Consider the following 576,716-nt stretch of genomic DNA (forward strand, 5'->3'; position numbering starts at 1 on the left):
TTTTCAACTATAAATCTATCTCAATTTTATTTAGAAAAAAAGTCCTCAATCACAACACTCTGATCACTTTCCTACGGTTCTCTAACCTTCTAAAAAGCCTATATCTAGTTTCCTGTTCTATGTGTGAAGAACTTGAGGGCTAACCCAGGGATTTCATTGACTCCATTTGTTCAGGGTCATACAGTGTCCCACATACAAATGATGAGAAGTCATGACATGTCGGGGATCTTGAGTTGACGTAATATTAGACTTAATGACCTAAAGTTCAAGTGTCCCACTGGAGCACTGTATTTGCTGTATGCCTTTGATCATACTGTATTTTCAGTTTAGTAAAACAGTATTCAAACCCCTGTTCTGGGGTAAGGGTGCTGGTAAGGATCACACATGCATATTAATTAACATGAAGGATGCCTGTCTTAAGCACTCAGACTTCATTTAACTGAGCTGACTCCAGGCCAATGGCCACCCTCTAACACAATTGCTCTGTAAGTGTGTTTCTGAAAAGAATGTGTCCTGCAGGATAAGATATGAACTCATTTGGAAGGCATGCAGGCCCCTAGTAAGCCAACCCATGTTATTTTTCCGACTCATTTCCTACAACTGCACCTGTTTTCTGTTCTGCAATCTGCTATTTTAAACAATGATCTCATTAAAATTACATAAGAGCAAGTAATTATCCCATCCCTTGAAGGGATCCAATATATTCAGACTTGAAATGCTGTAACTATAAGCTTTCCTCAAAGACAGATACACAAACAGGCTCATCCCATCAACAGATAAAAGAATGCTAGGACTCATTTGGCTGACGAAGGACAGTCCACGGGAATGCAAGGGGACCAGGGGCCCCACTTGATTACTCAGATCCTCTGGTCCCAGTCTTGGCTCAGAATCCAGAACTTGTTTTGAATCTATGAACTCCAGCCTCCGTCATATACAAAACTGGAGTAAGAATTTGAAAAGAGATCTCATCACAGCCAGGTATGGTGGCACAGGCCTTTAATTCCAACGCTTAGGAGGCTGAGGTAGGCAGATCTCTGAGACTGAGGCCGGTCTGGTCTACAGAGCAAGTTCCAGAGTAGCCAGGGCTATACAGAGAGACCCTGTCTTGCGGGGGTGGCGGGGGGGGGGTGTTATCATCAGCCAAGGACTGAAACCAGAACAAACAGCATTCTTCAGGAGAGAGAAACAGAAACCTAAGGGAGCAACCAAGCAGAAAAAGCATCCTGTGAAGTGTACAGTGTTTTTGTCTTCTTTTCTTTTAAACAGGGTCTCATGCATCTTAGGCTGGCCTTGACCTTGCTATATACTTGAGGTTAACCTGAACCACCTAATCCTGGTTTATGTGGGGCAGGGGATCCAGTGCAGGACCTGATGCATCCTAGGCAAGCATTCTACCCATTGAGCTGCATCTCCATGCCCAAGCTGTATAGTGTGTTGTTCACCCTGAGACCTACAATGTACCACAATAGTAGAAATGTTTCATTGCTGTGTTACCCCACAGAGTGTCCCTCCTCTATGAAGGTTCTCCTTCAATTGATTGTAAACAGACAATGGGTCACTTTATGTTGCCAGGTAATCTACCTGGCTAATCTAATGGGTCACTTATGAGAGCTGGCATCCAATCGGGTGCCCAGTTGGCAAATACATGCTTTGTCTTTCTTTCAACTTGAGTTGGGAAAAAATAAAGCTGATTCTAGTGTAACTATTCTTGACCACATGAAAACAACCGGTTTTCTCCACATTGGTTATTTATTTGTCTAAGGCTCCTACCTCCTCATGGAAGAAAGTGAGTCATAGCAACTCCTCTGTAGCTAGTGTAACCAGACATCAAAGTTCCTAGACCAAGAAGTATACATGTACTTGTGTTCACCCAGGAGGAAAACTATATGAAAGACAGACATTTTTCCTACACACCAATCCTAAAACTTCTGCTTACATGGTCTGTTGACGTATGGCAAAGATTCAGAATTCTCCCGTTTGTTTATCCAGAACATTGGCAATATTTAAGGCCCACATATAAGTGGAAGATCCAAGACACTCTGAATGTGTATGTGACTATGTGCCAGGTTCTTCTGATGGTCTTAACTGTGTATGTAAATATATATGTGCATATGCATATTTCTAGACCTCCAGCGTCGGCTGTCACTACTGACCAAGAAAAAGTTCTTCTGTGCACTTGTAGAAAACATGAACTTAGCAACTACCATAGAAATTCATTTCAGTGAATTGGCATTTGTTGTTGCTTCAAGAACATTTAAGACAATTGCTAGATGCTTCCGTGCCTTCTCTGGTGTTGGCATAGGTATTTGTGTCAAGAGTGTAAAGCTCTTTTTTTCTACAATACAGAGATATCTTGACTTTGTTCCCCCAGAGGAAACTGCAATAGTTTTAGAGCACAAATTGAGGTAAAACAGCATCTTGATTCTTATAACTTAAAGATATTTTATTTGCATTAACTAACAATGGCCAGGATCTTTTCATAACAAATATTAAAAATGGTTTAATTTGTATGCTTGTGATATGTACTTGATTATTTATATGTTTGTGTGCCCTATAGTAATAGTGCTAGATAAGCAGAATTATGCTTTTTTTTTTCTTGAGTGTATCACGGCAGGTACCATTTAGTTCACTCATCCACTTCTCGTTACACTTCAACAAACTGGACAAGTTTGTACTGGAATCCTGTTCCCATTGTCTGGAAGCTGGCTTAACTATCTAATAATACAGTATCATTAATGGGTTAAGAAAAAGAATACTATCTACTTTTTAAAAGACATATTTTAAGACTAATAAAGACGTAGTAGACCATCCCAAAGTGACACTGTGTTTTTTATATGCTTGACCTTCGACCTGCTCCATCTGCAGGCTGTCAGGGGTTATAACCGCAGGAGAGTGATGGTAGGGATTTGCACCTGGCACCATTGTGGCTTCCATGAAGCTGCAAGGAGATGCAATCCAGTAGCAGATGGTACTTTAGCATCCTGCCCCTTGCCTGTGCTCTCAGAAGGGGCCATCATCAGAGTGTTGCTTGGCCCTCAATGTCAGCTGGAGAATCTGGTAGAAGGCTTCCAGTTCAAAAACGCCTGTCACTCTGGTCTTTATAAACTGTCACTTTTTCCTCTTTGTGTTCATCTTCGACTTTTGAAGTATTCAATATCAAGTTAGCTTCAAAACTATCTATTTACCAGGCATATGTCTGCTGTGGGATGTCTTTCTGTAAGCTGTGAATATGTGTTGCTCTGATTGGTTGATAAATCAAGCTGCATTGATCTAAGGCAAGGCAGCTTAGAGGCAGGTGGGAAATCCAAGCAGATATAGAGACAAGAAAGGAGAGGAAAGAGAGACGCCAGCCGCTACAGGAGAAGCAAGATGCCAGCAGACTGGTAACACCACGGCCATGTGGCAAAACATAGATTAATAGAAATGGGTTAATTTAAGATGAAAGAGCTAGCTAGCAAGAAGCCTGCCATAGGCCATACAGTTTGTAAATAATATTAAGCCTCTGAATGATTGTTTTATAAGCAGCTGTGGGACTGTGGGGCCAGGCAGACTGAGGGACCAGGCGGGACCAGAGAAACCTTCTGGATACATATGGCAGGCTTTAAAGTTTTCTTGATAGTTAAAATTGGAAGCAAACTTTCAATTTTCCTACTTGGTTCCCCATACTCCACTCCTGGGAAATCAGGGTATTTGAGGCCTAAACTGCTCCCACTCATTTGAGGCACCAGTCCTTGAAGGGTTAATCAGTGGAAAGGAAGGTTTAGACAGCCTCACTAGCAAGGAGCCCTTTGGGACATGAGCAGACCCCCACATGCTGTCCCATGAGCAGAAGGAACCTGACCCCGGGTGGCTCCTCTTGTCACAGTAGGTCTGAACAAGGGCAGGTGTTTGGGAAGCTGAGTAGGGTCTCCTACAGAATGGCTGAGCATAAGCATGACTGTAAGTGGGACAGTGGGCCACATGGGTTCTGTGCTGCATGTGAGATAGCTGTCCCCATCCTAATGTACGGGAGGTGCTCATTGCCCAAAGTTATAATCTCCAGATACCAATGAGGTATCACCGTAAGCAATGTAGCTGCACCTCGAAGCTCCACAACAAGACGATACGATGAAAACCGGTTGGTAGGTGTCGAGTCTGATTCCACACTGCCCTGTTTTACTAAAACAGTGAATTAAAGTGACCTGCACAGCCCTACATGGGCAGAATGGTTGGAGAATGATCCTTTCCCACCCATTCCTTAAGTCCGCAGCCTCAGAGGGAAGGGATCTAGGGAGAAGTTAAGGTTCTTTCTCACTGCCATGTTAGGCCTCAGACTCTTACTGCTTCAAGGAAGGTACAGTAGACAGAACTCTGCCCCCTATTGATTGAACATGGTGATTTAAAAATCTACTTTCTCCATATTTTGTTTAACAACTTATAAACAGATTCCATGGGCAAAGGGCTTTTTAGAAACCTTTGAAGACTTAATGAGAGTAAAATTTATTTCTTGGTCTTGGTAAATTAAAACCTAGCAGGATATGGGGATAAGGAGAGATGACTTGGAGGTTAAGAGCTCTGATTGAAACTCCAGAGGACCTTTGATTTTCAGCACCCACATGGTGGCCCAAAACCATCTGTAACTCAGGTTCTAGGGGATCGAACACCCTCTTCCGGTGTTTGTGGGCACCAGGCATGCACACGGTACACAGACATAGCAACACACATAAATAAAAAATAAACCTTTAAAAATAAAAAACCTAGTGGGATAGAAAAGATGGAGTTGCTTCTCTTGTTCTGGAATTTTCTCCTATTCCCTGCTTGGTCTGACTTGATCATGCTTCCAGCTTAGCCTTCGTGTGACTTTCTCAGGTAAGTTGTGGGTGGCATCTAATACCAACCTGTTGTTCCAATCTTAGATGGTCTTTTATGAAAGCTGAAAGATCAGAGAAGCAGAGCAAGCCAACCTCTCCTTGCCAACTTTTCAGGAGATCCTGTTTCCATGAATCCTCAGACTGAAAGCCTCTGAGTCCTCACCTGAACGGGTCTCAGCTGAACTGCTTTATTTCCTGTTTCCTCATGCCTTATATACCTTTCTCTGCCCAGCCGTCACTTCCTGGGATTAAAGGTGTGTGTCCTTCACAAGCAAAGACATGAGATCTCAAGTGCTGAGATTAAAGGTGTGTGCCATCACTGCCTGGCTTTGTTTCCAGTGTGGCCTTAAACTCAGAGAAATCCAAACAGATCTCTGCCTCTCAAATGATAGGATTAAGGGTGTGTGCTACCACTGTCTGGCCTCTATGTCTAATCTAGTGGCTGGCTCTGTCCTCTGATCCTCAGGCAAGCTTTATTAGGGTATACCATATATCACCACACCAACCACATATACCTTCCTGCTCTCTGATTCTTCCCAGAGCCAGGTTGACTTCCTTTCGAAACTCATCACACACATTTTCTTCCCTTAGTCTTCTATCTCCCAAGGCATGCCTGTCACCTGGGTAGGAGCTTGTCTGCCTGGTTCCTGGTACCAGGTAGTCAAAGTACTAGGGGTCCACTTGAGGGTGGTGGGGGCAAGTTATCATAACGAAGGAAAAATGAGCCTGGGGGCTGGTGAAATGGCTTAGCAGTTAAGAACACTTGTTCTTGCAGTGGACTCAGGTTCTCTTCCAAGCACCCATATAGTGGCTGACAACCACCTCTAACCCTGGTTCCAGTGGATCTCACACCCTCTTCAGGCACCAAGCACTCATGTGGCGCATATACATACATGCAGACAAAACATTCATACCAAGTAAGTAAGGTAAAGAACTTTAAAGAAATTTTACAAAAGAAGAAGAAATGAATTAAAGGTGAGCCCTTAGGGACACAATGTCAGGAGACAGAAGGCAGAAGGTTGAGCAATTCTTAAGGTGTAGTCGGAAGATTTCCTGTGTCCCATGTGGCCCATGGTCAGGACAAATCTCCCACCTACAGTCCCACAGCCTTTTATAAAATAATCACACAGAAGCTTAATATTTATATAACTGCTCGGCCATTAGCTCAGGCTTGTTACTGACTGGCTCTTACACTTAAATTAACCCATAATTCTTATCTATGTTTAGCCACGTGGCTTGGTACCTTTTCTCAGTTCTGCCTTGTCATTTTGCCTCCTCTGTGTCTGGCTGGCGACTCCTAACTCAGCCCTTCCTCTTCCCAGCATTCCTTTGGTCTACTCGCCTCACCTATACTTCCTGCCTGGCTACTGGCCAATCAGCGTTTTATTAAACCAGTGTACAAGAGCCTTACCCCACAGCATTAAGGAGATCTGGGAGGCTTGGAATTATTTGTTGATGGTGACAATGATGACACCATTTATTACTTAGGCTCTATAGACCAGAAATGTTTATAGTACCATCTATTTCTAAAACCAACCTTGAAAGTAGGTGTCACTGATACCCTTGTATAGATGGAAGCTGAGGCTCACAAAGGCTACTACCACATCTATCTATGACAGTGAAGGCACTCAGCTGTGTCCTGAATCATTATTACAAAACCCATAAGAAGGTTGTTTTGTGAGTGACAAGGAAAGAAGCCCTGAGGAACAGGTAGCAGCTTGACTCTCGTGATCATGAACACCGGGGTCACAGATTCAGGCTTTCCCCTGCTTGCGGTACACATTTATTTTCTGCCTTGCTGGAGAGACTCTGAAGAAGTCTGGACAGGTGCTTCAAAAACACTCTGTTGGATAAGAGAGCAGCTGGCAGTCGGAAAGGGAGGAAGGGGTTGAGACTCCAGGGAGGTAAGGGCAGCCCTCCTGAGGAGACCCAGCAGGAGCTGGGACCGTAAATTTAGAAGTAGAAATAAGACTCAGGAGGATAAAAGAAAGTAGACCCTATGAAGAGAGGCAATGAGAAGAAAGAGCAGAAACAACTAAGATGATTTTAAACCAGACAAGAGCAAGATAAGCAGGAATGGCGATGGGGATGGCGGTGTGAAATGTGGAGAAAGACTGCCCTCTTCTGGAGAACTGAAAACTTGCTTTGAAGCTCTGATTGTTCAGAAGGTGAATCCATATTCACTACCAGTAACGAATAAGTAGATGCCCAGATAGGAATTCAAGTAGATTTCACTGTTAAAAGAAAAAGAGTTGGGGCTGGAGAGATGGCTCAGAGGCTAAGAGCACTGGCTGCTCTTCCAGAGGACCCAGGTTCAGTACCTAGCACCCACATGGCAGCTCACATCAGTCTGTAACTACAGTTCCAGGGGATCTGACACTCTTGCACAGGCATACACACAGGCAAAAGATCAATGCACATAAAGATAAATAAATAATAATTTTTAAAAAAGAACAAGAGTCTATGGAGGCAGGTTGATGTGTCTTCAACATGGACCACTGCAGAGTTGTGTGATAGAATGCCACTTAGTGAGTAGGTAAGAATAGTACTTGTGGTGGGAAATGAAAGCAAATGTTTTGGGAAAGTTAATATGTACAAAGGAAATAAATGGCTGATTTCTAGCTACTGATGTGATATTGAACTACTTAAAATCATCAAGCCTTGAAATGTGAAGATTTGAACAACTTAAAACTGCTGGGCAGTGGTGGCACACGCCTTTAATCCTAGCACTTGGGAGGCAGAGGCAGGCGGATCTCTGTGAGTTCGAGGCCAGCCTGGGCTACCGAGTGAGTTCCAGGACAGGCTCCAAAGCTACACAGAGAAACTCGGTCTCGAAAAAACAAAACAAAACAAAAAACCAACAACAGAACAAGTTAAAACTGTTAATGGGGAGAGAGAACAGCTGGATCAAATCCATGAGACCCATCACACTGGGAGGTGTCCAGGTATCTCCCCACTGCACCCAGTACCAGCTAAGGGTTTACTCCCCCACAATCTGCTCCTGCAGCTTACACATGCCGTGGGTCACTGAAAAGGTCTGTCTACCTAGGGAGAGTCAAAAGGGGGTTGGGTCATCTTGAGACACTGGCCATCATGGCTGCCCTCATTGCCTGTCCTAAGAAAGTCAGCCATCCCATTCAGAACCTGGTCCTACTGCTCTAACTCTCACACTGGGCTCCTCTCGGCTTCTCTGCCCTGGTATCGTTGGATCCTCATTACTGCTCAAATGTTTTAGGCCTCAGGACATTTGCACTTTCTAGTCTCCCCTAGGAATGGTTTTCTCTGGAATATAAGCAATCCCCCCACCTTCTTCCAGCTGTGGCCCAGAAGGATTTGTTCTGAACCTGGTTTCCCTGGCAACCGTTTTACAGCTCCCCATGGACATTCCTCCTCACTGTACCAACACAACCCCACATTCCCACATAGCACTGAAGGGTTTTCCTCTATGTCACCTCTGATCATGTTTATTTCTCTAGTACAGCGCTTCTCAACCTGTGAGTTGTGACCCTCTCAGGGTCTAACAACCCTCTCACAGGAATCGCCTAAGACCATCGGGGAAACACAGATATTTACATTCTTTGGGGGAATAATCATTTTATAGGCATCATTTGGGAGTAGCCGTTTTTTATAACTGATTTACAGTGTGAGACGTTACAGTGGTAATTATTTTAAGAGTTAAATTCCAGCCCTGTAAGGGTACTTACACAAACAGTTTGGTAATAGACATGCATGCAACCTGACTCACAGCTCCTTCATGGGGTGTGGCCAGCTTTGTCCTCATTACCAAAAATATCGCTGGTAGGAAAGCTTTTAGAGCAGTGGTTCTCAACCTGTAGGTCGAGACCCTTTGGATAGAACAACTTTCTCACAGGGGTAGCCTAAGACCATCAAGAAACACAGATATTTACATTACGATTCATAACAGTAGCAAAATTACAGTTACGAAGTAGTGATGAAAATAATTTTATGGTTGGGGGTCACCACAACAAGAGGGACTGTATTGAAGGATCACAGCGTTCGGAAGGTTGAGAACCACTGCTCCAGCGTATGTTAGTCTCTGTCTTCCCAAGAACCAGGGCTTCGTGGGGACAGCGACCGGGGTTCTGTTTCATTGGCTACTCTAGGGCTTCCCATGCCTATGCTGCTGATCATTCACTGAGGACAATTTGGTGCCACTGGGGATGAGTTTAGCAGTGTCCACACCCTTAACCTCTTCCTGACAGCAGGCGCTTGCCCTTGCCTAGCCCTGGGGAGTCCAATGCAGGGATGAAGAGAAATTCTGAAAAAACAGGAGGTGAGGACTTGGAAAAACCAAGCCTTGGCTGTGCTGCTTTTCTGGTTACAAGCCCTTCCCTGGGAGGACAGACTCACTTCAAGCTGAGTGTCCATCCTCCCAGCTCTCTGAGCATGGATCTTCTCAGCTCTGTCTCCAAGAGGAATGTCTGAGGCTAGACGTGAGAATCTCGAGAGTACAGTAAGCTGCGGCCAGGAGGCAGCAAAGAAAACAAATGGCTGTTTCTTGGAAGTCCAGGTTTTGTGTGGAACCCTAAAGTCCAAAAACTGACATACTCTCTACAGATTCGAAACTCAGAGCTCTGACATGATGCTACAAGCATGTAAAAAGTTCCATGAACAAAGTTATTGGATAGATGCATAAACATATGAAGTGTAAATGAATTTTGTGTTTAGTCTTAGGTCCCATCCCCAAGAGACCTCATTATGTATGTGTAAATATTCCCAAATCCACAAGAGTCTTAAGTCCCAGATGCTTCTGATTTGGCGCATCACGGATAAGGAATCTTAAAATTCTTCCATCCTTCCATTCCCCACCTGTCTCCTGCTGCTATCAACACTTCTCGTCTTAACTAGGTTGCTTCAACCCTCTGAGTCTTAATTTCCTCATGTGTGCAATTTTTTGCACCTATAAAACTGGATTAATGATCACAGTCCTGGGATAATTAAATAGGATGAATCCTGGGCTGGAGACTCAAAGCTCCAGGAAAGGAAAGAGCTGCGGAGAACCCCAGTACATGGTCAGATAGGTTACGTTCTCTCCAAACATGTGAGGGAACTCACAAAAACCCCCGGGGGGTCAACTCATGTTTGACTTTCTCTTTTCTAGTTAGGAAAAGAAACACATTAGATACCTGTATTGGCTGACTGAAGGAAAACCAAATTTCAAACCCAAAGACTGCATGAAGTACCAACGATGTTTAGAATCGGCAGATCAAATTCTGAATTTCAAATTTAAACAAGCATTTTCTGATATGACATCCGCCTACACAAAAGTGTTAGGGATAGATAAGATTAAGGTCAGGGCCACAGACAGTTTGTTAGTATCCTCAATACCACGCCTTTGTTGTTCCTAGCGGTCTGCTCAAAAAACACTTCAAGTTCAGTGTGATAACCTGGCACTGTCACCAGAGCCCCAGCTTCAAGGTCTTTCCCCGTGACCATTCCACAGGAAGGAACTCCCCAAAGCTCTGCCCTCTGTTGGCTCTGGCCTCCTGTGCAGCATTATCATTGCACTTCCGCTGGGCTGTCAGTCACTGAGGAAGCAAACCTGCCTAGAATCCTTCCCCAGGCTCTCCTTTCCTTGTGAAATGGACCTTGGCGCTAGTTACAACAACCATGTGAGGTAAAGTTGATGCAAGTAGCCAGACTGTTTAGCTATTTAAGGGGATAGAGATGTCCGGCACCCTGCTTTGATCCTTACCTAATGCGTATATAACACTGTACTCCATAGATGTGCATGATTATTGAGTCAACAAAATAAGAACTAAGAGAAAAAGAGAAACATACACAGGAACAGCAACAAAAAGACTCGAGAGTTTTTAATACATACCAGTGAACAGGATCCACCTGGAATCCATCAGAGCAGACCTTCCATATCTGAGTCCTTTTAAATATGTAGTCCTGCAAAGGAACTCCGGTTTGCAGAGCCAAGGCCTAGCTCCCGTGCCTGCGAAGCCTCCCCAGTTAGGCTATTCTCCCTTTGTACCTCATGGCACAAACTTCTCAAGAGACACCAGACACTGCATCCGCACAATCGCCTGAGTGTCTCCCGATCATTTCATGCCTGGAAGGTTTTACACAACTGTCTGTTGGTCTAGGACCCAACTACCCATGTGTAGCCCTCGAACCAATAAGCATCAGCCTCACTCAGGATCCTGGAAGCATGGTGTCTCAGGGTTTCTATTGCTGTGGTGAAACACCATGACCAAAAAGCGAGCTGGGGAGGAAAGGGTTTATTTGGCTCACACTTCCACATTGCAGTCCATCAGTGGAGGAAGTTAGGACAGGAACTCAAACGGCAGGAATCTGGAGTCAGGAGCTGATGCAGGGGACATGTGGGGGTGCTGTTTACTGGCTTGCTCTTCATGGCTTGCTCAGCTGCTTTCTTACAGAACCCAGGACCACCAGCCCAGGGATGGCACCACCCACCATGGGCGGGGCCCTCCCCGATCAATCACTAATTAAGAAAAATGCTTACAGCCGGATCTTACGGCAGCATTTTCTCAAATCCTTTCCTCTCTAATGAGGCTCTCTCCTCTCTGATGAGTGTAACTTGTGTCACGTTGACATAAAACCAGCCAGCACACATAAAATCAAAATCTGCCCGTGCACAGAACACCAAACCCCAACACTGTGGTCTGAGGAACCTTCTGAGGACCTCACATTCAGGCTTCCAACATCACTGGGCTCCAGCGTCTTCACCCCGTCAACCTAAACAATGGAGATCGTCTAAAGAGTAATGGCGCTCACTTGGGAATGGAATGTTTAGGCATATGGAAAGATGATGGACAGGAAGTTCTTAAAGACAAAATGGGGAGATTTCATACTGTATTTCAATACCATAATCTTCTTCCACAAGCACTGAAAAACAAAGGTGATGCCAGCCTGAGGTTGACTTGACCTTCACTAGGCAGCTGTTACCACAGACGCAACATTTTGTATGAGGTTTCAGTGGTCCTTATGCAAAATTGTGGTCCTGGGAAGCCATTTTGGATTATTACTATGAAGCCATCATACTTACGAGAACCCTTTCTGCATAACTTTTTGTCTTGTTGACACCAGTGACTCCATTTTGATTCTGGCAACTTCCACATGACCTTCTGCTTGAAAGAGTAAACTCTTTGGTCCTTGCAGTGTTCCCAGGTTTGTGTTGCTCATGGAGAAAGAACTGAGAATTAGGAATTCTCACACCAAGGAATTAGGAGGAAGCCTTATTACAGAGACATGGAACACACCTATAAGGTGAGTGTCTTAGGGTTTCTATTGCTGTGAAAAGACACCGTGACCATGGCAACTCTTACAAAGGCAAACATTTAATGGGGTGGCTTACAGTTCAGAGGTTCAGTTCGTTATCATCAAGGGGGAGGGGACGTGTCAACGTGCAGGAAGGCACGGTGCTGGAGGAGGGGCTGAGAGTTCTACAACTTGTGCAGGCAACAGGAAGTGAACTGAGGCACTGGGCATAGTTTGAGCATATGTGAAACCTCGAAGCCCACCTCCACAGTGGCACACTTCCTCCAACAAAGCCACACCTACTACAGCAAAGCCACACCTCCTAATAGAGCCACTCCCTATGGGGGCCATTTTCTTTCAAACCACCACAGTGAGTAAGAGCTTTTCCAAATAGCCTTTATCCATCTCTCTGGGTTTTGGATCTCTCTTCTTATGAGAAAAAAAATTAACAGAAGGGAGGGTTATTCATAAGTTAGACTGAAACAGGGGATTCCAGGAATGGATGAATATTTCCCCACTCCTGAAACCCTAAACCCCAACCCAACACACTTACCCTTTTGTTCTTATATGAGGTTTGAGGATGTGTAGTGGTTTCAGTGCATGATGGACGCAGCCAATTTTATGAGCCTAATGACATGGAGACTCCATTAAAGTGCAGCGAAGCACAATTACACAATTAGTGGCTGGCTCAGCCCGCCATGTTGACCCAGCCGTGTTTTTGAGGGCCTTAATTTTCCACTCTTTGGTTGATATGTAATGTTCTCCAGCTCTATGACTCCACTGGCCTCTCTTCACCACTGCAGTGTGGTTCCTTCTTTTCCCTATCTAGCCTACCAGAAAACATCACTCCCCATGTTTTCCTTGAACAAAACTCAAGGTGAGCAAAAATAGCCTCTCTGCCTGCTCCAGGATGGCTGAGCTCCCTAGGGCAAAAGCAACCATGAGCCAAAGAGCTTAGATATCAAGACTCAGACTTTGTCCATGGAAAACAGCTTCAGGACCCTAATTTCACTACATCTAACACACCAAAAGCTATGCTATCGTGGTGAAGTGCTGTATGGACCCAAAGCCACCTTGCAACATGGACCTTAAAACCCCTTGTCCTGGCCCTGTGGCATATAAATACTAGAAGTTCTTTTTCTTTCTCTCTGGAGGTTTTGTTTTGTTTTGAGACATTATTGGGATGCCCGCTCTTCCTACAGCAAATTTAATAAGCTCAGTTTTGTTCAGTTCCTACATTTTGTAAACAGTGAGCAGTCATTCTTATTAGGTTATTAGGGTGGGAGCTTGGGTCCTGGTAGCCCTAACACATGGGGCTGGGCCATTCATCTTCAATGGGCCAATTAAAGAGCCCAAGTCATGATGAAAAACAGGGAAAGGATGTTTACTCAATATGGTCATATTGGGAAGAGGAACATAGAGGCTGAGTGACACCCCCTAAGATGTCCTTGGGGGTGATAACACGATGTTTAAGTGTGTAAGACTAAGCAGCCTCTGCTGAGGTGTGGTCCTGGCCATCATTCACCCGTCGATATTTAGCCTTCAGTTTCTCCTTTAGGCTGTCAACACTGTGTGAAATCTCTTTCCAGCGGACAATATCCTCCCCTGGCTGGCACCAGGCTACAGCTTTTTCCTTCTCCCAGCGTGAGATTCCTGGGGAAATTCCAATTTCTTGGGGTCCATTGTTTCCATAGCCTGTTAGCCAAAGGGGGGGGGGGATACAAGTGTGTGTTTAGAATGTCTTTATTCCTTCCAGGAAGCGTAAAGCATATCCAACACACAATACCGCAATTATTTATCTGTGTGGTGGCCACTTCCCCGCTCGCCGCTCCGTCCTACGCACACAGACGCAGACAGACACATCCTGCACTCGGTTCAGGAGGCCTTGATGAAACCCAAATAAGACTAGGAAGAAGCACATTCTAGAAGGCAATTTAAATGCAGAAAGATGCCCCCTTGTAGCCTGCATCATTGGAGCTGTAAATATTGACAGGAAGAAAGAACATGTGTCTTATGGTTGCTCCACACTGAGCCGGAGCCAAGAGGAAGCTGTTGCCTGTTCCTTTTCTCCTCTGCAATGCTCAACACTGTTCCATCGTCCATAGCTCAACCCCAAGTACGCGCCACAGCCGCATACACAGAGCCTGCAAACCCCGGAGATCAATGGAGAGAAGCAAGAGCCTGAGGCATGAGGCAAGAGGAAAAGCATTGAAGAGAAGAACTAAGAAGCAGGAAGTGTTGAGAGAGAGAGAGAGAGTGACCCCCAGGGAAGGCATTTCCCGTCAGCCTGGAGAAAAGAATCCAGCGCCCCTGCCCCCTCTCCTGCCTGCCCCAGCAATGCCCTCCACTCCCTGAAGGCACTGATTCCCAGGAGAAGCCGGTTTCCTGAGCAGATGGCTCTGCAGCATTTGAGGGTGGAATGTAAGGCTTAAGCTGAAAGCCAAGGGCTATCTCATACATCCTGTGTATGCTTAGATAGCCATTGTTTGTCGTTGGTCGACCAATGTTTACAATGTATAAATATTTAAGTGTGCAATATACGTAAGACTGGCTTGGCTATCTTAGTGTGATACTGTTTCCATCCATCCACTATAAAGATTAGGTACTAGCCAAGAATGTCTCAAGTAAGAAGAATTACAGTGTTACATGCCGCTGGCTGCATAGGAAGGGCAGGATGTAGTGATGTACAGCTCCCCCATAAGATGCCTTTCAAAGTAAGAGGACAGCAGAGACAGGAAAGGACAAAGCCGTGCTAAAACATTCTTTAGCAGTACACAGTTACATTCCTAATACAGAGCAGGAACGAGTCCTCGTACCAGAAGGTACACACACACGTGCGTGTTCTTAGCACTTTTCACCATAGCCCAAACGTGGACATAATTTAAACATTCACCAAAGGTCAGACAGAAAAGTAAACTGAAGCGTATTCGGATAGTTTAACGTAACAGAGCGGTGACAACTTGCTGCCACATTTACTATTAAGAGTAAATCTCACAAGTATGGTTTAAGTGGAAGAAACCAGAGCCAAATACTGGCAGAATTAATATAAAGTGAGAGTCAGAGAAACAGTTCCTTAGGCAGTGGGCTAGATAGAGTCCTGCTTCCCAGTTTGATTATGCATATATGGGTGTGCTATTTGTGAATTCAGGGGTATATTTTGATATTTGTACTTGTGCATGTATATGTGAGTGCATGCTCTTGTATGTGTGCATGTGTGTGCATTTGTGTGCATGTGTGTGCATACAAGTACACATATATACACATATAACACATTTATGAAATGCTCTTAAAATGTAGGAGAGACTCCAGATGATAAGTTAAGTTTAAAAGGGGAGAGTAAAAATGTAGAGATAGACTATGCGGATATAAATCATTTGTACTTTAATATATAAGATATTAGTGTTTTCCAACTATTTCATACCCCTTAAATAAGTTAAACCCCATGAGGAAAAGGGTAGCACATACCCAGTTACATTTGTGTCCTCTGAATGCCCCAAAGAATCACACAATGGCTGTTCAGGAAATACATACATAATAAAACATTTGAAGCCAGGTGATGGTGGCACACACCTTTGATCCCAGCACTCGGGAGGCAGAGGCAGGCACATTTCTGAGTATGAGGCCAGCCTGGTCTACAGAGTGAGTTCCAAGACAACTAGGGTTACACAGAGAAACCCTGTCTTGAAAAACCAAAAATAAATAAATAAATAAATAAATAAATAACATAAATAACATTTGAATGTTCTGTTTATAGCAAAGTTCCCTTTGATAGATATAGTGATTGAATAAATAAATAGCTGGGCGGTGGTGGCGCATGCCTTTAATCCCAGCACTGGGAGGCAGAGGCAGGTGGATCTCTGTGAGTTCAAGGCCAGCCTGGTCTACAGAGTGAGATCCAGGACAGGCGCAAAGCTTACACGGAGAAACCCTGTCCCGAAAAACCAAAAAAAAAAAAAAAAAAAAGAATAATTAAATGTATACCATGAAAAAATTAATAATTAAAGGGAAAAGGACTCTCTAGGTGGCTGTGGGATGCTTAAGAGCAAGAGCTAAGAAAAGGCAAACAAACCCACATGTGACCATATTGAGAGTGGATTCTTAGCTTGGGAGTTCCATTTTGGGCCTTCTCTCCAGGGTGAGGTCAAGAGTAAGTTGAAGTTGAAGGGCCTGAAGGCTTGCCTGAGAGGGTATGGGAGAGCTGCTGCCTGCAGCCTCAGTTCCGTCCCATGTGAGCCTCCCCGGGGAGATGGCTCCCAGCCTGCCCAAAGCAGCCATCGAAGAGGCAGAGTATGCGGGAGACACAATCACTTTCTGACTTTGTCTCTAAAGCCACACACTCTCATGGTTGTTCCATTCTGTCCTTTACATGGGAGTCATGAAGACCCACACAGGTGGAAAGGAATTGGGTTCTGTCTTTTTAATCCACCAACAGAAAATTTGTGGACATGATTTAAACCAGTGGTTAGCCTGTGGGTCGTGACCCCTTTGGGTGTCAAATGACCCTTTCACGGGCGTCACATATCAGAGACCCTGCCAAAGTCTCTGTTAAAAGACACAAAGTGAAAGAAGCTACAGTAAACATTTTTGTACACTTTGACTTTAATTATCGGCAACAGAAAAGCAGACTACAAGGAAAGATAGTGATGGAATTGGGGTAGAGTTGGAAGGTAACAGGTTTTCTTGGTTTTCTGTTTGGTGAGTCACTGAGAGAGTTGGACCATTTTCATTAGTTTAAAATTCCCAAAGCTGGCCTGCAGTGGTGGTGCACACCTTTAATCCTAGCACTTGGGAGTCCGAAGCCAGCCTGGTCTATAGAGTGAGTTCTAGGACAGCCAGGGCTACACAGAGAAACTCTGTCTTGAAACAAACCAAACCAAGCCAAAACAAAACAAAAATTCCCGAAGCTGCAAGATGTCTAGTAACTCAGTGACTCACCATAGTATAAAACACCAGGTGATATTTCCAATAGTAACTATTTATCAATTGATTAGTAGTTGCTAGGATATGTGTGTGTATGTGTGAGCATGTGTGTGTGTGTGTGTGTGTGTGTGTGTGTAGGAGGTGTGTGTACATGTATGAATTGCAATAAAAGCTCATGAATGCATTTAGTAAGCCCATTTGAAGCTAAGGAAACCAAGGCTTAGGGGAAAGTAGTGATTTTTCCATGTTGATTGTTTGCTTTAGGTTCCTGTGATAAATGCTGTGATGATGAAAAGCAACTTTGGGAGGATGGCTTTATTTTAGCTTATAGGTTAGAATCCATAACACAGGAAAGCTGCAGCAGGGACCCAAGGCTATGGAGCTCATGCCCGACACTTTTGACAGAATTTGACTCAGGAGCTTGTTCCAGTGTGTCATCCCTGAGCGGTGACCAGAGGGTAGTAGCGGGAGGTCAATGGCACTGAGTCAGGATCTGATGCTGTGCTGAGTGGAAGGTCACTGAGGGCCACACTGGGCAGTGTTCAGAGATTCCTGAAGTTGTGGTGAGGGAAATGAAGGGTACTTAGCCAATCCCAGCTCCTCAGCTATAAATTGAAAGTGTTTGCATGCATCTATTGCATTTGTCTCCACAGGGCTTCGTAGATGGTTAATCAAGGTAACGAAGTATCCCACACACAGAAAATACATTGTTAAAATAGCAAGATTGTGTGAATCAGAATCTAGCAGCTTAGGGGTGTATGTGTGGAGGGTTGTATATGGGTGTGTGTGATGTGGTGTGTGTGTGTGTGTGTGTGTTTCTGGGTTTCCATCCCAGGGCCTTAGACTTGGTAGACAAGTACTCTCCCACTGAGCCACAACCCCTGCTTTTGTTTTTGAATGTCAGAGTCTTGCTATGTACCACAAGTTAACCTAGAACTCAGTATGTAGCCAGACTCACCTGAAACTCAGGATTGCCCCACCTTGCTTCCTGAGCACTAGGGTTACTGTGCCCAGTCAGTCTAGGAATTCTTAACAGATTTTTAAAACTTCCAAATGATGCCCTAAAATATCATGACTTATTTCTATGATAAAGCAAAATTCATGTAGATATCAAGTCATTATAGGGTTAGTCACAAATCTGAAACACTGATGACTGTCTTAGGGTTTCTATTGCTGTGAAGAGACACCATAACCACAGCAACTCTTATAAAGCAAAACATTTAATGGAGGTGGCAGCTTACAGTTGCAGAGGTTCCATCCATTATCATTATGATGAGACCCAATGGCATGCAGGCAGACACGGTGCTGGAGAGGTAGCTGAGAGTTCCACATCTTGTAGGCAACAGGAAGTGGACTAAAACACTGGGCAGTATCTTGAGCATATATGAGACCGCAAAGCCCGCCTCCACAGTGACACACTTCCTCCAGCAAGGCCACTCCTCCTATAGTGCCCTTCCCTTTGGGGGACCATGTTCTTTCAAACCCCCTCAGTGGTGAATGTCAATGCTTAAGGAACCTAGTGGGTAACTAGAATGGAAGGCTGAGAGGAATATGGCACCTCTAGAGCACAAACCCCCACAAAGCTCAAGGAAATGACACCTACTGGCCTCACTGGTGCTCTATGGGAGTATGGATAGGACTTCCATCGTTCCTGGACAGCTAGAGAGCATTTCCACTACATCAGAACCACTCTATGCCGAGCCACAGAAGCAAGGTGATGCTGCTAGGATCTTCTGGAAATTTACACACACTGCGCTCTGTTCAATGTGCTCTAGCTGAGGCTGGTTGCTTCCTCATGGTTGGAGAAGTGTTACGTTGTTTAGCTTTATCCCATGCTATGGGTTCTTTGAATTATTTCACATAGACTTGTACAGTATTTGTCCAATGAATTATATGTTAAAGAGTGTACATGGGGCTGGAGAAACATCTCAAGGTTTAAGAACACTTACTGCTTGTGCAGAGGACCTGGGTTTGCTTCTCAGCATCTACATGGCAGCACAAACTCACCTATAACTCCAGTTCCGGGGCATCAGATACCATCTCTGACCACTGTGGGCACTAGGCAGGCACATGACACACATACACACATATAGTCAATACACTCATAAACACACATTTATACATCTATGCTCACACTAACAAGAGAAAGGTTCCCAGAAGGCTTAGACCCAAGCAACAAAATCCATTTAACCTTAATCAGCCCTGTGTCTTCCACATGACACAACCTCAAAGTTTAATATTTAAAATTAGTGAACATGGGGTACAATGTGGAAAGGTTACTCAACTTCTAAAAGAAAGGACCAAATAAACTAATCAATCCAAACAATCCAATGCTATGGTAGGCTTGTGTCCAGGTGACCTTCTCTGACCCTTCCACCAACCATCTTTTCATTAGCACCCAGGATATAGAAATGATCCTGGGACCCCCACTTCTTACAACTGAGCCCACGGGATACAGTTGTAAGAAAGAATCAGTTCCATTCTGTTTCATTAAGATCACTTCTGGGTGGCTCTCCCACAGATGTAATTTTTTTTTCTCTCCATGTGCGTACTTGTTTCTCTGGGACAAGTGACATGTCCTGTACCTGTGTGCAGGTGTGTATATGTGGAGGCCAGAACATAACCTCAGGTGTCATTCCTCAGTCACTGTACACTTGTGTTTTTTGAGACAAGGTCTCTCATTGACCTGAAGCTTGCCAAGCAGTCTAGGCTGGCCAGTGACCCCTGGAGATCTTCCTGCTTCTGCTTCTCCAGCATTAAGATTTTTAATGCATGGGCCACCACAGGTGGTTTTTAATGCACAGGCCACCACACATGGTTTTTAATGTCATGGGTCCTGGAGAACTGAACTCAAGTCCTTATCTTTGGGTGGCAGGTAATTTACCAACAGAGCTATCACTCCAGACCAAAAACGTAATAATAATAATAATAATAATAATAATAATAATAATAATAATAAAACATCTCTAACACTTGTCAGCAGCCTTCTGAGCACACGACAGATGGGCAGATATGTCCTCCCCGGTACTTGAATACCTTCCACTTTGGTTGGTGAAATGTGGCAACCGTAAGGGCACTCCACACTGCTAAACCGTGCTCTGACTAATCTAATGCCATTAGCCTACGTCTCATTTATTTTCTCTATTATCTTCTTTTCCAATTTGCAACCACTGAGTAAATTGTCATGGCATTTAACTTGTGGAGTTTTGTGAGCCGGAATTTTTTTAAATATTAAATAAACTTAAATATCACCAAACCAAAAGCCCTATCAAAAACATCATAACACCCAATAAGTGGCAATGACCCAGCATGTCTATGCCTGTGAACATTGACCTCTGGAGACTGGAAAGTCATGCATTCCTAAAAGATGTATAATTGATATCATAAACTACGACTCAGGCTGGCAGAAGTTTTTGTAAAGGTTTGGAAGGTTTCTTGGAAATATTTACACCGAAAAGAAGAAGAAGAAAAATAGAGGCTGATTAGAAAGTAAACAACTGGCTTACACAGTTGCTCTTACAAAGATGCATAAATTACCAACAAATATCTTATAACACACACACACACACACACACACACACACACACACACAATCACAATGAAAACTTACAAGTCAAACATGAGTCCTACCTCAAACACATCAGTCAGAAATCATCACTTTTCGTGGTCCAGGGGCTCTGTAGCTTAGGAAAATTCTTGTGTTCAGTAACAAATTCGACCCTCCTGGAGATGGTGGGCGAGGTGCACGGCTTCCAGTGTGTTTTTGCCTGTTTCAGCCAAGCCAATTTTTAAGATCCGCCAATCTTCAGCAAAGCTTTAGCTGCCGCATCGCTAGATGGCGCTGAACCCGCTTGTGGAGGACCCGAGGAAGCCATCAGCGTGGAACAACCCCAAACCGTAAAACAAGTTCCCTCTCCTGGCTCCATTTAAAATGTCCATACTCAGAGACAGACACGGATGAATTAAATATGCTGCTGTGCATATTTAAAGCGTAATGAATTTAATAAGAACGAAACAGAGTTAGAGAAGGGACTGCTAGCTCAGCGACTCTGGGTCCACCTTTGTCGGGAAGAAACCCAATCTCCGAACTCTAGAAGCTCCAGGAAGAAAACAGGAAGCAAACACATTGTGGACCCTCTTTGCAGATAAAGCCTGCCCTGGGTAATATTTGTGTAGAGACAATGGGGCCTGGATAATAAAGGCTCAAGGAGGAGACGGTTTCCTAGCGCGGAAATGCAAGAGGATAATACAGAATTTAACCAAAGGAAATATGAGGGCTAAGAACACATGAATGCACGGTGTCAGATCATAAAGGGGATAGGGGGTGGCGACCAAGTGTTTCAGAACAGCAAACCATGGGGAGCAGAAAATGAACCTTTGAACAGAAGCCAGAGATTCGGAGCCGGAAGGAGCCTTATACAGGAATAGAACTGGCCCCGAAGATGAAATATTGATGAAATCCACTTTAGGGTAATAATGGCAGCCCTGTGAGGAACCCTCACTGTGACTAACTTTTGCCTTTTCCATCATGTGTATGTCTAGCTAAAAAACCCTTAGCAGAGTCTAAGGAAATGCATCGCAGAAGCCTCCCCTGGCCCTCCGCTCTCCTCTGCACACGCACGTGCTCATGGGCACACACATCCACCATTGTAACAATACAGGAAATTGAAGGAAGCCATCCGAAACCTTGGCGGTGCCCGGCCACTGCTGCCCCAGATAACATATCAAACGGTAAGCTGGAAAGGAGCCCCGCTGGCATTCACACAGGAAGCCTGACTCGGAGCTGTTGGCCCATGTTTAACAACCTGCCCCAGACCCACAAAGAATGTCAGGACAAAAACACAAGGCGGTAAAAAGACAGAAGTCCACGATCTTTTATTAAGGAAGAGGACTGATCCAGAGATGTTGAAGGGGGGGGGGGGGGGGCTGCTGACTGGGCAAGAAGTTTGGTAACTGTGGCGTCATTGTCTTGTCCAGCCCAGGGAAACGGCCTTTTGAGGCAGTTGTTCAGATAACTCCAGTCAAAGCCACATTTAATCTCAACTGCTCTTAATGGTTCTAATTACCATCCAATACATTTTGGTCTTGGTCTGATGAGAAGTGATAAAGAAACCTGTCCTAGTTTGTCCCTACATACAATACAAGCCTTGGGATAGGACAAGGGGCCCCACTCTATTGAGCCTCTTACATCAAAATGGGATGGATTAACTATTGCCTCACAGAATCCTTTTCTTTTCAGAAAGGAGGTGAGTGTAGATGGCCTATGGCACTAAGGGACTCCATAAGCTCTTGGCTATTTCTCCCAGTTTAATTTTCTCTTTTGTCTCAATGGTATGGGCTTGGCCTCAAGAAAAGAAGAAAAAAAGAACGAAGTGCCTCATTTGCCTTGGGGACAGTTTGGAGGTCTCTTAAGACTAAGGGAGACACACACATCCATCTCAGAACTCACCGGATTCTTAAAAATGAAAATGACAAAAATCAGACCTATAACCTGGAGGTGTAGTAGAGGCAGGAGGGTAAGGAATTCAAGGTCATCTTCTACTTCATGGAAAGTTCAAAGTCAGAAGGTTATTTGAGACCTTGTCTCATCAAGCAAAGGCAACACAAACTTCTAAAGATTTCAAATAGCTTTTTAAGGTAGATTAGTGATAAAGCGGTCCATCTCCTTTTAGTCACAGAAGATAGACTCCACTGCAAGACCCCAGAGGGTACCTGAAACCTCAGAAAGTGCAAACCCCATACTCACTGCACGCTTTTGGGGTTTTTTTTCCTTCCTTCCTTCCCTCCCTCCCTCCCTCCCTCCTTCCTTCCTTCCTTCCTTCCTTCCTTCCTTCCTTCCTTCCTTTCCTTCTTTCCATCCTTCCTTCCTCCCTCTCTCTTTTTTGAGACAGGTTTTCTCTGTGTAACAGCTCTGGCTGTCCTGGAACTCACTTTGTAGGCCAGGCTAGCCTCGAACTCTCACACTACCTGCCTCAGCCTCCAGAGTGCTGGGATTAAAGGCATGTACCACCACCGCCTGGCTGGCATTTGTTTTTTTCTAAGCATAGAGGTTTGTACAGCATCTTCACATTTTAAAATGAATGAAAGGCTACAAGTTAGTTTCTTATTTCAGAAGATATATCAGAGGAAAAAAAAAAACTCCCAAACTACAATATGCATAACAAGTGATCATAATTAATAGTATAAAGAATATGCATAAAATCAATTGTGAAAATATTTTTTGCTTTTTCTAGTCAAATTCCAAACCATAGATGTATTAAGGAATCTTCAAAGATAATTCCTCTTAATTTTGACTCTACCTAAGTTAAAAATATAAAAACTGTTACTTATATATATGAATGTAAAAAAAAAATACTATTCTGTCAAGATGATTAACAAGAAAGGCCAACTTGGCAAATTAGTCTTCAGGCCTAATTTAGTCATCCATCATCTCAGTGTTGGAAATTGACAAGATTTTTGGATTTTCCCCAAATCATAAATTACAGATACAAAGTATTTCTTTGCTGTATACTATGGACACATCTTCCTGAATTCTCCTAGGGTTTTTCCATTTCATGTTTGGGGACCATGATTGACAGCAGCTAACTGCAAACAAAGAAAACTGAAGCTTAGAAAAAGAGAGCCTGAATTTAGCACACTGGAAATCAACGCCGAGAAAACTCAAGTATTTATTCCTTTTAAAGTGGCAGTAGGAGCTGGAGGCATGGGTCTGTGGTTAAGAGCCATTGCTGCTCTTCCAGCGGACCAGTGTTCAGTTCCCAGCACTCAGAAGGAACAGCTCACAACCTCTTGTAGCTCCGGGTCCATGGGATTTTCCGCTCTCTTTTGGTCACCGTGGGCATACATACACATAGCAGGCATTCACACAGACGCATAAATTAAAAAATATTTTCCTGAAAAATAATGACACGTATTTTATATCAATAACTTTTTGAAAAATAACATTCTGAACCAGAAATGCAGCGTGAAGAGTGATATTATTTGCAACTGACACATCTTTTTAGTGTGCAGCTTAACAGGAAGTAGATGGATTCTCACAGCCGCTCTGTGTACTCCATCTGTCGTAATGTCTTGTTTCGGTAGAAGCATATGAAGAAAATTCAGCTCCTCTGTGAATAAATAGTTTCTTAAAATAAGTATGCTTTTTAAAAAATGCTATACCCAGGCTCAACAAGTAGCAGTTGTTGTTGTTTTTTTTAAATGTTAATTTCAGCACAGAATCTGCAAACTTACCAGTAGAGTTTTGAAACTCTGCTACCTACCGGAAATCCACTGATCTGTCTTGGCTTCGAAAGTATCCTAGCCATGCATGACTTCATAACCTTCAGAAAACATTGGTTCGTCAAGCTACATACACTTTCCAATTTTTAATATATTTTACTAAATGTCCCATTAACTTTTCCTAGGGAGAGGTGAATAAATGTCTATTCACCATAGATAAGGTCTCAGTGACTGAATAAATAAACAATCCCATCCAAGTCTAGCTTGGAGAACTAATGGGCTTAAGAGACGTTATTTATAGGATTAGAACTATGCCTACAGCAGTGGCTCTCAACCTGTGCGTCATGACCCACTTGGGATTGCATATCAGATATTTATATTACAATTCATAACGGTCACGAAATTACAGTTATGAAGTAGCAATGAAAATAATTTTATAGTTGTGGGATCACCACAACATGAAGAATTGTATTGAAGGGCTACAGCGTTAGGAAGGTTGAGAACTTTCTACGTCCTACAGCATAGGTGACTATACACTAAAGAAAGGTCTTTGTCTCTCAGCAACGGTTAATGGTCTCTACACCCTCCAGGAGGTGTGACTCGCCTGTGTCTCATGTCACCTCAGGCCTATTGAGCTGCTCAAATATTCCTCATGAGCTGCCTCAGGGTTCTTCCTGGTGGGCCCAATCATGTGATTATCTCAGCTCAGCAATCATTGATGCTCTGGTTCCAAGACTGCAATGTCTGTATCATGTCTAGGAAATGGCATGTCACGCTGTGTGATCTTTCAAAGATTACTCTTAAGGTCACCAGGAGTCCCCATCAAGATGGACGGGGTCACTCTTGTGGGCTAAGTTTTTTGGTGCTTTTAAAGAGCTTTTAAAAGAGATTGTATATGTGCATAATACGCGCGTGCGAATGTGTATGCAGGTGCCTGGAGAGGTCACAGGAGGGCATTGGATCCCCTGGATGTGGATGTTTGGAGTCATACTCTAACTGAACAGCTGAGTTGCTGCCTCTCAAGCCTTGAGTTTTCTGTACATCTAATAGTTTCCCAAGTTCAAATTTTACCTTTGTCCACCAGTACCATCTGACCTTATAGTGAAGGTGATGAGCTCACTTTTCTCCTGTGAGAAATTGTGAATGGAATATCTAAGTCTCAATAACTAAAGTCTCTTCCATCCTCAAAAAGTGTTCCATCTGTAAAAACCAAACAGCACTTCAGTTGACACAAAATTTAACTGTCAAGGGTTTTCCTCATGAAAACAAGCACGCTTCGGGAGTCAACGGAAGTGTTGGGCGTAGAAGTGTGGCCATGGAATTCCCAAGCGGTCACACAGAACAGTAATTGAACATATACTCAAAAGTGGAGAGTTAATAAGTTATTTTTTAATTACATTATTTTATTGTGTGTGGAGAAGCATGCACATGGAGCATACGTACACATGTGCACGTGGAGGTCAAAGGCCAACTTGTAGAGTCCATTCTCCTTCTACTGAATGTGTCCTGGAGATTGAAATCAGGTCATTGTACTTGGCAGCAAGCACCCTTATGCACTGAGCCATTTCACTGGCCCTGTGAATTCATTTTCACTAACAAAGGTTTTCCACTTTTCTTCCTTGTGTGCATGTGCACATGCAGGCAGGTGCTCGTGAGCGTGCAAGTGCGTGACTGTGGAGGCCAGAGGACAACCTCAGGCATCTTTTTTTAGGTGCAGCTCCCCTTGATTTTGAGACAAGGTCTCCTGCTGACCTGGAGCTCACCAAGCATGTGAGGCTGGCTGACCATCAAGCCTCAGGCAGCAGCTTGCCTCCTCCACCTCATCAGTCTGTCCATGTCCACCCTTAATCACATGGGGTTTAGGTATCAAACTCTCCCCAGATGTCCCTCACCACCTTTTTCGAACTCTGCTCCTAACTGCTGCGTGTTCTGCCTGAGGCTGGTGGTAGAAAGAGGGGAAGGTAGAGATGGGGTTATTTGTGTGGGAAGTACCCATTGCTCTGGTGGCAACATACAGCTCAACGATGCTGTTTGGACACTGACTATCCCTTCTTCGAAGAGGTATGACGGGGGCACTTGTAATAGGACACACTAATATTTTTCATATGGACAAGGATTCGCCTAACCCATATATCTAGACCAAACCTGACAAACATAAGAAAGGTCAATAATAACAGAACATACACACACACACACACACACATACATACATTCACACACACATATACATACACACACACATACATACACACACATACATACATACATACACACACATATACATACACACACATACATACATACATTCACACACACATACATACATACACACACATATACATACACACATATACATACATACATTCACACACACACATACACACACACATACACACATGTAAACACATAAATACATACACACACACATACACACACACACACACACACACACACACACACTGCCACTTACTCAAAAAACTTTCTCTAGCTAGACATGGTAGTCCATGCCTTTAATACCAGCACTCAAGAGGCAGAGGTAGGTGGGTCTGAGTTTGAGGCCAGCTAGATCTACACAGAGAGTTCCAGGACAACCAAAGCCACATAGAGATGCTGTTTAGAAAAAAAAAAAGAAAGATTCTTTAGAATTAATTTATGGCTTGTTTTTAATCCCCTCTTTACCTCAGCAAGATGTTCTTTGTGGTAGGAACGTATCCTTTGCAGCAAGATGCCATCTTCCAGGCTATTTTGTATGGCTTTTTTTTCCCTTTACATTCTGGTTGTTTTATTTTGTTTGATATTTGGTCTCTCTATGTAGCCCAGGCTGGCCTCCAACTCAACATCCTCCTGTTTCAGCTTCTTGAGTGTAAGGATTATTATAGTCATATGCCACTATGCCAGGCTTCCCCCCCCCACCCCTTCAGCACTAGGGATTAAACCTATGAACTTGCCCATGCTAGGGACATGCTCTACCCCAAGGCATACCCGCAGCCCTGTTGGTATTTGCTACTGAAGTTGGTCTCTTTCTTCATGATGAGTGGTCCTTACATTCAGCCTTCTCTTGCCTTTGCCGTGGTCTCTTTCCTTTGGCTCCCTCTTCTGTGCCTCACTGAAGACCCATGGTGACTTTGTGGGCTTCACATATTTCCTCAGGAGCTAATTCCTATGACCCCAGCGGCTTTCACTAGGTCTCTTGTAGCATGAATCTTAAAAGTTTTTATTAATAAAAACAAACCTGGAGCCAGGTATTGGGGTGAATGCTGGAAGATCAGAGAAGCAGAACAAGCCACAGTCACCTCACCTTGCCAATTCTTCAGCTGATCCTGTTTCCTCAGACTGGAAGCCTCTGTGTCCTCCTCTGAATGGGTCTCAGTTGAACTGCTGCTCAAAGCCTAAAAGCTTAACCTGCCTAGTTCCTGGTCCTCACGCCTTATATACCTTTTTGCTTTCTGCCATCACTTCCTGGGATTAAAGGCTCACTTTCTGGGATTAAAGGCGTGAGTAACCATGCCCAGCTGTTTCCAGTGTGGCTTTAAACTCACAGAGATCCGGATGGATCTCTGCCTCCCAAGTGATAGGATTAAAGGTGTGTGTGCCACTGCCTAACCTCTATGTTTAATATTGTGGCTGTTCTGTTCTCTGACCCCAGATAAGTTTATTAGAGTGCACAATATTTTGGGGAGCACAGTGTCACCACAGTCTCTCCCATGAATCATTGCTCCTTGAGTCACTCCAGGGAAGTCTTTGGAAGGTGCATGCTGGAGAGCTTGCGGCTCTCTGCAGAATGTGCTTCAGACAGATCAAGTGTATTCAGCTTCCAATGTAAAAAGTTCCCTGCTATACTGATGCTCACATCCAGCCATCCCTCAGCCTTTTCTCCCATATAATCAACTCTTAAAATATCCTTAGCGTTAACACAGTAAATCCCCAAGAGTGTGTCTGTCCATCAACACAGAGTCTGCACACAATATGAGCTCCTTGGCTTGGTTATTTTTAGGTACAAGTAAGTGTTGTGAGAATTTTCTCCCTAGGAGGAGTTTACCCCTTCCTCATAATTGATGCTTGTTTCCACCACAGTTCACCCTGGGGAAACTGAGTTAATTAGGCTTCCTTAAAGATCTTGCCTGATCCTTAAGTGGATGTGTGGGTGTAGTAGTTTGAATGTAGTTGGCCCTCATAATCTCATAGGAAGTGGCACTATTAGGGGATGTGACTTTGTTGAAGTGAGGATGGTCTTGTTGGAGGAAGTGTGTCACTGTGGTCTTTGAGGTTTCTTATGCTCAGAATACCACCCAGTGTCTCACTCAACTTCCTGTTGCCTGCAAGATGTACGACTCTCAGCTACTACTCCAGCACCATATCTGCCTGCATGCCACCATGCTCCCCACCATGATGATAATGGACTGAACCTCTGAAACTCTAAGCCACCACCACGTCAATGATATGTTTTCCTTATAAGAGCTGCTGTGGTCATGATGTCTTTTCACAGCGATAGAAACCCTATCAAGGACAGTGGGTGGTCCTGAGGCAGGAACACAGGAAGGGCTGTACCCCGATAGATGGTGGCTGCCCCCAATAGCTGCACGGATGAAGCCTTCTCCCTCGTCACCCCCAGCCCATGTACTCTAGCACCTTCCCCAGACCATGAAACCAAGTCCAATATGGAGAAAAAATGCATACAAAGGGCAGGGGGAAGTGATATAATATCTTGCAAGGGTTCAATGACCCTTCCCACTCTGTCATTGTCCAAGGGCATGTCAACAATCTGCCTGATCACAATGGACCCGTTCAAGTAGACACCACAGATCTCATGAAGATGGTAGTGCCTTGTCTGGGGAGGACAATACCTTCCAGCAAGTTGCTAGAAAATCTCCTTTAAAAGTCTACACTGTCTTCTATGTGTGACTGGGAGCTGCACCCATGAAATCCCAACAGCATGGCTGTCTAAACAAGACCTGCCTAACATCATCAAGTTGACATGCCAGTGTGGATGGGAGAAGTCTCACAAGGGCCCCCCACTAGATGAAGAGCTACAGTCAATTAATTGCTGCTAAGAAAGGGAGAATTAGACCTCTCGAAGGACAAGTCCCCAAGCGGTCGACAAGTCTCCAAGTAGTCATCTTCAAACACATACAAATAGACTTAGCAGGTTGTGTGTGTGTGTGTGTGTGTGTGTGTGTGTGTACACATCCATATTTATATAATAATAATAATAATAATAATGATAATAATAATAATAATAATAATGAGGTCATGAATTTGAGAGGGAGCAGGAGGAGTTGAAGAGAGGAGAGGGAGGGGTCCTCAGACGTGGTCGCAAGCACCTTTACCCGGAGAGCCAACTCACCAGCCCCAGTCACGTTTTTCTATCACAGGGATAATTTTGGGTTTGTTTGTTGTTTGTTTGTTTGTTTGTTTTTCTGTTTAGAAGTCTCCTAGGCTGTAGCAGCATTTCTCTTTGAGTCTGGGGAGCAGATCAAGGAAATAACACATTTTATTAAGGAAGAGGAGGGCCAGAAAGACAAGGGAGAAGTGTAGTTCTTCCAACCTCCCTATCCTAGCGCTACACGATCCATATGTGCTGTAGGCAAGGCAAGAACACTCGTCCTGACTGGAACATTCTGGAGGTGGGTCAGCGAGAGGCTGAGAAACCACCAGGCTCCGTGAAGAAGCTCAGAAGGCAGCAGGAGAGGTGTCCAGGTTCTCTAGGCCATTCTTCAGAAGTGCCTCGACTTCGCAATGATTCGTGTGCTCTGAAAAGCAAAGCCAGGAGCCCAGGGTATGGCCTTTCCATCCAGTTCTTCACTGGGTCCCCACTTCGGTGCCAACCTCCTGTTCACCTTGGCTCTCTGCAAAGACGTGAAACTTGCCTTCTGTCTCTCTGGTCTGCTCAGCTTCTTGGCTTGAACAATTTCCGTGTTAAACGTGGGCTCCACCATCCCTAGTGGACCTACGGGGGTAGGTGTGGGAGAAGGAAACAGGCCTGCCTCAGAAAGGCCCATTTAACACCATCTGGTTAAAATCACAGGCATGAATGAGCCCAAGGCAGACCTGGTGGCTCCAGCTCTCACTGTTCAAATATTTTCCCATTTTCCCCCAGAATTATAAAAGTCACAGAGAAGAGAAATAAAAGGGGTGAGATACTAGTCCTTGTATGACTTCGATTATGTAATATCAGCCCAATTATTTTTCGACAAAAATCCCTGTTTTCTAACTGTCCATCCAGGACCTCGGTAGAGGGTAGCAAGCACTGATAACATCAGGTTAAAAAAAAAAAAAAAAAAAAAAAAGGCTGAGGCTGTGCATTGCAGTCAGTTTCCTTTGACTTTGGACAACCAAAGAAGGAAGCACCCAGCGAGCTTGCTCAGGAACTCCCGGCATGCACTGGTACTGCTTATCTAAGCAGCAGCTCCAGCAGAAGCGGAAGCCCTCTGCAGCTACACCAGAATAGAAAGCGTGAGTGCACGGGATGCTTATGTGGATCTGACAAACTCTCAACAACACGGTGGGTCAGCGCTGTGGGTCGGTCACTTGAGGGACACATGCCTAGGTCACTCCCTATTTAAACGGGGCCGTGAGGAGGATGGGGGCAGCAAATAAGAATTCCATTGTTTTGCTTCGTGTTTTGAGGCAGCCCAGATTGCCCTTTAATTAATAATCCTTCTGCCTCTCTACTCAAGTTCTAGTATTGTGTGCCATCATGCCATAAGAATCTAATTTAATTTTTAGCTTCTGGAGCTTTAAAATTGTCACTCCTATGAGGTGGCTTTGTGGGGAAAGTTTCTTGCCACCAAGCCTGACAACCTGAGTTCATTCCCTAGAATCCATATTATGGAAAGAGAGAGCCAACTCCTACAAGTTGTCACCTGACCTCCACACAGGGGCTGTATGCATGTGCATGCTTGCACATAGATGTAGCGCAAATCCTAATTGGTCTTAATAATAAAAACCTGGAGCTAGATATCAGGGTAAATGCTAAATGATCAGAGAGACAAAGGAGCAAGACACAGCCATCACCTCTTACCTCGCCAACTCCTCAGCCTCAAAGAGAGTGAGCTCCTGTCTCCTCTCACCCTATATTCCTTTCTCTGCCAGCCATATCACTTCCTGTCTCTAACTCCCTAGTGCTGGGATTAAAGGCATGAAATCCTAAGTGCTGGGATCAAAGGTATGTACCACCACTGCCTGGCTCTGTTTTCTCTTTTAGAGTGGATCAGTCTTGTGTAGCCCAGGGTGGCCTTGAACTCACAGAGATCCATCTGCCTCTGCCTCCTGAGTGCTGGGATTAAAGGTGTTGGTCTTTATGACTAACTAGTAGCTTAACTCTACACTCTGATCTTCAGGCAAGCTTTATTTGTTAGAACACAATGTATCACCACACACAGACACATGCATGCAGACACACGTACACAGACACAGACACAGACACACACATAGACATACAGACACACACTCACACACAGATATATAGATACACAAACAGAAACACACACACACATACACACACACACACACACACACACACCATAAATAAATATAAAAAAAAGTCAGGATAGTGAAATATGCCTTTAATCCCACCATTTCAGAGCCAGAGACAGAAGGATCTCTATGAGTTCAAGACCAGTCTGGTCTATGTAGCCAGTTCCCGGATAGCCAGGACTGCATAGAAAGACCCTGTCTCAAAAATATCAAACACATAAAGTGAAAAAACAAGCAGGGATTTTTTTTTTAATTGTTCCTCCAAAAGCTGAATGTGTCAGGTAAACCATTTACCCTGGAGTATTCTGAATTTCGTGGCTGTGAGAAGAACATTGGTTTGAATTATAGTCTGGTAAGTGACCACCAACTCAGCCACAGTACCTGGCTTACATAGAAGTTTTATATTCAGGACTATCTCTAAGTTATTTTAATCACACCTGGTAGCAGGACATGGAAGAAGAAAGTTTTTGCTCTTTGCCTGCTTGCCCTCACTCTTGATAGCAAATACATTCCTTCCCTGGTATTAGAGACTGCCTCTTGGGGGACGTAGACTGAAGACCAGATGAGACATCCAACCTCATGGATTAGCCATAGCATCAGTAATGCTCCTGGAATGGATCAGTTATGTCCTTTATATCCTTCCCTCATTTCCACACCGTCTCCTGTATCCTTAAAACATCAGTGTGCAAGACATTGATTGCCTTTGTGTGGTCCCTTCCTAAGTTTTCAAGCAAATATAACCAATTTAGAGACTCTTCACCTAGTGATGGTTCCTCAGCTCAGAGTCCATCATCACCAGTGATGGGTGTTTCATTCAAATAGCCCCTTCAGGAGAAAGCAGGGAAACACTCTGTTCAGTTCTTGCAGACGAGTCTACTTCTAATTTTTTCTTTCATCCAAGGTGAAGATTTCATACAAAAGGCAGCATTTATTCTTTTGTTTAGATTTTTGTATGCTTCTTTTCTTTCCTAAACTTGCAACTGACTGCGCCAAATAATGAAGGTGTGAAATTGGCAATTTAAATATCTATATGCCACCTTCCTAGATCTGCTTCTGTATGCAGGGGTTTGAAATGAATGCACAGTCTAGGATTACAGCTTTCCTTTTTATAGACAATGGAATTGGGCTCGTGGTAAGATTCCACCATGACGCACGCAGCACGACCAGGGCCACAAGGTGCAGAATGGGATGGTGCAGCTCCTAACCTTATCTTCCGGTACTGCAGAATGGATGTCACACTCCAGTGTGGCTCAGTGAACAGTAGGAAGAAAGAGTGTTGTATTGCTCGTTTGGATGAGTACGTGAACCTTTCTGGTACTGACACTGATCTAAAGCAAAGTCAAGAAAATACTGGGTGAGGTAGGTCCCGCTAAAAGGAGATGATAATACTCTGCTAGGAAGTATCCCAATTAGAAATGATCAAGAAAGGGTGGGGGTTTAGCTCAGTGGTAGAGCGCTTGCCTGGCAAGCACAAGGCCCTGGGTTCGATCCTCAGCTCAAAAAAAAAAAAAAAAAAAAAAAAAGAAAAGGAAGAAATGATCAAGAAAATGAGAATTAAAGAAAGTGTTACAGTTTTTTGTTTGTTTTTCTTTTTTCCTCTTTTGGTGTCATCTGTTGGGAATAAAGCTCTGAAGTATTAATTTGTATCCTTTTGATAACATAGGATTACTACCCGGTGATGATAAATGCAGTGAGATTGTTTGTTAAAAACTAAACGGCCTTGTATGAAACCTGTGAGGTCAAGCAGTCCATTTCTACCAACGCAGAGGGTAGACTAAGTCTCCATGGCTTGTTTCCTGTAAGGTTTTTAAAGAGAGTACAGATGCAGATCTGAGACACTGAAGCTTAAGTCTGCTGTGTTGGATTAGCTGGTAAAAGCTGCTCTCCAAACTGGAAGACCTTGAGAAGGTACACGTGTTATCTCTAATACCTTCAGAGTCATTCTTTCCACCAAAAGAATAAAACATTTAAGTAAAAATGCACACTTCCTGAGGGAGATCAATGTTCTCCTTCCCTAAGAGGCAAACAAAACCGGGCCACCGGCTAGAATGAACCTGGAGAGATGTTTTGAGATGGTAATAGGTAATCTAAGAGCCCAAGGAAAAGAAGTGTTTATCTCTGTAGAACTCAGTTTATAGACTTAGTGTCAGATAACGTGGAGCATGAGGACAATTAAGACAGAGAAGTCATCTTGACCCTGGGCACACCTGGTCTGGTCACACGGTGTATTTGCAAAGACAGATTTGGAAAAAAAAAAAAAAAAAAAAGGCAAGAGGAGGGTGCTAGGAAGACCAGAAGTCCTGGGCTGAGCTGTAATGTTTATGATGACTGAGTGCCACAAGGGGAGAAGTCAGGTCAGGGTCCTGATGGGAAAGTTTAATAAATGGATCATTTACAATAGAGTGAGCAGAGCGTAAGAGAAGCTGGACGACACTGTAGTTCTTTGATGGCAGCAGCAGCGCAGAGCCATGTCTACAGGTAGCGTTAAAGATGGGAGGAAAGAGAAAGAAGTGGGGGGGGGGGGCAAGAAGGGAGGGGACAAGGAGATGGCAATCTCTTGGGATCTGTGGCTTTCGGAAGAGTGATACAGCCAACCTGAGGGGACCCACCAAGAGGAAGTTGTAAGTTGACCAAGCTTGGACACCTCCAGCCTTCAAAGCCGTGTTTGAAACGGTCACAGGACAAACCTTCCTGGAAATCAGAGGGACTATTGATGAAACCCACAAACAGTTGATGTGCCGAGACAGAAAGACGGATCAAAAAGGGAAAGACAGACAAGACCAAACAGGGAACAGCGTAAGATGGGCTTTCCAAACATGTGTGCGCTCTAGCTGGAAATACTTAGCATGCAGATGAGAGGTAAAACTGTGGAAACGGATGAATTCACGGGAGACAAGATTCAAGAAAAGTCACTGAACTACTAAGAACACTGACAGTAGAGTAAGGTGGCAGGGGAACAGGGTGTCAAGTCACAAAGCAGACTGAAAAGTGAAAGCCAAAGACCTGAGAGAAACATGACATTATGGTGTCATTGGGCAGAATCAGGAGGCCATTTTTAAGCAAGATAGCTATACAGTATGGTAGTCCTCCAAAACTTTAAGCTGGGTGGTGGTGGCACACATCTTTAATCTTAGCACTTGGCAGGCAGAGGTAGGTGGATCTCTGAGTTCGAAGCCAACCTGATCTACAGAGCGAGTTCCAGGAAAGCCAAGAATACACAGAGAAACCCTGTCTTGGAAAACAAAAACAAGCAAACAAACAACAACAACAACAAAAAGTTTAAAAATAGAATTACTATCCAGCTAAGCAAGGGACTGAAGGCAATGTCTTCAAGAGATGTGAGTATATTCATGTCCACATAAGCATTATTCATGATAAGAAAAATGAAGAAGCAACTACCTAATGTCCGTCAATGGATGGTGGCTAAACATAATAAATTCATAAAATTTAATATACACACAATCTCATTCACATACACACACCCATTAGAATATTATTCACCCTTAGAAAGGGAGAAGACCGTGAACTTTGTTCCACCCTCAGTGAAACTTGAGATGGTGAGTTAAGTGAAATAAGCCAGCCGCAGAAAGGTAAGAACTTCGTGATTTCACTCATGTGGGAAACCTAACCGAATAACCCTTATAAAAACCAGTGTACAAATGGTGGTCGTTAGGGGCTGGAGGAAGAGTGAAAAGGAATTTGGTGGGTCTGTAAATTCTGTGCTGCAAGACAAAAAGAACTCGGGAGACTGGCTGCATGAGAGATGGTGGCTACCCGTAGTACCACTGAACCATGCACCAAGTGTCTTATTCATCGTTCTATTTCTGTGAAGAGACACCGTGACCACTGCAACTTACAGAAGAGAGCGTCTAATCAGGGGCTTGTTCACAGTTTCAGAGGGTGAGTCCATGATCATCATGGTGGAGAGCATGGCAACAAGCAGGCAGGCATGATGCTGGAGCAGTAGCTGAGAACGTGCATTAGATCTGCTGGTTACATCAGAGAGAGCGAAGACTGGGACTGGTGTAGACTTTTGAAACCTCAAAGCCCACCCCCCATCCCTCCCCCACTCGTGACACATCTCTTCCAATAAGGCCACACATACTCCAACAAGGCTACACCTGTTGGTTTTAAATACTGCGCTTGTTACCTTCCAAGAAAGGTCATGAGGCACAACAAAACCCAGTATCAGAGCTTTATTAGGAGGAGGGGGGAACAGAAGAGAGCGCGGCCTGTGAAAGACATAAAGGGGGGGGGGGACACGGGACACGACAGCAGAAGAAAAGGGAGGAGTCTGTGACCAGCTTTTTTTTTTTTTTTTAAAGATTTATTTATTTATTCTGTATACAGTGTTCTTCCCCCATGTATGCCTGCAGGCCAGAAGAGGGCACCAGATCTCATTCTAGATGGTTGTGAGCCACCATGTGGTTGCTAGGAATTGAACTCAGGACCTCTGGAAGAGTAGCCAGTGCTCTTAACCTCTGAGCCATCTCTCCAGTCCGTGACCAGCTTTTTAAGGATTTCTCTACACATGTGCATGTGGGTTTACAGAGCTACACCATGCATGCACAGATTTTTGTGACCACACTGTGAATGGATGACATAAGACCCCTTGTTTGGCTACAGAACGGAGTATGTGTGGTCATGCAGCTGGAGGAGCAGCAGAATCCTAATAACACTTCTTTTTTTAATTTTTTTTTTATTTTATAATTAATTTAATTTTACAGCCACGGATTCCCCTGTCCTCCCTCCTCCCACCCTAACAACACCTTCTAATCCTTCCAAAACTGATCCACCAACTAGGAACCAAGCATCCAAATATATGAACCTATGGGGGTCATTCTCATTCAAATCACCACACTAAGGATGGGTTATGGGTTATGACAGTCCGTTTTATCAAGTGTGGAGATGCAGAGCCGTCACCCCAGCACTCAGAAGGCTGGCACAGGTGTTTTGTGAGTTCAAGGCCATCCCGAGCTTCACAGCAAGAATCTGCCTGTCTCAACAATGCAAAACAGAAGGCAATAATAACTAAATAGAAAGGTAAATTTTAGGGGCTGGAGAGATGGCTCAGGGGTTAAGAGCACTGGCTGCTCTTCCAGGGGACCCAGGTTCAATTCCCACCCACATGGCAGGTCAAAACTGTCTATAACAGTTCCAGGGCTTCTGACACCCTCACATAGACATACATGTAGGTAAAACACCAATACACATAAAAATCATTTTTTTAAAAAAAAAAAAAAAAAGGTAAACTTTGTGACAAGTACTTTACCACAACTAAATACAAATTGTATGTCTTTCTGTTACTTCTTCTAACAACAACAAATGACACCATTTTATATCAATGAATAGATTTCTGTAGTAATACTTTGGTGGCTATATAAAGTTGTGTTCCATTATTGCTTATTTGAACCAATTGCCTTTTTTTTTTTTTTTTGGAATTTTATGCTTCTAACAGACCTACCAACATGAACAACTGAAATAACCATTGCCATTAGCTACATCTTTGCCAACTGTGCAATTATATCCTTGGGATAAATCACTGGAATGGAATTTCTAGGTCAATGGGGAGTGTGTAGCCTGCGTCATCGGTGAGGAGGAGTGAGAAGTGAGATGGCAAAGCTCAAATCTGAACATCAAGCAGCCGACACTTGAGAAAACCTGAGCTGATACACCTCAACTGCTTTATAAACTGTTTCTGGCTGGTGAAGGGTATTTATTTGTTCACACATTTGTTGTATTAACACCATTAAGAGCCTACCATGCAGAGTCATACCATTGCCCATACTATGCTGGTGCCTTTACCCTAGACATTGGGATATGCAGTTAATAAGTGTCTCAGGTAAGATTTCTGTGGCTGTGAAGAGACACCATGACCAGAGCAACTTTTGTAAGGAAATCGTTTAATTGAGGGGGCTTGCTTACAGTTTCAGAGGTTCAGTCCATTGTCATCGTGGTGGGGAACATGGCGGCATGCAGGCAGACATGGTGCTGGAGTTGTAACTGAGAGTCCTACATCTTGCAGGCAACAGGAAGGAGACTGATACCCTGGGTGAAGCTTAAGTAAAAGGTCTCAAAGTCCACCTCCACAGTCACACACTTCCTCCAACAAAGCTGCACCTCCTAATAGTGCCACTCTCTATGAGATTATGGGGGCCAATTAAACACAAACTACCACATTCTACTCCCTGGTCACCATAAGCTTGTAACAATATCATAATGCAAAATGCATTTAGTCCAACTTCCAAAGTGTCCATAGTTTATCACAGTCTTAACCATGTTTTAACATCTAAAGTCCAAAGTCTCTTCTGAGACTCATGCAATCTCTTAACTAGAATCCCCTATAAAATAAAAATAAAAATAAAAATAAAAATAAACAGATAACATACTTCCAACATATAATGCCACAGGATATACATTACCATTCCAAACCATAGGGAAGGGAGCATAGTGAGGAAATACTGGACCAACGCAAAACAAAAACCCAGCTGAGCAAACTCCAAACTCTACATCTCCATGTCTGATGTCAAAATACTCTTCAGATCTCCAACTCCATTCAGCTTTGTTGACTGCAACACACTTCTTTCTCTTGGGCTGGTTCCACTCCCAGTTAGCAGCTCTCCTCGGCCGGTATCCCACAACTCTAGCATCTGAAACATCTTAGGTTCTCCAAGGCAATCCAGGCTTCAACTTCACAGCTTCACACAATGGCCTCTCTAGGCCTCTATTCAGGGACACCCCTGACACGTGCCTGGCCTCAGCAGTTTTCCTTAATCTTGGGGGCAAATTCCATAACCCCTTTCTTCTACCCTTAACTCTAAAGCCAGAACCACATGTCTGAAGCTGCCAAGCTCTGCTGCTTACTGGGGCTGGAACATGGCCCCCTCATTCAATTACATTTTCACCAGCTTACTGACCTTCACTGTGTAAGCTTGACTACCCTGAAACTGGATCTCTAGATCAGGCTGGCCTCAAATTCAGAGATCTACCTGCCTCTGCCTTCCAGAGTGCTGAGATTAAAGGTGTGCCCCACCACACCTGGCTATAAGTATTTCTTTAGTTTTCTTTCACAAGTTGGAAACTTAGCTCGGTAAGATCTTGCCCTGAGGTCACCACCCCCTTTATTCCATTTCTTAATCCATTTATCTCCTTGAACATAAGAATTAGCTCCATTTCACTCTCTGGTGCTTTTTTTTTTCTCCTTAAAATTTACATATTATAATTTAATCTGCTTAGCTTGCTCCTTTTCATTATAAATATTCATTAGAGTCACCACTAACAATCACATAACAGAGTCTATACTAGACCATTTTGAGATTTCCTCTGCCAATGGAATTAATTCAAAACTCTTCACTTTAGCCTCAGGCAGACTCTTTGGACAAGGGCAAAAAGCAGCCACTTTCTTCACAAAGTATCCCAAGAATGATCTCTAGGCCACATATTAACATTCTTCTCCTCAGAAACCTCTTGAGCCAGGCCCCCACAATTCATCAAGTCACATTCAGCACCACTGTCTTCCATGATCCTACTAGTATGGCCCATTAAGCAGTGCTTAAAGCATTCCACTCCTTTCCTAACCCAAAGTATCAAAGTCCAAATTCCTCCAAACAAAAGCAAAGTCAAGCCTATCATAGCAATACCCCACTCCTTCCTAGTACCAACTTCTGTCTTAGGATTTCTATTGCTATGAAGAGACACCATGACCAGGGCAACTCTTATGAAGAAAACATTTCAATAGGGGTGGCTCGCTTACAGTTTCATAGGTTCAGTTCATTATCATCATGACAGGGATCATGGCGGCATGCAGACAGGTGTGGTGCTGGAGTAGTAGCTGAGAGTCCTACATCTTGCAGGCAATGGGAAGGAGACTGTGACACTGAGGGAAGCTTAAGCAAAAGACCTCCAAGCCCTCCTCTACAGTGACACACTTCCTCCAACAAGGCCTTACCTACTCCATCAAAGCCACACCTCCTAAGAGTGCCACTACCTATGAAATCATAGGGGCTGATTACATTCACACGACCACAATAATTGATTCTCACATGCCTGAAGGCGTCTCAAGAAGAGAGAAGGATAACTCAATCACTTGAGTACAATGTTTGCAAACACAGTAGAGAGATGACCAAAGAGTATTGGGAGCAGGAGGACAGTTCACCAATGAGAGAAGGGTTCTCCAAGGGTTGTCCTAGATGTCAGTGAGTTGAGTTTGGGGTAAGTCAGAGTGATTTAGACCATGGCAGTAGATGGTATCCAAAGCCCACTGCCTCCTGAGACCTTATGGGGATGTCTTCCACTGGAAACAAGAGATGTGCTTAGTAACCAACAGAAAATGGTGTGTAAATTCTGAAGCTAAACTCTGGAGAGCAAAGCAGCCGCCATCTTGTTTCCCAGGGGTCTTAGCAAGTTAACATGTCATAAAGATACCACGTCTCCCAAGTGCAGCCCCTACTAACCTACCAGCCACATGAATAAATCACCTTAGAGTTGGATCTCGGCAGCCCTAGTAAACGACTACAGGCCAGACCTTAAACTGTGGGCTCATTAGGGAATCTCAGGTGTAATAATCACTGAGTTTTTGTTCCTGTTTGGTTTTCAGCGCTGAAATGTTGGAGGGTTACATGCTCCTCTGCAATTGTTAATTTAACACCCTACATCCTAAATATATGTGAATGTCTAGCTGAACAACCCTGAGAAGACAGAAATGTCTGGGATGATCCCAGAGAAGTTTCCGTGTGAGAAGTGGCAAGAGCTGGTTCTGAAGAGAACAGCCAGGCCAGGCAATGCTTACCACCCCCCAACACCCTCTACCCCCTACCCCCCACCCCCCCATCCTTCCACCCCCCTCACCTCCCGCCACTCCCCATGCACAAAATTGACTGTATTCATGTATGAGGTGGCTTGGGTGAGAAGGTGAGCATTTGGGAACAGTTGTAAAGAAAGCTTGGTCAGGGGAAAAAACCCGCTGAGAGATGAGACAAAGAAACACGCAGAAGCCCAGGTGACAATGGTCAAGACTAAGAAAATCAAGGAGAACACGCAAGCTCACATGCTAAAATGGGGGCTGTGGAGAGGGCTCAGTGGAGAAATGCCTGCCATACAAGTAAGTGTCAGGGCTTCGGTTCCTCGGCACCCACACAAAATGCCAGGCACCATGGTGTGCACCTGGATCCCTACTGCCGGACAGGCCAAGACTGGGGATCCCCGGAGTTTCCCGGCCAGCTGGTCTTGCCAGATCTGTGGGCTTCAGATTCTGTCACAAACCAAACCAAAATGAAATATAGCGACCACCTCAAAAATCTGCACGGCAGAGAGCAATGGAGGGAGCTAGCTGGCATAGACCTCTGATCTGTGAGTGATTGCTACATGCACACACACACACACACACACACACACTCCTCTACACACCCTCATACACCCCCACACACACTCTCACTCACACACACACACAGGACTGATCAGCTTCTTTTTCTTTTTTCTTGTCTTTTTTTTTTTTTTTTTTTTTTTTGACAAGGTCTTGCTCTGTTCTCCATTTGGCCTCAAACTCTGGATCTTCCTGCTTCCGCCTCCCAAATGCTGGGATTACAAAACCATTTTACAACCCCAGATTAAAACAAAGATATTCACAGGAGAGTATGACAACCAATCATCAGATTACAAACAAAAAAATTTCACCCTACAGGTCATGTATAAAGACGTAACTGGGTAAAGAAGAACCGTCATATGATTAGACTAAATGGTCCTGTGTTGTTCCCAAATAAAGGAATGTTTCCAGAGCTGAGGAGGGTCTTTGGTTTCCCCTCATTTCAGGAAATAGCAAGACTGACGTGCCACAGAGGACAAGCTACCCCATCCAGGAGGAGGGAGACAAAGACCGGAGGACAGCACTCTGGAAAAGGAGGAGCACTCTCCCCCAGGGTGCTGGGCATCAAACTCAAGGCTGGGATACCCTCAGCCCCTTTTTAAACTTCCATTTGGAAAAAGTCTCATTCAATTACTCAGACTGGCTTTGAACGCACTCTGTAGCCCAGGCAGGCCCTTGAACTGATCATCCTCCTGCCTCAGCATTTCAAGGAGCTGAGATGACAAGCCTATTATCACGAAGCGGCCCGGCCAGCTGAGCACGTTCACTAGAAGAATACTTTGCATACACTCAACAGAGAGGGCTTTGAAATCACTGCCCCGTCTCTAATTCACAAATCCATGTAGTTGAGGTTCTATTTTAAGCCATGTTATTTCTTTTGACTACCTAGTCAGCTGGTCCTTTTCCTGAATACCTACTGTGTGTCCTTGTATGCCTGGCCCTCACGCCACACCCTGGGTGGCTACCCAGAATGCCAGACTGACTGCTCCCATAGCCACACAGTCACCTTAACAGTTTAACAGTCCAGGGTGCTCCCCACATAGGCAACCCCTGCAGCCCTCTCCCTCAGGCCACAGACCTTGATGTGACCCTTGGCTCCCATTTCCCCCCCACACCCCACCCCACCCCTTCGCTTCCTTCCCCCTCCTCCCACTCCATCCACCAATCATTTATCAGCTTTCCCTTTCAAGAAGGTCTAGAACTTGTCCACGACTCACCACTTACCTTGGTAGGCAGGCCTCCAAACACCCACTGTTCCCTCGGTCACCACCCTCAGGCTGACAGCATGTCACTCTCTGTGTGGCCTTCCGTGACCCCCTGAGAGCTGCCTTGCCCCCCCCCCACCTCCGCCCAAACCCCCCATTGTTCCCCAGAGCCCAGATGGAAGCCTTGGGCATCTTTTACTTTCTCCTGTTTATGGTCGGTCTTCCCCTCCTTGGGTGCCAGAGGGTAGAACTTCCTTTCTCAAATCTGTTCCCAGCCTCCAGCAGTCAGGCAGAAGTTTATAAATATCAGCGAAACCTGGACAGAACGAGGCGGCTCAGTTCCTGTTTCCAAAAGCGGCCGATCCGAAAGGGAAAGCTGACCCCTACCAATAGTTATGACCCCAGTGCTGGGGTAGCCCCACAGTCAAGGACTTCGGGAAAGCGTCCTGGAGGGATGACGGGGAAGTGACGCGGAGCAGAGGTGAAGGACAAGTCGGGAACAGGGAAGAGGAATCAACCCGTGGAAACAAAGGACAGACAAGGGATGGGCCCCACAACCCTGAGGGTGGGGGTGGGGGGCTCGGGGTGGGGGGCTCGAGGTGGGGGGCTCGGGGTGGGGGGCTCTGTGGGGTATTGTGCAACCAGAGTAACCAGCCTCAGCAACCCCTCCTCCCCCAGGGACACACAGAGCCTTTTACTTCCGTTGCTAACTAGGGCCTGGAGGATGCTACCCAGGCTACATACCGCCCTGTATTTGAGACAAAGTCCGACTAATTTACTGGCCTTGAACTCCCTCGGTACCCCAGGCAAGGTTTGAACTTTCTGTCCTACTGTGGCTGGGATCACAGGCTTCCACTACTCACTTGGTAACCTTAGCTTCAGCCTGGCGGAAACCTCTTGCCATTCGTACCGTGCCTAGGGGAACAGTAGAGCCACTTGGGTGCCATGCTTGAGATGAAGGGGAGGAGCCAGGGCATTTCATAATTCTGTTTGGAGCAGCGCAGCTCCCGGTGGGTGGACAGCGCAGCATGGGTGTCTTAGCACACTCTGCTTTTGATTATCCTCTTGGAAGGCTGTATGTGTGGCCAGAATTTTGAAAAGTTGTGTGGCCTTAAAGCATGAGGGAAGTCCAAGTAAAATCATTTTCTTTCACCACACGGGGAGGGCAGTTCCCTGAGCTGTCTGGGTGGCAGGGGTAGACAGAAATGAACCCTGGGTGCTGAGGCTCACACACTCTTAAACCATAGTAAACAACGCTGCTTTCAAGGACCAGGGCAAATCACCCTTCTTCAGACTACATTCTTGTAGCTAGCTCCGGTAGGGGTGTGGGGGCTCCTAAACGATTGATCCGCCACAAAGGCACACCAGCATTCTGCACAGCTGCAGAAATGAGTTAGCTTTTCCAGGACTTTGCTTAAAAGTCTTAAGTTACCAAACAAAAACTAGGCTGAGGGTAGGATGGTTTGAGGCAATAACGTAATGCCTGCGGGTGGGGGTGGGGTGGCTTTTCCTTATCTGCCAAACACGACTGAAATCCTTGGTCCCTGCAGCCACGACGACGACACTCCCTCGTCTTTGAAATGTGCAACTTGTATAAATATGCCCGGTTCCTGTTTTCTGTCAATTTTTAGCGAGTGTGCAAATAAGATGTGGTTAGGGAAACCCAGATGATCCCTACACCCTCAAATGCTGACCTCGAGAAGTCCACAGTCCTTGGTAGCGCAGAACCACCTTGCAAGGCTCAGGGCTACGTGACTGAGAGCTCGCCACGCCCCCCCCCCCCCCCCCCCCCCCCCGGCCACCCTAGGTCGAGTCCCCAGCTGGGCTGTCTCAGCTGCCTGGAACCGGCTGCTCGGCCCCGCCCCAGGCCCCGGGCCCCCTCCGCGCCAGACCCGCCAGGACACCCTTCCACGTGCAGCCCTTCCTGCGTGCAGAACGTGCCCGCTCGGTCCTCTTCCTGAGCCTCCTCCGTGATTCGTCCTTTAGATTGCAATGATTTAGGAAAACCTCAGATAGCCCGCAGAACTAAGACCCGAGGAAATGGGTTTAGGAATGTTGTCATTCTAGTATGCAAGCGCTAATGAAATCATATCTATTAAGTGCTATGTGTTTATTGGGGTTAAAGTGCCGATTTAATTTTGTCGCCTTTTTTTTTTTTTTAATGTAACCTCAGGTCCAGTCAGTGTCAAATAACAAATAACTTTGAATCATCATCAGGCTGGAATCAGTCATTATTCCTGTCTTAAAAGTGGGAAGACTCACATTTCTTATGATATTAGTCATTATTTTCTATTAATGCGATTCATTTTTGAACGAGAACGCAGTTTGGGAAGAAATGTTCGAGAAACTCTCTTCTTAGGCAACTTTCAAGGAATCCTCGGGACCTAACCTTAAACAAACCGAAAGGGCAAAGCGATGTTATCTTTTCCGTCAGGATAATAAACGGGGCTTTCTGTTTTCTTTCGGTCTTTTGCAAGCAGTGACACCCGAGAAGTTTCTCACCAGCAGGTTTCTGTCCCCTGCCTGAAAACTGTCTGACTGACATGAAGCTAAATAAGGCTGGGGGCACAGGAGTGGGGGTGGGCACCTCCCAGCCAAGCTCTGAAACCGTGTTGTGAGCCAGCCAGCAGAACCCGGGCTACTGATTTGATTCATCTGTCCCCGATGGAGATAAAAATCTCAGGCCTTGTGCATGTTAGGCAAGCTGACCTGCAGCCCCTGAGGCTACAGGTTTTGGGAAATCTTCCTGATTCGCTTTGGTGGTGGTTGTTGTTTTTCCCCCGTCCAGTTAAACTGTTTGGTGTCTGTGACCTGGGAAAACGGTGAAAGGACTCGGACTCAGCAGGAGTGAGAATCGTCAGCATCCACTTTCTGTATGAGGTTCGTGCAACGTCAAAAGAACGAACCCAAATAGTGAAGGTCACCCTGTTGACCTGGATGAGATGGGGGTGGAGGAGGCTGAGTGGAGAAAACCTCATAACACAGAACCCCATGTTGCTGTCATTTTAACCTGCACTGTAGCCTTGGTTAGTTTGTGTGTTTCTTTCCATTTTATCATCCCATGTCTCCTAATGAGGTTTTGGCCAGCAAAGGGCCTATTAGAAAGCAGTGGTCCCAAAAGATGGTATAATGAAGTTCATAGTCTAGTGACATCCCAGCTGCCATGACATCACAGCACAATAAGTCACAGCGATGCTGGTATAAGTGAAATACTGTGCTGCCATGTGTGTGAAAGTACTCACACATTACAGAGCCCTTAACAGCTGCAAATAACTATTTTGCTGGTTTATGCATTTTCTGCACTATACTTTTTTGGTTGTTGTTTTTATTTTGGAGTGTACTCTAAATTCTACTTACAGACTACACAGGCTGGTGTCAGATGACACACCGGCCTGTATCAGTACTGGCCTCTCACATCTCTGGTTAGTCACGTCTCATGACCGCAGCAACAAGGATTCGCCTAAGGTGACCTGTCCGTGCCGTCCAGGTTTGTGTCAGCACGGTGACGGACTTGCATTTCTTGGACTGATCGTTAAGGGACACAGGGCTGTGTCACAGGCTCTGGAAAACTGCCTCAAGCAAGGCAGCCAATAGTTAGAGAGCACGGCCCCCAAGTCCAGCTGCCTGAACACAAACAAGATTGTAGATCTCTCTACATATCTGATGTCTTGAAAAGAGATGGTTCATTCAGTAGGAACTGGCGAGCAGTGGGTCACGGTCTAAATCAAGCCATGCCAAACGTTTTCATAATATATAAGCTGCTTTCTCCTCACTCTGTGGAGTGGCCTTCAAAGAGCTCTTGTTACTCAAGGTACTCTTAGGCTGTGAAGTTACCTACCACGAATGTGGAATCAGCAAATACTGAACGCTAGATTAGGAAAAATACAAATGTGAGTTTCTTGTGTCTTATTTTTGTTTGTTATCAATAAATACTTTTATTCTATGTGTGCTTCTATTTAACGAAGACATTTCCCTTACCATAAATTGTTGACTCATCAAATGAAGCTCAGACAGGTTTGGTGTTGCATACCAGCAATCCCCGGATTGAGGAAGTGGAGGCCGAAAGATCAGGAGTTCAAGGCCAGCCTGGGCTACATGAGCCTCTGTCTCAGAAACAAGAACAAATGCAAGTATACAGGGTTCCTCCCCAGTAGCACCTCAAACTCGGATTGCGGGGAGTCTCTCCAGAACAGGTGTTTGTCCATGAGGTACATTACAGTCTTGCTCATAGGAACACAAGACAGCATTTCAGAGCTGCGTATGTGTATGTGTGTGGGGCGGGGGTGGTGGTTAGGGGAGTAGGGGGGACATTAAACAGTGAAGTTCTAAAAAAAAAAAACACAGAAATGCAAACAAAAGAAAATAAAAAAGTACTAACTAGAAACAGTTGTAAAAATGGTACTCCATTATAATATGAAGTTGAAAAAGAGCATAGGAAGTTCCTGTAATTTACCAGCAACTGGGAACAGGGAAGTTCAGGGATCTTAAATGTTTCACTGCTTTTCACACACCCTCTAATACCCAACAAGGCACCTTGAGTATTTTTTTTTAGGATTTATTATTTTTATTTTATGTGTATGAGTGTTCTGCTTGCATGTATGTCAAAGTACACATGCGTGCCTAGTGCCTATGGAGGGCAGAAAAGGACATCAGAGTCCCTGAAACTGGAGTTACAGACAGTTGTGAGCCACCATGTGGGTGCTGGGAATTGAACCCAGGTCCTCTGGAAGAGCAGACAATGCTCTTAACCACTGAGCCATCTCTCTAGCCTCCATCCTGGATATCAATGAGGGGCTTACAAATACATTTTAGTGAGCGGGCAAATTCGTAAAAGCAGAATCCACAGATAACGAGAGTGGTCGTAGGTTCAGTGGCGACCAGCTAGGTGGGGTAAAGTGTAAAATATCCACGGTGTACCCCTTCGTAAATAATGCTCACCGACCCCCACTCTGCAGTGTGTCCCATTTTCCTCCAAGGGGAAGACCTTTTCCTTCGTAACAACATTCCACCTAAAAGGACTCTCCCAAGGAAAACGCAAACCTCAATCAGTTAAAGGGGTCAGGAAACTGGGAACTTGGGTAATAACTCTGAGAGACTCTCCACGCTGTGGGGCTCACCTCGGTCTCTTCTTTTCTCAGAGCTTCTGTTATTCACTCAACAAACATATTTCCCCAGGGCACCCTGGGTTGCATGAATCTGTGCCGGGTAAGGGGGTCATTGAGAGCTACCAGTTTTCAACAGAAACACTATTACTTAGGGTGTTCAGAACTGATGGCCTAAGGCAGTGGTTCCCAACCTGTGGGTCGAGACCCCCACGGGGTCGCATGTGAGATATTTACATTATGATCCATAACAGTACCAAAATTACAGTTACGAAGCAGCAACAGAGATATTTTATGGTTAGGGTTGCATCATTAGGAAGATTGAGGACCGCTGTCGTAAAAAGGGGAAGAAGAGTCTGGCTGGTATTGGCTTGGGAGATGGGACTTGGAAACTGAGCGTCTTAAACACTTTGTTCATGTCTTTTCCATTTCTAGAGAGGACCTGAGGCCATGTCTGACAAAGCAGAAGCCGAAATCAGAAGAGGGCTGGAGAGAGGGCTCAGATGTTCAGAGCACTGGTTGCTCCTTCAAAGGGTCTGAGATAAGTTCCCAGAACCCACCTGGAGGCTCGCCGCTGTCAGGAACTCTAGTCCCAGAGGACCTCGAATGCTCTTCCGGCCTCCTTAGACACTGCCCAGTGTGGTACCCAGACGTACATACACTCATACACGTCAACTTAATAAATAAATAAGTAAATAAATAAATAAATAAATAAATAAATAAATAAATAAATAAATAAGTAAATATTTTTAAAAACCAAGAGGATAGAGACGATCAGGGTAGGGCAACAAAGTCAAAGAAGCATTGTGTCACAAGCAGCTGACCATGGGGACCAAAATAAATTAAAAAATGTATGTATGTGTGGTTGTATATGTGTGTAAGTGTGAGTATGTGTGTGTGTACGTTTTCGTGTGTTTGTGTGTGTGTGTGTATGTGTGTGTTTGTAAATGTGTATATGTGTGTATATGTGTGTGTTTGTAAGTGTGTGTATGTGTGTGTATCCAAATGAGAACTAACTCAGAAACTCAGGGAGAGCAAGGCTTTCTAACCCTTTGAGAGTAAAGACTTCTGGGAGGAACCACAGGCAGTAGTGGATTCACCATGGCCCAGGGGCCTGCTGTCTCCGGCCCGGCTGAGTGTGGGAATTGGGGGATTAATCTCTGCAGATACAGACCAAAATAAATGCCTAAGCAGCCGCTTCCTGCCCCAGCTCTCCCAACTTTTCTGATGAAAATGTGACGTTGAATCTTCATTTAGAGCCTAAAGTCATTAAGCATCTTGGGATGTGTCATTTTCTGACATCTGTCTATTTCTGAAGAAAGAAGCTGCCGTAGCAAGAAGAGAGAAGGAACTGAGATTTTTGAAAGGAGGCTTCTTGGGGGATTCCTCCTTGCCCAGCCCTCTGCTCAAAACAGACCAGGTTTTGTGCTGTTCCCAGAGGGGCGACTCTAGGCCTCAGCAATATTAGGCTGTGTGGAGGAGGAGGGATGTGAAGCCATGGCCAGGAATTTTTTTCAGGAAGCAGCGAGGTCCACCCTAGCCAGGAACAAGTGAGGGCTTTATTCATAGAGGAGGCCAGAGGTGATTTCATCCTGGAAGGCTGTCAAAGCTCCTGTCCACCACCCCGCAAAAATATTCCAGCAATTCCCACATTTGTAAGAACAAAAACTTAACGGTTCTCTTAAGCCTTTCTGTAGAGCCGTGTACCTGAAGTCCACTCAGGATCACCCCAATTTCAGTCCTTGAGGAGACATCTTTTTTTTTTTCTTGTTTCTTGACAAGGAGACAGGTTCAGAGGGATGAAGGACTGTATACAGTCCCATAACCCTGATTCCATGTGACCTTTCCAAGAATTTGTATTTCTTCTTTTGCAGTGTCTATTCAGGTCATTTATCCAGTTTTTGCTCTGGATTGCTTATTTGAACTGTTGTTATTTTTTAATTATTTAAACCTTCTAGCTATGACCTGTCTATTAGATGAACAGCTGGCTGCCATTTCTCTTTTGTGGGTTGTGTCTTGGCTCTATCCTTTGATGCCTCTGCTGTGCAGAAGTTTCTTAGTTTGATGGACTTCCCATTTGTCTTTTTCTTTTGGCTTTTGTTTCCTCTGCCTTTGGGGTTCCGATCCAGAAAAATATGACCATATGTTTTCCTTTAGTAGTTTCAGGGTGATGGGTCTTCCATCAAAATCTTTGATTCGCTTTGAGCTATTTTTGTACCGTGTGAGAGATAAAGGCCAAATTTTAATCTTTCGCTTGGGGATATGAACTTCACAAATTCTTTTCTCCCTTCATTATGGCAACCAAATGACCATGGCCACTGTCCCAAATCTCCTCTCCCAGATTTTCAAGATGACGAAGATGAGAGGGTGGGGAAAGGGTCTGTATTCAGGAAGAGCAATGTCGGGAAGCAGGGTGCTGATGAAGTTGCAAGACATATACTTCCCAGACACTGATGTCTGGGTTAGTGGAAGAGTTTGAAGGTAACCCTCTCAAAATATCTTAAGGAGCCAGTGAGATGGTTCAAGGAGTAAGGGAGCCAAGCCTGACCCAACGCCAGGAAGTTGTCTTCTGAGCATCGCATACGTGCCACACTGTGTCATACCTACACAGTCGGACAGACAGAGACGCACAGGAAGACACACAACATCAATGTTTTTCTTTTTTTTTTTTTTTTTCTTCCTTTTTCCGGAGCTGAGGACCGAACCCAGGGCCTTGCACTTGCTAGGCAAGTGCTCTACCACTGAGCTAAATCCCCAACCCCAATATTTTTTAATACATTTAAAAAAAATACATTTATAAAAATCTTTGAGCTTAGTTTTCTATTTGTGAGGTGTATGTTCTGAGTGAGGTATAATCTTGGGACTTGGTTACTTTTTCTTGGCCGAGCTTGAAGCCAAAGCCTCACGCATGCTAAGCAATTGCTCTAGTGGAGAGCTACATCCATGACCCTGATGCTTACTATTTTTAAAAGAATACAGTGAGTATTTCAGGCAGTGACAGCACTTGCTTTTCATCCCAGCACTCAGAAGGCAGAGACAGGTGGATCTCTGAGTTTGAGGCCAGCCTGGTCTACAGAGTGAGTTCCAGGACAGCCAAGGCTACACAAAGGAAACCTGTAGTGAAAAAAAAAAAGAAAGAAAGAAAGAAAGAAAGAGAAAAGAAAAAAGAAAAAAATCCAGACTATAAAGAACGGAAAAAAATTAATACCTGAAAGAGGAAATAATCTAGTCAATAACTGAGCAATAGAATTTAATGGATAGATCTTAAAAGAAGAAAATGGATATGTTTCAAAAAAAGAAACATGAGGATCTGGAGAGATGGCTCAGTGGTTAATAGCACTGACTGCTCTTCCAGAGGACCCAGGTTCAATTCCCAGCACCCACACGGCGGCTCACAACTCTCTTTAGTTTCAGTTTCAGGGGACCCGATACCCATGGCAAAACACCAATGCACATAAAATAAAAATAGATAAATTTTAAAAAACATGAATAATCAATTCATGAAATTAAAGAACAAAAAGCCCAGTGTCAGGAATGGGTTGTTGGCCACTGAGATCCAATAGGTCCCCAAACATTACAGGCTTCTGTCAGTGTTCTTGGCTGCTGCCCCCAAGAATTCCATGATAAGATCCTATGGTTGAGCCGGGCGGTGGTGGTGCACACCTTTAATCCCAGCACTGGGAAAGCAGAAGCAGGAGGATCTTTGTGAGTTCGAGGCCAGCCTGGGCTATAGAGCAAGATCCAGGAAAGGCGCAAAACTACACAGCTAAACTCTGTTCGAAAAACAAAAACAAACAAACAAACAAAAAGATCCTATGGTTGAAGACACCACATCTATGAACATGGAAAAATCAAGCTAGTACTGACCTGGAAGCTACCCCTACTGGTCAGCTTTCATAGTGCTGGAAGTTGCTGTGCCTATGCTGGAGGAGGAACCCAGGGGTGAATCCTGAGAGCTACAGTCACAGCTGGCCTGGCCAGATGCCCACGGATGCAATAGTGAGGTGAACATCATGAGAGGAACCGACCTGTGCTCGACAGCTTTGTGTCTACTCCACACAAGCTAAAGTCATCTAAGAGGAGGGAGCATCAGCTAAGAAAATGCTTCGGTAAGATCCGGTTGTAGGCAGGCCCATAAAGCATTTTCTTAATTAGTGATTGGTGGGGGAGTGCCCAGCCAATTGTGGGTAGTGCCATCCCTGGGCTGGTGGTCCTGTGTTCTATTAAAAAAAAAAAAAAAAAAAAGCAGGCTGAGCAAGCCATGAGGAGCAAGCCAGTAAGCAGCACTCTCCATGGATTCTGCATCAGCTCTTGCCTCCAGGTTCCTGCCCTGTTTGAGTTCCCGTCCTGACTTCTTTCGATGATGAACAGTGATATGGAAGTATAAGCCAAATAAACCCTTTTCTCCCCAACTTGCTTTTTGGTCATGGTACTTCATTGCAGCAATAGAAACCCGAAGTAAGACACAACCACTGCCTGATTGGATTTAAGTCCTATTCTACAAGTTGAAACCCATACCTGGCACCATTCCGGTCACGAACCTAAGCTAGACAGGTCATAGGCTCTATGGGAGAACCTACTGGTAGGTGGATATGGTATCAAACTGACTCTAATAACTTCTTGTTATAGCCATATGTTAATGCATCTCTCAACCCTCATCAGAGAAGTTTCTGTTTGCAGTGACTCTGATTAACACAGAGACTCATAACTGGTCAAGGTGCAGAGGATAAGAAATTGTAGAATGTTCAGCCCTAAATGGAACGTGTCTACCATGCCTCTTCCTCCCAAGGTGGTGGATATCAACATTGTTTGAAGAAATGTTCCTATGTTAGGACTTTGGTCCCTCACTGTGGCAGTGTTGGGAGATGAGGCTAGTGTGCAGTGTACGGGTCATTTTGTGGAACCCCCATCATGAGGGATTAATGCCTTTTTCACAGGATTGGCTCAGTCATATGGGAGGGAAGGCGCTCTTCTCTTTTGCTCACATCTGTTTGCCTTCCGTCTACCTCGGTGAGCGGAAGCAGCAGGAAGCCCTAACAGCCAGGCAAATGCTGCTTGCTCACTCCGGCATGCTCTTGGACTTCCCAGCCTCAGCCAGAACCGGGAGTCCAAGCAAGCCTGTTGTGTAAGTTTGGCCATCTCATGGCCAGGACAAAGTAGTGACTGTAGGGAGAAAGACATGTTTTCATTCTGTCTGTCGCAGCAGGGAAGAACAACAGCTAAGGAGCGGAAGCCGGTGTGGCTGGGCTAGCTCATTCTCTTCTCCAGCTGTGGTTCCATTAGTTCCCAACCTAAGTCGGCTCTGCATGTTCAGGAAGTTTCATTTCATCCCCTGTAGTGAATCTTTTCTGGAGAGGCCCTTCCAGACACCCCCTGCAGTGTACCTTACCACATCCCGGGTGTGTCTGGATTCAATCCTGTTGACAAGCTTTAGCACAACACCTGTGTATTTTATCTTTTTTTGTTCGTTTTTTTTTTTTTGTTTTGTTTTTGTTTTTTGTTTTTTTTTTTTTTTTTGAGACAGGGTTTCTCTGTGTAGTTTTAGTGCCTGTCCTGGATCTCGCGCTGTAGCCCAGGCTGGCCTCAAACCCACAAAGATCTGCCTGCCTCTGCCTCCTGAGTGCTGGGATTAAAGGCGAGGGCCACCACCGCCCGGCTTTCACGTGTGTATTTTATAAATCACCCAGCTTCAAGCATGCCGTGACAGCAGCAGAAAATGGGATAAGATACTGCCTGGCAAAGGGAAAGGGTTTTATTTTTTCTTTTCTTTCTTTTTTTTTTTTTTAAGTAGCCCTAGATCATGAGTGGTCCTCCTCACCCACTATTTCTCTGAGCCTGGAGCTGGAAAATTTCATGGCAGCTAATAATGTCCTTTTCTCCCTTCATCCTTCAGACAATATTCATACCAAAACAGGTTTTCTGATCCTGGTCCTCACATTTACAAAACTCTGAAAATATGCCAGACACCATGCCGGGTACTGGGGACCGAGAAAGGGATGATGTAATGTTTGCCTTGAGAAAGGCTACTGTCTAGTAGCAGAGCCAGACCTGAACTTGAACCGAAACAAAACAAGAGTTGATCTCAGACAATGACTGAACAACATGACCAAACAGAGCTTGCCCGGAGGAGCTCCTTTGAGCAACTTTCCTCAGGGAGGATTACCTGGAGTGAGCTAGGTGGGATTTAAAATTTTTCCACTCACCTTTCTCACAGTAACGTTGGGACATGTTAGACTCTTCTGGTTCACCACAGGGGATGCCTGTGGCGTGGCGGGGTGGTGCCCAACTCCCTCACAAGGACAGTGAGTAAGGGCTGAAAGCTTACAGCCAGCTCCAACTTTTGCTTGTTGCTTAATTCCCTGGAGACTTCACCTTTTGAAAACTAATGTCTGCCTGTTAAAATGCACTGATTAAGCTCTTCCAATTATGCAGGCTCATAGTATATCAAAAACCATATAGATACATACCCACATACAGACATATATACACATAATCAAAAATAAACCTTTAAAAAGGTATAAGCCAGGTGGTGGTGGTGCATGCCTTTAATACCAGTGCTTGGGAGGCAGAGACAGGCAGATCAGTTCTCTGTGAGTTCGAGGCCAGCCTGGTCTACAAATCAAGTTCTGGGACAGCCAGAGCTACATAGAGAAACCCTGTCTCAAAAAATAACAAACAAACAAAAAAAGAAAACAAAAACAAAAAATTATGTAATTGCCAGTGGGAGCTGCTGCTTACCATAAAGCAGTCAGTGCTGGGACACTAGAAAACAAAGCTTGCCGCTCATTAGAAACTCAGAAGAGACGTTCAGTCAGCTGACCGCTGTACTGTGCTAGGATAGGATCTTACATTCGCCTCTTCTGGTCCTTCCTTGGCTTCTCCTTTGTGTCTGGAAGACACTGAGGTAAGCAGGCACTTGACTCAGAGGCACATTCACTCTGAATCACACACCACACAGTCCAGGCTCCTTCAATGCATTGTTTCACGGATGCACACACTTATTCTATTTAATTGACACCCCGCCCCTTGCCGTTTTTTATTTCCTTTCTACTTTGCCTTGTGCCCCCAGGTGCTTTAGAAGGAATCCTACATAAAGTTCATCGTCTCCAGTAGAGTAGAGAGTACATGAATCTGAAATATTAGTTAAGGAAAAACCAAGTACTTAGGTTCTTGGTGATAATTAGAAGATCGTTTTCCCCATCTCGTGATGCTGGAATCTTCTTTAAAGGTGATTTCCAGTCACATGCCAGTATCCCAGGCTGCCACAGCACAGAATGGGACTATCTTCTCCCTCAGGCCAGGATGGTTCCTTATCCTCCATGGCCGTGGATGGATACATTTATCTTTACAAATTCATGCCTCACACCAGATGTCCTCAGGAACTCTTAGCCCGTCTTTCCATGGCTCATGGGACAGTAACACTTGTGGGACAGGTATCTTATATGGACCCACAGGCCAGTCAAACCTGCTTTTTATCCTGCTCTGCCTGTCCCTTCCAGAGCCTTCACCCTCATTACCCTCCAGCCAGGTTAAAGAGCCATGGAGAGCAAGCTTTACCTCCAGTCACTTGTTCCCTAAGGGCTGTCACCAAGGGCTGCTGCTACTCCCTCTCAATTACCTCTGTTTTAGCCTCTTCTCACTTCTCCCAAGGCATTCTCATTGGACACCCATGATTGTGTGTGTGTGTGTGTGTGTGTGTGTGTGTGTGTGTGTGCATGCACGCACATGCAGAAGTATGCGATGTCACTTGGGATTGAATTCCGGTCTCCTTGTGCTGGGCAAGTGTTCTATCTACACTTAGTTCTATTTCAGCCCACCCCCGGTCTTTTGGAACATCCTAGCAAGGGATGCCGCACTAACTGGGCTTGCCTGTATCCTGCTGGCCGTGTCCAGCCTCTAGATCACTTTTCTCTTAAGGACTCATGTCTAATGGCCTACCTCCTCTCTGTCAGAGCAACTTCCCAGTGCCTTAGGTGACATGCAGATTCCTCAGGTGATAAAGCAGGCCCTTTTCAGGTTGACCAGGGCCTTCTCAGGCCCTGCTTCTTCCTCCGCCCCCAGCCTTGTACTTCCTGCCCATACCCATTCTCCCAGCTCTTTAGGGCTACCTGTCTCCCCAAGGTTGTTCTGCCAGCCATCTCTCCACCCTCCCCCATCATCCTTCAACACTCAGCTCAGGTGTCGCCTCTTTCCCTGGGCCTCAGTGGCCTCTCCATCGCCAGCACGTCTCAGTGAAACCATTTCTCTGTCTGTCCCCTTGGAGATATCGTAAGCACATCTAAGGTAAAAGGAGAAAATCACATTTCTGTGACTTTCCTCTGAGAAACACTGAACAAATAAGTGTTTGTTGAGTGATCCTCTGAGTGCTGTGGTGGTGGTCGTGGGGGTCAATATTGCTAAATTCTAGAACCTCTGTAGGAAAAAAAAGCTGCCTTGCTTATGGGGTCCTGACAGCCAAGCTTGGGTTATATTAGGTTTGATTAATAGTTATTGTACGGTGTGTACAGTTTATGTTAGACTCGTGTTTAAAGTAGGAGAAAAGGAAACATTTAGAAACGACAATACTGCATATTGTTTACTGTCTGATTCAGCACTGCCATCTCTGTTTTAGATGGAAACAGAGGTGAAGGAACGATTTCCTTGAAATCACATTGCTGATACAGATGATCTTTTGGCACCAGAGAGCCTGTGGCATTGAAATCTGTATAGTTATCTGATACAAGACGTGACTCCTAGTATAATAATCCAAAGATATAACCGCTACCAGACATGGAGTGCTTACCATATGCCTGGCTCTGCTCCTAAACTTCTGTGTGATTAACCTTCCAGCAAACACTGGGCAACCTAATCCAGCAACACTTAGTTTCTCTTGTTTGTGAAATAGGCTAATACTTCCAGTCTTTCAGGGTTTTGTGGCAGGGATTAAATAAAATAATACATGGAGAAATTTAGATCATATTGACCAACATGCTTCAGCAAACAACTGTCCAGGAACTTCAGTGAATGCATTCTTCTTAGGTATCTGTGGGGAATGGGTTTCAGAACCTCTCTCAAATATCAACAGACACAGATGCTTAAGTCCTTCAATGAAATGGCATAATGTTTGTACAGAATCTACAAGCGTCTACCCATACACTTAAATCACCCAGGGTTTTGTCTAACACCTAACACACCCTATGCATGACATGTAAACAGGTGGTGGACTCTATCATTCAGTAAAAAGCAGTAGGAAAATCGACTGTATCTGTTCAGTCCAGATTCAATGAAAAATATTTTTGATTCATGATTCGTTACATGGGCAGACTGGGCACTGCCAAATGGGAGCCAACTGTGCATGGCAAGTTAGATTCTGGCAGACTTAGCTGGTTGGAGTCATTATGCGTGTAGCTCAGTGGAAGCTCTCACTTTGGGGGAGTCATGAGAGCAAGAGGAAATGAAAGCACTGGTTCATACTGACTGGGGTCCTCTTGGCAGATCAGTGACACTGATCCAGGGTGACTTTATGGAGGGATCCTCAGAGATGGCTGAAGTCAATGTGCTTATCTTCTTTGTTTAGGGCTTCTAGCCTGGGTATTGCTCTTGTTTGAAATCTTGAGGCAGTCCCAGGCTCTGTAAGCTTGCTTTTCTTTCTAGGAATTAGAAGTTTGGAATTCAGCATATTAAAAGTCCTATGCATGCCAGTGAGCTCTGACTTGGTAGATCCAAGGCTCTACATACCAAGATCCTTTCTGAATTGTCTTTCCTGGGTGTCCTCAAGGAAGGAATGTCCCTGAGTAGACAGTCCTCTCTTCATTGGTAAATTTATCTCCCAATCTATATGCCCCCAAATCGCCTAGTCATCACCTACCACTTACGACAGTCTCTCTGATATCTCACTCTCTGAGTGGTCCTTAGCTCCCCATCCCTGGAGTTACCACTCCCTTCTGATATTCCTGCTATAATTTTACAAGGCTCTCCATTGCAGAAGGGGCATGGAATGAAGTCCATGGTCTGTGTAGAGAAGGAGGGCTGAATAATGTCAAGGTCCCGGCCTTTCTTTCCTTTGCTTCCTTCTTGCACGAAGGCACTGTTTCTGGATTTTATCTCCATTTGTTCTTTTCTTGACGTGAAATAGGTGTAAGATGTAAGAAAAGTAGAAAGGACATGAAGGCAAACAAGTGCATCAGGTCTATGAAATCAGCTTCTTATTCTCTTAGGGTTGCTCTCAGGAAAGAGAGTCGTTTAAAGATCACCCATGATGCATTTCTGACGCTTGAATGGGAAAGGGTCCTGTGAGAGACAGATGGACATCAGGGCTGAACTGTCCACTGGCACCATTTATTCAAAATGAGAGTTTGTGGGTACTACTGGTCAACCCATGCTGTAGAAGACTGTCCAGATGCCAGTGTGGCCCTGGCGGAGACTGATCTAAGTCCCACAGTATTTGTGCGTTAGGCAGGCTAAAACATAACAAAAGACAACCACAAATCACAAAAGCTCCAAGTCAATCATTCTCCCCTCACTGGGCTGTACCAGCTGGTTAGTTCCCTCTGGAAATTTAAGGGTTTTTTTTTTTTGTTTGTTTAAACTGTGTAGAAGCTCTAAGATAAGTAAGATGTTCCATTTTTAGCATTCTAGGGTCTTGGGATGAAATAGTCTCCTGATCTTTGAGATATCCCACCATTCCCAGGGTCCCCTATGGGTTCATTTTCTTCTTGTTTTAGTAATTTTTACAGTGTGTGAACTTTGAATTTCCTGTTTCCTGGGAATGTTATTAGTGACCTGCTTGTCTGTTTACATTTCGAAATGCTGCAACAACAACAACAACAACAACAAAAGGAGCTTGGTTTATCTTCATTGTTGGAACAAGTTTACCCCGTCTCAAGCCCTAGAAGTAAGGGAAACTTGCTGCTCTGGGCCAGCTCTAAATCCCTCACTTCCTTGAGTGTTCATGTCAGTGCCAAGTCCTTCAGAGAGCACTGAACTTTGACGGCTACAGACCTCTGGCAGCCAGAACTCCAATGGCCTAAGAAAGTTGCTCTCCAAGGAGAGCATGTGCAAATCATATACCAATGCGAGCTGGTTTACACTTCTGAGACGCTTCCGACTTTGATGATCGCTGAGAAATTATATAAGAAGAAGAAAATAGATATTTCATCTCAGTAGGTCAGGTTATTTAATATGATAAACTTTTGGAAATAATGACAAAAATGAAGTATGTTGAGGCATAGAATTAAGAGTCTTTTTGGAGATAAAGGCTGAGACTAGAAGTCTGGGGAAGAAGGTACATCTTTGTCTTAGTGTCTTTGCCCCTGACATTTGGGTATCCACGTCTTTGTTGCTAAACCTGGTATGTTAATCCACGTTCTAGGACTATAACAAAACACTGAGGTATCAACTTAGGAAAAGGTTTATTTTGCCTCGTAGGGTTGGAGGTTCTATTGTATGACCAACTGGCCCTGTTGCTTTAGCAGCAGAACTTAGAGGCTGGCGTGTATGGGAGAGCAAAGAAATTTATTTCATTACTAGGACATGAAAAGGATAAAGAAGAGGGATCTGGGGTCCCATGGTCTTCTGTCCCCTAAAACCTAGAACCTCCTACTAGGCTCTACCTATGAAAATATCCACTCCTTCCCGTTACTGGTGCTCTACTCCAGGAATTAAGTCTTTATGGCTTTATTAGCAGTGCAATTAAGAACTCATCTTGGGTTAGAGAGATAGGTCTGTTGTTAAGAGAATGTGACACTCTTCCAGAGAACTCCAGCTTTCAGCACCCACCCATGCTGGATGGCTTACAGCCTCCTGTAACTCCAGCTCTAGGGGACCTGACGCCCCCTTCTGGCCTCTGCTGGCACCTGCACTCACATGTGCATACCCTTCCCACAGACAGACGCACATACACATAAAGTCAAAACAAACAAACAAACACCTCATCTCATTGAAGTCCGTGAGATCCACTGCTACTGTTGGCCAATCTCAACACCAGAGCCAGCATTGGTGCTGGACACAAATAACTGAGCACCTGGGCACAGTCCACAAAGGACAACTGTGGGGTGTTGCATGGTACCTCTGAGGGCTGTTTTGCTTGCTCCAAGCCATGAAGAATGTTCTGGATTATTGGGCACTCCTTCAGATCGACTACATCTTTATCTCTTGTTTGGAGATGCACCAGTACTCTATTAGCAAAGAAGAGGTCAACCAACTCAAGCTTTTGAGCCCCCAGAGCCCCAGGCTGGGGGACATGGTGTTAATATTCTGACTCACTCTTGGCGCCGCCCTGTGTTCTGATGTAAAAGTCTCTTTTTAAGGAAAAACTCTGCCCCTTCCTCTCTCTCTCCTTCTACTTTTCCTCCCATGAAGTTTGCACCTCTCTCTCTCTCTCTCTCTCTCTCTCTCTCTCTCTCTCTCTCTCCCTTCTGTCTCTTTCCCTCTTCATCTCTATATTATAATAAACTTTCCACGTGGATGCAGCGTCTGGGTTGTGTATTACTGGCTACCACCACCCCCATCATGCCCACAGGGAGTGCATCTACCTAGCTTGCCATTGCATCTACCTCCCATGTTTCCCTGCATGTGCAGGATACCAGGGGTAGCGGGTAATAAATCATAACATTGGCCCCCAATCATGTGATAATCCATGCCCATCCCCAATCCACATTGGGGATCAGGTCCTTTCCCCTCCAGGCCAGCACCCGTCACCTTTTCCACCTAAATGTCAGGGATCCTTCAAGGTAATTCCTGTAACCCCCACAGCTGCTAAGCTCGAGGGCTTTCCCCACTGGATTCATCTGTCTCACCTGAAGCCTTTTGTCCTACCCTCACCCCAGGGGAATTCCTCCTCATACACAGTGGTGCAAACAGGGTCCTGCTCTCTCAAGTTCCAGAGGACACGGAGATCAACTGCCTTGTCACCAATTCCAGAAGGATGAGGTTTCATCCCACAACAGTACTCAGTCCCACTGGATTGGGAACTCATATGTCTTTTCTCCCTGATTCCTTCTCCAAGTTCTGCTGTCTCTACTGACCACATTCTTCATCAGCCTCCCTCGGTGTCTCTAATAACATATTCAAATTTCTAATTAACTGCTCAGCTAATTGTTATAGGACCACCATCAGCCATAGAGCTGGAGGCACAAGGATCATCAAGTATACCCAGGTGGTAAGGAACAGTAACAGTCCAGAGGTATTCATACCCCCAGACTCAAATGGGTCTGGACTCTGCAAAAAACAGACTTTAATATAACAATCTATTACTGTTAAATGCCCTCAGTAATCAATCACCTGTGTCTCCTGGATGCTAAAATAATAAAGGAAACAGGTACCTTAAGGTTTGTCTCAGGTGAAGAGACAAAAGCCTAATTGATAATAAAATAAACAAATAAAGCATGTTCCAGATCTCGATCTCTCTCTCTCTCTCTCTCTCTCTCTCTCTCTCTCTCTCTCTCTCTCTCTCTCTCTCTCTCTCTCTCAAAACACTAACCAATAACATTCTGATAGCAGAGCACTAAACATTATAATATCATGGCTACCAGCTCAAGATTTTAAATTCCTTTTTGTTGCTTCTTAATATGCTTAAAATTTGTCTCCTTTGTAAACTTAAAAAATTCTTCAGAGCTACAGAGCCGGCTTGGACCCACCTAGACAGGTCAGATCCACTTCAGATAAGTATCATTCAAACATTCCTGGTCCCAGGACCCCCCTCCCTTATCCTGGGGCCCCTCAGGGACCCCTCACCCTTCATCTCATTCTCCCCCAAGGTAAAAAGTTTTTTTTTTTTTTTTTATTTTCCTAACCCAACTCTTCACCAGCAACTTGTCAGATCCAAACAGTCAGATCCAAGTGGCAATGGACGATTCCACAGAGCCCAAAGCAGCAGAAAACATCCAGCTACCTCAGAATGTCCGGCTACCTTAAGAGAAGCCTCCCTCAGCAACCTCCTCCCAAAAAATTAATTAATGTCCACCGAATCAGCAGGAAGCAGTTCTGGGAGATACTGTGCCCCCATTCCCGTTCACCCGCCACTCCTAACCCCTTATTTTTATGATAACAAAAAGGGTGGAATGTTATGATTCTTAGCCACTCCCTAGCTACATGAACGCACATGCGCTGTCCAGCAGAGAGGCAGAATGTTTAGTCACCCCAAGGGCCTTGCGTCCTGCGTAATCCGTGCACCGTGTGATCATGTAATCTATGCACATGCATAGTGTAGCTATGTAAGCCCATATGTGCATGCGCTGGGGGAGGTATAAAAGCCGATTCCATCCATTTCCTGCCCTCTCTAGTAGGCCTATTGCACAGTCGTCATCCCCGCCCCCCCCAAAAAAAACTCTTGTAGTGGGTTTCATTGTACCTCATGTTCTCTCTCGCCCAGTACATAGTGCCACAAATAAATAACACACGGCCCTGTGGCAGTGCTGAGTGGGTGTTATCTGGCCCCAAATGTTAGAATTTTGTGGACATTTGCCACATTATCTTTTTCTTTATTCTTTTTGTTTGGCCAAGAGGATTAATTATGGGGAGAAGTAATGGGATGAAACTAAAAAAAAAAATGAAAAAAATTAGAAGATTTAGTTTGAAATTTGTGTGTGTGTGTGTGTGTGTGTGTATGTTGTGTGTGTGTGTGTGTATGTCATGTGTGTGTGTGTGTATGTCGTGTGTGTGTGTGTGTGTGTGTGTGTGTGTGTGTGTGTGTAGGTATCTACAGGGGCCAGAATATGGTGTCAGATCACCTAGACCTAGAGTTTACACGTAGTTCCAAGTGGCACTGCTAGGTGGCTGGGAACCAAACTTGGGTCTTCTATGGTTCTTCTACATGTGCAGCAAGTGCTCTTCACTCCTGAGCCGCCTTAGCAGTCCTTACTTCAAACTTTTGAATCTGTAACATGAGCTACAAATTCTCTTCCAAAGGATTGCTCTGCAGTTTAAATGAGATAGTAGCCTGGTGTAAAGCATGTCTCTTATTGCCTATGGTGTTTAACTTAGACGCACGATCTGAGCCTCCTCCCGGAAGAGGTTCATTCAGATTTGATCCAAAACTTGTGTATTTAAAAAAAAAAAAAAAAAAACTTATAAAAGAGCTGGGGGTTTGATTTAGTGGTAGTATACTTACCCGGCATGCCTGAGGCCTGAGCTATAGGCCCAGCATGGGGGTGGGGGAGGGGTCATTGTAAATCTTTCTGAACCAATCTCTTCGGGAATCGAACATTTTTATGTGAACAAGTCACTCTTTTTAAGATGATTTTTCTTTATTCTTTTTTTATATTTTATTTTATGTGCATTGGTTTTTTTTTGTCTACATGTATATCTGTGTGGGATCCCCTGGAACTGGAGTTACAGACAGTTGTGAGCTACCACGTGGGTCCTGGAAATTAAACCCAGGTCCTCTGGAAGAGCAACAATGTGTTCCTAACTGCTGAGCCATCTCTCCAGCCCCCACAAGTCACTCTTAGTGATTAATAAAGCTTTTTTTTAGAGTAGAAAAATAGTACAGACCTCCTTTCCAAGATCATTTGTATCTTAAGTGGGAAGGAGACAGAGCTCCTGTGAGTAGCCCTGCTCCCTTCCCCCTTTAAAGCCCAATGACGTGAGAAATCTCTGCAGAGAGGTCTGTTGCAGGTGTCAACACAGCTTTGGGCCCATACAGGCAGACTGGCTGCTCTCCGGGGACCTGTGTACACACACCAAAGCTAGTTACTCTGGGCTGCAGATGCTAACATGATTTTACAAATTCCCAAGCTGCAGAAGACTGATCACCCCTCACTCCTCCCACTCCAAAGACTGGGCCTGAACTTATTTGCAATTGTGCAGGGCAGGCAGACAGACCTACCTGAGTTAACTCCAGCCACCGGCCCTTTGAAGGCTTTCGTAATTTGCATTCCTTAAACAAATGGAATTTAAATTCCTTGGGCAAATTTCATCCTGATGGAACACCAAACTGACACGCGCGCACGCCATGATCTCATTCTTCAGGATTTCTGGTTGAACCGCTGGGGCTCCGTGCGGTTCCATTCTTGTGACTGGCCCTTGGCTTTGAAAGCACCTGTACAGCAATCTTCATGACAGCTCATGGAGCCCTTGCACGATGCTGAGGGCATCATAGGGTATTGCGGAAAGAATAGAACAAAAAACAAACAAAAACAAACAAACAAAAAAAAAAACAGAACTGTGGTTCTTGGCTACAGGTGAAGAAAATAGTTGTCAATCTATTTTCTTGTATCATCAAATAATGCAACTGCTGAGCTGCAACAGGAAGATGTTTAATTGTCTGTGTGCAAACTGGGAGTCATGCCCTTCTGTGCTACACAAGGAGGGTAAGTAGAATCTTAGCACATTCGAAATCATTTATTTGGTTTGCTGGGTAGTTATTTCACCTGCCATCAAAATCAGCTTGATCTCTTCTCTTCTCCTGACCTCTTCAATCCCTTTGATCTTTTTGTGGTGGAGTGACAGGGATACCAGCTTCTTCCTTGGGATGCTAACAGCTATTTTACAGTTTAATTTATCTCGGTGGGTCCTGATTCCAGTGCAAAAATGATGGTAGGTTGGCTCTGGGAGTTAAAGAAAGATCGGCTAACAGCAGGGATTCTGGGGGATGGGGGCCTGAGCTGGGATCACTTTTTGGTCACCCAGGTCTAGAGACTTTATCACTAATCCTCTTAGCCACATACAACCTGGTCAACTTGTTATGGTACCGCAAGCTCAGGAGGTCATGGCGGGTTGGGCCAAGGTGCTCCACACCACGCAGACTTGGTGGCCGGCTGCGGCATGGAGCAATGGAAAGTTACTCACGCCACGCTGACACATGTCCATGTGGAAAGTTTATTGGGGAAGGGAGAAGGGAATGGAGGGAAGGAGAAAGGAGAAGAACAGATGGAGGGAGGGAGGGAGAAAGAGAGAAGGTACATACCTCATGGGAATGGGGGGGAGGAGTAGTTTTCTCTTAAAGGGGACTTTACGTAAGATGACATCAGGACCCTGAACGGGTCCTAACACAAATGGCTATGCCCCACAAGATAAGCGTGAGGCTTAAGTTAAGTGTTGGAAAAATGGACAAAGATTGGGCAAAGACATGTGTATAGCTGTAAAATCATAAACACCTTGTTAGAAAACCTTGATTTAGGGCCATTGGTTTCTCACTTGTCCTGTAAATTATATACATGATAATGTTCACTTATCTCCACAGCCCTGAAAAAAATATCAAAAGGGAGAGCTGGAGAGAGCTCAGAGGTTAAGAGTATTTGTCGCCCTATACAGGCGACCGACCCAGGTTTAGTTTCCAGCACTCACACGGGGCAGCTGAGAACTACCTGTCACTCCAGTTCTAAGGATTCTACCTCTCTCTTCTGGCCTCCATTTGCAGCATGTCTGCATGTATGTGGTTCCCACTGATACACCTAGGCACACACTCATAAAATAAATAAATACTTTACAATCTAGTAAAGAGCACTAAAAGAACCATTCAATTCCTAAAAAGGCATTCCCGTTATTCTCATCTAAAATGAGTAGGTAGGGAGCTCTAGAGACAGCTCGGCAGGTAAGAGCATTTGTTGCTGTTAGAGAGGACCAGGGTTCCATTCCCAGACCCCACGCGTTGACTCACAACTGTCCCTAATTCCAATTTCAGGGAATCTGACATCTCTCTTCAGAACTCAATGGGCATCAGGCACACACGTAGTTCATACACATACATGCGGGCAAACTATTTACACATGCAAAATAAATCTAATAATAACAATACCCTCCCCTGCAACTGGTTGGTAGTATGCCTGGGGCTTAAGAGTTGCTTTGAGCGCCTGGCAGTGGTGGCGCACGCCTTTAATCCCAGCCCTTGGGAGGCAGAGCTAGGCGGATCTCTGTGAGTTCGAGGCCAGCTAGGTCTACAGAGTGAGTTCCAGGAAAGGCGCAAAGCTACACAGAAGAACCCTGTCTCGAAAAACCAAAAAAAAAAAAAAAAAAAAAAAAAAAAAAAAAAAAAAAAGAAAGAAAAGAAAATTTAGAAAAGGTTTCCTGCTCTCTGCAGCACAAGTAAATGTAGTTGAATGATTTCCTGTGTCCCACCCAGTCGGTAGTCGGGACAAATCTCTCTCACCCGCAGCCCCACAGCCACTTACAAAATAATCACTCATAGGCTTAATATTAATTACAAACTGTATGGCCTATGGCTAAGAATTCTAGCTAGCTAGCTCAAATTCATCTTAAATTAACCTATTTCTATTAAATCTATGTATTGCCACGGGCCATGGTGTCATCAGTCTGCTGGCATGTTGCTCCTTGGGTGTCAGGCTGGTGTCTCCTCTGCCTCTGCCTTTCTTCTTCCTGTCTCTCTCTTGGATTTCCTGTCTGGCTATAACCTGATTCACCATAGGCCAGAGCAGCTTCTTTATTAACCAATCATAATAACACATATTCACAGCATACAGAAAGACATCCCACAGCAAGTGAATACTGACAAAATAAAGCCTCTTGTGGGCTGGTGAGATGGCTTAGAGGTTAAGAGCACTGATTGCTTTTCCAGAGGTCCTGAGTTCAATTCCCAACAACCACATGATGGCTCACAACCATCTGTAATGAGATCAGGTACCCTCTTCTGTATACCTAATAAATAAATAAATCTTAAAAAAAAGTTAAAAAAAAATAAAGCCTCTTGTAGATGGATTTCACGATTCATGTAAGATAGGAAACTGGTAAAAAGTCCATCAGAGGGGCTGGGAGTGTAGTTTAATGGTAGAGCATGCCTGTCCTGTATGTGTGAGGCCTTGACTTTAATGTCCAGAACAAAGGAACGATTCCCTGACAAAGAAACTTTTCTTTTTCTTTTGTTTGGTTTGGTGACAGGGTCTATTACTTAACTTTTGCTGTCCTATAACTCACTACATAAACCGGGCTGGCCTCGAATTCAGAGATCCTCCTGCCTCTGCCTTCCTAGTGCTGCAATTAAAAGCTTGTGCCATCACCCCAGTCTTGACAAAGAACTCTTTAAAGGTCAACATGCAGAGAACTTGCCATTTTTTCTAATCACTGCAATGTCCAAGCAGGCAGCACCTGGGCTTGGTGGTACAGGCCTGTGATTTTAGAATTCAAGAGACTGAGGCAGGAGGATCATGAGTTTAAGGCCCGTCTGGGCTACACAGTGAGTTTGAGGCTAGCCTGGGCTTTAGCCTGGGCTTTGTAGAAAGATCCTGTGTCAACCAAAATATTGAAAATATAACAAAAAACAAAGAAAATGAGGGTTCAGAAGTAAGGGTTCAAAAATTGATGTTAACTTAGATTTTCTTTTCTTAAAAACAACAGAAGCAAATTCTATCAGTGTTCTTTAGCAAATGATAAATTTATTAGGTGTCTACAAGTAGAAAACACTGAAAGCTGCTGGAGAGGATTATAAAGGTGTGCAGGAGATGCGCCGGCCCTTGAAGAACTCACAATCTAGACCATGAGTCAATGGACAAGTTGTGGGATGTTACAAGACGCAAGCCTACTTCTTGGAAAGTCCCGTGCTTGCACTCTGAATTCTTCTGTGGCCAGACTTAAGGAATCCCTTCAACAGGAAGGTTACATGTGGGAAAGAGACGTTTTTTGTGGATTCATCAGTGACCTTGACTTCGTTTCTACGAACTGTCCTGTTGCACCGTTCTCGTAAATTCTCAGCATCGTTTCTGACCTTGGTGTGGAGAGAATCTCCAGGCTTCCTGAACCTTCACCAGGGTTTCCTGTTTGTGGGTGAGTGGCTCAGTTGCAGCTTGGCCTTGGAATGATTCGTCATTCGATTTTTCTTTCAGCCTAATGTATCGTTGGACTTTGGTTGGCACTGGGCTGCGATGCTTTGCAATCCCTGCTTCTAAGGGCGGAGGAAGATGCAAAACAGGAAGCAGGCCAGACTCTTTCCCTTACTTTAAACATTTAATAGTGCATTTACTGAATATACTCTGTACAGATATAGGGCAAATTATAAACCTCTTCCTTTATTTATTCTTTTTTTTTTTTCACTAAAACTGTATTCACGTAAAGTGTATTTACAATGTGGAGGGGGGAAGTCTTGAGGTACAAAACCCAAAAGAATATCTGAGGTATAAATACAAGTATATTTTAAATAATAATCTTTATCATGCTTTATCTATGTCTGAAAGCACAGTGGACAGACATGTGTACATGTTTCTCAATAGACTGGTATATACAGCATACAATCTTATAGATCCAGAAGCCAACGAAGTTGAATATACACGCACATCTTCACAAGCAACACTGATAATTCAAATACTCAAACTTTAAAACTCTACTCTGACCCCCCCTCCCCATTCTTCAAAGAACCTCTGAAATAATACTGACAAGGTAACTCAGTTATAACAAAATAAAAATCCTTCTTCAACTCTCATCCATACGTTTTTCACCTTTTGATCCATACAAAATAAATTTACTAATACTGTCTTTTGAGTCAATCTTTACCATTACAGTAAAACCTGTAGAAAGACTGCCCTTCCAAAAACCTGCACTATCTGTTTTCACTGAGATTACTAGTCCCCATTATTACTAAAATACAGTTTAAGGGCATTATGAGAGAAGAAGCAAAAAGAAATGTAGGGGAAAAATAAAAAACCACATAGTCAGAAAACCTATTTGTGCATGAGGACAGACCTAATGAAAACACACAAGTAGCTGTCAGGAACACTGATAACACCAATAATCCAAAGCCTCTTGTGCTTGGGTTAAATCTCCTGGGGACATATCTCCCTGTGTTCCCTTGTTTATCTCAGAGTTTATGTCACAAGCCTGACAAGACTATGAATTAGAACAGGTAAAACGTTTTGATGAGCACCTCTTACCCCAGCTATCAGACAGACTGGGATAGGAGCCTCCGCTATACAGTGAGTTAGTTGTTCAAGACCAGCCTGGGCAACGTGGTGAGACCCTGTCTCAAAACAAAAGGTGAAAACAGAGCCTGGGATAAAGTTCACTGTAGAGTGCTTGCCTGCATACAAAAGGCCCTGGGTTCAACTCCCAGGACCGGAAATAAAAAAGTTTTGGGACTTTGCTTATGGGTGTTTCACGTAAAGAAAACTCTTCCTCTAGAGGCGGTCGAGGGAGTGGAGAGGATGCTTGTTAAGTCTTACTGGTTACGTTACTACAGTCATGGGAAACTGCAGTTTATGGGAAAGCAAAGGTCTGAAGAAAGAAAAACAACAACAAACAACTCCTCCCAACTCCCCAAAAAACCCAGCAACACAATAACCTGGGGGGAAATGGAGAAAGGAGCTGGGTTCCCCTTCCGGGTAGATCCCTGGGTAGTCAGCTATTCCAGGCGGAGCTAAACCTGGTGGCTATATCAGCATCCTTTGTGGAGCATATCTCAGTGTGCCAGACACTGCGTCCCATCTCTGCATCTGTGCCTCTCAGCCAGCAACACACACATCCACACTCCTCTGTGCAAACCGTTCTCTGCTCATCTGGGGGGGGGGGGGACACCTGTCAACGAGTACCAACTATTCCAGTGGCTACATCAGTCCCTCAACACACCGCAAAACGAATGACGTAGGTACACACGCGCTGACGTCACCAGACAGTGACGTCTCCTGGCTATCTTCCGTTAGGCGCCGAAAAGAGCTCTTGCTTCTCAGAAGCAATGTGAACAATACACGTTATCTCCCCTCCCCACCCCGCCCCAAGTCTTATATAATCCAGTCAAGGTCTACGACATAGACCTAAGACGAACAGGAAGCAGCTTTAAAAACAACTGGTCAAAATTGCTTCAGTCAATGAGACCCAGATGAACTCTTCCAAGGGCTGGTCAGGCTCTAGAAACAATCACCCAGGTGGGAGACGCAGATGCTTGGCGCCTCCGTGATCACCTAGATTTGGTATCCTTGGGCTCAGTGTTCTGATTACTGAAGGAGTCTCGGATCTTTACCACTTCAGCTGCGCACAAATGTCCAAAAGACTTTGTGTACCACTCCGGCATGTGGCCCCTGTGACACCAAAGAAAAGCTGGTGAGTTATTTAAATTAGCAAGAGCTGAGATATGATGAAGACAGTCTTGAATACTCTCTCTCTCTTTTTTTTAAAAATTTGGACTATGAGGATTGTGCTCAGGGCCTCAAGGGTGAGAGGAAAATGCATCACGACTGAGCTGTTACCAAAGGCTGCTACTCTCATTTCTTTCTTTGACACAGCATCTCTAGATAGCCTTAAACTCCCTGTGATTGGCCTGCCTCAGCCTCCACTGTGATGCCTGCTTCTATTCTTTGGTGAACATGGGAAAATGAAGAACCAGAAGGTTTCCAGGGAACAATTTTAAAGCATGGATACTGAATGGCCTTGCTTCGAGAAAGCTTTGGCATGTCTTACAGAAATGTATCACATGGGTGACTGATGTTTACAAAGGAGAGTTTATTTAAGAAAAGAGCATTCACTAGTTGATTTGGGGCATCCTTGAAGCTGATGAATCACATCCATTTATTGCACAAAGCAGAGGCATAATCAATTATAAAACATGCACTGTTCAAACACTTTCCAATATAAAACGGGAAATATCTGCTTGTTGGTTCAATATAAAATATACTACTTTCTGTGGCTTTAAGTTTATGGTCAAACTATCAAATTCACACTGCTTTAGTAGCATATTTCCTAAGGGATCTAGATTGGAAGCAATATCCAAAAGGACAGCAAATATCAAGGTATTGTTTTATAAGCACCACTCTTCATAAAATCTCCAAAACACAGTGACAGATTCATCTCACCATTCTGGGCATCATATGGAAACTCTGCATCTTCTGCATCCCCATCCCCATGTCAGGTCAGAATCAGAACGTACCGTAAATCAGCTCTGCACATGTAGGTGAGTTTGGATTTTCCTGACCCGCAGGGTTCAATCAAATATCTGGACAGGAGCACATTAACCCTCACCCCCACCACGGGTGCCCGGTCATGGTCCACAGAGGTGAGTAAGAGGGCACAAGCTCCCCGGGGTAAATTAGTCCTCCAGGTCCTGTGGAGACAAAAGCGAAGAGGAAATGGAATTTCTCAGAAGCCAGGTTGAAAAATGGTACCTCCCTCCTGGCATCCTCCCAAAGTCACTGCACATGGACTCTGAGGGGGGACAACCCGTACAGGTTCACCTCCTCCACTTGGGGTGGACATGCTCAGTCACCCAGTGTCTTTTTAGAAAAGAGCCAATTTGAAGTGTTTTTTTTTTTTTTTTTTAAACCCCTTTTACATTTCATGAATGTCTCAGGATGTGGACACCAAACAAGCAGTGAGCAGTTCTGGAAGAATAACAGGACAGTTCCTCGAAGCCTTCAGAGGACCCGAGAATCACATAGAAGTCAGCCTTAACCACATCTCACTTGGGACTAAATGCTATTTCCTGGCCTATCCACTTGTTGGCTGTTTCTAACCAGAATATCTATAGGCAATGGGCAGAAATCTAGCCCCATGGCGCACATTTGTTTGAAAAGGCTTTTCCCTTTCTGAGCTCAGTTCCAAGAGGTAAAGCCTTACTTAGTCAAGCAGCCTGCTGGCATAAACATAAACGTGCTTTGAAACTGCTCAGCACTTTCCCTGACATCTACAACTAGTTTTAAATAACATGCCCATATTGTAAGTTTGAGTGACACCCGGGCTCAGTCCTGATGTTTGATTGTCTATGCCACGATCAAACCAATCCGGAAGCTCTCACCTCAAGACGACGTAGTCCCGAGCAGGGTGCGGCGCCATGCTGTTTTGGACGTACTGGTAGATTTCAGTCTGGCTGTCCAGGATTTCGATCACCTTCGAGTCCAGGAGGTCCACATCCCAGAGGTGCTGCTCTTTCAGAAGTCGCTTTAAGATCTCCTCGGGGGCAGCAGGGACCTCGATGGTCGACCTCCAAAGCCTTAGTGGCGGTCCTTCACTGACCTGAAAAGATGATGTGTTGCTTTCAATGCTAAGAGAAAGCATGTACACTTTGATTTTGAAACAAAGTTTGAGTGGGGGACGTGGCCCTCTGTTCAGAGGCTGATTAATAAATCTATGTAGTAGGCTACTAGCCCTGGATACATTGAAGAGCAGGCTAGGAGTGTGAACAAAACAAGTGTCAGCTCTGGTCAGAATCATGACTTCCGTTTCCTGGGGCTCGTATCAGAAGGACTGTGACACACTCATTTATTTCATCTCAAAGTCTATATGGCCATTGGACCACTCTGTTTATTTTCAAGGTGATAGAGACAGTGTTGACAGACACCTTGATGGATGTGATGCTGAGACAAAAGGATGCTCTAAGCAGTGACTCAGTCAGACCACATGGCGTGTAAAACTATTTTCTTTACAAGCATAGAAAAAAAAAAAAAGTGAGCTTGTCCCAAGATGCCCCTTGAAAGCCCAAAGAACACTAGTGAATCAGTTAAGTCTAGGACGACTCTGTGGGAGGAAAGGACTTCGTCACAAGCAGGTGGATGTTAAGCTGTCCCATGTGCTAGTGTTCGTCCCTCCTCTGTGACAGACGCCCACTCTTACCCAGGGAATCTCAATCACCCGGCTGCCCAGCACAGGGACAGGTCTGGGGTAGAGATCCCCACAGAGACAACAAGTGGGCAGAGAGTCTCAAAGTCATGACCCTGGGAATGAACGGGGAGGAGACGGACCTTCTTATAGGACAGCTCCGCCTGTTCAGAGGTAGGGTAGCTGACCCAGCCTTTGAACTTCTCTTTGACCTCCTTAAACAGGCCATCCACACAGTCCTGGAGGAAGTGTGTGTAGTCAGCAGGCTGATCGTTGTTACTCAGGTGTCCCAGGGCCTCCAGTGTGAGGGGCTTCAGCTCTTGCTCAGTGTAAGAGTTGCGACATCGGCTCATTTCCTCGGGAACCTGGGAGGAACACACAAGACAAGAAGGTGACGGGTCTGTCAGCGCCTCAGTAGAAGGAGAAGGGCAGAAGCAATGGCCTGATTCAAGCTGGCCGTCCACTCACGCGAGATAGTGGAGGGTGTACGTGATTAATTACAACAGGGCTTACACGGATCAAAGCAGGTTTCTCAGTTTTTTTTTTTTTTTTTTTTTTTTTGGTTTTTCGAGACAGGGTTTCTCTGTGTAGCTTTGCGCCTTTCCTGGAACTCACTTTGTAGACCAGGCTGGCCTTGAACTCACAGAGATCCGCCTGCCTCTGCCTCCCGGGTGCTGGGATTAAAGGCGTGCGCCACCACCGCCCAGCTCTCAGACAGAATTTTAATTCCAGATAATTTGTTGCTTTTGCTCCCCGCCTGCCCCCACACAAGACAGGGGTTCTCTGTGTGGCCCTGGCTGTCCTGGAACTAGCTCTGTAGACCAGGCTGGTCTCGAACTCTGCTTTTACTTTTTCCATAAGAGGTCGACAATTTCACGAAACATTAGCTGCCCTGAGTGTATATACACACACATGTATATATTTAAATACGTATACATAGCTCATGGAGTATGTGTGTGAGGGAGAAAAAGAGTGTGTGAGTGTCTGTGTTTGTGTCTGTCAGTCTCAGTCTAGGTACATAATCTCTAATTATGGGAAAGACCTTTTGCCCAGATGAGAACAAACACCAAGCCAATGATTTTGTGCCCATCCACAGTATCCTTAGCACAGCAGCCAAGCTTCAGGGCCGTCTACCTGGAAGAGCTTCTTGCACTCAGCAATCATGTGGGCCAGCCCTTGAGTGGCAGCTAGGTTTTCATTCAGATCTTTCTGGTCCGGTTTGCCCAAACTCTGTTTTCTTTGCATTACCCTAGGAAAAAGAAACAGAGGGTTTGGATAAGCAGGTTAAGTGGTTCCAAAAAGCTTTTTATTTTGTCCAGCACAGTTTCTCCCAGTTTTATTAAAAACACAACACAGAATACAGAGACATATTTCGGCTAAATAGCCAGGCTATTTAAAGACATTTTATTAAGTAGTTCACAAGAGCGTGCATTTGCTGGGGACTGAGGTGTGAGCTGCTTGGAGTAAGGATAGATGGTATTGCTATCCTTACAGGCTAAGTGAACAGGATCCCCTACCTTAGGCGAGGGATAACCCTATTGTTTGGTCTTATTCTTATCTGGCCCGTCTTCTGCTATCTCCTGGAGTTTTCTATCCCATTAAACCTGGAATGCCCCAACCACTTCTAACACTAGTTAAAAGGCTACTTAAGTACGCTACGGCTTCCGGGTGTGCAGTGACTTCAACACATCAACCTGAAACACGGTTCAGGTTCCCAGGGCCGGACAGAAGCAGGATGTGTGGAGTCCATCCAGCTAGTCACTCTTTCTTCCTAGGGTAGGGGTGATCTTATCATGAACTATCCATGTAAGAAGTGCAAACCAGATCTGTCCTTCCTTCCTTCCTTCCTTCCTTCCTTCCTTCCTTCCTTCCTTCCTTCCAGAACTGACCTTCCCCGAACTTCACTTTATTCTTGGAAGAGAGAGAGAGAGAGACAGACAGACAGACAGACAGACAGACAGACACTTGGCAGTTTGTCTGTCTCCTGGGATTGTTGTGACATGGGAAGACTGATAGGAAGAAAAGGACCTTGTGCCTGGTACAGAATAAGTCCCCAGCAAGTATCAGCCTTGGTGAGCACTGAGCTTCCTCTTCCTCCCAGTTCTCCATAGCTACTTCCACCTTGTGTACATGGATTCTAGGCAGAAATGTCTGCCAATCATTGGCTTAGGGCATACGTTAAGTAGAAACAACTCTGAGGTTCAATAATAACCTTTGTCCTTCGTAGCCTTGCTTTCAACTTCAGGCACAGGCCAGAAATGTGTCTTTCCTGATTCCCCAGAGGCTAAGGTACTGGGGGTATATCTGTCCCTACTCCAAAGAGATCCCACTTCAGTCCCTTTGGGCCAGTAGGTCTGTGAGGCTGTTGGCTGGGAGAACGCAAAGGACAGTGTTTGATTTGCTTTAAACACTGGACACACCAACGCACACCCCCATGGTGCTCCGTCTCAGGAGCTCTCCTCTTCAAAGACAGCTCCTTTCAGGAGCGTTAGGAAAGGGGCCAGAGGCACGGGGATGCTCTGTGATCTGAGAATGAGAAGCCTGGGCAGAAAATGCTCCCATTCTGGACAACTGATGCCCAAGGTCGGATGCAGCTGGAGAAAATAGGTCCTTGGGTATCTTGTCTCTGTCCCCCTTTCTCTCTGCGACCAGGCTGCCTTGACACAAGTGATGTCCTGCTGCCCCGTGATGGGGCCAACCAACCATGGGCTGAGCCCTCGGAAACCACGAGGAAAGTCAACCTTTACTCCCTTAAGTTGTTTGTGTCAGGTAATCTGTCACAGCGACCCACAAGGACCTAGTTCCAGGACTAACCACTTTCTCTCAGTTCACATAAGACATCGACAAGAACACAGGGACACGGCCCTAGGAGGAAGGGAGCGATGCCTCTCAGGAACAGGCCTGGGCATGCTCCTTGCATCTGATCTGTACCTTGGGGAAGAATTCTCTCTCTTCAGGGTGTTGAGGTGGAAAAGAGAAGGAGCTAAGCACACAGCCAGGTTGGTGGGAGTCATCTGGTTTTCCTTCACAGCCGCCGTGACATCGCTCAAGAAGTAGAGAAGCGTCTGGAGAACCTCCCGGTTCTCGTCAGGCAGGAGCATAATGGCTGCCTTGATAGCTTGGAGGCGCTGGTCCTTGGGCACATCTGCAGGGCACAAGCATTTCCCCACCATCAGCTCAGTAATTTTCCACGCACACGGCAAGTCCGCATCCCAAAGCAAACATCGGCATCAAACACTGAACGAGCACTTGCGGAAAGCATACTAAAGATTAATAACGAAGAAATTATGGGCTGCCGCCGCCGGCGTCACTAGCCTCAAGCATTTCCTGCCTCGTGGGGGAGTTGAAACATTTCAAACACCCACAGTGCTAACACACTCTAAAATCGACCTCAGAGTTCAGCTCCAGATGGTACGTTCTTGTCCTGTACAGAACTGTTTCTTCTAAGCACTTAAAAAAAAAAAATTTCTAATTTGCCATCTTAATTATCGAAATCACTCTGCATTTAAAATTTTTGTGTCGTTTCAATAAAAAGTTTATGGGAGACATGTGCAAGAAGTTAAGAATGGAGATGGCTCAGCTGGCTATAAAAGGTTCAGTGTCTTTGGGGACCAGTTTTGACCCATTTGCTCATCCTTAAAATGGGGAAGGTTGTTAGAATATGAAGTCAATTTAAATAGATTTTAAATAACAACTTCCTAAGTTTTAGGAAGTATACCAAGAGGCAAATGTATAAAAATGCACGTAAGCCTATAGAATAAGGGACACTGTAGGAAGGCTGCGTCCAGCCTTCCAGTCTTATTCACCAGGCAAACTTAAATTTTTTAAAAGCATGTGGTGGAAAAATCAAGTCACTTCAATGCAGGGCCATAAGACAAACTGATTAAACAGCTCCATGGTTACAATGCATAACAAATACCTTGGTGGGGGAAAATGTGACCTGTGTTTTCATAAAATATGAAAGGACGAAACAAATAATGAAACAGACCAGACCAGACCCAGCTCCGTTCCTCATAAAATGAAGCTCAACGCGTCAGTTCTAAAGACTGTTCCAGCGGAGAGAGGCTGCTTTTAAACCACGCTGCTCTGAGGCTGCGGGAGCCAAGAAAAACACAAGGCTGTGAAAGCCACAATCCTGATCTCCATCATTTATTTCCACAACTGTTTGCTTTAAGCTGTGCTTGTGAAAGTGAGGAGGACATGGGTATTGTTTTCCCAGGTATTTCTGGAAGGGACCGTGATGAATAACAGAAAAAAAAAAAAACCATTATTTATTCATTTTCCAGTGAGATAAAACACACGGACACTAGAGAAATTCTAAACTCAACAGCCCTGTGAGAGAGGTGTAAAGTAAATGATAAGTCTAGAGACAAGGCAGGAGAGAGGGGAATCAGCGGTGGGTGGAGGGGAGGAAGGGAGGAAGGAAGGGAAGGAGAAAGGGCACCAGAGGGCAGGCATACCGTTTTGGTACCTGACTTTTTCAGCACCTCCATTATACTACTCTAGACAAATGAAAGATGATACAGGACTTGACTGTAATGATGTACAAGGGCTTCAGCACTTACAGACTAATCAGCGAAATTTATTTTCTCTTTCTTTTGAAGATAAGGTCTCACAGAACCCAGGTAGCCTTCAAATTCAGCATGCAGCCAAGGATGACCTTGAACTTCTGACCCTCCGATCTCCACCTCCCAAGTGCTTAGGATTACAGGTGTGCAGCACTACCCCTGATTTATGTGTGCTGGGGAGCAAACCCAGTGCTCCATGCTATACACCCACAAAAAATTACTTTTCAAATTATTCAGTAAGTATACAGAAACCTATTCCACATGCAAGGCAAGAAAGAAACGGATAACTTGTGTATTCAGAGGGTCCCCATGCAGGTTTCCTTGGCTAAAGAATGACATGCCAAGGTCCCACTAAACCCAGCATCAGTGGTCTTAAGGAGACCCAAGGACACTTACACTGGTAGATCTGTAGGAAGGTTTCCGAGAGTTTGTTCGTCATGAGGGGCTCAGGAAGATCTCGAAAATACTGCTTTAACATGTCTGCCACATCGTAAGCGGACTGGCCTTCATAGTTGACATAATCTTCTGCACTTTCGTTCATCTGGCGTAGAGCCTGAATCCTGGATTTGACGCCCGACTTTCTGAAGAGCCCAACCTTTTGGAAGAAAAACATTAGGGATGAGGGCGGAAGCAACCAACTCCTTCCTTTCAAAACTAGAAGAAACAGGAGCACGAAGCTCAGTCCCCACGAGTGGGATCCAGAGGCAGCTGTAACTCACCTGGTCCAGACAATGGTTCCGGAGGTAGCGCATGGCCTGCTGGATGCTCTGAGGCAGGGGCTGTCCGGAGCGCTGCACGTTCACAGTCAGCGGGACCCCAAACACACTCCGGTCCTTGTAGTCTGGAACCTTGATCCTTTTCATGAACTTGGGCACAGCCCTGTTTAAAGAACATGGTGGTGGTGAGGGATGCTGGACTTCACTCACCCTTTTTTGCAAACCATTTCTCAGCCGTACTAGCCACATTCAAGGGCATACTGACCATTTGTGTCCAGTAGCTGCTGCAATGAATTATATCAGTACAGAACGCCCCCTCCCACACTATTAGAAAACGTCCTAGGAATTTTTGGTGTGTGTGTGTGTGTGTGTGTGTGTGTGTGTGTGTGTGTGTGTGTGAAGGGATAGTGCTTTAGGTACAGGAACCCAGAGCAAGTGCTCTACTACTGAGCTACACCCCACCCCTAATATCTCCCTGACTCCTTTGTAAGACATTTTCTCACTTGGCAGCCCAGTCTGATCTGAAATTACAATCCTCCTGTCTCAGCTTCTTCAGCCATGCACCATCATGCCTGGCTATGTTCTAGATGCTTGAAGAGTTGGAGTTGTAAAACCTAGTCAAATTTCCTCATCTGCGGGAATCTGTTAATTCCCGTTAATCTTGAGAACAGGAGTCTGTGGTCGATGGGAAGGCTGACGAACTTTCCTAGCCTGCTCTTGAATGTATTCAGGGCTAGTAGCCTATTACATGGTACAGGAAGGAAGAGGTAAAAATACCTAATACCTGAGTAGGCAGTTCTGATAAAAGCTTGAGAAACAAGCTCCGATTTTCCCTAAAAGGGTATGCATCCCTCCTGGGTTCTTGACGAGATCTGAACTGATTCGGGTAAAGAGACCTGGGTAACACTGCATTAAAAATCAGCCAACGCACAATGCTGACTGGCTTGCCATACTGAGAACCAAGACCAGAGCCCAGATGGGGCGCGACCCAAAGTCAAAATAAATTCCCCTGCCGATGACCCCCAGAGAACACAGCATCTTCAGGCTTCTATGGGAACGTGGAGAAGGAACAATGGGAGCGTTGTGAGGCTCCCCCAGGCTGCCAGGCGTCCTGAAAGCAGGCCCACCCCCAGCCATATAGGCAACAGCAGGAAACCCATGTCAGGCATTTAAGGCCGTCAGGCAGACATCTGAGCTCACAAATGACCCCTCCGAGTGAGGCCAGAAAAGGGCAAAGCCAAACAGGAAAGGGACTTTGGGCAGAAGTGCTCCATGCTGTCTAAATTTCACAATGCCGGGCTTTTACATTTGGTTTTGACTCACTGGAAAAACTGACCAGAATTGAAAGTAGTAGGGTGGACTTTCAGATTTTTTTTTTTTGAGGGTTTGGTGAGAAAGGGGGTGGGCGCCTCTGAATGGAGAATCTAAAATATGCAGTTTTAAATTAGCAGTGAGGAAAATATTACTCTAAGCACAGAGGGACACCACAGAAAGCCAACTGCCGTCGACTTCTGGGTGCCTGCCCACAGCCGTGACATGCCGCTCTTGATGGCTCTAGGAAAGGGTAAGCCAGAGCGCGGAGCCAAATTGGTATTTCCACACAGTTAAGCATACGGTACTATGGCAGAAGTGTGTATAATGCCCGCTTTGTTGGGGGCGAAGAGCCCGGCTGTGGAATGTGGGAAGAGCACATTACACTCCCCACTGAGAATCTGAGGCATCCTGGGATAAACCGGTCAATACGTATTTCTGTCGTTCAGAACAAACAACTTCTGTATTTAGCGAGGCTCATGTAAAACTGCCGTAGCTAGGGAGGTGCTTGGTGTCACAGCCACATCCCCTGGGCATCCCTAGGAGGGAGGATCCAGAGAAGAAAGGACAGCAAACTCTGCTTCAGGCTATCTCAAGCCGCCCTGGATGGCCGCCAAGCTCTCCAATGAAATGGACTGCATCTCCGTTTTCCTAACCATTGGACAATAAACACCCTGACAGTGAGGGAAGAGATTCAGACATGCCTGTGATGCTGCAAAACACAGAGCTGGATCCAGACACAGCTCTTGTCTTCGTACTAGAGCATAAAATCAGTAGGTACACAGATTATGTCACACCCACAACCCATCCCTGACTGTACACATCTTACAGTGCCCACTCAAGGCTGGATTTTCAAAATTATGAAGGGTTCATCTAATAATTCTCAACTTTTAAAATATATTTGTTTGTGGTGGGGCCTGGGGGCACATGGCTTTAATCCTAGCACTTGAGAGGTAGAGGCAGATGAATCTCTGTGAGTTCAAGGCCAGGCTGGTCTACAGAGTGAGTTCCAGGACAGCCAGAGCTACAAAATAAAGACAGACTCTGTCTCAAAATACCAGAGAGAGACAGAGAGAGAGAGAGAGAGACAGAGACAGAGACAGAGAAAGAGAGTGTGCCAAAGAAAAAATAGTAGGTGTCTAAGATTTATTATAGCTAATTAAATTTATTACTCCCTGAACATTTTTGCCAGAGAGCCCCCTCTCCTAAATAAACAACAAAACAAAACAAAAAACCCTAAACTCTTTAGCACAGGTAGATTCTGAGCCATGCTCCAAACATTCAAAAACGACCAGCAGAGAGATGGAGTGTGTGCTCAGCGTGAATGAAGGCCCGAGTTCAATCCCCAACACTGCTAACAGAAGCTCCTAAAAGCATGCACAGATACTGCCAGCTATGTCCCACGTCACCATTCTCCTCCCTGCCTCCCATGAACGTGACCTGATCATGTATTTGCCTAGTGTGCGTTACTCCTGGACCTGGAAAGAAGGTGCCTGTGCTCTATGATGTGAGAGGGATGCAATCTTTCACGTAAAGGGCTGAAAACCTAACCAAGCAGTCCCGCAGCAGTTAATTCCCTGAAACTCCATGAGCTCCATCAAGTACTGAAAACACAGCCTCAAGGGTATGGAGGACTGCCCCAGGATGACGGATCGGAGATATCTGATAAAGGACAGAACGGTCATGAGCTCGGTGTTGGGGCAGCCTCAGGGAGTGCAGGGCCTCATGTGCCGTTCCAGCGGATGGCATACTTTATTCTCTTACCAACTGAAACCATGCTTGTTGGAAGGCGTGTATTTTTCCAGCAGGGCCGTCAGTTTCAGAAGGGAGTATTTCTGCAGCAGGTTCATCTGGGCCACAGACTGACAGTTGATCTGCAGAGATACAGAGTTTAGGCTTGGCCGGTGAGAGCTCTGGAAGCTGTGCCATCTCAGCCTGTGCCTGCAAGAGAACAGGGCAAGGGTGAGACAAGACACTTCTCCGGAGGGAAGGAAGCAGCTGCTCCCTGGCATCTCGGGATCCAAGAGGACGGATGCTCCTCTCCAGGAAAACCAACAGCCCTTCCTACAGAGCCACAGAAGGTTCATTCCAGAGCCTCCCTCGGAGACATCAGACTCAGCACACTGAGGTCTCTTACAGAAGATGTGTAGCATCTATGCACATTGGGGGCACCCTCCCATGTAGTTTTAAATCATCTCTGGATTGCTTATAATGGCCTGTTAGGGGTTCACTGCTATACTGTACTACTTAGGGAATAATGACAAGACAGTGTCTCCCCTGAATATTTCTCATCTGTACCTGGCTGAGTCTGAAGACTTGGAACGGCAGGAGGGCTGACTGTACACGCACGTTATCACTTTAACCATGTCTACGGATACACCTTGGTGGCGTAAAGTCTGATCACACTGTGCAAACACCACCACCCTCCACATTTTCATCCTTCTTGAATAAAGATCCACACCAATATCCCCTTTCTTTTGGATTGTTGGGGGTCTGCTGGCTGGACGTTACATGGCTGTGGCTTCCTCCCACCAATCAGACGATTCCTGATCCCCACCTCGGTCTGGAGAAGTAAGGCCCTTACCTCTTGCACCTGGTCAGGGATGCCCCCACCCCAGAGTCCCTTCTCTCTGGGATATCAGTGGGCTCTTCAGGCTCATTGAGGGAGTTGCCCGTGCTATCCAGGTCGCTGGGTGTCCTTCGGTCATGGTCCACGTCCAGGTGTATCTGCTTTGGAGACGACGGGCAAGGAGACACAGAGTCCAGGGCTGAGTCGGAGTCCCCCTCATCGGAAAACTTCTCCGACCACTGGTTGACTATCCTCTGCATCCCCTTCACGTGGTAGAGAATGTCATCCAGCTCAGGGAAGATGTCCTCGTTCTCCAGGTCGGCCAGGTCCCCCGAGCTGGAATACAGGATGGAGCCCGGCACGTTGTCATAGATGCTCAGGCGGCTGCTCACCGAGCTGGAGGAATTGCGCCTCTTCAGTTCCTTAGGGCTGTCGCTGCTGTTTTCCCTCCGTAGGCTGAGGTGGCCGGGGCCGTGGAAGCTCCCGGTCCTCCAGTTCACAGAACTGTTCCCCGAGGTACAGAAACTGCCATTGGAGAGGGCCTTGGGGAAGGTGCCGGGCTTGTGATCCTCCGGAATGTAGAACACCGTGTCCTCTGGGTAGCTCTCACGGTTCTTATAGTTCCGCTCCGTCACGTTATTCAAGGTGGACTGACTGAAAGGGTCGAAGCCCTCTAGATACATGCCCACTCGCTTGTTACAGGTGCTGAGGCTCCGGGTCCTGGTGACCGGGCTCGGTGTGCTGACCGCACTGCTGGTCTCTGACTGGCTGCTGCTGCTGCTGGTCTGCGTGGAGTTGGACACGCTCCTTTTCCGTACCAGGGGCACGTTGATGTGGTTGCCGTGGAGGGCCGAGATCTCCACGCAGTTCAGCTGCTTCAGCTTCTCCTCATCCATCCCCTCCTGCAGAATGGGAGCACTGATGATCAAGCCCAGCTTGGAAGGCGTCTTGTGCTTGCCGTGGTGGGAACCCTTGAGCTTCAAGCTTTCCATCCGCTTCAGCAGGCTCCGCGTCTTAGACTTGGTGTGTTTCTCGTGGCCTTTCATGCTAAAGCTGAAGCTGGACAGTTCCTTGGGGGAAGGCAGGCTGGAGAAGGAGTCATCATGGCCTACGAAGTGGCCGTGGCCGGAGGAGGAGCAGACGCTGATGACGGAATTCGTTCGGGGTGTCACTGCATCCCCGCTGTGGGGCCCATGGGTGGGGACACTGCTGGTGCTGCTGAGGCTTCGGACAGAGGACACCTCCTGGCGCTCGCTGAGGTCCGTCAGCATGCTTTCACGGCTCGTGGCGCTCTGCAAGCGAGAGTCGTCTGGGGACCCAGGGATTGGCTCCTGCTTTGGAGAGAAGACGTCGAACTCCTCAAGGCGGGACCACCTCTTACTGTCCCTCTGGAAAGTCCACTTGCCGCTGATTGCACAAGGCTCATCTTCATCCGAATCCTCGCTCTGCAAAGACAAAAGGAAGCCGTGTATTGTATATGCCAGGCCAAGCCGATGGCAAGGAGCAGGACTCCACAGACCAAAGGATACTCCCAGTGATTGTTACTTCTTTCATACTATTTTTAAGTAAAAAAGTAACAAACTTGAAGATTTTATCAATACTGTATTTTATTTCGAGGATGTGTTTGCAGGTATGTGTGTGCGGATGTGTACAGGTGTATGTGTATGGATGTGTATAGGGATGTCTATGGGTGTGTATGGGTGTTTATACCATGTTCAGAAGACCATGGGTCAGAGTGAGTTTTCTCCTTTAACCATGTAGGTAGGTCCTGTGTACAGAACTCCGTTGTCCTGCTAGCCAGCAGGCACCTTCGGCTCTCTGTCATTTTACTGGCCCAGATATAAAGACTTTCACAGAAAGTCTGACCAAGTGTTGCCAGCTAAGTGAGTTATTTTATTGAAAAATCCGAGTCTTTGGGCTGTTCATTAATTGCTCACAAAGGGGACCTCTGAGATTGGCGAAAATTCCAAGCATGCAAAATATTCTGAACTGGAACGGAGTCAGCGGCAATGGGACTCCCTCTGGACTGTCTCCAGTGTAGCTGCCTGTTGACAGAGTGTGTTTATATTCTCTTGTGCTGTTGAAAAAAAAAAAGCCACTTTCAAACAGTTAGCAGAAATAGCAGCTGAAGGCTTTAGGTAGCCTAAAAAAAAAGTGAAGACATGTCCTACATGGTGAGCCATCCCATGGCAGCCCAATCCTGTGCCATCTCTTACTGGTACTGTTCCCCTACTGTCCTATCACAGTGAATGTCACAAGAGTCCTGGGCAGTTTCAAAGTCAGACATGCTCCAGGCAATTTAACAGGCCTTCAAGAATGCCCCAGTGAGTGCCACCAGTATGGGGTATTGTAAACACCAGGGAACGTGGCTGCTGATTATGCTTGCCTCATGTGCGGGAATCGGGAATGTCCCACCAGATTGCCTTTCAGAAGGGAAATTCAAGGACCCAACTCCGCACGCTGGCTCTCCTTGCCACTGGTGTGAAAGTAGCAAGACCCAGTTTGCTAAGACACCTAGCAGTCGGCCTCCCACACCCACGTGGAGACTCTCCGCCCGGCTCAGTGGGGGCTGAGGTTCCAGATCATTTATTTACAAGGTTTAACTCCCCAAGAAAGCAAATTTTTTGCATGTCAGGGACTGCCGGATAATTAAAATTTATACTCTCAACAGTCAGGACTAAGTTCTGTGGGCAGACCGCTGCTGTTTACCCTCCTGTGTGACACTAACTCCTAACACTGCCTCACCCTTTCCCAAGGTCCCACAGCTCTTACCCAGAAGAAGAAAAAAAAGTTCAGTACACATCACCACTGACGGAGTGTGTGGGACTTCCTGCCCTGGCCTCTTCTCCCCGCCCCCACACCAAAGCTCCTACTGTTCTACAGTGTCCCCGAAGCCAGCCTTGGCTTTCACCTTTCTTAACAGCTTTGAGATGGAGTTACTGTTCCATCCGGGAAGCGGGAAGAGGTCCTCAAGAATGTTAGCTTGATTTCCTCTAGGGAGCAATGCGACATTCCTCCGCGATTCAATAGGCTTCATGTTTTTAATCACATGGCACCCGCTGAGTTCATCATCAGGAAATGTAACAGATGATTTCCTTCTTTGGGTCCAAAGCTGACTGCAAGTCTGGGTCTTAGCTTTTAGGATGCATATACAGTCCTATTTGGGCTTGCTTGCTTGCTGCCCCCACCCTGTTGTATAATTCGGGTACTCACTCGCTTCCGGTGAGGACTGATCTCCAGCTTCATCACTGCGCACTTGTTTAAAGTGTTTAGTCGCCTACAGGGTAGAGAGAGAGGGAGGACATCAGCAAAGAAAGGAAGCCACTAATGGGCGGGCAGACGTTTCTTCTAAACCATCCACACGTGTAATGAGCTTGCCTGAACCAATTTCTAATTTAGGCAAGTGTGGTACACTTCTGTTATAGAATGAGTAATTTAGTCCTGGCACGGTATCGCACACCTTTAACCTCCGTACCCAGGAGGCAGAGGCATGTGGATCTCTCGAGTTTGAGGCCAGCCTGGTCTAGCTAGTGAGTTCTAGTCTCAAAAATTGTTGAGTAACTTAAAGGTGCCTTTCTATTTCTTGCACTTGAGTAGATGGCCTACTGCAGATGAATGATGTCCGCTCGACAGGAGATCCAGACCGTGGTTAAGGAACCGAGGAAGGCTGTCGGCAAAATGGTCAGTGTGTCCCATCTCACATCAAACAAGAATTAAAAAGGATGACAGGCCTCAGTCATCTCCAACAAACGACCATCTCAGAAGGTCATTTTACAGCTCTAGTTTATCATACAGAGGGGAAGTTCCAACCCTCTTTCATGCTCAATGCTTTTACACGTTTTCCTGTCAGTAGAGAATGTGTGCCGTACGAACAGCAATAGCACAAGGGATATTGTTAAAATCTGCACGCTACAGCCCCAGGTACCAAAACCTCACTGGGTTCAAACAGGCACTCAGATCACGTTCTTTGGAACAGGAGTCAAACTGTAGCTTTGAACATTCCCCCGCCTCGACAGGAACGTCCATTTAACGTTAGAGAGACAGGGGTGGCAGTGTAGCTCAGTGATAGAGGACTTGCCTAGTACACACAAGGCTGCAGGTTCAATCCTTAGCACAATAGAATCAATCAATCAATCAATCAATCAATCAATCAATCAATCAATCAATCAACTTTATTAAAAATAAAATACTTACACAGTCACAGAGGGAAAAAAAGCACCCTTTATATACTCCCAAACTAGCGTGCATATAGTATGTGAGTGACAGGGTTCTAGGCCTTGGTTCTTCCTAACATCTTCCAGATGACCACCACTGAGCCTTCCTTAAATGATCCTTTTTAAAGGTGTCTGCTTCCTACCTCCTAAGCCTCATGAATCTCCCCATTGGTCTTCTATTTCTTTCTCAAGCTGCATCCTTACGTTTTCACGGACTAAGAGCGCTTAATTCCCTCCACTTCAAACTGATCCTGTGCACTCCTCCGGCTTTATCTCCCCCGTCCTGCTCTGGTAACTTGTCCGACAACCTGGAGGCACCAGGATAGGCAGTATGTCTGCAGCCTGATAAGGCTGCCTTTGACTCCACAGATTATGTGGAAGCCTGTTTATAGGATAAACAGGGAGAAAGCAGAGCACCCATGTTCAGAAAATTCTCTCCATGGATGGGGAGGGGAGGAAAACAGCCAAGAAACACTGCAGACTCATGGCCGGGTGTAGGGTCCCCCTCTAAAGGGCATCAGTTAAAGGACACACCCACTATTTTCAGTCCCCCAGTCTTTTCAAGGCTTTAAGAATGAGGAATGGTTACAGTTAGTCTTAGTCTGGGTTTCATTAATCAAACCTGTAATCAAATCTCCACTTGACTCCATTTGGGCTTTAATGGTTGACTGATGTTTATACCAAAATTTACTAGGCGTGGAGGCCTATGGGAGTGGTGGGGGAGGCGGAGCAACTTTACAAACTCCAGATCTGAGCCAAACAAAAAAGACTCAGAAGGTTGGTTTGATAAAGGTCAAGTTCATCTTTTTATGTTGGTAGCACCAAACTAATGGCATTACATTCTTGAAGGCCACTGTTACGTTCAGGGTTTCTGTGGTTTTCCTTTATTTCTCCTCACCAGCCCCCATTCCCCAGGATCTCCAAAGAAGGTTTACGAGGCGGGCCTGTCTACCTCTATACAGAGGGGCGATAGGGACATAAGACAGTAGCTCTAGCCAGAGAAGAAACTCATCTCATAGAAGAGAACACAAGAGTGGTCACCAGAAGCTGGCAAGGGACAGTGAGTCCCAAACAGGCCGGTAGCTAACGCAGCACAGAGACAGGAGGATTCGACATAATAGGGCCACTATAGTCAATATTAACTTTTTTTTTAATTTTAAATTTAGCTAACTAGAATATTCTCAAGAAATGATAAAAGTACAAGATGGTAGATATGTTAATTCCCATGATTTGGTCATACCTTACATAGAAGTATTGAAACACCACATGCTACCACACAGATACTACAGTCATGCTATGTCAATTAAGAATTAAAAAAAAAAAAATGGTTCTAGCTAGGTGACCTGCCACCTGGGTGAGGCACTGTGCTGGGTACTTCTAAAGCACTGGCTCAAGCTTAGTCCTTAGACAAGCTTCCTAGAACAGATATTATGATTTATCTTTGTAAGGGATGAAAAGGGGCTTTTGGAGAGCCCAGGAATTTTGTTCAAGGACCCAGGCAGGATTAAAACACGGTGGCTTTCGTGCCCAAAACACAGCATCTGCTACACTTGGTTCTGAAACAAGTACTAATGATAGTAAAAAGAATGGAAGCCAAGTAGATCTGAAGTAGCATCGTTCAAGTAAGCGGCTGAAATACCGCTGTCAATAACCATCTGTAGCCTCGGGCATTCATATTCCCGCCACCGCCCAGGGCCCGGCTCCAAAGGAATGCGTGGGTCTTATCTCCTGGGTAACTTGTGTCTGTTCTAAAGACAGAGAGGGAGCCAAGGGCGGACTATCAAAGGTTCAAGAGTTTTGCTGCCCGGAGCTGTAGGCATGTAGATAAAAGGATAGAGGTAGAGATCTGGGCCTCCTTGCATTTAAAATAAAAAGCAGAAGAAGGGTTAAGGAAACAAGGACCCGACAAAAATTCTGCCAATTCTTACAGATTTTCTTGGAATTAAACAAAACATGTTTAAATTATGTGCTGCTGAGGGTCATCCTAGCAGTTGGGAGGCTGAGGCAGGAGGATTGTTGAGTTCTAGCCCAGCTTGGGCTCCCCAGCAAGATCCTGCTCCCAGCATCCCCTCTCATCCCCTCACCCAATTACTTGCTTCATTTTAAGCTGAATGAAAAGAGCAACATGGTCAGAATATCTCCGCAGGGCTGCTTGACACGGCTTTGACACGTCACGGGTAGTTTGGGGACAAAGTCCGTACTGAAGACGACAGTGACAGACAATGTGGTTACCTTTTTCATTGGACAGCTACTAGCTGATGTTGACGTTTCTTTCACGTGTTGGTAGAAGGAGTCAGTTTTAATTCCAAAGGGAAACGGCAGTGCAGAATGTTCCTGCAGCCACAGGAAGAGGAGGCAGCCCACACCGCTCACTGTCTAGATCAGTATGTGCTCTGAGACCAGCTGAGCACTCTTCCAGTCCTGAGTAGAACGTGCTCACAATCACAGCTTCCTCAACGGGTTTGGATGATTAGTGAAGCTAGCAAGGCTGACTGACGGAAAAGCCAGACTCTTCAAGGGGACAAGTCCACTGCTATCTCAGAATAACACTTGAAGTATGTTGGGTAAGCCTGGCGGAGGTGGCACATGCCTTTATTCCTATATTTAGCACTTGGGAGGCAGAGGCAGGTGGATCTCTGTGAGTTCGAGGCCAGCCTGCCTGGTTCTAGGACAGCTAAGGGCTACACAGAGAAACCCTGTCTCGAAGAAAAAAAAAAGCTGGGTAGCCTACTAGTCTCATAATTGTGATTTCTGGCCGTTATTTAACTTTATATTTTGATAGTACCATTGTTCAAACTCATTCAATCCCTGCTTTTATGTCAAAGAGTCTTCTGCCCTGATTAAAAAAAAAAATATTAAAAGAAATCAGCTCCCTTTAGTTTTTTATCACAACTGTTGTATGACTTGCAAATATAGGAATGTGGACATTTTCTGTCCAAGTAGAAAGCTAACGTGACCGCATATAGAATGTGGCCACTTCATGGGAGAACACTGGCTATGAGGAAGCACATGATGCCTCCAACTAAGCCTCTACAACTCATCTGCTTAAACGTTTAAGTGGGGGAAAGATGGACATCCACAAAAAGTCTGTCTACACACAACATCACAAGCCAAGAGGAGATATTTGTAAACACACCACAGCTCTGTCATCTGATGGCCCTGGAATTCCATGGGCGGAGGAAGTCTTTGCAGCAAGCACAGGTAATAAAGTGAATGTCAGAAAACCTAAAGTGTGTGTGTGGGGAGGGGGACGGGGGGACTCTTGAAATCTGCCTACACCTCCCCTCTGTTTCCTTCTCTGAGGTCAAAGTCACTACCATTATGTGACTATGCGGACAAGGGCCCTAGGGCTTCCATGACCCAACATTTTGATGACTATTACTATGGGTCCTGAATAATCTCTCCCTTTTAATTAAGAAAGTGATTTTTTTGAGGCAAGATCTTGCTGTTTAGCCCAGACTGGCTTTGAAACCAACAGCCACCCCCACCCCCCACCCCCAATTTTTTCCCTCTGCCTCCCTAGGGCTGAGATGATAGTGAACATTTATTACACGCTGAATGAGAATTTCCTTTTAAAAAAGTAAGCTCAAGCCTGGGCTTTTCTGCACATCCTCCAAACTGGGTTTGATGATTTCTTTTTTTCCACTCTCATACCTAAGCTATACGGGATGTGTTAGTCTACACATATAAGGGGAAACTGAAGCTGACCCAGAATACATGGCCAAGTTTGAACACAGATGAAGGACTAGTTTCCTTTAGGCCCTTCTTTGCTCAGATCTAGTCTCTTCTGTGGGAGGTGGCTTCTCTTAGGAGGTGGTATTTAGAGTCGGTGTAAATCAAACTTTAGACGTGCATTTTTCCTTTGAAAAAGGAAAAAGTTGATTTCGAACTGACAGTCAAGAAAAATTCTTAAAAGAAAAAAAAGAATTCTTCAAGAATTTAATCGTAACTCTTTGGGCTGAAATACTGCAATGGTATTTTTTCTGGCCCAGACATTCCTGAGCTGTTGATGTAGTTCAGAAGGCTGACTCCCTAAGTGGCTTACCATGTGTGATGTGACACAAAGCTCAAGTTATTTCCTGAGATGCCTTTTCTGAGTGACCTCATTCATATGCATGAGCATCAGTGATGATTTGAGAATAAATTAATTCTGCCACCCAGCTAAGGAGGAAAACATCTTCACAATGTTGGCTGGGGCAGTTCAGATTCCAGATGCTGACTTCTCTCCCTCTCCAAACTGCACTGGTGACATTTTTCATTCCAGATGACATAGTGATGGTATTACGTACTCCAGGACACAAATTCACTTTCCCCAGAAAAAGGCCTGCATGCCCTGGACACTTACGACTAAAGCTGCACACTGTTTCTGGGGGTAAATATGGCTCTTTTGCTTTCTTTCATAAACTATGAAATCTAGTCTTTTCCATATTCTCTAATCTACCTTTTCCCAAAACCATACTACTCAAGCTGACTGTTTCAAACAACATTATATGAGAGAGAGAGAGAGAGAGAGAGAGAGAGAGAGAGAGAGAGAGAGAGAGTGAGAGAGACAGACAGACAGACAGACAGCTGTTACTGTGTTCTTTACCTACATAGGAAAAAGAAATACCAGATATCATTTCACCTTAAGATGTTTCCCCCAGTTAAAACAGACACTGAAATTAGGGACTGGATAGAGAGCCCAGCCATAGTAAACACGAGGGCCTGGGTTTGGGTTTCCTGCATCCAGGTAAAAGCCAGGCATCACGGCATTGGAGCCCACTGGCTAGCCTGTCTAGCTGGATTGGTGAGCTCTGGGTTCAATGAAAGACCTAGCCTCAAAAAAACGAGACACAGGACAACGGAGGAGGACACTGGACACTGACCTCACCAAGCATGCACACAGGTGTACACACACACACATACACACACACACACACACACACACACATGAATATTTAAGGTCTTTTAGGAGTCATTGAAAAAGAACTGATTTTAACTTTAGAATCCAATCAACAACATGTGAATTCTGTCTATGCCTTTTCTTTTCAGAACCCGGCTATGAAGGCTTTTCAAGGGTTTCGAGGAAAATTACTAGGGATGAATAATGGGAGACGAATAAAAATGTCATCCAGGGTTTGAAAGGATTATCCGAGGCCCTGGTAGCCTCGGGTTTTATGTCTTTCACTTCCCTAAATCCCACAAGCTGCGTCTCAGCCCGGAGAGCAGGCAGCTCACTGAACAGGACCTCTGACAGCTTTATTCACAGTTCCCATCAGTGCCCCTTTACTGCCTGTCTCCCGTACATTAAAGACCGTGCTCAGCGAGTTTACAGCCTATTTAATCCTGTCATCACTCTACCTGGGGCAGCTGGGGCTTCTGAGGAGCCTCCTTGGGATTCAGATGACAACCCTGACTGGCTCTCCTAAGCCCTGCCCCTCTCAATGTCTCATGCCACTCAGTACAGTGGCAGCTTTGACCCCTATGTATGCTCATGGTCAGGGACAATGACTCTTCAGAAAGTCCCCATTTCCGAACCACCAGAAAGTCTGCTGTTTCTGCCATCATATGGTAACAAAATGTGGGATGTTGCTACGTGAAGGCCTCAGAAGACCACATGGATGCTATTTCAATGATGATATCACATAACAGCATTTCACTATAGTGCTCATCCAACACTCTACAACACAGCAACATTAACCATTGTATCATCTGATCACTGACGAACTCAAGCGGATCAAATGGAAAGCAAGCCAAGGCTGAGAGAGGAGTACCATTTCTACTTATTTATTTTTAAAGTTTTTTCCTGAGACAGGAAATTTCCTGGCCTTGAACCTGAGATTGGACTGCCTCTGCCCTGCTGAGTGCCGAGATTAAAGTACCATGTTTTTAAGAGAAAGGAAAATGTCCGCTTACCTGCATAGAGCCTCGATGGCATCTCTGTCCAAGAAGTCATGTTCTCTCTTGACCAGAGAAATATCAATAGGGAACAGGAGATCTGTAGAGAGAATAAAAACAGGCACCTTTGAGCACCTAGGATCTTGTCAAATTAGCCTCTTTTGGCAATGTGCTGAGTATCTGCGGTTCACATGGCTCCTCACTCCCTGGCAGGCTATGTGGGCGCATGCAACAATACCACGCGTGGTTTAAACCAGTTCTAAAGTAGTTCGGAAACTCCAAGTTGTTCCTCTGTCGCAGAAGTGGTTCAAAACACTTTCCACCTTCAAACTAATGAGCAGGCAGTAAATGCCTGCTCTAAGTTATATATAATTTAAGCCAGAATGAATCCAGTAAGGAGTCTCCTTGTCATGAGTTAAAAAAAAAATGTCTTTGCTCACATGACATCAGGGAAGGGGGCCACGGGAAAAACAAAAGCAAAAACACAAAACAGAACCAGGAACAGGAGAGATTCAGGGAACAATGGCAGCGGGCAGCTGGAGGGACCGGTCCATTTACATGATAGGATACACAGCAGAGAATTCAAGATAGGCTGTTTTGAAACAAAGACTACCATTTCCATGTGGCGGCCCAAGGGTTAACTCCTGGTAAAACAAAGGACTGACTATACAGTTACTGTAAAACAATAGCAACCGAGCCCCTAAATCTGTCAGAGCCCGGTGCTCTCAGAACAATGCACCCACCGCTTGCATCAGACCACTGAAAGCAGGAAGAATTTCTCTCAACTGCCTGGAGAGAGGGTGAACTAGTGGTTACAGGCCTGGGAACCCGGGGGTGACAGGGGGAAGGATGGGGAGGGATGGAGAGAGGCTGCTTACAAGGTGCAGATAGGAAGTTGGCTTGGAGGAATCATGACCAAAGCTATGGTGTTACTAAGACACCTATGAGTGGCCACGATTGAATTTTTTTCAAAATGGCTAGTAGACAGAGGATTATGAATATTCTCGCCCCCGAGACAAAGCAGCAATAAATATTTGAGACAGCAATGCCGATTACCCTGTTCCGATTACTACATATTATAGAACACGGAATATAATGGCACGCCATGCTTTACACATATATACGATTACTATGTGTCAACGGGAAATGAAAAAAAGTTGAATATGCTTCTTGGGTTCAGGAGTTTGAAATAAAAATCCCTTCAATTACCAGACGTGATGGCACATGCCTTTAATCACAGCAGAGGCAGGCAGATCTCTGTGAATGTCAGGCCAGCATGGTATACCTGTAGAGGTTTCAGACCAGCCAGAATTATAGTGAAGCCCTGTGGATAAATGCATCCAACAGAGCAGAGAGGAGAAAGATACCAGGAATGATGACAAGAGCTTAGAAATTCCACTGGGTAACGCAAGCTTGCTATGAATATTGATAAATGGCCTTCCCAGTAGAAGGCACATACAGTGTCCCAACTCTATGCTTCTTTGTGGGTCCATCATTCCATCCTCTTCTTCCTCCTCCTCCTTTACACAATTCCCTTGGTCGTCAAAGTAGAAAATGCATTGCTGGGATAGACAAGGCCAGGGTTGAGGAGCTGTGGCTAACTAGTCCCACCCTTGCTGTGTTTCTGAGTTGACTTCAATGTTCCTAACTTAGCAACCACTGGTTTTACAGAATGGTACAGAATTCCTCATTTCTAAGGCATCCGTTTTCTAAGGGTAACATCTACAGCATCTTTTCAAGCTATCTTGGTATTCGTTTACCATATGCTGTTTTTTTTCCTGGAGGCAAGGATTGGATTACTCTTTTTTTTTTTTTTTAAATTTTTATTTTGCAATACAATTAAGTTCTACATACAGGCACAGATTCCCTTGTTCTCCCCCCTCCCGGCCCCCTCACCTTCCCCCCAGCCCGCCCCCCATTCCAATCTCCTCCAGGGCAAAGCCTTCCCCACAGACTGAGATCAACCTGGTGGACTCAGTCCAGGTAGGTCCAGTCCCCTCCTCCCAGGCCGAGCCAAGCGACCCTGCATAGGCCCCAGGTTTCAAACAGCCAACTCATGCAATGAGCACAGGACCCGGTCCCACTGCCTGGATGCCTCCCAAACAGATCAGGCCAATCAACTGTCTCACCCACTCAGAGGGCCTGATCCAGTTGGTGACCCCTCAGCCATTGGTTCATATTTCATGTGTTTGATTGGATTACTCTTACCCTGATAATACATGCAGACCCAGGACATAGTTAAAGCTCAAAGGTCAGTGAAGATATGTATGAAAATATGTATGAAATTTAGTATTCCAAGCTTGCACGTCTTCATCAGTAGACAGAGGGATGGCTAGTGACACTGTCATCGTGACCAACCACTCAGAGGAGGCTAACAGGGAACATGAATGCACAGTACTAAACAGAACCAAGGCCATAGAGCCTGCCCCTTAGGGATTCAGATGCTATTAAACAATAAGCCAAGATCAGACAATACCTTTTTAGATAGTCTATAACACAAAATCTATGAACATAAATGAAAAGTATTACTTCCTTGCCTGTTGGGCATCCGTGGAAAAGCAACCATGCTGTTTTAGCTATTTCTAAGTTCCTGTGCTATATATACCTAAGGTCACTTTTCCGATCCACATGAACAACAATTCCGTTTTTTTAAAAAAAATCCAGTAATGAGTAACTAACTGTGAGGAGTGCAAGAATTTAATCAATTTTTTTTTTTCTTATTTGCCTAGACTGTTTATGGAAGGAACCGGTTTTCAAAAGATGATGGGTTTACCGGATGGGTAAAAGTGGTCTGAACCCACCTTCCAGCTTGGGTTTAGAGGGAGGGAGGACGTGAAAATAGGCAGGCACCAAATGGTGCTAATCGGGAAGAGGAGGGGTCTGTGGATTGCCATGCCACCCGCTGTGTGTGTCCTGTTCACCTGGCATGGGGCAGGAGGAGGAGGGAAATGGATGTCCAGAGCATGGCACAGGACACCCCGGAGTCAGCCTATGCTTTCTCAGGACTTGAACAGGTGCGGGGGGGTGGGGGGGGGGGGTGGGGGGGGTGTGGGGGGGGTGGGGGGTGGGGGTGGGGGGGGGGAGGATATCAACCAGGAGGAGAATGGAGCCTGCATTTTAAGACTTTAAGACAGGGGGCTAGGAATTGGATTTACCAAACCCAACAGGCACAAGAAGGTGCCACCCAGCAACGAATCAACACCCCCAAAAGGACATAATTGAAGGAAATTGAATCTTAAAGAGGAAAACAAAAGCCCAGCCACTGCCAATCCAATTAGCTTTCCCTAGCTCCAGGGGAGCTGGAAATGAGAGAGAGCAACAAGTGCTTGTCCTGCTTCCCCCTCCAAAGTCCCGCAAGAGGTCAGAGGTTCTGTCGGAAGGGAAGCAACGCCACCACGTTAAGCATCACGTCAGAAATCAAAATAAAAGAACGGTAAGAAATTGCATATACGCGGTGACGTTGAGGGTCAGGAAGCTGTCTCAGAACGTAAAAGTAAATAATCACTGAGCGCTACCAGAAAGATTATGTAATTAAGGTTAGGAATCACTCCACACCTCGCTTTATTTGAAAATTACCTACAAGATCAGAGCCTTCACCCCTACATTCTAGTGTCTTCAGTATAGGAAGGGACTCTGTACACTACCAAAAGAGAAACGGACAAGCTAACCCAGCCACAAACCCTTTGATCTACAAGAGTGTCCTGCCTGCAAGATAGGCTAGGGCAATGGTGGCACAAGGCTTGTGGGAGTCACCAACCAACCAAGATCTGATGTGACTTAAGGACCCACTCCATGAAATGGAACCCATACCGGACCACTGCTTAGGTGTGCAAGAACCTGAGACTAGAGAGCCCAGGGACCTTGGGTAAAATCACATACTACTGATGCAAAAAAAAAAAAAAAAAAAAAAAACAACCCAAAAAACCAAAACAAACAAACAAACAAACAAACAAACAAAAACCCTGTAGCAATAAAAGGACTTCTAAAGACACTCTGCTATACTCATATATCAGCACCTTGCCCAGTCATCATCAGAGAAGCTTCCTCCTGCAGCAGATGGAAGCAAATACAGAGACCTACAGTCAGACATTATGCAGAGAATGAGAGACCTTGGAACACTCAGCCCTAAATGGGTGAGAGTTTCTCCCTCCAGGGTCCTGCTGCTTGAGTTCCTGCCCTGACATCAACATCCTTCCCCTCAGGACCCAAGGAATCCTGCAGTAAAGGAGTCAGAGTTCAGTTGGAGAGGGAGAGAGGGAGGGAGAGGGAGGGAGGGAGAGAGAGAGAGAGAGAGACACACACACACACACACACACACACACGTGTGTGTGTGTGTGTGTGTGTGTGTGTGTGTGTGTGTGTGTGTAACTAATGAGGTGGGGAGGATCTGGGAGGAGTTGCTGTGCTGGAGGGGAAAACGTAATCAAAATACACTGTATAAAAAATTAAACAAATAAAACTTTAAATCTTCAAAAAATGTCTATAAAATGGAGTTCACTCTTTCAAAGCTGTGATCATTATAAAATAATTTCATATACAGATAATAGGTCTCTCATTTAAATGAACAGCTAATTCATCTCAATGGGAGCAGAGCACTTGATATTGGCTTATGGAACCAGAGACTCACAGAATGAGTTAGACAGGACTGCCCTTTCTCTGTCCCTAGCATCCCGTCAACTGGACACAAGCCAGGGTCCTGGAGGAACAGAGAACAACAATGGAGAAGATGCCTATCAGATTGGCCTGTGGGCAAGTCTGTGTTGGATTTTCTTGATTGATGATTGATTTGGGAGGGTCCAGCCCACTGTGGGCAGGGCCGCCCTCAGGCAGGTGCTCCTGGGGACTATAAGAAAGCAAGGGGTAAGCAGCATTCTTCCATGGTTTCTGCTTCAGTTCCTCCCTTCAGGTTCCTGCCCTGACTTCTCTTGGTGATGGGGTGAGCTGTCAAGATGAAATAAACCCTATACTCTGCAAGGTGCTTTTGGTTATATTGCTTATTGCAGCGGCAAAAGAAGCAATCTAGTATGGTGACCTTCTTAACTTTAATTTTCCCTTTTCTATTTTGGTGTGTCGGGGAAAGCTAGGGCATGTGCTATGGGAAAACATACACGACAAAATGGAATATGTGCACTGCCGTTCATTACACAGAAACCTTATTTCTTCTAGGTTTGTGCAAGTTAAGTTATTACGTACGTGTTACCAAAGAAAGACGCATGAATGTTCAAAAGTAACAGTTTATAAAAAAAAAAAAACAACTGAAATGCCCACCAACCAGAACAGAGATAGAACGCTCTTCAATCCATTTGATGGGGTATTATACAGTAGTCAAAGAAAATGAGCTACAGGGACACACAGGTTAGAGGAATCTTAATATACGAACAAATTAAATCTGCATAGTACCCTTTTTTTCTTTTTTGAAAAGCTAGACTTTACACACCGTATGCCTTTCAAAAACTTCAATAAAATTACAGAAAATGAGAACACAAAAACCAGTAAATGTTTTGGGGGTCACGGGTTACTCTTTGCAGTGGGACACGACAATTCCGTTACTGCCTAGATTCTGTTTCTCTTTTGTTTTGAATGGTGCGAGTCTTGGGTACTTAGACCATTTAAAAAAAAAAATGAGATATTGAACTGAGTAACAAAATGTCTCCAAATAACTCCTGGATCCATGAAGTCGGTGTTAGGATGATGCCGACTTAAACTAAGACGGTACTCTCGCCTTACCTTCATAGAGCTGTGCATACTGGGGAAATCCAGTTATCCGCAGCCAATCGCACGCTTCCTTGGCTTCAATTTCTAGAGACAAACAGAAGACGCATTTGTTAGTCACGTTAGCCCTCCACATGCTTTCCTGCATTAAGAAACTGATTCGATCAGACAGGTAATACACAACTTCTGCAACACAATATATCACAAATAAATAAAATAATTAGTAATTACAAAGACCAACATATATACCCATAGGCAAAGGAACCGACCGAAAGTCCAGTTAATACCAAATGGCTTACATTTTATATGTGTTTCCAACTCTTTTAAATGAACGTAATGATATGTTTTCTCTGTAAAGAAAACAGAAGGGGCTAGCACTGTAACTTAGTGGTCTAGCCCTGCCTAAGGCCCTGGGATTGATCCCCAGTGCTGCAGAAATCCAAACAAACAAACAAAATCCAAGATGGGTTCTCCCAGCAGTAAGTTGCTCCCTGCTGCTTCTGGACACGCTTCCAAAACACACAACACGATCAAAGTGCAGAAGGGGTTGAATAACCAATTGGAAGCCCAGTTGGTCTAACAAGACTTATTATTTTCCGTTTCAACACAAACCCACCAGATACACCCTTATACCCCGAGCAGAGCTTGACTGGGCACAGTTACAGACCTTGTGACGCTTGTGGACTGAGCATTTTAACAGCCAAAGACTATGACAATGTGCCTTCAGGAGCACTAGTATTCCTCAGCAGGAGAGAGGCCCAGGCTGCCTCTGGAAACTGAGGGCGTGACGTCACTAAATCCCAGCGTCTTGGCAGGCTGACGGCCTAATAAAGGCTCCCTTTCCCTGTGGTTAAACATCTTGTAGATAGTATTGATAAACAGAGAGGCCAAGAGCAACTGACACACTGTGTTAAAACTCACTCAAGCACGTATTTACAATCCTGTTAAAACTGACTCACAGTGGTGGTCCTGGACACATTAATTAGTTTCTGTGTTTGCACAGAGAATATTCCTTTCAACTCCTCTTCCCACCTTCTTCAGGCCATTAGAGTGCTTGGTTATTTAAGGCTATTCACTTTATAGAAGTCTGGACATTGCTTAATCAATCCCAGATTGCCATCTTCATTAAGCCAGATGTCAGTCTGGTGGCCACTATTACAAATACACACACTACACCACTTTTGTCCACTAAAACTTTAAGCTTTCCAACTTCTTTTTCTTTTTTAAATTTTAACTTGTGCTTTTTCCTTGTCATTTCAAGAACAGCAACTTTGAAAAAACTTTTAATTCATCAAGGCGGGTAGGAATATCGTTACTGCGCACACCACGGAGCAGACAAGCCGTGATTTCCCAAGCTAGTTAATTAATACCCCACTGAAATGAGGATAACACTGTTAGTAAACAGCATCTTAGGGGCTGCTTGCTTGAGTCATTTTAGTATAGAGAGGAGAGTAGTATGACTAAACACAAGACTCAAGACTTGCTGGGTAAAGAGGACAGAGGGGTATCAATGCAGAGCGGAACATTGCTCGCACATACAGATGTGAATGACCTGAGCCCAAACAGTCTTCTTCATGTATTAATTTTTTAGTTAAAATTATTGCATTTATTATTTTGTATTTGTGTGTATGCAAGTGGGCATGTGTGCTAAGGGGTGGACGTCAGAGGACAATTTGTGGACATCAGTTCTCTCCTTCCACCATGCAGATATGAGACAGATCTCATCGGGCTTGGGGACAAGCACATGCTGAGCCATCTTGGCAGGGCTCATGTATTTTTTTTTTTTTAAAATCCATGTCTTGTCTTCATGGGGTTTGAGGGAGTTTAAATAAGACTGTAAAACAGCTTCTAGAAGAGTATTGTAAGACTGAAAAACATGAATGCTTAAAATTTTACTTTAAAGACTATGAAAATCACATTTTCCCTCTGTGTAGCCCTGCTGACTCCCAAAGATGACTACAGAAAGAAAAAAAGGTTACTTGTTTTAAACAACCTATTTTATTTTTTAATTATTTCTATTATTTTTGGAAATGATATTCCACCATTTCCCCCTCTCCTTTTTCCATCCAATAACTCTCAAATACCCCTTTTTGCTCTCTTACAAATTTATGGCTTTTAAAAAATTATTTTATGTGTATGGGTGTTTGCCTGCATGTAGATCTGTGCACCCCATATGTGCTTGGTACACAGGGAGATCAGAAGAGGGTGTCAGATTCCCTGGATCTGGAGTTAGAGATGGCTGTGAGCCACTGTGTGGGTGCTGGGAATGGAACCTAGGTCCTCTAAAAGAACAACAAGCGCTCTAAACCACTCAGCCATCTCTCCAGCCCCACACATTCATGGCCTCTTAGAAACATATTCAAAATAACTCACTGTTACCGTGTCCTTACAGAATATTTCCAAAGAACAGGCTATTGGACATTGGATAATCGATCGTTAAAAAGTAGTATTTACTTTCTTATTATTTCACTCAAAAAATGTCAAGTAACTAGAAATTCTAAGCATCCGTCCATTTGGGGGCACATGTAGACAGGGCACCAGACCAGTGCACATACAAAGGCTTCATCAGGCACCAGCTTCTAAGATTCTGACACCCAATTACAGCATGTTCTTGATTTTTCTCGTTCAAGGGGCTTCGCATTGAAAGGTGTGAAAGAGGCAGTGTATTTTTCTAAACCATCTTTATAGCTGTCATTGTAAGCCTTCACACATTACGAGAACTTTTCGTATACATTAATCACTTAAGGTCCCATGCAATCTCAGAAACATCCAGATGTCTACAGCTGGCTTGTGTCTCAGTCATTCACGTCTATCCTTAAAAAAAAAAAATAAAATGGTATGTGCTCGTACAACCCCAAATTGATGTCACCCAGTCACTTTTAGGGCCACCCGGTCAGAAAACAAATGGTGTGAGCTGGGGAGCTGGCTCTGTGGGTAAGAGCATTTGCTCTGCAAGCATGAGGCCCTGAGTTCAAATCCCGGCACCCCTGTAGATAGAAACTACACAGAGAGGTGGATCTGAGGCGCTCAAGACGAGCCAGAGCCTTCCGCACACCAGTTCACTTCCTCACACTGCTCCTAATACACGCACGTTTCACACGCAAGAGCAAAGATCCTGAAACACCGGCAGAAGTAGTCAACCACCTCTCCTTAAAAAAAAAAAAAAAAAAAAAAAAAAAAAAAAAAAAAAAAAAAAAACGAGGCCGGGCAATGGTGGCGCACGCCTTTAATCCCAGCACTCGGGAGGCAGAGCCAGGTGGATCTCTGTGAGTTTGAGGCCAGCCTGGACTACCAAGTGAGTTCCAGGAAAGGCGCAAAGCTACACAGAGAAACCCTGTCTCGAAAAACAAAAAAAACAAAACAAAAAAAAACAAACAAACAAAAAAAAACGAGCTCCATGTCCCAGATGAGAGAGGAAACAGGGACTCAAAGAATGCTAGTTTGTATAGAGTAGGCTTTTCCTCCGTCGCCGGGGGTGAGGGGGGTGGGGGTGGGGGTGGGTGGGGTGTGGGGTGTGTATGTGTGTGTGTGTGTGTGTGTGTGTGTGTGTGTGTGTGACGTAGTAAGGGAAAAAGTTTAAGATATTGAAGAAGAACCAGGGAGATGGATGTTGGGTTAACAGTGTTCTTGCACAAGTCTGGTTACCTGAGATCGATCCTGGAGCCCGTGGTGGAGAGAACTGATGTATGAAAGCTGTACTCTGACCTCAACACACACACACACACACACACACACACACACACACACACACACACACACACTGCAGAGAACACCATATGTCCATACGTCCGTTAGCCAGTCACTTTAGCACCCCCCATCCCCCACACCCCCGCTCATTGTGAACTCCCCCCTGCTCCAGGGGTTCTTGAGTGCAGGTGTGTGGTGTTGTGGGAGCAATGAGGATGCTGTTTCTAAAACAGAAAGGCCACCACAGACTTGAAAGAACAAGGGCAACACAATGAAGCTTGTAGACGAGGGGTTCTGCTAAGCAAGCAACGCACAAATCTGCGAAGGAGGAAACAGGAAGTTTTTCTTGGAAGCAGCTTCGTCGTTGTTGGTCATTCACAGAGCCGTTCTGCACATGAGATGAATGAGTGCGGAGACCCTTAGCCCATATTCACACATTTCCTGGCTGGCGCGGATGGTCCCATCTTCTCCTCACCGCACCTCTACTGTAAGTCCGCTGACTTTCTCTGAGCCAGTAGCCATGCAGCTGCTGAGCTCGGCCCATCTGAGCAGGTCAAGCCACAGCCCAGAAGTCTAAGTGGGCTGCAATACTTTCACAGTGGGAACTTGCGGGATTTCTTTCCCTCTTTCCCAATAGGCCATTCATAGACTACAGCAAATCTGGTCCTTCAAAGAAATGCTAAGGAATTGGGGAATGCTCTGAAAACGCAAGCACCTTCCCCAGTACCATGGAAGTCCTGAGATAAGACAGATGTGTGTGCAAAGGTTCACGTGTACAGAGAGCTGCTCTAGCTATGGGCAGGCAAGCGGGGCTTTCAAATCCAAACCAAGAGGCATTCCTGCCCTTGGGTGAGACGGATTCCTTCAAAAGGGAAGAAAGGCCAGCTTATCAGGCTCTCTCCACCAGGTCAAGGAGCTCAGCAGTGCACACAATGGCTTTAGTAACAGTCACCTTCACTTCGTGGGTGGGGCTCATGGGGTGGGTCATCCGGAGAAGCATCCAGGTCCACAAATGAGTACAGTAAGGTAGGAAGGCATCAGGGGCCATAGAGATTCTCCATGAAAATAAGTTTTTGTTTGGGGGGGTCACCACAACACGAGGAACTGAATTAAAGGGCCGCAGCATTAAGAAGGTTGAGAACCACTGCTCTACTGTATTCTTTTGTCCAGGATACTTCCTCTGAATCCAACAACTCTTGGTTAAACCTCTCCCCCTACATCCCCCACCTCAACCAGTTCCATGAACTACCTAGACTGGTTTTCGCTAACCACATATTTCTGCTTATAACTGTTCAATGACTTCCTATCACCTTTGAGTTACAATTCAAGCCCCTCAGCAAAGTCCTTGGGCCCTTCCTAACTTGGCCTCTGCCTGTCTCTTCAGATCCTGAAAGGCTTCCAAAGGTAAGCTCTCTGAGTTCTCAGGATGCCCTGGCTATCAAGGGCCCATGTTCTCTCTTCAGACTCCAATAAATACCCCCTCTTTCACCTCTCAAACATCCCCCCCTTTTAATTCAGGTACACCCCCAAACACTCCCTTTTGTACACTAGAACCACTCAGATATATGTCTTAAAAATGCAAAGGCAAAAAAAGTTCGCTAACACTTTCATTTCTTCAAAGGCAGACTAAGAACTTGCACTTGACAACTATAAAAATAAATGTTAAGCACACACAACTGCCCAAGGCTGGTTATCAGGAGTTATCTATGTAAAGTGAATTCCTGCTAGGGCCAAGTCACATAGAATACTTACTTAATATTTATTAAACTCCAATGTTATCTAATCACAGGACAGATTCTGGGGGCATCTGAGCTGCATTCCTACCCTCAGGTGCCTAAAAGAAAATTCCAAACATCCAAGGCACATATTCTGGAAGTTTCTGGGAGACAGGGCAATCACTCAACTAAGGCTTTGGGCAGACTCAAATCCACTGTGAGGAATGGCGCGAGGCAAGCCAGGCTACATTTATTTTCTCCTTCACGCCGTCTTTACTTTCTGAACTAGGTGAGTTGCCAGCTATCTTCAGGGACAATCAAAACCCCAAATTCCTGCCAAGCAGGAAACCAGGTGGAAAGGTATGCCACAGCCCCAGGACTGGGGGTACAATGACCCTCTTCCATCTTCCTAGGAATCACATAGGCTTCTCAAGTGCTCTTCCAGGGCCCCTGTGTTTGTGAAGTCCCAAGTGATTTGGTGAGTCAGCACCAGGGAGGGAGGCTCTTTCCCCGTGGACAGCGGCATGTAAAGCCAGGTTGCTGACTACACCCTCACCCATGCCCACTCCCGTGCCAACCCCCCAACTGATCCAGCCTCCCTGGCTTCCACCTTCCCACTCTCATCCTTCCTTTTTCCACGACACGTACTGTTTACATTCTGTGGGCCCGCTTTGTAAGCTCCAAGAATATGCTGTCCTTTTCCTTCAGGGATGTTCCCCAACCCCACACTGTTTTGTGGCAGCGTGGTGGGTCCCTCAACAAATAAATAACTGTATAAACAAACCATGGATTTAATTTGCATCCTAGTAAGCTTCATTTTCTGATTACTCCAGTGAGACCTTGTTCTACACATGGATGTATACACCGGTAAGTGCCTATGTATGTACATGCATGTAAACCTGACATTTCACACAACAGTTCCAATATCCGCTCTCTAAGCTTTTGCTACTGACACTTCCTTTCTGCCTACTGTTTCTTCTCCAGGACACAGTCTCTTCCCGTTAACTTCCAGAACTTTATTCCCTCTCAAAAAACTATTTTAGGAACATTTCCCAATGTTGTGTACATTTCTTGACACTTTTAATCGCCTAAACATACATAAACCGCTTTTTAGTGAAGCAATGCTATGATTTGTTTCATGAAGGCCATGTTCACTGAAGACAGAACATAATTCCCCAAATACTTGCTTATGTGTGGGTCCAGAGACCACAAACTCAGTTAAATTTTCACAGAAAATCCTTCAGCCTATAGAAAACTCTTGGAATGATATTTTTGGTTGGGCTGTAAAGTTTTATTTCTCACCAGACATTCTGACTCCTGGGGACGTAGAGATCTGGGTGCTGACAGGCACATGGGACCTTGCTCCTTCTAAGGGAGCTGGTCCAGTGTTTGGACAATCTGCTCCAATTCAGAGAGGCACCAGATGGTGTCCCCAGGCCAGAAAGCTTCTTGCTCATTCCATGGCGCTCTCATTTAAATTACTGAGCGGGCTCTCAGTACTGGTAAAAAAGATGGAAGCTTGGGGCGTTTTGTTTTTTTTAAGTGTCTCCTCCATCTGTTGAAGATTTGAAGAGAGAGAGATGTGCTGCTTTCTAGGAAAGAATATTCCTAGAAATAACTGAAGGAGGGGATAAAGAAGCCACTTAAGTGACGACAAGTTAATGAAGGGTTATGCTTGGAAAGAAGGGAACCTCTGTGGAGACACCCTGAAAGCCTACACCTTGATTAAGCACTTATGCAGAAACGACATCAAGTGAAATTTCCTTCGGGGACCCTTCGGCACAAGCATTTGCAAAGTACTGCTCTTACCACTCCAACCAGGCAAGGGCGAGCGCCTCACATCACTGCCGCTCTGTGCTGATGTGAGCTCCCTCCCGAGTGACGGGGCTGTCAGGAACCTCTAGCCTCCACGCGGAGGCACTTCATTTCCAGGAATAGAAAATATCTCCCAGCTAATCAAAAACTGGCACCTGCGCTCCAGGACGAAGAGGTCAAACCGAGAGGGAACTGAGCCGTTAAGGAAATGGAGGCCGTAACATCACTTGTATGTCATGTCAGTCTAGGGTGAGATAAAAATAGAACTGTGCCCCCTCCTCTTCAGCCCCCACCCCACAGTACCCATTCTGCTTTTATGTTACGTGATGAAAATATCGCCAAAAGCCCATTACTTTGAATGCCAATTGAGGGAAAAAAAAAACCCATTAGGAGCCCACCATCTGTCAATCAATATATACACATATTATGTATTTCAAGGATATTGTATCAAATACTTAAAAGACGTCAAATTATATACTAAGGAAAATGGTTTGCATTAGGTTAACTTGGGGTGCTAACTACCTACATTAAGACAGCTTCAAGGAAGGAGGTGACATGGCTCTAACACACCTTACTTTACAAAGCCTCCATTCTGTAAAAGGTGGCACAATCAGGTTCTGAAGGCCAAGTACCTGACTGTAATCCTAGAGTCAGCCCCATCTCCGTGTTGAGAATCGGGCTTACACGTCAATTGCTCCTCTCCATATGTTAGCAAAGCTTATTCACCGAAGGCCAGCTCCCTCATCAGGGCTTTGACTCCAGGGTCCTCCAGGAGGAACAGAACAAGTGAAAATAAAACACTTAAAAATCACGACTTGATTGGAACCTGAAGTTAGAAATAAAGAGGATAGCCAGAAATTCCAATTGAAACGACTCAGCTCTGACCGGGGTTGGGGGGCGAGGGAGGGGTGGGAGGTGTGGGGTGGTGAAAGAAAATTAAGAAAGAAATGAAATATGATGCTACAGTTCTTCAAAGACCAATGAAAACAGAACGTGGCAAATACTGGTTAAAGGTATAAGCTGCCGCCTCCTTTGGTCTAACCTAAGGCAAAAATGCTTTTCAGTTTAACTCGCGTAATTTTTTTGTCTGGGTTGGGTTTTTGGTGGTCTGATGATCAAACTTACATGTTATTTAAGAGAGGTTAAACTTTAGCTCATGTCCATCTACTTAATTTCCTATAAACACACTAAGATCCCCATTTTGTGAGGGTCCCTGTCTGTTTACACAGGCCAGCAGGAAGGGGTCTGGAGCGCTATTGGGAGGACCGTGACCTTGGACACTGAACTTCTAGCTCAGCTGTCCCTCAGCAGGGGGACAGGCTTTTCCTAGGACGCCTTTGCAAGGTTCTGGAATTTCCCTTGCAGTGACTTTCACGCAAGCATCACACTCACACAAAATCCCCTTTCCACATCATACAGCTTGGTTTGCAACAGGGGACTTGGTGCCCAGAGGCTCTCTTAGGAGGCCTCCATTCTATTCGGATTGGAGACAACAATTCTCAATTTGTCACCTGAGTGTAACATAGGGCACCCAGGCAGGACAGAGTGGCTGCAGGGCAGACCCATACCTGCGTCACAAGACATTTCACTCCAAAGCCTTTTTCTCACTGGCTTCCTAAGTATGGTGAGCCTGGGAATGCTACAACCTCAGGGTGTGGAAAACTTTTGTCCTTCTGACATCCTTCGGAGACTTCTACAGGAGAAGGAAGGCGCCGTTGTGACAAGAATCAGGAAGTGACTTCCAGTTCTCTCCACAGGACACTGAAGGGCGGGGCAGGCGAGAGATCAAAATGTGGATGGGAGGTGCCAAAGGCATCTGAGGACCCAGCATCAGAGTTGGCCATTCCAATACCTTTTGATTTTCCCCCTACTAGGGGAGAGGCTGACCGAAAAAGGCCATCAAGTAGAAGTAGGCATGAGAGGAAAAAGTACCTGGTAATCATAAAAACCTAAATCTAGTAACAGACTAAAACCAGGGGAAACTCATGAAGGGAAGGAAAGTTTTGCATTTTGTCGGCTTGGAGTGTAATAGTTTACCTCAAGTGCCCAAGAGCCTTACTTCCTAGCAGGCAGAAATTTTATAAGGTGTCATTCAACTATTTTCACCTATATCTAGCACAGACAAGTTAATTTCAAAGTACCTTCACTGAAGAAAGCATTGCCCAACCTTTCTGAAAGTGGTACCCTAAGACTCCTCCAGAGGTTAAAGACATCCTGGGACTCAGGCAGATGTTAAAGACAGAAGCTCGTCTCTATCTGCTAGGCTACGATCCCATTACAGTTCGCCGTGAGCACAGAGCCCCCAGGAAAAAGCGGTCTTTGTAAGGCCTAACTGGAACATAGCCCAGAAAAGCCTGACTCTTGACTGTGAGGGTCTACACGAGTATGTAAGCTAAATATGCACGGCTGTCTTCCTGCACGCCGCTCCTTAGGACAGCAAGGAAGAAACAGCGAGGACAAAACAGGTCAAGGGAGAGTCAGGCAATTAACTGTCCCCAGGGAGACTCTGCTCCCTTATCATTGACCACTATAATCCTCAACAATAACACAGGGGCCCACCTAAGGGAGAGGTGCTGACAGACAGGGTAGGCTGACAGACAGACCTCCCCAGCTGGAAATCAACCCTTTTCATACTAACTGAGTGTCCCACAACAGTATGGCCCCCTTAGACTCAGTCTCATCTACCCATGGACAAGTGAAAAAAAATGAAAGTATGAAACGAAAAATTCCTGAAATTAATCTGCAAGCCCTCAATAACTTCTATTATGGCTTATTGTTACAACGGTCCTAGTTTATTGTTTCGATTGTGAATCTTTTACTGTGTCTAATGTATGAACTTTATCATAGGAATGTATCTATGGGGGAAAACATGGTACATATAAGGATGGCCATGGCTATGGTTTCAGGAACTTACTGGGGTCTTGAGACATATTCCCCAAGGATAAAAGGGGACTACTGTAACTTGAGACTGAAAGAAAACACCACCGAATGCACACATTCCCAGCAGTAACTTGTTCCTATAAAACAAATTGTAACTCTCTTTGCGTGGTCCCCCTTCAAAGACGGCTAATACTTAACCCTGCATTCCTCTATTCACAACGGCCAGAGTCAGAAATAGAGACAACTGTGAAGGTCTGTTCCAAAACCCATTTTTTTCTTCTTATTTCACAGCCCTGTAGATGAACGTGGGCTTGTGCTTTTCAGGCCAGGGTAGACATTAACTCTTCATAATCTGGGCTAGTTTTAACTTGACCTTGACCACACAGGAGGAGACTTTTTATAGATGGGTGTGACGAAAATGAACGCACTAGGATTCAGAAGGACAGCTACGTTTAGATGCGATAATCATTCTCCGCCATTGGCTCAAATGCATGTCCCTGTATCACTGGCCTGCACAAATCTTAAAAAAACGACAGCCACCTCTAACCCTGCTTTGTTTAGCTTGTCAGGAGTCTGGGTACCTGGGCCAGGTTGTTCTGACCTCTCCGTACAGAACCGAGACATCAGTCTACGCTGGTTTGGTAATATCCAGGGAGGAAGCGGAAACATCTGAAGTTATTTTTACTTTTGCAGGTCTTCTGGCTGTACAGGGTGAATAGCAGGGTGGATCGAGTATTGTCTGGAGCCCTTTAGGACTTTTTTTTTTTTTTTTTTTTTTTTGGTGCATGGTCTCATTTCCGTCTTCCTGTTGCTAGGAAGGGGAGTTAAGCATGAGAAACTTGTGTTTACAATACTGGCCCATCCTGTCCAGAACAAGGCTCTCTTCAAACGAGTCCCATTTACTTCACTCACTGTACTCTGGATGCCCCCAATTCTTCTGGATCAAACCACGCTTCCTTGAATATTTTCAAATTGAGTATTTACTCGCCTAAGTCATAAAAATACCACTCCCATTTAAATGTTGCATCATGATTTAGAACCTCCACAGGGACACCCAGGGAAACCCAAGTACTGATTTTTTGTATGTGAAACCACCTCTTAGAGCTTCACCAAGCCTCAGACTGGAAGTATCTTGCAGGAATCTCCTAGCTCCACCCACCACCCCCCATAAGTCCCACAGCACTCTGCATATAAGAGTTGGAGTACCAGACAGTTTAAAAGTCACTTTCTTTAGTAATACCTTGCTGTGGTCCTAACAACTATTAGCCTGTTCTATTGGCCTTTGTCCCTTTAACTATAATACGATACAAAGGCTAAGGGCAAATTGTCTTGTGTGTGTTCCACAATTAAAGAGAGCTCCTTGGATTGGTTCAGTATATTACAGTCTGAAACAGCTTAATCTTTCCACTCCTTAGAGAGTGGTCTGCAATAAATCTACAAAAGCAGGGGAAATTAGAATACAAGTCACTGAAACTACTTTTCTCATCCACTCTAGGGCAAAGAGCTAAGCTGGAGACCATATATCCAGATTCTAGATTCTATAGCTCGGAGGGAAAAAAAAAAGTCAGCCCCCGCCCCTGAACTTCTAGCCTGTTTAGGGCAAGGTGTCACTCAGCTTGCAGGAAAGTAAAGTCAATTTGTCAAAAGCAAACTTTAAAAAAAAAAAAAAACAGCTTGAGAGAAAGTCTGTCTGCTGGGCTTCATTTTAAACTCTCTGAACAGTAGTACTAATGAAAAAGTTATGCACCCAGGCTAGGGCCACGCTGCGAATCTGCCATGCCTCAACACAAGTGAATACAGGCAATCTCCAACATTTTCTCAGGAAATGTCTTGAAATAACTTCTGAAGGCACATCTGCTAACCATTTGACACTCGTTCCTCAGGACTTGGGTTCTTCTGTTAGGGGGGCTGCTGCCTCGAAGGGCACCCCTCTGACCATCTGCTGCAATCTGCTTGCCAAGATGGCACTGGGTGCCTCCATTAATTCCACCCTTATGGTCAGCAAATTATCCCGCCGAGGACTAGCCTGCCGTCCAGATGGAGCCGCTGATAGGTTTACATTCTGAGCGCAGCAGTACGCTGGGCTATTACTTTCCCTCATCCCTTCAGCAAACAGAATTTTGCAGGGTTAAAAAAAAAATGTAATTTGAGACTGGGCATTCTGTGTTATCCAGAGGCTGACTTTTTTTTTTTCTCCCCTACTGAAATGCGTCACATATGCCACCCCCACGAATCTTCTGGTAATGGATGGCTGTGCCAAGGCTGCATTCCTGCGAATCACCAGCCACAGCTTGAAACAACCTCCGACTCTCGGGAATGAACCCATTTGTGACCACGTTGGGTGTAAAAAGCCTCACTGAAAGAAACACCGGAAAGGGGAATATTTTTTTTCTCCTCTACTGAGCAGAGTCATTTGACTTCGGGCAGGGCTTCCCTCCTAGTTACTAGAGTCTTTGGGGAACAGGGTGAACGTCAGTATCTGTCACCCCACTAGGCACTTTACTACGTGTACCAGTTTATCTGATCCTCACAACTTCCACTTGTGTTCACAGTTATTAACCCGGGTTGGGGACAGCGCAGTGAGGTTATGGCACTTTCCAGGGTCGCGCATCCAGCGCGATGCTGATCCCTAATTCACTTCCCCAGCATCACTCCTAGCACCAAAGGCCGTGCGCCGCCGAAATGACTCGCAGAGACAGAAAATTACTCCAACAGGGTGGGCTGCTGTTCTGGGAGCAGCCCTTAAGAAGGATCAAAGGCTCTCAGCTCCTGACATTGGAGGAGGGGTCAGGGGCGCAGAGAGGGGCACTGGTCCAAGAGGCCGCCTCCTTGATACAAAAAAGCCTCAGGCCTGGAGACGTGTTTCCTTCCTTTCCCCAGCCCACGAACTCTTCCTTCCACGCCAAGGGCGTGGGCATCTGGTGGGGCTTTTCAGGAACCGCGTCCAACCACCCCACACAGCGGGAAAGCGCCGAGTTCCCATCCGAACCCCACGTGCGATGGAGGTTGCGGGGGGGGGGGGGGGCAAGGAGCAACCCTGACTTAGCCCGCCTAGGCTCAGAGATTCCCAGCGTTTAAAACAGGCGAAACGACAACAAAAGAAGCGAACACTTCGGCAAACGCACCCTGAAACAGGGCTAAGGAAACATTTTCCCCAAGTACAGCTAAAGTCTACACAGTCCCTTAAATAATGCATTCTTAGGCAGACAATACTGATTTGGCACTTGTAGGGTATAGGACAAGAAGAAGAGATGGGACCGTCCCCCTAAAGAAGTCGAAAAGGGGTTGCTCGCCCCTCAGGGTCCCGAGGCCAGCTTCTGGGGATAGAATGAGTCTAAGTCACCCGGACGCTGGTCCGCAGTTCCCCAGGCAATACGTGGCCAAGGGACACGACCCGAAGTTAAAACCTCCCTCTCCAAACTCTGACCCAAGCTGCTTCAACACACGCGTTCCATCGAGAGCCTGGGGCGACTCCTCAGCAAGCATGTCAAAACACACAAAACCACAACACGGACTTGGCAGGACGGGGGTGACAAGTCCTCTTCGGCCGGTCCCCTCAGCAGCTGACCCCAGGCAGAACTAGTCCGACCACAAGGCACAAGTCCATCTTACGTGTTAGGATCATGGTGTCCGGCTCGTCTCTACACATCAAGGTCGGCGCAGGGTGGCGGGAGCGCACCGGGAACGTCGAGGCAGCCCGGAGTGATCGGGATCCCACGCCGGGACCCACGGTGGCACCGGGGACGCGAGCCCTCGCGGTCGTCAGCACATCCTGTTCCGCAGCTTCCCCGCCCTTCGCGCTAAGCTCGTGCAAAATCGTGGGTTTTGACTGCGACCGCGCGGAGGGAGCGCTCTCAGGGAGCGGGACACGGAGCTGAGGAGCCTCGGCTCCTGCTGCCAGGACGCTCAGCCATGGCCCAGCCTGGAGCGCACCGCCCGCCACCCGCTCGCTGCAGCGCTCTGCTCGCCGCTCGCCCTCCCACTGAGTCCGCCCCTACGGGCGGGACCCATGCTGCGGCCTCGGGCTGGGCTCTGGCCCCGCCCACCGTGCATCAGGCCCCGCCCAAGGCCCGCCCAGATCCCGCCCTGCGCCTCCTCCGCCCTTTCCTGGAATGTTTTCCCAGGGTCTGCAACTTCTGCGGCGGCGGCAAGCGCCTAAAAGTCGCCAACTACTGGCCTCTGGGGTAAAGGCAAAGAGTCTGGAGGCCTTTGCCTGAGTGCAGAGGTAAGGGCGCATAAGTGTCTCTTGTCAGAAAATGGGGAAAAACAGTCACAGCTTCTAAAACTGCTCATGGACTGGCCCTCAACCTGACATTTACTGTTATTCGTTGGAGGTTCATCATATTGTAAGAAGCCCCATTTTGAAACTCGCGACAGAATATAATTAGAGTACGGTGTTTAAATGTCCACAGCAATTTTCATGAAAATTTACTTTGGAGTAAGTTGGTGTTGTGTGTGTGTTATCTTAACTGATGGAAACTCATTCATCCTGTCCCGAGAGAGCATTTTTACTATGGGCCAAATGGTTTCTCCACTGGATCATACAGTAGCCAGCAAAGGGGACCCATATCCTTCTGGAGTTGGCTTCTTCCTAGGGAAGCTATACAAGACGCAGAACAAGTGGAAAATATGTAGTATGTTAGATGAGAGTTGTTGGACAGACCAGGCGATAGAATTGGGGCAGAGTTTATTCTTAAGTAGGGCTAAACAGAACTAGAAAATATCTATTCCCTTATACTTCAGAATGGATTGATTTCATAGCCATGGTCGGTTACAAATGAGACTCTCCCCACTTCTACCAATGGCACCCCAATTTACCCTACCAGAATTCCTCACTTTGGAAGGCACATTCACCCTCCACTCAACAGATCTGTGTTGCCAGGGCATTTACCTGACGGCAAATGCTGGAGACTCAAAGGCAGTGCGGGGTGCACGTGGCCTCTGCCTACCAAGAGTTCAGAGAATGATGGGAAGAAAGGGGGGGGGGTGTAAATGGAAATGAGGGAATGTTGAGGCCCAGAACGTGAAGATCGGAATCGCCCAAGAAAATGGAGTTGTTCTCCCGAGTGTGGATGCTGGAGGAACTGTGAACACGTACACTATTAGTATACATCTTCAGATGCATCTCTGAATGCACATACCCCTCATACTAAATCACATATAGTTTGCATACAACTTATGGACATCCTCCCTACGTACTTTTTTTTAATAATTATTAGATTACTTACAATATGTAATACAATGTAAACACTATGTAGATTTGCATACGTTCACTTACAGATGCAGTTTTTTGTTTTCTCCAAATATTTTCTTTTGGCTATGGTGCTATGTGGAGGTCAGAGAACAACTTTGTGTTTATTCTCTCCTTCCGCTTTAGCATGAGTTTGGAGGATCAAATTCAAGTCATCAGGCTGGTGTGGTGTCTTGATTTGCTTCTCTGTTGCTGTGATGAAACTGATGAAAAACTAATGTAGGGGATGAAAGGGTTTGTTTCATCTTACGGTGCATCAAGACAGGAAATGAAGGGAGGAGCGGAGAAGCCGGGACGAAAGCAGAGGCCATGGATGAGTGCTGTTCACTGCCTTGTGTGTGGCTTGCTCTGCCTGCTTTATTATATAGTCCACCACCTACAGTTGGCTGGGCCCTCCTGCACCAATCACCAGTCAAGAAAATGCCCCACAGGCTAGCGTAGAGACCAATCTGGTGGAGGCATTTTCTCACCTTCTGAGAAGAGGTGATGCCTCTAGCTTGTGCTGAGTTGACAAAAGACTAATGAGCATATATGACAAATGCCTTCACCTCCTGTGCTATGACAAATGCCTTTACCTACTGTGCTATTTCATGACCCTGCTGCCTCCCGCCCCGCCCTCCTCTCCAGCACTTTATAAACTTCTAGCTAAGATTCTTACTAAGTTGCTCAGGCTGACCTGGAACTCACTCTGTAGTTCAGACTTTGAACTTCTGATTCTCTTGCCTGGACCCCTAAGGTAACTGGGATGACGGGTCTGAGCCACTGGGCCCAACCTCCCTGGATGTTTTCCATCAGTGACGATTTGAATCTGTGGGCTAGGAAGCTGTGGATTTGGTAGACCACTGGCTTACTAAATGGCACATCAGATTTGAACAGGAAATTCCTACTTAAAATGTCCAGAAGAAAACAAAAACAACGCAGAACAAAGCCTTGACTTTAACCTTTGTGAACAAGAGGAGCTCTTGCAAGCGGGTTGGGGGCGGTGGGGGTGCTGGCAAAACCATCAAGAGTGTGGACAGACAATGCTGTTGACCAGATAAAGCAGGATTCCCCAAGCCAGCTCAGAGTCTTTTCTGCTCACTTAGCCTTTCACCCATCACCATAGGCTTCATCTGCCTGTCCCAGGCAGCTGGTCTTAAACTGCATTTGTCCTCCACTGAGCTGCTGTTAACTGAGATTTGGGTCTTAAGGCACTGGGCTCTGAGAGGTAGGCTGTCCCATGCAGTACAGCTCATTTTCCCAGAGCCAACAGTCATGGTCACTGAAAGCTTTTTCATGTGTAAGAATATGTATATCCGCTGCAAGAGCTGAGGAGGTGGGTCAGTGGGCAAAGGCACTCAGTGCAAGCCTGAGGACCTGCTTAGGATCACAGCATCCAGCTAAAAAGCCAGACAGAAGGAGCCTGCTGAGCGCAGCGCTGGGAGACCTGAGAATCCCTGGAGCTTTCTGGCTATAAGGAGTCCAACCAAATTGGTGAGTACTGGTTCCAGTAAGGGAGATCACAACTGAGGGAGACACTTGCCACTGACCTCTGACCTCTGGACGGGTGTACGTGTGTGTGTGTGTGTGTGTGTGTGTGTGTGTGTGTGTATACACATGAACACATGTACACATACATCACACACACAAAGAAGAAAAGAAAAAGAAATCCATCACAAATTAAATAAGGTTTCATAGAAGTAGATGGTTGTCACTGAATTATTGATCCCCAGTGGCAGAGTTTGAAGAATATTAAGATGGTATATAATGGCCTGTTCTGTTCATCTCTGAGGCAAGTGTTAGATGCTTGGAGGCTATTCACAGCAGCAGCCCAGCAGCCTCTATTTAGATTTATTTCCTAAAGACTGTGGAACTACCAAGGAAAGAAAAAAAAAAATCTTACCACTAACTCCTAAATAGCAGAGCAGATGAAGACAGCTATTCTTTATGATTATGGGTTCATACTCTATCTTAATGGTTGAAATTAGATACTACTGATATTGTCCAAGGACACCTTCTTGTGTTTCATCCCACCACCACTTGTTAAAAACAAAACACAACTTGAAAAGGCTTAAGCCTGGGATGTTAGTGAGTAAGGCAAGCCCCCCGTGGTATAGGGCAAACTGGGTTGCCAAGAGACAAACTACTCTTGAGGAATACTCGAATTGGGTTCCCAGCACCCACATCTGGCAGCTCATGCCCCCCTATAAATCCAGCTCCTGGAGGTTCAGTGTCTCTGGCCCCAGAGGACGCTTGAACATAACCCCCTTGCCACATACACATCATTAAGTTATTGCAAAAATGAATCTTAAGAAAAGAGAGGGAGGGAGGGACAGGGGAGAGAGAGGAGAGCTGCCAGTCCAGGACTTGCCGTTGGCGTGTGCTAACAGAACAACCCTAATACACTGGGTGAAATGTCAAAAACTCTGTTCTTCCTCTCCCCTGCTTCCCTTCGCTTTCTTTGCTATGTTGATAATCAAACCAACAGCCTCTGCATGCCAGACAAGCTCTCCACCACCAAGCTACGCTACCAGCCCCGTTTATGTGTGTTTATGTCAAAGCTTCCACTGTTTAGATGCTGGCAACTAATTAAAAAAAAATCTGAATCCATCCTGAGCAATTTCAACTTTGGGCTTCATTTATCCCTGGGGCAATTAGTTTAAACCTCTGGTCTAGAGATAGGAGCCAAATAATCTCTGGAAATTTCTCTGCCTCCCTTAGGACTTGAAGACTCTTCTGTGCTTGGAAAATGTTGTAATGTAATTTGTGCTCAATGGAACATTGTGAAATGACTGGGGGAAAATAATTTTGATTTGTAATGCTCAAAGGAAATAGGACAAAGAAACAAAATCCTGAAAATAATGTTAGCGGTTTTCAATTAAGGGGCATAATTCAATTGGAAACCCAAGGGCTGTCCTGAAACACTTCTTTATTCTTAGCATCAGTGACCCCAGGTTTGGGATCTTCCTGACTCCTTCCCCTAACTGATAGTTAGCTTTCTCAGAAGTTTTCAAACCCCACATGCTGGAGCTGTAGGATAGAAAGGAGAGAGGAAGAAGGGATTTGGGCAGTAAAAAAGTTGAAGCTTTGAAAGCTTTACCAGGAGTAGCTGCCTTGTTCAGCTAGATCGGTTATTATAGTTTTTGGACCATCCACATTCGGAACAGGGGGACGGATAGCTTACTCATTTGGAAGCATCTTTAGGTACAGAGTGACTCTATTCTTGCATAAATGATGTAAATCTACGTTTTTGGATAATCACTTAAACCGAACTATGAGCCAGCCTAGGATGGTACACTTCTCTTTCAAACAAGTGTTTATTAAGCCAGAGAAAGGCAGTTGACACCAAAGTGAAGACCAATAAGAATCTGGAGGGGAAGTTTCTTGGGACAGATAAACTTGCAGAGACCATGGAATTCTCTTTCTTTTTTTTTCCTCTTACTCTTTTTTTCTCACCAAGGTGCTAGAGATGGAACCTACAACAAGCCAGACAAACAGCCCACCAATGAGCTGTCTCTTTATCCTTCTTTTCATGGGAAACAGAGAAAAACAAACAAACAAAAGCCATAGTCTCACTGCCTTGAGCAAGCTGGTCCTTGAACTTGGGCCCCTCTTGCTCCACTCTCCGGGGTGGAGTTACGGCATGCTCACTCAGTGGAAGGTCTGGACACAGTGAACTCTTGATGTGGATCTAATACTTCAGTGAGCCGGCTTTCCTGGGATACTTAGCATATTTACAGTAGAATTTATTCGAAAACCTAGTTTATCCAAAGGCTCAGCTGTGGCTTAGCCTAAGGCCTCACTACTAACAATGGCAGAGATGAGAACCCAGCAGAGACACACCATCATCTCATGCCTCCGCCACACCCCAATTTCATTTGATCTTTGCCAAGATGAATCCGGCTCTTTCATGTGGCCTCTGGCAGTACAAAAATCAAGCAAATGGCAAACAAAAATTGCAATCATTTTTTTTTTTTTTTTAAATTCCATGTGAGCAACAAAGCTGCTTTCCCACTGAATTAGCCAAGTTAACTGCCGGCTTTGTCCATTCTGTGAGCATCCTCTGACTTCAATTCTTTTTGAGCTTGTAGCACACAATTCCCTGACTACTGGGGATGGGCTATGTTATTTTAGAAGCAAATGGTATTTTTATCTTTGTCACTTAATATGGATTAAAATTTTCATTGTGAAAAGTTAAGAAAATATGGAAAAGTATAAGGAAAATAAAATGAAGCTTGATAACCAAATTACCTAAGATTACTGAGATATATTGTAGGTCTGTTCCATCTGCATGCCCAGACTCCCGGTCAGAAAAAATTGAGATCATAGTATATATTGTTTCATTGTGTGTATGTGTACTTATTTATTAAGACTGGGTTATATGCTGCTCAGGCTGTCTTTGAACTCAGGATGTTGCAAAGGATGACCTTGAAGTTATCTTCCTGCCTCTGTGTTCCAAGTATTGAGATCACAGGCACAAGCCACCATGTCAGATTTTTAGGCACTGCTGTGGATCAAATCCAAGCTGTACATATGCTAGGTACAACTGAGCTACGTCCCCAGCCCCTGCTGAATAATATTTTAATTCACTTAACGTAGCTGATGAATATGCTTTATCAGAGTTGCATTATATCCATCTTATGAGCATATTAAGCAGTTAACCAATGTTGAACTTTTATTTTTTCATAATTTTTAAAAATAGGCATTCTTAAATAATATAAATTTAATTTAGAGAGCAAAGGCAATAATTGTATAGGTAAATTCACTTACTTTGAATTAAGAGGTCAAATGATTCAGGGGCATTTGATCTATCATCTATCTATCTATCTATCTATCTATCTATCTATCTATCTATCTATCATCTATCTCATTTATCTACCTATCTTATGTATGTATGTATGTATGTATGTATGTATGTATGTATGTATGTATCTACTTACCTTCCTACTTACCTACGTACCTATTATCATCTATGTTTCTAAACTGTCTTCCTGAAAGTTTTTTTTTTTTGGGCATTTTTCAGAGTTTGAATGTACTTGCTTCTTCTGCATTCAGTTTTACCAACTTGATAATTTCAATTGCTATTGTTAACATTTAATCAAAAAATACTTCTCCATTCTTAATATGTCCTTTGAATACTAAATTTGTTGAAGTTTGTATTTGTTTGTTTTTGGCTCTTTTGGGGGACCCGCCACCCAGCTCCCAAATAAATCACACACAGAGGCTTATTCTTACTTATGAATGCCCAGCCTTAGCTTGGCTTCTTTCTTGCCAGCTCTCCTCAACTTTAAATTATCCTGTCTACCTTTTTGCCTCTGGGCTTTTCCCGTTCTCTTCCATAAATCTAACTTTCACTTTTGGCTTGCTGTGTAGCTGGGTGGCTGGTCCCTGGAGTCCTCCTCCTTCTCTGGCTCATAGATTCCTCCTCCAGTTTTCTCCTTTTTTCTTTTTTTTTCCCCTCAAAACAGGGTTTCTCTGTGTAGCTTTGCGCCTTTCCTGGAACTCTCTTTGGAGATCGGGCTGGACTCGAACTCACAGAGATACGCCTGCCTCTGCCTCCCAAGTGCTGGGATTAAAGGCGTGCGCCACCACCGCCCAGAAGTTTTCTCCTTTTTTATATTGTCTCTATCTGCCAGCCCCGCCTATCCTTTCTCCTGCCTTGCTATTGGCCAGTTCTTTATTAGACCATCAGGTGTTTTAGACAGGCACAGTAACACAGCTTCACAGAGTTAAACAAATGCAACATAAACAAAAGTAACACACCTTAAAATAATATTCTACAACATGTATTGCATTCAATTTACACAATATAAAATTTGCCATCATAACCATTTCTAAGTGGTGAGTCCAGGAGCTTAAGCAGATCTTCATTGTCATATGGCCAGCACTACTTTCTACCTTGAGAATTTTTCCTTTTCCCCAAACTGAAATTCTGTTCCTATTTGACATTAACTCCTGATTCTCTTGTCCTAGCCTCTGATAGCAACTATTCCAAAGACTTTTTATTGAATCTTACTGTTCCTCATACTTCCTATAAGTGATAAAAGGAATAATATATGTTCTTTTATGCCAAACTTATGCTGCCTGAGTGACTTCATGTTTTCAAACCAGCCATATAAATACACATGCACATATATTGCGTATGTGTGGTAGTCTGAAATAAATAGCCCCCATAGGCCATTAGGGAGGGGCACTATTAGGAGGTGAGGCTTTGTTGGAGTAGGTGTGGCCTTGTTGGAGAAAGTGTGTCACTGGGGGTGGATTTTGAGGTCTCAGATGCTCAAGCCAGGACCAGTGTCATACTTCTCTTCCTGCTGCCTGCTAATGTATATGTAGAACTTTTTTTGCAACACAAATCTTAAAAGGTCTTATTAATAAAAACAAACCTGGAGCTAGGTATTGGGGTAAACGCTGAAAGATCAGAGAGAAAGAACACAAACCACAGCTAACCTCACCTCACCAATTCCTCAGCTGATCTCTTTTCCTCAAACTGGAAGCCTCTGTGTCCTCATCCAAATGGATCTCAGCTGAACTGTTGCTCAAAAGCCTAAAAGCTTAACCAGGCTCTAGTTCTTGCCATCATTTCCTGGGATTAAAGGCGTGTGTCACCATGCCTGGCTGTTTCCAGTGTGGCCTTGAACTCACAGAGATCCAGATGGATCTCTGCCTTTGGAATGCTAGGATTAAAGGTGTGTTTGCCACCATTTTCTGGCCTCTATATCTAGTGGCTGTTCTGTTCTCTGACCCCAGATAAATTTATTAGGGTGCACAATATATTGGGGAACACAATAACACCACCTTTTTTTTTTTTGTTTTTTTGTTTGTTTGTTTGTTTTTTCAAGACAGGGTTTCTCTGTGTATCTTTGGAGCCTGTCCTGGAACTCACTCTGTAGCCCAGGCTGGCCTCAAACTCACAGAGATTCACCTGCCTCTGCCTCCCAAGTGCTGAGATTAAAGGCATGCATCACCACACCCAGCCGGATGTAGAACTCTTAGCTACCATGTCTGCCTGCCATGAAGATAATGGACTAAGCCGGGCGGTGGTGGCGCACGCCTTTAATCCCAGCACTCGGGAGGCAGAGCCAGGCGGATCTCTGTGAGTTCGAGGCCAGCCTGGACTACCAAGTGAGTCCCAGGAAAGGCGCAAAGTTACACAGAGAAACCCTGTCTCGAAAAACCAAAAAAAAAAAAAAAAAAAAAAAAAAAAGAAGATAATGGACTAAGCCTTTGAACTGTAAGCCAGTCCCAGTTAAATGTTTCTTTTATAAGAGTTGCTGTGGTCATGATGTCTCCAGAGCAATAGAAACCTTATCTAAGACAGTATGTATAAATTAAGAAGTATGTTTAAATGATCTATTTAAACATACAGTTTTTATTTGTATGTGGTGTAAATGTATGTACTTGTTAGCGTGTGTGTGTGCGTGTGTGTGTGTTTGTGTGTGTGTTTGTGTGTGTGTGTGATCTCCATCTTTTGAGTCAGTGTCTAGCACTGAATCAGCAGCTCACCATCAGCAAGACTAGCTGGCCAGCTAGCTCCAGGGATCTTTCTGATTCTGCTCCCCAAATTTAACATTACATCACATCTGGCTTTTTTTTTTCTTGTGGGTGCTGGGGATCTGAACTCAGTCTTTATGGTTGTGTAGCAAGCTCTTTACTGACTTAGTCATCCCCTAGTCTCCTTACAGCTCTGTTTAATGAAACATTTTTCTTCTAGTGACTTAGAAGTATTATGCTTATATTAGCTTTTGTCTTTATTATTTTTTATTATTTTTAAGACAGGGTCTCACTATGTAGCCTTGGCTTGCTTTGCTTGGACTCACTCTGCAGACCAGGATAGCCTGAACTCAAGAGATCCTCCTGCCTCTGTCCCTTGAGTGCTAGGATTAAACTGGCCCACTTACCATTTGTTTTTAGTAGTATGTCACTTGATTTTTTATTTTTTTAGCCTTTCTTTAAAAAAATTAATATATCACATAAAATCCAATGGTCTTATTTATTATTATTATTATTATTATTATTATTATTATTTAGGAATTTTAATTAGGTAGTTTATATGGTTTGAAACAGGAAATGCTAAGACACAAAATCAGTTTATAAAATGAAGTTTTACAATGCCTGGGACTTTATTTTAAATTATACATTTCTTGATTTCAAAAACCATTCTAAGGTTTCTTTCTGTCTTTTCTTTCTCTCTCTCTCTCTCTCTCTCTTTTTTTTTTTTTTGTACTTTTGTGATAATAGGCATCAAGCCTGGGGTTTGTACTTTGGAGGAAAGTGCTGAACTGCTAAACCACAGCCTCCACCCCCTTTTCACCTTTTGTTTTGTGACTACTTAACAAATTTGCTCGGGCTAGCTTTGTGATCCTCCTACCTCGGCTTCCAAAATACCTGGGATTATAGGCCCGTGCCACTGAGCCCAGTTTATTTTATTTTCCTTGCGTTTTGATGTTGTGGTGGTTTGAAAAAGAAATGCCCCACCCACCCACTCACCCAGCCACCCATAGGTTCAATGATCAGAACCCTTGGTCCTCAGTCATCTGGAGAGATGTGCAGCCTTGCTATGGGAAGTGAATTACTGGGCGTGGGCTTTGAAAATTGGTACCTCACTCCCCCTCACCCCGTTCCAGTCTGTGGTTGGAGATGTGATCTCTCAGCTCCCCGCTCTGGCTAGCTGCTGCCACACCTCTGCTGCTATCATGGACTTTCTCTTGGGAACCATAAGTCCAAACCAACTTTTCTTCTCTAAGTCACTTTTTTTTTTTGTTTTTGTTTTTTTTTGTTTTTTTGTCTTTTAATTTTTTTTTTTTTTTTTTTTTTTTTTTTTTTTTTTTTTTTTTTTTGGTTTTTCGAGACAGGGTTTCTCTGTGTAGCTTTGCGCCTTTCCTGGAACTCACTTGGTAGCCCAGGCTGGCCTCGAACTCACAGAGATCCGCCTGGCTCTGCCTCCCGAGTGCTGGGATTAAAGGCGTGCGCCACCACCGCCCGGCTTTTTTTTTAATTTTTATTTTGCAATACAATTAAGTTCTACATACAGGCACAGATTCCCTTGTTCTCCCCCCTCACACCCCCCTCACCTTCCCCCCAGCCCGCCTCCCATTCCAATCTCCTCCAGGGCAAAGGCAATGGTCGAGAGACAGTCCGAATTGACCTACTCTGGTGATGGGATGGCCAAACACCCTAATTGTCGTGCTAGAAACCTCATCTAAGTCACTTTTAGTGGTGGTGTTCTGTCACAGAAGTAACTAACACAGTTGGCCTGCAAAAAGTGAAGCCTCCGGACAAAACAGCTGTGGAAGACAAGGAGTAAGTCCAAGACCTAGGGTCATTATATTTTTGAGACACTTTCTGATTTTCAGATTTTCCATAAGTCCTAGGATAGTCTGTCTATTCATATATGCCTCATAATAAATAAGTCCTAGAACGCGTTTGAGTTTTTCCAGTAGCCAAGTATAACGCTAATAATTTCATGTTATTCTCTTTCACCTTATTTAAAGAACTATATATATGTTTGCCCCTAAACTTTCATTGTTAAAATCAATATTCAGATGTCTTTTGAACCACCTACAAAATAAAACTGCCCACCAAAATTCTAAAAATCGGAAGGGGGACCCTTTTGAGTTTGTTCCCGCTGTGGAGGTGTCTTGTAGTCACTTGATTTATAATATACCCGCCTTTCCCCATCATCAATTGGTCCACAATAAAGATGCTGTGAGGTAGGTGGGGTCGTCCCGTGGAAGATTATGAACTGTACTGTCTTAGCTGATCACTGTAGCATGTTGGCCCTTACCATGTTGCCGCTGGAAACTCCTCCACAGCTCTGGGTCATTAACTTACTTTAATAGTCAGCGGGAGAGTGGAGCTGTAGCAGGCCCACAGCTTGCCTCTTCATGCGTAACTAACTCCCTTAATTATCTCTTACTGATTCAGTCCAATTCAGCTGGATTAAGTTGCATTTTGGGAAACTGCAAGGCAGCAAATTATCCATTTTGAAAAGGAGATCTGGTAACAGGGCTCAGGAACTGTGAAGGATTGACAGTTAAGAATGGGTTGGTAGAGAAAGGACTAGATTGTGACTCGTTTGTGTTTGTATTCTGTTGCTGAATGAACAGCTACTTCCTTTCTCTTTGTTGCCTTCATTTTGGTGGGTTAACAGAGTGAATATAGGAAAGGCAATAATAAGTAAATACATGCAATCAATTAGAAAAGTCAATTATATTTCACAACTGAATTCTTCAGCTATCTGGATTCCCAATAGCAATAAAAATAAGAACCTAGCTATATAGTATTTACTTGAGTTACACCAAAAGGTATGCGGAGGAAGAAACGTGAAGGGTGTACACTAAGGAAAACAATTAGGATAACTCTATACATGTCAGAAATAAAGAGCTTTAAGAATTGTAAGTAGTAACGAGTCATTGCAAGCCACTCCTCAGCTTGTTATGCAGGAGAGCAACCTCTGTGCTCACAGCCTCAAATTCCACAAAGCCAAATTCAGCAGAATTAGGAGGAGTGGGTGAATATCACAGTGGTGGGAAATTTCAATGCATTTCTCACGGTTCTAGATAGCTTGATTGGACGAAATAAAGTTTTAATGACCACGTGCAGGAATTTGTACCCATCAGTCGTAACATGTATCAATTAGGCACGGAGTCTCAACCAATTATAACAGATTCTTGATGCTGTGATATTAGGAACAAATGAAAGTGAGGACAATTAAATAAAAAGTGTGGACTGTAAAGTGTGCCCATGAAGCTCATCTTCACAAAGTTCAAAGAGGCAATATCAGATCAACCATAAAGACGTCCACAAACCCTTTGGCAATTCTCTCATCAATGGACAGAATGCTACTGTCTGCTTCTCTTGGCTCTGGAAGGTTCTTTGTGACCATCAGTGGGTAGAAGTGGCTTTGTTTTTACTTCCATGGTACTTTTAGCAAATGTCTTGATTTAATTACTCTGGATGTTCCCACTACTACATAATAAGTATAGTCACCCTGTGGGTCTGCTATGGAGAGATCAAATGGAAAGCTCATAGAAATTCCAGAAAGCTCTAGCTGCTTCAGCCCACAGCTGTTGGGGTATATTGTTTTTGGCCTCGGCCCTGGTATGTGTAAGTTGAGGGGTTCACTTGACTGGGTCGGGTTGACCAGATAGATAGCTGGTAAAGCGTTATTTCTCGGTATGTTTGTGACATTACTTCTGGAAAAGATGACATTGGGAACAGTGGGCTGATTTTACCAGCCAGCCAGTTGAGCACCCTGACAAAACAAAAAGGCTGAATTAGGGCAGTTTTGCTCTCTCCTGGAGCAGGAAAACCACCTCTCCCTTTTTACAACACAACTCCAGGGGCTTGGCTTTGGGGCCCTGGGATTTGCACTAGCAGCCCTTGGGTTCTCGTCTTTAGCTTTGGAGTAAGAATTATACCATCGGCTTCTTTAGTTCTGAGGCCTTTGATTTTGGGAGCAAGCAATACTACCAGCTTCCCTGATTCCCCTTGTTGGTGATTATGGGACTTCTCAGCCTCTGTAGGGAGTCAGCCATCTCTGTGTTAAATTACTATCTATCTATCTATCTATCTATCTATCTATCTATCTATCTATCTATCTATCATTGATCTATATCCATCATCTGTCTGCCATCTATCTACTACCAGCTATCTATATCTATCTATCTATCTATCTATCTATCTATCTATCTATCTATCTATCATTGATCTATATCCATCATCTGTCTGCCATCTATCTACTACCAGCTGTATCTATCTATCTATCTATCATTGATCTATATCCATCATCTATCTACTACTATCTATCTATATCTATATCTATCTATCTATCTATCTATCTATCTATTCATCTATCACCTATCTATCTATTCATCTATCCAAACATCTGTTCAATTGGTTTTGTTTCTCTGGAGAACCATGAATTATTAGACCTTAAGAAAAAAATGGCCAGCTGTGTCCTGCCAACCCTCCAGAAGCAAACTGAATAACAACTGATATTGCTTTAAGGCACTGTGTTGAAGTATTTGGGCAATGACAGATAACTCAAAACAGCCGTAGTGTCTGAGGAAAATGGATCAAAATTAGAAATCAATAACAGTATAATAATAAAATGCTTTATCATTTCGAATCACTATTAAATATATAATGATTGGAGAAGCTATCATACTGAAAAACTTTAATATCCAAGGACAGTGAATATCAAACTTGAACCTTAGGATAAAAGGTGGTATTTGATGAAATATGTGACTGGGATTTCTCCCACTAGACAAAAATATGTGATTTTAAAAATAAGTAAGCACAGAGTTTAGAAAAAATGACAAGAGAATAAACTTTAAGAATCAGTAGGAAAAAATATAAAATAATAATTTTAGAAAACTCTCTATCCCCTACTTAACATCTTTAAAAGGTTTTTTTTTCTTTTGTAATTTTAAAAATCATTTCTAGTTCTTCTGTTGTACTGCTATTACTAAAACGTCCCAGAATTGTGGGCTGGAAAGATGACCCAGCAGTTAAGAGTCTGCTCATCCAGAGGACCCAGGTTCAATTCCCAGCATGGACATGGCAGCTCACAACTGTCTACCTCCAGTCCCAGAATCTGATACCCTCTTCTGGCCTCTGGAGGCACTGTGCGCACACCCCGTGCACAGACTTACATGCAGGTAAAACATCCATACACATAAAATAAATAAATAAATAAAAGTCTCAGAACTAGCAGAGGTACTAAAAGTTAATACGTAAATTTGTGTTACTTAAAATATTCTCCAACTTTTCATATTTCCACCTTTTTATGCTGTCAATCTAATATTATTGATGATGATAGTAGTAATAATCACAAGAACTTGTTTCATGAAGAGGTATACACTCTCCAATGCTGGTGCTGGCTGTGGACTTCTCTCCTCCCACTTGACACATGGGAATTCTATCTTTAATTCGGTTCTGTTTTTTAAATTGCTGTTACTATCACTGCTTTTACTGTAAAGATGTTGAAAGTTGGGAAAGAGAAGTCCAAAACAGGTTTCTGAAAAATTTCAAAATTATTTATTTGCATGTATGCCTGCATGACAGAAGAGGGTATCAGATCCTATTATAGATGGCTGTGAGCCACCATGTGGGTGCTGAGAATTGAACTCAGGACCCCTGGAAGAGCTCTTAAACATTGAGCCATCTCTCCAGCCCCTTTCTGGAAATTTTCCTGTGCTCCTCCGCTTAGAGAGCCAGCGGGGACTTTTTAGAGGTCTTAGGACATGCCAGGTGACTCTGGACTTGACACTGAGGCAGGGCTGCTTCTGAGCAGTGTTACAGAATCTACAAGGAATTTAAGAAGAACGGAGTCATGCTATTAACATAGGGGAAAGTATAGCTCTCTTAAGGGCGACTGGTCTATGAATGGCCAAGACGATGAAAAGAGCACCCATCAGTGTCCTCTGAAGAGTGTTCAAAACAAACCGGGCAGACCAGGTATGGTATCACGGCTTGCATCTCAGTACACAGCCACCATACCTCATTTCAAAACAAAGCAAAACAACCCTTCTTTTCCCTACTTGGCTACCACAGGAGTTGATGTAGCAGTTACATCGTCTAGATTCTTCCCCAAATGATACTGCTGGTCTCCTGGGAGGGGAGGGATCAAACTCAAAACTGACCTAAATGGATCTCCAGCAGAAAACGGAAGAATGACAGACAAATCCCTGATAGTTCCCCTAAATGAATTACGTGTGGACTTCATTTTACCCCTTCCCAAATGAATTTCATTCTCCACACTAACAGCTTTGGGACCCAAATTATGCTATACTAAGCACTGTTATTGCTTCTACAGCAATCTCAGATCTTCAGATAGTCAGAGACTGAGCATACTTGGCTGGCCCTAAAACTCGGGAGCAGAACATCTGTGCTAAGATGGGATATAAACTCCAGTGTTCCCTCAATCCCCAGGCTAGGTCTGGGACAAACCAGATCCGGAGACAACACGTTACATTTATAAACAGTCATGAAAGTGAAGTTCTTTCATCTGGATTTCCAGGCCTATGACTGAGGCCGACCATGCTAATTTGAGTGTTCTGTATGTTATGGAGCGGTAGGGGCCTTTATCTGGAAATTTCGTGCATGATGGAGCTTGTCCATTGTAGCAAGCAGGGTTACGGCTTGAATCTGGCTATACACACTTACACACTGTGAAGAGACTGCTAAGTAGGGCCTGTAAGGAAAACATCAACAACCAAAGTTTGTGTGTGTGTGTGTGTGTGTGTGTGTGTGTGTGTGTGTGTGTGTGTGCACACGTGCGTGCTCATGCGCACATTTGAAGTCTTAAGCTTTTTCTCTCAAGAGTGCAACTGAAGCACCATGCTCCTCCCTGTCAATCATCTAGGCATTTCCTTGACAACCATCCTCTAGCTGGGGAGGAATGAGGTGATGCTGGTTTTTGTGATACTAACTGGAAAGAAACCTCTCAGCAGAATCCCAACAGAGAAGTTGGGGGTGGAACTCAGTCCTCTTTCAAAGCTTCACCATTGTGCTTCCAATCCCAGCCCCAGAACTGAGCTTTTCTTCCGGGCTAGGCTGCTTGCTCACACTGCAGGTGAATCTTATGATTTCCCCTTCACAGTCCCAAGAGTCCAGTGACTGCTGCCCCACTATGTTCACAATGCCAATTTACCATCCCCAAGCCCCCCACTCCTCCTACTCCCCCCCTACCCCCCATCCCTTCTCCCAAGACTCCTTCAGAAACTGGTTTTCTTTCTTAGGAACCTGACTCACTTTGTCCTCCAGCCCTTTACTAAGACAATACCATGGACATTTGGAACAGACAATACTTTCACTCCTTTTATCTGTGCACCCCATGCCCACATCTGCCCAGGTCCTTCCTCCTGGCTCTACCCAGGCTCAGCCACCCCCTACTCACTCTTTCCCAAGAATGGGCCTGATGCATATTTTTAAAGCTCTCTGCTACCGCTGGTTACTGTTTTCCTCATCTTCAGAATGACCGTGGTCATGTCTACCTGGATGCTCTGACAACTGGTCTGATTATTTGTACTAAGAAGAATGAAAAGTAACCTCCTTGTGTCCTCCTCCTCTCAAACTATGGCTGGCATAGAGCAAATAATTTAGAGATGAAAGGTTTCATCTGCTAATAGTCCCTGAGGTCATCAGGCTTCTTGTTTGCACTTGGTTTTGGAAAGACTTGCCTAAGTGAATTATTCTCAGTGTCCAGAATGGAGCCTTTGGTTCCGCTGGTAACCACACCCCTTATTTAAATAGCATTTCCTAAGGCTATAATAGACATCTGTCAAGATCTGTCAGCTCATGGCCAGTATTAAATTAGCCAGTTGTCTCCGAAGGGTGTTGTATTGCCCATAAAATCAACACTGTATGTTATGGGCTGTGTGTGTGTGTGTGTGTGTGTGTGTGTGTGTGTGTGTGTGTGTGAATATACATTTCCTCAGCTTTCCCAGACAGCTGAGAAAGAAATGATAGAAAAAGAAAGGGCTATATGTTGGGTTAAGGAAAGCCTTATGAGTCCCCAAACTACATCCGTGTATTACAAAAAAATAATAATCACAGAGGCAGGGGCTTGCTCCTTTGTCCTGGTTGGTTCTGAACTCGTGGTCCTCAAATGCTCCTCCTGCTTCATCTTCTATGCAGCTTTGCCGACAGATGTGCACTACTACTGTATCAAGCCACCTCTGTATCTTTATTTAGAAACACATTTCGTTTACTAGAAAAAAAAGGTTAATGAGTGTTGCATTTAAAATTCATTTACTGTCATTAAAGAATCTTAACCAAAAAAAGATAACGGGGAGGACAAGAAGTTGGCAGGGACTGAGAGATGGTATCTCACGTAAGGGTTTCATTGTGTCTTTTGTCTTTCTCACCGATACTCTAATTGATCACTCTACTGCTGTTAGCAGGAGCTCAGGAGGTGCATGGGGTGTCACCCCATCATGTGACTCACTGGCACAGATGGGGATTGTGAGAGAGACACATGACCGGCTGTAAACACAGGAGCCCAGGGATGGCTTTAATATCCTCTTAGACAGAAGCATGACAGATTGGTGGGGGGACTCCTTCCTTCTCAGGAAACCAGGCCTCTGGCTATAGCTTTGTCTTGACTGTGCCTTAGATCTTATGAACTCTTTCCCCCTGAACTTTAAAGGACCTACACTTTCCAGTAACACTTTAATGTGCATGAAACAAAAACTTAGATGAAGGCTTTGAGCATAAAATCTCATTGAAGGGTCTGATTTCTTAGGCTGTTTTACTACAAACAGACTTCACCTCAGAACAATATTTCAACAGGAAACTACTTCCCTGGAGAACGAACAATGGTCTTAAAGAAGAAGCGGTCTTCATGAGTACTATTGATTTTCAACTCTTTGCAAGGAGAAAAACAAAAAAGCAACAACTTTATGCATTCTTTTAGGGGCTGGCTGTAGTCAAGAGTTTCCACTTAGTGTCTTAGGTAAAAGACATATAAAGTTGGTTTGAAGAAGCTGGGATCTAGCAGCTAGGAATTATGGGAGCTGGAATGAGGTGATAGTGAAAAATAGGAGAAAGATGAAATACAGGGAGAGACTGTGGATCCTTTTAAGACATGAACTACCATCTAGGACAGGTGCATGAAGAAAAGTCGCTTCCAAACTTTGGGATAGGAAAACCACAAAGAAACCTGGGAAACACAGAAAAGCTCATGGTATTAGTATGGGAAGCCTCATGATTAAAGATGTTGGTTCTTCCCTAGTGATGCTGTCGAGCTAACAGAAAGCCAATCAAAACACCAGCAGTCTGTTTTCAGAGATGGGTTGGGTGTTATCTATATTGTGTTTCTGAGTGCTTTCATCTACTATGTGGATTAATTCCCTAAACACTCCTGGGCTTATTGACGTCTTTATTGTGTAAGCGATTTCAGAAAACTGAACAGCTCACTCAGAGAAACTGTAGCACTAGATTCAAACGCATAACTTCCCACTATGGGGGTCTATGTGGAACTTAAGAAGTGTTGTTTCCCCTCAGTGGAACCGAGCAGTGAGTCTAGAAATGGACACCGATAAAGGAATTTAGATTACAAAGTAAAATTAAGAAGACACATGATTAATCAATATCTGAGGCTGTCATCTGAAAACAAATAGATCTTGCCTGCTCTTCATGCCAAATTATTTTTGAAATGTTTCAGGACTTAAAACATAAAACAAAAGTGACTTTCTGAAAACATGGGCAAGTGAAAATCGGGTTGAGGGGACTCACTCTTCATTCTATATGGTATCGTAAATGTCAAAGCTTACCATTCAGATTTACTGTCTGTTGAAATTGATTTACAAGAGAGTAGTAAAGTTTCTCTCTCTCCACATGCAGAGGTGTGTGAGTAATGGATGTGTGCTATGGACATTCATAACCAATCCTAAGAAACATGTCTCTTGGAGTTTTAGTTCATGTGTGACATTTCTGTGTGATATTATTCATCTTTTACAAAATAATACACTTAGTAAGTATATTTCACATAGAAACTCATATTCAAAATAATGAACTGTTTGCTATAAGTCAACATGGAGTAGTAAAACTAATTTTAAAATAAAAGCAATAAACTTAGATACTTTGCAGACCTTCTATGTTGGCCTTCTTTATGTTTAATCTATGACAGTGATTCTCAACCTTCCTAATGCTGTGACCCTTTCATACAGTCCCTCATGTTGTGGTGACCCTCCAACTATAAAATTATTTTCATTGCTACTTCATAACTGTAATTTTGCTACTGTTATGAATCATAATGTTAATATCTGTGCTTTCTGATTGTCTTAGGTGGCCCCTTTGAAAGGGTCATTTGGCCCCCAAGTGTGTCACGACCCACCCAGGTTGAGAACCACTTATCTATGATGTTGACACATAAAAATATATTCCTTGCTTTTGCTTTCTAGTATTCAATTTAAAATCTATTCTGAAATTGAAGTTATTCCCAGTTGGGGCTATTATGAAGAAGGCTGATGTGAACATTGTTGTAGAAGTCTTTTCTTTTTTGAAATTACGGCCAAGAATGTAAAACATTTTATCTTAACCTGTGTGTACGTGTGCCTACGTGCCCATTGCCTTGCACAGCCAGGCAAAGTGCTCTACCAATGGTTGCCATGAGCAACAAATAGCAGAAATGCATTACCTACTTTTTATGGTTTCCTCTTAGTTGAGCAGTATGAACTTTCGCTCCGCGTTTACTAAATATAGTCTCAGACTGCTCTGAATAAGGGATTTTTTCTAGAATTTAAAGTATGCCTTGTGAGCCAGGAGCTGATTCCGTAGAAAAGTCCTGGTCTTTAGAAAGTGACAGCCGTGTCACGTTTCCTGAAACTTGCATTCCCTGGTCCCTCAGAAGTGTTCTGAAACGGTGTAGGACAGAAGAGATGGTCAGCATCACTGAGGTTGTCAAGGCTAGGTGTTTTCTCTAATAGAGGAAAAGTTTTCAGATATAATTCAATTCTGAGCTTAAAATTTATAGCCCAAAGAGGTTTTTCTATATATTTCCTCAGTTTCAAGAGCATCGGATATAAAGTTAATAATTAGAGCATCTTTGTTTAATGAAGTTGTTATTCTCAGGAAGTTATGGGATAGTTTTCATTTCCAGAGGATACTGAGGGACTGGCTGAGAAAAGAACTTGTCCTTCAAAATCTGATTGTAAGCATTAATATGAACCACTGCTGTGCTGTCATTATGCCTACCAAGTGGACACACACACACACACACACACACACACACACACACACACACACACATATAGCCATCCAGAACATCTCCACAATTATCTGAAAATCTGTTGCCATTGTGTGTGTGTGTGTGTGTGTGTGTGTGTGTGTGTGTGTGTGGTAGAAAACCAGTTGCTAAAAGCTATTCATTCTAAACTTAAGACTCAGTAAAGCTTGGTAACTGCTTTAACCAGCACATCCCAAGACACATTCTTTCCCGAACCTTCCCTCTCCCGAAAATGCCCTATTCTTCAATTTAAAACCTTTGAAATATGTTCTTTACTGCTTACTCACACATATTTAGTATTGACAGTGACAGCTGGTAGAGATGATTGAGAAAGACAAAGAAGACAGGCACTCCAATCTTTTACATGAAAATGCTTAGATATGTAGATAAGGGAACCCTGCCATATCAATCACTTTTTTTAAAATAAAAAACCATATAAATGTAATGTATACATTTTAAAAAATCAATGTAGAATTGAAAAAAATAAAAAGTGAAACACCAGCATTTAGTGGGGTAAGTTAGGAGGATTTTCAGATGACAACATTGCAGATATTTGTACATGTATATTTTCTTTTTGTTTATGTATATATATGTATATATAAATATACGTTACTTTTTCTTCACTAATTTCTAGGGACACCTACAAATTTTTTAAAAAAATGTGATTACATGTTTTCATGTCACTACACAAAGATATACAAAATTTCTTTTGTTTGTATAGAATTCTGTTACATGGCTCCACCATACTTAATTTAACTATTCTTTTGATGGACATCAACGTGTCACAACTTTTTGTTTTTTGCTAAATACTATAATTCTACTGCAGTGAATATCATGGTGCCTACAGGCTTTAAAGAATGAGAACATGTCGAATTTTATCCACCAAGCAAAGCACAAAAGAAAAAGAGACTATTACAGTCAGGCGTCAACATTTTTAGTCTTGAATCTTAATCACTGTAGTTTTAATGATTATACTATTTTTATAATCTTTTAGGGTAAAAACAGATGTAAATCTATTTATATTTTACAGGAAAAGTATGTTCAACAAAATAAAATATTTCCAATATCTTAAGAAGTTCACTAATAAAATTTTAAGGTAAATGCTTTGAGCTGAATAAAAACTTAAGTAGTTAGGGTTTGTTTTATAAGCATATGCATACTTATAAATCATACTGTTTGCTTTATTATTTATTATGTGAGACCTCAAGACTTTGCTTAAAATCTTGCTAAGTTTGAATTCCCACCAGATCTCTGATGTCCCTCTAGGCATCACTTACTAATGAAAGTGTACTGAAGATCTCCCTTAACAGTTTACAGAGCTACAGTTGGTTGTAACTTTACCTAACTGTTCATTAAAAACTTCCAACCCACAAAGTGACATGAGGCTAGTCCTGTTTCCTTTTTCATTCTGAGTTCTGAGTTTTCAGGTGTCTTTCAAAGCAGCACGCTCCCTAGATGTATTCAGAAGGTACCATCCTCCTTTTCTGACTTACACAGCTTGGGGAAAACATGGCAGTCTATCTTCCTGTTCTTCAATCAGGAAGGAGTAGCGTATGGCAACCTAGCAATAGTGTCATGTTATTTAAGATTAATAATCTCCGAAGCACAGTGCAAGCTTCATTGGAAAGCTAGTTTTGATTAATAACACCATTAAATTTAATGCCTCCCATCCCTTACCCCGAGTTGCATTTTACAGTAACTTCCTCCCATCCGTCTGATGCTGAAGGGAGCTCCTAAATGATGTGAGTTATAGACACATGAGGACCGAGTTCTGCTCGGCCTCTTCTTGCTGGGCCAGTTGACAAGGTTACAAGGTTGGCGTGCACTAGACAAGCAGGCGCTCTTCATATTCCAGGTCTGACTTGACTCCCATTGTTCCACCATGTGAAGAGAAGCGTCTTCCTTCCCACCAAGCCCTAGACAAATCCACCCAATATTTTCCCTTGGGAATACTGACTCTTCATTCATTGGTGGCCGTTTATCGACACACTCCCCATCCCTTCCTTCCAGGGTTTATTCAGAGTTGTTGGTTAGAAGAAGGAAAGGGTGGGTTTCCACTTTTATAAACTCTAGAACGAAAGGTTATGAAAAGTCCAAGTGTCCTTGTATCTGATTTGGCCACTGAGAATGTTTGCAACTAAGAAATCTGGGACTTGGAGGCCACAGACTTGCTTACTACATCCCTAGTAAGTACTTAGCTAGTGTTTAGTAACTATAAAATCAACCTGGGAGAAATCTTATATTCCACTCCTTTGAAAGTCATTGAGGTCATTGAGGTCAATGTCTGTTTTCAGAGAATACATAAAGGACAGAAAGGGTAGCTGCTTTCTATTGTCCTTGTGAAGGTGTATGTGTGAGTGTGCACGTGTGTCTGTGTGTTGTTATAAATGTAGCACCAAGATTAACTACAGAACTTGGAATCTGATCCCTAGACAAGAAGTATAAACTATGTGGATTTTGTTCACTCAGAATCCTGAGATGCTTTAGCAGGGTCTTCTTGGAACTAATCATGCATGTCACACTGACCTTGCAAACTTAATTATCCATGTCACTGGAGGCTGGATGCTTACTTCTTTGAACCATAGCATACAAATCAAAACCACTTATCCAATGAAACAATTCCCCTTTTTGGTATAAATGATCAGTTGTGAAATACTCTAATACATTCAGAACTCAAAAGATTCTTCAATGGCATAAGGGGAGGGGGAACAACAAATATTCTTAAATGCAATTAAAAAATTATACAATGTGCAAGAATAGAAAGTGAAGTAGAGCCTTAAGGGGGAGGGGAAAGAGAAGGAAATTCATCTCAGGGAAGATCATAGAGCATGTGTTGTTGCAAGACAGAATCTGCTAATAGCTCTGGAGGGAACAACAGCAGTTGATAGAGTACATTTAATTAGGAAGAGAGGAGAGAGGAGCAATGAACAGGGGTGACTTTGCATTTGAAAAAAATAACAATGGGTAATCACCGCATAGCTACTTACTAGTTTGCTAATCATAGTAAGTGAGCCTAATCTAAGAAGACTGATCTCCAAAAGTCCAGCTGTCTAGCTATGTCCTACAAAAACAAGAAATACACCCGTAGGTTTTTGGCAAAAAGGAGATGCTTCAGTAATCTTATTCTGAGCTCCAGAATATAATTGCCAACAATATGACTGTGTTCAAATTCTGTCTCAGAGATTCTCTGGCATTTTGTTTTTTAACACTCTAAACAGGAATTTAGATTTTTAAAATTTTTATTTTGTTTGGGGTTATAATTGTATCTCTTTTCTACCAGACCAATTTATATTTCCTCTCATTTTTTAAAATCAAAAGTATGCCTTATTACAAAAATAAACAATAAAAAAGAAGGCTCCTTTTGGCTTTAGAGTTTACCCACCCATTAGAATTTTTTGAAACTAGATATCATGGGAATATTTCAGAGCTTGGAACTTGTGCATACAATCCAGCTGGGCTTTGTTTAAAATTTAAAGCCTTCAAATATTTCACTGAAAGAAACCCAAGATATCTTTTTTTTTTTAAAATAACACATGCCAAGAGGTCACATTTTTATTGGTTCATCTGTGTGTTCTATAAAAAGTCCTTCATGTTTTTAACCAAAGTAGGTCTCCACAGTCCCCCTACCCAATTTCTTCATAACATCAAGAGGGAATGTAATTTTTGTTAAGTTCAGGATTCATGGGTGACACATTTAGCCAAACTTATTCATCTTTCTATTAAAAGGAAAGTAATGAACAACAATATTAACAATAACAAAACACCATTTTCCCAATTCATTTCCTCTTTAGGAGCAGTCTAACCAGGGAATAGTTATAATAAGCAATTTGTGCATTTAGTGGGGGAATGCTAGGTATCCAACCACATCTCTACCTTCTTTATTCTCACTGAAAACCATGAATGTTATGGTCAGACAAGAATTAGGCAGATGAGGGAGAGAAAAGGGAAGGAGAAATGCATCTTATAATATTTAGCTGTTCTTCAGGTCAAACAATATTTTGGTAAAATATCTGAAATCCAGTAATGTTTCTTATAGAGAAACCTGGAGCATTTGAAATGCACACATTTTCCTTCAACTTTACCATGGCTTTTCTTCCAATATCCTCTTAATAAAATTTCTCGTTACCTTTGATACCAGTGTTAGTCCTTATAGGGAACATGTGCGCATGGGCAAGCACCCACCCCCATCCCACATTCCTCCCTCCAGTGTCTCTCTGTCACCTTCATTTCTCTGACACTTCAGATCGTGGGGCAGCTGTTTAACTTCATATTCCAAAAAAGCGTAATAAATCAGGGTACCCAGCCCGCACAACTGGTACCAACCCTGACATCCCAAATCATGAATGCCTGGACCCGTGTTGCGAAGTACCTCTCTGAAAGCCAGGGCTCTCGTCCTATAGACAGCTGCAGAATGTAGCGAGGAAATGTGTATAATTAGCTAAGCCGGCACAGATAGGATTTTTGGCTTCAGATTCAAATTCCTCTCCATGATTCCAAGATGGAGAGTGTTTTGTGATTTACCCCCGTGGGGCTGATCTCCCTCATCGGCCTCTTCATCAAATACCAGTACCGTGGCGTGAGCCCAGAAGATGGTAAGGGGTGGAAGCAGAAAAGTGCTCACTGGTGGGTCCCCTCCAGCTTTGGTTCCACAATTCTTACCAAGCCACAGAAACTGCAGAGTCAACTCTACCGTGGGAGTAGCTGGGCATTCTAAGTAGTCCACTCGTGAAACAGTGAGGCTAGCTAGTTACGGAGGAGACTCAAGACTGGGCCACATTTCCTACGCCGTGGTGTTGATCTGCCTCTAAGGTGGCCAGACTGCCGCATAGTCTTGCTTTCAGGTCTTTCATTGGGTGGGGAAGGGACGTAGTTGCCTGACTGTGCTCTGTGTCTCAACATGAAGCCTACGAACTCCCTTGCTGGAGGCACCACCTCATTCAACACCCCCTCTTTTGTTTACTTATTATGCAACCCAAGGGTGTAGTGCCTCAATTATAAACCCAGACAGGGGCTTTCCTTCCTACACCCCGACTCTCTGACTCCCTATCATATAATAACTTTCTTGGGTGAGCTGGCACCCATCCTGTGCAATGGACCCCACACACGCATCCTCTGTCTTCTCAGTGACATCCAGAGCAGCGTGTGCCTCCCATGGAACCCCGAGGGGGGATTCATTGATCCACAGAGCTTGGAAAGTTCTTCCATCTGGCGTGTGAATCTGAAGAACAAATGGCATGAAAGAAGAAAGGAAGGAGTGGGAACCACCCCCCAAAGGCAGATAGGCGATCACAACACCGTGATGCTAACTTTAAGCCTTAAACCTTTGAGTCATAAAGAATGACTCTGATGCGTGGACCGAATGCCTTTTGACTCAGAGAGTGTTCCAGTACCTGTCCCAGCTTGATTTAAAGCCTTGAAATGTTTCTCATCATCTCCACGTGGTGTTCAGGGTGCTGCCACCCTGGAATGCTGGGCGGACCTGTCTCCAGCTTGTCTCACCTTGGAGGGGTGAGGGACGCCTTGTAGGTTCCTCCCTGCATTCTCTCCCCTTACCTCTCTCATCAGTTAGACATTCAGAATGAATGACTTGAAACCAGAGAAAGCTTAACTCTGCTAGAATAGAGGGTTTGTAATCTGGGAGAGAAAAGAGGAACCGTAGGTACTTGTCATCAGCACCTTTTAATGTTTTGTGAAACCACTAACTGAAGGAAGGGTGGTGGATCTAGGGTGTTGGGGCAGGGGAAATGTGCTCTAGATAAAAGATTATTCTATATGTATCCTTATCTAGTCTAAACTCTGTCTGTATAAGTTAGATGATGTAATTATTGCAAATGCTGCATAGTGATTGTCATAACAATAAAGCCAAGAATTCCAAGAGCAGTTCTGAGTGGAGCAGGGTCGGGGAGAACTTTCAGCACCCGAGAAGCTTCTCTCAAAGAATCAACACCTTGTTCTTGTTTCCCGTCATACCCCACCATCTCCTCCCTTGCAACCATGGTTTGTAGTTGACTGGATTATATGGCCATGTTTCTTATGGAAACATTTCATCTCCCTCAGGAAGCTCCTCCAGGGCAGATATCAACTGAGGTGCACGAACACACACAGCAACATTGCGCTTCTTATCCCGTGGAGTGGGTCCCATGTTGGGAGCATCATGCTTCTTATAAAAGATCCATAAATCAATACCCATGACATTTATAGATGGAAGGAACCAAACGTCTCACTTACATGTTTGCATTGTTATTAATACACGTGTAGAAGCTCCGTAATAAAGAAGATATACATTACTTTCAAGGCATATAAAATTTACAACTTTTTAGCACCACATTTCAACAAACATGGATAATAAAAATACAGGTGTGGTCCTGTGGGAGTTTAAAATGTTTCTGACTTAAATAATTTATGTCAAAGAGGCTAGAAATGGCTGCCAGAGTGACTACAGAGTCATGAAGATTTTCAATCAAATGAATATGGCAATGTTTGTTATGTAACAACTTCATACATTACAGAAATATTCCAAGGAGTTCAGGAGAAGATAAACAAGTTAATGGCCCAGGTACAGGAGCTGAAACAATTTTGAAACTGAAGAATATCAAAGTAAAAGCAGTCATTGTCTTGATCACTGAGTAGTGAAGACTATAGTTCTAAAGAGCTGGCTTTGGGGCATCTGGTTGTTATCTATTTGGTAGATCCCAGAGCCTTTGTCCTTGCAGGGCCTCATGCATGAGGCTGATCCTTATACCTTCCCTGAGTCTGACTCTGACAAGTCTACAGAGATAGATTTGAGAAGGTTGATAGCTGAATAGCCCATGATTTTAGTCTCACCAAGAACTCAAGTTCCTATAAGATAGCCACACTTGACAACCAAAGTTAAAACTGAAATGTTACCAAGAATTTTAGTCCAGACATTTATAATGTATTTTACCTGAATTCTGCTAACACTAAATTTTTTGGTGACTCATGTAATTAGCCAATCAAATACATGAAAAAAAGAATGTAACTGACACAGTGTTGGCTACTGCTTTTAAGATTTTCCAGAAAACACTGAGGACCAATGGACACTTTCGGAGATGCACGAGAATCTCTTTATACTAGGGCTGCCAGTCTTTAGCTGGATGAGAATCCAGGAGAAAACACTAAATTAGCTGGATCAACCAAGAGTCAGTGAGAAGACTACCAAGATGGCTTTGCCCTGTTGGTATGGAATAAGGTGGGAGAGACAAGCAGTGATGCATTACGGTGTGTGATTTAGTGGAAAGCAGAGAAGGAGATGTGTACCACTTTTAGATCAAGGTGGCTGTTGTTTCTGAGGAAGCAGTCTTGGACGAGAGCCAGCAAGGTCATGATGGTGTGTATAGCTCAGTGTACACGGATCACATCTATCATTTAAGCCAGTTGGCTGGTATTGGGTAATATGACTGATCTCTTCCTGTGGCTTACTAGTGTATTTCTGATGTTCCTTTTGGAAGTTAAATTCCTGTGTTACTGATTCCCACCACATCTCAATTAGATGAAGATAGCAACATAGGCTGATGGATATCCAGCAGAGTGTGACTCAATTTTTAACCTTTATAGAGATGAAAAGGGATAGCAGGGGAAGACATTCCTACTTCTCAGCCAGGAGAAAGCTCTTAGCTATTTTCAGAATTTAACCCAAATCTTTTAACCCAAAGACATCTCCTTAGAGCTTAGGTGTATGTTATACTCCAAAGTAATCCATTGGATTGACCAGGGTCAAAATTGTTTATAAGTTTTAATAAGGCGCTGAACTATCCTGCAGCTATTGTGGTGGGGGAACTTCAGCCACTCAAGTGCTGGTATTATAGATCTGTGTTGCCTCCTCCGGTAGAGTTCTCTCATAGTAGAGCTGCCAAATACCGTGCCATTCAAGCTACAGATACACTGAAAATAAGTTTCAGGTATTAATTATGTATGATTAAGAATAGATTCAAAGAAAAAAAACACTCCGCCGTGTATCTGGAATTAAAATGGCACTGGGTATTCTGTATTTTTAACTTCTGAGTCTAGCAATCCTATTTTATACCATAGTCTAAGTGCTAAAGCTGAAAAACAAAAACAAAACAAAAATAAGTAAATGAGAGGAAGACAAGCCTTATCATTCAGAAAGGGGAAAAGGAAAGCATAAAGCATGTTAAATGGTTTGCCCAAGGCTAACTAAAAGGATGCATGGGCTGAGAAGTATATGGGCTGAGGTATACTTCTGCATTTCCAAATATATTCTGACTTTCATACCAAGCGGGTCAGTCCTGAACTTTGAGCATCCAGCGAGTGGTCTCTACCCGCATGCTCCATTGCCATCTCTAATGAAACATTGTCAGTGGGGAAGGTGGCACTATGACCAGGATTCCGCAGCACCCCCATCATTCTTTACCTTCAGGACTTTGCTGCAGGTCATCGAAATCATGGACCATAAGAAGTATCTTTATTATTATTATTATTTTATGTGCATTAGTGTGTGGCCTGCATGTATGTCTGTGTAAGGGTATTGGATGCCCTGGAACTGGAGTTACAGACAGTTGTGAGTGCTGGGAATTGAACCCAGGTCCTCTGGAAGAGCAGCCAGTGCTCTTAACCGCTGAGCCATCTCTCCAGCCTCCCATTAAGCAGTGTCTAACTTCTCTGTTCCTTAAGCTACTTTATACAAAAAGATGAACTGAGACAATTTAAAATGCTGAACATTTTTTTTCTCAAACAGATTTCTGATTATAGATTTTGTGATTTAAAATCCTTCAAAGGCATTCTTCATACCAAGTCCAGCTGTGGGGGAGGAAGAAGATGGGATCCAGGTGAGGCCTGACAGGTGTGCTCAGAGGCCCCTGGGAATTGGCTACCTGGTGGCTCATAGTGACAGTGAGTAGAGAAGCAGGTAAGTGGTCCACAAAGCCACTTCTCATCCGAAGAAGAACAAGATAGACATTGGTTGCCTTTTTTTCAATGAAACCCAACTCTGAAAAACGGAATGAGTTCTGAATGGATAAAAAAGTGGTTGGGAAGGAGCTGAAGTCCACAACTAAAGGAAACCAGCAAAAGATCTTGCCAAGTGGAAGGCCTCCTTGCATCTGAGGGCAAATAGTCAATAGGAAGATAATGCTGGAAAATGGTCACAAAAGAGGCTAAGTGGCAAAAAGCCGCCAAGGGCAGCTGAGGGGACTCTGCCAAAGCCTCCCTTTTGTCTTAACATTTCCTATGCTCTTAAGTCTAATTGGGCAGGACTTTTTTGTGAAAGGTTGCAAAGGAATGTAATCCTCATATGAGGGATTTGGGGGGCCCTTTAGTAAGAGACTCCAATTACAGGGAGTTCCATATATTCTGTGTGTGACCCGGACCCCATGGATTTAGCTGAGGCCCTTTATGCCCAGTTCTCCAAGGATTATGGATTACAGCTGAATGGCTTCTCAGTGGGGAAACCTGGGTATTTTATTTTCCGAGTCTCCCTGTGGCTGCCTGAGGATGCTTGAAATCAGAGTACAGAGCCTTAGAATGGTCAAGATTTTACCTAGCTGGCAATCGCCAGGACAGACATAAACATGAATTTCTGGCAGCAGCTGGCACTGGACTGGTGGTCTACCTCTAGGGGAAGTCCCTTGACATAGTGTTAGTGTGACCTCCACTGTCCTGTATGGATTATTGTAGGCGTGAGTAATTCTAATTGTAAAGTATGGATTTCACCAAACCGTGATTTAAAACAAAAATCAACCAGTTTAGTTGAAGTCAAACACTGTGGCCTTCTATAACCAATGATGCTTGCAGAATACCATCTACATGTGCACTTAATCTGTGCTTTTAGATTCTTATAAACACAACTCTTTAGTTTTCTAAAGAGTTTCATGAAGATGTTTTAAGGGAAATTACACTTTCAAAAGGGAAGAATCAGGCTAGAGACTAGGTCAGATCTGGCCTCTTCAAACCACAGCGCTGCCTCTGATAACCCTGCTACTTTGGTGTCCTCCCCTCCCCCCACTCTGTGTCTGTGTGTGTTTATGTGTGTGTGTGTGGGGGGGTTGTGATGTGCGTGTCTCTCTGTGTGGTTTTTGTTTCTTTATTTAATTTTATCATTGGCTATTTGAGACAGGCTGAGTATGCACTTCAGCTTAACATCAGACTCTCCAGGGCTGGGATGAAAAGTGGGAGCTACAGCCTTCAGGTAAGCTACCTCCACTTCCTTCTCTTTCTGTGAGGTTCCATGTAAGATATCCAATCCTTATTTGGATGAGCAAGTAGGCCTTGGATTAGAATGGCTTCTTGCCAAGTGAGGTCAAGATCATGATGGGGAAAACCACAGAGACAGCTGATCCAAGCTGGTGGGGGCTCATGGACTCTGGCTTGTCTGCTGGGGAACATGCATGGGACTGAACTAGGCCCTCTGAATGTGGGTGACAGTTATGTGGCTAGATCTGTTTGGGGGAGCCCCTGGCAGTGGGACCAGGACTAATCCCAGGTACATGAAATGGCTTTTTGGAACACATTCCCTAGGGTGGGATACCTTGCTCAGCCTTGACACAGTGGGGAGGGCCTTGTTCCTGCCTAAACTTAGTATGCCAGATTTTGTTGACTCCCCAAGGCAGGCCTTACCCTCTCTGAGGAGTGGATGGGGGTGGGTGGGATTGGGGGAGGTGGGGGGGGAGAGAGAAGAGAAGGGAGGGGGAACTGGGATTGGTATGTAAAATGAAAAAATATTTTTTTAAAAAAATAATAATAAAAAAGAATGGCTTCTCCCTGAGGCACTCTTGACTTCTAAATTTTAATATCAGGAGTGGTCAATGGTATTTCCCTAGATGATGTTCTCCTAGCTTTGGGTCCACATCTAGAGCTTACCGTGACACCTTCAGTTCACTGGACAATCAGGTGTCAGGAAAGAAGGCCCGAGAGGTCGTTTTAAATAGTTTTTTACCTTCAACAGTAAGTGGATGCTATTTCCATTTTTCCTGTTGTGACATAAATAAGACAAGTTCCAGAAATTGATCTTCATGCTTAAAATACACAGATTAATCGCCAGGCTATCGCTGCCAATCCGGAAAGGGAGGGGGAAGGGACAGGAATTGCAAAGCAAGGAAAAGACCCCAGTATCTTTTGTCTTTTGTTCTGAAATGGAAATAAAGGGCCTCTAGTTCAGATAAGCCTCCTTTTGATCCTCCTCAGCGGAGAGAGACGTAGATAAACAACGGCTTGCTTCACGTTGCTTTCAGGATTCTAAGGCAAGTCCTTACCAAAGCCACTCCAAAGGGGCATTACTTCTGTCACAGAGGCACATGGCTGACCTTCTCCTTGGCCATCTATCTGCTTCCGACTGCAGCCCAAAAGCCCCACAGCCCTCAGGAAATGAACTCAAGAGTCTTAGTGCCCTGTTCTTCCTGAGGGTGACCCTGTGGTTACGGTCCTTGATAGGAGAGTCTAATTTATTATCAAAATGGTAAGGACAGCACATAGTCCTCTTTGCGTCGCGGAGGTCGTGGGTGTAGGAAATGGGGTTTAGAGTTTTCTGTGAAGTTTATCATCCATCTACGAATAGTACAGAGACATCTATCATCATCATCATTGTATTGTGAGTCAGAGGGAATGGTGAGGCACGCCATTGGGAAACCCAGGGGCTTTACTGCTATGGAGCTCAAGGTTAGGACCCAGCAGCACTTCCTGGGTTTAAGATTTGACTGGTTTGTTTGCTTCTCCCAGATAAATCAAATACGTCTGGTGGGACCCACTAGTTTCCTAATGCTTCTATTTTAATATCTCAGAGCTAGAAAGAGGCAGGGAACTGTAATATGTTTTGCTTTGGAGTTTGTATATACCGAGATTTTAACCTTGGTTCTGTTGTTGTTATCCATGGGAACTTGGGGGAAATTAATCCTGTAAAAACAAGGAAAAAATTCCTATGTGGTAATTGAAAGATTTACAACACGCCCCCACGGTCAGGCGTGTTCGCATATGCCTGGCGGACACTTCCGCCTAGCCAGGCCCAGGTCAGGATAGCCATTTCCGGGTCAGGGCATCTCGCGTGACCGAGATGCGTGACGTTTCACTGGCCACGTAAGCGCGCAACGTGGCCATGTGATCTACGCGCTTGCGTGTAGTAGTGACGCTGATCTGTCCACGCCCAGCATTTAAAATCAGGCGCCATGCTCCCGGCTCCTCTCTCCACACACGTGTTTCCCGCAGGCCTGTTCACTCTCTGTCCCTTTACCTTTAATAAAACTCTTTGTTAGCGGATTCTGTCGTGTTTCGTGGCATTTCCTTGCTGGGTAAGAACACAACGCAGCTAAAAAACTAACATTTTGGTGCCGAGACCGAGCGGGCGCTTCCAGGCGCCCTGCGCCTGGAAACCCGTAAACCGGGGACTGCAACACTCTGCTCCGTACGCGACAGACCGCTCTCCATTTCGCCTGACCGCAAAAATTACATGCAACACCGCTTTCTCCGATTGGTGAGTCCCCCCATTTTTGGCCAGCGTAAACGGTTTCCTGAATTTGTGAGAACGACCGTTGATCGTCCGGCGCCTCACAATTATTCTTGAGACCGGGGGAACCCCCGGCCACGGTCTTCATTGGCTACGGTCGGCCCCTATCGCAGGCCTGAGATTTCTAGCCCTCTCCCACGTCTGCAGCCTGAGATATATCTCGCGTTGGGACCACCGCCGTTGGGTGCGTCCTAGGGGCCACGTGGGGCCGACGCGTTCATCCGACTTGACGAAGCGGCAGACGCTGTCTGGATTCCCGGGGAATCCTTTCCTCACGTGGCAGGGGTCCCCGCTTCTGTGGCTGACGAGCCAAGGAGCGGCTTGTGCCCGGTATCCGTCCTTGGCCTTGGGGACGCCTGGGGCCTTGGCTCCGGATCACGTTTGTTTTTTTTTTCTTTTTTATTTTTTTTCTGCCTCTCTGCTGCAGACATGGGAAACAAGGCTTCCAACCCTGTTACTCCTTCCTCTCCGTTAGGCTGTCTGGTTGAAGCTTTAAAACCTCTCAGTTTAATGCCTCACATAAAGATTCCTAAGCTAATTCGTCTATGTTCTAAAAAATGGCCAAAGTATGCTTTAGAAAACAACAAAAATGGCCGCCGAGCGGCTCCTTAGATCCCAATATTTTACGGGAGTTATCTAATTACTCTCAGCGCTCAGGCAGATGGAAAGAGTTTCCCTACATAATTATTTTTCTTTCTCTATGCTAAACCATCTCTTCTGGATTCCTTCTCTCCTGCTCATATGCTCTTAGCTATGCCTGAACCGGGATGGACTGGTTAAAGTTCATGTTCCATTCTCTCTAACAGAACTCTCTCAGATAGAAACTAAGCTGGGTTCTTATACTTCTAATTCTGCTGCATTTATTAAACAGTTTCAATATATAACTCAATCTTATAGTCTCACCTTTCATGATATATTCATGATACTTTCTAATAACTTACTTCCTGAGGAGCGCAGGCGGGTTTGGGAGCAGGCTAGGATTCACGCAGACGAAATCCATCAAACTAACCTTTCACACCCTCCAGGAGCTGAGGCGGTTCCTGACCGGGAGCCACACTGGGATTATAACACCCAGGGTGGCTGTCTAGCCAGAGATAGGTTTATTACCTGTCTCCTGACAGGTCTCCGTAAGGCTGCCCTAAAACCAGTAAACTATGAAAAACTAAAAATGGTTATTCAAGATAAGGACGAAAATCCATCTCATTTCCTAGAGCGGCTCACCAAGGCTCTACTTCAGTTCACTAGCTTAGACCCAGAGAGCCCTGAGGGCAGGCAGCTGCTAATGACCCACTTTGTCTCACAGAGCTTCCCTGACATTAGGGATAAACTTAAACGTTTGGAGAACGGCCCTCTAACTCCACAGGCAGATATGCTGGCGATAGCATTTAAGGTGTACCATGGTAGAGATGAAAAAGCCCATAGAAGGAGCTGCCAGATGCTGGCAAGCACTGCCCGACCGGCTCCCCGAAAGCCGTCTGGTCCCTGTTTCAAGTGTGGGAGAGAAGGCCATTGGGCCCGGGCTTGTACCGCCGGCCCACGAAGGGCACCGACAAAGCCTTGTCAAAACTGTTACCAAAAGGGTCACTGGTCAGCTGACTGTCCTAATGTCCCAAGCGACATAGGAACGCCAGATGAAGACCAACCCCCAGCTGACTTTGTAGGCTTGGCTTACAGCGAGGACTGACGCTGCCCGGTTTCCGCCCCGGCCACTCCCATCTCACACAGGGAACCTAGGGTAATTATAAAAGTCAATGGGCGCCCCATCTCGTTCCTTTTGGACACCGGAGCTACCTACTCTGTCCTGAGAGAGTTTTGGGGGCCCAGTTCTCCTGCTCGTCTCCCTATTGTCGGGGTTGGGGGACAGCCTTATCTACCTCACCAGACACCACCACTTAATTGCATTTTCAGGGGCATCCCTCTCACACACACATTCTTAGTGGTGCCAAGCTGCCCTGTACCTTTAATGGGGAGGGATCTTCTAGCTAAGGTAGGAGCATCCATTTCTTTCACTCCACATATTCGCCTCATCCCAGACGCGCCAGCAGCTCCTTTACTCAAAGCTAGGAGAATGCCTCCCATCGCAGCTGACCCAACCATCGCTACGGGCCATCACCAATTCCAGAGGAATAAGGTATCACCCCTTCATTTCCCAACCAGGGCCACACAGAGCCGGAGGCAAAAAGGACCATCAATATCCAGGCGGTAAGGAATAATGTAATACAATAATCTATCATTGTTCAATACTCAGCAACTGATCACCTACGTTTCCTAAATGCGAACCTAATAAGGGAAACAGGTGCCTTAAATAAACTACCTCTAATAAGGCTTGTCTCAGATAAAAATTAAGCAGAGTACTAAGGCCAGATCTACCTCAGGTAAATATCACATGTCTCTATCTGGACAGGCCAGATCTACCTCAGACAAATGCAAACTCCAAAATAAAATAATAATGATTCTTTCTCTCTAAGTCTTTTCTATGTCAACAGTATCTTGTCAAACAGAAGGTTCCTAGCCACAGCACGGAAGGTTCTCAGCCACAGCACGGATGGACAGCTGCAGAATGAGGGGACGGCAGAACTTCATTCCAGGACCTGCCCACCATCATTCCAGGACTTCACAAGATACTCTCTCATCCCCCTGCCCCCAAGAGCCAACCAACGCCCACTATTCAGCTGGAAAGCAGTCTTTGAGAGAAACGTCGCCCCCATACCCAGTCAACCACAATTTTTTTTCTTTTTTAAAAAACAAAGAGTCAGGAATGAAAGATTTACAACACGCCCCCACGGTCAGGCGTGTTCGCATATGCCTGGCGGACACTTCCGCCTAGCCAGGCCCAGGTCAGGATAGCCATTTCCGGGTCAGGGCATCTCGCGTGACCGAGATGCGTGACGTTTCACTGGCCACGTAAGCGCGCAACGTGGCCATGTGATCTACGCGCTTGCGTGTAGTAGTGACGCTGATCTGTCCACGCCCAGCATTTAAAATCAGGCGCCATGCTCCCGGCTCCTCTCTCCACACACGTGTTTCCCGCAGGCCTGTTCACTCTCTGTCCCTTTACCTTTAATAAAACTCTTTGTTAGCGGATTCTGTCGTGTTTCGTGGCATTTCCTTGCTGGGTAAGAACACAACGCAGCTAAAAAACTAACAGTAATTCCTATATTTCTACTTTTTTTTTTTTTTAAGTATTAAGAGCTAATACAGATAAAATATCTTGGAATATTGTCTGACTTGTAGGAGAAATTTAGTAAAGAACACGTCATGTGTCTGCAGATTTAGGGCTCAGGTAAATTCCAGGGCCTCAGACCTTAACTTTGTAGCTTTGTTTAAGTCTGAATTTTTGAAAGATCTGTTTCTCTGTCTGAAAAATAAAGATGGTCTAAATTGAGATTTTATTTTTCATTTTCATCCTGTTAATTTTCTCTTATCACATTCTTAAGAGGCTTAAACACCCAGCGGAACATTTTTATGGCTTAGTTTTGAGGAGAGGAACATAATAAAACCAGTCTCCCAGTCTCAGTCACTAAAAAGAGAATTCATTGAGAGTCATCCATCGGGATTAGGAATGCACAGAAGTTATGGGACCCGAGAATGAGCTATAAGTGGGCACACATCATTGATTCCACAAGCCCACTGCACAGTGCATTTCTGAATGTGACAGAGTGAGTGAGCTAACATGTTCTAAAGCTGAAGGAACAACATCACTAGCCTGAGATGTTTTCAGTCTCCTTCATGGGGATGGGTTAGCTTTAATGTCTTACCCTTCAAACAGTACTTGAAATCATTAAAATTCAGAGGAAACCCTTTGTAACTAAGGGCCCTGTGATCTGTGAGAACAGAAAGACAACTAACTTTATGTTTATTGCAGGTTTTTAATTTCTCTTGTTTACTCTCCATCAGAATATTCTGTGGGTAGCTGGCTCAGATGTTGAAGCAGGGGAAGAAGGTGACTTGCTAAGTTTATCAAAAATCTGAAAATCCTCTGGTACAGAGGAGAAAAAGGAAACTTTTCCCTTAAGTTATATTGAGGATTCAGGAAATAAACAGGAAAATAAAATAAAATACCCAATAACCAAGGGAATAAAATGCCTAATAAAATGTCAGGGGCCTTTTGTTTTGTTTTTCAAGACAGGGTTTCTTTGTGTAGCCCTGACTGACCTAGGATTCGTACTGTAGCCCAGGCTGGCCTTGAACTCAGAGATCTGCTTGCCTCTGCCTCCCCAGTGGTGGGATTAAAAGCATGCACTGCCACCACCACTGCCTGCCTAAACCAATTCTCTCTCTTTCCAAGACAGGGTTTCTCCATATTAACAGTCCTGGCTGTCGTTGAGCTTGCTTTGTAGATCACGCTGGCCTCGAACTCATAAAGTTCCTCTTTCCTCTGCCTCCTGAACGCTGGGATTAAAGGTGTGTGCCATCATGCCCACCTTGCTGGGGACTTTTTTATTTAGGATTAAGTAAAACTTTTAGGGATAGCATGATGTACACCATTTAGGCACAATTGATCTACATTTATGTGTTTGTTTGTTTGTCTGTTTTGTTTAGTCTTACTCTGCAGTAAGACTGTAGCTAAAAGCAAATCTCTGAATCTCCCCGTCTCTATGGCCCAATGCTAGAGGTGTCTATTAGAAGTCCAGGAATTGATACCAAATCCCGGCTTTGCTGAAGATATAGCCTAAGATGATATGGAAGCTGCCATCCTCCTCCAGGTGAGAACTCATAGGGAAGGGAGGAGATGTTTCTTTCTGAAGTGAATTCCAAAGGAAAAGGCAGCAGTACCTTTGGGAGCAAGCAGGCTTACACCAGGAGAGTTCAGGAATAGTGTTTGGTTCCAGAGCTCAGCCTAAGAAGATCACTATGTCTACACCATCACACCCATGAAAAAGTTGACCCTAATAACAGCAACCCCCATTGAATAAGGATTGTGCTTCATCTATATGGCGCCATTCTTTGGGGAATAATGCATTTTATAGGCATCATTTGGGAGTAGCCGTTTTTTATAACTAATTTATAGGGCCTGAGGAGTTACAGTGGTAATTATTTTAAGAGTTAAGTTCCAGCCCTGTAAGGGTACTTACACAAACAGTTCGGTAATAGACATGCATGCAACCTGCCTTACAGCTCCTTTACGGGGTGTGGCCAGCTTTGTCCTCTTTACCAAAAAAAGTCGCTGGTAGGTAAGTTTTAGAGCAGCGGTTCTCAACCTGTAGGTTGGGACCCCCTTGGATGTCAAAAGACCCTTTCGCAGGGGTCATCTAAGACCATCGGAAAACACAGATATTTACTTTATAGTTCGTAACAGTAGTGAAGTTACAGTTACCTTCGAAGTAGCAATGAAAATAATTTTCCGGTTGGGGAGTCACTACAGCATGAGGGACTGCATTAGGAGCAACAAGGGTCACAGCATTAGGAAGGCTGAGAGCCACTGCTGTAGTGTGACAGAAACCCAAGAAGGGAACACAACAGTTGTTGTAGAAGCTGGCGTGTTGCAGACACAAAAAGGGGCTGAGCTGCACACCACCGCCCCACTCACTCCTCACGTTCCCTTGTTTCCCGGGACGTAAAAAGTGGGTTTCCGGGGACTGTTGTTACAGTAGGACAGAGTAAATCCATGCACAGAATGAATTTAGTTCCAGCCCTGGAACACAGGAACCCTGCAATAAGCACTCACCACTGCTGTAATGCCTCTTCACAAACGACACAAGTAGACCCAATGCATCTTAGAGACCTCTGAGCTCTCACAGTCAGTGGCAGACTAGGGAGCTCAACTTGACAGATTTGGGTCTGTCAGGAATATGTGGTCTATACTGAACAAACTTCCCCGCCTCTCCCCTCTCCCCTTTTTATCCGCCTCCTCCAACAGGGTTTCATTGTACACCTTGTACACCGTCTGCATTCTCCCACCTCAGCCTCCATAAGGATTGGCATTATGGCCCGAATGAATGAACTTCTGATGTCAATTTGTATGGTTGTCCCTATTTCAAGGACAAACACAGAAGCTCCTTTTCTCCGTAGCATAGCTGTTCTAATAGAAACTTACTGAAGTACCCAGTCTGAAGGGAAACATGGGGATCAAGTTGTAGAACCTTCCAGAGCCTGTAAGATTCACTTTCACTCATGATTACCCTCATTTTGAACTTCTCACATCTCATTAATTTCTGCTGCACCTCTAACTTTCCAAAAATAAGTATTGCTTTTTTGATTTCAGAACCTCACTGGGTAACTGGCAGGTCATCAAGCTGTATACAATGTTATTTTCCCTGTACGTTTAATGCCAAGGGAGACTACATTTCTTCCAGACACAGAAAGTCTCGAATTCAGAGTGGATATGCATATTTCTTAAACCAGCATATTTTTCAAAGGTGTTCTAGGAATTGTCTTGACTGTCTTAATAGAGCATACTCTAGAGTCCTATTTTTTTTTTTTTTTTTATGAAATTTGGCTTTTTGCAAATGACTAGTACACAGTGTCTTCTGGACTCCTGCGGGTCCTTGGATGTCCATATGGGGAAGAGATTCAACCTCTTCACATTTTCCTTTGCAGAACAAGTCAGTTACTTTACTTTCCATTCTAAGCATTTATTATTAGTCGTAACATTTAACACTAATCTACTTTTTGTGTGTTGTAGGATGCTGTGGTGTGCGTGTGGAAATCAGAGGGCAACTTTCTGAGTTCAGATTTCTTCTTCTATCACGTGATTTCCTGGGACTGAACTCAAGTCTTCAGGGCTGGTGGTAGATGTCTTTATCTACTGAGCCATCATTTAACTTCTGAATTTCTACACAAACCAAATGATGTTCCTTTTCCTTTATCTTTACGATTTCCCCCTCAGATGTTGGATTAAGATATCATTAGGAAGTTTAGTGAATTTCAACTATTTACATAGGAGACTAGATTGGCAATGAATTAAGAATTATGATGAATTTTTATTAATTTAGTGAGTCTATCCTAAGCTGGCCTTAAATTCCCAAAACTCCTGTCTCAGTTTCCCATGTGCAGGGTTTGTAGGCATGCAATGCCATCCTCAGCTAGGTAATAAGTTCGAGGCCAGTCAGCCTGGGATGCACAAACCTTTTCTCAAAAACAAATGAACTTTGGAGGTGAGCTTGTGGTAACTGGGAGGTGGGGTTGGAAGCACGAGGGTCTTGCACAGAGCTGGTAACATTTGTTCCACAATGTGTGTGTGTTCTGATTGGACAGGCATGTTGAGTTTTAGTAAATGGATCAAGTCACATATGTGCTTTTCTAGACACATATTATCCTTGTTAACCAGAAGATAATTACTTGGCATTCATGCATAATTTGGTATGATTCATTTAAAACATGAACACAAACTAGGCTTTGTGATACTGTGAATTATTTATTATCAGAGCCAGCCCCAGATATAAAATTCTATAAATTAGTGTTGAATTCATGTATTTTATTAATATTAGCAATCAGTGTGCTTAACAAATGTATATTCTGCTTTATTTACTCCCTTACTTTTTAAACTCATATTTTAAGACTTCTACTAAAGAATTATATCACCTGAGTGGTGGTGGCTCACATCTTTAATCCCAGCACTGGGGAGGCAGAGGCAGGTAGATCTCTGAGTTTGAGAACAGCCTGGTCTACAGAGAGAGTTCCAGGGCTACACAGAGAAAACCTGTCTCACTCTGCCCCCAAAGGATTGTATTCCTTCTGAAGTCTACTGTGTTAGTAACTTTTCTGTTACTGTAATAAAACACCATGACCAAGGCAACTTAAAGAAGAAAATGTTAATTTGGTGCTTACAGCTTCAGAGGGCTAGGGTCCATGATCTGCATAGTGGGGAGTATGGCAGCAGGCAGGTAGGCATGGTGCTGGAGCAGTAGCTAAGAGCTTACATCTTGATATACAAGCACGAGGCACAGAGAGAGCTAACTGGGAATAACATGAGCTTTTGAAATCTCAAAGCCCACCTCAGTAACACATATCCTCCAACAAGGCCACACCTCTTAATCCTCACCAAACTGTACTACCAGCTGGGGGACCAAGTATTCAGATACATGAACTTAGAGGGGTCATTCTTATCCAAACCACCACACAACCTATTGTCTTTAACTCAACACAGTTGTTGAATACTGTTGTCCATGCTTTGTGTTTCTCTTGTAGTGTCAACTCAATTACTTACTAACTTTTATTGTGAATCATTTTTAAGATTTTTTTGTTTGTAAATTATGTATATATGTGTGTCTCTGTGTATGCTTGTGCATATGGATGCGGTGCCACACAGAGGTCGGAAGAAGGTGTTGGTTCCCTTGGGCCTAGAATCACAGGCAATTGTGTGCTCCTCATATGGGTGCTGGGAACCAAACTAGGATGCTCTGCAAGAGAAGTATAGATTGTTAACCACTGACCTATTCTAAGTATCTTTCTTATTAAGTAGATTCCTAGCCCATGATGGGAAGCCCCTGTTGTGTGTCCCAGAACACAGTGCAGATATACCAGCACCATAAGTGTGTGTTTGAAATCTCTAGTACTATAAGTTTGTAGCCTTCTTCAGTCTCAAATTGCCAAATTTCAGGTCTGTTACATCACATTTAAAAATACTCATAATAAAATTTCAATAAATTATGTATCTGATAAACAAATAGCCTCTCCAGATTCTTTTAATTTTTTTAACTAATTAATTCATTATTATTGTGGGGGAGAGGAAGAGGAGGGTATGTGTGCAATGGCATAGTGTGGGGGTCAGAGAATAACTTGGGGGAATTAATTCTCTCCTTCTACCTTTCCATGAGTTGTGGGGATCAGGTCACCAGACTTGTGTGGCAAGAGCTTTTACCTGTTGAGCCCCCTGTCTGGCCCTTTAAAATAACTTTTTTTACATAGGTTCTTAATAACTGCCAGAGGGTAGGAGATGAACAGAGCCTGTGTTACTTATTCCAGGTGTGTTTTTGATGGCCCATGTAAGAAACTTAGGAACGGATGCCAAAGGCTGGTAGATGATTCCAGTAAAGCATTCCTGATACAATCAACAGGTACATTACACATCAGTAGATCATTGTATTGATCCAATTGTCTCAACAAGTTTTGACTTACTTAAGAATGCCATTGTCTGTTGAAGCAGGGAAGGAAGCAGAGGTCAACGCATCCACAGATACAGAACACAAGACAAAAAATTCATTTTTTCTCATTGAGCATGCTTCAATCATGTATGAAAGGTCATGCTTTCATAAGGCAGGGGTACAGAGTTTAGACAGCCTCCGAACAGCTAAGAAATGAAGGCATAAAATCAAAGATAAGGAACTGATCTGAGAAAGGTTTTTGGCAGGATGCACTTCAGTTGAATCCTTTTGGAAAATTTCTGTGTATTCTCCAAATGACATAAAGAAGTATACATACAAAGATTTACCTATTAATTAACGATTGATCGATTGATCAATTGATCTATCCATCCATCCAATATTTATTCTCAAATCATGGTCTAGCTAAAAAAAAAAAATCCTTTAATTTATTTTAGGTTAAAAAAAAACCAGGAGGAAGTATTTTTATTAAGTTTGACAGCGAGTCCTTTTTCTCATATCTTTTCCATTACATAATGTCTCCTATAGAATTATTTAATTAAAATGAATGTCAAATGTAAGATTTTTTTTCTTTAATAGCTGATAGAAAATTATCTCCATGTACCCTGCTTAATTTTACAGGAGAAATGTCACTGAGCTGAATTAGAATTTTTTAAATGACGACTAAAGATTAACCAAATAAGTGTTTTGCTGCCTTTCAAAGACTTTTCAACAGCATAGGCTGCCCTTTTTAATTGTTCTCTAGCATGAATAGGCTGTAAGAGTCTTAAGTGGCCCTCAGAATTTAAAGTGGAGAAGTCACCTTTGATTTCTGAGCCTTGTGGTTTTGTAGCCATCTCATGTGTTTTGTAGGCCCAGGTCCCAGGGACATCCATGAAGCTATAAGCTGAGGTTTGCTACTTAAATCCATGGGATCTTGCATTAAAATGATTAAAAATAATATCTTTTCTAAATGGACTCTGTGGCCAAGGGATGCCAAGTTAATCCTAGATGCCTAACAATGGTTAACTATTGTACATCTGAGCCCCAAACCAAGCACTTTGAGGAGCCACTGTACAATCTGAAATGAAGAGGAGTGATTCGGTTTTGGCAACAGCTTTCACTTACAGACGTTGTCAAGCTGAAGCGAAAGGTTCCCAACATGAATGCTTTGGAACAGGCTACTTAACCAAGTTCCTCTCTGTCTTCTTTATTCATCATCAACCTCATCTCAGTCCTCAACTGGCCTGAATTATACTATAATGAGCCAGCTTCTCAATGAGGATCTCCTTAAAACCAAAATGATTACACGAGTACTTCGTTCGGCAAACATCTGCTCCACATTAAGGGTATGAACCCAAACTTATAATATAAAAGTTAAAAATGTTCAAATTTCATATTTATTGTCTAGAATTTCTATTTTTTTTTTTACTTATTTTATGATTACAATTTATCACCTGACAGCTAATACTCATTTTTGTTGTTGTTGGGAAAGAATTATTTATATTCAGATTTATTGGTAATTACAGACCTGCTTTAGTCAGTGCATAGGTCCAGTCTTAACTTTCATGGGGACTTAAGTAAAACAAGTTAACAAGGTGATGTTATCCTGTTTTCAGCTCTCTTTAGTCATGTCCCCAGGTTGTTCTTAATGTCCTTCACGTATCCGTGAGGATAAAAACAAGGACTAGGTCCCACCTCCAGCTGAGCAGTTCAAAACCCAGTAACTTTCTCCTCTATCTCTTGTGTCATCCAATTTTCTTTCTCTAGAATCCTTGTCACAGCAGAAAACCCCTTTCTGGAATTTCTGTCTCCACTCAGACATAGCAATTCACCTACATGTTTCCTTTTTTTTTTTTTTTTTTTTTTTGGTAAAAATCCTTGAAAGTCTACACTCACTACTTTCAACTTTATTTCTTCCTTCTCTCTTTGAATTCACCTCAAACTGATGCAACTTCTGTGTCTGCAACAAAAATTGCTCACCTGGAGGTAACTGTTGATTCTCATTAGCAGAGCAGTCCTGGGCTCCCAAGTCCTCTTGACTGCTCAGCATTCTTTGGTAAATGACTCACTTGCCATCCTCCTTAGAAACATCTTTTTCTTTTCTTTCTTTTTCTCTTGGATTGCACACATCAGCGCCTTTCTAGTTTTCCTCTTACCTCACTGTAGTCTCTTGTTGAGTTCTTCCATCCCCCCACCCCACTTCAAGTCAGAATGCCCTTGGGCTCAGACACCTTTGACATCTCTTCTAATTAAACTCTCTCTTTGATGAGCTCATCCCGTGTTACGGCTTTACAACCATCTATATGGTAACGAATCCCACTTTAATATCACTAGCCTAAACTTCTCCCCTGAATTCTAGACCAGATTACCCAACCACACATACACTTAGATGTCTAATAGGTATTTAAACCTTAATTAGTGAACCAATCATAAACTCCGGATCTCCCTCTCCAAACCTGCTTCTTCCTTGTCTTTATTGTCTTTCTTGGTTCCTGGTAGCACTGGCACCATTTTGCTTACTCTCCTAATCACTCTGGCCTTTCTCATGGCTCACACCCCTTCATCAGCCCGTCCTGTGGGTTTGGCCTTCAGATCAGATCTACAACTGGATCCTTGCTCACTATCTCCAGGGACATCAACTTGGTCCAGGCCAGGATCATCTCTTTCCTGGATTACTCCAGTAGCTTCCTGGTTTCGCTGATCACTCTTGTCTGTCTTGAGTCTGTTAGTGATTTGACAGTCTGAGGGATGCTGTTGAGACTTCAATAGCATCACTCCTCTGCTAACCCTTGGCGGGCTTTTTGTTTTACTACAAATCTGAAGTCCTAATAGTGCCCCACCATTCCCTTTCTTGTGTTATCTCACCAGGCTTTCCTCCTGAGACCCTTTCCTTGGTCTCTCATGTCCTCAATGGCCCCCTTGATGTTTCTAAAAAGGAAACTTGAAAGGCCAACCATAATCTCAAAGCTTGGGAGGCTGAGGTAGGTGGGCCTTGAGTTCAAGGACTCTGTGGGCCACAAAATGAGTGAGAGGCTAGTCTGGGCTATTAAACAAGGCACTGTTTCAAAACAAACAAATAAACAAGCAGAAACCAGAGACTTCTTATGTCAAGGCCATTACACTTACTGCTTCCTCTCCTGGAAAGCTCTCAGTCCAGAAAGACTCATAGATGCTGCCTGTCATGATTTAATTTCTGTCACTGTGAAAAAATGTCCTGGCAAAAAGCAATTTTTTTGGTGGGAAGGATTTATTTCACCTTTCAATTTTAGGTTATTGTCCATCATGTGGCAGGGGGATCATGATGACAGGAGTTTGAAGCAGCTAATCATTAGATCCACAGTCAAGAAAAAAGAGAAATGATGCACAAATGCTTGCTTCCTTGCTTGGGGCTTTCTTGTGCTCAATTTAGTTTGCCCACTCTTAAATAGTTTAAGAACCCCCTGCTTAGGGAATGGTGCTACCCACAGTGGGCTAGGTCTTCCCTCACCAATGAATTTGACTAAGACAATCCCCCACAGACATGGCCAACAGGTCAACACGATGTAGACAGTTCCTCTTAGAGACTCTTCCCAGGTGAGTCTAAGTTGTGTCAAATCGACCAATAAGGAAACCATCATACTATCTTATGGTTACATCTCAACTGATACTTTCTCAGCACCTCACTTCAGATACCGCCCCCATTATCTTTCTACAAACCCTGTACTGCCTCCTCCTTTATTTTTCCTCTCATCGTATTTATAAATTTCCAACTTAATAACAATATGTAATGTGTAATTGACTTAACTCATTTTCTGTTGTTGGCTTGTTCTGGGAGAATGCAAACTCCATTATTAGCAGACATTTGGTCTGTTCCAATGATTGATGCTTTCCTGGAGCATGGGAATATTTGGCACATAATAGATGCTTAATAAACACTTGCTTAATGAAAGGGTGTTTCAAACCTCTCTCCTTTTCTTGTTTTTACACTCTTCCTACTCTGCAAGTCCCTTCGGAGGACAGATCAAATACGTTTATTTTCAGAATTCGGTGTGGTATCTGGCATAGTGGAGGCAGTTACGAATGTTTGCTGACATTAACTCTTGAAGGAAAACACTCCATGGTCCTTTGAGTGCATTCCAAGATGGGCAGAAGGATGGCAGAGGGTTAAATAGATAGCATACCAAGCAGGGAGACAGAGGAAAACAGCCCCAAACTAAACAGCTACTAAATTCTACATTAAATGAAATGTAGGTAGAATTTGGAAACATGGAGGACTCTGGAGTGTTGGCTATCAAGAGAGCAGGAATCTGGAAATGAATTGGAAATGACCTGGGAGTATCTGAAGCATTCAACACTGTAACCTTTTCAAGGGAGCCTCTAACATTGGCAGAGTATTTATTATGTGGCTGGGTTTTAATGTGATTCCCAGTGGCTGCTCCTACGTGCTTGCCTGGACTCCCATCCTCTGGCTCCAGCCCGAAGAGCTGTGTTGGTTGCCCTGGGTGGCATCACTCTCTGATATAAGAGGCAGCCACACAAGTTCACGATAGTTTTTCCTCGTACTCCCCTTCCTACCTCTTCTTTTTCTGTAATGGAAAATTACCTGCCAAATGGAATAGCTGTTTTTGTGGGTTTTGACTGTTACCCAGATTCCAGTGTTGTTATTTTAAGTCGATCTAAGTATTAGAGCCAGTTTTAAATGGCTAAACTAGCTGTTTATTTATTGTGGTGGGTTTGTTTTGTTTGTTTTAAGACGGGGTTTTGCTTTGTAACCTAGGCTGATCTCAAACTCACGATGGCGTCAGTCTACCCAGTGCTTGGATTATAGACATACATCACCAAGCCTAGCCGAATCCAGCTTTAATTCTTTAAAAATGCATAACACACACACACACACACACACATACACACAGAACAGACACAAACACACACACACACAGACACACACACACACAGAGAACAGACACAAACACACACACAGACACACACATATACACAAACACATACACACATAGACACAGACACAGACACACAGACACAGACACACACACACAGACACAAACACACAGACACAGACACACACAGACATACAGACACACAGACACACACACACACACACACACACACACACACACACACACACACAGACACACACAGACACACACCCTTTATGAGCCCTGGCAGGCACTTTTACTTGCTGGGCCATCTCATCACTTGTCCTTATACCAGCTTTGACAAGATCTCTTCCAGAGCAAAATCTTAGCTAAACAAAGCATGATGATAAGTATGAAATTTAGCCTCACCAGTAGCTTGGGCACTAACAGAGCCTTTTTTAGATGTTATGGACACTTAATTAAAAAAGAAATAGGATGGTGATTATAAGAGTGTTTATTACTTTTAATATGGTCTATACTAAGCTGTATGTGTGGAGTAGGCCTCTTCTCAAACAAAGGCTTTCCTTCTTTTTTTCTTTTTTTTTTTTTAAGACAGGGTTTCTTTATGTAGTTTTGGTGCCTGTTCTGAATCTCACTCTGTACACCAGGCTGGCCTCAAACTCGCAGAGATCCGCCTGGCTCTGCCTCCTGAGTGTTGGGATTAAAGGCATGTGCCACCGTCACCTGGCTTGACTTTATTTGTCTTTATAGAGATAATGTGGCAACCCAAAATTGTCAACTAAACATTAGGACTTTTTAACATTTAGGATTAAAAGTTGATGCTGGGGGTTGGAGAGATGGCTCAGTGTAATAGGACCCTGGTTCAATTCCCAGTATCCACATTCAAGGGATCTGATACCTGTATTCAGGTATTCTCACTCAAAATCCCGAGAAGCCTGGAGTTCCCACTGTAGATGGAATTTACATTAGTTATTCCCCCCATCTAATGTATGGACAGTAAGTGAATACTCAGATCTAGAACAGGAATTTAAGACTTAAGGGACAGGGGCCTGTGAATGATGCTCACGGGGGAAGGCCTTTCATATACATTAGACTTGAACTCACCAAAGTCACTTCAAGAGTGTAAAAATAGTTTTCCATGATAAAATAATTATAAGCATCTCAGCTCTTTCTGTGGAAAGCTTTTATGTAAAGTTCACCTAACAATAAAAGCCAAAATAACCCCTTCCTGCTAAAGTTAAATACAGATTCATCTTATTTGTTTGCTTATAAACCATTTATTTTAGACTCAAAATGTTCCTTTTCTAACACTAGTGGGGCTCAACCCAAGAAAAGACGTGTCTGCTTAACTCACAGTGCTCTGTGCTGACATTCAGTCCCCGGCCAGCAGGTAGTCAGCCATAGCAAGTAAAGACACATTCATCTAAGCAAGGAATGCAATTAACATAGTGGGAGAAGACAAGACTCTTTCCCTGTGCTACCACAACCAAGCTCTAGGCTTCCGTCGGGTGGGAGATGGTGCTTGGCCTGGGTCAGACATGCTAGAAGGGGTTGTAACAACGCCCTCAAGACAAACATCGTCAAAACAACTTCATAACTGTTCAAAACACAAGAAGAAACAGATCGGGCCAATTCCAGCACTAGCTGTTAGCACTAGATGCAGGACCAATCTATCGCCAATGCTGTTTTAGACACGAGACCAGTCTATCTCAAACGCTAGTTCAGTAGGTAAGCCATCTAAAGAGTCGCAACATGGTTTACATTCTTTATCCCACAGTAAGCATTAAATGTCTGGGAGGTAGCTTATTCTTTAACCCATCCAGCTTGGCTACATTTCGGGTGCTCCATGGCCATGTGTGGCTATGGGTACCTGAGAAACTGGACTATGCAGTCTCTGGGATTACAAGGTTCTGGTAGAGCACACTGGTATAAACAGGGATTGGAGTCACTGCTCCTATTAACAGCTGCTGGCCTGGACCACTGCTGAGGGATTCTCTCCTGCTTCTTTGATGTAGAGCCTCAGAACGGACTTTGTCATAAGAAAAAATCCTGTCCTAGTGGACGGTGTGATCACCATTTAGAACCCAGAACGGGCGTGCAGTGCTAAGTAACACAGTAAGTTGTATCTATGGAACCAGTTATTAAAAAACAAAACCAAACCCAACTTCTGAAAGAGTATGTGGGGCATAAACAATATAGCTAGTGTTACCCAGAGAGCTAATCTGAGATTTGGTTCAACTTAGGGAAGATTTAGAATGAGCAACTGGGGTAGAGAAAGCTCTGGATCACTGATGAAGAAGAGGAGGAAGTGAGTGATGGTAAGTAGGTGGAAGGCAGAAAGAAAAGACAGGCAGGGCCAGGATAACTGTGAAGTCACCAAGAATTGAAGGTGCAGGGGGCAGATGAAGAAGCAGTGTCAGGCCTCTTCTCCACGAAGATTTACTCCCAGTTACTGGCTTGGTGGAATTTTAGGAGTGGGACAGCCCTGAAGACATCTCCACACAACAGCCTGTGCTGGGGGGGAAGGCTGTGAGGAGGTGATATAGAAATGGGAAGAAGAAATAAAAGTGGAGACATAGAAGCGGTTGGTTCTGCTTAAGCAAACTGTCGGTTCTCATGGAAGTTGAGGATTACTGGCAGGAAGAAAGGAAGTGGAATCCCTGGGGCCCCTTGGTAATCCCATGACTTGCAGGAAGGCAGAGATGAACTGGGGACCGCATATTGCTAAGTAGACTTTTACTGACTGGAAAGGCTAGGAGGAGAAAGGAAAGCATGAGCCAGGCCGTGTGGACCACAGAGACTATTTTAAGATGCCGCAAGAATTTGGTCACTGGAGGTTTCCAGCTGGAAGCCCAGAGGGTGAGTCAGAATGGTGGATCCACCTTGGTGTTCTTTAACTCAGCAAAGCTAGACTCTTAGAAAACCACAGAACGGAGCTGAAAGTCCAGGATCTGGTCCTTGTTCATGTCTGGGCTATGTGTGGTCTTGGCTACGTCATGCCCTCAGAGCATCCCTTTCTTTACGTGTAAACTAAAGGGTTTGGCGGTAGTAACTCCTACTGTCCTCTTTGCCTTTAAACATCTATGACTTACGCCTTTAATCCTAGCACTCAGGAGGCGGAGTCAGGCAAATCTTTGCGAGTTCAAGGCCAGCCTGGTCTACATAATGAGTTACAGGACAGCCAGGGGTATGTAGAGAGATGCTGTCTCAAAAAAATAAAAAAATAAATGTCTATGACTCTCAGTTAGATCTACCCTGACTTACTGAGATTCTTTATATTTGTCCCCCTTTATCCATGGAGGAATAGGCTTTGAGAGCTAGAATCACAGACAGACAGTACCCAATCATATATCTCATATATATTTTGTTCCCCCCTTACATGCATACTTACAATGAAATTTAACTTATAATTTAGGCACAGAAAGAGGTTAACAACAGTAACCAAATATAAACTAGAACAATAATAATACTCTAGTATTATGAAATTCTGAGAATCACAACTCCCACACTAAGGAAGCCACTATTAAAGAAGTTAAGAATCATTAAAACATAAGCACTCAATATCTTATCAGTGAATTCAATAATCCAGATGGTTCCTAAATAACTCATGAGCAGGTAGCATATACAGTGTGGATACACTAGACAAAAGTCAATTCACATCCCAGGATGGCTACCGCATGACTGAAACCTTAGAGAGAAAACCTACAGACAATGGAGGACCACAGTACTGCAGGGAAGTCAGCCATGTTATTCTTTGTATCAGGATACAACCAGGTTTGGGAAGGCAGACGCCATGCACATTTGGAAAATGCCTTCTTTAAGGCTACACAGGGATGAGGAGACGGCTCATCTGGTAAAGTGCTTGCTTTGCAAGGAGTAAGGATGTGGGTTTGACCTTCAGCACCCACTGGAAGGTGGAGATGGGCAGAATTGGCTAGCTCCAGGTACCAGTGAACAACTGTCTCAAAACACAAGAGGAGGACTCCTATGGAGTGACACCTGAGGTTGACTGCTTGCTTTTCACATATACTTGCAAACATTCATGTATGCTTATACACATGATACACACACACACACACACACACACACACGCACGCACGCACGCACGCACGCACGCACGCGCAAGTAAGACAACACACAATTATGGACACAGTATTGGATATGAAAGTTATTTAGAATAAGAAAAGACATCACAGGGTCTTCCAGACGTTAGCTTTTTCTTCTGCTATCTCTGTTGACAACTCCCAGTCATGATCATACAGAAGTGTTTCTTGATTCCACCAGACTTCCCTGTACTCCCAAGAGGCTAGTTCATTTTAGGGTCTCTGCATGTTAAGGTTCATTATGGATGAAACATCTAAATTCCTATGTTGAAGTCCTACCCACACCTGCATAGCCAGAATATAGCCTGAGTGGGAGATACAATCTGTAAAGAGCTGATTGATATGGCTGTTAGGGGAGTGACTTTCTTCTTTCATCCTTCACGTCTTTGCCCAGAACCATGTGTTCCCTTTCTCCATCAGTTCCAATCCAACCTAACCTAGCCTTCCTTGTGGAGAAATCTCCCTAGCTCAGAGTACACTAATAACCCATTGACAGTCGTTCATTTTGTAAAGGGCAGCCAAATTTCCTCATGGCCACTCACGTTATCATCCCATAGGACTACTTTGGCTTTTCAGAAGAGCCTACAATTTCTTCCTCATTGGGTAAGTCTTTAGGAGACCATTGGGGACAATATCTTAGATCAAATTCAGATGTTAGAAAAATTCCTTGAACAATACTTTTTAGAGAAAGGGGGATGAGGACTCATTTAAATTTTTAAGAAGTCTTTTCTATGTTCTTTTTGAAGTTAAAAGATAATGGGATCTACTCTACGTACTGATAGTCTATTACAGTGTCTGCACTGAACACATAAAGGCTACAGTGGAGTGAAAGCTGAAATCCCCCACTCCCTCCCTCCCACCACTTCCCACTAATTCACTTATCGCTTTTCTGTTGTGGCAACCTAACCCTGGTTGTTGCCTTCTGTTTTTCTACGGCTTCCGCCAGCAACGGAAGTTCACAGGGATATCTTCCAGAAAACCTTTGGCCAGAACTAAAGGAAGTGAGTACATTCAAGGGTAGAGGATGATTCAATCTCTTTGAGTGCTTAAGTCTTGGTACCCCTTCTGAAACCATTGAAAAGAATGCCAGCAAGCCGTAATTACCAGGGTGCTCCCTGGGAGGTGGAGATCTGCCAGTACTCACTGGATTTCAACCAACAATTCATTACAAGTGAGTCACTGAAGGAAATGAGTATCTATTTTGGCCATTTTAAGGGAATATTTAACACCCTTAAAAATCCAAATGGGTGCTTGATACAAAGGTTTATAAAACTATACACATATACATACATACACACACTCATATACATATATACCATGGTAAATACAAATTTGTGACAGGGTCTCTCTGTGTAGTCCTGGCTGTCCTAGAACTTGCTATGTAGGCCAGGCTGGCTTTGCCTCTGCCTCCCGAGAGCTGGGATTTAAGTCATGTGCCACTGTGCCCAGCCTCATCAGCATTTTTAATGGAGACTTAAATATGCACTAAGACAGTATTTCATTAGAGACTTATGACATAAAAGAATAAACTCAGTTCATAAAACTCTGCATGAGAAATGAAGACTTATTGTCCTACTGAGAAACTACCTGTACTCAAGATATTTCTCCAATGCCGTATTCTCCCACAGAGGCAGGATCTTTGGGTTGAGGGAGATCCACTACCCTTCTCAAAAAAGCAAGACTGCTTTTGCAATCAGAACAGCTTCCAAGGCCCTGATGCCAATAATGGTGTGGAATGATTTACCATCAGCTTCGGAAACTTCCTTGGGAGCTGAGCGGGCAGCTATGAATCACTGCACACCCTTCTGCACACATCGTTACCGATCTCCTTGGACTATTATATGAAAATCATACTTTACATTTTTTTTGGTAAAGAATGCTTTTCCCGGTGGCATCCGACTGTCTGGGAGTAAAAGTAGAAGCAGCCCCTGGTGAGCTGTGTACCTTGGAGTTGGATGCACTCCAGCAGTATCTGCAAATGCTGTTTTGAGTCTGAGTCAACACACCTGATCTGGAACACGGCCACAGACAGAGGCCGTGCCTCTGGCAATGGCACCAGAGCCTCGTTCTGGTGATTTCAAAGAAAACATCGAACTGATTTTTAACTCCTTCGTGGTTGACTAGAAGGAGTATTGGTGGCCTGAACTTACTTCTCTCAGGATGGAGAAGATGGGAAACCTCGGAGAATCGATCTACATCCTGATGATGGAGTATGGGTCTCCTTTTGGATACCACAGTTGCACATTTACTCTGCCAAAGTTGACACTACCACATACTATCACAGGGGGAAAGTTAGTGGTAAGCCCCAAAACTTTGTGTTTTAGTCCCAGGTATATCCTGAATTTTCTGGGTAGCTTCAGCGCTGGACAGGTTCCCTAAGCTATCTGTTGGGGCTAATGATGAACGCATTTTGTCAGCAACTGTGGGTCAGATGGCAATCGCTCTGTGGCGAGATCAAAAGCTGATGAGTTTCTCAATCGAACGTGTTCTTACAGGCAGCCACTGCTGCATGAGTCTTTATCAAGCCTGCACACAGACACATGAACGGCTCCTGTCAGTGGCGACTCTCAGGCTAAAGAGGCTGTGAGTGCAACTCTTTGCCGCCCACATCTGTAGTATGTGAAGCTCAGTGGTTGGAACTGAGAATGCTTAATTGGTAGAAAAACATTGCAACAACATTTATCTCCATTATTATTATTATTATTTATTATTTTTACTTTTAGTTTCTTTGTGTGGATGAATTCTTCTGTGAAAGAAGGGACTCAAATTTGGTTTTGCTAGTGCAACCTTAAAGAGTAACCTATGACCAGTAGGTTGAAGCCAATTGGAAACAAGCTTCAGACTGAACTGAAAGATTCTTCCCTCCTTCCCGTTTATCTTTCCTCTCTTCTTTCCCCTCCCTTCCTCTCTCCCTCCCCTCCTTCCTTCTTTCCTCTCACTTTCTCTGTGTTTTCTTGAGAGGATCTCATCATGATGTGCTTCAGGCTGGCCTCGAACTTGAGACCCTTCTGCCTGATGCTTCCAAGTGTTAGGATGACAGGTGTGCAGCACAAAGGTCAACTGGAAGATTGTGTTCTAACCCCGCTTGTTAGAGTGGGTGCCACAGTTCCAGCTGACAGACACAACTCTGAAGGCGAGTGCTTCATGATAGGTGCTGGGACAAGAGCTGGAGCAAGAGCGTCGTGTTTGAATTGCAAGAATTTGGTTGCTTTCTTTTAATATGAAGAGTTAAGGACATTTTAAATTTTCATTGACTATTATAATCACTTAATAAATAGAAGATATTATAGGCCAAGAAGAAGAGAAGGGGAGCGATATAAGAATGAAGCATAGTTTCGGAATAATAGACAAATTCAGCTTTATAGAACATATGCTATTTATATAAACATTCAAGAACAGATGCTATCACATTCTCCATTCACACATATGCACCACACAGATGTGGATTGGAAGAGGAAGTACCAACTCGTGACAAGGTTATGTGGATGAGGGAGTTAGGATGGAACAGGGGTGATATTTAAAAGTAGCTTCAACTTTACTCACAATTATTTCTTTATGTCAAAATGATGATGATGCAAAAATGGTACAATATATATTTCAATTTTAGATAGGGGAAGCATGGGTATTTATTAAATTTTTATTTTCTATATGTGATTGTCCTCATCCTGTCTGTTCTGGTTACTTTTTTTTTTTTTTTTTTTTGTCTACTTGACACAAAATAGGGTCATCTGGGAAGCAGGAACCTCAAGTGAGAAAATGCCTTCCTCAGAATGGCATCTAAGAAAGCCCATGGAGGCGTTTTCTTGGTTAATGATTGATGTAGGAGGGCCCATCCCACTGTGGGGAGTGCCACCTCTGGGCTGGTGGTCCTGGGTTTTATAAGAAAGCAGGCTGAGCAAGGTATGGGGAGCAAGCCAGTGAGCAGTTTTGCCCCTTAGCCTCTGTTTCAGTTACTGCTTCTGAGATCCTGTTTTGAGTTTCCACCCTAGCTTCCCTCCAGGATGGAGTGTGACCCACAAGCTGAAATAAACACTTTCCTCCAAGGTTGCCTTTGGTCATGATGTTTATCACAGCGTCAGGGAAAGTCAACCAGGACACAGTCAAATAAAAGAGAGCAAACCCCTTATTTGGTTTCATGGCTCAGGCTTTTCTCATTCCAGCGTGTGCCTCTCTGTTGCCCACCACTGCAGATCCATTAGCCATTTTCTGGGAGATGAGGACCACTCACTTATCAACTGCATCTTCCAAGTGTACTGTAACCAAGGCCTGATGTTTATGATTCCTCCAGTGGACACAAGCCTCTGTGGTTTGACCAAGATCCTTCATGTTTCTACAGTTCTTCACTTTTTCCCCATGCTCTCTTCAATTTCTTCCAAATCTCATATTTCCTCTGAAACCAGAAGAAAGCTCTTCTCATGGAAACTGGGCAGAGATGCCAATTACCATTTGGGGCTAAGAGAATGTCGCTCTCTTCGAAGACAATTCAGATGGCTGTAGTTTTCATCATTTTAAACCCCACATACTCTTTTTGCTATTTACCTCCATAGCACACATATTCTGAATATTTTCAGCTGCAAAAGCATATTTGCTAAGCAAGTCATGATGTAAGTGTTGCCTGCCTTGGCCTCTGCAGGATCGCTCACAGCCTGGGCTTGAAAAGAGATGAAAATGTTCCAGTGGCAAGGGAGTTTAGAGGCCAAGCAGGGTTTCAGTTTGATTCTACTACTTCTGAGAAATTAAACGCCTTCCTGGGGTTTTCTCCGGCTCATGGTATTTGGTCTTTAATGCTGTCTCAAGTGTGTGCTTATATGAAACAAAGATCCTAGTCAATGATAGGAATGAAGTTTTTTTTTGTTTTTTTTTTAGAATGGGTGAAAAAATGTTTACCTATGAAATTGTTAATTTCTCATTTTATCTGTTTCACAGTTTTAGACTAATTTTGTGAATAGTTTCTAACCTTAGGCTTTGGGGGAGTCTATAAGGGTAAAGACAGCAATGTGTCATTGTTCAATTTTTAACACTCCAGGAAGCTTCAGTAAATCTCCCTTCAAATGTCCATGTTAGTTAAACGGGCTACAGTTCTCACCGTGGCGTCCACAGTGACTTGCCTCTGTGGAAGAGATTCTCTAGGCTGTTTGTGCTTTCATTTTTACAAGAGGGAATGAGAATTACTGCCTAGTAAGTGTATTTTGTGCCCCCAAAAATTCAGAATATGAGCTCTCTGGGTGGTGAATCATAAAAGGAATAATTTGGATTTAAAAATGTGGTGGGAACTGCGATGATTTCAACACTGTAAATGGAAGAAATTAATCTGCTTGACTTCAGGACAGCCAAAAGATGACCTTCAGAAGAGCTGATGACAAGGACGGACTAATTTCAAGTATCTTTTGTGGCCTGATTGTGGCTTCAGAGTGATGATACATTTCTCTAAGAACAAAGTGTTTATTTCATTTAAGTAAAAAAAAAAAAATTAAGTCGATTTAAGATTGGAATCTTCTGGTAGCTAAGGACAACTTCAGAAGGAACAATCAGGGGTAGGATCTGGGAAAGTAATCTTTAAAATACGTGATGAGATAACATCTGCAGGCCAGGGGACGAAGCTAAAGACATTCATGTCCCCATGAACTGGGAGCTCTTCATTCACGGATCTGCCCATCACTTTGGGTGGGTACCAATGCGTAGGTGTACAGCTAGGCTCAGATGAAATGGTTTCAAATTTCTGAAAGGAGTTGAGTGCTCTGATGCTCCGAGACACTTTCACATGCTACATGGTTTAACTTTCACAGCTACTGTATAATGTCAGTAGTGTTGCCTTCGTTTATAGATGAGATGCCCACTGGCTAAATGGCTTTCTTGAGGCCACTTGGCTAAGAGTGGGAGAACTGAGCTTCATAAGCAGGTGGTTTGGCTCAGGATCCAACACTCTTAGTAAAAGTAGACGCAAACCCTGATGTTCTCTCTCTCTCCTAAATGGAACTTTGGGCATGAGCACTGTCTCAAAGATTGGCTTCAACTGGATACCGTGCATACTATGGAACCCGGGCTTGGCTCTTGGGTCTCCATTTCCAGCCTCAACTGTAATTACAGAGCACAGGAGGGAGAGGGCGTAGTCAGATAATTGAACGCATTGAGTTTCATGTGCATAGTTATTATGAAACAGCCAGCATTTTTATTTTTGGATTTCTCCCGCTCCTACTCTCCAAATAATAAGGCAAACTGGCAATTGAGAAAGAGAAAAAAGGGGGAAAAACCCAACAACCTGTTTCTGATTTGTTTGGGACTGTATCCAAGGTTTGGGGAACTACTTGGAATTGTATTTTCAGAGTGCTCAAAGCAAATACTTTCTTTTGAAATAACTTCGAGATGAAAATCTAAAATTATAAACTATGTGTGTTAAACTTCTATATTAAAGATTTCTTTCACATCATGATGAACATTGAACAACAATTTCATTAATTTATATCCTAAAGTGCATGAGTATAAACCTAAGTAGAAGCTTACAAACATACTTCATAACCATCTTGTACTTTCTGATAATAAAATAATAACTGGTTTATTAAGAAAGAAAATTGAAGAAGATAATGTTTAACAACAAGAACCATAAATTCCAGTTGAAGATAGGTCAAAGAAGTAATGTTTGTGAATTATAATATTTTAGACCCACACCCACAGTCCGTATTCTAGTTATTGAAAAACCACTGGAGTTTAATGATTAAGAAGAAAAATCAATTTCCACTGTGGAGTCATTTTGACACCCCAGCCCCCTTGTTTTCCTTTCTGATAACTCCTCTCAAACAGTTTGGATCAGTGGTTCTCAATCTGTGGGTCACAGCCCATTGAGGGGGGAACAGAATGACCCTTTCACAGGGGTCATTCATCGGAAAATACAGATGTTTACATTCTGATTCATAACAGTAGCAAAATTACAGTTATGAAGCAGCAATGAAAATAATTTTACAGTCGGGGGTCATCACAACAGGAGGAACCGTACTAAAGGGTGGCAGCCTTAGAAAGGTTGAAAGCCATTGCTTTGGATGCTATACGAAAAGCCCACGTTCTTGGCTGCTGGGGCCACGTGACCTGGTCTAATGATTTTACTACTATCCACACCGACGTTCCCTCCACTTAGTACTTTTCTCTGCCTTTTTTTTTCAAGGAGAGTGAGAGATTTTAGTGTTGGTTAGCCTTCCAAAAACATCAGCTTGGGGGAAAGTGGGAGTCAATCAATCCTACGGGGGCCTCCTTTTGAACATTCCCTTCACGCGCCATGCTTCTGCTCGCCCTTCCTTCTACTTAAAATAAGGCTGACCCTGTAGCAGTTGAGCTGCATTCATGTCCTGTTAGCCGTTTAATAGTTTTTAAAGCTTTTCATTTTAAGTTGTAAGATATTAGAGAGAACTCACCCTAACTCTCAAATAATTACAGCGCTTAATGTTTTTCTAAAAAATATATTGGGACAACTTCTTTTTCTCTCTTTTTTTTTTTTTTGAAAAAATATGTGTACCTTTCAGCAAAAAATGACAATCAGAGAATTTCAGGAAGAAATTAGAAATATGAAAAGGGGGCGAGTGGGAGAAGTGACTGGGTTCCTTGGCTTTGGGCTGTATTGAGTGCCAGCATTTCTAACCCAGGTACTCACACGAGGTAGTGTTTGCACAGGAAGTATCCCCTAAAGGCTGCTGTATCAAAGGCTTAGTCCTTGGCTGCCAGTGTTATTTTGGGATGTTTTGGAAACTTTGGGAGTTGGAGTCTTGCTGGAGGAAGTAGGTAACTGTGGGCATGTCTTTAGGCTGTGCTATGGTGCTCTCTTCTCCCTGTCCTCCGCTCTCCCCTTTCTCCCCCCTCTCCAACTTTCTGTCTCTGTCTCTCTATCTCCGTCTGTCTGCTTCTGTCTCTGTCTCTGTCACCCCTTGCTTCCTGGCCACCATAATGTATGCGTCTCTGCCATCCTCTTCCTCCTTGGTAGACTGAAATCTCTGAAACTAAGGGCCAGGATAAATCTGTCTTCCTTTCAAGTGTTTCTCTTAGGTATTCTTTCACAGCTAAGGGGAAATAAATAATACAGATGGAATAGTCTGCGAGCATGAAGACATTGAAACAAACAGGCCAGACCCTGTGTGCAGGCCTTTGTAAAGGATAAGCATGCTGAGTCTGCACACGCACACACACACACATCTTCACACAGTTGATCTCTGTCCCAGCCTCTCTTCTTGCCAATTTTATTCTAAGAATATCTTTTCCTTCCTTCTATACTTAGTAATAAACACGGGCTCCTACTTTTTAAGGCAAAGGTTCAGAGTTATGGATGAGAGGAAATTCCTTTTAAAATAGCTTTGTGATAGGACTCCTATCCTGTCCCTTAAGTGAAATGATTTTTTTTTTTTGTATAACCAAATGAAATGGGTAGGAAATAACATGATAAGGAAGCAGCTTTCGAGGTTACATTAATTTTAAATCTATTCTCTTCGACAGAGGAGATAAGAGTCATTTCCACTGCTGTTGCTGCTTATGGGAGACATCATGAGTCCTGCGTATAGTCATAGCATGGATGCTTCATGGATCCTTGCTGTACATTGGGTCAACAGAGCCATTGTCACTGAAGTATTGGGCAAACAAAGATACTCAAAGGAAAAGTCTCCTGAAAGGAAAACCTCGCTGTCAAGTGAGATGTTTCTAGAATCATTTGGCATAGTGAATCCCCCAAGGACCCATCTAGACCCATAGACGGGCAAGCTCTTCTGGCTGTACTAACGGACCATTGGAAGGCTGCGGGCAGCGCTGGACTTGACAAGAGTAGCTGTCTACCAAATCCACTCACTTTCAGTTATTTGCAGGTCAAGGTAGCGAGAACATCAAACGCGGGTTAAGGTTAAACACACTGTTTCCTGCAGACTTTCAAGTTAGCTTTAGCTTTCTGTTGATAAGTACTGATAGGCAAAGCTCAAATTCCAGAGTTTAAAAAACCCAACTTTTTAACCCAGAAATAAATAATTATAGACCGTCTCAGGGTAATTTTAACTCTTTTACACATTCCAAGCACACACAGACACACGTATGCTCACAGGTTTTAGAAGCAATAAAGTATTTTATTGAGCTCAAGTCATGGCTATTTCGTTTCATTATGAGCAGGGTATGTTACAAATAAAATAAATCATTGGCAAATAAAATGTTGTGCTTTAATGATCTGAAAACATGACCTCTTTTTAAATAGTCATTCGGTATTTTGCTGATCTCACCAATTACCTGTCACATTCTAGCTGGAAATTCTGAACTGTTCCATTCCTTTATTAAGTCGGCCAGGGAACTGTTTTAACTTTTTATGAGAATGTTTGTGGTCAAATTCCTTCGCTGCCTTTCCAGATGACTAAGGGGAGAGAAGGCTTTTTCAATCAGTTAGTGGTAGAAGCACCTGTCTTGTATTTTGCACTCTAACTATAAACTGGGATACTAATTGGCTTGTTTCTTAACACCTTCTTGATCATGCTGCCTGAATCCGGCCAGTCTGGAAATGGGGCATTCTGTAACTGCATGTTCAGCCCAAACAGTTATAGACCAGATGGGAAGACTGGGTGGGCAGGCCAGAGGGGAGAAATTCCCAAATTTCCCCAATGCCAAAGAACTGCATTGCAAGTTCTAATTTTAGACAGGAAAATACAGTTAATTTCAGTCTGCAGTTATGGGCTGGTGTCCATCATTTGCTCTTCTGAGGGCACCTAGTAATTTCTCTAAGGTAGGGGTCTTGGGAAATATGGTCTGGTAACAGTGACTATGTGGTATGGTCCACTGGAAAGAATATGATTAGCTTCCATTCATATTGGATGTTTGGACTACAGAAGAATGTGATCTAGCCTTTCCAATTTTAATTTATATGGATCAGCACTTCTTTGTGCTTTACCCACATGGCACATGGCAATTATGATATGCCAAATCTGTTAGGGAAGAATATGAGTCTTGGACAGGCTGGTGGAGCTTTTCAGCCATTCATTGGTTTGGGGGTGTGCTACAGTACACTTAAGGTCAACTTGAGACAACTGACAGATATACTACTTCACTTGAAACTTAGCTAAAATAATGATAATAAAATGATGAAGAGTAAGATATTGCCAGTATTCCTTTTTGAGTCCGAACTGCTGATGTGTTGACAATCTATCCAGATTTTGCAAAAATGTCTGTCCTCTACTCCTGACCCCTAAAATGACCAATATAAGTCTTAAAATATGGATATACAGTTACTGCATTCAAAGCAAATCTTTTTTTAGAGAAAAACTGGTCCTTGAGGTATCAGCTCAAGGTGGTGATGGGATAAAGTCATCATCATTACCAAGACAGTCTACACTGACGCATCTAAAATATGCTTTATCGGATTTCTCATGGGAAACGTGGTTAGTTTATTTATGTGATATTCAGTTTCATGGTCTTGTTAAATGCTTAGAAATCATAACTGAAATTTCCATCTAATTATCAGCAACCTGAAGAAATATCAGAGAAACAAGGTGGTACCTTGGTAAAAAAAAAATGGCTGAAAAGTCATTTGAAAAGTGATGTGGTGGTAAGCTCAAATGAGTTCCTTTGATGGTAAACAATGTGAAAATTGGTAGCAATCAGAATTGGCGGGTTTTATAAAACATTGTGTGGTACAGGGTGTTAGGAATACCCCGCTAACTGAAGGGCAGGTGTTCCGATGGGTCTCAGCACATTGCTAAATGCTTTCTCAGCAGTGCTATTAGTGAGTACATTCTTCTTGCATGATGAGCCGGCCAGGAAAGGAACAACCAGTGAGGTGCTATTCTCAATAGTGAATGGCTCCTTCAATTCATGTAATTTTTTTGTGGAAAAGCTATAAATTTAACCACCGAATGAGTTCCAGGCAGGCTTATGTCGATAACATTGCAAAATTAATACATGAGTTATTTAGGCAAAGAAGTTCAAAGTGTACAAAATGGTACATGAAATTAATGGCCTGCTATTTTAATTAAGAAACTCGAGATTAATAAAATACAGTGAATTCTTTCCAGCATTTGGAATGAGGTGGCGGGTGACCTAGAAACACTCTGTGGCTGCTCTGCACAGGTTTGCTGGTTATTTTGTCATAAGGAATGGGCAAACATCTCAGATTGCTGTCACATCTGTGATGACAAGCATCTGTCCGTATTATGGCTCAAAGCATATGTTTAACCAAAAATGATGGAGTTTCTCCAAGATAAAGATAACATTCAGACAAGGAGTATACAAATAATGGCGCCAGGAAATGAACAACAAATCATTTTCTATCTAAAGCTCTGGTAGAGTGCTCTGGAAACGTGTGTGTTTGAGCGTGAATTCTCTATTGAAAATGATGTGTTTGTATACTTATTTAAGTCCCCAAAGTGATTAAAAAAAAAACAGTCTAACGGGGGTTTGAGAGATGGGTTATTGCTAAGAGCACCGGCTACTCTTCCAGAAGATCTGAGTTCGATTCTCAGCACTCACGTGTTGGCTCACAACTGCCTGTGACTTCAGTTCCAGAGGATCTGAAGCCCTATGGGTACCTGCACACAAGTGGTATGCATAAACTCATGCGGACACACATGTGTAGATAAGCATAATAAATAAATCTTAAAAAGAAAAATCTAGTAGGGCAGCAGTGGTGCACACCTTTAATCCCAGCACTCAAGAGGCAGAGGCAGGCTGTGAGTTCAAGGCCAGCCTGGTCTAGAGAGCGAGTTTCAGGACAGCCAGGGCTACACAGAGAAACCCTGTCCCAAAAAACAAACAAACAAACAAACAAATGATAAATAAAAATAAGGAAAAATCTAACATCTTTTTTTTTTTTTGAGACAAGGTTTCTCTGTGTAGCTTTGCGCCTTTCCTGGATCTCGCTCTGTAGACCAGGCTGGCCTCGAACTCACAAAGATCCACCTGCCTCTGCCTCCCGAGTGCTGGGATTAAAGGCATGTGCCACCACCGCCCGGCTTAACATCGTTTTCTAACCTGCTAAAATAATGAAAAAAATAGTTGTGCTAACTTTGAGCATTTTTTATGTAAATGTGCAATTTTCTGTTGATTTATAAGACTTAAACGTAGAGAACCTTCAGTTAAATTTTAGTAAAATCTTCAGAAAAAGGAAGGATTGCACAAGGAACATTTTGAGTTGGCTTAATGAGAAGACTATTGCACATTTTTTTTTTTAAACTTCAGTGGGCTTTACAAGAGAATATTGAAGTAGATTGAAATTTGAATGAGGGTGCTTCCTCTTGGTAAGGCACGATTTAAAACACAGCTTGACACGACTGAGGATAGCCAGTGATGGCACGCCTGCCTCACATGTGCCAGGCCCTGGGTCCCATCTCTTATTCCTCCAAAAGCAAAGAACCAAAAGCTTGAAGCAAGGTGAATGTCATGCTTTCACTAAAATTCTTTTAAAAAAACATCTGATTATTTGTGTGTGTGCATGAGTGTGTGTGCTAATGTGTGGGCATGTGTATAATATATCTGTTTATTGGTATGTGTATATGTATGAGTGTGTGTACAGACGTGTGGGTTTGTGTGTACTATGACATCTGTTTATTTGCGTGTGTGTGTGTGTGTGTGTGTGTGTGTGTGTGTGTATGAGCATGAGTATGTGAAAATTTGTGTGCATGAATGTACCATGGTACAAATGTTGAGGACAAGTTTGTGGGAGTGTGTTCCCCTTATCTCCCATGTAGGCTCCAGCAGTTGAACTCAGCTCACTGGATTTGGACTTGCTGAGCCTTCTCATCTACCCTTAAAAGTTCTCAATAAGTTTCATAAGAAGACAGAATAAACTCAGCGTTAATAATCAGACACTCATCCTGTTTGCTTTGCATGAAATACTGCTATAGAGTTACAGGTAAATGACCTAGAATAGTGCTCTCTCTAGGGGTGTTTTTACTCTCCAGGGGACCTTTAGCAGTGCCTTGGGAGCTGTGATAACTGGGTGGGGAGGGCTGTTGACAGGCCCTCCCTGGAGGACCTGGGTGCTGCTAGACATCCAACAGCATACAGAGCAGCCTCCTGAGACAGAGCTTTATTGAGATGAAAGTGTCAATGTCAACAGTATGGATGGTGAGAAGCCACACTTAATGTACATAAAATATTTTATATTACAAATATGTACATTATGTACTTACAAATATTTGGATTGTGTGCTTTCATTAAAAAAAATCTAGAGAGCACACTCTAAGTTATGACTTCTGGGAACTTAAACTGTCAGTTAAGATGCTCGTTAGTTCCAAGTGCATAACATGTGGTATTTTTTTCCATGCACCATGATGTTTTAGTCACAGTCCCTCCCATTCCTGTTTTTACCTCATGTGGAACATAGACTGGCTTGTAAGAGAAGGGTTATCAATCAGCAATGCCCATTCAAAGGATGTCTTAGTGGTTGATGTATTACTTTATTAAGGAGAACATTAAAAAATTAAAAACCATGTTCTAGTTTATGCCTTACAGTTAACATTTTAAATAACACTACAAGAGAAGTAGTTGTGTTCTTATAATTTTAAACAGAAGAAAAAGGGAGAAAATTCAGGTTGCAACTGCCCCACCACCGAAAACATGTACAAATTTTAAAGAAACCATTTTTTCCAGGTAGATCAATGTGACAAATTGATTTGTTATCTAAAAAACCCTGAAATATTTAATAAAAAATAAAGTTTTCATAAATTTGTTTACATACATATGACTCATAAATTTAGTATTCTAATGTAGACATGAGAGTAAAGTTCATGATACCCCCATGCATCTTATTACCTATTAGTTTTAGGAAGGATTGGATTCACAGGTTCCGTATGTATCTCCTTTTGGTCAGTCTTCACAATGAAAATGAAGATTTAGTTGCCGAGTTATCAACTACTATATAAAAACCATCCCAATTTACAGAAACTTATAGGTTCATAATTTCAGGTGTAAGCACTGCTACAAGGAATTTCAGATCCTGAATGTGTTAAGCAGTTATACTTCCACTGTGCTATGTGCACAGCCCTTACATTTTTTTAAAAATTCAGAATTGAGTCATATTTCCTAGGCTAGCCTTGAACTCATTATGCAGTATTGACTGGAATCAAATTTGTTACCCCTTTGGATATCTGATATATGCAGATAGTCTTCTAATCATTTCCTTGATACTGGGAAAGGATGTTAGAAAAGGCTAAGGTGACCTGCTGATGTCCCACGCAACCTAAGTCAGAAGCTCATTTTTTAGTAAAAGGGGGACCTGTAGGGCCCTGGCCCCCGTTTTGGGTAACTGTTGCCTTGCTTGCTGACCTTGACCTTGATATCCTCCCTATGCTAATTCCCTGCCGGGTTCCACCCTCCTGAATACTTGTCTGTGTATCCTCCATAATGGGCATTAACAGCTTAGATGCAAGATTGTAAAATGTAGCGAACTTCTGCCCTACGGGGTTCTCCCATTGTGCTGTAAGCCTGTATTTAAGACCTCTTCCCTCCTTCAATAAACAGCATTCAGCATTAAAAAAAAAAAAGAAAAAAAAAGAAAAGGCTCATATAGAAAAGTTACAATAAGGTGCCCAAATTCATTATTTGTAAAGTAAATTGTGAAATTTTTATTTATATTGTCTAATTTAAAGAATATTAAGATTATGGAAATGAAAAGAAAGTTAATGGTCATGATAGCTTTGATTTTGCTAAATCTATCTAGTAGTCTGTAAATTCCAGAAGAACCAATGCTCCCTTACAAAGCTTAAGAATTGGAGCAGGGACTGGTATTCCATAAAGCTCTTCAACTGAGTAGATATTTTATATACATTATTGAGTAAATATTAGTCTATGCATCTACCTATTATTAATCCATCTGTCCATCCATCCATCCATCCATCCATCCATCCATCCATCCATCTATGCAGAGAGAGAAAGACAGATTTTTTTAGAATCCTTGCAGTCTTAATTTACATAATTTGATGTAATTTTAACTACATTCTGTAATCTCAAGTAATCTTTAGTTTTGTTGCCAAGGCTACCTATAACAACAGGACTATCGCTCATAAGTAGGAAAGAAAAAGACAAAATCTCATAAATGTTTACTATGGGATGACAAGTCTAGTCAATGAAAACAAATGGTGTGCTTTCTGATGTTAAGACAGTGGGTCCTAAACACTGGTGATTTAGATGAGGGAGGAGGGCTAATTTGCAGGGGGTTAGGAGAGGGGGATACAAAAGAAGCATTTTCTTCTTTTACTTCTTTCTATGCTTACAGGCTATAGAAGAAAGAATAAGAGGAGGTAATAACTTGTCATTACCATCAGATTGCTTTTTTTTTGCCTTTATTTTCTCATTGAAATTGCCAGCAAACACCAACCACACCTCTCTTGTCTGATTTATATATATATATTATTTATTTATATATATTATTATTTATATATATATATAATTTTTATATCATTTTATACACGAAATAAAAATATCCCATTAAGATTTGGGAGGGTCACATGTCAGTTTCTTTTTCTAGTTCCCTGAAATAGAAACCATGTGTCCCAGCATAATAATTACAAAGTAGAAATACAGGCTAGCATTAAAATAAATGCAAACGAAGCCCCCGAACTGAGAGGAAGCTGGGGTGGGGGTGGGGGCACTTTTCTATATTTATCTGGTCTCGCTGGGAAAAACTGTCGAATTCCTCTTTCTCTGTCAGTCTTCTACAATGCATTTTTAGCACCACTCACATGTTGAAGGCTGGTAACCTAAAGCTGGTCAACAATGCAGTTACATAAAATTGCAGACAGGACCATACCATGCCACAGACCTAAAGCACTTACGCAAACAGCTGGCTCTGCTCCCACAGACAAAAGATAACCATCGACTCCAGTTTAAACAAACTGTGGTGTAAATATGTAAACACTCCATGCAGCATTTCAGCTAATATTACAAAGATTTCCATCCCTGATAAACAGCCGTATAAATGGCACTCTTTATGTTAAGAAGGCTAGACAGCCAGCCATAATGGCCTCGCAAGCATCTATACTTGCCTCTAATCTTGCCCATATCCCTGGTCTTCTCCCAGACTAAACATGGTCACCCTGGATTCACAGTTCAAAGACGCTCTGATTTTCTTTGGCTCACTCAATAATTGCAGCCTCCTCAGCTGTGGGTTCCGGAGGGCAGGGATGGTGTTTGCATTTGCTTGGCTGAATCTTTGGTAAAGCTTAACATAAAGCTTGACATGAATTAATGTTTGCTCACCTCCTAGGATTAGCTGTTTTCTGTTTGGCTTGGTTTGTGAAGTTTTAGTATAGCTTTTCGGATTTTTAAAGATTATTTTATTTGTGTGCGTGCATGTGTGCATGTGTGTGTGTATGTGTGTGTGTGTGTGTGTGTGTGTGCATGCGCGCGTATAGTATATCCTTACATGTGTGTGCAGGTGAGTGCACTCACGTACACCAGAGGGGAAGGTGCCTTGCTCTGCCACGCCCTGCTTTATTCCTTTGGAACAGAAACTGTCACAGAACCTGGAGCTTGCCATTTTGGCTGCTAAGCTGGCCAGACAGCAAGCCTTAGTGATCCTCTTGTGTCTACCTCCCATAGAGCTGGGGTTATAGGCATGCTTGGCCACGCTTGGCCATCCTCGCCTTTGGTATGAGTGATGGTGATTCAAACTCGTGCCTTCATGCTTTCACAGCAAGTTTTTTTTTTTTTTTTTTTTTTTTTTTTAATACACAGAACCACCTTCTCAGCCCCCACTAGTGCTTTTGAAACTCGTTTCCACCAAAGATGATTGACTTATTAAAATGTTAACTATGTGATGTTTTAGTGCCCCAAAATGTCAGAAAAAGATGAAATGTAGATAAAACCAAACAAAACACCCACTGTCTGTTTTGGATGTTGAGCTTCACAGAACTGCAGCTCAGGACACTGCTTGTGTCTTCTGGAGTGGCTTTCTTAGAATAGTTCCAAGAACTTCAAACACGCCTTTAATCCCCACCTTATCTCAGTGATAAGTGAAACATTTTCAGCATCACTCTATGACAACTTGTGAGGCTGTCAGGTCTAAGAGGCAGGAACCCAGAAGTATTTTCCATTCGACTAAAGGCTGGCTTCTAGTTTGGGCCTTCACTCATTTTCAGTCGAGCTCATTCAGGCTGGCCTTTCTCAAGGACACGGGTTAAAACTATTATCTGTCACTTTCTTTTTGTTATCTCACAGAATTAGAACCTGCTTCTCCATTCTTTATATATCTTCAGATCTCAAGACGTTCAACGTAACTAGAAAAGGGTACGGATATTAATTTAGTGCTTTTTCTTTAGTCTCACTCAGAGAAAAGGTGGAAATTAAGCATAAAAAAATTCTGCATGGTAACAGCAACCTTCACTAGACTTTGAAAATGAATTTATAAGCCCAAATAGAGAACTTTCCTCAGAAAGTATTATTGGCTGAGTGTTGGTCATAAAGCATAATGAGCATGTCGATGGTTGCCATGGTGATGCCAATAGTGCAAAGAGACAGCTGCGTGTTACAGACCTGTCATAGCTCAGTTCTCCAAGCATGCAGAAATGGCTGTGCATCAATGTCTGTGCTTTCCACAGAGACAGGAGAGTAATGTCTTACTATACTGGGACTTTTCAAATTTGTAGAAAATACCCATATTACAGAATCTTGAAAGATGTTGGAAAACCATTGGTACTAAACCCAAGGACATGTTGCTTTTAAAAGACAGTTTTAGAAAATACCCTAGTTACAGAATCTTGTAAGATGTTAGAAACCTATTGGTACTAAATCCAGAGACACATTCCTTTTATAGGACATGATATTTAAAACCGAGAAGTTGAGTTGGTTTCTCTCATGAATCGAATACGAAATGGGAGGAACAGCCATTATTGCCAGCAAAGAGAAGCCTCAGTGTTTCTTTCTTTTCCTTCCTTGGCTCTGAAAGTGATGAACCTGCCTCTTCCAGGAGTCACAGTGTTGCCTGTCGTGAAGCCCTAACTGTGTCATGAAACTTTGGACCACTGTTTAATGATGTGCTTAATTGTGCCTAATTTAGTGTATTTCACATAAGTACTTTCAATTTACTTTTTATAGGAGTGTATACTCTGAATAAGCCAGACATTTTCCTATGTTACATGAAGGTTTCAAGTATATGGAAAACAATCTGACCACTAACATAGGAAGTGAGGTGACACTGTTAATACTAGGAAGTCCTCACCATGGCAGTAGCGAAGGAAAATACTCACACGAGCGAGGATCCTTCCAACCAGGAGAGAATCCTTTGACGAAACATTTCGAGGTCTTGCTTTGTTTTAACAATTCCAGGAAAGTTGCTCTTGTAATTTCCAGAACTCTGTTGGCAGGCTTTCAAGGTCGCTCTGCCTTTTGCCTTGTGAGGAGGACCATGTGGGCTAGGTTGGAGAAATGTAGCCTGTGGCCATAGTGACTGTTGGTGCCCCAGGCTGCTCTTATCGCTGGTGGAATTGGCTCATTGTCAAGTGTTACTGAAGAGCCCTTCTTTCTGCAGGGCCGTGAGGAGACCCAGCTGCAGTGGTCCTGCCAGCCAACACCCCTGTAAGGGCGAAGTGTTTTTCTTCAGGAACATGGAAATACTTCTCTTGGGGAAAGGTGTAAGGAGACAAACCAATTGCCACTTCCGAGGGGTGAAAATCGATCCCTTTGTGCACTTATCTACAGCCACTTCTAACTTTACTGATTTACCTCTGCTGGGTTCCCGAGGAGGGTAAAAAAAAAAGAGGAGAAAACTACCCATCTGAGAGCCTGTGGTAACAAATGAGTGACAACAGATGGTCTTAGCAAGACGAACCTGTTAACAGCCTCAATTCATGACCAGGGGTCAGATACTGTCATACCCAACACCACAGAGTGACAATCCTTGTCCAATCACTCAACTGAGTGCACACACAACATATGCCTTTGCTAACTAATTAATTGATTGCTCCATCCATCTATCCATTCAGTAAATGTTGAGTGTTGGTTAGCGTGTGTTTGGTTATTATTCTAAGCATAGTGTTATAGCATGGAAACCAATCCAAACCAAAACAGCCGCAAATCTCTTCACTCTTGAAGCTTATGTGCTAAGAAATCCATATTCCACATTCTCAAGGGAGTAAAATTACTACATCATTTTCCAAATGGTTTACATTCTTTTTTAATTAAAAAAGACAACATGGGGAGTTTTCTTTGTATTGAACTGGGGGAATTCGAATTTAAATATTTATCACATGCGGAGAAACAGAGAAAATACGTTTTACCCTATATTCATGTTTTAAAAATAGCGCTATTTGCAGCACTGTTGAAGATGACAATTCATGGAAGATTCGTTATCCACATCTCTCTGGAATTCCATTGATTATCTATAAGATATTAGATGCCCAACTTGGAAATGGTATGCATTTTCAGCTGTGTTTTCTTATCACCTAGGCATAGTGTAGAAGCCCACGGAACAACCTGCTTACTTTTCTGTCCAACTCTACAAGGGTTTCAAACTGTCCCTCAGTGTGCCCGCCAGGAGTGCCATTCCAGTAAACTCACTGTCTGCTAGGTTCCTGCTCTCCAGTCCCTGGGGGACAGTAGCTGCCTCTACCTGGGACCCCTGCATCTCTTATGTAATTCCCTAGAGAGGTTTCCTAGCTGGCTTCTCTCCCCAGCCCCATTTTTTCCTGGGCGTTGAGTCATGGTGCTCCTCCCCTTTGCCTCTCTGTGATTACTTCTCCGCTAGATGATTCCGTCACACCTGGTCCCCTCTCTTGCCCAGCTTCCAAGGCTCTCGCTCCCACTCGTGCACCCACTCAATGTGGTGGCCGGCACAATGACAACGATGATAGCCGTGCTTCAGAGTTGCAATTAGAAACGACTTGACAAGAGGGTCTCATGTGACACTAACTCTTCAGTGTCAAAGCCGTTCCAACAGTTGCCATTTGGTAGAGTTTTCGTTGACCTTGAGAAAATGCCTCTGGTTAGCTCTGAGACACTCCACTGGGTTAGAAGAAGGGGGAAGAAGTGGAGCTGGAGCCCAGTTCTGAATTCTGAGCCACTTATCTACTTCCTGCTCCTTTTCACAACACATTCCTTGCTCTACTTGGCTCAAGTCCGCTTGGAGTTCTACCACTTGCCCTCACCCTCCCTCTTGCCCCAGTGCCCTTACTTGCCCGGCATTTCCATCCAATTTAACTTGCCAGGACTCCATGGTATGCCCAAGTGCCCATTTCTTCATGTCACCTTCCCTAAGAGCTCTGCCACACAGTTGCCTTTTCTTTGAAATATTTTTCTTAGCAAAGGGTTGGATTTGGGTTTCTCAACCTCATTTCGAATCAAATAATTCTTTGTCGTGAGGGATTGCCCTGTGCGTTATATGATATTATGCAGGATAGACACACTAGCACTTCCAGTGGTGAAAACCAAAAAAATCTTTGGACACTGTAAGATGTCCCATGGGGAACAAAACTGCCCCAGGTAGAGAACCTCTGGCTTAGTTTGTAACTGTTCTTTAGCTGAGTGATGTGAGACAGCTGGGTCATCCTTCCTGGATATGGTCAATATCTAAAGTACAAACATAAGGAACTTTCAGAGACTAAAACATATTATTAAAGAAAGAAAAGAATATTTTCATCCTTCTGAAAGACTACCCTCATGCTTAAGAAGTTATCTTCAATAACTCCTTCTTCCATCCCAGGAAACTACTAATTTGTTTTCTATCCCTGGATTTACCTATTTCAGAATTTTTTTTTCTGTGACTTTAAGGCACACATTTGTTTGGATCACTCTATCATCATTTACAAAAACAACATATGATTTGCAAATACTAGGTCCTTGTGGAGCAGGGACACAGGAACCCACACAGCATATTTATTTTCTCTGTATCCAAAGCAAATCCATTCATCATTACTGTAAGAACTAAATATGTACAGTTTGCTTTTGATTGATGATAGCAGTAAAGTACAATCTTCAGGACAGAGTTTGAAGTAAGGATTATCCACATGGAGGCCAACAGCTTCTTGAATGCTGTTGAATGTGCATTCGTGTGTGTGTGTGTGTGTGTGTGTGTGTGTGTGTGTGTGTATGTGTGTGTGTGTGTGTGTGTGTGTGTGTGTGTGTGCGCGCGCGCGCGCAGAAGAGGCCCACTGACAGGTAGTCACAGTGGGATCTGTCACCGAGACAGACTGCTGATAGAGTGATGAAGTGCAGCTCCACCTAAGAGAGTGCCAGGTGATTGTGTTTTAAGGGTTTGAAACTTCACCTTGCAGATTTCTGCAACGGGAGGGTTTGAGGTTATCCCAGCATGCCATCTTCCAAGTCTTCAATTCTTAGCTACTTTACACTTCTTGGGGTTTCTCAGCTCTGAACTAAGGTCAGATCATTTTTCACCTTAGTTCATAGTTTTCCCTATGAACTAAGCAAATGTAGTGCCATCCTCCAGTCAGACACAACTGTCCCAGATGTTCACCACCGATGGCTCCCAAATAAACACATCGAGGTTTGGGAAAAAGCTTCAAAATCTGGCTGACACCCAGAATCCCCACTCAGCAATCCATGGAATTCAATGGGAAAAGATGGCTTCCAACGGTTCTGCATTGCAAGGTCAAGGCCATTGCCCAGAGACATTAAACTTACCTCTTCTATGAGAACAAAGGTGTAGTTCCGATGTGTAAGAAGGCCTTTGCATTATTTTCATCAATTAGTGCTTGCTTGGAAAACTTTGGCGTTTGGGTACAGTGCAGTATAACGTGTTAGTTATGTAAATAGACCACATCAAGAAATATATAACAATCATCTACTCTTGCTATCACACAATGAAAAAAGGATAAAGTCTGCATCTTGAATCCCTTCTAATTATGGTAGGAAAGTTTAACCTAATACGTTTAGAAGAATAGATTATTTTCTACATACTATGCGTCCTAGATTATTCTAGTATATACTATTTTATCAATAGATTTTGAGTTATGTTGAAAGTGCTTAAGATAAGAAGTGTGTATTCCAAATTAGGAGTCAGTCTAATATGTAGACAGTATTTTCTGTAGTCTAGACACACTTTCAAAGACAAGACATTAAACATTTTACTTTCCTCTAGGCTGTTGATATCCGATTGTCTCATAGATTCCAAACTGTGTTTGCTAAAATTTCAAATCTCTCTCTCAAATTTAAGCAGCACCCATGATTTCTCAGCCTCTCCATCATTTCCTACAGCTTCTGATGCTTACTCTGTTGGGATTTTGCTTTTCCTTTCCCCTTCTCCCCCAGTTTTCTGAGTACTCTTAATTTTCCATTATAATAAGGGAAACTTTGGAACTACAATCAAATAGGCCTAGATAACATTGAAGTCCAACCAATGACTAATTAGTGTGAGCTTTTATAATATTCTAAAATATTTCTGCCTCAATTTCTTCCTTTGCAAAAAAGAGAGATGACATTATAGATTTGTAAATGGATGATGTGAAACATTTAAATAGATACATACATAGATGACAGATGTGTAGATGGTGGATGAAGAGAGATGCTATACAGATAGATAATAGATGACAGATAAATGATATTTGGAATGCAGCAGTACATGCAGTAGATGGCCTGTAAAGACTGTTCTCTTGATCCATCAGACTAGATCCTCCTTTGTCCCCACCCCAAGTCTGAACGTTGGTACCTAATACTTTGCACAGTATCACTGTACATAATCCATCTGTCCTGTGTTTAACAAACATTAATGCTCACTTTAAATAACACATTGTATTTTAAAGATCTATTTTTTATTATCTCTGTGTGTCTGTGACTGTGTGGGTGTATACACATCTGAATAGAGTGTCCGTGGGAGTCAGAAGATGGTGTTGGGTCCCCTGGGGCTTGAGTTACAGGTGCTTATGAGCTACTTAGAAAGTGCTGGGAACCAAACCCAGACCCTCTGCAACAATAGTACCTCTTTTTAACCTGTAAACCATCTCTCCAGACCCTTTGACATTGCTTCTGATCATTCCTTGTGTTTTTATCTTGAAAGAGACTACAAACACAGACCAACTGACTACCAATGATATTCCGTAACTATGGTAAAAGGAGACCACATACAAATGAGTTCAACTTAGTCTTAAAAGAAGCTATGAACATTGATTAATATAGAAGCATTCCTTAATACTAATTTTTTTTCCACAGAAAATGCAATAAAAGAAAGAATTGGTTGCCCCAAACTATTGGAATGCCAGTGTCCAATAAACAATGAACACTCCATTTTATTGGTCCGTTAGCACTGCATATCTGAAAGCAGAGCTTTACAATCTGAAATTTTTACTTTACCTTTAAGGTCTTTAAAACTGGCTTCAACTACGCCTACTGTTTTTAATTTTTTCAGTGGCTAATGTGCTTCAGTAAAAGGTAAACGAGTTTTACACGACACATTAAAGCAGAAACAAATCAAAAGATTTCCAAAAAATGCAAGGAATGTCTGAAACCAACCCTAATAAAAACAAAAATACACTTAAAGTATGTACAAAAGCTATTTCTTCTCACATCCATTTACCTTAGACCACCAAAATCAAGCTAGACAGATTTTTGGAATTATTATACCTATTGAAAGCGTACAATAAAACAAAGTTTCTAAAGCACAAAGAATCTGTTTGATTTTAAAAAAATTGAGATCTTTTGATTACAAAAAATGACTTGGGCGAAGGTGAACAGAAAGATAAACACCCTATATCCTGGCATGGCTGGTGGGATTCTTCAAGGGAAGAAACATAGACTAAAATTGTTCGCAGTCGATAAGTTGAAATTATTGATTGTTTGAAACATGGACTACAACAAGTCTATTTTCTAGAAGGTTCCTGTTCAGACCCATGTCTTAGAAGTGAAATAAATTGGCAATACAACATCATTAATGTTTCAATTTTTAGCTGGAAGAAGACAGACTCTCCAGACAGACAGGAGAACAAATGGTGCCGTTTTGGGTGCATCTCACATCTACAAATGCCAAGGACATCAGATTCAGAAAAAATATTCACATCTACGGGCAGGAGCAGGCGTAAGCAGGCTTGCACACATGTCTTCCGGTCCACCGGAACTTGGACTCCAAGCAGGGAACTTAAGGAGCCGGTCAAAGGTGAACTCTATTTTGGGAAGGTTCTGGTTTGTTCTTCCTGCTCTACCCACTTCCTTTCTTAAGAAGCCACTTCCGCCTCAGCCCATTTTTCCTTCCCTGTCAGGGCAAGCACGCAAAGCCCGGCAAATGATAGGGCAAATTATCAGCAGGAGTAAGAGCTCACACGTTTTCTGTCTCCAGTGTGGCTACTCTCCCCATGGCCAATTAACCCGTCCTATAGTGGTCTCTGGCATCAAGTCAGTTTGCCACAGAAGACAAAACGGAAAATATTTCAAGAGTTGGAAGCTTCCTTGGGAATTTTCTGAACTCTTACTAATGAAGATGGGCTCTTGGAATAGGGGCTCAGCTATCTTTCTTTGCTATATCTGTTCCATGAGTTTCCCTATCTACACCAGGAAATGAAAGACCGATGAGAATTCTTAGAGAGGCAGGCTCTTCCTCTTAACCGGTTGAAGGCTGTTGTTGCATAAGGCGGAAATGTCTGCCCCTTTTGCATCCGAGTGCGATTTCACATAGACAGCTGAGATTCTATAAGGGTGGGGCCTCCGCCTTTTTGAGTGTGACTCTTGAAAGAGAACAAGTTTCCCTTAGATTGTTGAAGTGGCTCCAGGGCACCTTCAAAAGGCTCCGTCCCCCCCTCCCCCCAGCTACTTCAACAACCTATATTATCATCACACTTGTATTCAGAGGTTTCCCAGTGAAGTCAAGAGATCTGTGAGAGTTTAGGAAAGAATGTGACTAGCAGGTTGGCACCCAACCAATAACTTAGTCCCTTCTCCATACTCAAGGGTTTCTGACTTCAGCACTGGCCAAAATGGCTCCCCAGCACTTAGGGCACTGGGCAGCACTGGGTAGTGAGGTGTCCCCAGCCAAGAATCCATTTTGACAAACAACTAGAAATTTCCTTTTTCCCACACAGATGGTGTTGTTTTTTTGTTTTTGTTTTTCATCACCAATAAATTTGTTTAAATATACCATTCTGATTAATGTAGCATGGGGCTTACATTTTGAATTTTCTGCAGAAAATTCAAAGTACTTTCACATGTAGTTTCAGAATAAAGGAAATGCTATATATAGTCTTTCCAATAATGCCATAAACTAATGTTGTATGTGTACAAGTGAGTACACAGCACTTTACATGGACCTGTCCTGTTCTTCTATTTACTAGTAACAAGAAATGCTGCTAGGCTAACTAAACATTGACTTTAAAAGCACTTCCGTTTTCTTGCAGTTGAGTACTGGCCAGCTTGCACGACCAGACTGAGAACTAAAATGTGAAAGTGTAGAAGTTTCTTTTCAGGTCTTCTGGGAGAGATGCTAATAGCATCTTCTGATGGGTATAACAGTATAAGACTCAGGCCCTACATTTCCACAGTGATTTAAACTGCATTCATCTCCATTACTAGCAGATGTGATCTGAATTTTGCTTCAGAAGACAGTACTCTCCATATATAGGGATGGTTGTCTATTTAGGTTGTCTATCTGTCTGCCCCCTTCTCTCTCTCTCTCTCTCTCTCTCTCTCTCTCTCTCTCTCTCTCTGTTACTCATATTGACTCTGAGCTTTTGGGAGGCCTGTAAACACTCAGGCTTCGGCTTTGATCTGAGAGAGATTCTGGTCTACTTTGGTATATCGCTTTGGATCAAGATTTAATTGGTTCTGTGTTTTTATCAAGTGGTTCAATTTAAAGCTGTCAGAGCAACATAAACCAGAATCATAAAACCTAATATGGGGAGGCTATTTTCTACATGAGCAGCCTTGACAAAAACCTTGAGCACAAATGTGAAATGGCTCATTACTGTCCTGTATAGACTATAGGGATTAGGGAGGGTTGCAGCTGAGCACTGAATTTATTCTGAATTCTTTGCTCACAGTGATCATGTTAACAAAAATATGTTATGTGTCATCTTATCTTGTGAGACTAGCCCACACGAACTGTACCAGGGATTCATTATTGCTTAGTTAGAGGCCAGAAAAATCTTGTTTTCTATGTCTAACTGTTTATTTAATCCCAACTACAGATGATCTCAGAGATCAGCCAGGAAAATCCTACAGAGCCAAAAGACAAAAGTCAGGAAACGTGGTAGATTTCTAGATGGTGGGTCTGGGCTGAGAGGATCAGAGGTCACACAGTTATTAGCTGCAGGGAGCAGCATTGTTTTCTCAAATGCATCACTGTTAGATTAAAAACTCAAACTGTAGGTTCTAATGTGATGCTAAATTCTCCAACATCAGTGTCACTTCTTGGAGATGGACTCATGAATGTAAAATTTGACAGAATATTAATGAAGGTTCTGGGATGTTTGGTGTGGACTGATCATCATAGCTAATTTATTGTGTCATAGGCAAATATTTTACTTTTCATGAGCTTTAAAGTTAGGAATCACATACAAATGGACAAACTGTAAAGTCATTTGGTATTATGAATATTTTGATATTAGTGACTTTATTTAGTAAACTTTGGGTTGAGTATGCTGGCATTTACATAGCTGGTGTTAAGGCCAACCAAACCTAGTGTTAAGACAACAGACTGCTCTACTGAATAGTTCCATCCTTTCATTCACTCACAAATATGTGTTACATATATGTATATATATATATATATATATATATATATATATATATATATATATATGCAAACTAATAATAACATTGTTGGAGCAAGATTGAAGGAACCATAATAACTATATTCGCTAGGCTCTTATTCTTGTACTATTAGGGTTTTGTTGGCAGGTTGTATATTTGACACTGATGGGGTTTTGAAATCTGTTCTCTTTTCTCTATTGTGACTCATTACTTCTTTTAAAGGAGTTTACTGTTCTTCAAAACAGGAAATACACAATCATCAGGGAACAGTTGAATAGAATTAGAGAAAAATTGAAAATTGTATATTTGATAGAGCACTTGTATCTTGAATATGTGGAGAATTCATAACTCAATTATAAAATGACACCCAAGTCACTTTAAAATGGGCAAAGGTTAAGGGAAAGGAAAGGCCAGGGAAAACATACAAATACAAATAGTCAACACTCATACAGACATGCTCAATATTATCAGCCATGCATATAGAATGGGAACTGCAAATCAAGACCACAAATAGCTGGTGTTGCATCTACTAGGATGGCTATTAACAAAAGAGTAATCAGTATGAGTATTCATGGGGATATGGAGGAATTAGAACTCTTATGTACTGCTGGTGGGAATGGAAAAACCCATTACTGCCTTGGAAAATGCTTTGGCAGTCTCTCAAAAGGTTAAGGACAGATGTAACATATATGACCTCAGAATTCTGGCACATATCTAAGAACAACGAAGCTATATTTTCACATGTATACATACATGCAAAAGTACATGACAACATTACTCAGAATGGCACCTCTTGGAAACAATGCCATGCCCCTTAATTGATACAATGACAAAGATGGTGGGTGGCACCTACATATAGTAGAATATTTTGTGGCAATATAAAGCAATAAAATATTGACACATGCTACATTGTTACGAACTTTGTAAATATTGTATCAATGATAGGAGCCAGTGAAACAGGACTAGTAAGATATAATTCCATCCGTATGAAACGGTCATAATATCCAGACAGAGACAGCAGGTCTATGGTTGTCTAGGACCAGGTTAAATGGACAATGGAGAGTGATGATAGTGGGGTAAGATACTGTCAGATGACAGAATATATTAAAAATTAAAGGCCATTGAACTGTATGTTTGAAATGAGTGAACCATACAGTATATGAATGATAAGTCAACAAAGGTGAAGGGAGAGAGAGGTGGAGAAAAAGAAATCTTCGTTTTCCTTGATTATATATTTTATGACATCTCCTCACTGAATATGAGTGATTCTGCAATGAACTAAGGTGCTTATTTACCTCCCAGGTTGGTAAAGAAAACTTGCCCGCCGGGCGGTGGTGGCGCACGCCTTTAATCCCAGCACTCGGGAGGCAGAGCCAGGCGGATCTCTGTGAGTTCGAGGCCAACCTGGGCTACCAAGTGAGTTCCAGGAAAGGCGCAAAGCTACACAGAGAAACCCTGTCTCGAAAAACCAAAAATTAAAAAAAAAAAAAAAAAAAAAAAAAAAAAAAAAAAAAAAAGAAAACTTGCCCTTGAAAACATGCATTGGATTCCGAGAGTCCTCATGTCGCTCCAGTGGGTGACCTGCAGCTACGGCAAACATTCCCGTCTTAGACCAGATGCATTAGTAAAGTGAGTTTGGTCCCATGTGGGCCAAAGAAATAATGGCCAGCAGCTTTGATGCTCTCAAACAACTAACCAAATAACACTTTGGGTAAAAAGAAAACAGATGTCCAGCCCCCACGGAGGGTGGCTTTGATCTCTTCTGTGGCGGCTGCCCACTCATAAAGAACACCGGGAACTTTGTTGCTCTCCCTAACAAGCCTTCCTACTTTATTAGGTTCACTGATTTCATGCACACCGAACAGGCGGGAAACGCAGCAGCTTTCTAAGAACGGACTTTGATGTTTCCCCGAACGCCACCAGCAAAGCATTTCTCGCCGCTCTCAGCCAGTAAATGGCGATGATGGGATAGCGTCACAAATGTTATGTTCAGCCTCTGCTGGTGTGAATGGAGGGAGAAATGGTCCCGCCAGGCATCACAACCTCCTTGGAGTCCTCATCAGATGCAGGGGAGAGCTGCTCTGCTTGGTTGATTGCGCCTCTCCTCTCCTAAAGTCATTGCCTGCTTGTCTATTGATGCTGTTTAACTAAAGAGCACATGATGGGGCACCAGAGAGATAGCTCAGAGGTGAAAGCATTTGCTAGTCTGCCAGAGGACCAGAGGTTGATTCCCAGCACCCATACTAGGCTACTGACGACAGCCTGTAACTCCTGTTCCAATGGATCCTACTCCCACTCCTGGCCTCCAGGGGGCTGCTATACACATTGGCCCAAGTGTGCGTGCACACACACACCACACCACACATACCGCACATATGTACGTCACACATACACACACCACACACAGACGTACTAATTTAAAAATATCTTCTTTAAAACAGTAAACGATGAAACAAGATTAGGCTGCAGTGTATGTAGATGCAATGTCGCCCTTTCAGACTTCACACTTCAGAAGTCTAGGAGACAGAAACTGCCCACATGGAGTGAGCAGCATGGAGGCTTGCATTTAGATATGGGCTTTCAGTCATGGGGACTTTTAGGATGTTCATCTACCTGCGAAAGTATTTAAGGTGTAATGTGAAGGGATGGCAAGTCTCTGTGTCGCAAACATACGTGGCTGGCTGCTCAGCCAAGATCTTGGATGAGCATCATCAGCGTAGACTAAAGTGGGGCCGATATGCTAGTACAGGTCAGTGTGATCTTTTGGGAACTTGGGATTCTTAATTCTACTGCCATGCTTCAATGTCTTTCCAGTTCCAAGAGGGAGACGTGAATCAATGAGTGACTGTTAGAAACTCGTGTTAGCTGATAGAGATGGCTACTTTCCATTAGGACCTCGTACATGTAACGAAAGAGCATTTGTCATGGAGTCAGGTGAACTTGTTCAAGATCCCAGACTTGCAACATATTTGGTCAAAATCCTTTACTTTGTTACTATTCTGTGTCTGTGCTTACCACATGACCTCAAATCTCTATTCTCATGTATTTTGAATTAAAAAAAAAGATACAAATTAGTTTTGCTTCCTAAGGAATAATACGAGTATTTGTCCTGTGTAGAAATTTAGAAAGGATAGATAAGAGAGGAACATGTCTTACATTTATTGGCCTGAGATTCTTCCTAACAGTGTGTTGTTCAAGTCAGAGATTGTTGGAACAAGGAGCAGCTATCTGGCCAGATTTTCTGGTTTAATAGCTGCACAGACTGAGATTCAGCTTGCCCGAATTCACACAGCTTATTGGATTGAGCACCGTGTGTGTTCCTGTGTCGGATTAGTTTCAAACTCCCTTGTCCTCTAATTACTGATGAAAGCCATTTGTGACCTTCACCTTGAAAGTGCTCTACAAAAGTCCGGTCTTTGAACGATCATCTCTTTCTCCCTGCTTCCCTTTGCTTCTCAGTTCAGGACATAAAACCCTGGGTCTTGCGCATGATGGGCAGGCACTCTACCATGGAACTACATTCCCAGCCTGAACTGTCATTTCTTATCTGTAGATATGCCTGAGTTGTAGTTTGGATTTTTGGTGGATATTATTATTGGCTACTGGGACCCCTGGTGTCTCCAGAAAACACATGCAATAGAAGAATCCCGAATACCTGACACATCCAATTTGGTCCACAGTACTTTTTGTTTGTTGTAGGATGACATTAATAGCCACTCATGGCTTCTTACTTCTCTGGCCAATGTGGTGGCAGCTGTTCTCTGGGGGAAAAAAAGGCCACCCCATTTCTCTTGGCCATTGGAGTCTGCATTGGACACACTGTGGTGTCAATGACAAAACAGTGTCATGAATGTGAAAAACAGACTTCAAAGGTGGGGCACAGATAGTGCTTGAGCAAGGCTCTGAAGCTTGGACAGGGGACTTCCGGGGTATCTGCCCCCACATTCCTTTACACTCCCCAAAGAAATGGATAGCCATCCCTGTGGCTTGCCATTCCAGCTTCATAATTCAACTATAATCCTAGAGTGGGAAGGAATCCATGGATCTCTGCTCCCCACCCCATTTAAGGGTCCTTCGTATTGCCTTGGCAGCTTCAAGAGACTGATATTTAGATACTAGTTTCTGGAATTTAAAAACCAAATACAAGTTTCTAGATGCGTCACACATCATACTTCATCAGACAGAATTCTTGGAAACGGCTGTGTAAGTCATTATCTCATCTCTGTATGGTAGATGGAGCATTTCTATGTTCATATGTTCTATGTTCCATATGTTTATTTAGAGAAGGGAGAGAGACAGAGAGAGAGAGAGAGAGAGAGAGAGAGAGAGAGAGAGACAGAGACAGAGACAGAGACAGAGAGCCATGCCATGGCATGAACATAAAGGTCAAAGGACAACTTGCAACTTGTGGGAGTCAGCTCTTTTCTTCTACCATGTGGGTCCTGGGATACAACTCAGACTGTCAGGGTTGCCAGCATTTGCCTTTACCTGCTGAGCCGCCCTTCTATCCTCCCTCCCTCTCTTCCTCCCTCCCTTCCTTCCTTCCTTACTTCAGAAAGAAAATAAGGAGCAGAGGACGAGAGTTAGATTCCCAACACTCACACTAGGCTACATACAACAGCCTGTAACTCCTGTTCCAATGGATCTTATTCCCATTTCTGGCCTCCAGTGGGCACCTATACACATTGGCATTCACACATACACACAAAACACACACACACCATACCACACACACACTAATATTTAAAATGATTGAAAAAAGTAAATGATGGAACAAGATCAGGGTGCAGTGTATGCTGATGCAATGTCGCCCTCTCAGGCTTCATACTTCAGAAGTCTAGGAGACAGAAACTGCCCACATGGAGTGAGCAGCATGGAGGCTTTCATTTAGATATGGGCTTTCAGTCTTGGGGAGTTTCAGGATGTTCATCTATCCGCGAAAGTATTTTAGATATAGTGTAGTTGTGTGATTCTCCCAGAATACACAACAACACCTTTAGAAGAAATAAGTATGTAGTATGTTTTTTCATCGGGATCACCAGCCTTGCAAATAATGACCTGGAGACTTATTATTAATTATGAAAGTATGGCTTTAACTTAGGCTTATCTTAACTAGCTCATATAACTTAAATTAACCAGTATTTTTTTTTTTTTAACCCATGTTCTGCCACATGGCGTTCCTGTCTCCTCTCCATGTCTGGCTGATGACTTAGCTTTTCTTCTTCCCAGAGTCCTCTCTGTTTCTGGAAGTCCCACCTGTACCTCCTGCCTAGCTATTGGCTGTTCAGCTTTTTATTACACCATTCACAGCAGTATATCTTCACAGAGTGTACAAATATCCCACAACGTAAGTACATATTGGACAAATGAAAAATTGTATTATCAAACTTTCAGTTCCTGAGAACTTGTTATTTTATGACTGGTTTATGTGCACTTGGAAACCCTAGCCATCGTCAATAGCCTTAATACATTTTAGAACCTTTTCCTTTAGCAGTTAATATTTTCTTTCTCATAAAACATTTTGAATCTGGATGTTATTTAATATTTGATTCCCATCATGGATATATTCCAAAGAGGAAGATTAGGAGAGATGAAGAGGCATGCCAGGCATTCCAAATGGAGGTTGTGTAATCTCATAATTAACATGTAACTCATCTTCTACCACACTGCTTCAGCATCAATAAAATATTTAAACACATGAAGGAAAGTGGAACAATTTGGCTTGCCATCTGAATGTTTTCTCAATGCAATGCTTTGATACTGGGACAGGCCCAAATTGTTCTATGTGTCTGTCTATCTATCTATCTATCTATCTATCTATCTATCTATCTATCTATCTCTATCCATCCATCTTCCATCTATCTATCCATCCATCCATCCATCCATCCATCCATCCATCCATCCATCCATCCATCTATCCTTCATATGCAAAGGAGATCTGGTGTCTGACTGTGGTAATATGGATTCTACTGATTTATCTTTTTTCTGTGAGTCAATAAGAAACACGAAATGAGCCAGGTAGTGGTGGTGGGCGACAGCGGCGGTGGTGGCGCACGCCTTTAATCCCAGCATTCTGGAGGCAGAGCCAGGCGGATCTCTGTGAGTTCAAGGCCAGTGTGGGTTCCAGAGTGAGTTCCGGAAAGGCGCCAAAGCTACACAGAGAAACTCTGTCTCAAAAAACAAAAAACAAACAAAAAAAAAAAGAAAGAAAAAGAAATTTGAAATGCCTCAAAACTCTCAGCCTCCCAAGCTATAGCAAGCAGGCATTTTCTTTCTATATTCTCTCTAATCTCTTTCTTATTTTTAAAATAACAAGGAATGTACAAGTCAGGGTGAAAACTTTAGGTCATGTGGTAGTTCTTCTATCCAAATTTTTTTATACTTAAAAAATTTGGTAACACTATGCAATTATCTCTAAGCTAGATACTTGTCTCTCAGTGAGTAGTTCAAGTCAAAGACAGGTTTCAATAAAACATTTAGTAAGTAGTTGAAAATTTAGGAAGGAGAGGTCTATTTCAAGCTCATTTCCTGTTTACGTAAACACTGCAGCCCAATCCTTCTTAGCATCCTGCAATCAGCCTTAATTAAGGCTTTTATTTAGACTGTGTAGCTACTTTAAGACAAAGTACTCAGTCTGTGAGGAAAAGCTTTGTATACGTGGAAATCCGAAGAGATATTAAAAATGGAAACTTTTTTTTTCCTTCACATTACTGTCTTAGAGGACAGAGTAGGGAACATTGGCTTTGCTTTATTCCTTCTGTATTTGTCTGTGTGGGTTTCTGTTGACAATAAAACAATGGTGCATACAAGTTACCTTGCTATGATAAGCCCCGAGGATTTGGATAGTTAGATCTTGAAGCCATATCAAGTCAGATTAAGGTTCACAAAAGCTGAAAAGCTTAATTTTGTCTTGATTTTCTTTGGGCATAGAATCTTGGCCAGAGAGAGAGAGAGAGAGAGAGAGAGAGAGAGAGAGAGAGAGAGAGACAGACAGACAGAGAGAGACAGACAGAGAGACAGAGACAGACAGAGACAGACAGAGAGACAGAGAGAGAGAATTTGACATAAAAACAGAAACCATCCCACACCCAAACAACTAATTTGCAAATAACATTATCATAAAAGATGATCAGATATAGAATATTTTGTCATCCCTAGTAAAACTATGGGTCATTGAGACTGAAATCTTTGTCTTTCTTATATTTTTGTATATTACCAGGCAATTCAGTTATGGCAGTGGATATCTGTGTTAAGTTTATGATGGAGTCCTATCCAGTCATTTGATGAGGATGGCATATTTGTATACACTCGAGTTTTTATACATATATCCATTTAATAATTAAAAGCCAGGAGAGAGGTGATTAAATGAACAGGTATAATTATCTTTGATTTCAATTTATACACAAAGATGAATCACTTAGTGTTTTTTTTCTTTGTTTTAACTATTGGGAATTTTCAACAGGTCAAGAACAACCCTGACCTTTACTTATAGTTACAAGATGAGGTATTAACAATGAAAAGCTGAATCCAATGCTAGATTTGTAAAAACTTGGAACATAGAGGAAAGATAAGGGAGAATGAATGTAATTCCTCTCGAGACTAAAAGGCCAAAGACAATCTGAATACCCAGTGTCTTTTATTTTATTTTATTTTTTTAAATCTTCTCTCAATTCCCAGAATGGTAAAATTCTTCAGTGTCTGTTGCTCTAAATCTGCTGTAAAATAGTGATTCAGGACTAATTTGTATTTGTGTTCTTTTGTAGTAGAAATGGATGAGCTATGGAAGGGAAGCTCTCATTAGGCTACAATGTAGCAGTAATTAATCCATAAGATTACTAGAAATGTATTTTTTCTGTTAGATGAAGGATAATTAAACCTGGCAGAAAGTCACTTGAAGGGCGCTGTGTAAGAAATGGAGCCAGATGGCCCATCTTCACCTACCAGACCACAGTAATAGTTAATTTGGACAAATTGCCGTATACATGTCCAGTCACGTGACCTTTAATTTCCAACGAAAGCACCCATTAAAGCAAAGGGAAGGGCAGAGACTGTGCATGGCTGACACTCATTTTCTGAGAGACGTTTGAAGAGGAACTTCGCTGCCACTTATACGAAGTAGTGGGAACTAGGGAGAGGCAAAGCGGGGCTTAAAAATCTATGGTTAATATGGTAATTAAGCTTTGATGCTCTGAAGAAGCCCATTTAAAAAAATCAAAGCAATTTATTTAAGACAAACCTAAAATATGTTCCGTGAATGGGAGCCATTTCAAAGTATTTGTCACGGAAGAAAACATTACTTTATTCAATTCTTGAAACAAGGTTGAGGGCAGAATGGGCCCTGGGCTTTTAGCAGTGTGAAATGGTGCAAGGTCAAGAAATGTGCACAACTGTGTTTGGCTCTAATTTCTTTAAGTCTCACTCATTTTTCTTACACTTGTTATCACAGATTCTTCATTTTCTGCTGATTTCAAAGACTAGATTTTTCAGTGAGTTTTGTTTGTTCACTGAACTAATGGGAGATGTGGCTACAAGGTTTCGGTCTCCTTCTCTTTGAGAACTAATGTAAAAACTGGAGTTAAAATCTAAAATCCCTGACTCACCTGCCAACCCGATCACAGGCTGTTTTATTCTCGTCTATGTGAAATCACCTACAGTATCAGCAGCAAACAATACAGGACAGCAATGCCGTTGAGTGCATTAAACCACAGACCTCTAGGTCCTTTCTAAATGTAACTGATAGCTAGCTGAGTGTGGTGACACACGCCTAGACTTCTGGGAAGATCGTAAGTTCAGGACCAGCCCCCAGCTGTATGTGAGACCACGTCTCAAAAGAAAAAAAAAAATGAAACCCAAAACAACAGCAGTCAATAAGAACAAAGCAAAAACTTCCTGTTGTTTTAAAATATTCCTTTTAGAGATGTTCAGACCTCTAAGTCAGGGAATTTTACAGTATTTTCTATATCCCAGTATAATCCAACCATATAAATTAGGTCTCTGCAAGAGAAATGATCTAATTCTAACTCTGTATCATAAATTTAGAGACATAATACAACTTGAGGTCAATACCATGAGATCATATGTATCTAGAGATAGAGCTACCATGCGCTCAGTGATCTCCTGGGTGTAGGATAAACAAAGCTACAACTGCTTGATCCTGGCCCTTGGAGTCTGGGACTGAAAGAGACAGAACTGGTCCTAAAACTAATTTAGCCTCTCTAAACCAAGAACCGAGCTGGAAATCATGGAAGATCTCCAGATTTAAATATTCTCCATGAAAGGGAAGAGGTTGATGGTTCAGGGTCCTTCCCAGCTCCAACCTTTAATGATTATATAAACCTATGTTATATAGAAGTCTTTATATCATTTCCGTTTTTTTTTTTTCTTTCCAAGGACTGGCAGTGTGGTGATATTTTGTTTGTGATCTAATGAATAAAGCTTGCCTGAAGATCAGAGTGCAGAGCTAAGCCACTAGTTAACCACAGAGGCCAGGCAGTGCTGGCACACACCTTTAATCCCAGCACTAGGGAGGTGGAGACAGGAAGTGATATGTCTGGGCGGAGAGAGGAATATAAGGAGGCAGGAGTCAGGAGACAGGAGCTCACTCTCTTTCAGGCTGAGGAGTTGGTGAGGTAAGAGGTGGTGGCTGTGGCTTGCTCTTTTGTCTCTCTGATCTTTCAGCATTTACCCCAATATCTGACTCCGCGTTTTTATTATACAGGCCAATTAGGATTCGCACTACGCAGCAATATGTGGGAAGGCCCATGCCCGCTGCTGAAGGGGAGGAGGCAGGACACCAAAGCTTTTCCGCTGCCAGGCTTCCGAGTGTCTTGTGGAGAAATAATTACAGTGTATCTGGAGTAGAGCACAAGGCCTCTTGTTTCTCTTTCTGAGCTGTACCCAACTGTTTTTAAATAGCACTAATGTAACATGCATGTAGGAAGAAACAAAGAAGATGGAGGAAGAGAGGAGGAAGGGGAAGCAAGGAAGGGAAGGCAGGAGGAAGGAAGGAAGGAAAGAAAAAAAGGAAGGGAGGGAGGGAGGGACAGAAGCACCGTTCTGACATCTTTAGAGTAAATAAATATAACTATATAACTATTGGCAGATGTTTACTTTAAACATCTTTGTCCTGACACATATCCCCCAACTAAAATTCCTTGTATGTGTGTGTGTCCCTTCATGTGTCAACACATGCGTGTATGCTGATAGACTAGAATTTTATTATCTTAAGGTAAACCTTAAACTACCTGCAGAGACTCAGCTAATACAAAACCTGCTGTGCATCAGCTCAATTAACTAATCCTGATCATGGTTGCTAACCGGACCTTATTCCTGGATTCCTGCTAAGCCATGTGGAACCTTCCTGCAAATCAGAAAAACATTCCCCCTTCTAGAAGCACCCATCCTACAAGATAGCAGTACATTTAACGAATTAATCAAAGCGGTGTCTTCTTCAGCATGTAGTAGCTCCCCATCTGGCAAGCGGAGATCTCAAGACAGCTCCCAAGTTTCTTATGGCTGGGAGCCCATGAGGCGGAGCCGATCCTGTCTAATGTGCCCTAGGTTGCATCCTGAATAGGGGAGATCAGTTTAATTTCCTGGAAGCTCACATAAAAATCATTCCTCTTAAATGATGCACATATGCATTGAAGTGCGCTCCCAGGAGGGTGTGGATTTACTTTGGAAGGGTCAGAAGCTGAGCCAACATTGGCTGAGCCCACTGTGTGCACTGCATTCTGCCAGGTTCTATGGAAGCCAGGTATAACAAAAGCCCATCTTTGGCTTTAGGGCCCATGGTCTAGTTGGAATGTCAAAACAAATTAGGCAACATCGCTGGATTTGGAAGCCAAGGTTTGCGTACACAATTATTGGATTTTCTTCTTTCTCACTTCAGATGAAAAGGGATTGGGTAAGAGAGTCATGAGTCTATCTACCTGAGGTAGTAGGTTTCTTCTCTCTAGTCCACAAAGAAGAGCAAGCTAGACTGCTTATTCTGAAGAAATAAATGCAGAAGTAGTTGTTGGGTGCATATGGAAGGAAAATTGTCCAAGAATGAAGTCTCAGTTACATACCACAAAGGATTGGCTTGCCGAGAAGAATGAGGTGAATGTATCAGAATCTGGGTGCTTTATCCCCAAAGGCACAAAGATAAGACTTGCTCTATGATGTGTAGTTATTCAAGAAAAATCCCAGGGTCACTAAAGGAGTGGGAGGGCGTTGAGCTATGGCGGCCACAGGTGTGAGGAAAGAGGAGACTCAGGTCTGCCATCCCATCCCCTCCATCTGATCACAGGCACATCGTTGTCAAACAAGTTCACAGGGATAGACACTAGTACTATAGCTGGAGTGCAGCCTGCTTCAGTTCGTAAATACACTCAGGGGATGAATCCGGGATCCAGCCAACCTGTATACCATGCTCCAGGCAACCAACAACGACAGTTAATCAGCCCAGACCTACACCCACCCACATTCACAGGTGGGCAGACACCTTGTGAGGGTAACAATCCCCATATGCAGTCTCAGGCTGTGTCACGGTCTCTAGCTTCAGAGGAGCCAAGGAGTTGAAGTATTAGAAATGTAGATTTTGTTTTAGAAAAACAAAGCAAAGAAAATGTCGACACTTGTAGATCGGTAACCTGGAGAGAGATGCCCTCCTCCAACAACAGAACAAGGGATGCGATGCTTGTCAATCAAGAGAGAAAGCAGAGTTCAGGAGGGAAGCCAAGGAATTTGCATTTCTGTCATGCTTGTCCTGGTGCCAGGGATAAACAGTAGCACGCCCCTTCAGCCTCAGCTGGCTGGAGAGGCATCTGAGTGGCTGCAGTGCTCTCTAGACATAAATAAGCCACAGCAGACACCTGGGAACACCAGCAGGAAGACTCCTTTTATTACAGCCCTTTATGGAAATCCCAAGGGCACAATCAACCGCCTATGGAAGTTTCACCTCCAGGAGACGTGCTGGTGGTCTGGGTGCACCTCAGCAGTTTGCGCGAATGGGCTTGCTTGCTTCTCATTAGAGCTCCCTCTAAGCCACAGAACATTGGGAAGAAAGAAGGGGCTTAAGCTAGACTCAAAGGTGAAGAAAGAGGGAATAGTTTGAAGAATGAACGTAAAGAAACTACCTTTCATTTTTCATTCCTCAGTGTGTGGGTGTGGACCTGTGAACATCATGTGCTGCATGTTGAAGCTGGCAGTTCATGTCAGGTGTCTTCTGCAATTGTGCTCTGTTTTACATTAACTTTCCCCCTTGTTTTTGACAATTCTATATGTGTATACAACGGAATACGTTCATATCTACCCCCCCTCCCCCGTAGTAGTTTGGATGAACAATGTCCCCCATAGACTCAAGCATTTGAATACTTGGTCCCCAGTTGCTAGTGCTGCTTGGGCAGATTAGGGAGTCTTTAGAAGGTGTGGCCTCGCTGGAGGGAGTACATCACTGGGGTAGGCTTTGAGAGTTATAGCCTTGTCCCCCTTCCAGTTCAGCCCCTCTGCTTCTTGTGTGTAGATGAAGACTGAGTTTTCTGCTTCCTAATCTGGCTACCTGCTGCCTTATTTTCCTTGTCATGATGGACTGTCCCTGCTGGAACTGTATGCCAAATAAACTCCTCTGTAAGTTCCCTTGGTTGTGGTATTTTATCATAGCAACAAAAACTAATTAATATACCCCCTTACTCCCCTCCAGCTGTCCCCATTTACCCCCAACATACCCACAGGATGTGTCCCTTCCAACTTCAGGTCTTTGTTTTGCGCAGTGAGGAGGTATCTGTTAAGTCTAGTTAGTGCTATCCATATATGCATGAGTGTGAGGCCATTTACTATTGCATAGGAAACCTATCAGTAGCTACATCCTCAGAAGGAACCATCCTCTTTCCTCCAGCAATTATCCATTGTCAATTGCTCCTCAGTAAGGGGTGGGGCCTAGAGACCATCTACCCCATCTGAGCTGGAGTTTTGACTGGCTTGATCTTGTGTAGGTCTTATGCAAGTAACCATAGCTGTTGTGGGTCCATGGCTGTGATAGTCATGTCCAGAAGATGTCACTTCACAGCGTCCCTCTCCATCCTTTGGCTCTCATACTCTTGCTTCTTCCTCTTCTATGATGCTCTCTGAGCATTAGGAGTTATGAGATTAACATAGATGCCCCATAGGGCTGAATACTCAATCCTTTATTCTCAGCACACTGACTAGTTAAGCATCTATCTACTGACTGCTGTCCACTGCAGAACAAGAAGCTTTAATTACCGGTTTTGAGAGACAGCCAGATCTGTTGGCTGCTGGTGCCTATCTTACTTTTTGAGACAGCCTCATAATCCTGGAGTTCTATTTTGTTACACTAACAGAGTAGCAAGCTTCAAGGTTCTTCCCATTTCCACATTCCAAGAATTCAAATTATAGCCATGTGCCACATAGCCCAGCTGTTCAGTGAGGGCTGGGGATTGAACTTAAGTTCTCATGCTTGCACAGCAAATGCTTTATTAATCAAGCCAGGTCTACAGTCCCAAATGACCCTTATTTGAGCAATATAATAGTGACATGGTTCATCTAATCTTCCATAAGATCTTTTTTTAGCTTAGGTGGAGAAAAACTACATACACACACACACACACACACACACACACACACACACACACACACAGAGAGAGAGAGAGAGAGAGAGAGAGAGAGAGAGAGAGAGAGAGAGAGAGAGAGAGAGTTTTAGCAACTTTGGATGGCCAAGTTGTGAACAATCAATTTCTATTTAAATGCAAATGCAGACATAAATATCTTTGCTCTGAGTGGAAAAAAAAAGTGTTGCACAGTGTAAGATCTGGACCTTTCCTGGGGTTGGGTGTTACTAAGACTGATGGAGGATGTTTGCCATAGCTCAATGTGTCAAATATGAAATGTGCTTGCATAGCATCAGGCTATTTCCTCTATCCAGATTCAGGAGGTAGAGGAAGAGAAGATATGGAAGGCTACTGGGAAGGTGAAGAGAGAAAAGAGGCATAGGTACAGAGGAAGAGATAAAATGACAACTGGGAAGAAAGGGGACCAGCAGCCCAAACCATCTACCCAAAGTCATCTTACACCCAAGGTACGTTCTTGGAAGTCCTACTTGAGAAATGCACTTCAGTAGGAGGCTTCAGGAGGTCAAATGGTAGATTCACAATGGTCTCTGTAAGCAGACTTTGAACTTGGCTGGACCCAGAATAAAAGCAGATGCTTAGAAATCATCCCAGGTGAGAAATGTTTGCAATGAAGAGTTAAAAAACCAAACAAAATCAAACCCTTCCTTTCTCTTTACTCTACGTGTTCTTCAAATACCTGCAATATGAACAAGTGGGGAATTACCTCACACAAGCATGTATGTTTTTCTATGATAAACTTCCTAATGTGATTGGGGGTGCATTTTTTTGCTGCATCTTTTCTTTTTAGTATCTCTTTATTTTAGGTGTTTGATATTCTAGATCAAACTGCATTGTAGATGACAAGAAGAAGATATCTTCAAAATTAGTACTTTGGTAAAAAGCCTATTCATGTAGCCGAGAAAAATATAAAGAAAACCTTTCTCCCAGCCCCAGGGTTCTCTAAATGGCCAAGTAACAGAGGAAAAACAGACACTGCTTTCAAGGGGGACAAAGACTGAGAGCTGAGACTCTCATGTCTTGTGTGGGGACCTCTTCTGGCTGCTGAGGCATCTTCCAAGGGGACCCCACTGTGTTGTTAGGAAGTAAGAGGCATTAATACAATCCTCACTATCTTTCAAGGGCCAATTAGTCCTTTCAGGATATCCAGACCCTTTGGTGCTTTTCTTTTTCTTGTTCAGCTCATTGCCTTTTGGTAATTTCCCCATACTTCCTTGGAAGAAATGGATGGCAGATCTGTCCATTTGGCTCACTGTTCTGAGTGAAGCCATTGGAAGGAGCTGGGATTATCCACGGACTAGGATTACAATGGTAGATTTAAACTCTTTTAACTCATTTACAGTAACATCTGTTGAGGAAGACAAACACGTCATGGGACAGGGCTGTTCATGTTGTCCACTTAGCTCCCAAACACATTCAGTACCTGTCAGCTCCTCTTGGGAAGACATATTTTCCACAGTGTACTACACTGAATTCCCAGTGACTCAGATCGAAGAAGAGCAATGAAGCTTTGCTCAACAGCCTGGGGTCTTTTGAGTATTCCAAACTGTTCTTCACACATACACACATGGTGATGCCTTTTATTTTTGTTTTTCTTTTTAAAATAAATATACTCAATATTAAGAGAAAAGAAAGAACAATATGTGTTTCTACCACTGTTTTATGTGTGTTTCTGTTCGTAAAGGCTTGAGTTTAGAGATGGCAAGCAGCTCCCTCACTTAGTGATAATGAGAGTATGAGAACTGAAATGCAAGAGAAATGGAAAAAAGACAAGATAGTACAGAGAAAAAATAGTTTGTTCTTTGAAAAGACAACATTGACAAACTCTTAGCCAGATTAACCAAAAGAAAGAACAGATCCAAATAAATAAAATTAGAGATGAAACGATGAACAGATACCAACAGAATCCTGGAAATCACAAGGACATTCCTTAAAACTTTATATTCCACTAAACTGGAAAATCCAAAAGAAATAGATGAATTTCTAGGTGCATATGGCTTGCCAAATTTAAACCAAGATGAAATAAATAATGTAAACAGATGGGTAACAAGCAATGAAGTTGAATCAATAATTAAAAATCTCACTAAAAGAAGTCCAGGCTTAGATGAATTTGGGGCAGAATTTTATCACACTTTCAAAGAAGATCTAAACTAATATTTCTTAAATTATTCCATAAAATAAGAAGGAATGTATGTTTCCAGAAAAGGAAAATGACAGACCGAACTCCCTGATGAACCTAGAGGCAAAAGCCCTCAATAAAATATTGTAACCAAATTCAAGAATTAGAAGGAATGAGAAATCCACTGTTGAGGGTTTTTGGGATTATAGAAACTTAGTTCCGATTCCTATTGTGACAAAAATACCTGGCAAAAGCAGTTTTGGGAGGTAGTCAGAAAGACTTTATTTCTGCTTACAATACTGGGTCCAGTCCATCACAGCAGGGAGGTAACCTCAGCAGAGGCTTGGGGGAGCTGCTCACCAAATATCTGCAATCCGGTACAAAACAAAGAATGTGCACATGCTTTGTTCAGATAGCTCTTTCTTACTCAGTTCTGAGTGATGCCCATGAAATGGTGCCTCCCACATTCACGGTGGGTCTTTCTAGCTCAGTTAGCTCAATTAAGAAAAATCTCATGCCCACAGGCCAATCTGAGGTAGACAATTCATCACTGAGATTCTTTTTCTGGATGATTCTAGATTATGTCAAAATGACAGATAACACTAATTATCACAGAGACCTTGACTCTCCCAGGCTTCAGCAATGCTGTCAAGTGTTCAGTGAAGGAGGCCTTGGGTAAGAAGTTTAGAGTGTTATTGATCATTACCAGGAACATTGATGCTTTGACAGCAATAACAGAACCAATTGCTTTTTTTTTTTTTTTTTTGCATTCTGATTTGTACTACACATCATATCTCTTTGTTGACCATCCAGGAAGTTCTCAGCAATTTGGGCTCTACTTGCCTTTGATCCATAAGTCTTTCTTCTTTATCATTAGGAAAATTGAGATCATTGGGTATGAACCACTTCAAGTCACTTGCCACATCTGTATTTTTATGGCAAAACAAAGTGCTGTTTCTTCTTTCTTGTGTTCTTTTAGACTGCCCCATTTGCTCCTATTTGCTGATGACTCCTAAGCTGATGTCTTTGGTGCTACCTTCACCTTATACACCTCTTTCCTGGTCCTGTGCATGAGGATAGCTTTGGGTTCTGCACATTCACCATCTCCTTCCTTTCCTGTTTTCCCTTCTGACATCCCTGATCTGGAGAAACACCATTCTCCTAAGCATCTCCTGCCTAGCAATTTCCTTCTAGATAAAACCAATCTCCAAGGAAAGCTCCTAAGAAATAGGATGTGCTAAAGGATGGGGAAACAGTCCATCCTGCAGGGATTCTCTAAATCTCAGGAAGTAAACAACTCAAAAGCTTCAGGATGTCCCCAAAACAGACCAGATTCAGTAGAGCTCTCGATTAAGACTAATAAGAACTTTTAAGATGCTGTATCTAGCCTGGCGGTCTGTAAGACTAGCTAAGCTACTTGAAAGAGACATTCTTCAACCTTTGGAGCTGCCTGCATATTGTTAGATGAGCACCAGATTTCCAGATTCATGAGCTGTAGATCATTGCGGGGAAGCTTTTTGATGATACAGCACCCTTGAGTCTTTTCTGCTTCTGTAAGCAACCCCTCTCCCATATTCCTGTAAGTAACCCTGATAAAACTCATGAGTTCACTAAGTTGGACTTTTGTGGTGTCCATACCCTGGTTCAATGTCAGTTCCAAATCTGGGAGGAGTAGATCTTTGTTCTTGTCTCCCTGGGAATAGTGTCCCACAACATTAGCCAGGGTAGCAGTTTGGTAACAAACTAGACTTCTCCTTTACTTACAAGACACATTAGGTAACAAATGTCTCTCCTCTGCCTCCAACTAAGGTTCCTGCCTGTTAGCCTGACACTCAAGACTTCTCATGTCCTTCCCTCCCCACAATCATATGCCATTCTCCCCCTTCCACCATACCAGACATCACACACCCAGCCAGCACTTTTGTTCCCTACTACTTGAAATTTCCTTTGCTTTTGGCATCTGATGGACTCTAAGCTAGTGGTTCTCAACCTGTGGGTCATGACCCCTCTGGGGGTCACATATCACCTATCCTGTCTATCAAATATTTATATTACGATTCAAAAGAGTAGCAAAATAAAGTAGCAATGAAAACAATTTTATGGTGGGGAGGGGTCACCACAACATGTGGAACTGTATTAAAGGGTGGCAGTACTAGGGAGGTTGAAAAACGCTATGTTCCCTGTACATTATGATTAAGGGCAGCACCTTTCCTCAGTGATCCTTGGTCATACCTGTTTCTCAGCACCTGTATAAATGTAACCATCGGTTGGATCATCTTCCTGCCCATACTTCTTCCCCCTGCTGGGTTTTATATCCAGAAATCTTGTTGAACAAAGAGCTCCCAAACAGCAGGCCAAGTCTGGTTTCCAACCATGTTCAAAATAAAGATGCCCACAAAGCACTAAGGTATAGCTAGTCAGATGCCTTTTTTTTTTTTCATTTTGCATGACTGCATTCCACCACCCAACACCCACTCACATACCGATGCCTCACTCATTTCTTTATCACATTTATCTGAGTCCCTATTTAAATATTGGGAGATAGTCTAGAGAGTAGGGCTGTGTCCCCCCTACCCCCCCACCCCTAGGATGGAGCATGGTGCTTGGACATATTTATAATATTTGTGGAGTGAATAAGGTGGTGGCCATTATGGAGATCATAAATACTGTTCATTCTTGTTGTGTTGTCAGTACACAGCCCCACCTAGAAGTGACCCTGGATTGCAAAACCGTGATGAATGAAACTCAGACTGAGCGTCTCTCTTAAATACAGGCTGAAACAGACTCCGTTGCTAACAGCATTCTATACAGATAGGCTGGGCCCTCAGCCGCATTGCAGAGGCTCACCCGCTGCCCTGCAAGCGCTGGTGTTGCTGGTGGACCTTTCTAACGTATGACCACTGAAAACGTTAGAGATAAAAGGCAACTATGCTGCTGGAATCGTGGCGAGCATTCATCATTTGGTGGGATGCCAGGTGAAAGCCAGCTCCAGTTGTTCCAGTAGCCGTGAGAGATTCAGACACTGCCAGGCATTGCTATAGTCTTGTGCAACTTGGCACTCCTGTTACCAGGACAGAGTTACCGTTTGCAAAGTTGGCCAAGCCAATAGTTTGCCATACGACTTCAACGATAGAAGAAACAAGACCTTTCAAAGGGAGACATACCATAGGCAATTAGAGTAACTAACATGTACTTGGAACTTCCATCAGGTTAGTGTTTCCATTCTAGTGACCCATTTATCCCTCAGAACAATGTAAGGAGGTAGATGATTCACATCATCTCCAATTCACAGATGAGGACAGCAGGGCACTTAAAGGCTAAATAACTTGCCCACTCTTGCCCACATTGTGACAGACAGAGCAGGGATTCTGATCCTAAAAGAGCCATGCTTTTAATTACCACATGCTAGTATTTCTCATAGGCACAATGCCTAACTATCTTAGCAGGGTGCAACTGCCTGGTTTTGAAGATGTGTTAGAGATTTGGGTCACTCAAGTACAAAGAAAAGACTTGATATCCTTGAGGCTATACATCATAAACTTAAGGCTTGCAATGATGCATGGATAATTTCTAACACTTTTATGTCACGTTGTGCTAGTATTATAGTGAGTACCGTAGAACTACCAGGAACTGCTCACAGCTCAAAAGCACTTTCTCATCTGCATTGACTTTAGCAGGATGTTGTTTACAGGGAAGCTGGTACATAACACGTTAAGTATTTAGCTGGAGCTCTCCAGTAGCTGGAGATGGCACGTCTACTCTTTAATTATCGGTTACAAAGCCAAATATAAACCATTTGGAATTAAGGCTCCTAGAAAACAGCTTACTCTTGGCCCTGAGTGTGTGCTTGCACAGGGCATTTCAGTAGGCAGATGAACTGCCTCTTACACGGTGTGGCCCAGCACGTCTTCCTTCCCATTTCCATGGGTTCAGTCCTCTCTCAGCCTTATTTTCCATATCATGGCATCCCCCTGACATTTGCATCAGTGTCTGCACCTGTAGGTCTTAATAGAGACACGAGTTTCCCCTTTTCTCTTATAGCCTGACCTTGAGTCCATATCCCACTGCATTGATTGCAGGACAGTTAATGCTCTGACCCTGAGCCACTGTGTCTGAAGGATTTTTTGCTTTTGTTTTTAATACATGTATATATGTGTATCTCCATGTGTGTTTACAGTGCTGTGAAAGCCAAGAGAGGGTGTTGAATTCCCTGGAGCTGGACTTATAGACAGTTGTGAGCTGCCCCACATTGGCGCTAGGGATCAAATTTAGGTCCTCTGAAAGAGTAGTGTGTGCTCTTAACTGTTGAGCCATCCTGCCAGCTCCCTGAACAACTGTTCCTTAATCCCGGCTTTGAAAATGCAAGCCAGCAATGCTCCATCACTCTAATCTCCAGCTTATTTTTATTAATTAAGGACTCTAGCTCCAGGTCCATGCATTTCCCCTTCCCAGCAATTCTGGCAGCCCCACCAGAGGAGGCCATCCTGTAGACATCTTCCAAGCACTGTAATCCAGGATCATCACTGGACTATGTTTTGGACTTCCTGTCCTCTAGAGGGCTCCATTCAGAAGTCTTCACCTTCAATGACTCTCCTTCATTTCAGCACCTCCTTCTCTCCCTCTACAGCTGAGCTCTGGCTGAGGTACTCCTTACATCTGACATATATTCCCAATTCCATTGCGTCCTGGTCCTTCCTTACCTTCAACCAGGAAAATGTCCACACTAAGTTCAATCTGCGATCCACCTTTCTTTTTGGTCCCTGCAGTGGCCCATTCTTCCAAGAGAAAAATCCCACAGCTCTTCAGACAGCAACTTTACAGACTCAAGCTCCCTGTGTTTGGTTGGGGCTCTTTACTCATCCTCAGACTCCTCTGTGCTTCGATGATTCCGCTGAACTTCCCCATGCACATCAAATTCAGACTCATTCTTAGCAAACTCTATCATCTCCACTGTACTGAGTGCCCCAGGCTATCAGATGTGCTGTATCTTAGGCTGTGGTTTGAATATCTGTTCCTCAAAGGTCTATGTGTAAAAGGACTGTGCCCATCCCATGGCCTTACCAAGAGGTGGTAGAACCTAAGTGAGGTGGGGATTGGTGGGAGGAAGTCAGGTCATTGGGAGTGTAGGGCTATTGGGACCACACTTCTCTCTTTGCTTCCTAGCTGCCATCAGGTGATTATATGCCATTATTTGTTCCTATCCCCATCTGCAGCCCCATCACGGGTCCCAAACAACAAACCGGCAAAACGTGGACTGCAACCATAAACCAAAAACACGTTTTCATTTTCTTAAGTTGATTTCTATCAAGCATTTGTTATAGTAATGCAGAGGTGACTAACACTCCTGGCCTCACAGCTGCCCAGTCATGTTATCTACTGCCACAACAGTCCCTGCTGTATTCTGTAAGTCTCTGGGGGAGGGGACGTGCTCCTAGGCAAGAGTCTTCTGCTTTTCACCCATCTGTCAATTAGTCCTTAGACGTTTTCTTATCCCTTTCCCCGAGATCCCACCTCATTCTTTTGACCTTCTCTTCTCTCTTTACCCTTTAACTCATCCTCAGCTTACATGCATGTGTAAGTCTGTCTTGTGCTGATTAACTACAACCCAAATAAAACAACAACAACAATGAACAGAAAGCCCAAACATCCTCCAAAACAGTTATGTGGCACCCCAGACTAACCCCCCATTAACCTTTTCATGCACAAATCTTCAAATAACAGGACCCACTGAGGCCACTTCTTCCTTCACAGATTTGGCCATTGCTTGAGTTCTTCCTTTTTTTTTTTAAAAAAAAAATAATTTATTTATTTTTATTTTATGTGCATGAGTGTTTTGCCTGCCTGCTTGTCTGGGTGAGGGTGTCAGATCTTGCAGTTACAGACAGGCATAAGCTGCCCTGTGGGTACTGGGGTTTGAACCTGGGTCCTCTGGAAGAGCAGCCAGTGCTCTTAACCACTGAGCCATCTCTCCAGGCCCCATTTCTTGTCTTTCTATTTGTCCTGAAATATCTTTGCCACTATGCCCCTCCAGGCTGGGGTGGGGTTCCTCACCTTGCTTTGGGACACTCCACTCATTTCCTATTGCAATCTCTTCTTTCTATTTGAGAGGTAGATGCTGAGACCCTTCAGATATGGAATACGTCATTTTCATCACTGTGCTCCCACGGCCTTGAATTGTGGGAGAAGTATTTAAAAAAAAAAGGTTTCCCTGTAAAGTCCAATCAAATGCTTCTGCTCCATTCATACCACCTCTTTATTGCTTTGGTATAATTTGATCACCTTTGTTCCAACCTATTGCTGCTCCCTTCCAGAACAGAATTGTTACTATTTACTTCCCTAGCTTCTGCAAAGATCTCAGTGGGTTTGTTGTAGTTCACAGACTGCTCCTGGGTAAAGCCAGCTAGTCCACACAGCGTTTCCTCAACTCCCATATTCTCCTTCAATAACTAGACTTCTGGACTAGTTCAACCGAAGAACTCCTATAGACACAAGATTAAATGGCTAATTCTTCTTATCTAAAGCAAATTTGTGATTCCACACCAGCCACAAAATCATCTATTGTCACCATAATGTCACACAAGCAGGGCTATATTCATAATAAGAAAGTGAGAGGAAATTAACAGATAGGACTTTATATTGAATAAACAGACCTCCACAAAAGTCCATTGCTGCATGAGACTTCTCAGGCCGAAGAGAACAAACAGCATCAATTTTCGCATCATTCTGGAGCTAGAAGTCCAAGTCCAAGTTGGTTTCTGGTGAGGCTTCATGGTTGTTGCCTTTTTGCTGTCTTCTCACACAGTACTTCCTGTGCTCAGTATCTCTCTCTTTCCTCCCACCCTCCCCCTACCCGACCCTCCTGAACCCTGGTCTCAACAGGAGGAAATCCTCTCACCTCAGCTCTTGGCATGCTGGGATTGAAGTTGTGAGCCACCAAGCCCAGCTTTCCCCCTTGCTACGAGGAAAACGATCCTATCAGATGAGGGCACCACCCTTATGGCCCCATTTGCTATCAGCTACATCCTCATGGGACCTCGATCCTCAGACAGTCCCATCAGGGGTTATGGCCTTAACATACAAATTTCAAGAGAGACATAGTTCTGTCTATAACAGTTGTCTTTATTTTCTCTCATTTTGGTGCTGACCACTGTCTGTAGCTCCAGTTCCGGGGGCGGGGCATCTGACACCCTCTTCTGACCTCCCCAGGCACTGTACCCATGTGGTTCACAGACACACAGGCAGGCAAAACACTCATATGCATAGAATTAAAAAAAAAAAAAGAGTAACCAGTGGCATGCTTACAAAGTCTATGGGCATAAAAAAATAAGAACTGAAATAAGGAGAGGATCTATGACAAGATAAAGACTTAGAATTCCCTTAGTAGGCTTAATTGATAGCTAAGGAAAGATAAATACAAAATGTACAAGATTAGATTAAATGGAGACAAAGTCCGGTCTTATGCTTAGGCAAACCACAAAGCTAATTTGTGCTGTAGAAAAGGAAAGGCTTTGAGATGCTTGTCCATAGAGGAGAAGATATCCCATTGTATGTGCACAGAAATGTCAACTGTAGAAACACCAAACATACGTACTGCAACATTAGACTGTGGGAATGATGTCACGTGGTTGGACAAGGGAAGGAGGAATCCTATACTGTCCTGGCGTGTTCAGAGCAGGTGTCTTTCATTTACTAAAGAGGAGAGCTAACACTTGAGACAGAACGCACATGGGCCTGGCACATGGGCCTGTTTAGAGGTCAGGAAACCTTTCCTCGTAGGACAATGTTGAAATAATTAAGGAGCTTTGCAGTGGATGGAAAAGGGTGTGTTGGGGCCCGGGAGATGGCTTAGCAGGTGAAGGTGTTTGCCACAAGCTTGACGTCCCACTTTGATCCCTGGAACCTGCATGGTGGAAGGGGAAAACCAACCTCTCTAAGTTGTCTTCTGACTTCCCCACATGTGCTCCATTGTGTGTGCGCGTGTGCGCATGCAAACACACACACACACACACACACACACACACACACACACATTCAGTAATTAAGATGAAAAGATTTTTTTTGCATACTTAAAACCCCTTGAAGGCTTATCATGTATAAAAGTGAGCAGTTTATGTGAGGCTACATGGACCTGTCATACTATACTTGTCCTTTTTTTTTTTAAAGACGCAATTTTATCTTATTTATTTCTCTCTCTCTGTGTATACCATGTGTGCTGGGTGCCCATGGAGGCCAGAAGAAGGCATTGAGTTGGTGCTGGAGTCACCAAATGATGGGATGCAGGGAACTGAACTCAGGTCCTCTGGAAGGTGATCCTAATGGCTAAGCCTCTGCATCTCTCTATTCCTTCCTCTTGCCCTCTTAAAGTCTTTGATCAAACAGCAATGGTGGGGTTGGGGTGGGACAAGAAGAGTATCCTTATCTATATCCACATTTCTACAAAGTTGTTCCAAGGCTTCTTTAAAAAATATATTACTTTGAACCAAGAACCTAAACCAGGAAGACGAGTCCACCCATACAAAAGTCATATGTGCTCATTATCAAAGCTATATATATATATATATATATATATATATATATATATATATATATATATATATTATATTATCTTAAGATACGTTACAGTGGATCTAGACAAGGTTCAGGCAAAGTTCATCTAATAGGTGGAGAGAAATGGAAGCCATTGGATCCAGTCTAGTCCCCCACAGGTACAATGGAATGGAACACAAGTCAGACCCTACAGGCAGTCAGAGTAATTCAGATTACAACAGAAGTGAGCAATAAAGTGTTCGGAACTTAAATGGGATGTATCAGCACCAGAGATGGAATCAGCTAAAACATTAGAAAAATTAATGAACCTAGATCCAAAGTAGATTTTGAAGGGGAAAAAATATTCTTGGAAGTTTCCTGTGCTGATGTCACGGAGTGACAATGGGTTTTCCAGGCTCTTTGGATGTTCATTGTGACAGGATCCACTCCAGAATAATTGTTCTTGTGTGAGTGGAGGATTTCCTCCTCCTCCTCTTCCTCTTCCTCCTTCTTTATCCCTGCTTCCCTCTCTCCCTCTCTCTCTCCGTGTGTGCTTAAAATATGTATGCACAAAACAAAATTCATTAAACATCAAAACAACTGTAATCATTAAGCCAGAAAGGACTCAGGCAATCTTATCACCTGTCTTAAGTCTGAATAGCAACTAAAAGGAAGTGTCGTCATGTGAGCTGCCCTGGAGCCTGACTTCCCACACATTGTACACTCTGGCTTGATCATGTCCTTAGGAAGAGGAGAAGGCAGTTCCTCGGGTCAGCGTTGTAGGCTTATTTCAGTTCATCTTTTCTTCGCTAATAACCTTCATGTATTAGTAACTTAGAGTACGAGAACAATAAAGGCAGTAAATGCTCAGGAGTAACGAAAACATTGCTAAGTTTTAACATCTGGAATTCATCACAGCAGCTCTGACGTCAGGATGCAGCCCAGATGTTAACTGTAGAAACCAGCTAATGTTTGGGTGAATGTTGTCTCTCCTCTAATTTGCAAAAGCCTCTTAAAAAAAAATCTTGAGAACGAAGCAGTTCAAAGATGTGCGTAATCTCCCAGATCTTCAGATCAGTTTTGGGTCCCAGGTGGATTCCTTTTCCCTGAGTGATAATGCAAACCCCCCCTCCCTTCTCACCCTCAAAGACATAAAGAACAAAAAGCATTAAGAAGGAAAACTGAATGTAGCTGCACGTAATCACTAGTCATCAGCCTTAATTGATGGGTGGACACCTAGCAAGTGACTCTTCCTTTTCCAGAGCAGACTGCCATTCTTGGATTCAGTGAGCTAAGACAAGTGTCCAAAATTCTATGCTCTGTGTGTATCCATTTTTTTTTTTAGCTAGTTCAAGAACAAGAAGAGATTTAGTAGACTGAAGATGGGAAAAGGTCTATAAAATGCTGGAGTCTCTTTATTTACTGTTTTACTTTTATGGTTTCGGTTACCTACGATCAGTTGTGTTCCAAAAATATCATAGGGAAGAACTCACGGAATGAATAATTCTTTTTTTAAAGTAACTTAAAAAATTTGCATATTTTTAATTTTATGTGCATTGATGTTTTGCCGTGGGTGTTGGGTCCCCTGGAACTGGAGTTGCACAGTTGTGAGCTGCCATGTGGGTGATGGGAATTGAACCCGGATCCTCCGGAAGGGTGGTCAGTACTCTTAACTGCTGAGCCATCTCTCTAGCACTGTAATGAGCAATTCTTGCCATGGTTTAAAGTGTGAGAAGCTCTTACACTATGTTGCTCTCTCCCTTCTAGGATGAGCGTTATTCCCAGTGTCTACCACATCGACCCTGTATTTGCTGCCCACCTGGTAGCCACTGACTTGCTCTCCAGGTTTCCAAATTAACTGTTGCTTGTATATAGGCCTTGGTATTCCCCATGAGTTTAGGCATCCACTGGTAATTTTGGAATGTCTGTCCCATGAATTGAAGGGAGGGTAACAGGAAATATATTTCTTTCTATTGTTTCTCACTGTAGTGACTGAATGTGTAATCGATTCTTTCTATATTTCCCCCTTTATTTAGTGATGAAGTTATGTTACTGTACTTTGGATGATTATTTACATGTTATTTAAATTCTGTTCTGTATGAACAGCATTTCCTTAGCTATCTCCTAAGCTATTTCTGTCCCCAGTTGTCAAATATTAAGAGAGACTACAGACTGGATAAAAATAGAAATGCCCAAATGGTGATGGTTAAAAAAAAATCTGGGATTAGGAGAAGGGATATAAATTTCTGATTTATATCCATATTTATTCAAAGACCAAATATCTAAGTATGGTATATATTGCGTTTGGTGGTTTCATGTACTGGGTTGCACCATGCATTTATTATTTAACAAAATATTTAGAGTTCAATTGACAAACACTGAAAAAATACAGTGGTCATGGTTGAGGGCATAAACATTGGATGTCAATGATCTGAATTCAAATTCTTATTCCTTCACTTACTATATGATATTGGGAAATGTACTGAAAATACAGCAGAGTTCCATTTTTGTTAATAGTAAAATGGTAGTAGCAAGACCTATACTTCAATACATTTGTAAGAATTAATGATGAGTCAAACCAAGCACCAGGCTGAGCCCCGGGAGCCCAGTCGAAGAGAGAGAAGAGCGACTATATGAGCAAGGGGGAATCAAGATCATGGTGGGGAAATCTTTAGAGACAACTGAACCAAGCTCATAGGAACTCACCAACTTTAAACCAACAGCAGTGGAACCTGCGTGGGCCTGGACTAGACCCTCTGCATATGGGAGATGGTTGTGTAGCTGGGTCTGTTTGAGGGGCCCCTGGCAGTGGGATCAGGATCTATCCCTGGTGCATGAGCTGGCTTTGTGGAACCCATTACCTATGGTGGACACCTTGCTCACCCTTGATGCAGGGGGAGGGGCTTGGTTCTGCCTCAACTGAATGTACCAGGCTTTGCTATCCCCCCATGGGAGGACGTTCCCTTTTGGAGGAGCAGATGAGGGGTAGGCAGGAGGGGAAGATGAGGGGGGGTATAGTGAAAGGGGGATCTGTGGTTAGTAGGTGAAATGAATAAAAAAGTTTTTTAAATTAAAAAAAAAAGAATTAGTGATGAGTATATGAAAAGCTTTTGGCAGTCCATCATTTCACAGGTACTCACTAAATGACATGCTCACTCCTAAGTCAGAGATGAATCCTGTACACCTTTGCATCCTAGTTTGTTTGCCGTGATTTGATAGGTACTCAGAAAATATTTTTGGATGTATGATGGATGTATGAATGAGGAAAGAATATATGAACAGATTATAGGGACTACAAAGAACAACATTCCACTTTAGCCAAGTAAGTTGACCCCTGGTGGGCCGACTCGACCGACCTTGCCTTTGTTTTTACTATGTGTCCTTCACCAAGATTAATGACGCCTCTCCTTTCCTTGAACCCGCTTTACTTTTGATTAATTTATCCACTTGGCCCCATCCCCACCTCTGTCATGATTACTTTCCAGACAATAGCAAGGCAGCTTCTTTGTTTCATTGGAGTTAAAAAAAATAGTATTTTTATTAATTCTTTGAGAATTTCATACAATGTATTTTGACCACATTCACCCCTACTCTTTCTCGTAACTCCTGCTAGATCCACCCCTGTATTCCCTCCACTCCCACTTGGTTTCCTTTCATTTTAATATCACACAGAATCCAATTTGGACAACTTCTTTATAACGTCCATGTATGGCCATGACTCATGGTCATCTCTGCAACACTTGGCATTCTACTTAGCGTATGAGAACTACTCACCATCTGTTAAAGAATATTGTCCTTTGTCCATTTCCTTGCTCACTGTTCAATGTGGTAAGTCTTGATAAGTCTTGAGAGCACATATCCTCCATGTTTTTGCTACTACAATGCACCGTGATGAACAAATAATTGCATACATAGTATATTTGGGCTTGAAGGATTTAGCAACAGTTTAACCCTATCTCTACAGAAGAACACAAGTAGTATTGAAGTTATTAATATGTTAAAGTCTTATGAAACTAGTTGACTCAAGAATGGGGAATACACATTAGATCGCTTGTCTCATGATTTTCTTTAAGAACGACGGCTTTTCACTGATATTTAAAGTGGCTTATCTAGTTAAGGATGAACAGTGTCTCTTTGCAGAGGATCTCAAGCTGTTGAGATCCTCTGCAACTGTAGTTCGGGCAACTGTTGTTTATTGTGCATGCTGATGTGTGTGCAGAGTGAGGAGAATGAGGATGTTATTGAAGCAGGCTTCTCAGTCTTGGACCATCTTTAATATTGGCAGTCTATGTCCTATCTTGGTTGCACTAGAAGATACTATCAGGATAAATCACTACTTTAAACCTCCATTGCACTCACTGAAATCAAGGTGTCACAAAATAGTCGTCCACAGTGATTGTGATGCATGTCACACAGTTAAAATTGTTATAGAATGTTATTTGTAATCCTCAGGACCACACATGCTGTTCTATAAAACGGCAAAAGTTAGGCATGCCCACCGAACAGGTGAATAATCTATAGCTGTTTGGTAGAATGATCACACGTGATATAAGGTATTGTGCACTTTTCTGCCATTGTGAGATGGTGTGTTCTGGTTATTCCTCCATCGGAAATGTTTGCTGTATTCAGCCTGGAAAACGCTGTAACGAACTCCCCCGATTAAATAAAAATGTCAACTGAGGATATGATGCAGACTTTGTTTATGTCAGCCACAGAAGAAAGAGAAATAAAAACTGCAGGGACTGTGGGAAAGCAGAAGGCTGAAGGTGGAGGGCTCCCCTCCTGAGCAGCTGTCCTTGCTCGAGTGCATGGGAATTTCACAGAAGCCCACTCTCCCTCCCAAAGCAAAGCAATGTTTAATAACTACCACGGTGTCTAAGAAAACACAAGAAGGAAACCATCAAAAGCGAACTTGAAATGAAATAGGCCCGTCCTAGCGGCAGACTTCTCCAAGGCCAAGTGGCAGGGAGCCACGGGTAAGTAATTACTTAAGCACAGCCAGTCTCTGCTCCCTTGCAGTTTCAAGTGGTTGCTATCAAATCACCCAGCAAATCAGAAGAGCAAGGGCGGCTGAAGCAAAACATTCCAGCACCTGAGGATAAATAGTCCCCACCTCACACTCAGAGCTCCTCAGGGCTCGCCAATACTCCTCCTTCACATATTTCTTTGGGGACACGACACATGCTCAGGTTCACGGGAGAAACTTGAGGTGTGTTCCGAAGTCTCTTGAAGGAGCAGAGCAAGAGGATCCAGAGGAGGACAGGAAAGTAAGACGATCTCTACCATGTGTTTATAAAAAAATACGCTATGGAAAGAAAACGTCATGGTGAGAGAGGGGCGTGGGGAGGTGGCTCAGGAGAGCTGTTGCCATGCAAACGTGAGGATCCCAGTTCAAATCTCTAGCACTGATGTAAAACAAAACAAAACAGGACAAACACACACACACACAAAACCCCTGGGCTTAGCTGTACAGTCCTGAGACCCCATTACTGTAATGGGCAGAGGTGGAAGGATCACAGAGGGTGGGTTATTAGTCTGGTTCCAGCTTCCATAAAAGACCCCCATTTGAAGGGAACAAGGCAGTGTACCTTAGAGCAGGACGTTCAGTGCCTTCCTCTAGCATCCATGTGTGTACCTGTACACATGGACATGTGTGAACACACAAAGACAGAATTTAGGTTTCTTTCTTTCTTTCTTTCTTTCTTTCTTTCTTTCTTTCTTTCTTTCTTTCTTTCTTTTATTCTTTCTTTCTTTCTTTCTTTCTTTCTTTCTTTCTTTCTTTCTTTCTTTCATTCTTTTGTTTGTTTGTTTCTGGAAGTGGCTCTCCACATATACGTCTCACTTACTTATTTGAGATTTCTATTTCCTGACTTTGCTGTAATCCCTATAAGGTTACAGGAACAGTGTGGACTTTAGATTCAGGAGAATTGAGTCCACATCCAAATTTAAACGCTTAACTATTATGTAACTTCTAACTGGTTACCTAACATTTTGAACTTGTGGTTTCTCCTTTATAAATTGGCAAAGGAAAATCTGCCTTAAATGGTCCAGAGCTAGAGATGATTAGTGACTTTTGTAAACTGTGGGAAGACTGGAAGTCCTTAGTGAAAATTAGTTTTTGTTTTTCTTCTGATTTCACTTCCGCTCTGTTCATCATCCTGTTATATCTTGTATTGACAGAAGATTTTCTATAGACAGACTCTTCAGTTTTGTTTTTCAAGTAAGTAAACAGAGGAAGAAGAATTACAATTAAAATATTAAAGTGCTGGTCATTCCAGTGGCACCTGGCATGAAAATTATGAATATTTAAGGTCTGGGGCCACCCTATCCAACTCAAGAGACAGTGAACACAAAACACCCACAGTCTACCCAGTGCTGTGGATTGTAATGGTCCATGATGACCAGAAGTGAGCACAGGTAAGAATATCTTAATTTACTAAAGTGTGTGTGTGTGTGAGCATATGCTAGTGTTCCTGAAATGTTTATTAGCGGTATGATAGATTGACATCTGGTTGAAGAGCATAAAGAAACACAGCTTTTCCTACTCAGTGGGTTTTGAAAATGATTTATTATGTGTATGTGTGAATGCTTGCATGTCTCTACGTCACATACTCTTGGTGCCCATGGAGACGGGAAGAGGACATCAGACTCGCAGAACTTAATTACAGGTGTTTGTGAGCTTCCATGTGGGTTCTGGGAATGGGCACTGAGGTCTGCAAGGGAAACAGGGGTTTTTACTGTTGATCCATCTCTTCACGCTCAGCCATAAATGGGGCTGGAGAGATGTCTCAGTGGTCAAGATCAGTGTCTACTCTTCCAGAGGACCTACACTGAATTCCCAGGCCCCACATGGCAGTTCACAATCATCTGTAATTCAAATCCAAAGGGATCTGACACCTTCTTCTGACCTCCTCTGGCACCAGGCACGCACATAGTAACAGACATATATATTGGCAGTATAGGCAAAACAGCAGTACACATGAAAAAAATTTAAAAAAGAAAGAGCCATAGATGTTATAATATTTGAAATTTTTTCAATTTCCCCCAAACCACTGTCTCCTTTGTTCTGTTTTTTTTCTTCATCCACCCCACTTAAATGGAATTTATATTGATTTCTTCTGAGAATGTGATGGAAGTAGTGGCTTATTCTATACACTTCTATGTGCTATGTTGCTGGAATAAAAAGGTTCTGGGACACTATGTGTTTATACATTAGTACTGTATACAAGTAAGTGAGTTTTGTTGTTGTTTAAGTGATCCCCATCTGTTTGAGTAGAGAATACTAACATACCAAACAGCACCATAGAAGTAAGGTAATTAGAAGCATATAATCAATTACTCATTTAGAAGAAGAACAAATGCTAAGAGACATTCCATGGGTGTGCATTTATGAAGCCTAAATTTAAAAATAAGGAAAGCAAGAGAACCGAATTAAAAGATGGAGAAGATTTGGATTTAGGGAGGAACGCAGGGCTTTAGGGAACAGTCAGGAGACAGATGTGACAGAGTACAGTAATGTAAAATAACATTTTCATAAGCTAGGAAAACTCTGTGTGTGTGTGTGTGTGTGTGTGTGTGTGTGTGTGTGTGTGTGTGTGTTTTATTGTGTATACAGTGTTCTGTCTGCATACCAGCAGAGGGCACCAGATCTCATTATGGATGGTTGTGAGCCACCATGTGGTTGCTGGGAATTGAACTCAGGACCCCTGGAAGAAGAAGCAGTGCCCTTAACGTCTGAGCCATCTCTCCAGCCCCCTGTGTAGGTTTGATATGGCTGGAAGGGATGACCTTGGAGATTGCCGAACAAAACTAACCACAGAGTGCAGGTGGCAATGATGTGATGATGAGGTGAGAGACTCGCAGTCATGAAGTTCAAAGACCTTGACTGTGCTTAGGAGAGAATATGGTGGCCCATATACCATGAGGGCAGATGCAGGATTGGGAAGGAAGAGGCAGAGACACAGAAACCGGACTATCAGGATCTGTCCCTGACCTGATATGAGGAAGTGTACTAACCTGCAGAGGAGCAGACCCTGGAAAATAGGTAGTGAAGTTAACCTTGGAACTTGCATCCAACATGAACAGAAAGTATCTATTGGCAGTGGAATATAGAATTAGACAATGTAAGAAGAAGAAGAGAGGGAGGGAGGGAGGGAGGGAAGGAGAAAGGTCCAGTTGGTTCTAGATGGATAAAATGTAGCTTATGTACACACACACACACACACACACACACACACACACACACACACACACACACGTATCTGAGTTTTTACATATGCCTATGGATTAAATCATCCCACAACAAGTTCCTGATGAAAGTTACTGGGAATATGAACACATGCAGTGCCAAGTTCCTACCTTCTAGAACTTGTACACTTTAAGAAGAAAGATTTAATAGGTAAATATATAGAACAGTCTAGAATAAGGACTGGGGAGATGGCTCAGATGGTACGTTCCTTACAAGTACAAGGACCTGAACTCAAACCCTGGTACCCACATTAAAAAGTTGGGCATGGTGGCCCAGGCTTGTAATCCCAGCACTGGGAGGAGATAGGTAGATACCTGGGGCTCTTAGGCCATGCAGTCACACCTAACCTACTCAATGAAGTTCTAGGCTATTAAGAGATCCTGCCTCAAAACCAGAACACTTGAAAAAAAGATGCCTGGCATGCAAGAAATGACATCCGAGGTCATATTCAGACTTTCACATGCACGCAGACACACACACACACACACACACACAAGCATGCACATGTGCACCTTTTTAAAAACTAGGATAAGTCGTTTGCAGTTGGTTGACAGAGAACCCAATTGTATCGCAGTGACCTGGGATGGCTTTTCAGCAGAGGCAAACATTTTAACAGATGTATGAATGACCCAAAGAAGAGCACCATATGTGACTATCTGGGAAAAGTATTCAGGATGAGGGAACAGCAAAACAGCCAAGGGCCAGCAAAAGAGGCCAGGGGTGAGGTAAACTAGGGAAAAGATGTAAAAAAAAAAAAGTAAGGTAGGGGAGGTGGCAAGTCCAAGGTCAGGGGTAGACTTGGCCATGGAGGATGTTCTTGTAAATATGACAGAAAGGTTCTAGAGGGTTAGTTGTGAGTCAAATAGTAGTTAAGACATAATTTACACTTCTACTTATCACGATAGTTGCAGTGTTTGGCATAAACTATACCGAGAGGAAAAGGGTTGAACAAGGAAGCCTGCTAAGGGCGGTGTGTAAGAACCCAGGTGTAAGATGATGGTGGCATGGCTGGTGGCAGAGAGGGTGGTGACGAGTGACCAGAGTGTCGATGTGTCTGCAGGAAGGGCTGATACAAGTGTCTGATGGAAGGAATTTAAGGAATGACAGGAGAGAGAAGCCAGAGGCTACTCCCGTGAACTGAGATGAAAAAGAAAAAGACACGTTTTGTGGGAAAAATCAAAGAGCTCAATTTTGGACTTGTTAAGTGATTTGGGGCATGATGCGTCACCTTTCTGGGTGTGTTTCCTCATCTGGGAGACAAAGATAATAACAGACTCTAACTTTAAGTTTATTACATATTTAGGGACAATGCAGTACAGCTCTTCACAGAGCCCCATACTGAGTGTTAGGGGTCCATTGAGAATTGGAAACCAGAAAATTGAGTCAAAATTCCAGTCTTACACATTTCTGATTTTTAAAAAGAGACTAAAGAACTCTTTCTGTATTTTCTTTGATGATCCCTCTTCTGGGTTGAGATTCTGGTATTTAGTGGATTAGAATAATATTTGTAAACATCAAATCATGGTATGTACACTAAAAGTGATTTTGAAAAGTGATTGTGATTGAATAAGTAAATTACAGTTGGAAATGACAATTATTAGAAAGTTTAACTGAAGTTAGGAGAACTGAAGAAGGGATGGGCTGTATTTTAAAGACAAGAAAAATAATGTAAAGAATCAAGGGAAACATTTTCTATGAGAAATAATAAAAGGCATTGGAATTAGGGGGGAAGTTGGTAGTTGTGTTTTTCTGGACTTTTCACTGTAACAAAATGACACAGGGCCAACTCAGCCAAGTAGAGTAAGGCAGTTAACGAGGTGAACTGTAAACTGACCAGGAGAGCAGGTGAGGCTGACTTTGTCCATCTTTAAGATGCTATCTGAGGTGTCCACAACAGTGTCAAGTGTTTTGTTCCAACCAACCTTGTGAGAAGGGAGACTACCAGATGAGGAATTAATGACTGGATGCAAGAGCAGAGGTCACCATGTCCATTTGGAGTGTGACTGCCACAATGGAATTAACTGTCATTAGTTGGGCATCTTTCTCTGTAGAAGCGGAGATACACAGACTTTGTTTGACATTCATATCATTCTAGTGTGTGATGCTAGAGTTCAAATCCGGGGAAATCCGGGGCCTTGACCACATCAGGTGGCAGATCCAGCACTGAGGAGCTCCATCCCTGTTCCCAGAATGCATTTTAAAGATGGAATAGAGGTTACAAGGGACTGAGAAGGACCCAAAAGAAGGGGAGTGTGAAATCAGAGAAGTGGGATATGATTAACCCACACTAGTCTACAGACATAGAGACACTGTTCTATGTTTGATTTTAATGTCTGCCAAACACTTAAAGTATTGCTACTTGATCATTTAATACACCAAAGTAGACAATACAGTATGCTTACTTTTGTAAATTAATGGCCTCTTCCACTTGGTTCTTTAGTTAATATTCAACGAATTGGTTACTCTTCCTCCATCTCTCCCTCCATCCCTCCCTCCTTCCCTCCTTTCCTTTCTTCCTCTCCTCCTCCTCCTCCTCCTCCTCCTCCTCCTCCTCCTCCTTCTCCTTCTTTTTCTTTTTCTTCTTCTGTCAGAGTCTCCTCAGAAGCTCAGAGTGGCCTTCAACTTGTGATATGTATGAGTCAGATTCCTGAGTGCTGAGATTGCAGGAACAGCAGAAGTAGTTATTCTTTTTCAATATCATTCAAATCATTTCCCCCTATGGCAGGTTCATATCATTGGATTGTGGAAACTTTGGTCTCCATGGATACCTGCAAGGACTTTTATGGTAGAGAGAAAATATTCTCTTACTAAGTGTTCTTGTAAGCATTTCTTAATGTAAGTTACTGTGGGATGTCATCTCTGAAAAAGATATTTTTACTGTTCCTACTGGTCAAATACATTCAACTTTTATTATCTACATTCAGCATCTACCTTACTTGTATTTAGGCCCCAGTATAGGCCTAGATTTGGTACAAGCAAACTTCAAACTTATTATTTCCTTTAAACAGACACCGACCTACATTTTAGCCTCCTCCAAATAAGAAGCCATGCTAACCGAGACACATTCATTCATTATTTACAACTTTCACTTGTAAGTTCATTCATAATCTATTCATTTAAACTGTCTCTTGACTAGGGAGTTGAAGACATTAATATTTAAAGTTATTAGTGAAAGGTGTGTGTTGATGCTGTCTTTTTTTTCCTCTTTGTGTTTTCAGCTCTATTCTGTGTTTCTGCAATTACAGTTTCTTTTTCTTTACTTTTTCTTTTTTTTTTTTTTTTTGCCGTAACCTCTTGCATTGGCTTATTCCTCTCTTCAATCTGACATACTGCTTCCAAGTTTGGTACATCTTTGTGTGTGTATGTGTGTGCTTGTGTTTATATAACAATAATAACCAAAAAAAAGAGAGGTGGCGAATTTGAAGGAGTGTTGGGGGTATGGAAGTAGTTGCAGGGGGAGTAAGATGGGTGGAAACAATATAAATATAGTGCTCAAGAACATATTTCTCAAAAAGTTAAATTAAAAATCTTATTTATGTAGTATTTGCTTAATCTTATTAATAATTTAATATTCTTCATGATATACAACATAATTTATATGCAAGCTTTTATATATGTATATGCACATACATGTATATATGTAAGTGTATATATTTGACATTGTTGGTATCATATTATCTATATCATTTAAATTTTAATGTTTTAAAAGTAACTATTTTGTGGCTTTTATGCCATTGGGAATTTCTCTGCACAGTGGGTGTTCTTACAAACCACTGGTATTTCTGTAATTCTTGTTAAACACTGTAGCTATCTTTATGTGCATCACTTGGGCTATGAAATTGTATCCTTTGGTGAATTACTCTACCACCTAAGAACTTCTGTACACACACACATACACACACACACACACAGAGAGAGAGAGAGAGAGAGAGAGAGAGAGAGATCTGAATAAAAATATTCACAACAGCAAGCACTTGTATTAGCATGCAGCGGTAAGGAATGTAAAGGTGAGTAAATTTAGCATGGTTCTATAATAGCAATGGGGGTGAGCACATTGGGTTGGAAATATCAGGAATAGAACTGTGAGCAAGGAGAGTTGCGGATGGATATTTGCAATCTTATACCATTTAACACTTTTAAATGTGCTGAGATAATTGATACGATTTGGGATGTCTGAACATGTGATGAGATAAAACCACTATAATAAAACCATAGCTACAAGGAAGAGGCAGAGTGGATAATGCCATCAAGAAGTGGCTTATGGGGACCTTCCACAGGAATGGGGATGTCTTATTACTTGCTAGTGATTGAGACATATATCTTAAACGTCTGAACTGTTTAGTGAAATAATCTTACCTATCTAAAGATTATTTTTGGAGACAAGGCTTTGGGGAAGCAAAGATAATTTCAAATGCTGCCCAAACTGTGTTTAATAAACAAACAATTAGTAGGTTGTGAGAACGTCAACCCAAGCCACCGGAGACTCCACGATTTAGTGCTCCGTGGTGCCATTGCATGGACCATTAGCTACAGCAACATCTCTTTCATGTTGCAAAGAAATTAGTACATACCACAGTTTTCAAAGTGAACAAAGATTACTCACTCTTAAAAAGTTATTAAAAGCACTTGGCTTTTGACCCCTCACAACTCAATTTGTACAGGGTATGGGTCAGTTTTTCTCTTAAGTAATAAAAATAGTCAAATGCCATTCTAAGCTCCATTGAAAATAACAAAACAAAACCCAGATATTGCCTAAGTTGCTGTGGCTTTTAAAAATGTACTTTTATTTTAAGATCAGAGGAGAACTAAAATAATGAACTTTTATTAATTCACGAAAATATTTAATGTTCAAATAGGGAAGAAATAGGACAGCGAGAAAGAAAACATTTACATTCAAGGACAAGTTACACACAATGAGCTCATGAAACACAGTATAGCACTTTCCCGTTCAGCACAAAATGGGAAAACAAATGCCCGTTGCAGAGGACACGTGAGAGTGGGGGGCTGTGCGGGTGGGCAGTGGTGGGGATTACTGAGTGGGGAAGGCCACGGAGGGTCACTCTGAACACACTATATGCAGCGGCATGGGAGTCATGCTCAGGGTCACTGAAATGAAAACATTTTCTGTGAACTGGCATCACAAGAATGGGAGTTCGGAATGTGTGTGGTGGTCTGTGTGAAGATGGGTGCCCAGTTTGATCTACTTGTCCGTTTCTAAGAGAGCAGACAGCTGGCTACCCTCACCTCCCGAGACTACATTTTCTTTTCTCCTTTCCCTCCTTCCTTCCTCCCTCCCTCCCTCCCTTCCTTCCTCCCTCCCTCCCTCCCTCCCTCTCTTCCTTCCTCCCTCCCTCCCTCCCTTCTTTCCTTCCTTCCTTTTAAATTAAATGCTTATTTTTCCTCATTTCCCAGCTTATGAGCATGTACTGGCCAATTCTTCAGGTACGTCCAGGGTGGCCGGTCGGGGACTTTCGTTATTGTCTTAAACAGTGCAAAGGGCATTTACTGTAGGTTTTCAGGCGCTGCTCTGGCATGACTTTTCTGGAGTTTACTCTCTATGTTTATGTTCAGTTGTGCAATGATTATGCTGTGCTAAAAAGCTCTTCAAAGAAACACAGTCTTGAGTTCTAAGTCATGAATTTATAAAAATAAGCACTGAAGAGCTGAGGGAAACCTGTCTTTCTTTCTTTCTTTCTTTCTTTCTTTCTTTCTTTCTTTCTTTCTTTCTTTCTTTCTTTTAAATTCCATTTCATTCCTTAAGGAAAAAAAAGAGGAGGGAAAGAAAATGTCATCGACAAACTGTCGGAATTAGTTATCAAATATGCATTTCAACCAATCTCCAAAATTCCCAGTATTAATTCCCATGGTATTTCTTATGACAGTTACATATCTGTGGTTTGTACATCGAAAACATTAGTAAATCACACACTCTGGAATGGTCTGATTATCTAGCCACCGTCTCCTACCTGGTGTTCATGGCTGTGGGTGTGTTTTGTATGGTGTTTAGCTGAATATGATCAGCAGTTCTAGCATGAGGGGAAGGGACCCAGCTTCTCCCTCGGTGACACAATACTCAGAAGAGTTTGGGCCCTGACAAAAGCTCTCTGTAGGGGCTGGAGAGATGGCTTAGTAGCTAAGAGTACTTGCTATGGAAACACCAAACACATGAGGGAACATGTGTAGCTCAGCAACCTTGTAAAAAAATCTGAGAGTGGTTATAGTGCCTGTAACTCAGAGCTGGGCTTTGTGGGCTACCAACCTAGCACCAGGTTCAGTGAAACACTCCCTCTAAAAGGAATAAGAGAGTGATAGAGCAGGGCCCCCACTATTCCCCTGCACTTCCACACACACAAGTGTATATATACATCACACATACACAAACTCACAAATACACATTTATTGAAAAAGCCCTTTGCACAGTGCTAATATAATGAATGTATCTTAGAATGTTCAAATAGTTCCGTGTGAAATCGAAATCTAGGAAGTCTTCTAATCGGTCTGAAAAACTCTCATTGCTTACTGCCCTCCACTCCCATTATCTCCCTTGTCCAACACAAGGTCCACGGGAGTCAATGTGCGTGTGTGAAGTTCACTTGGCTGAAAGTCGCCAAGTGAAATTGTAGTTTCTTGTAAGAGCATAAAAGAAAGATGTTTCTTGCAGCCCGAAATGGCATGTTCAGACTTGTTTTCCCCAGTGAAAAATCATGGTCCAATGACAGTTTTATCAGAGTAGAAAACAATATGCTTGATGCTATTCTCTGGGACCTGAGATGGGTTTCATTTAAAAGACTTCTATTTTAAAACATCATATGGGTGAATTTGAAATGTTCTTACTCATCTAGTAGAGTTCTTTTTTTTTTTTTTGCCAGATGTTTGTGTTGGTGAGAAACCAACAACACTGTCTAGACCTCTAGGATATAGTAATCAAGCATGAATGGAAAACATTCAAAGGTCGCACTTCAATCCAGACCTACAACATCCTGCTATTCAAGACCAGATTAAAGATGATGGGTCGCGATAAACTGAGCCATACTGACTGCTGACTCAGTAATTTGAGAGTTGTCTGCAAAACACTAAATATGTCACCAAAAATTTACAAGATAAAACAAAGTCTAGACTCCAGAAAATGTGCTATTTCCCCGACTACAGGTTGTCAACGCCCAGCTGCTGTGTCGTGACTTTTCCACCAGCATCCTGTAAATCAAGACCTTTCAATCTTTATGAAGAGAAATTCCTTGATGTCATTCGACTCCAGAGGGGTGTTTGCATGTGTGCATATGTGATTGCTTAGATGTGCCACATTGATAAGAAGTTGCCTGAGGTCAAAAGAACCGACATGGAACCAGGAGGTTCAGGGGTCATCAGCTAAGACTTATCGAACAGTCATATTCAATGGTTTCACTACATCTTTGTGATTTTTATTGTTTAGAAGTTTCTAATTCCCCTTCGTGTGTGTGTGTGTGTGTGTGTGTGTGTGTGTGTGTGTGTGTGTGCATGTACACATGCACTCAGGTCTAGAGGCTGGAGGTTAACCTTGGTATCGTTTCTCAGAAACCATCCACAGTTTTTGGCTGATAGGATCTCTCACTGGGACCTAGGTTAGGCTAGGCTGTCCAGAAAGTTCTATGGATTGTTCTGTCTCCCCAGTACTGGGATTACAAGGATTCACACCCACATTTGGCATTTTGTTTTAATATAGGTGCTAGGGATTGAACTAAAGTCCTTATGCTTTGCTGGCAAGTGCTTTATCGATCCAGTTACCTCCCCAGCCTCTGATAACTGGTACTTATTATTTCTCTTGATGGAAATGGTTGATTAAGATTCCTGCTGCAGAGGATAAGCATGGACAACTCTCTGTCCCTATGCTGAGCTTAGCACTAAGATTATTTTTACTGTAAAATTATGGGGAGCCATAGTAGGTTGGAAGAATCATCAAAAGGAATGCCTTTGTTTTCTGGCTCTCACTGACATGACACACATGTGCAAACACATCTGCTTTACATTGAATGTAAGGTTTGGGTCAATGACTGCCGCAAAAAAGGCAAGCCTTATTGTTTTCCATGTCATACAAGAGTAAAATCACAGGGGTACCAGATGTCTATAGAGATATACATACATACACATCTTCAAGCATGTTATATACGTGTGTGTTTATACACATGTTTATTATTATATATTCAGTGGAAAGAGGAAACTGACCAGTCAGTTGAATAACTAATAGGAGAATTTCCTGAAATGTTGAATGAATATATAAATGCTGCTATGAAACACAGGGTAGTTTATGATGCCTGTATTTATCTTACTACCTCACTTCTGAGTTCTCTCTCTCTCTCTCTCTCATACACACACACACACACACACACACACACACACACACACACACACACACACCATTACTGCCACATTCTCATAGAGGCTTTTCTACAATGATTCTGTGGGTTTTGTTTTCAGGGAAAATGTGGAAAAGAGCTCACTATGATGTTAAAGGTTTATGTGTAAAGACAGTTTTCACTTATAAATACAGTTCCTAAGCATACAGAAGGAGCATAACCCTGACAAAATCAAGTAAGGGTGAAATAGCATGTATGTCCTTTTGTTTTTTAATACAACTGGACTAATGGTAATTTTCTGATGCAGAAAGGAGAGAGAGAGAGAGACAGAGAGGGAGAATCACAAGGAGAGAAAAGCAGGAAAAAGAGAGGAAAGGAAGAAAGAAGGAAGTGAGCAGGAGGGGGATAAGGGGAAGGGAGACAGAAGAGTAGACAGGGCCAGGCTCAGCATGTACCTTCCTCTACCTGTCAAATCATGTCTCTGAGCTTATTTCCTATATACATTGTTTTCTGCTGTTAAATAGAAGCGTGAACACTGGAGCCCAGAGATGACCTTTAATTTATCTCTGTGTCATTTCTGCTGTCTGCCATAGTGTCTATGACCAGGTGTACAATCAGTAATATAAAATTGATGAAGGTAGTGCCCACCTTTTGTACCTTTTGCTTCAGTGGGTGTCCTGCCTGCCTTCTCCATTACACAGTTTCTGGTCAATGTCTTCTTGACTGTACAGTCTGACCAACCTCCTCTTGAGTGTACAGTGTATAATCATTGTCCTCTTGAATATATAGTGTATGATCAATGTTCTCTTGACTGTATACTGTATTGTTAATATTCTGTACCTTGTTTTTATACTGGTTACTTGAAGAGGAAACGTTCAGCCTTAAAATCTGCAATTTTTGTTTAAGGTAATTCTTTGACAGCTTCATGTGTGTGTATAATACATTTGACTTGTCTCATTCCACTCTCCTTACCACCCTCCCATCCTGCCAATTCCTCCACCTCCCTACAGATTTCTTTCCCATGTTCATGCCTTTTTGTTTTGATTGGAACCTACTGTTTTTAAAAAGGGCCATTTGTGCATGAATCCATCTGAGCCTGGTGGGCTCACCAGTAGGTGAAGACAATGATCTCTCCACCCAGACATCCATTAGCAGCCAATAGCTCACTAGGCTGGGTGTTATTTTTCTTCATTTTCATCTTTTACCCTCTCCACCAAGTAGTATTAAGAAATAATAATAAGGTTGCTTGGAATACATTAGTAAAATCACCTCTAATATAACATAAGGTACAATACTTGAATGTCCTTTCAGCATCCTGTTATGCCTCAATTAATCGGGAAAATTGGTGACAGTAATATCAGTACAAATCCCTATATCCTTTGATAATTTCCCCATTGATATAATGGATACCTGCATTGAGTAGATGATAACTAATATTCAGACTACTAAAATCAATCAGTATAGTAAAGTTAAGGCAAGAACTTCAAATAGCTAGTCATATCACACCAGCGATCATTAACAAAGAGAAAAGAATGGGTGTATGTTCACTTCTTCATGCGCAGCTCAATTTCTCCACACTTGCACAGTTCAGGACCCTCAGCCTAGGAAATGACGCTGCTCACAGTGGGATGGGATTTCCACATAGATTAACTTAAGACAACCCCACAGACCAAGCCAATATAGATAACCCCTTATTGAGACTCTTGCTAAGTGACTTTAGATTTTGTTAAGTTGACAGCTACAGAAGCAAGAAGCAAACACCACAACTAGGAAGCACTAAATAAAATAATAATACCACATTTTAAATACAATATTTAGCCTGCCTTATTTTTCCTTTCTCTTGAAAATTTAAATCAAAAATGTACTTTTAAGGTTATTATCAGACAAAAAAAATGAGTCTTGACTTCCACTTTGGATCTTTGAGAATTTTTGTGGGATCCCAAATTGCTTAGGACAACCCATTTCAGTCCTATAGAGCATGTGCGCTGAAGTCTGAGCACAATTGTGTATGTAAACTGAAATATTAAAAGCCCAACTTCCAGTTTTAGCCCATTCTGATTTCTAAATCAGCCAAGAGCACCCTGTTTCTAGATTGTGACATATTTTACATTTTTGTCTCTTAACTTTGAAAATGAGGTCAACAACTTATTTTTTAAAAATGATTAAAAATAGGATCTAGCATTTTGGAAGTAAATCTTTTGTTTCTTTTAAACAGGAGAAATGCCGGTTATCAGGAAAGATATACCACCAGGCCTGATCTGCATCTGAAGGAGGGGATTTCTCTTGGTTCTGTGGATGAACCAGATAGTCTTTCTTATTTATTCATGCCTACAGACTATGCTCTGTTCAGGAAGGGGTCTGGAAGGGACCAGTAAGGCAGCTTAAATTGGGGTTCTTCAGTCTTTATATTTATGCTGGGCTGTGAAGAGGGAAGGAAGTAATGAGTGAATGTGTAAGGAGTGGACGACGTCCTGAGTGAATGTGTATTGTTGATCACAAGCACAGCTGTATCAAGGACTCCAGTGCCTCAAACCTATGAGCCTTATTCATGGGTAAGGCTCAGAGGATGGCAAAGCCTTCCTCTGGCCCAAGTGCAGATGTTGAGTATGTATGTAGGACCTATCAACCGCAGCTTCTACTCTGAGATAACTTTAGCCTGAGATTGCTCCACTATAGAGACCCTCTACTGATATATCTTTCTCTACAATCATCTACATTCATATCCACAGCCCCGCCTCCATATTCATCTGCATACCACAGCCCCCCCTCCATATTCATCTGCATACCACAGCCCCACCTCCACATTTATCTGTGTACCACAGCCCCACCTCCACAGTCAGCTGTATCTAATAAACCCACCTGCCCCATTCAGATGTATAAAATAGACATGCTATGTTTCCAGGTTGCTGTGGCAACTGGCATCCTCCATCGGAGCAAGCACAGCTCACCCTGTCCCAGATTTTCTCTGTGTGCCCGTGTGTCTGTCTTTTCTTCATGTCCTTGTCGTCCCGGTCTGGTTCCCAGGACCCAGTGTTGCGGAGTGTGGCACCAGACCTACCTACTTCGAGGTTTTTCTCCTTCGAAGTCAGCAGTTTGCAAGGTGCAGCTCATATTATGAGGGCAGCAGGTTAGTGCATGTTTTTCAAGGCTGCATATACACCTTGCTGATACAGCCCTTACAAGTGTGCCTTCTCCCACATCCCTGATGATGGAAGTTTTAAGATCCGATCAGTGATGAGATTCATACCTCCCTTAGAGCTTGGAGCTAGTCTGCAATTCTTCCTTAGTCAAATGAGGTTTACTAGGCCCAGGCTGTACTCCTTTGGTCCACAGTCAGATAAATGTCATACCTGTGAGAGGCAGGCAAGGATTCTGTCTTTTGTTTGCCATTCAGTGTCCAGTGTAGTGTTTGCTATACAACTAGATGGTCAATAAATCTTTGTAAATTGAATGAAAGATAATTGACAGGCTTGGAGGTTCCTAGACTGTGGTGATACTGTGTCCCCCAATATATTTTGCACCCTAATAAACTTATCTGGGGTCGGAGAATAGAATAGCCACTAGATAGACACAGAGGCCAGAAAATGGTGGCACACACACCTTTAGTCCTAGCATTCCCGAGGCAGAGATCCATCTGGACCTCTGTGAGTTCAAAGCCACACTGGAAATAGCCAGGCATGGTGACACACACCTTTAATCCCAGGAAGTGACGGCAGGAAGCAGAAAGGTATATAAGGCATGAGGACCAGGAACTAGCATCTTGTTAAGCTGTTGTTAAGCTGTTAGGCTTTTAGCAGCAGTTCAGCTGAGATCCATTCGGATGAGGACTCAGAGGCTTTCAGTCTGAGGAGACAAGATCAGCTGAAGAATTGGCAAGGTGAGGTTGGCTGTGGCTTGTTCCGTTTCTCTGATCGTTCAGCATTCACCCCAATACCTGGCTCTGGGTTTGTTTTTATTAAGAAGACCTTTTAAGATTCATGCTACACTCGACTCTAGCTATGAAACTCATGAATATATTTTTAACATATTTCCCCAAATCCTTTCATTTGAGGGAGACTAAAAATAGTATTTACTTCTCAGGATGATTTCGAACCCAAAATGAGAAATTTTCTCTAGACCTTTCAGTACAGACGTGGCGCTTAGCAGGCGCTCATGCAATGCACACAAATGACGGCAGCACCTGGTGGCAGCCACCACCTTTGATTCACAGTCCCAGTAGGTCTGGTGTCTTGTCCTCAAGCTGAGCAGAGCAAGAGTAGCATCACCATCGTGAGCCTGATGATGATGGGATGGGAGTAAGTCTGGCCTCTACTGTGATCATGTGTTCATCAATAACTCTAGGCAAGCACTTGAAAGTATTAGTGCTTATTGATGACCCACAGGAAAAGAAACTGAGGGACCAATCAGGACAGGCCTTCACTGGGACACAGGACTCCAGCACATACCATGTGGCTGGTGGGGCCTCCCTTTTGAGAATGACAGATTTAAAAGTGAGTAAGTGATGAACCAGAAGTTGAATGACACGTTTAACCTCAATCTCCACCCAAATCATTCCTCTGGAACAGGGAGCTTCCAGAGGAATGTTCTTTTAAACCTCGTTTTTTTTTTTTTTTTTTTTTTTTTTTTTTGTGTGTGTGTGTGTGTTTTTCTACATAGCACAGCTTAAGCTGCTTAATCAATACAAATGTTCTTCCTATCAAGGTGTTGACTTTCGACATCTAGTGATTCCAATCACAGAGACCTCGGGCGAGTTGGAACGCCACCCATGCATACCACTTTCAATATATGAAAGAGTAACAGCTGTTTTGCTCCAGAGAGGGACAGATGCAGGACAACCCCTTTCCAACACTGGCCTTGACATTTAGCACCCTTTCCCACACCAGAGCGGAGCTTCATGCTTCAAAGCCCAGGCTTGCTGGTGCTGCTGCTCTTTTACATGTTCAGCTCCATCCACCCAGCACGTTCCAGCCTGCCTGGGAAGATGTCCAGAGATTGCCCGTTAAGTGTGACAAACCTACATGCGAGGCTGATTTCCTCATCAGTGTGAAGAAACAGTTATTCTGGTCACTTCCTTTGGGAGATCACACAGATCTGTTTAAAAAAAAAAAATCACTTCCTTTAGGTCTTTCGCTGTTGCTCTTCTGAGGTATAGAAATAAACTCACTTGCCACTGAAAGTTTGCTTGTTCATTTGGTTGGTTTGGGGGACTGACCGAGCTATTTCTGCTCCGAAGCCCTAGGCCGATTGTGATAGAGCTGCATGAGGGTGAGGTTCCTCAAGAAATAGGACACAAAGAAAAGGGAGGTGGAGGTGATAATAACAAAAAAAAAAAAAAAAAAAAAAGAGACTGTGCTTTCTCAGTTTGCCAAAGGCTCCTCTGAGCATGTCTGATAGTAGCTCACTTAACTGATATTACAATGCAGGTACAGTTCTCACCCTTTTTGTGTTGGTAAGGAACACACTGTTTTGTCCAAAAGTTACCCAGTGAAAGAGCCACAGTTTTTTTTTAAATCCCCCCCTTTTATTAAAAACAGATTATTTCCTCATACACTATATCCGGATTACAGTTGCCCCTCCCTCTGCTCCCCCCAGTTCCTCCCGACCTCCCCTCCCCTCCGGATCCACTCCCTTTCTGTCTCTCATTAGAAAAGAACAGGCTTCTAAGAGCTAACAACCAAACACGACAAAATGAAATGTAAGAAGATAAAAGGGAGACGGTCACAACGAAGTTGGACAAGACAAACCAACAGAGGAAGAGAGTCCTAAGAGAAGACACAAGAATCAGAGACCCACTCGTTCACACGCACGGGAATCTCATAGAAACCCTAAGCTGACAGCTTTAATAGATACACAGAGGACCTGGTGCAGAACCCTGTAGGCCCCCTGCTTGCTGCTTCCGTCTCTGAGTTAGTAAGATCTTTGGAGAGCCACACTCCTAACTCAGGCAATCCGAGGCACAGCGGCAACCCCAGTCCCCATATTCTCATACATCAAAGCCCCCCCTTGACACTGACTCATTCCCTCGTTATCAAAATAGTAAACTCGGTGGCTGTCCGCTCACATCATGAGGCATCCCTAATGGTTGGTTGTCTCTCTTCAAAAGTCTAGGAGTAGGGCTGTCTTTGTTTACTGCATATTTTGAGACCTACCTCACTCCTGGTTAAAAGGCATTCCATGTGCCTTTACTTGCTTTTCACTGTGAACCGCGGGAGCACAGAGCAGCTCACAAGAGTCAATGCTTGTGGTTGCCCTTCATTGGAATGGGGCCAGAATCCTTGAGAACAAGCACACTGCGGATCAGGCCAGACACTTATGGTGCTGGCTTATGACAGACACGATCATTTGAAATACAGAAATCTTTTGCCCAAAAGACATATGATAGTAAACACACAATAAAATATCTTAAGGGTCCAATCCAATGCACACTTAAATGATTTGTTTTATGTCAGTTGAAGCTTATCTAGACTGAAATTTGCCTAAATTTTCTTACTTCATAGTCAATTAACTTTTTTCCTTCCTTAGGTGCTGAGCTGTAGAGACAGCACCCTGCCTTGTGTCTCAATATTTGAGGCACTTAGATTTCCTCCTTAGATATCAAGATATCATGTCTTTCACAGAGACACTGGATTCCTTTTTCCCAATCTATGTGCGTTTATACTGTGTATTTATTTCACTTTATTAGATCTTTTTAAAACTAGCACAGAGTTCCTTTTTAATTTATCAATTCTTCTTTCCATGCTGAAGGAAGTTACCACACAGTCCAAGTCTGGATTTGCCTTACTTTCAGTCATTTTAACTTAATTCTACCTTGAATTTTAATCTGTTTTTGTTTTTCTTTAGAGTCCTCTCAACTGGCTGGTAGAATTTTGTCAAATATACATCACGCTATAGCCAGCTCTCTATGAGAACCTGGCATCACAATGGTAAGAGTTCATGTTTATGGGTGCCCTTGGCTGGAGCTCAAGCCCTTGTTACCTCATTCCGTCAAGAGCTAGTGCATGGCAAAGCTACTGGCAACATTTGGAACCACAGTAAGCACTAAACAGAGAATCTTGGTTTATAGTCTATGGTAGAGTCAAAGTTGGACAGGGGGGAAAAGTCATGTATTGATTTTATTAAACTCTATTTAGCAGTTTCCACAATCATGAATGTCGATGAACTGCCTTTCCTCTTATGAGGTTATTAGAGGTCCCTGGGACTCTGTGACCAACAAAAACTACGCTTTTCCATATCACACTGACTGTTGCACATATTACCACATATCTATATCCACCCCTTCTCAGCAGTTGGGTGGAGCTGAGCTCACTCTGATCACACTTAATTGGCATTTTTCTGTCCACAGATGTTCCCATGACATAAGGGGCCAACAACTGGGCACCTGTGGGCATTAGAGTCATTCAGTAACCAAGCAGTAAAGTTATAGGCTCTACCCTAGTGATCTAGCAATGGCCCTTGCTTCTTAGTAATTTCTACTTATACTGGTTAGTGACAAATAGTCAAGTTAAAGAGAAGGACAGCAAGCACAGGTTAGTTCTTAACCTAGCTAAGCCACAATGGTTGGTATACTGGGGCCTTTGAAAATGCCTTTTACTTTATACCTAAGTGCCCATATTGTAAAATCATCATATAGTTAGTTCATATTAAGCTACTGTATTATCATTGTGTGATCTGAACATTTCTATAGGTAGGTTTCCTTGTAATTGGTTTCTTCCTTCATAATTCTCCATATTTTACAGAGAGTTGGGAGCGGGAGATCCCAGCTGGATCAAGAACAGAGAGGGAGAACAAGGAATAAGAGACCATGATAAATGAAGACCACATGAGAATAGGAAGAAGCAAAGTGCTAGAGAGGCCCACAGAAATCCACAAAGATACCTCCACAATAGACTACTGGCAATGGTCGAGAGACAACCCGAACTGACCTACTCTGGTGATAGGATGGCCATACACCCTAATTGTCTTGCTAGAAACCTCATCCAATGACTGAGGGAACCGGATGCAGAGATCCACGGGCAGGCCCCAAGTGGAGCTCCAGGAGTCCAATTAGCGAGAAAGAGGAGGGTTTGTATGAGTGAGAATTGTTGAGATCAAGGTTGGAAAAAGCACAGGGACAAATAGCCAAACGAATGGAAACACATGAACTATGAACCAATAGCTGAGGAGCCCCCAACTGGATCAGGCCCTCTGGATAAGTGAGACAGTTGATTAGCTTGAACTGTTTGGGAGGCGTCCAGGCAGTGGGACCGGGACCTGTCCTCAGTGCATGTGTTCGCTGCTTGGAACCTGGGGCTTATACAGGGACACTTGGCTCAGCCTGGGAGGAGGGGACTATACCTGCCTGGTCTGAATCTACCAAGTTGAACTCAATTCTCAGGGGAGTCTTTGCCATGGAGGAGATGGGAATGGGGGGTAGGCTGGGGGGATGTTGGAGGGGTCAGAGGGTGGAGAACAAGGGAATCAGTGGCTGATATGTAAAATTAAATTGTAAAATAAAAAAAATTCTTAAAAAAACACAGAAAAAAAGTAAGTCTCTATGCTGTGGGATGTTCTGTATGGCAAATGTGTTGCTGATTAGTCAATAAATAAAACACTGATTGGCCATTGGCTAGGCAGGAAGTGTAGGTGGGACAAGGAGGAGAATAAAGCTGGGAAGTGGAAGGCTGAGTCAGAGAGACACTACCAGCCGCCACCATGACAAACAGCATGTGAAGATGCCGGTAAGCCACGAGCAATGTGGCAAGGTATAGATTAATGGAAATGGATTAATTTAAGCTATAAGAACAGTCAGCAAGAAGCCTGCCACGGCCATACAGTTTGTCAGCAATATAAGTCTCTGTGTTTACTTGGTTGGGTCTGAGCGGCTGTGGGACAGGCGGGTAAGAGAGATTTGTCCTGACTGTGGGCCAGGCAGGAAAACTCAAGCTACATCTCTACAATAGAATTTACATTTGTAAATATTCTGAGAAGCGAACCATAGACTTTATCAGAATCTGATGGAGGTCCATCTCAACATAAGGCAAAGAAGCCTTGTGTGAAACAATTATGAGATATTATAAGGGAATGAAATGCACTTTGATGCTGAGAGATATCCAGGTACCAAGTGGGAGGGAGATGAGTGGGCAGCATGGCGGTGGTGGTGGTGGTGGGGGCAGTCGTGGGGGGGGGAGGGCAGGCAGTATTATGCTTTGACTGTGATGACCTAAGAGAGATATGAGAAAGACATACTGTTCAGCCAGACAGGCTTCGTGCTCCATCAGTCAATGGCAGTCATCCTCAAGTTCCCACTCAGCGAATGCTCAGTGACCCAAGCTGCTCTAAGAAGGCAGTGAGCCCGGAGGGCTGGGGACATGGGTAAGAGAAACTCTTAGGAGTTGTGACTGGGCACAGAGAGGGGCATAAAGAGAGGAGGGTGAGATTAAGACAATCCATTCTGTCATTTCTCACAACTGGGTGGCCTTTGCCTCATGGCGGTTCTGTATTTTGTTTATGTAAGAATGCAGGTCCTTAAAAATGAGAGACAGAGTCCATACAGGATTTTAAGGCAAGGAGAGGAAAATGGCAGGTTTTGCACATGGCATAATTTAGGGTATCACAATGAGGAATTATTAAATTATGAAGGTGGAGAGAAAGAGAGAGAGGCTGACCAGTGCTGTGGGATGTTCTGTATGTTAAATGTGTTGCTCTGATTGGTTAATAAATAAAACACTGATTGACCAGTAGCCAGGCAGGAAGTATAGGCGGGACAAGCAGAGAGGAGAATTCTGGGAAGTGGAAGGCTGGGGCAGAGAGACACTGCCAGCTGCTGTCATGAGAAGATGTTAAGATACCGGTAAGCCAGGAGCCACATGGCAACTTATAAATTAATAGAAATGGGTTAATTTAAGATATAAGAACAGCTAGTAAGAAGCCTGAACCATTAGGCCAAACAGTTTAAATAATTTAAGCTTCTGTGTGTTTATTTTATAAGTGGACTGTCGCACTGCTGGGGCTTGGTGGGACCCAGAGAGAAAACTCCAGCTACAAGACGTGGGAGAGACAGAGATAACCTAAAAAGAAAGCTTAAAACTTCATCCCACAACCAAACTCTTTGCCTAGGCAGAAACAACCAGTCTCTGGTTATTGAGAAGCCTGGTACAAGTCACTGGGGCCATCAGCATCACGGCAGTAGCATTCCAGTCACTATGAGCACAAGTACTTTCCACTAGAAGCTTCCAATTCCCCATACCTGTCACCTCATTTGTTTCCCAGTGAAGAGGGGGGTGGGGACTTTTCCACCACCCTCCATTCTGCAAGGGAAGGCCAAGTGGGGCTGTCATATAATAATGATTTTCTCTGCTGTTCAGAAAAGTGAATCTCCATGAACTCTGAACAGCTGTGGTTTAGTGTTTTGGTCGGTGGGAGGGTTAAGTGCAGAAATGCAGGCAGGGAGGGAGTGGGGGTAAGCACTCTTGAAGGTCACAAAAGACCAGTCTCCAATTTACAAACACTGACAGCATATGAGCCCTGAGCCAAGGGCCAGGGAGTAAGCAACGGTGTCCAGGTCAATTGTCACCCAGGTTCTTTTTTTTTTTTTCCCCACATTCTCCACAACATAAACATCCTAGCGTGCCTACGCTCCTCCTTGAGGAGCCAAGTTACATGAAAAATTCCTTCAGTGTGACTGGAGGAGCAAAATCCTACTTGCTGCCAGAGCTATGGGAATGCTTCATTTTCTATCACACATCAAAAGTAACCATGGTTCTCCAGGTGATTTGTATGGACAACTTTGTATCAGCTCCTGCCTTTGGACTCTACAAATAGACTGTTAATACATAAGCAAAAAAAAAAAAAAAAATGTGAGGGGCACAGAACGATCAAGTCATAATATTCTCATTCTCATCTCTCCTCAGCTGTCAAGCTCTAGATTTTATGAAAATCAAAGAGGAAATCCAGGAAAACAGTAATGGTTCAATTAGCTTAAAACTTCAAGCTAACACAGAAAACCGTAATCAAACGTTGCTGTATTAGTAATAAGAACTTTTATGATAATGAAGGAATAATTCTTTTTTCTCTTTGTTTTAGGTCAACCAATTTTAGTTGGGCATCTAATACTTGTGTATCTTATGTCCTTGGCTTCCTCTGGTCAACTGTGACTTGTCATTGGATACTTTGGAAAGTTTGATTGCTTTAATTAAGGCAACATTTTGTTTTCAAGCAGTAATAACATGATAAAAATTAAAATAATTTGTTTTCTGTGCCCTGCTTTATGGTTAAATTTAATATTGTTCGTCCTTTCCCTGTCCTGGGAAGTATTATTAAGATCAATAGAGAACAACTTTTCATTTATTATATGGTGGTTCACACCTATAACCTCAGCACTGGAGAGATGAAGAAGGCCAGCCTGGGATACGTGGTAAGACCTTGTCTCAAAGGTAAACACACCACAGTCATTACAAAAATCTCAGCCTACCGTGGTATGAAACTTTCATGCTTATCTTCATAATCTGCCTTATCACATTCACACACCTTAAATTCCCCTTCTGCAAGGCCTGTCGAGACAATACTTGATATCAAGTGACCTTTGTCAAGAACATAGCCCAGAAACCTGGATCAACCTTTGGAGGCACGTCTAAAACGGTTAACAATTCCTGGAGTACATCCAGTATTGGGGGTGGGGTGGGGGACGACAAAACAAAACAAAACAGCAACAACAACAATCAATAACAACAACAGAGTTGAGAAAATATACTCTTTGATCCCTCCACGTGGATGGCATAGTAAAGCTCGCTCAGGGCACCAATAAGAAGCCTTAGTCGGCTGTTGGAATACGGCTCTCTTCCCAGGCTCACTCTCCACCACGGTGAGATGCTACCTGCTGTCAGTTTCAGAACATTCCTCCCACCCAGAATTAAGCAGACCTTGTTTTCTCATTGGAGTCCTTCAAACACAGCCCTGCCATTTGGCGCCCCATCACGCGAGCCCTGGAACATTTGAATTGCACCAATGTATGGATGTTTTATTGCGTTTCAAACGGCTGCTTCTGGCATACCTGGTACCCTTCTTGGAACTCAAAGCTTAAACTGGAGGAAATACCAGCTGACTGATGTCGGGCGGCACTCCCACGAACCCACACCCTGCCAGGCCCCTGGCCTGCGCCAGTGAGGCCAGGCCACCTCAGGCCAGACCAGCTCAGAAGATGACCCTCGACCAACCGCTCTGCGGAGCTCAGGGCTGCCTGCAGTTTGTCATTTCCACCACTGATTTCCTGACACTCCAAAGGACCTTGCTTTTCTTCTCAAGGTTAAAAAAAAAGCACTCAAAAACCTTAGCTGGAAACAATCAGACCAATAACAAGAGGCAATAAAAGAAAAAGAAATACCACCCCCCCCCCCCGAAACGTTGAGGACCAGAGATGGCTATATTCCAGCTGATGAGCTTGCTAATTTCGCGAGTTAATGACAGTCTGTGCATTTAAAGGCTTTCTGGTTAATTCCTGGCTCTTCCCCCATGCCTCTCACCTGCCAGCCGTCGCTCTCTGGTGTTTTTCCAGATAGCATCCAGAGCCCTGGCGGTGGAGTCCCTGATGTGGTCGCTGAAGGACCTCCGCAGCGGGGCTCGTAGGGGCCGAGCCATCACGTGGTCCTCGGGGTCCCCCATCCAGCGGCGAGTGACTTCGGGCGGACCCCCGGGACCCTCGTTGCTCCCGGGCGCTCAGGACGCAGGCATTGCGGCTGGCTCTGCGGCCTGGGGACGCGGCTGCAGGCGGCCTGCTGGCCGACAGCCCAGCGCGCGCCGCGGCCACATCTGGAAAGGCTTTTAGGGCCAGCGGCTCCCGCGCCCGCCCGTTTATCGGGATGCGCCCAGGGTAACCCAATCACCTCGCTCGCTCCGCGGTGCCGCTTCCTGAAGATGCCAGCCGCTTGCTCGTTCCTAGTGACGGAGCCCAAAGCAGAGCAGGTAGCGCCATCATCCAGGTTCCTTCTCAGCAACGCAGCGATTGATCATCTTCCTGACCCCCGGGTTTTAGGTCCGGCTGGTTGTGAGACCAATGCTCACTTTTAAGTTGTGGTTACAGGGCAAAGCAGACACGGCTGTACTGTTTCTTAAACGGTAGCTTGAGTTTTTAAAGTAAAATATTCACCAGCTCCCTGTGTTTCCTCTCCATGCTGCTCCTTTACAGTCAGCGGTTTACTCTGATAAGCCCAGGCTTCGCCTCAAAATTAGATTCAAACATGCCCAGGTTTTGCGACACCACCTTTCCAGTAAGCAAACTGATTATTGGTTATACATCAAATACCCATCTCCAAAGTTGTTTTTTTTTTTTTTTTTTTTTTTTTTTAAATAAGTGCCAGGCAGTTCTTGTACAGTTTTTGGAATGAAATGTGAGCCAATTGCTTCTTTTACAAGACATGTTATTGCATTTCGAAAACATCAAACATCTACTTCTATGCCAATGAGTTTGGCAGGTTTTCTGACTTTTAATGTCTCCTTCTTCTCCTTTCTCACTGTCCCCGGATTCCACAGCATAACTTTCAAGGTTTGGCAGTGCCTAACAGTGGCGTGAAACAGTATCAAAGAACCAGTTCACAACCTTTGCAAGATGAAATGACCCTGGAAGAGCAGCGTGCAAATCATCAGGTGCTGTGTGAATGCTAATTGATTGTTTCCATAATTGTTTCAGTCAAGAAGTCATTTTTAACCTGCCCTGCTCTCCTGCAGCTTTACAGTTCCACGTGTATCCATTTTCCACACACCTTTGACAACTTAATCACACAAAAAGACCATGTAAACAGTGAGAAGGCTCAGAAGTCGTAACTAGCAGTAGTAGCTACAGCCTTTTAATAACACGCAGGTCCTAAGATTTACGGTTCCAACTTCTTAATGCTCACGAGGCTCCTCCTACACTGGTCTGTTTTGATTGCTATAATGAAATACTTGAGGCTGCCTAGTTACACAAAGGTTTATTTAGCTTACAGTTTTTAAGGACACTTTCAAGTGGCCCTATTAGGTCAACCTTTCCTGAGGGCCTAATAACAGATGGCATCTTTGCAGTATGTGTGAGGAAGGAAGAGATCTTGGCGCCAGACAGGAAGGGAGAGAGAGACTCAGGGTCAAGTTCACTCTCACAACAATTCACTCTTGACAGGACTCACTCTGAATCCCATGTGAGTTAATTCCAACCCAAGATCAGCCTCTCAGAGACCTCAGTTCCCCACTAGGTCCAAGCACTTCAAATTCCTCCCATCACTGAGTCTCAAGCCTCCAACACTTACTCATCCTTGGGAAACCAACTTCAAATTATTTCTTAACCATAGCTTCTTGCCAATTAGGAATGCTCTTCTCAATTCCTGGTTCTGTAATTTTTCACTGGACTAGGCATGAATTTGGAAGCACTAATACAGTTTATACTCTAAACTTCAGAGGGGCCTAACTGCTGAATAACAGACCTCTGAGCCTGGTGAATAGGAGGTCTTAGGCTCTGTTGCCAGAACTTCGAAAAAGAAAAAAACAAAACAAGCAAATAGCCCTCCACCCCCAAAACCTATAGAAAGTTTTGGTTTTGTTTTAGAACAAATCACTAACTCACAGGGTATCACCATCCCAGATTTCAAGTGAATGGCAAAGCTATAGTAATAAAACCAGCATGGTATTGGCACCAAAACAGACACACTGATCAATGGAATAGAATTGAAGACCCAGAAATAACTCCACATACATATACACACTTGATTTTTGACAAAGAAGTAAAAAACACACACCGGAGAAAAGATAGCATCTTCACCAAATGGTGCTGGTCAAATAGGATGGCTTCAGGTAGAAGTATAAAATAGATCTATATCTATCACCTTGCACAGAACTCAACTTCAAATAGATCAAGAACCTCAGCATAAGATCAGGTACCCTGAATCAGACAGGAGAAGAAGAGGAGAATAAGCTTGAACTTATTGGCATGAGAAAGGACTTTTTGAACAGGACCCTGATAATGGAGGCATCAAAACCAATAAATGGGACTTGATGAGGCTAAAAAGTTACTGTACAGCAAGGAATACTATCATTGAGCAAAGTAGCAGCTTACAGAGTGAGAAAGTCTTCACCGATTATACATCTGACTAAGGGTTGTATCTAGAATATATAAAGAACCAAAGAAACAGCATCATCAAAATGAATAACCCAATTAAAAATGGAATATAGAGCTGAACAGAGAATTCACAAAAGATGAAACACAAATGGCTGAGAAACATAAAAATATTCAACATTCTTAGCTATCAGGATTATATGCCATAAAACTACTTTGAGGTTTCATCTTTCCCCATTAGAATAGCCAAGACAAATTAAACAGCTCATGCTGGCAAAGGATGGAGTGGAGGGCTACAGGGCAGGAAACACATGTTCCTTGATGGTGGGAATGCAAATGATACAGCTGGTATGGAAATAAGTGTGAAGGTTTCTCAGGAAGCTAGAGAATGGATCTACCTCGAGATACTGCTATACCAATTCTTGGGCGTATATCGAAAGGACTGTAGCCTACTGCAGAGGTTCTTGCTCATCTATGTTCATTGATGCTCTATTCATAATTGAGGCAGAAACTGGAAGTGGCCTGTAGGTCCATCAACAGAGAAATGGGTAATTCACACATGAACTATTACTCAGCTATTAAGAAATTGAAATTGGCAGGTAAGTGGATGGAATTAGAGGTGTTATCCCGAGGGAGGTAACTCAGACCCAGAAAGACAAAGATTACATGTTTGCCCTTATACAATATCGATGTTAGCTTCTAAGTTTTAGACATGTGTGTTTAAATTAGAAGAGCCACAGAGGATAGGTAGATGGTAGAGGACCAGAAGGGAGGAAGGGGCCTTCCAAGGAAGGAGATATAGAATATAGTGTTGTAAATAGATAAAGGGGAGACTAGAATAGTCATTCACTGGGGAGAAGGATGGGAGGGTAGGAAGAGAAGAGAATGTGGGAAGGGACAACTGACCCTAAGGTACTTTGAAAAGTCAGGAAAACTGCTACTGTAGATGTTTCCCAAAATATAGACATGTATGAAAGGAATGTTTAAAGTGAGATAATACCCTGACTAGACATCATATGCTACCAAATAAAACTCCCAGGACCAGAAATGAGTTACATATATTTGAGTTGTTGCCCAAAGGGATCCCATAGCTCACTCTTTCAAACATTATAGGCTATTGCCAAGGCTTACGCTCCATAATATTTCGTTTGTTTCGAGACAGGGTTTCTCTGTGTAGCCTTGGCTGTCCTGTAACTTGCTCTGTAGACCACTTTGGGCTCAAACTCACAGAGATCCACCTCTGCCTCTCCAAGCGCTGGGACTAAAGGTGTGCACCACCACAGCCAAGCCTACTCTCCACAACATTATTATAAGGCTATATTGCTGAAGATAACATGTACTTACGTTATCAAACGTGGAGACATGGAGATGGTTTCCAAGTAGAAAATTCACTGCTACTGACTATTTATTGTTCATGGCGTTTGAAGGTAAGTCTATGCTTGCTACCAGAGGGGAAAATTTAACCATCAATATCGCTCATCTATGAACTTTGTGACCTAAAACAGCAATCTGGCTGTGAGATACACTGGTGTAATAGTGGCACAAACATTAAGGGATTAGCCAACGAATTTTTTTTTTATTGGATTTAGGACCCACTCCTTGAGATGGAGCCACTGTTAAAGTGGCCAAGAACATGAGACTAGATAGGTCATGGGCCTAGGGGAAAATCCATTCCTATTATTCTGTTAAGTGAACACAGCAATACAATGACTGCTCATGGCACACTGTTGTTCTCACTGGTTTGTCACTTAACCTGTACCAGAGAAGCTTATTCTCGAAGTGGATGGTAACTAACACAGAGACCCACAGCTGGCCAGTGTGCAGAGAGTAAGAGATTTGGAGCACCCAGGCCTAAATGGGATATCCTTATTAAACTCCTCCCACCAGGGATCTCTGAAGAAGAGGAGGCAGAGATCGTGTAAGAGGCAGAGGTGGTGGATGATTCTAAGGAAACAGTGTCTTCTAGACATGCACATATGAACTCACAGAGGCTGGGAAAGCATGCATTAGACCTGCAAAAATTCAAATCAGACAAAATCCTGGCATGGAGAGAGTAAATGGATACAAAGTCCCACTTCTAACCAAGAAGCATTTCCAACTGATACCTGCTGAGAGGGGAAAATCAGTTTTATTGAATAGTACTCTGCCCAGGAGTACTTGGCCAACACAAAACAAACTGAATGTTTTTATGTGTACTTTTTATTTTGTCATTAAAAAAAATCTTATTGTGTTTAAAATCTTTTTTTTGGTTTTTGGTTTTTGGAGACAGGGTTTCTCTGTGTAGCTTTGCGCCTTTCCTGGTTCTCACTCTGTAGACCAGGCTGGCCTCGAACTCACCAAGATCCACCTGTCTCTGCCTCCCGAGTGCTGGGATTAAAGGCGTGCACCACCACCGCCCCGCCTGTGTTTAAAATCTTATCGATGTTTTGATTTAATTTTTTTTTCCTTTGAGGAAGAGAAAGAACATGAAGTTGGGTGGGTATGGAGGTGGGGAAGACATCGGAGGAGTTGGAGGGGAAGAATATTATCAAAACATATTGTGTAATTTTTTTTAAATAATAAAAAATGGAAAAATAAATATACAACAAATCACCTAAAGTCTATGTGCTTGTGTGGTTTAGTATGTATGCAGCCTCCCCATAGGTTGAACAAGACAGGTCTGTCTGGACCTCTTTTCTTGAGGAGCTGCAGGATGTATCCATGACATAACCACACCCCTGCACCATCCAGGGCCTTGCAGGGAGACTTTGAGAAAGACTAAGACATCAACTTAGCCTTCAATGATGTCGTGTCATATTGACTAGATCTAACTTCCAAGTAGTGTGGTTGGTTTCGTGAGAGAAGCATGTTCAAAATGTGTGGGAACACGTTGGCAAAGTTAGCCTGGCTTCTTAGCTCCTCCCAAATTCTCAGTCTAGAACCCAACAAGATTAGGGGCATGCAATCATTCCCAGCATAAATGCCATCAGCTGGTAGTTGAGTCATGTGAAGTGACTGTCATGTTGGAAGCTTTTCTTCTCTTAAAAATTTTTCACATATGCTTTTATTAGACAAAAATTAACATCATATAACAAAATAAGTTATTTTTCAAATTACACAGATGACTAAGGCAAAATGATAAAACAAAAGAAGTCAACGTGCACCTCAGATGAACATTAATTAAAAAACAATAAATTTTACAATATTATTTCCTAAAAAATGAAAAAGATTTGTGTAGTGGGTAACTGTTCTAGCTTTGACCTGGAAGTACTAGTGAGGCTTCCAGTAACTGCCACACCTACCTATGACCTGCCCCTGGGGCAGGTCCGATACAGGAGCCCTTAAGACTCGGGAGCCCTTAAGACTAGAGATCCGGATGTGCTGGCTCTCTTGGTTCCTTGTGATCCTGGATGCTGGATGGTAGACCTAGGAGAGTTCTCCAGAGAACCCTGCTGGGCTGCACCTCAACTCTCCTGGATCCTATAACCAACCCCTTTACTGGTTGTAAGTTACCATGAAATAAACCTCCTTTTAACTACGTGGAGTGGCCTTAATAAATCTCCCAATAGATTTGGTTCTATATTATCTAAACAATTAGATGAGTTAATTCGTAAAAGGAAATAATTTATAAAAGAACCAATAAAAATCATGCACTGCTATATTATACTTCTTTAAGTTTACTGAATTCAGATACTGAGATTTTTAAAATAAGAACTGGATTGTTTGATCGAATTTACTTGCAATCATTACAACCCAAACTGCGTTTCCATTCAGACAGCAGAGGCAGCCATAGTGAGTGACTGAGGAGGACCCTGAAGCATCCCTCTAATCATTAGCAACTGTTAGTATAGCCATCGTTTGGTACCTGCACAGAAGTGGCTCCAGCACCCAGAGATAAAAATGGCAGCAAGTGTTCAGATCTCTTTAGACGGTGGCACAGTGTTTGAATGTACCCTAGAATGGTCTATACGCACACTTGAAGTCCTCTCAGTTTATTTATAGTACTTAGCACAATGTAAATGCTGCATCAATAGTGCATATAACGTATGGTTTAAGGAAAATCGTCAACTTTCCTAATGCTCTGACCCCTTCATACAGTTCCTCACGTGGTGGTGTCCCCCAAGCATATAATTATTCTCATTTCTACTTCATAACAGTAACTTTGGTACTGTGTTTTCTGATGGTCTTAGGCAATCTCTGTGAAAGGGTTGTTCAGGCATAGGGGTTGTGACCCACAGATTGAGAACAACATCCTAAATTTTGTTACATACAGATCGAGTGTTTTATTTTTCACTGAGTATTTCTAATCCTCAGTTGGTTGGATATTTGGATGTGAAACTCAGAGGGGTGACTATTGATGGTTTATATGATAACCGAGTGGTGAGTTTTTATGAGAAGGTACTAGTCAATTGTTTAGAGAGTATTTTTATTTTTTGACAGTAAAGACAGAATCTGTCTCAATTTGAAAATCTGACCGACAGCTTCTGATGAGGTAGAGGTGTTTTGGGAATGGCAGGAGCTGGAGCAAGTCAACTACCTGCAGTGGTGAGTTGTACCCTTACTGATAGTTGGTTGGCCTTATTTGGTAGGAAGCTGTTCTGTAGCTAAGCAGAGAAGAAAAGAGGAGCAATGAAGGTAATAGCATTTACTCTTCCAGGTTTATGTAGCAATACACGACTCATTGTAGCACCCAGGGTTGGGGGTTACTGTCGCCTCTTAGGGCACGAGGAAACAGCAGCTCCAAGAGAAGAAATCTGGGGATGGTCCAGTAGTGTCTAGGACTCATACTCAATGCCGTTTGCCTCCAAAGCTTACCAGCTTTCTCACTAGCTTGATCGTCCTTAAATTAATAGTGATAGTGATCCATTAATAATCTAGGCTAAGTTGATATCAAGCTATGGACCAAAACTTGCTAATCTTAGCCAAATAAAATAACCAGTTAGATCTGGAGTAGGGAAATAACCAGACTGGCTGTGGAGCTTTAGGTCATCTTAGCCATGGAAATGGAAGGGCAATAATTCAAGCTAACCAGGCCCAGTTCAGTGCTCACTATAGGAAACACAGGGTCTCATCTTGAAATGAGAAGAACTCCAGTCCAACTCCTTTGTAGCACAGCTCTCTAGGACAGCACTCTGAACTCAACAGAGTTGTTCATCTCAGTAGTATCAGAAAAGAACCCAGTCCTTTCTCAGCATCAATTCCATGGAGTGATCCATAGACTTACTCTAAGAGGGTCAGAAATACTTTATACATTTATTTCTTTGTGTGTGTGTGTGTGTGTGTGTGTGTGTGTGTGTGTGTGTGTGAATTTTGATGCAAGCAACTGCGATATGATACTCTTGTCTAGATCAGAAGATAACTTAATGCAGGAGTTGAGTCTCTCCTTCTACCAAATGAGACCTTGGGATGGAACTCAGACTGTCAGGCTTGGTGGCAAACACCTTTACCTTACGAGCTATTTCACTAGCCTCCTATCTAAGAAGTTTTTAATGAAATTAACTGTAACTTATATTAACAGCTTGAGGAGTGAGGGTGTATATTAATGGCCTTTCCCCCTCCCTCTGCCTTCTCTCTGTGTCTCTCTGACTCTGTCTGTCCCCCACCCCCATTGCTATGTTGATTCGGTTGGCCTCACGTTCCTCATCCTCCTGTCTCAGCTTTTATTCTCCACTGCTGGATATATAAGTATACCATCACAGCCTGCCAGATAAACATTTTTAAGGCCAGATAAATGTTTTTAATCAAGATGGGCTTTAACTGCCAATTTTATTATAGCTCATTGTAGAGCTGGAATCTTGTATCCTTATTCCTGAAACCTTGTCCAGCTGATATTTTGTTGTGAGGCTGTTTCAACCGAAAGGCTACATCTCAGCCGCATATCATGGATATGATATTAAAACCATTTTAATTTAGAGCTGATTTAAACTTATTATTCTTATCATCATTATTACGTCCATTCTTGTAGTCCATTAGAAATGTTTCGCATCTGTATTAGCTGATTTTCTAATCTCTGCAGCTATATTCTGGACAAGAAGCAACTTAAGGGTGAAGGCTTATTCTGGCTCACACTTCAAAGGAATGTCAATGGTGGCAGGCCTGGCTGTGGGAGGGGCTTGGTCCTTGGCAACCACAAGGAAGGGGAGAAGGGAATGTCAGTGCATACTAGTGTGTTTTTCTTTTCTCTCTTTTATCATTTGGGGCCCCAGTCTACGGAATGGTGCCACTCATATTTAGGGTAGTTCTTTGCTCTCTGTCAAACCTCTCTAGAAATATCCCCACAAACACAAACCAGCTTATAGCCTGGGTGTTTTTTAACCAAGTCGACATTCCAAATTAACCTGTGGCAGTACAGATAAACTAGAGTTTAGATAGTAATTCCTCAAGCAAATCCTGCCGAATTTGAAATAACCCCAGTTTTTATGTTCCTGAGAGGTGAGCGAGGGCAGTTTGTGAAAACCAGCTCTGCCTTTGCTGGGCACATGGGAAAGGGAGATGCAGTGTCCACACAAGATCCCGCTGGAATTGTGTGAGAAAGGATTTCACAGTTTTGCAGTTCTTTATTTTTTTGTGATAAAATCAAATGTCAGCCATAGTCAGAGCCACTCTCTGGGCAGGCAAAGCTGTGAAAACTCTTCCTGATCCCTGGGGAGCAGAGATTCTTATCTGTATTTAAACCTAGAGAGTTTGATTTAAGTAGGTCCCTAATTGTTTCCATTTCAGATAATTATCTTGCCTTACTAATGTATTATAGATCTTATCCAATTCTGTGTAATTCATTAATTTGGTCTTGGAAGCAAACACATTTTACTATTTTATGGTGTGTCTAGGTCCCATATCCTTTGGTTTACTGCCAGGGACACCTTCTTTTCCAAAGCTGTGTAGCATAAATGCATTTTGGTCTTATGATGCAACTTGCTTTCATGAATCGATTGTCACATTCAGGACTGCCCAAAGTGCTAGTATATGCTTTCTAAATAATATGAATAACGATAGGAAATGGTGTTTCTGTTAAAGACTAATTGGTAGGAGCTTACTAAGGCTCCATTTGGTTAATCCCTATTAGTGATCTGGTTCTCACAACTGGACAACCAGTTTAGTGAATGGCAATGCCTAATCCAGTATAAGTCTGCCTAAAGGACTATGACTTCACAAAGGAGTTCTCCCTTATGTAGCTATCCAAAAGGCCAGGACAAATGGAATTTGTAGAAAGAAGGAAGCATATTTTAGTCTAAGGAATGTCTACATCATGTTTACTTCAAAAACTCACATCTGACGTGTAGAGTGTATGGTAATGATGCCTGTTTTCACTAGTAACGTTGTGACGTACATACACATTTGCTCTGATAAGTGGTAATTTCATGTCTTGATCTGTTTCTGCATTTGGAGCTGAGGGGATTATATTCTGGTTGAGAATCTCTTTGGTAATAAACTTCATTAAAGTTTCTTAACCCAGGAGAAAGGGGAAGTAGTGATGTTCCCAGACTTTTTTTTCTATGTCATGATTTCATTTTTGTCCTGATTTCCAGAAGTCTAATTTCTACAAAAAGCAAGCAAAGATACCACCACACAATCTAAAATAAATCATATACTTACAATCTATACTGTTTTAGCAAGACCTGAGTATGTAAGAATAAAATAAATTTTAGGTACATTTAAAATTACAGAGGGAATAAGTCCCTTTCTCTTATTCTTCATTTAAATTTTTTTCTTCTTATTCATTTTTATTTCCCCATCATTTATTCTTTACAGCATCCAAATCTAGTATTTTATTAAGTAAAGGAGTTCAGCATCCCAATGTAACTATGCCATTTCCCTGCTCATTGTGACTACTTAACCTGCCTTTAAATTGTGTATATCTCAATTCATACATACTAGTTATCTTATGCATCTTGCTATTGAAATTGGGATTAAACATTATCAATATTTTGTGGATTTTGAACTCTAGGACTTCCTTCTGAGAAATAAAAAGTTCATGTCTTCTGTTTTACTTTCACATAAAATATACTTATTGCAATAAATGTTCGTAAATAACTGCTAGATGCTATTACTCTTTGGATTATAAGAATTATCACCTCAAATGACATGACTAAACCACTAATAAAATCAAAATAAAGTTGGATGATTTTACACACTCGATCATGTTCATTTAGGGATAATATAAAATTCAGACCAATTGGGAATCTATGTACCTCTTGATGTTAATGAAACATTGATTATAGCTTTTCAGTCATATTATTAGTACATATCACACATTGAGAGAAGAGCCTGAACATTGTTACTACACAAGGCTACAGTATTTCCCAAACAGTTGCCAGCAATTTGACTTGGCTGTGCATGAAGGAGTCCTACTGGTATACAAACACACGTAATATTCACTCTCCCTAAAAACCTCAAAAAATATAAGGTAGGTTAATACAGAAATTAAACAAAGTGCATATGGACTGTTATCTGTGAGAGAAAGTTAAAAAAAAAAGTAATTGACCCTACTATTGTCTCAAGCTCAATTGTTTACTGGTATCAAGTTTTAGGCCATCAAAAAGGAAGCCCAAACATGGCCTGACAGTCTTGAGGGAAAGGTGAGAGATGAGCTAGCATCCACAGAAGGGGGTACCAAAGATGAAGTGACAGATAGAATGAGCTCTGTGTCTCTGCAGAGAGACTTCTCCTGCTTTTGTCTAAGTAGTGATCTGCTTCAGGCATGAGAAGGACCTTTCTAAGGCCAGTAAAGATGAACCAGGACTCAGCAGGCAGATCCCTTCCTAAAGCTCCCATCAGCCACCGTGAAGAGAACTCATGAAATACATGAGGCTTGTGAGGATCTCTAGACTAGTCATACCAACAATGAGGCTCAATTAGTCCTAGACTAAAGGATCCTCTAGATCTCACAAGAGAAGAATGGAAATAATAAAGATACAAGCAGAAATTATTAAAATTGAAAGCAGAAAAACAAGTGGAATTATCAAAATCTAGTTCTTTGGAGAGATCAATAAAAGTGATTAATTTCTAGTTGGCTTAGCTAGAAATAAAGAGTAGGTACAGCAAGATCACAGGAGAATTGTATAACTGTTTAGAAAAAGAACCAAATCCTGACCCTCACCTCACACCTGAAATCAGTGGTTCTCTACCTGTGGGTTGAGATCCCGTTGGGGGTCAAATGACCCTTTCACAGCAGTCGCCTAAAATTAATCACATGACACATGAGGCAGAAAGCAGATATTTTCATTATGATTCATAAAACTAGAAAAATTAAAATTATGAAGTAGTAACAAAATAATTTTATGAAAAAAATAATTTTATGGTTGGGGGTCACCACAATGTGAGGAACTTTATTAAAGGGCCACAGCATTAAGAAGGTTGAGAATCACTGCTTTAAATAAACATGAAGGTTAAATATACCATGGGCTACACATCTAAATGCAGCAGTATATCCATAAGACTTGGAGAGGTCCTCCAAGTATGTTCCAACAAATGAGCAAAAAGACTGGAATTTATTTCACAAAAGAAGGGTCATGCATGGCAATAAGTGCATAAAAGAGTGCTTAGCCACACTCACCACCAGGGAAAAGCAAAACAGAGCTGCCTGTAGATGGACTGCCATTGAAATGCAAAAGATGGACCACACTGAGCACTAATTTGTAAATACTTCAGAAGTATTAATGTATTATACACAAATAATATATATATTATTTAATATATATTATAAAATATATATTATATATAGTTAAATATATTCTAGTTAACTAATCACAGTCCCCAATATTCCAGTATTATTCTAGAGGAATGAAATATATACACACACACACACATATATATATGTGTGTGTGTGTGTATATATATATATATATATATATATATATACACACACACATACATTATAGCACCTCTTCTCATTTGTAGATAATTATGCAAAAGTCATGATTATAGGAAAGAGACTTACACAGTGATTTCAGAAGGCTGGGGTGGGAGTGTGGATGGGGTGTCACTAATCACATGAAGCATGAGTCATAAAGGTGCCAAAGTCAGTAGGGTACCATAACCATACTCCAAATACATGTATGAGACATATGTTTTGTGGGGTGATTAAAAATGACCAAAACAGTAAACTAGGGTAACACTTGCAACGTAAAAACAAAAAACAAAAAACAAAAAACAAAAAAACCCAAAGGAGTGTTATTATTTCTAGTAAAGTACTTTTACAAATGAAAAAGTAGCTTAACTGAAAATGGATGAGTTTTTTTTAAAAATAATTTATTTAAGTTTATCTTATATGCATTGGTGTGAAGGTGTCAGATCCCCTGGAATTGGAATTACAGACAGTTGTGAGCTGCCATGTGGGTGCTGGGAATTGAACTCAGGTCCTCTGGATGAGTAGCCAGTGCTCTTAACCTCTGAGTCATCTCTCCAGGCCCATGGATGAGTTTTATAAATGCTTATTTATTTGATGGAATATCTGGAGATGATAGAATTGAGAATAGAATCTTAGTATTCAAACTTCACTATCTTTTACAGTTCTCTAAGAGGTGCCAACATCAGAATTGCGTAACTGAAAGGCAGATAGATGTACACCTTCTCAGGGAGATGGATAGGAGGTGGGTCCTTCTCACACCAAGGAGGAAGTGACCTGACACGGGTATGTACATAGTCCATAGTGATGTGAGAACTGGATCACACTGTATTATAATAAGACACTAATTATTATTATTACTTATATTAATAATACTATAGAAAAACTTGAACTTTATCTTGACAGATTCATTTCATATTGAATACTGATTACTATCAATGTGTGTAGTAAAATAGAATACAAACATTTCAACTTAATAAAGGTAGGCTATTATTATATTGGGATATGTTACTTGTGTGAAATACGTGTTACGTTTCAAAGCACATGGTAAAACATTAAAAAATATACTTATTTAAGTGAACGGGCATTTGCTACCTTTAGCAACAAAAGAACATATACATTTCAGAGATACTTCTCAATAAAGATAACCTAAGAGCTATTTTAAGTATTTTAAATAATGTAATCTTCAATATTTTAAACAAAAAAGTTATATTTTAAATAAGAAAAGCACAGGAAAAAAAAAAGAAGCTCCTATTGTTCTGATGCCATACCCAGAGGAAAGGAGAAGAAGTCAAAGGTAGAAAGAAAGAAAAAGCCCTCAGAAAAAGGAGGGATCAGCTAAGTTAGAACTGCACAGGGAACAATGGCCCCACACATCATGGCTAAGAGCATCCACAGTGCAGGTTGAACATGCAACGGCCAGAGGGACCTTCCAGATGGTGAAGGGCAGTAATGACTTCTCACAATTACCCCTTCTGGAAAAAGTCATTTTGGGAGGGGGTGGAATTCTCTTGTTAAAAGATGGAAAAAAACAAAACAAAACAACAACAAAAAACATGGTAGCCATTAAAGAAATTGGATGCCCACATGGCTTTCCTGCCTCTTGAACTAGGCCTCAGGAAGCCTTTGCCCTGCCCTCCCAGCTCCTTGGCTTACTTGGGCGTCCTGCTCCGGGAGTCTCTTCAGTGTGTGGCCAGTGGCTGGTTTGAGATGAACAACTGAGAGGAATCATTCCAAAACTGCTTAGGTTGCTCAACACTTTTCGTGTCTCTTTGATTCTAATGGTAAGCCACTTCAGCTTATACCTCCGTAGTGTTCTTCTCTAATTTTATTTTTTACATTACTCTGTTTTCACTGTTGTTCTGGCTAGTTTTATGTCAACTTGACACAAGCTATCATCATCTGAGAGGAGGGAACCTTGGCTGAGAAAATGCCTCCATAAGATCTGACTGTAGGTTGGCCTGTAGGGCATTTTCTTAATTAGTGATTGATGGGGGAGGATTCAGACTATTGTGGGTGGTGCCACCCCTGGGCTGGGTTCCTGGGTTCTATAAAAAAGCAGTCTGAACAAGCCAGGAGGGACAAGCTGTGAGCAGTTCTCCTCCATGGTCTCTGCAGCAGCTACTGCCCTGTCTTAATTCCTGTCCTGACTTCCTTCGGTGATGAACAGCAATGTGGAGGCATAAATCAAATAAACCCTTTCCTCCCCAACTTGCTTTTGGTCATTGTGTCTCATCATAGTGCTAGTAACCCTAACTAATAAAATTATACTTTATAATAGTCTGGGTAAAAAAAAAATGGTCATGATTAAAAGTTTGGGAAACCTCATTCTGAAATATACCTATAAGGTGTTATGAGATGGTGATTGAGGATGAACATATTTTTGTTCACTTCTGAACCAGCCTCTGTGCTACAGTTGGGATGTTGACGATCCCTCAAAGGCAGATGTGTTAAAAGATTGGTTCTTGGGGGGGGGGCACAGCTGGGAGGTGGTAGAGCCTCAAGGGCTGGACCCCATGGGAAGTCTTTGGATCATTACAGTAGCCCTTGAAAGGGATGGTGAGATCCTCTCCTTATTCCTTTTGTGTTTCCTGGGTCACAGTGGCAACAGTTCTCCCCAACCCCAACTTCTACACTCCCACTAGAGTGTAATGTGCCACCGCAGATGCCAAACAGTGGCTCCTCCTGTACTGCAAGGGCCAGAACTGCAAGCCAAAATTTGTAGGTCAATTATTTTAGTGTTTTGGTAGAAAGTGCACTGACTAGCACCCTGTGGCTGACAGGAACGCCATTGGCTCCTTTTTTATTATTTACATGGCAGTGCTGCATTGGTAAGCACCATCACTATTTCAAGCAGAAAAAGGAAAACACCCAGTCAGGGAAACGGAAGTGCTTTTGCCTTTGGAATTTCATGCAGAATAAGTGAGTGGTTTCCATCTGGCCTGAAGACTACGGTGTCAATGATGCAAGAACCCTGCAAGCTAAAATATTAAAAGAAAAAAAACAAAGGATCGCTGTGGCAGGAAGTGAAATGGCAACCTTGCCATGTAAGTGTGAAGTGTTATTACTTAAATCAGACCTCTTCACATCTAGCTATGCTGTAGCAAATGGTTCGCATTTCGTACAAGGGTCGCAAGCTTTGAAATCAGTGGGAAAACTAAACTTCTTTAGAAGCACATATTTTTCTTTATTTCTCTAAATTCCTGCTATCTTTTCTTTATCTTAATGATGTCATTTGCTATCAAAGAAATGGTTGAGCTATAATAACATAGAAGCTAATTTTAACAAAACCTGTCAGGCAAAACAAAAACATAACTCGAAAATATTCAACTCTGTCCAGTCAAGTCCTTTTTTAAAAAGTGATAGTGATCGTTATCAAATGATTTCTGGTATGGTAGCACGTCATTTAACATAAACTGTTCCTGCCTTTTAATTTTTTTCTTTTTTACTGTTGAATAGAAGTTTAGAATAGGGATATCTAGATCTTGCAGCTGGGGTAATACCACTGATTATAAGATTTAGTGTTCTTACAAAAAGTTATAATGACTCTCCAAGGCCTGTTGAAGCTGGGAATCATCCTGTTTCTCTCTTGCTCTCTTTATTTTTCTCTCCAAACACACGTTTGGGCTCCAGCTGGCAAGCCGCACAATTGCATCATCAAGCCTCATGCATTCCCACAGTCCTGACATTGCCAACATTCTCTTTGCCTAGAAATGCCTCAGAGCCTCCTTTCCAGTTTCAAGGCGCCCATCCGCGTTTGCACTCCTGCGTCTTTGGACAACTCCAGCTCAAGTGACCTCTCCCTCAGCTCAAATGTCCAGAGTATCTTGAGAATTTTACAGCTTGGGGCTTACCACTTATCTTGTTCAGCACACTCAAAGGACGTGCTCTCAAGATCTAGAGAGAGGAAATCCTGAGACAACTAAACAGGCAGGGCAGGAAGGCAGCACATACCAACATCACTTGCTCCCAGTGTTTCCCTTTATCAGGGCTTTCAAGTGCAGGGAAGAGGAAGTGGGAGCTAGAGAGAACAGAGGGCCAATGTTTGGCTGCGCTTAGATCAATGTGGAGTAGGGACCAGTCGTTCCACTGAGGGGAAGCTAACTGTGTGTGGCCTCCCTAAAGGACACAAAGCATGTCTGTTTTTAGGGTATGTTTTCTTGCTGTCACTGGGCTGTTTCTATGATGACAAAATTGTGAAGAAGATGACGCTCCTGTGGCATTTTCCCACCCCTGTCTGAACACTTTTGGTCCTGTTAGCTTTTTCTTTCTCTCGGAGGCATTCAGTTCTTTCCATATCTTTTTTTTTTTTTTTTTTTTTTTTTTAAATTTATTTATTCATTATGTATACAGAAGAGGGCACCAGATCTCATTACAGATGGCTGTGAGCCACCATGTGGTTGCTGGGAATTGAACTCAGGACCTCTGGAAGTGCAGTCAGTGCTCTTAACCTCTGAGCCATCTCTCCATTGCCACTGGTTTCGCCCCCCACCCACTCCATCTTCCAGAGCCCAGGACTACTTTCTCTTGTATTGGTGCTTGGTAATACTCTCTGGGCTGTTTCAAGATGTGAATAGTTTGTCTCCGAAAGAAGAGACGGTGTATGTGCAGGGCTGTAGGAAAATTTACATGAGAAACAAGGACCTGGTTCCCATATATATTGACTTATTGGATGTTAGTGGTGGAGCAGTGTGGCATCCAGCCCCTCCTACTCTTCCTGCCATATAGTATATAGAATTACTACTAATATTTTAAAAGGTTGTCGACTTTCATGGACTGAATAATGAGTAGGTTCTCCAAAGATAAATAGTGCAACTATATGATACATGGGCCATCCTTTATCATTCTCTCTGTTCAATAAACTTGTACATATGTAACTTATTTCTTTCCCTTTGACTACACACTCTTCCTGTGTAGTGTGCTACGTACTTTTATAAGTGCAATATGGGTTTTAATAGATATAGTTTTGCTTACATGTAGCAAGATAGAATCTTTTACTAGCTAGCCAGTATCATGATAATTTGTCTTAATCCTCAGAAGGACTTTGATACTTAATAATGTTTTCGAAGCGAAAATTGAGATTATGTGTCTGTGGAGGAAAATGGGGGACATGGTTCTGACAGCAGCCAAGGAGTCTCACCCTTCAGTATTGATAAGACTCCTCTGGAGAGTGCATTGACATTTGTGACTTCTGAATCCAAGAAATCTTCAATCAGTACGTCTAGAAGCTTCCAGAAATACATTTTTGACTTTTAAAGCGAGTGTTTTCCAGTATTAGGATAAACCCTTTAACAAACATTTCATTGAAGAACATTTCTTTTTTTAATCTATGATAGATAGCATTTTCCTTTCACTCAAATAATTATTGAGTGGTATCTATGAGAAGAGGGTCTTTGATGAATGAATCACTCTGTCAGATTGGCCTGTGGACCTGTCTGTGGTGCACTTTTATAGTAGCTAATTGATGGAGGAGGGTCTAGCCCACTGTGAGAGGGTCCATCTCTGGGTAAGGAGTCCCAGGTTGTTTAAGAAAGGTATCTGACTAAGCCAGAGGAAGCAAGCCAGTAAGCAGTCTTCCTTCTCTTCTCTCTACTTCGGTTCCTGCCTCCACGTTCCTGCCTTGAGTTCTTGTCCTGACTTCTTAGATGACAGACCAGAGGCTGGAATGTGAAATAAACCCTTTCTTCCTCAAGTTGGGTTTGGCTAGTGTTTTTACCACAGCAAGGAAAAGCAAATTAACACAATAATAGAGAAAAAAATCCTATTAATGATAATAAAGGATATAGAGGGATAAACATTATCTGAGGTATTTATTTATAGTTTTTTAAGGGTCATAAGAGGTACTGATTTCTAAGTGGGGGAGATCCTGAGAGGTTTCAGAGGATAAGCAAATACAGAAAATTTGAGGTGATAAACAGGCAATTTTTTGAAACATAAAGGCTAGACCCTGAGGTAGAGAGTGTGGGGTGTGGAGACCTGAGCATCCTGAATGAGTGTCTAAGGAGGTAGCTGGGGTAACCTGGATGAGTAGCTGGGGCTAGGGCCTGTGCAAATACATCTTCAATGAGATAAGACAGATCTCCAAGAGGAAGAATGAAGTCAAAGAGGAACCGACAACCCAAAGGCCAAGGCCTCGTGACTTACTTAAGAATTAGGAATAATAACATCCATTTCCTTAATTATATAGGATGACAGTAAGTACTATGAAACCAATATGTAACCTTGCATGCTTTGTGACATTTAATATTACATGAAATAAGTGAAATCAAACTCTTGAAATGGAAGATTAAAATGAATATTAAACCAATTAAAATGAATGCCAAAGCACTGTGTCTAAGGGATTTCTAAAACATTATCCCATAGTGTTAGTCAGATATTTTTTCTTATTGACTTTTACATCCTCTCTGCAGGACTAGACACTGAAAGAAATATAAGAAAGTTAAATTCAGGTGCATCATAAAAAAAAAAAAAAAAAAAAAAAAAAAAAAAAAAAAACCAAAAAAAACCACTATGAGGAAGTCTCATGCATGCCTATTCCTTGAAAACAACAAAACAAAACCTGAAACCCCGGGGGTTAAATAGTTTCACTAAAGAAAACAAAAGCGAAGTAAGCTGAAGTCATGGGAAATGGTGTAGAAGGAACAGGAGGCTGCAACCCGGCCACAGATGGAGCAAAGCGTTTCCAGATGTGCAGCTCTGACTATGGATCAGTGCCACCAGCGTGGCTTACTCAGGTTCTATCAGGGACGAATACAAGAAGGGTTTCTTGTCCACTTCTGTCTGTAATCGAACTAAACCCACTTTGCTGAAATTTTATATGTCATTTCCTGCAGGCAATGTCTGTGATTCTGTGATCTGAATCGAGTCTCAGAGAGCTGGACTCTGCTCTAGACCGGAATGCTTTCGTTAAGGCCTGGTAGTATGCGGTACGCATGGGGTTGGTTGTCTGTACATCTCCATTTGCAAGGGCGTGAATGTCTCCATCCCACCCTCCTCTAGTCTACATCACAGAAAGGCTGTGTGCAGGTGTAGGTGAGGTTGGGGATGTGTTTACGTTTTTGTCGTGGTGGTAAATGGGCAATTTTCTGAAACATAAAGGCTAGACGCTGAGGTGGAGAGTGTGGGGTGTGGAGACCTGAGCATCCTGAATGAGCGTCTAAGGAGGTAGCTGGGGTAACCTGGATGAGTAGCTGGGGCTAGCGCCTGTGCAAATACATCTTCAATGAGATAAGAAAGATCTCCAAGAGGAAGAACAAAGTCAAAGAGGAAATGTCAGACCAAAGGCCAAGGCCTCATAACTTACTTAAGACTTCTGGGAGAACGGCTTCTGATTGGCTGCAGAATGATACGTGCCATCTTAGACTCAGGTTCACAAAGTCACGCTGAGATGATCCCCTTCTCCTCACCCAGTTTTTATGAGATAGGATTTCATACAGTCATGGCTTGCCTTGTATTCACTATGTAGTCAAGGATGACCTTGAACTTCCCCTTGTCTTGCCTTCATCTCGAGTGTGGCTGGGCTAACAGGCATGTGACACACAAACACTCCCCATGTTTGATTCTCAGAGCTTTATATGTTCTAGACAAGTCCCCTACCAATAGAGCTGCAACCCCCAGCCTCAGTGACCTCTAATGTCTAAAGGGCCTACAATTTGGTGCACTGCTATATTATAAAACAATGGAAGTTTTATTGCAAAATAAGAAAAATCTTATGTCTGCTGGGACACCAGGGCACTCTCCATTCACAACAAAGGAAAGCTCTCCTCTTTACCATTTCAACTGGAAGGGAGCCTTGGGAAGCCTTAGAAACAGTAACGAAAAGAAAATCCCGGCAGGGTTGGGAAGACTGAACAATTGGGAACGTGCTTGCCAGGCAGACATGAAGACTGGACTCTGGTTGCCCAGCACTAACATACAAGCTGGGTGTGGTGGTGCATGCCTATGATTCTGGAGCTGGGTGATGGTGGGGTATGTGGGGACAGGCTAATCCTAGGTTAGCCTCCTTTACCAAATCTGAGAGACGCTGTCTCAAAACAACAACAACAAAATAAGAAGTTGAGAGCAACTAAAGGGGTCAATGAACTCTACATGCACACACACACACACACCACCGAAACTCCCCTCCCAAACTATCACAGTTGGTGGTAGTGATCCATGCCTATTCTAGCACATATGAGGCTGAGGCAGAAAGATTCTAAGTTTTAGAGAAGCTGCGGCTACATGGTAAGATCCTATCTTTGAAAGAAAGGAAGAAAGAAAGAAAGAAAGGAAGGAAGGAAGGAAGGAAGGAAGGAGATAAGCAAATATACATTACAGACGTGCACCCACAGAAATATATTCTTTCCTTAAAAGACAAATTGCATAAAATATGTCTAAACAAATTCAGAGTTTTTTTCTCTTGAAGATCGTTTTTACTTATAAATCTGTACCAAATATCACAATCATATTTTTGGTTTATAATCTTCTTAGATAAACATATATAGTTGTATTTCATTGTTTATATTCCTCTTAGTGAGCTTACAGTGTTAGTGATTATTAATTAGTATCTCAATAATTAATTTTAATGAGAAAACGGGAATATAGTGTCCTGAAGATATAACATTATTGAGGGCAATGGAACTATAATCAAGTTATAATGAAGATTTAAAACAGAGTAGTATTCTGGGATACAACTGAGTGATTTAAAAAGACAGAAAAAGAAACAATTTACTTGGTTAAGAGGAAAAAGAAAATCCACAAATCTTATGAACAGGTATGGTACTACTGACTTGGATGAAAGAGATGCTGAAAGACATGAAATGGAAAGACATTCTATGTGCTGAAATATGATTTTGGAGTAAAATATCATTTTGTCCTCTAAAAGACAATATTAATTATGAAAAATTATGACATTATCAAGCATTCACTATATACTCAGATGTTGCTAGATCTTGTGGGATGAAATAGATCAATAGGAAAATAGGAACTGATTCTTTATTAAGGCTAATTACATCATCTTTTGAGACCCAAGGCATGTATATCAGAAATAGAGAATGATGCAAAACCTCCTGGAGAAATAAGGAGCGGACCTCTCAGAGATGGATAAACCATAACGGTCTAGTCATAGGAATTTAAGGATGGATGTCTAACCACCCAGGTGCAAGGAATTCATTTGTGTTCCAGCCAACAAAGAGGACCAAACATGTAACAATTCAGACCGGTTCTGCTGGTGTTTGACAGTGGCCTCCTGGGACCTGGAGCTGACAGCCAGGGACGAACAATCTGTGTTTTAGATTTTGTGTGGTTCTGAAGACTGTGATACAATATCACGCTGTTCTGCTCTCTCCCACCTGGAATGTGAACCATCCCTGTCAGCATACCAACATCGTACACACTAGCCCCTGTTAGTGACTCAATAGCTTATGTCTAGAAAAAAAAAAGCAAAGTATATAGAGGATTCTATACTATCTATGGTTTCCAACACCCACTGGAGATCTTGCAGTATATTCTCTACAGATAAAAGACAACTGTTTATCCACACAACAGAATATTACTCAGCATCGAAAGAACTTATCAAGCCATGACAAGCTGTGGAGAGACTTAAAGGCATGTTACTCAGTGCCCTATCTCACTGTGTCCTTTGTTTACTAGAATACCACACTTGGAACTATGCTTCCCACTCAATATTGATGTGAATTTAAAAGCAAAGCAAAGCAAAGCAAAGCAAAGCACTCCTTTATTACCCAAGCGTCTTTTGCCCAGCGTTGTGTTTAGTGATAATTTGAACGATAACTTGGAGGCTGTTGCATGTAAGAGCGACGTAAATGAAATGTTCAAACAGGATCACAACCCATCCAGGGTGAGGGAAGTAAACAGCTGGCGTAGGTCTGCATGTTGCAGCTGTAAATGAGCATGGGTTATTATAGGAGATGTCACAGTGAGAATGTGACACTAGCAGTCTTTGGAGGGACATTGGGAGGGGGGAGATAATTTCTAGGAGGGAAACAGGAGTAGCCAAAGGTCAAGCCAGCCAAAGAAAACTCAGGAAAAATGTGAAGTTGTCACCATGGCAACAGTGGAAGGTACACCGGTAGAGGAAGATGGAAGATAAGGTCCGAAAGGAAGGGTAAGGCCAGATTATGGAAAAACAGATTCGTCAGCTGAGGAGTCTTGGCATTTAAGCACTTCAGGCAGCCACAGTGTGCCTCCCCTTAGGAGCCTCCTTGAGCCTTCCTTCTGATGGAGAACAAGCAGCCACCTCTCTTGCAGGGGAAGCTAGGTGATTAAGTAAGAGTTTGCCTGCTGAGCATCTATCAAAACACGGGCGTGCTGTTATTTAACACACTCCATTATTTATAGACACACCAACTCAAACACCTGCTATCATTCTGGCCTTAGAAGTACAGGAAAAATGTATCCTTTCAGGAAATCACAGATCAGTGGGGAAAATGCTTGATGAATACACCCAAGTAGACAGACCATAGACTTAAAGTATAGGAAGACTAAAGAAGCTACGAGCTGTGCTGTTATCCCCCGCTTACCCATTTTCTCCAATGCATGAGAAAGAATGGAGTTAACCTTTACATTGAGGGGAATATTAAAACATGAGCCTTTGGGAATCACTGGGATGTGTTTTCTAAGGAAATCCATGGTTTGGAAATATGGAAAGCAAACACATTACCCTGCTGTGACAGTCCTTCCCAGAAGAGGAGCAGAATGTCCACAAGGCTTTTTTCAGAGAAGAAATATTAAGTTTGTCAACCACCATAAAAAGTCCTGGTCATCAATATACTGGCAATAACCAAATTTCCACATGAGTCTCTTGGTATGCAAAATAAACAGATTGTTCTAAAATACTTTTAATAAACTTGCTCTGCACAGTATGCCATACTGTGTGTCAATGATGAAATGGGAGACACATCAGGGAGACTTTTCATTATTGTGACAATACCCATAAAGTCAACTTAAATGGAGGAAGGACTTATTTTGGTTCATGCTTTTAGAGACTTTATTCCAAGGCCAGTTGTATATATGGCTCTGGGCCAGAGGTGAGATAGAGCCTCATGATGATGTAGCTTGTGACAGAGACTCCTCAGGTCATGGCATCCAGGAAAAAGAGGAGACAAGAAGTGGCCAGGGCATGAGATACCCTTTAGTGGTGTCCTACAGTGATCAACTTCCTCTAACCAGGACTCTGAATCCCACAGTTCTACCAACTTTGATTAGTCTGCTAGAATTTTGAATGTGCCAATGGATTGAGTTGTTCATTAGGCCAGAGCTCTCATAATCTGGCCATCTCTAGAAACCCCTCACAGATACATGTGGAGTTGTGTTCTGCTAAGACAGTCATCTCTAAGTTTACAGTCATGGTAGAGGGAGCATTACAAATTCATAAACAGAGACACTAAATACTGAAAGAAGAACACAGCCAAGTAGGACCTTCAGCTATAGAGGTCTGGGGAGACCGCCTCCATGCAGGATGTAGCAGATGAAATGGATGGAACTCAATAGAAAATTTCTATTGGTATTGATTGAGATATAATTGAGGAAAAAATGGATATGATAAATGTGTTTTACTTAATTAGCAATACACTAAAAATCAAACACTAAGAAATGTTTAGAAACTATCCATATTTAAAAATATCCTAAAGTCAAAATTTTGGCATTTAAGAGATCACATATATATATTTTTAAAGGATTTTCTGAGACCTGGAAGCTAATGTGTTTCTTCTCAATAGCCCACTCAAACACAGCCAACTTTTTGTGGGTGAGTTTACATTAGGTTTTAGAGAAAATGAGAGGTTATGTGTGGGCATACCCTAAATTCTTTCCTCATAAAAAAGCAGGCAAGTAGAGACCATAAAACTTTTTTTAAAAATATGCAGCAAGTGAGTATTTATATGCTATTTGTATAAAAATAGTTTAAGTCATTTTCCTGAGAGTGAAAGTGGATAGAGAATTTGGAATGTTGGCCAGGGCCCAGCCCAACCAGATAGAGGCAATGTTTAGATCCTATGGAAACCCAGCAAGGAGCTGGGGGTCTTCGAAGTCACAGGAAGAGCTTCACTTAGAAGGTTCTAGAGTTGGCTTTGACAGCATTACAGAAAGTTAAGCAATTGCAGATTTTAAATGTATTTTCCATTTATTCATTTATTTACCAAACATCAAACACTTAGAGAAATGCCAGGCCCTGGGGTAAAGAGCAGAATGCAACAAAATTCTGTCTTTGAACATGCTTGTAGTTTAGCGCTACAGAAACTAAGCTAATGCTATTGATATTAAAACGAGGCAGAAAACAGAGTAAAGTTTTGCAAAGAATTTTGAAATTGGGCAGCCCTATTATTTTTCCCCAAGCAGAGCTCTTTGGATCTGTAAATATTAGAAGGTGCCTTGAAGATTCTCACATGAACAAATGAATGACTCTCGGATAGTTAGACTGGGAAAATGGGCAAGTGATTTTTGATTTTTAGTGGGTTTTTTTTTTTTTTTGGTCTTTTACAAATATTTTCATCTGCATTTCCTTTTTACTGATCAAAGGCTGCCAAGGAAATTTATACCAAATGGCACTCAGTGTGGGTTTTGTTCTTTATGGTGATTACAAGGCACGTGGACCGAAATGATGGAAACCCGGGTTTTTCTTCTTACACGTTTGTCACAGAGCAATGTTTGTTTGCTAGTTCTCTGTTTTGCTCACCACAACACAAAGTTTGCAGACTGTGACTCCACTCCATGCTTTTGAAAGGGTAGCTTTCATAAGAGTTCCAGACTGAATTCTTCATTATCTTGATTTTTAGCATTTTTACAGGGCAACCAAATAACCTCAAGGCAGGAGAACAAACAATCTAAGAAAAACAACCAAGGAATCCAGCCAAAGTTGGATTTGAAGTCATTTTTTTTCTCAATGGTACCCTTTACTGGTTTATGTGGGGTAGATTCTCCAACTACCGCCATTAATTAATTACTTGGCTGAGATTTTTGGCAGTTGGGGAGAAAGGCAGGAATAGAAGAGGAAGGAGAAAGTTTAAATAAAAATTTCAGAAGCACGTTATCTGGCAATCACTGATACTAAATTTGAAACGCTTATGTGATTACGGTTGTTTGATTCAACCTGTTTCCAGAACACCCACAAGGAAGCAGATTTTTCTAGGCTCACAAAAACAGCATTGTGGACTAAGACAGGCTCATGACCGGCCCGAAGAAGATGTCATCTAAGCAAGGTAACCAAACTGCAGTAGAAAACACAGAGACTGTTCTTAGAATCAGAGGACAATGGCTCACCTCCCGCTGCCTGGATAAGGATTCATTAAGGGGGTGATAAGATCTAATAAAACGCAGCAGAGACGGGCAAAGTGCCATTTTAGCTAATGACAATGGACACAGACTCTGCAAGCCGAACAAAAGGTTCTGAGATTTAATTTTAGCATGAGAGATTTCATCACAAACGGTAGCATTTCTCAAATGCATCCAGAGAGTTCATTTTAGTGCCTAAATTATATCAATTTTCTAAGTTACATGCTTTTTATCATAACAAACATCCTAATTCACTGGGGTAAATATATTTCTCCTTCACTGGATTTAATGTAAATATTTTCACTTAGAAAGAAGAAAAACATAATCCATATCATTTTTTCCAAATTGGTCATCTTTGTATTTCTATCTCAATTCTTACCTACCATCCCTATTTTTTTCAAAAAAAATAAAACAAGTTCAAACCCTAGATCTAAGCAGCAGTAGAGAGATAAAAAATTAGAAGACATTCTCTGGTTGGAGGTGGTGAAATAGTTGAATCTACCAACCAACCAATTAACCAATCAAGGGCATAGAGAGAAGACATACACATACATATTTTAATACATTAATTAATATATGTAATATAATATATGTAATAAAATGCATATTTTAATATATATTTTATAGAGAATATATATATATATATATATATATATATATATATATATATATATATATATTAAGTAAAGTTCCTAGTGGGAAACAAATGACATTAGGTTAAATTGCATAGAGTTTAATGATAGGACATTGTAAAAGCCACACAGAGGGGCTGGAGCTAATGGCCGGTGGTTAAGAGCTTGCACTGTTCTTGTAGAGGACTCATATTTGGTGGGTTTTGCAGGGTGGCTCAAAATTGCCTGTCACTCCAGCCCCAGAGGATTCAAACCTCTGGCCTCTGAAGACATCTGCACTCATGTGCACAAACCTCAAACACTGATACACATATACATATAATGAGAGAGAGAGAGAGAGAGAGAGAGAGAGAGAGAGAGAGAGAGAGAGAGAGAGAGAGAGAGAGAGAAGCAGGGAATCCAGTTCTGGACAGTGTTGAAGAATTCCAGGGAAAAATGGAGCCTCCAGTGAGAGGGATAGCAGGAGTGTGGGCTGAAGAGGAGCTTTGACAGAACCTCATGCAAAAGAAAGGACAGGCAGAACAGCTGGGTAGTCTGTGAGCCTAGCCAGGCTGCTGTGTAGACCGGATCCAATTACATTACCCGAATAAAGGGTTATTACGGAAGCGTGAGCAAATGGGGCATATATACTTCTCAAGGACTAATTATTTGGTAGATATTGAAGAATACTTGTTCACAAGAGAGAATTTTAGTCTCAAAGAGAAAATAATTTTTAGAGAGAGGCTACAACTGGGCCTGTATTGCAATGACATGCGTCTTCATCAGCTCAGGAGGTTTGTGAAGAAAATGATCTCTCTTTCCCAAGGCTTCCACGTAGCTAGCCATATGTGGTATCGCAAGGAAAAACACACAGACAGTAGCAACAAAGCTAGCCTTTATGAGGCCTAATGCACAGTGCTTATGTGCATAACTGATTGTCATCAGAATGAGCTAGACTTCTAGGACTCACTGTGTGTTAGGCATTCCTGCTTACATCAATATCATGGCGGATCCTTTATTTACACTGTCTAATTGAGAGGAATGAGGAAGTTACATAACTTGCTGAAGGCTACACAGATAGGGAGCAGATGTGCTAGAGAAGATTCCAGTGACTCAGGCTCAGGCTGTTTTCCTTTTGTTTCTGAATGTTTTTGAAAGATAAACCCTAACTCTATATTCCAGGTTGGACTTGAACTTGCAATCCCAAGTACCGCTGAGGTTTTAACACACTGTCATGCCTAGCTCATGGAGCCCATTCTCTAGGTGTACACATTTGATGACTAATGAGGACAATAATGTGTGATGATACTTGTGTGGTTTGAGAATAATTCTTCTAAGAGTGACTTGGTCGGTCATAAGAATACATATTGTGGTTTTAAGAAGACGCATTCTGACATGGGTTGCTAAAAATGGTTTTGGTATAATCCATGTCCTAGAAAGTGTATGGACAAGGTGCTGAAGAAATGCTCTGTTGAGAAGGGGGCGGGGAGACCCCAACCTGTGGAACTAATTCTCCAGTGAGAGTCTGAGTTCCTCCAAGCAGGGGCTGAGTTTTTAATCATAATTGATTCTTCAGAATAGCCTACCAGGATGCCTAGAAGACATAGCTGTTCAATAAATCCTTACAGAATGGGTACACGGGATGCTGTCTCAAAAGCATCCCCTCCTCCTTTTCGGCACTCAGGAGGAGGAGAGCAGCTGCAGAAATGTCGGGAAAGAACAGCAGCCCTGGTGGGAACAGAAGATGCACCAGGAGACCACACCAGACAGCATGAGGCTGTGCAAGAGCGATGGGTGGAAGGCACTGCAAACGGCTGTGTTTAAAGCCTCATAAGGCCCAGTGGAGTGGGCTCCAGCTGCCTTGGATGAGAGGTCATACAAGTCAAAAATAGACTTTCTTAGTAAGGAACAATAGGCTGCCTTCATTGAACAAGAAACAAACAGAAAAAGGAAAAGAAAAAAAAAAGAAAAGAAAAAAAGGCAGCCCTTAGGGTAGATAGGAAGGTTTAATCCTGCTAAAGAGGTCAGTTACCCAGGAAGACCGAGTAAGCCTTCTGCCTAGTAGAGCAGAGAATGAAGAGAGTCCCACTCATAAACTAAACACTTATGATGCCTTCTATAGACTGTGGTAAGTTTGGAAAGAGAAGAGTCGGATGCTTACACTCTTTCACAACTTTTGAACTAAATAATATTCTCTTTGGACCATATGATCTATTACCATTATTCACAGAATGTTCAAATACAAGAGTCATCTTCACAGGTGATCTCACTAACTTTTAAAGACATAATCTCTTTCTTACACTTGTATTTTCAAAAATTGTATTTCCTCAGAAGCATAATACTTCATCCGGGGACCTATAAAGTAAAATTAGTTTAGGAATATATTGTGGAAATATAAATGTTTTAACATAGACAGGAAGACAGGTTCTACTTGAATGAATTCAGGTGAGTCATCAAGTATGTGATAGGGGACATCCATGTGCCTTGCCTGCACCTGGGTAAGATAACATATTTCAGCTGATTTGATTCTTCAGAGAGATCTTATGAAAACCCATGAATTGAGTCTATCAACTTCTTCCCTCTGTCTGCTTTTAATTTACGTTGTATGTATGTATGTATGTATGTATGTATGTATGTATGTATGTATTGGTGTATGTGAGTGTGTTCTTGCACATGTGGAGGTCAGAACACAACTTCTGTCCTTCCACCATGTGGGTCCTGGGGATTGAACTCAGGTTTTCAGGCTTGGTGGTAGTGCCTTTACCAGCTGAGATAATTTGCTGACCATTTTTCATCTTTTATTGAGACGGGATCTCTCTTTGCAATCCTCAGGCTGGTCTACAATTTGCTATGTAGTCTAGACTTTTCTTGAACTCACCTGTCCCTCCTGCATCGGCCTTTCAATGCTAATTGTGGGATTGTACCATCACACCTGTCCTGTATCTGACATAGGGTTTTGCTAAGTAGCCCCAAGGCAGCACTGAACTTGTGAATCTCTAGCTTCTGCCTTTCTACTTCCGGCGTGCACCACCACATAGACACCAGCTTTGAGATTTTTGCCTCTTTAATATCAAATTTGGATATTAGAAAGTGTGGCCGTCAATTTCACTTTCCTGTTTCAGAGGAGGAGAATGCGCAAGGGAACAGGAAGTAGTTGGTGCATTCTGCTTATGCTGTGCTTAGTTCTGAGTTACAATAGTCTTTTTGAAATACCAGAGAAATTACACAATGAAGCACTCCTCCATGTCCAAGTGGAACCATTTAAGTGGAAGTGGAAGGAGTTGGCTCTTTGCTATCCTATCTCCTCAGTCAGGGGCATTCCTTCCCTTCTCTCTCTTCCCACCAGCCAACAGTTTACACTTGAATGGTTTTCTTGGGAGAATGAGAGAATTTGCCGACGTTCTGGAGTAAGATGACAATATTGCTCCGTTATACACTTTGTTTAATATACACAGCTAATATAGGGAATTACAGAGAATGTCACAACCCCAGACAAAAATGGGGGTCTTTGAGGCATATATGTACACACTTAATCATATTTAGTTTGTTTTTTTTTTAATTTTTAGACAGGGTTTCTCTGTGTAACAGTCCTGGCTGTCCTGGAACTCACTTTGTAGACTAGGCTGGCCTCAGACTCATTGAGTTCCACCTGCCTCTGCCTGCCAAGTGCTGGGATTAAAGACGTGAGCCACCACCACCCGGCCATCATTTAGTTCTTGTTTAACTAGACAGTCAAGCAAAATCTGTGTGACGACATGGTGCGGCTTAACAACTTACTTTGAATTCACCTGATAAGAGAAGGCGTGGTTAATCTGTATGATCAGAGTCCATTCGTAACACAGTTTCATTTTCCTTTCATAGAAACTTGGATCCATTTTTATCATGTCCTCCTGTGCTTAGGGGTTCTCGATGTTATTAGAGTGAAAAAGTCAGACCCCAACTAAACAGGATAGAGAAGTTCAGCTCGCAGAGTTAAAGAGCTAAGTTGTTTGTGTGAAAATTGTCTAGCTACAAAGAAAGATCTCCATAAGAACAGATGAACATCACCATTCACACGTGACGAAGATGGCAATGTGACTCGGTTGGGTGAAAGCACTCACTACCAAACTTCAAGGCCCAAGTATGATTCCAGAACCCATGTGGTAGAAAGAGAAAACTGACTCCCATAAATTGTCCTCTGGCTTCCATATTCATGCCATGGTATGCAGACTTCCTTCTTCCAAATAAATACCTAAATAAATATGAGTAAATAAAAACTCATCTTCCACAAGCCCTAAACTCATTAGAGCACTTGATGTCTTGATGTCATGATACTGTCTTTTGGTTCTATGCAACTTGACTTCACTGTTGCTCTTAAACATCACACGTCTATGATCTCAATAAGGTCACATGTCTGTAAACTAAGTGACATGCTTCAAGTTGGCGTGTCGCATTCAAACTGGTTTTGCTTTTCCTTTCGTCTTGATTTTCTTTTGGTAGACCACAGAAGACAATATTGAGAAAGACCAGCAGACTTCAAAGTATGCAATTCCATCAATTCCAGCCTAATTTTTCCTGTTTTCATGTCTCTCATCAATCCTCTCCCACTTTCCCACAGTACTGTGGAATAATTACAATCATCACCGAGTGTGAAAAACAAGACCATCTTTTCTCCAGCAGTTACATTGCCTCTTGACTACTTTCCATTATGTAGTGTCCATTTTAACTACCAAGCACATCTATTTCTGACTACTGAACAAGCCACTTGAGATTAAAAAAAAAAGCTTGATAAATACCAACAATCAGTTTTCAAAGACCATTCCTCAACACATTAGCCAATATCAATTTTTTCCCCCAGAGAGAAAAAAAAATGTAATTGCCGTTAATTGTAAGGCTACAAGAAGTTTTTTTTTAAACACAGTACAATGTGATGTTTAAAAGCCATAGTTTTTTTCCATTTTGAGAACAGCTTATTTTTTTTTTTGGCTAAGAATTAAACAATAACATTTCCCACAGAAATTGATGAGATTGTGCACTTTAGATACTTAGAGAGATTTCTATTTTAAGGTGGAATTTCATTCTAAAATAGGTAGGAGAGAAAACACAATCCAAATGTCAACTCACCAGCCATTTCCTTTTCTCCAACACATGGGACAGCCTGAAAAAAGAAAAGAGATGCACAAAATTACGACCCTACTAGAAAAAAATTAACTAATACCACTAGGATTAATGTATCAGAAATGTAGTAAAAACTAGATAAAATAGCAGAAAAAAGCATTTGCGGAACAGTCTGTGAAGCCATTAGACAGGGCTTTGAGAGCTACATTCAATCCATAATAATTCTCTGGTCTGAAGTTCGAATCCATCTGTATTATCTTTAAATGGCATTGGCACTATATTAGACTAATATGCCCTCTGACTTTGGGTGAATGTCTTTGTTCTATTTTTGGGAGGCCCACAAAGTAGTGTCTGGGCATTTGAAGTCTCTGGCCTTTCTTGACTATCAGTAAGCACCTGAGTGAGTTACCCGGCCTCTTTTTATAACAGGTGGAAAATCTCATGTTTTTCATAGGGCTGCTGGGAGAACTGAATATCGTGCCCTCCATAAGGCATCCCAGGTACCCAGAAAGAGGAACAGTCTTGTTTACTTACTATTACTCTGGGCAGGGATTCTATGGGTTTATTTATTGATATGAAAGGTTTAAAAATGTCCATTCCATTTCATTATTATTTTTATTATTTTAAGCATAAGGCTCAGAATGAGTAAAATGAAATGCTTCAAAAGCTTAAGAAGCACAACTGTTAATGCTATTCTTTGTGAATACCCAGAACGAATTAAGGAGCTTGAATTTCTAGTTCTCAGTTACTCTTGTTTAAAATGACACAGAGGCACTAACTTGTGTGTGTGTGTGTGTGTGTGTGTGTGTGTGTATGTGTGTATAGTGCGTATGGACGAGTGTGTGGGTATACCTGTATGTATGCATGCAGATTAGAGAGGCTTTTATGAGTCTATGTGACCCATCCATTGAGATTTCTGTGTGACAACCGCCAACTACAGACTACCTAGTGCTTCTTCTGTCTTCAGAGAACAACAGAGCTAAGACAGGAAAGGTACTTATGTGTGTGATTTGTAGTGAGTGAGTGAGTGTATGTGTGTGTGTGTGTGTGTGTGTGTGTGTGTGTGACAGAGAGAGAGACAGAGAGACAGAGAGAGACAGAGACAGAGAGACAGAGAGGAGAAACAAAGAGACACACACATACACGGAGATAGAGACAGAGAGGAGACAGACACAGAGAGGCAAAGAGACAGAGACAGAAAGATAGGGAGAGAGAAAGACAGTGAAAGATTCATGTGGAAAGAGACTTCTTTGATGAAGGTTGAGAGATGCACTAATCTGTGAATGGAGGGATACACACTTAGAAGGAAGTTTACTGCATTTTCTACTTAGCGAAATAATAGTAATAGGTTCTCTATGAGCTCCTTTGCCAAGGAGTTTTGGATAGGTTTATGGTACTAAGTATAAATGCCCTCTTGTGGAGTTGGCCTTGAATACAATCAGATAACTGTTGGTCACTTCCATAACATTCAAACCACTATTACACCCATGGGCATATCTTGCCGGGCTAGTCATTATCAAAGCTTTCAGGATTCATGGTTGGGTAAGACGGTTGATGACTTCTCTTCCTCAGCATACTGAATAACATCCTCTGGTGCCATGAAAACCGGCCATCAGGGAGCAAGCTTCCAGATAAGTACCAGCTTGATTTCTCCCACATTCTGTGTATGGTGTATGGTGTCTTCAGCAGAAAGGTTTTTAATATCAAGTTCTGTTGAGTGACTAAGAGTACTGACAATAGAAGATTTGTAATTACTGGCAAGATTGTGAATGTAGGTGACAGGGAATGAGAGGATCCTCACGGAGGAAGACTCCAGTACAAATTAACTGACACTTTGTGTTATACATTTAAACTTTTACCTGCATAAATACACTCAATCCTCAGAACTACATTATGAAGTCCTACAGATTCCAGTAGTTTGGGTGTGGTCCTAAGGTCAATTATGAAAACTAGGACACACCCTTTGGGATGTTGGCCTCTGTGCCTACTTATCAGAGCATTGTGAGGCTCTCTGACAAGATATCAACTGAGATTGCAAAATATACATGCATATATTTGTTTTGGACAGAAATTAGGCAATCGTCCTGTTCTTATAGCTTAGGCATTTAAAATAAATTAAAACTCTTGCCCCAAACTACAAGTTGACTAGCAATAGACAGACATTTCCCATATTGTATTTGATTATAAAAATATATCCTTAGTATATAGAATATTTAATGAAATTATAATCATTGTGTTGAGTTATAAGACAAAAATATTTTACCCTTCATATGCCCCATGTCCATATTTCATGTGGCTAATGCTGATTATTTTGGAATCTTACCATGTTCCACATGCTGCTTTAATTTACCAAATCTCATTTCCATTAAGTAACTGCCACAGTCATATTACAAAGTAGAAAAAAGAGAGTCAAAGTTTAATGTACCTAGATGGTGATAATCTCTCTTTTCAAGCAAGACCACATCATAATAACAACTGGATAGCTCTCCACTCACTTGTTTTTGAGGCCAGACTGTCTCTCCAGAAAATGATCTATGCATAAATTGATTAAATTTGTGAATTTAGGAAGGGATATAAGGCATTGAAGCAATTAGAAAATGCTGGCACTTAGTATTCAGCTAATTAAAGCTTTTTGTTGACTCTTAATTACATGTCTTAAGATAACGTGGATACAAAAATCTAAAAATTTTCTTCAGTGTGGAATTCACAATCTAGTTGACAAAGACATATGAACAGACAAAAAATAGTTCCACACAGTGGATGTTGAGTGACAGTGGTCAGTTCTATCACTGGTATGGTGTTAAAGGAAACGATAAGGTAGTAGATGACTAAGAGTACACAGGTGCAGGGCGGGCTGGAGAGTTGACTCAGTGCTTAAAGACACTTGCTACTTTTACAGAGGACCCAAGTTTGATTCCCAACACCCACCTTGAATAATTAATCTGATACCCTCTTTTTGCATCCCGGGGTACCCATATATGTTGCATAGCACTTGTACACATTAATAAAAATATAGATAAATCTTAAAACAAAATACTATGTAGGTGGAAATGGAATGGTTTCAGGCATTGGACCCTTGTGAAGGAGGCATTGTTAAGGGGATTTTTCCCTTGATTTCCAAGATGTGCCTGATGAGTACAGTTGGGTCTTCATTTTGAGGTCCAGGATTGTCCAACTATCTATTCTTGGTATTACCAGAGACTTCTCATGCCAGATGGCTGTATACATCCAAGTGCAAAGTAGGTGTTCATCAAATGGAATGAACATACCAAATATGATTGTTGCTTATGATATGAGAAAGTTCCCATAGAAAGCATATTTTTGAATTTGTTAGGGTCTCTTGCTAATAGCTGCCATATGTTTCATTTGAACTGCCTCTTCAGGAAGTTATTTAACATTTTTGGCAATAAAGCAATTAAATGGGGTTTTCTGCTGGCCATATGGGTTCTCTGTAACTTCATATTTTCTTCTTTCTCAATGGAACAAAGGAAAGTCTACTAATAACTTCCAAATGAGAGGGGAAAATCATTCATATTTTGTTATTCTCCTCTCTGATATTCAAATGATAGAAAAATCACCACTTCTGTGGATCCAAACCACTACTACCTGCATATTCTGACTTTCCAATAGCTCTCCTAGGGAAGGGTGCTAGTCTATATTGGCCAATTAAGGTGGTTTTCCACTTGAAATTAAAAAAAAGTAATTGAAAAGGAAGCTCTTTAGCAAAGGAAGAGGAAATAATTTGCCTTAATGAGCACTTTTAAAGCTGTGTGTGGGAGCTTTGCCGGCTGCTCCTGTTTCTGGATGTGAAATGCATGTAAGGAAGAGCTGACTTGGACATGACTTGTAGAAATGTTACCTACGTATGTCATGCCTTTGGGTTTCCTGGGAGGACAGTTCTCTGCACCAATGGCATGAACTCTACCTGACACCTTTGGGAACTTACAGCAACTACCATACTACTGCAGACAGCAGCATAAGGAAAAGCTGTCATATCAGAATGCACTCCAGCACAATGGCAATGGATCTAGTTTCTTCTGGACGATGGGAATGATATCATTTTCCTCTAAAATGAATTAATTTTATCAATATGCTTTTTCCTTCAGTTACATAAAACACTTTTTTTGGTTATGTTGGAATTAGTACCATACAATGTCACTATCAACAAGGCTTTTTTAATGGTCAGTCTCTTGAAAGAATAGGGAAATAGTCTAGAAAATATACTTCTGGGCTCCATGAAAAGACAGCTTCTTTGTTTCCTTTACACAAAGAGCCTTGCCTGGCAGTTTTTGTTTCTTCTCTGTCTCTATTTATTTATCTCCACCTCTCAGTCTCTGTCTCTCACTCTCCCTCTCTCTATGTGTGTGCTTTCTCTTTGTCTCTCTGTCTCTCTGTCTCTGTCTCTCTGTCTCTCTGTCTCTCTCTCTGTCTCTCTCTGTCTCTGTGTGTGTGTGTGTGTGTGTGTGTGTGTGTGTGTGTGTGTGTGCTTATTTGGAATTCTTTCAAATATTACAGATGTTTATGTAGAAGTGTCTGGAATTTTTTTTCTGTAGGAATTTCTTCCATTTTCCTTCTAAAAATAGTTAAATTCATAATGAATTAGTGACAGTATAACTTAGTCTCTTCCATTTAAAACACTCACATTTGTTCTCAAAAGCAGTTTATAAAGAAAATTTCACAATGAGTAATTCTGTCCTTAGAAATGATGGGAAAGTATCCCTTGGTGCTGAAGATCCTGGGTCTCAGATGAGGACTCAAGAGCCCATTGTAGGCAGTGGTAGGAGGTTGGGACTCATACTTGATAGCAGGGAGAGTTAGTGAGTTTACATTTTTTTGAGTAGTTATGAAAGGAAACATTGAAGAAAAGGGGGCATGCTGTGGATATCACTCTGTATGCTGTGAATGTGTTGCTCTGATTAGTTAATAAATAAAGTTCTGATTGGCCAGTAGCCAGGCAGGAAGTATAGGGGGGGACAAGCAGAGAAGAGAATTCTGCAAAGAGTCAGGAGTCACCAGCTAGACACAGAGGAAGCAAGACATTAAGGCAGAACTGAGTAAAGGTACCAAGCCACGTGGCTAAACTTAAATAAGAACTATGGGTTAATTTAAGTGTAAGAGCTAGTCAATAGTTAGCCTGAGCTAATGGCTGAGCGGTTTTAATTAATATAAGCCTCTGTGTGTTTATGTGGGTTCAAGCAGCCACAGGGCTACGGGAGCCGGCAGGACCAGGAAAACTTTAGCTACAGGGGCATGTGGGGAAATGGGCTTGGTTCTCTCTTCATCATTTAAAGACTTATTTGAAATCCTTTCAGGTGTAATACAGCCATCTACCCAGTGGTTTCAGTTTCCTTTCATTTGAATGAAGAGTCTCACTGGAAAGTGGAGTCTAATGGGCAGTATGGGTTAGGAAGTATTTCTTCAGCTTTTGAGGTCATCTTTTAGGAACATCTTCATGGTAGAGGATTTAGAAGTCATCAAATTTCAATTCTTCAAGGACCATCTTCATAATTTCTCCTATCTCTGTCTATAAATTGTTTAATACTTAAAAAAAAACACTTTAAAGAAGCATCTCCTTTTAAACTTGCTTTTCATAAGAAAAAAAAAAGCATGTATTTGTCGACTTGAAGTTTTTGGCTATATTATTCATAATGCATACTCAGTTAAGTGGCTACTCATTTATCACGCTTGCTTCTGCTTCGGCTGGCCTGTCACCCGAGGCTGACGTGTCATTCTTGGAGAGCATCCCTTTTGTTCTTTCTCCATCATGGTGGCCGTGAGGATGCTGAACTCTCAGCAGGCTAAGGAATAAACTGCACAGTGCTGCAGACCCTTGGCTGCCACACTGGAGCTAGACTAGAACCTTCTAAACAGCACTATCTCCTAGGCCACAGGGAGCCCAACCATCACCATGGCTTTCTCTCTCCCAGGGCTCTAGTCTTCCCAGTGCTCAGGAATCCATGTAACTTACTTTCTAACCCAGAGTAGATGATATCATATTGTCCAATAGACTCTGCTTTCCAGTGAGAGTCTTCATTCAAATGAAAACAAACTGTACCCAACTCTCAAATTTCTTCGAATTAAAATGAATTTCCTAGATAATTAATAAATTATAAATATACAGTAAGCATAAAATTACATGTCATATGTATAATGCTAGTCGGGAGAATGGAATAAAAGCATATATACTTTTGAATACATAAAAGTATTTGTTAATAGTTTAACATAATTCCACATTATTTCTAGTTTCAAAGTAAAACAGCTAGCACCGTGAATTTGTTTTCTTCTTCTTTTTCATTTAGTCTCTGAGAAGGCTAAGAGACAAATTACTATTTAATTCATACCTATCTGGGACATGATAAGTATTACCAATTATATTAAAATAAAAGCTTAAATTCATTTCAACAGTCAGTGTCTGCATAGTATCCATCTCCCTGGAAATGTAGTAATATTCACATTGTTTCACTCTCTGCAGCTCACGAACTTTCTGTCAAAGCACTACCCTGTCATATCAGAGCCGCCGAAGAGAACAGACGAAAGCCTCCTGAGTAACATCCATAAATTTACTTCTGACAAACGCTACCCTTGTTCACTGCGTTGGAATTTATTTTTATCACACCTTGCTCCGTGTAAGTGAGCTCTTGGCTGGGACCCAGAAATATTTCTGCTGCAGTGAGATAGCCGTTGTAGTGCCAAGCACTGACAAAGTTGATTTGAAATATGTATCTTTTGGGCTCTGTAGCCTCTGATGCCCACAACGCCAGGGCTGGTTACGATGCAGATATTCCTTCCTGAAGGTAAAGTTTCTTTGATGTTTTTCATGTCTATTGAAACTTCTTATCGGAAGCCTGAGGGGACAGAATCTGCTGAAAGTGGAAACTAAGGAGGACATTTGGAGTTTAAGAACATTCGTTGAAACCAAAATATAGTATGAGAACTTTTGGAAATGATAATAAATAATGCCTCAATATTTGACATCTGAAAGTTGTGAATCATGTTAACATTGATGGTCTTTTTACTTCCTGGCCACCATCAGGTGAACTCTGCCCTTTATCCTGATGTAGATACTGCCTTGTCAACAGGCCTTCAGGCAAAGGAGGAAACTGAACATCGATGGAAATCTCTGGAACTATGAACCAAGATAAAGCTTTTCTTCCTTAACAACAAAAACTGAGATCTTCTAAGTTGCTCTGCCCTTTGGAGGATGGATGCTGAGGTGCAGGTATGTCCATGTTTTCATTTTGAGGCAGAAGCCTGGATCAGTCTGTGAAATGTCTGAGGTCTCTGCCATCCAGAGAGGTCTCTGCCATTCATTTAGAGGCGAACTTGATGTTATTTTTGGTTCTCTTTTATGATCAACATAATAACTACTCTAGGACAAATGTCCTTTATCAATAAAGTCATGGACCCCAGCTCAATTTCTCAGACTTCAGAATGGACCTGACTCTCTCCATTTTGTGTTGGGCTCTGTTACTCCCGATTTCCTCTCTACCTTGTTCTTCCTCCAGGAAAGCTGATCTGGATGGTGAGCAGAGTGGTATACCCTAGAAAGCCAAGGTCAGTTTTGATTAACATGGATTTCCCAATCAGAATGTTCACGTTTGATGACACAAGATGCCGATTGTTGCATTAAAATGAACCACAGTGGTTTGCATGTCCACCTGTGATAGTCTTGTCTGTTGTACAAGATGCAGATGCAGAGAGCAAATTTCTCACTTTAATATAAAGATCTAAAGTGACAGACAACTATGACATAGCGGCTTCTCCCACTTTATCCGGATTTAATCTGACAAACACCCCTCCCCTCCCCTGTCCCTCATTCAAGAATACTATGGAGGTTAGCAAAGTACATGCACATAAGTGGCTACAGGTGGCTAACTCCTGATTTCAGGCTAATAGAACCTCTGGGGATGCGCTGCCGTGGTTCTCACGATCTGCCAGGCAGCCGTGCTCTGGTGTAAAGAAGGTTTTTGTGAAATGTGTGGAGTGAGCAAGTGGAGAGGCTTGGCCGAGGAGTACAGAGTGGTAGGTTTCTCTTGTTGGAGTGATTTGATAATTTCTTGCATGGGATTCATCTGTAAGGGTGATATAATTTTGAGCAGCATGTTTCTCTTTCTAGTAATTAAAATTAATGTTAACAAATTGTTTAGCTGTCAGAAGAGTTCGAGTTTAGAGAATTTATATGCAAACCCTACAGGGTTCACATATGACCCATGAGCCCTCTCTTCTTCCAGAGAAGTTATTGGCCGTTACTCTTGTTGGGGAGGGAAGAGTCATTTTCTTCAATGGTATAACCACTGATAACTTACCACACTCAAATAAATAACCCTCCACGCATGCTCATGCAGGGAACCCTGATTACACTCAGCAGGGCACAGCACACCAAACAAACAGGAAAAAATAAGACAAGAAATTAGGAAGGGGACTTGGCTGGAAGCAGGGGTTTAGGCATAGTAGGAAGGTGTGGGCGTGAGAATGGCCAAAATACAGTATATACTTATATGAGGTTACAAAATAATAACATTAAATGTCTCCTTTTAAGTGAAAGGTGAGAGTACTTAGATTAAGAGAAAAGAAGTCTTTTTGGAGGTTGCTAAGATCCTCTGTGAACTGTTTCACCCTGCAGAATCATTGCTGATCTCACAGTGTCTACTTAATGATTTAAACGTCACTATTTGTGTGTGAGGAATACAATATAAAAGAGTTCTATGATCCTGGACATCCACTGGGGTCTTGGTGCATCCTCAGCCATGACAGGGTAGGACCTCTGCACAGAAGAAGGGAAGACTTCTGGACCCGCGTTATATGAGGAGGCAGGAAGTAAGGAGAGTAGAAAAGGGCTGAGAAAGGAACACTAGAGCGGGAAGCCATGTAAGAAAAAGGGTCTGGCTACAGTTGTCAGCCATTCTAAAGGACTGAGCCGTAGACCTCAATGACATAAGGAACAGGCAACATTTCCTGAGCTGACACCGGATGCTTGCTTTATGCCAGCCACTCTTTTTTGTCCCTTCCTTAAAAAAAAAATAACTTATTGAATTGTTCTTTGAAAATTTCATATTTGTATTTAATGCATTCTGGTTACTGTTGCCCCCTGTGGTGGTCTGAATGAGAATTGCCTGCCCATAGGCTCATGTATTTGAACGCTAGGTCATGGAACCTTTCACAGGAAGTACAGCATTGGGACAGCCTTCAAAGGGTTTATAGCCTTATCCACTTCTCTCTACTTCCTGTGCGTGTGGATGAAGCTATGATCAGCCAGCTTCCTGCTTCTGCCTCCACAGCATGCCTCCCCCCATCTCAATGAACTCTATCACTCAGACCATAAGCCAAGCAAGCTCTTTTTCCTTAAGTTTTGGTCATGGCATTTTTTCTCACACAATGGAATAGTTACTAATACAGTCTTCACTCACTGAGCACCCCTGCAACCATCAGTTTCTACCTCTTTCTTTATAGGCCCCCTTCTCCCATTCCTGCCTTTTGGTTTTCTTTTGTGACTTGTGACTTGCTGAGATTAACCAGGACCACCAGTGGCACAATGACGTTGGAGCCATCCAGCAGAGCCTGGTGGGTTCATTAGTGGTTTTATAACCGAAGATAATGTCTTTCCCTTCTGCCGCACCCATTGGCTATAGCATCTCTGGAGCCCCAATTCACGATTGATTATTGATAGGCCAGCCTTCTACAGGCCCGTTGCAGACAGCCACAGCTGCTGTGAGATCGTGATTGCCCTAGTTGTGTCCTGCAGAAGACAGCACTTGCCCACTTTTTTCTGACATTCACATTCTTTCTGCTCTCCTTCTACGACGTTCCCTGAGTCTCAGAGGGAGTGGTATAATCATCCTCTTTAGAGTTGAACACTGAGTTGTCACTTATTCCCAGCACCTTGAACAGCCACATGTTTCTTTGCAGATAAATACCATTCGCAGCTTAAACTACAGAAGCTTTTGTTTGCAACAAGCGGTGGTGAATACAGATAGCTGCACTATCTGCCAGTTGTTCAGAAAGCCCCATGGATGTAGTTTCTGTGAATCACCATTCACCATGGGGTAGGCTTTTTGTTGACGCAGCTGCTTTTGACTCATCCTTACTCCTGTTTGTATTTCCTTATCAATGGTCCTGTAATGCACCCCAATGAACTCTCTAGTTTACTGAGCTAGGTTTGGGTGAAATGTATACATATATTTTTCTTTTTATCTGTCATGAGTCTCCTGTCTGCAATGACTAGATGTTCAGATCTCTTCGGAAGACATTTCACAACACCCCTGTTCTTAAATTTTTGTCTACCCTGCCTCTCCTGGGCTTGAATATTTTATTTTCTATCAATATTCTGCACTATGGGTAAAAGTAAGTTAGACAGGATATTGTTTTCAACTACTGGAAATAAGACACAACTGGGTGAAATATGGGTGGGGAGGAGAAACTGAAGGCTGGTTATTGTTGAGATGCTCAGTGAGTCTATGCGATGGCTTGAATAGGAACCATAAATTATAACACATTAAACCCTTCTACTCCACGTGAGCCCTGGGCTGGCCAAACCTTTCCTCTTCAGCTTCTAAATAAGACGTTACTGACTAAGGGTACATTTACCAGAACAAAGGAGACATCTATCTATGTCTTTCTCTCTCTCTCACTGTGTGAGTGTGTGTGTGTGTGTGTGTGTGTGTGTGTGTGTGTGTGTGTGTGTGTGCCTGAAAAAGGTCGAAGAGGATGTCAGATCTCAGAAGTTGAAGTCACAGGTGGTTGTCGCCCAGTGTGGGAGCTAGGAACTGGGCTCTGGTCTGGTGCAGGAGCTGGATACTCTCCTAACCACTGAGCCATCTTTTCATCCCCACATCTTTATTTCTATGACAATGTGAGAAAATGTGCATTTTCATGAGATATATTAGAGGCTTTGCAGTTCAGTTTCATGTAATGTTCTCTATCCAAAGAAACAATATCAGGTGAGATGAACTCATCTGGACAAAGGTATAATAGAGATTGTTTTTGTAGGTATGAACTTTTTCATCAACCAGTTGTGATCTCAGAGAGCCTATTTATAATGGTATCAATACAGTTTCTGTTATTACCACAAAACAATGCAGACTGCTCTGTAAAGAATAAGAGTTTGCTTTAGTTCATGATTCTCCAGAGGAAAGGTGCAGTGTGCATATCTAGTCATAATTTTCTTGCTGGGGAACTCTGAGGCAATGCAGGGTATCACATGACAAACACATATCCACATGTTGTACCTCTTGGTCTACCCATCTCTTACCAACTTCCAGAATTCAGTCCCGGAAGAGCCACACTAATCTAGTCCTAACCACTTTCCAGGGGTAGGACCTCTAAACAGCATATCTAGATTAATTTTCTTTTCAGCCTCTTGTGACTTCATAGTGGGGACTAGTTTTCAACACATGGAGCCCTGGGGACACTGAGACCACATCCAACCCACAGCAATACCTGTCATCAAATTCAAAAGCAATTGGTTTAGTGACAATGTACAGAACTGCTTTTTAAAATAGGAGCACATTGGCAAATAAAAAAAAAAAAAAAGGCCAAGAAAGGGAGAGCAGAACAGGATGACGTCTGGCCTTGAAGTAACTTCACTGCGTGGCTGGGATCCTATTTCCCACTCAGAAGCTAGGGAGGCATGCCAGCACTGGCCTTTCAGCATGGCCTACCTCTTCCACCCAGGTCCCCCTAGCATTCTTCCTCAACCATTATTTCTATGCTTTGTAGACGAATTTCTAAACAGTCTTATTAAATAAGAAACACAGCCAAATACAGGGGTAATTGCCAAAGAGATCAAAGAAATAGCAAATAGCTACCGACTAACCTTAGCTTACCACCTCGCCATAGCTTCCCAAGAGAGAGACCTTCTTCCTGTCTAACCTGTGCTTTTATTGCCTTCCTGTTCTGCCTTCTCATTGGCTCTAAGTCCAGCCACATCACTTCCTCATCACTGCCTGTCTATACAGACCTCTAGGTCTCTATGGTTGGTACTGGGATTAAAGGCGTGTGTCACCACACTTGGCTGTGTCCTTGAACACACAGAGACTGCCTGCCATGTGATCAGATTAAGGGCATGTGCTATCACTGCCTGACTTCTGTTTATGGCTCGCTATGACCTCTGATCTCCAGGCAAACTTTATTTATTAACATATAAATAAAATATCACATTTCAGCACAAATAAAATATCACCACAATGCTTTTATTATTAGAATAACACAAAGCTGGCTTGGCTCTTGGCTTATTAAGTTGACATATGACAAGTGAATTCTAGTTTCTTTCTTTTTTCTAGGATAGGGTCTTACTTTAGTAGGCCAGCCTGGCCTCTACTTGGCCACCCAACTGCCTCAGCCTCCAGAGTTCTGGCAAAACAGGCTTGTGCTACTACCATTACTGAGAATCTTAGCTGGAAACATGAGTAAGATGATCCTTTATTATCTCCAACTTCTTTCTTGTTGCTAATTTAGAATATATGGCCTCATGACTTGTGGGGTCTATCAAGGGGGTTGAAGACTCATCCTGCTAACTCTTCCTTATAAGGAACTTGGATCCTGGGGTCTCCTTACCTTTGTATTGAGTGTAACTCATTTAATGATCTATTTTCTGGAATTAACAAAGATATATTTGGTTTTACCTTTTAAAATAAAAGTATGGCAAAATACCCATTTCCCCTTTTAAATGACATACAATATAGCAGGGACTCAACGACAACCAAATGACCATGGCTGCTTAAAATGAAAATGATAACAAACAAGAAAGAATATTGCACCTCAAAAAGACATTTAGACTTTACTAAGCAAGGGGCTAAACAGGAAACTTGCCGTAAAAGAAAGAGAGACTTCAAGGTGGTTCCACAAACAGGGTGCCTGAGCAGTTTAGAACATTCTAGAGACAGAGCAAATGTCATGGCTGGGGTGGCGCCCTTCTCTGCCCACCCATGTCCCTCTGCACGGGCACCATCCTGCATCATGGGAGGCACAAGCAGAGGCGGAGCTCATCAGCTTCTGGGACACAGGGAGGGCTTGCTGATGCTCCGCCCTTTCTTTTCACAGAAGCAAATGCATTTTCAAAGTCACCACCCGTAAGCCATCCTCATTATGTCTCACACCTGACACGCCATCCCGACGAAAGAGGTGGCCGACTTTTTAGGCGCCTTTTATCCCAACTCAGCAAGTATGCAATGTTCTTTGTTGAGTCTATTTTTAATTCCTAGAATGTTTTCTTTTTAGTATTTGGGTCAAAATTCCATCTAAAACGCTGTGTTTCCTTTAATTCTCTACCCTAGAAATGTTGAGAATTAGAAAATTAAAGATTTATTAGGGTAAGCTCAAACATACATCTGTTGGTGTGGGTACTATTATATATATTATATGCATAAATATCATTTATTTCATTGAAGTTTTGAAAATACACTTTTGTTTCAAAAACTTTAATCCATTTGGCTTCATAATAAGAGAAATTCAAAGTAAAAAAATACATTTCTTGTATTAAATAATTTATTTTGTTAATCAAAATACATAAACCATTATCCGTTGGTTACTTTGACAGGCACGCATAGTTATTACTGATCATTATAGTTTTGAAACACAGCCAAATATCTGTTGCTAAAATGGACCTATAGTACTTCTTTTCTTTGCAGTGGACCCAACGGAAAGATACAAAAAGCTAGCTGCTAATTTTTGTTATAATTTTCTTATTACTTTATACAATGAAGCATTTGGGTTGGATTGATGATGGTCATTTAATTTATAATTATTGATGTCTGTGTACCGTCTAAGTATCTTAGTGACAACTGATTTCTACCATTAGGAAACTTAGACTTTTCAAGTAGTGTTGATGTGACCATACTCTGTCAGGTAGGTTATTCATAACATATTTAAATATGCACCGAGCTAAGACAATGTAGCAAAAGGAATGTCCTATTGTTCTTAAATATTTACATATTTTATTTTATGGTAATCCTGTAAGGCATCAAATAAGCATTTTATTAGTTAGTGGTAATATTTATTTTGAAAGTGAATGTTTTTTAGATTATAAAGTAAATATAATTTAGACTTTGAAAATATGAGGAGATACCCCAGTGTGGCATTCCTGAGATTAATCCAGCCATGTGGCTCACAGCTAATGTATGTCCATATTGCCATGCTTTTGTTTCCTTGGCTGAACTAGGAACTTCCTGGAGATGCCTCTGACCATCCCGTAGACAGGATAGAGAACTTAAAAAAAAAAATTATTTTAGAAAATTGTGTCTTCAGAGTGCGACCTGGCCACATTTCTGTTGTTTCTTATATTTTGGTGGTGGTGGTGCTGTACTTTTCAATGTGCTAACAGATAGATTTCCAAAAGTACTGCCCAAGGCCTCAAGAGCTGCAGTAGTTAATGTTATTGAGGAATGTGTGGTGGGATTTCTCCTTAAAACTGCATAAGAGAGACTTTGAGTTGAGAGACTTGGCTCAGTAGTCGAGACCACTTGCTACTCTCACAGAGGACACAGGTTCGGTTCCCAGCACCCACTTGGTAGCTAACTACTGTCTATAACTCCAGATCCAGAGGCTCTGACACCTTTTTCTGGACACCAGGAGCACTGCTCATACATGATGCATAGACATACATGAAGTTAAAACATGCATATCAAATAAATAAAATAAAACAACTAACTCTTGGTTTTTTTTGAAACACCACTTTCAAATGAGCTTTGCCTTCCCTAGCATGACATGGCTTTAGTTTCCTTTTTATTTCCTTTGTTAATCTGAGTGTTCTCGGCTCCTAAAGCAAATATAAACGATGTGCTTTTACTTACAGAATGAAAAATGGAAATTTTATTTTCCAAACCACAGTTGAACTGAACACCCAGCAGAGGCAATAGTCTTTATTGAACTTTAAATGGGATCGGGGTAGCAATTATTTCCCTAAGTGCCTCTCCAAGGTGTTTTATATGTGTGATTTTTTTCATCTATGTTTTTCAGGCATCATTAGAGTAACAAGTAACCTTCAACAATACTTGGTGATGCTATATGAGCATTATTTACTGTCAGATGATCCAAACGATTGATTTTGCTTAAGCACTGAATGCTAAAGAAGGTTTGAGTTTCTTGAAATTACAAAGGCCTGTGAATGAACCACACCACAGAGAGAGAGAGAGAGAGAGAGAGAGAGAGAGAGAGAGAGAGAGAGAGAGAGAGAGAGAGAGACTGCAAATAAACCAGTGTGATCCTCACTGAAAGTTCCTTCTAGAACTCTGCAACTCGTGCCAATTAGTGCATGAAACAACTTAAGAGAAGAAAGAAAGAGATAGAAATTTCAGAGGCTGTTCAGTGTCATTTTTTTTTTTCTGGGGTGGTTTGTTTGGAGCTCTGGAAGCCTGGGAAGGAAGGAGGGAGGTTGACGAAGGAGTCTAGGTTTGTACAGGGAGCCAGGTCTCTGAGAAGACGGCTTCAAATATGGCAAGAAAGAAAAGGTCACACACAACTTCTTTTCATGCCTCTCATAACCGTAGTCCATTGTGCAACAGCCCCAGAACATTTCCCAAGCAGTGGAACGTGCCCTGAGACAGTGATGTTGTACACACACGCCCAAAGCTCCCGGGGCCCAGCGGCTGCAGCACCGCTTTAAAGGAGATGGATGAGCGGGCGGGGTCTGAAGCCGATCATAATAAGGTAGACGCTTAGACTGAGCAGGCTGTCCAGGGGCGGTGCGCAGCAGCAAACAGTCGGCCCTTCGTGTGAAGACAAACAGCTGCTGGAAACGTTTGGAAAATGCTGAGGAGACTTAAGAATTCGCAGACAAAGGAAAAAAAAAAAAAAAAAAAAAGAACTTTTGGCACTGTCATGGATGAAAACCAGGACTGGATGTTGTCCGGGAAAAGTGGACACTGAGAACAGAGACTGTTGGCCTCACATTTGAAGCATGATTTATGCTGTTTCTTACAAATAGAAAGTGGTTCTGCTAACCAGTACTGGATGGGATTTCATGAAAATGAGGATAATGACAATTATGACATATCAAAATGAAGAGGAGGAAAGATGCATTCGTATCCAAATGGTACAAAGTATTTAGGAGTGAAGCAGAGGGAAGCACGTGACGGGTGGGGGGGGTTCAGAGTTGTACTGAAGGGAGTCTATACTGAACATGTAATCACTGGGGTATCAGCTGCCCTCCACGTAAGTGTTTATACTAGAGTGAGACAAGAACACCTCAGGGTTACCAGAGACCTCATATCGTTGCGTAGAAAATTTGAGAAAGAAATAAAATTCATATTGTGTGCTGTTTTTAGTAGTATGTGAGATCTCACTTACTCTGCTACTGTAGACATGTCCTACGGTAGACATGAATCGTTGCTCTGTCTACTGTATCGATGCTGTATACACTACCAATTCATGCATCATTTTTTTTTTTTTTTGTGTGTGTGTATGTGTGTGTGTAGTTTCTTAGGTTTCAGTTAAGCCATTGAAGGTCCCGAAATGTCTCCTTTGCACATACTGAACATAAATTTGTATGTATTCTTTCCACTCTGTCTCATCAGCCTCCTACCACATTCCCTGCCTCAGTGGGAGCCAATTTATTTAAATAGAAAGCATTGGGCCGCAATGCTCTTTTTCTCCACTAAGCCTACTGAAAGAGCTTGCCAAGCAAGGTGTCTAAGTGATATGTGTGTAGAACTGAGTTCTTTAGGCATTCCCTGGTTAGCTATATTACTGGCTCTGAGTATCACCTGCTGCCCTTGCTTTCAGATTTTTTACCACATCATGGATCCATAGGTCTGTATTGGAGGTTAAAAAATTTATTTTCTGTAAGTTCCAAGGCAATAATGTAATTGCTTTCCAAGGCTACGAGATATAATAGTTGGCTTGAATGAACTGCTATGGCCACTTTCTAGGTTTTTTTTGTGATATGTTTTTGGTAATGTGGGGCAGGCATTGAAGTGTAATGCCATTGAGTGGGATATGCCTAAACAAAGACCATTTCCAGGCCTGATGTAGAAATTTCGGTAATACAAATGAATGCAAGTGTGTTACCCTGATGTTTTACACTCCATACTTTAAGAAGCATGAAAATTGTTTCCTGTGTCCTCATTTCTTACTGTGTATTATCACCCACCCACTCAATAAATACGTGCCGAGTCTCCTCTGTTTACCCTATACTGTGCCAGACGTTGGGGTAATTAATGGTTAACTAGGGTCATACAGTTTTCAGCTTCATGGAACATAGGATACAGTCATGAAACCAAAGTACTTAAGTGAATCACGTAAATGACACTTCAATGTTGTGAACAACGCTGAAAGAAAATTTCAAAGAGGAAAGCCTCATTTAGGTTTTCTGTACAAGTTACATGCATGCTGATACCTAGAAATCAAATAGATGAAGAAGAGGTAGAAAAGTGTTTGACGTAGCAGCGTGGAAACTACATATGCAAAATTTCCAGACTAGAAATCTTGACTTTTTTTTTTTAAGAATATAAAAATCATACTGGGTCAGAATCGAAGAATGGCTGAGGATGACACTATAGAAATAGGAAGTGACTAGGCATTGCCTTTTAATTTAAAATGTCCCCCATGTGCATGTATTTGAACACTTGGTCCCCAGCTGATGTTCCTCTTTCAGGAGTTTGTGGAACCTCTAGGAGATGGCGTTTTACTAGAGGAAGTGTATGGCTGGGATGTGGGCTTGAGGTTGATACCCCGGCCAGATTCTGGCCTGAGCTTTCTTCTTCCTATGATGCTGAGAGGCAGCAGGCAGCTTTCACACACTCCCTGACCAATAGAAGAGCCACATCCCCTGTCGTGAACACAGCCACATGTTCCTTGCCACGACAATGCAAGCCAAGAGAAACTCTTCTTGTCTGAAGATGCTTATGATGTGGGCTTGTTGCAGCAATGAGAAATGATTGATACACTAGCTCCATGGTTCTCAACCCTCCTAATGCTGTGACCCTTTAAGACTGTTCCTCCTGTTGTGGTGACCCCCGACCATAGCTGCTTTCATTGCTATTTCATAACTGTAATTTTGCTACTGTTATGCATTATAATGTAAATATGTGATAAGCAGGATGTCCTGTGAAACGGCCATTCAACCTTCAAGGGGTGGTGATCCACAGGTTGAGGACTGCTGCACTAGGTGCAACATGACCTTGTCGTTTATGGTCAACATTGAACTTTTACCAGAAACTCACCATGTATCTCCTGCTGACTCTGAACCAGAGTAGTCCAGACCGGCCTTGAAATCATAGAGTTCCCTGCATCTGCCTCCCTAGAGTGCAATTAAAGGCATCAGGACTCTGAACTATGGGTTTTAAGTAGATGTATTAAGTGATCTTTGGTTTTAAAAGACAGCGCTTGCTACTCTGAGAAGAATGCATGTAGAGGAAGAGAACAAAAGCTGAGATAGCATGTGTAGGGTTAAAGACCAGGAAAGAGACATGGCTACTGCTTAGGTTGTGGTAAACTGGGGTCAGGTGTGGAGGGTGATCATGCCTCAACCATGTATGGGCAAAGAAAGAATCATCAGCGGATGCTTAGTGAAGGATTGATTGGCAGTGTGGAATTGGTTACTGTTAAAGATCTTTAGCTTCTTGCTATATAAACCTATATAGAACATCTGTGTAGTTAGAGGAGTCTTCTGGTGGAGTGGGCTGGGTGCCGAGGAGCTGAATTTGGTTCTGTACAAGTTTTACTGAGAAAATTGGGAGGCTTTTCAACATTCCAGGGGTGTGGAGGTCAGAGTCAAGGACTGGGGTGACATACAAATGTGATCATTTCATGCTAGAGAGGTAAGACATTGTAGTTAGAGAGTATGAAAAGCTGTAGCTGAGACTGGAGAGTGGAATTAAAGTGACAGCCCAGTAATGATAGCACGTGGAAAGAAGACTTTTTGAAATGAGTCAGGGAGTGCATAGAATAGAGTGATCCGACATCAAGTCAGATGAGAATGGAGATGTGACCATGTTGCCTGGCTACCTAGTGTGCAGGTTTCCAAAATATGTAACAAAGCTAGATGTGGCAATGTGGTGGGGATGGAGGATGGCAGGAAACTGAAGAATGAGTGTGGGAGGGAAGGAAGCAAAGACATTGATCACTGAATCACTGGTGCAGATACTGATCCATACACTTCACTCTTTCTGTCAACATTGCATGATAGACAGCTCAGCCCTGGAAAAACACAGCAAATCAGGTTTTTGCCATGCAATAGCTCATGACTATCTAGCTCGAAAACAAACAAACAAACAAACAAAGGAATAAACAAACAAAAAATCTTCTGATTGCCTCTCCTCATATTGGTTCTTTAGACAGGTATTGCTTTCTAGATTTACGAGCATCTGTTGATGTCACAGAGAACCCTAGTGCTCCCATATCAAGATATAGATAAACACAGAAAACAACACTATTGATGCAGACACTGGGATGAGTAGAGGCATGTCTCAAGACATTGCTAGAAGTTGCTAGGAAACACCCTGCTGTTGGTAGAGATTGTGGGAGAAATGGAATCCTAGTTACGTCAACCTGGTTCAAGCCATCCTTATCTTAACTTTTATGTGGGAAGTTCTATCCATATCTGGGTTCTTCCCATCAAATCTGTCAAGAGGACCAGAAAAATATTAAATAACCTTGTGAAATTTCCATTTGTTTACTGATTTGGGGGATTACTTGAACTTGAGGTATGTTTGATGCTTTATCTTCTATGTGATTAGGAAATACTACTACTAATTTGGATTTTCTCCTCTTATTAATTAAAATCTAGTTGTATATTCTCACTGTATATTAATAATTCCAGGTCTTACTTGTCCAACCAAATTATATTAGCTTTAAGGACAGAAGAGGCATACATATTTTCTTGCCTCTTGTCCTCCTTATGTGAGTACAATATCTTTCATGTGTCAAGTAGCTCTTATTAGCTGATATGAAATCCCTATCTAATGCCCAGTCTTTATTTGTATCTGAAATTGATAGAGGAGCACTGATTTATGTATATTGTCTTAAAACAAGACTCATTTTTGCCTTTGGTTGATGAATCATCTGATATTAAATTTTAATAATGAAAAGAATCCAGCCAAATCTGGCTGAGGTAGAACTTCAGCAGGCTACATACACATATTTTGATCAAGTATTAGATTCAATACTTGTAAAATTTTCCAGGAAACCAAGGCCTACGTCATTATAAGAAGTTGATAAGTTTGCCTAATCAGTCAAATTTTTAGGAGACTGTTGTGTCTTCTGTGAACTTTGAATGAATATTAACTATAGGGAATTTCATGAACCATTGCATTCCAACCAGTCACCTACAGCCTTCCTCCTTGGGCTCACTGCTAACCCAAGATGGGCTGTGGTGTTTCTGCATCAAGGTTGGAGGTCCCAGACCATGGGTATAAGATAACCAACCTTAAGGGAGAAGGTACAATGTGGTCATCTAGTGAGAGCTTTAGATTTCATACCCTCACTGCTGATCCCAACCTTCATTTTTATTTTTGTCTTGTGTGCTTGCTTAACTTTTCTTCAGACTGTCGGTGACAGGGCAGGCTGAGCACACTGATTCCGAATGTCTTCCCTGTCAGGAGAAGCGGCATGAGCCGGGAAACAGATAGGCCCGCCCAAGTTTTTCCTCCTTCTGAAAACCCTTTGCATTCCGAAATGAAGTCAAGATAAACATAGTGCATTGAAATGGGATGGAAAAGAGCTCAAGTGAAAAATATGCCCCCACAGGCTTCCAAGAAGCACCATCTGGACCAGGGGAGAGAAGTTCACTGGGTCCTTCATCACTTGGAGCCAAGTTCTTCTAGGCCCAGAGGTTTTGGTGATTTTCTGGCTTTCAGAACCTTCTAAGTTTGCACATTTGTTATCCGGGGGAAGTCTATAGAGGAGTGCTTTGTAAGTAAGCCTAAACTTTCCATTTGATTTTTGTCTTTCTGTGATCAAGCTTGGCCACTGTTACAGTCTGAAGAAGAAGTGTCCCCTGTGATATCTGAGCACTTAGTCTTGGGGGGGGGGGGGGCGTGGCATTTTAGGAGGTTATGGGAATGTAACCAGGACATGGGGCCAAACTGGAGGAGGCAGATCCCAGGAAGAAGGGCTCTGAGGCTCTGTTTGGCTCCCAGGTCCCTTTCATGTCTGTCTATTTTTCATCTGCCACCAACTGATTAGCCTCCTCTTTTCGTGCTTCTGCTGCCCCGATGCTTTGCTTTACGATGGAGCCTGAAACATGAAACAGCTGAAAGCCCTTAAACCCAGAAGGAGATGAAACAAGTGGCAGTCCCAAATTATGAAATACACTTTTTAACTAAAATTACTTGTTATGATACAAAAATAAATTCTTTCTCAACAATGGAACTACAGCCTTGTGAATGATGAGCATTGCTCTGATTTGCTTTGCATCAAGAAAATAATGATGGAGGAGGGAAAATATGGTGTTTTCTTGTAAGAGAAGTTCTTGGGGGAGGCTTATGAAGCTGTGAGCTGAGAACATAGAGAAGGAATTCAAAGCTTTGCAGTATTGTAATAGATCTGTCTCAGTGAAAGGCAAAAACCCAAAGAAGGAACGTGTAAGCTGAAGATGGGTTGAGAAGAAGATAAGCATGTTGTTAAAACACCTATTGCTGTGGAGAAGCAAGGAGGGGAAAACGTGGATATGGTAGTACACACCTGTCATCTCAGTATGAGAGACTGAGGTAGGAGGGTCATGAGTTTGAGGCCAGCCTATAACATGTTTAAGGCCAGCCTGAAATATTAGAGCAAACTGTTGCCTCAAAAACCAAGCAAGCAAGCAAGCAAGCAAGCAAGCAAGCAAGCAAGCAAGCAGAAAGGTGAAAAGTCTATTTCCCCAGTTTCTCATAAGCTGGCTTCTGTCTGTTCTTCAATGCGTTTACTCTCAGAGTTCCTACGCTCTTGTTTGATGGGGCATTGGGGAGTGAACCAGGGTGCTCAAACACACTAAGCATAAATTCTGTGGCTGTAATGTGCCCCCCCATTTTCCATGCACTAATTAAGAAGTGATAGAACAAAAGAAATCTTCAAACAAACCAAAACCAAAATAATGTTTTAGTTAAATGGAGGAAAGAAAAAAGACACCACAAGAAACCAAAAAGTTTTCCATAAACACTGAATCCTAGGATGTTTTGTACTGCTTAAAATAGGATTTGCTTTTTGAAATGTCTTAGAAGTCATATAAATATTTTTACATTACATGCATATACAGAATATTGATAAGCTCCTTGTCTTACATGGTTTCATTCCTTTATGCAGTCTGAGTCTTCACTTATCTCTGCCATCCCATCCTAGCATAGGAGTGCTGGGAGTGGAGGTGTGTGCCATTGCATCAGCTTTTCATATGGGTTTGCATGCCAAGTGCTTTCATCCTCAGAGAAATGTCTGTGGCCCACTTCTCACTGCTTCTCATACAACTTTGAAAATTATGTTTATACTATCTTATGATGACGATGATGATTATGATGATTATGTTTAAATCATTCCTTTCAAGACACCCTTTTCCAATCAACGTTATACGTTTCTCATCACATGAAGAATGGAGATGTTCAAGGAAGACTCAAACTGGTCAAAGCAGGTTGGAGTCTGCTTTGGAAAAAGACTCTTCCAGTATTTGTAAAGTGAACTGCAGTGGGTTTGTAACCCCAGCTTGTAGGAGAAGCTGAGGCAGGAGGATCACCTGTTCAAGGCCTGATTGGTCTATAGAGTGAGTTCCAGACCCTGGGTAATAGGTGAGAACTGGTTTGAAAATAATAAGAGAAGGCTGGGGATATAATTAGATGGAAGACACTTGCCTAGCAAGCATAAGGAACTAGGTTTAGATCTTAATGCTAAAAAAAAAGCCCACTTCTCACCACCATTTAAAATGTCATTATTAAGATATATAAAGTAAAAATTCACATAGCTCAGAATCCATAGGAGTTTTAAATCAGTCAGACTGACATTTCCTTCTTTGTCTAACATCAAATTTTCAGATCTCTGCAAACCTGTTCACATCCCCAGACTCCACAGTAGAAAAGAAAACACTCATATTTTGTCAGACACAAAATTTGTTTTGAGTGTTTTTTTTTTTTCTATTCCAAACCCTATTCCAGCACAGGGCAAATAATAGTAAAGAGAACCCCAAAGCCCCTATCAAGAAGCTAACTTTCCAATATTGGAGACTGAGCACTGGGGAAATGGATCAGTTAATGTGATATTCAGATGCAGGGTTAGAAAGAGAAAAAAAAAAATGGAGTCATGGAATGTGGGCAGGGGGTTGCTCTAGCCAGAATAGTCATGGCAGGCAGCTGTCTTGGAGGTGGCATTTGAGAAGCCGTCACAGTTCTGAAAGGAGCAGGCTCAGTGCAGACATGAGAAGCAAGGGCCGAGGGGCAGCAGGCCAGGAACCCTGGACACGGAAGGAACTTGATGTGTTCCAAGGCCAAGGCCAGAGGCACTGAGGCATAGAGAAAGGGTAGGAGGCTACAGGGAAGAGGTCATGGAGCAGGCACAGGCTGGATGTGTAAGCCTGGGAAAAATCTGTGGCTGGTTGCAATGGGAAGCAGCTGGCAGGTCTTAAGCAGGCAGAATATCTTGATCTGATTAATGCTTAGAAGATTACTGCTGCAGAGGCTAGACTGTGGGGGCAGGAGGGCAGCTGGGCAACTGGGCGACTATGACCACTTGAGCCGGGTTTGTGGAGCACCAGCATCTTTTTTGACAAGGTCAACTAGAGGGGAAGAATCACGAACTACTTCATAGCTGTTGGTGGGCAAAACTGTGTGAGGATTGGACGGGCCACCAGAAGAAGATGCAAGGGTTGGGTTTGCCAGTTTGACCTGGTATATCATCTGAAGACCTGAGAGAGGAACTAGTCTCATTTTCTCACGTGAAATGCAGGATGCCAAGTCATAATTGTAGTTATGATTTATGTGTGATAGGTGTGTGTTACATGGAACTCTAAGGTGTGTTACTGGGACAGACCTCTCAGTAACTGAACTCTGGCCTACACACACACACACACACACACACACACACACAGAGAGAGAGAGAGAGAGAGAGAGAGAGAGAGAGAGAGAGGGAGAGAGATGCACACCCATGCATGCACATGTGTGCAAATGCACCTGCACACACTTGCAAATTAAAAATCATATGCACATATACATAAAAATAAAATATAATTCGGTAAGTTTTTCACCCTTATAGATCTTTCAATAGAGATAGAGGCTATTTGTGTGTGTGTGTGTGTGTGTGTGTGTGTGTATGTGTGTGTAAAACATATTTCATTGTTTGCTACAGTCCAGAGAAGTAGAGACTTTGGTAAACTTTATCTTTGTAATATCTTCACAGTCATAAAACGTTGCTCATGTCTGAGAAAACATGGCTTGGTATGGAGAGTGAAGACAGAGTTACAATGATAGAAATGATAAGATACAAATATGTTTTATGGCATTTTCTAACTGACTTGAATCTTTTGTATTAAGAAAAATAAAAATTCCAAGGGAAGATTTTTTTGGTCTTACTAGAGAAGTACAGTTTTCTGCATGGATGGGAATGCTCATGCTCTATTATTTCCTCCATAGCTACAAAGACTGTGCAGAGATAAGACAGTCAATCAATTCTATTGGCCCGCAGAAAGTACTGTGACTTAGGGAGGGGTCTGGGACTAGGATGATGGGAAGGTTGAGTTGAAGCCCTAAGTCTGTCACTGAGGAAATATGCACTTTCGACATCCATCTTGTCTTCATTACCTACAAAGTGAAAACAGCAGCAGTTCCTTCAAGGCTGTTGTCATGACAAATAGAACCAAACTGGAAAGGCCGGGGGTGTGTCACTCAAATACCAATCGACACTGCCATGTAATGTTGACAGTATTTCAGGAAAGCGAAGTCCAAACATCAAACTACTGTCAAATGTGTTGGTCAAATATAGTTAAGATAGAGAAATAATTGAATGGAAGCAAGTGACTTAATAAGTCAGTTTTCAGGGATGAAAGAAAAATATAAACAACAGCAAACCGAACCAACCAACCAAACAAAAAACCCAGTTGTTTCTGGCCAAAGGCAGAGGGGAAAATATCTCCCTTCCTGGATGAAAAGTTAGAGTGAAAAATCTTTTCAGATTGTTGCTGAACAATGAATTCGAGAACTGGTTTAGAATTATTTTAAAATTAAATTACCATCTGTCCAATTTTCAAGTGATAGATAATCTAATTTTTGATGAGATTAATTCATTAATAGTTCTGTAAAATAATCGGTCCAATATTTCCAGAGGTCATGACCCAGAATAAAAACATATTGCAGGGGATCTGTATGGTACAATTGTTTTTATTGCCTTATTTTATTTGCTAATCACATTAGCATCAGGAATAATGAACAGATGGGAAAAATAAGGGAATCATGTTCTGATGTGTATTCACACTGTTCAGTTTTACTGTGTGCTTCACAGAATCTAAGTGAATGAGAGAAAAATTGAGAAATCTGAATTTCCAAAGTACCATATGTTTTATAGACCATACCCATAAACATCTATCCCACCAGTTTTGACAAAAACAAGATTAGAAACCATAATATTTGTGTGTGGTACACTAGAAAGTTCAGTGTCACTATACAGTATCATTTCAAGAACTTAGTGTCCTGTTAAATGGACAGTTCTCTGCCCAGCTTCTCTCCCTTGGCTTTCGTGCACTAGAATCTGGACTGAAAGCAAGCTTTATCCTAACTTGCTCTTCAACTGAGAGAGTTACTTGGCCACTGGGGTATTTTACCCAGTCATAGGTTTGTGGGAAACAGTGTGTCATAGTTTGTTAGAAATCGCTAAGGAGAATTTAGGTGCACAATGGTATGGTTTTCAAAATCATTTTACTGCAACTATAAATAATTGTGTTTGAGCTAGTAGTTGGCATCTCTGCTGATATCAAACCTGAATTTAAGGGCTGGGAGCCTACCTGCTGATTTTGTTAGAAAAAAAGAGAAGAAAGATACAGTTATAAAAGAAATATTGGGGGCAGTGGTGGCGCACACCTTTAACCCCAGCACTCAGGAGGCAGAGCCAGGCGGATCTCTGTGAGTTCAAGGCTAGCCTGGTCTACAGAGTGAGATCCAGGACAGGCACCAAAACTACACAAAGAAACCCTGTCTCAAAAAAGCAAAACAAACAAACAAACAAACAAACAGAACTATTGTATGTGGCCCAAGTCATAAGTTCTCTGCTGAATCCATCCACTAAGGTTTGCAAGCAGATAAGTGATTCTTTTTCACTTTGTAACAGCTTAAAATATTACCAAAGATATACTTCTTCTGGAGTTAAACAGTGTCCTATGGCTGTATCCAATTTTCTGTGATCACTCCTGTTCCTCTAAGTGGTCTACCAGAATTAAAGTCTGTCTGAAGGTTTAGGCTTCCCTTATTATTGTACTGGCACAGTCATATTAACAGTAAATTACAGTGACTTACATGGTGAAAACTACTATATGGAGTTTCCAGTCCAGGAGAAATATTGTATTCAGTAGGATTTGAATAAAAATAGTGGGCAAGTGTCCAGTCCCAATGGATACATCTATAACACACCCCTTAGATCTATGGCTCAGGAAGATTGCAGAACAGGAAGCTAAAAGATAAATTGTGAGGCCAAAGGACCAGGAAGGACATCTGCTGAGAAACTGTGTCTTATGTATAGGACAAGGGGAGAGGCACTCATGAAACATCAACAACATGGCTGCCTAGACAGGACCAGCACAACGACATCACCAGTTGACATGCTAAGATGAGTGGGGCAATCTCAGATAGCCCCAACCCTAGGTGAGGAGCTACAAGCAATTAATGACTGCCAGAGTGGGAGAAACAGTCTTCCCTAGGGATGAGCTCCCTAAGTGGTTATCCAAGGGCCAAGTGGTCAGCCCTAGAAACATACACATAAGCATGACACTAGTGGACTCATAGGTTCTATTTATGCATGTATATGTGTGTATATATGTAACTAAAGGAAGAAAAGAAAATAACAGAGATAATACATGATAGTAGAAGGAGAGCTGAGAGTCAGAGGCAGAGGAACAGTGAGAAAGGAGAGAAAGATATGGTAATGGGAATAGAAGATGAGCAAAGTATAGTCAATATGCATGAAACATCACAATGAAACCCTTTTAAAAGAAATGTGTTAATAAAATGGAAAAAATAATGTGCTCAGGGTCATATATCAATAAATTCTTGGGTTTTTTTGTTGAAATATTTTCTTTAGCTTCCCCAAAATACAGAAGCTTCTTGCATTCTATAATACTTAACAGAATGACTAGAAAGTATCAAGGCTTAACTGCCTTCCTCAAAATTGGGATGAGCTGGGTCAAATACAGAAATGAAAATAGTGAAGAGGCATTGTAGCTTTACATGTGGGCATGTGTCATGCTTTTAGCGATGAGTAGTTCTTAAACTCAAGAGTGGGTCACAGTGACCTAGTGAAATGGTCATCTTGCCTTTGGGATCTTTTCTGATGTGTTCTCATGCATGAGCATATGTCAAGAACCATCAGCTTAAAGGATCTGTAGTTACTTTCTGGTTGGGGAAGTGTTACTGGGCTTGGGGGTGCCATAGCAGTGGAATGTGGTAAGGGATCCTAAAAGCAAGCTTTGGAACTGGGCTGCCACAGTGGGACTGCAGGTAGCAAAATGGTCAAGCTCATGGTTCTGCTATGCTTTGAGTGATATAGGATCCTTTTCAAACATTAAGAGCTCTTGGCGTGGAGCCCTAGGGAAGAAAAACCCATCCAGGACAGCCAAGGGCAGGATGATTACATATGAAATGTAAATGCAGAGGAAGGATAGAAGGCCATCCACCAACTTCTATAGTCTCCTGTTGATGAGAAATAAGGTACATCATCAGATGAGCAATCTTTGAATAAGTATTACAAAACAAATTTAGACACTGGTCAGGGCTCTCTGCTCCTTCCTGTTCCAGAGACAGCTGTATCTTTTCGTGCAGTGCCAGCCTCATTCCTGAGACACGATGGCGAATGTCAGAGTGAATGAATTTGGCCATATTAGACACATCTGGTTACCAGAGCTGCCTTCACGGCTGGCAAAGTTAACATTGTTGCCATCAATGCTCCCTTCATTGACCTCAACTACATGGTCACATGTTTCAATATGACTCTACCCATGGCAAGTTGAATGGTATGGTCAAAGCTGAGAATGGTAAGCTCATCATCAATGGGAAGGCCATTACCATCTTCCAGGAGCGAGATCCCGCCAACATCAAATGGGGTGTTACTGATGCTGAGTATGTTGTGGAATGTACTGGTGTCTTCTCCACCATGGAGAAGGCTAGGGCTCATTTGAAGGGTGGGGCCAAAAGGGTCATCATCTCCAAAACCCATCTGCTGATGCCCTCATGTTTGTGATGGGTGTGAACTATTAGAAGTATGACAACTCACTCAAGATTGTCAACAATGCTTTCTGCATCACCAACTGCTTAGCCCCCCTGGCCAAGGTCATCCATGACAACTTTGGCATTGTGGAAGGACTTATGACCACAGTCCATGCCGTCACTGCCACCCAGAAGACTGTGGATGGCCCCTCTAGGAAGCTGTGGAGTGATGGCCATGGGACTGCCCAGAGTATCATCCCTGTATACACTGGTGCTGCCAAGGCTATGGGCAAGGTCATTCCAGAGCTGATTGAGAAGCTCACTGGCATGGCCTTCCATGTTCCTACCTCGATGTGTCTGTCATGGGTCTGACATGCTGCCTGGAGGAAGTATGACGACATCAAGAAGGTGGCAAACACAGGCATCTAAGGGCTCACTAAAGGGCATCCTGGGCTACTGAGGACCAGGTTGTCTCCCGTGACTTTAACAGTGAAACCCACTCTTCCACCTTTGATGCTGGGGCTGGCATTGCTCTCAATGACAACTTTGTGAAGCTCATTTCCTGGTACGACAATGAATATAGCTAAAGCAACAGGGTGGTGGACATCATGGCCCACATGGACTCCAAGGAGTGGGAAACCCTGGACCACCCACCCAGCAAGAACACGATAGCAAGAGAGAGGCCCTCAGCTGCTGAGCAGTCCCTGTCCTAACTCAGCTCCCAATACTGAGCATCTCCCTTACAGTTTCCATCCCAGACCCCCAGAGTAACAGGACGGGCTTAGAGAGCCCTTTTCTCTTGAATACCATGAATAAAATTCACTGCACTTCCCAGCAAAAAAGACACTGGTCAGTATTTTTTTAAGCTAGATAGGTTGAATGTCCCTTATCTAAAATATCTAAAATGCTTAGGACCTAATAGTTTAAATTTTTGAATATGTATACATATGTAGATACATATATGTATACACATATACATATATTCCACTTAAAACTGAAATGAGCCTGTCAGGAAAATGCATTTGTCATATTTCAATTAAATCATTTTCTTTGGCATTGCTAATTTCCAAATAAAAAACATTTCAAATCTAGAAATATACATACATAATTAATGGGCTATAAAGTAAATGAAACTACAGCAATACCTCCCCCCTCCCTGTGTAGTAAAATATAATGGCAGGTAAAAAAAAAAAATTACTGTACCTAGTATACCATCTTTCATCATCACACCTATCAGTTGAAAATATGAAGACTAGGTAGAGAAGAAAAGGGAATTCTGACTGAAGACAGCAGCATGTTAAGTTCTGCTTGACTTCCAACTGGATGGCTGGCACAGTTTCTATTTAATACCATGATATAGACTCTTCTCTAAATGTCTAGTCTGTCAGTCTTACTGCTATCAGGCTTCCTAGCCTCCGGATTACATGAAGGCATTCTTTAGAATGGTTCTTGTCTTCCCTTTCTTTCTCTCTCTCTGTTTCTGCCCCTGTCGCTGGCCCTGCCTCCCTTCAGCCTGTCCGATGGGTTTTGTTTCCCTGGAGAACACTAATACAACATATATCAATGACAAGACTAATCATCTGGAATTGCTGAGCTTCGGGCTTGTTTTGAATGTGACTATGGTGACCAAACAATGGTTTTTCACGTTGACTACTTGAGAGCGATTTGATTTACCACCCCATCTCCACCATCTCTACCCTTTTCCCATCAGAAAGCACTCATACTAACCTGCTCTAGATGGCTGACATTTTTGCAAACAGGCCTGCCTACCTATGCTCTCTGCCACTGCCTTTGCTTGGAAACCTCAGAGAGAAGTGGCTTTCTTTTTTTTGTGTGTGTGTCTGCATTTTTTTTTTAATTTTGTTCTTTGTGATACCAAGGCCCAAAGCATGTATATTTCAGAAATACTCACAATAAATGTGACTTATGAAGTTCAAAACGTGCTCAAGGGTGTTTTATGCCTTGAATTATAATGGATTCCATGCTTAATAATAATAGACATTATATATACATACAAACCAAACATTTACTTTTGAGTTTAAGCTGAAATGTTTGAATCTATAAATTACTGTGTTAAAATCTTTCATTTCTTAATTGATGTAATATACTTTTTTTTGGGCTTTCTTTTTGTTCACTGATTCAATCGGTTAGAGAGAGACTGGGTTGCCCACATCACCATACTTCTACCACTTAGGCATGCTGTTTGCAACCAAAAGTGTAGATACAACAAGTAATCATTCTGACCAGAAAGCAGTGGCTCAGTGCCTGCGATGGGAACATTATGTACAGGGCTGCCATTTTACATACCTCCCAGGGTTGTGCAATGTGGTCCCCAGTCAGTTATAACCGCGGAATGGAACAGAGCACCAGCCCCTCATGCCTGTGTACGCTGAGTGCCAAAACGTACTAAATTAAAGTTATGAGATGGGGAAGACATTTGTTGAGTGTGTCTTTTGGGCATGGGTACACAAAGCTAGGCAACTCAGGTCCATAACTTTGTTTGGATGTCACTGTATTTGTAAGAGGATATAATCTCTTATTTCCATTTTCTGAGGGGAAAAAAATCAAATCAAGGTGCATTGAAGATATGAAGTGATTTTCCAAAAATCAAACTGTCAGGAAACAAGAAAGCGTGCCAGCTATTTCTGAGTCCCATTACTTTGCTCTTTTCCTACACTCAATTGCTCTTCAGGAAAAGTTACTGCCTTGCTGCCTTTGACTCATTTTATAGATGTACTATAGATGTATAGATGACTTTCCACAGAAAGGCACTTCTTCTAGGTTTTGCTCTGAAAATAAACTCACAGCAGGTGAGTCTAAGTCAATATTCTCTATAATTTTGATGTATTTAGAGGCTCATATTTGAAATACTTCGTTAATTCATTTTCTAGAATGGTAGAACTAGTCTAAGTACAAGCCATTAAGGTATTTGATAACTATAATTTTCTTCAAGACACTGGCAAAGGTTTCACCATTTTGTGATTTCTTTTGATTTGCTACTTTATGAACTTCTATTTGAACCTATAAACCATTCATTAATTTATTCTTTATTCTGCCATTGACTACATACTGAGTGCAGGAACAAATAGGTAAGCATTTTGTGTTCCAGAAGATCCAAAGATGAATTACCATTTGGTCCTATTTTTAAAGTAATTGCAATCTAGAAAAAGAGTTCGAACTGTTGAACAAACAAGGAAACAGAGCACAGGGTGACAAGTGGTCTTTGGTGTTTGCCACAGAGCAATGGCAGGCAAAGACTTCTCAACAGAAAAGTGATATGGAGTTAGCCACCATGCCTCTGTAGCTGTTATGATGACAATGATTAGACCGTCTTTTAGGAAAGTAAATGCAGATGTAATAATTTAAATACATTTTCCATTTCTCAGAGAATAAAAGGAGAGAGTTTCCATTTGTAATTAGACATCATTTGCATATGGTGAAATAAAATACATAATTGTACATAGACACAACCCATTCAGTCAATTTCTTTAAAAATTTAAATATATTATTATTATTATTTTTTTTTGGTGTTTCGAGACAGGGTTTCTCTGTGTAGCTTTGTGCCTTTCCTGGGACTCACTTGGTAGCCCAGGCTGGCCTCGAACTCACAGACATCCACCTGCCTCTGCCTCCCGAGTGCTGGGATTAAAGGCGTGCACCACCACTGCCCGGCAAATATATTAATTTTTATTTTATGTGCATGGGTGTTTTGCTTGCATGTATGCCTGTGTTCCATGTATGTGCAGTGCCCATGGAGGTCAGAAGAGTGCATCAGATCTCCTGGAACTAGAGTTACACATGGTTGTGAGCTGCCACATGCATACTGGGAACCGAATCTGGGTCCTCTGCAATAGCAGCAAGTGCTCTTACCCACTGAGACATCTCTCCAGCCTCCAGTTTAATCAGTCTCTTCTTATGTACGTCACTAAGTCAGATGATGGGAAAGAATATTTTTTTCAAGTGGATCATGAAGATAAATAATATGATATCGTTCCAGAATAGAATGGAGCAAAGGCACCACCCACCATCGCTCATCCTATGGATGAGGGGTGACAGTCATGGAGGACACACATGGTCCCTACCCTACAGACACGGATTGAGGGAAAAGGAAACTTTAAAGGGTAGAACCTGAAAGCTTGCTTTTCCTTCTCTAAGAACATCCAACTATCATGTGCCTGAGACATCAAGAAAGAACAATAGGTTGTGAGGAGCAGAGTTGACCCAGCTCTGCTAGAAGGAAAACCACACTTATCATTACAGAAAAAGTGGAGGAAATATATGGTCTTGGAGTGAGAGTTAAAGGTGATTTCGGAGAGACAAGTGAGGGAGAAAAGGAGGCAGGAGATAGTTGAGTAGGGGTTGGCAGGGGAGGCTGGAAGGTCTTTCTTTTGGAAGAGATAATCCACCTATGTGCTTAAATGAAGATTCCCGAATGGAATTTTATCACTCATACCTTTGACTCAGTGATGATTTGGGGAGGGATATAAAGTTTCAAACATTTTGTGGGGGTGCTTAAGGTGTGATTCATAGGAACATGAGAGAAACATGCAAATTTGTCTTTCGGATATATTACACCTTGTATTTTCAGTTTAATGCATGATAAGAAGAGTCTCAAGGCACACTGGGGGAAACGGTTTATATGAGTGAAGCTACTGAAATCTTGAGTCTGGGGCCCTAGGCCTCTCTGACTTTACTTCTGGAGAGTATTATGTGTTGATAACTTGGCTACATTTTAGCTACACATATTTTTCACATGAAGGGATTCTTGAAAGAATTAGAGGAAGCTTTGAATCATATTGCAGTCTACTGGCTTTGGGAGTCGAACAAATAAGTTCACGACCAAAACATGAGATTTTTTTAGTTACTGATGCAAATGACATAAGGCTAGCTTGAATTTGCTAACCTTAGCTGTGGTCTAAATGCTCACTTACAAGTGTGCTCTCCAGAACTCAGAAACTGTTGTCTTCTAGACAACAAGACATGAAGATGGTCAACTCTGCTGTTAGTCTCTCAACATCATCTACTAAAGCTTAAACATTTTCCATGCTTTCTGTGACATGAGACATAGGTACCAGGGGGATGGCTAGCAGCATGTACACAGTCCTTGTCATGGAATGGGGTTACTGGCCTTCTTATTATCCAGGTTGTAAACGGGATATATCCAGGAGGGAGATGATAAAAGTCTAGGATGGTCTTGTCCAGGAAAGCCCTCTCATTTTTAATTGACAGCTCATTAAATTGTTTTATTTGTTTCCCTTTCTCTCTTAGAGCAGATATTTCTAATAATATTTTACTTCCACTTGGGTGGAGGAAAAATGAAAAATCCAAATATATTTCCTTTGGTATTTTAGAAAATAATCTCTCAAGTTCACACCAATGAAAGATTGAAAGTGTTTCCATAATATTCATGAAGAAAATGGTATCTTTGTTTCAGAGGAGAATCAGACCTAGAGAGCTCTAAGGCATGACTGGTGATGAGTAGGTGCTTTGAGACTCAGCGAAGGATGCAGCTGCATAACACAGTTGGGTGGTTTATAAATGAGAATTGTGAATTTAGAATTGTCAACTTGGATGACTGTCGACAATGATTTCACTGTTCACATGGAGTATGGAAGACCCCCCCCCCCCTTTGTAACTATTATATGAACTTCTACTCCGGCTTTTGTTGCTTTCCATGGAAAGATCTTAAAAATAACTACATGTCTAAATATTGAACTTTAGTGCTAGAATTCATAAAATATACTTCTTAGAGGAGATGTTTTTTATAGGTTATTTGCTGGAGTCAGGGTTTTGAAAAAAGAGCAACTCAGGGAAATTTATCAGGAATGAGGCAGGTGACCTAATGTCATGAAGTTTCCTTTTATGGTTTTGAAATGGTGGCTGCTATGGTTTGAATGTGTTTTACCCCCAAGTCCATCACATTCATAATGAAATGGTGTTGAAAGATAATGGGGAATGAGCATCTTTTCCATAGAACCTGGTTAATTCCTTAGGGACTGGATTGTTATAAAGCAAGGCTGCTTCTCCCTCAGTGTCTTCTTAGATATACATGCCACTCTACTTTCTGTCATAAACTGGAGTAGCCCAAGACCTTACCAGTAGCCAAGGAGATTGCTTCCCCACACTCTGGGACTTCCCAGACTCACAAATTATGAACTAAATGGACCTCTTTTCTTGGCTTCAAGTATTGTTATAGCAATACAAAACAGACCAAGACAGCCTCAAAGCATAAAGGACAGATCTAAAATGTTTCTGAAAAATGTGTCTGTTTATGTGGTACTCACATATGCGGTATTTATTATATTTAGTGCAGTTTTATGTTATATCTACTATATATTGTCTTAGGTAGGGTTTCTATTGCTGTGATAAAACACCATGACCAGAAAAAATTTGGGGAGGAAAGGGTTTATTTTATCTTATGGCTTTAAGTTTATCATCCAGGGAAGTCAGGGCAGGAACGGGGAGGCAGAAACTGATGCAGAAGCCATGGTTACTTACTGGCTTGCTTTTCATGGCTTGTTCAATCTGCTTTATTATAATACCCAGGGAAAGCAGCCCAGGGGTGGCATTCCCCTCCTCCCCCACACACAGTGAGTTGAGCCCTCTCACACCAATCATCAATAAAGAAAATGCACCACGGTCTTGTCTACAGTCCAGTCTGGTGGCTGTATTTTCTCAGTTGAGGTTCCTCTTCTCAAATGACCCTAGTTGTGTCAAGTTGACATAAACTAACCAGCACATGCATAAACTAATATATCATTAACAAATCAGTGGGGAGGGTGTTAGCATGTCTATTTTCTATGTGAGAAGACGAAAGCACAAAAGATTTAAGAGACTAGTGTTACAAACTAGGAAGCTAAGTTGGGACATAGTCCTAAGTCCACATCATTCACCACTGATGACACTGATGACCACTGATGTCCTTATCAATTCTTAGCAATCAGATCCATCCACTCTTCTCCCAATTTTGGCATAGTCTATACACAATACCTTTTATTGTTTGGGAAAAAAAAGGAAGAGCTCCATGGTTAAGAGCACATACTGCTCCAAAGAGGACCTGAGTTCAGTTCCTAGCAGCCATGTCAGGAAGCTCATAACCACGTGATGTCAGGCAGCTGACAACCACGTGAAACTCCAGCTCCAGGGGATTTATGGGCTTCTTCTATCCTCTGAGGGCACTGCACTCACATGTGCAAACCTATTTTCTCTCTCACATGTGCACACATAATTAAAAAGGAATACTTATATGTTTCTCTAAAAAGGATATATTATGAAGACTGAAAATTACCTGAAGTTGTAATTACAGTATCTACAGCAGTATCTACAGGTTTTTTTTTTTTTTTTTTTTTAAGCAACATATCCACATGCACGGCTTCCATGTCACACACTTTTCTTCTACAGTGAAAGGCAGAATTGAGGACACGAAACACAAATTTCACAATACTACTTACCTGGTTCTTTATAGAAAAAAATGTCAGTGCTAACATACAAAAATAGCAATTGCCCGGATGTCTATGTTTAGACACCTTTTTCAAAAGAAATGCCAAAATAAATTGTTTTCAGTAGTTTGTATTATAGTGATATGTTTTTACTTTCCTTATTTTACATTAAATGTGTATCCATTCATTCATTTATGCCAGACATTATTGGTAGAAAAAAATTTTAAAGGCAGGAAAGTATCAGGGTAAAATTGAAAAAATTCTGTTATGCCTTTTTAGTCAGTTCTAATGTTTCCCAAGGCATCTCTATTTTGATTTGCGTATCAAAGTGATTATTAAATCTCACAATAACTAATTTCAGTCTGGTTAACATAGAGAATGTATTTTGTATTATAGTTGAATAACTCCACATGCATACATACTTAAAAATTTTTCTTAGCAAAATGATAGACAAAAAGCCACAACACAAGAATTTTACTCAGAAATCAATCATTTTTTATAATGGACACTGTATAACTTCTATATCTCAAATGACATGACTGTGCTTGTGACTATATTGTTCTAAAACATGGCTAGAAGATGCCATGCCCTCTCAGGCTCCAGATGAGGCAGATTAGAGACATCAAGCCTAGGTGAGGCCTGTCTCAAGAAACCCCCAGGAGGAGGAAGGGAAGATGGATAGATGCTCAGGGTATTTAGTTAGATATTGTGGTTTGGACAAGTGTTCCCACAGGCCTATGTATTAGAACATTTTGTTCTATTGGGAAGTGATGGGCCCTTTAGAAGGCAAAGCCTAATGTAAGGAATGTAGTACATTAGGGAAATGAGACTCTGATTTTCTCCTCAGCATGCTGTTGTGAGCTGAGAAGCCTCCTCTGTCACAAGGTCCAGCTGTGATATTCCATCTTTCCGTGGACCCAGAAGCAAGATGCCAGTGGAGTATGGACCGTAATTCCAAAACTGTGAGTCCAAATATCTCTTTCTTCCTTCAAGTTGATTATCTCTGCCATTTTGTAGTAGACATAGAAAGCTAATACACAGATCCTCTCACAAACATTTCCCCCTCAGCTACATATGCAGAGTTTCTTCTGAGTCAGAAAAGAAAATACGTGTGAACTCACATCCGTGAAAGATCTCATGACCTTTCACTGTGAATTTTTGAAGCAATAAGATTTTTCTACAAGTATCCCTGATTCCCTCATACTCTGCATGGAAGTAGGTATCAAGCTGTTGGTTTATGTGACAATGGTTGAAGTGAACTAGGCTAAGGGTTCCTTCTGCCTTCCCACCTACATCTGCTTTTCCATGTCAAGCCTTGGGCTCTGCCCTTTAGGCATTTGACTTCAAAAATGGCTGTGCTCTATCCTTTGAGACTTCGTGTTGTTTACTTCATGTTGAGACTCCATCACGTTTACTCTCCCTAAAATCACCTTCCCTAGGACTTTGCTAATTTCTATTAAGTAACATTCCTACACTTGACATACCTACTTGTACCTTTGAGATGTCAACTTCCTTTCAGGATTTGCTTAACTAAGACATTTCTCAAGCACCCTGGGAACCATTTAGAAGTTCTTGCGCAGCACACACACACAGCAGTCTTTACTTCTCCTATCACAGTCTTTAGCAGGCTGCATAGCCCCAGACCTTTTGTAGCTTTGTTATTGTACAAGCTTGATGTCAGGTAGAGAGAGCAGAGAATCGGCCCTCCTTCCCTGCCTTTGTCTAGTTCCAGTTTCCAGTACTGTATTTGGCAATGTTTTGGTGGTGAGTGAGTGGGTAAAATTAATTACCAAGGTTATTTGAAAAAATAGTTTGTATAAAGACATGATTCCGTTTAGAAGTTGAAAATTTGCCCTAAACTTGTGTGGACTGAAATTCATTTATGTAGGACACTCATTAGCTTGTTTTCAGTTGTTAAAAAAAGAAAAATCCTTGATCTTACACAAAAGACTTCAATGTGATTTTTTTTCACTTTCAGATACGTGGAAAGAAAAATATGTCTTAGATCAATCAATATTATTGTTCCAAATGAAATAACAAGAGAGTGTCATGAAAGATGTCAAAAATCATCACACTGTTGTATGGGTGATTAAAAGCATGCTAAATTCTAGAGCTTAATAACTACCATACAGAAACAACAACCCATATGTTCTAAATCTATAATTATTTTAATAGACTTTAATACTGGAACTTGATAAACATAAACAGTTTATCCTCACAGAAAAGTCCTTTCAGTTATTATCTGTGTCTGTCACTTTGGGATGCCATAACAAGAGATCATGGATTGAATAGTTTAGAAAAGGAGCTTTATTTCTCATGTCTCTGGAAGCTGGGAGGTCCATGACCCAAAGACAATAGTTCAGTGTTCAATGAAAGCCCTTTCTCTGGCCCGTGGAAGGCCATCCTTGTCTTAATCTTCACATGACCTTTCCTGGGAATGTGATTCAAGGTGGTGAGCCGAGATCTGGTGTCTTTTCATAACTCACCCACCACATCAGGATCGTACCCTAGGGCTTCATTTAAACTTATTTCCACACCCAAACTCAAGTCATGTGACAGGGGAAGGGCTTCAGTATATACATTATGGGAAGAAAGACAATTTCCTCCACAGCAGTACCATTTTACGATTACATAAAAAGTGTGTTTGTGTGCATCTGTGCATACTTGTGTGTGTGTGTGTGTGTGTGTGTGTGTGTGTGTGTGTGTGCTGTGGATCTAAACTCAGATCCTGATGCTTTTGTGACAAGCAAGCACTTTACCCATTTGGCCATCTTCCCAGTCCTGAGAATAACACTTTGAGTAATTCCACTCAAATCTGAAAGATATGCTTTTGTTATCTATAAGACAAACTAGGCCGGGCGGTGGTGGCGCACACCTTTAATCCCAGCACTCGGGAGGCAGAGCCAGGTGAATCTCTGTGAGTTCGAGGCCAGCCTGGGCTACCAAGTAAGTTCCAGGAAAGGCGCAAAGCTGCACAGAGAAACCCTGTCTCGAAAAACCAAAAAAAAAAAAAAAAAAAAAAGACAAACTAGTGTTGACCAATTGAAAAATTATATGTTAAGTGTTCATCTAAGTACGTTTGTGCTGACATAAAGGAAGTTGTTTTTCTAAAAATTGGAATAGTCACTGACTTAGCATTATCTTTATAGGAACTGGTATCACCTGGCTGGATTCCACACAGCCATTTCCTCTCGAACTTTTAGTGTCATCGTTAGACTTTTAGACCTGGTCTTGAACTTAGAAGCTGTCCGGTCCAACTCTCCTATTAAAAGTGAAGAAATTCCATTGCATGGAGCCAGAGTTATTTAGATTCCTCAGCGAGACAGCTCTACACAAATCGCCTCAGTGTTTTCATTTTAGCCAAATTGTCTTTTCCTTTTCCTGTACCACGTATTTCCACCATGTAAATTACTTGTCAGTTCTATTTCAATGTTTAGCCATTTCTGCTGACACACCACCAAATACACTTGATTATTGCTCTCATTGTCTCTTCAGAGTTTTTCCTGAGGCTTGTGTTGTAATTCCCAAATTATAAGTGAATTTTTAAGTTTTTTTGGGGGGAGGGGGTTTTCGAGACAAGCTTTCTCCTTGTAGTTTTGGTGCCTGTCCTGGATCTTGCTCTGTAGACTAGACTGGCCTTGAACTCACAGAGATCCACCTAGCTCTGCCTCCCCAGTGCTGGGATTAAAGGCGTGCACCACTGTTGCCCAGCTTAAAAGTTGTTTTTACATGTATATTTTGTGCTGAAATGTGATATTTTATTTGTATGTTAATAAATAAAGTTTGCCTGGAGATCAGAGGTCACATAGCGAGGTCACAGTGAGTCAAAAGCAGAAGTCAGGTGGTGGTAGCCCACGCCCTTAATCCGATCACATGGCAGGCAAAGTCTCTGTGTGGTCAAGGACACAGCCAAGTGTGGTGACACGAGCCTTTAATCCCAGTAACAACCATAGAGACCTGGAGGTCTGTATAGACAGGCAGTGACGAGGAAATCATGTGGCTGGGCTTAGAGCCAATGAGAAGGCAGAACAGAAAGACAATAAAAAGACAAATCAGACATTAGAAGCTCTCTCTGGCGAAGCGAGGTGTTAAGATAAGGCTAGTTGTGACTCTTTCGCTAGTTCTCAGATCTCTTCGGCTATTACCTCTGTATTTGGCTCTGTGTTTCTTACTTAATACGACTGTTTAGAAGTTCGTCTACACATGCATACATGTGTGTGCAAACCACGATGCAAATGTGAGGTCATAGTTGGTTTTCTCCACTGTGTGAGTCCTGGGGATAGAAGTCAGGTTGTCAGCCTTGATGCCAAGCGCCTTTATCTGGTGAGCCATCTTGCCGGGTTTCATAGTAAGTTTTATTTGTCCACATTCTCTGTTACACTTACAGCTTCTATATGACAAGGTGTTACAGCTTCAATGAAGCAACTGTCCTGTACTGAGAGACACTTGCATTAGGCCCATATGATAGTTTTATTGTAATTTTTAAGTGAACCAATCAGTTCTTAGTTAGTGATTTTTAAACTTATTTTAGAAGATCACGTGACTAACAAATGGTTAATAACTGAAACTAGTATCAACTGGTTTCTTCTCACAGACCACGTTTGAGTCTTATAATGCTGGTTCCAGAAGGTTATCTTGGACAAAATATTATGGTCCTAAGCTAGAGTAGCTGCTTACAATCTGGCCCAGACCTGGGGCTTGTGTATTGTGCCCTTACCCACTGTCTGATACCTCCACGCTTCAAATCCAGCAAGTCAGAAAAAACTGCTTCGTTCATTATCCGATACATCGATCCCAACTACTCAGCAGCAAAAATCAAGTGTAACCCTTACCGGTTAGACACTGACTTGCAAAAGAAGCACGTGAGGGTTGTGCATGGTCACGTTGTGGGATGCTGTATATAGAAGTCGTCGATGCCCTAAGCAGATTATAGGTCATGAAATTCAACCCAGGGCAATGGTTCTCTGAACTCTGGCACATTCTTGGTGTACTTCTGTACTTTATTGCTTTTGGCAGTGTGCTTATGGTTTAGCAAGAATTGTGAAATTCGGAATAAAGTTACAAGAAGACAGAATGACTCTCCTTTCACGCGTCCAATCCCCATTCTTTGCATTTTCAGAATTTTCTTCCTGGACAATTACAGTAATTGAGAGGTTTGCAGTAGATGTGTTGACCTCTTAATGAAAGTCCAGACAGATGATAAACATCGGTTCTTACCAAAACTGCATGAATATCTGGAGTCAATAACCTATTAGACATTTTGCAATTACTGAAAATATTTTGAAGCAATTAAAAACACCTGATTAAAATAATATAAATTCTGCTTGTGATACACATTTCTCTGTGCCTGCTAGACATATTTGGATACAGACAACCTGAAGAATTTCATGAGCACTGAGGCTGTGGTCTGAAAAATGTCCATTTTGTCATCTCCAAATGTGTGAAACCGCCAAGGGCCCAGTATATGGCTTCTAGGCAGAGCGAAGGGATAGAAGCTATATTTGGTTTTTCTTAGAACCACAAGTCCTTTGTCATTCTGGGTAGGTATTTTTTCTTTCCTTTCCACTTACCAGGATAGGCAGATTACTAATAAATTGCCTCCTATATCTTCTTATGATATAGGTTATGTGTGTACACATGCATATACAAATATATTTATACACGTGTATGCACTACATTCATAAACATATATAATATGTACACATACACAAATTCACATATATGAAAATATTCTCCCTCTTTGTCTATCCATTCCTCTTTCCCAGATAACCCCAACAGAAAGCATAGGGTGACAAGGCCCTAAAAATCAGAGCATGGCGCTGCTGCTAAGTGAGAGTCAAATACAGATGTGAACAAAGAGAGAGGAAATCAGAGAGAAATGGGGGCTTCAAAAGATTTTCCTTGTATTCTCGCCCAGTCACCCCAGAACATCACGTCCTCTTCACTGTCCTTACATGGGTACTTGCTGGCAAAGTCACTGAAATTGCTGGTATGCAGCACCACAAGTTTGTGAATTCTCAGCAACACCTGTTCACAAGATTATCTGAAAGGCAAAAGCCTGTCTTGTCATATAAATGCAAACAGTTACAGATCATGTTTTAAAACAGTGCTTATTTTCATTCCTCTCACTCCGAGACAACGCTCGCCCCCTCAGCGGACTGGGAATCCCTGGCAGGTGAAATGGCTTGTTTGTGTCCTTAACCCATCAATTTGGCTTTATTGGGTAATGTTACACTCAGGTAATGCTCTACCAATCTGGGCGAAAGGGACTTAGTTCAAAGCCGTGGGACTAAAGTTATAAACACAGAGGGACCATCCTACTGGCACTGTGCACCTGCAGCTCTGCTTGAGGTCTGTGGGAATCTTGACTATCAGGAAAGAGTGAAGACGGCTTTGAGAAAAACACAGTTCTAGAGGAAGTGCCAGCCAGTGTGCCGATGTTGAAATCTACCTGCAACAGCACTGTTAAAGGCAGGTGTTGGGACACCCAAGACTGTTTCCAGTTATCCAAGGAATTTTGCAAAATTCTTCAAGGAATTTTCAAAACATACTGCTTACCAAAAAACAAACAAACAAAAAACAAAAACAAAACAAAACAAAACAAAAAACAATGAACGTTGCCATGATCTGGGGAGAGAAATAGAGAGTGTAAATTTAAGTAATGAGACACTATTGTACTTTTGACCAAGTTGGACATTATTTAAGTTGTAATGGCTGTTGGGTCCTTGTGGAATGCTCAGGAGGGTATTTCAGATGTATTTCGATTGGCTGGAGCTTGCAAGAATAGGACTATTTCTAAGGGACAGATTTATAAAGAACTACTGCATCATTTTTTTTTTTTAAAAGAATGTGCTGCATTCTCCGTTAGATCCTCTCAGAACTTGGCAACAGAAGACCTGAGGCCAAACAACTTAGATTCCCTTGAACAGTTTACTTTGTGTCTTCAAGCCCTCTTCTGTAAATGAAGATAACAATACTCACCCCATTGGATTATTTTGAGAATTAAATGAGATACTGCACAAAAAAATCACACAGAGAATTCATACTTAGCAGACTTATGTGTATATTAGAATCACTCGGGCAAAGCATACTGATGCCAGAGTATCATTTAATATCAAAATCTAAGGTTGGGGACCATGTATTAGTATTATAAAAGCTACCTAGGGGATGCTAATTACAACCAGAACATCAATCTACTGATCTAGACTATTCAATTTGTCTACCAATAGTCTATAGGCTTGACTTCACATGGAACTCAACTGGGGAATTAAAAACTATTGGTGCCTGGGTTTCCACTTCTGTCTTGATTAGTCATGATCCAGGTTGCCCCTGGGACCATTTAGTTTCTCATTAGTTATCATACTTCAAGGGTGAGACTCTGATAATCAAGAGGACAATGTTTGTTTCATATGTTTTGGTTACATAGTGTGATTTACTTCCTTTAATAGACAGTGTAATCTGATCATACAAGCGACACATGCCTTAGGAATTATTCCACGTAGAAAGCCATTGAGAACTATTCCAACCCTACCCACCAATGTTTAGACAGGAGCTCATCAAACAATTTTGCTTGTTTCCTTATTTCTATGCTAATAATTTTATAGGGTTAAGTTCGTGTAGTATGTACAATATACTCCTTTTCGTTTCTCATTTTAATGTTACAGCACCTGCTTTCAATGTATTTTTCTATGTATCTCAGACATCATTTTAAGGAAGTAGCAAATGGTTAAAAAGTCCCCTTCTATATTATCATTCTTTATAGTTTAAAGACAGTTCCAGATAAGGTATTGAGGGACTTTTGGAGGGAATTTTCTGTAGGAAAGCCAAATGCCCACTCTGGCAGGGTAGCTGGGAGTAGAATCAAGCTTCATGTTCAAGGTAAAGCAAAGAGGCCAGTAGATGCTTTTGCTTAAGTTCGCTTCCTCAGCTTCATATATTAACACCTCTCATAATGGGGGTCTGGGCTTTGGCTGAACAATTGTGTAAATTCTAGACTAAGCTAGCCTAGGTCTCTGATACAGTCAAGGCAGGATGAAGGGAAGGAAGAGAGCATTTCCTGAAACCAAAGATCTACATCAAAACATGGAGCCAAAGAGCTGCTGGATACAATGGAAGTCAACCAGTAAACAGTTTAGAAAATAGTAGAACTTTGAAGCTTCATGGTCTGAGAGAGGAAAGTGGCTCAATTTGCATCAGCTGACAAGACAGATTCCATAGAAATACTTAGCTTAAGTATTTCTAAGAAGTTGAGACAAAATCTGTAGACAATGACCTCAACGCCACTTTACAGGGTGTAGAGCAGTGGTTCTCAACCTTCCCAATGCTGTGACCCTTTAATACAGTTCATGTTGTGGTGATACCCTAATCATAAAATTATTTTTGTTGCTACTTCATAACTGTAATGTTGCTACTGTTATGAATCACAATGTAAATATTTTTGGAGATAGAGATTTGTCAGGAGGGTCACAACCCACGGGTTGAGAACTACTGGTGTAGAGGCTGAACAGTGAAGCTTCAGTTAGCTTGCTGGTTGCTGTCTAGTCAAACTTGAGACTCTCAGTATCACAAATCTAGTTTAGGAAACTTTTCTTCATGGCCTCCATAGTGGGGGACAAGAATGTGAAATGAGTACACTTGACATGGTACAGTTAACTTCTAGATAGGCTATAACGCATGATATCAGTGTTTAACTGTTTAATAATATCAGGGGTGAGCCAGGAAATAGAGGTAAACTCTGATCTTGGTTATATTGTTTATAATACAAGATTAAATTATTTATTTCCCAATACCGTCACCTAATTATCATCAAGTGGATGTTAATCTTGTTATGAAAACTAAGCTATCAACAGAGATTGACGTGGAAGAAGAAAAAGGTACTTGTATGATGCTGGGAATAAAACTCACACTTACCCTAATTTCTGCCTCCAGATTTGTATGATTTGGCTGTTATCCTGTGGACCACACTGTCCCCAATCTATTGCTAAAGCATTCCATGGTCTTTCCTGTCTTAAAGTCTTTGCCCTGGATATTTCCTGTCTAAAATTCTCTTCCTTTGCCTCTTCACACCCATGAGGTTGGCTTCTCATGTGATAAGCATTCCAGTGTCCCAGAGAGGCCTTTGGAGATTGCCTCATCATAAGCTTAGCTGCCTTGTGTTTATTTTCTCCAGTAGATACTTCTGTTTCTTCCTTTTCAGAAGGTCTAGTGTTCTTTATCCACTGAATATGCAAATCAGACCCACCCTGTACAAGGCGTGGGATTAGTGTTGGTCTCAGGCATCATGGGGAGCCCATACTTTCATATAGGACCTAAACGTTAACCAGACCATTTTACAAGTAATTCTAAGTCCTAGTTCTGTTAAACTCTACAGCAACAGCCCACACAGCTAAACTAGAACTCCACGTTTCACTTGGGTTTCTTTGTCATTAGGGGATTTGCTCCATGGAATACTGGCCCCCTGAGGGCAGTGTCCTTGATTCCTGAGTGGTTCAGCAGTGTGTTCTCTAAGCAAGAGCTGCAAGAACTCGGCATATGTCATCCACAAAAGGAATGCTGAGCATTTACAATTACTCTTAGACTCCTTGAGAACTATGAAGTCACTAAGTATACAATTATCTCTACTTGATGGATGAACGCACTGAACCTCAGATAATCAATTCGTCCAAGATTGTAAGGCTGGTGACTGAAGTGGAAACAGACCCCAGCTCTTCTTCTAAAACCCATCCCTCTTTCTTTCATACTAAAGGCCCAGGAGAGGTGAAGAATAAATTAACGCAAATTCTTTTGCTCTGTTACAGAATCTAAGGTCATTGGTTAAAATATTTTCACCTGTTCTCCCCATGAAACCCAAAGAAAACAGCCAACCAAAGCAAACAACAGCAACTACGAAAACACCATGGAAAAGACTCTCAGAACTTTGTTTTCCAACAGCCTTGCAGAAGCATCACAACCTAAGCCTGCCAAGCGTGCTCAAACATTTCTCAGTATTAGGCGATTGCAACATAGATTTTACTTGGAACTCTTCACGTTTGGCAACAGAACTCCAACTTGAGCACTCAAGAACAAAGCTGCATGCTTGTGTGGCTTTGCTTTACTTGGCTAAAGGCAATCAGGTACAAAGGTACACACTCCCTTAACCCTTTCTGGGCTCCAAGGAGCTCTTTGAGCATGGAAAGGAACTCCTACAGTAGTGTCTCTGTTACTTATGACTTGAGAGTTTCAGGGAGGTGTGAATGTGTGCATACATATGTGTGTTGGTGCGCTTGTGTATATCTTGACCACATCTATGTTTCCACTCCCTCTCTTTGCCCCAGGAGCTGTCAGTCAGGATCTTGGACAATGTACTGCTGGACCTTAGCTTCAGAGCAAAGAGACTGGCAAGAAAAGGTGAATGGAGCAAAGCCTGTGAAAGAGCAACCAGTGCTCTTAACCCCGAGACATCTCTTCAGCACCCACAAGAGAAGAGAGAGAACAGATAATAAGGTCAAGGTTTCTACACTGGCTTCCTGGATGACATGCTGACCTCTGCTGGAAGTCAGTGCATTACTGCTTCCTCTTAGGATTTCCTTCCCTCCTTTGCTCTTCTCCTGCAGTCAAATATTGCTCTAAGTTTCCATTTGTGTAATGCTACTCCTAACCCTTTTGTTCTGTAGCCCTGAGTGCTGGCACATTACAAATCTCTATGCATGCATATATTCCTCTTTTGGACTAAGGACAGGTGATTTTTAAAATTGTCACCTGCTTGTAGGCTTCTTGGGAAACTTTTCAAGCATTCATCAAAATCCAGCAACCATCCTAATTTAATGTAAACATTTTACATATTAAGAAAAACCCCTCATATTTCTAATTCATTTACTTGTATCCCATCAAGACAGTAATTATGTAAGACTCTTTGAATTTCCTAAATAAGAATTGCCAAATTCCCCATGTCTAAGCTTCATCTCATATTTTATCAAGTGGTAACTCTTGCCACATTTGGATGTACATGGTAAATCTGTGTCCAAAGACTTTCAACATTTTCTGCAGCTGGGACAAACGTCTCCCCATTCTGATACTTCCCTTTACACTTGCATCAGTCTGCATTCCATTTTGGATAATCCTTCGCAAGCCAACTCCCCTTTCAATTTCCACTTCACAGCCTGAGTCCTCTTACTGTTCCTCACAAGCGAGTACCCTGTAGGGATCCTTCTGTCGACAAATTGTGAGAGAAATACTTTGAGTCAGATCGATGCTATTTCCCCTCTGGAAGAGACGTGTGCTAAGCTGTAGGATACAGTGAGTCAGGGGCAGCCCACTCAGCCTGATGGTATCGAGGGGTGTGTGTGAGGAGCTGATCCATCCCTCCCATGCCCTTGGACTCACAGCGAGCTCTCCATGAAGAGGGATTACTGGCTTCAGTTCATCTCGGTACACTCTGTTTCTAAAATGCTCTGGACATTGGAATTGTTCTACCAGAGATGTGATCAGGGCTCAAAAAAATCTTTGAAGGCTCTTTGAAGCTTTCCAGGGACCCGTGCCAGATGCTTCAGGTGTCACAGGTTTCATTTTAGTGCAGATCTGGGAGTCTGCCTTCCTCAGTTACCCACACACAACCCCTTCATTGTGTACCCCCCCGATCAGCAGCCTCTCCTTCTAGGCTTCCAGACATGTGTCATTTCCACCGAATATTTAGTAGCACATAACTGCCTGCAGTGGGGAGACCGGAATGTGAGGCATGTCTCACCGAGGAGTAGAAGAACTCTTAGTTTTTAAAAAATGACTCAACTGTTCATGGAAACGTCTACCTCTCAGTCCTATTCTTAAAAATAAATAAATATGAGGAGTTCCCCATGTGAGAGGCACACAAGGACTTGAGATATTCATTTCCATGAAGTCACTCACAGCAGGCCTGTCTGGAAAAACACTTTCATCTCCTGCAAAGAGAGAGAGAGGAGGGAAAAGACCATCCAGACAGCTTAAAAGACCAGGTCTTTAAAATGCAGAGGGAATCGGGAAAAGCAACCCGTTAGGTGAATTCGGACCAAACTCAGATCAATTTCTATACTCCAGCTGAATGTATACTGTGTGAAGACCACAGAAGTGCAGACTTGTGGGGGAGATAATCACTACAGCTAGTCCGAACAGCTGCTCAAAAACAGGCTTCCCAATGCCCCAGCATTTTAACAGGGCAGCTAGAATATCTGGGTCCCATAGTGCAATGTCCAGAGAATCTCTAAGCTTATCTACTTTGTGGAGTCAGTGTATTTTAATTTATTCAGCACACACCTATTAAGCACCTACTACAGTCCAGGGAATGTCTAAGCATGCTGATCCAGTGGTCAAGACAGACATTGTTCTTGAGGCCAGGAAGCCAATAGTCTCTGGCTGGATTTTGTAGACTTGTCATGAGTGGTGGCCCAATCTTTGAAGATGAATACTCTAAAACACAGCAAGATAAAGCCTTAGGAGGAGGTAAATAAAGAACTGTAGATGGAGAACCTCAGTCTTCACTTAACTTCTGTGTTTTTTGACCAAGAAAATTTTTAGGCAAGAAAATCAGAGATCTCAAGTAGAGGTGATGAGAACTGCAAGCCTTCAACTTTGCCCTGGCAGGGTGCTGGCTTCATAAGACTCAGAACCCTGAGGACCGAATCTCTACTTCATGCCTGGGCCACAGGGTAATTGGGTGAAGTTCATCCCAGGAATCTTTTCACTCTCTTTCGTGAAGCTTCTTCTGTAGGATCCCTTGGTCATTGGTACGGTGCTGTGATTGCTTTATTCTTGATTTTCATTCACATATGCTTTCTCAGCCATGCATAAATACCCAGAGACCTGAACTGTGTGCTAAATGTCTGTCCCATTGTGCTGTGCATCGAGTAGACTTGTAGATTTGAATGAGCTTCAAATGGGCTCCTTCTTCCTAGTCAGCCTAGTCATAAATATTTTCATGGTGTGCCAATTCAACATTTTTTTTCCTGGTGGGGGAACTTGGCAAATAATAAATAAATAAATAAATAAATAAATAAATAAATAAATAAATATTGCAATTGTTTTCATCAAAATTATCAAAGGGTGGTTTTTCCTATTGCTAGTTATTCAACCAAATGGGCAATTTTGGATCCCTTTCTTATTCATATGCTTTTTCTTTCATCTACCTTTTAAAATTGAAAAGAATGCTTCCTAGCACAATGATATTCTTGTTCTCTGCACAGCATATTCTTTTAATTTGGGGTACTCTGATTCCATTTCGTTGGAGGTTTGTTCCCCCCCCCTCATTCTTTTGGGAGCCCCAGAAGAAACCTGGAAGTCACCACAACTTTTCTTTTTTCTCTTACAAACTGTAGTTGACCTTCTTGTTCCTATTGCCCCTCACCCCAGAAAAATATATCTAGAGTGTCAGCCATGTTGTCCCACTTATGGTCCCTCCCCTGGACTGTTATGTCTGTCTGCTAACTGGCCTTATGCTCTTTATCACTGTTTGTGCCTGCAGACTACTCCCTACATACAGATGACTTTTGTTAGACATGACTTTTATAGCTCTAGAAAGTTCTAAGTCAAAGGTTCAAAATTATGCTTTCTTTAATAATTGCAAATAAAGAGCCAACATTTCTGGAGAGATCTGCAATCAATATGAATCATTGACTCTTGGTGGCTGTTTCCATACACAAGCATTAGCATTGCTTGAGGGTTGGTGGTCAGTTTATCGTATTTCAAGAAAACATCCAAACACATTCCTCTGTACTGAGGAGGAGGACCACACATCTTCAGGCATCAATACTGTTGGAAATGCTTCTCTCAGTGTTTGTGTTTGTCACCCATGAGACACTGGCGCTTGCTTGCTGACATCTGAATCACTACAATTGTATCAAACATAGCTCACTAACTTTCTTCATATTCTGAATGTGCCACAGACAGAGGAAAGTTAGCTGAGGTAAACAAGATGTTTATCTTACAGGAACCAGTCACACTTACTTTTTTAAATATTCTGCTTACCACAAAACCTTTTAGTCTAATAGGAAAGGGGCCATGTGGTGAGCTATTGAGAAGTCGGAGAAACAAATATCCCAGGAATGTGTATAATTGTACATTATGTTATGTGTTCTTTGGAATATTCCTGACGAGGCACTATTGTCAGGCTATATCTAACACCATCTCAGGCAGCCATCATGGGTGGGCCCAGGCCAAGCAACAGGAAAGCCTACCTTCTGAAAACTACAAGGACAGCTGTAACCCAAACCCAAATGATGGCCATTAAGAGGAGGACAAAGAAGGGTGACTGAATTATTAATCTTCTTCACAGTCCCCATCTCCTCAGATAATGACCACATTCACCAATGTCGTATTGAACACAATTGTGTATTGTGGGGTTTTCCATGCTCATGAAAGACCTCTTCATCTTGCAGTTTTTCCCTGAGGTAGAATATTCCAGTCTTTCTGAGAATTCAACTCAGTAAATCGCTCCTCCTCTTGTTCTAGGACATGGCAGACAAGGATATCTTTTCTGGGATGTTGATATTCTCATCTCCTCAGTTAACCCAATTGTCTTGGTTGGGTCATTTCTCAATTGTTTATATGTTTCTCCTTAGTACAGAAAACACAAGAATGTGAATCAGCTCAAAGAAAAATTAGTTGCAGGATTTAAGCAGCACAAAAATATATTGTGTAGAGTAGTCAATTTACCAGAAGGATTTTTATGTCTTACTCTCAAGAAATACATTGACTTCATAAATTGAGGCAGAAAAATGTCTTATTATCCTAGAGGGCTCACTGTTCCTGGTTAGGAGAGCTACATCCATAATCTCACTGAACCTTTGTGAATCTCTTTAAAAGGGGGTTAGTTTAATTATTTAAGTAAAATGAAGAGGATTTTAAAACTGACTCAGTAAAATCCTAGATAAGAGCACACACAAAACCTGTACATTTTGAATTCATAAATAAAGCATACCTACCTTTAGAAAAGAGTAGGAATTGTTTATAAGTGTATAGTGCTGTGTTTTATGAAAACAGCATAATTTCTGTTGTTTTTCAAAATGTAATCTAAGTGCAATACTACAATAAAATAGAATAGAATAAAATAGAAAAGTGTGAATAAAAGGCAAACTATAGACATACAAAGTTGCATTTTCTATATAAAAAAGTGGCATTTTCTGTATAAAACAGTATGTAAGAACTCAGAGAGCTATGTTTTTATGGGTTTTTTTTGGTTTTTTTTTTTTTTTTTTTTTTGGTTTTTCGAGACAGGGTTTCTCTGTGTAGCTTTGCGCCTTTCCTGGAACTCACTTGGTAGCCCAGGCTGGCCTCGAACTCACAGAGATCCGCCTGGCTCTGCCTCCCGAGTGCTGGGATTAAAGACGTGTGCCACCACCGCCTGGCTGTTTTTATGTTTAAATTAGTCCTCGGGCAATTGGCCTCAGTTTAGAGGAGAAATGTAAGGTCGATGGTTGTGAAGTTTGTTATGGTCTTGTGCAGTGGAGTAGGGACTCAACCCCAGACATAGCTGGGCAAAGATTAGGCTGGGTCCACTCGAAATTCTGCAAATCTTCTATCTAAATGGGAAGTTTGAATGACTCCATCATCATCATCATCATCATCATCACCACTACCACCACCACCACCACCACCACCATCATCATCATCGCATACAGTGGGCATTAACTAGTAGTTTATGCACTCTGTACCTTGTCCATTAGTCCAATTCAAAGAATGCAGAGTACTTTTAGCATTTTATGGAGTAATTAATTCATCAGTGTACTGGGTAATGACATGGGAAAAAAAACGGGGGGAAAATACAGTTAACATCAGCTGCTGCAAAGTATCAGGGAATAATGATATTCTGGCTATCAAGGCCTGGAATGATTTAAACTGTACTGTTCTTATTCCTGCTCCAAGACAAAGCACCCAAAACGGGAATGTTTGTCGACACTCTTAGCATCTTCCAACTGACAGAGTGAGCAGCGACGTTCACTGTGCGTTTTGCAGAACACTTCACATTGCAGAGAACAGTTTTCAACAATGCTTGCAATCATTTACTTGTTTTCTTCAGTGATGGGGAAAGTGTGGAATACTGCAGGTGAATAAGGCCACATTCCTAGGATTTGCCACAGACAAGCATTGTCTTCCTTCCTGTATTTGTCTAAGCCTGCACTTCCTGGAACACTGGCTCAGCAGTATGTGGAAGCAGAGTTGGTGTCTGGAATCACACACAATTGTGAAGCTCAGTGCCCCTTCCGCTAATCCAGTGGTTCTCAACCTTCCTAATGCTGCGGCCCTTTAATACAGTTCCTCTTGTTGTGCTGACCCCAACCATAACATTATTTTTGTTGCTACTTCATAACTATAATTTTGGTACTATTATGAATCTTAATGCAAATATCTGTGCTTTCTGATGGCCTTTGGCGACCTCTATGAAAGGGTCTTTCAACCCTCACAGGGTTATGACCCACAGGTTGAGAACCAATGCTCTAATCTCTGCCCAGAACTCTTTTATTCAGCTACTCTTTGACTATGGAGAAAGACATGGCTATTGTAGAATTTGTGAGAGCAGATGGCTAGCAATGTTAAATAATTGAGAAGGTAGATGCATTGGTACATGTGGGGTTAGGCAAGAGCCATTTGTTTTACGAATTCACAGATACCAATGGGAGGGTGGGAATTCAAAATATCCATCTTTCTTTACCAGGTATGGTGATATTTTATTTGTACTGAAATGTGATTTTATTTGTATGTTAATAAATAAAATTGCCTTGGGGTCAGAGCTAATAGCAAGCCTTAGCAGAAGCTGGGTGGCGGCGGAGGCGGCGGCGCACACCTTTAATCCCAGCACTTGTGAGGCAGAGCTAGGAGGATTTCTGTGTGTTTAAGGATACAGCCAGCATGGAGACACACGCCTTTAACCTCAATACCAACCTTAGAAGACCTGGAGGTCTGTATAGACAGACAGTGACGAGGAGGTCATGTGGTTGGGTTTACAACCAATGAGAAGGCAGAACAGAAAGTCAACAAAAAGGACAGACACACAGGAAGTAGGCCTCTTTCTGAGGGGAGGGACGACAGTGACAGCTAAGGGTAAGAAAGGCGGTTTTAAGTCTCAGCTCTCAGCTACTGCTCTGATCTCTTGGGCTTTTAACTTTGCAATTGGCTCTGTGTTTCTTATTTAATAAGACTGTTTATTTATACCATGGCATCTTTTTAATTTGAAAATGTAACACCCTGATTTCATCTGTGTAAGTCTTGTGCATGGCAAAAGATAAATCAGGGGTCTTTCTAGCCAACATGCAATCCTAAACTTGGTAAAAGAATCCTGCCAGTGAGTCTCGTTATGTGAAGTCCCTTCTCCCGTTAAGTCTTGATGACTGGCCATTTGGGGAAGATTGTTTGTATCAGCAGATTACAAATACGATAGAAGAAAAAAAAAAAAGCCTGGTGGAAATCATCAGTGACAAAAGTTAAAAGTGGCTAATGACCCACTCAGAGGCTTCACACACTCGCCCTGTGACTCGGTAGTTTTTGGTGTCCATGGACTACTAAAGTGTGTAGGGTAAGTTGGGACAGCGGGATACAGTACAGATCTTGACCAGAGAGACCTGCTAATTTGCAGGTATGACTTCAAGTTTGAGACAGCGTCTTGTCTCTATTTGAAATTTTTGTGACTCACACAGAAGCCTGACACGTGGTAAGAGCCAAATTTTGTTCGATAAGCAAATGAAGTGAAATTGCATGTGAGGAAGTAGTGAGTAATCACACTTCTACACAGCAGATCTAGACATAGAACATGTATATCGTTTAAAAGCATCTCCAAAGAAATTATAATATGAGCAGCTGTACGGCAATAAGAAAGTTGTCAGGAAGACATGTGGTAAGCATTTTTGTAAAAGACTAGAACAGTCTTCCAGGACTGTCCACTTTTAAAAGGAAGTGCATAGAAATAACAGCAAATTAATATTAAATTGATATACTAATTTTTCTATGAATTCTTAGACATATGAAACAAAGTCACATATTCCCAGAGGTCTGGTCTTGTCTGCCTCTTGGTTTGCATTTTCTGTGCGATGCACACTAGTGTGTCATGATGAGTCCTGGTGTTTCCTCTGTGAATTTAACTACTTACACTTCCTGAGGAGTCATTTCAGTCTGCCTAGGCTTGGGACATCAGATTGGCAACTCAACTGGGTCATTCCTAAGAATAAAACCGCGTTTGTAGCAAGTAAATGTGCCTTATACTGTGATCTTTTGAGTGCATGCAGTGATGCAATTGGATCAGAAGATGGCAGCATTCAAAAAGGAAAAAAAATACAACCAGCCTGAAGGTCCGGTCAAGTTAGTAGAGCAGGAAAGGATTAAATGTATTAGAATTTCTCCAAAAACACGAGTGAAGTGAAACAAAATTATTGTGAACTGTAAAATATTTGATTATAAAAAACAGTTTTAACAAGAAATCACCAAGGTTCTTTGGTGGCAAGTAGATGCACATACATCTTACAAATGTTACTTTATTGGTTTATGAACCTTTAAAAACTATATATTATTAAGTGTATTTTAAGATCAGCCATCTGATTGCATGCATTCGTTTTATTTTTAACAATACTGAAAGTGTCTCATCAGCCTGAATGAGTAACAGAACCTTCTGTATGCACCCAGGTTTCATAATATTAATTTAATTTAAAAACACACAAGACAGCCTATAGTCCTAGTTGTTGCAAAGTTTCTTCAACTCATACAGCAAGTGGAATTACACACAATTCACCATAATGCTGCTTCCTCTGTGAAACTTACACAAGCTCGGAAAGTAATTAAGAAAACAACATGTACTAAAGGCAATAGTAATGAAAGAGTAAAATAGTCTAAATAGTGGGCTTCTTAGTTTTAACTACATGCAGTCAATATTTTCTGGCTGCCTGACAATATTTCAATGACAAATATTTGTAAATATTCTGCAAGAAGATATTCTATTATTTCAGAAAGTTTAAGAAAAAAATGCTCTGTTCTCATGAGTTTGAAGGCCATACACAGTATCCTTGGGGCCCATTCCTGCTGCACTTGCTGCTGTTGTAAGACTGTGGTCTTCATCCCTCTGAGCCAGCCTGACCTAATTCTCTTCCCTGCTGCCGATTTGGACATTAGGATTTGGACACTAAGATACTTAGCATTAAAACATCCTTCGTCTCAGGAACCCACCGAAGCTCCTCGACCTGAACCCAGACTGAACTCGCTGTGAGGTGTCTTCCTCATCTCTGTGCACAAGATTGTTGACCAGGATGAAAGGGGTGGCATCGTGAGCACCCCTTAGAGAGGACAGAGACCAGACCCACAACGGACAGACAATTATGGCACACAGCACACAAATACAAAGCGTGTCAGGCTGGGTGTGTGATGCACGCCTTTAAGCCCAGCATTGGGGAAGGTGAAACAGGGGACTTTGCAAGTTGGAGACCAGCCTGGGGGCACATTCTGGGCTGTGGTGCAGCTCAGTGGTGGAAGGCTTGCCTAGCATGTGTAAGGCCCTGGGTTTGATCCCTTGCACTGGCTCTTTCTGCCAGTCAAGGCAAACTGATGAATGATGGATAGTAATTATTATTCATGGAGTAATACTATGACCTGTTTCAAACCAGCCAGCATCCTTTTTTTAAAAATTGTATCTGAATTTGGTATGTGTAATAGGGTCAATTGTAAGTCAGTGTACAAATGTCACTTGATAAGCATGTGTTCTGACTTACTGTTTTTAAGGACACTTCTTTGATAGATTTTTTTTTTCTCCCTCTTCTGCAATTATAAATCATCATGCATCTTTGGCATGCCTGCACTTATTTTTACTTCTCCTTGCATACAGTTTTAGCGAATGCCACAAAGACAGCACCATGGCCTTGAGCTTTTAATACCCCTCCCAAGTGTCATAACCGCTGAGGGCAGCAATCAAGTAATGTGTTCTTGGCACTCCTGTCTCCAGCTCAGGACACAGATCTGTGTAAAATTGAAGTCGTGTCCAAACCTGAAGATGACAGGTTTAACATGGAAGTGAACTGTGAGGTAGATTAAACTGTAGAACTTGAAAACATAAGTGGAGGAAATGAATTGGAGAATAAAGTCTTCTTATCTCCTTCAAGGATGTAATAGAGTCAGGGATCAGGGTTAGGATATAGCCCAGGGGTAGGGCACTTGGCTCGAGTGCAGGCGGTCCTATGTTCAACCTCTAGTATAAACAAACAGAACAGAACAGCTTGTGACGGAGGAAATTCAATTTTTAGAGTCAGTACATGAAGCCCTGCTAATATACAGCTCCATCCGTTTCTTTGTGCTGGAGATGTAGCTCAGCGACCGGAAGCTCACAGCAGCAGGCTCATTTCTCAGTATAGGAAAGAAAGGGAGTATCAGAGGATCTGGAAAAATGGCTTTGAAGTAAGATTTAAACAGAAACAAGCAACCAAATAAACACTATAAAGTCAACTCTTGCCCTGATTGAAAGGGTTTGTAGGGTTCTGGTCCTCATTTCAAGGCTGATGGAAGACAATTCAAAGGGAAATAGTAGATAAAGTCATCTTAATGAGTGCCCATGCAGTGTGAGGAACACAGGACCTAGGTTTGATTTGGGCATAGTTGGTAACCAGCCAAAGAACATTTGGAGTCTGGTGTCTGGTAGGAAAAAAGCAATGCTGAGGTTTTTTTTTTTCACAAATCATGGTTGTATCACAGGAATCACTCAGTGACCTGTCCATAAAACTAACCAGAGCTACGACCAGGCCTCAGACAGGAGAAGCTAAAGGTGTCATATACAGTCCTTGTAACTGTGTTAGAAGTAAGTGACCTACAAAAATGGAGCTACAAAGGCCACATTAAGAGAATTAGAGATGAGATCACTAGTGTCTTCACTAATTGCCCCAGGCATAGGTGCCCTGTGTAATCCCCCTGACATTCCCTAGGGCTGGTTTGCCTGATTAGTAAATCAGAATAGACAACACGGCTTTCAAAGCTAGTACATTTAAGCCAAACAGCTCCTGGTTGGTCAGGGCAGTGCTAGGTTTGAGGAATATTCAGCTACCTCATAGAGTGATACAAGTGGAGAGATTTACCAACTACCGGAGTCAGTCATTTTGGAAATGGATGCTCTATGTTATCTGGTACCTAGTGGCAACCTCCTGAGAGACTCTGCCCTAGAACTAACTGTGTGACCCATCTGTTCCCAAATCCTCAATCTGCAAACCAGGACAAACAGATGGATAATGGTCTTATACACTACCAAATTAAGAGTAATGATTTGTAACCTTGCCATATAGTTCAAAGGCTTCATTACCAGGAATTCAGGGCTTCTTTAAGACATCAAACTAGATAAAGCCTTACAAAGAGACAAAAGGTGAGAGCCTGTCAGCAGGAGGCAGGTGGATGCTGAGGGACCAGAGGAGGATGCCAGTAAAAGGTGAAATAGTGTGAAGGGCCTGTTAGCATGTGCTAAGAGCTTAAAGAAAACTGAATCCTGTGTTATTTGACAAAGCAAATCCTTCTTGGATAGTGGTAAAAGTTTAGCAACCTTGTTGCCTGTAGTGATGTAGAAAGTAGGAAATGTAGCCAACCAGCTTAGTGACGTAGCCAAGGGGATTTCCAGGAGAGGGCTAAATGCCCTGGAAAGAACTCTTTGCTATTTATACTAAAATGAAAGCCAAGAGGTGAATTAGAGAGGGGCTTCTTAAACTTTTCCCTTTGGACCATTGAGTAGCTGAGAAATCCTTACATGGCCCCAGGTAGATAAAATAGGCCTACAAGTCAAAATGGACTGATAATAGATCATAAAGTTGTTTAAAAGCCATAGTTTAGTATTCATATAATATTATCATTTGTTAAAGAGGAAAGCAATTTACACACCAATGAGATGGACATGCCCCTCTACTTTTACACAAAGCATTAATGAACTCTTGCTGAACATTTGATACCGCATGACACAGAGTGTCATATTTTCATGTCAGCCTTTCAGAGTTGATTGTGTGTGTGTGTGTGTGTGTGTGTGTGTGTGTGTGTGTGTGTGTGTGTGTCGTGTGGTTCATATGTGCACACGTGTGAGTATACATGAATGCATGACCCACATGTGTACCTGCTGAGGCAGATGAAGATCTCAGGTGTCTTATCTTATTTTCCTCTACATTATTCCCTCAGGATGGAGTCTTTTTCCTTGCTTTTGCAGATATGCTGGTGGCCAGTGAACCCCAGAGAGTAATCCTCCTGTCTCAGCTTCCCACCTCAGCTATTGGCATTACAGGCATGTGGCCACAACAGCTCCTCACATTGGTATTGAGGATCTGAACTCAGCTCCTCAGGCTTGCAAAAGAAAATGCTCTTACCCACTGAGTCATTTCCGCAACCTAATATTTTTATTTATAACTGACAGTTATCTCTTGCTTTTATTTATAACTGACAGCTATATCCCTTGCTTTGCATAAGTCTGTAGCTCAGAAATTAAAGAAATATGTCTAAGGCCATTTCAGAAATTATTAGAAATCCTGCTCCAATCCAAAGCCCGGCTTCATTTATGATAAACAAACAAACGAAAAAGTCAAGCCAGCAACTCAAACAGCAATTTTTAAAATCCAACCATCTAAAACAATGCAATCCAATCATATGGTGATTTGATACTTATATGCTGAGAAGTGACAGAAGGAAAATGTTCAGTCCTCGCTCTCTGTTAGCTAACCGACACATGTCTGTACGAACACACAGTTTCGTATGCACATACAGACAGAACCCTGCAGTTCTAACATGCAATAGTCTAGATTCAGAACTGAGCTGTTGCCAGCTATGTATTGGTCACGTGCTCTGATGTTACACCCGGTGCATACGCTCTGCAGTGTTCCAGTGTGTTCAGAACCAAGGCTGCAGTGATGATGTGACATGTAACACAGTCATGTGATGTTGAAAACATCACATATTGACAATACATTTGATCATGAAGTTGCTTTGGGTTGATGAACGTTCAGAAAGATTTCACTGCCCTTCCACATTCAGTGTCTTGGTTAGTGTTAATTGTTAGTTAACACGACTGAATCTAGAATCATCTGAGAGTTGGACCTCTGGGCGTGCCTGTGGGGATTATCTTATTTGCATTATTTGGAGTGGGAAGATCCATTTTCTGTGGGTGGAGCCATTTATTGCCTGGGATCAGAGAATGGAAGAATTTGTAAGTGGAGAGAGGGAACATCAGGATGTTTTCATTTTCTTCTTCTTCTTCTTCTTCTTCTTCTTCTTCTTCTTCTTCTTCTTCTTCTTCTTCTTCTCCTCCCTTCTCCCTTCTCCCTTCCCCCTTCCTCCTCCTCCTCCTCCTCCTCCTCCTCCTCCTCCTCCTCCTCCTCCTCCTCCTTTAGTTTTTCGAGACAGGGTTTCTTTATGCAACAGTCCTGGCTGTCCTGGAACTCACTTTGTAGACCAGGCTGGCCTCGAACTCACAGAGATCCACCCACCTCTGCCTCCCGAGTGCTGGGACTAAAGGCATGTGCCACTCAGCTTCTTCATTGTGAATACAAGGGGACCAGCTACCCCGACTTCAAATCTGGATCGAAAACCGACCCTTTCTCTTTTAAGTAGCTTTTGTCAGGATATGTCACCACAGCACCAGGACATGTGACCATGACATCATGCTGTTTAAGTGTCTTTGGTGAGAGTCTGAGATTCTAAGCAGGTTGTGAACAATATGATGTGGGATGCTCCTAGCGATAGACAGAAGCAACTGAACTTTCTTCAGGATCCTAGTGTACTGTGGCATTCCCAGGGAGACAATCAAACATAAACTGCTGGATGTTGAACAACAAGTCTTCCTCTGTTAGTCTTTGTCTTTCATTGCTAGCCTTCCTTGAATCATGGACACTTAAAACTGATATATTACATGGGATGTAAATTAGTTTCATTAAGTTGAGTTTAAAAAAAAAGAAAACTTGTGGTTTTTTCTTTTCATTCTTGCTGCTGATCCTTATTTCCCATCTTGCTGAAAGACTGGATTGTTCTCCCAGTTTCCCAAGCTGCGCATCGTGGCCACTTTCAAACTCTGTTAGCTCTGCCTCTTGTCCTGTGGCTGACCTGTGTCTTCCTTGTCTGTCTTCCTTGTCTGTCTTCCTGTCCCCGTCCTCTTCAGGTCTTCCTGCTCTGTGGCCTGAATTTGTACACCAGCTTCTACTTGTCCTTCCCCTAGCTGGCTATGATGCCATTCTCCAGGCTCTGGACTCATTTTCCTCCATTGCTGGTAGGACTCAAGTTCTTTACAATAGAAATCAACTTGGTTTCTTGTTTAAAAATCACCCCCACATTTCCATTTAGCTAGTGCCCCATTTCTCCACTTTGTCCATCTTCTACAATTGCCCACTCTAGCCACATTTTCTGCCTGCCACAGTCACATGTGCCACAAATTAGGTTTCTTAGGATGCCTTGTACAGATAGCTTGTTGGATCTTTGATGGTTTTGACATGAGATTCCACACTCTCTCTGCCTGGGAAACTCTTAGTGAGTGTTCCATTGTTAGTTCCTCTGGGAAGTCCAAAGTGAAGGGTTTTCTAAGTACATTTGGTAATAACATCAATTTGCAACAGATTACACCATCCTTTCATAACTAAGTGTTCAGGTAGCTGCCGTTTGCACCAGCCCACACAATCCCTGAAGGCAAAAACCACGACATGAGTGTCTGATATTCTGAAATTCCCCCCTCAGATTCTGTGGCTGAATTCCCCCACTGCTGGGGAGCAGCAGCAGCTGCCTCAGCATGCCCTGAAGGAAATGTCCTTGACCTGGACAGACTACTTCATTAAAGATTAGATGACGTTCTAGGGCCAGCCAAGGACCAAAACAGACTGGTACAGGAATGGACAGCAACAGCCCAGTTCCCTTAGTTTGTGACATCTCTGAAGAAGCCACCTAAGCTTCAGAGCACTCTGCTGACTCTGCTGAGGCTGTAGTTTACTGCATGCCAGCTCAGTCCAGCTCTGTCCCTGTTCATCTCTGCCTTTCTCTTGTCCATACATGTCCATGTCTTACAGCACACCTCAGTAAGCCATCCCTAGGCAATTCCTGTCTTGGGGTTTGACTCCAAAGATTCTGATCAAGCCTCGTCTTCACCCGCTCATGATTTCTACTGTAGTGGCTCATGGATGGACACCATATCTTTATAGCTTTCTTTTTTCTACTATAGTGGCTCATGCATAGACACCAACTTTATAGCTTTTGGAGGCAAAAAAAAAGAGTTTGGTCTCACAATAGTAGTAGTACTAGAGTTCAGCTACATTAAGAATTAAGAAGGCATTTGTTTAATTAAAAATATGGGGTAGTTTCATAGACAGATTGATTAAATAGGCATGTACATGGCTATTAATTTGATTTGATCCTTTACCTTTTGGTTAAATTAATACATTTAATTATCTGTGAGAGGATTAAACATTAACATTAGTAAAAACCTTTCCTTTGATAAATTTGCTATTTTTGTTCTATACAACTATATGAGAAATATTAAAAATGAAAATAAAATGTGTGTAGAGCTTCCCACCATAGTAATATATAATAATGTATTTGATCCAGACAGAAAAGCTATAAATATGTTACCATTGAGGGAATGATCACACAGTTTTGATGTATGCTCCAAATATCAAACACAAAATTAAACACTTGGTTAACAATTGCTTGTGCAAATCATTTTAAATCAAAATTCTATTTGTTCTGAGATCTAAATTCAGGTGGATAGGATCAAGATACACTCTATACTTGTATGAAAGTTTGTAAGACTAAATAGAGGTAAAAAAATGAGAAAGACATTTTGTTGAAACTCAAATTTATTGCAAAATACAAATAAAGCATTAAAAACTGTCAAGAGTTACGTCTAAAGCTAGAGAGAGATCAGAAGTGTGGAGTTATCCAAGCCAGCCCAGCAGACCATAGGACATGACTAAGGGTAGCTATGCCAATCTGTAGTGGGCTCTCTCCTTCTTCTTCTCCTTCTCCTTCTCCTCCTCCTCCTCCTCCTCCTCCTCCTCCTCCTCCTCCTCCTCCTCCTCCTCCTTCTTCTTCTTCTTCAGTTTGTTATTACCCCAGGCTTTGTGACTCAGTAGTGAGGAAGCCTAGGGACACACACAGTGTGCTGCTGGTAGGGAGCTTTCATCTCAGAGACTTCCAGGACTCACACAAAAATTCCTCATCACATCCCTTTCTCCTATTTGTTTAGTCTGAGCTTTAAATGAAATTTGTGCTATGGATGGCTCAATACTTATAAAGATAAACATAAATCCTACTAGTGTGTGTGTGTGTGTGTGTGTGTGTGTGTGTGTGTGTGTGTGTGTGTAGCCATTGTGTGGTGCTCCAGAGCACACAGTGTGAGCAGCACTGATTATTTGTATAAGTCTGCATTTCAGAACATGTCTAATTGAGTAAATGCCCATTTGGTAAATTACTATGGTTTCTTCACAAAGAAGGGTTCAAAATAGATGGACATAACATGAACAGGAAGTAATCCATAGGACAGTCATCTGTAGGACAGAAGGGATAGCTGACTTTGTGGACATCAGTGGATTTTCTGAGACCTCCACCAACCTGGTAGATCTTCTGAGTTACAGTATCTTGCTAACACATTGGGAACACAGAGACCTACCCAGAGCAGCAGGGGCAGCATCTAGCAGAGCAGAGAATATTGATTTGGAAACTATATATATATATATATATATATATATATATAAATATTATATATAAGTATATTCATATATCTAAAATATATATAAAGCACTCGACATATAAAATGCTCAGTAAATATCAAGAACAGCTTCATATTTTTTTCTCCCTCTGTCCTTTCTTCTTCTCTCTTCTCCCCTGCACTGCCCTCCCCTTACCCCACCCTTCTTACAATAGAGTTTTTAAAATGTTTTCCAGGCTGCTCTCGAACTCACCATGCACTCCACCCAGTCTTTCCCCAGCAATTCTCCTGCCTCATTCTCCCCAGTGCTGGCACCACAGGCATGTGCCATCATGCCTGTGAGGGTCTCAGGGCACAGTAAGGATAAATAGCACACAATTCCCTGCTTTGATAGTTTTGGTGTATGACTTGAAATGTTCAGATTTATGGCCTTCAGAATACTAAAATGCTTGGCAGATATTTTCAGTTTTTACTTCTCCATTTAGGAATTTGGTAGGTGGTAGACCCTGCCGACAGCTACAGTTAAGAAGGGCCTCTGTGTAAACTCTGTCTACTTGGGATTGAATATCCATGTGGAATTGCTGGTTGAACATTTCAAATAGCTTCCATTGTCTTGAAGCAGTGAGCACAGAGACTGCCAAAGGCCAAGGGTAGAGTCATTTATCAACCTGTGAGCATCACAGTAGAAAAACATGGGGAGACAGTGCATGTAACTAGAACTTTGGGACAACCAGGTCGACAAGGGAGACAGACAGGACTATGAGGATTGCTTACTGATCATTATTTCTGCTCAGTTATGAGTTATGCTCCTGGTTGCTGTGATGTGGCAGACTCGTGGTTTGTCATTCCATAGTGCACAGAAATAACTGGACGCTGTTATTTCTGTTGGGTAAAAAATACGAACTGGATTCAAGAACTCATACCACCATGTAGGGCACCAACATTTCTCACTTTTACAATAACATGTAGTTCATCTGATCACATCTTGGGCTATAGCCATGACTCTGTAATACCATTTCTTGTAAAGGCGAGATGTATGAAGATAGTTTCTTGACCTAATGAAATATACACAGTTCACACGGCTCCCCCTTTCTTTTGGTTTGGGGAGTTTTCTTCCTGTCATCTTATGCCAAGAACAATGCCAACAAAGCAGGAAAGGAAGAAAGACATGTTTGTTAACCCACAAAGTGCATCTATGTTGTAACTCGGAGTTTGCTATTAGCCAGGATGTACAGGCATCAGTTCGGCTCTCTCTTGGCAAACTGAAACTCTTAGATCAAAAGTGAAAAGATGTATGTGAAGAGGTGTTGGTGGAGGCAATGAACACACTCCATACTAGCTTTTCCTGTGTCACTTGGAAACCCATTGGAAACAGATGTCATTTCTTATAGTTCACACACAGAGTGGGAGAAGTTTATATTGATCTTGAATATAACAGTAAATGGCTGTGGAAAATGTGCTTCTCAAAGCCCCACATCAACAAGCCACATATTTAATTATTATTTACAAATCCAAAATATGTGAGTGGAATCCATGATGCTTTTAAATTGCAGAATTCTGAGCAATTTCTCATAATGATCAATGGCTAACTTCATATTTAGGAACATTTTCTAGCTCTCTGTTTGAATAGTTTCTCTTTCAACAAAGCTGCAAATTTTGTTTTATTTTCCTTTCTCATAAACAATAATGATTTTCATGGACTAAGGCAAATATTTCTTTAAAATTCCACATGCTTTACATTATTGCATAACTATGTCAGTACAGAATTGCCACATTAAAAAGCACCAACATCAAAGGCATTTTAATAAAATGATTACATTTTTTTGGTTGAAATTGTAAACACTACTAATTCAAATTTCTTGATGTTTGGGATGTCTAAATAACTTTTCTTTCAAAATATGTGTGTTGGGTCATGAAATGGTTCAGCACGCAAAGATCCTTCATCAAGCCTGGTGACCTGAGCTTGATCCTCAGAACCCTCATGGTGGAAGGAGGGGTACTCAGTCCTGAAAGTTGCCCTTTGACCTCCCATGTTCACCTGGGCACACATAGCATGCGCACGTGAGTACACACACCTGTACACACAATTCTGTGTGTCACTTCCTCTTTTACTGTACTATTTTTTTAGTGTAAAAAACTAAGAATGTGTGACATTATGAAATGATATTTAAATTGTAGCCAGTTTTTAATGCTATCAAAACTTTTTCCTGTAGAACTTCAGTAAAAGGAGCGATTGCAACTGTCATGTGCAGAACTGTATTTGGGATTAATTAGTAGATACAACTACATAAATTACCAGCTTTGTTAAAAAGTCTACATGATAATAGCTAACATAAGACAAGTTATGTGGCATAACCAAATAAAGGTATTGCTAAAATAGATTGGGGTTTACGATAAAAAATTTATCATTTTGGCCATGGAACCTGCCTTTCTCTTGTGTTTATGGCATTATAAGTTTCTGTTCTTCGACCCGCACACTGTAGACCGCAGGACCATCTATCACTGGGCTGTTTTGAGGCAATGAATTTGAGTAGCAATTTGTGGTTCTGTGAAAATGGCTAAAATATAAGTTGGAGAACAACATAGAATGGACCATGTCTTTTTTTTTTTTTTTTTTTTTTTTTGGTTTTTGAGACAGGGTTTCTCTGTGTAGCTTTGCGCCTTTCCTGGAACTCACTTGGTAGCCCAGGCTGGCCTCGAACTCACAGAGATCCGCCTGGCTCTGCCTCCCGAGTGCTGGGATTAAAGGCGTGCGCCACCACCGCCCGGCCATGTCTTTTTTAAGTGAAGAAAAGAAAATAAGATTGTCTATTTAGTTAGTTAATGTATGTAGGTGTATGTGTATCAGTGTAAAATGTGTGTGCACATTTGTGTGTGTGTATGAGAATGTGGGCATGGTGCCAATGCAGAAGTCAGAGGACAACATGGGGTTTCTCTTTCCAACTTGTCTGAAATAGGGTCTCCTTATTGTTTATTCACTGGATACATCGGGTTAGTTGGCCTACGGCTTCCAGAAATTCTCCCATATTTACCTCCCATCTCTCTGTGTAATTTTTGTTATTACAGATACTCACTCTATGTATTAGATTTTTTTACACGAGATCTAGAGATTTGAACTCAGGTTTTCATACTTCCAGGACAAGCACTTTTACCCAAAGAGCCATCTTTCCAGCCATTTATTTGTTTGTTGGTTTGTTTATGAGACAGTCTCTTTATGTAGTCCAGGTTTCCCTTGAACTTACCTCTTCCTGTATCAGCCTCCTAAGTGCTGGTATTACTGGCATGTATCACCTTGCCTGAATTAAGACAGTGTTTTTAAATGTCTTTAATTTTAATAGCATTCATTAAAAAATAAGTGGGTTGATGAAATGAACCAATGGTTTCAAAAGAAGAAAGACAGTGGTTGATAAGTATTTATAAAGTATTTAACATACTGGAGAGATGGCTCAGAGGTTAAGAACACTACTGTTCTTGCAGAGGACCTGAGTTTGGTTCCCAGCAACCCCATCAAATGGTTTACAACTGCCTTTGAATATAGTTTCTGAGGATCTAATACCCTCTGGGTTCTGCAGGCATCTATATGGATGCTTATACCCCCCACATACAAATAAAAACAATCCTTAAAAAGTGTGTAACATCTACAGCCACTAAGGAAATGCAAATTCAAACCACTTAGAATCTCATGTCTTTTAAATTTAGAAGAGCTATCAACAAGAAAGCTGATAGCAAAAGCTGGCTAGTATGTGGGACTAGGAAGACTAATTCTAAAGTGGTGGGATGTAAACCAGGAGAGTCATTGTGGAAATCAGTGTGGAGGCTTCTCAAACATTTACAACTAAAATTAACCAGATGATTCAACTGTACCAGTGGGCATCCTCCCAAACTCCCAGTTCACCACAGAGATGCATATATTATACTCAAGTTATTGCTGTACATTTCACAACAGCAAAGAGGAGGAACCAGTCATCAATAGATGGCCATCAACAGATGAAGGGACATGGAAATTGTGGTCCATTTACACAATGAGTTTTTACGAAGCTCTAAAGAAAAAGGAAAATTTCAGGAAATTGGACAAATCTAAAAAGTATTATATTAAGTAAGGTGACTCAAATTCAGAAAAATCAAAAGCAAAAAACAAAACAAACAAAAAACCCCCCAAAACCAATAAAACAAAAAGCCATGTTCTCTATGTTATGGAGATCCTAGCTTATAGTACATATACCCATATATGTGAGTATATGTGCACATGTGTGGCTTGTGTTTGTGTGTGTGTGTGTGTAAATGTGAGTAAAGCTTAAAAACTAGAAGGGGGCCAAGGAAAGACTAAAAGTGGTGCTGAGAAAGCAGGGTAGGAAGGGAAAGAGAGTAAAAGTGACATGAGGTGAGGGAATGATACAAAGGGTGGGGAGGGATACAGGCAGAAGAATCCACCAAAAATAATTTTGTTTAAAAATGCCACAATAAAACCTAATGCTTTGCTAATTACAGAAACCAAACTAACAAAAAATCAATTAGTGAAATAAAATTAAGAAACGAACCAAACCCAACCAGGCAATAAAGCAACCTTAGATATATTGCACAAGTTTACCACCCCTCCTTTATCTCAAAACATGTACAACTTTTAGAGAGGAGAACTCCATTGATAAGCGAATGTCAGACTGGAATGGTTATTATCTGATTCTATCATGCCATCAGAGGGAAAATGAATAGGGTATATGGACTGGCCTCTCTCATTTGACCTCAGAGAGAACAGCTGTGCTCTAGGATCATGGCGGACAATTTTCCCTCCAATAAAAACTTAAAATGAACAAAGATATTCTATAACTGTCACCAAAGCAGTTAAAATATCAAGGTTGGCCATACATTGGCCATCCAGAAATAAGCACGGACTCACAGAGTAGGGCACATTGCTGAGGCTTTAGTTTGACTATCTCCTATCAGTTTTAGGGAGGATCTGTTGTAAATCCATCTTAAAAGGAATCAGGTAATGTCTGGGTATCATTCTACCTGCCTTTAGCTCCCACCTCTCCATGAGTTGATACTTTTCACACCATCTATTTTATCTTTACTTCAGTATTAATCTAAATAGTGGAAGTTCAATTCAACTCATTGAATTGAGGCCATTGTTGCTTCCTTGAGCTTAAGTAACTTATATATGGCCTTTTCATGCTATAGCAATTACAAAATCTCAAGGTTAATTATTTCTACTTTTTGTGATGCCTCCCATCAAAGGCTGGCTGTTAACTCCAGTACACAGTCCATACTGGTGGACACCCAAGGTCCCCTAGGTTGTTCAGAATGTACTGGTTCAATTCCAAAGGTCCCTTATGTTGTTCAAGATATACTCCAAGCTGTTCTGTCCCCACTTGCTGAAAGGATTCTAGTTCTCATCACCAGAATTAGAATCTTTGTGGCACCAGGCAACTCAAGACGCTCCCTGTTGGGAGATGAAGATAAATCATCATCTTACATTCATACAGTCTTGCTGGTGTTTCCAGTTATTCTGAACAGTTCAATGCCAGACTGATTCTGCTCCCCAGGTACACATTTTACAAATAAGACACCTTCATGTCTTGTTATCTGAATCTTAGCATTTTTTCATAAAAGCACAGTTAATAGTGATTAAACTAACATCTGCATTTTAAAGCATCCTTAATGTAAACATCATCATCATCATCATCATCATCATCATCATCATCAACAACAACAACAATAAAAGGTCTGAAGAAGAGAAAAATGGAGATAGCTTCCTGGAACAACATAATGGTCCTCACTTCCATCATTTGTGCTCATGTAGTCCTGGATATCTTGGCCAGAGAGATTAGACAAGAGAAAGAGACAAAGACAGGGAAGAGAAAGTGAAGTTATCCTTGTTTGAGGATGACATGATTGTTTATGGAGAAAACAGTACCAAACCCCACCAAAAACAGTTGGAACTAATAAATGAATTCAGTAAAGATCTAGAACCAAAATCAATGAACCTTTTTATATATCAGTAATGAATGGCTGAATTTTTTTTTTTAGGAAATCTCTGAGGAAGGATGGGGACTATACTTCTTTTTTTGGTATAATGATAAACATTAAAATATAGTTAACAATTTTGCTAGTTTAGTTAAGTGGTGGTTGTAGGTTGTTCTCCAAGATTCATAACTTCATTAGCTTTGGGCAATTGGCTAGGTTTTCAGTAACAGGCACAATTTTCCTCATGCTGAGTGGCTCTTAAGTCCAATTAGAGAGTTGCTGGCTACCACCAAGGTGTATGTGGCACTACTAAACCCTTAGGATTATCATGCCATATTAGTTCTTGTGATTTATAGACCTCATAGTTGTGCAGGATTGTTGGTGAAATCCCATTTAGAACAATCATATCTGAAATTTCACAGAAATACATTACTCAGAAATAAATTTTACTAAAGAAATAAATGAGGGCTAGCAACTTGGTTCATAGGATAAAATAACTTCCACCAAGATTGACAATCTGAGTTCAATACTCAGGACATACTTGGTAGAAAGAGAGAACTGACTACTGTAAGCTGTCTTCTGACCTCCAGGCATGCACATATGTACACATCCACAAAAACAAACAAATAAATGTAATTTAAAAATCAAAAGAAAGAAGTAAAAGAACTCCACAATGAAAATTATAAAGCAATGGAAAAATTATAGAGCTCACATACAAGAAAACGAAGTCATCCCATGCTCATCAACTCAAAGTATTGATAAAATGTTTATCATGGTCCCAGTTGGTAGATCTGTTTGGGAAGAATCAGGAGGTATGGCCTTGTTGGAGAAGGTGTGTCACTAGGGGTGGGCTTTGAGGCTTCAAACTCAGCAATTTGTGTTAGCTCTCTCTGCCTTATGGTTGATGTTTCAACACGTAGGCTCTCAGGCAAATGTCAGTTATCGTGATTTGGTCATGGTACACTACATACATACATCAAATTATAATAGTATACCTCACAAGTAAGTACCGATGTCAAACAAAGCCTTTAGAGAAATAGTAAAATGAATTTTAAAATGGCTGTAAGCACCACTTGCTTTTAATCATATAAATTTCAGACAAATGGAAAAACATGTGACAGGAGAGTATACAATCCAGACCCAACATCACCCTGTCCCTCAGAATTTGTCTTGACCTGGGTGGTAGCCACATGGGCATACAGATATGCAATAGTCTAGATTTCTACAGATGAGAAAACCCCTTAACTCTAATGTTTATACATTTTATGCCATAAGTGCTGTATTTCAATCAAAACATAAGAATAAATCCCCCTGAACTGAAACATCAGAACCTATAGTATCCAGATTCAAAGATTTCCATATAGCATCTTTACATTAAATCATACATGCACGACTTCAGTCACTGAGGGTGCAAAGACAGCATGGCAGGGCTCTGCAGTATGTTAAAGAACCTCTATAAAATGGTAAGGTAAGAGTGGTTATTATTAAGTAAAAGAACGGCATTCCATTAGAGTCTGCCAATTAGCACATTACTGTTGACTGTCTTTTGTACTGTATCCCAAACCAACATTATTCATGTCTTTTATTCCCTGCACATCTAGCACTCTCACAATGTTGTAGTATTTCCTTGCATTTTACTATTTAAGTGCCTACCCTGCTTTGCTAAAATGGAAACCTTTTAAAGATGTGGGTAAGACATTATTCCTCTTGAGTATTTTTTTTTCTTCCCAATTTGGCATAGTGCATGGTATGCAGTAGATGTTTATCATCAAATGATCTGGATATAAATGATAGCAGGCCATTTAACTCCTACCTATGGAAACATTAAGGCCAGGCTCACCTGCTATTTCAACAGTGTGCTTTGATTCTCTTTAGCTCCCAGTAAATCCACCACATCTTAAATTCAGAGTATTCTTTTAGTCCCATTTTAGAACTGCCTTTATTTTCAAGACAGAAAAACAAACAGTCCAAACTCATTTCTCTGTGTTAAGCTAACATGGGGATTAAAAAAATAATACGGCTCTGTGATTTTCACCCAACTAGGAGAGGCTATTTTGGAACTGTGTGGACTTTTAGATATTTGAAGCAGTAATTACTTCCCCCATAAATGTTACCTTTTAGAGTCAAATACTATTTTCCCACTGCACTTCACATTTTCCTTAAAGGAAAACATCTTCTATTCAGAGCTGACTATGCTGTGCTACTCTGTGTGGAAACTTTCCTTTTCATTCATGTAGATGGCAATGTAAAGTCCGTCAGTGAGGGCAGCAAGGGCAGTAACTTACACTCCATTAAATTCTAGGCTTTACATGTTCTACATTATTGAATACCCATGAAATATTATGGAGTGATTTTATACACTGTAGTTCTGCATATCATCATATCATCTCAGACAACGTCTTATCAATCCATCCATCTATTCATCCATCCATCCATCATCAAAGCTTAGAGATTTTCTAAGAGTATGTGGTTTGATCAGTATAACAACACACGAAAACTCATCTCTACATTTTATATTCTTGGCTGTTTAAAGTTCTGCAACAGAATTTATGGACCATATTTTGCACAATTCTGGATTCAGGGCTTACTTTAGTGAACTACTTATGTAACCATTTTAAAAAATAAACAGGATACATTTTTTAGGGTGATGCTTCAGTAAATAGTATCAAACTGATACAGCTAAGACTCCCACAGTCTTCTTTCTACACTAAATAGAGAGCTAGCAATGCTTACCTCATGTTCACCAACATTGATTATTGCTCTGGGAATTTTTACAACTTACCATGGCCTTGGGTTTGGTTCCAGAATTGCTCCCTGGAGTGGATGATGGATTGGTGGAATCAGGGTTAGAAGACAGAGTCACCTGTGTCTGATTTACTGAGATACTATCTGTTCCACTTTCGGATCCTGATTCTAGATCCTGTTAAAAAAACAAATGCACAGCCATGAAAAAAGGCACTCAAGTGCCCCCTCCATGCCCATTTCCTCCTACCAGCAGCCCTCACCCCTTATGTGGCCTCCAGTAACTCACAATATCACAGAGGTAACAAGGTGAGGTGTCTTGCTTCCAGACTTTCTCACAGGGCCTTGTGAATGCCACATGAAAACAAACCTTCCCAATCTTAGTTCACAATGTAAGTGATGTTTTTCCCTATGATATTATAAACCACCAATAGTATGGAAACTCATTTTTTTGCAGATGGAATGTCATAAGAGCTCCTTAGCATGTAAATGAATATGGATAGTGACATTGCTTTCTTTAAGAAATGTGTGTGTGTGTGTGTGTGTGTGTGTGTGTGTGTGTGTGTGTGTGTGTGTGCCTGTCCACACATGGGTGTATGAAGGATGTAATTGTAACCAAATTTTTTATGCTTGGAATGACTCCAGTTCAGCCTATTTTATGTCTTTACCTTGAAGATAAAAAACTCATATTTAATTCTAAATAAAATATGGCTCACTTAAATTTCAAGCTGAATTAATATGAAATGGATACCAACAAAAACAGGTAGTTTATAAACATTACATGTACAGGCCATGAGTGATAAATCATTTAATTTTCCTTTTTTTAAAAAGAAGGACCTTTCGCATTTATTTTGCCTTCCTATCCATGAGTTAATGAAATAGTTAACAGAGTAATCTTTTATTTTTCTAACCACACATAGAGGGGTATGAGTTGAAATAATTTTTTTTTTCAAATTATCAGCCTTGGGTTGTTACTTTGCACAGACCACATTTTACAGCTGTATCTGTTTCAGCTTGCTCTTCCTGTACGGAAGGTATTATTATCATCCCTGGGGAGACAATGACACCCAGACTCAAGGCAAACCTCTGGATTAAACTCACATTCCATGGCAGAGCTGGTATTAAATCGCAGGTCCTGACCTCAAAGCTCAACCTCATAAAGTAACTACAGTGTTGTTTGTTGAGGGCCTGAAACACAGTTAAAAAAGCAATTTCATAGAGCCATGGATAGAAAGGTTAGTAGAAGTCCTTTTCTCCACTACTTACTGTGAGAAATCACTGGCCAACTCTCCTGAGATCTCACACTCATTCCCTCCCTACTTAAGCATCTTAGGCAAACTAAATGGTGAGGAAGACCCAAATTTTCACTATACTGCCCACTTTTGCTTTTGTAATTTATCTGATGCTCTGTGGGACAATCAAACTTTCCAGTATCATTGGTGCCCTATACTTCCACCATGTCAGGTGGATGGAATATATCCAGCTTAGAGGAGTTCTTACTGTGGTGGGTTATCCAGAGTGGTATGTGCTATGGAAGAGGTCCACATACCATTCAACTATGGCACAAAATAGTGGGAATCTTACGATTCATCCTTTACATAGATGTTCATGTCACAAAGTAAGGCTTCACTGGTGATATTCACTATGAAGAAGAAGGTAATGGAAGCCAGGTGATTCCTAGGGAGACTATTCAAAGTGATTCAACAGGAAAAATTAAATCAATAATTTAGATAGAAGATATAAAGGGCAAAATTAAGAAGAGGGGCCGGGCGGTGGTGGCGCACGCCTTTAATCTCAGCACTCGGGAGGCAGAGCCAGGCGGATCTCTGTGAGTTCGAGGCCAGCCTGGGCTACCAAGTGAGTTCCAGGAAAGGTGTAAAGCTACACAGAGAAATCCTGTCTCGAAAAACCAAAAAAAAAAAAAAAATTAAGAAGAGGGGATACTGATATACAAAACATGTAATTGATGAGGAGGTAATGGAAGAAGCAGCAGACATCAATGGAGTAGTGAAAGTCAACATGGAAAGCAACCTCTAATGTTAGGAATAATGCAATTACTCCTAGGATGTCAGATCCAGGGCAGGGAGTACAGAGTTAGTTGATGGGAAAGTGGCCAAGAATCAATTCAAGGAAGACAAACTAGGTAAAAAGAATATGAAACTCTGGGTCACAAAAGGGTTCAAATAGGGCGATGCTTGACCAAAAACAACAAAACTTTTGGTTTTATGTCTGAAATGAAAAAGAGCAATGTCATCTCTCTTTCTCATCCTTGTATACTGATATACTATAAACAATGTACTGCATAAAGTCTTAAACAATAGGAAGGACTTAGAATATCAAGAAGACCAAAAAACACTGAAGAATAGTGCCCAAACTCTATCACGGGACAATGACTTGGCTCTAGTCTATGTATTTCTTAAGAGTCCTTACGGTGTGACTGAAGTGTCTGCCAAAGATTATCAATATTGACTTGTTTACACATTCACGTGAACAAACAGTTAGTGGCTAAACTTAGAATACCTTGCTTTTGAGAAGAAACGGCCTTGGGAAGGTTTACAATATGGCGGAATGAGAGTTTGCTTTTCTGAAAGATGTGGAAGTGACTCTCACGAGCTGTGTGAGTCTTGGCAAACTTCTCACTCCCCATCCGTGTGACCTCTAACAAATCCCTCATCCTTCCTGAGGCTTACAAATGCTCATCATCAGTCGAAGAGAGGGAATGAAGCAACCCATGCAAAGCTTAGTGTGCACTATTACTGCTTTCTTCTCTAGCCCCACCCCTGTCTCCCACCTGCCACTCATTCTAAGAGATTACTATCATTAGTTAGGCCTCACAGGACTGGCACACAGTGGGGTGATCAGAGATGGTCAAGATTTGGGGCTACAAAGCCCAAAATCAGATCTTGGGGTTTGGAGAACCTACTGAGGCATAGCCAGTTTGTTAGGTTTTCTCTAGGCAGCTTCATTCAAATCTTTATCCCTTCCTTTGTTTTAATGTGGACATCACATGAAAGTTGTTCTTCATCATCCCAGAATCTGTCTCTATTTATAGTCTTTATTATATAGATAAGTCTATATAATACAGTCTTTATTATGTAGCTAACTTTATTATATAGATAACTGGGAATTTTGGAAATGTTCTTAAACAGGGTGGACACGTTAGCTAGCAGAAGAGTCATTGCTTCCTTGTGTGTCATGTTCTTCCTGCTAAAGTTAAACGTGTGGTGGAGTGGGAGAGTAGGACTGAGGCAGTTTCTCCCTTGTCTCTCTCTGGGTTGGTGCTCTTTGGTGGATGATCAAGGTCAAAATCATGACATCATAGTCCTTTCATTCCATGGCACAATTATCAAAAAGAATGGGAAGTGCAAATGAGATAATATTAGCATTAGCTTTAAATACCAATGAGCAGAGAGAAAGATCAGGGGTGACCCAGAAGATTGTCAAGATGGAAAAGTAGTTTTGAGGCCCATGGATATGTGTTGTTTACATCTTGCTCAGTGTCATATGAGTGTAGAAGCAAACAGAAGAGAAGCAACAGTGGCCAAGCACATTCTGTGGTAGATCCATGCAAGTCTGCTTATGTATGTTTTCTTCATCTGTCCCCCTAACCAGCCATTAGTTTAACAATTATTCTCTGTATGTGTCTATCTCTCTGACGTGAACCTACCACTGAAAAATTAGACAATTTTCTTATGGTCTCAGGTAGTCAATCATAAAGTGGGGACCCAAAGTAGGCCTTCAGTCATTAACATTTGTAACGTTCCTGCTGAACTATTTTGCTTATTCCAACTATATTGATAAACTGAGATGTTAGAAACAGATGTTATGTTTATAGTGGCAACAATTACAGTAATAATTACATAATATTCCATTATAGTGTATGAAACATTAAATTCCAATTTACAATTTATACAGAAGTACAAACATAGATGTAGACAAATGATCCAGTCATCGTGTATATTCATGTGTTTGGTTTATTTTTACTGCATAAGAAGCAAGTCTAGCAGGCAGGGGATAGATTACTTTTTGAAAAGGAAAAAAAAAACCCACTGCGTTTTAAGGAAATCTCAACTGTGTTTTTCTATTTAATATATGGGACCTAAGAAAAATTGAATGGAGAGAGAAGAGAGAGATTAAAAAATGTGTGAGATTGTAACAACTCACCCCTGAAAACTTTTAAAAAATAAAACATACTCCAGACATGAATGATAAAGACGTATGAAGTCCAAAGACCTCATAAAAATAAGATATTTCTGCCTTGAAAGGTACTAGAGATAAATGAGTGTGAACCTTTTGTCCTCTCTTCATATGTCAATCAAATTAAAGCATCCCTTCCTGTGGGCGGTTAGGACACTGCTTTGACTGTGTTTCTCCCATTAGATCCCCTTTCTCTTTGCTGAAATGAAACTATGTGCAAATAAGTAAGCACCAAGGAGAGAAGGAGCGGGTTTTTTTTTCTTTTCTAGAAAGCTATTTAGGTACAACTCACTGTAAAGAAAATATTTGCTATGAGTCTTGAAGGATAAGAAAAATTATAAGATTACCAGAAATGAAAATTGCATTTTATCAGCTTTCAAGATTCAACTCTAGCTTCATATCAATCAGATGATTATTATGATGGCTGTTGTTCTAGAGATATCAGCTTCTCATTGTATCCTGATCAAAGGCTATAGCCCTGGACTATGCCTGGCTGGGTTTATTTCTGTTCCAACTCTGGCATATGCAATCATCAACTTCCATATACATCTTGCTCATCTTGGAACATCATGAGGAATGAGTGTGGGGACTTATGTGGAACACATTGAGTACCATCCACCCTGTGTTAACCCTTGCTCCTTTACCTCAGAATCAACAGTGGAACTATACTAAGTAAGGAACTAAAAATTTCTGTTACAGTAGGTGTTCAAACCTGCCTATGTGATATTCTACATTTTGAATCTCATGTAAATATAAATTTCTTGATTCAGTTTATTTATTATTGTGTAGTGAAAATTCTTGTTTAATAGAAACAGGATGTGGCTTAATTAGAGTTAAACTCTATGCTATATATGATAGATTTACATAAACCAAGCCACTTAACATGAAACTATTAATAAATATGTAAAGGGTAGAGCCAATCATAGGATCTATTCCATCTAAATTTAATTTTAGTTTTGGAATCCCATTGGGGTATCTGTCATATAAACTTAATGGGATAAAATTCTCACTTCTGTTCTCTTCATTATTTTTTAGAGTATATTTTAGAGTACTAGCAAGTCACCTTCATCTGAATTGTTTTTTGCAGCATACAGAATTAGTTCACCTGCATCTATGCCTCCATCTCCCATCCATGCATCATCCACCCATCCAACCGTCCACCTGCCCACTCACCCATTCCCTTATCCATTCATCCATCATCCATCCATCTATCCATCCATCCATCCATCCATCCATCCATCCATCCATCCATCTGTCCATGCAGAAAATACTTATTAAACATGTTTTTTTTCATGTGGTATAAGTTTACAGAATAAGAATTTATGTCTTAGAAATAACTAGTCATAACTTGAAAAGCTGGAAATAGTGTAGTTATCAAGACAGACATAGCATTTGTAATGCTTGCATCATGTCATTGAATAGTAGTAAATATAGTCATACTATCAATCTACTACACCAAAGAGGGCCTAATCTCGAAGAAGTAGATTTTCCTAAGGCCATTTTCTTCCCTTTTTAATGTTAAGTTTTATTATCACCCATGTGTCTATGGACTCTCTGTATGATGTATGGAGACCACTGAGTGATTTCTATGGAGTTCTGTTTTATTGATTAGTAGATGCCATCATCAAATATTTTCACTTATAAGAGAGACCATATGAGATAAAAAGGAACTATTCTATCTGGGCTTGGTGGGCACAGCCCTGAAATCCTAGCTTCTTGAGCAGCTAAGGCAGGAGCATAGTACGGTCAAGGTTAGTCGGGGCTACATATTGAGTTTAAGGACAGCCTGGCCAACTTACTTGTCCATGTCTCAAAGTAAAAACAGGACTGGTGATATATAGCAAAGTGGAAGATTGCTTGCCTAGCATGGGCCAGACTTGAGGATCGATCCCCAGTTTTTGAGAAAAAAAAAAAAAACAACTAAAAGCTAAACTAACACTAATAACAACAGCAAAACAGACACAGAGAAACACTACTCCACTAGGAAAGAGAGCCAGGGGCAGGGAGCTCACAGGGACGTGCCGCCGTAGGTTCGTTGGGGTGCTGGATGGGGACGAGGCCGTGCTGAGCGCGTTCTCGATGTCTTGGTCTAGTTGGTCCAGTTTCATAATTAGCAGCACCATGGAGTCCAGCCGAGTCCTGTCTTGATCTTCCCTTGTTTCCTGAGGAGCAGAACATGCTGTTACTGAATTTGAAAGGCCATTTTTTTTTTTTTTTTGGAAAGAATAAAAGTTGCCTGTTCTTCACGGTAACAAAAAGGCCACTGGATAATGAGCGGTCTTCTTCTATTGGACAGGGAAGGGAAGGTCTAGTCTGGGTCATCAATGGGCCCTTCACGGAGAAGAGTCTGATCTAGGGCCAAGGGTGCATTTTACATGAATATTCAATACATGAAAAAGAGTTGAACTACAAGTTAGCTACAAGTACATATGCACGTTTCCAACTTTCTAATTAAGTATTATTGGGAGAATTTATTTATAACTGTTTTTTTTTAGAGTACAAATTTATTATTTGTGTGATTCTAATAATTGTGACTTTGTACTTAAGAATGCATGTGAGAGAATATTTGTACCACGATATTTTTTAATTTATTGAAATACTATGAAAAAAATTAAGTTAGGCAAAATTTTGGCTTGTGTGGTGGATAGTTCTCTTCATGAAACACCTGCTACTGTTTCCAGTTATGGCATTGCCAAGATTACCTTTTAAAACTCTTTTTATTCTTTCACACACTTAAAAACAGGCTCCCATGACAATGTTTGCACACATACATACGGACACACACACACATACACACACACACACACACATACACACACATACACACAAATGACTAGGGCTTTTTATCTTAACTACTCTGGGACTTAGACATACATTTGGAAAGAATTTGATGTGAAGCAGAAATTAAAGCTTCTATTGTCCTTGTAAAATTACTTAGACAAAACTGTACAGTTCCTCTGTGGCCAAATCAAGTCAGTTCGCATCACAAATCTCAACCCCTTCTGCTATGCAAAGAGACAAGGCTGGGTAGGATATTGGGTGAAGAAAAAAAAAGACCATACAAAACATAGATAACTTCTTTTAGAATGGCAGTCTATTGAAAGATGCAATGGACTCAGGTCTAGTTCTTTCGATGTAAAGCATCATTTGTGACTCAGGCTGCCTATTTCCCATATCTCTGAGATACTTGGCTCATGGCCAAACTGAAGGGGGGGGGGACAAGGTCATGATGGGACCTAGATATGTCCACAGAGGATGCCATGCTGGGGTTTTGCTTTGGCAACGATTATTACTAAATGAGGAAAGTAATGAACACAAGTCTGACTTTTTGTCTTGTTTGGGGCCCTCCCTTCCCCTCCTCTCCCCTTCCCTCTTCTCTCCTCTCCTCTCTTCTCCTCTCCTCTTCCTTTTTCCTGTTCTCCCCTCCCCTCCCTTCCCCTCTCCCCTCCTCTCCCCTCCTCTCCTCTCCTCTCCTCTCCTCTCTCTCTTATGTGTATGTGTGATGTGTGTACTTGTTAATGTGGATGTATACACACATGTATGAGGGTACATGTGCACATGGAGGTCTAAGATGGACATTGTATATCTTCCTCGGTGACTTTTCACTTTTGGTTTCTGAGACATGGTCTTTCACTCAACCTGAAGCACAGTGATTTCAGCAGACAGACTGGTCAATGAACTTTAAAGGTTCACCTGTCTCTGTATTCCAGACCTGGGGTTATAGAATCTTGCTGCCACCTGTGGCTTTTACATGTTCTGGGAATCCAAGCCCATGTTCCGAGGTTCATGTGGCTGGCACTTTACCAACTGTGCCATCTTCCAAGTCCTGGGCATTTCTTCTAGTCCTTTTATATTCCTTAGCTACTCCCAAGAACAGAGATGCCATGGGTCAATCTAATTTTATAGGTATATTCCTTAAACAGGAATCTAATTCTATAGATATATTTCTTTAAAGCTAAAACAGATTGTTTTTGATAAAGAGCATAATCTTTCAGATTTTAAATGATTGATTTATTATATTACATTTATCAAAGAATCAACTATTAGGTCATATTACTTTCTTTTCTAGTTACAGAAATATGTTGACAAGAGTGATTTAGGGAAGAAAGGGTTCATTTTAGTTTACAATCCATCATTATAGGGAATCAAGGCATCAGAAATCTGAAGCAGATAATCACGTACATCCATAGTCAAGAGCTGATTGCAGTGAATTAGTGCACGCATGTCAGCGATCAGATTACTTTCCTTACTGTTATACAGCCCAGAATCTTCTGCCTAGGGAATGCTGCTACCCATGGTGGGCATGTCTTCCCACCTCAATTAACTTAATCATGATAATCTCCCACAGATATGCCCAGAGTTCCTTCTTCCAGTTGAGTTTTGTCAAATTAATGGTTCATATTAACCATCACTTGAGATAATATTAGATAATTTATTTGGGCATTTTTCTTTATTATTGAGAATTTTATACGCAATAAAATATAATAATATCTGAACCTCATTCCTCCCCCAAAGTCTCCCCATACTATACACAACACTTCCCATTACCAATTTCTTATCTTTCTGTTTGTTTGGGTTTTTTGTTTGTTTATTCTGAGACAAGGTCTCATTATGTAGCCCTGGCTGGTCTGGAACTCAAAAACCCACCTGCACCTGTCTCCCTAGGGAAGTGCTAGGATTAAAGGTATGTGCCACCATGCTCTTTTTATTTATTTTAACTTTTTTGATAACACACTCAGTCAAGGTAGTACTACCCATATATACATGGGTGTAGGGCCAACCAAAGTTAGATAAGCTATTTTTGAAAACAAATTTTCCTTGGTTGAAAAAGAAATATATCTAAATAATATAAATAAATAAATAATTAAAAATATGTATTTTATTTATATATAAAACAAAAATGGCTACTTCTTTTTCTATAAGAGCAGATTAACTTTGAAATTAAATTGAGTTTTTTAGACATGCTAATTTATTCTGAAAACTATGAAGCTCTTATGATTTGATTGCTCATTGCTCCTTTCTTGAGGAAAATTTAATGACTGACAGAATATCTTGAACTTTTTATTGGGCTTAAAAGTATCCATATTTGCAAGAATGAAACCTTAACATTTATATTTTTATACAATAATGATACATAACTTTGTTACATACAAAGCAGTTCTTTTCATAGTGAAATCCTGTTTATAAGCTGAAGTAACGGTCTGGAAATATTACAGATCATTGCAACAAATTTGCTTAAAAGTACTCCAAAAAAAAGGGAAAAAAATCTTACTATAGACATCGAGTCCCTTCATTACTGTGCAGATGTATTTCTTATATGATTTCCTTCTATTTTGAGCCAAAGAAACATTTGAGAAGGTGATTTGTGCATCTCTGTGCCCACATGTGGCTTTCTTTTACTCTCATTCATATCTCAGTCATAATATTCTCAAGGACAAAGATTCAATTTTCCTACCTAGCAGAAATGGAATCAAATTATACACCACAGAAACAACACATTTTCAGGAAAAGTGGTGAGATCAATACAGCCAAGAAATAATAACACAGAAACCTTGGAAAATAGAAGCGCATATTTTTCCAGCTACTAAGTTAAAGTTGGATCCAGCAGTACATCCGCAGCTACCCTGGACCCATCAGCGATGGCCTCAGAAACAATTTGTCTTTGAATTAACTGGACACTGAGATTATACTCTAAAAATATGTTTTGTATATTTTATGTTCATTGGCTGAGCATCAAATTATTTCAGTGATGTGCCAGAAGGATAAAAACCAAACAGCCTTGCCCTATGATATTCTCTTAGACAATTAATCCTATTTCTTTTCTCTCTCCTCCATGGGTACCTCCTCGCTCACCATCCGCTACTGTCACTCTGAAATGTCAAGAGTTTTCATGCCACACATCCATAAAACCTCCCCAAAATAGAGTGACTAAAAATCTGATGCTTTGCATAAATATCCTAGTGCTTATTTTTAAAGCTCAAGTTTTATCATCTCGTGAAGTTCTACTTTTTCATATATCCAGGGCCAAACTCCAGTAAATAGTTTATGGCTGAAAATACAATAGTGTATTTGCAGACTCTGGACTTTTTCACTTCTTTAATGGAGATTTAATTTCATTCCTTTACTATTGTCCACAAAGAAGAATTTTATTACATTAAATTATTTACTCATGAGTCCAAGATTTCTATAACTTCACTCCCTCCATTCAAGGCCAATGTGATAAATTTGCCTCCACTCATCTATCTTTCCTTTTTTATTATCATTACAGCTGTTTTAAGTCAGGTATCATTAAAAGGACTGAAAATCCATCAGTGAAGAAGATAAGACTCCTGTTGTCCTGAATGTTATAATCGGCCCTTGGGAAATAGTCAATGAAAATGAATAGATTCATGAACAGTTTCAAATAGAAACTCATGTAGAAAATTAAAAATAGGATAATGAGATAAATAACTACAGTGTTCCTGTCCACATACATATGTCCATAATATATTTATGTATAATTAGCATATAACATATTAACTAACATACAACATATCAATTAATATAACATTAATGTGCAATAGATATAATTAATATATACTGTGTTAATACAATATATTATAGTCAGAAAAAAGCTTTTGGTGGAAATTGAGAGTCAGACAAGAATGGGGAGAAGAGAAGATGATGGGGTGAAGACACAGACAGACGATGGAGGAAGGAGGGAGGTGGAGGGGGAGAGTGGGGAGAGGGGAGGCAGTGGAGAGTCAGGAAGATGATGTTCCACGTGGAAGGAGGACTGATACAGTGATAATGAGACTGCACCAAAATCAGTCAAATAACAAGACCAGGGTGGAAGGATGAGGGGGGGAAGGGATGGGAAGAGAGAGCACCACGTAAATCAGACTCTGTTCGCAAGGTCACTGTCAATCGGGGGAACTTACTCTTTGTGCAGGGAAAGTCATTAGGAGGACACAGGGAGTGATGTGCTGTGTTCTATAAACTCTTTAATTTCTTTTTAAATATTGTCAGAGAAAGATAAATTTGGAGCCTCAGGCACACTTGATACCCAGCAATGTCACACGTTCAATGAGTGCCGTATTCTAAGGCCTCTCTCTCCTGGTTCTAACCTTTGTATACTGAGGTCTGAACCACACACACAGTATATTGATTATGAAGAGAGAACAGGTTGTTTGTAAGAAAACCAGACATATTTTGACTTTCAGTGCGGGGGAAAAAAAATAAGATTAACAACTAACAAGGAGGGCCTCATGAGATTAAAAACTCAAGAAACAAGCACAGCGGTGGTGGTGCACGCCTTTAATCCCAGCACTCGAGAGGCAGAGCCAGGTGGATCTCTGTGAGTTCGAGGCCAGCCTGAGCTACCAAGTGAGTTCCAGGAAAGGCGCAAAGCTACACAGAGAAAACCTGTCTTGAAAAACCAAAAAAAAAAAAAAAAAAAAAAAAAAAACCCTCAAGAAACAGCCATATGGAGAGACAGTCTACAGAATGGTGGATAATCTTTGCCGTGTGTGTATGTGTGTGTGTGTGTGTGTGTGTGTGTGTGTATGTGTGTGTATTATATATAATTATAGAATAGACAAAGAAGCTAAAAACTAAACAACAAGAAAACAAATATTCCAATCAAAAAGTGGGCTATGGAACTAAACACATAAGCATTCTCAAAAGAAGAAACCTAAATGACTAGTAAACATTTTAAGAAAGGGTTCAGCATTTTCGGCTATTACAGACATACAAATTAAAACTCCTTGAGAGTCTATCTCATGCTAATCGGCGTGGCTGTCATCAAGAAAACAAATGACAGCAAAGGTGAGAATGTGGAGGAAAGGATCCCTTGTTCACTGTAAGTGGGGCTGTGAATTGATTCTGCCACTGTAAATCAGGGTGGAGATGTCTCAAAAAGCTTAAACTAGAGCACTCATATGATCCAGTTACATCATTCTTCGTCCGACACCCTAAGGACTCTATACCCTACAACAGAGATATCACATACTATATATAATTGCTGCTCTAATTACAATACTTAGGAAATAGAATCTACCCAGATGTCCATTAACAAGTGAATGGATAATTAAAATATGGAACACATACACAGTGAAATTTTACTCAACCATAAAGAAAAGTGAAATTATATGGGTGGAACTAAAAAACATACTGAGGTCACCCATATGCAAAATGACAAATACTGTATATTCTCTCTTATAAGTACATCCTTGTTTCTAATTATTGTATGTGTATTTACTAGAGATTGAGTATAGGTAGAGGCTGGAAAACAGAAATGGATCCAACGAGAGGCAGTAGAAGCTTTGGGGGACAGTGGAGGGTAGCAAAACATGTAAAAGTGGAAGCAGGAATACTAAGAGTAGAGAGAGAGAAAGAAGATGGGGACAAAGAAGGAGAGAGGAGGGTGGGTCCCAAACAAAAATAAGTAGTTAAGAAAATGCCACTAAGAAACCTGTAACTTTGTAACTAATTAAAAATGAGGCCACTGTAGTTAATGTTCTTTAGGCAGGGGTGGGCACACAGTATATGTTGTTAAAACTTGGGCAACTGGCTCTTGGGATAAAAACAGAATGCCCATTTGCTGTATTTGTTTTTCTGTAGTGTAACATTCCCTGGACTGATTCCATACTATCATCTAGACATGACCAGAGGCAGAGCTGGAGGAGAAGGCCGGAAACCTACTCTTATGAGCTTATGTATTCATTAGACCTGCAGGAACAGGGGCTGGGAACCAGCAGGAGGAAGATGGTTTTGAATAAAAACATTGATTGTTAAACCAGTGGGAATTATGGTTTAGGTAACCTAAGAGAGTTGAAATAATGCCTTTAATTTATTTTGTGCACCCATTTTCCATAGCAATTGCTCCTGTTGCCAGGTAAAGTACAGTGAAGTGCTGTGGGATGTCCTGTATGTTGTGAATAAATAAAACGCTGATTGGCTAGTAGCCAGGAAGGAAGTATAGGATAGGTGGGATAAACAGAGAGAATTCTGGGAACAGGAAGACTGAGTCAGGAAACACCAGCCAGCTGTCCAGGGAGCAACATGTAAAGGTAGCAGGTAAAGCCACGGAACACGTGGCGACATATAGATTAACAGAAATGGGCTGAGTATAAGAGTAAGAGCTAGACAATAGTAGGCCTGAGCTAATGGCCGAGCAGTTTAAATAATATAAGTGTCTGTATGTTTATTTTATAAGTGGGCTATGGGACTGCCAGGGCTTGGTGGGACCCGGAGAGAAGGAGAGAAAAACTCTAGCTGCAGCGAAATACTGTTGACTTCAAATCAGTGTTTTTATTAATTATTCTCCTCCCTCATGTCCTTGCTTTATCTGTTATTTGTGAAGTTCCTTATGCTTCATTATAATAGCTTTATGTTTATATTTTTATTAAGTCAAAGTGTATCACTGGGAGGTGGAAGCACAGAACCTTTGACCTCATCTTGTCTGAGTTTGTACCCAGTAATCATTCAGTGTGAGTTTGCATGGTTACATCCTGAGCTACTTACTTGGTTTGCTAAGATGCAACCTATTTCACACTCACACAGCTCAAATTTTTGGGATATTGTAGAGATGATCCCCATTCCTCTTTAATGTCCTTCCTCTAGAGTAGTGGTTCTCAGCCTTCCTAATGCCGTGATCCTTACAGTTCCTCATGTTGTGTTGACCCCCTACCATAATACTATTTTCATTGCTACTTCATAACCATAAGCTTGCTAGTTATGAATTGCAATATAAATTTTTTTTTGGACATAGAGGGTTGCTAAGGGATTTGAGACCCAAAGGTTGAGAACCTTTGCTATTAGGCTGAGGTAGAATAAGTACTATCTATTCTATGAAGTCTCTCAAATATTTGGAGAACTCTGCTGTTTCCATATTATAGCTCTTCTAGGTAGAATATCCCCAGTTTTCTTCTTAGAGTCGGGGGAGTGTTGTAAATCAAGCCCAGGGTGAAGTACATGCCAAGACATACTTTACCACTGAGCTGTACCCTTATTCTTCACTTCTATAAGTCATTTCTCATAGGATGTATTTTTAAATTATCTCTTATCTCACTATTTCTTTTATTCTTCTATGGATATGAATAATTCTGTCAATGGTCCAGTTCACAATTGGTGCCCAGAATGAAATATATTTCCATATATGTTCTATGACCATGGGGCTAGGCAAGGGCATCTCCATGCTCATATACACTCAAAAGGTGTAGAATCTGGTGCCTGTTCAGAACATACATATAGAGGGAGAGCCACAGTCTTTTTTTCCCATGAGGACAAAGTACTTATCTGACTGCATTGAACTTGAGTTGTGAGTATGGTATATGTTCCCTTTCCCCAGCCTGCACCCAGGTAGGACAGAAACAGAAACATCCTGTTGTCTTGAGACCTTAACCAGTTGTGGGCAAAGTGTGGGAAATGTATGCTGTTGCTATAGATGTTTTAGTTATATCTGCCTCAGACACAGGTCAGTAGAGACCAGACAGATTGAATCAGGACAGAACTTCTATTCAATATAAATTTTTGTCCATGATGAAAACTCAACGATGTTCTTTATTTACGGTAGAAGAGATACTTGGTCTGTGGGTAGCCAGAGTACTTTGATTGTGATGGTGTCTGGGAGGATACAAGTTTCCCAGGAGATCCTGAACTGGTTAGTTTTGACTGATACAGATCTCCCTGATGTTGTTTTCCTTCTACCCAGGGAAGACAACCCCACTGTTTCCTTCTCCAAATGCTCTTAATTAAACACCAGAACTGAAAGCGTTCACACATGGTGGTAGGCAGGAGGTACCCATTGCCAGACATCATACAGACTGAAGACAATATAAAGTCCAGAGAAAAATGTCTCCTCCAGCCCACATTGACTCTGTTCTAATGCCAAGCATGTGGAAGAGAACAAAAAAAAAAAAAAATTCAAGAAAACAGCGGACGCTTCCAAATCATGGTCGTTTGGCAGAGCAGATCCAACACTGACTGAATGCTTAGCTTGTCAGGGAGCCCCAGCCTCCTGTAGATAGCCATAATCAATGCAAGGCTGGGCCAGGAATAGAACCACGACTTCCTGATTCCGAATTCAAGGCGCTGGCCCAGACACTGTCTTCAGTTCCACATGCCTCTTCCTGACTCCTCTGGGCCAGTGATACTCCTTGCTCACCCATAAAAGAAAGAGACCTTTCAGCAATAGTCTTGGCTCCATGTCGTCCTCAACTATTTGATCTGCAGCCAGCTGGAGTAGTATGGAATCTCATATTAGTGTTATACATTTCATTTGATAATAAATTCCTCTTTCTAGACTTTCCTTTCTTAAAATAATATCCTGTTTAAAGAACTAGAAAGTCATTTAATCCTGTTTTTTTTTTTTCCCTTTTGGGAGCAGTGAAGATTTTCATATAAAATGACAGTTAGAAGTTGAAGATAATGTAATTCCTCTCTGTCAGCATTTCCAGACCAGTTAAGAATGACAGCTTTAATTTTCATTCTGGTTTTCAATAGGAAATGTTGGTCGACTGCGAGGAAGTAAAATGAAATCTGTCCTACTTGCCAGGCATACTCTATTCAATCTCCAGCTCTTTGTGTAATGTCTTTAATAATGTATGTGCTAATATTAAGATAACAGGGTTTAGAAGACAGACAAGTTTGTCATTTAAAGTTGCCATAAGGAAACTAGTGTGTTAGTATAGCCTATAGCCTGGAATCCAAGCACTTAGGAGGCCATGGCAGATAGGTTGACAGTTTGGGGTCATCCCGGGCTATACAGCAAGTTCAACTCCAACTAGAGTTACACGGTGAGAATCTGTCATGAACCACCCAATACAACTAACCAGCCAATCAGCCAGCCAGCCAACCAATCAACCAACCAGCCACCAATCAACTAACCAACCAATCAACCAATCAACTAACCAAACAATCAACTCAAGCAAAGAAGCAAAGAAACCCTATATTAACTTACAAGCGATTATTAGCCAATGACCATAGCTTTATATGAATCATTATGTTCTTTTTTTTTTTTTTTTTCCCAAAGCTGAGGACCGAACCCAGGGCCTTGCGCTTGCTAGGCAAGTGCTCTACCACTGAGCTAAATCCCCAACCCCATTATGCTCATGCTTTATTAATTAGCTTCTCTTTGTAAGCCATAGTGAAAGAAACTGGTGTATCCTTAGCTTGAATTTGGAATTCCATATATGGGATAATAATGTACAGGTACAGAAATCATTTGCTAATGTTGACAATTACTGTTCTGGAGTGTGAATCAGAGTTTTTTAGTGCAGGGCTCCCAGCAGCAACAGTGACATTATCTGAGAACTTATTAGAAAGGCAGGCATTCTGTCTCCAACCATTCAGCGCACATAGAACTTGCTGCTGCTGCTGCTGCTGCTGCTGCTGCTGCACACTAGTGTTAAAGAGCCCTGAAGAATCTCAATGTTCATAGACTGGAAGAAAGAATGGGAGGAAGGGTATCACAGAAGAATTGGAAAAAAGTCTGTATCCTCTGATTGCTATCTGATTATCCATCAATACTTTTAGGCCCGTGAGATACTTCAATTCTACAAGTGACTCAATAAGTTAAATTTATATATATTTGGATACCTAGAATAAATACACCTTTATTAAAAGCAGCACACTGACGCACATATGGGTGGAATCATTTTATTGTTATTACAATAAAGCAGATGAAACCACCTGGATATTGAGTGGTTCTTCCTTCTCTTTCCTGACTTTATGCCTTCTTCCTGAACTTTACCTGTACAGTTGCGAAAACTTCTACCTGCTAACAGGGTTCAGACAAGCAAGCTACTCTGTTTTTCACAAGATCTACACTTGTATTCACTACATATGCTGGTGAACTCTGTCACAGATTACACAGAAAGAACTTCCGGCAAAAATGAGGACAGTTGGAATTAGATTCCAACCCAGAGGAATTCCATAATAAGAAATCTATGAATCCTTATAATAATATATTAAAGGAAAAAAACAAATAAACAAATGCCAGACTGGGTATTTGTAACATTCCAAATCTGCTTTAAACCACCTGCTAGTGATTAAAAACAGGGTAAAATTAAAAGCTGCCTTCACTAACAAAGACTTAGAAGGCAGAGTTCTTAACTTGATTAAGATACAGCCACCTAGGGAGTCATTGAGGCTAATGCTGGAACAATGAAATATTTCTGAAAACATTGAACAAAGTAAGAACGTTTGCTATCGCACATGCTCGATGGCATTGTGATGGAGGTCCTGGCTATTGCAACAGTACAACAACAAAACAAGATGTTTATGGTGCAAAGGAAGAGGGGTTATGTCCCCCAAACCCTGAAGAGGAAATAGTCTTACAACCTGATAATCTACTGCCACCAATCACAGAATTCAGCTCATAATGATAAACCTAAGTACATGCTTGCCTTCCGTTGGGAGCCATTTAAAATTGGAATTTAAAAAAAAGAATAAAATCATTGTAGCAACAAAGCTATAGAAAGCAACTGAATTAGAAGTGAAACCCCAAAAGTTACTGGAAACCAAAAATCATGAGAAAGGTCACTGAAGACTGGAAGAGAAGACTGAGCAAATGGAAAGAGGTATAAGTTCTCTATAGGGGAAATTTGCAGCATACGTTTCCACTTGTTTATTATTGTTTCATGTGTTACCCCAGTGCAATATCAGCCCTGCAAAGGTGGTATTAGGTCCCAGCCTCCCTTATAGAATCCCAGAATTACAGATCAGTAGTCTGCACAAACCATCATACATTAATGTTTGTTGAATGAATGGATAAAGTATTAATTTTCTTTGGATTAATTTGTGAATTCACATAATCCAAAAAGGGGGGGGGACAAGACTTTTGTGGATTTAAAAAATTGCTTTGTAAAGCTAATTTTAAAAATTTCAAGTATTCATTTTATTAATTTTACCTGTGTGAGTGTTTTGTTAGAATGGATGTGTGCTACTTGCATACTTGGTACCCTTGGAGGTCAGCAGAAGGCATTGGATCCCCTAAGATTGGAGTAATTAAGTTGTGAGCCACCATGTGGGTTCTGGGAATCAAACCCAGGTCCTCTGTAAGAGCAACAAGTACCCTTAATTGCTAAACCAGTTCTCTAGCCCCTGTAAAGCTAATTTTTAGAGACAAAAAACAAACAAACAGAAATACAGACAGACTTATAATCCAGGAAGCACACACTTGATGTTTGATCAAATGAACTGATAACTTACACAAAACAAAACAGAAATCTTAAAACCCTGCACGTGAATACTTACAGCACTTACATCATTTACACCAATGATTTCCTGAACCTGAAGCTAAACAATGAGATATTGTTCAGCACTAAGATGAAATGACCTGTCAGGCTATGAAAAGAAAGAAATAGAACTTAAAAAAAAAAAAAACACATCACTAAGTGAGACAAGTCAGTCTCCGAGGACTATACATCCTAAGATTCCAGCTGTATGAATTTCATAACAGTAAAAGCATGAAGACAGTAAAAAGAAGGTGGTTACCAGAAGTTAAAAGAAAGGAAGGGATGAAGAAGAGGCAGAAAACAGAGACTTTTTAGAGTGATAAAACTATGCTGTATGACACTACAATCGTAAGTACATATCATTATATATTTGTCAAAACACATAGTGTATACTCCAAGTGACACTGATTCATCATTGCGGATTCACTAATTATCATGATCACACTATTCTGGTGCAGGATGCTGACCTGGGGAGAGTATGCATGTAGCCGAGGAGAAGAAGATATATGGAAATCCTTTGTATTTCTGCTCATCTAAAATTGCTTTAAGAATTCTATTAACATGAGAGGTAGTGAGGCTAGGGAGATAGATGACTCAGTGAATAGAGTCCTCACTGCACAAGCATAAGGACCTGAGCTGGGATACCCAGCACCCACATATAAACTTCATGTGGTATGGCATGTCTGTAACACTGGTGTCAGTGACACAGACAGAGGATCCCTGGGCCAACTGATGAGATCTGAGTGCAGTGAAAATCCTGTGCTAAAATAAGGTGAAGAGCAATAGAGGTCATCTAAGATATCTATTGTCATCTGATGTCAATCTCTGGCCTCCCAAAATACATGAGACCATCTCACACACACACACACACACACACACACACACACACACACACACACACACACGACAGTAAAGAAATACAAACAAAACGAAAGCTCCAAAGAAAGCATAATATCTCTCTTTAGCATAGGTGTCTACATACACTAAAAACAGAATAGAATAATAAACAAAGGCTGATTTGCACATCAAATGAAAACTCACCAATGCAGCATGAATCTTAAGAGTTCTTATTAATAAAATCAAGCCTGAGGCGAGTTATTGGGGTGAATGCTGGAAGATCAGAGAAGCAGAACAAGCCACAGCTGCCTCACTTCACCAATTCCTCAGCTGATCCTGTTTCCTCAGACTGGAAGCCTCTGAGTCCTCATCCAGAATGAAGATCAGCTGAACTGTGCTGCTTGAAAGCCTGAAAGTTTAACCAGTTAAGGCTTCTAGTTTCTGGTCCCCACACCTTATATACCTTTCCGCTTTCTGCCATCACTCCCTGGGAATAAAAGCTCACTTTCTGGGATTAAAGGCGTGTGTCACCATGCCTGGCTGTTTCCAATGTGGCCTTGAACTCACAGAGATCCAGACAGATTTCTGCCTCTGGAATGCTAGGATTAAAGGCGTGAGTGCCACCATTTTCTAGCCTCTGTATCTAGTGGCTGTTCTGTTCTCTGACCCCAGATAAGTTTATTAGGGTGCACAATATTTTGGGGAACACAATACCACCACACACCAATACCTTGTCACTTAAAAAAAAAACCCTTTCTCATTTTTTAAACAGTATTTTACGACAAATTCCAGCTAACACATCATATTGTTCAGTTGCTTATATATAAAACTTGATTTTAAAATTCATTTGCAAGAGAAAAGCATAAGATACTTTAAAAGTTCCAAAAGTTCTAAGAAACAAACATTATGAAGAACACAAAGAGAAAGGCTGAAAAAAGTTAAAAGACGGTTGCAGATGTGGAGACAACATTTAGCATCTAACCAAAAGCACGTAAAGGGATCGTTAAAGGCAGAGAACAAGAAAGATAGTCAAGGCTTACAATGGGGATAAACGGGTTAGAAAAAGACAATTAAAGAAGAGAATTGTTATCTTTTGTTTATCAAATATGAAAATGTTAAAAAGTCTTCATCACACTCATAGTTGACAATATTTTATGATCTTCTCTTTGACAGTGGGTACCTTCAAGCCTGAAGACATCTTTTAAAATTAAAGTAAGGCATGTTCATACATTGGGAAATTCTAATTTTAGACCAGTGTCTTAGAACTTAAATAAATGCAAAAAATAGTATGCTGAATACTATTCAATTAAATAATCTTTTCTAGTGGCCGGAGAACTGGAAGAAACCCAAGTACCTATCAAAAAAGAGCCATCAAAATTAATTGCATGCTGGATGCAGAGATCCATGACTAGGCCCCAGGTGGATCTCTGGGAGTCCAGTTAACGAGAATGAGGAGGGTTTATATGAGCGAGAATTGTTGAGACCAAGGTCGGATAAAGCACAGAGACAAATAGCCAAACAAACGGAAACACATGAAATATGAACCAATGGCTGAGGGGTCACCAACTGGATCAGGCCCTCTGAGTGGGTGAGACAGTTGATTGGCCTGATCTGTTTGGGAGGCATCCAGGCAGTGGCACTGGGTCCTGTGCTCACTGCATGAGTCGGCTGTTTGAAACCTGGGGCCTATGCAGGGTCCCTTGGCTCGGCCTGGGAGGAGGGGACTGGACCTACCTGGACTGAGTCCACCAGGTTGATCTCAGTCTGTGGGGAAGGCTTTGCCCTGGAGGAGATTGGAATGGGGGGCGGGCTGGGGGGAAGGTGAGGGGGGGAGGGGGGAGAACAAGGGAATCTGTGGCTGATATGTAGAACTGAATTGTATTGCAAAATAAAAATTAAAAAAAAATTAATTGCATGACTAGTATTTATTAGGTCATTAAGTAGCAGCTGCATAAAATTAGGTCAGTTCCCTTATACTGGAAACCTTGGGTAGCCTTGGTAGAAATTCAGTGTGAGTTAGGAAAGTACACTCTGGATGAACATAGACCCATCTTACTGCATAAAACATACGTTGTTCATCAGCCCCCTTTCAGAGTTTTTAGTCTGGTGTCCGTGCCCAGGGCTCAACCTACTCAACAGAAATTGAGACTTTTGCTAAGGGAATGTATTCCAAGAGGATTTGTTAAGTGGAGACAGAAGACTGGATGACAATACTCTCCAGTATGAAATCCTTATGTAGCACACACACACACACACACACACACACACACACACACACACAGAGAGAGAGAGAGAGAGAGAGGGGGGGGAGAGAGATACAGAGACAGAGACAGAGAGACAGAGAGACAGAGAGAGACAGGGAGACAGAAAGAGAGACGCAGAGTGTAAAATTCTTTACATATGAGTACAGAGAAGTTAAGGTACAAACACTCACAGAGAAGATATCCATCCTGGGTGCTATATATGAGAAATAATTGGGGAGGGGGCAGGGAATCTAAACACTTTCTTAAATCATTTGTAATTCCTACAATGAATACGTGATCACTACTGTTCAATAAAAGTGAATGCTGACTAACAACAAAAACTTCACTATGTACAATTTTAAAAACTATCATTATGTCCGTTTGGCAAAATAATAGTAGGAAGTTCTCCCCTGTAGCATGTATTATTTTAGAAAGGAGTTTAAATGGAGATCGTCTACATGAGTGTGTGGAATGGTAAATGCTCCTCCTATTTGGCAATAGGTTGTCAAGTAAAAAAGCTCAGGACCAGTCATGGGATACTTTCCCTAAAGGTGTTGATCAGGGAGAGCATTCCAGAGATGCCTAAAATAATACAGGCTATTGTCCTTGTTCTTGGTTGTCCACCAAGTCTTGATGGTTAAGGCTCGATTGCTGAAGACACCACACACTCTGATCACATGTCATGGAATAATTAAGCCATTACTGACAAGGAAACATCCTTCTTGCTGGCTAGTTTTCATAGAACCACAAGGTGCTATGCAAGCCCTTGGAAGAAAACAGTCATCAACAGCCTTATCCCGCTGTGACCTCTGCCAGCTATAGTAATACCAGCAAGATATATTCACTGATGCAGGAGGAGTAGCAGGAAGGTCATGGAGAACCCAACAGCTTTCTGATTGTGTTAAAGGTGCACTCCATAGGAGAAAACTCGTGTCTGGCACTGTAAACTGGTTAAGGACTCATGACACATATGGGCAATGCAACACTAATTGGTCATAGAAAACAAACAGGGCAGGAAGTATGGAGGGTAATGTGGAGGTAAGATGTCTAGGAGTACTAAGAGTGGGAATGAGGGACAGATATGATCAAAACGCATTGTATTCATGTATGGAATTCTGAAAGAATAAACACATAATTTTTTTTTAGAATAGTCAATACCAAAACCAAAATATTTCCCTGAGATTTTTTTTGTCTGTAACTGCATAACATTCTTTATTCTTTGTCCTCAAAGTCCCTTTCCTTAGCTTTTCTTTATCTTGAGTGATTTATAAATATCTTTTTGGTGTGTTCCCATGTTGACACACTCTGAAGCTCTTGAACCAATGATCAAAAATCCTCGTTGACGTGAAAAGGCGTCCTCATGTTTGGTAAACAGGACTCCTGACTTGCACTTAGATGGACACCTACTTTGTGGGCACTGTCTTCCTGGACAGTGTGTTATTTCCCGGCTGGGCCAAGTTGAAGTGTGCCCGGTGGCTCCTTGTGCTGCTTATAGCTTTTCCTCATAAACTATACCCATTTAAAAAAAAATATTTGCCTTGGAATCTTTTTAACTCAAAGTTAAAAAAGACTGTGATTATGGCACTGCTTTTTTTTAATCACAAACCCCAGTGCCATTTGGTGAGAAGTGAGGGACAAAATCAGATACTGTCTTAGAAAGTAAGATTTAAAGAGATTAATAAATGAGTATATAAAATATCACTTAGAAGGTTCTACATTTGTAATTTTAAAGGCAGCATCCAATAGACTGACTGATTGGATGGCACTTTAAATGAACTAAGAAAAATATTCTCAACTGATGATTTGTATTTTTAGACCAAATGGTAACTAATGCCATACAACATCGTTTAGTGGAATTTAAAGTATTTAACCAAATAATGAGCTAAGTAAATACATTTCAAAGTTTTAAAGAAAAAAATTAAGCAGCTTATTATGAAAAGCTATTATCTCTCTGTACACACACACACACACACACACACACACACACTCACTCACCCCCTCCCAAACTCTACACATACACCTTGTTAAATATGTAAATGTCGTTCCATAGCATCTGTGAATGCTAAGCAAATGGAAAGCCAAAAAACAGTATTATTTGATGTGATTTGATATCAAAGTGGAAAACATAAAAATACATAAACTATGCATTTTTTGAATGAAGGTATATAAAATAGAAACGTTTAAGATAATCCCAAATAGTGGTTTCTTTTGGGAGTAGAGTGAGATCATATGCTGAACTAGCCCAGAGATTTCATTTCATGATGACATCAAAATAATACAGACCAAAATTCAGGGAGGTTTTTTTTTTTTTTTTTTTTTTTTTTTTTTTTTTAACAAACAGGAGCCATTATTCAGATGTGTAGTTCCACACATGGGGCAAATGGGTGCTTGCTATATGACGCTCCGCACATTACAGTATATTTAAGGATCTTAAAATGATTAACTAATCAGTTATTAATGAAATGTAGATTCTTGGGTACTCCTCTAAAGATTCTGGATGGATGTTTTAGGGGTTGGGATCTGGGAATCTGCTCTTTATAAATACCAGAAGCCTTCCACGAGAAACATCTTGAAAAATTTATTTCTTCTCTCTCTTTCTTACTCTCTCTCTCTCCTTTTGCTGGGGCCTCAAAAATGCCAGGGAAGAGTTCTCCCATGGAGCCACACTCCCAGCTATGATTTCACCTCTTTTTGCCTTCCGTTTGTTCTAGCACACGTTGAAGTCTGGTTTCAGCCTTTACTAAACTGTTGGCAGTGCTAGAAGAGGAAGTGAGGACTCTTTAAACTACACACTGACACTTAGGATTCCCATCGAACAGTCAGGTAGTCATCAACTATTTTAGATCAAATGTTTTAAATAGACGGATTTGTCCTACAGTGACGCATTGTGGTGGGTCTCTCTAGGGTCTTCCAATTGGCCCAGGAATACATTTGGACTTTCTTATAGTCACACAATAGGAAGGAAGGAGAAAGTAGGGAGAAAACATAGGCTACATATGTTAGCATATGTCTATTTTTTACCTCTGGCCTTTACACATACCACCATCCACATGTACACATAAATACAGACAATAATAAGAGGAGGAGGTAAAGGAGGTGAAGGAGGGAGGAAGAGGGGAGGAGCCTGAGAAAGGAAGGGAGAGAAGAAGGAGAAGAGGAAGGAGGGAAGAAGACATAAACATGTCAAATCATCAACAGATATATGAATATCGTTAATATAATATGCTAACAGATAGGCTTATATGCTTGATTTCATGCCATGTGTCGGTCTAGTTCCTACCCAGCTGGTTTCACCATACCTGCTTATATGAGAAAGGCTCTTCATCCTAAATTGAACTCATTTGTATTTCATTTTCTGAAAAGCTGGGTGAATCTTTCTAGCATGGACTAATAACAAAATGAATTCCTATCATGGACTTCATTTCCAGTTAAGTGATCTTTTATTTATTAACAATGAAAAAAATCACTTTAAAAAATCAATGACAATTTATTCCAGGACTCTGATCATTTATCATTTGTTTATTATTTATCATTTATTTTTTACATCTATTTCTTTCAGCAGCCCCTTTTGGGATGATTATTAATCAAATAAAGAAGTCATCAATCTACATTCGTAAGCTTTTTGTGCATTTTGCCGCCTGATCAATTTTTCAATTCCATTTCAGAAGTCACTGGCTCTGAATACAGAGAGTAAGATCCAAAATTATTTTTGATTAATGAATAATGAGTTTGTAAGTTTGAATACTTAATAAGCATCTAGATAATATTTAGAATCTATAAAATAATCAAAATTTCTACAGAAAGAAAGTATAGACTGCTACAACAGAGCTTTCACTTCTGGGTGGAAAAGAACTTTTAGTATTTACCCTCGGTTGGCCAGAAAGGATGGTTCATTGTGTGTGTCCTTATAGGACTCAGCTAAAAACACACAAACGATCTTTGTGGCATAATATATTTTTTGATCGAAAAGGACATTTGAAAACTGGTCTTTTGCTTGCAAAATACCTAGGTTACTTTCCCTCCATTTCTCTGAAATTGTTATGATGCATTTGTTTGCTTTTCTCTTGTGCATAGTGAAACCAAACAATGTTTTTCTTTCTTTCTTTTTGGGTTGTTTTTGTTTTGTTTTGTTTTTCAATGTGATAGTAACTCTTAACCACATTTTTTTTCTGCTTAGGCATCTCTTTAACACATGGGAGAGAACTTTGTCCTTATCTGTTCATGGTCCTTGGTTGTTTCTCAAGCTGGTAAATATGGAAGTTCTTTTCCATCTGGAAGTGAAAGTTCCATAGCAGCAGTTTATGCTTCTTTCTGTAGAAATTTTGATTTTTATACATTACTAGACATTATCTAGATACTTATTAAATATTCAAATTTATAAACTAATTGTTAGTTAATCAACAATAAGTTTGAATCTTACTCTCTGTATTGAGACCCAGTGACTTCTGAAATAGACTTTAATAAGTGATCAGGAGGCAGACTGCATGAAAATCTTAATACTGTAAGACAGGTGATTCCCTCTTTTGATTAATAATCGTCAAAAAGAAAGTTTTGAAGGAAGTGGATATTAGAAACATAAATGATAAATTTCCTGGAATAAAATGTCATTGATTTTTGAAAGTGGTGATTTTTTTCATTGTTATAAATAAAAGATCATTTAACCAGAAATGAAGACAATGATAGCGAATCATTTATCAGTTCTCACTAGAAAGATCCACCCAGTTTTCTTAGAAAACATACTTTGGGTCCATGAAGGGGAATACAAGTTACCATGGCTTCTAACTGTCATTTAGTTGGTTAATAACACAGAATCTTTTGAGCAGTCGACTACTCCATGTTGTCTATTGGGGGCAGGCCTTCTAGGCTATCAGTTAGTACAAATCAACATGTGACTGATTAGGGATATGGATTAGACAACTTAAGAGGAACAGCATATAGCATTTTAACACAAATCCAGCTGGAAGAGATAGGTCATTGGAAGCCTGCAAATGAAGGTCACATACATTGTAGCTGCCCACCTCCCCCTTCCTGCTTCCTGTAAGTAGCTTCAGGTACACACTCGCAATGCCGAGATGTTCTGTCTCACAGATACTAAGAACAATATGGCTGGCCAAGATAGCCCTTTGAAAACATAACCATCAATAGGTCCTTCTACCCTGTAGCTGCTTTGTGAAAAGTGTTTATCTCATCAATGGGGAAATCAGCACACTCGGGATGGCTGGAAGGTATAGAAATGAATGATGTAGTGGCAGTATGATAGGATGAGACATTCATAAAATAGTTGGGGGATTCTGCTTCAATACTTGCGCGAAGCACAGTGAAAGACCAGCACATGGCTCCCAAATGATGACATCTTTTCCTTAACAACTTTTTGTGTTTACAGTAGACATTCAATAGAAACTACTGTTGGGATTTTGAATTCTCACCTTCTCCTGTACTCCATGCTGAGGAGCAGACATGAAGTACATGGTCAGCCATGCCTACACAAGATAAACATCTGTCTCGGCAGTGGTTCACTCTGCTAGTTAAGAGGCTGTGAAGTGTACTAGCCACAGGTTCATTACTGTGATAAAATACCCCACATAACAACCCTAAGAGAAGAAAAGATTATTATTATTTAGGATTTTAATCCTTGATGTTGACAATGTTGAGGCGCATAAGCATGACAGCTTCCATCATGGCAACCAGGAAAAAGGGAGGGAGGGAGGGAGGGGCAGAGGAAGGGAGAGAGGGGGGAAGGAGAGAGGGAGAGGGGGAAGGAGAGGAAGAAGAAGAGGAGGAGGAGAAAAAGAAGAGAAGAGAAGGAGAAGAGGAGGAGGAGGAGGAGGAGGAGGAGGAGGAGGAGGAGGAGGAGGAGGAGGAGGAAAAGAAGAGGAAGAGCAGAGGAAAGGATCCAGGCTCAGAGGCCTGCTTTCTTCATCTCGGCCCCAAACCCTAACGTTTTGAATACCTAACTAAAATGGCATTTGAAGCTAATTGTGAAAACTGAGCACATGACTGTGTGTGGGACATTTCAGATTTAAATGACTACAGGTGTGTTAAATGCACTTTCAACTTGCATTATTGACAAATTTACACATTTTTTTGCTTAGGATGGGTTAACGGGGAGGGAACTCCATTGTAAACTGAATACATACAAGGCAGTTGAATTGACTTTTGCAGCAGGTGTGCCCCGCCTCACCCGACTTGTTACTTGATGTAGCACAAATTGTTAGAGGGTCTTATTAATAAAAACAAACCTGGAGCCAGATATTGGGGTGAATGCTAAAAGATCAGAGAGACAGAACAAGCCACAGCTAACCTCACCTGGCCAACTTCTCAGCTAGCTGATCCTGTTTCCTCAGACTGGAAGCCTCTCAGTCCTCATCCAGAATGAATCTCAGCTGAACTGTTGCTCAGAAGCCTAAAAGCTTAACCAGCCAAATGCTTCTAGTTTCTGGTCTTCACACCTTATATATCTTTTTGCTTTCTGTCATCACTCCCTGGGATTAAAGGCTCACTTCCTGGGATTAAAGGCATGTAAGTCACCATGCCTAGCTGTTTCCAGTGTGGCCTTGAACTCAGAGATCTAGGCAGATCTCTGCCTCTGGAATGCTAGGATTAAAGGTGTGTATGCCACTATTTTCTGGCCTCTGTATTTAGTGGCTGTTCTGTTCTCTGACCCCAGATAAGTTTATTAGGGTGCACAATATATTGGGGAACACAATACCAGCAACATCTTAGATCTATTTTCTCCTCTTTTCCCACTGATTCTTCTCTGGGTCTTCATTGTAGTGTTTTACAAGTAAAATACATGCATTTTGTAAAACTACATGAAAAGTTTAAAAAATGAGTATCTTACACTAGCTCTCTGATTGCAGTCCTCCTGCTACCTTACAGGGCCTACCTCTTCATTAAATCCTTAAGGCTAGAAAAATAAGTGGACAGGAGCTCCCATTCTTAACCAAGAAGCTATCTCTAATTGACATCCACTTGCAAAGAAAAAAATTAGCTTTCTCTAATGGAGTCTCACTGAGTACAAAAGTACTCTTCAGGGCAGGCCACATGCTCAGGAGTAGATGGCTGACTCAAAATGAACTCACTGATAATTTTGTAGACTTTCTGTCTTGTATTGCTTTGTTTGGGCATTTTTGTTTGTTTGTTTGACTGGTTGTTTACATATTACAGTTTCAGATTTTGTGTTCTTATAGGTGGTGTGTGTGGGATTCTTGTGTTTTCTTTTTGCTATTATTATTTTTTTATTCTGGCTGTTTGCTTTTTTTTGTTTGTTTTCTAAAGAGAGAACGAAACACTGGAGTCAGATGGAGAGGGAGATACGGAGGATCTGGGAGGTGAGAGGAGAACTGTGATCAGAATATATTTTATGAAAAAAATTCAATAACAAGAGAGAAATTTATAATGCTGTGTTATTTCCCCTGTTTGGTTCAAGACGAACCTAAATTTGTCATTCAAGTGATTGGCAGAAACAGATACACAGCATCTATTTCTGAGAGGCTTTTGAATATTTGAAAAAAAATTTCACCTAGTGTATTTTGTAGACAGTCATTGAATCTTAGTGTTCTAGAAAGCATTAATGATGATATATATATTCATATGAATATATACAAATATATATATTCCTACGCATGTCTACACAACTTATGCTTTGTTGTCTGCCATTATTTAATTTGACAAACGTCTATCCTGCCACAGATTACTTGCTAATGACTGGAAGGTCATATAAATAAGAACACACAGATCTTCAGCAGAACCTGTCACCATTGCTACTAACAAATAATTGAAAATTTATGTTCTTCTGTTTCAAGGAAGTTAGAAGAAGAACTAAGTATTTTTATACTGACTGTCTCCGTGTGGACCAGAAGTGTTGATCCCTTACAGACTTAGAAAATCCATGCAAGGGGAAAACAAGAATTATGATCTCATTATTTGAAAGATTCTGTTATGTGCTGAGCAAAATATAAGCCAAATGTGAATTTTACTACTGCTACAAAAATAGAAAGTAAATTAAATAATCCAAAGCAGTGTCTTTTTTTTTATTTAGTAGAATTTTAAGAGGATGCTTCCTTCTGTAATTTTAAATAGAAACACAACAGGATTATCCTCACAGACAGTTCTTGAAAACTTGGAAATTAAAAATAAAACAGCACAATTCATTGTCCTGCTTTGAAAGAAATAGAAACAGTAAAGGTCCAGTCAGATCTCCATGAGCTGACTTTAGCTGCTCTCTGTGCTCTTTGGTCAGGCATTGGTGACTGAAGAAAACTGACTGTTAAGTGGGCATTCATCACCGTCTCTGCACTTTGCAATGTACCACACCAGTGCATACGGAATGTAAGTGGCTGTAAGTTACCATTACATGAATTAATTGCTAACTTCAGTCAGGGAGAATTCTGGGCTCTTCTTTTTTTCACGAACAATATCTCCAAGAATACTGTTTTTAAAAGCCCTCTAAATATTCAGGATATGTTTCTCCTCCTAAGTTCCTAGAACATAATGTTCGGAGACAGAAGGGTTGGTCACTATCTCTCAGAGAAATATGCAAGCACCACAGAAGCACGAGTCAAGATACCATTTCCCACACACTCCATGGCTCCTCTTGAACACAGGAAGGAAAAGAAAAGTCCTCTAAAAAATTAACCACATGTTAGTACTGAAACTCTGCCAGGAACTCAGTCGGCTCTGGGGGTTGTTACAAACCGATACTGATGGAGCCTGGGGGGACGGGGGTGAGTGTATCTCACTCTCAGTTCACAGAACTGAGTTTTTAAAATCAATTAATGAATCCAGGAAGGTAGAGTCAGGAGACAAATAGCAGTGAGAAAGGTACTACCAACACCTAGTCTGACCTTTACATATGAGCGCAGAGTGAGAAAGTGCTTCGCTGTTCAATCAGTCACGGTGAAATCCCTGAGATGCAAAGGGGGCATTTGAGTGGCAGGTGATAGGGGATGTCTGAGGGTTTCTGTTGCTATGATGAAACACCATGACCAAAAGCAAGTCATAAGTTCCAGCTTATGGATCCACATCACAGTTCACCATCAAAGGAAGTTGGGACAGAAACTCAAGAAGGGCAGGAATCTGAAGGCAGGAACTTATGTAGAGGCCATGGAGGAGGATTGCTTACTGGCTTACTTCACATTGCTTGCTCAGCCTGATTTCTAATAGAACTCAGGACCACCAGCCATCAATCATCAATTTACAAAATACCATACAAGCTTGCCTACAGCCTGATCTTATTGAGGCATTTTCTTAATTGAGCTCCCTTCTCTCAGATGACTTTAGCTTGTGTCAAGCTGACATAAAACTATCCAGCCCAGAGGATTATAAAGTTTGCCTGGCGAGTGAAAATACAGCCTTGTGCTGAAATTGCGGAATTATGTTAATACCATGATCATATTTTGTCATATCACTAATGTCATCAAACAGATTGTAGTTTAAATTGCACCAAAGGCATTAACATTCCCCTAACCCCAAATCCTAAAAGACTAGACCTTCATGTGGTATGGATTGACTTTATTCAATCCATACAGATTAAAAGCTGCCCAGGCTTAATGTTTTAGCTAATATTCTTAAAGAAGAACATGAAAATGAAAGCCATTGTGTGTTCAAACACCTCCATTGGAGCTGGCAGTGAGGAACTATACAATAAATAGTTTTTTTCCTTAATTTTCTGAATTTACCAGTATGCTCTAGATTGTACATTGCTACTCAAATCCATAGGATTTATTCTGTCTATCACCTATCATCTATCTATCTATCTATCTATCTATCTATCTATCTATCTATCTATCTATCTATCTATCTATCTATCAATCATCTATCACCTCTTATCTATCTATCTATCTATCTATCTATCTATCTATCTATCTATCTATCTATCTATCTATCTACCTATCTACCTATCTGAGACAGAGTTTTACCACATAACTCTGGTTGGTCTGGAATTTCCTATGTAGATCAGGCTGGCCTTTGACTCACTGAAGTCTTTTTGTCTCTGCCTCTCAAGTACTAGGACTAAAGGCATGTACCACCATACTCTGCTAACACTTGCTTTTTTAAAATTAGTGCTGATAGCAACTAATGGGGTTGAAATTGCACAACATTGTTTTTAGTTATCTGAATATTTAACTTTATATTTCAATAAAATTCATCAGATGCATTCTCTACATTCCAGTGAACCTTATTCTTAGACTTGGGCCTCATTTTCTCCCTCCATGCAATCTTTTCTCTGAGGATCACAGAATTTAAAACTCAAGGAAAACTATTTACACTATTCTTGTGTTTATGCAGATCAGAAAACAGGTTTGCAGGGGTAACACAGGGGTAATTTACAAACTAGCGATGCACCCCACAGGCTCATGGTCTTGTCATTTTTCTTATCCACTGAACATCACTGAAGGATTTTGGGACTTGTAGTACTGTTCCTGATTGTGTCCTTAAACACTGACCACAGCTGCCTCTCTAGGGATTTAGTTAATTCATTACTCCAAGGTAACTTTAGTGAGACAATATTGGAATGTCTCTTATCATATCACAGATGATTCTTAATTTTCTTTTTTATGATTAGCCTACACATGGCATTTATAAATGCACATTGTCCTGGTTTTTGACCAATGTAGGTGTGGGCCAAAGAAGAATTTGGGAGGTTCAGAAGCTGCTTCGTCTAGCTCACTGCATCTCCAATTGCTGTTTTATGATTATACAAATGTATGAATGGCTCTTGGACTCTCTCTAAGCCAACCCTGCTCAACATCTGCTGAACAACTGTTTCAGGTGTCTAGTTATTTCTCATTCTTCAGCCATCCATAGCATAACCTTTTCTTAGGAACCTTCCCACACTTGTTTATTTGGCTTTGCGAGCTCTGATCTGACGCTAGATTCTTCTGCTCTGCCCTCACTGTTGTCCCGAGGACATCAGGCTTAGCTCACAAGGATCGCTCTAGTCTTCAGTGCCATTGGCAGTAGTAATCTGTGCTCTCCCTGTGGCTGAGGACCATTGATGTCTTGTGAGGAGAAGCCACATACTCACAGCTTAGCAGTACATCATAACTGCCATTACCCAGTGAGCTTAGTATTCAGCTTTCTAGAAGTGAATGCAAAAAAGGGGATAATATTCTCTTGCTTGTTTGATTTGTTCCTTTTTTTGAGACAGGTTTTCTCTGTGTAGCTTTGGCTGTCCTGGAACTCACTATGTAGATGAGGCTGGTCTATAATTCTGTCTACCTCTACCTCCCTCTGTCTCTCTCTGCCTCCCGATGGTTGGGATTAAAGGTGTGCACCACCACTGCCCAGCAAGAAAGCATTTTTAGGATGACAGTTGCAATGATGGACACATCCCACTTGAGATCTATAATCAAACCCTTTCAACAGGCTGCCAAATTGGGCCTCCCTTGAGATCCAGGTGGCTGCCATTTGTGAGCATCAAGAAAGCTGACCCAGAAATGAAGACATCACACATAGGTATCATTAAGGAGACATTCTAAAATGTGGGGTACTATGAGTTGTGATCTAACATGAAAAGGAAAAATTACAATGAGCAACTATAGAGCGATCCAACATCAGTCATTCAACAATACACTATATGCTCCTGCTACTGTGAGTGTTAGAGTTCTCATTTTAATGGTAAGAAATTGCAACTCTCTCTTTCTCTCTCTCTCTCTCTCTCTCTCTCTCTCTCTCTCTCTCTCTCTCTCTCTCTCTCTCATCCCCCATCTCTATCTCTATATATAATATATATATAATATATATATATATATAATTGGCTTATTTAAATTTTATTTAATGTCATTTGAAAAGTGTTATATTCTTCTAAGAAAGGCAAAAATATTCTCAGTCCATTTTAAAAGCATCTTCTGCTTCTCAAGCCTGGGAAAGTCTCATCCACTCCTAGGAAAAAGATGTGCGGTGAAGGCTGTGAATTGCATCCCTCATAAAGAAGGCGGGTGGAGGAAGACTCAAAGGGTCTTCACTCCTGGCCACTAGCAGAGAACTAGTGGCCTTTGTGGGACTGCTTCTAAGAGAGGGACAAGAGAGCTGCGGCTGAAGGAATGGGAATACACTGTAAAGAGGACTCAAGAAAAGAAAGACAACAGCCTTGTGCTTGCTAGGGGATGAGTTGAGAAGGAAAACAATGTCCAGGAGCAGCTACCCCATGGAGGGGCTACTGGCACTGCTGCTCACTTCCTCCTCTCCCCTCCTCTTCACTCCCCCCATTCTCTCCTCTCTTCTCTTCTTGCCTCTTCTCCACTCTCCTTCCCTCTCTCTTCATTCCTTCCCTCTTCTGTCCTCTCTGCTCTTCTCTCCCTTCCACTCTTCTGTCATCTCCATCCTCTTTCTTTGGCTTCCTTGCCCTTCTTTTTTTTTTCTTTTCATTTTCAAGAGTTGGGAGAGTAGAACTAACTTAAAAATTGAAGAAATGTATTGGCTTAGAAAGAAGAAGGCATGTAGAGTTTGAAAGTTGGGACAAGTGATGGAGCAAAGCCCTGGGAAGACAGGGATGGGTACAGACACAGAAGGAGGTGTTGGCTACTGAAAGGAAAGGGATTCCTGAGAATGGTTCAGGGAAGTAACACACATTTGTAGAGAGAAGAGCAGACCTTAAAGGGATTATCTGAGCCATGGGTGCTTTGTCCTTGGTTCAAATGGCTAGTCCCTCTGCGTGAAGCATGTGAGTGTGTTCTGGGTCCCAGCACAGCTTGCCAGATATGACAAACACCATTTATGGAACAGACACATTCAGAAGTGGGAGTGTCATATTCCCAAAGATAAGAGATTTCCATTAAGGTAGTTGCAGATTGGAGAAAGAACAGATTCACAGCTATCCTTAACAGAAACCAAAGGCAAGTGCCTGCCCACAGGGAACATTAGCCAAGGCTGCTTCTCTGGTTGTCAGCTGTACCAATGATATGCCCAAGTAAAAGTTCAGAGGATCAAAGTCTCTTTCCATAAAATGAAAAGTAACTGAATTTTGTTTCTAAAATTGATATAGTAACATGAAATAGTTCAACTAATTCCTGGTTGTTATCTCAATTATGTGTGTTATCATGGGACTTTAGTCTCATGAATTTAATAAGACACTCTGTTGATATAAAAAATATCTTTGTTTCAGGAAAATTAAAAGAAAGAAAAAATATGTCCCTGGATGGAGAAAAACAAATGTATAGTCGTAGACTTGATGGCAAGAGTCAAGTTCTGTTCAGTTTTATACTTTTATAAACAGTGATGATGTTGTCAATGCCTATGGCACTCAGTAACTAGCTAACAATCACATTGTGATAGAAAACTATCCACTGCTTTTTCTAACAGATAACTGTCCATGATCTCATGTGTTACTGTTCCGATTACATACATGTACATACCAAAACCAGAGTCAGGAATTTATTAGCATTTTCCCTGAGTTGTAAGATGTGCAGCCTGTAAGTATTGAAAATACATAAATGTACATACATACACACATATGTGGTGACAATTTTGAGCGAGAATAGTTGTGTAAAATAGTGGGATTAGTAGTCTCCTCACCACTGGGATAGTCTACCAGTAGAATCATTATTGAGTATCATGAGTGTAAGAAGTCATACTAGACTAAAAGAAAAAAAAGAATGACATCTTGAAAGTCTTGAGGATTCAAGATATTCCTTAAACATTTCATGAAAACACAAATGGAGGAGATAACATATGAGCAAATAGGAAACAAGAACTTTTCGGTCTTCATAAGACACATTTGAGTGTCAGTTGATCGTCCCCCTGAACTTACTCTTCAATTTTTAGGCTGTCTTAATGAGCATATAAACACACTGACATGAAATCAAGACCAGAGGGTGAATGTTCCAGTTATTTAATTTTTAAAAATGGTATTAGGTCAATGGACGGTTTATAATTCTATTGTGGGTTCAGTTTTGTTCCCACAAAGAAGTGTTAAAACAAAGCAAGTTACAATCAAGTTTGAGCCTTTTGTACCTGTGCATGTGACCTCATTTGTGATAGGACTTCACAGGTGCAACTGGGAAAAGGTCATGAAGGGTTAGGGTCAGGCCAACCCAATGACAGTCCTTAAAAACAGTGGGAGATTTCCAGTGAGACCCAGGCACGCAGAGAGAAGAGTGTGTGTTGACAGAGGCAGACTGGATGGTGTACCTGAAAGCTAAGAGGCATGAAGGCCTCTTGACACCTGTCAGAGGCAAAGAGCAGAAACACGAAGACTCCCCTCCCTGGAGCCTTCACAGAGTGTGGCTCCCTGACACCTATTTCAGACTTCTGGCTTCAAGGACTATGCTGGAACTCATTACTGTCATTTTAAACCACTTGTTTTAATCCATTCACTCTGTGTTCTTTAGGAAACTGATACACACACTTTCTGATAAGCCTGACAAATGTGTAGATTACCAAGACAGGGGTGTGGATATAGACAAAGAACTTTAAATCATTAGTACATGTTTTTCTATTGTAGAATATTATTTTAAGACATGTTACATTCATTTATGCTGTGAAATATTTGTTAAATGATGCAAGGATGTGTTGCATTCTTTTTAGTTGTATTTGTTTAATTCTGTGAAGCTGTGCTACTTTGACTGTCTAAAACACCTGATTGGTCTAAGAAAGAGTTAACGGCCAATAGCAAGGCAGGAGAAAGGATAGGCAGGGCTTGCAGGCAGAGAGAATAAATAGGAGGAAAAATCTAGAAAGAGAGAGATCAAGCAATGAGAAAATGAGGAGAGGAGGATGCAAGGGACCAGCCAACCAGCTACATAGCCAGCCATGGAGTAAGAAGTAAAGAAAGGTATATAGGATAGAGATAAAAGCCCAGAGGAAAAAGGCAAATGGAATAGTTTAAGTTAAGAAAAGCTGGCAAGAAACAAGGTAGGGTAAGGTCGGGAATTCATAATTAAGAATAAGGCTCCATGTGATTTATTTGGGAGCTGGGTGATGGGACCTCCAAAGAACAAAGAGCCAAAAAGTAAAACAAACAAAACCTCAAAAACCCAACAACTACACTTCTCAACTGTGACGAAAGGAACCAGGTATACAGAATAACAGGTACCACTGTCCCCCAACAGATTCCTAGGAAACAGAAACCAGAACCTGGAGATCTGGCTTCCCAGTTGATAACTTGATTTTTCATAGGAGCACATTTTGTCCTACAGAAATGAAGTTGTAAATAAGTGATTTCTGTTCCTTGGTTTGCTTTACTGTGTTAGCCCAGCAGATCTTACACTTTAGTTGACAATCAAATTTCACTCTTTAGTATTCAAATACTCATCAACACCTGATTTCTGAATTGGGAACCATTAATACACCCGAAGCCCTCTGCCTCTTCACCACATTCAACATTTTCATTATTCCAGACTTTCCCATAGCATAAATTCTTTCTTCCCCCAACTCTCCTCTCTCTCATTGTCTGAAAAACTGGGCCATACAATTTTAAATTTTATAGGATCCTTTAGGAGTAATGAAAGAAAACCCCATTTTTTTTTTTTTCGATACAGGGTTTCTTTCTGTAGTTTTGGTGCCTGTCCTGGATCTTGCTCTGTAGATTAGGCTGGCCTCAAACTCACAGAGATCTGCCTGGCTCTGCCTCCTGAGTGCTGGGATTAAAGGCATGTGCCGCTGCTGCCTGGCAAAAAACTCCATTTTTAAAGCTAGAATTTTAATGCCCTACAACTAGGCAACTCTGGGCTTAGGAGGAAATGGTAGTTTGCTGCAGCTCTGCTGAGTTGTGGGTTTTTTTTTTTTTTTAAGATGGAGCAACAGTTAACACATGCTTCATGATACAAGCATACATTTATCCAAACTATTCCCCAAATGTGTAAAATACTCTTTAGAAAACTTGTACTTTAATAAATGCATTTGGTCAGGAGATGTTTACAAATCTGAAGTTTAAAAGTGAAGCTTGCTAGCTTTGTACAGAACGCTGCCAGGGTTTGGGTGGGGTATGCAAACCTGGCCCTTCACGGAAAGCTAAAAACTTCCTACCTTTAAAAATTCCACAAAACCTGAATTTCTAAAGATATACAGTAAAAAGGAAGCCTCAAGAGAATATACGTTAATACACAGCCACACCGTTTTTAAGTTGACCGTCTTGAAAAATAAGCTAAACAAATTTTAGGAAGGAACACAATGTTCTGCTTCACTTGTAGCAATATCACCTTTGTACCGTGTTGGGATCCATCCACTTTTTCTTTCCGTCTTTAACACTCATGTCATTCCCACTTGCAATTGCTGCTTTGCTCCTCTTTGCACCGTTTCTACTTATTCTCAAGTCCACATGCAGAAACCTGAAGAGCCTGGTTTTCCTCTTCAATGAAAATACCCGTCAAGGTGAGGCACACACAGGGAACGGCAGTGGACGGCCTTCAGCTTGATTGTCAGTAGATGGTTGCTGGCTTCTGGGGACACAGTGACCTCTCATACTTTCGGAATATGTCAGTGGACACTCCAGTCAGTTGGGCATCTTTTAGAAGAGAACCGCCTTTTATTTTCCGACATGACATTCAAAACATAGAGTTCTGTGTCATACATGATCTAAGCAAAGTGAGTCATTTCCCCATTAAGCAGTAAGGTCTCTTTTATCATGATTAATTTTATGTTTATTTCTTTCAACAGTTCACATCTGCACACATGACCTCATGTCATGGCTATGCCTGAGGCTTACAAGGTCTGTCCCCATGCTTACATACAGCAAATAATATTGTTGTATTGCTCTGGTAACTGGCTCCTGGGGACCACAGGGTAGGCAAGCCTGCAGGGGCTGGGGATGATATTTTTCAGCCCATGTCTGGGTACAGTTGATGAGCTTTCAACTCCCAACTTATGAAATTTCCTGCCAAAGAATGCCCTCAGGTCACCAGTGAAGTACAAGTTGATTCAAATAACAATGTCAGGAGGCTGTCTGGACTCTTTGAAGGTCATTTGATGCTGACCCAACTTCTATAAAGAACTATGCCTATTTCAGTCAACAGGTCCCAACAGGACTTTATAGCTGTCTAGGACAGAATAATTTTGAGATTACGATAAAGAACCAAGGAAGGGTGAAACTGTGCATAATCAGTGTTGTATACAAAGTGTTCTTTGCCTGTACTGTATACACAATCCATGGTGGTTCGTTGTTTTTAGTAATTTTCTCTAAAACTGATTTTTTAAATTCTGATTGCCCACTGGAGAAATCTAGAGCTTGGGGAATAGGAAGGTGGCTCAGTAATTGAAGTACATACTGTACAAGCGTTAGGACCTGAGTTAGGATCCCTACCAGCCACAAGTCAGGTGTGGCGGTCCACACTGGTAATCTTAGCATTGATGCTGCAGAGACAGAAGGGCCCTGGAGCTCACTAGCCTTTCAGTCTAGCCAATCAGTGAGCTCCACGTTCAATGAGAGATCCTATCCCAGGAAAGACAAAGATGGAGAACAACTGAGGAAGACATTCAGATATCAACCTCTGTCCTTCACACACACACACACACACACACACACACACACACACACACACACACAGGTATGCCTGCAACCCCACGTGAACACACGCATGTGTACATGCATCCCCCACATGCACATGTACATGTAGACATATTCATACCCCCGTGACACACAGAGAGCTTTAGACAAACGAAGAATGGATGCTCAGACCTCATCCACACATGAGTTTAATGCAAACCTCTCTGTGGCCTGCAACACTGGTCCTTTTAAAGCTGCCCAAGGGGCTTCACTATGTGAAGGTGATGACACATGGTCTTTGCTGCTTCATAGGTATTTTAATTAATAGTATTTTTGGAATTGAATAATAACTTCTGTTTTTGTTTTTATATTTAAAAATGATCATATTTTATTCTTAACCCATTCTGCAATCCGTTTACAGGCAAAAATATAACAACAACAACAACAACAAAAACCAGAGTCATTTCTATAGCTCGAAACCATGTGAAAGCCTTCCCATCAGTGGCAATCTTGACCTATCGTCACTAAGGAACTGTACTCTGGCCTATGGCTAAGACACCCCTGGGTTTTTCCTGCTGCTTTCTGACTACTGGCTTTCTAGATATTTTTGAACAGCATGTTGCCCTGTCTGCCCAGAAAACTCTCTGCTTGGTTCTTCCAATTTACAGGCTGATTTCTTCATTGTTTTCAGATTTCTCTCTCTGTTCTAGTACCAGCTTTTCCCAGAGTTCTTCCTTGTATACAAGAGCTACCTCCCATCTCTGGGATCACACTCTATCCACTGATAAATTGCTTTTATGGTGACACACAGCAACGTCCTTGCCAAACTAGGGCTCAGCAAGCTTTGTCTAGAAAGGGCCAGAGAGTTAATGTTCTAGGTTTTTGCAAGCCATCTGATCTCTGTTGCAACGGTTCAGCTTCACTGTTCTCATGGCAAAGTGGCCACAGGCAGTATATAAATAGAGAGTTGTGACCGTGTTCCAATAAAATTGTGTTTAGGAAACCACACAGTAGCTTAGGACTTCTGCTGTGCAAGCAAGGTTTCCTACAGCTATGAGTTTTGGGACTGTATGTTGGATTATTGATGCTACTTTTTCTGTTTTTAAAAACGTCTCAGCTTAGTGAGACATCTACATATAAGTCAGTGAAATTCAGCTGTGACCAGCACCGGAATCAATCCTGATATTCTTTTAAACACAATGGGAAACTATATCCTGTATACTCTCTCTCTTAGTCAACAATCCAGGGACAAAATACAGGTCAGCTCCATTCACTAGTACTTCTTTGGGAATCTGTAGCAGATCCAGCATCGTGGCTTCTTAGATAGAAAGAAGCATTGTGTCATACTGAACACCCTAGCCAGCAGCTAGACAGTGCTTGGCATCTTTCTTCATAAACCAGATGATCACAATAGATTATAAACAACCGGTAGAAATGATTCTTTTTTTCTGACCACCAGCTTTCTTATTGATGCTTTGAGTACCCTTCCCAGAAGAAGAAAGAAATGACCCGGAGCACAGCTCAGTGCCCCTCAAAGTGTGTCCTACTGAGAAGGGGATCTGCAAGTGACAATAGGTATTAGGAAGTGAGAAAAGTCTAGTAAATTTTGACCCAGTAAATTTGGAAATTAATTCCTTACTACAGGATTTTCAGAACTTTCGTTAGGAATTTTCAAAAGGGAGCTGGTAGACTGTTTTTCTCATCCTTTTTGTTTTGAGAAATCCATTTTCCTTGCATGGTATCTTGAAGAAACAGTGTCCTATGGGACCCATGGTGACCTCTGAGGGTTTACAAGTTTCACAGACACTGTGATAAACTGCTCTTCTCATTTTTTGATTTGAAAATATGCAAATAACAGTGGATGTATAGAGTAGACTTTCTCATATAAATCCCACCCCCACTCATGTTGATTGGATTAGCTATAAATTTCAGTACAGTGTCTAGAAAGAAGAATGCAGCCTTAATGCGTTTGAGAATTTGGCAAAAAGCTATAGAAATATTTTCTCTGATATTAAACATCTAGTTCTTTTCATGTAAGATGTGAACCTGCCAAAGTGGCCATGTGTGGTGTCCTAGAGAGTGAGAGCACAGTAAGAGTAATTAATGTTCATGCCCTGGAGATGAGAAAATAAGCCAAAGCTATATACAAGGGATAAAGGGAGATAATGTCGAAGGGCTGGAGGAACAGCAGCTCTTTTTTTTTCAACAATGATCATTCCGCTTTTCTAACTAGTACTCTTGTGCTATGTGACTGTCAGCACAATTTGATTGAAGCTACTTAGAGGATTAGCTGTTTCTGTGAGGTCATTTGCAGAGTTTAGATTATTAGTTCTCTGACCTAATAAATGGATTACTATCTTGAAGGATTAATAATTATATGATAGCATTATAAAGAGGAGTGAAAAGTGGTTAATGGGGCTTAAAACCAGGAGGTGGGACCTCTATGGAGGAAGAACGTCGCTGGGGAAGGGTCCCTACATATATCTTGTGCCTGGGTACTTTTTGTTTTAGAGTACTGTTTGCTGTCTGTTATGAAGACTCAGCCCTCTCCTTAATATGCGGCTGAGACCATGGTGTTCTGACTTTCCAGGAGCCCAGAAACAAGGAGCCAAGTGACCAGGAGCCGAACTCCTTAGAACTGGGCATCAGAGTAAGTCGTTACTCCTTCAAGTTGCCCTGTCAGGTATTAACATCTCGATGACAAGAAAAGGACCACAAGCTACTTCCACTCAGATGTGCTATCCACATATACGCTTGAAATACTTGGTAAGAACAATGATTTATTCATTGAAGAGCGAATTGTAATTATGACACATAATATTAATACCCAAGGAGTTTAAATATGAAATAGTTCCTAAAATAATTCTACCAGAGTACTGTTATAAAGAAATCCATTCATCTCCAACATACTTTAACTTCTGGAATGTGCGACTATGCTCTGTCTGAAAGAAGAAATATGTATTCTGGGCACATTTCTTTCTTCACCATTTTGTCCTCTTAAGCAATTTATGCTGCACCCAAAGGAGGCTGGGACAGACCGGCCAAGAGCACAGGGGCAGCTTTGATTTGTCTTCAGCTCTCAGTATCTTGTCTTTTCAGTACGTTTGGAAAACATACTAAAATCCAAGTATGGTCAAGCGTGTCTGTAATCCCAGCACTCAGGAGGCTCAGGCAGGAAGATCGCACTGTGAGTTTCAGGCTAGTCCTAGCTCCCGAGTGAGACCTTGCCCCAAACAAACAAACAGATGAAAAAACCAAAAATGAAAGTCAAAACAAACAAAACTGTCAACCACAACAGCAAAACAAACAGCAGGGAATACCATAGTGAAAATGTCTCATTCCAGTACCTCGTGCTCAACACATCGGCCCTTCTTGTTTGTGAATGATGCTGATCTGATATGAACTCACTTCTCATGACTTTGAGAATTGTCAAGGGGATCCGAGTTTTTGGATGAACAGTCATCCAATGGTTCCCCCAAATTTGAAGTCTATTAACAGAATGTCATGAAAAGAGGGTCCTTGGGAGTTTGAGATATGGAGATACTATGATAAACACACACACATATGTCTGTGTTGTAATATTCCTTGGAGCCTTTGTATGATAATGAGCATGATGATTTCTCAAAAACAGCTCAAATTTCTTTCTTTCTTTTTTTTTTTTAACATACCCATTTTAATGCCATGGTGTTGCTCTCAGGAAGCTGTGTTCTTTAAGCTAACATCAAATATTTAACATTTATCTCTTCTTTTTATGCAGGGTTCACTAGCAATTAAGATGGCCATTGACATCTAGCATCCTAGGTCATCCAAACTTTGCAAAGCATGATATGCTAAGTGTGCTAGCTAGCTTTAAGTGAACTTGACACAAGCCCTAGTCATCTGAGAGGAGGGAACCTTAATTGAGAAAATACATCCTGAAGATTGGCTGTAAGCTGATAAGCAGGCAAGCCATTTTCATAATTAGTGATCAATGAGGGAGGGCCCAGACCACTGTGGGTAGAGAGACCTCTGGGCTGGTGGTTCTGGATTCTATAAGAGAGCAGACTGAGCAAGCCATAGTGAGCAAGCCGGTAAGCAGCACCCCTCCAGGGCCTCTGCATCAGCTCCTGCCTCCAGATTCCTGCCCTGTTTAAGTTCCTGTTCTGGTTTCCTTCAATGATGAACAGTGATATGGAAGCATAAGCCAAATAAACCCTTTCATCCCCAAGTTGCTATTCATTGTCATATCTCATTACAGCAATTGTATCCCTAAGACATCAAGCAAACCATGTCTAGTGTATAAATAAGATGACACACATAATAAACCCCACAGAAGACTTGTGATGCATAGACCTTCCTCAAAAATCAGAACAACAGTATTTAGAAGAATAAATTCAAAGGGTTTATTTGGATTCCCTAGTCTTAGGAAGATAATATCCAATTAGTGACGGAGAGAAATTTCCCCCAAGGAATGGGGAAAATCAGTGTGGCAAAGATACATTACTTATACTAATACGCTAATACATTATTTTAATTTCCCAAATAATATTGAAATTTGTACTAGTGGAAGCTCAAGTATTTATTTTCCTGTAAGCTTATCTTGACTGGGTCATTTTTATTGTAAAGCATTCTACTGTACTATATTTTAAATTTATAAGAATACAAATAGACATCCATCAATGTCAGAAGCCATTTAAAATACTAATCTCTAGTATTTAGTGACAATTATGGTTTTCAAAGAAGTCATTCCAGTTTGTTCCATAGACTCAGGAACAGGGACAAGGCTAACGTGCACATATAGAAAGTTGCGTGTTTTCCAAACTCTATATTTGAAGAAGGAAGAGAGGGAAGTTGGGGAGGATGGCGGCAGAGTGGAGGAGGAGAAGCAAGAAAGAGAGAGGGAGAGATGGAGAGAAGGATTGATTGACAGATTTATGGTTCCATTTTATTGCTCTTGGTCTCTTTCCACTTCTTTCCAAAAATCAGTTGCAGCTTACTGCAAATTAGTCCGGAACTGAACCAAACTTTTTGCAGAAAAGTGATGAGAGAGTAAGGGGGTGATCTGCAGGAAGCAGAAGGATGCTTTAGGCACTGCAAGCTACAAGCCAGTTTTTCTGAGACAAACACACAGATGCACAGATACCGCAGGCTGGCAAGCCAAAGAACAGCTCCCCAGCTTTGGTACCTTCTACTCTCAACTCCAAGGTAGAAACAGGTCAAGACAAGGAACCAGCAATCATTAAGGCTGTCACCCAGCAACCAAAATGAACAGACCACTGGCCTGAATCTGCATCAGTTGCAGTAATGAATGAGGACAGAATTAGCATCTAGAACAGGCTGGTGACCATGGACTTCACCAGCCTTAATGATAGGGAAGCTTCTTTTGTGTGTGTGTGTGTGTGTGTGTGTGTGTGTGTGTGTGATATCATTGTACCCTGAGGTACGGCAGCTTAAAAAAGAAAGGGAAACAAAAATAACCCAGACAGCTCGTTTCCAGGTTAGTAGTTACTTAAAAACCTAAGGAATTTGCAAACTCAGCACCTGAAAGCTGTCCAGGGAGCCCAAGTTAATTAAGTCTATCTGTGTGCTGGTGAGAGCGTGAGCAAACAGACGTTTCAGACTCTTGTGCCCATATTTAGCATTCTTCAGCTCCAGGGAGACATAGTTAATCCAAAAAAGGAGTCATGGGACGTTCTGTATTTACTTGGTTCTGCCATCTGCCTATTAACCTCACCTCTTATATACATGACCACTACGTAAAAGACTTAGCTCCATGTCAAGGTATATCAGAAAAAAACTATCAAGAAAAAGAATTTTTTTGTTGTTTTATAAAATTAAAAAAAAAAAAGAAAGAACATCCTTAGCAAATTAGGTTTCACAGTGTTAAGTGGAATGACTATAATATACCTTTTGAATCAATGTTAAGGTAATATGTGCAGATTTCATAATTTATTCCACAGAAGGATTAAAAAACTAATAAATGCTTACTCTCAGTTCCAATGAAACACCTACTCCTCTCATTTTGTGATGCTACCACTCCCTTGGGAATATAAAACGTACAATGTAATGTATTTTACTGTTAATGTCAAAATCTGATGAACCATGTACTACTTTGGATCATTTAATGAATGTGCTCTTTTTTATTCACTAATTTGTGTATGTGTGTGGGGGCGAGGTTGCCACAGCATGTGTGCAGAGGCCAGAGGACAACGTGTGGGAGTTGGTTTTCCCCTTCTCCTGTCTGTGTTCTGGGAATTAAACTCCGATCACCAGGCTTGGTAGTAAATGACTTTATCCACTGATCCATCTCATTGGTTCTTTTTTTTTTCCGTTGTAAGAATACTCATTTCTTTTCATTTTGTTTTGTTTTGTTTTTGAATACTCATTTATTATTATGGTCTTCTGATTTGCACAAAACCTTCTCAATGGGAAATAAATGTGATTGGAGATCATAGCCTGGGCATGTTATTTAGTCAGGATGAAAATTTAATCCATACACACTGGAGTCAGAATCATTTGGCATGCTGTATATTTTAAAAAAGAAATAAGAAAAAGAGCCAACACCCCCACATAGAGTTCAGTTCTCATATATGTTATGACTTTAAATATCTTATTCTAAATTTGTACTGTGTTCAAGATTGTATAGACTTCATTGCAATAATTAACACAGGGACTATGAGTCTCCACTTACTTTTTTTTAGGTTTATTTCTCTCTCTCTCTCTCTCTCTCTCTCTCTCTCTCTCTCTCTCTCTCTCTGTGTGTGTGTGTGTGTGTGTGTGTATGTGTTTGCTTGCAGAAGCTAGAATAGGATTTCGTATCCCTGGAGTTGGAGTTGTAAACCACTGGATGTAGCTTCTGGGAGCCAACTTTGGGTCCTATGAAAGCATTGATTTTCCTTTAATCTTTAAGCCTATTTAGCAACTCATTTTCCATTTATCCTTTTAGTCAGAATGTACTTTATTTTCTATAGGTTTAAAATGGTCAGCCTCAAATTGTGATCCTCTCCATCACTGAGATTATAATATATAGATTTTTTTAAACTAAGCTTTTGATGCATTCTTTGATAATATTATGGAATTCTGTTCTCTTATGATGTGAGCCTGATTGAGACCTATTTGACATGAACTAGAATTGGCTAAGGTGCATGCAGGTTTGTGGAGAGTCAGTTTTCCATACAACGTCAGGTATTTTAGCTGACTGTTGAACCTTCTCTCTTTCCTACATTTTAACAATAGTTTAGAAAGAAAAGGAAAAAGGCTTTCACTAGACAGAGGTCTTTAATTCTCCTGGGGAATAAACACTACAACAAAACATTTCAAGAAAACTTCCCTATGGTTTTGCCTACTTTGGTTTGTGCAGAGGATATGTCATATAGGGCAAGATTAACAACACAACATGTATGAAAGAAATATTTTTTCAGTATTTATTTTTGTTCCTAAATAGATGTTACTGTTGTTTGGTGTTTTGATTTTCCTTCTGTTTTGGTCTTTTTTCCCCCCTCAGATCAGCTAAATAATTTTTTTTTGTGGCTCTTTGAGATTACTTAGAAAACTAATCTTAAACAAGAATCTATCTAGCATATAGGCTGATTTAGTGTAATGTTCTATTGCTGTGATAAGATGCCATGATCAAGATACTTAGAGAAGAAAGAGTTGATCTGAAACTTACAGTTTCAGAGGGTGAGTCCATGACCATCATGGTGGGGAGCACAGCAGCTGGTAGGCAGGTATGGAGCTAGAGCAGTAGCTGACAGATTATCTCTTGACCCACAAACATGAGGGAGAGAGAGAGAGATAGAGATAGAGATAGAGATAGATAGATAGATAGATAGATAGAGAGAGAGAGAGGGGGGGGGAGGAGAAGGGAGAGGGGGAGAGGGAGAGGGAGAGACAGCCCAAGCACACTAAGTGGGAATGCCATTCCATGGGTTTTGAAATCTCAAAGCCCACCACCAGTGACACATCTCCTTCAACAAGGTCACACCTCCTAATCCTTCCCAAACAGTTCCCCGAAACAGGGGACCAAGAATTCAAACATACGAGCCCGCGGGCTCCATTCTCATTCAAACCACCACATAGGTTTAACATCTTAAAGACATAATGTGCATTTTGATATGATTTTGAAATGCCACATGTGGAATATTGATATATTTGAAAAGATTCAAGGATTCAGACACTTGGCAACACAGATAAATGAGTCTTAACAAATAGAGCATTCTTAAAAGTACAGTTTTGAAAAGAAATCTCGTCAAGCACTCTTGGTAGACTTTGTCAACATGACTCATGTCCTCTGGCAGTTGCTCAGCCATGTTGTGGCACTGTGGGCCTCCACTTACACTCACATGGAAAATAGGCCAGTCATGAATCATACAGCCTGGTGAGGCAACTATATTTTAGAGTAGTGCTCATGGACTTTCCCAGGGTGGGAATAGTAGCTGCTGCCCTGAAATCCTGAAAGTTGTCTTAGTGTCCACATCATCCTTTCAAAATTAGTCTTATCCCCTTCTTCATTCACTCACCCCTTTATTTCCTCCAAATTTAGAAATGTCTTATCTTTCTTGGGAATATTTTTATTGAAGACAATGTATATTTTAATACGCCATTATTGTGTCATAAGGGCAGACTTGGAGAAAAGGAAATATTACTGCTTTTTGATCATTTCCTGGGAGCTACAGGAGGTTTTGAGGCAACTGCCTTCCTACTATGAGCCAATTCAGCCATTTTGTTTGGAGACCTCAATGAACTCTGTCCGCTGATGCCAGTTTGCGGGCCTTTTGTGAATTACCGAAGAAGCCAATTTAATGAGCACGTTGTACCTTACAAGCCACAACCATTCTAGAGGTTAACCTTATAGAGCATTGAAGAAAAGTAATCCCAGTATTGTGAAATGACCCAGATTCAGAGGTCACTCGACTTAACAAAGACTCTTTTTATGCAGAAAGCTAAGTATACCTTTGGGTTGGAGTAAATCACAGTCTTTGGAGATGAGGAGACTGGCACATGGCTTGACTCCAATGGAGTCAATATGACAGAGAAATGGGGGGATGGTGCTTTCTGCCTTTATACTAGGAAGGGAAAGAAAGTCATTTCGGAATTCATGGAGCAAAACACCTAGTGTTAGTGGGCAGTAATTGCCTTGTTCAAATAACACATGGTGGTCACATTTATTTTAGTTACACTAAGAAGTGGGCTTTTCACACTTGGATTTATTATGCTGAAGTATGTAACTTTTGCACTCTTATGTATTACAAACTAGATATTGTATGCATTACGGTCAATCACAGGACAGCATTTAGGGATGTGACATGGGAGGTGAATCCTGGGTCACCTTTTCACAAGCTAGCAGTGACAGGTGGTGATGTGACGTGAAGAAGACCAACAATCTTGGATCAAGAAGATGAGAGGATTATTATTGAGCCAAGAAAATGTTTCAGTTTGGCGACAGCCACAATGTTACGGCATAGATCACATAATTCTCCAACTGCTTTTGTTGTGCGGTTGATGATTAAAGATGTCATTATGACTGTTGAATTGTTTTTGTCCCTGAGCATCACAATAATGTATAACTCCTTTCATGCCATATTTGTATATGCTGCTATTAAGGCTGGAAAGAGAAAATTGACGTTGAAGTTTTGGGTAATGAAATACCCAAATGAAATACCTTTTATTTTGAAAAGAAAACTAGATTTCGACTGTTGGGTGCACTTTGCCCTGAAATTGTGCAGCTTCTTTTCTGATTTTCTTAATGACTTTTACCTTAAGACCAAAAAAGTCTTATGCAAGTTATTACAAAATTAGTGTCCATGGAAAACTTTTCTAAATGAAATTATTATCTTAGGAATAAAGAATAAATTTCAGCCAAATTTTCTTAAGAAAGCAGTGAGATAAAGGCAGATTGGGGATAAATAGACTCAAGAAACCAAGATATATAATTACTTTTTATTTTGCCTTAGTGAGATCATTTTAAATTAGTTTATTGAGTATTTCTTAATTGTGAAAACTTATATTGATTATACATATTAATTGATTTCATGGACATTTCCAAATATGCAAATATGATTTAATCATTGATGTTTGTCCTGGTTGGTTTTCTTTTCTTCTACAAGCTATGATTTAATCATTGATGTTTGTCCTGGTTGGTTTTCTTTTTTTCTACAAGCTAGAGTCATTTTAGAAGAGATACCCCCAATTAAGAGAATGTCCCCACCAGATTTACCTGTGGGCGTGCCTGTGAGGTTTTTTCTTGATTAATGACTGACATGGGAGGGCCTGGAGCCTTATAGGTGGTATCAACTCTGGTACATGATCTTGAATATCATAAGAGACCATGTAGAAAAAGCCATGAAAAGCAACCCATAGCAGTACCCCTCCATGGCTGTTGCATAAGTTCCTGCCTTGAGGTCCTGCCCTGACTTTTGTTCAGCAATGGAGTGTGACCTGGGAGTATAAGCTGAAATAAACATTTTCCTCACCAAGTTGCTTTGGGTCAAGGTATTTTATCACAGTGGTGGAAACCCTAAGACAACATTGAATCTGACTTTCCACTGAATCTAGAATTCAATTTTGAGATGGCTTTATAATATTTTACATGAAAAATGTAATAAACCCAAGAGTTGAGTAATGAAAAAAATGCTTAGTGAATCTGATATTTAAAGTAAATATTTCATATTTGCCTGTGATATGCTTGATCTGAGTAAATTAAACTTCAAAAATGATAACACAATAGGAACTCAATTTTTTGTTCTCTTACATGTAGCTAGAAATGAGACTGAAATACTCCACACTTGTTATCCAAATGTCCAGATATCCTCATGCCCAAATTAATGATGTGATTGCCATTAAGTCAAAAAGTTTTTGCTTCTCACCTCTTTCCTACTATATTAGGTACACAATAATATAATAATTAGAAGGACATAAAATGGCCTGTTGAATTTGTTGTTTTCTTTTCCAGCTACAGCTCTTCAATACTCCACAATGCTCTCAGGATGAAAATGTGGTACCATGCATTTATCAGAAAGGATAACCATGACCAAAGAATGCTTACTGCATTGTGTATTTGACCAACCCATACCACAGTGAGCAGATCTGATAACACTTTCCCCTGTTGGTTCATCAACACACACTCCTACACTTAGAGCTTGATGGCTCTGGGACTGGGGAGTTTCCTACGTGCTTCCATGGTCTGTATTTACTCCATGCTCTCTTCATAGCTATGATGGCTGTAATTTCCAGATGACAATGACCATGACTGGATGACCACAGAGAAACAGCAATGATGACTTATAGTTTCTTGCACTTTGCACCTCTTAGAAGGAGTCTACTTCATTATCTTACAGGGTTCTCATAGTCTCCTGGTCAGGCAATTTAACCCTTGTTTTATAGAAGAAATGACAAATAACTAAGTGACTGTTCAAGCCATAGAGTCTGCTGAGCATTCCTGGCAAGATAAGAAAGATTAATTATTTATCAGAAGATAATATGACTGTATCAACATTAAGAAAATCGAAGATCGAAGATCATGTGTGAGTGTATAAATGCGTAGAGGTCAAAGCACAGTTGCATGGAAGTCAGTCCGTGCCTTTCCTTTGTCTGGAGTCTCTTTCATTGTTGGCTACCAGCTATGCTAGCTGGCCTGTGAGCACCTGGGAATTCACTCATATCCGTTTCCCTTCACTATAGGAGCATTGGATTATAGATGTCTTGCCGCACCTGGCTTTCATGTGGGTGCTGAGGATCCAAACTCAGACCCCCTCATGTGTACCTCAAACACTTTCCCTACTGAATCATCTACCTAGTTCCTGGGGATTTAATTTGTCAGAAAGTAAGAGGAAAAGAAAACATCATTTTAAAGTATTCACAGTTTTGGTTGTTTGTTTTAGTAATGACAAAAGGAGAGACATTTCTCAGATGATAATTCATAGGGTGGATGGGCCAGGGTACTCTTTTTTCTTCTTTTCACATAGAAACATTTACTGAGTGAATTGAACAACCAATGGATTTGTCTGGCTCAAGGAAACAATCTGTCATGGGAGATCTCATGACTCTCCTCAAAGGAATTTACAGAAGCGCCACTAGTCCGGCTAGGTTATTTATTTATTTTTTTGTTCCATTTCTTATCATTGAAACCACATAGTGGTCTACTTAGAATTACTGCAGAATTACTATAGTTTAATGTAGTAATGAAGATGCCTCATTTAAGAGATCTTAAGATATATGAGTTAATGATTTATGCTATTGAAGAAAACAAATATATTATGAGGTTGTAAAACAGGATCTCCTTCTTCATGACCATTCTCTTGATAACCAAAAAAACAAGAACATGCTGTGAAAACTGTCTCAGAATGCTAAAAGGGCCAAGCTTAATGCCTTTCTCTTGGTCAAATGGTAAAACTGAAATACTTTCACGACCACTGCACTAGGAGTCCTTGAATAGGACATTTTTTTTAAGGGGGTGATGAAAAAGACAGAATTATTTTTTTAGACTACGTGCAGTTTGGCTTGTTCATGTAGTTACAAAAAACAAATGTTTATCTAACAAAATGCTGAGAATCATGTCTCCTGGGAAATTTACACAAGGTCATAGTTTTATGAGCATTAAAAAAATCTGGTAAAGCAAATGTGCATGTAATATGAGAAGGCAAAAAGTGGGGGAACTGGATTCTGCTGGCTAAAATATTTATAAAGACAAAAAAGTTACTGTCTTGCTAAAATACTATATTTCATTTGCAAAAACAGATATTTGAATAGTACATTATTTTCGTATCTACATACACACACACACACACACACACACACACACACACACACACACACAATCTTTTTTTAAAAAAAAAACCAATTCCCTGAGAAGTAAAAGAGTTCAGCAATATTACAAAGAAAAGAGGTAGATTTGAAACAAAACTATCCGATGGGTGTGTAATAAACAGAAAGGTGATAATAAAGGTTTCTTAAAGCTTGTAGAATGTGCAATGTTGGGACAGCTTGCTACTAGATAGAAAGGGATGGTTGTGTGTGTGCAGACAGGATGGCTGTAGCTCCTCTGAAATAAAGGGACAGGTTTCTTTTGTGCATTGCCCAATGCTGACATTCCAAGTGCATGGTCCATGGGAGGCTAACACTAAGCATTTGTTGAATGACTGAGAGACCATTATTTGTTCACAGAAAATATGAGAGAACTGATTTAACATCAGAATCAAGACAGCTTATGTTGCAGTGGCTCCTTTGTTTATAAATAGCTCCTTATGGCTTCTTTACTTATAAAAGCAAATGTGAAAAGTAAATACAACTGAAATGAAAAATATTTGCTTTGGGAGGAGATAGCAGAAGATTTTATATGAGACTCACAGATGTACACAGTATACATACGTTTATACGTGTGCTGCCCGGAACACACTTAATTGTGCTGTTAGACTGTCTATTTCCCCGTCCCCAAAATCTTTCAAAGGCCTCCAGGACATTCAGGATAAGAGCCAAGGATATTCTGACCCCCACAGCCCCTCATCTCTTCACACCCAGGTCTGTTCCTCTGCTGGAGCCAATCCTGCTTCCCTGTTGCTCTCTTAGGCTCTAGAGTCTGAAGAGCTTAAGATTCCAATTTCATCCAGCGGTGGTGGCACATGCCTTTAATCCCAGCACTCAGGAGGCAGAGGCAGGCGGATCTCTGTGAGTTCGAGGCCAGCCTGGTCTACAGAGTGGGTTCCAGGACAGGGACAAAGCTACAGAGAGAAACTCTGTCTCAAAAAACAAAAAACAAAACAAAAAGATTCCAGTTGCTTCATCATCTTCCCCACACTTAGACATCATATTCTTTGGCATTCAAATCATTCCTTCAATGTCACCCTTCGAGTGGGTCCTTCTGAGGCTACACTTTGAAAATCTCATTCCTACTTCATTTCCCTACTTCATTTCCTTGCCTCACTGTGCCCAACACCATGCATTTTTACTTCAAGATCTTTTTTTTTTTTTTTTTTTTTTTTTTGTTTTTCGAGACAAGGTTTCTCTGTGTAGCTTTGGAGCCTGTCCTGGAACTCACTCTGTAGCTCCTGCTGGCCTTGAACTCACAGAGATCAGCCTGCCTCTGCCTCCTGAGTGCTGGGATTAAAGGCGTGCGCCACCATTGCCCGGCCACTTCAAGATCTTTTATGGTGCCTCCCTCTCTCCCTCATAACAATGTAAACCTTGGGCGAACAGGTGTTTTGTAGGTTTTTAAAAATTAATTAAAAATTTTTCCTCTATGTTTGTTTCCCTAGTATTCAGAGTACTCTGGAAGAAAATAGTATTCTGTCTTCTTTCTTTGAATTAATGAATGAACATGTGAGCAAATGACCAAATTAACATAACATTGGGGCTTTCAGATTCAAGTTTATCTATTTTCTTTCATTTCCAAATTTTAAAGGATGCAAACTATTAAATGAACCTGCTATGATGACTATGAAATGAAATGTCAACTCAAAAACAGGGAATAAAATAGTTTTGTGTCTAAAAGAGGAAAAAATATTTCTTCTCAGACAAGAGGTTTTTTTAATAGTGAAATTTTAGATGAAGTATTTTTAAGGTACCCACAGCTTCCTAACAATTTAAAGAGTCTTTATCCATTTTGTAATTATTTTTTACTCTGTATGTGTGATACAGAAGATATATAAGTAAAATATACAGTATCATTTGCAATGATATAAAATAAAGCCATCAAAAGAAATAGTAAATCTAACAGTTTCAGAAGGGTCTGGACCTGTATACTGACTGTGCTTATTATATGCAACTAGGAACAGCAGTTTTTTTTTTTTTGTTTTTTTTTTTTTAATGCTTAAAAGTCACCTTTAAGGAAGTAGAACCAGGGTGGAGAATGTTGTTCGACTCTTAGAAGGTCTTATAATAAAAACTCGGAGCCAGATATCGTGGTGAAAGCCAAAAGATCAGAGAAGCAGAGCAAGCCACAGCCACCACCTATCAACTCCGCGAATCCTCAGACTGAAATCCTCTGAGTCCTCACCAGAAAGGGTCTCAGATGAACTGTTTTAGTTTCTGTTTCCTCACCCCTTACATACCTTTCTCCACCCTGCCATCACTTCCTGGGATTAAAAGCCTGTGTGCTTCCCAGTACTGGGATTAAAGGTGTGTGCCACTACTGCCTGGCTCTGTTCTCACTGTGGCCTTGAACTCACAGAGATCCAGAAGGATCTCTGCCTCCCGAGTGATAGGATTAAAGGTGTGTGCCACCACTGCCTGACCTCTATGCCTAATCTAGTGGCTGGCTCTGTCCTCTGATCCTCAGGCAAGCTTTATTAGGGTACACAATATATCACCACAGGGGAATGCTGGTAAAATCATCCAGTCATGGGCCACTCTTTGGAGGTACTACAACAATGCCTGACAGATGTTTCCAGCATACTAGCTTTTACAAAAAAAAAATTCCAGTTGATTTTTTTATCAGAATGTTACTTTAAATTCAATCTTCGGAGTCCGTGATCTCTAACGTGAATGATTAACAATCCCCACACTACCTCTAGGAGTATACACGAGACTCTTAGAAGGCAAGTGACAGTGACATAGGAAGGCATATGAGACGTCGACCAACGGTAAGAGACAGTTTCACCCAGTGCTCATATTAAACCGTGGCTTTTCACTCTGTTGCTTTGCATTACTGAGGATGAACACCAAGTCTTTGCAGCACTACGAATGCTTTCTACCACCCTCCTTAAACAGAAACCTCTTCCATAAATAATTATCAAGGTTCTTAATACAGTAACTGTGGTGCTTCCAGAAGCTCCCTAGACATTTAATGAATTCTTCAGCGTTTCTAAGGAAATGCATGGATCAACACAGATGGAAGTTGAAAAGCTTGCCTTGATATATATATATATATATATATATATCTAGAAATATATATATATATATTTCTAGACTTGGCTTTTCTATTCATAATAAATAATTATTTCATGTCTCATTGCTCTACTGGTCCTGTCTACTGTCCACAAGGCCTGTGTTTTATTTCTTTTCAACTAGGTTTGCTTTTGTGTGCAGGATCATGTTCTGTAGTATATAACACAAGTTTCAGATGCAAAACTTTTCTGCCCTGACCACAGAGTCCTTGACAGCAGGAATCATGTGCCACCTTTAATTCTTTTCTCTGACACATGAGAAGTAATAGGCCTCCCAGTTCATGGCACTTTTACATCTTCTCCGATTTGAAAGCTGAAGTCTCTGCTTCAACAACAGGTTCTGTTGCCACTGACTAAGTTCCCAGAGCAGCATTGTTCTGGTACTGATGCAAAGTACTCCGGTGCTGTTGCAGAGTACCCACCACAGTGCTACTGCAGAGTACTCTTGCTGTCCATTAAACTGCAGAGTATGAAGATAGCATGTCCACATCTGTGGCTTTGAACAGCCTATCACCACTGTATTGGCAACTATCATAATTGAAAACATTGTATTTAGACCACAACCTCAACTGTGGCTTAGGTAATCTGCATTATACTTTAAAATTGAATTTAAAAAGACCTTCAGTGTTAATGTATTTCCATAGCTGTGAATGGACTCCCTAGTTATTTGAAGTGCTAAGTTGGCATTTGAGAAAGCTCTAAAATAATAATTTATTCTCTGTTGCCACAGAGATGTCACCATACTACATTTGAAAAAAGGCCACTTGATATTAAGCCATTGCCACAATTTTGAAATCACAAATCTTGCTGGCGCTTGGTATGCACACAGTAGAAGGAGCTTTGAGTGACCTTTTGAAATCTCTGAGTCTACAGTCGAAATCTTTCCTCTCAACCAGAGTTGGTGACCTTTTGGACAGCTCTTACCCCATCGTGTATGATGAGTTCTGAAAACAAACCCCTAATTTTATTTCACTTAGAAAAGAGTATGCTATAGCTTTTGGTGAAAAAAACATCTCCAACTACTCAGTGTTGATTCTATACGCTGATCTGCAGACCAATTTCAGTATGATGCAGCAGTATAGAGTTTTCCTTTAGAGGAATAAATCCAATAGATTTGCTACCCAGCTGAGGATGTTCAATGCCATCACAACAGATCCATTTCTTGTATCCAGCTAGAGAACAATCTTCCTTTTCTAACAAGAAATGGTTTTTAAACATCTCTGTTTAAAACCCAAGCAAGCGATGGTTGGGATTTTCTAAAAGTAGAATTTCTACAGTTCTCCACAGTTCAGTTCCTTCCCCCTCCCCCCACCCCCTTGCTCTCTGGGGAATTTCTGAGCTCTGTGAAGTCCTGTGTTTTTCAACTTTCTTCCTTTCCCTCCCCCTCTCTCATTCCACTGCTCTTTCTCTTTCTCTGGGACAGGAAGTAGAGCCTATTGACCTCTTCTGGATCTATCCCAATGCCAGAAGGTGGTCCTTTCAAAAAGATTCCAAGCCCAGAATTTCTTCCTGATTTTATTTTTCAGATAACTGTGTCAATAAATAAGTTGTAAAAGTTTTTCCCTTCTCCGCTCATAGCTGTATAATGACTGGACTCCTCCGAGGCTAATTACGGGGCTCTTTGCTTTTCCTCTTAGAGAAATTGGTGTTATCTGCTGTGCTATGGAGCTGTACTGTGTTTTCCTGACAGGGTGGGGGTGGGGGTGGGAGGACACAGTGAGCCCTGGGCCAGAGGGTCCTCCTTCCTCAGTGTTCTGTGTGGACACTCTGGCCAGAACACTTAGGCACAGACAAATTCTGAAGAGGGACTGGGATGACTTCCCTTTCCCATCCGGTCTCAGTAGTGACCCTTTTAATTTTTAGGAAAGAAAAAAAATGTCATGTTATTGGAAAACTGATTCCTGTAAATAAGCGTAATAGAAGTGGAGGGATTCAAAAGCCATACAAAACACTCTATAAAAAGAGTTTTGTGCATAACCCCTTTCATAAATTGATGCGTGGGAGGATGTCCTGGAGAGCACACTTCCAACTCACCCAGTTTTTCCTTGGGTGCCTTGTGCAGGGAAGACCTCCAGATTCTTTTCTGTTTGTTCCGGAACACACCCATTGCCCAGTTCCGCTGAGCTGACTTCACAGTGGCCCTCTGCACTCTCCTCCACCCCCAGGCATTATACTCAGGGTCACTAGCTGAAACTCTGGGCTGATGCTTGAGCACTTACTTAAGAGCTCTCTAATGTGAAAAATGGATCTCAGAGTCAAGGAAGTGACCTTGAGTGACATTGTGCAGTCACCTGCAGGTTGCTAAACTGATGCTGCCCTCTATTATCTCTTGAAGAGAGTCTACTTGGTTCAGAGAAGTTAAAGAGCCGTTTCTGGTCTTCTAGAAACTTCCAACTCCCAAAGTTACGTCCTTGTAAAATGCCTTCCTTGTTGCTTAAAAAAAAAAAAAGCTGAGTGAATGTTGTCTAACACTTTCAGAGGATTATCCTGAAGTTCCTTGTGAGTGTTCTATCCATTCTTATTTGTATTTTTGAGATGTATTTTGCTAACATTGTACAAACAAATGCAAAAACGGTTTCTACCCCAGAGGATTTCCTAGGTCTGGACAAAGTTAATAAAAATGCACAGTTCAGGCTGGGATGCAGTTTATTGGTCGGGCAATGCTTAGCAAGAAAAGGGCCCTCAGTTTGATCCCCAGAACCACAAGACGAAATGAAATGAATGAACCCCAAAGATGAACAGTTCACGATAAAGTATGCCACCCAGAGACTGTTGAAGGGAGGCTGCAGGAGTACAAGGAGAAGTCATGGGGGAATATTTGGGGAGGTGACAGCTGTAGATCAAATTTAAGGGGCATTAGGAGAGACCTCTCTCCCATCTTTTCTGCAAGTATGTCTGTTATTCCAGGGCTAAAGGGATCCTGTACATGAGGAGTTTATGTGGAATCCTGAAGCCAAGCAGCCTGAGAAATCCCTGCACAGATGGCAAACTCCAGTACTACAATGCTGACTCTGGAGACAGATGTCTTGCCTGGTGCAGTTTCCATGGCTTGTTTCACAGCACAGTTGTAAGGGAAAGAGGGGCCCTATGGATATATAAAAAAAAATGTGTGCAGAAACTGCACAAGAATGATGTAAACTACCACATCAGGGAATTAGCCTTGTCCCATGGCAGTTTTTCCTGGGATGATTTCTTCATTTCTTGATGCGAGGATTCAATTCCTCTGTCCACGCAGTATTTCTCAACCTTCAGCTGCACACACAGGAATTTTCCTCCTCCCGTTGGACAGTTTGGGCCTCTCTCCATCCTTCCCCCTCTACCCTTGCCCTGCCAAGGACATAGTCTTGCTTTGAGGTAACAAACACTACTGTGTGTTTATCACCTGCCACCAGATGACGTGGGTTTTTTTTGGGAGGTGGTGGTGGTATAATTTATATTCTATCACTTTGACAATAAAGCAAAATGATAGTTGCTTGCCATTATCCTAAATATTCTATTTATTACTGATTTCAAACTCTTTTAAGAAGGGACGTTTCCTCAAGCCCCCTCTCCACCCTCTGTGTAAAATATAATCCATTTCTGTTTTCTACTGAGTAGGAAGCCCTTTGAAGGATTCTCTTGAGATTACAGAGTCTCTGACACCATAGCTCCTTCCAGCATATCACAATGTCTTGCTTCTTTATGTCTAGGTCATTGTACATGATGTTGAAGGATGCTGCCTGGGCTACACTATGCTGGACTTCTATGTCCATAGCAGCATAGAGTGAGATTTGCCTCTCTACAGGTATCAATCTTGCTTTGCCCTGGTAGTAGTGGGGGAAAAAGCATAATCTTAGGATCTTTTGTTTTTTTCATTCCGGTCCTTATCTATACTACAAAGTCACATCATGTGGTTGGATGGAGGATGAGACTTACAGTTCAGGTCTAGGCCTGTCCTAGCAGGGCCATTGCTTCAAGGCCTTGGGAAACACAAGCCTCATCATCGGGCCATTGTATTTTCAGTTTATTTAGTACTAGTTCTACCCATATCTATTCAAGAAAGGTTTTCTTAGGCTTCAGGTTTCTTCTGTTGTTTTATCCTATACTCTAATGTACCATATTTCATAAATGCTAAGATTATTGGGTATGTGTGGAGGGAATTGCATGCTGGGAACTTTGATAATCCTGTGGGAAACTAATCCTGAACACGAGGAATCAAATGCCTTCCTGTTGTACTCCTTCTTGCTCTTACCGTATATGTTCCTACTCTGTGTATCTAAGTCCAGTGGCCTTTGAAATCAGGATTTTACAGGACTGTGATTAGGTCCACTCTAAGGTGCTGAGCCCCACTGTGCACCCATGGTCTCTGGAGAAGGGCATATGCTCCAGTTGCTATGGCTCCCTCTGGGGCCCTTGGGATGCTATGGATTTATTGTCACACATTAGGATGCATGCGTATCATTAGCAAAAAAAATGAAACAAGCTAGAAGCAAATGGCCTTTTCCTTTGTCACCACAGACAACATGCAGCTGGCATTTTCTCATAGAACGAGCTGGGCTTCTGGGCCAGCCTCATATACATCCTTAGAAAAACAAGCAAAGGAGTTAAGAGGGTGCTCTTTATCTGGTGGCTAGCATTCAGGGAACTTCACACGAAGCTTATCTAGTGTGGTAACTTGGTGTGACTGAATATGTACAGGTTTGCCCTGCTTGTGGGAAGAGGGGTCCTGGAACTCAGTTGTGACTCAGTGTTTCAGCATCTCTTAGTTGCTAAGAGAAACTGCTTGGATAATATGGACGTCCTTATCATGTAGTAGCAGAGCAACATGGGAAAGTGAGTGGTCAAATAGTTAGACCCCACCAAATGCAAATTAGTTTTTTCAGATTGATTCAAGGTATCAAAGAGAATATTCGGATGCATATTCCAAATAAGTGCTATTCCTTGTCTTGGTTTTTTGGCTGTTTCCCCCACCCCCACCCCTGCCCCATCAATTTTTATTTATGAAAAAGTTTTACTTTTGTTTACTTGTGAATGAGATCTGTGGAAAATGGCCTGTGAGTTTGGTAAAGACTTTACATCCAACTGACATAGAATTTTTTATATGTTGATCTTCTCCACGTTGGGACTGGTCATTTCTGGCCATGAGGAAGCAACATTGTTCTAATGGCCACTCAGAGCTATTATTTTTGGCTTATTGTTCTCTGGATGAGGAAACAGGAACCTGACATTTTGCTGGATTCCCAGGACCTATGTCTTTAAAGCCTGGAATGATTAACCTTCCCTAGAGACTTGTCCACTAGGGAAAGGGGACCATCTGGGGCTGGAGTGGCAGTTCTATTTGTGGGGACATGAAAACTTAGAAGAGCTAGAGGGAGAGCATGGTAACTAACCTACTTCCTTCTTTGCAGTCCCACAGATTAAATAAATAAACGAGATAAACTAAAAAAAAATAAGGAAGAGAATGTGAGAGGACATTTGGACAAAGTGAAGAGGTTCAGAATCTTGGAAGACTCAGGATCTAGGTTAAAAGTGTGTGACAAACCACAGAGCACTCGGCAATGGGTTGAGGCCTGGGGGAGTTTGTAGAGCTAGTACTGGATATCCTGGGGACAGTGACAAAGAATATTCCTAAAGCAGTTAGGCAGAGGGACCCTTAAGTTCACAATCTCGAGGCTTAGCTGTGTAAGGCAGAGCATGCTACGTGTGCAGGGGTAACAAATACAGCATCCTGTTCACTAAGTATGGCTTAGAGTTCTAAGTCACCATCCTGGTGTTTGAGCAAGTCACAATATGTTTACAGGAAATCAATCTCAAAAAATAGCAGTTTTGAAGCACAGTGATAAAAATCGGTCTGAATCTTTGTGGTTAAACACATACAGATCTGTTCCAGTCAAAGCTCACCCTACTTCGTTTCAATACATCAGTGGATACAGGAAACATGTCTCAGTCATGTAAGTTAGGAGGTACAGTATTTCAATGTGATCCTAGGAATCCCCCTGTGTTATATAGTGGGTGGCTGACAGAGGATTTGCTTCTACTTGTATGGTTCCTGCCTACCTGACCTGAGATGAAAAGCTTCTCTGAATATTTTTGCTCTCTCCTTTATTCTTTGCTTTTCTAGAATGTAGACTTTTAAATTGCACATACATATGTCAAAATATGATTTTGTCTTATCCTGTGTGATCCTCTAAAACTCATATCCTTTTTTCTCTGCAACATTATTTTATAAACCCCACCTGTATTATGCAACTATGTGAAATGTAAACGCTTCGTCCATTCTCTTGTCAATGGTCATCTGAATAGTTTCCAATTTTTTATTATTGTAAAGATCATTAACATTCTTTATTTTTCTCTTTTTCTTTGAGACAGGGTTTCTCTGTGTAATAATCCTGACTGTCCTGGAACTCGATTTATAGATTAGGCTGGCCTTGAACTCACTGAGCTCTGTCTGCCTCTGCCTCCAAGTGCTGGGATTAATGGCGTACTCCACCACTACCTGACAAGATCACTAACATTCTTATATACTTATCCAGGAGAACACAATCAAGAGTGATTCTCACCTGTCTAGGGATTAGACTTTCTGAGTTTTTGGAATACATAAAGGCTGAAGATTAATCCCTAAAATGGATACTCTGGCTCAGGTCTATAATCCCAGCACTAGGGAGGCTAAGACAAAAGAATCATATTTCCAGGATTTCCGGGACTAGACAGCAAAACTCTTACTAGACACAGCCTTTTTGAGTCACCACACTGCCACACACCCTGGCATAGACTGCTTAGATGTGTTACAGTGAGAATCCTCCAGTTGTGTGGTCCCCTCACAGGGCTCCGCTCCATTTTTTGCTCTCTACCTACTCATTACAACTTTCCATAGGAAGCAGACTTGGGGTCACTCTCTCTCCTCTCTGTCTCTGTCTCTGTCTCTCTTGCTCCCCATTCCTGTTGATCTCTCTCACTGAGCTACATCTATTCCTTGTACTGGATAGCTGTGGGAGCTGTTGCCTTCTTCTCTCTGGGATCTGTGATTAACAGAATGCACACTGTATTTTACCTGTTAGGTTGAACTGCCTCATCTGTGTCTCATCTGACTGACATATTCAAACCTCACTCTCCTCCTGGACAGGGCGTTCTAGAAAGTGGTTATCCTAGATAAACTAAACTGGCCACAAAGTATTCAAGGGCCACCAGAACATCTCTTTGTATAAACAGGTTTCCTGAGAGGGACACCTGGTCACAGGGAAGCTACCTAGTCATTAGGCTGCAGTCTGGAAAACAGGCAATGTAAATAAACATCAAGGGACCATTGCAACTGGAACTGCATTGTTGAAGGACTGGATTTCATATCAGCTCTCCCGAGAGAGAACTCAGGGCCCAGCTGCTGGAAATAATGACATCTTATTTTTCATACTCAGTCTTAAGAACATGGCTATCAAATACCAAAGTTATGTGCATGTGAGGTTTTATTTAACTTTTTTTAGCTTTTTCTTTTATTCAATTAGCTGACTTGTCTAGTCATAAAACACATTGCATTGCTAATAATATCTTTCTAAGATAATAGTATTTGGTTATCAGTCCTCTCAACTTGCATTCCTTCAACAGTCTCTGTCCACTGTCCTTCCACACACACACCTTAGATTCTATTAGTTGAATGTCTAGAAAAGCTTAGAATTTTGTTTTTATTTGTAGTGACTCTAAGGTTCATGCCGGGAGGCAATGTCATCTTTAGAATAATGAATGTGGATGTGAACACAATATACCCCAGCAGTCATTTAGAGGTCCTTATCGTCTTTCAGGGCATTGTGTGATTTCCTTGTACTAAAGACTAACATGAGGGGCTGGGCGGGGAGCCTCAGTGGATAGAGCTTGCTGTACAAGCATGATGACCTGACTTTAGAATCCAAGAAACCCATATAGAACCAGGTGAGTTAGGGCACATCAGTAACCATAGAGCTGGGTGGTGGTGGTGGTAGTGGTGGTGGTTGGGGGTGGTGGGCAGAGACAAGCAGATCTCTGGGGCTTGATGGCTTGGTTCAATACATACTCTTCTCAAAAGAAAAAGTAGTAGGAGGAAGAAAAGCCAAGAGAGAAGTGATATAATTACATCTCAACTAAAAATGTATTTAAAATTTTAAATGCTACAATAAAATTATATTTGGGTAACTAGTCATATCTTAAACGCGTAGTAAATTTAATTTAGATCTAGGAAAATATGACTATAACCAAAATACATTGAATGAAATTCTCAAAGAACTAATAAAAATGTTTCTTAAAAAAAAAGAAAGCGAAACAATATGAGAAAGATGGGGAGTCATCGAGGAAGGATCTAAAATCTACCTCTGGCCTTCCACATGCACACACATAAGTGAATTCACTTATATATACAAGTGTACACACATGCATAACACACAGACAGAAACACTCACACACACACACACACACACACACACACACACACACACACAAAGATAAAAATATGTAGCCCATGAAGATTTGCTGATTTACTTCTTTGTAACTTATGGTTTCTAGAACACTCATAAATGATAATTTTTACAACACTTCTGGAGGTTGTCAAGTGTGCTAAACCTCTCTGTTATTTACAATCATATGTCTGGCTACTCCATGTGGGGATTTCTGAGCAGACAGTCATCTGCACGAAGTTTGACTCTTTTGCCTCTTCCCTCTGGGGTGGAGATGAGGTTTAGGTTGAACGGATGCTTTGAAGGGAGCATCACTCATTACGAATGCTATTTGCCTTAGACTTCTACAATTCTCACTTTGTAAAATTAGGCAGCTTCCCTGATTGTCTCTTTAAAGAAATAAAAGGATACTGAATTTTCCAAATACCTTTTCTGCGTCCATTGAGATGATCAGACCATGTTGCCATGAACCTGTTAATAAGTCTTTGCAGACTTAAGACAGCACACGTAGGCTTTAAATATTCAATTGTTTCTTTCATTCCCAGGATGAAATTAATCTGATTGACATGTCTGACCTTGTTTTGTACTGCGGAGTTCTATATGCAAAAACCTGTTTTGCGCTTTTGAGTCTATGTTGAGAGTGAGATCCATTCCTTCCTCTTCTCTGGAACAGTTAACAGCACACTGAGATGACCTCATTTTTCAAAGCTTATTAGAGGTTCTTATGATATCATCTAGGTTTTGAGTTTTTAAGGGAGGGTTTTGAATATATTTTCAAAATAGTGTTGTGATATGATTTTTTGGACTGATTCAGTCCAGCTACTGTACTTTTCTGGAACCCTGTTCAGTTCTTATAAGCTTCCAAATTCATTAACCTAAAGCTTGTTTTTGCCCTATCGCTTATTGCTTTCTTAGCCCTCACTTTAATGCTAATATTTTGAAAAATCAAAATATTATTTATTTTTCTCTTTCTTGATGTGAAAGAGGTTAATATATTTACTTTTAGGGCTTTTAAGGAATCAATTTGTTGTTGATTCTCCCAAAACTCATGACTGCCTTTTATTTATTTATTTATTTATTTATTTATTTATTTATTTATTTATTTGGTTTTTTGAGACAGGGTTTCTCTGTGTAGCTTTGTGCCTTTCCTGGAACTCACTCTGTAGCCCAGGTTGGTCTCGAACTCACAGAGATCCGCCTGCCTCTGCCTCCCGAGTGCTGGGATTAAAGGCGTGAGCCACCACCGCCCGGTGGCCTGCCTTTTATTTTCTTAAGTTTTACTGATATCCTAATTATTTTCTTTCCTTAGTTGAATTTGCATCATTCTTTTTCTAAGTAACACTTCCTTTATCAGGAAGTTCTGAGCTTTCCATATTAAGTAAAAATAAAAGCTGAGCCCAATACTGCTTAAAAACAAAAAACTCAAAAATCCAGAAACTAGAGGGCTCTAGAAGTACTCAGTAGCACAAGCCAGCCCGGCCCCTGCATGGCATTTACAAGAGCCTGCATTCAATCCCCAACACCACATAAAAAGCCAATCCTGCACATCCTATATGACTGGGTTTTCACATTAATGCTTGCTCCCGTGCAAGGATGGCTTCGGGACGTTGACTCCATGAACTCCGAATGACAATTTCTCCGGGACCTGGATGTCACTTACTCATTTGTCGGGGCCTCAATACAAAAGTATCATCTACTTGTTCCTATTTTATAAAATTTTGTGATGATTAAATGAGCGAGCACTGATAAAAAAAAAAAAACCCAAGCATGTCAGTGACATATTTATTGCTCAAGTAGCAAGGATTATAGGCATTTGCCATGGTAAAGTTTAGATAGATTGTCTAGGTTTCCGTATTCTCAAAGTTGGGCTGACGTCTACATTTGAATCCTAAGATTAGCATAAAATTTACAATAATAAAAGACTTGAAGTGGCATTGACATATAAACTCTATATAATTTCAGGCAATTGTGACCTTCTATTAGTTTTGAAAAATGTCTGTCTAGAATACTGTGACATTTTCTTTGCTGAAGTCCATGCAGCTATTCAGATTCCACTGGGCTCTTAAGCCTTGCGGAAGGAATACACAGTATTTGAAGAGAACTAAACACATATGCAGGTTCAGTCCAATGACATCATCACTTCACTGTGGGAAAGCATCCAGGCAGGGCAGTCAATTTTGCATAAAATGTGGCAATTGGATTTCCTTTGATTTTTCTGTGGTTTATATAAAGCCCTGCCTAACAATAAATTCACTTGTGCTCCACCACCCGTTTAACCTTATTTCCCCCTCACTGAACAGAGCTACTTCCTCCCATGGAAGAATTTAATAAAACCCTAGAATAAAATAATCCTTTGATACAGCTAGAAAAACACATTTGTCTCATCTGATTACATAAGTTTGAAGGACTTCACACAAAAGAGCTTTTTCTTGCTTGAAGCATTTTTATTTTATCTTTTATTTTTAGTGTGTGTGTATGATGTGTTGTGTGTATGATGTGTGTGCACGTATGTGTGCATGTGTGAGCATGTACATGTACCAACGGTGCATGTGTGGAGTCAGAGGACAACTGTAGAGTGCCGTTCTATGCCTTCCCACCATGCTTGCGAGGAGGTTTCTTCAACATGCTGGCTGTGTCGGTAAGCCAGATGGTTGGCTCCTGAGCTTCGGGAGATTCTTGGGTCTTCCCCCCATCTGTAGTACACAGGCTAGGGATACAGAACTTGATGTCAGTATGTCTGGCTTTTAAGTGGGACCTGGGCACGAACTTAGATTGTCAGGTTTGTTCTGTGCCTGCTTTGCTGGACAATCCATCGCCTCGGGGCCTCATTTCATTTTATTTTATTTTATTTTTTTCTTTCGAGACAGGGTTTCTCTGTGTAGCTTTGCGCCTTTCCTGGAACTCACTTGGTAGCCCAGGTTGGCGTCGAACTCACAGAGATCCGCCTGGCTCTGCCTCCAGAGTGCTGGGATTAAAGGCGTGCGCCACCACCGCCCGGCTTCATTTCATTTTAAAGCATAGTATTCCAAGTAACTGTAACACACTGGGAGCATCTGCACACCACATTGCTAAAAAGGGATTAATATGCAAAAGCTCGAAGGAACGCAGACAACTCAATGGCCAAAATCCAAAACCATGACAAAGGAGACACCAAAATCCAACAGCAATAACAGAAATGGCAACAAGGATCCCAATAACTCATTGAACGTAAGATGGAAGATCTAGAATCCTTCGCCAAAGAAGATACACAGATGACAGATACATGTATGAAAAAGGTGTTCCACATGATTGACCATCAGGGAATGCTCACGCTAAAATCATACCAGTACCTAGCCTGGAGGTAGTGGTGCACGCCTTTAATCCCAGCACTCAGGAGGCAGAGCCAGGCAGATCTCTGTGGGTTCAAGGCCAGCCTGGTCTACAGAGCAAGATCCAGGATAGGCACCAAAATTACACAGAGAAACCCTATCTCGAAAAATAAACAAACAAAAACCCCAAACAAAAACAAACAAATAAATAAAAAACAAAAAAACCCACAAAAAACAAACAAACAAAACCCTAAAAATCGATAAATAAATATCAGCATAGGTGAGAGTGCCATCTATCTAACCAGTTTCTGATGATGCTCAGTTGATCTGAAGAGGTGACTCTCTATACAATGGAGAATCATTTAGTACTAAGAAGGAAACACTGGCATTTTTGTACAGCTAGTTGAGGTTGAAGGATATTCTACTAAGTGATGGGAGCCATATACAGAAAGACAGACTCTATGTACATGACCTCACTTCTCTGTGGGATCTACAGAAGTCACACTGATAGAAGTAAAGAGCGGACTGGGAATCAGCAGGGTCTGGGAACCTGGTGAAGGAAGGGGCATCAAACAGGGGTTTGATGTAAAGGTTCAAGCTCCCTAAAGTGAGAGAGGTTCATGGCCACCCCTTAACCCTGAGACCTTCCAGGGACCATCTTCCCAGTCCGCTCTCTACTTCAGTCAGTGTGACTTCTGTAGATTCCACAGAGAAGCGAGGTCATGTACATAGAGTCCGTCTTTCTGTATATGGTTCCCATCACTTAGTAGAACATCCTTCACTTTAGGGAACTTTTCAAGTGGTCAAGATAAACATCCTGAAGATCTAGTAAACAACAGTGTGAAAATATCTAATGTGATAAGTTATGTGCCTAAAGTATGCTGAAAAGGTTGGGATTAAGCATTTTCATCTCAAAAAATAGTAACAAAATAAAATAAAATAAAATAAAACAACAAAAACCAGTAACTGGGTGAGGTGACAGATATATTAATTAGCTTGGTTGTGGTCATTATTTCTCAATATGAATAACAATATATTGAAGTATCCTTTAAATATATGTATATACATAAACATATATACATAGTGTGAGAAATGTATGTATATATACGTAAGATGCATGTATACACATTTGTGATATACATACACACACACACACACACACATATATATATATACACACATACACATAATGTGAGGGAGACACAGAGGAAGGGAGGGAAGAAGAGAAGAGAGGAGAGGAGAGGAGAGGAGAGGGGAGGGGAGGAGAGGAGAGGAGAGGAGAGGAGAGGAGGTTATTCTTTGGCACAGTCTGGTCTCATCCACCCAAGCCCTAACCACGCCCAGTGTCACTGGATAATGTCAGTCTAGGCTCGTCCCCGGAAGATCTCAGGGCTAAGGGGTGGCCATGAACCTCTCTCACTTTAGGGAGCTTGAAAATCCCCAACGTTTTCTTAGTTGACACCCTTTAAAAATGGAGGCCCTATACACAGAGGGTCTGTTTCTATTTCAGCTGTGTATCCGTTAAGATGGAAAAATTTTAAAGTCCACACAGATGGTAAATAAATTTCTGCTCCATGAGGCAGTTCCTGGAATAAAGCAATTTTCTCAAATAACAAGTGCCAACTTATTTTTTCAGCAGGACTTATTTTTAACTTTCCCAGGGAAGGGGAGAGACTGGGAACAGTATCCATCCTTCAACTTAGGAATCCCAGTGGCCTTCCAGAAGAATCTAGTGTGCTCTAACTATAGACTTACATACACACATGTAAGTTTGTGTGTGTGTGTATACACACACATACACACACACAGAAGGTAATGGTTGTTCACTTTGGAAGGTGAATAGTAAGGGGATGAGAACATGGAAATTTTGGAGAAATATTTATACTTTCATCCAACATTTAGTTTTCTATAACTTACTCCAAACAGTATAAAACTGACTCATATTCTTGCTTAGGAATTCATTAAGTCTTGGACAAATGATCATTAATCTTCGGACATTCTTTATACACTGTGAATCTTGGCCTGTGTCCCTAGAAGTCTTCTGTAATAGTCTCCAGAGACATAGTTGAACCCCCTAATGCTTTGCTGGGTCATTGGGAAGAGCCATCCATGGTCTGCAGTTGGCAGAGAATGCTGGTATCTTAAATAAAACCATTCCATGTGCCAAATCAGGATGATTCAAGCGCTTCTTCTTGTAGCGGGGATTCCCTCTTCATAACTAACTCAGAGACTGACATTAAACATTTAAATTGTGGTGCTAACACTAATGACTTTGAAGAGGGCTGTACGGCACTGTATCCTTACAGAACATTTCACAACTCTGCACTGTGCTGATCAACATATAAATATTTACTGACTGCAGGAGTAAGGAAAACAGAAAAGAATCTTTGCCTTATAGCGGTTGTAGAATAAGGACTAAGAAGTACACGGGGAGCCAGACTGAGTGATGCTGGCTATTGCCTTGTAAATCAGTAGTGATAAGCTCATGCGACAGGCCAGAAAAGCCCGCAGTGCTCCACAGGTGGCATCTGGGAATGAAGCATTCGCACAGAACAGGAAGTCAGATTTTTATTAGAGAATTCCCAAGTCCACTGTCTAGAGACATTATTGTAACCTTGCACTAGCCGGGACAACTTGTGTTGTATTTGTGTGACAAACCCTTGTCCTGAGGGTGAACACTGACAAGGAGGAAGCTCTCATTCATCACGGAGCAAATGCATGCATGGGTGAGAACAAGAGAGGTGGAGCATGCCAAGGGGCGTCAAGGTTTCCCAATGGGACACTTTCATTTGGGAAGGTGACTGACATGCTCCAGGTTCATCTGCTGGAGAGATGGACCAGGAAAACAACAATACTTTTCCATGAGGAAGTTTGTGCACTATCAATAATAAATAATAATAATAATAATATTAAACAGTAAAAGATATAGCTGATAAAACACTTGCTTCCAAGACTAATGGCATGAGTTGTATCCTGGAGACCCCTATGCTGGAGAACTGACTCCTTCTAGTTTTTATTTGGCATTCACATGTGTTCACATGTGTGCCATGGTGTGTGTGTGTGTGTGTGTGTGTGTGTGTATGTGTGTGTGTGTGTGTGTGTGTGTGTGTGTATGAATAATTTATGCACAGGCTTAATAATTATACACACAAGATAAATAGAAAAAAATAAAATGACAAATTCAAGGACACTGCTCTATAGGAAGCATGAGAAAGTTTGTCATTCTGATGTATTGAGAATCAAGGACCTATGGGGTTGCAATGTTTTGAAGGTATGTGTCCCATCGGAATCCCTAAGTTGAGCACTAATACTCAGTGGTATAGCGCCTGGAGATGAGTGTTTGAAAAGTGATTAAGTTCTGGGAAGGGATCCTAATGAGTGAGACTCAAAAGAGACTCAAATCCAGATGGCACATCCCATGGCTGTGATCCTAGTTCTTGGAGGGCAGAATGAGGAAGGTGATGAGTTTAATGTTAGTCGACTGTATATGAGATTCTGTCTTTAAAAAAAAAAAAAAAAAAAAAAAACAACAAAAAAGTCCAAGAAACATGGCTTCCATTATGTGGAATTTAAATATGCCATCCACAAACTGGGAAACAGCTCACTAGCACACCTCAAACCTTCTGCCTTCTCTGGACTTTAAAGCTTTGGGGGGTGAACCCCTGTTGTTTATAAACTACCCGACCCACAGTTGCTTATTACAACAGCCTGAATGACTTAGAAAACTTAATATCTAATTTCTTTCTTAGCTTTCTTTTACTTGGCCACTAATTTTCTCATAATTTTATATTTACTCAAAGTATAGGCATTAGAGCATATCTTGATAAAGATCTATACAAATGGCATTCTTTTATTTAAATTTGCTTCATTCAATATATTTTGATCATGGTTTCCCTCCCTGGTCCTCCCGTCTCCCTCCTTCCCCACCTAACTTCATGTTCTCTGTATGTCTGTCTATCTGTGTGTGTGTCAAAACAAACAAACAAAACCAAAAGTGAGAACAAACAAAACACTAATAAGTCAAATGGCAAGGTTTAAGGACAAAAATACTAAATCTATAAAGGCAGTTCAAAGACACAAAACATTTAAAAATCTTTAGCAATGATTTTTCTTGTTGCTCTAAATGTTTTATATTAGGGATAAAATTTGATTAAGATTTATTTTAAAAATGGTGCATGCTATGAGATAATCCAGATAATATTTTTTTTCCTGAAAATCTGTACTTTGAAGAAACCTCCATTTTTAATTTTAGTTCAAAAGGACTCATGTACTATTGAAATGAAAAGCCATTTTTCTATCAGGCCTTTGATGAACACCATGGTTGAAATAATGAGCTTCCTGTTATTCTTACTGTGTGCCCAGAAGCCATGGGGATATTTGGATTCCGTGAATTAAAAAAAAAAGTGAATAAAAGATCATATTATGAGTAGCAACCATAGAAAACAAATTTTTTAAACTATATAAGGAAAGACATGACCATAACCACAAAAATTCCGGCTCTGTGGTGAATTGGGGGACAACAAAACCTGTAGGTGGCACTCAAGATGGTTAGAACGTGCTATACAGCGAGGTGTGTGCTACAAATAAAGTGTCAACGTGTGACACAAAGAACTGAATTTGTGAGTTAAAGTGTCCACAGATGCCGTGTTGAAAAGCTAATTAGAGAGGAGGGAAATCATGAAGTCCTTCAAGACAGAATGTACCATCACTTTCATCCGGTATTCTCTACAGTACTCAGACTTGTCTCATTAGTTCATGGGATCTCAGTTGTTAGTTATTGGCTTCAATTCCTCAGTGACTAGAATCCTATTGAGAAAGTCTGAACTCTGAATAAGTGTTGCAAAATTCCCACCAAATAATTAATTGAATACATGCACACACAATACATACAGACAATTCATTTCAGGCTACACAACAGAGCCAGAGTGACAACAGCTGTAGCCACATTATTTCTGATGAAGGTGCTCCAAATACTCACTGGAGAAAAGACAGTGTCTTTAACAAATGGTGCCAGGAAATTGGATATCCACATGTAGGAGAATGAAACGAGAGCCTCATCTCTCACCTTGCACAAAAATCAACTCTAAATGGAGAAAAAGAAATCTTAACCCAAGACCTGCAACTCTGAAACCGCCAGAGGAAAAAGTATGGGGAGCATGTCAGAAGCACAAGTATGGACGTTCTCAACAGGAGTCCAGTCACTGAGAAAATGAGGCCAATAACGGAACAACGAGACCCCATGAAATTAAAAAGCTTCTATATAGAAACGGAAACTGCTAATTGAGTTAAGAGGCAGCCTAAAGAATGGCAAAAAAATGTTTGCCGGGTATGATTGAGGATTGTCTAGAATATACAAAGCATTCAAGAGACAAACAACAAGAGACAGCTCAAATGAAAAAAACAAAAAAGGGACACCAATCTGAGTAGTCTCAAAAGGATCTCAAAGGCCACTAAACACACGGGCAAGTTTTCAAAATCATCAGCTATCAGTACAATGCAAATTAAAACTACTCCGAATCACCCTCACTCCATCAGAAAGGCTACCACCATCACCACCACCAACAACAACAAAACCAAGTAACAACAAATGCTGGAGAAGGTGTGAGAAAAGAGGAACACTTATTTACTGTTGGTGCACGTGTGAACTGGTGCAGCTGTTATGAAAAATCCTTGTGGATTTTGCTCAAAAATCTAAAAATAGAATTTTCATAAGACCCAGTTAAACCATGGCTGGGCATACACTGGAAGGACTTTAAATCCCACACCAGAGATACATCCCTGTTTATTGCTGTTCTTTTTACAACACATAGGAAATGGGATCTGCCTCAATAGCTCTCCACAGACAAATGGATAATGAGAATGTGGTGCACATGCATAATGGCATTTTATTCAGCTGTAAAGAATGAAATAATGCAATTTGCAGGGAAATGAATGCAGGGTGGAAACATTATAGCAAGTGAGGCAACCTCAGCTCAGGGTTTTAGCTTTTAACTTTTATATCTGGGTGTCTGTGTGGGAGTGAGGGCGGGAAGAAGCAACAACTGAACCAGGGACCCACGACAGAGGGAGAAGTCATTTCAGCACACAATTACCCTGCAATGAAATCTCAGGAAATGTTATTTGCGCTACACTTAAAATGAAAGACATCATGATTAATTGGATTGGCACCAGACCATCTATGAGGTTTTTTGAATGCCTGACTATGTTCTGTTAGAATTCCTGTTTAAATTGACTTCCAGATGTATTTTGTCCTCCGCTTACCAATGCCACGAACAATGCTGTGACATTTTGTTTCTGCAGTTTCTACACATGTAATGGTTTCCACTGAGTTTCAGTTTGGTTTTGGTGTCGATGCCTTTCAACTTTCTATAGTTCTCACTATGTAAATGTAAATCTTCCAGTAAGAATCATGTTTGAAATGCCGGGCAGTATGATTTACTCCTGAAAAAATGAAGAGAAAGATGAGCTGTATCTTTAAGGGAGGTAATGGTCTCTTAGGAAGATGCAGTGTGACCACACTGTATGGGGTGAGTGGAGAGAAAACCCTGCTGAGGGAGTGGGGAGGGTGGAGGAGAAATGGGAGAAAGGGCAGAGGGGTATCTAAAATAATATCAATAGTTATATTTTACTTTCTCAGGGGTTTGAAAAAAATCTGTTACATTTATAAAACATGAACATTTTACTGAAGGGCATGCAGAGAACACTCCATAAGGGGTTTTTACTCTCCCTCCTGTTTCAAAGATGAGGTATCAGCTAAGATTTTTAAAAAAATATTTATTTTATTATTTTTATTTTCGTTAACTTTGTATGTGTGTCTTCATCTCCCCCTGCCCCCCCCCCCTCTCTCTCTCTCTCTCTCTCTCTCTCTCTCTCTCTCTCTCTCTCTCTCTCTCTCTGTGTGTGTGTGTGTGTATGTGTGTGTATGTGTGTGCATATGCCACACGTGTGCAGCAATCTGATGTCGATGCTGGGAAATGAACTTGAGTCGTCTGTAGTAACAGCAAGTGCTCTTAACCTCCGAGCCATTGCTCCATCCCCTCAGCTAAGGCTTTTTTCAGGTCCATTCTCTGTGCACTGGGTCCTCTCTCATCAAAGCTACCTCATTTTATATATATAAATAGTTCTTCTATTGAATCATACCTAACAGCAAGATACGTGCAAACATTCCCAGGAAACTGATAAAAAATAGATCCATGTTTTCTCCTAGCTTCCATTCTCTTTCCTAGCAAATATTAATAGTCACTTATTAGCTGACTCTGCTTGCCTCCTTCATTCCCCATCCTCCCCTGTGATCTTGAACTCACGGCAACCCACTGAGCCCACCAAACCCAAGCCTTGGTACCCAAGGAGCTCACTGGCTTGGACAGGGGCTTCATGCTGTCTCGTGCTAGCTGTCTTCCTCATTCACTCTGCCGTACACACAGTACTCAAAGCACTGAACAATGCCTGGAGTTTTACCAATATTGAAGCCATTTCTTGTACTTTAGAATTTTGAAGTTATAGAAGAGAGCAGGCCAAGCAGGTATTATGTGAGGGCAACCTGGGATGCAATGTGAGCACCAGTTTGTTATGGGGCAGCACTTAGAAACCAGATAAGAGTTTCGGGAACCCAAGCCAGAGATGGTGGTGATGAGGGACAAGGTGATGGATATAATAGGTACCGGGAATTTGACGTGATCATTTCTTCAATCATTAAATCCACTCGATTCACAGGTATACTTCTAAAAGTCAATATGGATTGTGGATTTTTAGGTTTTTTTCAGCTTATCTTTCGATAATGGATATTATCATTCCATAGGTACAAGTGGACATGCAGCAAGATGATTCTAATAGCCATTTTTATAAACCTTAGACATTGGTTCTAGGAATTAAAGTCAGAGCTCTGTGCATGCCCCACATGTACCCTCCCACAGAACTCCATTCCCAGACTTTAATAAACACTTGATTTTCTGAAGAGGTATTTTCCACATGGACTGATTTCTTTATATTCTTAAAGCTACACATGCATTTTAATTTAGATTGCTTCAAAATCAGTTTGGCTTTTTATAACTCTTCTCTATGTGAATAGGTTGAATTGTCTGTACAGTTGAAAGATAGGTGTTGTGTTTGGTCTGCTCTTAGTGAGTTCTGCTTTTTACAAATCGTTTTATACCATCCTCGGATGAAACGATGAGGAAGGCAGACATGTATTAAAAAAGTGTTGATGGAATTCTGGGAAGAAAATCTATAGTTTTGATAGTGAGAGGAGGTAAATCTGTCACTGTGAACATAAGCAGTCCCTCAAGGCAGGTGGTGATGGGTGCCAAGAAATACATCTGCACCCTCTCACCTGAGTGCCCATGGACCGTGACACAGATGTGCACAGTGATAGACATACAGAAAAAAGATTCCCATAAGCCTCTGGGTGGCTTAGACAGCAACTTTTATGGGGAATATCTACTTCTGTGCTAGCTGTTCTTAAGAATCAGGTACTTCGCACGTGTTGAAATGTAAAAGTAGCTTTAAAATGTATAACTCCTCAGAATTTGAAATGGAACGCAAGAGAAATCTTTACACAAGATCATTATTCACCTTAAGTGACTCTTTCCATAGTCTATGAAAAGACTTTGGGTGGCACCAACACACTTGTATTGTATCTTTTCTCCTTTACAAAGAATGACTTTTATTTATGTCGCCTGAATCCTCACGCTGGAAAGGAAACCAGTGTGTTGCCATTATCCTATTTGGTTTTATTCTCCTCTCATTAGTTCAAATTATGAACTAAAAAATTAGTTCACAAGATGAAAATAGATGTTGTAGGATATTTGTACACTGTGTGAAGATGTATTGCTGTGACTGTTGTAATAAAAAGCTGAACTGCCAGTAGCTAGGCAGGAGAGATAGGCGAGACTTCCCGGCAGAGAGAGGAAGAGAGGATAATCTAGGCTCATAGGAGACACCATTGAGATTCAAAAATGAGTCAGACACACAGAATGGGAGAGAAGTAAGAGCCACATGATAAAAGTGTGGGTTAAGTTACAAGAGCTAGTGGACAAGCCTAAGCTAAGGATAAGCTTTCATAATTAATAATAAGTCTCCATGCCATTATTTGTTAGCTGGTGACCCAAAGAAAAATCCAACTACAAATAGTGTCAGCCTGGGCAATGATGGCACACACCTTTAATACCAGCATTTGGGAAGCAGAAGCAGGTGGTTTTCTGAGTTCTAGGCCAGCCCGGTCTAAAGAGCGAGGTGCAGAGTAGCTGGCATACACAGAGAAACCCTGTCTTGAAACAAACAAACAAACAAACAAAAAAACAAACAAACACAAAAAGAGAAAGAAAGAAAGAAAGAAAGAAAAAGAAAGAAAGAAGGAAAGAAAGAGAAAGACAAAGAAAAAGAAAGAAGGAAAGAAAGAAAACAGGTAGTATCATAAAAGTGTTCTTTCTTTGAGACTGTAACTATCGGTCGTCTTATATGGAGCCCCAACCCCTACCTTCCCCACTTCAAGGGACTGTGCATGTGATAGTTTTGCTGTGACAGACTGTATAGGTTACTACTGCGCAGTGCTTTGCTTCAGGAAGAAAAGCCAGGGGCTCACCTACCGGGAACAGTTCCTGTGCACAACTTTCTGTACCATTGTGCTGACTTTTTGAATGATATCTGCAGAGCAAAGTGGGCATTTCCGGATAGTGGAAAGATGGATATAGAAATCAGCAATTAAATACGCAGAAATTAGAAACTATGAATTTCATACACAACTGATGCAGAGAAGTAACAAAATCGCTACCCATTTATTCTCTCTTAGCAAACAAACAGTATCAAGGTTGGAAATTTACAGTTACAATTACTATAAGGTATTGAATATTGAAAATCAATTTCTTTCTATTCCATCTTTGCCCAAGAGAGACTCAAGCACTTCTAAGCATATATTTTGTTTCCAGGATAGTAAAAATTTTAGGGATTAAGATTTAGCGCTTTATGGGATCATTGATGTGTATGCAAGAAAAATCTACATAAGATTCTACTGAAATACACTGTTAGCTAAGATTCTTTGTCTCTTGCATTCTTAATGATTGCTCCCAGGGTGGACCTTGCTAGAAATACTGTTCAGCTTGTTTAAAATTTATCATGTCCCAATCCAAACACTGTGGACATCTGAGAGAAAGTGCTTTGTAACTTCTAAGTGAACAGAAATAATATTTGTGATAAAAGTCTATGTTGATTGTAGGAAAAAATGCAGATAAATTTAATTTAGGGAAAAGTCATACCTTAGAAGAGAGTGACTTTTTATTATCAAGCTGGAAGCTAGGAGAAGCTGAGGGAAACAGACACCATTCTATAGATGCCATTTTCAATTTTTTTTTTTTGCATTTTTCTCAGCATATACCTGAAATACAGTGGAAATCTTCAAAGCTATCTTTTTCCCCCTCCTGCACACAAAGTAAACAGTGGTCTAAAATAGAGGGATAAAATATTTCCTTTCATCTTTAAAAAAATCCTTAATATTAGGTTTGTGTTACATTTTCATGTTGGCCAAGTCTTTCTGATTACTTTTAAATTATAGCTTTTCTATAATAATACGCAACTCAGCATTTTCTACGTGGGGGCAGAAACTATGCATTGGTAGCAGGACACACCACTATTAACGCTCCAAATTACAGCTCCTTGACCTTGTCAACACACACTCATTATTTCAATTAAAGTAAAATGAAAGGGATGCTCAAAGTTCCTTCCATTTGTGAAATCTAGGAACCTATGAAAAGCTAATTCTCTTTCCCTTCATATTTATTAGGGGGAGGGTTCTTGCATTGGTCTAGTCAAATAAATTATTGCTTAATGGGTGAGGGGACACAGAAAAACACATTAAATAGTACACTCCTTACAACAAAATGGAGTCAGAATACAAGGGATGTCTTTAAGGAATGGGTAGAAAATTAAAATTCCACCTACATAACAGCAAACACATGCTGTGAGAAGTAACTACTGTGCACAGAATGGCTAGGCCTTGTGCTTCTGGATGTAGGCACTAATCAGCCATATTGACTCAATCTTCCACTTCCACTTCCTGTGTTAGGGAACCTGCCCATAGGACCTCAAAGGTGAGCCTGCTTCCCATTCACTTTTGGACCTCCTCAGAAAACGGACTGCATTCAAGCCCACTTACTAACATCCTGGTATTAGCCACCACCGCACTCGTATTTTGCCAACTCTCCTACCACAAGTTTCAAAAAAGACTTTTTGCAAGGAGCCAAATGTGGAATCTCAGAGTGTAACTGCTTGTTACACATATGGACTGTAAACTTGTTATGCACCACAAACTTCCCACTTGGTGAATGCCTCTAACAAGAGAAGATAAAAGTTAAGTCATTGCATTCCTGGTTTCTGAACACAGTCATCTGGCAGGGTTCACAGCAGGCTTAGAGCCTAGGGGTTCTCATATTCTGTCCACCGCACACACAGTCATTATTCAAGGAGTTCACATCATGCACAGAGTCTATGGAAGCCCATGCTTTGTTCTTAATTTAAAATGTCTTTATTTACACTAAGCCTGAAAATTGTAATTTTACATTTCTTGTCTCTTCCACTCTTCTTAGGATGCCTTTGGGTGGTCTCTTCCAATTGATTCTAAAGAAAATTTCCCATTATGCATTAATCTCTTGTCTCTTGTCTTTTCATGCTCTGAATTTGATCGACTTTAAGGGTTTAAGCCACTCCCATGGTTACAGTAAACAACCATGCTTCCAATGTGACTCTTAGGGGTCAAGGAGAGTATTAAAGTTAGTAGGAATGGCTACCGTGGAGCATCATCATTTTGTGATTAGTATATCTATTGAAGGGACATCATCATTTTGTCATTAGTATATCTATTGATCATGTCCAATCATCAAACGGGTTTCTATGATCTGCATTTACTGTTCTGCTTATGACTCATTACTAATGAATTGCTAGTGAGCAAATTCACCTGACTGTAAAGCCAGTATCATTTTTGGTGTCCATTATGTAGAAACCTAGATTTACATTTTCTTTTTCTTTTTTTTTTTCTTTTTAAATGTGCTTCAAAACTATTTAGCTAAAAATCTAATTTGAAAAGAGGAAGCTGATTTGCTTCAGGTCAGGCCTTGGCTATCCAGTCTTATCAGCCTCTTCTCATTTTCATAACACTGAAACTGTTGACAAAAACCTTAGCATTCAAAAGTGTCTGTCCACACAACGGGTGCAGTGAGATGATTGCTTATTTCTTGAGATTTTACGTCTATGTTTTTTATAAAAACACTACTTTCTTGAGAACAACTAAAATAGCCCAGAGACAGTCCCCTTCCCCAATACTACAAGTACGAAATCCAAAATGCACCCTTCAGAGATCAAGTTGGGCACAATGGAAAGGAGGCCCAATTTGAAAGGGGACTCTTTTCTCACCCTGTTTATCATATATATATATATATATATATATATATATATATATATATATATATATATATATATATTTATGCATTCCATCTTGAACTATGCTGAACCACGATATTATAATACTGGTGCTTTAGTGCCTAATGTTGTATTAGGTTCCAATATTGATTCTATTGAGGATTGCAGCATAATTTATAACTAAAGATAGTTATTTAGTCTTTATATTGTCATCAATAAGGCATAAGCTCCTTTGAGTTAGGAGCATATACGAACCTGGCAAAGCTCATGGAAAAGAGAAGATGCTTAGTTAAAAACTCAGTTGACAAATGCCCATGCTGGGATGAACAGTACAATGATAAAGTTAGGTAGCTAGTGTGTCCATATGGATGGTCTAAATTTCTTTCCTCATATGCTTTCTCCCCCTTCAATTATTCCCAGACATTTCAGCTTACTCAAATCTGTAACTAGATCCATTTAGTAAAACAATTTAAAAAATGATTGCTGATACTAATGATAATTATAAGCACGTGGTGTTTACTATCCGTCAGTCTCTGTTTTAATCACACATGTCTATTCATATATGTGAACACATGTGCTCTTCTTAAGAACAGAATGACACTTCATTACACATATGGAAAGCTGAAGCACAGAAACATTAAATGATATGCCACATCACCAAGGTGTAAGCAAGAGGAGCAGGGTTGAAACCCAGGCAGCTTAGCCTCAGCATCCTCCGGCTTAATCACTGTGTTCCACATCTGGTACTGCAACAAGGAAGCTGCTGTAGCTGCCCAGGGACCACATGGTCCTCCAGCACTTTCTGGATGAAAAAGTACATGCTGGTGTGGGTAGACGGTGCAAGTTCAGGCTACATTAGCATTTGGCTGACTGGAAGACGTAATAATTTTGCAAATTCTTCATTTGCTTGACAGGTTTCACCTCAATTTTTCAATGGAAAATTATTTCAGCTCCGCCCTCTATAACTATTCAGCCACATTTTATGATTCCCTTAATGTTCATAAGCATCTCATTAAGGAAAGACAATTGCCTCTAAACTCAGAGACTTATATAAATCACAGAGATTAAATAACACCCCTGATTTAGGTTGGACTCTTTCCCCTCATCACGACTTTCTCTCTTGGCAAGCAAAACCAAACTCAGACCAAGCTATTCATTTTCTAGAGCAAATAGTATTGCTAATTCAACATTTCTAAAACCTCCGGGTTAATTTTCAATGCACATAAAAAGCAATAAACCCTTTTGAAGCTTCACTGGCTTAAGAAATGGAACCTAAAATCCAAAGAGGTTCATTAATCACTTGTTTTATTCCTAAGCCAATGTGGAAATAGAACAGGAAGAGAAAAGGGGGGGGGGGAAGCTGTAAGTTTCTGTTTGTTTGGATTTCCTAAGAAAATGGTAAGCATATCTCAGAAGCACTACTGTAATTGTTGGTGTAGTTAGAAAATGACCTGTGGGGTAGAGGAGTTGTGGGCAGCAAAGGATGTGTGTTCTTTCTAGGAACGCAAGCCAGAAGACAAGCTGAATCTCTTGGCACCATGGAGTCTGGTGCCCAGATAAAAGTGGCAGGGTTTCTGCAGGTTTTTTTTTTCAACTCTTGTGGATATTGGCATATCTTCCAGGGAGGCAGCCAGAAGATCTGGTGGTTTTCTTTGGTATTAGAAGATTAATAAATTAATCTTGGTTTACAGTAATCCTCGAGGAGGAAACAAAATCAGCATCTCCATTACCATAGCCAGTTGTGTGCGGTTGGCTCTGAAACAGCCATTCATTCCCTAAAATGACACCATACAAGGGTTTTAATTCTCACTCCAATAAGAGCCAACGTCGAATTAATGTGAACTTGTTAATGATCACATTAATAAAGAGCACAAGCTGGCAGTGTGGGTCATTCATTACATAGGAGGCCGCTAACACATTCCAATGAGTTTTTCCAACTCTCCTCAGAAGAGGAAATTCTCAGATCTAAATACCTCCTTTTGGCATATATACGTACAGACACGGGTGCGTAGACATTTATAGATAACATTTTCCCAAAGGCATCCGGCTGCCAAGCTCCTACTTTCTGTGGTATTCATGACAGGCCTGACAAAGAAATGTGTTGGTGTCTGAAACTTCCTAAACACGGTTTTTCTTACTTTTCCTGTTTCTTTTCCGCCGTCTTCATCACACCCACCCTAATCTCTTCTTAGTCCCCTCTATCCACTTCCTCTTTCCCTTTCTTACTATGCTTTCCTCCTTTCAGTGAAAGCCTTGTGTGTTAGCTAACAGAAGCCCTGCTTGAGCCTTACACAGTGATTTAAGGAACATAAGGGCTTCTGCTGAGTAGCTGCTGCTGCTGTGCCCAGTGCATACATCCTCTCCATACCATCCTGGTCTCTTTAAAGTGATGTTAGCCAGAAATCCCATGGAATTCCTAGCCTAGTGGCCCCACTACCTGCTTGATTGCATGCTTCTCTTTCAGCATATGTCTTAAGTAACTATAAATGATAGCCATGCACTTTTGTGGCAATACACATACATATCATTACACATATATGCACAATAGGCTAAAATAAATGTTAATGGGTTTTCTATCATTTTCCATTTCCACCTTGTTCACTCTTCTGCAGAGGCAAGTAATCATACTCTGTCTAAATAATATTTACATCTCACACATCGCCACGTGATTAATAAGTTCTGGTCATTACTCTTCAACTGGAGATGGACTCAAGTCTAGCTCTTACATGGTATCTTTCTTGCCCTGTATTCCTCATATATTGTTGTAAAAAAGAGATTGTGGTATAAAGTATAGGCTTTGTAGTCAATGACTTGCTATGTTTGACTTATTTCTTTTTCTTCTATTTTTGGTTCCTGTAGTTATTTAGAGTTTTGGAACAAGATCTTGCTGTGTAGTCCTTGGGGTTGTCTTCAAATGTGTGATCTGCAGTCACCCTGCCTCAGCCTCCCAAGGACCAACCTAGAAGGCATGTGATACCAAGTCTGGCTGTTTGATTTCATTTCTCCAGGCTTTTTATAGTGTGGGCATTTCAAAGATGATAAAATAATTTTTCTGAAAAAAATCATTATTACCGTAAGGAATTCACTGATTCAAGCGTTTATGAGCAGGCTCTATGAACTGGGTGGATGCTACAGATGTAAGGCTGAGTATCTGCCTCAAATGAACAATAGTGGCCTAGAAGGAGTTTCAATGGATTTGTTGTCCATTATATGTTTTAATGAGAAACTATAAGAAGGCTGTATACCTTATGTTAATAAAGACTCACATATGGGAGCAGATAGAATGAACTTAGGAGGAAATTAGGAGATGTCTCTTTACTCAAAAAGATTCCAGTATATAATGGTCGGCTCTTAAAACATATACACAAAAACATAAAGACTGAGCTACTTGCATTATGCCTTTAAGGATATACACACACACACACACACACACACACACACACACACGTATGTGCTAGCACTCAACGAAGAAAGAGGCCATGAATTTGTAAGAGAGCAAGGAGGGGTCTACGAGAGGATGAGGAGGGAGGAAGAGGAAAGAATAAATGATATCATTACACTGTAATAGAAAAAAAAAAAAGCTTTTGAAAGACTCCAAATCATTTGAGTTTGTTGCCTGTGTTTACCAGAGTTTTCTGCTTAATCTGATAGAGATGCAGCCCCTGAGGGCTGCTGTGGTCCTCAAAGACTCCGGTGTACAATGACATGTCTTTTACCTCTCTCTGCTCTGTCATTAGTGGAATCAACTTCATGTTTCTTGTCTCCTTGCTCTGCTGGGGATCACCATGCCTTTGTGTTGACATGGAACCTTCTGAAAATTACTATTTTTATTTTTTCGTTAGGGAAGGACTTGTATTCTTTTTCATGCAATTGGCCAGTGTTTCTTTTAGTGTCCCATTTTAGCCTTTACATTTTTATTTCCTCTCTTACCCCTACTCTCCCTTTTTATCCCTCTCCATCCACTTTCTCTTTCTCTTACTTGCTTCACTTTCATCCACTCAGTGACAGCCTTGTATGTCAGCAAATAGAAACACTGCTTGAACTTTCCTCAAGGATTTAAGGGACTACATGCCATGCAGCAGGAGGGCCCCTGCTCTGTGGCTGCTGATGGTGTAAATGAGTACATACATCTACGTTCTGCTAAATACTGAATATTCACTGAGTTCACCAGGTTGTATTTACTGTTTTTACTTTGTCATGTAACTGTTTTCACAATTATAGTTGGTTTTAGAATTAAATTTGTGATGAGCCAAAATATTTGAGCCCCACCTACCTGCAAATATATTTGACTTTCTAGTTGTTTATTGGCATGCAATTGCTTGATGGTCTAACATGGTTTCACAAAACATAAAACTATCTAGACACAACAGGTGAAGAATTCTAACAGGAATATTTGATCCATCTGTACTCAATTACCCTTGATAATGACTTTTCATTATCAATTGTAATACTTGACCTATAGTACATTAAAGATTTTAAGTCACCAAGACTCATGGAATAGAACCTGGTCAATAGATATGTCTTTAAAGCTAGAAGGACTTTAGAGTAAAATCATGCTGTTATTATGACTTTACCTGCAGATTCCCCATCCTTTCTTTTTTGTCAATTGAGATAAAACTCATTCACAAATTTTAATCTTTCCTCTAGTCCTCCTTTCACTCACCGTATCTTGTTACCATAGCTTGGACCTTGGTTCCACCATCTTGGTGGTTTTAGTTTTTTTTGGTCCAATGTTACATTTCTTTCCATTTGTGCATCTAGCCTTGTACTTTGGTCCATCCCGTGACCTGTATAATTCAATGTCCTCTTTACATCACTTGCCAGTCCATGTGACACTTTCGTAATTGCAAGTCTCTAAGATGGTATTTCAGGGGGCAGAGAGAAAATGACGCTGGAGAGATGGACAGGCTTTGACCAAATTTGTGCACATTATAAAGACAGAATAATAAGAACATATTCCATTTTTATCAACCTAAACTAATTTATATATTATATTTTAGAAATATTTAAAGCACATTGCAGAGTGTTTTGCTTTTGGATGGATTTTTCTATAAGAAATACTGTGACGTTTGATCAATATCACTTTAACATATGACATAGTTTTCTGACATGGAAAGCTAGGATGCAGTATGGAGTTAAAGTACCACACATATGTGTAGAATGCAGTGGTACACTAGGTAAGCTATTATTCTTTTTACTGTGTGCTGTGATGTACTGGACTATATTAATATTAGGTGATATTCCTCAACATACCATGGTTATCTCTCAATCTAAATATTCCTATTCTTTCTTGATGATAGACAGTTTTAGGCAAACATGCTTTTCCATAGCACAGACTCTAATTCTCAGCCCCCCTGATAGCTTAGTATAGACATATAAGTAAATTCCAGCCTATGAACTCTGAGAGAAAAAGATATGAATCTGTCTTCCCCATCCTTCTGGCTACAGAGGTGAAGCCACCCTTATCATTTCCCTGTCCGTATGATCTGGATATGATAAAGATACAGGAGAAGGAAGAAGAGTGATAAAAGAGGTTTGACAGCCTTTAATCCCAGCACTCGGGAGGCAGAGCCAGGCAGATCACTGTGAGTTCGAGGCCAGCCTGGGCTACAGAGTGAGTTCCAGGAAAGGCGCAAAGCTACACAGAGAAACACTGTCTCGAAAATCCAAAAAAAAATGCCCCCCCCCCCACACACACAAAAAAAGAGGTTTGGCAATTGGAAAGCACAGAGCCAATATCGTTGCCCAGGCCTGCTGATACCCAGCTGTCATGGACATGTGGAATAGATTGGCTAAGCCATTTTTGTGTTGACTTTTAGTGACAGTTATCTAGCCTAAAGTCCCAATAACAGAGCTTAAAAAGTAAGATTATGTAATTAGTTTGGATTTTTTTCTTTTTCTTTCTTGTCTGTATGTGTACGTAAAAATGTCTGTGTTCATACAGATGAATATGTGTATAAGCAAATGCATACATATTTGTGAGAGTGTGTGTAGGCTAGAGATCATTGAGAGAACCTGAGTGTTCTCAGGTATCATTTTTGAGCAACTATTCACTTTTTATTTAAGTTAATTTATTTTTACATTTTTGTACATATGTATGTGTGTGTGTACCATCACACATCAAGAATCCCAAAGTCGAGAAATGGATGAGATCTACATGAACAATCTGGACATGGGTGGGGGTAATGAAGGGCGAGGGTCGAGGGAAAGAGAGCTTGGGGGAGCGGGAGATCCCAGCTGGAGCAAGAACAGAGAGGGAGAACAAGGAATAAGAGACCATGGTAAATAAAGACCACATGAGAATAGGAAGAAGCAAAGTGCTAGAGAGGCCCACAGAAATCCACAAAGATACCCTCACAATAGACTGCTGGCAATGGTCGAGAGACAGACCGAACTGACCTACTCTGGTGATAGGATGGCCAAACACCCTAATTTTTGTGCTAGAAACTCCATCCAATGACTGAGGGATCTGGATGCAGAGATCCACAGCTAGGCCCCAGGTGGAGCTCCAGGAGTCCAATTAGTGAGAAAGAGGAGGGTTTATATGAGCAAGAATTGTTGAGATCAAGGTTGGATAAAGCACAGGGACAAATAGCCAAACAAATGGAAACACATAAACTATGAGCCAATGGCTGAGGGGTCCCCAACTGGATCAGGCCCTCTGGATAAGTGAGACAGTTGATTGGCTTGAACTGTTTGGGAGGCATCCAGGCAGTGGGACCGGGACCTGTCCATGCTCATTGCATGAGTTGGCTGTTTGAAACCTGGGGCTTATACAGGGTCGCTTGGCTCGGTCTGGGAGGAGGGGACTGGACCTGCCTGGACTGAGTCTACCAGGTTGATCTCAGTCCTCAGGGGAGGCTTTGCCCTGGAGGAGGTGGGAATACAGGGTAGGTTGGGGGGAAGGGGAGGGGGGGCGGGAGGGGGGAGAACAAAGGAATCTGTGGCTGATATGTAGAACTGAATTGTATTGTAAAATAAAATAAAATTAAATTAAAAAAAAAACGAATCCCAAAGTCAAAATCAGTTTTTTGTTGGATGGAGGGAGTTTCTTGGAAGTGGGTATTGTTGCCATCTCAAACTCCAAAGCAATATGTTTTGGAGTTTATCCTGCTTTGTAGCATGGTTTATGTCTCATCTAAGTGTATTAATAAAAACACATCCATACATTTCTTTAACTATAATATTACTCAAAAGCTTGGCAAATACTTAAATGCTCTTTATGGAAGATGGAATTTGGGACTCTTTAATTAGTAAACCACCATCAATGACAAATAACACTAACTTTCCCCCAAACCCCCAACCTCAAGTCTTTTCCATCTTCACATATCGTTTGGTTTAAGAGACCACTTCTTAGACTCTCTCCCGCCTCCAGACTTCTGTGGAATGCATCTCTGAGGACTGCTTTTAAGCAGCTGTCTCAGCCCAGGGATTCACCCAAGGTTGTAAGGGCACTTGCGTCATATGCCACACGGCCTTGTGGCTCATTCACTAATGTTTGCTTGCAATTCTCTTGGTTTCCCTTGTATTTCTTTTTTTTTTTTTTAAATTTCAACTTTATTTTTTTTGTGTGTGTGGGGGGTGTTATAAGTCATTAATGGCTGTATAGCATTGCATACAGTCCATAATAGTGACCTATATACTGATCAAAATTTAGGATGTTTCCTTTAGTTTTTAGTTTTAGTAAATATCTCTGTACATGTCGTTTTATGTATACATTTGTTTATTTTGGTACAATTTGAGCTGATTTTCAATTCATAGTATGTATGTACACCAAGTACGTGTCTGGTGTCCATGGAGGCTGGAAGAGGCATTGAATCCACTGGGACTGGAGTTAAAGATGGTTGTGAGGACAACATGTGGGTGCTGGAAATTGAACCCAGGTCCCCTGAGATAACCACTGAACAATCTCTCCAGCCCCAATTCTCCAATTTTATTTTTGTGACAGGGTCTCTCATTGACCCTGACGTTTACCACTTGGCTAGACCAGCTGGCCAGCAAGCCCATGGATCCCACTGTCTCTGGCCCTTGAGTGCTGGGGTTAAGGTAGGCCTTGCCACACCTAGCTTTCTACATGTGTTCTGGGAAATCAAATTTGGTTCTTCCTGCTTGTCCAGTGAGCACTTTACTGACTGGGCCACCTCTGGAAGCCCTTCACTCCAAGTCATTAATGGCTGTATAGCATTGCATACAGTCCATAATAGCGACCTATATACTGATCAAAATTTAGGATGTTTCCTTTAGTTTTTAGTTTTAGTAAATATCTCTGTACATGTCGTTTTATGTATACATTTGTTTATTTTGGTACAATTTGAGCTGATTTTCAATTCATAGTTATTTAACCCTCATTAATAACAGATAAAACAACAGTTATTACACATTTTTGTGGTGATATTGTGTTCCCCAATATAGTGTACCCTAATAAACTTATCTGGGGGGTCAGAGAACAGAATAGCCACAATATTAAACATAGAGGTTAGGCAATGGTAGTACACACGCCTTTAATCCTAGCATTCCAGAGGCAGAGATCGATCTGGATCTCTGTGAGTTCAAAGCCACCCTGGAAACAACCAGGCATGGTGACACATGCCTTTAATCCCAAGAAGTGATAGCAGGAAGCAGAAGGGTATGTAAGGCATGAGGACTAGGAACTAGAGCCTGGTTAAGCTTTCAGGCTGTTCAGCTGAGATCCATTTGGATCTCATTGAGGCTTCTAGTCTGAGGAAGCAGGAGCAGCTGAGGAATTGGCTAGGAGAGGTTAGCTGTGGCTTGTTCTGTTTCTCTTATCTTTCAGCGTTCATGCCAATACCTGGCTCCAGGTTTGTTTTTATTAATAAGACCTTTTAAGATTCGAGCTACACATTGTAATTCTAATGGTTTCTATCTTAGCCACGATTTCTATAGCAAATTTTGAACCTATATGTTTGCATGTAATCTTCCCATTCCAAGGCAAGCCAAAAGGTTTTAATGCTGCAACACTTTGGGGTGTTGAAATGCTTAAAATAGAAAATTTAAATTAGAACTTGCAAATGAGATATAACTACAGCCTTCAAAGTGCAGCCTTTAGCAGTATGTTGAGGAGCAGATTCCTTCTGGCATTCCTCATATTGATATCAATGGCCAACCATGAGCATATGTTGCAGGAATGTTCAATGTGTTGGTAGGCAGTGCGGCCAGATTTATCTTATTTTAGGAAGCTATTCCATAAGTCAGTTAATATTGTCTTGTGTCATTATTGCATTCTCTCCAACAGATTTGAGAGGACATATGGAAATTTCTGGAAATGGGACCTGAACATTCCAATCATAACAATTTAATGGAGCACTGACATTTCAATACAACTTATACAAGGAGGGGAGTGTTTGCCAGAGGCACAGAATATTGTAGGTATATAGGCTGAGCATATTGACATCTGCAGTAATGCCCTTGAGCTCATTTCAATGAACTAGTGATACACTACTGATGTAGTTTGTTAATAAAAACCATAGTTTATGGAAATAAGAGAGACTTGGAAAGGTCTCTCTCAAACAGTAGGTGGGTAGCCCCAGTTCAACAGAACGAAGAATATCTACTTTATGTTTTGTAAATGTGAATTTATGGATTAAGATTACACCAGGAGAGGAGAAGAAAAGTATCTTTTAAAAAATTTTTACTGCACAAAGTGTTCCAATCTTCAGGGTTTCTTCAACTGCAGCAGAAGAGTGACCGGAGAAGAAACTACCAGATTTACATCAGTTTATGGATGTTTAAAAATATACATAAAGGAAGCCTGCAACCTTGAATAAGAGTTCAATGCTAACTCAGTCATGTAGGGCCACCCCTATACTTTTCTGATCTGGAAGATTCCTCAGGGGAATCCTTAGGTTCATTCAAAGGGGCCTTGGTATAAAATAAAAATGAATGTCATGTATTGGCCCTTTTCAAGAAAAGGCATAATGGTGTGTCTATTGATAGTGGATGTACTAGAGTAACATTTAAAGTACATGTGAGGTATTGTCTTTCCATATGGACAGGATTATTTTGAATTTTCAAGAGTTACTGTAGTTTTAAATTCTGTGTATGTGTGTGCATCTGCATGTAGGTCTGTGCAGGTAGGCGCAGCGGCCCACAGAGGCTGGGAGAATGCAGGGGATGCCCTGGAGCTGGAATCACAGGTAGTTGCCAGCCACTCCTCATGGGTGCTGGGATTTGAACTCTGGTCCTCTGGAAGAGAACCGTATGCCCTTACCCTCTGAGCCATTTTACCTGTCCCAAGTTGTTTTTGTTTGTTTGTTTTTGTTTTAAATATGTGAGTGAAAATGACTAAACACGCTTTGGAAAAGAAAACAAGGCCAAGCGAATGAGACAAAATTAAGTACGCTTCACTCTTTCTTATAAAACTTACATGTCATTTTCCAGAAGGCCATGAACTACGAAGTGGCAGGCTGTGGGTGATGGCTACTAACTTCCAAGGAAAGCAAGCCGTGTTGATTCCTATCTTGAAACAATTTTAAAAGGCCGCAAACCAACACAACATTATTAGTGAAATCCGTAAGATCATTATATGTCAACTCTCACATATCTTTATAATCTTATCAAGTGAATGGTCTTTAAATTGTATGGGCTACATAACGGAGTCCAAACAAAACGAAACTAAACATCTGTGCATCCTTTTCAGTCCAAGCAAATTCGTAAGTAATGAAAATAAGAATATTTACCAACATTTCGAAAGCCAGATGATCTACGCGTGAGGCTTACCTTTCTCTTGCGCAGTCTGACCTGATTGTCTACGGTCTCCTGGGTGGTCACTGGGCCCCTTGAGTGTAAACACTGCATGCCATGGTCTGTGTTGACCTTGAGAGGGCTGTTGTTTTGATGTTCTGAGAACCCAGTCTTCTCCAGGTCATTTTCTGCTGACATTCCACCGGGGCAGGAAGGCGGCTGCAGAAGGCAGCTTCCGAAATCTGCTTTCAATAATGGCAGCCCTCCGTCGGCACCAGGAGCAGCCAAGAACTCTTCTTCTACTACAGGGTGGCACGTTTTTTCCTGTTCCTCTTTAGAGAAGTCTGGTTTCCTTCGCTGTCGAGCGATTACCGCAGAATTAAGCAGTTGTGTCTCGGGTGCAGTATCTTCCACGTTCAAAGAACCGAATGTCTTGACTTGGGGCACATCTTTTGTTTCATCTGAACTTATATCCTTACAAAGCTCCAGGCTTTTACTTACAGCACCAACACCTTGCCTGTTCCCTCTTTCTTCTGCTGTAGAGACATTGGCTTCATCAGCCTTCCTCCAGGAGTTATATGAGTCTTGGTTACTTTGCCTGATGGACAATGCCTTCATGAAGGAGCCTGCTCCTTCGACACTACGTTGACGGTCTCTTTCGTGTCTTTGGGGAGTTGAAATCTGTGCATCATTGGTGAGGTGGAGATCAGAATCAGTATCCTCATCAGAAATGTGCACCAGTGTCTCTGTGCTGGCTTCCAGAGACAGAAACTGCTCGTCTCCTTCCTGGCTGCCACTTTCATCCACCTCCTGTGAAATGTGGCCCATTGGCCCCCCAGGAAAGTCTCTAGGCTCTGGCCCACAACAGCAGTCTGGTAGAGAGGCACACTTCTCTTTCTGGTCCACATTTAAGGTTGCATCTTTTTCCATACTTGCCTGCAAGCTGTCGGAGGCCAGTCCGTGGTGACATGCTATGTCATACTCATCAGAATTAAAAGGCTGTCCAGTCTGTTGGGTCACATGCTCTTCCCAGCTCCTTTTTCTGATAGCTACAGACATGTCGCCATAGCTTAACAACAGACAAGGAGATGCATTCCGTATGACGCTCACCTGGGATGGAAATTGACCAAAGGTGATTTTGAATTCATGGATCAAGGAAGAGAGTGTGTCCTGCCATTTTGTTGCCTGTTAAAAAAATTTGAAAATATGCTGTTATCGATACATTTCCAAGGTAATAATATTTCATGGCAAAGAATGTAAATCTGTGCTGTTAAACAGAGGTAGGAAATAATACAAAGCCTTTGCTTAATAGACTTAATGGTTTTGTTTCTCAGAATCAGTCTAATATTAGAGAAAAAAATGCATTTAGTATTTTTAGTGAAACCTTATCAGTACTTAAAAACCAATTGGGCTGGTTTATTAGTGAATGAAGATATAAGTACCAAAACGTTTTAAGCTCCATTAAGAAAATATTTGAATTGCAATACTTAATAAAATTCACTGGAAAAACTAACTTTTTGCTCTGGCTTTGCATGCTTTCCTGATTTGCCTTTGCGAACAAAAGCCATTAAGGAAATTGATTTGCTGTTTGGTTTGAATCGAAACAAAGTCCACCAGGGAACTGGTCCTGCAAACTTGAGCAACAGAGACAGCATATGCAATACATTAGTGTGTAAAAGAACTCATACTGGTTCTAGTGACCAGGATGTCTCTACCCCAGGGTATAACAGAGAAGCAGAATAATACAGTTTAGTTCATATTAACTCACAATTCATGAATAAGAAAGCATGACTCATTCTATTATAAGGCTTTAGGTTTTAGGATAGATACTTCTATCCATATATTCATTTTCTTCCATTATTAATATCATGGAAATATTGTTGAAGCCTAATATATATATATATATATATATATATACATATATATGTATATATGTATTCAAAGCAATAGATCTAGGACATGAGCCAATGTTTTAAATTAGATCGAGCTTTCAAGGGCCAGGCTCAAATAACCAATGGAGTTCATTGTCTCCACAGAATTATGATATTTTAACCTTCATCATCCTCTTCCCTCATGTTTTTACTATGTAGGAATTCTAACGCCCCGTGAAGCAATTCAGGTGAACCCAAAAGGAGATGTGAGCATCATAAGACAATTAAATCCAGTCTTCAAATTCTCAAGTCTTACTCTCTTTCCTTGTAAAGACGTTCGTACATTTCTGGTAGGACTTGGACCATACAGATTGAAGCAAACAACAAAATCACATGTAAGGAAAGGACAAAAATGTAAGAACTTTCCAGGTCTGCATCCTCTCTCTTGAATTATTTAAACTAGTTAAAGGAAACAAGTTGTATCCATGTTAAAGTCAGCCTTCTAGAACGGACTAACTCAAATGTCAATCTACAGTGAAAACACATTACTAGACTGTGAATGAAAAATCCCACTGAAAGAGCAGACAGTTTTTAGTTTCTGCTCTGCACAGGAACTGCCAGCATATAATGTTGCCCTCAGCCATAAACCAGATTAACTGCTAGGCTGGCTTCAGTCCCATCTTTTGAAAAGGACTCTGACTCTACACCAAAAATGTCAAGTTATTCTAACTAAGCACATGCTAGAAAGGTAAATAGTCACACCCTATAAAGATGGATGGAATTAAGATGTGCTAGCATTTTGGTACCCTGGTAGGACCAAATATCCTTCTGGATACTTTTTGGTTCCTTCCGAGGTTTGTGGCCATCTTTGAAAATGGCCATCATTCATATTTTCCATGTTGGCATTCACCTTGCACTGAGAAGAAAAATATAAAGCCTCTGAATTCCATGCATAAGTCATTATAGTGTGGGAGGCTACGGAAAGTGGAAAAAAGACTCAGACGCAGGCCAGAATGTTTCTGCTTTCTTGGGCAAATTTGGGTTGTAATAGGGTGGTTCTGTTTTAGATGCTTTCTTTTCTTTATTTTTATCCAGTGTAGAAGGAACAGGCTAACTTAAGAAATGCCAAGTGGTATTACTGTGCCATTCCTAAGCCCCATTTGTGTTTAGGTTGAACTTGAATTCTGGTTTCATTTCTTTCACTAAGGAGAAACACAGTTCTTTGAGCTCCTCAGAAACTTTGAGCTGAATCTGAAAAATCAATACACAGTATTTTTTTCTTCTAAGAGCATATGATAGTTGTAACTTATTCTACTCAGCCATGGCAAGTAGGTAAGTGCTTCTGTCATATTGAAGCGTGGTAGTTCAACAAATTCTGAGACAATCTAACAACACACACAGGGATTGTAAGTTAGTCAGATTCACTATAGTGTAACTCTGTCCTCATTTCTAATCTAGGCTTTCAGAGTATTTTAAAATTACTTTATGACCCTATGCTGCCTAAAATATTTCCTACTTATTATTATGGACAACATCATTATATTTTCAACACTATTCCACAGTCTGTGGCCTAAAGTATTTCATTTCCATCATCTTTCCTATGCACACTTCTTATTTAAATCCAGATTCTTTTAATTTCATAGTTAAATCTTCCACTTAAAGCCAGGGAAATTATTAATAAATAGAAGCATTGAGTTATTGGCACTGCATCTAAGCACACCAGCCCAATTTTCTAAATTATCTGAACTGACTAAACCCATGCTGTAAGATGGATTCTTTTTTAAAAGCCTGATTTTTCCTAAGGGAGTCTATCTCCAGTTGTTTTATTTAAAATTATCTTCAAAACCGGGGACCACTATTCCACACATTTCTGTTACATTTCTTTCCTAATCCTTTTCATGCAATTTTATTCAAAATGAGCTCAGCTGCTGAGGATTTGGATGGAGGGTCTGGAAAAGTGTAGGTCATTCTAGGGTGTTGATTTTATGAAGTAAATTTCCATGGGGATTTTTACTTACGCAATGCATGTGTTCAAGCATCACTGTGTCCATGTTCCTAGAGACTCTACACACTTCTAGTCATGCATATGTCCTAGAAAATCCTCATGAGGTGTTCAAAGCCACTTTCTGTGGTACTATTGCATATCATGTGTAGACAGGAAGTGATTTCTGTTGTTTGATAACATAAACGTAACATATAAGTTAACATAAACATCTCATATAAGTTAGAATTAAGCACCATTGAACATTATAGTATCTAAAAATGAGAAGTGGAGACATTCTAGTTTGAGAATCACTGACCAATCTGTCATGTTAAATCCTCACATTGTAGTTTACATTTACTTCTGAAATACACACACAGTTTGTAATTTGCTTTTCCAGTTAGAAGAAACTTTATTGATTATTGTCAGTTCTACATGATGCAAGAAGAAGAAGAAGAAGAGGAGGAGGAGGAGGAGGAGGAGGAGGAGGAGGAAGAAGAAGAAGAAGAAGAAGAAGAAGACGACGATGACGAAGATGACGACAATGATGGCATAAGGAAAGCCCCTGTGTGGCTGGAACAGTGTGTGGTAGTATCCAGTGGAGAGCAGTACAAAAACAATCACTATTAAAACCTCATTTACTATTTAAAGAATGGTAGATATTGTGCTAAACGTAGAGATAGAAATGCAGATATTATGTTCTGTCTTTCTGGTTGCACCTTTTAATTTTATGCAAGATATTCATATAAGCAAAAAATAGTAGCGTCATTGATGGATATGAATATTGTGAAGACTCTCACACCAGTTGGGAGCATCATCTTTCTGCTGTCCCTTTCCTTACCTCTCTTTTTTCTTTAATAGATTAGAGAGTGATGTCGGGTACGGTAGATGCACTAGATAAATCCTCACAGGATGAAATCTTTGGTTCATTTTCTGTCTCTACAAACATCTAAGCCCAAAGGTAAGCTTGATAGAATTTCCTGCTTGATGGAAGAAATCTTTCCTCTGCTTTCAGAGACTTACTATTCTAGGACACCCTTTGGGAAAGGTAATGGACACAGTGACAAATGCTGGAAAATTATTTGAGTCTTAAAATTCATTAGCAATTATTTTCATTTCAAAAATCACCGAGAAGTGATCATTCCTCAGGAGCACTTCATAAAAACTGGAGGGAATCTTTTCTTCAAATACTAGCAAAGTACATCATATGCATGTGTGAATGGTTCCTAGTAAAGTCCATTATTCTGTGTGCTATCTTTCTAAGATTTCTTTTTTTTTTAATTTTGAAGTGTGTGTGTGTGTGTGTGTGTGTGTGTGTGTGTGTGTGTGTGTGTGCATTTGACTGCTAGTATCCACAGAAGCCAGAAGAGTTAAATCTAACTGGAGCTACAGATAATTGTGAGTCACCTGATGTGGGTGCTAAGAATCAAAGGTGGGAACTCTGAGAGAGCTATACCTACTTTTAACTACTGAACTACCTCTCCACCCCTCTGGGTGCTAATTAAGAAAAACAGACAACCTTCTGGGACTAATGATGAAGTCTTTAGAGCAAAGAGAATCCTGGACAATACGGTAGAACAAGAGAATAAAAAATGAGTACTTTCAGAAGCATCACTGTGAAATTTCAGAATGTGGGTTACATAAATAAAATATCCTTAATGCTTTCAGAGAAACAGAAGATTGTATTAGAGGAATTCTGAATGAAGGTGGTGTCAGGTTTCTCAGAATGAACACTGGAAATAAGATGGCAAGCAAAGACGTCTTTAAAATCTTGGGTTGGAATTTATTTCTGCTTTAAATTATATTTTTAGAAGTGACTAGAGAGATAGACAAGGCAACAAGAAAGCCAAGGATTCAGTGGAAATGTCTGTGTAATAAAATTTCTATGATGGAAATTCATATAGTAAGTTTCTGTAAAAAATGACTCTAAGAAAAAACATCTTTAGAATGAAATGTACATGTGTACACTGAGATGAATTGTATAATGATGAGAGACAATTTAGATGGAAAATTATTAATAGCAAGAATTACAGAGAATATTAGAGGAACCAGTTATTATCTGTAGGAAAAACAGTTTTATCAGAAAGGAAATGCAATCATATATACTACATGGATAATCTGCATGTTGTGTACATAGTAAAAATAACACAAATAATCAATACTGACTCAAAAACTAAATACAATGGGAAATAATCATTTTTAAAGCATAGGGCTTTGTGAGGGGTGGAGTCAGAGATATTGGAGGAAATAGAGGAAGGTCCTTATTTTCTATAGTAAAAATTAAGGGATACTTTCTAAAATGGAAAATACATTATATTATAAATTTCTATTACTGTTTAGAAATGTGGCTGTAAATATCAGAAGAAATAAACAATCCAAACATAGAATATGATTTTATTTGGATATAGGAAAAAAATCTATTGCTGTAAAATCTTCCTAAAATGTGTACCTGTACATACATAAAAAGAGTTTAAATGGAATTATTCTATAATGGGATATGGGGATGGACAATATCTTTACTAGATACCACAGGTTTGCAAATAAAGAGCTCAGTAGCAGAAATGTGTTATCTTTTTTGGAGTTGTTGGCTGGTGGGTTCTCCTAGATCTCCAAATATTACAGGTTATTGCTACTGATTTTGGTTGCTCTCCAGAAGCTGATGGTAAGACTACATTGCTAAAGACACCACATAACTAGAATCATAGATCATGAAGAAATCAAGCTGTTATTGACGTGGAATCTTCATTCCTATTGTCTAACTTATATAGTGCTGAAAAAGTTATACATTTGACTAAAGGAGAAAAGACATCAATAGTCTTACCCTACTGTGTACCCAGTGAGCTATAATATAGTCCTGTCCTGGTTAGATATGCAACAGTGACATAAATATCGTGGGAGTAACCAACCACTTTCTGATTGGATTTCAGTGTCACTGTGCAAGATGAAACCCATCCTTAGTTCTGTTTCTGGGGCCTAGGTAGGTCATGGGCCTAGGGGAGAACCTAATACTATTATTCTGAGAAATGGACACAGTAATTAAACTGATTACTAATGATTTATCATTATTCTAAAATATTCTCAACACTAATCAGAGAAGAAATATTTTCTTTGACACTAGATTGTCATTGAGATAGCAAACACCAATTGATCTTGCTTCATAGAATAAAAGACTAAAGACCATGGAGTGCTCAGCCCTAAATGGGACATCTACATCCCATTCCTTCCTGACAAGGTTCAAAGATCATCAGAGAAGAAGAGATTGAATTACTGCAAGAGCCAGAAGTGGTAGACAACTGGTAAGGAAACAGTGTTTTTCGCAGCCAACAGACAAGTTGTACGTATAAATCGACAGCAGCCGTGACAGAATGCACTCCTGTGCAAGCTCCAGCCAGACACAGTGCCAGCATGGAGGGTGAAGGTGACATGGTAGTCACATCTGTAAACGGTCCATGCTCCCCACACTCTTAATCAAATTAGAATAAGTCAAGTAGACAACTGTTTAGACAAGACATAATTGCACTTTAAATCAGTCCTTCGAGTGCACACACTCATTAATGTCAAAGTTAAGTCTTTATCACAGCGAACTAGTGTGGAGAACAGAGATGGGTTTTCTTGATGAAAGTATTAAAGCAGGAATTATCCAGATTGTGACTTTTGTCACATCTGCCCATTGAAAAAAAATGAAGAGGAATGCCTTTCAGGACCAAACTGAAATAATTTAAGCAAAATGCTTATGTTCAGAGAAAACTAATAGCAGATAGGATTTTTTTTCTTAATTCTTTATGTGAGTACACAAACAACAGAAGTAACAACAATTCTAAGCAGAATTTCTAGGAGTCTCACAAGGCAGCCAACTTCCAGTAAAAGAATGAGTGCTTTCTTCATAGGTAGTCACATCACTGAATCCAAAGTTAGAGAAAGGTAGAATTGGGTTGTAGGAGAGAAAAAGTTTCAATATAGAATGCAGAGACTTATGTCCATATGATGTTGGGAAGGTGTCCTTACGTTAACAGCCGTTTATACCTTAATCTCTCACAGAACCATTTCCTACATACTTTACATAATTATTATTTTAAGATTTCTTTAATTGAAATGGAATGACATTGACTCCCCCTCCTTTACCCTCCGTCTAGCCCCTCTCTCAACTCCTTCCCATGTCCCATGGACTCTCAAGTTGATATCCTCTTATTACATTTGTGTGTGAACACAAATATATAAATACAACCCGCTGAGTCCATATTTGTTGTTTGTGTGTTCATGTTTTTAAGGTTCACCAATCAGCGTTGGACAACCTATAAGGGGATTCATCTCTGGGAGAGTTTAACTCTCTGATTCCAGCTGTCAACACCATCCCAGAAAACCTCAACTGGACACAGTGCAGAGATCAACAGACCATGTGGAGCGTAGCCCCAACAGATACATCTACACTATAGCTCCTCCATCTATGGCTCAGGGAACATTGTTGAAGAGGGGCTGGAAAGATTGTAGGACTCAGGATACCTGAAGTCTGCTGTGAAACAGTCTTTCCTAGAAATGGCTGCATAAACAAGACTGGAACAACACTAATATCAATGGGTGTGTAACCAAGAAGGGGGGAAATGTCATGGGGTCACCCCCATGACAAAGAACTTCAACCCACTTACTGTCACATACCTTAATGCAGAATGGATTCATTATGCCTCATTAGCCGTTAGTAAGAAACATAAACTCTTGTTAAGAATCTTTATTGGTAAATTGCTCCATAAAGCTAAAAATACAATGTATGAGATGGCTTCCGTGTCTCCATGTCTGGAGAGCTTCAAAAACATAACTTTAGTAAACTATAAAATGAGCCACCTAAGACAGGAGATTAAATAACCCATCACTGTTTCCAAGAGATTCTTCATCATAGCTGTTAATTTTGGGGTTTTTGGAAGGAAAACAAAGTAAGCACCCAAATTAAAACTAGTACCTTATTTAATGCATGCTTTGGCGCTTCTCCTGGATTTGGAAAGCCTTTTCACATCCTTTGCTCTCAGAATAGACTTACTCCAGGAACTAGGAAAATTTCAAAATTAACCCTTTCAATCGACTAGAAGGCCACCCATTGGAAAAGAACAGGGTGTTGCAAAATGGCAAGCTATTATTTTTGAAATGCCCTGTTTTTACCTTCAGGCTCCTGAGCAGGGTCTAATTTCCTTGCAGGGAGGAGTTGAGACCTGGTAACATTTATCTCATACCCACTTTAGAGCTCAGGGAGGCCAGTTTTGCAAACCCTCCTAACATTTTTCGTAAGCATCCCACACGTAATCTGAAGAAATCTTGGAACGTTTCATGATATTTTCCCTGCTATCATGAAGACAGTTTTGGGAGCATGCAGCTTCTAAAAGATCCCAGAATTAACAGTCACAAGGGACAATATGCCTTGTGGAAGCAGTACTTCCCAGATACCTGCATTTTGGTGGCTTTCCATGCATTTCCCTTCCTATGTAAATACTTAGAAGCATGCTGTGCCTTAGTTGAATTTTGAAAATGAACTTAATGGATGGTAACTTTACATGAACCCTTTTTCTAGAACAGTGGTTCTCAGCCTGTAGGCTGTGACACCTTTATATCAGATATATATATTTTAAAGGTTTATTTATTATGTATACAGTATTCTATCTGCATATATTTCTATACCCCAGAAAAGGGAACCAGATCTCATTATAGATGGTTGTGAGCCACCATCTGGGTTCTGGGAATTGAACTCAGGACCTCTGGAAGAGCTGCCAGTGCTCTTAACCTCTGAGATATCTCTCCAGCCCTATATCAGATATTTTTACATTATGATACATAACAGTAGCAAAATTACAGTTATGAAGTGTCAAAGAAATAATTTTATGTTTGGGGGTCACCACAACAGGAAGGACTGTATTAAAGGGTTGCAGCATTAGGAAGGTTGAGAAGCACTGTTCTAGGATGTCTCATATCAGTGACCTTACTCTGAACTTGTTTCAGATGGAATTTTTCATATAATAAGGAAGAGTTTAGAGTTAAGCTTGATGATTGCAACTTGTCCCTCCTCACCTTTGACTAGTATTCACCAGCAACATGTAGTTTTGTCTCTTTATAAAAAGATATTTCTGTCCAAGGGACATGGGCTATAATGCTTTATCATCATCATAGTGTGATGTGGCTTTGCTTCAAGTGGCCACTTTATTTTTAGCTTGGTTATCATTTCTAGGAAGTCTCTTGCAGTAGAAATAGCCACAACTCAGTGTATAAGAGATATGGTACACACAGCACCACAGACACAGACACCTGCTTAGATTACCAGGTGAGCCCAGGAAACTGAACCTTTAGCTGTTCCTTAGGCACAACCTTCGCTGAACTCAAGAAGAAATTCATGGGAGTCAGTCTCTCCCTGTCTGCTCAGTATCCTGTCAGGGGCCAGCACTTTAGATTTCAGCTTCTGCCCACTGTATGTAATATGTATAATTTCATCTCAGTTATCTATCTATGGATACACATTTGAGCCAGGTTTTGTCAGTGGATGGTTTTCTAGATATCGATGTAATATTATAGACATTAGAAACTTCTGATGATAAGGAGAATAGTAGCTATAAAAAAAGGTTTCATTTATCAGACACATAAAATGGACCAGGTACTCTACTTAGTGTGTTATATTTGTAATAATACAAATACCCTATAAAATTACTGTCATCGCTCAATTTTATAAAGAGAAACACCGAGAGAACTAAGTATATAGCTAAATGTTTAGTAACACTTCAATAGGCAGATCTCCCTCTCTCCCTCCCTCCCTCCCTCTCTCCTTGTATATGTATTTGTAGGCAAGATATCTGTTAAAGCACATTTTCCCCTGGAGATTTTAGTTGTTTCTTAAATCATTTGAACCTTGGTTTCTCCACATCTACAATGAGAGTCATGAAAAACTGATAAGAAAATAATAATGAGTTAGTATGATTTAGAAGAATAAGTAGAGCACTTAATTGAAAGCACATTTCAGGCACCCATTAGATGCAAAGTGATGCTGATGTGGGGAGAGGAGGAGGAGAAGCCAGAGATGATTTCATGAGGATTCCTCCAGCTGCAGAATTGTAGCTGAGTATGAACTGGAATTACCCCCTTTCCAGCTCATGTTATTTCAGTTTGGCTGCGTTAGATCAAAATGTGCATCACGATGATTCGAACCAAGGAGCCTCAAGTAGCAGAGATGAATTCAGAGTCAGTGTTCTGAATCCTTTATGATCCTTTCAGTATCCTGTCCTGTGTGAACTGGAAAAGCCACTAGCTCCCCTCATGCTGGCCTCATATAAGCTTTCATTTCAAACTATTTCTGGAAGCTCGTACTTCTGGATCTTAATGAATTGTAATGTCATTTTGTAAGAGTGTTGTTAACCTCTGGCCTCAGCTTCTGATGACTTCTGCCAACCACTTATTTTTCTTCCCCTTTAACAAGTATTACTCTGTCATTTCAGGATGTCCAGGGAATAGGGTAAAAGTCCAGCTCTCACACATTAACATTCTGCAACCCTGTTTTCCTCCTCTCTCCCCTTTGTTCCCGATCCATTCCACAATTCACTGACAAACAGGTATTGACAATCCTTAGTGAGTTAGAGATATTTTTAGTTGGTCTCGGATCTTCCCCTTTTTTGCCCCTCCAATTAGTTGTTCCAATTTCTCTTTGATTTACCTGGATTGCTCTGCTAAAACACTTTGAGATTTCATATAATAGAATCGCTTGAAACATGCAACCAATTGTTGCTGTCATTTCTACTCATTCATCTCAGCTAATGGGAAACTTCTTATGATGATATCTGTATGCTGTACTCCTATTTAAAATTTTGCTTCTGCATTTGCTTCCCTGCCAATTCTTTTCAGGGTCGTGTATAAACTTTTCAAGGTCATGTATATAAGTTCCTTTTTATCTATTGAGTAAAGCCAACCTCCTTCAAGTCAAATTTCAATGTCTATAGTTTGTCTTCATTTTGTAAAAACTTCTTTGGAAACTAAGCCCATGTCCTTCTCAAACCTCTTACGCTGACAGGCAGTTTAAAGCCAGAGAAGATCCATAGTACCATAGTACCATAATACCTCAAAGCTGATCAAGAGGGCTATTTCTCTGTAAGTTTATTTGGTTTAGATTTTTTGCTTCAAGGAACTACTCCCAAGTATTGCAGTTGATATATTTTTTTCCTATTTAGTTTTTCCCCAAAATCATAAACTTAACTATGCAATGCAGCTAGACATGGAGGAGAATAAGGAAAATATGGAACCCAAAGAGCTTCAGTGAGAGCAGAGATTGCATGGTATTGCAAGCAGATGGGGTGGGGCACTCTCCTGAGCTACAGAAGGAATGGTCTGGTGGGTAAAGATGCCTGCAAGTCAAAAGAGTTAGAGTTGTCCACAGTCAGAAACGGTGATCTTTATGCTTTAAAAAAAATCCTATGAGTCAACCACGGGTCATTTATTACCCAGAATCACCCCCTATATTAAAATCATTGTAAGAAGAGTTTTCTCATTGCAAGACAATACCATTTTACACTTTCTAAGAAGAAACCAATAAAAAACAGAAGATGTCTCAGAAATGACCCATTTCAGACCAATTTTAAGCTCATGAATCCACTTATCAGTAAATAAGATTAAGCTTACCCTAGGAACTGGTAAGCAAGGTGTATGGTATGGAATGGTTTGCAAAGGGCTAAGGAAGTCTGCTTTCTATAAATGAGAATGCCCTTCAGAACACAGAAGTAATCAATATTCTCTGTTCATTAGACTCCTACGATTCTGCAGCGAGGTACCCAGGTTATTGTAATGCACTGTGATGGCTGTGGGGGAGAGTTTTTAGCATTGTAGGTGTTAATATTAGCAAACTCCTAAACTAAAAGCAAAACAGCCCATGACAAATATTTTAAGGCAGTGGTTCTCAACCTGTGGGTTGCAACGCCTTTGGGGGTTCAAACTGCCTTTTCACAGGGATTGCATATCAAATATCCTGTGTATCACATCTTTATATTTAACATAACTATTTAATATATTTACATTACAATTCATAACAGCAGCTAAAGTAAAGTTATGAAGTAGCAATGAAATAATTTTATGATTGGGGTCACCACAACATGAGGAATTGTATTAAAGGGTCACAGCATTAGGAAGATTGAGAACCCCTGACCTAAGGTAAAGATACCCGTTAGAAACAGAACATTTTAGTTTTATGGGAAAAGCTTTCTCTGGGAAAGCACACTGCTACAGCACATATATGTTGTCAGAAAGGATATATGATGCAGACATAGCCAACCCCCTCATTTGATGCTGCTCTGGTCAGCCCTTACATAATGTAAAAGAGGTGCAGAGTATGCCACTAGAGCAATGGTTCTCAACCTGTGGGTCACGACCCCTCTGGGTTGCACATTAGGTATTTACATTACAGTGCATAATAGTAGCAAAATTACAGTTGTGAAGTAGCCACAAAAATAATTTTATGGTTGAGGGGGTCACCAAAACATGAACTGTATTAAAGGGTTGCAGCATTAGGAAGGCTGAGGACCTTTTATTGAAACCTTAGAATAGATATAGGGAAAAAAAGATTGAAAACAAATTGTAGAATGCACACTTACATTTTCTTATGGACATATAGACTACTGGTACTTAGACTTGGAAATAAGCTGTAGCAATATTTAACTGTGATAATAGAAAAATTCATGGGAGTCTTGAGACAATTATAATGAAGGAAGGATTGTAAAATTACTTCTGGAAGTCATTGGTGGGGATAACTTTTTATTATGCTCTTTGAATATAAGAATATGAAATGAGCAAGTTCCTCATTAGGTAATTTTCTTGAAAGAAACACTAGCCCTAAATGAGTACTATTGTAGCATATGGATTGGCTTGCTTAGTGTAAGAATAAGATTTAACAAAATAGTCATAAAGCACGTAACTACTTTAAAGTCTGAGATGAAAATATAATAAATCCTTTTAAGAAATCTTAGGCATTGAGAAATGGTGTTAATTGGTGAATTTGAATTTTTGGAGAAGAAGAATTCCAATTTCCTTTCTGAAAAGTAACCTCTGGTTAGATGGACAAGATCATACTTTACTATGCAGAGTTATTACTTTGAGAACAAGGTATAAAGAGCATAACACATAAGGCAGAAGACTGTAATTCCCTGTCATCTCCTCTACTAGTCAGCAGTGTGACTTTGGACAGGACATTTTTTGAGTGTTATTCCTCAGAGTCCTTGTTGGCAACCTCTGACAACACTAGAGATGATGATATTTAATTCCCTTTCTTTCCCTGTCATTCTATCCAGTTATTTTATTAAATAATTTACATATGCCAAAATTCCTTTTTCTTGTTGGTGCTGCAAATTGATCCCAGGTCCTTGCACATGGTAGACAACTGCTCTACCACTGATCTATACTCCTAAAGCCCTAGAATTTCGTTTTCAACATATTAAAATGTGTTTTCCTCATATTTTGAAAGCCTTAACAAAGCTTAAATTGTTAGTGACCATCTCAAAGCATAAATATAAATCACTCTAGCCTAGAAATTAAGAATTAAGTTAGCTAACACAGCAAATGGTCATCTTGTACTTTATAAAAGTTTATGATTAAAACCCTTATTGATTTCTTATGATCCAACTGTCAAAACTGCTCCCCATTTTCCACTTAGTACACTTTGTGTTTGTTTCAGAGATTTGGAGATAAGTATAAACATTTGTTCTCTTTGCATACTGTTGTTCCATACAAGTTTTCAAAAAATTTTCCTTCTAAATATTCAGAAATATAACATCTTATTTATTATTATAACTCAAGGTTATTTCAATCTTTGCTACATTTATTTACTCATGGATCACACGTTGAACCATTAAGACAATTTAGAAGCTTGAAAGTGTGGTGATAATGACTTCATGATGACATAAAGGACGAATGTATGGTCAGTTAAGTTTTCACATGACTGACATATTACACACTGACATTCAAATGGCTTCAGTTCCACAGAGTGTACTGATAGAACCTAAGATCTGAGCAGTGAATTCAAGTTTAATACAAACAAAACCCAATTTTGACATTTAAATTCCCAAACTGAAACTAAATATGTAAAGACAGAAATAACTGGTAAATTTGTATATCTTTACATCTCTTAAAAAACAATCTAAGGTGTACATTAGCAATTGGATATGTAATTGAAACTAGTCTGGAGCAATATTAAACAATTTGATCTTCACAGTTTTCAAGAAGGCTCAGAATATTCTTTGAAGGCTCATTATGGAAAAAAAAAAAAAAGCACTATCATGTTATGTGCTCTTTTTGTTGGGAAAACAGAGTGTAGGAAGGATTCCCCACAGTTTCACACTTCAACGTGAGAAGATTCATTGGCCTCAAGCTATGCTATGTATCTGCAGCACAGAAGGTTATAGATGGATTGGTCACTAAGTTAAGAATAAAAAGAAATCAAAACAAAACATTTCTATATGGGGAAAGAGACTCAAGCTATGAGAAGCATATTTTAGAAATGACATTTTGCTAAAAAGATTTGACTCACAGCTTTCTCCTGACTAAACATTTTCCCCTTCTGCTCGGCTCTGAAAGCAGTCAACAGCTGGCTGAAGATTCCCACTCTGCCTCCCAGATGACAGTCTCAGCCTCTTACCTGGACCAAGAGTTTCTGTGCTGCCAAGGCATGATGCTGTTTCAGCCAGGGTAAGAGAGGAGTCCGTCCTGTTAGCGTCCACAGAATCTAAGTTCACATTTCGTGGCTGAGGTCACTGCTCTATTCTGAGCAGTTCTCCTTACGCAGTGTGTGAGTCTAACAAAAACACCCTCTGCAGCTGGAGGGAGCCTCCGCTAAAGCCAGATCCTGTCAAGGCGTTCCTAGTGACTTCTGTCTTCTAAATGCAGACTGATGTTTTGCGAGAGGGGCCTCCACAACCAGGCCCAGATTGCCTGCAAAGTATTTCCTGCCTCTGAGAAGTTTGCATGTGAGGAAGCCTGCACGAAGCTGAGGGGAGGGGCAAAAAGAGCCGCCTGGGCGTTGAAGCTCTGATTTTACACAGGACTGAAGTGAGTTTGTCAAAGCTCTTGAGATGATTAGCTAGCGTCAGAAAGTCCTAGAGTCCTTCCTATCCCACAGGGCTCATGGAAAACAAGGCAGAAAGCAAACGCGGCTCTCCCCTCCACAGCTTTTCCACTTTGCTAACTGGAGATCAGAGCACTTCTGCTAACTCTCATTTCAAATTTTTTTTTTTTTTAAGACAGATGAATTCAGAGTTTTTTAATACCGTAATTCTTCTAAAGTTTAGAACCTTAAAAAAAATCACTTAAAATTTACACCCTGGACTTGAGAAAAATCCGTAAGTAAAATTCCAAGAACCTGGGAGGCAGAACGTGTTCTTCCTCTCTTCCATCCCCAGAAATCTTCACAGAACACAGTGGTTTGTGTTTCAGCACGTGTAGCCTTACCTACAGTTGGGATCCTCCAGTTACAGACAGCCACGGCTGGAAAGGCAGAAGGCAGACTCCATCTTGATCATGTTAGAGTTGTGCTGACATTAAACACTTGCAATGCTTCCTCCTGCATGGCCGAGTCCCTCAATCCCGTCTCTAAAGTGGCTAGCAGAGTGTGCAGCCTTCCCCAGACACACAGTTTGTGAACTCTCATCTGTTTATCTTTTCTGCTTTTGTGCCTCCACTGAATGACTTCCTCCTAGCTGCTCCACGCTGGGAGCTTGGACTACCATTTGGTTTTGATTAAAACCAGACAGCCAACTCTGGAGAATTTAGGGAATAAGCTAATGGAAACTGCGAGTATGGCTTTAATTAGTACATCAATTAATAATAGATGTTAGCTTGTCTTATAGTAAGATGTCACAAACATAGATCTCAAATCATTTCTGGAAAGAATTCATACCGAGTCACTTTTATGATCTAGAATTCTCCCTCAGGGAAAGTACAAGGGAAGAAAGAACTGTGGCCTTGGGACATATAGGTTGTGGCCTGGTCAGTGGGACAGCTTCCTTGTTTACACCAGAGGAACAGGAAATAGCATCTCTCCATTTATCTTGTTCACTTGAAACTGCTCTGTAATCTTTCCCTTCTACTCTAGTTACATTCAAAGGGTTCATTCTATAGCTCTTGGTGACTTAACCAGTTTTTTTCCCTCACTGATTAGTGATTGGATGAATCTAATTATTGGGTCCATAGGAGGGCTGTACATTTTTAGCTTGTCAGTCACAGTCATGGGATGTGGAAGACTAATTCCAATATCCAAGTGAGAAATAACTATAATATCACATGATTATATTATTATAATAATGAGATGCAAGAAATATTAAGCCTGAATGTCTCAACATCTGTCCTAGTCTCTGAAATTTAAGTGAGTATTCACTGTTCACCTATATTCTCAGCTAGCCTTAAGTTTTATAAATGCATGCAGATCCTCCAATATTGTAATGGCCATCTTCTATTTTTCCCTGAAAACACTATGTAGGTGATAACTTGATGAAGTATGATGCCATAGCTACTGCATCTTTCTTTCCAAGATAACTGAAATAATTTTAAAAATATGGAAAACACTATTAGAGAAGAGTCAAAGAAGAAAAACTTAAGCCATGCATAAACTGGAAATGAGATGCATTCTAATATAAATATACTGGCGAGGCTTGCCATGGTGGCAAAGTTCTGGAATCTCAATGCTTGGGAGAGAGATCAGGAGTTCAAGGTTAGCATGTTCTACATATAAAGACCATGTCAACAGGTAAGAGAGGGGCAGTGGAGATAAAGTCAGTCACAAGTGCTTGCTACACTGAGTGATGGGGACCTAAGTGCAATATCCAGAATCCACCTAAAACTAGCTGGGTACGGAGGGGCATTCATGTAACTTCAGAACAGGTGAGGCAGAAACAGCAGCATACCCGGAGCTCACCAGCTATGCCTACTTAGTGAGTTCGAGTCCCACCAGAGAGTTTAATTAAAAAAAAAATAGAACTAGAACAATGACACAAAGGTTGTCCTAGAACATGTACACACATAAACACAAACACTCATGCACCCATACACATTTACACACACACACACACACACACACACACACACACACACACACACACACACCAGAGCTAAAAGGGAAGAATGAACCCACCCTAGATATTTATTACTCACATAAAATATGTTGCCAGAAGGACTTATAATTGTAGATGAAAATCGTACTAGGTAAAAATATGATTATTCAGATTATCTAAATTAAATCTTCAATCGTGCACAGACAGAAGTCCACTCATATGTTCTCCCCCCTACACACACACACTTTTTTTCTGATGCTAAGGGGTGAATTGAGGACCTCCTAGTAGGCAAGCACTCTACCCATGAGCTATAGTCCCAGCCCATCATTCATTATTTAAAATCTATTTATCCTCATATTTAAATCCTTCCACTTTCCCTGCTCTTTCCAATATTCTTTGTGCTTTTATTTTGCAGATAAAGTACGAGGAAATAATTTTCTCCCAGGCAAGTGATGGAAAGTGGCCAAGCCTACACTGGAGCCCAGTTCCTCTCAGTTCTGTGCTTTACTTTATCTGCATTAACTGCCTCCCTTGACATCCACTAATCATTGTGTGAAACTGGGAAGACTTCTTGAATGTTCTGTGTTTCAGCTCTTCCTTAAAAAGAGCCAGATTCCACACAACTCACAAATTGGAGAACAGGATATGGGGTGTGTGTGTGTGTGTGTGTGTGTGTGTGTGTGTGTGTGTGTGTGTTTATGTGTTTGTATTTGTTTCCTTAAGGGAAATCCGAGAGGGAAGCAGAGTGAGATTGCATAGAACAATGTTCATCACCTGTCTCTGCGCCCACTATGCTACATGTTGGTTGCTCAGCGCCTCAAGAGCACCCCACTGGTGCTTCTTAGCAGGCCTCCTCACGGATTCCATCATCTCTGGGATGCCACCACCTGGGTTCTCTCTGTTTCTGGGCACACTGTGAACATTACCCGCCTCTGCTGAAAAGCATCTATGGGATACCCTGGTTGTCTCCGCGCTCTCCTCAGTGAGTTTCTACTTAACGACTTCTCTTAACAAATCACTCTTATTTCTCTGTATTAGAAGCCTTACTTGCCAGATATTTGATCAGATTTATTTTTCATCTTTAGTTGCCAGACTCGAAACAACTCCCAGAACTTACATTTTCATGAAGACATTTGCAAACATGCATATGAAGACAATGAGCTAACTTCCTAAGGACTCAGGACTGTGTCGGGCTTGTAGAAGAGGTTTAAAACATCTGTTCCCTTTTCTATTTACAAATCTAAACACTTGACTCTCCTAAAAGTCTACTCAATTCTCTCTACTAGCTCAGTTATAAGACAAGGCACAGAGGCACTTGAAAACCGACTATCAGGGCCACATATGGATCTACAGCTAACCACCATGACTCTGCAAGGTCCTAAGTATGAAGGGTCACTGCTGTCAACTTTACAGAACCTACAGTCACCTAGGACTTGGACCTCTGGGTGTGCCTGCGGGATGTTACCTTATTGTTATAATTGATGGGGGAAGAGTCATCTCAGTTGAGGTTGGAGCATCCCTTGGGCAAACAATTCCGGACTGTGTAAGGAGGGAGAGTGAGCTGAGCACCAGGAATCCTGAGCACATTACTGTTTCTTGACTACAGAAGCAATGGGACAAGCTACATCACCTTCTTTCTTCCTTGGCTTCCCTGTCATGACGGGATAGTTTACTTCCTTGAACTGTGCACTAAAACAAGCCCTTCCTTCTTCCAGTGGCTTTTCCAGGGTCTTCTTAATTAATTTATTAATTAATTAGTTAATTAATTAATTTTGTCACAGACTCTTTGGCTTATGCAAGTCTTACTCTGAGCCTCATTAACAGTTTTCAAAGTCAAGGAAGCTAGACTTTGTAAAGTTTTTAGGCTTTATGGCTGGTATAGTGCCCACTGACGGCTAAAATTACTATTTAAATTATCCATTTTGATCATTATACCTGTCTTTTGGATGTTTTTTTTTTCTTTAAGAATCTCTAGCTAGCTGTCAAACTTCAAGCTATATATGCACATTTGGAACAATTCTGTTGGTAGAACGATTATGAGCTCTTTGTGAAGAAAAGAAAAGCAGAAAAATTGCAAGATGTTTTCAAACTCTTGACATAGGCCATTTTCTGGGAGTCCTTTATGGAATTTCTTCATTTTTATTCTCAGTCTATCCTTCAATGCTTCTAGGAATGCTGGTTGCTTTGACCATTTCTCATTCATATTCTAATCACTTTACTGACCCATAACTGACACACAGTAAATTGCTCTTATTTAAAACCTGCAACTTGATTGCTTAGTGACTTCCATACACACCTGCGATAAAACTAGACACCAAAGACGTCACCTCTAAGCCTCTTCCTGTCTGTCTGTCATGCTTCCCCTGGGCTGCTTTTTTGTCCCCTTTCTTTCAGACAAGCTCTCATTTGCTCTCTCTTACTTCTGATCAATTTATGTTTACTAAAAAAAAAAAAGGGATGTACAGGAACTCACATGTACACATTTTCTGAATTCTTTCGCTTAGTGCAATTGTTTTCAGACCTATGCTTGCTATTGCTTTGCGGCATTTTAGCCCATTTCCTTTTGTTGTTTAGTAGCATTTCACTGAACAGATACACCACTCACCACTTGTGTATCTGTTCACCTGTTGATGGACAATGTGGGGAGTTCGATGGGGACAAAGCCATGTGTCCATTTAAATATGACTGCTATAGGTATTCATGTTAAAGACATTCTATGTATATATTCTTTAGTTCCATTTAAGTAACTCAGGAGGAAATGGTAGAGCAAGTTTTAGCTATGTCTTAGAAGCCCTAAACTATTTTTCTAAGTAGATTTACCAAGTTTATTTCTGTCAGTATTCTCTGAGAACTTTTGTGTGTTCTTCATGTATGAGCCAGAACCTTGAGCGACACATTTTTTATTATTATTTTTATTTTATTTTATAATTTGATTTAATTTTACATATCAGCCACGGATTCCCTTGTTCTCCCCGCTCCCGCCCCTCCCCCCCGCCCCGCCTTCCCCCCAGCCAACCCCCTATTCCCATCTCCTCCAGGGCAAAGACTCCCCTGAGGATTGAGTTTAACCTGGTAGATTCAGTCGAGGCAGGTCCAGTCCCCTCCTCCCAGGCTGAGCCAAGTGTCCCTGTATAAGCCCCAGGTTTCAAACAGCCAGCTCATGCACTGAGGACAAGACCTGGTCCCACTGCTTGGGGGCCTCCCAAACAGATCAAGCTAGTCAACTGAGAGTGACACATTTTTAAAACTTTAGCCATCCTAGTAGACATGTACTCATGTATCTATCTCCTTTCATTTTCAATTTGCATTTCCTAATGGTCAATACTGGATTTTTATTTGTTTTCTTGGTAAGCTTCTCTGTTGCTTATGAGCGCATCTTTGAAGAAAGGGTCCGTTCAAAATTTTTGTCTATTTTTAAAATTTGAGTTACCATTTTCCTAATTTCTCTGTAAGGGACCTGTGAATACTCCCCCAGCAAGGGATATATCAGATTAAAGATTTGCAGATATTGTCCCAGTGGAGTTGTCCTCTCTCCTTCACACTCTCCCTCATTCTCTCCTTCACATTCTCCCTCATCCTCTCTCCTTCACTTTTTCCCTTGCAAGTAGAATTTTCACTTGTGTTAATTTAAATAATAAATATATTATTTATGTATTTATTTTTAATTTTTATGGATGGCCTCTACTGCCACAGCAAAATAACCTGCTTAACTTAAGGCAATAATGATTTCTTGTATATTTCATGACAAAAATTTTTATAGTTTTAGGTTTTATGCTTAAGATTCATGAAAAATGAAAGGTTTGTTTACTCTTGTATGAGTTATGGACCAAAGTTCTTTTAAATTTAAAATTTTAATTAAAAAAAGGGTATCGAATTGCTCCTGACTATCCCTATCCATGGAATTGTCTTTGCATCTTTGACCACAGTCAAGTCACCAAATTTATGAAATTCCATTTCTCGGCCTTTCCTTCTCTCCCATTGATCTGCTTGTCCACCTTTCATGAAGCACCATGCTGTGTCAATTACTGTAGCTTTGTAGTTAGTTTCAAGTCAACTACTGTGGATCCTGCCACTTTGATTTTTCTTCTTCAAAATTATTTGGGATGATCTTGGACTATTGCATTTCTGTAGGAAATTTCATATCAGCTCATTTGTGTCTATAAAAATAGCCTGTGGTAATTATGTTTAAATTGTCATTTAGATCAATTGGCAGCTGGTTGACATTAGTGATGTCAAATTGTATGTTCCATTAGTACAATGTGTTTCTGATTTTATTTAGATTTTATTTTTCACAATATTTAATGCCTTTAATGTAGAACATACATTTTTGTCATATTTTTCTCTAATATATTATACTTTTAGTGCAAGTGTAAGTGGTTAAGTGGTAGTCACATTTCTAGTTGTTTATAGATACTACATAGAAATACAATTCAATTTCGAATATTGATTAGCATTCTATAAAAATAACTAACCTCAATAACCATTATCAGCACCTTTTCCAAAACTCCTAAGATACTTTTTGTACATTACTATGTCTATGTGACTAAGGGTAGTTTTGAGTCTTCATTTTCCTTGTTGCTTCATTGCACAGTATTGAGTCTGCTCTACAAGAATGAATTGCATTATGGAAGCAGGCAGACTTGCTTTGTTTTGAATCAAATGGAGCAAGACAACTATTCTTTTACAAGACTGGTGTTAGCTGCAGATTTTTATACATTATTATTTCATACATGCCTTTTATTTGACTAAAGATGTTCAGTTAAGTTCATTTTTTTTAAAAAACTAAGGACAATTTTTTGTTAAAGGTAATTTTCTTCCTCTGGGGAATGTTTGACAATGTTTTGAGGCATTTTTGGTTGTCACAACTGCAGGAAGATGGTTCCAAATCAGCATAGTGTGCTCAAAACAGTTTCCCATAAAATGTGAATGTCCAATTCCAAACATCATCTCTGTTGTGAGGCGGAGAAACTCTGCACTGATGTGAGTTGGCTGAAAATTTGTATCAAAAAGGAGACTGGAATTTCAACATTTTCTTCTGTTTCTCTGTTCCTTTCTGTGTCTCTCTTCTCTCATTCCTCCATGGCCTGTTTTTGTTAGAATCTCAGTCTAGGACCATCTAGCACAACTGATAACCCAGTCAGTGCTGGGAATAAGTGGTATGTGTTAATATGTCTGGTAAAGAATTGTTTATGTTTTTTTTCTGAGTATGGTTTCGGTTCGACTTCACGAACCACCCTCCCCCCATTTTAGTCCATTGACATGGTGAATCCCATTTCAAATGTTAAGCAAATCTTGTCTATTTCTCATCCAATAGCATATCATATCAGTTATTGTATTTTTCTACTAAGATTTTAATAAATTAAGATAAAAAATTTAGTTTCAAACTTTTCCAAAGTTGTTGTTGTTGGTTTTCTTTGTTTTGTTTTGTTTTGTTTTTAATAATCTCAGACCACTGCATTTCTGTAGTTACTTTAGAATCATTTTATTCACCTTTACTATTTATTATGTATCCTTTATTACATTATTAAACTTAGTTTTCTCTAATTTTGCAAAATACTGAATCTGTGTTTGGAAGGGACAATGGCCTGTTGCTTATTTATTATCTTTCATTTATTTCTAATTGAGTTTTGTTGTGATTGAAATCATGTCATCACTGATGTGAATTCTCTAAAATATAGCAAATCTTGTTTTATGGACAGTAAATATATTGTCAAACAATGATTACTGTTTTCATTTACATTTTCCTGACAGCAAAAAGTGTTGACCATTTATAATAGTATTTCTCAGCCATTTACATTTCATTCACCTTTTGAGAATTTTATGTTTAGTTTTCTTCTCTGATTTTCAGTTGGGTTGTTTGCTTCCTTGATGTTGGATTTTTAAGTTCTTTGTTTATTCTAGATACAGCCAGGAAAGATGTTTCCAGGTTTCATAGTCTTTCTATTGGTACTGGACTTGGCTGTATGAAGTTTTACAGTTTCATGATTTCCTAGATATTATTTTTTGTTCTTAATGGCTGTGCTATTCAGAAAGCCCTTTCTAAACTGAAGCGTGTTTCCTACTTCGTTCTGTAGCAGCTTAGGGTCTCGAGTTTTATGTTGAAATCTTTTATGCATTTGGAGCTGAGTTTTGTGCAGGGCGACAGATAATGACCACGTTTCATTCTTCTCCATGTAGCCATCCAGTTTGACCCACACCATCTGTTGAATTAGTTGTTTTTTTCTCTGATATATATTTTTGGCCTCTGTCAAAAATCAGGCAACTATAGGAGCATGTTTTTGTATGTGGGTCTGAATTTCTATTCCATTAATCAATAAGTCTGTTTTTATGCCAGTACCACTCTATTTTTATTACTATACCTATGAAGAATAACTTGGAGCCAGGGATGATGAGACCTCTAGCTGAGCTTTTATTGTTCAGAATTGTTTTCTCTATCTTGGGTCTTTTGTGTTTCCATGAACATTTAGATTTTTTTCTTTCTCTGAACTTTAATGGGAATTTGTTGAATTGGTAGCTAGCATTTGGTCTGGCCATTTTCATAATATTAATCCTACCAATTCATAAGCATCAAGTGTCTTTTCATTTTCTGGTGTCTTCTTCAACTTCTTTCTTCATTGTCTTAAAGTTTTTATTGCACAATTCTTTCATTTCCTTGGTTAAGTTTATCCTAAGATTCTTTTTTTGAAGCTACTCCAAATGGGATTGTTTCTCTCTTTTCTTTCTGAACATGTTTGTTGATCCTATATAGGAGATGTTTTTTTTTCACTAAGTTTCTATAGTGCTACTTTGCTAAACAAGTTAAACATCTGTAGGAGTTTTTTCATAGAAACTATAGGTGTGTGTGTGTGTGTGTGTGTGTGTGTGTGTGTGTGTGTGTGTGTGTATAATATTACCCCTATCAGAATGTCTAAGTTAAATAGCAACAACAAACTACAAGATGTGCTGGCATAGATACAGGGAAAAGAAGGAAGCACTCACTGTTGATAGGAGTGAAAACTGGTGAAATCACTAAGAATATCAGTGTGGAGATTCCCCAATAAACTAAAAACAGATTTATCACATTATCCAGGTATACCACTTCTAGGCATATTCTCACAGGACTCTATGTCCTACTATGTGATAGTAACTATGGAAATGCTTATTTATAAATATTCACTGCTGCTCCATTAATGATATCCAGGCAGTGGAAACAACCTACATGTTAATCAACTGATAAATGAATAATAAAAATATTTTATACACACAGTGGAATATTATTCAGCTATAAATAAAAATGAAATTTACAGGTACATGGATGAACCTGGAAATAATCATTCCGACTGAAGTAACCCAGACCCATAATCACAAATGCTGCATGTTCTTTTCCACATGTGGATGCTAGCTTTTAATCTTTAGACATGTGTGTGTTTACATTAGAGTACCCCTAAAAGTTGGGACTTTGGTAATGGGACATGGGAGATTTCAGGAGTTGGGTAGAATCCAGTGGTATGAAATAGCGAAAGGGATTGATGAAACAGGAATGATTAAATGGGGTAGGTATGAGAGGGCAGTGCAAAGGAGGAAACATGGGGAGGGAATAACACATGGAGAAACCTACTGTAGATGTTCCCCAAATTATATACGTATGCATATATAAAACTAGTTAAAAGGATAATGCTTCCCCTAGATATCACAGGCTATCAAATAAGCAAGCTCTATGGCAAGTATGGGTTACTTCTTTACAAGTTGTCCATCTGATAGACTCCTCCTCTAAACATTATAGCTGAAGATATGGCTGAAGACATCACATATATACTTGAGTCTCATTGGATGTGGAGAAATTAAGCTTGCACTGACCTGAAAATGTCAACTACTAGCTAGCTTTCATAGTACTTAAAAATAATGCGCATGCCACAGGGGAGAAAAGTCATCAGTAATCTCACCTAGCTATGAATTCTGCAAGCTAACTTCAGGAATGGCCTGACTAAGAGGCCCACTGGTACAATAGCAGCATAAATGTTAGGAGAGTAACCAACCACTCTCTGGTCAGATTTAAGTACTGCACCACAAGATGGAACTCAGGCCTGGTACTGTTTTAACTGGAACAAAAACCTACGCCTAGCTATGCCATAGGCACCAGGGGAGAACCTAATACTATTATTCTGCTAAATAAACATAGTATTAAACCACCCTCACGTCCATTGCTTTATAAACATAGATTAATGCATCTCTCAACCCCAATCAGAGAAGCTTCTTTTTGAAGTGGATGGTAATTAAAACAGAGACCCATAGCTGGTAAGCATGCAGAAAACAAGAGACAATGAAGTACTCATCTAAAAGGGATACATAGATCACATTCCCTCCCCCAAGGCTCAGGGATCATCATGGAAGAGGGAGGAAAAAATTTGTAACAGCCAGAGGTAGTGGTTTGTGATAAAACAATATTTGTTGTCCAGGAGAGGGCCACTGAACATGTGAACTCACTGTTGTTATGTCTACATGAGTGAGTCCTGTATCCGAACAAGGCAGCCAAGAATCTCAACATGTGTAGGTGAGGGGCTCAAAAGTCCCATCCCTAGCTAAGGAGTTTATAGGCAATGGATAGCTTCTGCAGGAAGAGAGTCAATTTTTTTCAAGGTTGTGGCCCCTGAGCAGCTATCCATCCTCAAGTGATAGGCTATTTCCATGCGCATGAAGGCAGCCCTAAGTGGACTCAGCAGATTTTTTTTAAAAAAGAAGGAATGAAGTCAGGATGGAACAGTGGTGAGAAACATACGGAAATGATTTGTAGGGAGGGAATAAGAATGGACATAATCAAAACACTTTATATGCATATATGAAATTCTCATATATCAAAAAGAAAATTAGAAAAAAAATTTCGGAAAAAAGTCTGTTTTGTTTCATGTTAAGGATAAATTATCTGAGGAGGTACACTGTTTCTACCACTGTGCTCAAGTGGGTAGATAAGAGCATCCATTATACACATATTGGAGGACGTATTTAGAGGACCTTTGGCTTCAATGGATTTCTTTGCTGGAAGGTAGAATTTCACTGTCAAAATTATTCTATTGTGGAACAAAACAGAATTTCCTCTACTTACTGCTAGTGGGCGGAAACACAGTGTTGACTATAGTGGCCAAGTTCTTCTGTAGAAGAATGAATTACAGAAACATAGTAGCTATTTGATTTGGGGCAGTACTGAGTTTTTAATGAGTTAAAATGGTATTTTGGGTTTTGAGTAAAAGGCATGAACTACCACAAACACAGACATTTGACTTCAAAGTTTAGGACAAAACAGCAGGGAGCCCTCACTCAGTAATTAATGGAAACAATTGTAGAGACTCACAGCCAAGTATTGGGCCAAGCTTGCGGAATCCTGCTAAAGAGAGGGAGGAAGGATTGTACCAGCCAGGGAGGTTCAAGGACATTACAAGGGAACCCACAGAAACCAACCTGGGCTCATAGGAACTCACAGTCTGGACCAGCCACCAGGGAGCCTACATGGGACTGACCTAGGCACTCTACATATGTGTGACAGTTGTGTAGCTTGGTCTACTTGTGGGACTCCTAGCAGTGGGAGCATGGGCAGTCCTTAGCACTTTGGCTTGCTTTTGGGAACCTATTCCTTATGCTGGATTGTCTTGCCCAGCCTTAATACAAGGGGCGGAGCTTAGTCCTACTGTAACTGTATATACCATGCTTTGTTGATATCCATGGGAGGTCTGCCCCTTTCTGAACAGAAACAGGAATGGATGGAGGGAGGGGGAGATAAGGGGAGGCATGGGAGGAGAGGAGAGTGGGAACTAAAGTTAGGATATAAAATAAATGAATAAATTTAATTAGTAATCATTTTTAAAGTTTAAGACAAAAACAGGTCCACCTGTAAAGTCAACTTGAGGGACAGGGCCATTGAACTTGGAGACAGAACATCTGGATGATGGAACTCTTTGATCATCATGAGCTGTGTAGTAGTGAAGTTATTCTAAAATCACTGAAGTTCTCCAAAGATGGTTTTATTCCCACCACATGAGCTTAAAAACCACTGTAGCTTGTATGTAAAAAGCCTTGGCTTCTTGATGGAAGCCAATGAAGAGAATGATAAGGGTCAACAAGAGAAAGAATAAAACCATAGAATGTTCAAGATACCTCAGCAAATAGAGTTAAGAGAATGAGAAGAAACATCTGTCTTAAAACAGAGTGGGTTATATAGACCTGATATCTGCAAGCTATTTTATTCAAGTTCTGTTTTAGAAAAAGCTCAATTAAACTGCAATGGTTTCGAGGACTTATGAGCAAGATGCAGTGTTGTGAGGGACTCTAAAGATAGTTGTTACAACTGTCTTATAACCTAGTTCCTTTATAAATATTTAGACATTCATGGCATTTGAAATTACTTTACTTTCCATTTTAGGTAAAGATCATTTTAAGATTTCTTCTCAAATCCTTGTTGCCATAAGTCATAACCCTAACATCTGCTTTGAGGGAAATGCCTTCTCAGATGATCCAAAACATATTTAGCCACTGCCTTTGTATTCTTCTCACACATTATCCGATCCGTAATCACACATGACTTATGCACAGGGATCCTGCAAGGGAGAATTGCCACAGGTGCACTCCAAAGCAAAGTCTGAGCTCCCGGATGAAGGGAGATTATTTCCTGTAACTGAGAGAGCTGCAGGTAGAAGAAGGAACAAGAAACACTTGTCCTGACCCAAAGGTGTCCTTCCTGATCCCTAGAAACAAAGGCAAGGCAGCAGCCAGGAACAGCTTTTTCGACATGTGAGACCTCATTATTGCCGTGTGAATGCAAAGAGCTCACATCATTCCAGCGGCAAGTTCAAGTCCTTCCTCTTGTCATTGTATCCCTAAAACGACAGAGTTAAGAGCAGAAGGTCAGTGGGGATGGGACGCTGTCAGTAAATCACACGTTGGCATCAGATGTATTAGGTCTTTTGCTGTCTGTCGTCAGACTGGGAGGAACAGTCGTTTTGATTAGTGTGAGCTATGGAGGAAGAGAGTTGGGGTAGCTGGAACAGGGATCATCTGCCATACACAAGCTGAGCAGCTGTGATGATATTCTGAGGCTTGTAAGACAAGCAAATCATTATTGCACCTGAGGGAACAAAGGAAAAAGTCAAGACAGGGATATTGTACAGCCTTATTGTAGCTGACTGGTATATGCCTCCCCCCCACCCATGTCACGTCTCCCAGTCATCTCAAGTATTTGTCTACCAAACTTCTAGTGTCCAGAGAACATCTATTAATACACCCAGTTTTAAGAGGCAATCGAGTTATGAGATAATGCAGAAAGAAATTTACTGCTGAATTGAAGACATTCTTGAAATACAAACCACAAAGGAAATACCAAGTCGCTTCTCTAAGGGATGGGGGAAATTTGTAGCACAAGAAATTCCATTGCTGGTTTTTGACTTCATTCTCTGAAGATGCTTCTGTGATTCTTGGCTCTGGCTGTGTATATGTGTGTGCATATGTGTAAGAGCTTATGTGGGTGGGTCTTTCCAGATACACGTAGAAGAGAGTTGAGCCAGACCACATGCCTATGAGTCAAAACTTCAGCTCGCATTTGTCTTAGGCTGCGAAGCTCTGGGTGTGACCTAACAGAACCTGGCAGGTTGTCTCAAGAGTTCTTTCAACACTTGAACCAGAATGCAGTAAATCAGATGACATGTTGCCCCAGTTTTGCATTAGTACTCATATTTTAATAAAAAAAGGCAGAGTGTGTTCTGTCAAGACTTTTTTAAATACAAACAAAATCTAGCTACAGATCCAAACTACTAGACCACTTAATATTGAAGTCACAGGATGCATAGCTTATTTGATATAAAAAAGCTTTATATAAAATATTTTTGCATTTGCTATGGAATGAATTGCAACCCCCTCCAAAATTCACATATCAAAGCTGTCACTTACCATGCAATACAGCTTCTAGATGGTGCCCCTGAGAGGTAACTAGGTTAAAATGGAGTCAGAAAGGTGAGGCCCCCATGATGGTACTTGTGTCTGCATAAGAAAAGAAAGAGACCTTCCCAACCCCAGGACTCTCCTCTGCTATATAACAACAGTGAGAAGGTGGGTAGATTCTCTACCATTCACAGGGAGTCCAGCATTTTGATCATGAAGTTTCTAGCCTTCACGTGTGTGAGAAGGAAGTGTCTTGTCATGCAATCCACAAGGCATCATTTTGTTGTAGCTGCCTGAGCGAACATGTAGAGCATTTTGCACTAAGTTACAGTTAAAGTATGAAGGCAACAGTGTGACGCTTATTTTTAGTAGAAAGAATGCTCGCTATAGCAGCAGTGGAGTATGATTGATTGTATTTGCTTTGTTACTAATAAATACCCAGAGGAAGGTCAACTGAGCTAGGGTATTAAATTTTATCCTTCATTCTAACGTTAATGAAGCAGGTGATGAAACAGAATGCACCCTTAGCTCAGGGATCTCCAATTAAGATAGTTCAAATCATTCTGCACTTATAGGCCTATCTTGTATTCCAAAAGCCAAATAACCGGCACTTATTTCTTCCAATTTTTAAAATAGATCCTGTTAATGTTACCTTGAAACATCCTAAGTGACCGATCCAGTCACTCAGCTGGTGAGTGGTGAAGCTCCCTGCCTCAGGACCTATGAGACTTTCCTGATCTCAGAACAGAAGCTCAAACCTCTCAGATGACATTTTTCTGGAGAGACTTTAATCTCTGCTTTGAATTTATTTGGTTTAATTGGAACTGGAAAAGGTTTCTTTATAATCTACAGAAGGCTTTCTCAGTTGATGCCTCTCCCTGGGGACATGAGCTCTGAGCTACCTTGCTTACTAGATAGAAAAATAATAATAATAAAAAAGAATGTCAAAAGGGAATCATTGGGGAAGTTAAAGATAACCAATGTCTAGTGCCCCTCTCTATCTGCTTCTTTCTTTTAAAAATTGCATTCATTTGAAGTTCTGGAATGATGAAGCCACCATCATTGAGTTCACACGAGTCTGTAATTTCTCATATTCAGATAGTCATTGAACACTTCTCTGAAGGCTGGACAGAATGACTGCTTAAACCTCTCAGCAGTCCCAGCAGGGAGAGTCCATATGTGTGCCTTGAATGGGCAAGGAATAGAGACTGGAATCCTCAGCTAACTTGTCAATGTTTGCCCTGGGGAGGATGTGTGTATAGACCATCAGAGCACAGGCTCTTACACACCAGTGCTCCGTGGGTTACTGTTGTATTCCTTGCTAACCTTCGACATTGCCAGGCCTCCTCCCACCATTTCTAAATGACTATACTCAACCTTCTCCCAAATTCTTCTTTGCAGCTACCTAAAACCTTCCACTATAAACTGCAAGGCATAAAAGTGAATAGAAGAAACAACTGCTTTAATGGTCAGTTATTTATGAGCCACACATAAAGTCCTTTCTGACATGGGCTTAACGTCATGAGAATTTTGGAAATAATTTATAGAATAATTGTTAGGTCAACTTGGAGTATTCAGTAGTTGTAATGCCAAGTACCATTAATAATGCTTATATTAGACTACTTGTATGAAGAAAAAAATTAAAGCAACATGGTTGAAGGCAAGTACTCCCGCCTGAAGTGTGTATATCCTTTTATGTGTCTACATACACACACACACACACACAGAGAGAGAGAGAGAGAAAGAGAGAGAGAGAGAGAGAGAGAGAGAGAGAGAGAGAGAGAGAGAGAGAGAGAGAATTTTAAAAAAAATCACTAGAAACACTTGAAAACAGAGTCTTGGTGATAGTGTGCTATGTAGTTTCTAAATTTCCCATAGCAAGAACACAGTACATCGATAATGAAAAAATGGAGTTTATTTAAAGTTTAATGTATTGACTAAGGAGTTTAGGTACACATCATGATACAAATATGAAAGATTACATTAAACTGAATAATATGTTGGAAGGGCTTTGTAAATACTTAATGGTAAATTATTCTTTGGTGTGGTGGTTTGAATGAGAATGGCCCCCATAGGCTCACATATGTGTATGCATAGTCACCAGGAAGTGGAATTGTTGAAAAGGATTAGGAGGCGTGGCCTTCTTGGAGTAGCCATGTCGGATGAAGTGGGTCACTGGGGGTGGGCTTTTAGGTTTCAAAATACCACATTTGACCCAGTGTCTCTCTTTCTCTTTCCCCTCTTTTTCTGTCTCTGTTTCTGTATGTCTCTCTCTCTCTCTCTCTCTCTGTACCTCTGTCTCTGTCTCTCTCTGTGTGTCTCTCTTTGTCTCTTTCTCTTCCTGCTTCCTGAGAATCAGGATGTAAAACTTTCAGATACTCCTCTACACTGTGACTGCCTACGTGCTGCCATGCCTCCACACCATGATGATAATGGACCAAACCTCCAAAACTATAAGCAAGCCCCAATTAAATGCTTTCCTTTAGAAGAGGTGCCTTGGTCATGATGTCTTTTCACAGAAACAGAACTCTAAGACAACTGGTATTTATGGCACTGCTTGTGGAATTAAGACACTTTTTGACTACTTGGCATTTTGTCCAGATCTTTTTGGGTCTAATGCCACCAGATATTTGCTTTGTTGATAGAAGTACAGAATCATACCACTTTCAGCATAAATTTTTTTGGACTAACCCCGTGCTCTATCTTGTTCACAGGTGACAGGTGTGATCCTGACCTTCAGGTAGTTTATGATTTAGTTTTGGAGAAAAGACACTTATTCTTACCTCCAGTGATAGCAGCAAAAGAGAACAGTAAACAGCATCTTCCTCCTTTTACACCCATGATTCCAGGTGGAGGAAGTTATAGAATGTGACACATGAATGAGGGATATGTCTGATTTGTATCAAGGAAGACTGGAAAGTGTGCTTTTATAGTGAGAAAACAGGTTTCATCCAGAACAACGACAAGGTCATATGAAATCATAAGATGGTAAACATAGAACTGGATCACAGAATTGAGAACCTGGTTTCAATGTGGGTAAAAGATGTGTGTCTTATCAATGAAAGGGTGCTTATCACTCTAAACATGGTGGAACCCAGAGAATGGAGCCTAAAAACGAGGCTGACTAAAGTCTCTTGCAATCGGCAACTTTAGTCAAAGCATCAGACAGTTTATACTCTGAGGATCAAGAAGAATCACGTGAGTGGTGTACAATCAAAGAACAAGTTACATGGAGGGAAAGCTGCACACCGCAAGAACACGTTTCTTTGTAGAGCCATATAAACAAATAACAATAGCCAGTTATAATGGATAATCTGAAGTAAACTTAATGCTATCCAATACACCTGTGACGAACACAGAAACACATTCCAAGAACACTCCATATTTTTAAAGAAACTGAGATCACAAGATTCTTGTCTTGTTTTCCTGGAGTTCTCTTACAAGCACTCAGAATTTCCCTTACAAAACTCCATTCTTCCCCCTTCCAGCAAAGGGAGAATGAATATCTAAGTAACAGACTTCTTTATAGTTGGCATTTAATCGGTACATCTCCCCGCTATGCCAAGCATTGGGTGATTGCTATCTTGCCTTCTTTTACAAGGTCAGAGTTGAGCCCAGGAAACTTTGTTCAGGTCACAGGATCTTTCTACTCTACCATGGGACTCTTGGTTTTAAAACCACGGTCCAGCTGTGTGTCGTGATCTGGTCCCGTTGGTGAGTTTTGGAACTGAGGTGTTGCACATTCAAATGATGAGGAAATACAGCATGTGAGTAGAGGATCTTCAATCCTCTCTCTTTAAGTCCTTTGCCTCTGCACTTTAAAAATTACCTCAGAACATGCAAAACACAGTTGCAAATGTTTCTGCACTTTTGAAAAACACATCATCATTGCATATTGTTGGAGATGAGAGAATTTTATGGAAAACCTTCCAAATTATTAACATCTTTCTTGTAAAGAAGCCAATATAGTACAAGAAGGATATGTACAAGCAGGGAGTGACGCAATTAATGAGATGGCATATGTCTGCATCTTGAAGCTTCTATTTTAAACACATTAAAGGGTAAAAAAAACAAAAACAAACAAACAAAAAAAAACCTCTGCAAATTTTCAGAAAGTATGAGCAGAGAAAAGTTCTCATTTATTTTTAGGTTAAGGAAATGATTCAAGAAAGTTAGAAATTCTGTCTTTCCATTAGCAGATCAGCAAGCACTTCTTTTTATGTGTGTATGATGGGTGTACATATATGTGTGTTCCTATGTGAGTGAGAGCATGTGTGTGTGTGTGTGTGTGTGTGTGTGTGTGTGTGTGTGTGTGTGTGTGTAGGGGTGCACAAGGGATGCATATGGAGGCCAGATATTGACATCAGTAATCTTCCTTGATATAGTAGCTTTTCCACTTTCTCATTTGAGGCATGGACTCTCAGATCCATAGCTCACTAATAGATAATCTCTGTAACCAGCTTGCTAGATAGGGACAATCCCTTGCCTCTGCCTCTGAGAAGGCTGGAATTGCTCATGGCCACTCAGCATCTCCCTGTTTTCTGAGGATCCAAGCTCAGATCCTCAAGTTTGTGTGGCAGGTGCTTTAATTCCTGAGTTACGCCAGTCTGAGACTTCTTTTTTGTACCTGTGCTTGGTAGTTGTATTTTACGACTGTGTTTTATAACTCTGGTTTTGGCTGTGTTTTTTGCTTATGTTTGTTTCTGTGCTTTGTAGCTGTTTTGTGGTTGTTTCTGTACCTGCATTTTGTAGTTATGATGTACTTGTGCTTCCCATAACTTCCATAAAAATTGCAGTTATGTAATGCATTCGGTATTTGTAAGATTTAATCAATTTAGTAAATAATTGTATAAGAATATGAATGGTTACACCGGATCACACTGATTGATATTATGTTCTCCTCTGGAGAGAACTGTGAAAACTGTGACAATGGAATGCTGAATATCCCACACCATTCTTCCTATCAAAACTAGCATAGTTGTGTTTTATAGTGGGTCATTTTGAAGTAATGGGACAAAGTTTTAATGGAAAAGCTCATCTTGGGTATGAAACTGAGACAGAATCAACACAGGGCGATGGCATCTACTGACAATGATAATGGCCATAGCAAGAGTAGTAACAGAAGTGGTAGACACAGCTGACACTCAGAGCTTCCTATGTTCTGTGCTCTGGGTTAAGCATATTGAAGTATTTATTTTATTTAGACTTCACAAATCCATGACACAATAATAAAAGTACTGTTATCAATATCAGCTGAAAATAATGCAGGACTATTTCACTTAAATCCTTATAACCCCTCTGATTGTGTGGGTCCTCTTAAATGCTAGAATATGTGAGCAGAGATATTATGGGATTCCCCCAAGTACTGATGATATTTTGTCCCTACAGGATACAAAGGGCACTTGCTGATATATATGTCTCAGGAACCTACAGAACACTAAGTTTTTAAACATTCATGTAAACAGGAAATACATAATTGGGGTAGTCAAAACACTGATACTAACACTGAGTATAAAAGATAACATCTTAAAACTCTTGGGCTTGTGGGTCTGGTGAGTGCACACTGGTTGAGCGTGTGTGATGCTTATTGGTAAATGCGAGCAAATTCTATCCTAATTTTAGTACTTCTCTTGAAATACAGTGGCAGAATGGGGATAAGAAATCTCATCTTCAGACACAGAAACATACAAGACTAAGATTCATTGAGTGTAACTAAATACATTGACCTTCCATTAATGTGGCAAAATACCCGAAATAATCAACTCATAAAGAGGAAATTTTTATTTTGAATCATGGCTTTAGAGAGTCCAGTCTATGGTCACCTGACCATGTTGCTTTAAAATTGTAGCAACACAGAGTATCATGGTGGGAGCCCATGGCAGAAAAGGATACTCACCTTGGAGCTTCCAAGAAGCAAAGACAGGGAGATGCTTCTTTTCAGGCCATGGCTCCAATGACCTAGCTTCATACCACTAAGTTCCCACTTTCTGAAGTTTCTACCAACTACCAATAGTTCCACTGGCTGGTGAGACCTATTAGATAAGTGCCTTTGGGGAACATTGTAAATCGAATGTATAGACTAGGTATCTTACTGAAAGACTTTTGGATAGTATATAACACAGGAAGCTCTCCATCTTAGTCCACTGACTTCAACTCTTTGTAATCACCTTAGTGCATAGGAGTAAGCAATGGTTGACAAAATTCCTTTTCCTTTGTGCTCCATTTATGTGATAACAGTGTTACCAACTGTATCCTTTTTCGTTTATCTATAAAGGACCAGTCATCTCATAACATTTTTCTCCATTTTTTGATTCTCTTTCACTAAAATGTAGATTTATTTATTTTGTGTAGCTGTTTATTTATTCTGTGTAGTTGTTCACATTTGTTTGAATTTCATAAATAAGGTTTCACACTTTAAATCTTGGCAAAATAGTATTATTCTGAATAATTTCACCAGTCTATTACATTTGGTTATAAGTAGATTTTAGCTGGATTATGGTAACTTTTTAATCTGCTTTTGTTCAATAAATCTGCAAGTTGTGTTTTGGTGAGAGCTTGGATGGTAACAGAGAATTGAGAACAAGTTCATCGGCTTCATTCTAATCCACCCCTTGAGCTGGATGACACCTGTGCCTAGCCAGTGGCTGAGATGAAGAGGTGACTGGGAAGTATTTTTCAGTTAAAATCAAAACTTCTGTAGGTAAGTAAGTGGACTACTGCCTCTGCGTTTGTTCCCGAGGATGAATCATTGCTCATTTTCTAGGTATTTATTATAAATTATAATATATAAATATATTATAAATGGTGCAGAAGATAGGGGGTGGGTAGAGGAGAAAATAATGTTTGAGGTATTACAGATTCAGAAAATTGTTTTTCTTCTCCTGACCAAAGCTAGGACAAACCTTGTTGAAGAGAAAGAAGACACCATTGAAGAGAATGGAGATACAGGAATGCTTGACAAGCACTAGAGCAGTGTTTCTCAACCTTCCTAGTGCTGTGACCTGTGACTTTTTAATATAGTTTCTCATGTTGTGGTGACTGCCATCAATAAAATTACTTTCATGCTACATTATAACTATAATTTTGCTACTGTTATGAATTGTAATGTAAATGTCTGATATGCAGGGTGGTCTTAAGTGACCCATGTGAAAGTATGTTAAACCCCCAAAGGGAGAACAACCCACAGATTGAAAACCTGTGGCTCTAGAGATACAGTTCACAGTCTTGGATGCAGCATCCAAAAGGAGTTAATAGAGCTTTGCAGTTCTACTTTCAGAAAACTTGGAATTTCTAGCAATCATATAGATTTTGAGCATGCAACAATTCTTGTTCAATAATACTTCAATAAGTTCTAACAAGTTCTGATGTGAGGTTGTCTTAGTTACGGTTTCTATCGCTGTGAAGAGACACTATGACTACAGCAACTCTTATAAAGAAAAACATGTAATTGAGTGGCTTACAGTTCAGAAGTTCAGTTCAGCCCATTATTATCATGGTGGGATATGACAGCATATGGGTAGACGTGGTGCTGGAGAGGTAGATGAGAGTTCTATATCTTGTACAGGCAACAGGAAATGGTCTGAACAGTTGGGGTGGCTTGAGGATATATGAGACCTCAAACCCCACCTCCTCAGTGACATACTTCCTCCAACAAGGTCATACCTATTCCAACAAAGCCATACCTCCTAATAGTGCCACTCCCTTTGGGGGCCATTTTCTTCATTATGATGGTGGGCAATAATGGGATGTTGAGCAATACGAATGTTAGAGATAAGGGAATAACTAGGTGGTACAGACTCATAGCAATGTCTAGAGAAGATTTGTCATAATTTACTATAGCCATTGTATTAAATACTTTTGTATTGCTGGATCAAACACATGACCAAGCAACTTATATAAGAAAGGATTTATTTGAGCTTATGGTTTCAGAGGGATAATTATCCATCACTGTCGTGAAGGAGAAGCATGGCAGCAGGCAGCCCTGGCTGCTGGAGCTGTGAGCTGAGAACTCACGTATTGATCCACAAGCAAGAGACAGAGAGCAAGTTGGCAACAGTATTAGACTTTTGAAACCTCAAAGCCTACCACTAGTGACATACTTCCTCTAGCAAGGTCACATCTCCTAAACCTACATCAGAATCTCCAGTTGGAGGCCAACTATTCAAACACACGTGCCTCTGGGGGGCATTCTCATTCAAACTAGCAGTTACTTTTATGGTTTTCACTAAACATTTCTCTGGTACCCTAATAAAGTATTTCTATGGATTAAAGCAGGTTTAAACCATCCATACTTTACAATTTGATGTCAAATTTTCACCCTTCATAATGAATTGTTTTTTTGTGGTCCTAATAATAATACAACTTTAATGAGTCTTCCTAGATATAATAAGAACCTAGGTTTAGTGAACTCTTTCAGAAAAGATCAAGGAGAAGTGATTGATGTATGATGTATTTTTTAAACATAAAGTCTCCATTCAATATTTCTATTCTTAAACCTGGTAAATCAGATAAGTACCATTCATTGCAAACTATGTTAGGACAATACATAGACTTTTGGTATTTCACGTATTTCCTCCTTTAGAGTATTGCTTAAAAGCAGACCTTCAGGTCAATCCATTTCCTATTATCACCATAGTGCTTGCTAGCTCTGTAGTTTACTGTCAGTACGTTCTGAAATTAGCAAAGAGGATGTGTTGAAAAGATAAGAAGCCTTGACTGTTTAGCTAATGAAGTCTTAGTCATGACAATTATTTCCCTGGGGATTTGTCTCAGCAGAAATCTACAAACATGGTTCCAAAAGTCAAGACAGACACCAATTACAGAAAGAGACCAGAATAAGACTGTTTTCCATTCCCAGGACTCTAGAAAAAAAACTGTGCTCTCAGTATTCATGTAACAAAGGAAGTTTATTACTGGTTGACAATTACCCTGATTTGCTTGGAGAGGCACCGAACATATACTTCACAAGGAGGTGCTGTCACATGAACAGTCAAGGAGTGAATTCTATTCTACATTAGCTTCAAGAAGTTCTAATTTACACAGAACCAAATTTACCAGTTTTAAATATGCTAGCTGGTAAGTTTTGATAAACATATCGAGTCCTGTGACAACTGCCAATGTTACATCATAAAACATCTTTATACCAGAAAGTTCCTTGGCATGTCTATAGTTATTCCTTTCCCTCCACACCTGGATCTAGCAGTCACTGACCTTTCTATCATGGTGGTGTCAATATTTACGTAGTTTCTTATAACTAAAATCACATGTTATGTTACCTTTTGGACCTGACTCCTTTAATCCAGGAAAATGTCTTTTGATATTGTGCCAGATTGTGGCATGTTAAGTATTGTTTTGTTGAGTTTGCGTTCAGTGTATGGTTATACCACTATACATCCATTTGGAAGTTTACAGACATTTGGATTGCTTGCTGTTTGGGACTGTAGAATATAACTTAGTATAAAGCTTGTAAAATGGTAAGTCTTTGTGTGAAAATATGAGTTTTTGTTCTAGCTAAATAACTTATCCATGAAATTCCTGCATATTTAATTATCTAAAATCAGACAAATTGCTGAACAAAGTTTCATACTCAACACTAATTTCTGAGAGCTTTAATTGTTTATAGCATGAAAATACTTGGCAGTATCAGAACTTTTTATTACTTTCTTTTTATTTTATGGGTATGAATGTTTTGCCTGCATGTATATATGTGCACCATTTGTTTTTAGTGCCATAGGGGCCAGCAGAGGGTGGCAGACCCCTGGACCCAAAGTCACAGTGGGTCAAGTGGAAGTCAGCTTCCACATGGATGTTAGGAACTGAACCTGGGTCTCCTGAAGGGACAACAGATGCTCTTAACTACTTAACCCTCTCTTCAGCCTCCAGTGTCAGAATTTTCAATTTTAGTTTTCAGAATCAATATGTAGAGACCATTGTTGTTTTACTATTCATATTCCCAATGATGTGGAAAATCTTTTCATCTGGTTACTGGCATTTAGGCATACTGTTTGGGAAGTGCCATATTTTACAGTTAAATCCTTCCAGACTGTATCTTCCACTTTCTTGAAGAAGGAACTTTAATGATGATAAAGTCCAGTTATCTAATGCTTTTACTTTTTTAGTTTTCTATTTTTCTAATGTCTAAGTATCTAATTAAAGATCACCTAATCTAATTTCACGTGCATTTCCCCATGCATTCATTTTGATCCCATATGTTTCTTTAGATCCAATATTAGAGGCCAATAATACATCATGATCTACTTCGAGGTCATTGGGTATATGATGTGAAGTAAGAAGCGAGTGTTTTGTTTTATATATGCATGCACACATCTTTTAGAAAGTTACTACAAAGACAACCCTTTCTTCCCTGTGTCATTACTTTTTATTATCTATAGAATTACGATTATTTTATCTGTTGGCATCAAAACTAACTGAATTTTATAACAGTATGCTAATTTACATGTGAATCAATTCTTCATGGCATCCATGATGCCATTTTTTTTCTTTCTGTCTCTCATACACATACACATGTAGGAAGTAATTTACTGAACTTAACTGTCAAACCTATTTGCAAACCAGAAGCCAAATATGGGGCAATAGCCAAAAATGAATCCGTGACATTCCTCATATCTTCTTGCTTATTATTCCTCTATTTTAAAAAATATGTATGCCTTTATTTGCTACATGTTACACATTATATCATCTTTTGGAACAACTTGGACTGTGCAGTTAATCTGCATGTAGTAGGTTAAACAGAGTACTGAGGCAATGAGCGAATGAATCATGCGAATGGAAAATGAACCTTGGATGCAGAGATGGGAGAATTTAAAAGCAGACAGTGTGAATGAAGAGATGGCACACACACACACACAAAAAAAAAACAGATAAAAGTACTGAAAAGTGTGGCAGCTGGGGCAGCTTAGAGCTTGCATACTATTGTGCATGATTCATGCTTCTGAGGATAATCACAGAACTTTAGCACAGCTGAAAAGTCCACGTTCAAAATGATGAGATGGAGATGTTAGGGATGTGATCAGTGCATTCTGTTTAACAAGACATGGGAATGCATAGCTCAGCTTTTGAAACTGTGCATTAACACACTTGAAAACATTTTCACGGTTTCGTTGAGTAGGCTTTACTACTTGGGGAAATTCACTTGGACAGCAAATTTCAGACTCTCTGTTCAGTAACACTGCTCAAATGGGGAATTTGATGTAGCCATTCAGGATTATCACAGAATGGCTGCAGAGCACGCACCCTGCTGTTCTGTAGTGTTGCAGGCAACATGGTAATGGTTTAGATTATGCTTCTTTGTTTATTGTATCCTGACTGATAGTAGAGTAGCAACACATAGTAGGCCCTTTCAAAATTTTTTTGTGGACTCTGAATAGATGTGTACACAACTAAATTTAAACTGCAATGCTTATCAACAAAAAGACACAAGTCCCTAGAAGAAGGAATACTGCATTTTAAATGCCTGTTTTTAAGGGTGCCAAAATTTTGTTTATGTCTTGTTTAAACTAGAGAATATTTTATTAAAAATAAACAGGAAGTTCTTTAAAAAGGAGACCAACTCCCAGTGTTACTCAATGTTTTGTGGCCAAAAGTGGGAATCACAGTGGCTTCTTACATTCCCAGATTGTATTGTGATGGATTGTGACAAGGTTTATCTTTTTAGTCTCTGCTGTTAAAATCTTGCTCTAATGTAAATTCATTCAGTGCTTCTATTGGAGTCTGGTTAGTATCCACCGCCGAGTCCAGCTTTCATGTCATACGAAGAGAACAGTTAACCACATGATATTAGTGATGTCAGGGCATTGAACTTAGAATCCAGATATTAAAATTCTACATCTGGCAGAACAATTTATGCTAAACACTGACATCGGATTTTAATAGAATTATTTGTTTACTATCATTGTTTATGGCATTTAAAACTTTTATAACTATTATATTGGGATTAGGTGGGTGTGGTGGCCCATGCCTAGAATCTCGGCACTTGGGAAGCGAAGGTAGGAGGATTAGGGATTCAAAGTCATGCTTAGCTACACAATAAGTTCAAGGCCCACTTTTGCTACAGGCAATCCTGCCCCCCCCCACACACACATAAGATCACCTCCAAACCAAAACCCTATTGGAAAGCTGGTGCTCTGATATCTTCTTACATATACAAGATGTTTCCAACCTTATAAACACATTAAACTGTGGGCCACTTTTGCAACTTTACATTTCTTTATTTCTTTACTGTTTATAGATACATTGGGATCCCAGCCAAGCACAACAGTTGGGTTATTAGCCAAGTGGCTGGCTTCTAGGATTTGCTGAGGAGAATGAGGAATGGGATGAAGAAGACAATATTATGGCATCTTAGAATTCTTATCTATTATAAAACTATTATTTAAAAATAGTTTTAAAACTCTGTAGAGAATGTACTATTTATAGGGCTCAGGGCTGGCTTGATGTATAATGGGTTTCTCATATTGGTCATTAATCTTTATTTCAGCAGTGATCACAGGTCACCATAAATTCTAAAGATTTATGGCATTTCATGGTTTGAATTTATTCTGTAACTTTTTGCCCAAAGATTAAAAATAGACCAAGAATGTAAAAATTTGTTTTCCTTTAATCATTTGCAATGTTAAATGTTTATGAATATCAATCTTGAAAACTATTTCAACATGATGAACCATTTTGGATTACTTTTAAAGCCTATGGCAGAACTGGATTAGTTCTTGTGTATTGGACTCAACAGGGGAACTTAAAATATATTTACATAAATTTTACACAATTACATTTAAGGTGCAAATCAAAATCACTTTCCAGTTTCTCATTTATGGAATATGACTGGTCTACCATGAGTCACCAATATGCTGTTCTTCTTATAGAACTTTCATGAAACTGAGAATTTGCTAGAGCTCTGCTTCTTTGGCCCTGGCAGGATCCATTTGGCCCCCGCTGGTTTTCAACAGGAAAGCCAGGCATGCTACAGGATGACAGCTTAGTGACAGGCTTTCTGGAATACTAGGTCCCAGATTTTGGCATTTCATTTTCCACATTTTTCATCAATCGTGCTTTCTGTCATGACTTGGCAAGAATCTCTACGATGCTGTACATTGTTCAAGCAAGTCTATAAGCTTTCTAAAACAGACACTACATATCCAAAAATGAAGAAGTCATTGGAGAAGTTCCTTCCTTCTGATTAAATTGTATATAGTTAATATGCTTTCAGATTAGTTACAATCTCATGCTGAATACCTATACTACGCAATTCTTTAAATTCCCTTGATGAATCAACTCTTGTTATTACATGTGACTGTTCACTCAACTGATAGGAAAGTTTCTATTTATATGGTGGGATACTAGTGGTATAGTCAAAGCATAGTACTGGAACAGAAGGTGCTTATTTGTTGAATTCATACCCTATATAAACAATCAATATCGGTTTATACTTTATGATAAATAACAGAGGATATTTTCATTCATTTCTGAAGACTTTCTTGAATTTTTGTTTGTTTGTTTGTGTTTGAAAAACCAATGAGTTATTGAGCTTGCTTGCAGAACATGAGTCCAGGATAGTTACAGGTATGTTTGTGACCTCCCCAAACAGCAGCATCACTGTAAAGTTTCACCTTATTCTGGATGACAACCTCATGGAAACTGTGTCACAAAATCCTCACCCAATTCTAGAGATTCTTAATAATTTATTTGACATTTTAATAGCTTTATGAATATAATTCCAAACTCGTAGCTTTCTGGTTGGATAAAAAGGGTTCTCCCACCGTGAACTCACAGCTTAGAGAGCCACTCCCATCACAAACCACATTTAATAAGTATTTAAGAAGCCCATGAATGCTTTTGTCTTTGGGACAGCAGAACCGGAACCACACATTCTGTGAACTATTTCTCAGGTCTGAGAAAATGATGCACCGTGCCTCTCTGGTGCTGTGATGATTTTGGGGTTTACTTCTCCTGCCAGCAGAGGTAGCCATGCAACCCGAATTCAAAAGCCTTATATGCCAAAGTTGGGAGGCACCATGTATTTTATTAAATGCTACTGTGACTAAGAACCAAATCTTAAGCTCCTGAGAGGGCTTGTGTCTCAGCCCACTGTATATGTCTGAGTCCTCTTCTTTCCTGGCTCCTTACTCTGTCTTGAAGATGCTTCACCAAGTTACTTTGAAGTACTTGCCATTTCCCAAAACACTTTCATATCTCTTCTGTTTCACACCTTTGCTATCTTGAAATGTCTCTCCTCTTCTGGATGAAATTTCATCATTTTCAAGACTTTGTTCAAATGTTAACAAGTCTGTAAATTTTTCTAAAGTATCTCATAGTTTAATGTTGATTAATCTTAAAAAAGTCTTATAAAATTTGAGTAATTGTCAGAATATTTTCAAAATTCCAAGTTATTTGAAACAAAGAATTTGTTGTGCAGGAATTAATCTCTATCTATTCATCATGCATCATTATCATTTATCTACCTATAATTTGTCTACCTCCGCATCATATACTATCTATCATATCTATCTATCTATCTATCTATCTATCTATCTATCTATCTATCATGTATATCTATCTATATATCTATCTATATTTATTTATATGTATTGCTATATCAATTTACCTCTCTGTACATATCAATCTATCTATCAATACATCTACCTGCTGGTCATCTATCCATCATCTATCTTTTTATTTACATGTATTAATCTATCAATCTACCTCTCTATACATATCAATCTATCTATTAATAAATCCACCTATTGATCATCTATCTATCATCTATTGATGATCTATTGATGATCTATATCTGTGTTTAACACAAATATTTATTATTGTTTTTACTAGTTTTTAAGGTTTAATCTCTCTCTCTCATATGATCCTATACTTCAGTAAGCTAGCTCTCATCTTCTTAAACTTCAGGCTGCTATTTAATATGATGTCACATGGCTGAATATAGGAGTTGTGAAAAATTTATGAACAGTAAGATTTTTGAGAATGCTCAATGAACCAATATTTATTTGAAATCAAATGTGTAAGGATTCTGAGGTGTTTCTGGCAGTGACTGTTGGTGTTACGTCATGTGACTTGACTGCACTTAGGTTATGAACACACGACATGTGCACACGGCTTTGGGCATACCATCATGTCATGCACACCAATGAACCCAAATATCCTGGCTCAGATGAAAGACTATTACGTGTTAAAAGAGCGTTTTTTTTGCTATCCGTATAGCATGTTCTACTCTATAATGGCTTCATTAACATAGACTTTTAATATTTTCCTACAGACACTCCTCAGCATGTAAGTATCAAATTAGTGTGTCTCTGACTGTATTCTGTTAGTATACTTGATTATCAAAACATTATTTGCGCTGAGATTCTAAGACTGCACCACCATACCTACCTCATAGTGAACATTTCAACATTCAGAAACTTCATGAATATTTTTTCTGTATATGTCATTTCATGGTATGAGCTATAAATTCAATATTAAGTTGAGTAAATGAAGTAGCTTGAAGAGAGGAAAGGGGGCAGAAATTCACCAGGCTGTGGTTATGGAATATTGAAATACAAGTGTCAAATAAGACATAGATTTTTGAAAAGTCTTAAAGCTCTATGGAATATCAAACAGATATTCAGGACAATTAAAGAAAGGACATTGAAGGCATTCTCACAGTTTTCCCTTAGGGATTTCTGTGAAATACTAGGATTGCTAAATTAATGATTTCTCTCTGACATCCATCCTTCATTCTAGATCCATTGTAGGTATAGAACTGTCCTTCACAATCTGTCAAGACAGTGAAGTTAGAGTGTTTGCTTCTTAGTCAAGAAAAGAAACTCTTAGTTAAACCCAACCTGATTCATACACCCATTGCCTGGCACATAGCACATGCTTAACTAATGTGAAATATTTATCTTTATCACAACAATATAATGATGCATGAATATTATTACTTCTTTTAAAAGAAGTTTACAATAGAAATTTGTAGTGGAGTTTTTTTGGGGGGCTCTGCTTGTCCTGCTCTACACATATGGATTTGGCAAACCATGGCTTTATTGGCATTGTGTCTTAAGACTGTGCCACCATTTGACAACATAGGACAATTTATTAGTAACCAGTGAAAGTGTTGGTAAAGCTACATAATCTAGTTTGTTAGAACTGGTTTTATTACCAGTGAATTCTTTGGTGAGATATAGGAAAGATCTCATATTTATACCAGCAGAAACTCTCTTTTTAGAAAACAATAGGTTCTAGGAAACCATGGGCATAGATTCAGTGGGTACACAATTACAATTACTGAATTACAGGGGTAAGATTCATCTCTGTTATAATTCCTTCCTCCACAACTTACAAAATATAAGAACTTTATTTTGTCTTTAACTTTTCCCTTTCCTTATATTTATAGTTGACAAACTAAATACATAGTCAGGAAGTGAGACTCCACCTATAACATTTTTTCTCTTGCCAGGGCTGGCACAAAATATCAGGAAAAACATAAGAAGGAAATAACATCTTAAGGAGAAACTAGTTTAAGTCAGATTTCTCAGGTAGCTAGAAGGCAGCATCCACATTTGAATAATCAACCAGAGTGAGGTGGAGTCTACGAGTGACCAAAGTAAACAGCAAAGGGCAGGTGCAAGGCACTGTGCTACAAAACACTTATTACTTACAAATTAATAAGTCTTTTCTTTAGGATCTCAGCATGCCTTGAAAAATTATAAACTATCAGAAAGCATATGTGAGTTGAAAATCGTTTCAACACACTCTATAAAGCTGAGGATGAGGTAAGCATATTTAATTTCTTCAACCCTACAACTATGTTTCCACCATCTGTGCATCTATATTTCCATGAACTATCCCAGTGAAGTCACACAGAAGCATTGCTCTGTGACTAACACATATAACTCAAGCATGGGGCACAACTCATCCCCAAATGGTTGATGTGTTAAACAGAGGACGGATTAGGTTTTTAAATCATGTTAAAGGATGTGGTAGAAAAACATCTGGAAAGGAACAGGTTGATTGAAATAGGCCTTCGTGGTTTCAAGAATGGAAGGTCGTACTAAACCAGTCTCCCAGAGAACACTAGTAGTGTTACTGCCAAAATAGACAAAGGCAGCTCCAGGATATAATGCATTTGGCTTTTCTGGGATCTCACAAAATTCTGGTGCTTAAAGAGATAGGCTAGCAAAGCTTTATCTTTGTTTTCATTTTTTTTTTTATTTTCTATTGGTTTCAAAAATGATTATCTGGCTTGCATCACAAATATATGTAAAGAAACGGAAACACTGACATCCACTTAGGAAATAATGATGCTGATGATGGACTAGGAAGATACTGAGTTTACAGAAACACATCTTCTTTCTATAAGGCTATATAAAAGATAGGCAGCCAACTACCCCAATGACAGCAATACACAGGCATGGACCCAGAAGCAGAGTTTTTTGTGTGACTTCCTTGAGATATTTAAGAGTGATATAAGTTTTAAATTAAATGATGAAAACGATGTTTAGAATTTCTACAGTGCTGAAGTAGGCAGGTCATGGTCCTTGAGAACAATTAGAAGAAAGCTTCCTTAGGTAATGATTGAGGATTGTGACATATTTCATCCAGGTGAAAACCTTCGCAGGCAACATATGTACCTGTCTATGTACAGACCTGCCCCTCCTGATATCTTTGTGAGAATAAATTGGAAGTCAAGTCTAGGACAGAGGGAAAAGAAGCATCTTGACATGTTTATCGGATTTGAGCAGCTGGTTGATAATGAAGATTGGAATTACACATTTTATTTATTTATTTATTTATTTATTTATTTATTTATTTATTTATTTATTTATTATTCATTCATTCATTCATTCATTCATTCATTTATTTATTTATTTGGTTTTTCGAGACAGGGTTTCTCTGTGTAGCTTTTGCGCCTCTCCTGGAACTCACTTGGTAGCCCAGGCTGGCCTCGAACTCACAGAGATCCGCCTGGCTCTGCCTCCCAAGTGCTGGGATTAAAGGTGTGCGCCACCACCGCCCGGCTGGAATTACACATTTTACAGGAGATAGAGAGGTGGCTTTTAGGTTAAGGACATTTAATGTTCTTCCAGAGGATCCGAGTTCACCTGTGGAGGTTAGAGGAAAACTCTGTGAGTCTGTTCTTCCTAGCTTTACAAGGACACTGTGGATGGAACTGAGGTCACCAGGCTTTTGTTGCAAATGTCTTTACCTGCAGATCCATCCCACTGGCCACTGGTGGTCAGTTTTAGAATCACACCTCATGGAATTTGCTCTACTCCACCAATTTCTTCTTCTCTGGGCTTCTAGGACACCAGTAACCATAACTGTCACTAGTTCTCCCTTGATCCACTTTTCCAGCCTTCTTTGATGGTTCCTCCTCATATTCCACCCTTGATGTCATTCAGGACTTCCTTGCTACATATCTCATAAATACTCTCCAAAGAGTGCTTCCAGTTTCATAGCTTAGTGCACCATCTGGCTGCTCATGACTTCGGAATGTCTACATTATCATACAGACAGATGCCTCTCTTGGTCTACAGACTCACCCATTGGCATACCTACTGGACATTCGGGTGTCTAAAAGACATTTCAGAGGTGCAATTTCCTTATTGCATTTCTAGTTCTATGAGTGGTGACTCATTTCTCCTTGCTTCTTATTCTCAACTCTTCATGGTTTCTTATCTCATTCCTCATCCTACCAAAAAATCTTTTAATGTAAAAATTGAAATCATAACCATTTCCTGCCATTCCTGCTGCTGTTACAATAGAAGGTGCTATTAAATTTTTCTTGGACTCTCTCTTCTGCCTTGTGCCTTAGCCTTGAATCTTCCTCCCCATTCCTGACAGGAATCCAGCCACAGCCAGAGACAGCCCATCAGAATGTCACTCAAGTATCTTAACTATTTTTTAGCTTTTTCTTCAGAGAAACATCTCAGGGTTTTACAGCAGCTCATAAGGTCCTGTGTGATTTGGGTTTCTCACCAACTGTCGACTGTCAACCTTCAGTTCTTTTCATCTCTTTCAGGCCTCAGAACCTCTCATTGTTCTTTACATACACCATTCACACTGCCAGTGGAGGAACTAGCTGCTCATGTTCTGTAACTCTTTTCCTCAATGTCCTTTGAGGGATCCTTCCTGTACTTAAGATTACAAGACTACTCAGAACTCTCCGGAAGCCTTTGCTAAACTCCACAAGGAAACACTTCTTTTCCATATTTTATATGTCATAGTATTACACATAGGGGGAAATCATTAAGGAAGAGAAAAAAATATGCCATCTTTGGGACATGAACATATTTGAGAAGAAACAGAGTAGGGTAAAATTGGGTACTAATGAACAGGTATCTTTAATTTTAGCATTTCTAACACGATTCTTAAAAAATATATGCTTACTGTGGTAGTTTAAATGAGAATATCTCCCATAGACTCAAATATTTGAATGTTTGGTCCCCAGTTGGTAGAACTGTTTTAGAAGGATTAGGAGGTGTGGCCTTGTTGGAGGAGGTGTGGCCCTGGGGGTGGGCTCTGAGGTTTCAAAAGCCCACACCAGGCCCAGTCTTGCCTGAGGATCAGGATGTAAGCTCTCAACTACGTCTCCAGTGCCCTGCCTACCTGCTGCCACGCTTCCCATCATGATGGTCATGGACTTACCTTATGAAACTGTATGCAAGCCCCAGTGAAATGCATGTCTTTATAAGTTGCCTTGTTCGTTGTGTTTCTTCACAGCAATAGGACAGGAACAAAGACATTTATTTATGTGTGTATGGGTGGGGTTAGGGGTGAGAAGACAGCATGGACAATCCATGGCATGAATGTGGAGGTCAGAGGACAATTTGTAGGTATCAGTTCTTCCCTTACACCATGCAGTTCCCAAGGATTGAACTTAGGGTCTCAGGTTTGGGGGCAAGAGCCGTGATGCTCTGATCAGCTTGCTACTTTTTTTTTTGTTAAATAAGAAAGGACCCAGTGGTAACTAGAGATTATTTTGTTACACATTAATGACCAATACATAGGCACTAGTACCGTGTTTCCCTCTGAACACTTAAAATGAGTTGTAATCCTATTACAAACAATTTTATTAAATTTTAATTTTTAAAATGACAAATTATTAAATGATTAAAAGCAATTTACAAGAGAAGAGAGTGGCCTACCAGGTGGCTGTAACATATGCAGAGGTACAGATGGGGGAAAGGGTCAGTGCCTAAAGAACGAGAAAGGAGAAGGACGGAAATGTAGGATCAGGGCGATATATAATGGGGCTCTCTCATGCTCTAAAGTGACAGTTCCCAACCCTCAACCTCCACAAGCGTCACCCGTGGACAGGCATCATGCTTCAGATTCTACTTCAGTTCCTTTGGCGCTGTGATCCCATTCCCTTACAATGTGATTCCATCTCAGGTAGGCGATGTTTCCTGGAGTCCTGGGAACAAGGGACTCTAGATTCAGGATGTCTACTTTGGCTGTCCTCTGAAGGGCTCTAGCAGGCTCTGGCATGGCGAGCACAGCAAACACGGTGTTGGCAGGCCTTGCCCTTCCTGCTTCCCTCTCCCTTGTAAACCATAGATTACATTCCTAAAACTGGCCACCAAGGCCTGTTCCCTTATTTGAGTACTTTCTTATGCCAGACTCATTCCTAAGGCCAAGGTCCAGCTGTCAAAGTATTGAAGTCCAGCAATCAAAAGCCCCTTTTGGCTACCCTAATTAACATACCCAATCTAAACATACCACCATATCATAGCCCACTCTAACACAGATCTCCCCCTTTTTATTCTTAAAAATCACCCATTCAAGGTCCTTTGCTGCTGTTGTCTGCCTGGGTCAGAAATCAGCCACTTTCCTTTTCTTCTCCAATCAAAAAAGGATCTCTCTGTAAAAATAGGTGTTCGTTTGGGTGTGGTTTGCGCCTAATCTGGGGTCAGTGAGGGAGCACCCTGCTATGTTCAGGTCCTTTCATCCTCTGTAGTCACCATCCTAAAAAAATAGTGATGCCTAGGTCCACCTCTCAGAGATTCTGATGTAATGGTTTTGAGTGTATGCCAGCTGGTTCTCAATATCATCCAGCCACTGACTTTTTAAAAATTATTTTAATATACAGGAAAATTCAAATTCCATGGAAGGGAAAGGCCTTGCTGATCACCACCTCTTCTGAGACCTCATGCACCATGCTTGTCTCCGATAGTTCCCTTCTGAGGGGGTGGAGCCAAGGCCACTGAACTGTACCAACTGACACATTTCTCACACCAATCCAATGCAGATATAGGTGGAAGTCTCTAAAGAACTTCTTTTCTGAATGAGGCCGTCTGGTCAGTTGCTTCTAAGGACCCGTCTCACTAGGTGAGGAATCACAGATGTGGGGACAAACATCTAATGTCCCAGATGAATGCTGACAGACACTACTGAGTCATTTGGTTAACTTATTAACTTCAAAAATGTTATAATTCTGATATATGTTAGTAAATACATAATTTCATAGGAGAGTAGAAAGCTTTTCCAGCACTGGTATACACAGGATATACACTATACCAACTATGACTAACAGTTCCCACTGTATTTCAAAATTAAGGATTTTTATGATATAGTCATTGCTGTGTGAATGTTGTGGGTATATGAGAATCAGGGGTCTAAGCAAACGTCTTTCTGGAGACATGGAAGATAAGCTGAGTACCATAGGGTTAGATGTCAGCCTCCAGAACTGGGTGGAGGGTAGGAGGAAAATGATGAGGAGCCCTGATTCCACTCTGTTTCTCAGGGTAGCTTCCTGTGGCTTGGTTTACTCCTCCTAGCACTTTTTTTTTTTTACATAAAACCTTTATTAATGGTGTTAGGTGGATTGTTACAATGTGTTTTGTTTTCTTTTCCAATCTGAAGATGACAACACATACTAGTTGATAGCTTCAAAACAAAATGATCCAAAGCAAAAGTAAGCATGGGGTGGGCAGGGTCACCATCTAAGGTGTGTTTCATCCTGGGTGCCCTGAAAATAATCAGTTGGAAAGGAGTTGAATGTAAGAAAGAAACAAGGGACATACGGAGAGTGAGGTTGGGAGGTGTGTTCTTGTGTGGAAGATGGTGATGACCTAGCCTAGGGATCTGAGAAGGATCTAAGGAGAGCCAGCCAGTCTGGGGAGGTGTAATTAAGGTATTTTGCGACTGGCTGACTGTAGGTGTGGACAGAGGAGCATTCAGGAGTGACTCCCAGGATTGAGACACCTCAGCCTGTTGGTGTGTTTGTGCTTGGTATATACGCATAACCAGGACATTTTTGACTATACTTCTGTTACCGGCTGGTTCATTTCACTATCTAATAATTCTTGAGCTTATATACCATATATGTTATTATTTGTTCATCACATATAAAAAAAAAATATAGGGAATCAATTTCTATAAGTTCAAGGTTCTCTTTTACAGGAAATGAAGGACTATTAAGTGAAAGTATAATATACTCTTTTGATATTATTTCTTTCTGAGTGTCTTACAAGATGATCTTCATGGTCGATAGGCCATAATGGTACATTCTGATATGTGGGGATGTGGGAAGACACCAAATCACTGAAAAAATAGTATAAATCTGGAGAGTTCAATGACATGGGAATTTGCAACTCAAGCATCCAAAGACCAACGTAGTGACTGAATTGCATGTTCACATGACATGGAATTTGTTTTTATTTAGATTAATCTTTTTTTTTCCAGATATGCTTGGAAGACTTAAAGTGGATGCTTCCTCTAAAATACTTACCTACTTTATGTTACTCAGGTGAAACAATGTGGAATAAATGATTACCCATGTGCAATCTTTTAAAAATTGGGAAAGCATGTTTGTAGTTTTTAAGGATTTTATTTTTGTTTATTTTTGTGTGTGTGTCTATGTGTGTGATCATGGTGTGTGTGTGTGTGTGTGTGTGTGTGTGTGTGTGTGTACATGTTGTATGTATGCGTGTGTGTGAAGTTGCCCTTCGAAGCCAGAGGAGGGTGTCAGATCCTCTGCAGTGTAAATATAGGCACTTTGCACTACCCCACGAGGGTGGTGAGAACCAGTCTTAAGTCTTTTGGCATAACAGCAAGCGCTCTCAATGGCTGCCTCATCCCTTCAGCTCCTAGATATGTATTTGTCAATTTAAATATACTCCAGTCCAAGAATAATTTTCAGTTTGGCATATCTTCTAAGCCACTTAACAAATATTAGGAAAAGAATAGAGAAGAAGGGACTCATTATACTTCAGATACATTTGCATTTGAATTCACTGTTGTAAGGTTTAAAAAATTCTAACATGGAATAAAGAGATGTAACTCAACTCCTGTTGAAAATATGATAGTTAAGATACAAATACATAGATGTTGTCATTCATTTTATTGTTACAATAATGAACAAACTACGATGCTATTTCACATATATGATTATAATATAGAATATATATTCACTAATAACATTTTCCTTAATCAAATACTAAAACAATTCAAAGAAATTAATTTTTACTTAAATATTTAAAAAGAAAGAAGGATATCAACAAAGAATTTTATGTAGAGATGTATGTTTGTACTCAAGTAACACATTTTGACATATGCGTTTTTAGCTAAAGAAAGTAAAGGAGCTGGAGAGATGGCTTAGCAGTTAAGAACACTGACTGCTCTTCCAAAGGACCCTGGTTCAATTTCCAGCACCCATATGGCAGCTCAAAACTGTAACTCCAGTTCCAGGGGACCAGGGGCCCCTCACACAGACATACACACAGACATACACACAGACAAAACACCAATACACATGAAATTTTAAAAAAAAAATTATTTTCGGCCGGGCGGTGGTGGCGCACGCCTTTAATCCCAGCACTCGGGAGGCAGAGCCAGGCGGATCTCTGTGAGTTCGAGGCCAGCCTGGACTACCAAGTGAGTTCCAGGAAAGGCGCAAAGCTACACAGAGAAACCCTGTCTTGAAAAACCAAAAAAATAAAATAAAATAAAATAAAATAAAATAAAATAAATAAATAAAAATAAAAAATAAAAACATAAAAAAAAAGAAAGTAAAGAATTCTGCTGGGCAGTGGTGGCGCACACCTTTAATCCCAGCACTCAGGTGGCAGAGCCAGGAGGATCTCTGTGAGTTCGAGGCCAGCCTGGGCTACAGAGTGAGTTCCAGGAAAGGCGCAAAGCTACACAGAGAAACCCTGGTCTCGAAAAAATAAAAATAAAAAAATAAAAAAATAAATAAAAAAAGTAAAGAATTCAGCCTCTGCTGATGAAATGAAGGTTGACATTGTGAGATCTGCTTTTCTGACAATTGCATTCTATTGACATGTAAATTTGATAACTGAACAAAGATTGGAGAGTCAGAAAACCAGAAAGCATATGAAGACACAAGAAATGCTGGGTTAGCAGGGCTACATGAGTTCATATGATTTAATCCCTTCTTGTATTCTTAAACTAAGGTAGTAACTTTTATGTAGCTATTGACTGTTCAGAGCATTCTTATATATCCAATTTTGCTAATAATTTGGTTTGGGTTTGTAGGGTAGGTAGAACAAAAATGCGAAACTTAGAAATTAGAAAGGTAAAATATTTTTAAAAACTATATAACTTATCATGGAGCAGCCAGCATGCCCTGGTTTGAATGTGTATATTCACCAACGTTTCATAGAATAAAGCAGCACTCCCCCTGTGATATAAAAGGAGGTAGGGTCAAAGACTTCATGATTCACTCAGTGTCATTATGCTAAAGGTCCCCGAGGCTTGCCTTGCCTCCCCACTGCATAAAGACACAGGGAGAAAGCATACCTTCAGAACCAGGAAGTAGAGTCTCACAATGTACTGAATCTTCTGTGACCTTGAACATGAACTCTTTAGCTACTAGAATTGTGAGAAGATTGCTGTTGAGAAGCCATGTTGTCGGCTTTGGATTGTTGGTTCTCAGCTTCAATTCAACAAGACATGGTTACGACTTTAACGACTCCAAGCCTGTTATCTCTAACTGGCCTCACGTAAGAGAGCCCCTCTGCCAGTGGTTCCTGATGTTGCCACCCTTTCACACAGTTCTTTATTTCGTGATGACCCCCAACCATAAAATTATTTAAATTCTACTTCATGACTGTAATTTTGCTGGCTATGAATTGTAATTTAAATATCTGATATGTGGGATATCTGATATGTGACCCCCAAAGGGGTCAAGACCCATAGATTGAGAACCACAGCCCTGTGTTCAGGTTCTCGGTTCAAGGCTACTGTGGAATTGTGACGGCAGTGATGACCAGGGCAGCCGTTATGTTTGTGGGTAGTAGCTGCAGCCTATGTTATCTCAGTACACAGCTTCACCCCCAGCATGTTGCTGCTGCCTCTATTGCATTATGGGGTTTGGTATAAATCAGCATGAGTGCAGAAGTGGATCATAAGTCCTTCCTTTTAGAACCACAGATTTTGGTGAGCTCTCATTTAGACACTCTCAATTAGTTTTTAGGTTAATCAACACTTGTGCTTTCTAGAGCTCTCTGAGACCAACTATTGATAGTTCTATAAGTCATTTCTTCAAAACATGCAAACGATGCTTTAGACACATAACCTAATGATAGTTGAAGAAAGGAGGAGCCAAAGTCCACAAGAGAAGGAGAATAATATGTAAAAAAAAAAAAAATAAATAACAAGTGGGTGGTATTCATTGCCTTCTAGTTAAGATCATGCAGTGTGTGAATTTTGAGAGATTGGACATCTTTCTCTTCATCCTGGGTGATATTTCTCCCTGTTGATGGTTATTATAATGCTAACGGCATTACTGTTTGATACAGTAGAGTGATGTTGGGAGGGTAATGGCTTTTACCCCAAGCCTGTTATCTCTAAACGGCCACAAAATGACAAGCTTTTGGTATCTGGTGTCACAGGAAAGAAGCAGACATAGCAAAAGCAAGCTGACGAAGTAACAGGAATGGGTTTAGTGACTTAGGTCTGCACCTCTTAGTAAATAAAGGGTCTAGCAAGTTGGGTGAAATGCAGCCAGGGAGAGGACAAGAAACAGCCTCTGCGGGTGAAAACAAAGGCTACTATTGTGAGATCTCAGAAGCAGAATATACAAGCTTCACATCAGAGGTCTGGTCAGCGTGATATAAAGGAAGCGCTTCATTAGCTATCACAGTGCATACCTCTCAGTCTTGTACCACATGGCAGCATGCAGCAAGGGCATGGCCTCGAAGAATGAGCTATTCACTTGGCTCTCATAATCTCGCTCTGTTTCAGCCTGTTGGGTTGACGGCTTTCATGTTAAGTATAGCAGGCTCTAAAGAAACAGCCTTACATTCTTCAGTGATAGAGTTTGTTTTTGGAAAATTCCTATCTAAAATAAGGAGATAAAATAACTTTTGCCTGTGAGCTCAATATTTTACATCATATGTCTTTTCAGAGTGTGGTTCTGTTTTTATGATTACTGCGAAGCCTTTAATAAAATGATTTTTATGGAAAGAGTGGCCTTGAATGAAATTATTAGCAATTTCAATGTTACTCAACCCTATGCAATCATATGAATATTCATTTGGCTCTGAAGGCTTGCTTTGTAAGTAGAAAATTACAGTAAAATGCTTTTGCAAGACACTGAGTGGTAGAAAAGTAATTCTGCATAATAGTTTTCAGGAAAACCACTGTGAATGCGAAGCCCATCATCCAGAGCCACAAATTCCCCTAGTTCTCTCAAAATATAAAAGTAAATAACTCAAATTCAGATTCAAAACACCGTTTCTGAATTCATTGTATAGGTCCTCTGTGTTTTAAAGGGAAATACATTATATTAAGATTCTTGCTTATATTATTTCCTAGATTATTCCTAGGTCAGTCTTCGATAGCATTGTGCAGTCTCAGAGGCCTGAATGCTTTACAAATCATAGAAGGATGCTGAGGATTATTCTGGACTTTGACCACAAGGAAGCAGAGCTAAGTAAGGCAGAGGTTTATGGGCTACAGAACAGATTCATCTTATATTGCCATCCTAGAATTATTAGAACAATGTAGTAAGAGTGATCATGCAATTTAAACTCATACTTGTTGCTAATTGTATTGCTGCCTCTAATTATGGAAATATTATTTTCAAGCAGTAATTTTTAATTTTACACTTTAAAATTTTTTATCCAATAATTGGGTAGAATAATGAGAAATTATTCCTTCAATGACTAAAATAATTAAACTTCCTGAAATGTATCAATCGCAATATCTGAAAAGAACAGCAAGATACTTTTATGTGTTTTCCAGTGAGATCAATGTTTTCTTTTTTTGTTGTATATATGTATGTATGTATGCATGTATGTATTTTTGAAAGAAATTTTTTCCTTAAAACAACTTCTTACTTGAATCATGCAAGGCTGGTAATCACTCTGGGGGCTAGACAATCAAGTTTACGATAGAGTCTCCTCCGAAGGAGCCCATGACCCTATTTATTTATTATTTATTTTTAGGTTTGAGGGTTGAACCCATAGCTTTTCACACATTTGGCAAGTGCTCTACCATGAGCTACAGACTTACCCAAAAGATAGTCTTAACTCACAGTTAGGTCCCTATATTTAATAGTACTCATCCCTCCCCCAGGAAACAGGTTGCCAGCAATTTGCATTCTAAATATCTACCCCCAAAGCACACTGCTTAATCAGCCTTTAATCTGGTTTCCATACAGCCTGAATTCGTACATTGCAGTTTTGATCTCCAGCAACTCAGAGTGCAGAATGTGACCTTATTTGGAGACACGGTCTTTACAGAGATAATCGAGTTAAAATGAGGTCATTAGGTTGTGCCTTAATCTCACATGGCTAACATCCTTGTAAAAAGAGGAATTTGGACATAGAGCCAAGTGTAGAGAGAGAATACATTGTGGCCATAAAAAATGGCCATCTACAAATCAAAGAGAGAGTCTTGTAACAGATCCTTCCTGAAAGCACTTAGAAGGAAGCGATTTTACAAATACCTTGGCTTCATTGATAATTTTTCTTTTTTTATAAAAGAGAATTAAAATTAAAATTCTTAGCTTTTCTTAAGACTGAGATAATCATTGGTTTGCCTTGTCCAACTTCAATGTGATGGTGGTGTCTGATTTATCTCATTATATTTTATTATGTTACGTATTATTGGTATCTCATTAAAAAATAGAAGAAGACTGGGACATTCAAAATGCCTGGGCTCAGATTTTTCTATTGTTAGTTTAATGTATAACAGTGACATAAAAGTAAATTTGCTTCTAAATATTTACTTTAAAATTGGGTATCACATATTTAGGAATGATGCAAAAATAAAAGCCTACCACATTTTCAGAATTTTATTTAAAATTGTTTATGTTCTCTGCAGTGCTGAACAGTGAACTAAGGGATTCACGCATGCGAGGTAAGTGTTCTACCATTGAGTGAGATTCCCAGTCCTTAATCTTAAGTTTTAAAAAATGTAAAGCTGGGAAAAGTAAATAATACACTGGAAATATTAAAACAACATCGACGAGAAATTTAGTAATTTTTTTGTTAGAGAGCTTTTATTAATTCATAAATTTCTCTGAAAGTCTAATTGTCTATCTACTTATAACTATCAAAACTTTGCAATGGTATTATGTAGGATAATTCGTATGATGCCGATTTCTTGTTTCCCTAATGTCAAAGCATTTCTAAACCAGACATTTTCTATGAATTTACAAATAAGAACAAAGATACATATCTCATTTAGAAAATGGGGACATTTTCTAAGCTCACAAATAATTCTCCTACCTCTTGAGGTACTCCCCAATGAAATTAGAGGAGATGATGTAATTAGAGATGACAGACTTAGAATGAGAGATGGAGGCAGAGCTTGGTGACACAGCTTGTTAAAATCCTGGAGAACCCAGTTCAACCTCCAATGCCCAACACAGAACATCTTTAAGGATCTAAAATAAAGTGGTCATTCTAACTTGCAGTTATGAAAATTCACAGGAAAAAAATCAATAGGAAGAACCTGTTACATATAACATGGGTGAGTTGAGAATGCAAAGGAGATGGAACAAGATGTTTTGTTTCCAAAGTGTGATGCTGTTTACATGTGTCTGCCTGGGGTCCCATGTCGTAAAATCCAAAGAACTGTGTGCCAACAAGAGGAAGCCAATTAAATAAGATGACTAATACAATCAAAGTCTGGTATAATACAAGAACAATTTGGGAAAAGACTAAAAACTTTGATATAAAATGAAAACCTTTCAGTGGCAGTAAACAGCGTAAGTAAATAAAAAGACAAACTGTTAGAGCATCTAGGACTTATGCCACAGGAAAATGAATCACAATTCAAACACAAAAAGTGTTTTTGAATGCTGTAAAATAATTGTAAAGCAAAAATAAAAGTGCTATGGTAAAATGGGTAGAAGAAATGAGTAACAATACACACACCAAAAAAAATCTAAATGATACTATTTATATAAAAATCCATTCAACTTCACTAATAATAACAGATTCAATTTCACATTACATTAAGACATAATTTCAGATATGCAAATTGGAAAAGTCCCACAAATTTGAGTGAATGACCCAAGAGCCATGCTCTCTGAAATAGGTATTTTTATATAGTTTCTGGTTCAAATGCTATAGTGATACTCCTTACACTGGGCAATTAGCAAGCTCCATGTGTCTTTAGTTTTCACAACAGTAATCTCACTATTAGGAACAATCTTGAACATATATCTCCCGAGATACAAAGAATAATTAGAAACTGTTCATCAAAATATAGCACATCCTTACAATGGGAAACAATGAGAGAAACAAGGAAGGGTATCTGTATGCTGCTTCTGGGTGACACTTTGAATATATTTTTAAAAGCAAACAATGTAAAAAATGTGTAACAATGTATACCATTTTCTTTTTCCAAAACCAAACTAAATGATAAATTATTTTTTGAAATTATCTCTAGTGAAGATAATAAGAAGGACAGGACATGAATGTGGGAGGTAACTTGTGTGAAGTGCTCAGAGAACATGGGTCTCCCTTACAGCTCCCATTTAGGGGGGAGGAGGAGGACAGAGAGGAAGGAGGGAGGGAGAGAAAATGGAGGGTAAAATTTAACATTTGCCCTAGTGAGACTGACAAATATGGAATGTCTGGAATATCAGATTCTCAAGTTAGTCGTTTTCCATAGCCATCCAGATAGAAAAGAACTTGTAAGGAAGAGGATATTAATTCAAAGAAGTGAAAAATGCATTATTTCTTTGTGGATTTAGTAAGAGTTGTTTGTATAAATCTGAAGAAATGATTCTGAAATTTGTAGATAAGTCAGTTTAAATATAAATAATTCTGCAATACAATTATTGAGACACTGAACTACTATTTAATGAACTTTTTGGAATACAGACACACACACACACACACACACAAACACAAACACACACACACACATATACATATATCCTCTCTGTCAATTCCATGAGTTTTTTTTTCATTTCATGATTAAAAACAAGAAATGTTGACTGTGTCTTACTGTGTTTTCCTCCTGTGACTCCTGATTGAATTTGCATTTAGTAAAGCTGGTGGAAGTAACCAGTGTCCCTCAGTTTTGTATGAGGAGAGTTTGGGATAGGATGGGAAGTTGCAACTCTCTACTACCCTTTCACCTTGTGCTTTCTTATTTTTCTACTCACTTGAAATGTTCAATTAATAAAACAATAATAATCTGTAACATTCTGCTTGTTCACACATATCTTCATATTCTCTAAGAAGCATAGAATGTGTCTTTGCCACTGCTACAGAATAGCTTAAACTTTGCACACTCAACATGGATGATTCTCATACTTGGAAGTTGATAGATACATGTTCCCTTTAGTTTACAGACTGGAAACAAATAATAGAGACAGGGACATTTAAAGAGAGACACCTTGAAACTCCACTCTGCCATACAGTTGAAAAGGGGTTCACATAAATAACAGCTTCTATGTTTAAAAATCAAACTTTGACTCCTATCTTCATGAATATTATCTGATGGTGATACTGTGTTGCAAGTTATTAGAATGTTAAACAAGTTATTAGAATGTTAAACTGTCCACATAGCTTGCTGCTTTTATAAAGAAATTGACTAATCGTATGATTCCCGATTCATATTTTCTGTTTCAGAGACAGAGTTATTTCTCCTTTTTACACTAAGATAAATTTACAACGTTATTGAAAATATAAAACGTTATTGAAAATATAAAAGCCAGGTTAGTCTGGCTATTTGGCACACTGAAGCGAGTAGAGGGTGAGTTGTAATGAAGATGGAGTCCTTGTTCGAGGGGAGGAAATATGAACGGCGTGGAAATATGAATGGGAGGATGAGGGAGGAATTTGAAATACAAATTTAAAATAAAAATGTGATTTCTGTTGGAAATCCCTGAGAGCCACAGTTATCTGTCTGCTCTCTTTAATTTGGCTGGAAGAAAGGGAAGTTGGAAAGTCCTTATCTTTAAATGAAGGCTGATTGCATTTCTCAGATGATCTTTGAATATTTCAGACAGTTGACCTTGCCAAAGTAAGGGAAGGGGTAAAGGCCAAAAGAGAGAGAGAGTGTGTGTGTGTGTGTGTGTGTGTGTGTGTGTGTGTGTGTGTGTAGGGGTGGTGTAGGGAAGGAATGAAAGAAAACAATGTGAGTTTGGGAGCCCATTTTCTTCTCCTTCTACCATGTAAGGGACCTAGGATCATCATCAAGCTTGTCAGCATGTGCCTTTATATGCCAGGCCATCTGGGTCTGTGAGAATGTCTTTTAAAAGGCCTGTATAAAGGAACGTATCACGGGTAAGGGCCTATCTAGGTTTGAAGATTGGAGAGGAGGGTACCTGGACTTTCTTAAACTGGAATCATTCATGCCACAAAACCCACCGCCCCTGTGTAAGTCTTATCCAACTCCAGTCATAACGCACACTAAAAGAGAATTCCTTTTTAAAAAAAATGGTTATTTATTTATTTGATTTTTTTCTTCCCATTCTGTTTTATTTCTTTATTATGAAAGTTTTTATTCCTTTTACATACTAACCGTCTTCCTTTCATCCCTTCCCCCCACCCCCAGCCCATCCCTCCATCCCCTCATCCCCCTCATCCGAAAAGGTAAGGCCTCTCACGGGAAGTCAGCAAAGCCTGGTACATTTAGATGAGGCAGGTCTAAGCCCCTCCCCTCTGCATCAACTGTCTCACTTATGCAGAGGGCCTAGTCCAGTCCCGTGCAAGCTCCACAGCTGTTGGTCTAAAGTTCATGAGTTCTCACTATCTTGGTTTGGTTGTCTCTGTAGGTCTCTCCATCATGATCTTGATGCCCCTTGCTCATAGAATCCCTCTTTTCTCTCTTCGACTGGACTCCTGGATCTTGGCCTGGTGCTTGGCTGTGGAACTCTGCATCTGTTTCCATCAGTTACTGGATGAAGGCTCTATGATGACAGTTAGGGTATTCACCAATCTGATTACCGGTGGGCCAGCTCAGGCACCCTCTCCACTATTGCTAGTAGTCTAAGCTGGGGTCATCTTTGTGCATTCCTGGGAACTTCCCTAGCACCAGGTTTCTCCCTATCCCCATGATGTCTCCCTCTATCAAGATAATCTAAGAGAATTCTTGAACAGTTGCATATGCAGCCTACATCTTCAAAGACTCAGATGTACAGAAGACAGAAAAGGACTGTGAAGCCCTTCCTGGGGAAATGTGACTTGAAGGAGTAATAATCATATAGCAAGGCATATAGAGAGGAGGGTACCGACCTGGCAGTCAGAGGGGACAACACCTAAGAATGTGATTTGGGAAGCTGCAAAGTCTTCAGACTTGTGGAGCGACTGTGCAGATGCACTAGAGAAATATATATATATATATATCTGTATTTCCGTTTTTATTCTAAGGAATGTCTACAAACAGCTTCTCCCTTGGCTTTAAGACAGGCATGTTTTTGCTGCAGACTCTAGGGAGCACGTTTTGTAAAAACTATTCCTTAAGGCAAGCTGCATTACTTCTTTTGTCGCAGACCACCTGTCTGTCTCTGTGGAAGTGCATAGCCTGGTCTGACCGGGAGGAAAACAAGTTTGAGGCCTTTTCCCTTGAATTACAGTGTTTTAAACAGCATTCCAGGCAGCCTAAGAGCGGAATAAAAAAGCTGTTGAGCTCGCCCAGGCAGGGGAGGAAAAAGGGCGAGCCACCAGAGACTACTCACTGCGCATGACCGGCGCGCGTTGCCACGGCAACCTGGAAAGGCGTACCCGGAAGCCTTAGCTCCGGGCGCCCAAAGACGCTAAAGATCATGCTCTGTCCGCTCATCTTTATTGGTTCCAGGCCCATTTCTGACCAGAGCAAAGCAAATGAGGAACCGAGTCGGAGGCATGGAATGGCCATCTGCTCAAGAGCCAGGGGACTCAGAAGAGCAAGGAGGCCCGGCACAGACGGACGTGTGTGCCACTCAACTTTCTGAAGAGATCCTCAGGTCCTGTACTGATGAGGTACTGAGTAGTTCTGGTTCCATCAGTTCCTCCGGAGAACAGCAATCCCACACTTCTGAGAGCCCACAAGGGAGTGAGACTCCGACTACAAGTTCAGAAGAACAAGACGAGCAGCCAGAACTTTCAGTCTTACAGAAGGATGAAAATAAACTGACTGAAAAGTGGATCAACCACATCAAGAGCAAAGAAATTAATTCCCAAAGATACCAGCCCGACAGCAGACTCCCAGCAGAAACCCCTGCGGGATCCGCCGAAGAACTGAGTGCCCTGACGTCCTTTTGTTCTGCTAAAGTAAACCTGATCCACCAGAGAGAGGGTTCAAGAGCCAAGAAAAGCAGCAGACAGAAGAGACTGCCGCTCAGATGGACTGCAGAGACTTCAGAGGTAGATGCTTTCCATTGTCCTGTTCCTGAGGAACTGTTGAGCAGAATCTATTTGAAGAACACGAGGGCGACTCTGGCGCACATAGAGGCAGTTAAGCAGCATGTTTCTTCGCAGTGCCCCAGTTGTAATAGCAAGCGAGCGGAGCTGGCTCTGTCTGACTTCCTGAAACGAAGGAAGACTCTCCTGGAGTCGCTTCTACTCCAAGAGAAAATAGACGATCACCTTCATACCACAGACTTTCTCACCCGTGTTGGGGAAGCACATCGGGGCTTCCCCAGGCTTTCAGATGATCCCAGGATCATCTGGAAGCGAGTGACTGAGAAAATTCAGACGAGAAACTCAGGCTTTGGAAAGGCAGATTCAAAGCAGGTGTAAGATGACTGTACAAGTACTCTACTACTTCTCAACCCACTTATCCAACCAGATAGGAGGCGCTGACTGCTAATGATGATATATAATGTGCCTGACCAGGGCATGGTGACTATTAATGATTAATGATAATGTGTCCATGTGCATACATGTGACTGTTGTGTATTTGAGTAATTACCATCTTTTGTAGAGTGAATTTAGAAACTGATGTAATATTTTTCTTCTGCTTCCTTCACGGAGATCTAAATAATTCCATCCAATAGATTTTTCACATTACGGAAGATAATTGGAGTAGTTACAAAACCTTTATAACCTGGGGAGAACGATAGATATGGGTAGTTTGGAGTGGTGGGTTGACAGTACAGAGAGGAAGAAGTAAACAGATGTAAGATAGTTAGGAAGCATGACAGGCTGGTTTTGGTGATGAAATGGCTGTGGGGATTTAATAAAAGCTACATGTCAAAAAGGCACTAGAATTCTGACTTGTATATTTGATACTTGAATGAATGGTAATTTCCTTAAGACAGTAGGCTGCTTAATTTCTGTTACTTGACAAAAACTGAAGTCACCTAGGAAGAAGGAACATCTAGTTGAGGAACTGCCTCTATCACAATGGCCTATGGGAATGTGTGCATGGCGGGGGGGATTTACTTAATTAATAATTAAATTGGGAGGGTCTATCCCACTGTAGGTGATGCTATCCTTGGTCTGGTAGTCTTGGGCTTTGTAACACAGCAAGCCGAGCAAGCTATGGAAAGCAAGCCAGTAAGTCGTATTTTCCCATCCTTTCTGCTTTACTTCCTTACAAAATATTTTGCCTTCAATTCCTGTCTTCGCATCCCTCCATTGACAATTACCAGTAAACTAAATAATTTCCTCCTCCAAGCTGGTTTTGCTTAATATCCCCCCCCTCAGCAACAAAAACGTAAACAATGCAGACATTGGTACCAACGAGTGGGACATTGCTCTGACAGACCTGACCATGTTTCTTGGGACTATTGTGGGAGGAGTTGAGAGCTTTGTGCCAGGAAAGAGGCCTCTGAATGCTCAGAGCTTAATGACCTGTTGGGAGAGCTTGGAGGATACGGATATTGAGAGGGAGGCAGTTGTTGGAGGCCTGGCTTGTAAAGTTTTAGAGGGAAGCAAAGACCCTATCAGGGATGTTTGTGGGATGTTCTGAATCAAGAATCTGACACAGGGTCAGTTGTGCTGGTTTCTGTCAGCTGACACAAATGAGAATCACTTAGGAAGGGGAATCTCAATTGAGGAATTGCCTCTATCACACTGGCCTATGGGCATATTATGGGGGCACCTCTTGATTAACAATTCATGTGGGAAGGCTCAGCCCACTTTGAGTAGTGCCATCCTTGGGCAGGTGGTACTGTGCTGTGGGATGGTCTGTATGTCAAATTGCTCTGATTGGTCAATAAATAAAACACTGATTGGCCAGTGGCCAGACAGGAAGTTGGCAGGACAAAGAGAGGAGAATTCTGGGAAGTGGAAGGCTGAATGAAGGAGACACTGCTAGCCGACGCCATGACAAGCAGCATGTGAAGACACTGGTAAGCCACGGGCCACGTGGCAAGGTATAGATTTATGGAAATGGATTAATTTAAGCTATAAGAACAGTTAGCAAGAAGCCTGCCACGGTCTTACAGTTTGTAAACAATATAAGTCTCTATGTTTACTTGGTTGGGTCTGAGCGACTGTGGGACTGGCGGGTGACAAAGATTTGTCCTGACTGTGGGCCAGGCAGGAAAACTAGTTACAGTTCTGGGTTGTAAGAAGCCGAGAAGTCCATGGAAAAGAGGTCAGTAAACAGCATTCCTCCAAGGTCTTTGCTTCAGTTCCTGCCTTTAGGTAGTTGCTTTGAGTTACTATCTTGACATCCCTAAATGATGGATATAAGCCGAATAAATCCTTTCTCCACCCTAGTGGTTTCTAGTGAGTATTTTTATTCCAGCAACAGAAACCCAATAATACACATAGGAACACTAGTACCTGGCAAATTTGAAGGAAGTGATTGAATGTAATTCTTTATATCTAAGCAGTGTGAGATGTATTTGAAATGTATACACTGAGAGTGTAAAGAAATGGGTTATTTGTACTTACAATTAACAGGAAAGGTCTAGAGGTTAGAACACAGAGAGACTAGTGAAGAAATCATTGCTACATGGTTAGAAATTGAAGCCATAGATGGGCAATCTTTTCTAAAGTTAGGAGAGAAAACAGAAGCAGAATTAGTTCCAGCTTCTGAGAAATGCCAACCGTGAATGATTGGGGGAAATAATCATGCAACAGTAAAGCAATGAAATACAGAATATGAATATATACTGCATGAAAAGTTTAATTGCTGGCAGGGGAAAAGGTGAAGCCGAGGGAACACATAAAGTAGTTATGAAAAAATCTCTTTTGGTCATAATAATTTTATGAATCTTTTGTTCACCCTAATTTCCAATCTAAGGAAACTATCATTTTTTGATGAGTACTGTGCTATTAATGGGGAAAATTACACGTATCTTGGTAATTGATGAGTACTGTGCTATTAATGGGGAAAAATTACATGTATCTTGGTAAGTCATATTTATGTTTTATTTCTTAATGAAAATAAAAAATGCTAGCATGGGTGGCATTACCCTGAGATTGTTTTCTACATGTCATATGTCTAACTTATTTTAGTGGAAGAGAAATGTTTTTGCAAGAGTTAGCTCACGAGATTCTGCAGCCATTGCCTTACAGTTTTATTCTTTTGAGCTAAGCCTTCATTTATGTGTAAATGATCTTTTTTTTCCTGGAAAATATCTTCTTAGTCATTCCCAAATAAAATGGAAAAAGTCATTGCCACTTACATAATAACTTTTCAGTTCTAGTCCATATTACATCATACTTTCTCTTTGCCTCTCAATAGATTCACATTTTATACAATCAAAACTCTGAATAATGTTCCACTTAGAATTCCCTGTAATAAAGGTCAAACTCTCCTCTATTCGTCAACCAATCTGGAAACCCTAGAGTCATCTTTCGTTACTCCTTTTAGAATCATCTCAACAGCAAGCTGTTTTCAGCAACAGTATCAGATAGGTTCTCTTCAGCATTTTTGACCGTGATGGATTTTCCTGCCATTACTTCTCTTTGTAGAATCTTTACCTTTCTACTCCCTCTTTTGCTACTCTCCACACTTCCCCTTAGTTTCAGTTATTTTTCTAACACATGAATGTTTTTAAGTAATTCTGTTAATTTAAAAAAAAAAAAAACAACTCAACTCAACTTAACCTCCATTACAGAAATAGTTCAAACTAACCGATAAGTGCACAGTGGTTCTTTCACAGCTGACCTAGATTATCTTTCTTCTCTCTCTCTCTCTCTCTCTCTCTCTCTCTCTCTCTCTCTCTCTCTCTCTCTCTCTCTCTCTCTCAATCTTATATTTGAGCTTTTCTACAAGAATTGTCTTTCCTCAAGCTTTCTTGTTCTCTGTGCCAGTATAATTTACACGTACAGATGTAAGTCAAGTTTCTTAACTGATGACATTTTTTTTAGCTAGCTTGCTCTTTATTACTTAGTTTATAAATTTTGTAGTTTTAAATAGATACTATGTTTACATGATCCAAGACTCAAAGGATATGCAAAGGCTTGGTATGCAGAATCTCTTCCCTATGGCTACCACCCAATCCTATTCTGTACTAGCCTACAAGATCTTTGCACTTCCTAAGTGTAACTGTCACTGATTTGAGTATAGATCAGCCAGCTACCCCCAGATAAGACCCTGTTGGAGTGAATTCAGGGAACTTGGAATTAATAATCTACTAGCAGGGGAAAAAGTATTTCTGCACTATAACCCATAAAAAATTTTAGTGTAAAACACTAGTGTGTAAGGCCCAAGTAGTAATGATACCTATAAATAATTTGGTTTCTTGTATGTACTTCCAATGCCGTTTGAGCAGATACAAACACCAAAGGAATTTTGGTATATAGTCTTGCTGTGGTCTTGGTGAGTGTTGCCTAGGAGCTCAGCCCTTGGTCTGTGGAACTGCTGGAGATTAGTGAACCTTGTTGGTGGCCAAATGAGAGAAAGTTTAATCACAGGAACTGTGTCATTGAAGGGAATACAGACGACTTCCTCTGTCCTTTCCCTTTCTAAGTCTGAGCCTTGAGTTGATCAGCTCCCACGACCACCATACACTCTGTTCTGATGTGCTACCCCATTACAGGCCCCAAAGCCTCAGGAAAGGAAATGGCCTAGGACTAGCTGGTTCATGTAGATTTATCTCTGAATCTGGATGATGCTTAGGGAACCAGTAAGGCACACTTTTGGTTATGTCTACAAGGATGTTGACAGAGAGGAGACTTGTATGTAGCAGAACAACAGAGGAGGTGAAACCATCCCTAACTGTGGGCATCACCACTCCACAGACTGGACCAAAAAGAGAATGAAGTAGAAAAAGAGAATGGCAGCCAGTGTGTGCAAGCTCCATTCCTTCTGAGTGAATTATATCTGTTCTGTTGCCATTACCCTTAGACAGCAGACCACAGACAGCTTCAGTCTTTCTAGGAAATCTCACCAGCCATTATACATGAACGTAAAGGCTTTTTTCCTTCAAACTCAGACCACATCACTGGTCCTGCTTCTCCTGAGACATCCTGTTTCCTTTATTGAGAAGCTAATGGGTTCTCTGCGGCTCTAGCATTTAGAGAGCCATTTTTTGAGGGGTAGAAAATCTAATAAAGCCACTTTTAGGTTTACATGTGTAACCTATTGGCTCTATTCTTCTAAGTGGCCTCCACAAATGAACCAAAATAGAAACCACACTCATTCTATGGCTGAAACATAGTCTGGTGCATGTGTCATTTTCAGTATGTTTATCTGTTTAATTGCAATGACATTAAGATGGTGGTCACCCTTTGACGACTGTAAATAAATCTGCTGTGATGTGTCCTGTAAGTATCTATTCAACCACCTGTTTCTAGTTTTGTTTTATCGACACCTAAAAGGTGTAATCAGGATCACATGAGTTTGTGAGGGTGGGATTTCTACAAAGTCATCAGGGCCTTTGTTTAAAGAGTTAGCTGGATTACTTCCTAACGCTGGCTTTAACTTTTGTTAGAAACTGCAAAATGATTTCCACAAACACAGCTGTATTTTACAGTTTTTATTTCCCCCAGTGGTGCTCAAATGCTCCAATTCTTCTCTTCATTGGCAGCCTCTTTCTTATTTTTCATTTAAAAAATTACAGGCATTTGTAGTAGGTGTGAAATGGTATTTGATTGAGCTTTTGATTTTCCTGTTCAAATTTCAAGACTTGAACAACTTTTCATTTTCTTGGTGGTCATTTGTATGTCTTCTTTGGAGAAATGTCTGGTCAAATCCTTTAATCCATTTAAAACTGGGATGTTTGTAAATTTTATTGAATTGTAGGACTTACGTATTTTGATATTAAATTACTCTCATGTAAATGATTTGCAAATATTGTTCCCATTCTGTGGGCTATCTCCCTAGTCCCTTAAATCATCTGATGCATAAAACATGTAACTTTAATGAAGTCCAATTTACCATTTTTGTCCATTATGCTTTTGTGTTATATTAAGAAACTATTGCTATATCAAAGGAATTGCATGTTTCCTTAGCTTTTTCTACTAATAATTGTACAGTTTAGTATCTTATGATGAGGCTTAGAGTTATATTTGTCACAGCTTGAGTATGAGTCCAAAAACTTATGTGAAAAGGAATTCCAAAATTTGTATATAAATACTATTTGGAAGTGGTGCTTTGGAAAGTAATTAGGATTAGAAGAGTTTAAGAGGTCAGGACCCCTATAAAAGCATCCCCGGCTTTGTGAAAAGGGCTTGTGACCTTGCCTAACTCAACTTCAGATGTCCTCCTGCCTGTTATGATACAATAAAAAACAAGTCCTCACCAGATGCTGATCAAATGTTATAACAGGCTGTGGACTAGCCAGGCTCCAGAACTACATTCAAATAAAGCATATAGTCAGTCTTAGATATTTTGTTGGAAAACTAAAAGGTGGGCTCAGATGTGCCTTTTTTTTAAGGCAAATTTTGTTTATGGGCCCAATTTCATTATTTTACATTTTTAAAAATATGTCTGGCTGCTTGGAATATCATTGTACAAATATATTGTCTGTATATTATAGTATGTGGAGTATATAATATGTATCTTTTATACAGTTCTTATCTATCAAATACAAAGGATTTTATCCCCAGAAACAAGCTTGTACAGTGAACATGTTCTAATATGAAATCCTTGAAATGTAAATAATTGAGGTGCAAAATTGTGAGAAAGAAGGTTCAGTCCTGATCATCTGGCTCATTTCACATTCAAATCTCAAAACTATTTAGAAACATGTAGGATGTCTAGTTCAGAATACGTATAATTTAAAGATGCTGGCTTATTTCTGATGAAGCCTGACATGGTAGCTCTGATCTTTCTGCAATGACTTGGTGAAACAGATTACTAATAAACTGGAATTCTGACTCTCTAGGTGTGGTCCTTCCATCAGTTTTTATCTGGGAGTGACAGATGAGAGGTAGGTACACATCTAGTGGACTTTAGAAAGGAGAAAGCAAATTGTAGTTCAACTTCTATTTTCAGTTGATAATATCCTTTGGAACAGAGAATTCAATTTTTTTTTCCAAATTGCAGTAGACTTGAATACCAGTGAAATTGAAGATTTCAATGGGAGTGGCCTGAATAATAATAAGGCCTGATTTTGATGAACCCCCTGTTTGCTGAGTTATTAATTGAGGCGTAGGAAATAGTATGATGTGGTCCTTTCATTCAAATCTTGCTTTAGATGCCAGGACTGATGATGCCATTCATACACTGAGAGGGCATAGAAAGATTTAGTAACTCTAAAATAGGGGTTTTGGTGGGTGGGTGGAGTTTGGCAGGCTTTCAAGCAGTTCTGGAATGACTTGAAGTCACAGAGACTGACTTGGCTTATATTACAACTAGCAGATGGGGCTAAGGTGATTCAGTCAAGCAGGATGTACCTGGCTTGATTTGAACCTTCTACCAGTTTTACCGAAAGGGACATCTGGGCTTTTCTGTCAGCTGGTCCATGTAGAGGGCAAAGGATGGCTCTTTAAAGGTATCGGCTGTCAAAGCTCCAAGGAAAATGGAATTAGCCTTTTAATACAATGTATCCATGATGTTTGCTGGACTGAAATTTGCTATGCTTAATTTTGTTAAATTTTAACATGCTTTAATAGTGCTCTCTGAGGCCCATAGGCCTGTAATTGACTTGTGAAGGTAGTAGACTGATCATCTTATTCATGAGCCAACGCTGCGTATTTTGAAATGTGAAATGAGTATGGTGGTCATCATTAACAATGTTTTATACTCCAGGTGGCTAAAATGAGAGACTTTGTATCATCTTTAGTAAGTTCACAAATGTGTAAATTGAAATTAAATCTGAGAGATCTGTGCATCAATGGGGTCTTGTGCTTTTTCCCCCTCCCAAAGAAGGGAACCTTGGGTAAGTAATTATTGTTATCATTGGTTGAACTAGACAGCTAAGCAGTTGGCACTGGGTACAGACATTGTAAAAATGCACAAGTGGAACCAGCTTTAGGCAAGAGAGAGAATCTGGAGGTAAAATAGCCACCTAAAGTTACTTTACATTTGTTCACAACTGGATCCCATCCATAGTTGTTTGGGTTAAGGGACATGAAGACAGCTCTTTGATAAGCCCTACTATATAGAAGTTTTTATACTATACAGAAAGTCTAAAAATTTCCATTGTTGCTCATTTATAAACCCCACATAGTGAGGGCATTCAAGAGAGAGATGGCATTCTCCAATAGCTTATCAACTAGCAAGGACTTGGGAACAGAGAAGGCCACCCTTCCCTGTAGATTGGATGTTCTAGAAGGCTCACACTCAGTTCCATCTCATTGCTATATTTTTTTTTCTGTTTTAACAGGGTCCTTGCTGCCTGTGCTGACCCAAAAGATCGTGTTTCCACAATCTGTACAAAGCATGTGGTGCCACTGGCTTGGACTATATTTATATAGTGAAGGCATTTGTGGTGGGGGGAAAGAAGCACTAATGGGCCTCTGTTTTGACACTTGAACAATTCTAAAGCTCCCTCTTGTAAGAGATGCGATTCAAAATAGGCCAATTTGTAAGCACATAAATAGGATTTAGTAAAATTTATGAAAAGCACGTGCACCCTCCAAGACTAAAAAAAACTTAAAAGATGTTTGACTTCTTTTACCATTTGGAGTTCTAAACACATCCATTACTCATCTGCAGCATCTTGACCTTTCTCATGGGTGAGGATTGGGACCTGGAAGTTCCCGAATTAGTTTTTATATATTTATATTTTGTAGTTTTTAGATTATAATATAGTTGCATCATTTCCTCCTTCCTGTTCCTCCCTCCAGACCCTTCTATTACCTTGTTGTTCTCTTTAAAATTTATGATCCTTTTCACACACACACACACACACACACTCACACACTCACACACACACACATACATATATCCATACATACATGCGGATATTCATATGTATATATTCCTAAATACATAAATATAAAGAGCTCAGTCTGTGTTATGCTACTTGTCTGGTTATGTTTCAGAGCTGACCATTTGGTATTTGGATAACCAAGTGGTGTACTATTTCCTTGGGAAGACAATTTCTCCTGTTCTTAACATTCCTCAGTTGTCTGTAACTCTTTGTTTAGGGTTGAGGCCTCATGAGCTTTTCCCTATTCATGTTAGCATACCAATAGTGGTATTGTCTGTGCATCAAGATTTGGAAAGCCATGTTGGTAAGATTTTATGGGTGTGACTTCTCCTATTTTCGGGAGTCACAACCTCACAGGAAACTTCTTGTTCCTTTGGCTCTTACAATCTTTCCATGCCCTCTTCCTCAACGAACCCTGTATCTCCGTATAGGAGTTGTGTGTTGATGTATCCATTAGGAGTGAGCAGCACAACTCTGCATTGTTATTGGTTGTGGTTTTCTGTAATGGTTTCTGACTGTTGGAAAGAGAAATTTCCTTCATGATGGGTGAGAGCTACACATACCTGGCTGGACCCTAAAAAGGAGTAGTTCTAAGATTCTCAATAATGATTGAGTTCTCCTGTATGAATTTTAGTCTTCACTCTCAGTTTGATTGGATTCAGAATCCCCTAGAAAACCAGTGAGACACACTGTAGGTGTGTCCGAGGGTGTCCATAGAAAACACTGAGGATGCAAGGAAGACAATTGCCAGTTATGTGCAGCACCATTCTGTTGGCTGAAGGTTCTGACAGACTAAAGGCAGAAAAAGAACATTCCCTTTTCTCAGCTTCCTCACCAACCATGCTCTGGCACATCCTCCCTACCATGATGAATTGAAGTCTCAGAAATGGTGAGCCAAAGTACAGTCTTTTCCCCTCAAACGTCTATGTTGTGGATTTTAGCGCAGCAAAGCAAACACTGATACCAGAGAAATGGGGCAATGGCTGTGACTAAACCTGATCACATTTCTTAGTACTTTGGAAGTGGCTTTCATTTGAAATTTGAAAGATTCCCTGTGTGTATCCATGAAAAGACAATGCTGCGGGGGGGGGGGGGCAGGCTAAGTTACTGTGGAGATCACAAGATGTTGGAGATGTCAAGGGAATAGAATGTCTGTTTAGAAAAGGCACAGGTAGTTAATAGATCCAGCCAAAGAGGAAGCACATATGGCATGAAAACAACATGACTATAGGAACATGGATGCCCAAGCCTATGGGAACACATATTCCATTACAGAGAGGAGAATTGAGGGAACAGGAAGGCAGAGGGAGAGACTGCCTGCAGCCACCACCAGGACAAGGAAGATGTAAAGTACCAGTAAGCCACGAGCCACGTGGCAAAGTATAGATTAATAGAAATGGGCTGAATATAAGAGTAAGAGCTAGACAATGATAGGCCCGAGCTAATGGCCAAGCAGTTTAAATAATATAAGCGTCTGTATGTTTATTTTATAAGTGGGATAAGGGACTGCCGGAGCTTGGTGGAACCCGAAGAGAAAACTCTCCAGCTACACTGGATGATGATTTATAGGACCTAGTGCTTATACCACCGAGTGCCTATCTTGTTTTGACATGACCCTCCCTTGCTCCCTCCCACCATTATTCTTTCCTTTGGGAATGCTTGCCCTGTGTCTCTGTGTATTGAGATCTATAACTTAGTTTTGATGTCACAGAAGCTCACAAGGAAGAGTTTACCTTGTATCTCAGAGGACACTTTGAGTCTGATCTTTTGAGCAGTGTTGGAACTGTTATGACTAGGAGATTTTTGAAGATGGACAGAGTTTGCTTTACATCTTAACATGTACAAGAACCAAGGCTAGCCAGAGTTAGATCACCAGTGTATAAATTGATGTACTTCGTTGTCAAATTGGTCAGCCTTCGTTATCAATTTGACTAGATTTCGAATCACCCAGGAGGTTGATGAGGCACACCTCTGTGTGTCAGAGAAAGAGAAAATCTCCAGAAAGAAAAAAAAATTGGCTGATGGAAAAAGACTCACTCTAACATGGCTAGTTGTCCATTTGGAATAAAAAGGGAGAAAGTGATAAAGTCAGGACGATGCCAGCATTGCTTCTTCTTTGTTTTCTGCCCTTCCCTGAGGTCAGCTGTCCTCCCTCACCACACTCTTCCTGCCATGATATATTGACATCTCTGAAACTGTAAATCAAAATAAATCTTTCCTTCTTGTTTGTGCCCCATACTCCATCCCAGTAACCAATAGACTCAGCAAACTGCCCCTGCCAGGGGGGTATACTGGAGCCTACTACTATAAGTCACTTCATTAGAGCAGAAGAAGATGCTCTTGTCACTCAGGATATTACAAATGTCTTAGGAACTCCAAACTCAAAGCCTAATTACCAAAAGAGAAGATAAGGTCAGTACATGTTTCTATAATGTTCTTAAGAACTTTATAGCCACAATTAGACTAAAACAGCATATGTTGTTTTTTTGCACCGAGGCCTCTATAGAATAAATGGCCAATGCCTTATTGAGATATATGGCTGTAGGCAAGATAAGAGTTGCCATTCTGTGCCTAGCATTAGTCACAGACAATCCTCCATCCAATATACATGAATCAATCTGACATGCACGGTTAGGTCTGGGCCAAGACACATAACCCAGGACCATACAAAAAGGGGCCATCATCCACTCCTCTTATGCCAATGGTCAACTTTTGATTTATCTTGAGTAAATCTATTTCTGAAGCTTGGTAGGACTTGGCAAATGCAGCACAAAATAGCACAGTGCAAAGCACACGCTTGCCAGAGGGAACAGAGCCAGTCAGCAAGCCAGAGCAAATGAAACAAGACCCCCTCAGTGGCAGTGACTGTTGCCTAAATAGTCTGCTCACTCTGCCAATTGTTGTTGTCATTGTGTAGAAATGAGATGGTCTTCTTTCAAATGCCAAGACTGGTGAGTAATACCCACGGATCAGTGATATGGATAAATGCCTCTTCTCTCACATGGTCATGTGTAAATTGTCTCAGGCCTTGATGACCTGTTCGGATCTCCATTAGGAAGCTTTGACATTTCATAGTAGGCTTGGAACTCTTTCCTTCCTCCCAATACTAGATGGGGAAGAAAAAGTTTATTAGCATAAAATCAGGCCTTCAGAGAAATGAAAACAGGCTTTGAAAATAACAGGAGACTGGTTTGTCTATGTTGTGATAAAGGGTAAGTGTGAGTGGTGAGTTACTGAGCTGGGGTCTTGTGTAGTTTGAACTCCTCACTAGTGTAGAAGAAACACCTTGGCTTTCAGTGCCAGCTCTCCCAGAGGATAGAGTACAAGGGAAAGAGAATGTGGGACTGAACAATTATCAGGCACAAAACTGTATCCAGACCCTTGGAAAGCCTTGGCCTGTATAGAAATGCTTGGTAATGAAATGGGGTAGCTGTCCCCAAGGGGTCTCATTCCCTCTGAGTCAGATTCTTTCATCTCTCACTTCTACTTCTTGCCCATAAATTTCTCTGTTAGCTATTCATTTTCTCCTTAGTTACTTATATTTAGAATTGGGAACTTCAAATAGATAAATCACATTATTTAGAGGGGGGGAAATGAACTATTTGGTTCTGAATACGCATCTCACAGCTAATTCCAAAGGGAACTCTTGAAATTCCATCTAAACCCATTTCCATCCTAGTCTCCATTTCAGTAAAGAGAGCTACATCTACCTGAGCATTGGGTCTGGAGTGTCAGCAAAATCTTTGTTTAAATTCCACTTCTTTTTTTCCTTTGAGTTTTTGTTTGTTTGTTTTTACCTTATCCAACACGTAACCCTACATTTTCTTCTAGCAAAATTTACTAATATGACCCAATAAAATACTTGTATCTTCCATTACCCACTATCATATGAGCCTAGACTGTTGCCTTATATGTCTCAGTGCCTTGTTTTCTTAGATTTGTAACTGTGCTTATTAGAGGCAGTGTGGGCTTTCAGGTCTGAACTCTACCATGGCAGACAAAGTCCCATGTGACTAAATTTCTACCTGCTTCTTTTTCCTCCTTTCTCATTTTCATTCTCTTCAACGTCCTCTTCCTAGCAAGAGAAATATTTATATGTAATGTAATTAAACATAAATTTTAAAAGTGACTAAAAGAAAATAGACACTAAAATGAAAATGTGCACATTTGTGTATATATGTTTGTATGTGTGTGGGTCTCCATGTGTGTTTGCTTGCATTCTCTCTCTCTCTCTCTCTCTCTCTCTCTCTCTCTCTCTCTCTCTCTCTCTGTGTGTGTGTGTGTGTGTGTGTGTGTGTGTGTGTGTGTGTGATTCTTAATACTATCAACACAGACATTTAATGGAACACTTTGCCTAGATTAGTGTTTCATTACCAGGTATTTTCTACCCATGCCCATGCATATTTTTCAAGGGAGTTTTACTAATCTGAAGACATCTTTATGTTTAATTTAAAAATTATTTGTCTTAATTTTTACCCTATAGCATCTCTTGAAACTGGGATCTTAACTGAATTCCCCAAATTATTAACATAACTTAAGACATGAAAACAGATCTGGCCTTTCAGAAAGAAGCCATTTTTTTCCCGATGGAAGTAGAGAATTTCATTTGTTGCAGGTGAGTACAGTATAGCTTATCTGGTAGATAGAGGCAGATATATTCAAGTGAGAAGTGGGGACCTTCCCCAGGGTGATCCTCGTGCAAAGTTTCTTCACTAGTTGCATCCAAACTTTCTTGAAACTGTACAGATTAATAGACTTCTTAGCCAACACCCATTCCTCCCATTTCTCTTTCCACAGATTTTTGTATTGCAGTCTAATGCCCCTTTCTCCCTTCTATGTCTTTTTTTCTCTCCAACTAGGCTCTTGTACTGCCTAACTTCATTTTACCTTCTATTTGATGTTCTCGTATTATGCAGTGTATAATATATGAAATGCCTACATTTTCAGTTAAAAATACATGATCGAGGAACTATTATTTTGGAAATACCAGGAGGCTGTAGGGAGAAACTGTTTTTTACTTCTCAGCTAACTTCCGGGGTCCTGGCAATTTTTGGTGGCATTTGTTTTGTGGGAATTTCAGCTCTAAATACAGTTTAGATACAGTTTCATTTTGAGAAACTAAGGGTTAGAAGTTCAACACGCAAATTTTGGGGAAACATAATTTAAGCCAGAAAAGGAGGACATGAAGACAGAGGAGTGAAATGCCCAGCGTTGCATTTTGGTGAAGTCAGTGTGGAATCTAATTTGAAGAGCAATTTAAGACACAACTCTCTAGCACTGCTGCTCACTATCCTTATCTGAGCAGCTTCCAAACTTTACCCGTGCCTGAGCTATCCTTGGAGCTATTGTAAGTCTATTTTCCTGGGCCAGAGAATCAGGCAGTCACATTTGGTAAAAGCGATTTCAGTGCATGGGATTGATTTATAGCTGCACTAAAACCCAGTTGTGAAGTCAGAATGCTTGAAGGCCAATTTTGAGGCTTGTTTCATACATTCAAGGACTGAGAGAATAAGGTTGGATCTGGACTCTGCATTTAAGAAAGGAAGAACAAGGACAAGAAGGGGGAATAGGAGGAGAAGGGGGAGGAGAAGGGAAAGGAGGAGGATTTAAGGATCAGACATAACTCTCAGCTACTGCTCTAGCACCTTGTCTGCCTGCCTCCTGCCATGTTCTCCACCATGATGGTCATGGACTCACTGGAAGCAAGCCCCAGTTAAATGCTTTCTTTTATAAATCTTGATCATAGTGTTTCTTCACAGCAATAGAACAGTAACACACAAAACAAAACAAAACAAAACAAAAACAAAAACAAAAACCCAAGCAGGTGATCACCTGACTACACTACCAACATTTGTAGGTACAGATGCAATTTAGATTAGAAGAGAAAGAGGTTTGTGAGTGGTCATTCTGTGAATCCCACATATCTGGAGCAAGTGAGGATTTCATCTTTTAAAGAGTGTGCTTTCAGTTGAATTACAGCCAAAAAAGAGAGAGATTGAAAACAGCTGGAATGTGTGTCTATTTTCACCTCCTCCATCTGGAACCTTTGTTTTTGGATATCACAGACATTTTCCAAACAAGCCTCAGCTGAACAAGATGATAAATGTGGGAAAGCCACGCATACATGTATGGTTTTCTGTTTATTTGAAGAAATTTATAGAACACAAAGTATTGGGTGTTTTCAAATATGAAACCAAACATTTGAACAGCACCAGTAGAGTTGGACTTTGAAGACAATGTGACATTTATTTTACATTTTAAATTGGGCTGCCAACTCTTTAATCAGTTGGCCTTATTTATCTGGAAAGCAAAAATGAAAGCTTTAAATTGTTAGAACACTTAAACAAGCAAATTTTGTCACCTTATTTGAAGTTTCTATTGGCACTTCACTGGCAGAGGTCTCCTTCACTTTACCATCCCCCACTGAGCCTTCTGTGGTGAGACACTGGGTCAAGCCTCTATTACTGCTCTCATTTTCTCACTCTTCCCCCATCTCAGGATGCCCTTGTTTGAATGCATCCTAGGCAATTTTATGTTGCTCTATCAAAACTTCTTTAGAAACGTTACTTCTACTACATATCAAGTCCCAAATCCTTGATCCTCGCAACACAGACTCCCCTTCTCCGTGTCTTCTGGGGACTAAATCTCAAGCATGCTATGTTAAACACTCTGCACCTGAGCCACAGCCTCAGATCCTTACCCGGCTTTTCAACAGGGCTTAAGAGCTCTGGTTTTAAACCCCATCTCTGGCCCCCTGAATGCGAGGGTAATTTGAATGGTCTTACCATTCTAGCCTAATGACTGAGTTGGAAAGAGTAAAAGTATATAATGGCAAAGAGCACTGATGAATAGTAGGAAGAGACTGGTAGAAATGGTGGAAATGAAATGAATAAACTTTGTGACAAATTGAATAGAAAAGAAAAACTGCTAAGAAGCATGCTAACTACCCTAGGCTACTGGGTGGATTAGCCAACAGAGAGTCCAGGCAAGGCTTGGAGAATGAAAAAGAATCTATTAGAATTCTGTGTGTGTCATTATGGTGCATATGTTCATTCCATTGTAGCTGCAAACTACAGAAACAGAGGGGTGGGAAAAATGAAAGCTCCAGATGCAGCGGAGAACTCCACAGGCTGCGTCTCCCCAACATATGACTACTAAATATAAATTCATTCCATTATAATGGACAAAGCCTGAGAGTATGGCACATTAAAAATCTTTAATTGTGCTAGATAGCACGGCAATTAAATTAAAGTGCATTCCATAAAAATGACAGAAAAGGCATTGAACAAAAGTTCAAATAAAAATCTTGATATCATTTACCTTGAACTTTTGGCTCAATATAAGACAATTCAGAATTTACTGCCAACTCGATCTCAGCAGCTGTGTTCACAAAGATTAGAGATATAGATCTGGGACTCATGGTTAAGTGATATTTATTAGATGAGGAGGAGTGTGGGGGCTGGGGGAGGTCATGGCTACTCTTTGGCTCTAAGTTAAGAGAAGTTCATTGATTTTGTGAGCAAGTTCACGTCTTCTGAGGGCACTTGAGGAAGGCCAGGTTCACCTGTTTAACCAGCTAGATTACCCCAGAGCAGCTGAACGGGTGGCAGACAGAGTCAGATTGTCCTCACATTCCTATAAGCAAAGCTATTTTTCACAGCTCTGGACCATATCCATCCAACAGAAAACAATCTGATAACAATTATGGCTTGCTAGTGCACAGTGAGAAGTCAAATACCAGAGCCAACTCTTGCCAAGTCTTTCTTTTTGTTTTAACCACATGATCCATATTCTTCTTTAGGCTATCCTTCATCTGTCTAAACAACTGCCTGTTGGCAGTTTATAAAACTTAACTATTCTTAGCCCAGGCAGTGTTATACATTCTCTGATAGTAATAATAAAACGGAGACTTGTATATATTATTTTAAAAATGCTAATTAAACCAAGCAACAAAAACCATAACGAAATCCAAGATTGTTTGCAAGAACTTAACAGCCGTTTACTAGTGCAATAGCAAAGGACACCGAGTCCCCATTTTTTTTCAGGGGAAAATTGACAGCTTTGACACAAGCACTATGTGGGAAAATTTCAAGTGCTCTCTCGCAGAGACATTCCAATGAGTTGAATTGTTGCTTTACTGAAGAACCTACCAGAAGCTGTTATTAAATCATAAAAATATTTTTTAACTTGTACTTATTTTACTTTTTATGTTTCTGAAGATGGTTTCATGTTGGTTGGCTAACTGCACATTTTTATATCTTGTGACTTCTGCTCCTCCTCGCTCCTGTATCATGTGGAACAATTTACTTTCACACAGGCTGAAAAGCTTTTTACACATTAATGAAATTGATTATCTTTTTCCCTAACAGATACTTTATGCCTATTTAAAACTTAAAGACTGTTAATATATGAATGGTGCGAAGAAATATTTCTAAAATTAGGGAGAAATAATTTCTTATACTCAGAATTCCAAAACTGTATGTATAGTGGGACTTTTGGGGGTGGTGGTGGTGTAGGGAAGTACATATTCTGCTGTTTTTATAACAGAGTTTTCTGTTTTGTGTAGATATATTCTTTTCAAATTGCAACAGTGGGCATCCTTGTTTGAAAATACCATGGAAAGCTTTCTGAAGTTTAAAATAAGCCCCAAATACATTCTTAAAATGCAGAGGTGTGTGTGTGTGTGTGTGTGTGTGTGTGTGTGTGTGTGTGTGTGTTGTGGTGGGTATAAGTCCTAATAAAGATTCTATTGGGTTATTTATTATTATGTAAACAAGAAATCTTGTGATTTGACAAACTAAGATGGTTATGATGGGATACACATATAAGGTCAACATTGTTTCTATATGTGTTACTGATTGAAACAATGATATACACTATATGGCTATATATCTTTATGTATAGTATACACATACACACACACACACACACACACACACATATATGCATTGTGCTATTTTGTCTTCCCACTTTTGAATTTTCTTTGTACTCATGTATTTTTCAATACATATTAGAATTGGCCTCAAACTACATATAGTATCAGATATATTTTTCTCTAGAATTCTCTCAGCACCTTTGAATTTCTTTCCTACATTCTAGTGATTCTCCACCCAAAACTTATGCCTTTTCCAAGTAGTAGTTGTAAAATTCACACTTCCAGTTTCTGTTGCAGCCACTGTAAACGTCTTAGCTACACTCCACCAGTAGGAGAGCTGGACTTAGAAATGGATGGGATGAGGAGGAGGTCCTTAGGCAATTGATATCCTTACAAGCATGGCTGTGCATCCACAGTGTTTTGGAGAGTGCACTGGATAGTTTCATGTCAACTTGACACAAGCTAGAGTCATCTGAGAGAAGGGAGCCTCAGTTGAGAAAATGCCTTCATAATATCAGGCTGCAGGAAAGCCTGTGGGCATTTTCCTGATTATTGATTGATGGGGTGAGGGATAAAGTGACATAACTGGGACAGATTTTTTTTAACTCTACCAAATTGAAAGAGACAGTGGTAAGATACACTAACATATATCTATATATCTCACTATCTCTATGTATATATGTGTATTATATATGTATATATTACATATATATGCATATATGGAGAGAGAGAGAGAGAGAGAGAGAGAGAGAGAGAGAGAGAGAGAGAGAGAGAGAGAGAGAGAGAACGAGCTGGGAAGGAAATCTCAGATCCTTTTTGACCTTGTTAAGTTCAGTATATCTTTTGAATACATGTGTGAAAATGTAAAATTCACAGTTGAATATAACTAGATGGAGTATTGAGAGCTGCTGTCAGCCTTGAGTTCACTGATTTGCAACTCTTAAGACCTTGGAACTTGGTGAGGTCACCTGAGGAGTACATGTACAAAACGTCCAAGGATTGTCCCCTGGGCAATCTAAATTGAGAATTAAAACAGAAAATGGGATAAGCAAGTATGTGGCGTGTGTAAAGGTCTTACATTCACTAAGATTAGGAATGTCTCCTAGGAATTTTAATTCAGCTATTCTGCCTTTATTATTTTTATCTACCAGGATATTTATGACTCTTATTAAACTGTAAGAATGTTTTGTGATTCTATGGCACAGTTTCATTCTTACAGTACTTGAATCGCCTTCTCATTTTTCTGTAATGTTTTTCACTATGTTTTTTTTTTTTTTACTTTTTTTTAGTTTTGTTTCTAACCTATTTGATCGTTTTGATGTAATTTATCGCATACCACATTTTTGTTTTGCATATTCCAGAGCAACTGGAATCTAATTATTATTAACCAAATTGTCTCTGTTTTCGTAAGTTAAGTGTTTTTAACTTTAGCTCTTTAGGTCTTCTGGAATTTTTTTTTTTTTTTTATAACCAAGCATATGGTTGTCCAAAGTGCAGCAGATCTTGGTCAGCCATCTTGAGGGCCAGGTCTTCTCTCCTGAGAGGATTTCCAGAAGGCTGAGCCCCGAGCCTTCTGCTTACGAGAAACATTGGAAGTTATGGCCAGCTGAGAGAATTACAATGTTAGCCAAGAACATTGTCAGTTTTCACCAATGTAACAAAAAGATGAGATCACCTTAAAGGAGGAAACATTTATTTGGCCTAATTTCAGAGTTTTCATTTCCACCGTCTGCTGGCATGTTGCAAAGACAGAATCACCATGGCAGAGCGTGGCGGTATAGAGGATGGCAGAGCATGGCAGCTCATCTCCTGGCAGCCAGAATGCAGATGGAGAGGAAAGATATTCCATTCAGAGGCAAGCCCCCGAATCTTCTTCCAGCCTGGTTCTACATCTTCATAGCACACTCGGGTAGGAACTTTCCTCCATGGACGATGTCACTGATCCATTACTTTAGCACCCTCAGTGTCCATGGCTTCTTTAAAACACCACTCACTTGGGACGATCCTTCCTTCAAACCCACGAGCCTCTTGGGGTAACACTTCTCAACTAAACCAAACAGTGGTGAAGTGAAGACGTATCTCTACCATCCCAGCTCCACTGTATTATTTTTCTAATTAGTCTGTCTGACTACATTAGTTTTAATTAATCTCAGAATTAAGACATGCTGTTTGAAAAGATCACACTCACATGGAACCTTCCCTCTTCCTCTTCAAATAGTTTCAAACATAAGCCCTGTTTTGCTTTTTCTGTTTTATGACCATGGTGAAGAATTTCCTGTGGTAAGTGAATCAGATGCTACAGCGTGTGATAGCAAAGCTCTTCAAATATCCTTCATATTTGCATTGTAATGCTCTCTCAACCTTGCTTTACACAATATCTGCTCTACTGAATAAAGCTTTTAAGAAGGATCATTATTAATTTATTTTATAGCAGAAGGGTTAGGAGATAGAGTCAGTGTCCTTAATTCTAAATACCTGGATGCTTTCACTGTTTTATCAATAAATCTAATCTAGGCGGTATCAGAGAATTTGTTTTAAATGATCTGGGAGCATGTGATAACCACTAGTCTATGCATGAAATACATCCAGGGTTTCTGGGTGCTTGGCAGGACTGCAATTCTTTGCTGCCACAAAACTGAATTAAATCGCCTGGTTTGCACTGACCAGTAAGTTGTGGAATGGCAGTATGTTGGTTCTATGTGGGGTTTTACAGCTGCTGTTTCACTCCTTACAACGTTGACTTAAAAAACATGCCAGTTTTAGAGAGCTCAGATACCACCATGAAAGTGAGCAATAACCATCCCCTTGGCTAGAAGATACAAAACGTTGATGTGTTTCCGTTGTTTAAGGTGTTGTTTACTGCAGACTATATATAACAGAGAGCCACTTTCGACTGATACCAAATCACTACATTAAAGTGGGTTGTGGACACAACTTGATCTCACAACTTATTTTTTAAATCACAGCATATTGCTATTAGTTAGGCTCAAAACTGAAGAAAGACCAAGCAGAAAGGAAATTAAATCTGTCGTTTCTTCAGTGACATCTGTGGGTGGGCAAAGGATGTCCTTCATGTGAGCACTGCCATAATTATATGGTTGTAAACTGGGATACAATTGGAATATCATGACAAAGACTGAGAAATTGAGAGCATGTACTGTGGTGGAGATAATCTCAATAGATAATAACGATAACATCTAAATAAAAGTAAACAGGAAACTCAACCCTAATGCAATCTGACTGAAAGAAGAACAGAAAACCCCAGTGGACTGTGGGATACAGGCCTCTGTATCATGCCTAGAACAGTTGGGTCCTTCCAGGGCTGCTCAGTAACACGGCATTCAGTTTCGAGGCATTTTCGGTAACCATTCCTTCCTTGGCCATTGCTCTGATTGGATTGTAAAGGGCTGTTTGATTCCCAGCTTCTGACATCTCATCATCTCCACCCTTGCTCTTGTTCTTCACTGTCTTCCCTTTTCCTTTCTTGCTCTGCTTTGCTTCAGGTCTTCAGTTTTGTGCACAAATCTTCCCTCACGTCTTCACAACATTCATGACATTTTCTTTCCTTCTAAACCTGTTGGCTTTCTGTCTCTACGTACTGCCTTTTCTAGTCAGTATTCTGAGCACATTCATTGTGCACTACTTTGACATAGGACTTATTGCAAAGGGGTTTCACGAAATGTAGAAGCCATCGTCTGGTTTCAGATTGCTTTCTGTAGTGATGGTGTCCCCCCAATATATTGTGCACCCCAATAAACTTATCTGGGGGTCAGAGAACAGAACAGTCACTATATTAGACATAGAGGTTAGGCAGTGGTAGCACACGCCTTTAATCCTAGCATTACAGGGGCAGAGATCTGTCTGGATCTCTGTGAGTTCAAAGCCATACTGGAAACAGCCAGGCATGGTGACACACACCCTTAATCCCAGGAAGTGATGGCAGGAAGCAGAAAGGTATATAAGTTACGAGGACCAGGAACTAGAGCCTTGTTAAGCTTTTAGGCTTTTATCAGCAGTTCAGCTGAGATCCATTTGGATGAGGACACAGAGGCTTCCAGTTTTAGGAAACGAGATCAGCGTAGGAATTGGTGAGGCGAGGTTAACTGTGGCTTGTTCTGTTTCCCTGATCTTTCAGCATTCACCCCAATATCCGGCTTCTGAGTTTTTTTTTTATTAATAAGACCTTTTAAGATTCGTGCTACAGCTTTCCTTCTGAAATTTCATGCAAAGCATATGGAAGTTAACCATTTTATCACTCCTTTCAATCAGTATTGACTGATGTAGAAATTCCTCTCCAATCTGACTATTATAGGTTGAGTCGACTCAATCTTTAGTCTCAAACTTATTGTGGACTTGTTTGCATCTCAAAATTAACCGTGTGTGTGTGTGTGTGTGTGTGTGTGTGTGTGTACATGCATATGTGTACATGTGCCTTGACATGCAGGTGATCAGAGGATAATTTGTGACATTGATTTCTCTGTTTCTATCATCTGAGTTCCAGGAATCAAACCCAGGTGCTCAGGCTTGTCACAAGTGGCCTCACCCACTGAGCCATCTTCCTGGCCCTATTGTGAACATTTTCCGTACTCTGGACAGACCCTTCCCATGTGGAGAAAAATGTGTTGTTTGGATTTCAGTTACTGCCTTTCTGTTCAGAGTCGGGACATCTACAAGAAATGAGTTATCAGTGCTTGCGAGGTTGTGTTCACTACTGTTTGGTCCCAATCATAAACATTAAGGTCACCAAGAAAAACATAACAGATGTTCCCTGCCTCTCTTCTCGCAAACAAAGGCACATTTAGAAGGTTTTTTTTTTTTTTTATCTTACTAAAATCACAAGGATGTTCTTTTTGAAAGACAGCAGTGTTGTGGATGTCAGGTGACATTCCTCTGACAGTTCAGTTACAGCATTCATTTGATGGAGTATATTAACCATCATATCAACATCAATGACTATAGCATCTCTGTATTATGGAAAAATTAGTTAAGCATATAGAAATAATAGCTTCCCATAGTTTTAAAGATGTTTTTCTGCTCAGAATTTTGGATAAGAAGAAATTGCCCCCAAATGCTCTATTCTTGTCATTTTAAATAGACTAATCATAAATGAGATGGTTATCAAATGAATACTAAAATTTATCTTTTATGCCGGAAGCTTGGAATATTTCTTACAACCATTAAAGAAGCGCTTAAAAGAAAAAAATGTGTAAGATGCTCAACAACCACAGAGCTGGTTGAACAGCTTTGTTGTTGAGTTAAAGAAATCTGGGTCAAAGATACACTGGTAACCATTGGAGATACATATTTAAACATAAACATACCCTCAAATAAAAAGATTACTAATTGTGAAAATATGTATCATTAACACAGTGCCAAAATTTGACTGTGTTTTACTGCATTGCAGTATCTTAAAGATCTTTAAATAGAACAACACATTGGGTGCTTTTTGTTTGTTTGTTCAGACTCACAAATGTTAAGTCAACTTAAATAATATGCTTACAGTGAGTCTAGAAGGAAATCTATGACCACATTAGCAGATTAGAATACTTATTTCTAAATATATCTAGAAATAAAAAAAAAAACAAAATAAAGATATGAGTCTTTCTTACATGCAATCGCTACATTCATGCATACTTTTTTCTTCTGTAAATCATTACAGAAAGATGAATAGCTCCCTGAATTAAATGTCTCTAATATATTTACAATTAATGATTTGGATTTCATGTTCAAAGTGAAATGATAATGATAAAAGTGACAGAAAGCGAATACTAAGTAAGTAAGTTTTACACAACTTTTGGGTGGTTGTGTGAAGTCCAAAAGTTATTCTTTTGTATAGAAGAGAGAGTGGGACCCCTCAAAAGTATCCTCATACTTCATTATTACTCTATCTTCTTAAACTGGTAGGGAGATGATGTTGGATATAGTTGAGAAAAAGAAAGGGGACCACTCCTGGCACATCTCTTAAGGGATTATGGTTATCCTCACTCAACCTCAAATGGCTTTCATTTCTGCCACAGACAGCCCATGCAAGTGTCTCACTCTGTTCATTCATTCTAATTAGAATCCAGAGACCATTGTAAAGGTAAATCACACTGTCAATGTCAAGATACCATTGACTCTTTAGAAGGTTAGCAGAGGAGTAGCTGAAGTTCTGGACTTCTTGTGTCTGAATGAGAGCATGCGAGTTTGAAGAGGAGACAGAGAAAATGGGGGGCGGTGCTTGCTGGGATTGATGTACGAGTTTTCCTTACTAAATAAATTCCCTAGGCACCTCCAGGCTCCTACCAAAGTATCAGCATCCTGGAATTAAATGCAATCACATATAACATGCACACAAATTATAGTTACGCTAGAAATTGAAGCTCAAGAAATTTTTCTTAGCAAACACTGTCACAGTCAAAGTCACAACAATGTAAATATTGTGAGCAGGTATTATTATACAGTCATAAACATTGCCCTGTAGTGTTGAGTGTGGGGTTTGGGTGACAATGTGCTTTCAGGACTGAGCTTACAAGCCCTGAGAATGTAGACACACATTTCTCTCTTTCCAATGTTAAATTGTTTAAAAGAATGGAACTATTGTGTCATCTTGTTCTCCATAAAAGTCTTCCAGGAAGGACAAGGTAGCCAACCCCTGTACCCTGGGTATTCCATTACAAGGGACATTTGGAGTGTCTACGTATCTTAATATCTCCCTTTGTACTTCTACTGGCTTTGTGTTTGCAGTCATAATACGTGTACTGTTGTAAACAAAGGTTCTCATTTAATTTATTGCCACAATTTTAACATTCTAATACAGATCACTGACATTTAATTTAGATAGGAAGTAAACGGAAGATGGATATATTTGCAGCTTGTAGTTCAAGGTTTTAGTGTAGTTGATACTAGACAATATTGGAAGCAGAGTGATATTATAAGAAAGTGTCTTCAGAAAAAATAGCCTGTTTAGTTCCTTCCATTAATCATTCTGTAAACCACCCAGTCTTTCTGTAGACTCCTGTTTTGGCCATTCTAGTGAGTTATAACACCATGTGAAAAACATGTCTGAGTCACCACTGCATTTCTTGGGCTGTATTTTTCAGTGCAACATCGGCTTTACATGCTTTATGCTTTTAAACCATATTAAAATAAATTTGTGTTATTATAGATACACATGTGTACATAATAGGTTGTATCTAGTAGTATTTTACATTGTGACAAGTGTATGTACACATGTATAAATAATGAACAATGAGTGTTTGTATAGAACTACAGGTTGTGCAAACAGGTAAAGTGTTGACCAGGCAGTAACACAAGATAACATGATAGATGGAGTGTGTACAAAGTGAAAGAAGTTTTTTTTTTTAAATTTAATTCAAATTTAGCATCTCATTTTTCTTCTGGTTCTCACTTAAAATACAATTCCTTACTGCATAAGACTGAGAAAAAAAAGTTGTAGACATAAGTTTTTTTAATCTGTTTTTTTCTGATCTATTTTTATTTTGAATTGTTGCATCATATATAAAATAAGAGATGCAGGAGACAGCTAAATTTGGTCACTTTGGTATGGAATGCAGACATGAAAGCATTATCAAGAAATAAAGAATTTTACATACAGAAAATAAAATATTAAGAGTCTAATTGTTAATTTTATTCTGCCTCTAGTTATCTCTCTTCTTTCTAAATAAATCCTCAGGGAATTTCTTATCCAACAGGAATGTTAATTTTTTCTAGGATTTTTAAAATGATTAGTTCAGAATTTGTATTTAATAGGAATTATTATTATTATTCAAAATTATTAAAAGTAGCTCAGAGAATTATTTCAAAGTAAAATGGGACCATTTTCATCCCTCTCCTTTTTGTGACTGTGGATGAGCAGGATGGAGGATGTTCTTTCTGCAAACCAGAGCCTGTGTCCAGGGCAGCCCTGTGTGGAGCAGGCTGAGCTGAGGACACATCATAGACCCCACCCATCTCTGCAGGGACCACTTAGACCAAAGTTCAGGCTTTGAACAATTACCCAAGCCAACAGATATTTCCTTTGAAGAGTTTCCTGGAAAAATAAGATTCAGGAGTGACTGATGAATGATTCCCAATGTCCCCTTGGAGAAACCTACCAGTTTAGTCATCTGTTATGATTATGAACTCTGAAAACATAAAATTACAAGATCATTCCCTTTGTTTAACTTCAAATTATGAATTGATCAACAACATATATTTGCATATGTTATTTTTCCTTAAATAATTCATTATAAAACATAGTAATGCATTTATTACTTTAAAACATTTGCTTTACTAACTAGCATGTTAGATATGCTTTAATTTTAATTTTTTGAGTTTCATACATAAATTCTGTATCTACATCACTGCTGCTACTTTCTACTCTCTCCAACTCCTTCCATCCTTCCAAATTCCTGATTTCTTTTAAAATTTTATATATATATATATATATATATATATATATATAACCTGTTGAGTCTATTCAATGTTTCCTGTATGTATCTGTATCCAGATCTGACCATGAGATATTGGAAAATCTCACGCTTTTAGAAACCTCAGAACACAACATGTAATGCTAGATCTTTTCCTTAGTACATATTGTTACATCAACTTCTTATTACATGGATCATACAAATTTTTGAAAAGCAATAAATATTGCTCTCCTTTGGCCTTAGCCATATTATAATTTGAAAACACTTTATGAGTTTAAATAAGAACTGAGAAATTATAAATAACATGAATTTTAAAATATTCTATAGCTATAATTACTGAGAAAAACTGTACCCTGTTTCTACAACTGAATGTATTTGAGGAAAATGTTACTAAAATCTTAAATTAACTACCAAAAAAATCAGGAAGAAGTAGCTGAAGTAAATTAACACAAATAAAACCTGAAAATTCTGAATTAGAAAACAAATAAACATACTGCTTTTCAAAGGTTTGCTTCTATAGGAGGACAGACAATATAAGTACCCTTGCCATTAAGATAAAAGAAACCAAAACATATATCAGAAACAGTAAAATATCTTCACAGTTGCAAGAAGATTAAAAATTGTACATATGCTTATATTAAGCTGATATTAATAATTTTGTGTACTCAGAGAAAAGAAATATGTCACAGAAGTGTGATAAAAGTTATTTGAACACAGGAAGAAAAACTGCTAAATCAATGTCTACGTGATACACTTGGTTTAGGATTTTTTTCTGAAATCACATGGTTCCTTCTACACTTTTAGTAGTATTCGTCAAAATATTCCAGATGACGAAAATATTTCTCATTTCCTTTGTGGCTTCTTTTGTAAGTCTAATGAAGAATGCACAGACAAAGAATGCACTAAGAATGTACGGTGTATTGGAATGAACTACAGAAGTTGTCGAAGGCCTTCAACCAGATAAATGTAAGTCATCTTTTAGAGCCATTCACAAGGATTTAAGTACACACACAGAGACACACACACACACACACACACACACACACACACACACGTATATGTATCATATACTAAATAGGCACTGAGAGATTTGCGATTGTAATGGTAACAAATCTATCAAATTTATATATAAATCTCATCCCAGAGGGAAACACATCTAGTCTTTCTGTGAAAAACTGACAAACTGATTGTGAGTCCAGGTGGCTGAAGCAGTTCTTCAGGAGAAAATGCTACATAAATCTTGACAAAATAATAAAGTGTACAGTCACTGTTGGCAGGACCACACACTTGAGCAGCAGCTACCACCAAAATCCTTTGGAGAGTTCTGAAGATGCTAAAAATAAGTCGACCATATGACCCAGCTATACTACTCCTTGCCATATACCCAAAGGATTCACCTTCCTACTCTACAGATACTAGTTCAGCTGTGTTCATTGGTGCTCTATTCACAATAGCTAAGAAATGGAAACAGTCTAAATGTCCTTCAACTGATGAATGGATAATGAAAATGTGGTACAAACACACTATGGGATACTATTTCATAAAGAACATCTAAATCATGAAATTTGCAGGTAAATGGTTGCGACAGAATATATTAAGCCAATTGAGGTAACTCAGACCCAAAAGGACAAACAGCAGAGGGTAAGAGAAGAGGGGTAAATAATACAAAAGATGGCTAAAAGGCCACTGGGAAACATTATGCCATGTTTACTTCAAATGACATGGTGGTCTTCTCCCCAAGAGCCATGGGGATCATCTAACAAAAGCCCAGTAACAGTTATGGGAAACTTCTCTTTGAGTCATTGGTGAGAGGAAGCCAACAGACTCCCCAAACAGTACAGGCCATTGCTGTTGCCCTTGCTTGCTTCCTAGAATCTGAAGGTATGATTCTTGCTGACGACACAAAAAAGAACTTGGGAGAAGTCAAGCTGGAGCTAACCTGGAAGTCTCCCACCTAAAGACTAACACTCACAGCATTGAAAAGGTCTATGCAAACTGCCAAAGGCGAAAAGCAGCTAAAAGTTCTATCCAGTTGTAACACCTTTGAGCCACAACAACGGCCAGCCTCCAAGATACATTCCGGGATATAATAGTGGCACTTATATATGAGAGCAACCAGCAACCACCTGTGTTAGACTTCAGTCTCTTCTCTAGAAGGGAATACATGCCCCTCTGGTCAACTCCCTGTAGCTGGTGAGGACCTGAACCCTAGAGGACAAAACTAGTATATGTCCCAATTGTGTTCTAAATGCTTATCCTTGTATCCACAGATAAATGGATATCTAGTTTCAAGCCTAGTTCTTTGGCAGAAGATGGAGACCGAAACAGAAATCTACAACTGGTCAAAATGCTGAGAGCAACTGACTTTGGGCTGCCCATCCACAATCGATACATCTACAATACAACCCCTGCACACCACTCTTGGGATGCATTGTGGAAAAGGAGGCAGCAAGATTGTAAGGGACAAAGGGATAGGATATCTGCTGTGAGACAATGTATTTTGCTTATGACAGGGAGTTACACCCATAAAATCTTAATGATATGGTCACATAAATAAGATCTGCATAGTGACAACAGGAGTTGACATGCTAATGTGGATGGGGAAATCTCACAAGGCCCACTCCTAGATAAAGAGGTACAGGCAATTGATTTCTAGGTGCTAAGAGAGGGAGATTCATTCTTCAGAGACGAGCCCCTGAGAGATAACCCAATACCAAGTGATCATCTTTAAACACATATACACATAAGCTACCTTAAATGGACTCAGTAGGTATGTGTGTGTATGTAACAACAACAATTAAAAAAGAGGTCATGGATTTGAGATGGAGTGTGTGTGGGAATAGGCACACAGGAGGAATTGGAGGTGGGGGTAGAAATGATAAAAATACAATATTTGTATATGGAATTCTCCAAAAAGAATACAAAAGTTTTAAAAAGTAGAGAGAATCTTGTACTTATGAAGCATGTGTCAGAGTAATGTCTATAGATAATCTGGTATATATTAAGCATCATCATATTCACTGTTATCAAACATGACTTGCCTGAGATTAAAGGCACTGTCTATTCCACTTGGAGAAATTGGCATAAATGGCAGTGTCCCTGAAGGCACGACCTCTGTAATTAGAATTGAACAAAAAGCTGTTTTGTACATATAGGACTTGTACCAAAAATCCCAGTCCAAGGGGCTTCACATTATGTGACTTTTCTACTTACTCATGAATTTTTATTGATGCAAGTATATTACAAAGACCACCCATTTCCTTAATAGCCTTTTATTTAACTTGTAAAGTCCTTAAAGGCACAAATTATATAGAATTTAATGAATGAAAGCTTAAGAAGAAGCCAGTTAAGGAATTCCTAGTGAGAACTAAGACCTAAAGTAACTACAATTTCTCACTGGACTCTGTAGTCAACAGGACCACTAAAAGAAACAGCTATCCATGTCATTTGAATTCCAGAAGGTGAGCTGGGACTGATGTTTCCTAGGGAGTTTAACAAGACAAAATTTACATTTCCTGTCAATTCCTGGCAGTTCCTCAGCAGTCATTCTTTTAACCCAAACCAGAAAGATATATCTAGCTAATATAAAGGAAAGCAGCAATATAAAATGTTGTACAATATTCCTTTACATGAATGTTTGCTTTCTAACAAAAAAGATTTGATTTCTTTTTTCTCTGATGCCTTCCAAAATTTGCTGTAATTGATGATCTCTTTTCCATTTAAGCAGATTTGTTTTATCCTAAAACAAAGGTGTTGTCACAAAAAGCCTCTAAAGTAAGATTTCCAACATTCATTTTAATTTCATATTTTGCTCATAGCTTCATTTATGGGCATCAACTAATCATGGTCTTCATTTGCCTACTTAGAATGTGAATTTATTAAAAGCAACTGCTCCAAACATAGCATATTCATTTGGTATGCATTGCTTAACTTAAAATCATATTTTTCAGTTTAATTCTTATGCCTCCCTTAAATAGTACCTCTATGTATATCTTTTTTTCTTTTATATTGTATGTGAGCATGATGTATGGTGTACATATTCATATGAATGGATCTCTTGGCCATTTGGAGCCTGGAGGTTGGATATTTCCTTCTATAGCTTTCTGTTTATTGCCTTGAGACAGGGTCTCTCACTGAACCAGAAACTTGGACATTCAACTAGGTTGGATGGCTAGCAAGCTCCTGGGACCCTTTCGTCTCATCCTTTGGATGCTGGGGTTATCAGAACCAATAGCCGTGCCCAGCCTTTTATCTGGGTGATGGAGATTCAAGCTCAACTTCTCATCTTTGAACAGCACACACTCTTACCTACTGAGCCATCTCCCTGGCCCATCATGCACTTTTAAAAGGTGGCTTTTCCCCACTATGTCCCTGGCCTATCTAGTCTCAGGTTCCTGCCCACCTGAGCAGTGTTGGGGATAGGTTCCATCTCATGGGATAGGCCTTAAAATCCATCAAATATTGATTACTTATTACAAGCTTTGTGTCACTATTGCACTGGTACATCTTTCAAGCAGGTCATCACTGTAGACTGAAGACTTTGTAGCTGAATAGATGTTTATCCTTCTGCTTTGGTGGTATACCAAGTACCTACCAGTACCATGAACACTAGTCCATAGGGGTCATAGGGGTGAAGGGCATAGGTAGGTGCTTTTTCTTGTCCAGTGAGTTGTGTGAGCATTATATTCAGCAATAGGGTCTTACAATCAGTTTGTAGAGAGCAATCAAAGCTTTGGCAACAGCCCATGTTGTTTGGGAGTTCCCATGGGGCTCCTTTGGCCTGCAACTCAGTTAGATGTAACCCATTTCTGGTACTGGAGGCTTCATTTGGTGACCAGAGATATCCAGTCTGCTAAAGGAATACAGAAATAAATGACTACTGATGATATTAGGCTACACTAATAGATCTGTGACTTGGGCAGCCATCGTGAGAGAAGCTTCTTGTTGAAGTAGATGCAAACAAATGCAGAGCCCCACAGCCAGACAATGTGTAGAGAATGAGAGATCTTGGAATGTTCATCCCTAAATGGGATGTCTCCACAAATTCCTCCCATCAGGGCTCAGGGAATCCTTGCAGAAGAAGAGGTAGAAAGATTGTAAGGACGAGAGGAAATGGGGGACACCAAAGAAACAAGGCCTTTGAAACACAGCAGGACTGATGCACATAAGAACTCACAGAGACAACATGGCCGGAGCCTGCAAAGATGGGTTCCCAGCACTGAAAGGAGAAGTGGACACACACCATCATCATCCCTAGCCCAGAAGCGATCTTCAGTTGATAACCACTTGCAAATAAAACATTACTTTTCTCCCCTGGAGTGTATCTGGGGATACAAACTACTCTTAAGGGTAGGCTGCAAGCCAACATCTACAAATACCATGTGTAGTTGGCTAACACAAAAAGTAACTCAAAGGCATCTTTGGAGGGTTTTTTTTGTATATATATATACAAATATATATATATTCTGATTTGGGATTTTTTATGTGATTCCTGTGTGTGTCTCTACATCTGTATGTGTTTCTTTGGCTTTTACTTTAGCTCTTTTTCTTCTGTTTCTGTGTTTTGTGCTATCATGGTTTGTCTGTTTCTGTTTTTTTTTATTTTATTTTATTTTGTTATTATCATCTGCAAGCCTGTGTGTTTTCTAACAAGAGAGTGTATTCTGATGTGAGAGGGTGCAAAGATTTAGGGAATTCATGATCAGAACGTGTTGTATGAAATACATCTATTTTCAATAAAGGAAAAACAAACAAACAAACAAACAAAACAAGTGTTGAGGACCGGTGAGATGGCTGAGTGAGTAAATTTACTTGTTGCTAAGTCTCACAGCCAGAGTTCAATTCCTGGGATCTACATGTTTTAAAAGGAGGGAACTGACTCAGGCCTATGGTGCTCTGACTCTACATGTGTACTAGGGCATATGCATGCACTACCTCCCTACACATAAATAAATAGGCAAATAAGATGTAATAAAAATGAATACTAATCTATTCTCCACTCATATGAGATAAAGGTAAGTGAAGCCTTCATGAAGACACAAAACTTCCATGCAATACAGTTGTAGGTATGATTGTATCAACTGGTGTAAAGCAACGCTTATAGTCAGCGCACCAGTGGGCTAGGGCTAGGTCCACCCCATCACGTTATAGTTTTCAGAACAGGATTTCCTACTGGCTTTCAGACTCTAGCTCTCATCTTTCAATGAACAGATGCTATCTTATACCTTTGAGTCTAAATTTCCCCTTGGGAAAATTGTGATTCAAGATATTCTGGCCATTTGATTTCTAAAATAATAGAACTTAAATGGTACTGGAAAGAACTGGATTTTGCAGAGATGCTAGAGTTCTTAATATGTAAGTCACCTTTGCCATATTGGTAGGCATCAGGAAGCAGTTTCCAGTCTGCTTGTTTTTCTGAAAACACTGCCGCCACCATCAATGTTCTTTACTGAAAACACACATGCTAATATAGCCCTGACAATTATAATGACCTTTGGGCAAGAGTGAGCCGGTGAAGACACAAGAGAAGAGGATAGAAGAATGATTCAAGTTTGCATTCTCTATGAAATCTGACACATTTGTCTTTTACTAAAACTTGAATTTCTAGAAAATATATTTACATATAAGAAAACAATATCATTTGGTGATTGTGCTTGACAACCAAGAAGTAAAATTTTATTTCATTTTGCACCTTTTTTTTCCTCTATGTGGCTTCAACGAACTCATCATTTTTTTCAGAATAAATTGTATTTTAGTTAAAATTAAAACACGTGGCACTGAGTTACAATGGCTGGTGACCTCACATGCAAGAAAAAAAGCCACATTCTTAGTGGCTCCTCCTGGCAGAAGAAGAAACCAGTGGGGTAAAGTTTTCTATGAAAAACACAATCTGCGTTCAAGCTATTCTCCAGCCCTGAACAGCAACTTACAAAAATAAATAAATAAATAATCCAGAAGAGTGTGTTAAATTTTGCCACAGTACTGCAATCATCAACCTTTAGACATAAAACTTCTAAAACAAAGAACCTGCTTTTTAGTCCTTCACCCAACAAAATGCAAGGAAAATAAGATAAGAGTTGAAAATTAAATGACTCATCAAATGGTTTTGATGACGTAACTGTGAGAACTTATTTTTGATTCTGATTTTAATGAATGTTTAGGTGAATGACATAACAGGAGAGCATAGATGTACTATTCTGGACCTGGCAAGATCAAGGCTAGGCATTTGTTAAACTGCTGTTCTTTATGGCAGTGTTTTAAAGGTAACAGCAGAATTGCTGAAGAGGCTGCTAAAACACTCATCAATGATATGGCATGATGTCCAGAATTACTTTGAAACATGTGAATCAGGACAAGTTGAAGGGGCTGCTCATGGAACAAAAGGCTTCATCTTCCTTGATAATGTTGCTCTTCAGCACCAGAACTTCCTTATATCTGCTCTTTTCACTTTTTTATGTCTTTAAAATTAATATTTCTTTAGACTTTTGGGCAAGATATACTTGCAAGTCACCAGATAAAAATAAACTTTGGGGTTTCATACCTTACAATTTTGTGAAAGTGTCAAAGAAAGGATGTTAGATGTTCTTTGTAAGAAATTGGTTCAGAGAAAAGCTTCTGCTGATAATATTATTTTCAGTTTGTCACATCAGAGCATCTCCCATAGATAATACCATTGCTTATAATGCTAGGCTAAAAAAGTTAATTAGAGCATACCAGAAAATAAGATTTCTTAAGATTTTTAAGGTACATTGGATAATACATTGGATAAACCACCCTTTAATAGAGCAGAAAAGTGAATATTAATTTAGTTAAGGATAATAAATGTGTTACAATGTTCACTTGATGTACACTTTCATTGATAAAGTTCAAAAACATATTTTTGACAAAAATAAAAAAACATGCCAAATCATATTTGTAGCTATGTATTTCCTGTGTCAATGGAAATAACTGCCTTTGTTTTTCTCAATGGGGAGTTAGGAGATTGAGCTTCATTACCCAACTTCTGTGGAAGTATTCCTTTATTTAGTGATACCAGGCAACATTCATTTATTCAGTAGATAATATCAAGCAACATTCATTTATTCACATAGTGATATCAGGTAACTTTCATGCATTCATTCATTCATTCATAAATTCACGTTTATCCATTAGGAATATTATATAAATATGACACATTGCTCATCATGTGAACATCTTCATTCACTGCAGGATTTGGAGTATTAAAATAGCAATTCGTATACACAATTTACTGACTTGGATAGTTTGGCCAATGATTGTCACTAACTGCATTTTAATATTTCATTTAGTATCTCCTATAGGATATAGACAAAGAAATAGAGGGAAAGTCATTGCATCAAGATGCAATACTTTAATAATTATGGCATTTGGATTAATTTGTACTAATATTCCTTTTTTTTTGCACACAAAGAGTTAAGCACTGTGATTAGCAAACCTCACTGTTTGTATCTTAACACTCTGTTTAGAATTTCCTACATGATATGGAAACAGAAGGGAGGCGGATGAAGAACAGAGATGGAGCACCATAAAGATTAACTTGCTGTAGCATTGTCTTCCTTGCAAACCCTAATAGATAAGGTATCCACTATAAATAAAGACACAGAGCAAATTTTAATTAGTTATTCTGAGGGGTCTTGCTCTCTTTGTCAAATTGACAATTTAAATCTCTCTAGTATAAATGTTCAAGACCTTTGCCCTGTTTGAGAACAGCTAACCAAGTAAATGCAAGTGATTTTAAATTGGTCTGTGCAATTACTTTAGGGAAGGAAAAATTAGCTTATCCATTAGTGTTATAGGTTGATGTAAGGAAAAACCATGCTTTCTGTTCATTCAATTAGCAAGCAACCTCCAAGGCAACCAGTTATTTCATCTGTACTCTTGATTAAGCAATTTTGAGTTTTAAGAAAGCTAACCTTGGCAACGTATTTCTCTGGAATTTTGTAAGTCTATTTTGGAGAACTGATTGTCAGAAGAAGCAAATGATTAACTTAATAAATATGAACAAATTCTATGAAAAAGTTATGAAAAGAAGAATATAAAATTACTTTTCTAGATCCATGTAATTACAAGCTTATATAAAGTTCACTGCATAAGAAAACGAGTCCCACGAAGTCCAGACTCAAATTCTCCAATCAAATAACGGCTATGAAATCAAAAAGCAAAAGCAAAATCCAGTGTCATCATCATTTAAACCAAATTAATATTTTCATGGTGAACCATGCGTCAGACACCATCTGCTCAAACTATTTGTGAAAGAGCATCCTGCCATGTTGATTGTTAAAATTTCCTTTTTTCATGTGAAAACATTACATGTCTTAGATAAATACAGTTTCAGCCAATGTCAGATAACGACACTGAATATAATACCAATCGTATATATGTGAGTATGTATTTGTATATATATATATATATATATATATATATATATATATATATATATATCCTTACCTGCAGAACTTATTTTCACGAATCAAATATTTTGACTATAACTTCAGAAATATTTCACCATGTAAACCTCTCACTTGGCAATCTGCTGTGTGTGCTATTTAATTTAAAATAAGCAAAAGAAAAGATTTACCTGGTTGGTCTTATGTGTTGGTCTGTAGCTGAACAGAGCAAGTGGACCCCTGGTGATGGAAAGACAGTCATGAGTGAGCGCAGGAGCCCTTTGAAAGGGTGGGGCTTGTCTCCAGTCATGAATTCCCGAGGGACTCTTCGCAATCAGAGAATGCAGCTGCAGACAATGAGGCCATTCTCCATTTGCAGACCCTAGTTTTGTGTTTGCAATCAGCTGTGGGTGTATTCATGCATCAGGAGGACATATAGTTCACTGAATTTTATGCTGAAGATATTTAGAGCTCAAATGTGTATATTTATATACAGCACAAATAAGATCTTTTCCTCCAAAATAGAGTATGCTGAAATCAGTATAGCATGAAAATAAAATTATCCTTTTTTTTTTTTTTTAAGTTTTCCCATTGTTTATTTCTTTACAGGCCAGCCCCCCACTTCTGCCTCCCCGATTCAGCTGATAACCAGAAAAAGGCTCAGTTCTAAACAGTACCGACACACAAATCTGACAGTCTTGGGACTTTCTAAAGGAATGTTTGTGGATGGAGACATGCAGTTTTTGCCTTGAAGGTTCTCATGGTGGGAGTACTGTTCAATAATTTCGGTGCCACCTTATCCAATATGGGGCAGTACTATTTGTTAGTATGCTATGGGATGTCTTTCTGTATGCTGTGAATATGTGTTGCTCCCATTGGCTAATAAAGCTATTTTGGCCAATGGAAAGAAAGCTTACCGCCAGGCTGGAAATCCAAGAGAGATAGACAGAGAAGAAAGGTGGAGTCAAGGGAGACGCGATCCAACCGTCCTAGAAGGAAGATGTGAAAGCACTGGTAAGCCAGGAAGCCACATGGCAAGACATAGATTAATAGGAATGGGTTGAATTAAGTTGAAAGAGCCAGCTAATAGAATCAGGAGCCATAGCCATACAGTTTGTAAATTAATATAAGCCTCTTTGTAAGTATTTTATAAGTGGCTGCGGGACCACTGATGGGAGAGGTTTGTCAGGAGCACAGGGCTGGGCAGGACCGAGAAACTTCTGCCTACATTAGTCCTTTCTTTGCATTATATTTTCCTCAAAATTCTCCATAAACTCATTTTGCATTTCTGTATTCCAAATCATAAAATTTCACTTGATTGTCTAACAGTGCTCATGTCTAACACTTACACTGTTCCTTTGTGTTGCTGTGTCAAACGTGGCACCTGGGTGCCTTAGAAATTTATCTCCGCACCCTTCTGAAGGCTGACCCTAAGGTCAGGATACCAGTGCCATCTTTCTGAGTGCTGTGACCTAGAATCTTTCCCAGGCTCTTTCAGCCTTTGGTGCCTTTCTTGCAGTCTTGGTAATCTTTGACTTGAAGTATGGCATCTGATCTCTCCCTTATTTTTGTGCCCCATTCTCCTCTTATGGATGCCTGTCTCTGAATTTTCTCTTTCTGTAGGACACTGGACAGTCTACCCTGCTCAACTTAGTTTAACTTGGTTACTTCTGAAGACTCTGCTTTCAAACAGGGGCACTTTTGCAGTATGAGAAGTTAGAAGTCGAATTTGCCGGGATGAGTTGGGGAGACGTAAGTCCTACAAATAGCAGCATTATCTTATACTTGTCTGCATGTAAAATGTGTGCTACATATAGCATGGGGATTCCGTCATGCATATAAATGGAAGTGCTCTCTCCTACCTTCAATCGCTTTTGCCCTTACTTTCCCAAAGCAGTCTGCCCCGTTCAAATGAAGTGCTCAGAAAAATAAAGCTTTTAAAATAATTTTAGTGACATCACCCCTAAAACAGAAATGCAAATACTGATACTCTCAGCTTGCTCTCTTGGCTAACCCTTTCTTTAAGGCTTGGCTACAGAATCATCTTTTGCTTTTTTTTTTTTTGTAAGCAGTCTGCAACTACCAGATTTAGTTAGACAATGACTGGGCATTTAGCACTCTGCCTATCTTTATTTCAAATCTTCTGGTAGGTCACTGTGAGTTCCATTAGAGCAAATGCTGTCATGTTTTATTTCTATGGCTGAATGCAGCTCTTGTTGGAACATTAAATGGAAGCACCTCAGGAGAACAGGAGGAATAGATTTAGTTTAAGCAAGTGAAAAAACGAGCATGTTAGGGCAGGCTACCAGGGTTGTAATCTGACAAAAATCGTAGCAATCAAATACAGAAAAGTGAGGTTGAACTGCCCAAATGGGGAGGAAGTAAGGTGAAGCATCATTAAAGATAAGTCACAGGATTGTTGGGCCATTTCCTACACAGAGCATTGAACTACAGAATTTGCGGTAAGGCAAGAACACAGTTCAAAGCCCTATGCTGGGGCTTATCTCCAGGTCTCTCATGTGTTGCTTAAATTCCAAAATTTTAAATTTATTATTATTATTATTATTATTATTATTATTATTATTATTATATTGTGTGTGGTGTGTATATGGGAATGCATATGTCACAGAGTGCATGTGGGGGTTAGAGAATAACTTTGTGGAGTCCGTTCTCTCCATCCACCTTTACATGGTTTTCAAGGATTGAACTCAGATCTTTAGGCTTGGTCAGTAAGCATTTTACTTACTGAGCTATCTCACCAGCTCAACTTGGAAATTTTTTGCCTTACTATGAAATGATAATAATGTCACCTGTTTGTGAGGCTTTAACAGACACCATTGGTTTTATCAGTTTCAAAATATCCTCAACAGAACCTCAATCTGGAGTTTCATATTAGTGTGTTCATGGAACTGTCTTGTCTTTGAATTTGGAAGGAAACTGTCACCAAACAGGCAAAGGATCACAGATCATATGTCCGATATGTAGTTTTTACTGCTGGTGCATGTTTGAATTTTGTTTTACAACCTCTGTGTTGCAATACAATTTAAACTAAATTGTGGCTTTATAGCTATCATATAAATTGTTTTTAAAAATATTATAGTAAGACTCAATACTGCACCAAAACACTAATATGCACACAAAAATAATCATATTTCATGCTAGTGAGAAGGCACAAGAGGTGAACTGCAGAAAGATGTAGGTGTATAAAAAATAGAGCTGTGGAATGGTTCAGAAGGTTTATATTCCATTTATACATTTCTGCATTACTTAAATCATACATGACAGAGATGCATTTATATGAATGGAGTGTGTATATTAGAGTACCTCATAATATTTTCAAGAAAATAAAAAAAAATATTGATGTGGAAAAACATACGGCTTTAGAAACTTCCAAGAAAATACAAAATATTTCTACATCAAAAGCTTGTTATTAGACTAGGCCCTCTGCATAAGTGAGACAGTTGTGTAGCTTGATCTACTTAAGGGATCTCTTGGCAGTGGGATCAGGATCTATCCCTGGTGTATGAGCTGGCTCTTTGGAGCCCACTACCTGTGGGGGGACACTTTGCACATCCTTGATGCAGGGGGCATGGCTTGGACCTGCCTCAACTGAATGTACCAGGCTCTGCTGACCCCTCACAGGAGGCATACCTTATCTGAGGAGGGAATCAGGGTTGGGTTGGCGGGGGAGGCTGGGGAGTGGGAGGAGGGAAGAGAGGGGCATCTGTGGTTGGTATGTAAAATGAATTAAAAATTTCTTAATTAAAAAAAAAAGCTTGTTTTACTGGAAATGGTGGTGCATCCCTAAATTCCTGACACTAGGGAGGTAGAGGCAGGAGGATTGAACCCAGTGCTATCTTCGACTACATAGAGAGTTTGAGGCTAGCCTGTGCTATATGAGCCATGGTCTCAAAAAAAGGACAAAACATGATACTTAAAAAAAATTAATAAAGCCTTGTTATTGAATTCAATTGGAGTTACTGCAGACATCCATAATTTCATAAACTAATGAAACACAAAATCATGCACCTTGCCACAGGAGTGTGAGGAGATTATGATGTCATTCGCACACTGACAAGGTCAAGTCCTCAGCACAGATGATCTAGAGAAGGAGGAAACGTTGAGACCCTTTTTTTAGTTCTTCTTAAAATACAAGTTACTTGGAGGAAAGCTTATTGTCTAGATTTTAAGAGGGTGGCTCTCCAACCCTTCAGTTTATTGGTCTTTCCATTGCTGTGACAGATATCTGACAGTATCAGCATATGGTTTTAGAGGTTCTATTGGGTGATTTGTGGGATCCCATAGGGTCTGTGGGGAGGCAGTTCTCATGGGAGAAGCGCTGTTTTTTATGTCCAAGGTGAAGAAGTAAGATAAATACCAGGAGCTCACAATCCTCTTTGGGGGCAATTGCCCAGGGACCCAAAGACTGTCCACTCGGCTCCACCCCGTAAAGGTCCCACCGCCTTTCAATAGCAGCACATTGAAGGCCACACTTCTAAAGTGACAGCCTCTGGGACACACTCAAGGTCCCAGCTATAGCACACACTGACACCAAAGAAGAATTTCTCCTATGGAGATGGGTGTGATACAGTTAAAAAGAGCAAAATCTTTCTGATTGTTTAACTTAGATACGTACTTTCTTCTTTTTTTGTTTCATAAAGTTATTTATTTAAAAATGTGTATTAGAATTATCTGTGACCTTCAGGTAGGAGTAGGCTGCATACACACTTAGAAGAAGGTTAACTTGCCTCAAGACAATAATCAGGGGCATGCGGGTCAATCTGAACACCTGCATGATGCTCTGCGAGCCAGAATTTGACCAGTTTCTTGTTCTTTACCCCAAAGTCCTTGCTGCTATTGTCACTTCTAGGTCCTTCTACACTGAGCCGAAGATGGGGGGCACTGGGCTGGAATTCAGAGAACTGCCACTTTAGACCAGAGCAGCTTCTGTCTAGACTTTAGAGCCACACACAAAAAGATCAGGAGGGTCTCCAAAATTAACAGCAACCAAAGTAGACACTGTAGGTTTAATGGAAAAGAGAATGCATGGAATTGGGAGGGAACAGTGGTAGTAGGAAGAGGGGATAGATTGGAGGGGAGAGAATGAGGGATGAAGTTGATTAAAACACATTACATACATGTATGAAATCTTAACAAAAAAATAAAAGATTTGAAAATGGATATATGAAATTTTCTTTAAGCTCAAATTTGTGAGGATGAAACTTGGTTTTAAGATGATCAATAATAAATACAAATATATAAACATATAAAAATTAAATATGTAAAATGTGTACATAAAAACATTGCATCCTGGAATCTTAAATGTTACTTATGATGCTGTATCAGTGTGGGAGAACTACATTTTCTTAAATTTACATTATCTTTTAACTTTATAACATAATTATAGAAATGAAGATGAGGCTTTCTAAACTTTTATAATTACTAAAGCACCATGTCCTTTATGTTTGGTTTGGAAAGTACTTCTCAATAACCCGTGAAGTAACCCTTATAAAATTACTACATTCTATGCCTTGGAAATCATTTTCTCAGCTCCAGTACAAACTTAAGGTACCATTTAACTGCTGTTCAGTATGGGAATAAATTTTTTTCCATTTCTGAGTTCTGTGTTGCCATTATATTAAATTACTGTCTAACTGGTTTCCATCTACATTCAAGATTACCTTAATAGAAAATAACATTACTGCCCCAGGTCAGTTTTTCCTCGGATAAGTGGATTAGATACATATATTTTCTTATTGCTCTTTTAGGGAGATTTAATCTGGCAGCAACATTTTTTGTGTTAAACACTGGGTAAGAAGCCTTACATCCATTACCTTCAGTGGCTAAGGAATACTTAGATGTTAATGAAATTACTTTATTCCATTTTGTACATGGATTAAAATAATCCTGTTTACTTGAAAGTGGAAAACCTTTTTGCACGGTTACCAGCTGCCATTCTGGCTTGAGCAGCAAACCTTAGTGTGACAGAAGACACACACAGTGTTCCAGAAGAAACTACAGAGGAGCTGCAACCCTCAGTGTGACGGAAGACACACAGTGTTCCAGAAGAAACTGCAACCCTGCCGGACCTGGGAGAAGTTCATTTGATATTTGCAAATAGATATTTTGGAGGCTGTCTGAAATCAAATGCCTTTCTTTGACTGTTAGGGAAGGAGAGCTGACTGAATAATACACTATCCTTGTTTTGTGGAGCCTACAATAAGATAAGCTTGTTATTACCTCTTTGGAGCCCAGCATGGGGCTATTAGAAGCTCAGTGTCAAGGGGCTGGAGAAAAGCTTGTTATTCCAATGATCCACTGGGTTCCTTCTGGAGAAGTCTACCAGACTAGTTTTAATATTATGTGTTTTGGTTCTTTTTTTTTTCCCTTTAGCCAGATTTATTCACTGTTTTGTCAAAAACAAAAACAAAAACAAAAACAAAAAAACAAAACAAAAAACCCCCCAAAAAACCCTTTTCTTTCTGCTGACCGTGTAGTGACCACCTCATCCTTAATGCTGTCTGGCCTCTCAGATGGAGGGTAGCGAGCTGAATATAGAAGGGATGGTACAAATGGCAACTGTGTTGGTGTGTATGTCAGTCACCCAGATGAATGGAACCTTACTTGTGAGAGTAACCCCAAATCTGTTTCTCAACCCCTTCCCCCACACACATACACTGGGGACATATTTAGAGAGCTCTAAACAGTAAGAATAAATTCAAACTTCTGCTTTTAATTACCATCTTCTAAAATAACAAACAAAAAACCTTGATTGATTTTGTAGATTCTTTTTTGCTTGAAAAACTAAAAGAATAAAGTTTTACTTTACAAAATGTATGGGAATTATGCAATCCCAGATATGTTCATGCATGTCTAGATAGTCCAATTATATCTTCAGAATAGCTCTATATACATACAGTGTTGATATATTTAAGGCAGTTTAGTTTTAACTATTTTTGTCTGATTTACTAGCTACCTGAAACTAAAAAAAAGGTTAAATTATTCTACCAGGAAACTTATAAGTTGTTCTTGTCTACACCTGTTCACCCATCCTGAGCATGCAGCAGTCTCTTATCTTAACACTCATGGTATGACTGCAACATCTCAAACAGTCATGTCAGCATTAGGAAAGCTGAAGAATTTTCTAGAAGCCTCATCTAGCTTCCACAATGCCAAAAAGCTACTATAATTGTTTTACTTTTCTTTTTTCTTTCTTTTTTTTTTTTTTTTGGTTTTTCGAGACAGGGTTTCTCTGTGTAGCTTTGCGCCTTTCCTGGGACTCACTTGGTAGCCCAGGCTGGCCTCGAACTCACAGAGATCCGCCAGCCTTTACAACCCTCAGACTCATCTGTTTGATGTTGGATGGAGAATAGGTGCATCCTTAAACATCTCGGTTCCAGGTGCTGTGAACGGGGAAGGGTGGAGTGTACGGATATTAGTTGCAGCCTGAGTCAACATGCTCAACACCACAGAGGACTCATGTTGGGATTCCATTTGATGAGGAATACTTACTGTTTCTTGCAGTAGTTTAATGGTAATCTTCCCAAAAACATAGGCAACATCCATTTCATGAAATAACAGTAATGATCATGGTATTTACTTTCTCTTTTGGTCTGAGATAGAATTAGCACATTCAAAAAGTACTACTTAAATTCTACATGAATAAATACCTTATGCATAGTTTATAATAAAATCATATCAAACACTTGGCAAACCACGTAATGCATTTCTGTGAAAATGTACTAATTTGTGAAGCATTACAGAAACTTAAGTTCTGGGGCTAAGGATGTAGTTTAGTTAGTGGAGTTCATGCCTAGCATGCAGGAAACCCAAAATTCAATGCCTAGAACCACATAAAATTGGCATGGTGGTACCTGCCTATAATCACAGAACTCCAGATGTGAAGGCAGGAAGATCAGAAGTTCAAGGTCATCCTCTGCCACATAGGGTGTGTTTGAAACATGAGGCACTGTCTAAATGAAAGAGGGAGGTGGAGAGAGCAACCAATCAATCAAAACAAACAGACATCAACTTTGCCCTTTAAATAACCTTGGGAAATTAAATTTGTGAGAGGCCCCATTTACTCAGGTAAGGTAAGAATTCAACTGTGAGCATTAAAATTATTGGTAGAAAGCATTTATCATAATTCCTGGTACACACCAATAGCCTGGTAAATGGCAACAAATACTGTCACATTTGCTTGGATATATCCATTCTTACTATGATGCAAACCTATGTATTTACATGTTTTTAGCAATGAACCTCTTTCATGTGGGAAATACAGGAATTTTCATTTACATATGCTATTAATTCAGACAAGTTGCCACTTCAAAATGGTTTACAATCTGGTACATTAGTGGGCTAACTGAAGTGTGTGCTTAGCTATTAAAAACACCCTGTCTAAGCAACTGTCACATGCTGCATCCTGGAAGGTTCACTTACAAGGAGAGCTCATGCAATTGAGTGCCATGGTTATCCTAGTGTACAGTAGAGCGTGGTTTGAATGGGAAAGGAGAGCGCTCCTGGTGACTCCTGGTGGTATTGGTAGGAAGGAAAGGGCTTCATTTTAGTCCTGTGTGGAGTCAGCTGCAAGCTTACATCATCTGGGAGTGGAAAAAAGGTCACTTCCTTCTCTTTGAAATATCAGGTGTCCCTAGAGAGAAAAGCAATCTATCAGTAGCATTCTAAACCTAATGGTCATTTTCAACAGAAAATGTTTTTAAGAACAGATGAAAGCATAATTATACATTACACTTTAGATAACAGGGTGAATTCTGGTGTGTTTATCTAATGGTTAAATTAATGTTTGCTTAGACACTGAGAAGTTCACTTACAGCTGATTCCCACCCCCCACATCTTTGTAAGACTTAACAGAACAAAAGGATCAACATATGTTTCATCTATTGGCTTAAGATAACAAATGATTGAAGACCTAAAAATCATTTTAAGTGCCACTTAAAATAATGAAATTGGCTCTATTTACCACCACATTGAGCAATAATTTAATTCACTCTATTGATGACTCTGGGGCAAAGTTAATGAAAACAACTAATTTGCTTTCCACAGTCACTACAAAGGACTTCTACCTCCAGACATAGTTTCCGTTGACAACTCTTAAGTGTGTAGCTTCAAGGGATTTCATCAATAGAATAAAAGTTCAAAGGCTAAAATGACAGAAAATATTTAACTGAGAGGATGTTTTCACTAAAATCATCTGTGTGGAGATATCGATGATAAACGAAAGGTGAACGGCAATGCATTTGGAGCTTTAGGTACCTGGTGAATATTGAAAGGGGATGTCACTGTAGACAGCAGGCTAGTCAACTGTTTGTTTAGATATAAGCAACTCCTAAATTTTAGTAAGTGGGTAGCAAAAATGTCTGGTTTTTGGCTCAAGACTAAATTAGGCATGGGGACATCAAGGGGTGGCTCAGAGTCCTAGGCTGTTCCATCTTGTGCAGATGCTACTCAATAGTTTCAAGATGACCCTGGTACCACCAATGTCTAGAGGAGAACAGAAACTACCTATCCATTAGCTAGCTCACCCCCAAAACACTGCACTTTTAGTTCAACGGTGAGACATGGGTAGAATATTTGACTTACATGGAAAGGAGAGGGAGTCTTGAAATGTAGTCCATAGTTCCCCAACAGCTTGTCTGAAATGATTACATACCATGGAAGAGAGCTTCCGACTTGATGGAGCAGCCCTATCTGCTGGTGTCATCAACCATGGTAGCCCAAGAATGAACAGAAGGGAGACCAGGGAAAGCAACAGCCGGATATCTCTCAGAGAGTAGATCATTGTTCCACTTTACTTCTTCCACCCAATAGTACTGAGATACTGCCAACTTTATTGCAATGCAGGCCATGCTTTATGGTCCATGAAGAATTTAGGTCTGCTACTGCGAGTTAATTCATCAGTAGAAGTTGTGTTTGAGAGAATTCGCCCCTTCTTATGAACTTCAGCTCTTGCCATCAGCATAGGCAGTCAGAAAGAAAGAGTGAGTTCTCCCTTCTGTCTTAGGTATCATTTAATTGACATTGTTTCTCCCTAGGAGCTTTCTTCCTTACTGTGCAATTGACCAGTTTGAAAAGAAATGTTAACAAGAAAAGGGCACACAGTGAAGAGTTTTTATTTTCGCTAATACTGTAGATTGGAAAGGTGGGGAGCCCTTCTGATAGGGAAAAGCCTCTAAAGTAGGTGAACAGGACAGTATTTTTAAAATTTAAATGCCCAGCTGGATTTATACAAAGCCCCAAGAGAGGTTGCTGAAAGCTGTGCAGTACCTGAAGCTCCTCAGGCAATATCAATGGTGGGTTAAGATGTAAACATAATATACAATATTGTATAATATTGTAATATATTATTTTTTATAACAGACAAAAGACAAATAAGAAAATCCAATCCACAGTACTCACATCTCCATGGAGAAGGGAAAGCAGAGAAAAATCTAAGCCAGAAGTAATGACAGCAGGAATTAATCCAAAAGATAGCGACCATCTCCACTACAACAAACGGACCATGTTAATCAGCTATGAGGACTAGTGGGGTGAATGTGAAAGTCCCATCAATAAGTTCATGAATTTAAACACTTCAAGAATGAAGTGTTAAGAGTGAAAGAGTGTAGCCTAGGAAAACAGAAATGAGTGGAAACTCACTCATGTCATTGGATTCAACACACCTCAGTTCGAAAATATCTCAAGAAAAATGTAGTTCTGTACTGAACATGTACAGATATTCCTCTTATCACTATTCCTTAAGCAATAATATGGAACTGTAACTCTTGTATTTTATGAAGAATTATAAGTAACGTAGAGATGAAGGGCTCAGGAGATTGTATATAAAATATAGTATTTGAAATTACTGTTGTTTCTTTATGAAACTTGACTATCTGTGGGCTTAGCTATAGTCAGTGAGTTCCAGAAGCAATCCTTTACAGATACTGAGCAACCTGTATTAGTTCAAGAAATGGACATGAAGGTTCAAGGGAGGTACCATTAAAACGATTCCCTCTGACACCATTGCTGTGAGTGGAGAAGTGGGAAAAATTAGAAGGGGTTATCTGGGGAAATTGAGGAAAAACAAAACTGAGGAAGATGAAGGAAGAGGGGTAAAGAACAGTGAGGATGATTTAAAGAGCCACATGGAAACATTATTTTATGTTTCATTAAAATACAGATAATATACATATAAGCATATGTGTAGACATTTATAAAAATTTTAGAGGAAGTTATGCCACTTGTGGCAAGGATGTTTTCCCCAAAGCCATGAGGCTTATACAACAAAATCATGTTACCTGGCATGGGAAACCTCTCTTTGAGTTGTGGGTCAGGAGAGTCCAAAAGATTCCCCCAAAACAACATAAGCTAATGCCATTGCTTTTGGTTTCCCTCTCATAACGACGGCAATTTTTCTTGCTGAAGATACTGTATAACTCTAGATAAAGGACTTGGAGGGACCGAACTGGAACTTACTTGGAAGTTTCCTTTCTGAGGATTATCTCTCATAGCATCTGAAGGTGCTATGCAAGCTATCAAGGGACAAAAAGCAATTAAAATTTTTATCCAGTTATAAATCTTTTGAATCACAACAAGGACCAACATGACAATGTATACATAAGAACACAATAGTGACACATATCTCAGGGGTAAACAACAGCCACCTAATAGGACTTAAAGATTGCTCAACAGGAAGAAATTAATGCCTGATACTCTAAACCCAGCCAACTGCATGTGACAGGTGAGGCCATGGGTCCTAGAGGAGAACCTACTACTGCCATATTCCTGAACCAGTATTCCCAACTACATTCTAAAATATCCATTTTTATATTCACAGATAACTGTAGCTCTTACCCACCATCAAAGAAGCCTCTTTTGCAGCAGAGAGAGACTGTTATAAAAATCTGTGATTGTTCAAAGTGCAAAGAAGAGCTGACTGTGATGTTGCACCATCCTCACCTGACATCCACAACACAATGTACACCTGAGGCTCACAGAACACAGAACAAGATCAGCACCATCACCAACTCCATTCTAACTATCTGTCCTTATACCCACAGGGAAGTGCAGCTCCTGCCTCTCATCAAGGAAACTTCTCTTTGCAACAGATGGAGACCATCATAGAAAAAGGAAATCCATCAAAACACACGGTCCCAGGGCACACATCTCCAGTACAAGTCCTGCACATAAGGACTACAGAAAAGCACACCCATTGGCCTAAGGTTATTCTCCATGGAAGGGGAGTGGAGATATCTGGCCTTACTCTTCTAAAACACTTGATTCTTTTTTTTTCTACTTGAATTAAAGTGAGATTAGAAGGGAAGGATCCTTCTGTGTAGTCCATACTGATCAGAAGAACACAGAATGGATTGCAGGAGCAGAAGGTCCAACCCAATGAAGATACCAAATGGATTCATATTCTTTCTCTCTCTCTGACACAAAGACATTTCCTGTGTCTAAGAGGAACTGTCTATCAGTGCTCCTCTGAAACAAAGAATTGTGAAAAGCCACAAGTAATTCCCATGACAATGAAAATATAATTGTGTTTTAACTCTCAGTGTTAAACAGATTTGAGGATGTGAACACATAGGCAAATGCGTTGAAGAAGGTATGGGCCAGTCATGTGTATAGAAACGATGCAAAAGAATGCTTTAGAAAGAGTTTTAAAATTCACCCGTCCATTATTATTGTTATTATTATTATTATTATTATTATTATTATTATTGTCTGAAGAAGTGGAAAGCAAGAAGGCTTGGAAATTTTCCAGGACTGAGTTCCCCCATAGTCAACAATTGGCTCTTAAACTTACAAACTATTTGGAGCATGTGTTTTTCTTTGCTTGTTCGTTTTCCCACACTACAGACTTTCTAGATTTTGCTAATCCAAAGGCCTGGCTCATTTCTCCCTCGGCATTCTAGTGTATTTATTTCCTCCACAGATCAAATTCCCTGTCTAAATTAGTACACATTTTTTTTTCTTGAAGAAAAAGGCAAATGCAAAAAAAAAAAAAAGAAAGGATAAAAATGGGTCAGCATGAAAACTGTTCCAATCTTCCTCCATTTAAAACCATGCCAGAGTTATATAAGAGAATTAATTTTAAAAAAAATCACAATTAGTTTGGGTTTGACTTTTAAAATTATAATTAAGCCAGCATACTTGTTATTGCCTTGGTAACAGATGGATTCAGCTTGAACTATTTGTGGCAAGTGGGGAACAGAGAAGAAAAACCTCTTTCAAGTGAGTTTTTGTTTCTTCATCCCTCCCTTGCTTTCTTTATTATTTATTCTTTAAAAAAATTCATACAAGTGGATATTATCTGTTGACATAGTCCCTTTTATACCCCTCACAAGTTTTTCCTTTCTAGTCTTGGTTTACTGGGAGAAGGGAAAGGAGATGGGAAAGCCTAGGCTGTATGAGATGGAGAAGATGGAGGTGGTGTGGGCAGAACCCCACAGCTACACTAGTCGAAACCAGTCTTAACCTTGTGGAAAAGTGAAAGCTCTCAGGGTGGGTAGAAAGGAGAAATGGAGTCTCTCACCCGTAGGCTGAGTAAAGGGCAGGGAGCACTTCGTAGGGCTTTTATTTTGAAGTGGCCACTGAAGCTACTTCTTGAAGCTCCGACTTGCTAGCTGAGGTATCCTTTAGAAATACAAGGGGGGGGGGGCTGGAGAGATGGCTCAGAGGTTAAGAACACTGGCTGTTCTTCCAGAGGTCTTGAGTTCAATTCCCAGCAACCACATGGTGGCTCACAACCATCTATAATGAGATCTGGTGCCCTCTTCTGGCCTCCAGGCATACATGCAGACAGAACACTGTATACATAATAAATAAATCTTAAAAAAATAAAAAAAATAAAAAAAAATGAAAAAAAGAAATACAAGGGGATTTCTGAGGACCCTGACTTCTGTCATAACCTTCTCCATTCTCATGAGAACTTTGTCTGGATAGCCTTAGACTGCCGTTATATGTGTAACATTGCTTAAAAGAAGTATGAAGCATGGGGTATGTTTATACTTAACAAATTTTATGCTCACATGGGTGTGTGAGTGGAGTCCTTAGAGACCTTCAGGAAGAATTGTAGTTAAATAGGTTAGATGGCTTTGATTCGTTTCCTAATTGTTAACTATGCAATCATGCTAACTCTTCACTTCCAAATATTTGTTATGATTTTTCATGGGACAGGGTAGATGAGGAATAACTATGTGCTGGCTAGATTTATGCTGACTTGACACAAGCTGGAGTTATCTTGAAAGGATAGAACCTCAATTGAGAAAATGTCTCCATTAGACCCAGTTGTAAGGTATTTTATTAATTAGTGATTGATGGGAGAGGGCTCAACCCTTTGTGGGTTATACCATCGCTGGCCTGGTGGTTCTGGTTTCTATAAGAAAGCAGACTGAGAAGCAATGAAGAGCAAGCCAGTAAGCAGCACCTCCCCATGGCCTCTGCATCAGCTTCTGCCTCCAGGTTCCTGCCCTGATTAAGTTCCTGTCCTGACTTCCTTCAATGATGAACAGCGATATGGAAGTGTAAGTAAAGTAAACCCTTTCCTCCTCAAGTTGCTTTGGTCATGGTGTTTTATCACAACAATGATAACCCTAAAGAAGACAAACAGTATTCTGGTTGTCCTGATTAAGTTCAAGTCCAACTGCTAAAAGCTTAGGTTTAGATTTCTATTTCCATCCAATGATGGAATTTCCATCCAATGATAATTATAGCACATCTATGTGAGAATGTTGCCTCTGTCACAGAACCAACAACTTCATAAGGAAATTTAAAAAATAACTAGCACGTTAAATTTTCACATTCAATTTTCTTACCACAAACAAACTATATGCTAAGGAGGATCAGGGATTTTGATGTACAGAAGCAAACAAGAAAATTCCCAGTGTTCATGGAATTTACTGTACTCAGCTTAATACTGCAAGTGTGGACACAAACATCCTCAACACCACCTCCAGGTGTTGATCTTGATGGCTCATAAGCAGTGAGAGCAGTCTGCTGTAGTGTTGACTGTAGGGAAAATTTACCTCTGATGTTTTCATATCCCTATATTAGTACTTGCAATTGTTAGCTTTATCTTACTGTACAAAAATATCTGAGATAAATTGGCTTATAAAGTGCTGACGCTTTTGGAAGTTCTAGTCTATGAGCAATTACTTTGGGTCTGAGGTAGCATGTCAGAGTGTGGGCATGTGGTGTGGTAAAATTCTTCACTTCTTTGCTGGGAAAGAGGAAAAAAAAATGATTCGTGGAACTCAGCTTCCCATCTCCCCTCCAAAGACAAACCCCAAATTATTCTTATTTATTTATTTATTTTTTCATTTTTCGAGACAGGGTTTCTCTGTGCAGCTTTGCGCCTTTCCTGGAACTCTGTAGCCCAAGCTGACCTTGAACTCACAGAGATCTGCCTGCCTCTGCTTCCTGAGTGCTGGGATTAAAGGCGTGCACCACCACCGCCAGGCCAGACACACCCAAAATTATCAAAACACCTCCTACTAGGTCCTGGGTCTTAGAGTTCCTGTCACCTAAAAAGAGGACCAAGCTTGGGCCTAAGCCTTTAATACTTGGGCCTTTGGGGGATATGGAACATACAAATTCACCTCACTTGTTTGAAGGCTCCATCCTTCCAGCCTGGAGCCTGTCCTGTACCAAAACGTTGTTATTAGTCTATAAAATGATTCAAGGATGCATACTTCTGAGTCTATTACATTAAAAAAAACCCCTACAATTCCCACAAAAATGTTTGTTTTTCAAAATAGTCTGAAGTTAAATAAGGTGATGATTTGACAGTCAGTTTGTGATTGGTGGTTTTTGATTAATGTCCTACTTTGGTGACCGAGCGAAGGCTTTCTCATAATGTTGACTCTGCTTCAGAGTGACTGATGATCTATTGTACAGTTCAACATTTTCATGGAGCTCTGCTAGGCCTTCAGCATTTCAATGACAGAGGAAACTCTGGCCAGTTTAAAGAACTCTTAGTCTTGGGATCATAGAACAACAAGACATGTTTTCATCAGCAAAGAACATGTTCTCAACCCCAGTATCTTTATTTCCATCACCCCAAACCCATTAGAACTCTCAAAAACACTGCTGAATACTGAAATGTAATAATGGCTTTGGAGAAAGAAATCCCAAGCATGATGGCTGTGGCATTCCTGAGTCAAGAGTATTTATCAACAGAAATTTCTATTTTTATAAATGTCTGGGAGCATGTGAGTTTACAAGACTTGTTTATTTATTACAGTGGGTCTCTTCATGTTCAGCCCTGACAAGGGCAGACGTAAGACTGATCGCTTATCTTTTCAGCCTTTATTTACATTGAAAGCAGGAACTCTTCAATTAATTTACATAGGTGTCCCAAGTGGTTTTTTTTATTAAGTATTTGTGTGTTCTATACAGACATGCTTCAAATTTCAGAGTAATGTATTGATATAAGTTTATTTATTTTTATAATGTAATGTCCTGTTATTCAAAACAAAGCAAGTCTGAATGTAGTAATTTCAAATGTTTAAAGAAATCTAGTTTTATTAATTTACCTATAAATACACAGTAGTATAATTGTTATGGAACAACCTCTTTACATAATGTATTTTAATGAATAATGATGAGCTAGAATTACTAGCAATATGGAATAGGAAGATTATTCAAGGAAAAATTTAAAAATAATGTACTATGACTACTTCAAATGGCTCTTACATGCAGAAATGTATTTCATTGTAGCTCTCATAATTTTCAGATTGGAAAATTATTATATCATAATGCTATAAATTTTAAAATGTGTAATCTTTAAATTCCTCACATATGTTGTGGTCAATTTTCAAGTATAGGATATTGTAAAATACTGATAATTATTATTTGGGCCCATTAAGGCAACATAAAGCTATGTTTATTTAATTTGCTTTAATTCCTTAGATGATTTTAGTAATTCGAATGTATCTCATACATAGAAGTGCATAAAATTAATTTATCTCAAGTTTGTGTCTATTCTCCAAGTCAGCTTCTGCAGATATTTATATATAATTCCTTGTGCCACAGAGGAGCCCACGTAGGCTTTCTATAGGCATCTAGATGGGGGATAGACTATGCTGCCACTGAATTCTGACAGTAAGAATTCCTTGATTCAACATAGTCACAAGCTTATGTTCTGCAAATCAAACTCTTGACATCTCTTTCTGTCCAGAGGGCTTGCCTTTTCAGTAGTTATGATGGATTGATTACAACAGTGCTCCCAGTTATTAATCACTATTTTGGTAGATGACTTTGCGGTCCTTCCCATTGAAGGGTCAGGAGGTGTTTTCAGCCTTTAATTCTGAGTGCAGCTACATGGTTTTCTTTGTCCATTAGGGTTTGGTGGAATGTGCAGCATGGCTATCTTGAGCCTAGGCCTCCAGTGACCTTTGTGCTTCCGTTGTCTTTCCTACATGTCCACCATTTCGATCAGATGGTCACTTTTATATGAGACTGAGATTTTGTATTCTATTGTTACACAGCAAAACTAACTGACGAAACCAGAAAGGAAAACTGATCATATTGAAAGTAGGAAAGTCTGTGATTAGTTTCTCAAAACATAAGCCTTCCACCCCTTATATTCAAATCATTTTGGTGTACTTGTTAGAATGCAGATGTATCATTCACATTCCCGGACAAACTGAATGAACCAGGATCTTTAGGGAAAGGTATCTGAAAAAATGATATACCTAGTAAATATTTAATATCTGAGTAGTTCGAATAAACATTACAATTTGAAGTTGCATGGTTTTTCTCCTCTAGGTGGTAGCAGCATCAAAGTTCCCAGGGTAAACATCAGAGGGTCACATCTGGGGAGACTCTCTTAAGTTATCCTCTGTACTAGATTCCCAGAACAAAGCAGACTCAGGGGGTCACAGAAGAAAGTAGCTCAACATAAAACCTCAGGGTCTATGAACGCATCTGTGTCTGCTTTATATTCTGCATGTTAGGTGCTCTGAGTCTTGATGTGTTTTGTACTGTAGATACATTGGCTGGTGGGAGCGCACATGCCAGAGAAATGAAGTTCTGGAGGAATTCCCAGTGTTGTGTTTCAGCCCTCTTGTAATGTATTGTATGAGGACTATTTTCAGTTCTTCATCCCATGTACAAGGGATATGAAAAAGACAGTATTTTATACCCATAGATGTGACTTCAATGTAGAGATAAGCCTTGTTTATTTTTGTTTGGGCATGGTTCATAAAACCCATTTGAAGTAGCTATTTGTATGACAGATTTGGACACTATTAAAAAAACTCACATTGTTTGAACTACAGGCTATTTATTTCCTTAGGTTCCATTAATTAAATTGAATTATAGTATTGCTCTTTTATATCTTGAAATATTAGCAGACCCTTTTCCATCCTTTTATTTTTATGATTGCAGAGAATTGATCATTCTCTGAACTGTTGTTTTAGTCAGGTCTATTCAGAGACCCCAGGGGAGATTATAAAGAAATTTGCCTTCTATTTTTTTTTTAGATTTATGTTATATAATGAATACATTAAATATATAGTGAAGAATATTTGCACATGCATTGGGGTGTGTGTGTGTGTGTGTGTGTGTGTGTGTGTGTGTGTGTGTGTGTGTGTTGTGTGACAGTGAAATAGAATGAGCAGGGAGGGAGGGCAGTGGGAAGTTGCTTATACAATTATTCAAGCTGCACAGTTCCCACATCTGAGGTTACCATGCTGTATACCCAGGAGATACGCCTTTTAGCCTAGTACTTAGTTTAAAAACAGGGAAAGTCCAATACCAGATTGAAGGCAGCCAGAAAGCAAGAAAAACCTACTTTACTTGGCCTTATTTTCCCCACTATATCTACAATGCTTTGGACAATATCCACACAGATTAGAGAGGATAATTGTCTTACTCAATGAACTAATTCAGAACTTAATATCATCCAGATATACCCTCATAGATACACTCAAAATAATGTTTAAGCAAATGTGTAGGCGCTTTATGGTCCAATCAAACTGAAATAAAAATTATCATAAAATCATTCTATCCAGAACATACATATCTATTTTTGTGTTTAAGCTACATGTCCATGTTTGCTAGAGGCAAATGTATCTATAATGAAGTATGTTTCAGATATTAGAAACATTAGATACTAGAAATATGGTTTTCAAGCCTTAATGGACATAAATCATCATAAATAAATGGATAAAAAGGACAGTTAAATTTCTCACTTTTATTTCAAAAAGTTTTTGCTAGTTCAATAACAATAATAAGATAAAGATCAAAAGATCGGCTAGTACATAAAGGAAGCACTAGACTCAGAGAAAACTTTCATATAATAATCACGTACCCATGGCATTTTTGAACACAGAATTCAAATATTTTCCATATCTTTTTTATTTTATTTTATAATTTAGCTTAATTTTACATATCAGCCATGGATTCCCTTGTTCTCCCCCCTCCCGCCCCCACTTTCCCCCTATCCCACCCCCCATTCCCATCTCCTCCATGGCAAAGACTCCCTTGAGGATTGAGTTCAACTTGGTAGATTCAGTCCAGGCAGGTCCAGTCTCCTCCTCCCAGGCTGAGACAAGTGTCCCTGTATATGCCCCAAGTTCCAAACAGCCAGCTCATGCACTGAGGACAGGTCCCGGTCCCACTGCCTGGGGGCCTCCCAAACAGATCAAGCCAATCAACTGTCTCACTTATCCAGAGGGCCTGATCCAGTTGGAGGCTCCTCAGCTATTGGTTCATAGTTCATGTGTTTCCATTAGTTTGGCTATTTGTCCCTGTGCTTTTTTCCAACCTTGGTCTCAACAATTCTCACTCATACAAACCCTCCTCTTTCTCACCAATTGGACTCCTGGAGCTCTACCTGGGGCCTAGCCATGGATCTCTGCATCCAGTTCCCTCAGTCATTGGATGAGGTTTCTAGCATGACAATTTGGGTGTTTGGCCATCCTATCACCAGAGTAGGTCAATTCGGGCTGTCTGTTGACCATTGCCAGTAGTCTATTGTGGAGATATTATTCATATCTATTGATTTAACTTTCCACAAGATCTGTAATCTTTATAATGCCTAATTGCTTGCAAAGCATAAGCAAAAGAGTTGAGTTATGAATTAGATGGGGGAATGAAGGGATTACCTAAACTTAAGATTGTGAGTGAAGGTGTCCTTTGTGGGAGAATAAAGCTGCTCTCAGAGACCATAGGCTATTCAAGGAAACCCCCAGTGCTAGATGTAGGATACCCTTTTCTATGGGTTGTTCAGATGTAAGGTCCCTGGGGCCGCAAAAACAGCACAGGCTGTTGCTACTGCTCTTAATCGCTCAATATAATTAGATGATGACACCTGTTGCTGATGACAGAACATGTTTTGGTTCAGAACACTGAGGAATCAAGCTGGAACTTCCTCCTGGCTAGTTTTCATAGTGCCAAAAGGTTCTATGAAGGCTGCTGCTGGAGAATCTTGTCATCTACACTCTTACCCAGGTTGTAGACCCTGTGTGCTGTACATCCAACCTCCCAGGTAAGATTTGCCTACTGGTTTAATGGTGGCATGACTATTAGGGTGGTTAGTAAATGCTTTCTGATGTGAAGAGACTCACATCTGGTACTGTAAGTCTGTTCAATATCCAGTGGCTTGAATGGTCATAGGCCCTATTGGGGAAGATACTGCTGTGCTTCTAAATGAACATGTTGTGCCTGCTGAATTGCCTTCTAAATGTTTATCTTTATGCTCATAGATGAGTGTTGCTCTAAGTCTTGGTCTGAGAAGTTTGTTTTTTTTTTTGCAGTGGAGGACAGCAACTGCAGAAACTCATAACTGGCCAAAGTACTGAGAAGACATGGCTATTGTTAAACAGGGCATTTATATCATCCCCTCTCAGGCTCAGAGACACTTTGGAAGAGTAGGCGAAGAACTGTAAGGGTGAAATGATGCAGTAGAGTGTTGTGGAATGCAGTCTTCCAAGCATACCATGGCCAATTGCACCAACAGGTCTGTAGAGAGCTTCACAGGATCTACACACAATTGGCCCCAGCTATACTCTGTCAAGGAGAAGGGAGGAGTCATGAGATCCATAGTGGCTAGAAGAGGTGGAACATTTCTTCTGTGGTGTAGCCTCTGGCCAGATACCCCCTCTCTTGTAAAGAATTCTTTACCTGTTCATCACCTTGGAAGCAACTCTTATTAAACTTGTTGAGACATACACACACACACACACACACACACACACACAAACACAAACACACAGAAAGAGAGAGAGAGAGACAGAGAGAGACAGAGAGAGACAGAGAGAATGAATGAAGTTATCAAGGGAACTAATGGAATGAGGAAGAGGATCAGCAGGAGCGAAAAAGGGATAAGTAAGGACAATGAGTGGTAAATACAATGAAAATATAAAAATACATCAAATATGTGTATGAAAATATAACAATGGAAACTATTATTTAAATAATTAATATATGCTAGTTTGATGTTTAAGAAAATAGAGTAAATAAAATAAACTTATACATAAATCCTAATTGATCAAGTCTTGTGAGTTTAATGTCACCCTAGGTTCAGCACAAGCTCAGGACTAGCCAGGGATACGTGAGACTCAGTCTAAAAAATTGCAAAAAAGTAAATAGTCAGATACTTGTTTACCTATCTATCTTTTACCTATCTTATCTATCTATCTATCTCTCTATCTGTCTCTCTATCTTCTGTATATATCATCTATGTTATCTATCATATATATATATATATATATATATATATATATATATATATATATATATATATATATATAATCAGAGCCTTCCATTCTTCTGTAGATGGTATAACAGCAATGCTTTCATAAATGGTGAGGAGAGGAGCTGGGCAGATGAATTAGTGGGTAAGAGTGCTTGCTGTGTAGGCATGAGAACCTGAGTTGGAATCCTTGACATCCATGTAAAAGACTTGGAATGGATGCACATGCAGTGCACCCTCATCACTGTGAGGGGCTGAGACAGGAGGATTTTCAGAGCTTGCTGGTTTAACAAGAGAAGCTGTCCCAAGAGAAGAAGGCAGGCAATAATAGGGCAGGAGATCCATTTTCTTTCTCTGGCTTCCATACATCTTTGCACTGGCATACAGCATATTACCCACATGCATTTATAACACACACACTCACACACACTCATACTCATTCACACACTCACTCTTACACACATACTGCCACACTTATACACACATTCACTCATACACTCACACACCCTCTTACATATACACACGTAAAACACACTCATAGACACATACTCAAAAACACACACACTCTCACACACTCACTCACATACATATACTCACATACTCATTCATACACTCATACTCACCCACACTCTTACACCCGCATACACACACCCACACTCTCACACACACAGACTAGGAGAAAGAAATTTTTGAAAGACATTGAATACTTACTTATTTTTTGTATTAGATATAATAACACTAAATGGTAAAACATAAAAAAAAAACCCTGAAGAATGGTCCAAGGTCCAAAGACCTTCTTTATCTAATGCATATAAAGTCCCCAACATCTGCTTCTTATATGGACAATTCCCCAACTGTCCTGGAGGCAGAATTCTTTCCCTTCTGGTTGTGCCTTTCTTAATGTGCTGCTTGCAAGTTCTCTGAACAAAAATATGGAAGGAGACAAGTACATATGTGAGAGAGAGCTGCCCCCTCCCCCAGTCGCTTACTCTATACCTAACTTCTGTGGTTATGTGGATTGTATCTTGCTAATCAAGAGTTTAACAACTAGCATCCACATGTAAGTGAATACATACCAGGAGTATCTTTCTGGGTTTGGATTACCTCACTCAGGATGAGCTTTTCTATTTCTGTCCATTTACCTGTGGATTTCCGTTTTTTTTAACAGCTGAGTAATATTCCATTGTGTAAGTGTACCACCTTTCTTTATCCATTCACCCATTGACTGGCATCCAGGTGTTTCCAGTTTCTGGCTGTTATAAATAAAGCAGCAGTGGTCATGGTTGAGCAAATGTCTCTGTAGTAGGATGAAGTATTGGCCTGTCCTAAAAGTTGCACACTTCGTTTCTTTTCATGTTTTATTGTTGGCATTCAATCGCATGGCTGTATGTAGGTAGGAAGAAGATTCAAAAATGGTCTGGAGAGATAGCTCAACAGTTAAGAATAATGACTGCTTTTCTGCAGGACCTGAGTTAAATTCCCAGCATCAACACAATGGCTCACAACCATCTATAATTCCAGTCCCAGGGAATCTGGTGTCCTCTTGGCCTCCATGGGCACCAAACATGTATTCGGTTCACAGTCATATGTGCAGGAAAGTATTTATATGTACAAACCAAGTAAGTGAAATATATAAACACATCAAAAATGATCTTTTTCTGGGTGACAGAAACACACAAGTGAAGAGTTACTTTACTTAATATCCACACCCAATGCCTGGCCCTAAATTCTCTTAACCACAGGTGTGGATGCCATAACAACACATATTTTTCAATCCAATTTTGATTTCTAAGCTGTAGATACTAGATAAATATTACTTGTGTGCCTAGAAATTTCCATACTTGAATACTTTAAAAATTATCCTTTAATAATTTCATGCATGCATTCAATGTACTTATATCATAATCACTCTGTTCTTTCCTACAATGTTCTGGGACTTTCCCGTGCCCTTCTCATACCCACATGGACATGGATAGAGGGCCATCCAATACAGTATGGTCAACCTATCATAAGCCACACTCCTGAAGAAAGTGGACTCTCCTCCATAGCCATCAGCTGCCAATAGATCCTCAGTTAGAGGTGAGGCCCCCTGAGCCTGTCTCTTCTCTGCTGGAATACTGACTGGCCTGACCTTGTGCAGGGCTTGTGTAGGCAGCCTTAGCTGCTGTGAGTTCAGGAGTACAATCATCCTGACATACTCAGAAGATACTGTTTTGTAGCAGACCTCTGCCTCTTCAATCATCTCATCCCTCTCCTGGGATCTTCTTGAGGGGATCGTATTTGATAGACATGTGCCATTTTATGTGTGAGTGAGTACATTGCAGTCACTTATTCTCTGTACTTGACCAGGCGTCCGTCTCTGTATTCACAATGATCCACTGTAAAATGAAGCATCTTTCTTAAGGGATGAGAGCTGTACTAGCCTATGGGTATGAAAAAATAGGTATTTAGAAGGCAATTTGCTACTAAGTCCATTTAGCAAAATAATAATAGGATGATCTTCTCTCGTGCGTATGAGCTCAGCAACCAAAGGTTCTCAGCCAGTTTTACAGCAACAAACATGGGTTCCCGCCTGTGAGGTGGACCTTCAATCCAATTAGAAAGCTAGTTTTATCATGTGACATTTGCTTTACTTGATTACATACTAGTTGAAAAGGTCTGCAAACTTTTTTCAGTTTTAAAGTAGCAAACAGCAAATTCTGAAGACTCGATGAATCCTAAGGTCACACTGTCCCTACTACTCAACCTCATGGCAGCACAACACAAAGATAAATATGAATAGTTGAAGTTGCTTTTCAAAAACAAAAGGAGCAAAAAAGCAAACAAACAAAGAAACAAAACCCAGCAATTTACAGGAATAGACTGAAAACTGGATTTGATTCGTGAGTCACAGAGTTTGCTGACCACAAACCTAGTTGAAAAATTCACTTATGGGATGTTTGTCTTGTCTGTTCCATACAAGGACCAGAGCTTTTCCTAATAACTGTGGTAATGAATTGAACCTTCTCCAGTTCAGTTTCTCTTGATGACTTCTACCTGTATTCTTTGAGGAGGATGGAAATTATATGTGTGTGTGTGTGTGTGTGTGTGTGTGTGTGTGTGTGTGTGTGTGTGTGTTCTGGTAATCTAGTTGTACATCTTTAAAAATTTTGTTCAGTGTAAGACTAGGGCTTGGGAAGAAAATGTGAGGAGTGGTTGAGAAAGGACAATGTATTTTAATCAGTATCATTCAGCTACAAAAAGATTCCCAATTTTAAAAATATATATAAATCAAAAAGAAAAAAGAAGAATATTCTTTTCTCACATGAGTTAAGAAACAAAAACTAGATGCCCAGGCAGAACCAAGCAAAACAGTATTTCTAGAAATGTGTCCCTACGCTCGGATATTTTTTTATTGCTTTTGTATTTTAGAAATTGTGAGTTTTGTATAATATATTTTGATTGTATTCACCTCCACCTCCTCTCATAGCCACTTCTCCTTCCCTACATACACAACTTTGTGTCTGTGTTTTGATTTTAACCCATGAACACCAATTTATGTGGTATCTTGAATGAGTCTATAACAGAATCCCATCCACTGAATGGCCTAGATAACAGAGATTATTTGTTCCAGAGTTCTGAGATCAAGGCATCAGCATGACTGGATTAAGGTATGGGGCCTTTCCTTGGTTTGGTAATGGCTGCCCTCTTGCTGTGTTCTTCAGTGGCACTGAGGAATATGGAGGAGACATGGTCTGAATTCCTCTCTGAAGTGTGGCAATCTTACCTAAGAGCCTCCCCCTCATAACCTCATTCCACATAAGGGGCCCCAACTCCAAATATTGTCACTGGGAGTTCAGCCTAAGAATAACAGGAAGACAAACCCTCCATCCAGAGCACATAGTCTTTCAATTTTAGATTAATCAATTTCAAGAGATTTGAAAGTAGCCTTCAACACCCCTAGGCTTATGTGTTACATAGTTATCTCAGTCGACACATAATTTTTTAAAATCAATGTTCTCAGCAAAAGTGGTAATGAAGTCACTTGTTCTAGCTGAAATCAAATGCCATTTCTTTTACCAGATTGACTAAAGGGTGGCACGGTGCCCTGATATACTTCACACACCTAAAATAAATTTAGTCCTAGCTCAAGCATATGGCATGGAAGTGTGGTGGGAGAGGGTAAACAGAGAAAAACCAACTGACATGCAGTAAACTGGGGAAGTGGGTAATGGGTAGATGGAAACAGCCAGTGTCTAACATGCACTGTAAGTCGGTGACTTCATTTTTCACAGAGTTCCAAATAAATTTTGGGTTAAGTACATTTTAAAAGATTTGTAGTTTAACTATGCAGCAGGGGGAATATAGAAAATCACAAAAATATTACAAAGATTGGTTTTGTTTACTGCTCTAGTTGGCAACATGAACCTGGCAAAGCATGATCTAAAAAACAAGATGGACTAAAGTCTCATGCAATAGCCAGCTTTATTCAGAGCATCAGGCAATTTGTACTCTGAGGGTTAAGAAGAGTCACCTGAGCCGGGAGGTGGTGGCGCACGCCTTTAATCCCAGCACTCGGGAGGCAGAGCCAGGCGGATCTCTGTGAGTTCGAGGCCAGCCTGGGCTACCAAGTGAGTTCCAGGAAAGGCGCAAAGCTACACAGAGAAACCCTGTCTCGAAAAACCAAAAAAAAAAAAAAAAAAAAAGAAGAAGAGTCACCTGAGTGAAGTGCACCATCACGAGGACAAGCTGCATGTGACAAAAACGTGTTTTGCCACAGTGCCAGATGACCAACAGCTGAAGAAAATTCATTCCTATCCACCACACCTGGGAGGAGCGTGGAAGCACATTCTAAGAACAATTCTATGTTTTTGAAGAAACTGAGGTCACAGACTCTTGTCTTGTTTACTTGGAGTTTTCTCCCAATGTCTCAGAAATCTTCTCAAATAGATCCCATGTTCCAATAGGTTCAATACTCAAGGATGCTAATTATTCATAAGATGTTAATTTAGTTTAACAATGGGACAATGTTGTGAGTGCTCCTCAGCTCACATGATGCTTATTAAACACCTTAGGGAAAAACCGGCAGCAAGAATAAAAAAAAAATACTGTTTTGTAAGATGCCAGAAGAAAATCCCATACTGGCAAGCAAAGTCCTCTGAAACATGAATACTCTGAATTTATAATATGGGCAAAACATATGAGTTATGCTGACAAAGTACCAATTTTAATAAAAGTGAAATAAAGATGTATTTAGAGTTTGGTTTAAACTTGTTCCAGTGGTTACATAGTCCAGATGTTTACATTTGTTCCCTGCTTGTTAATAAATATAGATTGAGAATTAGCTGAGCAATTTGTTCCTTTCATTCTATTCTGTGCTCATGGCCGTATGCGCCAAGCATGCCTTCCTAGAATACTATGTCATTCTTTTATTCAGCACGAGAATAACATCCACCAGATGGTGTGAGTACACAAGCATGAAGCCCAGATGCCAGTATTTTCAAAACTTCATTTCTAATGAGTAGAAATGAATGCAAACATGTGTCACAATGGTTAGCACTGAACGATGTTTGGATTTAAGTTGGGAGACAGTTGAAGATGTTCCCTAGTACTCAAATTGCTGCCCATTTAAAATCATGGAAAAGTAGACAGAGAGGATGTCATGCCAGTCCAATACGCTTGCCTGAAATGTATTAAGAATCATGAAACTTTGGAATTGGGGTTAAACAGTCACCATAAAGCTGCATTTGTAAGCTGACATTATTTAACAAAAACACATGTGCTGAGATTGGAGAGCCTCAACATGTCTTTATATGATGCCTCTTGAAACAGTAAGTCAATGACATGATGAGTGAAATAAATTCAAGAGATGACAGCCTTATTCCACTAGGCCCTGGTGCAAAAATACTGCAGGAACACTGTGAAGTTCTATGCAATAAATACAACGTGGAAAAATGACAAAAAAGAATTCACTGAGAAAATAGCAGCTGTGGCATACAGGGCATGCTCACTACAAATGGAGATTGTTAAATTAGAGAAGAGACTTAGGAAGCACAAGGCATTGCCACAAGAATGTCATGCAGATGACTCTGTGAAGACAATAGGGACAGATGTCCTATTAACATAGACTAAAAACATCCCAATATTCATGTTGATTCATGATAGGATGGACTTCCTTGGAAACCTGCCAGCTTCCTGTGCTGGACATGCATGGAGAATAGGACTAGTTAGGAATATGGCAGATAACACATATTCTTTCTGTACTTTTATAGTGACCAAATAGGAAATGTGATTAAAATGTACCAGTACCTACAATTTTTATACTTTAGGGAAATAGTCATTTCTTCAAGTAGTATCTTTGACAGTCATTATTACACCCTTCACTTCACTAATCAATGAAACCCAAAGGCTAATTTGACAATGATCATAAAATAAGTGGCAACTCCAAATCCCTACAAGAATCTTCAATTCCAAAATTATGCATATTCAGCATAGGTTTTTTTTAATGAAGATAGTACTGAGATGGATGCTGATAAAGTGTGACTACATGAACATGTTACAGAATGTTATATTAAAGACATTTAATTAAAGACAGCCTTGTCAATCATGAAGTTTTCTTCTGCTTTGGGGAGCTGGAAAACAAAATGAGATTATTTTAGATGATGATTCACAATCTATAAGGAAAACATAAGATTAGATGGTCACATGGAATGCTTAGGGAAGGACTCCTGGAAGAGGTGGGGTGAGATGATATTTGAGTGATGAGAAGGAACCAGTTGTGCAGTAATCAGAAGAACAAGTTCCAAGTTTCAGAAGATGTAATAAAATGCCCCAGGGAAGAAGCAAGTTTCATCTTTTTAGAACATGAAAAAAGTCTACACCTAAAGCTTAGGCATTGAGGAAGATATTTTCCTTAATACAGAGAATGAATTCAGAGAAAATGGTAGAGAACAGAGAGACCAGGTGTACGTTAAGATGTACAGATCCTGTTCTAAGTCCAGGAGGATGCTTACAGAATGTGAAGCATGTGCTGAATTGTTAGTTACTGTATGGTGATATTTTATTTGTATTAAAATGTTATTTGTATGTTAATAAATAAAGTTGCCCGGGGGTCAGAGCTATTAGTAAGCCATAGGAAAGCAGGGCAGTGGTGGCGTACACTTGTAATCCCAGCACTTGGTAGGCAGACCTGGGTAAGTCTCTGTGTGTTCAGGGATACAGCCATTATTGGACACACATGCCTTTAATCTCAATACCAAGCAAGGAAAACCTGGATGCCTATACAGACAGGCCGTGACGAGGCGGTCATGTGGTTGGGTTTACAACCAATGAGAAGGCAGAGCAGGAACACTATATAAAGACGTTAACACAGGGGTAGCTAGTTCGGAGAGGTAGGACCACTGCAGGAGGAAGGGTAAGGTTTTAGCTCTTAGCTCTGACCTCTTGGCTTTCTTCTTTGCATTGGTTTTGTGTTTCTTATTTAATAAGAAGGTTGGTTACATCTACATTACTGCGCCTATTGCTGTGATGAAGTATTCCGAGTGTAGCAACTTAAGGGAGAAAGTGCTTATTTTGGCTCACAGTTTAAGGTCAAAGTGCATATGCTAGGGAATCCATGGCTGGTCACGTGTCATTGACAGTCAGGAAGCACTGACATGATGCTAAGAAGGGAAATTCATATACTAGAGCTGATGTGATGGTTTCTAATTATCTGAAGGCTGTGTGTGTGCGTGCGTGCGTGTGTGTGTGTGTGTGTGTGTGTGTGTGTGTGTGTGTGTGTATAGGACGTGCATGGAATACAAATGAACTTTGTGTTTAAAATGTGGTTTCATCTCTGAGCTATGTAATTATGCTTATGCAAATATTCTAAACATTTAGAAGCTTTCAATATTGAAAGTACTTCTGGACTTAAGCATTTCTGATAAATATGTAAGTAGGCTGTAAATGCAGCTCCATTGTGGAGCACTTCATAGCATTTACAAGGAAATGGGTTAAATTCCCAGCACCACCACAAAAGAAATAGCTAATTATGTGAACACTTTGTAGATGCAAAGAGCAATAAATCTATGCTCCATAATGTTTCATGGGGGAAGATACAAATTTGAAAGGACCACAAGCTGGCCAGTATTAGTTTCTCCTTCAGCATGCTGGTTATAAAGGGACAGTGCCATAGAAGGTTAAAATTCAGAGAAGAAAATTATTTCCTGGCAAAAATGATATACCCAGCCAAACTATAATTAAGAGTGAGTGCAAAGCAACAACAACAACAAAAAATTTCCAAGTATGTATACTCTCAGAAAGTTTGCATTCTACACATCCTGTTGTTGAAGTTTGGGAGAATATTTATAGCAAAATGAGCAAGATAAATGCATGTTCAGTAAGAAGTGGGTCGAGCTGAATGAAATAAGAGAACATTCTAGATGTTCAGACAGCAGCACCAGTATGCTAGATTAAGACTGGAATAACAGGGTTTTCTTAGAGAAATCTTTCTATTGAGAATTTGGGAAGTGGAGTTTGGGGAAGCACACTGACTAATGTTGGGGGAAACAGAGGTTCAACATTTGACTTTTGTAGGAAGAAATCATTATCTACAAAGTATGGATATGGAACAATCGCTATTAGCAATGATAAGATAATGAAAGGTTATTTTTAAGTCTTCACCAATGATCTATTGTAGAGATTAACAAAACCAATACTATGAAGTCCAGTGGTATTAAAGTAAATAGAATGTATAGATGATTAAAATAAATGGAAGGAGGGTATAGTTATGTGGAATGAATTACTAGAGAAATGTACTCTGCTAGCCAGGCGGTGGTGGCGCACGCCTGTAATCCCAGCACTCGGGAGGCAGAGGCAGGTGGATCTCTGTGAGTTCGAGGCCAGCCTGGTCTCCAAAGTGAGTTCCAGGAAAGGTGCAAAGCTACATAGAGGAAACCCTGTCTCGGAAAAAAAAAAAAGAGAGAGAGAGAAATGTACTCTGCAAGGAAGAAAGTTATATAACCACTAGTGGATCACAGAGTGTTAAAACTAGTTATTTAAGTTTGCAATAGTAATTAGGGAAGAGTCTTCAGGCAATGTGGTAAAGAGTAGAGAAGTAGAAATGTGTCTTAAGTGAACTAATTTCTTCTCTATCATATCAGAAAGTCAATAGATGGTTTCTATAATTAATACATTGAATGACAGGATTCATAAAAACAGATGTCAGTGAGAGGAATTGAGAACATCAAATGGTTCTTGCCTCTGAGAGCAAAATGGAGAAAAGCAGAGGTGAGAGAATTATTTTTATCCTAAATTCTTCAGAAGTATTTGATTGTTGGAAATCACATATATATTTCAAATATTTTTTGGCTAAGCATATTTATTTCAAAATAGTTATTTTATTATGAAATAGTAGTATATTTTCTTAACTGTTAGCTTTTAGAAATCATTTGTTATAAATTGTTTTTTCCAATATATTTTTAAAAATACATAAACTCAATGATTTCTTAGTAACATTAGAAAAATAGAGACACCATTGGCCAAATGTATGAAAAAGATGATGTCACCTTTGATGAACCCAAACCCGCAGGTTTATAAGTGATAAAAGAAAACATTGTGTTACTTGTCTGACATGAGCTTTGGTGAATATTTATCTTATTTGTGTGTTGTTTTTGATTGCTAGGCAATAGAGATATTTATACAATTACATCACTGATTTTATTATTATGTTCTGGAAACTTTGATAATAAAATGAGAACTCATTTCACTCAGTAAGCTCAAATTCAGAGCAATTTCAGTTTAAAAAAAATTGGAAGAATCACAGAAGCAACCGGCCAAGAACTAATAAATATCACATGGACAATAAATTGCACAAGATCTGAATATAATCCATTCTTAGTTAGCATCAAATAATTATTCAGTGGTTTGGGATTTCCATTGACCATACACTAAGGATATTTAATAGTTGTGAGTGATAAGTCACATAAATACAATTTAAGTTTACATAATACATCTGAATAATTGTTAGTTGGAATAACTTTTATAAAAGCTAAAAGGATATGATCCTTATTATTCAAGATTCTTTCTACCACTTGTACGAAGTGGTTAATATTATTGGCACACTTATATTCTAGAGCACTGATATTGCACAAGCTGGATTGGCACATTCTTGTGTCTTGGCTAACAATAACACTCATGGAACATGGAGTGTAGAATAACACTGTGGAAACACAGACTTGACAGAAACCCAAGAACCTCTACATCTCTGAGGGGACCAAGTGAAGGAACATGCAGATTCTGAATAAGGATATTTACTTTTTAATAAAACAGTGTGTTTTTATGAAATCTGGACATCAGTTAAGTTTCTAGGCAAATAACACATGGGCTTGCATCAAGATGTGCTATTATCCATTTTGATTGGCTTGCCTTGGGAAGTCTCCATAGCATCCTTGGTCGCCAGATCCATTTCCTCCATTTTGACTTCTTCTTATCTTGACCTGTTAGTTTTCAATTTTGATCCTTCTACAGAAAATTTGTTGGCAAACCTCAAATACTTTTCTTAATGGATGTTAAGATGGAGACCATCCAACATTTGTTCAAGGATGGTTTCTGATTGAATTTTCCTATCAATATGCTTTAGTATATTTGTTATAACTAATTTATTACAAGAAGATAATTGTATATTAAGATGTTCAAAATTCATAAACACCAGATGGTTGTATAATGGGAAAACAAAGGCATGCTTTAGGATGCTAGTCTGTACTGTCATGTATTAACTGCATTTTTTGTCTCTTTCTGTTATATACTATCAAATTTTCAATTTTTGTGTATTTTGGAGAAACATAATTTGGAATGATATCAATTAAAATCAAATATTATATAACATTTACTATTTCTATATAATTAAATGATTAACCTGAAATCGTGAGATACATAAATATAGGAAGTATTGAGAATTTGACTAAAAGAGAAAGAAGATAATGCTAATGAAGACAGTTTGCTTAATAAGTAAATAGCACTAGAGAAGTCATCTAAGAGCACATTTGGCTTCTGCAATCCTTTAAGAATGTTGCTAAACTCCCCCCTTTCTTTAGAGAGCAGACTCCTCATACATTCTCCATGCACAACGCATATGGCTGTACATTGGCATTTAGGATGTATCAAAAGGATGCAAGTTAGCAGGGAGATGGTCTGAAATAGATTTGAACTTGTAATTACTATTAGTCTTTTTCAGTTTATAAACAAATTAAAAATTTAAGCTGTCATTCAGTGTGGAATGTCTGCTCGGCCCTACACTATGAGGTCCCTTACAGACTTGCAGCTCCTCCTAGAAGGAACTGCCTCTAGACTTTTGGCTCTGTTGTGGTGGGCTACCTCAGGTATCCTTGTCTACAGAAATGAGGATAGTCAAGAGTGCCTGTGTGCAGAGTAACTGAGCTTGTGATTTTCTGTCTTATTCTACTCTTAAAACTGGTTTTCCATTTTATAATTAACCCCAATGTAAAGAATTTCCTTGAGTTAATTATTTTTTAAATAATAAAAAAAAAAATTAGATAAATAATCCGTGGCTGACATGTAGAACTGAATTGTATTGCAAAATAAAAATAAAAAAATTAAAAAAAAATAAGATCCTTATAAAATTTGTCCAAGATCTTCACACCACTTCTAAATTTCAGGCAAGCTGTGTCACAGTGAGGCCCATACTACTGGGAAAATAGTGTAGTTAGGTGGCTTTAAGTTCAGGTAACAAGTAAAAAATTAACGTCTAAGCCAGTGTTAAAATGCATAGAGTGTGCTTCCCCATTTAGCTAAATGACTACATTTATCAGGAAGAGTTGTAAAACTTCATGTGAAGAGGAAGCAGAGGCAAAATAAAAACCAAGAGTGAGACAGATGAGCCATGTGTCTTTCCATCCTCAAACTGCTGTGGACCTTTTTACATCTTTTATTACTTTCTCTAAAAGGTTCTAAAGCATTGGTCAGATTATTTTTGGTAAAGGAGAGAAATAAATTTTAATAGACTTGTGGGACCTTTCATCAACGGGCAAATCTTTTCTGTTCTTTAATTGAAAAACTCAAGTAACACAATAAAAAGTTGAATCACACAGAAGAGCAAAACTATTTCCAATTTTGTGTCCCTCCCATTTTTTTATCTTCATCCAAAGCACTTGGTGGACACAGGAACACAGCCTTAGTCCTTGTCAGAAGGACAGGACAAAGGGATATTGAGAGAAGAAATAAAGAAAACAAACACAGTAGAAGCTTTTCTATGTGCGGCAGAGTAATCTTGCTAATAGTAAGTCCGCCTGGCTCTAAATCAAAGGAACTAGATAAGCAGTCCCTCCCACCACCCTGGGAAAAGGCCGGCTGGATTGGTTTTGCAATCTTCTCAGAAACTACTGTGGGAATTGTGAGATTACAAGTGTGGTAAAAGGTTAGGTCAGTCACAGGTCATTTATTCATTTGCACAATTCTTTATTAAGGACCTACTATGTGCCCTGGCTTGGACTGTGAACAGAAAAGGCAGTTTCTGAACATGTGAGGCTCAGAGCCCCTTGGCATATCATGGGAAGCAAAGCGACAGTGCTGCTTGGTAGGTTTGCAACAGGAATATCAACAGAGCTTGGGTCGGGTAAGGCATGAACAGCTCAGTTAGGTGGTGGGATTTGGGAAGCTCTTTGCCAGCAGAACGGTAGGTGGTACCCGAAGAGTAAGCCCAGATGGCAATGTGGTAGAGAAACTGATGCTGGGTGGGGAGGAACAAGCATTGGCTGTTCAGCAAGACTGTGCTTGGGGTAGGGTCTTCACAGAAAAATCAGAAAAAAACAAGGGCAATAACAAGATCAGCAAGAACAAACTAGCTGCCAAGCAAGCTTCAAGTGTACCAAGTGTTGCAATGGCTTCATATACATCCTCTCATTAAGGCTCACTACACCAGTGGACAGTTAGATACTACCCACATAGCAAGGAACAAGGAGACCAAACTCAGAGAGTTAAGTAACTAGGATATGGCCAATGAAATCCGTATTTGTCGAGGGTCCTGTGATGAGTGTGACTATTCAATACAGTGGTGCAACTTTTAGACTACCTAGAACCTGTCTTGGGTAGCCAGTGAGAATACATACACACATCTCTTTGTTGAGACAAGGTCTAACTACATAGCCCAGAATGCCTACCAACATGAGAGCCCTCTGCCTTTCTGAGTGCTCAATTACAGGTATTTGCCACCACACCTGTCTGCATACATAGCTTGTATTGCAAAGAAAAGAACAGCAAGCAAATTGAGCTCTGAGCTGGGCGAACCTGAAAAAATTTCAGAGTCACTAAAACTGTGTAATGTGGATTGAAGCAAACAAACATTTCATATTGACATTATTTGGTTATGCAGATTTTTTTCTTAGTATGCTTAGAGACCTTAAATGGACAGAGGCAATGTATCTGATACTGTCAATCAAATGGCTCTCTGGATAGAGTCCATGAAGAATATAAATGGAAGATGTCTTCAGCTACAGTGTTATTTGCTGTGTGGATCTAATAGTGCCATAGCAACATCTGGATTCAGAGAAAACTCTTTTAACCCTCATGTTAGAATAAAGTACATTGAATAAATACATCATAACAACACTATTGAATTTGACACGCATCCAAAACTGCTTGACAGTTTTGCCAGTAACTCTTCAAATTCAGTATTACCCAAAAGGTCGAACTGCCTTTAAACTATTCTGATCACATACACACTAAATTTTCAAATTGTCTTTTTTTTTTTTAAATTCACTAAGACCAGTGCACCACTGTGTTAAGCTTACCAGCTTTGAGTTTTGAAATTCAAAATTGTTATTTAAAGACCATTTTCTAATTATTCAATGATGGAATCTTTTATTTAATCCCGTGTGACTTTTACGTAGTTGTACAAGCACGTTCTTCTTCTGAAAGATGCTGTGCATGGTAGGAAATTGAGTCTATCCCAGGAATTTTTTTTTATCGTGTCATTGCGTTACTATACTAAGGGTAGGGGGAGACCATCTATGCATAGATGACAGTACACACAAGCCAGCTTTGAGAAAGTGAAGGCAGGACAGGCCCTGAGGTACAGATGGGTGTTTATTTAATGTCCAATTGTTCTGGCTATATTATATTTTATGGTTTGTCAACTTAACTCAAACTGGAGTCACTTGGGAAGAGGTGTCCTTAATTGAGAAGATGCCTTCATCAAGTTGGGCTGTAGGAGAGTCTAGAAGGCATTTTCTTGACTAATGATTGATGTCCCCACTGTGGACAGTTCCACCCCTAGATAACTGGTCCTAGAAGTATAAGAAATGTAGCAGAATGTGAGCACAGACAACAAACCAGAAAGTAACATTTCTTCATGGTCTCCTGCCTTCCCGTTCCAGTTTTGAGTTCTTAACTCTAGCTTCCTTCAGTGAGGGAGAGTGATCCGAGAGTAGTAGTTGAAATAAAACCTTTTCTCCCAAAGTTGGTTTTAATCAGTGTTTTATTACTGCAATAGAAAGCAAATTAATACACCAATCTATAGGTTTTTTCCCTGTTTTCTCCAAAACTTTGCCTACCCCCACATCTTTCTGAAGACATTAGATTTCTTTCCTTGTTTTCTAGTTTAGTTCTCAGGTGTTTAGCTAGACCCTTGACTCCAAGTGGCCTGTTTGCTCCATCTTCCTTCTTCGTTATCAGTGCTCAGCTCTTAGTTCCAACATAGCAAAGGGATTCCTGAAGACTCATTGTGAAGAGGAACAGGATACTGGGGGAAAATGTGTGCTTCTCCAAGCCTTCACACAAAAACCATCAGCTGAGTTGGAATATTTTGTCTCTATCTCCATGCCAAGTTCACAAACAGAGAGATAAAGATTTAACTTGGATTTATTAATTCACTAAGTAAACACCCATCCTTCCATTCATCTATCCAGTATCCATGTGTCCAGCTCTTATGACATACCAGATGCATCCCATGTAGTAATAGTTGAGTCTGATAGCAGAGAGTCTTCTCATGTCTCCGACCATATCGTTATTAATATGAGCTGAATATTTTCCCATCTAAATGACTCTCTCATGTCTTCCTTGATTGGTTTCCTCCAGTTCATCCTTTTGAGCATTATAGGCCAGCAGTGGGAAGTGCTGCTCTGATAAGTAGGACCAGCTTTTTTTGAGACCAGGAAGGGCATCTTTCAGCAGAGATGGGGAAAACTTAGCACAGTCTTTAAAAAAGAAATAGCAGTGTCAGCCTGATCTTCACTATAAGACAACTTTGCTTCAGCAACTCAGTGTGTTGTCAAATGCTTGGGATCTCTGGAGCTTCACATTTTAGGAGCTCTACCCACATCCTTACAAATACCAAATGCAGCTCTAGCTTGCTTGATCTGAATAGTTCTTTTGACAAGTAAGACACTGTCCACCTCAATTATCAATGACGTGACAGTTCCTACTGGCTGACTTACCTCCTTGGCAACTTTGGGGTGGACATAAAAAAGACTTCCATCCACCCCCATTGTCTGTGCACCAGTCACATTTATCACTTGCTCTTTGGCAAGGATAAGTGGACTTTCATTACTAGTGGGAAGAAGACCCTTAGGGCCAAGGACTTTTGGTCTCTAATCTGCACGAAAACCATTTAATATGAAGGAATACTGAGTGGGAAAAGATACACACATAGGGAAAATTGTCCCTAAAATCGAAGCTGTCTTTCATCTCTAACCTTCCTTCCTTCTTGAACTCTGTAAAGTGGGACAGGATGCAAGGGCCTCTGTGGGTTGAACAGAGAACACAGGTAGGAAGTTCTGAAGCAATGCCTTAATGAGGGTGCCCAGCACCTGGCAGCGAGTGGAGAGAACTGTGTGGGGGAGCAGATAGCATGTAGGAATATCTCTTACTGGTGTTTTAGATGGGTGGGCACTTCCTTTTACCTGTCATGTCTCGAGGCTTCCACATCACCTGGGGACTAGTCATTCTTTGCTTTTCAGTGGAGGAAAGGGAAGAAGAGGAGAAATCTCACCAGCCTTCTTAGGATCACAGCTCAGATGAGAAAGATGTTTCTCCCACACACTATTGGTGACTGCCGTATGACTGTGTCCTCATTCAATATGGCTGGCCAAAACCTCAGCACAACAGCTCCACTTTCTGGAAGGGAAGGCAAATACTTAGGGAACAGTTAATATTTTTTTGCGACAGAAGAAAAATGTGCACTATGACATGGATCCCAATGCCATTGGGAAGTAATTGCAGTGTTTTCATTGTGGTTTGCAGATTACTCCCTTATAAGCAACTCCAAAATTTTTGTTGAAACCGCAGCATTGAATGTTTATCCTTAAATGTTCAGAAAGTATAATGGCCTTGGCTATAAACATGCTCCAGTTTGGGAATTATTAAGCAATGTAACTGAGCAATTCAACCCATCATTTATTGTTTGTATCGTGTTTATGAATCTGAAGCACACACAAAACAATACAATGAAGTCATCCTTCAACTTAAAACCAAAGAGACTTGTCACAGAACAACTCTGAGCTGCTTTCACAGAGCGGTACACTGCCTTACATGGTTCTGCCTAATGCTTATTTCTACCTTTTTCTCCCCCATTCTTTCAGCAATTCACATTCACACTGTGAGGACTTTGGCTGTTTCTTCTTCTTAGACATTTTATTTTCTCAGATTATAGAAAAACTTCATCATTCTCCAACACTTGTTTAATGTAAGCATCTTTTGGTAAGACACTTTATTTACTTATCTATTTATTCTTGGTTGTTTGAGATGGACCCTGACTCCAGTGGCATGGTGGGCAAGAGCTCAACCCTACACCACATCCTCAATGTAAGAAGCCTTCTGAACCACCCTACATTGTCTCTCTGTGTGCCAGAATACATGGCCATTTTCTGATTTTTCTTCAGGGTGGACACTGCCCTCTGTTCTGTTCACTGTCATTTCTTAAGCACTTGGAATATGGCAGGTACTTAGCAAATGTTTAATTAAATATAATACAGACTTTTTGTAATACCCTAAGTATGATATAAGATTCCCTTAGGTTGGTGATCTGAAGAAAAGTTTTGTTTTAAAAAGTTTTACATGAATTGTTATGCAAACATATTTTAAGAGAATAAATGCAAGTCATTGTGAAGTTCAGATGAATTCCCCTCACATTAGCATGTGAGAGTGTTTATTTATGAGAAGACATAACTGTTTAGAAGCCTTTTCGGGTCAGTGTTTATCATATATCAGTCATACAATTTCATAATCACAGCAACCACACATGGAGTAGCCAACGGTCATTTTCTAGATAAGGACACAGTGAGAAGTTATTTAATTTTACTTCATTTAGAGAATAAATCTAAAGACTCGGATGCACACATTTGACATCTGATTCCAGCCCAGGTCTCCACTAAAATTCTTCCTTAAGTAGAGTGTGCTTCATATGCTGTGAGGTTCTCATAAATGTCTCTAGAGGCGTTTCCATGGGGAACACCCATTAAAGCACGTGTGAATATGAGCAAATAACCTATCAGCCCACCAACTAGTGCAATTATTGTTGACATGGAATAAGACTTCAATCGCCAGTTTGGCTGCCCAACACTGAAATTTCAGGAGCTGCCATAGCGCTCTTAGAAGTTTGCCTTATGAAACACCGCCATCTCGTGGTCAACTTTATACCACCGGGGCATGATGTGCATGCTTGCAAATCTTTGAAAAATTATAGACATTTAAAAAAAAAGAAAGAAAGAAAAAAACCCACAGTAACATTATGGCAAATAAAGAGTCAGTCACAAGCTAAGTTTAAGGATCTCCTGATCAAGAGAATTCTACCATCCTGTATTCGTACGTATTAATTATTTAGTGGAGTGAGGGGTGTTCAGCCGATGCTACTATGTGAAAATGTTGGACTCTCAGTTGAATCACTGTGGGTGAGTGGGAAAGACAAAGTCAGCTGAGATATAGGATTATTATTATTCCTACTGTGCAGGGAATGGGGCACGCCCTTTGGATCAAACGGAACCGAGACCCCAATGACAAAGCGACTTTCTCCTTTGCTAGGGTGGCTTAGAGTTGTTCTAATTCAAAGAATTAGTGACTAACAGAAACGCACAGGCATTCACCCAGAGTGCTGTCCCCTTGTTATGGATAATTTGTAATTATTTAATTATGATTCTTGTCTGGTTATTCTTGATTTTAAGCTTCTTTGAACATTATGCTGGTTTGTTTTGTGGATACAGAGGGATAATCTTGCCTCTTTGGTGTCTTACATTACTGTGCCGTGGGATGCCACCCTGTAACCCGACTTAAACTGTCCTTGACTCCTGCGCTAAGGGATTAGAAAGCATTTTGACTTTGGAGCGGTTAGTTACTTAACTTCCTGCACAAAACTCCGATCTTTGCTGCTGCCAATCACTGAGATAGTCACAAAAACCTGGGCCCTTTGGTGGTGAAGTTGTAAGTCACTGCCCAGCAGAGTTCTTTTGAGGTTTATAGGTAATACTAGCACAGCTTTGGTTTCACACTGTCAGACGTGGGTGGATCACTTGCTTTGTACTTTGGCATTTCCCATTGCGAGGAAAACCATATGAACAAGCCCCTGTTCACTAAAATGTGGTGCTTAGCTCTGATTTTGTCTGGCCCTAGGTTGAAATAAAATCAGATTTCTTTAGTAGCAGTTAAAGATCAAGCTGTGCAAATTTCTCCAAATGGTCATGAACCATGAGAGAGATGTTTTCCACCTCAAAGACTGGCACCAGGGCCTGTTTTTCTTTTTCTTTTTCTAAATTTTCTTTTTCTTTCACTGTAAAGAGAACGTTTTGCTGACTTGAACAAACCTGCATCCTGTTTTCTACTTCCCATGTCCTGGCATGTTGTTGCTATGCCATCTGCTGGAACTGACAAAGGTTGTCACTAAGGAAAAAAGGACTAGAGCTCAACACACACAAAATGACAACAACAACAACAACAACAACAAAACGGAAAAAAAAACTGACTAAAATTTTATGAGCTACAAATTGCTTTAAACTGTTTAAAACATTAACTTACTTCCGTAGAGTATTCTGACATATTCATGTTATAAAAACAGCAAAGTAGTTGTAAGCTAAAAAGCCATTCCAAAATGTATTAGAATATCTAAGAATTGTGGGTCAGTGTGTATTAGTGTATTATTATTTGATGAAAGCATGCATCAGGTGTGATTATGCTTGCATGTGTGAAATAGATGATAATTTTGCCAGTTATAGTTTGAATGTGAAAAAGCTTCACGCATTCAAGCCTTGAGATTGACTGAGTGTCTCTGTGATGTTTCTTTTTATTGGAGAGGGGGCATATACTGAAAACATTAGGAAGTTAAACCCAATTAGGGGTGCATCATTGAGGATGTCTTGTCCTTGGCCCCTTCCTGTCCTTCTTTCTCAGTGTCAGAGCTATCAAATGAGGAAGACTATTCTCTGCCCCAATGTCCTGCCAACATGATGTTCTGCCCATGTGTACGGGGCCAAGTCAATGTGGAGTGATGCTGTGGGCCAAATCATCTTTCTTCTTATAAATTGTCACTTACACATTTTATAGAGTGATGAAAAGCCAACACATTCACAGTGACATTTTAACTCTTCACAGTGACAAGCTTGGGGCAAAAGACTTGGTGAAGTTAAGTGCTTAATGTCTCTGAAATTATCTCCCACTTGCATTGTGTGAAGTTATAACCTAGATCATATATTAATTTAATCATTTTTTAACTTTTCAATGCCAAATCAGAGTACCTGGATAATGAGAATTTGGAACCGTGTGTTTTATTCATCTGTTTGCTTAGTCTTAAAAGTGGGAATTATGCTAATATGCTTTAAAATGATTATTGTCTTCCTTCTTTATACTCCAGTGACTTTTGTCTATATTTGTTTTTATAATACTTACATTGATTAAATCTCATATTGTCAATATAAAAGTGTGGTGGTATTGTGTTCCCTAAAATATTGTGCACCCTAATAAACTTATCTGGGGTCAGAGACAGAAAAGCCACTAGATACTTGGGATAGGCAGTGGTAGCACATGCCTTTAATCCTAGCATTCCAGAGGCAGAAATCCATGTATTCAAGGATACAGCCAAGCATGGTGACTCACGCCTTTAATCCCAGGGAGTGGTGGTAGAAAGCAGAAAGGTATATAAGGCAAGAGGACCAGAAACTAGAAGCAATTGGCTGGTTAAGCATTTGGCTGGTTAAGCTTTCAGGCTTCTAGCAGCACAGTTCAGCTGAGATTCATTTGGATGAGGACTCAGAAGCTTCCAGTCTGAGGAAACAGAATCAGCTGAGGAATTGGCAAGGTGAGCTGGCTGTGGCTTGTTCTGCCTCTCTGATCTTCCAGCATTCACACCAATAACTGGCCTCGGGTTTGATTTTATTAATAAGAACTTTTAAGATTCCTGCTACATAAAAATATACTGTAGATTTTCCATTTTTAAAGCCTGATTAAAATTACTCTGGATTATAACAACCTTCATTACATACTTACTTTCACAAGACAGACCTTTCTTAGAAAAAGTAGTTTATAGTGAAAATCTTTGATAATATCTAGGAACTTTTAGAAAAACTGCCTAATGACTAGGTACTCCAATTTCTTCTACATACAAAGATGATAATGTTACTTATTTTTAGTGTAGTTATGAAGCACGCAGAGAATGAAGTCTGTGGAAAATGAGAGAGAGAGAGAGAGAGAGAGAGAGAAGAGAGAGAGAGAGAGAGAGAAGAAGAAGAAGAAGAAGAAGAAGAAGAAGAAGAAGAAGAAAGAAAGAAAGAAAGAAAGAAAGAAAGAAAGAAAGAAAGAAAGAAAAGAAAAGAGAAATTTGTCATCCTCACTAGTATGAGAGCTTGAAGATTGGAGAGTATCTTACTCATTCTCATTCCCCAAAGCTAACAGGATACATGATATATATGTGTAGTTTTATATGTATATAATTTCCCAGTAACTTGAAGCAGTTATAAGTCTAAGTATTAAGAAATACTTAGGTATATATAAAATAACGTCTAAGTATTAAGAAAGACATGGTAACAAAAGTGAATTTTTCAAAATTTGAATTTTGGATCTCAGTTAAATTTTCACATAGTTCTTCTTTGTTTTCCCAAATAACTGTTTTAGTCTTCCAACAACTTACTAAACAAGGAGAAGTGTTAAAATGGATACAAAAGTGAGCACTGGTTCACAGAGACAGTCTAACTGAATGGATCTTCTAGGGTAGGCGTGGATTATTCCACCATTCAGCAGTGAACAGAAGCCAGTGCTCTGTGTAGGCATAATTGCTAACTACAGTGGCTTGTACTTTAAAATGTTGCATAGAATTTCCCTCTCTCTTCTTCTTTTTTTCTGAGACTTTCAGAAATCAAATTAACTTGGAATGAAGGGGGCATAAAAGAGGTCATGAGAAAAGAAAGTAGGAACTAGGTGCATGCGAATCTATGCATCAAGGAACAGAATCCAAAAGGAAGGAAAATCTTCATTTGAAAAACGCATTTGAAGTGTGTAGGTAGGCTCTTACCAGAAACTTGGTAAGCAATTAGGAAATACACAGTGAATTTCTTAAATAGTGTTCAAAACACTATAATAAACATGCTGTTAAAGGAGATTGTATTGAAGTAGTTGGCATACAATATGTTGTGCATTTTGAAGATATTTTTGATTTATTTTGGTGAAAATACTGTTTAAAAAATGCTTGTTATGATAAAGGTGGTGAATATATCCATTGCTATCCAAAGTTTCCAACAGTCCTCACACAATCTCCCCTCCCTCACTTCTCCTCATTGCTTAATGTACCAACTTACAAACTTCGTCCTTGCATAAGCTTGCATTCTGTGGAATGTTGTATATGCACACAAATGTGTATATACTAGCATATATATGTATCACAATATACACTTTTTGTCCTTTGTTTCATTTGACATATTTGCTTTGAAATCTATCTATGGCAGTGTATATATGAATTATTGCTTATTATTGTTGAGAATCAATCAGGAGATTGTATAGATATATCTAATTTTTCTTATACAATTCTCTGTGAACTTGGGTAACTTCTAAGTTTTATTAGGGTGTATTAGAAGACTCATCTATGATATTTGTAGCTGATGTTTTCTCCAGTCCTGCCCAGCCCCACGAACCCCACAGTCGCTTATAAAATAATCATTCAGAAGCTTATATTAATTAAAACTGCTCAGCTATTAGCTCAAGCCTACCACTGACTAGCTCTTACATTTAAGCTCAGCCCATTTCTGTTAATCTATATGTTGCCACATGTTCAGTGGCATGTGTGCATTACATGCTGCTCCCTGAACGGCGGGCTGGTGTCTGCTTACTCAGCCCTCCTCTTCCCAGAATTCTCCTTGTCTGTTTACCCTGCCTATACTTCCTGCCTGGCTACTGGCCCATCAGCTTTTTATTTATCAACCAATCAGAGCAACACATTCACAACATGTAGAACATCCCACAGCAGATATCACTTGATATTCTTTTGCGTGTAATTGCTGACTTTCTATGTCCGCAATAGAAACATGTTTACAAAATAATTTTAGTTACTCACATATAAATAATATTTTATTTTTTACAATAAATGACCTTGACCTGGACCAGCAGATTGTTCTTTAGGTTCAGGGTCCTACAAAGAAAGGAAC

General features: G+C 40.9%; 2 protein-coding genes across 3 annotated transcripts; one reads left to right on the forward strand and one right to left on the reverse strand.

Moving 5' to 3' along the window:
- Window positions 1-68,809: 68,809 nt before the first annotated feature.
- Dlc1 (DLC1 Rho GTPase activating protein) lies at window positions 68,810-449,234 on the reverse strand. 2 transcript variants are annotated; one of them, XM_059244374.1, is made up of 18 exons: window positions 448,784-449,234; window positions 433,333-434,481; window positions 349,918-350,067; window positions 343,749-343,886; window positions 272,664-272,697; window positions 96,810-96,881; window positions 91,101-91,182; window positions 84,205-84,268; window positions 81,007-82,436; window positions 80,187-80,363; window positions 77,115-77,274; window positions 76,792-76,990; window positions 74,759-74,972; window positions 72,962-73,076; window positions 71,971-72,192; window positions 71,028-71,245; window positions 70,164-70,337; window positions 68,810-69,318 (listed from the first exon to the last, which is right to left on the reverse strand). In XM_059244374.1, exons 2-18 carry the CDS (start codon window positions 434,353-434,355, stop codon window positions 69,198-69,200), a joined length of 4,593 nt encoding a protein of 1,530 aa, XP_059100357.1. In that variant the 5' UTR covers window positions 434,356-434,481; window positions 448,784-449,234; the 3' UTR covers window positions 68,810-69,197. The 2 variants fall into 2 exon arrangements, with proteins under 2 accessions (XP_059100357.1, XP_059100356.1); XM_059244373.1 differs by lacking the exons at window positions 272,664-272,697; window positions 343,749-343,886; window positions 349,918-350,067; window positions 433,333-434,481; window positions 448,784-449,234 and adding an exon at window positions 110,504-110,850.
- Window positions 449,235-495,943: 46,709 nt separating this feature from the next.
- On the forward strand, window positions 495,944-497,718 carry C17H8orf48 (chromosome 17 C8orf48 homolog). The gene has a single exon (XM_059244563.1). The coding sequence runs from the start codon at window positions 496,358-496,360 to the stop codon at window positions 497,252-497,254; it is 897 nt and encodes a 298-aa protein (XP_059100546.1). The 5' UTR covers window positions 495,944-496,357; the 3' UTR covers window positions 497,255-497,718.
- Window positions 497,719-576,716: the final 78,998 nt, after the last annotated feature.

Source organism: Peromyscus eremicus, chromosome 17 (genome assembly GCF_949786415.1).
Source record: "Peromyscus eremicus chromosome 17, PerEre_H2_v1, whole genome shotgun sequence".
NCBI classification, from domain to species: domain Eukaryota; kingdom Metazoa; phylum Chordata; class Mammalia; order Rodentia; family Cricetidae; genus Peromyscus; species Peromyscus eremicus.

What these genes read in the sequence shown, in the direction of transcription:
- C17H8orf48 (XM_059244563.1), top strand. Translation starts at nt 496,358, where the DNA reads ATGAGGAACCGAGTCGGAGGCATGGAATGGCCATCTGCTCAAGAGCCA.
- Dlc1 (XM_059244374.1), bottom strand. Translation starts at nt 434,355, where the DNA reads ATGTCTGTAGCTATCAGAAAAAGGAGCTGGGAAGAGCATGTGACCCAA. An exon ending in TCAGACTGCGCAAGAGAAAG is followed by an intron (nt 350,068 to 433,332) that starts GTAAGCCTCACG and finishes TCTGCTCCTCAG; the next exon opens with GAAACAAGGGAAGATCAAGA. An exon ending in GCCATCGAGGCTCTATGCAG is followed by an intron (nt 84,269 to 91,100) that starts GTAAGCGGACAT and finishes TCTACCCTGTAG; the next exon opens with GCGACTAAACACTTTAAACA.